This window comes from Petromyzon marinus, chromosome 37 (assembly GCF_048934315.1).
Source record: "Petromyzon marinus isolate PM22_M1 ecotype Great Lakes invasive population chromosome 37, UKy_Petmar_22M1.pri1.0, whole genome shotgun sequence".
In the NCBI taxonomy this organism is placed as follows: domain Eukaryota; kingdom Metazoa; phylum Chordata; class Hyperoartia; order Petromyzontiformes; family Petromyzontidae; genus Petromyzon; species Petromyzon marinus.
Window position 1 is genome coordinate 11,850,700 of NC_133703.1, and position 545,621 is coordinate 12,396,320.

The window sequence follows — 545,621 nt, forward strand, 5'->3', positions numbered from 1 at the left end:
GTGAGCCTCCAACAATTAATTGCTCGCTTTGTTGAGCGAACTTTGGCGTTCAGGGCGTTCGCTTTGCCCGCGTTAGTCGTGGTTGTCCCACACGAATCCTGGGGCAAGAGTAACCCAAGAAGGCTGTGGAGCACACACACACACACAGCCCACGCTCTGATCGCTTAGGGGGGGGGGGCACGGGGAGCAAGAGGATTGGACGGAACATTCAAAAGGGAGAAGGGTTGGAGGGTTGGTTAAGCGTCAGGTGGGAGGACGGTGAGGCCAGGTGAGGGTGGGAGAGACGTGACGATAGTTGGCGACGAAGTGCGACGAGGTGCTGAGTCAGGAAGAGGTTAACAAGAGGGAGCGGGAGGCGGAGTTGGTGGAGTTGCGGGAGAGAGAGCGAGAACGCATTGCGTGGACCCGCGCCGTGAAATGAAGACCCTTGCCTTGTGGATAATGAAAGGGGGCCAGAGTCTTCTTTCACATTTAATCTTTAGCTCAACGCTGCCGCCTCGTATCGTCAAGTTCCTCGGTCGGTCCCTGCAGCTCCTCTCCACCTGGATGTTGAGGTCACGTTGTTTTGCCGGCGACTCCTGGGGCACCGCGGTGGCTAGGAGACGTTAACTTCCCCTCGCCGTGTGCGCAACGAGGTCGTGGGTTCGATCCCGACTGATGACGCCTGCTGTGTACTTGGAGTAATTGCGTGTCTCTCTCTGTCTCTCTCCCTCCCCGTGGTCACGTGGATTTTTGCTCCGGGTCCTCTGGGTTTTTCTCCCCATATTTCAAATCAACATCGCCACGCGTTCAGAGTTATTGGCTGCTAGACATTCCCACGTGACGGGCCACTTCGTTGAGCTATCATTTGTGGTCTGGTCGCTTCTGACAAAAGAGCTATGCAGCTCGGCCTTACCTGGTAAAATAAAAAATAAAAGTTTAGTTTAGAAAGCGCATCTCCTCGCCTGGCTGCTGTGCTGATTTTTTATTTTGTTTGTGTCATCTCAGTGTACCGGGGTGGCTGCCTTGTTCACCAACTGCAAATTGGAACTTCTCGCTGCTGCTGACCTGGAATTGCCAGTGGAGCTGAGCGCTGCCCGATGGTCATTTGACTTTTGGCTGTAAATATTTTCTCAAAGCGCGGCCCACCACGGGCTCTGCCCCGTAACGTCGGCGCAGAGTCGCTCACCGTAGCCAGGGCGCGAGTGGCTTCGGCTCAAGATGAGCCACAAGGGGCGATGAAGCAGCGGACGAAGTTGAGCAGAGACCCCCGTTGGAAACTTTCAAAAACAGTTTGGTGGCTACCGATTCGAGCGGCAACGCACATTTGATTTTTTTGTGGCAGCAAGTACAGCATCCAGTGATGTACTGCACTCATCGTACGAGGATTATACTCAGCGTGTCTCAGTCGTAGATGCTGAGGCGGAGGGACATTCTCGCCACATGGCATCATCGTTTGCTATTCTTGAGCTGCCCAGCAGGGTGCATCCTGCAAGCAGCCCGCTCCGGGTACCAAATCTCACCAACAGCCTCGCGCGGTTCAGTGCACAAGAACGGCAGGGGGAAGATAAAAAAACAACCTCGTATGTTTATTATATTTATTTGGGACGTAAGCACGTACGTTGAACTTCTCTCGCACCGAGCGTAGCCAAAACGCGCTAATGAAACACAAAGAGCAGCTCTAAAAAAAAAACGGAGTTTTTCAATCGACATGATTTCAAAGTGCAAAGCTCCAGTGGTTTCTTAATAGCGTAAGGAGGAGCGTTCCAGACGGCCACAGAAGCAGCGCATCTGAAAGCGCGCGACGCGTTGATCGTCGTCTTGGTTCGATGGCCCAGCAGCCAAAAGCCGCCGCCGCCGCTGTGAGGATGACCGGGCGGAGTCCGTGTGATGGCTGGTTTATGGTTTATGATGGCTGGTTTATGATGGCTGGTTTATGGTGGCTGGTTTATGGTTTATGATGGCTGGTTTATGATGGCTGGTTTATGGTGGCTGGTTTATGGTTTATGATGGCTGGTTTAAGGTGGCTGGTTTATGGTGGCTGGTTTATGGTTTATGATGGCTGGTTTATGATGGCTGGTTTATGGTGGCTGGTTTATGGTTTATGATGGCTGGTTTATGATGGCTGGTTTATGGTGGCTGGTTTATGGTTTATGATGGCTGGTTTAAGGTGGCTGGTTTATGGTGGCTGGTTTATGGTTTATGATGGCTGGTTTAAGGTGGCTGGTTTATGGTGGCTGGTTTATGGTTTATGATGGCTGGTTTATGATGGCTGGTTTATGGTGGCTGGTTTATGGTTTATGATGGCTGGTTTATGATGGCTGGTTTATGGTGGCTGGTTTATGGTTTATGATGGCTGGTTTAAGGTGGCTGGTTTATGGTGGCTGGTTTATGGTTTATGATGGTTGGTTTATGATGGCTGGTTTATGATGGCTGGTTTATGGTGGCTGGTTTATGGTTTATGATGGCTGGTTTATGATGGCTGGTTTATGGTGGCTGGTTTATGGTTTATGATGGCTGGTTTAAGGTGGCTGGTTTATGGTGGCTGGTTTATGGTTTATGATGGCTGGTTTATGATGGCTGGTTTATGGTGGCTGGTTTATGGTTTATGATGGCTGGTTTATGATGGCTGGTTTATGGTGGCTGGTTTATGGTTTATGATGGCTGGTTTAAGGTGGCTGGTTTATGGTGGCTGGTTTATGGTTTATGATGGCTGGTTTAAGGTGGCTGGTTTATGGTGGCTGGTTTATGGTTTATGATGGCTGGTTTATGATGGCTGGTTTATGGTGGCTGGTTTATGGTTTATGATGGCTGGTTTAAGGTGGCTGGTTTATGGTGGCTGGTTTATGGTTTATGATGGCTGGTTTATGATGGCTGGTTTATGGTGGCTGGTTTATGGTTTATGATGGCTGGCTTATGATGGCTGGTTTATGGTGGCTGGTTTATGGTTTATGATGGCTGGTTTAAGGTGGCTGGTTTATGGTGGCTGGTTTATGGTTTATGATGGCTGGTTTATGATGGCTGGTTTATGGTGGCTGGTTTATGGTTTATGATGGCTGGTTTATGATGGCTGGTTTATGGTGGCTGGTTTATGGTTTATGATGGCTGGTTTAAGGTGGCTGGTTTATGGTGGCTGGTTTATGGTTTATGATGGCTGGTTTATGATGGCTGGTTTATGGTGGCTGGTTTATGGTTTATGATGGCTGGTTTATGATGGCTGGTTTATGGTGGCTGGTTTATGGTTTATGATGGCTGGTTTAAGGTGGCTGGTTTATGGTGGCTGGTTTATGGTTTATGATGGCTGGTTTAAGGTGGCTGGTTTATGGTGGCTGGTTTATGGTTTATGATGGCTGGTTTATGATGGCTGGTTTATGGTGGCTGGTTTATGGTTTATGATGGCTGGTTTATGATGGCTGGTTTATGGTGGCTGGTTTATGGTTTATGATGGCTGGTTTAAGGTGGCTGGTTTATGGTGGCTGGTTTATGGTTTATGATGGCTGGTTTAAGGTGGCTGGTTTATGGTGGCTGGTTTATGGTTTATGATGGCTGGTTTATGATGGCTGGTTTATGGTGGCTGGTTTATGGTTTATGATGGCTGGTTTATGATGGCTGGTTTATGGTGGCTGGTTTATGGTTTATGATGGCTGCTTTAAGGTGGCTGGTTTATGGTGGCTGGTTTACGGTTTATGATGGCTGGTTTATGATGGCTGGTTTATGGTGGCTGGTTTATGGTTTATGATGGCTGGTTTATGATGGCTGGTTTATGGTGGCTGGTTTATGGTTTATGATGGCTGGTTTAAGGTGGCTGGTTTATGGTGGCTGGTTTATGGTTTATGATGGCTGGTTTAAGGTGGCTGGTTTATGGTGGCTGGTTTATGGTTTATGATGGCTGGTTTATGATGGCTGGTTTATGGTGGCTGGTTTATGGTTTATGATGGCTGGTTTATGATGGCTGGTTTATGGTGGCTGGTTTATGGTTTATGATGGCTGGTTTAAGGTGGCTGGTTTATGGTGGCTGGTTTATGGTTTATGATGGCTGGTTTATGATGGCTGGTTTATGATGGCTGGTTTATGGTGGCTGGTTTATGGTTTATGATGGCTGGTTTATGATGGCTGGTTTATGGTGGCTGGTTTATGGTTTATGATGGCTGGTTTAAGGTGGCTGGTTTATGGTGGCTGGTTTATGGTTTATGATGGCTGGTTTATGATGGCTGGTTTATGGTGGCTGGTTTATGGTTTATGATGGCTGGTTTATGATGGCTGATTTATGGTGGCTGGTTTATGGTTTATGATGGCTGGTTTAAGGTGGCTGGTTTATGGTGGCTGGTTTATGGTTTATGATGGCTGGTTTAAGGTGGCTGGTTTATGGTGGCTGGTTTATGGTTTATGATGGCTGGTTTATGATGGCTGGTTTATGGTGGCTGGTTTATGGTTTATGATGGCTGGTTTAAGGTGGCTGGTTTATGGTGGCTGGTTTATGGTTTATGATGGCTGGTTTATGATGGCTGGTTTATGGTGGCTGGTTTATGGTTTATGATGGCTGGTTTATGATGGCTGGTTTATGGTGGCTGGTTTATGGTTTATGATGGCTGGTTTAAGGTGGCTGGTTTATGGTGGCTGGTTTATGGTTTATGATGGCTGGTTTATGATGGCTGGTTTATGGTGGCTGGTTTATGGTTTATGATGGCTGGTTTATGATGGCTGGTTTATGGTGGCTGGTTTATGGTTTATGATGGCTGGTTTAAGGTGGCTGGTTTATGGTGGCTGGTTTATGGTTTATGATGGCTGGTTTATGATGGCTGGTTTATGGTGGCTGGTTTATGGTTTATGATGGCTGGTTTAAGGTTGCTGGTTTATGGTGGCTGGTTTATGGTTTATGATGGCTGGTTTAAGGTTGCTGGTTTATGGTGGCTGGTTTATGGTTTATGATGGCTGGTTTAAGGTGGCTGGTTTATGGTGGCTGGTTTATGGTTTATGATGGCTGGTTTATGATGGCTGGTTTATGGTGGCTGGTTTATGGTTTATGATGGCTGGTTTATGATGGCTGGTTTATGGTGGCTGGTTTATGGTTTATGATGGCTGGTTTAAGGTGGCTGGTTTATGGTGGCTGGTTTATGGTTTATGATGGCTGGTTTAAGGTGGCTGGTTTATGGTGGCTGGTTTATGGTTTATGATGGCTGGTTTATGATGGCTGGTTTATGGTGGCTGGTTTATGGTTTATGATGGCTGGTTTATGGTTTATGATGGCTGGTTTATGGTTTATGATGGCTGGTTTATGGTTTATGGTGGCTGGTTTATGGTTTATGATGGCTGGTTTATGGTTTATGATGGCTGGTTTATGATGGCTGGTTTATGGTTTATGATGGCTGGTTTATGGTTTATGATGGATGGTTTATGGTGGCTGGTTTATGGTTTATGATGGCTGGTTTATGGTTTATGGTGGCTGGTTTATGGTTTATGATGGCTGGTTTATGATGGCTGGTTTATGGTGGCTGGTTTATGGTTTATGATGGCTGGTTTAAGGTGGCTGGTTTATGGTGGCTGGTTTATGGTTTATGATGGCTGGTTTATGATGGCTGGTTTATGGTGGCTGGTTTATGGTTTATGATGGCTGGTTTATGATGGCTGGTTTATGGTGGCTGGTTTATGGTTTATGATGGCTGGTTTAAGGTGGCTGGTTTATGGTGGCTGGTTTATGGTTTATGATGGCTGGTTTATGATGGCTGGTTTATGGTGGCTGGTTTATGGTTTATGATGGCTGGTTTATGATGGCTGGTTTATGGTGGCTGGTTTATGGTTTATGATGGCTGGTTTAAGGTGGCTGGTTTATGGTGGCTGGTTTATGGTTTATGATGGCTGGTTTAAGGTGGCTGGTTTATGGTGGCTGGTTTATGGTTTATGATGGCTGGTTTATGATGGCTGGTTTATGGTGGCTGGTTTATGGTTTATGATGGCTGGTTTATGATGGCTGGTTTATGGTGGCTGGTTTATGGTTTATGATGGCTGGTTTAAGGTGGCTGGTTTATGGTGGCTGGTTTATGGTTTATGATGGCTGGTTTAAGGTGGCTGGTTTATGGTGGCTGGTTTATGGTTTATGATGGCTGGTTTATGATGGCTGGTTTATGGTGGCTGGTTTATGGTTTATGATGGCTGGTTTATGGTTTATGATGGCTGGTTTATGGTTTATGATGGCTGGTTTATGGTTTATGGTGGCTGGTTTATGGTTTATGATGGCTGGTTTATGGTTTATGATGGCTGGTTTATGATGGCTGGTTTATGGTTTATGATGGCTGGTTTATGGTTTATGATGGATGGTTTATGGTGGCTGGTTTATGGTTTATGATGGCTGGTTTATGGTTTATGGTGGCTGGTTTATGGTTTATGATGGCTGGTTTATGGTGGCTGGTTTATAGTTTATGATGGATGGTTTATGGTGGCTGGTTTATGGTTTATGATGGATGGTTTATGGTGGCTGGTTTATGGTTTATGATGGCTGGTTTATGGTTTATGATGGCTGGTTTATGGTTTATGATGGCTGGTTTATGGTGGCTGGTTTATAGTTTATGCTCCTGGACGAGATCATGGCGGTTGCTCATGATGAGTCTCTGATATGAAGCGACCTACAGTGTTGTTCATAAACTAATGTTACATTTTCTGTTTTGTCAGCTGAATGGGGATCTTGTTGGGCGGATGCCAAGGTTCGCCATTATCCATGTCGGGCAGGGTTCTTCACCGCAAGGCCCGCCGGCCACTGGCGGGCCTTGACGTGCAGGCCCCCGACATGGTTCAAAACATCTTTCCAATGGTTACTAAGCCAGAATCCATCCTCTCGGTTGAAATTGTCTCTGTGCGTGTATATGTGAATGGCTTCATGAACGAATCTCTCATGTTAGCCGGTTGGCTTGCAAAGAACCTCCGTCTTGGAGAAGTCAATGTCATTTCGGTTCTTAAGTAATTGTATTTTGCGGTGACCGTCAGACCGCAGCTCTTTCGCTGGCATTGTGACTGTTCCTCCCTCCCCCCTCCTCCCTTCCGAGTATGGATTGACCCGTCCGCCTGAATGCGCTGTCCTTGGTGCTGGTTGTTGAGAAAATGGGAAAAACCGCCATTTTTTCTCCCCTTAGTGCTCTTCTCTCCCTCACACCAACGCTAATCCCCCAGTTACACGCTAATTTATACGTAAACTCATCTCCCCCCGTCCCCCGGTCCGAGCTCGTCGTTCGCCGTGGTGATAATCCCTCACACCAACATCATGCTGATCCCCCAGTTACATGCTAATTTATATGTAAACTCCCCTCCCCCCTCCTCCAGTCCCAGCTCGTTCGCTCTCCGTAATGCTAATCTCCCAGTTACATGCTCCTTTGTCAAGGTTCTCTGTTCCTCGCACACAGCTTAAAAGACGCTGTCAAGCATGACAGGGTTCACTCAAGCGCTGTCTTCTGGACAGTCCTGTTTCTTCACCTGAGGACGGCTACTTGTGTTGTGGCCGAAACGTCGTGAGAATTTTATTGTTATTTTTTATTAATTTATTCTAATTCTACGTGACTTTACCGAAAGAACCAAAGAAGATTAATCCTTGCAGTCACGAAAGCTTTAAATCGAAACACGGCTCTAGTTATACATTAGTGAAGAACACTGCTCTAGTTATACATTAGTGAAGATCACTGCTCTAGTTATACATTAGTGAAGATCACTGCTCTAGTTATACATTAGTGAAGATCACTGCTCTAGTTATAAATTAGTGAAGATCACTGCTCTAGTTATACATTAGTGAAGATCACTGCTCTAGTTATAAATTAGTGAAGAACACTACTCTAGTTATACATTAGTGAAGATCACTGCTCTAGTTATAAATTAGTGAAGATCACTGCTCTAGTTATACATTAGTGAAGATCACTGCTCTAGTTATAAATTAGTGAAGATCACTGCTCTAGTTATAAATTAGTGAAGAACACTACTCTAGTTATACATTAGTGAAGATCACTGCTCTAGTTATAAATTAGTGAAGATCACTGCTCTAGTTATACATTAGTGAAGATCACTGCTCTAGTTATAAATTAGTGAAGATCACTGTTCTAGTTATAAATTAGTGAAGATCACTGCTCTAGTTATAAATTAGTGAAGATCACTGCTCTAGTTATAAATTAGTGAAGATCACTGTTCTAGTTATAAATTAGTGAAGATCACTGCTCTAGTTATACATTAGTGAAGATCACTGCTCTAGTTATACATTAGTGAAGATCACTGCTCTAGTTATAAATTGTTGAAGATCACTGCTCTAGTTATACATTAGTGAAGATCACTGCTCTAGTTATACATTAGTGAAGAACACTGCTCTAGTTATAAATTAGTGAAGATCACTGCTCTAGTTATACATTAGTGAAGATCACTGCTCTAGTTATACATTAGTGAAGAACACTGCTCTAGTTATACATTAGTGAAGATCACTTCTGCAGGGTGGTGTTAGGACCCTGCCCTACTTCACCTGCAACTCAAAGAAACTGGGCCCTGCAGTATGGTCACGCATACATCTTCCAGATGAATGTCATCATCATCGTCACCATCTCCCCTCAGCCTTGTATACATCTTCTTCACGCCGCAAATACAAATGAAGGGGGGAGAGATTGGAAGCGAGAGTCTGGGCTGCGGCCGAAGTTAAAGAAATAAACATATCGTGCGTGACCCTACCGTCAAACCTCCTGGATCCAACCTTCCACGCCGTCAATCGTCGACCATCGACTGAATCGCGACCGGTGCGTGGCTGACGCAGCGACCCGATGCACAAATGGAGCCATCAGAAATTCGGCGGCCTGCGAGTGGTGCGGCCACAAATCCCAATCGACCACGTCATGAACAAAATAGCCAAATCCAAAAACAAACCCAGGTCGGATGTAGAGCCAGCAATCCCATCGGGCTGACTTGAGACCACGCAGCTCCCAGAGCAGGACAGCACCAGCAAAAGAAAGCCTGGCACAGCGAGGTCGATTCGATCAGAACAACGGACAAAAGCCGGGGAGATCGACAACAAGACACAGAGGCAGGTGGCAAACTTAAAAAAATATAAAACCCGCACGCCAACAAGACCTAGAAGACCAGCAGGCCAATGAGCCGATGGGCCCCAAGCACCAGTGTGGGTGACCCAGAGCAGGAAGGCAGCCGACTTCGAACCACCCAAGGATCGGCAAAAGGCCCCAAAAGCATTTGGAAGCCGGTGAGTGAGGCCCGTAGCAGGCAGTGATGATGCCATGGCCTCCAGCAGAGCAGGCAGTGGTGTGCGACTGTAAAACTATAAAAGGAGACTTGTTTTTTTGGGGTATTTTACCAGGTAAGGCCCACTGAGCTATACAGCTCTTTTCAGAAGTGGCATGGCCACAAATGATAGCTCAATTAAGTGGCTTGTCACGTGGACATTTATAGCAGCCAAATACTCTGAACGCACGTTGATTCTAAATGTGGAGGGAAAAGCCAGAGAAACCGGAGAAAAATCCACGTGACCACAGGGAGAACATGCAAAGTTCAAATATACGGGCGTCAGGGTCGGGATCGAACCCACGACCTCCTGTATACCAGGTAAGGTAGTTAACATCTCGCCACCACGGCGGCCCAGAGATGTAGCAAAGATCAACATTTTGCAATGTTCAACAACACGCATTACTACATTGAAATGACTACATTGAAATTAAGCCATTGTGTCCCGACACCATCTGTTCTATGACTTTCAGAGAAGTAGTGTAAACTGCATGCAGATGTCTTCCTGGTTCTTTCAGTAAAGTCACGTAGAATGGAAATAAAATAATAAAAATAAAACATAATATTTTTTTATTTTTTTTATTTTATGTTTAATTTTATTTTTATTATTTTATTTCCATTCTACGTGATTTTACCGAAAGAACCAAGAAGATGAATCCCTGCAGTCACGAAGATACATGCAGATGATCACGAGGCACTTCTTTGCCTGTGTAGTGTTTATAATGACGAATAAACTTCTTATGAGGCACACTCTGTTTATTGTAATACTTCTCTTACACAGTCCTTAACACACAGAGGGGTATACGGTCCCCTCACCGAATACCCTAAGAAGGTACGGCCTCCGGACTTAGCGTGACCTACACACAGGTCTCTTCCTAACCTAAGGAGGCATAGCCTCCTGTCTTGGCCGGACTTACTCTCAAGTCTACCACTATCCCAGAGTCCTCCGGCTGGGACCTAGGGGAGGCTATCTGACCCACCGCTGGCCCGGTGGGTCTTGACCACTGGATACGCCGAGCCTTAGCCCTCAGAAGGGCTGGAAGGCTGTGTCCAGGGTCCAAGCTAGTCTTCAGCCCGGGCTTCGGTCTTCGTGTAGGGAGAGAACTCCCCATGCTCTTCGTGATCACCCTTATTATACCCGTTTGTGGCCAGGTCTAACCAATCCCACATTCCCACGTGGAACTGCCTGATTGGTTCTTACCAAACTGTGGCTACGATCCACTTCACCTCGTCTGACCCCAACCGTTATGTACACAGAGGTAGCGCTACACTGCCCCCTTGATTACCTGGTGGCAATGCAGGTTACCGAACAGTGAGTAGTTAACACCTCTACACCTGTGACATGAAGCCCGGATTGCATTATAAATTGCACTGCAGAATTCACATATCCGATCAAGAGCCATATTCTACAAAAGCCGTAAATGCAGGCTTGCGGTGTTGCAAGACAAACTTTCCTCCTCCAAACATGGACACGCAGCTCTGAATTGATCTTGCTGCTGTGCATAATACTCAGCGTTACAAGCCGGGGGTAGAAAGACACACGCACACTTAGAGGAGTTTTTTTCCCTTCTGCTTTAAAATTTCACTTTTAATAGGAAAGTTTGTTATTTCTTCAGACATAAATATTTAGCCTCTTCGCCATTCCATTATTTAAACCTCGGATTGCGTGGACGTTGATAATTCATAAACGTGTTTTATGCTCCACGAAAAGATTGATTATCGGTCTCTTGTTTTTGTGTAGTTCATGCATGAGTGGTTAACCAAAGAGCCATTTCAGAATTCCAGAGATTTCGGCCCCATCCTCCACCCCTCGTTAAGACCAATGCCGCGTTGCATTATGGGACATCACTGAGATATGTCAAAGGTCACCTTAGTTCGGAATTAGCCACGTAACCCAACGCTTGTGGAGATACGAGTAACATCCCATAACCTGTATGCGTGCACTGTTTTGTGAAACAAATCATCGTTACGTGAGCTTTACAATTAGTTTATTTTTGGGTCAGATAGTGTAGGCGTAATGTCAATTGAAGATGTAACGCTGTACCACCTGACAGAGCCTATTAAATCAAGTTGCCACGTGAGAAAATGTGTCACGTGATTTGGTGTTTCAGCAAACTGGATGAGGAATGTTGGAAAGGAAGCCGACATTTCGCATGAGAAATGAGCTTTGTTATCACCTGAAAGTGCTGGATGTAAAACTAAACAATTTATTAAGCTATTTTTATTTTACCAGGTAAGGCCCACTGATCTATATAGTTCTTTTTTTAGAAGCGATCTGGCCATAAATGATAGCGCAACGAAGTGGCTTTTCGTGTGGACATTTATAGCAGGCAAATAGTCTAAACGGACGTTTTTAAATGTGAAAGGAAAACCCGGAGGACCCGGAGAAAAATCTACGCGACCACGGGGAGAACACGCAAACTCCAAATATACAGCAGGCGTCAGGGTCGGGATCGAACCCACGACCTCCTGTATACCAGGCGAGGTAGTTAACGTCTCACCACCGTGATCTCCAGAGAAAGGCAATTCGTACAATATTGTCACAATTATGCTTGGGCCCTCCGCTTTGCTGAAAAATCAAATCAATTGGCACATGTGCCCACATGACAACTTGCTTAGATTGTCTCTGTCGGGTTGTGGAGGGTTATTGTAAAAACAAAAATCTCACATAATGCATGCACAGTCCATTCCAAAAGAAACCAAGTGTGAATTGTAACATTGGTCGCAAAAGCCTGTGCGACAAAAACCCACGCGAGATCGCGATTCGCCGTGCGTCAGCAGGGCCTATCAACGCGATTTGCTCCATTACTGTCTACAGCTGAGACGAGGGGGGAACGAGCCCGAACGGATGGCCCTACGTGGAGATGAAGCGACGAGATCTGCCTCGTGTGGCAGGAGCGAGAAGGATCGTTGCATCGCGAGCCCGCGGGAAACGGTAGCTGTCATGGGGGTGCTAGCAGCGGATAAAGAATGGCTGATGAGTCAGTTAAACGGTTTAACCGATGCGGCTTAAACCTTGAATTATGGGTGGCCGCTGGGTATGTATTGTTTGTACACGTGCACCTATTAACGTGTACCTGTTTCTAATCACAATGTGGTAGCGACCTTTTTAGCACGCATCCTGATGAGCTTCAAAACACGGCGGTGCGCAGAGGCGGCAACGTCCCAACAAGGGCGCGGCAAAAGGGACAGGGCGGTGACCGTGACCCATGGACTCGAGCGGAACGCCGGACACGCCGGGGGGGGGCACATCCTCGCGGCCGGCGTGCGGCCACGCCGCCTCCTGGCTCCTGGGTGCGCGTCCCGAACCGGGGCCCCCGCGAGCCGCCGCGAACCGCCGCTGGCCCAGCGGGCACGTCCACGCTTCTAACGCTCCGCTGCACGACACGAAATCCAGCAGCCCCCGGCGGTCTCCTGCCATTAATATTTCAAAAGAAATAAGAGCAAATCTCTCTTTTCAGACTTTTAAGCGCTTTGCTGCACTCCATTACGCCCGAACGCCAGCAAGCGATCTTATCAATTTTTCAGGTGTTTTTTTTTTTATATTTCATTATTTCCTTATTTTATTTTATCCCGCCGCTCTGTCGGGGTAGCGGGGGAAGCGACGGGGAGGGGCGATTGGGGCCTCGGCGCTGCGCCCACGGCTCCAGCCGCACGCTCGCACTGGGGGAATCGCTCGGACGCGCGGTCCGCCGAGTTTGTGTTGCGTGCCACGAAGAAGGACCATTGCCCCAAAACGTCATGCCATTGTATATTTTTGTTTCCTTTCTTTCTGTGAGGGTAGTTTTATTGACGAACGTTGAGTGTTAATTTGTGCTCAAGCGCCACTTGCCAATGAGGTATCACGACAAAAACGTGGCCTGCGTTTGCCACAGTGTGCGCATGTAACGGGATTCCCACGTTATTCGCGAGCTTGCTATCAACTATTTTGCCTATCTGCGAAGCGCATCTCGAACTCTGCACGACAACTGCGTCGAGAGATAGAGAAAAATAACGTGATGGGATCAAGTGACGAGAGAGAGAATGTGATGAAATAAAAGAGTGGTTATTGTAGGCCAATATCGTTATCCGCGAAATGTACTCTTCACGCGCATTTTCGGAACGTATCCCTCGCGAATAACGAAGTAATACTGTGTTTTCTGATCTGTACTTCCGGTAAAAAAGCACAAAGCCAGAGGTCTCCTGTGTAACCTACAAAACTTTCAGAACAAGAGTTCTTAGCGGAAACTATTCAAACGAAACAAAAAAAAACTATAAACTATTTTTTTTATTTCACCAGGTAAGGCCCACTAAACTAGAGAGCTCTTCTTCTTGGTTCTTTCGGTAAAGTCACGTAGAATGATAATAAAACAATAGAACAAAATAAGACGATACAATTCTCACGACGTTTCGGCCAAAACACAAGTAGCCTTCTTCAGGTGAAGGAACAGAACTGTCGGGACGCCAGCGTTTCATTGAAGCGCTGTCGTCCCGACGAAGAAGGCTACATGTGTTGTGGCCGAAACGTCGTGAGAATTTAATCGTCTTATTTAGTTTTATTGTTTTATTCTCATTCTACGTGGTGACTTTACCGAAAGAACCAAGAAGATGAATCCTTGCAGTCACGAAAGCTTTAAATCGAAATTTAGAGAGCTGTTTTTCAGAAGTGTCCTGGCCACAAACAATAGCTCAACGCAGCAGCTTATCACGTGGAAGTGTATAGCAACCAAAATACCCTAAACACACGTTTCTAAACTTGCAGGGAAAACCCGGAGGACCCGGAGATAAATCCACGTAACCACGGGGAGAGAGACATCCAAACTCCAAATACACAGCAGGCGTCAGGGTCAGGATCAGGATCAAAGACAAAGATCCACCGTGTAGCCTTACAGACTGTTGGGCAAGTGCTGTTAGCGTGCACCTATGAAGACCGGCATGGCACACAAAGGGGTGGGTGGCCAGCACCACGCCCGGCCGCCTTAGTTTCCCCAGTGGCGAAGTTCACACCGCACCAGGTACTCATGAGGCTGAGTCGACTTAGAGGAGGCTCAGGACCTGTTCAGATAATCGTCACTGGTGTTGGCCGCGAGCGGGAATGGAACTCGCTTCGCCGGGGTTCGTAGCGCAGCGTAGCGCTAACCGCTACACGACCGCTCCCCACGATCCTCCTGCACACCAAGGGCGCGGTATCTTCTTTGGTTCTTTCGGTAAAGTCACGTAGAATGAGAATAAAATAATAAATTGATAAAATAAAATAACGCAATAAAATTCTCACGACGTTTCGGCCACAACGCAAGCGGCCTTCATCAGGTGAAGGGACGAGACTGTCCGGAGGACAGCGCTGGAGCGAACACAGCCACGCTCAGATCGCGACCTTTAAGCTGTGTGAGAAATTTAAGGGCGAGGTGGTTAACATCTCGCCACCACCGCGGTGTCCCGGTGCCAGAGGCTGGCGATCTCCCACCGCCGCCCCCACCACTACAAAACCGATCCCCCTCGGAACCAATCTTCTGGTTCCCCTCCTAAAATATTTAACCCCCCAAACCCACCCCCTTTCATTTTTGTTGATTGTAACAACGTCATCGTTTGTTTTCGATTTAAAGCTTTCGTGACTGCAAGTATTCATCTTCTTTGGTTCTTTCGGTAAAGTCACGTAGAATGAGAATAAAATAATACATTGATAAAATAAAATAACACAATAATATTCTCACGACGTTTCGGCCACAACACAAGTGGCCACTTGTGGCCGAAACGTCGTGAGAATTTTATTGTGTTATTTTATTCTCATTCTACGTGACTTTACCGAAAGAACCAAAGAAGACGTCATCGTTTTGTTTTGCCTCTTAAGTGAAGGTCCACGCATTTGGTTCAACGCGTAGGAGGAGGCTTTGGCGACCATTGATGTCCATGATTTTTATTATTAAAATGTTTCTGTCTACGTGACTTTACCGAAAGACCCAAAGAGTATCCATAATAGAGATGTTTTTTTTTTCGTGTTAGATCGTGTAAGTATAAATGTCGTGGCGCCTTCAGCGACACATTTTTATTTTACGCGATCTAACCCAAAAAAATACTTCTGTTATCCACACATTTCCTACCCAAACTCTCGTTTCAAAACCAACCTCCCAAACCTGAGTGCGAATCGATCACTCGCTGTGCCGTTTTCGCGCGACTGTTTCACGCGCAGCATGTTTAGTCCAAACTCTGTCCCAGCCAATTTCGCAGCGATCCTGAAAACCGAAAACCGAACCCCAAACGCCTAACGCCAGGGGTACAAATAATTTGGTGGGAAATCAATGTGCGCATTGCCTTGGGATGAAACAAACCGCAGACAATTCTTTGTTCTTGGGGATCACCAACACTGCAGGGGAAACGGTATTCATGTGCGCTTGAGTAGCGGAAAGAATGAGCCCCGAGACCAGCAAAATGTCCTCCTGGCCACCTTTGTCTCTCCGGTAGTGGAAATGCTTTTTGTGTTTAGTCTGTTGTCCTTACCCCCCCCCCCCCGCGCGCCCCCGGCACCTCCGATTAGCGCGGTTGGCTAAGTGCGGTGCGAATAGAAGATCACCGCACGCAACGCAACGCACGCAACGCACACGCGTACGTGCGGAGGCCCAGTGTAAAATTGTCACCGCCGCCAACCATCGCTTCCTTCCTTCTGCCCGATCTCACAACCGCCTCTCACGGCCACCGCGCCGCTCAACGTCCACCGCTGCCCCTCCGCAGCGTCCCCACCACTCGTCACGGCGGAGCGGGTCGAAGATTCCCAGGGATTTTCCTTCCAGTCTCGACCCCCGCCCGTGGTTGACGAGCGAAACACACACTGGCGGTGAAGCGTGAAGCTCCACGTAGATGAGGCAGCCAAGACGGAGAAGCTCGCCAAACGCTTTGTGCTCGGGCCCCGAAATCCATCCGCCCCGTCTCTCTCTCTCTCTGCGTAACCGCACGCGTGCCCGAGCCCATCCATGCAGCAATACACGCGCTAAGCGCGGCTTACATTGCGTGAAATGTCACAACAGCCTGGACGGTTCCCGTAACCCTTCAAACAGAATCATGTTCTCGCTTAAAGTCTGCGAAACAAATCCAAAGCAGCTCTCTGTATGCCGTGCTCTGTTCATTAAAAAAAAAGAATCTCCCTCCTTGCTCTGAAGCCACTCTTGCTGCTCTCCCCCCCCCCCCTCCCTCTCCCGAAGCTCACTTCTTTTCCGCCGGTTTATCACTCAGTGGCGGGTGTCATTTATCAACGACTACTGATTCCCAGGCCTCGTGATGAGCGCAACACATTGTTTCGCCTACTCACGCGTGTCGTTCAGTTCACTGGAAATAACCCACGAAAATATGGGCGCAACAGTGGCTCCCAGCGCGATGTGAATCCAGCCGCCCGAGGTTCTTAATCCTCCCGGCCAAGGCTTCCCATCCGTGGCCAGGGATTCACGAAAACTGGCTCTGGGTCCAGGGGAAACCCCTCGCAGAGTCTGTAGTCCCGTTTTTGCAAGGGGGTGCCAACATTGGAACGCTTGGCCCGCGCCGTTCACGTGGCATGCGATGTGAAAGCGGAGAACCCCGGGAATGGCCCACCTCGGAAAGGAGACAGCGGCGCTGACATCTCCTGGTCGCCTGGCAGTCCCCACGCCTACAGCACGTGGAAAGTAAAAGTAAACACTTTTTTAAATTTTATTTTACCGGGTAAGGCCCCAACGACTTATATAATATCTTCTTTCAGAATCGACCTGGCCGCAAATGATGGCCCAACGAAGCGGGCTTATTGTGTGGAAATTTAGAGCAGCCAAACACTGTAAACGTGTGGTGATGTTGATTCTGAATGTGGAGGGGAAAAACCGGAGGACCCGGAGAAAAATCCACGCGACCACGGGGAGAGAGAGAGACACGCAAACTCCAAATATACAGCAGCAGGCGTCAGGGTCGGGATCGAACACCGCGACCTCCTCTATACCAGGCGAGGTAGTTAACATCTCGCCAGACTCAGCCTTGCTCGGCTGGAGCAATATAACGCGATTTGGTGCGTTCACGGTGGTGATTCTTGTGTTATTGCTTCGTACTCACGAGTGACCCTACGACCTTGGATTCGTGAATCGGTCATCAATGTCATCATCTGTCACCGGTATTAACAAACGGGCAGATGAAGAGGAATTGTTTAAACTGCCCTCGAGTTGTCGGCAACACTTAAAGCGCCGTCTTCTAAGATGACAAATGAGGAATGGAACCCACGACCTTCTTGCTTGGGGGGGGGGGGGCCCGCGAGTGCCACGACCGTCCGTCCCCGCACCTCCGATCAGCGCGGTTTGGCTACGTACGGTGCCAAAGAAAGTTCGACGTGCATCAACATTTATCTGCGTAGTCCCGAGGGGTTGTATTATTATTATCTCTTTAAGTCACGCGGCCGCACGTCCTTACCCATCCCCACCCCCGGGGACAGCCCAAGATAAAGGAATGTTTATTTCCATGTCGGTGACGGCGGGGTGAGCCCACAAGATAGAGGCTGCGGTTGAACCTGTGGAAGGGGTGGAGGGGATACACGGAGACTCACAGACGCGAGAATCTTCTCCGTGGACTTTGAAGGACACTGACACGCGTGTGTATTGTTACACGCGGTCTGTTAGCTGTGTGCGTCTGTGTGTGTGTGTGTTTGAAACGTCGTACTCGAATTGTAAGTGTTGTGGGTTTACTCTCCAACACCCCGGTGTGCTCAAGTAGTCACTGTGTCACGTGACAAGCCTTATTAGTTGGCTGTGTCGGGTGACGGCGGATTTAACGACACATTTCTATATTTTTACGCGGTCTAACCCAAAAAAAACACATTTATTATGGGTAGTGTAACGGTTAGCGCGCTGCGATATGAAAGTTGTGGGGTTGCATCTTATAATTCGGCGACCTGAGTTCGATTTCCCGCTCACGGCCAACACCAGTGACGATAATTTGAACTGGTTCTGGGTCTCCCCTAGGTAGACTCAGCCTCAATTGAGTACCTGGTCTGGTGTGTAAACATCGCCACTGGGAAGACAAAGGCGGTCAGGCGTGGTGTTGGTCACCCACCCTCTCGTGTACCGCTTCGGCCTTCATAGCAGCACTTGCCCAAACAGTCTGTTAAAGGCCATACCGGGCGATCTTTGTTCTTGCTGATGAAGATATGTTGCCAATAAACGGTGCCATTAAAGCTACCGGAAGGATTTGAAGTTCTGGAAATGATTCTAGAACTCAACAAAGAAGGCTACAACGTTGGCTTCACGACGAACACGAAGAACACAAAAAGCCACATCACACGTGCACTCAAACAACATACGCCACTCAAGCGAAGAGAGTAAGCAGACTCGATGTGAAGTCGTCGTGACTGCTGGGATCCATAACTCTTTGGTTCTTTCGGTAAAGCCACGTGACTTTACCAAAAGAACCAATGATGAAGCGGTGCTTTGAGAGCTCTACTAAAACTACTAACTACTCAAGTTTATTTTTTATTTTACCAGATAAGGGCCCCACTGAACTGGCATCGGTTCTCGCTGTCCCGTCTCCACTCGGGGTCGCGTTTTGAATCCGCCCGTCACTGACGCTCACCCCGGGGCCAGTGACGGGCTGGGATAACAAACCGGTCCAGCCATTCGTAAAAGAGACCGGGCCCCAAAATCGGGCTATCGGCGATGATGATTATTTTTGTTTGTTTTATTTGTTAAATGGATTGTGCGAGGCCAAACTGCGTACTCGGAGCTAGTTGTTGCGATGTGGCGACGAGTTGGCGTGACTTTGGCCACGCGATCCTCACCGGTACCCATTTGGGGCTGGGTCCAAAAAAGCCAAGGGGGTTTGGGAGCCGGTGAGGAAGAATCTTTTGGTGCTGACAAATGTACGGGGACTCAATGCCAACTGAGAGCGTAAATAAGCAACGACGCGTACACATTCGAGGTAATGAAACTCTGATCGCATTTCTAAATTTCCCGACGCAGACTAAGTCCCCCACCGGCACCTCGGAATGGACCGGTCCCACCGGGCCATTCGCCCCTACGGACTGCTACCCCTCGTGGCCCAGTCCGGGCGTGCCCCGGGGGTCAAGGCGCAATCCTGCACGGTCACTCCCCCTCACCACGGTCCATGCCTTGATCCCTGTGCCTGCTATCGGCCATAAACACAACCCAGAGAGAGAGAGAGCGTGCACGGGCCTAGAGAGCACATACCCTGGCCGCTACCCGCCCACCGCCATCCACCGACAACAGATAAAGTGGCCATCCACCGTGACACGCACAGATAGTTTCTTTATCTGCGTCGTGACAGCGGCAACTCGGCCGAGTGGCTTCACTGCCCCCTTGTTTCTTAGAAGTCAGCAGCAGGCGACGCGGTCGCCTCCGCCGCCGCCGTGAGAACGCGATAATTAATTTGGCGTTACAAAAACAAAAAAACGAAATCCACCCCAAATCCCCGAATTACATTTTTTTTTCAAGAACTGAAACAAAGCCATTTCATTGTTTTTCCCCTTGGAATCTTTTACTGAGTCCCACGATTTATTTTCGGAGGGGGGGGGGGGGTCTTGCTTTGTGATGTTTGGTACTTTTGATAGAGATATTTGTGATATTTGTGTGTGTGGGAGGTGATCGGCGCTCGTGAATAAAACCCAACCGGGCACCCAAAACACCACCACCGTCTCAGCCACGTTGCCTATTCATCGCTTATCAGCAATTGTCTATCCACTGCTAGAGGAAGGCGACTCCACGCCGTCCGCCATCCATCACGGTCCCACGAAACTCTCAAGGAAACTGTGAGACGTGACCCACAGGCAGACTCTGGAGGTGGTGGTGGTGTTTGTGCAGCATTAGTGCACTACACTGTGAACCCGGCTACCCGAGTTCAATTCCAAGCCACCGCTACCACCACAGACAAATGATATCTGCACCACCCTACCCACTACCCCCCATCCCTACCCTTCACTAACCCGCACTAACCAGAGTGGTAAAGTATAGTTGACCCCCCCCCACTTCCATATTCGACACGGCGTGAGGGATGCCTTCATACAGCAGTGGTTTGAAACAGGCGCTGTAAATTATTATTATTATTATTTTTTAAAAAAATGTCTTCGTAAGAGCAGATGGACACGGTGTTATCGGTTGCGATCCTGGTTTTCAAACGCAAGGCGCACCGCCAACCCTCCGCGCCGGCAAACGCCCCGTTGCAGCTCGCGAGGGACATTCTTTCCCTTCAGAGCCGACGAGACGCGGGGAAGGTTGGGACGACGGCCAAAGTCTCCGGGGAACGTTCGGGGAACGTTCGTGGGAAAGCCGGGGAAGAGAGGGCCGAGCGGAGCGTTCCCCGAGTGGCCGAGTCTAATGGTCGCATCGAACGCTCAATTAGCTTCTCGCGGGGGGACGGGGGGACGGGGGGGGGGTGACGCTAAAAGGAGGGAAGATGCACAACACCCCCCCCCCCCCTACGCCTTCACATCGTCGTGCTGCACGGGACGCGGCGTGCACTCCCCGAGCTCGGCTCGGCTCCAGCGATGTCTGCGGCGAGCATGGCAGCGAGCGTGCAGGCCGACTGACGCAGCAGCCACGACCTCGTCGCCGGGACAGAGTCTGTCGATGAGGCGCCCGTCAGGCGTTCACTTCTCTCCCCCCCCCCCACCCCCCAACAAGAGTTGGTAGGAGACTGGTAGGAGGGGAGCATGCCGGGTGTGCTGAGCACCCTCACAAGACGCTCGCCAATGATCCACCTTGCCCAGCCCAGCCCAGCCACCCTCCTCCCCCCTTGCTTGCTTCACTCCGGGGTGGGGGGGGGGGGCTCTGAAGGCAAAAGAAGCGAGGATGGACACCGCCCTGGGAAATGTGGGGGATTTTTTTTTTAAATCATCCTTAAACGGAACAAGACAGGTGATTTTGCACAGAAAGTGCATTTACTAAAAGTGCAGGGATTTTGGTCCACTGCATGCACTCATTCCTCCTTGCATGCAGCTCCACAATTTGACACGCGCAGCTGAGCAGCGTTATCCAAAGACGCAGACACACGCGTGTACACGTGTCATTGTAGGTGTGTGTGTGTGTGTGCACGTGTGTGTGCTTGTGTACGCGTGGGTGTGCGTAGGTGTGTGCGTGTGCGCGTGTGTGCGCGTGTGCACGTGTGCGTTTGTGTACACGTGTGTAGGTGCGTGCGTGTGCGCGTGTGTGTACGGGTGCGTGCGCATACACGTGTGTGCATGTGTATACGTGTGTGTGCTTGTATACGTCTGTGCGTGTGTATACGTGTGTATACTTGTGTGTACGTGCGTATACGTGTGTGTGTATATATACGTGTGTGTGTACGTGTGTGTATATACGTGTGTGTGTATATACGTGTGTGTGTGTATACGTGTGTGTGTGCGCGCGCGTGTACGCTCTCCCTGGTGCAAGGCTGTCTTCTTCATCTTCGACTTAACGCCTTTTAATTTCTCTCTACAAGCGGCGTCTCCCGCTCCGTTCCGCGCCCTCGCAGCAGCAGCAGCAGCGGCGGCGGCAGGAGCGGTCGGCGGCGTTCCTCCGCACCGCAAACAGAGACACACACACAGAGAGAGAGAGAGCGATTTTCCTCCTCGTGCAAAAATCATCGCATTAAATAGTTTATCACTCGAGAGGCGGCCCACACGCCACATACACAACTCAACACGATTTCATCGCGACACCCGGTATCATTTATTTACCCGCTCGCTCACTCTCTACCGGCACCGGCGTGCCACTTGTCTGAGGTTGACGCTGTCCATTTGTCAAACTCTTCCCCGCCGCCACCCACCCCCCCCCCCCCCTAAAGTGCAACTCATTAATAGACATCAACGCATTTACCAAACTGTGATGTCAAGTGGAGTATATAAATAAAGATACACACACACACACGCGCGCGCGCGGGCACCGCATACTCACGGCGTAGTAATTACGCAGACAAAACTGACTTTATTTTACTGCTCCGTGTCTTTTTGCCCCAGTTTTGTCCGGATCGTGCTACCAAGAGCGCAGTGCGACCTCTCAGTGTTAGAGAATGGCCCGCGGAAGCGGATATCACGGAACTACTCGTGAGATCCCTTCGAGTGACCCATTATCTGTACACTTTCCCCACCCACCCTGTCGCAGGTTTAATGTTCATCTTAGGGCAGCCAATAGACTTAATTATCAGGTGTGACATACAGCCAAAAGTAAGTGCAAATCGAAATTGTACGTGATTTAATTGTTGCTGTTGTTGTTGTGCAGGCATTGGTGACCCGCCTGAGACTGTAAACTCCGTGGGCTTGAGAATCCGGTTTAGTCTGGATTCAGACTCATGCTCTCAGCGGTGCCGGCTCAGCGCACTGATCTCTGAGTCACCTGACCACCTCAGCTATAAACTCGTTTTTATTTGACCAGGTGTAAGGCCCGCTGAGCGGCCTGGCCACAAATGATCGCTCAAAAAAAAGTGGCTTATCACGTGGAAATTTATAGCAGCCAAATACTCTAAACTCTTGATGTCCATTCTAAACGTGGAGGGGACAATCGGAGAGCGAGACACACACACAGCAAACTCAAAATATACAGCAGCAGGCGTCAAGGGTCGGGTTCGAACCCATGAGCTCCTGCACACCAGGCGAGGAAGTTGACACCGTGCTACCCCCTCTAATTGTAGGCAACGCTTCAATCGTTTTATTTGAAGATGACAAAACATTTCGATAAATTTCGATTTGAAGCTTTCGTGACTGCAAGGATTCATCTTCTTTGGTTCTTTCGGTAAAGTCCCGACAGTTCTGTACCTTTCACCTGAAGACGGCCGCTTGTGTTGTGGCCGAAACGTCGTGAGAATTTTATTGTGTTATTTTATTATTTTATTCTCATTCTACGTGACTTTACCGAAAGAACCAAAGAAGATGAACCCATGACCTTTTTGCGAAATGCGATGTCTACCACTGTGCCACCTCTCCCCTCCCGCACCTCCGATTAGCACGGTTGGCTACGGGCGGTGAGTAAGAAGTTCAACATACGTACATACAGACACCCGAATAAGTCCCTAACATCTCGTGAATAAAATTACGTTTGACTTCATGGGCGACAATCTCAATAGCAGAGGTACGCAAAGATAATCCAATAGCATCACAAACAAAGTTAATAATAATAACAACATGTTTGAAAGGTATTAAAGTAACGTACAACAATATGGCATCAACTTTGCATTGTTAGCTACTTTCGTAACTCGAAGAAGACATGGCACGTGGATGAAGGATCAGAGCATAACCGTTTTGAGACATCTCCGCCACTATGAAAAAATATAATAATTAAAAAACCCACCACACACACATTATGAGTGGCTTCCCGTTCACATCCACGGGCCAGAGTTGGAAATTCTTCATTCTGCAGAAGGGGGGGGGGGGAGTGGTCAAAGTCCGTCCACAGCACAACCATTGTTGACTTCCCCATCAACAAATCGGCACTCAATTTGTTGACCTCCCTCCCCCCGCCCCAGAGCGACGGATCGCCGATCTGTGCCTGGCTGGGATTGAACTCGGCAAGAAATAGCGAAGGGCAACGGATCGCCCCCTCCACCCTCCCCCCAGCAGCACGGCACCCTGGCGATGCCACCCACTCTGCACACTGGACGTAATGTGGACGTTAAAGAGACCAATGTCGCTGTCAAAGTGATTTTCTCTGCTCAAATGAGCACCGAGGCATCGGTGCTCATCTCACCGTTAACAGCCCCGAGCCAGTCGTGGAAATTCCTCATTGCTATGGCGGGGGCGAGTGTCTCCACCGTGATACGGCCTTTGTCGTCTTCCTCGAAACGTGGCACTCGTTTGTATCAACCTCGGAGGGAGGGATGATGGGGCAGGGTCAACCCTAAAACAGGATTGGAACTCGTAACCTTACGACTTTGAGCCGCTCGCTCTACCACTGAGCCACCAGACCGCGTTATGCTATTCGCAACAAAAACAATTTGCCAAATCAAAATCACACGCTCGAGATAATTATTCCTGTAAATGTACTCAATTAACATTGTCCTTCTGTACAAATTCAGTAACGCAAATCACCGTTACGGAGGCTGCACATCTCAGCCACAAACAAAGAAAGGGGCCGCTGAGTGAATCATTGTGTCCATTGGCGTTCCCATCTCACACCTCAGCGTCGCTCACCGCACCGCCTGGCACCGTGGGCGCCACGGTGGCTAGATGTTAACTACCTCGCCTGGTATACAGGAGGTCGTGGGTTCGATCCCGACCCTGACGCCTGCTGTATATTTGGAGTTTGCGTGTCTCTCTCATCATCATCACGGTGGCTAGGAGATGTTAACTACCTCGCCTGGTATACAGGGTGTCGTGGGTTCGATTCCGACCCTGACGCCTGCTGTATATTTGGAGTTTGCGTGTCTCTCTCTCATCATCATCATCATCATCACGGTGGCTAGGAGATGTTAACTACCTCGGCTGGTCTGCAAGAGGTCGTGGGTTCGATCCCGACCCTGATGCCTCCTGCTGTATATTTGGAGTTTGCGTGTCTCTCTCATCATCACCACGGTGGCTAGGAGATGTTAACTACCTCGCCTGGTATACAGGAGGTCGTGGGTTCGATCCCGACGCTGATGTCTGCTGTATATTTGGAGTTTGCGTGTTTCTCTCTCTCATCATCATCACGGTGGCTAGGATATGTTAACTACCTCGCCTGGTCTACAGGAGGTCGTGGGTTCGATCCCGACCCTGACGCCTGCTGCTGTATATTTGGAGTTTGCGTGTCTCTCTCTCATCATCATCACGGTGGCTAGGAGATGTTAACTACCTCGCCTGGTATACAGGAGGTCGTGGGTTCGACCCCAACGCCTGCTGTATATTTGGAGTTTGCGTGTCTCTCTCTCTCTCATCATCATCACCGTGGCTAGGAGATGTTAACTACCTCGCCTGGTATACAGGAGGTCGTGGGTTCGATCACGACCCTGACACCTGCTGTTGTATATTTGGAGTTTGCGTGTCTCTCTCTCTTCCCATGGTCGCGTGGATTTGATTTTTCTCCGTGTGCTCCGGTTTTTCTCCTCCACATTTTTAATCCATACGTGTTGAGAGTATTTGGCCTCTATAAATGTCCACATAATGATACGTCATTTCGTTGAGTTATCATTTGTGATAACCTTGTCAGAATCAGAATATTAATTCATACTGGAGTAATCCGATGAGGAATAAAGCTCTTTTCACAGATGTCCGGTAGGAGCGGGTAAGAACGTTACAACAACAAACAGTACCAAAAAAATGATAGTTGTGTAAAAGTACAAAAATGTAAAGAAATCACCCAAACACACACAACTCCAACTAAACCATTCTCAGCAAACCAGGCGAAGCCCACTGAGGAATTCACCTGGCCACAAATCACAGCCCAGCAAAGTGGCCCCATCATTTGGACGTTCGTAGCAGCAAAAATAATTCTCTAAATAATCTCAATGCGGCGTTTGAAAACAACAACAAAAACCGGAGGGCCCGGAGAAAAGCCGCTTCTGAAAACGAAGACGTCTGTAGCATCAGCGGGTCTTATAAACAAACATAAACTGAATTTTGATTTAAAGCTTTCGTGACTGCAGTAATTCATATTCTTAGTTTTTTCGGTAAAGTCACGTTGAAGGGAAACAACAAAATAATAAAATATATATAAAACAATAAAACATTCTCACGACGTTTCGACCATAACTCAAACGGTCGTCTTCAGGTGTGTTGGTTTGCATAAATTTATGCAAACCATATATTTTATTATTTTGTTGTTTCCCTTCAACGTGACTTTACCGAAAAAACTAAGAATATAAACAAAAACTGGTTTCGGAGTGAGTAAATCGCGTTGGAGGAACGTGGAAGATAATGCCCAGAGAACGCCACGGGACCAGCGGGGGAGACGCGCAGCGAAACCAACGCCAAAATTCTCGTCCACAGTCGTTGTTGTTTGGTTGTTGTTTGGTTGTTGTTGTTGTTGTTTAGAACGGGGTTCGCGTTCCCTACACCTGACCGAAGCGGCCTGGCGAACGAACGGCGGTGGACTAAGTCTTTTTTTTTAACCGCGAGCTTCTATGAGCACTCGGCGTTGTGTCTCTCTGCAGGGATGGAGCGGGTGGAGCATCACAGTCGATGCCCTTTCATTGTTTAATGGACTAAAGAAACGGCCGAAGCTTCTCCACTCCACTCCGATAAACGCGGCGCTGTTGTCTAGTGGATCTTTTTTTCTTCCCCCCCACACCCCCCCCCCGCCCGCCCGCCACCCCACCAACAAGGACGAAAAAAACGACGCCCAAAAGCCCCCCTGAAAATAAAACGCTGTTCCAGACCGAAGGTACAAAAGTAACTCCGTGGGGACGCCGAGCCACAGAAAGTGAGAAACCTCGCGCACTGCTGTGGGCCTGGCCTCTGCGCCCAATTTCCACCCCCCCCCCCCCCCCACTCCTGCTCGATTCTCCCAAACCATTTGAACTCTCTCATCCGCTACTAAGCACCCCCCCCCCTCCTCCACCGCCTCTCCCTACTCCCATTTACTCACAGCAATTATCCAAGTTACCCCCCCCACCCACCGACACGCACACCACCATATTCACTCAGACAGATGGGCGAGCGAGTGAGCGAGCGAGCGAGAGAAGTCGTGGATGTTTTAAGGGGCTCGCGGACGGGCGGTGTGTGCCAAGGTGGACAAACGCTTTTACAAAAGCTCGCTCGGTTGCCTGCGACACGGGCGCACGCAGTCCACAATTTCCCACGCGGCATTCGAGCGTGTCGGCGGTACAGCGGAGGTGAATAAATATTCTAGAAAATGTATACAAATAATTTCGCAATGATTATTCATTTTTTTCCCACGATTCGCGAACCCCGGTCGGAAAATCTTTGGGGGGGTGGTGGTGGTGGTAGTGTTGGTGGGTCAAAATCAGTTGTCGTGATGTCGAAACGGTCTGAAGACGAATATTTACATGAGCGGCTGAACCCGAAGCTTCACCGTCTGTTGCCGTAGAGCAACACCCAGCCTGGTGACGATTGGCTGGCTCCGTGTTCCAAACGCCAAGAGTTGAGACTCCTCGTGCCCTAGACTTGGTCGGACGCTTCCTCGATTCAACGGATCCCCAAATCCACGGTCACTATTGACCTTTTTTTTGTTAGCAAGTCTCAGGAGACCGAATACAGCTTCGAATCGCGTCAAATTTGCGTCGAGTTTTGATTTGAGGCTGTTCCGTGAGGACCGGTGTACAGCACACGCTGCACCACCAACGCGTCCGTTTGCATTCGGCCTTCAACTACGTTGAACTTCTCTCGTGCCGTTACGTAGCCAGCTCATCGGCCCCTCTGTTCAGCAAACCAATTCAAGAACGATGAACAGACTCGCCGATTCAAATTCGCCGCACCGCCAACACGTCCCGCTTACACCGATCCGCTGCGAACCTCGGAATCTGACGAGGCGACCCGCGACGCGCCCACGAGGTGGCGGGGCATGTTCGCCTTGCGTAGGGGGGAGGGGGAGGGGACGGGCAAGCGGTGGCGAGTTTGGTCCGGCTCCTGTTTCTCTCTCGAGTGCGGCCGTCCCAGCCTCCTGCTGTGCGACGCTCCTCGGTCGCGTGCCTGAAGCGAGAGAGAGGGGACACGGAGGGGGGGAGGGGGGGTGGGAACAGACGCGCGCTGCCTCCCAGCAAGGCGATTGATTCACGGCAACGTTTCAAGATGATTTAACAACAGCAGCAACAACAACAACAAGGTGTGAACAATAAGAAGAGGTTTTTACCCCTCGCTGGCAATGAAACAGGAGGTGTTAAGATGTTCAAACACCAAGTAGAAACATTTTGCAAGGAACACATTCTCCTGCGGAGGGAGGAGCTGGTAGGAACGTTGGTTGCTCGGTCAGTGGCCAGGGTCAACGGCGGTGTGGTGTATTCCGCACAATATGTCCGACTGTGAGGGCGGGCACAAGCCGGCGTGAGTAGGTTACACGTTGAGTTTTATAAGGGCACCACGGGGTGATCAGACCCTTCCCACCCAGCCCCACCCCTCCCACCCCTCCCCACCCTCCCCACCCAGCCCCTCCTGTCTCCACCCAGCCTCACCCCTCCCATTTTATAGGGGTGTCTGGATACACGTGGACAGACATCCACAGACATACACAATTAATCCCCTGCCTCCTGTGAATTAATCCCGGTTGGGCTTCCAGTCCACTACGTTTCCTACCAGTAATAAAGTAGCTGCATGAACCACATGCAGTACCTGTGGTGAACATGGAAAACAAACTCTAATCTATGCACCGTCTTTGAAACGGATTGGCCTACACCAGAGACGGCTGCCTTCTTCATGTCCCAGTGTCACGACCAGTGTCAGACCAGAGCACGACAAAAGACGATGCATGTGTTGGCAAATTACGCACATTACTGCCTCGACGTACACTTCGTACGTATTGTCCTATCGCTGCTCTGAGTGAGGATTTTGGTTGTGCAGCAGCGGCCCATCGCCACCGCATGCGAGGGCGCAAAGATAATTAATTAAAGATAATTAGTTAAAGATAATTAACTAAAGATAATGAATTATCCCCGACGCCCATGGGAGCGTTTGAACGCAACAGCTTCGAGCGCTCGACATCCCACGACGATGGCCGCGCCACGCTGATCATTGAGGGTTGGTGCTGGGCTGGTGGAGTTGGTGCTGGTGGGGTTGGTGCTGGTGGGGTTGGTGCTGGGCTGGTGGGGTTGGTGCCGGGCTGATGGGGTTGGTGCTGGGCTGGTGGGGTTGGTGCTGGGCTGGTGGAGTTGGTGCTGGTGGGGTTGGTGCTGGGTTGGTGGGGTTGGTGCTGGGCTGGTGGGGTGGGTGCTGGGCTGGTGGGGTTGGTGCTGGGCTGGTGGAGTTGGTGCTGGGCTGGTGGAGTTGGTGCTGGTGGGGTTGGTGCTGGGCTGGTGGGGTTGGTGCTGGGCTGGTGGGGTTGGTGCTGGGCTGGTGGGGTTGGTGCTGGGCTGGTGGGGTTGGTGCTGGTGGGGTTGGTGCTGGTGGGGTTAGTGTTGGTGGGGTTGGTGCTGGGCTGGTGGGGATAGTGCTGGTGGGGTTGGTGCGGGGTTGGTGGGGATGGTGCTGGTGGGGTTGGTGCTGGGTTGGTGGGGATGGTGCTGGGCTGGTGGGGTTGGTGCTGATGGGGTTGGTGCTGGTGGGGCTGGTGGGGTTGGTGCTGGTGGGGTTCGTGCTGGTGGGGTTGGTGCTGGGCTGGTGGGGTTGGTGCTGGTGGGGTTGGTGCTGGTGGGGTTGGTGCTGGGCTGGTGGAGTTGGTGCTGGGCTGGTGGGGTTAGTGCTGGGCTGGTGGGGTTGGTGCTGGGCTGGTGGAGTTGGTGCTGGGCTGGTGGGGTTGGTGCTGGGCTGGTGGGGTTGGTGCTGGTGGGGATGGTGCTGGGCTGGTGGGGTTGGTGCTGGTGGGGTTGGTGCTGGGCTGGTGGGGTTGGTGCTGGTGGGGTTGGTGCTGGTGGGGTTGGTGCTGGGCTGGTGGGGTTGGTGCTGGGCTGGTGGGGTTGGTGCTGGGCTAGTGGGGTTGGTGCTGGGCTGGTGGGGTTGGTGCTGGTGCGGTTGGTGCTGGGCTGGTGGGGTTGGTGCTGGGTTGGTGGGGTTGGTGCTGGGCTGGTGGGGTTGGTGCTGGTGGGGTTGGTGCTGGGCTGGTGAGGTTGGTGCTGGGCTGGTGGAGTTGGTGCTGGTGGGGTTGGTGCTGGTGGGGCTGGTGCTGGTGGGGTTGGTGCTGGTGGGGTTGGTGCTGGGCTGGTGGGGTTGGTGCTGGGCTGGTGGGGTTGGTGCTGGGCTGGTGGGGTTGGTGCTGGTGGGGCTGGTGGGGTTGGTGCTGGTGGGGTTGGTGCTGGTGGGGCTGGTGGGGTTGGTGCTGGTGGGGTTGGTGCTGGTGGGGTTGGTGCTGGGCTGGTGGGGTTGGTGCTGGTGGGGTTGGTGCTGGGCTGGTGGGGTTGGTGCTGGGCTGGTGGGGTTGGTGCTGGTGGGGTTGGTGCTGGTGGGGTTGGTGCTGGTGGGGTAGGTGCTGGGCTGCTGGGGTTGGTGGACTCAGGAACGACGATTCGGACACCACTCGCCACTGACGTTCGTCGTGGCCAGGAAACTGTACGCGGGTCGACGGGTTCACGGCGCTGGGCGCGGACCAATGGCGCACAATGATTGGACATTAAAATAAAAAAAACCCTCACATTCGCCAGTAACACCGTGGTCTTGCAAAGGACAAAAATATAGTAGGCGACGTTTCGTGCGATGGCCCTTCTTCAGAGCACGTGAAGGGGGTGGGGGGAGGCATGGCTCAAGACGTCACAGCAACATCACCCCCATTACTGGACAAACCTGGCCAGGCCAAAAGAGTCTTGTGAGGATCGATGAGGCTGTCCCGGGTAAACAGGCGCAATGAGTGATTATTTTAGTCAGTTCAGTTTGGTTCAGTTTATTTTGGTATAGCCCTGTGAGCCAATGAGTGTGCTCAACATCTAAACTGAATACGGGTAAAAATAAATACTGTACACAGTAAATGTTACACGCGTTTGTATTCATTTGTTGCGTGTTTATATTTATATATTTTAAACGTTACGCTGAGAATGAAAGAGAATTAAACGCAAGTGCACCCGACCGTGTGAAGAAACTTAACAAGTAGAATTGTGTAAATGCCGGCAATTTGTATGAGCAACATTCCGACAGCATAGCACAATTGCGGCACATCGCCTGATGAAGCTGGCTGTTGTAATCACCAGCGAAACGTCGTACTAGAATTGTCAATGTTGTGGGTTTACTCTCCAACACACCGGTGTGCTGTACGAGGAACGAATTGGCACGTTTTGTTTACGTGACAAACCTTACTAATCGGCTGTGTCGGGTGGTGGCGGGTTAACGATACATTTATATATTTACGTCATCTAACTCCAATAAAACAACAACAACCTGTATCATGGATCCCGACAGTAGTTTATGACTGCAGTGGCTCGTAGTGGCGCTGGCGATGCGCGTGTGACCTCTGAGAAGACCCCCCCACAAAATGTCATCTCAGCAGCAGTGCCTCGAGAATAATTTGATCATTGGGCCGTGCAAGATGATTCGGTGCGATCGCCACTCCGAGCCTCAAGCCCGGCCGTTGCGTCCGCTGTGTCCGCTTCGTTGTCTTCTGATTCTTCTCGTGGTACGGCTGGCTGTTGATGGTCCATGCAGAGCAACGACTGATAATTTCACATCCAGGTGGTCAAGCCGGACAGCCGCGTCACGAGCAGCGGAGTAGCGGTAATCACTGCGATGTCACCTTCGTATGTGTGGATCGGGGCATCGCGACGTTATACGTTGTGATTGGCCACAGTCGCACCACTACCGGAGAGAGCTTTTTAATTTTCTCACTTGTGCATCCGCATCTGCTGCCATGGTTTTGTGTTGATGCTATTCAGGGTGGACCATTAGTTTCGTGGAAGATGAAACCCAGGCAATCTTCTGGGGCTGGGTCTTTCACGAGGTGTTTGAGGTTCTTTTGAACTCCATTCCACTCTCCAAGCTTCAGAGTTCAGCTCACGCGACGCTTTGGCCGCTGGTAGAGCCGCAGCGTCCCCTGGTGGTGAGCCTGGGGTATCGCGTCACTACTTCGCCGCGGTGGCTAGGAGATGTTAACTACCTCGCCTCGTATACAGGAGGTCGTGGGTTCGATCCCGACCCTGACGCCTGCTGTATATTTGGAGTTTGCGTGTCTCTCTCTTTTATCACGGTGGCTGGGAGATGTTAACTACCTCGCCTGGTATACAGGATGTCGTGGGTTCGATCCCGACCCTGACGCCTGATTATTTAGAGTTTGCATGTCTCTCTCTCTCTCTCATCACGGTGGCTAGGAGTTGTTAACTACCTCGCCTAGTATACAGGAAGTCGTGGGTTCGACCCCGACCCTGACGCCTGCTGTGTATGTGGAGTTTGCGTGTCTCTCTCTCTCATCATCATCACGGTGGCTAGGAGATGTTAACTACCTCGCCTGGTTTACAGGTTGTCGTGGGTTCGACCCCGGCCCCGACGCCTGCTGTATATTTGGAGTTTGCGTGTCTTTCTCCCCGTGGTCGCGTGGATTTTTCTCCAGGTCCTCCGGGTTTTCCCTCACACATTTAGAAGCGTGCGTTTAGAGGTTTTTGGCTGCTATAAATTTCGTGGAGCTATCATTTGTGAGAGCCAGGTCGCTGGTTAAAAAAAAGAGCTTTCTAGCTCAGTGGGCCTTACCTGATAAAATAAAAATAGTTTCGTTTAAAAGCAGTGAAATCGAACGAACAGTTATCACGTTCCTGTATCCACAAATTACAAATGTACGCATGCTTAACTTCTTTTGCACCGTACGTAGCCAACCGTGCTAATCGGAGGCGCAAATATATGAATAAACTGGCTTGCCAGACCAATCATCATCCAGACACCCTGCACCGGTTTTGAGTTCTGGGTCAAACAGGGGCCTCGTTATTCGATCGCCGGCTTTGACAACTTCCACCCCGACGCGTCGACGCGTTGCCTCTGGGAGAGTTCAAGCATCTCCAGAGACGGGGGTGGGTCGCATCGAGTGGCGTGAAGCCAAAAGGGGCACAGTGACCGGATTCACAGTCGACACAACGCCGCCACGTTACAACCCGCTGCCATGCCAGAACACGCCAGCCTATCTATGGTAAAAGACTTCCAACACACCACACCAGACAGGGTGCAATGCGCACAACGCGTGTGGAGGAGGGCAGCTGGAGCTGGAACGGATTGACGCGGCTCCGTCTTGAAGAAGGGGTCAAGGGTTAAGACGACACATCAATTGGGCTGATTGTGGATTCCGGAGTGGTGAAAAGTTATTGTGTTTTTACAAAAAGAAGGCATACTTGAGTATCGATGTTCCTTTGCAACAGACTCGACTGCGGATGATAATGAAGGATGCGACATCGCGTTGAGTTTTCGGAGTAGGAAAATGAAGTACGCAGTGCAAACAATGAGTGAGGGTGCGAACACCCAAAACCCTTATCAGCAAACCCCCTCTATGACCCATCCCACCATGGCCATCTCTCACCACAATGCCATCCGAACCCGATAATACGCCATAGGAATTAACGTATTTAGGCAGCACGCTTCAACTGAAATGGCAGCAATATTCAAACGGGACGGAAGAGACTCGTCGGGTAAGTTGTGAATAGACGATTACATTTGCACGGTGAATCATAGATGGTGAAGGGATGACGCACCGCAAAGAGCAGGAGTAGCAATCATCATCACCATCATCATCCATGATGAGTCCACTGCTGGATGAAGGAGTCGTCAGCAGGAACAATAACAACATCATCACGAAGCGCGCTGCCAAGTCTGGGGAAGCGGGACGATGAGCCGATAGCTCTGATCAGCGTGAAGACGTCGTCTCGCACAACACACACACACGGTGCGCACACACACATGGTGCACACACACACACACACGGTGCACACACACACACACATGGTGTACACAACACACACACACGGTGCACACACACGGTGTACACACACACACGGTGTACACAACACACACACACGGTGCACACACACGGTGTACACACACACACGGTGCACACACACACACGCACGGTGCACACACACGGTGCACACACACACACACCACACACGTGTACACGGTGTACACACACACTCACACCACACACGTGTACACGGTGTACACACACACACTCACACCACACACGTGTACACGGTGTACACACACACACTCACACCACACACGTGTACACGGTGTACACACACACTCACACCACACACGTGTACACGGTGTACACACACACCACACGTGTACACGGTGTACACACACACCACACACGTGTACACGGTGTACACACACACCACACACGTGTACACGGTGTACACACACACACACGGTGTACACACACACACGGTGCACACACAAAAACGGTGCACACACACACGGTGTACATACACACACGGTGTACATACACACACGGTGCACACACACAGTGTACACACACACACGGTGCACACACACACGGTGTACACACATATGGAGCATGTGCATGACGTAAGTGGCGTGAGTTCGGCCCCTTAGCTGGGGAACTGAGCGGATATTAATCGAGGAGACGGAGTGATGAAATCTGCTCGAGGTGGATTATTAACGCTGCAGGATCGTGGAGAGAGGCATTCGATCCAGCAGTGGTCTGCGCATTGCCAGGGATCGGCAAACAAAATAACAGAAGCCATTTCTTTCAAGTTCGCTAAAAACAACAACAAACACCCAAATATTTCAAGAGCCCACAATGTCACTGTGGTGAACGCAAGCCGGTGGATCCTTCATAAGCGACGGTCACGAAGCGGTCCCCTCAAAGAGCCACCGCCTCCAACTGCGCAGCCGCAGGTGACCACGGCGGATGATGATGATGATGACGACAAGGGCCTGAATGAAGCTGGACATGGGGCATTAAGGTGACTTTTTGGTGGTAGGGCTGAACGATTAATCGATTTCAAGTCCAAATCGCAATTTGAAACAATGCGATTAGCACATCGCAAAGGCTGCGATTTTTTTGGCGATTTGAAAAGTTCTGTTACTTTCTTATTGGAATTGTTTTTTTTATTATTACCATTATAGCTTATTTATTTAACTTAACAGCTGTTCTATGTTTGATTGTTCTATTTAAATTGAAAACATTTTAATAAATACACGTTGGAAGCAATTCATTTATTTTAAGTTCTCGTCCTTGCATTAGAATGTATAGAACAGTTAATATGTTGATGGTATCACGTGGTAATGCTCCAGCACGTGTTTTACATCTATAACACAGTGAATATTGAACTGAAGCTTGACTTTAAAAAAAAAACTTTAATTCCAAATCAAATCGCAATGAGATATCTTCCCCAAATGGTTCAGCCCTAATTGGTGGCAGCGGTAAATAGCTGAGACAACAAAAGTACGTCGCTCAAGCGAGCTAAAGCCCCGCAGCATGCAGGGAAATAACCTCCCTCCCTCCCTCCCACACCGAGAAAAAAAAATCAAAACAAGCGAACCTCGCTCCATAAGCGATGGCAAAGCAACGTGGCGCGTTGTTTTCAGGTAATGCTTGGATGTCCCCGCGTTTGTTGACCAAGGCAAACGGGGAGGGAGGCGGGGGGGGGGTTATTTTGAAGCAGGCGATATTAAAACAGCAAGGCAGTAGTGCCCCCATTGAGCCCGTACAGATTCTCTCTACGGCTGCACGTTGACAAGTTTCACCCATTTTTACATGTCAGCTCCATCCGTTCTATAAACGAGTGCGTTATATCGTGAGACCTCCTTTGAGTGAGGTATAGTTAAAGCGCAAGTAAGCTTGATGTGAACCGTGCATAACAGTCATGAAAATGCAACTGCTGTACTTAAAACAATGTTCAGAATACAAATATTAGCAGTGTGATGAAATGCGCGTAGAATGATGTAACAAATATATTTTGTTTAACGCGTAGATTTTCGCGACCAAATATTATCCATAACAGAGGTTTTTGGGTAACATCGCGTAAATATATAAATGTGCCGTTAAACCCGCCACCACCCGACACAGCTAATTAGAAAGGTTTGTCACGTAAGCAATACGTTCCAACTCGTTACTAGTACAGCACACCGGTGTGTTGGAGTGTAAATCCACAACATTTACAATTTGAGTACGACGTTTCGCCGGTAATATAAATGTTTAACGACGCATTTATATTTTTGTCACGATCTAAACCAAAAACCTCGATGATGAAAAAAAATGTTGCTGTAAGTTCAAAGCAAAAAATGTCGTTCCATGTTGTGACCTGGTGAGGAATTTGAACTGCAGATCACCCCGAGGTATCAAAACGACTCATCCACAAAGCCAATAACCAATGTCAAATCAGGAGGGAGATGCGAAGGGCTGGAATGGAAGCGTCAATAACAAGCACAGGGAGGGAGAACGAGTTGGCGAGTTAAGACGACGCAGACAACAGTCGATGTCTCAATCCAGGGCAGGCTGCCGGCAATTGGGAAGCCTCTGTGAAGCGGGGCACTTGTAAATCATCAAGGTTGACAACTCATTTCTTTACAACGGTGTGTTGTTAGTCTGTTTTCCTCCCCTTATCTCAGGGGGGGGGGGGGGCGGCTTATCTGGTAAAATAAAATAAAAAAAGAGAATTTTTCTAATGTGGGTCCTCCGATTTTTTTCATCCACGTTTAGAAACGTGCGTTTAGATTATTAGGCGTCTATAAAATTAATGTCCGCGTGGTAAGCCACTTCGTTGAGCTATAAACTGTGACCAGGTCACTTCTAAAAAAGAGCTATATAGCTCAGTGAGGCCTTATCTGGTAAAAGTAAAAAAATATATAGTTCAGTTTAGAAGAGAAAACTCTTGAGCCTGCACTTAAACAGAACAAGGATCTCGACAATGCATTTGACCGCAGGGGAGTCCCATACAATGGGGATAGCATCAGCAGCAGTGGCATCATTCACATCGATGAACACGGCTGTTATGAAGTTGCACGTCACCTCTCAAGGGCTGCGATGGTAAATGGCTAGATCGGCGTTTCTCAAAGCACGGGTGTGTTCGGTTTGTTGTCCTTCCCTCGCACCTTGGACTTGCACGGCTGGCTACGTACGGTGCGAAAGAAGTTCAACATAAGAAGTTCAACATACGTACAATTCATATGCATCTTGCCAATCAAGGGTTGAGTAAGTGCAGGTCAATCAAGGACGTCGTTTCTTCACCGGAGCACTCGCATTTACGTCGAAACATAGGCATCAACGATCAACATTAAGATTCATAAATTCGTTTCTTCTGGGTCAGATCGTCGTGTTGGAATAACTTCAATCCGACAGAGCCACTCAAATCGAGTTGTCACGTCTTGGGGCAAAATATGCCAAATGTTATTTTTTTTTTACAGAAAACTGGGATGTTCAAACGCGAACGGAAATTGACAAAATTATTAAAACGGAGACTGCATCCGGCATCGTCAAGCGTTAACAGGGGCAGGGAACGACCACGATTACGAGTGGCGTCATAAACAAGCACGAGAGTTCGTGGGGGCAGGAGACAGACACCAACGAGTCGTCTGCTGCGTCTGACGGACGCGACTCAGTGTTGATTGCCTGAGTCTGGCGACAGGAGGACGACGCCTCCGGTTCACGCCGTGGGGCCAGCGACCCAGGCAGGGGCGAGGGGGCATCCACGGGTAGGCGAAGTCCAACATCGCGAGCGTTGGTTGGCGCCACTTTGTTAAGCGTGCAACTGTTGTAAAAAAAAAACACGTGGACGAAGGTGGTGGTGGTGGTGATAAGGTTGGACGATATACCTTGCCAATACAACAACTATGTTTCTGAATGTGCTACTGCGGTAATTTGTATCAGAGAAGGCCCCACTGAGCTATGTAGCTCGTTTCTAGAAGCGACCTGGCCACACAAATGACAGCTCTACGAAGTGGCTTATCACGTGGCAATGCACAGCGGCCCAAATACTGTGCTAACAAACGCGTGATGTTGTGGATTCTAAATGGAGGGAGAAAAACCGGAGGAACCGGAGAAAAATCCACGCGACCACGGGGAGAGAGACACCGCAGACTCCAAATACACAGCAGCAGCAGCAGGCGTCAGGTTCAGGATCAAAGACAACGATCCACTGTGTAGCCTTACAGACTGTTGGGGCAAGTGCAGACTCCAAATACACAACAGCAGGCGTCAGGGTCGGGATCGAACCCACGACCTCCTGTATACCAGGCGAGGTAGTTAACATCTCATAGCCACCGCGGCGTCCCCAGCCAGCAACAACAACACGCTGATTGCGTGACGTCGTGAACAATCGTTGTGCTCTGTCACAGTAGGGAGTGGGGGGGGGGAAAACCTTCCGCTCTGAACAAACCATTTACTCTGCGTTGGATATTTTTTTTCATGGAACCTGTCTGTGTGTCTCTACCAAAGGCTAATCCCCAATGTTTTGTTGCGAGGGAAATTCATTTCCCAGCAACAGGATCACGACTTTCTCGAGTGGCCGTCAGGTGGCGTGAGAGTCGCTGGTGGCGAGATGCGGCAAGAGGCTGGATTCGTGAAGGCATTGGCAGGAGAACAAAGCTTATGTTAAACTTTATTTAAACTTCATAGCGAAAGAACCAAAGAGTAAAGCTAGTTTAAACACGTAGGAGGCTTTCGCGACCAATATTATCCATGGGGTTTTTTTTTTAAAGCAATTAGCATACTGTCTTATTAAACCTGCATATGCAGGTTTCATAAGACAGGGCGGCTTCAAAAAAATGTTAACACTGATAAGGGACTCGTTTTTAATGAAAGAACGGATAATAATACACTGTGATATGATAACAAATGTATGCTAATTGCTTTAAAAAAAAAAGTAAACGAGTTTCCACTTGTTCGCCATCATTTCCCACACGTGCCTGGAATCTTCACATTACTTGCGGTATTGTTGCAACATTCTCAGAAGTGTTAACATTTGTTTTAAGCATCCTGCACAAAAGGTTATTATATTGCATGTGTAATTTTTCCTGCATTATAACAATATTGATGTACTGTACACAGCATATAAAAGTGTCACCATTTGCAATGCCGGTGTGAGACTTGATGTCTACTTAACGGAGTAAAATCTGTGCAAGCCAAGTGTGTAATTTGCAATGTGGTTTGTACATTGTGTACAGGGCCGTCCAGAGCGGGGTGCGAGGTACCCGGGGAGCAACTCGCACCGTGTGGGGCCACCGAACGCCTTCAAACTAAACTGACGTCGAAGCGCGGGCCACCCCACCCGCCCCCCCAAAGCGTGGGGTCCGGGGCAGTGGCCCCGATTATATCTCTATGAAAACACACACACAGAATATCTATAGCAGTATAAATATGTTAAACAGGAAGAGATTGTCGCCAAAACAAACGCATTTAAACCAGAACATCCCAGCAATGTGTTCGAGTTACAAGGCATCTTAAACCCTCAATGTCAAATTTCAATTTGCTCTTCGAAATACATTTTTTTTTTGGGGGGGGGGTGGGGGTTAGATCGTGTAAATATAAATGTGTCGTGAACCCACCGCCACCCGACAGCCAATAAGTAAGGCTTGTTCACGTCAACAAAACGTGGCAATTAGTTACCACCGCAGCACACCGGTGTTTCAGAGTAAACCCACAACATTTATCATTTGAGTACTGTGACGTTTCGTTGGTGCGATTACACATTAACCCCTAAAAAAACGTTAATACGAATAACATTAGTGGCGCAAGCCATATACGTGTTAAGTCCAATTTACTTTTAATTTTACCAGCTGAGAACTCTGATGAGAGCAGGATTACCTCACTTGCAAGAGTGTCCCCCTCTCGCTCGTGTCCCCCTCTCGCTCGTGTCCCCCTCTCGCTCGTGTCCCCCCTCTCGTGTCCCCCCTCTCGTGTCCCCCCTCTCGTGTCCCCCTCTCGTGTCCCCCTCTCGTGTCCCCCTCTCGTGTCCCCCTCTCGTGCCCCCCTCTCGTGTCCCCCTCTCGCCACGTGTCCCCCTCTCGTGTCCCCCTCTCGTGTCCCCCCCCCCCCCCCACGTGTCCCCCTCTCGCCTCGTGTCCCCCTCTCGTGTCCCCCTCTCGCCACGTGTCCCCCCCTCTCGTGTCCCCCTCTCGCCTCGTGTTCTCCCTTTCGCCACGTGTCCCCCTCTCGTGTCCCCCTCTCGTGTCCCCCCCCCCCCCCCACGTGTCCCCCTCTCGCCTCGTGTCCCCCTCTCGTGTCCCCCTCTCGCCACGTGTCCCCCCCTCTCGTGTCCCCCTCTCGCCTCGTGTTCTCCCTTTCGCCACGTGTCCCCCTCTCGTGTTCCCCCTCTCGTGTCCCCCCTCTCGTGTCCCCCTCTCGCCACGTGTTCTCCCTCTCGCCACGTGTCCCCCTCTCGTGTTCCCCCTCTCGCCACGTGTTCTCACCGGGGCTGACACCGCTCACAGACTGCGGTGGTGCCCGTGTGAGGAGCCGCTCCGATTCAGGGAGACACAACTCTCTGATCTCATCTTAACGTCACTTACATACGGAGAATTAAGAACGGTACGACGCTCGTGTGTGTGTGTGTGAGAATGTAATTGGCTTGGAGATGAGGTGAATAAAATAGGCGAGAAAGAAGCAATGGGGGCGAATCTGCGACGATGCGTGAATTCGGCGAGTGAAACTTATAACAGGAATTTTTGCTGGCTGGATTGAATGAATGGGCTTAATGAGTGATAGCCGTCTAATGAGAATATGAAGAGGGAACAAGAGCGGTGGTCTTCTTTGGTTCTTTCGGTAAAGTCACGTAGAATGAGAATAAAAAATAAAATAACAATAAAATTCTCACGACGTTTCGGCCACAACGCAAGCGGCCGTCTTCAGGTGACCTGTCGGGACGACAGAGCTCTGTCGTCCCGACAGGTCTGTACCTTTTCACCTGAAGACGGCCGCTTGCGTTGTGGCCGAAACGTCGTGAGAATTTTATTGTGTTATTTTATTATTTTATTCTCATTCTACGCGACTTTGCCGAAAGAACCAAAGAAGATGAATCCTTGCAGTCACGAAAGCTTTAAATCGAACAAGAGCGGTGGTGGTTATTAGGGGGATATTAAGGGGTTGTGGGATGAGCAAGGGAACATGTTTTGAGTGAGGAGCTAAGAACTCGTGAGCGAAGGCGACTGATGAACACCCCTGCCGCCGCAGCAGCAGCAGTGTGGTGAACTCGCCTCCACCCAACACGGCCACCGCTAAGCTGTTCCGCTCTAGCGGCACTCATTGTCAGACGGGGGAGAGGATACTTTCGCCGACAAGACGGCGTGAGGAGGGTCCCGGCACACCGCGGCCTGCACGGGGGTGGTGCATCGCGTGCCTGCATTGTGGAGGGCCGTACTAGAGGCCACCGAGGGTCACCAGTGGCCCGTGGGCCTGCTCGGCAGGTCCTCTCATTGTAATCACTTCCCTGTTCCCTCACCGCATGCACTCATTTCACCCAATCATCATCATCATCGACGACGACGTTCTAGATAATGTAATCTATATGCCACCCCTAAATAAACTGGTACTGGGTTATCTACCGTACAAGCGCGAGTTAGGGGCCGTTCATAAAATGAGTTTGCGCTCAGTTTGGCGACGCAAACGTGAATTACAATTCGTCGCAGTAAAACATTCACGAGAAATCTGCCACCGACAAACCGAGCGCCCTGTACGGGGGTGCCGCTCCACACAAGTGGCGAGGAGCAACAGACGACCCCTCCTGAAACCAGTTCTGATATTGTCATTACTTTATAAACAGATGACAAAAGTATTGAGACGTAGTGGACATACACACTACACTACAGGGCGAATCTCGCATACGTCTTAGAAGCAAAAGCGAAGTCCTGTTGGGGTCCAACTGATCTGTGGAAGTTGCGCGGGGCGACGTTCCGTGGCTCTAAGCAACAGAAGCCCCCTACCCCCCCCCCGTCACCCCTTCCCCCTCGATAAGTTTTATATTAAAAGATAAACTTTGTAAGATTGCAACGTTCGTGCAAGGGCAAATGTTTGACACGGGAGTTATGTTAGACGGTTACGGAAGGATTGCAAAACAAAACTTGTATTTTAATATTGGCCAGAGTTGGTAACTGCCAAATAAAGGTCTGCCCTTTGTGAATATGGCAATATGAAGGCCTACAGCAATGTAAGGTATCGGGTAGTCAAGGTAGTTAGCAATGGATTACGACACAGAGGCGTTTCAGATGTAAATAATCCAGAGGTTGCGATGACCGGTGGAGAATGGAGGAGGGTGGATGGCCGAGTCCAGTGTTGGGAGTGCCACCCACAAGTTGGACATCAAGGGGAAGACCAAACGCCAGGTGGTGGGATGACGTACGCAGCTCCCTCGTTATTCGCGAGGGATACGTTCGGGAGATGCAAGTGAAGAGCATTCATGTTCAGAAAACGTCGGCGAGTCGAGACAAAACAAACAGCTGTTTCCTCTGCTACGGGATTAAACATCCCGTTTTACTTGTAACCAACCTGTTTTTTTTACGTGATTCAAAACACTTACACGTTCGTAAATTACAAAACTTGGAAGGCAATATTAATTATAGTACGATACACAACCAAATCGGACTGCTCGTGCCGTATTGCACGTCCGCGCGAAGTCAACGCGATTCATTCCCTTAACCATTGCTGTACTTTTGGAGCCGGAACAGTATTTTTGTTTTGCTCATGTTAAACGAATACGAATTTATTTATTTAACATTGCTCTGCAAACACCACTCGTTAAGAGGGGAAAGACCCCCGACGATCGGGACCACAGACACAAACCAAGCCGAGTGCGCCCAACAGCTCACGTGAGTCACTGCGCACCACCCGCTGTCACGTTCCCGACGATCGACGGGCGCTAGGAACCGCACACTTGGCAGGGCAATCGATCGTCATCCGTTGTCTTTGGGTATCGACAAAAGAAGCTTTGGACGCCACCCGCAGCGGTCCGGCCCCGCGCGAAACAATTTAGGGCACGCATCCACGGGCGCAACGCTCGGGCGTGTCGGGAACCGGTGACGGCCGCTCTCAACGCGCCGTGACCCAAAACTTTCCTCCCAACTTGTCAAAGAACCCCCCCCCCCACGCCACACCCCACCCACCAATGTTAAACAGGTCCCTGTAGGGTGGGCTGGTAGGAACATTGGAATTTTGCGCAATTTTATTTTTACACCCCAACAGCACGAGATTTCACTTCGTTAAAGTATTGAAAGGGGACGGACGGACGGACACATTAATCTATTGCAGGCTGGTACACTCAGTTTACAACTTCGTTCCTACCAGTATAAAAATGCCTTAAAGAGAAACACTACATAATAGGAGACGTTTCGGGCAACGGTACCTCTTTACAGCACACGGCCCAGAGGTAGAGCGGGCAAGAGTTGGAGACTGCACGAGACACAATGTTAGGGGGGGGCATGATGCGAATTACATTTTAGAAATCTGAACGCCAACTTTTCGATCTTCCCACGATGTGCGAAGAGAACGAACCAATATTAAACAGTCAACATGGGAACTTGGCATTATTATCTTTGTGGATTAACGCACTACAAAGTAGCCGTATATTTTATCGTTATATTCTCGATGCGCAGCATGCCATTGATAGAACTGCAGGAATATTTGCTTAGAGCTTAACCCATCACGTGTACACCTTAGATGGCAAGGTCCCAAGTGATCGCTCAAGCCAGGATTCTAGAATCTCTGCCTGTAGCCAACTCGAGTACACTCCACCTGTGAAAGACAGTGATAGTACCTGTCACCGTCATCGGCCATGTTCAATCCACTGCTGAATGAAAGCCTCTCTAAGCTGTAACTGTTACCGCTCACGATAGTCGTGCATTTATAAATAATGGCATTTACATCAATAATCATTATCATAATAGTTGAACACGTAGTAGGTTTTCCAAACAATATTATTCATAATCGAGGGTTTTTGGGAAAGATCGCGTAAATGTGTAGTTAGACCTGCCACCACCCGACGCAACCAACTACTAAGGTTTGTGACGTAAACAAAGTGCCAATTCGTTACTGGTACAGCACTCCGGTGTGTTGGAGAGTAAACCCCACAACATTTACAATTAGAATACCACGTTTCGCCAGTAAAGAATAATAACCTCTCGGCTTCGATCGATTATGACCGAGCAATACTTTGCAACAGAGCAATAATATTTGTGTTGCTGGAGCGCCACCATTGTCCTTAACACTACCAAAATACACATGGCCTCGTGAAAACCAACCGAGGCGTGGCAATTGCATAGAATCACGCATTGTGAGGCCGGTCCTCCCAATGTGGCATGTTAAATTACAATAATGCGACCTCATATCGCAGTGGCGCCGTCCCAGGTCAACTCAAGCGACTGCAGCTAACAACAATGACGCACACAAATGCCGTGCTGACGAGACGAGTAGAGTTTCTCATTTATTCAGCTCTCCATTGCAAAAACAAAAATATATCATCGTAAAAGTATTCGACCTTTTGTTGAGGGAGACGTAGAAAATTGAGGGTATAAATGGGCGCATGGTTATGGCTAACTCTGCCACGTTACAAATTACACGGAGCCAACTTACGCTACACATTCGAGTTGCGTTTTAACTGGTTTAAGTTTTGCGAAAGCGCACGTTTAAAATGCTGTTTTCTCACTTACAACCCAACTGTGCCAATACATGACAGAAAGTATGTCGTGTATGTGAAAGTAAAATAACCCACCTTGTGAACTTGAAAACGTCACCGAGCCAAAAACTAAAAATTGAAAGCACAAATGCCGCAACACACGGCCGCACGCGTCTTGGTTCGGACAACTTTATTACGAAAACGATTCTTTTTTTTTAATGTTCACCTCGACCGCCGGGCCGTTGGCGAATGCGTCCGCGGCAAATCTCTTTGGCCGCGTACCGACGGGCGGTGAGAAGTCGGACGTCATTAGCGCCACCACAAATTTCCAGCCCCCCCCCCGCCCCCCCCTCCCACCCCCAAACCAAGGAACGCCCTTCCCGAACGGCAGCAGCTGACCGGCTACCTTCCACCTCCAAGACTTCTCCCTCGCAAACGATCGACTCATCACGCCCCCCGCGCCCGGCTGCACCCCCCGGAGAGCCACGCTTTTCACCGCCAAGCCGCGCGTGCCGTACAGATGACTTCGGGGGGGGGGGCACCCAGAGTGGGGGGCCAAAGGGGTCAAGTCGCCCCAGGGGCCTCGCACACAAACCAGGCCAACGACAATAGGCCTGGTGGTGTTGCCAATGAATAAGGGGGTGGGGGCGAGGGTCTTGGGGACGTGGCATTATCTTCCTCAGGCCTCCAGGGACGACCTCTTGCCAGCTTGGGCACGGGAAGAGAGGGGAGCGGGCAACGTTAAGTTCGCCGCCGTCTTACTTTGGGGCGAGCAAATTGCAAACTTGCGTGGCTCCACGGCCGCGGAAAGACAAGGCTCCGGCAGGACCACTACCTTGGGGGTTCACAGGAATGGATGGAGGGGCAGCACGAAGAGCACACTTATAAAAAGCCGTAGGGGCACACCGCGCTTAAATGAGTAACGGACGCGAAACGTGCGTGGGTATTAACCGTCGAACAGAGTGCTTCTACTCGGTGCAGGGAGGCGTGGAACGAGCCCGCGTGTTATTGGCGTGGAACAGCGTGCAGGACATCTCATTCCGAGGATGCGACAATGCTTTCTAGGCCACACTTTTTCTCAAAAAACCCTCAACATAAAACAGAGCGCCAATCCCGGCTCACGACAGACCGCCTAAACCCCCCTCCTCCTCCTCTTTGGGGTGGTGGTGAAATTGCAGGCAAACGCATACACACACTCTTATTGCCATAAAACGTCGATTGTGCAATTGCAAAAAAACAATTTAACCCGGGTGTATTAATGGCAACACAAAGTGGGAACACTCGCTTTGCAGCCTGGGTGTATATTAAAAAAGCGTGAAAGGTGAAAGCGATTTAGTTTCGAGTGCGACACGACGAGATGACACGCCACACCACGCCGGCGATGGACACGGACGACGCTCCGAGCGGATCGCGACAATGGGAAAATGTAAATCGCGCCGTGGTCAAAGGGTGGAATTTTTTTGAGTCTTAAAAATAAAACGCACAGCGGCTAAAATGGAAATCGCATTGTAGTGCAAGCAATGGGAGATCTTTAAAATACACAACGCGGTTACGATTATTTAGGCTGAAGCGCACGTAGCATGGCAAACCTCCCACCACCCCACAATTCTCTGCGAGTCCTAGCAGCGCCTATACACAGCTGCAGCAGCTCGATCCAGCCACGAGACAAAACCAGCTGACCGGTGACTTTAATCAGATTTCACAGTGACGAAGCCACTCGTCGCCCGTGTACGAGGATGCCGTTATCTTAGGTCGTCACGAGAGCATTTCCCATTCCTCTTGACGGGCCACGCATCTCCCACAACGCACATCTCCACGCAACTCCCATGCGTAGGCTGCAGCGGTCACAGCTGTTGCTCATGAGAAGTTGCCTCCACAGCCGGAGTGGCGGTTGCTGCAGCAGCAGCAGCAGCAGTGTCGCATGAGCCGGCCGCCGCGAGAATATTTCCACTGTAGTTCCCCTCGATCTGAGAAGGGGGTGGGGTGGTGGTGGGGGGGGAGGTCTCTATGCAGCAAGTCGGGCAGGCCGAGGGTACATTTTGGTGAAGAGCGCCCGAAGCACTTCGAAAGGCACCAAAGGGAGGAAAGAGATTAGCGAGCCGGCAGAAATATAACCCGGATTCGGATGCGAAGATCGAGAGATCACGCTCGGAAAACCCTCCCCGCGAAACACGTTCGACACGTTCGACGCGACGCAGCAGGGCGCACGTCGCAAGCTGCCGCTGGCGAGGCCGGGAAACAGCGCCGCCGCTGCTCGTCAGCCGCTCAGGAGGCAGACTCCGAGTGAGGAACGAGAACCAGGAAGCACCCCCACCTCACTTGCTGAAGGCCAAGCGGGGGTGGGGTAAAAGAGCTGCTCCCTCGACCAGAATCAAGTCATTCCAATTCTCTTCCCGTCGGCACTCCCACGCTCGCGCCACTGCGATCCATCCAGCAATCAAGAATGCACAAGACGGTTGCCCACTTCGCCCTCACACCGCTCCCTACCCCCGCCACTCATTATGGGGCCACCCCATACGATGCCGCATCCACTTCTAAAACGAGCACACACCAAAAGGCGTGCGAGATTCTCCACGACTCCGCTCCTGCCCGACCCTCAACTCCACCCCATCTCCCACCGAATTCCCTTCCGCCTCGCATCCCCCCCCCCCCGCCCCTTCACATCCTCCATCAACTCTGCCCTCTCTCCATCTCCTTGTCAGCCTCAATTGCCAATGGAACTCCATGGTTCTGCCCTCCACCCCACCTCCTCTCTCTCAGCAATCGAACTCTCGCACAGACCATCTCTCAACATTCCCCACCGCACCCTCATTATGCGGACTTCTCCTTCCACTCACCAAGTCCCCCGTCCCCTCTCAAGAGTTTGTTTCTGGCCTCTCCCCTCCTCTCATCCTCCTCCCCACTGGGTGCTTAAGTGTCCCTCTGAGTGGAAGCCTCCCGTGCCTTCCCTCTGCCGTGTATTTTTTTATTTACATCAGTTTTATGACGGAGTGCTTTGCAAGTTAAAGTGCTCTACGCATAACAAAGGACGACGATTGTCCATCGTGATGATGAGCGTCGTTGAAATTCAACATTCAGATTTAAAAAAATTGCATCCACAATTGCGGCCTGCGAAGTCTGAGGCGCGACGCATCGCGACGCATCGATAGCTCGTACATAAAAGAGCAGAAAAAGGGAGTGCGTGAAATGGAAATCATCCGATAACAAATGGAAAGAAAACCGAATGCAGATGACGCAACAGCAGCAATGAGCAAGTGAGGGATTTCTAAAAGCCGAGCGTCACCACAAGGAAAGCAGGTAAAGGCGCGGCACTCCAATCTCTCTCGGCCAAGCCACCGCTGGCAGAAGGCCCTCCACTCAAAGGAAGGATTTGGCCTCCCCCCTTCCACGTCAGACGTACGCCGTAGAAAGGGCGGTGGTGGGGGCTCCGCACTTCACACCGCACTGCGAACTGCCGATCGGCTAAACCGCATCACTGAAGGGAAAAGGCGAAAATTCGAGGCTTCTCGATGAGCGCGCTCGGGTGCGGAACAGCCGCTTGCAACGAACGCGACAGCGGGATGGTGGGACAGCGATCGTGATAGCGCCTTGCATTGCAACGTTGATCCCTTCTTCTCGGCTTTAGCAGCGCAACGCAAAACGACGGACAGCGTGGCTGTGGAAAGCATGTGTGGTGGTGGTGGTGGTGATGGAGGGGTTTAGCCCTGCTCACGGTGATTTTCATCACGGATTGCAAAAGGGGTGGGAGGATCCTGTTCCACGCGCTTTTGACCAGTGCTTTGAAAAGTGCCACACTCTGACAAACACAAGGCAACAGAGTACAAAGAACAATTGGCCTGGAAAAAAATATATATCTTTTTTTTTTAAAGGTACTCAACCGCAGGAATACAATAATGATCAAACGGCTTCGAAGAAAGGCAGGACTGGAGCAGACATTACCGGGGCAGAGACAGTGCACTGAAATCAGACCACATCACCCGTATCAAAGCTGCAGAAGGGATTCTCGGTGGCGTCAACAGCAAGGCGAGGCGGTTCATCGAGCAGGGCAACTGTGTTGCTTGCACGGGGAAAGTAACGGGAGGAAAATACTCCTGAACCCAAAGCAATAAACGGTCAAATAAAACGTCGAAGTTTTTTTGTTTGCTTGTTTTGCATGTACGGAGCAAAGTCGGATCCTTCGAGCCGAATCGATGTCATTGTCTCAGGATGAAAAGTGGCTGCGGCCCGGCTGACCCTCAGCCACACGGGAGAGAGAGATGTCCAATCCGCGCGAGTCCCAGTGGTGCCGTCCTCCGAGATGGCATCGTTGGCCACAGGCAACCAAATCAGCTGCCGGAGCTCGCTCAGGTCGGGCAGTCCCGCACTTGCCAGATGATCACGTGGCTCAGATCCTTGATCAGCGACGGTTTGATCGGAGCCACGTCGTCCGCTTCTTCTCCATCGCCTGCGTTCACAACGTACGTTTCAAAATCACCTTATCTTATCTAGATTCGTATAGTGCATTTTCCAAGGCTCTTTGCAATGATTATAAAAATTGTACGCGCCACGATAACGGTTTGAGCTGAAGAATGGTTATTATTACAAGTGGTGGTGTAGCTTTAGTGCCAGCAGAACAGGCGTTAAGGAAGGGTTGGGGTAGGCCTGGTCGTTGCTGGGGGAGGGGGGGGGGGGATGGGGGGAGGGCGACAGAAAGATGGCGGGCGGAAAAGTAACGAGGCATTGCATCGGGAAGACAAAGGGGTCGGGGTTAGGGGGCGGGAGTCAGGCGGGCAAGTCCTCCGCATCATCATCGTTGCCACCATCATCATCATTACTTCTGTTGTCGCCATCATCACGACTCTGACGCCTGCTTTATATTTGGAGTTTGCATGTTCTCCCTGCGGCCGCGTGGATTTTTCTCCGGGTCCTCCGGTTTTCCCTTCCACATTTAGCATCAACGTGCGCTTAGAGTATTTGCCTGTCGTGCGCTTAGAGTATTTGCCATCGTGCGTTTAGAGTATTTGCCTGTCGTGCGTTTAGAGTATTTGCCTGTTATAAATGTCCACGTTATAAGCCACTTGGTCAAGCTATCATTTGTGGCCTGGTCGCTTCTGACAGAGCTACATAGCTCAGTGGGCCTTACCTGGTAAAATAAAAAGGTTTCGTTTATAGTTTACATTTATAATCTTAAACGAACGTAGGTGGTTGATTAGCCAGATGATTGCGTCACAAGCAGCGGAGTGCAACGCCGCGGATGTGTGCACGTCCAGGACATTGAACTTACTTCGCGCCGTACCTAGACAACTGTGCTAAAAAAGGATGCCTCTTTTATATTCGTGAATCGGCGGCGGCGGCTGCTGCTGTCAAGGACAGCGTAGCGCAGGTGGCAAGGTGACCCTGGGAGGGATGTCGCTTCCACTCATCCGGGTGTGTGCCAACGCCGAGCTGCACGTCGCGGGGAATGACAAGGCTCTCCCCGCCCCCCCGTACCAATGCGGAAGTCGATGTAGCCCTCGCCGCCGCTCACGACCAGCATGTACTTGGGCTTGCCCCGCACACCGCCTTGGGGCTCGGTGGGCCGCGCCGGCATCTCGCTGGCGTCCGCGTTGCAGCCTGTCACGCAGAATCGGTAAACGGAAATCTTCCATTTTAACAACCGGAGGAATCCGATGAGCTGTGAAGCTCTTTTTCCACACAGATGTCCAATAGGGGCCGGGTCGGAACGTTGCAACAACCAACAATACAAAAAAAAACGATAGCAGTGCAAAGTATAGGAAAGGTAAACAAGTCACTTTATTTAAATATAGAAAAAAAAAACTAAACTCATTTTCATTTGACAAGGTAAAGCCAAATGAGCTATTAGCTTCTCTTTCAGAAGCGACCTGGCCACAAATGCTAGCTCAGTTAAGTGGCTTGTCACGTGGAAATTTAAAACAGAAAAATATTCCAAATAATCCAAATGCACAGAATACACAAGCCATAAATGCGCACGGCCCTCTGTGGAGGTTGGTGAGAATGGGTAGTTGGTGACTAGGTTTTTCAGGGCTTACCATATGAAGACGGTTTTCATCACAAATAGGATAGGGTTTAAGTATGCATATTCTCTGCATGCTCGATACCATGCCACTGATAAAACAGAAGCAAACGGAGCACTATTAAAAATGACAAGTCAATACATTTCTGGATGGCTGGATGAAGGCCTCCCCCCGCACCGTGATGGTAATGAAGTTTTATTGGACCATGCTTCACCACGCTGGTCAGTGCGGGGTTGGGGTGGGGGGTGAGGGGCTGCACAAGGGTCGGTTCGAAGGTCACTCGGCACGCCGATGTGCGCCGTAGCTAGGAATCAAAAATCAAATCGCTGGGTTCACAGCACAGCGAACAAACCACTTGTCCGCCACGCGACTCGACACAAAACCCCCCACTGGGCACGGTCCCACCTACCTGGCACGGCGAGGAAGAACTTGACGGCGTCCCTGTGGCCGTGGAAGCAGAGCTGCGCATCGGCCATCGAGCAGTAGGGGATGAAGGTGGCGGGCGTCACCTTGTCTCCCGTCTCGTCCCCGTAGACGCGCACCACCCCGCCGGGCCGCGCCAGGCCCGGCCCGCCGCTGCCTCCTCCCCCCAGGCGGCTGGCTGCAAATATGACACGTGGCCGATCAGCGGAGGGCAGCACGCGCACCACCGCACGCTCATTCCGCCGACTTGCTCCGCGGTTGCACTCGGTTGGACTTCATTGCGTTCGCTGCCAACCCCCTTCCCGGTGCCTGCCCGCGCCTGCCCTCTCCACGCCAGCGACTACCGCCTCCCCCTCCAACCATGGCACCAAGAGGAGCCGAGTGAAGAGGCCGCGCCGCTGTTCTTTGCCCCCTCTCGCTGGAACTCCCGCACACCGCTCCGAAACATCGGCACCCCTCGCCGCCTCCGTTCCAGTTCAAACTCAGGACCCAGCTGTTCTCCACCGCCGATGGTGAATCGTAACCTACCCCTTACTACCTCCCCTCGCGGCCACGAATTGTGGCCATCTACACCGCTGAGACGTCGATAGAACTTTTTGCGTGCCATACGTAGCCAGCCGTGCTAGTCGGAGGTGCGGGGGGAAGGACAAGAAACTGAACGCACCCGTGTTTTGAGAAACGCCGATCTAGCCATTGACCATCGCAGCCCTTGAGAGGCGACGTGCAACTTCACAACACAGCCGTGTTCATCGATGTAAATGATGACACTGCTGCTGCTACTGCTATCCCCATTGTCTGGGACTCCCCTGCAGTCAACTGCATTGTCGAGATCCTTGTTCTGTTTAAGTGCAGGCTCAAGACTTTCCTCTTCTAAACTGAACTATATATTTTTTATTTTACCAGATAAGGCCCCACTGAGCTATATAGCTCTTTTTCAGAAGTGACCTGGTCACAAATGATAGCTCAACATAGTGGCTTATCACGTAGAAATATATAGAAGCCAAATACTCGAAACACACGTTTCGAAATGTGAAAGAAAAACCCGGAGAACCCAGAAATAAAATAACGGGACCACGGGGGGGAGAGACACACTCAAACTACAAATATACAGGCTTCGTCAGGGTCGGGATCTAACCCACGACGACCTACTGCATACCAGGAAAAGTAGTTAACATCTCCCCATCACCGTCTCTGGAGTATCTTCACACGCACTTGGACTATAATGCCACAATAATCCCCCTTCTGGCCTGAACAATGTTCCCCCAATTCCCCTCTTCTAATGAAAAAAAAAACCGGCAAGTTCTTACAGACGGGCATATTTCCCATATTTGTAAGCGAGTACATTTATAAACGTGCAACTCTCATAACCTAGGTTATTACGAGTGCTCAATATTCATACGCTGTAAGCTACAAAGACAAGCTAAGACCTAAAAATGCATGCGTGTTCACAAGCTGATGCGCCACACCCAGGTCCTATTCACATGCAGTCGTATTGCCGTGTCACTTCAAAACCTTGCCTGCAGAGGCAAGAGGTGGCTCGTGGAGAGAATGGCAGCAGCAGGCATTCATTTCAGTCAGGTCTGCCTGGGTCGAGGCACCCAGGCACACCACATCCAGTAATGCATCTCGCTCTGGCTTTGAGCCTACTACCAACCAGTAACGCGCCTGGTCCAGTTCAGTCTACGAGCGACCGAGAAAATAATGGGTAAGACATGAAGCCCTGGATGTGAGAATTAGCGTAGGGAAGGGCGGCCGTGTTACTTACCGCACCAAGCCGGGCCACCCAGGCCCAATGCCTTCTGCCGAGACGCTGCGGTGCCACACGCAGAGGAAGAGGAAACAAACAGGGGCAGAGGGAAGAGAGCAAGAGGGGAACCGACGGGACGGGGACGCGAGGAAGAGGAGGAAGAGGAGGTGGAGGTGAGGGGGCGGGGAGGTGAGAAATGTATAATATTCATTCCAGCAAGTGAAGATGGTTCGCAGGAACCAGAACGATTAGAAATACAGGAGGAAAATACATTGATAAATAAAATTAAGCGAGGATTAAAACGAAGGGGATTGCATGGGCAGTTCTTGCAGGAGCCGTTCGGGGTGGGGCGGGGGTGTAATGCACAGCCACGGGTTAATTGAAAACAAAAGAGAATCGTGGTGCGCGAACGCAAAACAAAAACGCGGCGTTGAAGCAAAATGGATGACTTGCGAGGAAGCGACAGGAAACAACAAAAACGGGGCGGGCGAGAGAGAGGAGGGCGATTGAAATTACACGGAGCATCGTAACGGTGCCCCTACCACCGTCGTCATGCAACCCAGTACACATTCACGTGGCACGTGACACACTTCAACCCAGTACACATTCACGTGGCACGTGACACACTTCAACCCAGTACACATTCACGTGGCACGTGATACACTTCAACCCAGTACACATTCACGTGGCACGTGACACACTTCAACCCAGTACACTCACCCAGTACACATTCACGTGGCACGTGACACACTTCAACCCAGTACACTCACGTGGCACGTGACACACTTCAACCCAGTACACTCACGTGGCACGTGATACACTTCAACCCAGTACACTCACGTGGCACGTGATACACTTCAACCCAGTACACATTCACGTGGCACGTGACACACTTCAACCCAGTACACTCACCCAGTACACATTCACGTGGCACGTGACACACTTCAACCCAGTACACTCACGTGGCACGTGACACACTTCAACCCAGTACACTCACGTGGCACGTGATACACTTCAACCCAGTACACTCACGTGGCACGTGATACACTTCAACCCAGTACACTCACCCAGTACACTCACGTGGCACGTGATACACTTCAACCCAGTACACATTCACGTGGCACGTGATACACTTCAACCCAGTACACATTCACGTGGCACGTGATACACTTCAACCCAGTACACTCACCCAGTACACTTCAACCCAGTACACATTCACGTGGCACGTGATACACTTCAACCCAGTACACATTCACGTGGCACGTGATACACTTCAACCCAGTACACATTCACGTGGCACGTGATACACTTCAACCCAGTACACTCACCCAGTACACTCACGTGGCACGTGATACACTTCAACCCAGTACACATTCACGTGGCACGTGATACACTTCAACCCAGTACACATTCACGTGGCACGTGATACACTTCAACCCAGTACACTCACCCAGTACACTTCAACCCAGTACACATTCACGTGGCACGTGATACACTTCAACCCAGTACACATTCACGTGGCACGTGATACACTTCAACCCAGTACACTCACCCAGTACACTTCAACCCAGTACACATTCACGTGGCACGTGATACACTTCAACCCAGTACACATTCACGTGGCACGTGATACACTTCAACCCAGTACACTCACGTGGCACGTGATACACTTCAACCCAGTACACTCACGTGGCACGTGATACACTTCAACCCAGTACACTCACGTGGCACGTGATACACTTCAACCCAGTACACATTCAGGTGGCACGTGATACACTTCAACCCAGTACACATTCACGTGGCACGTGATACACTTCAACCCAGTACACATTCACGTGGCACTTGATACACTTCAACCCAGTACACTCACGTGGCACGTGATACACTTCAACCCAGTACACTCACGTGGCACGTGATACACTTCAACCCAGTACACTCACGTGGCACGTGATACACTTCAACCCAGTACACTCACGTGGCACGTGATACACTTCAACCCAGTACACATTCAGGTGGCACGTGATACACTTCAACCCAGTACACATTCACGTGGCACGTGATACACTTCAACCCAGTACACTCACCCAGTACACATTCACGTGGCACGTGATACACTTCAACCCAGTACACTCACGTGGCACGTGATACACTTCAACTCAGTACACTCACCCAAGTACACTTCAACCCAGTACACATTCACGTGGCACGTGATACACTTCAACCCAGTACACATTCACGTGGCACGTGATACACTTCAACCCAGTACACATTCACGTGGCACGTGATACACTTCAACCCAGTATACTTCAACCCAGTACACTCACGTGGCACGTGATACACTTCAACCCAGTACACTCACCCAGTACACTCACCCAGAACACATTCACGTGGCACGTGATACACTTCAACCCAGTACACTCACCCAGTACACTCACCCAGTACACTGCAACTCGGTACACTTACGTGGCACGCAATACACTTTTACACCAACTCGTAATTTTTACCGCAAGTATATAAAACTTGACCGACTGCATGAGTAACGCAGCAACAAGTAACCAGCTAAGTTTCCCGTCCGCTCGGTGCATGCAACCGACGCTGCGACAATTTACTTCATCTGTTATTTTAATCGTCACTGTAAAAAAAAATATATAGCAAGTCATTACCTGTACCCTCATCCATGGAATTATGTTAAGTTAACTTTTTCGAAATTGATAACGATAATGCTGCTTCTTAACCAGAAAGCCTCATCGAGTCTCAGGATATTTCAGAGCAGGGAGATGTTTTGGCAAATCCATCAATGATAATTTGGCTTAATGTGGGAATAAACTGGAGAAAACGCACCAGGCATGGGAGAGGTGACAAAGCACTGCCATCTCCTGGCCACAAAACAGATCCCCCGTAAAGCCTTCACCGACTGCAGGGACAAGGGCTTTGATAAAGGTTTCTTGAGTTAGATCGCATAAATATAAATGCGTCGTTAATATTCATGCAATCTAACCCAAAAAAAACTTGAATAATGGATAATATTGGTCGCGAAAGCCGGCGTATTAAAGGGACAAGTGCTGTTAGCGAGCACCTATGAAGGCCGCCACGGCACATTGAGGGGGTGGGTGGCCAGCACCACACCTGGCCTTCTCTTGTCTCCCCCAGTGGCGATGTTTACACACACCACACCAGGTAGTCATTTGAGGCCGAATCGACCTAGGGGAGGCCCAGGAACGGTTCAGATAATTGTCATTGGTGTTGGCGGCCGTGAGTGGGAATCGAATTCATGTCGCCGGGTTCGTAGCGCAGCGTGCTCACCACGGCGCCACCGCTCCCTGGCCACACCTCACAGCCCCACTCCAACAGCACCTGGGCAGCCTCAGGCCCTGGGTCACCCATCCAGGTGCTAACCAGGCTCAGTCATGCTCGTCTTCTGAGATCCGATGAGAACACAGGAGTGGTTTCGGTTGTGGGCACGTTAACCCTTTCACGTCTGCAAGTTGTAGGGTGGGTGTCCCGTTCACCGCCGAATCCCGGAACGGGAAAGCGGCTGGGTACTAATTTTATTTGGAGAGGCGTGGCGCCGCGGAGAACTGTAGCGACACGACCGCATGGCCTTTTGCTTCCGGTTCCATTCCGATGACGTAAACATACGTATGCGTATGTCGTCGGAACGGGATCGAAAGTAAAATTGGAAAAGGAGCCTAGGTTTACAACTCGGTGTAGCGAGACCGGGACTCGATGGCACGATCCCTGGCAATCACCGCGTGCCACCGTTTGTGCTCTACGACGGTGACGGTGGCCACGAATGTGGCAAGGGGGGGGGGGGGGGGTGGGCGCTGCTCACACTCGGAGAGCGGGATGGAGATGATGACGCCGTTGCCCGTGCCCACCCACAGCCGGGTGCAGGAAATGAGCAGCGACGTGATGCGGATGAAGGAGAACCCCAGCGATCCGGTGCCTGGAGCACGCGCACACACACACACACGAGCACGCGCGCGCACATGGGCACTCGCACGAACACTCACTCGCACGGGCACTCGCACTTACACGGGCACTCCAACGAGCTCTCAACTCAACTGTAAACGCAGCTGCACGCGTACAATTCTGATTCTGAAAGATTCTTGCTGGCCGGAGAGACGCGGTGCGTGCGTCAGGAGCTGGGCGACGCAGCACGCACCAGCCCCCTACGGAGGTGTGCCGCACCGCGCCGTGAATGCGCGGCGTACCCAGCATCTTGCTGACGTAGGGCTCAATGTCGATGTCTTGCAGGTGCTGGTGCGTGTGCGCGTGGTACAGCCGCAGCGTGGAGTCCAGGCGGATGGACACCCACACGCCGTCGCCCACCCACGCCAGCTGTCGCACCTGGCTTTCCTTGCGCGGGTGGGCGTCAAAAGATTTCTGCAAACAAATGGGCAACGCACGTGGAGGGGGGGGGGGGGGGGTGGGTGGGAAAAAAAACATCGCCGTTTAGCCCCGAAGACCACCAGCGAGCCGGTCCTCTTCCCGTCTAACTCTGTCTTCTCTACGCCTCTCTGCCTGTCCTTGCATATTCAAACAAATATTCTTATACAGTATATACGGATACCCTCCCTTGTTCCACGTGATCAGGTGGTCGGCAATCTGCGGCTCGTTAGGGACTGTGCTTCGTGACAATTATTTACTAAGCACCGCCGTCTCGTATTCGCCGCAGCACACTGCGGCTCTTGAAATATTTCGCTTTTTACCGAATTCGAAAAAAATGGCTCCGCTTCTTACTTTGGTTTTGCCGACCACTGCACACGATGAGCATGTCCCACTGTTCTGTAGAATGCTTTGAGATAGCAGTTGTGTATAATCTCGATGAATCCATTTTGTGATGTAACGCCAGACTAGTACGGAAACATCGAAAGGTGGCGGAGACCTGCGGGCACCCTTGGGCAGTCTTCGTCTCAACAGTTGTGGGCGTGAAATTTTAAGCCGAATTGACCTGGGGGAGTTCCAAATTATTGAATGTGACCAGAAATCAAATCTACTCTGAGGATCTTCGAACAATGCTTTAACCACAACCAAAAACAACTGTTCATGATTGATGATCTGCTTTGCATGAGGATGCAAGCAATACTATTTAAACAATTTTTTTATTTTGCCAGGTAAGACTCACTGAGCTATGTAGCTCTTTTTCAGAATCGACCTGGCCACAAATGACACCTCAACGAAGTGGCTTATCACGTGCAAATCTATAGCAGCCACATACACAAAATGCATGCCGATTCTAAATGTGGAGGGAAAAACCACACAACGATGGGGGGAGAGTAATGCAAACTCCAAATATACAGCAGGCATCAGGGTCGGGATCAAACCCACGACCTCCTGTATATCAGGCGAGGCAGTCAACATCTCGCCACTGCGGCGCCCCCAATAAACAAGTCGGTACCAATTTACTTAAACACCAACGCAAACCCGACCTACCCAAAGTGGTGGTATCGGTGGTACAATTCTATTCTGGAATATACATATATATTTTACAACTCTGATGAGCGAAGCGCGTCTCTCGTGGCCGCACGTGTGACGTGCCCCAATAACGTACGACACACACGAGCCAAAAACAACTGATTTGTTCAAACCAAAACACGATGCACGGATCGTAAGAATCGATGCATGGTCGTCATCATCATTGTCATTGTGATCTTGCATTCTTTACACCGCAATTCTCACGTGGCACGTCTTGAAGTGCCGCAGCAAAGGTGCGTTTGAGTTTAATCACCGAGTAAGAAAGCGATTGCAGACCAAACACAGTGTTCCAGGAAGAACGCAGTAATGTAATGTAACGTAAATAGTCATTTAAGAAACGCTAAATCAAGCTAAGAGCATCTCAAATGCGCTTTGCAGTCTCGTCATGCTGTGTTCATTAAATACATTCAAGGTCTCTCTTCAAGTGCTTGAGTTGGCCGGGTGGAAAATTCGGGTAGAGATTTTCCCACATTCTCAAAAGCGCGGTCACCAGGCGTCTCTAGGCGGGGTTCGTGTAACAACGGCGACATCACCGCGAGCAGCAGACCTGAGGTGCCGTCGTTTCCAATCGTTGGCGACAGGCGCGCATAGCTTCGACATTTAACGGTGGTGCCATACCGTGTAGGCACTTCTATACGGTCAGACAGAGCCTGTACTTTACACGCTGTGGAACCGGAAGCCAATGAAGGTCTTCACGCACGAGCTTCCAGACTCCACGATCATGTCCGTCAGAGCAGACAACACTCGCGTCAAAACGAGAGAACGCGATCGAACTGCTACAGAGTTGCGCGCCGACTAAGAAAATCACTCCCCCCACCCCCCCCCAGCCACCCCGAGAGGACCGCCCTCTAACCTCGATGCGCAACGTCTTGGGCTGGATTATGTGGATCTTGTTGCGGTATCCACACCACACGGTGTCATGCACCACCGCCATGCAGCGGATAGAGAAGTGGGGCCGCCCAAGGTCCAGCAGGTGGTAGTTGCTCAGGTCCCACTGGCCGTCTGGCGACAAAAAGACAAAGACCCCCCACCCACCATGTAACCTTAACAGACTGTTGGGGCAAGTGCTGTTTGCGAGTAGCACCTGTGAAGGCCGGAACGGCACCACGCCCGACCGCCTTCGTCTCCCCAGTGGCAATGTTTACTGCACACTGCACCAGGTACTCATTTGAGGCCGAGTCGACATAGGGGAGTCCAGGACCGGTTCAGATAATCAGATAATCGTCACTGGTGTTGGCAGTGAGAATCAAACTCGGGTCGCCAGGTTCATAGTGCGGCGCGCGCTAACCGCTACACGACCGCTCCCCGCACAAAGACGAACACACACACAGATCCCCCGTGTGGCCTTTCACAGGTGTCACTGGTGTTGGCCGTAAGCGGGAATCGAACCCGGATCACCGGGTTCGTAGCACAGAGCGCTAGCCATTACGCTCCTGTCTGTGACAACGTGCCAATGTGCAGAAAAAAGAAGTTTTTAATCAGCCGCAACTTAAAGATCATGGACGGTGACAAAGACACATTTTGATTTAAAGCTTTCGTGAGTGCAGTAATTCATATTCTTAGCTCTTTCGGTAAAGTCACGTTTTATGTGTATTTTATTGTTTCCCTTCAACGTGACTTTACCGAAAAAGCTAAGAATAAGGTGACAAAGACAATTTAAACAAAAGTTGAACAGCGCATAAAGTTGCGTGAAGAGGTGCATGCTTGGAAAAAATATTGCAAGGCAGGAAGGGGAACACAGGGATAGGAGAACACGCGCAGGTGAGAAACGTCACCTTAACACAGTTCGGAGAAGCAAGTGGGATGGGGTAGGACACGTCACTCGAGAGGATGACACCCACTGGTCGAGTCTCACGGTGGAGCGGTAGACAAATGGAGGGAACGCGCCCGGGATGATGTTCAGTGCAGAGATGGGAGCGGTGAAATTCAGCTTGTGTGCAGGCGCTAAATGGATTGTTGAGTCACAAGACCATGATTTATCATGATTTATCATGGTCTTGTGGATTTATAATGGCTGATTGTGATGAGGATGGCGATCAATTTAGAGCAGTGTTCTTCATTGCAAGGCCCACGGGCCACTGACGGCCCCTGACGTACGGCCCCCCACAACACACAAATGTGAACACACCTCATCATCGTGCTGCTGTCAGACCCCAATGATATTAAAACGTGTGGCGGCCCTCACCAGCCAAAGTCGCCCCCCTCTAAAAATCAGTGAAGAACACCGATCTAAAGTTTCAGTTTACCCCTTGTATACTAAACTTGTATTCAGGTTCTTCAGTCCCCCACCCACACATACAACTCGAGGGATTCACCGACCGCACTGGGACAGAGGGACACGAAAAACAAAACTGCGGTGTCTCTGTGAGGTTTCCCTCTACGGATGAAGAGAACGAACGAGGAACTGTAGGAAGGAGGCACCTTCTGCTCGGTGGAAAATAGCCATCGTCCCATCCGCCAGGGCGACCAGGACCCTGCCTTTGATGTGCCTGGAAAACAATGCGGAAACACCGTCAAGGGATTTGGACTCATGGGAGCAAGCCGTAGGCTTCTATAAGCAAGTGTTTTCCATGCCGCAAATCGTACTTTTTTTTATTGACACCCTGGACTAAAAATAGTAGCAGCCACCTCAATAACAGCTCCGTTGCTCTAATGTATTTTTGTCGTTGTTGTGAATTCACATTTAGCGCTCTAGGCTTTTAAGCTCTCAAAAATTTATATTTATATTCCAAATACGGCATTAGCCGAGCAGTGTAAACCAACAACAAACTAAGCACAGGATTCTCCATGTAAAATGTGGGTAACTTTTCATACACTCAATCGTTTCAAGAAAAATAGTTTAGTTCAAGTGCCACGAAAGAGTTTGTGGTTCCAGCTCGTGTCCGGCATCGCGTCAGGTGACCCACGGGTCACGCACACAACCGGTCGGAGCCAATTCGTTTATACAGCTTGCCGTTCGGGCGCGGGTCGGACGTGACGTGGACGTTACGCGGACGTTGACGCGATGAACGTGGACCTGACCGGCATGTGAAAACAACATCGGCTCCGACCCGCTTGTTGGGTCACATGCGCTTAATTACCCGACCGGATGCAGCAGTCGTTCACAACCATCCTTGACATGCCACACAGCAGCCCCATAGATATTGACATTGGAAAAGCCACTCTGTCTGAAAGCAACACGACCTTGTAACACAAAAGGTCTCGAACTGTCACAGCCTCAAGTCGGTTCTCTGCTGTCACCCCCTCGGTGTGGAACTCTCTAATCCCTTTGCATAACTGCAACATCAAATGCACTCTGACTTTTCCGAAACATTTAAAATAATATGTTTGGTCAGTCTTTCGAGCAGCCTCGAGCTTGGGGCTCCGCGCCTCCGAATTGTTGACTTGTATCGAAAATTTGGCGCGTTATAAAATGTCATCATTATTATTAAAAGGGTACAAAACATTTGAGAACCGACCGCGAGCATTCTTACACGATGCACAGCACGGAGTCTTTGAGCTTGATGGAGTGCAGACACTTCCTCCACTGAGCCACGGAGGAGTGCACGTACAGGCTGCAACACAAAGGGGAGAGAGAGTCGCTTCGGAGGTGCGCGCGTAACGTCGCAACGGCAACCGCACTAAAAGAAGAACAGCCGGGTGCACAACCCTCTCCAAATTTACAAACGCCGCGCAAATTTCTGTCCGGCAAAACCATTGCACGGCATCTGAGTGAGCGCCGACTTTGCCAGCATTCCTGGTAAAAAGTCAATCACCTTCGGCTGTGTAAATCTGATCCGGAAAGACAGAACGTCGATTGACTCGAGATATTTTTTTTTTTACGTGGAGGTAATAGAATGAAAGCCGATTTATTTAATATCACAACTGCCGTTCATCTCTTAACAGCGCGTTTTACTTTGACGCAAATCCTGTCCCGTATATCGTGACCCCCTTCCCCCGAAAATCCTGACAATTAATCGAATCTCTCGAACGGTCAAATCGGTCCGAGTCTTGTTTCATCTTCCAGTTAACCGACATAGGGCGAGCGCGTTAATTGGCGGCAGGTCATCGTCACGGGCGATGAGGAAGGACTTGAACTGCTGCCGCTGTAATACGATAAAATCGGACACCCCACAAAATCACCGATCAGAGATTGGCCCATATATGGAGGGAAGTAGGCGTGGTGTTACCGGAAGGGACGTGTCTTTGCCCAAATATGGCTACTGTGGCTGGTGAATCGAGGTTAATTGTATCGATTCCGCTCAGTCGATCCAGCAGTCGCTCAGAGTTGATCCGGCAGCCACCTTGAAAACGTCCATTCATTGGCAATGTATTCCATTGCCAAGCGATTCTTGGATCGCGTAGTCATGTGACACGCCCCCCCTTCAGTTGATTAGCTATCAGCAAGATCGGCGATTTCATTGCAGTCCACTTTTATTGTACTACAGCACCACGAAGGAACCGCACACACACGACCCCGCGAGTGCGTGTACGCGTGCCGTGCGTGCCGTGACACACTCACAATCCATTCTGCGCGCCCAGCCACATGGTGGGAAGGATGCTGCTCATCTTCCCCGCCTCCTCGTGCATGAGGTCCGTGTCGACGGCCCGCATGGACACGCCATCCCGCACCACGTCCGGGTCCCTGGGCACGCAACGACCGCGACAGCGACGCGATGGTCACGAACGCCCGCACCGCTCCATCGCCGTGACACCGCCGGGACACCGCCGTGACACCAACCGCTTCACCGACGCTCGCGCGCTATGCTGTCACGACGACAATCGATCGACACGCTAACATCTGCGCGCGAGAACAGGCTCGTAGAACGGAGGCCGACAATAAACCCCGCTGCCCTGCATCAAAGCAAAAGCATGAAGATGCCAGATTCACGGACGCAGTTGATAATAACGATAGCATAGTGGGCTCCGCAAGCAGTGGAGGGGCGGCCTGTTTAGCGGGGTGGGAGTGGGCGCCACAAGATGTTTTCAGACAATGAATGAGGAGTTCTGTTAAATCATACATTTGGGATGAAAGCGGAGCACCAAGAGAAAGCCCACGTGTGCGAGGGGGCAACACTCCATCCCCCTACACTCGCTCTTCTGCCTTCTCCTGGCGAGTCGGGGTATGGAACCTCCTGGACACCCATGGAAAGGAGTTTCACAACATCTGTGCGGTGGTCCACGAACCCTCGCTGCTGCCTCCACAGCGCTCGATCACAGGCCACGTGCTCATAGCCACCACCGCCTGGTTAAGATGTGAATCTCGCCTTTAATGTTCAACGCGCTACAAAAGTTTACTCAGACCTTCCCCACGCAAGAGCCCAGGAACCCTCATGGGCTGGAGACACGCGCCTCACCTGGGCTCGAGCTGAGGCTTCTCATGCAGGGGGTCGGTGAAGACGTGCTCGGTGAAGGCGGCCGGAGCGGCGGAGTGCTTCCCGTTCGACGCACGGCCCCCTCCCTCCGGGCCTCCCTCCCCAGGGCTCTCGAGGGCCTCAGTGGCCTCCTCCGTCGAGGGATCCTCCTCCTCCTGCTCGTTCTCCCCCAGAAGGGGGTGGCTTCCTCCCGCTGAAAAACGAGACGCTCTCTCGCATCGTGCGCAGCGGCGGACGCTCGCGAGAGCGGCGGCAGAAACGATAATGGGGGGAGGGGGGGGGGAATGGCAGCTGTGGCTGAGCACTGGGATGGGAGAGGCCGAGATCGCGGGAATGTACATCCAACACGAAAATCATGCAAGTGGAATAAACACAAATGTATGTATGCACGTTCAACTTCTTTCGCGCCGTACTTGGCCAAAGGCGCCAACGCTACACCGCGCAATATGGCCTGATGAGATCGGATGCATTCTCGATGATCTGGTATCCGATGCACCGACTGTCATTGTAAGGGGCCTTTCTTCACCGGAGGGGGTTCTAGAGGGCGCACACTGGCCGACTCTTCCACGCCGGCCGGAAGAGTGAGACCACCCACCGCTTACCCCACCACACGCAGGCTACCACACTGCCGGGTGGGACAGAGGCGGCGCGCGTGGGAGCGGCGGGGAGGGATTGAAGGAACTTGCAACCGTCCTTCCAAATGCCGCACCAGGAGACGGGGAGGCCGACCTTCTGGATCCCCGGCAGGTGCAAGCCGCTACCCCGCGGGTTGGCGAATCTCTCAACCTACGACGATGACGAAGAAAGCGCCTACCCAAAAAAAAACAAAAAAACGACCACACGCACAAACCTGGCCTGAGCTGCGGGGTGGGACTACTGGCGCCTGAAGAGAGGCGGCCGGACGGTTCGCCGCCGGCGCAGGTCGTGGTGCAGTCGACGAGCACGAGGCCCCCCAGCGCCGCCGGCCCGTCCGCGACGTCGCCGGCGGTGGCGCTAGGGATAGCGGCGGCGGCGCCGCCGCCGCAGGGAGCCCGCGGGCTCAGGCTCGCGTCCACCTGGATCTCTTCCCCAGCGGGGTAGTCTGTCTCTCGGGCGCCTGCGAGTTGGTTTTGAAAACGCAGACTGTTTTTAGGCGAAGTCTGGCCGAGCTGAAGCGGGTCGGGTGAAAACATTCACGCAATTGCTCCGTCCCCTGGCTGTCCGTCTGTATGTAATGGGGGCGCTTGATAATTCCCGTTAAGGTGATCCCATGTGAATGAGGCTAGAGAATGAAGCTGCGTTGCTATCAGGGAGTTACGTGACTATAACTGCCACATCAACCAAGAGGGGTGCTCAAAACGTGGAAACATAATCCGGAGCGAACAGACCTGACGACTGGCCCCGTTGGGTGCTAGGCCAAGGGGAAGTGCGATGGGCATGAGCAGGCACGTAGCGTCCCGCGTCAGAGCTCCTGTTCTGCGCTACGTTCCGTGCCCCGACGGAAATGGCTACGAGCTACGAATATCCATCGGTGGACGGCGGCATCGATGACAAATTAAATACTTCCGACGGCAAACGCATGGAGGAAGGCGTAACATGATCCATGCGTATGCCTGGTTTTTCCTCGTGTAACACGGCTCGCAAGTCTCCCCGGTATTTGAGCTGGTCAAGTACAGCAAGCTCAAGTGGCCCAATACGTGATGCTGTTTTTAGCTACGGCTGTCCCTAATAATTGCTCGAATTTCTTCACACCGAAATCAATAAATACAATCAAATGCGCAAATTAGCTTCCGATTTCTTGTAAATTGTACTTTTGTTACATGTTTGCATTCGAAATTTCAACCTAATTATATCCGCTCCCAGAGATGAAACCCAGTCAGTGTATTCTGCGGTGCCCCATGTGATGACACACAGCACAAGGGCGGTGGTGATAAGTACTGGGCGCAAGGCGGAGATGGCAAAGCGCAATGCGGTGAAGAGCGAGACACGGCGGACAGTGTGACAGTAACAAGAACCACGGCACAGGAAACACAGGGCGAGGAATATCCCCGCCCACCCCCTCCCCCTTTGTCCACTTGCACATCCGAGCCGTGCCAGGACTGGGGGGGCCACCACGGCACAAGGGTTGTTTTTCACCGATATTTTATCGAATCGAGCACGGAACCTAGCCGTGCTTCACTTGGCTCAGGGGCAAGCCGTGCTCGGGGCGAGGCTGATGACAGCGTGCAATGCGCCCGGTGTTGTTCAGCAAGTATGTATGTATACGTACAAGTACGTGTGTGTATACATAAGTACTTACACGTACACATACGTACTGACGTAGCCTCTTTAACACAGCGGCGGCACGGCATCACCTGCACCCCTGCCTAGATCGCGCATTGCGTGCGACGTGTCGTCAACATGGCACGGCTAGTGCAGTGGAAAAGCAACCCCCTACCCACCCCCACCCCCGCCGCGCTTCCTGACTGCGCTGGCTCGGCCACGACTCGCGTGTGCAAGTGGTGGGGGGGGGTGTAAAAGCTAAAAGGATGGAAGCGACCAGCTTCGGGTTGGCCGCGCGTACCGGGCACGCTCGCGATGCACAGGATGTGCGAGCTGCACACGGCGAACTGCTCGAGGATTCGGTCGGGCTGGTTGGCGTCGCGGACGAGCACGTGGCTCGCACTGGACGTGCTTGTGCACACCCACACGAGGCTCGACAGCTCGTCCACCTGCCGCAGCTCCCTCTGATGCTTCTGCGAAGGAGAGGTCTCGCATTCGTGCCGGACTCTTCTGCGCGCAAATTCATTTTAACACGCGCGCGCGTATGCACAAGTACACGAAGCTGCCATTGTCGTCGTCGTCGTCAGACATGATCAATCTGCTGCTGGATGAAGCCATCCCCAAGCCATCGTCAGCTCTCATGGTACTGCGATGTGACGGTTCATCTACCACCTTTGCATGAGCCGATTTCATCGCTCCATCTCCATGGGGAACAAACTCTACGGTTTACACCATTGGAACCTCCTTTTTGCCAGTAGCAAAATATTATAATTGTTTTTTTACCCTTTTATCTGGCAACAACACTGACACCTTTTTTACAAGGAGTCATGTTTGCATTGACCACAATACCTGCGGTCGGAATGCAAACAAAAAACATAACTCTGATAATGTATGCACTGTCCTTGAAATTAATTGGTCCACACCCGAGACAGCTTTCCTTAGAGCCAAAAGGCGTCATCTGGTCCAACACCAAAAGGCGTCATCTGGTCCAACACCAAAAGGCGTCATCTGGTCCAACAGCATGTGAGACTAGGCCTCGCTGATTCCTATTGCTCAACTGGGATATAAGTATGATGAAAAATAAGTCTTTGCTTTACCCTTTCTAGAAATAAAACAGGTGTTAAGATTTTGATTTAAAGCTTTCGTGACTGCAGTGATTCAAATTCTTGGTTCTTTCAGTAAAGTCACGTTGAAGGGAAACAATAAAATAATAAAATATAAAAATGCATCAACCACAAACACTTGCGGCAATAACATGCTCTGATAATGTATGCACTGTCTTTGAAACTGATTTGGCTTACACCAAACAGCCTTCTGGATGGCTGTCTCACCGGTGTTAGACCAGATACTGCCAAAAGGCAAACAGCTCAAAGGCAATGCAAGTGTGAAAGTATTAATTGCTTGGATTGAGCAGTTATATCTACAAGACATTTTTTTCCCCGTATCAAGATATACGGTAACCAACTGAACATCTACTTAACATTCCTCTGTGAATCTCAGAGATGGGCTCGAACCTGCAGCTCCTGGTCCAGGGTGCCCCACGGCTACCCTGGTCGGCCACGTACGGCCTTCGCTGCGCGAGATTCCTCTAGCGTGAGATTCCTCTAGCTCAACTGGGATCGACCAAACATCGACAAAACATACCCCCCCCCCCCCCGTTAAAGCTCACGGACACAGACACCCAACCTGCAGCTCCTGGTCCAGGAGCTCGAGGCTGCTCGGCGAGGCCGGCGGGGAGCTCTCAACGAGCTCGCCGCTCGGTGCCTCCGCCGCGTGGCTGTAGAAGACGCTGGCGCCCACGATGGAGCCGCCGTCGCGGGTGCGGCCGCCCGACAGGTTCACTCCCGCCGCGCACCACAGCTGGTGAGAAAGCGCAACCACTCGTAGCCGTCATCGTTGTCGAGCATTTCCCCCCCCCGGCAATTATCGCCAACCAGCAGCGCACCACAATCCTACAGTCGCTGTCAGCAGTGTGTAATCAGTCACCGCGATTTCATCAATGTCCTCGTCCAATCATTGTCAACTATGTGACGTCAATTGTTGATATTTCTCATCCATAACTCAGCTCATGGCCTACTTCTAAACCCAATCCGCACAAACCATGGCATATGCGGATACCTGATGCACAAATGGAAAATTTAAAACTCTCCAGTGGGCGACTGTGGTCAATCCAGAACAGACTGTACAACATATAACGACGCAGTGCCAGATCCACAAATACAAAGGAGACATCACAGCGATACACTGTACTGCTCCTGACACCGTTATCTGTCTGGATCACCTGAAAGTGAAATACAGTTATTGCTCTGCATCTACATCAGCCACACGAAAGAAGATGAAGAAGATCCATAACGTATCCTCTTTAATTATCAAGTCAAACAATTAGAATTTACATAAGCAATGGAGGCGATGATTCATATTTGATATTTGGGGTCAGATGACACGACTGAAATGCGTGTTGAACGCCCTCCTCCTCCACTCGACACGACCACAGAATAAAGTTCCCACGTGACCAACGTGCCAGTTTCTTGCTGCTTCATCACACACCGCTGCGTTGGAGAGCAATCGACAACATTTAACGATTGAGTAGGGGACCAACAAGATCAGTGAGTAGTGAGAACTGCACGATGATGACGGTTGTAACTACCAGTGAGCTCACTCGCGACGGTGGCTGTGGATCGCTCTCCGGCGCACGGGGTGGTGCTGCTGAAGAAGCAGTCACAAATCGAGACGTTTGTTCATCACGTGTTTAGACGGTCACCGCATTGCGCGCTTTCAGAAGCATTTCTGCGGCCGTCTGGAACGCTCTTCCTCCCGATATTAGGAAGCCGCTGGGAGCTATGCACTTTTAAGTAATGTGGATTGAAAACTTATTTCTTTAGAACTGCCTTTTGTGTTTAGTTTGGTGTCCTTCCCTGCACCTCCAATTAGCACGATTGGCTACATATTGCGCAAAGGAAGTTCAACATACATATATACATGACAATTTTATTAATTGGCTGTGTTGGGTGGAGGAGAGTGTATTAACACGATCTGGTGCAAAAAAAATAATTATGAATCATAATATTGGTCGCAAAGCCTACGTTTTAAACAGTGCCTATGTATTACAACTTTCTACAAAATGAAATTACATATAAATTATAAATATACAATTTCTGGCTGCCCTGAGATAGTTTGATAACTCAATATTTTTGTGCCAGGGATCAGTCTCTCTATGGGACAATCATTGTTTACTTCCCACCAAAGTAGTGGTAATTTTATTTGACTCCAGAAAGACGTGAGAATCAGTCAACGCTGGCCGGGATCTGAACTTGTGATCTTTTAACTGAGGGCGCGTGCTCCTTAAACCTCGAAGGATAAAGACACACTCTCAAGGCCACCGTATGACGGAACAGTGTGACGCGGCCTCGCGACGGGGCCTCGCGACGGGGCCTAGCCACGAGGCCTCGCGACGAGGCCTCGCGACGAGGCCTCGCGACGAGACCTCGCGACGAGACCTCGCGACGAGACCTCGCGACGCGGCCTAGCGACGCGGCCTAGCGACGAGGCCTCGCGACGCGGCCTCGCGACGGGGCCTAGCCACGAGGCCTCGCGACGAGACCTCGCGACGGGACCTCGCGACGGGGCCTAGCGACGGGGCCTCGCGACGCGGCCTAGCGACGCGGCCTCGCGACGGGGCCTCGCGACGCGGCCTAGCCACGAGGCCTCGCGACGAGGCCTCGCGACGGGGCCTAGCGACGGGGCCTAGCGACGCGGTTTCGCGACGGGGCCTCGCGACGGGGCCTCGCGACGGGGCCTAGCGACGGGGCCTCGCGACGGGGCCTCGCGACGGGGCCTCGCGACGCGGCCACGCGACGAGACCTCGCGACGAGGCCTCGCGACGAGGCCTCGCGACGAGGCCTCGCGACGAGACCTCGCGACGGGACTTCGCGACGGGGCCTAGCGATGCGGCCTCGCAACGGGGCCTCGCGACGGGGCCTCGCGACGCGGCCTAGCCCTCGCGACAAGACCTCGCGACGAGACCTCGCGACGGGGCCTAGCGACGGGGCCTAGCGACGGGGCCTAGCGACGAGGCCTCGCGACGGGGCCTCGCGACGGGGCCTAGCGACGAGGCCTCGCGACGAGGCCTCGCGACGAGGCCTCGCGACGAGGCCTCGCGACGAGACCTCGCAACGGGGCCTAGCGACGCGGCCTAGCGACGGGGCCTCGTGACGCGGCCACGCGACGAGACCTCGCGACGAGGCCTCGCGACTAGGCCTCGCGACGAGACCTCGCGACGGGACCTAGCGACGGGGCCTCGCGACTTGGCCTTGCGACGGGGCCTCGCGACGGGGCCTCGCGACGGGACCTCGCGACGAGGCCGTGTTGTTCACCTTCATGGTGGGCTCCTGCTCGTGGAGAGGCCGGCAATACACAGGCACCGGGAGCTGCTTCACCTTTTCCTCGTCCAGCTGAGATGCACTGCTCTTCTGTCGCACACCACCACCATTAACACCACCCATTCTAGAAATCTGAAGAAAGTAAAACATATATAAGTTAGATTTTTATTTTACATTTTTAAAAGAATACTCAATGGAAAGTTTGTAAATATTTTGTTTCCATATTTGACTGGAGGTGTAATGGCAGACTCTCTAAAAAATATATATGTACATCCCCCTTGGTTCTGTACAGCATCGTGAGATCCGGTGGAATTTGGATTGCTAAATAAAATGGATTATGATACGAAATATCATTTATGGTAATCCAGAGTGTCGAAAAAGACCCACACATCAGAAATGGGGATAAATCCAGATACAAAAATAACTAAGCTTACAATAATACACCTCCCTTCCCATATCTGACCCTTCACATCACAAACCAAAGTTTTTTTAGTTTTTGTTTACAAATCTCATCAGTCGCAGTCTTTTCGGAGTGCGTAATTTCATCAGCATTGGGTTCAACACAAGCAAACTCTGCACAGTGTGTCATCAGCAGTCAAGGTTTGCTTTAGCCAACGCTGGTAACTTCCAGATGTTTATAGGCAAGGACCCTCTCTGTTAGATTCGGATGTCCTAGTTCAACACAAACTTATATGATACAGATACCAACATCTGGGTGGCGGATCGGAGGAACACGAAGTTCATGAGTGGAGGGGGGCGACCGCACCTGTCTGTACTTATTGGGCAGGCTCCAGCCATAAGCCTGGGGCCGTCCATCCTCCTGCTTGACATGAGCACGCACTTGGCGGTACTGCTCTCGCTTCTGCTCTCTCCGTGACGGGGACAGGCTACACACAAAAGACAAAGATCCCCCGTGTAGCCTTAACATACTGTGGGGGGTAAGTGTTGTTATAGCGAGAACTTATAAAGGCAGGCTCGGCACACGCGGGGATGGGTGACCGGCACCACGCCGACCGCCTTTGTCTCCCCAGCGGTGATTATTTTACACACCGCACCGGGTACTCATTTGAGGTTGAGTCGACCTCGGGGAGGCCAGGATCGGTTCGGTTAATCAGATATTCGTCACTGGTGTTGGCAGTGAGAATCAAACTCGGGTCGCCGGGTTCATAGTGCAGCGCGCTAACCGCTACACGACCACTCCCCACACAAAGACAAACACACACACACAGATTCCCCGTGTGGCCTTTCGCAGGATTTTTGGGGGGCAAGCGTCGTTAAGTGAAAGCAATTTGTTGCTCAAAAGAGCTTTAAGGCAGTGCTCATCTCCTGCTTACAGCCCTGAGCCAGAGGTGGAAATTCCACATTCCTACAAAGCGGCATCTACATATTACAACCACTGTATTATCAACTCTGGGAAAGACGATGGGCTGAGTCAACTCCCACAGATAATTTGAACGTGCAACCTTCCGATTGTGAGCTGCTCGCTCTCCCGCTGAGCTACCTGGCTGGTGCTTTTTGCGAGCACCTATAAAGGCCGGCGTTGCGCTCGAGGTGACGGTGTGGGCAAGTACCATGGCAGCTGCCTTTGTCCGCCCCAGTGGTGATGTTTCACACTGTACCCGGTACTCATTTAAGGCCGAGTTGGCCTCGGAAAGGCCAGGGGACAGGTTCAGATATCTGTCACTCGTTTTAACCATCGCCTGGAATCGAACTCAGATGGCCGGGTTCATACGATTGTGCTAAACCACTGCTCCATTAATGGAATTGAGCAACCATTACCAACAACAACAACTCTCTCGAGAAGTGACGAGGCTTTCCAGGGTAATTAAATGCCATCACAATTATAATAACTAATTCAACAGTGCTCCCTCATCGCTAGCGACCGACTTGAGCTAACAGCCATCACTTCCGTTGTGACAGCTTTGAGGCCCAACTCCAAACGACGACAAAACCCACCACACACAACCTTTAATTGCGTGCAGGTTGCAAAACAAATTTAACACATAAAGCTGTCAACAGCAGGAAGGCTGGACTCCCATCCAATATACGTAGCATGCATTATCATGTGACAACCACGTTAGATGTACAATGCTCTCTTGTCTAAGCTGGTGGCGTATATGAGGCTGAGTGGCATTGTGCATGCAATGTGGTGGTCACATGACATGCAGGCAAGGCATGAAGAGAGTCGTGCCTTCCTGCTGTCTGTGAGCACCGTTGTGCGTTGTTAAATCTAGATCTCAGATCTGGTGGAGAAGGGAACCCACGTTTCAAGCACATTGTGTGACCAGAGACCAGGATGAGTCTCATTTGCAAGAGTGACCTGGGGCATCAGTCTGCTGGTGGAAGGCAGCGATTGTTATGCGCAGCCCCAATCGAATCATTTGCAGGTACTTAATTTTTTATAATTGGCGAAAATTTGGACCCTGACGCTGTCACACAATGGCCTACCCTTGCGAATGACGTCACGGGATCTTTAGCGTCAGCTGTGAGAGAACCAGGCAGCGCGCAGCATTATTACTACGGTTACAAACGTCCCTCGCACATTAAGCAGCCCCCCCTCCTTAATCTCCTTCCGTTCCTCTCTTAAAGCCTCAGCTCTTCTTGATTACTCATTCTCTACCCTCCCCTCGCGCCTCCACTCCTTCCCGCCCCTCCCCTACCCGAAGTACCTTCTCAATCGCTGTCACTCGTTACTTAATTCTTGTAGCACACCCCTGTCGTCCAAATCATAATCTACCATGTCACCGTTTTTGTAAGCTACGTCATCGGGCGCATTTAGTGAAGGGGGGCCTCCAAGTAAATAGAAATTAAGCTTACAGCGCGCCCGCAGTTTAATAACCATGGGGCGAGGCCGCCAGATCCGAACGGGGGCCCCAACGACGCCGCCCGCCGCACGCGCTTGACCCTAACTCGTCGTAGAGGAAGTCGAAGGCTCGCGACTTGTCGCCGGGCAGCTGGGCGATGGCCGTGCTCTTGGGGGGCGCGCCAGGAGTGACGTGACTGCTCGGGGCATTGTAACGCAGGTTGGGCTGGGACGTTCTCCTCGTTGCCGTGCCGGAGGGCCCGAACAGGCGGCTGAAGCTGATAAAAAAAAAAAAAGGCGGGCGGGCAAAGTCAGGCAAGGTCAGGCAAGGTCAGGGAAGCTCAGGCAGGCAAGGTCAGGCGCCCGCCGCGGCTGTACGCCGCTCAAAGTCAGCCGGCTGCCCAACAACGCCCTTCGTTGATTACAAACGTGTACAGGGTGGCCCAAAAGTCAGGACACATAGGATCTATTATACAGTAGACTTTCGATTATCTGCATGCGGGTTTATCTGATTTGCGGATTAACCACACACCTGAGATTCTGACATAAATTAAAAACTCATGGATTTTCCATTAAGCCCAAATGAATCATCTAAAAACAATCTTGATTTGAAGCTTCCGTGACTGCAGGAATCCATACTCTTTGGTTCTTTCGGTAAAGTCACGTGGGTAGAAAATAAAATAAATCACAACGTTTCGATCGCAACACAAGCGGTCGTCCTCAGGCGGATAAAATATAATCCAGCAGTTCCACTGCTTGTGTTGCGATCGAAACGTCGTGCGTGATACATTTTATTTTAATCTAAAAACAGTTACACATTGTTATCCTTGGAAATGTTTGTTACAAGTCACGTGCTTAAACCGACCAAATATGTGCTCCGGTTAATCCTAAATCGACGTGATCGCCTCTACAGTACAGTAGTTGCATATCTTTACAACAGTGGGTGGAGTTTGATTGATGGTGATTGGCGTGGCTCTGCTATCCACTTCGTGGGTGGAGTCTTCTGCACGGGAGCAGGGAAGTGTTTTCTTACCTTACACATAATGTATACCTATAGTAGTGATTTTTGGCATAGAAAATCGAGAGTCAACTGTATTTATTTTAACAAATTACACAGGGTGATTTCATTTCTTCGAACAAATATTCAAACCGACTCCATTAACATGACTGCACACGCTCATTTGCTTTTCCAATGAATTTACGGCTTTTTTTTAATATATATTTACAGCTGTGTAACCATTGAACATTCATCAATGATGTTTTGCGGTCTCAATTCATTCAGGGTTCTCGGTCAAGTTTTGTAAACGACGGATTTGAGGTGACCCCACAGGAAGAAGAATCATATATGAATAACGAAAATAAATAAAATATTAACTTCACGAATACACTTAAAATGCTATAATGCCATTGGTAAAATAAATGAAATATCCCGATGTGTCCTGACTTTTGGGCCACCCTGTATTAACACGCGTCCATTTTGTGTCTCCAAATACAAAGAAAGCATTCCTCGTAGTCGGCCGATTGCCTGCTGAAAAGCCAATAGGCCGATGTGTGTATATGCTCTATCGTGGGACATGTTTTGCTAGTATCGTACAGGAAAAAAAGGTCCCACAATATATCTGCTCAACCCAAGCGAGAAATGCTCTGATAAGTGCACTGTTTTGTACTGTTCGCGTTTTGGAATTCTCTGGATTTACACTGGTGGTGAGACTAGGCCCTAAATAAGGCTGCCTCTGGTATAGGCCAATCAGTTTCAAGTATGCTTGTTTGCATGTTCACCACAAGTACTTTGTGTGGTTAATGCAGACTTTATTCCTTACAAAAGGGTTCTATTTGGTGTTTGAACACCAAACTATCTATAAGCTATGGCTCATAACACTCCGTAACAGTGCAGAAATAGCTGGCATGCACGATTGATTAAATCAATCATCCACGATTGATTAAAATACAATCAAATGTGTTCTACTACAAGCAGGGATGGTGAGTAAAATGGATCAACAAATTATAGATTTAATCCATCAGACTTTGGCCATTTTTTCTACAAGAATTTGTTCAAATAAAGCCAGCTTGAACCAGGTTTTAGTTGACAGATTAATCAACAAGATGTATCGTTTAACGCTTTTTCATTCTGAGAGATCTGCAAGTTGCAGGGTGGGTCCTGTTCAGCGCTTAATCTCGGAACGCGCAAGTGGTTAGCGTTAATTTTATTTGGAGAGGCATCGCACCGTTATTTTTAAAGACATTGCATACTCATCACAGAGAAATGTAGCGACACGACCGCCACTCTACCATAGCTGGCGCCAAACTGTGCCACACGCTCTCCCGCATGGCCTTGTGGGAGCCTCGGTACCGATAAAGTTATTATTTTGTTTCAGTTTTCTTCCGGCTTCATTTTTAGGAAATAAACGTACGTCACCAGAGTGGAATCGGAAGAAAAACTAATGATGTACACGTACGTCATCGGAACGGGAAAGGGTTACATCACGTTTAGCGTGCACTATTTGACGCTTGCAAGCTGGCCCTGCTTCTAATAAGCCATCACTGATGTAGGACAGCACTCACAATTGCCAGATGGATGACCGAGTCCTCTTCTCTTGGGCGTTCAGCTGCTCCCGTGAGGCCCTGAGTCGACATCACGTTCGGGAACAGAAACATTCCAGTCAAACTCGTCATGTGCTTCTTTGAATGTTAGCTGGCGCTGTCCCAGACATTAGTATAACTATTGCATGAAGTCACGTAGAAGGGAAATAATAAAATAATTAAAATAAAACATAATGAAATAAAATTCTCACGACATTTCGGCCACAACACAAGCAGCCGTCCTCAGGTGAAGAAAGAGAGCTGTCGGAAAGACAGCGCTCCGACAGTTCTGTTTCTTCACCTGAGGACGGCTGCTTGTGTTGTGGCCGAAACGTTGTGAGAATTTTATTTCATTATGTTTTATTTTTATTATTTCCCTTCTACGTGACTTTACCGAAAGAACCAAGAAGATGAATCCATGCAGTCACGAAAGCTTTAAATCGAAATGTAACTATTGCATAAACCACTGGACCACCGTTCCACGAAACTAGCGTTGACAGTGATAAACATGTTTAATACATATTCTTGGTTCTTTCGGTAAAGTCACAAGAACCAAGAATATGAATCCCTGCAGTCGCGAAAGCTTTAAATCGAAATGTTTAGCACACTTTCTAGTCACGATTTGCCACCGTGCACAGCGCGAGCGGCGCACAAGTGGTTTGCATGAAACAAAACGCTGCTCAATTGATAAAAATCGGAAGTTCTGTTGGTTGACACTCACCGCATCGCATGCTTTCAGACGCGCTTCTGTGGCCGTCTGGAACGCTCTTCCTTCCTATATTAGGAAACCACTGGGGGGGCTATGCAATTGTTCAATCATCTGGATTGAAAACGCAGTTTCGTTCTAACTGCTTTTTGTGTTTAGTTTCTTGCCCTTCCCCCGGCACCGCCGGTGAGCACGGTTGGCTGCGTACGTACGGCCAAAAGACGTTCCGACATCCGGACGTACATCAACGTTCACGCTGCATGAGAGTACCCGGGCTGTGGCGGCTCAGCCGACGCCGACGCCGACGCCGACGCGATCGCGGAGCGAGCTAACGAGCAACCGTTCGCCCAGGGGGCGGCTTCCCTCACCGGATCATCTCGGTCCAACGCACGGCCTCCTGCAGCTCCATGAGCCGCTCCTTGTACTGGTTCCGCTCCATGAGCACGCGCGCCATCTCCACCCGCGTGAAGCGCTTGCGCTGGGCCATCGGCATGTCGTTCTGCGACGCACGCAATGCACTCGAGCGCCGGCGCCGGCCACTCGCTCACAAACGCAGGCGACAGGACCGGAATCGCGTCCCCACCTGTCGTGGGGGGTTTTTTCCCCTCTCCCCGGCAGGATTCTTCTCTCTTTTTTTTTTAATTAAAAAATAAAAAGGCGGCGGCGGCTGCTGCTGCTGCCGCCGCCGCCGCCTTTGGAGGTGTGTCAAGTCTTCCTGGGGACTATTGAAGCCCCAGTTTTTGTTAGTTGTAAAGCAATGATAATAATGATAACACTGCTCACTCCAGATAATGCATTCACATTTAGTTGTTCCCTCTTCTACGATTCAGATATATTTAGCTTACCACCATGTTCAATTTGTTTGTACCTCAAAGGTGGCGACCACATGCCCAGATGGTCCCCGTAATAAAACTCATTTCTTTAGAACTCCTTTTTGTGTTTAGTTTGTTGTCCTTTCCCCACACCTCCGATTAGCACGGTTGGCTACGTACGGTGCAAAAGAAGTTAAATTTACATACATAATGAGAAAGACCTTGTAGTCACCATCATCATCATCATGGCAGAGTGTGCAATCTTGTAATTTAGTGATGGAGTTATATTCATGTCTCTACACGGTCACTAAAAGTGCTGTCTCGCCTGGGTAGTTTCTGTAATGGATTTTCCAAAAGCATCTTTCAGCTCTGTATGTATGCATGGAGCACTTCTTTTGCACCGTACGTAGCCAACCGTGCTAAACGGAGGTACTTTAAATTTTTTATTAAAAGCATTATTCAGACAGGCCTAATAGCCAGTCATAACCAAAAACTGAAAATTACTTGCAATAAAAACATTACAATAATGACCATCTTGATAAAGCTACAGTTAATTTGGTCTCCCTTACTATAGGATGAAAACTATTTATTTTGACTGCCAAACAGTCAAAGTACAAAGAGTAAAATTAATTAAGAAAAAAGTACTAACAGATGATAAAAATCAAAGTTGCAACATAACACACACCTACATATTAAGACAAACCTACAAATTAAAACCCGTATGCAAAATATATTATTTCTGATGTAGCTCACCTCATCCAGGTCGTCTTTGTTGGCTTGTTTCACCTGCTCCAGCTCCTGCTTGGTCCTGTAACACACAGAGAGAGAGCAATCCCAGTCGCCCAGACTCAAGTGGCAAGTTGATTTTGTTGAGCCAGATAAAAACTAGAGAATACCATAAATGAGACTCATTTGGGTGAGTGGGTGGGTGAGTAGGTGATTGGGTGGATGAGTGAGTGGGTGGGTGAGTGAGTGGGTGAAATGAATGAGTGGGTGAGCGGATGGGTGGGCGAGCGGGTGGATGGGGTGGGCGAGTGGGTGAAAGGGTGGGAGGGGTGGGTGGGTAGATAAGTAGGTGGGTGGGTGGGTGAGTGGGGAGGTGAGCGGGTGCGTGGGGTGGGTGGGATGGGTGGGGTGGGTGAGTGGGTGAAAGGGTGGGGGGGGGTGGGTGGGTAGATGAGTGGGTGGGTGAGTGAGTGAGCGAGTGAGTGGGGTGGTAGATGGGGGGGTGGGTGACTGCATGAGTGGGTGACTGGATGAGTGGGTGGGTGAATTCAATTTGCAAGTTGATTTTTTTTAGCCAGATAGTTGGACCCTCAAATATACCTCCAGCAGGTTATTGATATAAGAGCGCAATACCAAAGTGAAGATGAGCTTCCGGTCGACCTACGCCATTCACCACAGGGTGGTAACCAGAATGCTGTGTAACCACAGCATTGTCCGGGCTCAAACCTCCTTGGCTTTACAAGATCCGATGAAACCAGGCACATTCTGGGTGATTTGGTCCGAGTCCCTACAATAAACATTCACCTCAATCCCTGTGATACACAACCCCCACTATTTAGTACAGCATCTCGAGATGTATCTGAACGTATTCGCGGTACACCGGTGGTGCGTGGAATTAAAAATACATTTTTTAGCAGCAATTATTTATTTTCCCCACGATACGCAACTCCGGTCAGAAAATCAAGCGGGGTGATGGTCGTGGGGCAAAATCAGTTCTCGTGATTCAAAGCAGTTGGAAGTCGCATATTCTGAGCGGCTGAACCCGAAGCTTCACCGTCTGTTGCCGTAGAGCAGCCCCAAGCCTGGTGACGATTGGCTGGCTCCGTGTTCCAAACGGCAAGAGTTGAGACTCCTCGTGCCCTAGACTTGGTCGGACGGTTCCCTCGATTCAACGGGACCCAAATCAACGGTCACGACTAACCTTTTTTTTAGCAAGTCTCAGGAGACCGAATAAACCTTTGAATCGTGTCAAACGTGCGTCGAGTTTTGATTTTGGGCTGTTCCGTGAGGACCGGTGTGTTACGCTGCACACGCTGCACCACCGACGCGTCCGTTTGCATTCGGCCTTCAACTACGTTGAACTTCTTTTGTTGCCGTACGTAGCCACCCGTGCTAAATCGGAGGTGCACGGTGGGGGCGGCAAGGACAACGAACCAAAAAAACACGCAACAACAACAACAACAACAAAAAAACCACACGCTTTACATGTTGAACTCATCGTCCCCCCTGTCACCTCTTCAGGTCATCCTCGGCCTCCTTGAGACGTCCCTCCAGCCGAGCCCTGCTGGCCTTGAGGGAGCAGAGCTCCCCGAGGAGGGACTCACGCTCGCTGCCCAGCTGCTCCACCTGCGCGATGAGGTCGTTCTTCACCACGTTCAGCGCGTTCCTGGACGGCGCCAGAATCACAATCGCAGTGAGTTGCTCACGCGCTGGGGTGGAGGAGGGGGGAAATCCTGACGGGATATTCAAAGCTCTTTTTTTTTTTTATCCCCAAGGATGTCCAGTAAGGGGGCGCGCGACACGAGAGAGAGAGAGATGCGGGGGAATCCCAGCTGTCCCCCCGGAGCATGGCTGGCACTAGCCGGAATTTGCATTTCAACAGCGCCTCCGATTAGCACGGTAGGTTAGCTGGAATTGTGTATATGTACGTATGATGAAATTCGTTCGCACCGTACGTAGCCACACCGTGAGGTGACCCCCAGCTCCTTCTGCACTGTTACGGAGTGTTATGAGCCATAGCTTATAGAGAGTTTGGTGTTCAAACACCAAATAGAAACCTTTTGTAAGGAATCAAGTCTGCATTCAACCACACACAGTACTTGTGGTGAACATGCAAACAAACATACTGTGATAATTCATGCATTGTCCTCGAAACTGATTTGCCTACACCAGAGACAGCCTTTTTTAGGGCCTAGTCTCTCTCACCACCAGTGTAAAACCAGAGAACGCCAAAGGACAACAAACTAAACACACAAAAGGCAGTTCTAAAAGCAGTACGGTGTGCGAAAGAAGTTCAACATACGTGCATACGAACCGGGTTGGCCAATATATATTTAAAAAACCCAAAACTATAATGTATCATATATTTTACGATGTGTTACCTGACATAACTACACTTGGAGGCTTGCCCCCACTTTTCTCTCTGCCTGATGAAGACCGCTTGTGTCGCGATCGAAACGTCGTGGGTTTTTTGCTTTTGTTACTTTCAACTAATTATTTTAATGTTTTTTTTTTCCTATTAAACGTGACTTCACCAAAAGAACCAAGAATATAACGTATTATAAATGCACGGGAATACGTTTGTGTATAATGCATGATATAGTCAATATAAGTTTAATACGTCTAGTGAGTCACTCAGGGACACTAATAGTAGGAGGCACTCTATTTATTACAGCCTTCACAGGTACAAGGAGTAACTACACTATGGTCAGGACAGCTAACAGGCTGCCTGACCAACGCCGACTTGTTCCACTCCAAATAACAGCCCCGAACCTTGCTCGGGATGCCCCCTTTTATCCACCCAGCGTGGCCTCGCTCCACCATCGGCCACGCCCCCCTTCTAGAACCCACTAGAAGGTTCCCTCACGTGCCCCCTCTATCACCTTTGCCCACATCCCTTTCTCCGGCCTATCACGCGACCTGCTGGCAGACAGGGCTGCTACAACAGCAGATCCCCTTCTCTGCCAGCAACCAGCGCTACGCGCCATGGTGACCCGTTCCATGTCACTACACACGTATTAATGTTAATGTTAGTAATGGGGGAACGGGTGGTGGGGAGGGGTGATCGGGGAGCGGTAGAGGCGGATTTGAGGGCCGACGTATCCTCGGACACAGCGCACTGAACTCGTGCCGTAAGTATTTTTTGTGTTTTTTTGGTCTGCGTAGTGATTTCATCCACATGACACAGACTGATGTATCTATTAAACACATCGGGTTTCTGTTGTTATTGTTGTTGTCTCCCCAGCTAGGCAGAATTCCAGCTCTCTGGACCAGGGCTTTCCCCCCCCCCCCCCGCCCCATCTATCAGCTGCAACAGCAACGAGACCCAAGGCTGCGGTCACACAAAACGTGGAGGTCTGGAGAGCCGCGTGTGCCCCCAATGCAACGCGTGGCCTCACCCAATGATCACTTATGGGTCTACCGCACACAGCAACCAAACTGCAGCACAGTCTTTGCAGATTAAAAGTGTCTTTTGCTGAACACAAATGCCGCCATCACAGCTGCCTTAACAGCGCTCAAAATGAGACCTTTTAGCTCGTCACAAGAGAAGTAATTATGGGATAAAACTATCAAAATGTATACACATAACCCGAGGGCTTAAACCCTGGCTCTCGGTTCAAGTTCACATTGAGACACGCACATAAGCATTTGGGTCCGAGAAAGGACAAAAATAATACCAAGTACAGCCCAAGGTTAATCCAGTACCATGTCTTTAGATAATGAGCATTGTTTGACAATACAGGCAGTCGACGGGTTCCCCAAGTTCCCGAGAACGATCCGTATGTTGGAAACTGAAAAATTTTTCCCCCAAAATCAACGATAAAATCCCAAAGCCGGAAATAGTTGTGCCTCCTCTACCCGATAACGAGTGCGTTTTCTCTCAGTACTGTATCACGCTGTCATCCGTTTCCTATCGCTTCCTGTGTATCGCATCACTGTACATACTCTGCAATTCCTAAGATTATTTAATTTCATCGAACATCTAACCTAACACTACCCATAATGGAACTAATGGAACGTAGACTGTATCCAATTGTTTATGAATACCACGGAACATTTTAATATAAATTGTTAACAGAAAGCAGTCACTTTAGAATGTTCGTTTAAACGTACATTAGGCTAGGCCAAGACTTCTCCGATCGCTTTTGGCTGAGATCATAAGCCATCGAAGTGTAATTGAGTTAAATCAAGTACGTAGAGTAAAAGGCTCGTGAAATAAAACTTGAAACGAAGAAAAATAGCATGAGACATTGGAGAAAAAGTTAATTCCAAGCATATTAAACAAATAATTACGTAATGCTACAAAAGGAAAATAATTACTTAAAGCTACTAAAAATTCCATTTATCCTGAATTCTCGTGAAACTCGGCCTCGGTGAAGGCGGTGTTTTGGTGGAGCACAACCTCACCGTGCTGAACAGCTTGCGCTTACGTAACTAATGCACAAATGTCCGCAGATTGACTTTTTTTTGCTAAGATGATTTATGGGAGCATTTCTGTAAAACCGAATTTCTATAAATCGGGTCTTCTGCAACCCAGGGATTTACTGTACTTCACCAGACTGGTCAGCGCAGGTTGGTGATAGTAAGGCCCAGAACCTGTTCAGATATTACTCACCACTGATACTGGCCCTGATCGGGAATCAATCTCCTGAGTTCCCACATCAAATATGCCAAATGTTGATATCACTATTACTATAAATTATCGATTAATTGGCCGATTGCTATTCGGGGAAGCTTTTTCAGAATATCCCTAGGACGTGGTTTTGAACGCCACATTCCGCACATACTGCATGTACACACACACTGCACGCGCACACACACACTGCACGTACTTTGTTTCCATGAGCTGTGCATTTTCCATTATTAGGTTCTCAACCTCCACCCCGAGACCTGTGAGGGAGGAACGACAGCAAGATTGGAAGGTCATTCAATGGGTGTCACAAGCTTGCTGGATGCATTTAGCAAAGAGGCATCTCTACACAAAGGCTTGCAGGTAGTGAGGGAGTTGTAGTGTAGCGGGTAGCACGCTGCGATACGAACCCGGTGACCTGAGTTCGATACCCGCTCATTGCCAACACCAGTGAATATTATCTGAATGAGTCCTGGGCCTCTCCTAGGTCGACTCAGCCTCAAATTAGTACTTGGTGTGGTGTGTAAAACATCGGCACTGGTGTTGGCCACCCACCCCCTTGTGTGTCGTGTCGGCCTTCATCGGTGCTCGCAAACAGCACTTGCCCCAACAGTCTGTTAAGGCTACACGGGGGATCTTGCAGGTACCACCATCATGATCATCAGGAATTTTATGGATAATTCCCAGGCTGTAAAACAATCTAATTTTTTTTAAAATAATAATTTCTGCATCCCCATTAAAATTAATGGGACTTTTTGACAGGCTAAGGAGAGTGCAAAAAGACTCCAATTTATTTGAATGGATATGAAAAAGTCCGCATTGAAATTAATGAGGCACCTACGAAAAATTTCCAGCCCTGGTTTTGTGGCAGTCGAGCAGCACTCGGATTGAGCCGAGCAGCGTTGCCATTCTCTTGGCTGAGTAACTCCCAAAGCTGCCTGGCTTACGGATGATAAATAGCTGACTCCCACACACCGCTCCGAACATTGGCACCCCTCGCCGCCTCCGTTCCAGTTCAAACTCAAGACCCAGCTGTTCTCCACCGCCGATGGTGAATCGTAACCTGCCCCTTACTACCTCCCCTCGCGGCCACGCATTGTGGCCATCTACACCCGCTGAGATGTCGATATAACTTCTTGCGTGCCATACAGCGAGGGAAAAAAGTATTTGATCCCCTGCTGATTTTGTACGTTTGCCCACTGACAAATAAATGATCAGTCTATAATTTTAATTGTAGGTTTATTTGAACAGTGAGAGACAGAATAACAACAACAAAAATCCAGAAAAACGCATGTCAAAAATGTTATGAATTGATTTGCATTTTAATGAGGGAAATAAGTATTTGACCCCTCTGCAAAACATGACTTAGTACTTGGTGGCAAAACCCTTGTTGGCAATCACAGAGGTCAGACGTGTCTTGTAGTTGGCCACCAGGTTTGCACACATCTCAGGAGGGATTTTGTCCCATTCCTCTTTACAGATCTTCTCCACGTCATTAAGGTTTCGAGGCTGACGTTTGGCAACTCGAACCTTCAGCTCCCTCCACAGATTTTCTATGGGGTTAAGGTCTGGAGACTGGCTAGGCCACTCCAGGACCTTAATGTGCTTCTTCTTGAGCCACTCCTTTGTTGCCTTGGCCGTGTGTTTTGGGTCATTGTCATGCTGGAATACCCATCCACGACCCATTTTCAATGCCCTGGCTGAGGGAAGGAGGTTCTCACCCAAGATTTGATGGTACATGGCCCCGTCCATCGTCCCTTTGATGCGGTGAAGTTGTCCTGTCCCCTTAGCAGAAAAACACCCCCACAGCATACTGTTTCCACCTCCATGTTTGACGGTGCGGATGGTGTTCTTGGGGTCAAAGACAGCATTCCTCCTCTTCCAAACACGGCGAGCTGAGTTGATGCCAAAGAGCTCCATTTTGGTCTCATCTGACCACAACACTTTCACCCAGTTGTCCTCTGAATCATTCAGATGTTCATTGGCAAACTTCAGACGGGCATGTATATGTGCTTTCTTGAGCAGGGGGACCTTGCGGGCGCTGCAGGATTTCAGTCCTTCACGGCGTAGTGTGTTACCAATTGTTTTCTTGGTGACTATGGTCCCAGCTACCTTGAGAGCATTGACAAGATCCTCCCGTGTAGTTCTGGGCTGATTCCTCACCGTTCTCATGATCATTGCAACTCCACGAGGTGAGATCTTGCATGGAGCCCCAGGCCGAGGGAGACTGACAGTTCTTTTGTGTTTCTTCCATTTACGAATAATCGCACCAACTGTTGTCACCTTCTCACCAAGCTGCTTGGCAATGGTCTTGTAGCCCATTCCAGCCTTGTGTAGGTCTACAATTTTGTCCCTGACATCCTTGGAGAGCTCTTTGGTCTTGGCCATGGTGGAGAGTTTGGAATCTGATTGATTGTTTCTGTGGACAGGTGTCTTTTATACAGGTAACAAGCTGAGATTAGGAGCACTCCCTTTAAGAGTGTGCTCCTAATCTCAGCTCTTTACCTGTATAAAAGACACCTGGGATCCAGAAATCTTTCTGATTGAGAGGGGGTCAAATACTTATTTCCCTCATTACAATGCAAATCAATTTATAACATTTTTGACATGCGTTTTTCTGGATTTTGTTGTTATTCTGTCTCTCACTGTTCAAATAAACCTACCATTAACATTATAGACTGATCATTTCTTTGTCAGTGGGCAAATTTACAAAATCAGCAGGGGATCAAATACCTTTTTCCCTCACTGTACGTGTAACGACATCGGAATGGAATAGGAAGCAAAACTAAAATTCAAGAACACTATCGGTACCGAGGCTCACACAAGGCCATGCGGGAGTGTGTGGCACAATTTGGCACCAGCTATTATCGAGTGCGGTCGTTGTCACTACAGTTCTCTGCGGTGAGTACAACATCTTTAAAAACAACCGGCACTACGCCTCTCTAAATAAAATTAACGTTAACCGCTTGTGTTCAGAGATTCATCGGTGAAAGGGACACCCACCCTTCAACCTGCAGATGACTCGGAATGTAAAAGGGTTAATATTGCATCAATCTTCCCTGGGTATAATAAATCTCTGTATAAAACGAATGTTTTATATATATAGACAGCTAAAGCAGACAATAAGGATCACCTGCAGAAGTGGTGAAGTATAGTCATGGCCAGCTCAGCATTGTGTGGGGAACCCCCCCCCCCCCCCCCAATCGTGCTTACCCAGCAGGTCGGCCCCCTCGTCCACTTCACAGATGACCTCCGACCCCGCTGACGAAAGCTCTGCATACAGAGAGCTGTCGTTGACCCCGGTCTCCGTGTCGGCCCGGCTGGGTGTGCTGCAACTGAAGGGTCACAAACGCCTCCAATATGTCAATGTATGTTTGCAGAACTTATTTCACACCTGTACGTAGCCGACCGTGCTAATCGAAGGTGCGGGGGAAGGACAACAAACTAAACACAAAAAGCAGTTCTAAAGAAATGACAGCATGTCGACAATTCAAACTCAACTTCTGCAGCGTGCAGGTTATAAACAAATATAAATGACAACACGCATAGGTGCTGCTACTGCTGCTCACAAACAGCAGGAATGAGGCACACACATCCCAACATGCCCCATGTGCATGTCACGTGACCACCGTATTCCATTGTACAATGTTCTCACAGCCCTGTCTAGACCACCAGCTCAAAAGAGCCAAAAGCGTGGCCACATTATCGTTTCGAGTATTGCGTGTTGTCATTCAGACGAGGCTCCACAACAGAACGTCCTTAAGGAGCGGGCCCAGCTCAGCGCGGGGAACGTCAGCGGGAGAGCTCACGCTGACAGGAAGTGCGGCCCACAAGTGGACCGTCAGCCTCCGAACCCGCAGCTCGCGGGGATGGAGGGCCGAGCACGCTGCACAGACCTGCTGCCCACGTGCTGTGCGTCGCGGCCCCTGCTGCCGTCCTTGTTGCAAGGTGCCGAGCCGAGCTCTGGAGTCGTCTCGATGATGCCTTGCACGCCGGCCCAGCCGGAGGCTTTGTCTAGCGGAGAAGAGCGCAGACTCAGTACGGTGTACAACACTGCTTTGTGTGTTGTTGTAAAGCATTATGGGAAAACAAAATGTAAGCAAAACAATAGGCTTATGGGCAGTTTAAAATGTAGGTTTTTGCAACCAATATTACGGTTTTTTTGGGTTAGATTGTCTAAGTATAAATGTGTCATTAACCCACCACCCGACACAGCTAATTAGTAAGGTTTGCCATGTAAATAACATGTGCTAATTAGTTACTACTTCAGCAAACCGGTGTGTTGGAGAGTAAACCCAATACATTTACAATTTGAGTACGACCGTTCGCTGGTGATTACAACCAGCATCATCAAGCGATTTGAGTTCTGTTGATGCAGCTTTTCTACTGCGGTAATGTACACTCGGCCGACATGCAGATGAGCTTGATAATAAAAATAATGTTTAGTTTTCTACAGCGTGGTTCATGCAAATCGCATCTCACAATCGCCGAGGCAACCAACAGAGAAGCTTCAAGACAGCCGGGTGGTGCTGGCAATTACCCAAGCTCTGCGGTCGTCTATATATTAAGATGTTTTTAGCAAATGAAGGAGCCTTTTTATGACAATGTTCCATTGATCATACGTCAGCGAATTGATCAACGTACTTGGCTTCAGAAGTGAAGCAAGCTTGATTGATGGTCTTAGCCAAGTTGTAATCACCAATTACCATCAGATGCACAAAAATATACCCTTTAAAAAAATGGTTTTCAAATTTAAACTATTTTTTTTTACTTTACCAGGCAAGGCCCACCTAACCGTACAGCTCTTTTTCAGCAGCGACCTGGCCACAAATGATAGCTCAATGAAGTGGCTGATTGTGTAGAAATTTATAGCAGCCAAAGACTCTAAACGTATGTCGATTCTAAATGTGAAGGGAAAACCAGGGGAGTCGGAAAAAAATTCCACGCGACCACGTGGAGAGAGAGACATGAAAACTCTAAATATACAGCAGCAGGCGTCAGGGTCGGGATCGAACCCACGACCTCCTCCGGACCAGGTGAGGTAGTTAACATCTCGCCAACGTGGCACCCACTTTTACTTGGATTTCGTAAATTAATTTGTCCAAGCCGGCCTCATTTGCCGGGTTTCATTCTAAATGGGTCATAAACTCCAGAGTAGAGTGCCATGAAGGGTGAAATTGAAGGGAGTCATATCACAACCATGTGCTTTGCTAAGCTCACTTGTTTCCTTTTTGACCAAATCCCATTGACGTTCGCCGCAGATGGAAACCAAACTTGGGTCGCAGGGCCAATCTCGATATAAGCGTTTGAAAAAAAAAATATCCGAAGTGTTCTGCGTATAATCAGACACTCACCGCCAGGAGGCGCGTGCACTGCCTCGATGTTTAAGTGCTTGCTGTCTGGCAGTGGCTCCTCCTCCTTGTTGAGATTGTTCTGCAGCGCAACCTCAACGGAGTCGTGGCTCCCGGCCCCCACCACGTTGGCCGTCATCTCCGCGGTGACCGCTACACCGGCCTCGGGCGATGAAGGCTGATCAGCGCCCATCCTCCCTGCAGCAGTGTCGCCCTCCCTCCATGCAACAGAGTTGCCCGCAATCCCTGCAGCAGTGTCACCCATCCTCCCTGCAGCGTCGGCCTCCCTCCCTGCACCAGCGTCCCCCACCCTCCCTGCAGCAGCAGAGTTGCCCGCCGTCCCTGCAGTGGCGATGTCCGCACCCCCCGCAGCTGAGTCGCCTACCCTTCCTGCAGCAGCATTGCCCCCCCTCCCAGCAGCGGCTTCATCCTCCCTCCCTGCAGCAGGGTCGCCTGGGCTTGTGTCCAGAAGCTCATCCTGCCCGTGTGACAATGACAGCTCCCTGCTTTATCAACGTCTCTTGGTTCGGCTTTCACCGAGCAACACAACTGGCAAGCGCAGAGCTTAAAAATGTGCCTGACGCTTTGAAAGTGTACGCAAAACACTGACACAGAAGCAATTTAATTGTGAATGACAAATGTACTGTAGCACTGTTTGGCTATGTACGGTGCGAAAGAAGTTCAACGTACATATATTAGCCGAATCGGGATTCTTTAAATTTTAAAACCAATTCAAATTTCTCATGAAAATTAAAAACTGGCTCACGCTCTCGCCGATCCACAAGCCTGGGTGGGCCGGGTTGTTACCAAACAACTTTCGAGCGAAACGTTTCCATCCGTGTCCCATTCTGAACGAAACGCAACTCGAGGGTAAATTCAACTCGGGGACGTTTCGAGCAAGCCGGGCAGCGGCTCTCAAAGTTCGACGGAATCACAGATGCACGCACGTACGCTCACGTGGATCACGGATGGACACGCGCACGCAACTCGTCGATCGTAGCTCACCGCAAAGGCACGGTCGGGAGGGCGGCCCGCGGGCTCACCTTGAGGCTGGTGTTGGACACGAGGGGCGGCCTGCGCCACTGCTCCCCAACGACGACATCGGCGCCATCCTGCGGAGACGCCACGGGCACGGACGGGGATGGCTCCGGGCCCGGCAGCAGGAAGAGCCGCAGAGACTTGGGCCTGTCCCTCCTGCAAGGCAACCACAAGCGGCGGCCATTAACTAAATTGACGACCCTCCCACAATCGTTTCCTTCAAGGCAACGGAAAAATGCAAAAGTTGCCGACGAATGACGAATATATGTAACGGGCAAGGTGCAGCCCTGCAATCCCTTGCCAATACTGCCAGACATCTGCCTAAAAGAACTTTACGGCTCATCGGATTCCTCCAGTCTGCATAAAGATTCTAAATAAAAATTGGAATGCTACTGGCTGGCAGAAGGGCCATCACTACAGGGAGCTCTCGAGAAGCCCACAAGAGGGTATTTGGCCTATTCTTCCACATTACCCCCCCCCCCCACACACGTGACCTGGTGATCGACTAACTCCGGTCGACCCATTTATACTGCTGGGTGGACAGGTGGGAGGACTTAATAAACTTGCACCACTGTTTCAACTGCCAAACTCAGAAATCGAACCGGCAACATGTGAATTTAAAGTCCAGTGTGTGGGCCATGACACTGTGGCAGCATCCAGAAATTAGCAATATAAAAAAAGTGGAACGCCAAGTAAATATGTTGACTGGGTGGACGTGTGGCATGGTGATCAGGGCACTGTGCTATTAAGAAAGTCAGTTCGATTCCCGGCCATGACGATAAATGGTCCTGGGCCCTCCTGAACCCATCTGCATCAACCAGCATGATAATGTATCATGAAACAACCACTGGCAGTGCACTGACAAAGCGGTGGCGAGATGTTATCTCCATCGCCTGGCATGCAGGAGGTCGTGAGCTCGATCCTGAACCTGAGCACCTGCACATTTGGGGTTTGCATATCTCTCTCACCTCGTGATCGCTTGGATTTTTCTCCAGGTCCTCCGGTTTTTACATCCACATTTAGAAACACGCATTTAGAGTATTTGTCTGCTATACATTTCCACATAAACCACTTCGCAGAGCTATCATTTGTGGTCAGGTCGCGTCTGAAAAAGAGGTATATAGCTCAGTGGGACTTACCTGGTAAAATAAAAAATAGTTTGGTTTATAGTTTACATAAAGTCCTGTTTTCGTAGGCGGCCGCCGTTAGAGAAATATGACATTGGTTGCATTCCGACTGATTTGATCATTTGTATTTTTTTTACAGCACATTAAATGACGATTTTCATAAATTAACGGCTAACACGTGCTGCATAGCTAAGGTGACATGGAAAAACACTTGCGAGATGATTATACCGACACTGCAATACTGATTAACTTGGTTGATGGATTACTGTCTTAAACGTAGAAAAGTGATGATATTTAGGCACTTGGGAAATGTTGTGGCACTCTCACACGTTGCATTCACCACACGTGTGCACGCTCACAACGTGCACAAAAGGTGAAGGAAATGTGATTAAGATGGCTGTGGGGAGACAGGAAACCAGGTGGGGAGATGCAGCAGGGGAAATGTTGCAGAAGGGAAGAGATGGAGATTGAGAGAAGCAGTGACACCGGCCAAAGGAAGAGGTTACGGCGGTCGAGATTAGTTCGGCCCCCGTAGCCGCAAATGAGATGACGGAACGGACGGACAAATGACACGTTGATTTCGGTGGAAGCTGGTGGAAAATTTAACAATTAAAATTAACATCCCTTGATAAAAATAACAAAACACTCCCGCATAATCCAATCACACGACCGTGTACACCACACACACTAAATGCATTCCCAGGAATTGTTCATTCATCATGGGCCCTAGATAAGCCCCTAAAAGCCATCCCTCCCAATCTATAAAATCCACCGAGCCTCTCCACAACTGTGATGATAACTCAGCCATGCCCACGGCCCTGCGGTGGAGCGTGTGCGGTAATGGGATGCAGAAAATAAATCTAAGTCACCGGCCCATTTATCCCTTTCGCTTCTCCCGAGGACTGGTGTCATACGGAAGACTGAACCACAGAGCATTCACTGCCAAGGTCTACACGAGGCGTGCACAGCACTCTTGTTGATCCACTGCTGGATGAGAGCATCTCGTGGATCCTCCACCACCGTGGTCCGTGTTGTGTTGGTAAATGAGTGTGATTTTGTGCCGGAGGAACACGTATCACGGGTCCACTGTCCCAGCTGTATTCCCCTCTAGCACTTGCCAATTAAGGAGAGTGTAAGAGCCACGGTTAAGCTAATGGGGGCTGTTGGTGTCTGGTATGAATCATCCACTGAAATCAGCAAGCCTGCCTGGGCTAGGCTCCCCCGCCATCCACCCTTCTCACAGCAAGCACTCACGCCGCTTACTGCACCATTATGAAATCCATATACGAATGAAAACATTGACACGTAATGCGATTATGGATGAGTTAAGCGCTATCTAGATGGTAGGGGTGGGCGCCTACGGAGGCGGTGACCAAGGCTTCACGTCAGCCAGCTCCGACCGAGTAAGAGACCCAGAAAATATATCTGTGGGACATTTTTGCCAGTATCAAAAATGATACAAACTGCTCGACGCAAGCTATAAATGATCTGCTACTTGCATCGCCTTTGTACCGTTCGCCTTTTTGGCATTCTCTGGTCTAATACTGGTGAGATGTAGCCCAAAAAAGAAGGCTGTCTCTGGTGTAGGCCAAACAGTTTCAGAGCATAATAATAGGGGTTTTCCCCTTTTTTCTGGCAACATAACTGAAACCTTTTTACAAGGATTCATGTCTGCATTAACCACAATACCTGCAGTCAAAATGCAAACAAAAAACACTGTGATAATATATGCATTGTCCTTGAAACTGATTGGTCCACACCAAGGGACGGCTTTCTTTAAGTTTCAGAGCATGTTTTGGTTGCATTTATTGCCACAAGTATGTGTGGTTAATACAGATTAGAAGCCTCGCAAAGAGTATCTAATTGCTGTTTGAACATCTTAACACCTCCCGTTTCATTGTCAGAGAGGGTAAACCAGAAAATATGTCCGTACCCGGCACACCACACCCATCATTCCAACAACTATAGATGTAGCTAATAGTCATTAAAAGTTGATAAAGTACTGTCTACGTGCATACACAGACGGACGGGGAAACGTAAGTAAAATTCCCGGCGTTCGCAATCAGTTGCCAGGCGGCACCCTTTCTTAACCAGGGCCGAGGGGCCAGAGAGAACAGAAACAGGAGGACTTCCTCACAATTCTGGCACATCCCCTGATCAAGCTGGTTGTTGTAATCACCGGAGAAACCTCGTACTCAAATTGCAAACGTCACGGGTGTACTCTCAAACGCACCGATGTGCCGAGGTAGTAGCTAATTGGCACGTGGCCAAGCTTACTAAATTGGCTGTGTCGGGTGGCGGTGAGTTAGCGACGACACACTTTCATTGACGCAATCTTACCCAAAAACAAGATTTACTACGGATAATATCGGTCGCGAAAAGCCTACTACTACTACTACGAGGTGTTTAAACCGAGCCACGGGGACAAATGCCAAGCACGCCGCACCGCAAGGGGTAGAGAGCCCAACAATGGCCTTGGCACATGCCAGCACCCAGAGCTCACAGTCTCGTAGCAAGGCCAATTAATCAGAATGCTCATCGTGTGCCAAGGCTGGCCGAGTTGACGCCCCGATTCTGGCAGCAGAAACGGCGCAGAATAATAGACCACCGTTGGAGGCGTTTTTTTTGGGTTTGTTTGTTTTGGAGCCACTGTTGGTTTGGTGACGATGATCATTAGTTTTAATAATAATAATAATCACGCTAATTTGTAATGGGCACAATTTTCACTTGATCAGAAAGCAGCCATCCTGAGGCGTGGAGTCCGGATCCGCGTCTCCGTTTAATTTTTTTGTTGAACTCTCCTTTGCAGCAGAACGATGTGCCGGTTACGCGAGCGCTCAAAACTGTCGAAAGTTCATCGAGGCGCACGCAAGTTAAACTTCGATTTAAAGCTTTCGTGACTGCAGGGATTCATATTCTTGGTTCTTTCGGCAAAGTCACGTATAATTTTTATTATTATTATTTGATTATTTCCCTTCTACGTGACTTTACCGAAAGAACCAAGAATACACGCACGTTTCCATTTGTGTACATAAATTAGAAAAGAGTGTCCAATTACAGACGGGGACTCTCTGATCTAATATTACAGCTCATGAGCTCGCAAGATGACATCTGATTCCAAGTAGGTTGACAGCTTTCTTGACGATTCCCAGGCTTGCGTGTGGTTGGCAGCAAGGTTGTGTATTCACAGCGAGGATTTATTTTGTTACCGACCTTCATTAACGATATGGCGCTGGTCGTTTGCACCTGGGAGACTTGCAGTGAAGTTAGCAGAAGATTATGCTCATTACTCATCTTACGGCCATTCAGACTGTCAGTTTTACGTATTAAAGCTGAACCCCCGGGGCAGCATAAAGTAGTGAGAAAAAAAAGCTTTGGTATTTTCATTGCAGGTAGCAGTAGCCAATCAGCATGTGGGTGAATTAACCCTTTCCCGTTCCGATGACCGTACGTGTACGTCACCAAAACAAAACCGGAAGAAAAAATTAAGCAAAATAACTTCATCCATACCGAGGCTCCCACAAGGCCAGTTTGGCACCAGCTGTCAGAGTACGCGGTCGTGTTGCAACAGTTCTCTGCGGTGATTACAATGTCTTTAAAAACAAAGGCACCACGACGCTCTAAATAAAATTAACGCAAACCGCTTGCGCGTTGCGAGATTCGGCCGTGAATGGGACCCCACCCTGCAACTTGTAGATGTCTCGGAACGGGAAAATGTTAAAAGTGCTTCTTTGTTTGTTGACGTCGAAATGTGCTTATAAGGTGGACTGTGAGAAGGTCAAGAGGCGTGCTGCTTTAGCGATCAGGATTTTTTTCTACATCAATGCCACCGTCCGCACAAAAGTCTTCTTATTCTTAACATTCAGCATACGTATGTAGGCATGTTGAACTTCTTTCGTACCGTATGTAGCCAACCATGCTCATCGGAGGCGCGGTCACGGATGGTGCACACCCGAGCAGGCTTTTGGAGGCGGGCACTAAGTGGCCACCCCCTGCCACCTGAGTTACTCTCCGCCCCCTCTACCCACAATTCCTCACTTTTTAAAAAAATCTCTCTGCACCACAAAACAAGCAGGTGCAGGATGGGCCAAAAAGCCACCATAGAAAAAAAAATAAGAGTCAAAACATGGGACAGAACAGGAAGGGCACATCACACCGGTACAGGTCAAGAGATGTTCTTGCTTTAGCAGACAAGTTTGAGCTTGACTGCGCACCGCACCGAGAGTGTAACAATGCGACAACCGCTAGTTTTTGTTTACAACATCGCTTATCGCGTGTGGGCGCAGCGGGGTGCCTCACATTGCTTGCCAAGGTCATGTGCCCTCTCCATATTGTCCTTCCGACCAGACCAGAGCCGAATAAATCGTTTTCTTGTTTTAAGAGACGTTGGATAATCTACGTAGAACAACAGGGACTGGATATTCCCACCCCCTTCCCTCTCATGGATGTTCGAGTTAGTTTTATTTTAACGCGTATGCTTTCGTAATCAATGTTATCCATAATAAAGGTTTTTTAAGTTTGATGTTGTAGCATCGCGATATGACGATGCTATAACATACCGGACGATATAAAGTCTACGGATATTGCATCGTCCATTTTGCAAATAGAGGGAGGAGGTCCGGGAGAGTTGAGACTTGGGGGAGGATAATGAACGATAACTCCAGAGTCCCTTATGGAGGTTTTTTGAGTTAGATCGCGTAAATATGTGTCATTTAACCTGCCACCACCCGACACAGCCAATTAGTAAAGTTTGTCACGTCAACAAAACGTGATATATAGTTGCTACGTCAGCACACCGGTGTGTTGGAGAGTAAACTCACAACATTTGCAATTCGAGTACTGTGACGTTTCGCTGTTGGTTACAACAACCAACTTCGTCAGGTGATGAGCCACAATTATGAAGAAGTCCTCATGTTTCAGCCTTATATTTATATTTTTACATTTTGAACTCTGACACTGCCCACAATGCTTCGTTCTCACAGATGGAGTCACAGGGTCTTACACAACACCCACGTGATGGTATGATGGCATCCACGCGGGCGATTGTGCATGCGTATGTGTGCGCCTCAAGACTAAGTTGTGGGAAACTAGCGACTGTGTTCCGATGTTGGCAGAGAGGCAGCTTTCACGAATACAGAGCAGATGAAAGGGCACATTGCCGCTACTTGACACAAACATTGCTGCTGCCGTATTTTGACTCAACATTGGTGAATGAGAAAAAAAAATCGCTTTCATACCAAAAAACTATCACCTCACACCGCTCCACTTTGGAATTCCCCTCCCATCGTCTCGATTCAAGGAACGTGTGAACCCTAAATCCGTTTCACATTCATTTAGTTCTGTCTGTCGCTGACCGCCTTTGGCGTCTTGGGCTTTTGGGAACTGTACTCAGCAGCTGTTGTTGTGTGTGCATGTGTATCGATATAAATCAAAACAACAACACGGGAATCGGGTCACAGGCTGCGATGTGGACAGAAGAGGGCCGACTTGAGGCACCAACCCGTTACCGGGGGAAGAAACATGTCTGCACATTTCATCTCCCCACACACACACACAACGGCGGCAGTAAAGCACAGCAGACAAGAACTCCCGATAATGTGCGAAGCGGTGCCCTTCACGGAAATGTGCCTCGGCATCTCGGCTTCGGCGGAGAAATAAATGTACCGAGTCCTTTCCCGAAACCCGTCAGCTCGCGTTATACCAGCGATTTAGATAAAACAATCCGTGTGCGAGGCCGAAGAGTATCTCCTGCAAAAGCAGGAGATACTCCGAGTGACGTCTCTCAAGATAACACAATTTTATTTAGAAAATAAGCCCGACACATACAAACCAACCCGGCTCAGAGACGTCGCGCATTTTGGTTGCGCGGGAACTTCCACCGGCAAAAAGACGAACTTTCCGAGAAAGCGTTTTCAATCAATTCATATGTAAAGGACCATAAACCATCACGTGAACACTGGTCATCCTCGCAGTGGCTTTTGGCTAGCCATCGAACAAAGACGATCGCTGCATCGTGCACTTTTGGAATGCGCTTCTGCAGTCGTCTGAAACGCTCTTCCTTCCCCAGCACGGTTGGCTACGTCCGGCGCGAAAGAAGTGCAATGTACATACATTCAAAAATAGTGTAATGGCCTTGCCAGGAATGAGTCAAACAAGCTCACATTGGTCAGCCTGACTTACATACGCAAACACGGACAAGTGTGTATGTAAATGACTCTCTATATTTGTGGAGAGTGGTAATGTAAGTGTTTAGCATGCTGCGCTACAAATCCCGAGTTCAATTCCTGCTCGCAGCCAACACCAGTGATGTTTATCTAAACCGGTCGTGGGCCCCCTCTAGGTCCACTCAGCCTCAAGTGAGTACCTGGAGTGGTGTGTAAACATCGCCACGGAGCGGATAAAGGCGGCCGGGCATGACGCTGGCCACCCACCCCCTCACGTACCAAGCCGACCTTCAGGAGGTGTTTCGCTAACAGCACTTGCCCCAAAAGCCTGTTCAGGATATGCGGAGGATTCTTTGTATTTGTAAATGGCCCCACTATCGCAAAGCATTCCACAAAGTGCTGAATATAAATTACAAATTGCCGATTCCCTCTCCTACAACCTGCAGAGGGGGTTGGAACGCTGCAACGGTGGAGTAGAACTCCACTGCATACAAACATCCCAAATGTAACCTTAAAGACTACTGCGGCGATGTAAGTGGGGTGAGGGGGATGGGGTGTTAGTGGGCACGTGAGGGGCTGGTGTGGCCAGCACCACGCCCAGCTGCCTCTGCCTTCCAAGGAACTCGTTTAAGGCTGACACGACCTAGGGAAAGTACAGGACAATCTCAGATACCACTTGCAAAAAACCCAAGTCGCTGTGCTCGTAGCCCGGTGCGCTAACCGCCGTGCCATCACTCCCTCCCCACACACACTCACAAAGCGACGCATTTGACATATCCATGGTTTGTTTTTGTTCTAATTTCTGTTTGCACTGTCGCTACAATTCACCTCGTTTGTTTTTGATTTTGTCATTTTGGTGACCCAGATCACCCTTGCAAACATGAGACTCATCCTTGGTCTTTTTTGAATTCTCATTCAAGGTTATGCAAAATAAACTTGAAGCTGGCTTCAAGGTCAATGGCATGAGGCCATCACGACCCCTGCGGTCAATACCACCAAAAAAAAATATTCCAACCCTCGCTCGCTTTAAAATGGCCACATTCTGCAACCGCTGCACATCCGCACCACAACCCCAGTGGACGCTACCGTCAGCGCTTCACATCCAACGTACGTCACAGTCGGCGCTCGACCAACGCGTATTTCTGTCTTGCCCTTGGTGCACGCGCCCACTCCAACGTCCGCCTCGGGAGACCCGTCCCTCCTCCATACCCCATCCCAACGCACGGTGCCCCATGGCTAAATTGTCATTGCGGCCTTGGTGAACGCTGCGAGCAAAGTCCGCGACTATTGGGGATTAATATCAACCGCTTCGCGTCGTACGCCGAAAACGTCGGAGCAGCTGTGATGGGCGCTGGCGGAGCCCAGGTAAATTAAATTCGTAGCCTAGCAGCGCTAACCATTGGCCGTCTCTCCCCACACCACACACAGCGATGCAGAATCTGGCGCATCAATGCATCTGCGAGAAATTAATTAATCTATTGGTGGGTAGGTCGGAAGGAAGGAAGGTAGGTTCAAGCAGGTGCAGTTTTGTTGCCAGGTTTCTTGTGACAATTATGCACGAGTTGGGAACACGGTGTGCTTCATGGGCAAAATATTTGCCAAACCCAATCCACAATCACTCACTGAGGAGGGCAATGCCAAGTGCCGTGGAGCTCACACAAACAGCAGGGCCTGTGCGCGTCGCAGCACCGCCATCACACGACCCACCTTGGGACCAGAGCTGGGGTAAGATTACAATTATAATTGTGCCGCTCATCGGTACGATTTGCATTGTTCAGCTAACCATGCCGAAACCACAGGTCTGCCGTGGGGCATTTTCAATTCTGTCTGGGACCCAAAAATTGGCGGATTCCCATAAAGGGAGGAAAGACCGCGGATTGTGTTTTAGGAGCTGTGAACCTGTCCCGATTATCGAAAAAAAATTGGCCAGGCAGAATGGCGGATATAAAGACTGCAATGTTAGTTGCATTAAAACTAGACTAGAAAAATCACCCAAGATGCCTCATTTTCCCAGAGTGCTCCTCTCCTGCAATGATCACACTGGGTTGGACCGAGGTGGAGTTCACTGTAATTGTCTCCCTCACTTCACTGCTGGTGAAAGTACATCACCAAGAGGGAGCCCTTGGGAGGCCCTCTGGAGAGGAGTTTTTTGTCCATTCTTCCAAGCTGACCAGATGTCTTCCAAGAGGTGGGAGTACCCACACTTTATTCCACTACACATGACCTGCCGATAGACTAACCTTTGTGTGCCAATTCATATTGCCGGGTGGACAGTTATCAGGGAGATTCAAGAAACTTGCACTATTGTTTTAAAGCTGGCGCGAGATGGAATCGAACCATCGTCTTCTGGTTTACAAGATCGGTGTGCAAACCATTACACCAAGACAGCATCTAAAAAAATATTGATTACAGGTCGCTAATTTCAAATCTCATGCTGTTGGTTTTGTACAAGCGTCATACATTGAGTGAATCATTTCAAACACTGTTATACACGTTTTTCGTTGCCAATATTTGCTATGCACTGTATCTTGAACTTCTTTCGCACCGTACGCAGCCAACCGTGCTGAATCGGGGGCGCGGGCCATTGCGGATCTGGGTTTCACAGTCAACGATGGAGTAAAACATTAATCTACAATTGATCGAGGTTGTCCTTGCACACAAAGTGCAGCTTGCCCGTACACACAAAGCACGAATGCAACACGCCTTGCAATGCTGCACCATCAGGGAAAGGCACTTCCAGTCACTGTACAGTCATTAAAGAGTAATGTGTAACGAGGGCGAGGTAGGGAAAGGGCAATTAAATATTCTAATGTTCAACAAAAAAATAAGTGTGAAACAAATAAGCAATGCATGACGATTAAATACGATGTTCCGTGGGGGGGGGGGGGGGATGTACTGAAAATGCCCCTGCGCGGAGGAGGCTCGGTGGCTCTGAGGTCAGCCCGCCAAGCCGTTACCACGGAGGTCGTGGGTTCAAATTCAGGCAGCCAACAGGGGTTAAACCGGGTTCTCAAGCGTAAGAAAATCACCTTTCACATCAGCTGTGTGCTCCAGATTAACAGTATGCCACGCGCGAACTGATATAATCATAGACACATTCAACCAACGTGACATTTGGTCTATTTTATATTTTACAGCCTATTGTAGGTGGCTTTCAAAGCCAACCTTTAAAGTGCTTGCAAAAATAAAATTTAAAACAGCCCTGACGTCCCCTTAAATGGCTTATCATTCACATTTGGAAATCAGCCAAAAACATATCTCAATCTTCAAATGCATCATGACACTGATGCCACTAAATCTCCTCTGACCTCATTTCCAAATGCTGCTGCCTATTTCTCCAGTGATCACCGCCTCCTGCCTCTCAGCCTCCCGGCCCTTCTCCACATCGATGCAGGTCGCTCCCTCTCTGCTGCTACTTGCCCCTTGTAGCCTGGACTTTTCATTGCATTGAATACGTGCACTCCATACCCATATTAATAATACCTATACAGTGGTCCGTTGGTCAACGTTTTTTTTATCGGTGCCACGAAAACTACTGTCAACCGAAATAACTGTTAATCGAATTCACTTATAAGTTGAAAAATAGGTAAAAATCGCCGAGTCTGCGACAGAGAGCCGTTTCCACTGCCAAAACAGAAAACGTTGAATGTAAACAAAGCCAGTCGAGGTCTAAACGCTCATAAATGGCGGTCGCTGATTGGCTGAGGGCATGGCTCGGCCCCACTTACGAATGCTCCGATTGGCCGAACTTGTCGCCCACGTGCATAACGAAAACGTACCGTTAGTCAACATGGGGGGTCCTATGGGAGACGAAAAGTTCACCGTAAAATCCGTTAACCGATGTGTCACTGTGAACCGAGGGACTACTGTAATGGTCAAATTTCTATGTAGAGGTCTGCCAGAATGACCTCGTCATCTCATCCAAGCAGTGTTCAACCACCACCAGCACCACCGCGGCTCACCCTTTGGAATTACGTAGTCGATCATATTCATCTGACACACGCTGGGTCACTTGTGGAATGACATCACGACATTCACTTTACAGTACATGTCGTCTCTCTCGCTCTCTCTTTTCTAACATTCGGCAGAATTCACCAGGCAGCCAGGCAGGATAAGTGAAGAGTGCCGAGTGGCTCAGTGGTCAGTCAGCATGCTGGATACCGGGCATCCTGGATTGCCCAAGAGACAGCGCACAACTGCTGCAGAACAACACCCAAGCTGTATGCACCACGAATGCACAGTGGACCTGGCCTGCCTCACCTGGCCTGTCTTACCTGGCGATTTCAAATCTGTCGTTTACGCAGCAGCAATGCAGCAGGCCGAGCCAAGCTCGCACTCTCTAAACGATCCGTGATCCATTTAACACGTAGGCTTTTTGTGATCAATATTATGATTCGTCAGTGATATTTTGGGCCACATTGTGCAAGCAAAAATGTGAAAACTGGCTTCTGGAAAATGTCTGGCCGGATGATGCTGACTAACTATCAATGCAACATTGTCCCAGAATGCAACGTGCCAGTCAGACTGGCACGTTGGTAAACGAAGCAAATTCATGCATGGGTGTGTCGGGGTGAAGGAGGATTTATGGCAGACCTTTTGCAGAATCAAAATCTGTATTTATTCTGGAAGAATTCGATGAGCTGGGAAGCTCAAAAATACATTTATGGATCGCAAATCCAGTTTCATGACGAGACGTGAAAAACGGGAGCAGAAATAGCTCTCGGGTTTCACATCAATACAGAGTTGAACATGCGACACACTCAGCACAGAGAAAATGAAAGCACGGGCCACTGAATAAATAATGCACGCCATTAAAATTAACTCTTACTGGCATGAATTGGGCAGGTGACCATACCGTTAAGTAATGCTTTACCACCAAATTAACGTGTAAATGTGCCAGTGTCATCACCGGATGTAAGTCACAATCATAATCTCTTTAGGACAAAAGCAGATGGCTTACACTGTCCCCAGCAGTGCACTGTAAACATCACATTTCCATATGGGTTGTGCACTCTTGAATAAAATACGAGCGTGTAATGATATTGTGCAAACTGCGAAGCAAAAACACGTCAAACCAATGCGAGGGCAGGGGAGAAGATGTAAACAAATCCCGTCAAAAATGCCAATTCTGAGAAAATGCACGCATCAATAATTAAAGTGCAGTGCAGCATTTAAAAACGCAGCACACACGCAGCAATTCGGCGGCATCAACCCCTGTGTACTGAATGAGCACAAAAGGCCGGATTACACAAACCAACCCACAGTGTCGGAAAACCAGCAAGCGTGCGCACTCCGAATTCTGAACGTGTGCACGTGCAACGCACGTTCACCAACATCGGCCACAAACGCAGAGAGGAGAGAACCACCCCCGACGCAAACAAAACGATCTTCGCCGATGAACGGGGACGTCGTGTTCTCGGCGCGACCGATTAAGCCAGAACCGTCCCAGGCTTCACGTCTCCCACCCCCCCCCCCCCACCGCCGCCCCCAGCGTGCGATGGGCAACCGACCTGTCCGTGTCAAACCCCTGCTGTATGGCGCGGCGAGCATCGGCCGCGAGCGAGAAGTGCAGCACGGTGAGTGCGATGAGCGACGAGATGACGAGCGAGTTGACCACCGCCACTCCTCCCACGAAGCCAAACACGGCCAGCAGAATGCTGAATACCGTCATGGCCTGGCATGGCGGAGCGGACGAGCGGGGCGAACGGGGAGGACGGGGAGGACGGGCGGGCGGGCGGGCGAGCGGGGGACCGCTTCTCCGTCAGAAGCGGCCGCGCGGGGAGGCCGGGCGGTACGGTGGCGGACGCATTTTGCCGGCAGCTGCCGTGAGCCCCAAAGCTGCTGTCGGAGATGCGGCAGAGTCCCACCCACCCCCCCTTGTGCACCTCAACCCCCCCCCCCCACCCCGTTGAACGGCGGGGGGGGGGGGGCTTTGCGCTGACGTCATTTTTGCCTCACGGTGTTTATCCGAGCGAGCAAAAAAGAAAAACGAGGCGCGATGCGCGGGCAAACAGCACCACCTGGTGCCCGTACGCGCGCAGCATTGCGTTCGCGTGTGCAATGCTGCGCACGCGAACGCAATGCTGCGCACGCGTGTGAACCCGTGAACCCGTGAACGCGTTCACACGCGTGCGCAGCATTGCGTTTGCGCGCAGCATTGCACACGTGAACGCAACACTGCGCACATGTGAACGCGTGAACGCAATGCTGCGCTCGCGTGCACGTCGGGTGTAGCGAACTCGCACGTGCCGTCCAGATTCAACTCGACAATCGGACCCTCGAGAGGCGGGCAAAATGGCAACGACTCGGTGAGGATTCGCCACTCGGCACGCCGTCGACAATGGAGAGACTTCTCTTGGAGAGACTTCTCCCGTTCGCAGGAATGTGGAATTTACACCAACGATTCAGGGTTGCCGACACAGACGGGTATTTTGCTCAGTGCTCATTCCAGCGCAGAGACAATGACTTTTATATATTCGCTTTAAAATGTAGGCTACCTCGTTTATAACTAAGAGAAAATGTTATTTCGCATCCATTATATTTTTTTATTTGGGGGAACAGTGGCGCAGTGGATAGTCCACTGGGCAATAATCCCAGCTCCTGGGTTCGTAGCCGAGGAGACACGGAGGAGATTATATCGTGCAGTTACTTTTATTTTCAAATCTTACTTTAAGTGGTTTTCAGAAGTGGAACTTGGGGCTAGGATACCAAGACAAAGTTGTCTCACCTAGCCAACAATACCGCACCTTCACTGACAATCTCTTTGCAGCAGATTGCGTGCTATGGGGCCGTCCATAAATGACGTCACGTGATTATGGACGATTTTTGACCCCCCCACCCCCCCCCGTCGTCACACGGCGTCACAAAAAGTCAGACCCCCCCCCCCCCATCAAATATGACGTCACAAAGCTCTGCCCCCACCCCCCCCCCCAAAAAAAATATAAAACATGCTTCAAATCGCTTTAAACTATTGTCATTGTAGTGCGTATTTAATGTGGCGCTGCACTATGAGGTTGCAGGAGAAAACATTTATTAAAAAGTCTATTTAATTAAGTAGAACGTGTTGTCTATATTTATTTAAAGTTGCGCATTTTGATGTGACGTCACATTTCTCAAACACCCCCCCCCCCAGGTGCGTGACGTCATGTATGGACGGCCCCTATGGTAATTTTTTTGCGAGTTGAACAACTGCGCAAAATTACCTGAAAGAGAGGGCATTGACCACTGGGTGTCTTCATAATGAAGATCTTTTAGGTTAGGGTAGCTAGCGTCAGTCGAAATGTGTCGTTAAACCCGCCACCACCCGACACGGCCAATCAGTAAGGGATGCGTCACGTGAACAAAACGCGCCAATTAGCTACTACTTCAGCCCACCGGCGTGTTGGAGAGTAAATCCACAACATTTACAATTTGAGTAGTACGACGTTTCGCTGGCAAACTACACCCAGCATCATCGGGCGATTTTGCCAGAATTTAACGACGCATTTTATAAGTACGCAATCTAACAAAAAAAAAAAAACACATTTACTATGAATAATATCGGTCACGAAAGCCTTCTACGTGTCAAGCGAGGCACGCTTAACTGCTGCGCAGCCATAAAGCATTTCCAGCGAGAGGGCTGCGGCATGCACAGCAAGCGACGGCTATACATTATTATTATTATTATCCTAAATGTTTTGATTTAAAGCTTTCGTAACTGCAGTGATTAATATCCTTGGTTCTTTCGGTAAAGTCACGTTGAAGGGAAACAATAAAATAATAAAATATATATTCTAAAAAATATATAATACATATTTATTTAAAAATATATAATACATATTTATTTTATCACAATTTATTTATTTATTTCATGATAGCAATATATTTATTTATTTTATTGCAATAATATATGTTTCTTTTACCACAATATATTTATTTTATTATAATATATTTATTTTATTATTTTATTGTTTCCCTTCAACGTGACTTTACCGAAAGAACCAAGAATATGAATCCTAAATCTTGTAAACAAAATAGCTTAACAGTTTGAAAAACGGTATCCTCTAGACTATTATTACAGGATTTGCCCGCTTCTTATTGTCACGTAATCAAGCATCTGACGACACAGACGAAGAATCGGAATTTAAGACCACAAACAAAATTTGGCTGTTCTCAGCCCATAAATACATCCTGGATTTTAGGCCAGAGAGATTATTTAAAAATGGGATTTCCCACTGAAAATCTCAGTTTGGCAGCCATCAAAGCATTGCGAGTGGTAAATAGGTTGAACAAACACACAAAGGTGTGCAGCATCGCACGTACAAAAGCTCTCAGCCTTATCGAAACCACCAGCTCAGTAGAACTGAGCATGTGGCCAGTTTCGTAATTTAAACCACCAATTGAAAGAGAGAAATTGCGGCCAGTGAAACAAAGACCAGTTTCATCCTCATTCAATGCTCTTTGCTGCCATATAATCAATGAGCAGTGAATTGGTGAATTTATAGCGTCAATGTTAGCACTGGTGTTTCCCTTGCTGCCGCCATCGCTCCGACTCATCTTGCCGACTGCATTTACCAAATCCTCCTACAATATTTGCAAATCACAGTGGACTGCATTGCACTGTTGTGCAACAAACACTGCAGACCATCCAGGGGCTCACACCTAAGCGTGCGAAACACCATTCGTTGCGACCTCCATGCGTTGATTGCACGATGCTCCAGTAATCCCGCACCTCCGGTTAGCACGGCTGGCTACGTACGGTGCGAAATAAGTTCAAAATACATACAAGCTTAGACCTTGGCGGCATGGCGTACTGGTTGGCATTTTCAAAGTAAACTATGTTATCCCGCGGATGCTCATTTACATAGAATGTAGCTTTTTGCTTGCACATTTCCCTTTCTTCCATTGCCTTTTCATTTTCATAGCCAACTATTGGACAAAAAATGAATTACGAGCGTCGAGGCAGTCAATAACACCAACTGCACTTTGGGGGAAGTTGGTGGTAGCGATTCTCTGAAGAAACCGGTGAACGCTTAATTTAAACCAATGCCTCGGGGGCCACCGATGGGGATAAGCGCCACTCGATCGTGGAGATAGTTTTGACTCGGATACCTCACTGGTAAGGTCAAAGTAAAAGGTCAAGAGGTCACCATAGCCAACACTAGTAATGCCACAATCTCACCGTCACTTCATTCCTTCTCTTCCACTCACTCGATCCTGTCAGACTGTAAAGTCGAAAACTTCAGAGTCGCCTCTTCTAATGTTGTTGTTATCACCACCCGTCAGGCTCTGGGTCATTGCCGAGCTCTGGGTGACACTCCAACGGTGGCCTGCCCTCCTCCATCCCGCACACGCGTGTCTCACTCATCGCAACCTCCTTTCACCTGCCACATTATGTGCAGGGGATTCCAAGTTGCTTACCCGATCCTTCTTTGAAATTGTGAGCATCCCCTGTATGTGCAGGATGCTAGGACTGGTAAGGGTTTTTAAGATGTATATAAAACTAAAATTGAATATGGTCTCACCTGCAGTCAAAGCCTGGTCTTCCTTAACCTCACATTTTAAACCACACGGTGGCTCTGTGCTTCCACGGCTGAGCAAAGTTAGAAAATGAAAGGAAGACCAGCTTCATAACCAGAGCCCTTGGTGGCTTGCCACCCAAGCCACGTCATTCCACTAAACTAAACAGCTTTTTTATTTTACCAGGTAACGCACACTGAGCTATATAGCCGTTTTCAGAGGTGACCTGGCTACAAATGATAGCTCAACGAAGTGGCTCATAATGTGGAAATTTATAGCAACCAAATACTCTGAACGCGTGTTGATTCTAAATGCGGAGCATAAAACCGGAGGACCCAGATAAAAATCCAGCCGTTCCATGGGGACAACATGCAAACTCCAAATATACAGCAACCTACGAACTCCTGTATACCAGGCGAGGTAGTTAACATCTCACAACTGCGGTGCCCCACATAGACCGCACTAGTAGCAAGCAATATGGGAAGTAGGTCAATGCACATGGCAAAAGTAAATTGTAGCTGGGCGTCACATTTAATAAGCTGCATCAATTTGATACAATTTGAAGAGCTTGAGGGGTAGATCATCGACAAGGTTTTTTTTACAGTGCAATCTGGCTGTCGCTCAATGAAGCTGGTTGTAATTACTGGCGAAACGTCGTACTCAGATTGTAAATGTTGTGGCTTGGCTCTCCAACACACCGGTGTGCTGTACCAGTGACGAATTGGCATGTTCTGTTTACGTGACTACCCTTACTAGTTGGCTGTGTCGGGTGGTGGCCGGTTTTAACGACACATTTATATATTTACGCGATCTAACCAAAAAAACCTCTTATGGAAGACGTGCAGGCTTGTAAACAAAGCAATTGTACATTTTAAAACTGTGAAACTGCGAAGTTTGAGTCAACCAAAAGCACAATTAACAATTTTGGTGTAACGAAAATATAAGACAAGATGAAAAAATAGAGGTTTTACTCTTTCTGGCAATAAAAAAACAGGTGTTAACATGTTTAAAGACCAAACAGATACCTCTTTTGCGAGGTATCAATTTGTGGCTGCGCTTCAAAAAATATATTTACATTGCCGTGGAAACATGGCATGAGTGGCACCGTCTGGTTTCACAGATCACACGTGACCCCTCATTTCATACGATGGGCACAAGCTCCTTCCGCCTTACCCTCCAAATATACAGTTTGACGTTACGTATATAAAAGCTATATATAAACATATTGTAGATAAACAAAGACAAAGATTCCCCCTGTAAACGTTAACAGACTGTCGTTCTTCCCCCCCCCGCACCTCCGATTCGCTCCGTTGGCTGCGCACAGTGCGAAAGAAGTTCAACCTACATACATATGGGGCAAGTGCTACTAGGGAGCAGCTATGAATGTAGGCACAGCACGCATGGGCTTAGGTGGCAAATACCACACCCAGCCACGTTTCTGTCCCCAATGATGATGCTTACACACTGCACCAGATACTCATTTCAGGCTCAGTCAACCTAGGGGAGGCCCAGGACCTGTTCAGATATTCATCACCGATGTTGGCTGTGAACAGGAATCGAACTCGGGTTGCAGGGTTCATAGCGCAGTGCCCTAATCACTACACTACCACTCCCCACAAATATAGTCTATACGCATATACACACAAACATTACCAAAGACCAAGGTTTAAATTAGGAGCGATATGTGAACAGGACCTGCACAACCCCCGACCAACGCACACTCAGCAGTGTGTTAAGCATGGTCAAAATACCCCCAAACAGGCTTTCAACCAGCGGTGGATTAACACAGACAAAACAGTACTTAATTTTATTACAATAGAATGTTAAAACGTCCGTGTCATAACATTCTCTCCTGGCACGTAACAACATTCTCTCCCCATACATAACAACATTCTCTACCCACATTAAAGGAACCGCATGTAAGAATGAATACTTCTGATGTATTTGCGTTTCATGCTGTTGGTGTTGTGCTGCTCTGCCGAAGCTTGCATATCGTGTTGACATTTTTGTCTCCGAAGTTAACACAAGCAAATGGCTTGGCAAGAAATATCACAACAGCGTATATATGTTTGTAAACATATAATTGAGCGACAACAATGCAGTTGCTTTAATAAACTAAAACTAAGTAACTAAACTTTTTAATTTACCAGATAAGGCCCACTGAGCTATGTAGCTCTTTTTCAAAAGCGACCTGGCCACAAATTAAAGCTCAAACAAAGTGGCTTGTGATGTGTACATTTATAGCAGTCAAATGCTGTAAACGCACGTTGATTTTAAATGTGGAGGGAGAAAAAAATGCACAAACTCCAAATATACAGGCGTCAGGGTCGGGACTGATCCCACGACCTACTGCATACCTGGCGAAGTAGTTAACATCTCACAACTGCGTCACTCTCTTGCTACTGCGCTATCAAACGCTTATTCAGCATCAAGTACAATCGCAGTAATTGAGCCACGTGGGGCGTGAACGTGTACACAATTATGCCAGAGTCATTAAAAGTGCCCCAACAGCACTTTAAAAGATTTGCAAAGGTGGTAATGGGGGGGGGGTAATGGGCTCATTATACAGATGGCTGCCGCTGTGGTTTGCCAATCTTTCCCCCGCCCCGCACCACCAATGAGCACAGTTGGGCAATGTCCGATGCGAAAGAAGTTCAACAGACGTACGTACAACCTACTCGGATTCACAGCACGTCGACCCTCTCTGGGGAGTCGCGCGCTCGTTACGAGTTGACAGTCTCGCGGGGGGACTCCACACCAAAAAGACCCCACATGAAAATAAATCCGTGAGGTTTTTTGTTACTTATTTTGACTTATTCCAGCTCTGTGGAAAAACAGGTCCCTGCAGGGTGGGCTGGTAGGACAAGTCTCTGCGCTGTCTATTGCTGATTTTACACCCAACAGCATGAGATTTCACTTCGTTAAAGTATTGAAAGGGGACGGACGGACACATTAATCTATTGCAGGCTGGTACACTCAGTTTACAACTTCGTTCCTACCAGTAAAAACCGATTGCAATGATTGACACGTGATGAACACCGTTTGCGAGCATATACAGGTGTGGCCCCTTGTTTTGTATGTACGTATGCTGGACTTCTTCCCCATCGTAAGTAGCCAACCGTGCTGATCGTGTGCATAAAGAAGCGAAGGAAATTGGATCCACTCTGATGATAGCACGGTTGGCTACGTACGGTGCGAAAAAAGTTCAACGCACATACATACGACATCTCCTAGGGTAATTTTCTTAGAGTGCTGCAGAGCTAGCTACAAGAGTGCTGCGTGTGCATGTCTTGGTCTCGTGATATGACGCTGGTACCACAATTGGAAATAAATTGGAGGGAGTTGTACCTTAAATTGATATGATGGGTGCACGGTAGAATACCAACATCGTGAAACCCACAAAGCCAGCAGAAAGGCCTTGTATCACCCTGAGGGATGACCCCAGAAGAGACACTGACACACACATCGATTTTATAAGGGGATTTATTAACCACTACAGCAAAGGGTGGGCAGGGGTGTGGGTGTCATGAGCTGTTCTACGAAGTTTTTAGTCCCCCCCCCATCTACCGCCATCGGTGTGTCCGAGAGGACATCGGTGTGTCCGTGAGGACATCACGCTCTCCCGTGTACCGTACTGCACGTCGCCGTTGTACGAGGTGCTCCAGCAAAGCGCGGGCAAAGCGTTCTTTGGTAACGCGCTCACCTACGGTGCCAGGTCGGACGCAATTCCTCCGCGTAAAACCTGGCCACGATAAACATTCTGCTGTTTATCGTGGCCAGGGAAAAAGGCTCCCCCCCCCCCCCCCCCACCGGGTGAAACGGGAAAGTCGATTCGACTGGAGGAGACTCCAGCGTGGCGCACAGCACGCGCTTCTGAATAGATTGCTGCTGGTCTGTGCAAAGCGATGGTCTCCTCGCCGTCAATTCTGCGGAGGGATTTTACTTGGCGATGTTGCAAATAACATCAATGTTCAGTTTAACACGTGGGAGCCTTTCGTGACCAGTGTTATCCATCGTAGAGGTTTTTTTTGGATTAGATCTCGTAAATGTAAATGTGTCGTTAAAAACCCGACACCGCCCGACATTGCCAATTAGTACGCTTTGTCAAGTAAACAAAACACGCCAATTCGTGACTAGTTCGGCACATCGGTGTGTTGCAAAGTTGTAAATGTTGTGGGTTTAACTCTACTGGACATCTGTGAAAAAGAGCATATAGCTAATCGGATTCCTCCAGAATTAATAAATATTCAGGTTTTGATTTAAAGCTTTCGTGACTGCAGTAATTCATATTCTTAGTTTTTTCGGTAAAGTCACGTTGAAGAGAAACAACAAAATAACAAAATATATATAAAACAATAAAAAATTCTCACGACGTTTCGACCATAACTCAAACGGTCATCATCAGGTGATGATGACCATAACTCAAACGGTCATCATCAGGTGATGATGACCGTTTGAGTTATGGTCGAAACGTCGTGAGAATTTTTTATTGTTTTATATATATATTTTGTTATTTTGTTGTTTCTCTTCAACGTGACTTTACCGAAAAAACTAAGAATATGAAATATTCAGGTGTTTTGTTTTACGTGACAAACCTTACTAATTGGCTGTGTCATGTGGTGGCAGGTTTTAAGACGAGTTTATGCTTGATTTGAAGCTTTCGTGACTGCAGTAATTACTCTTCGGTTCTTTCGGTAAAGTCACGGAAACTTTACCGAAAGAACGAAGGAGTGACAAGTTTCTATTTATGCAATCGAATCCCACAAAAAAACTCTATTATGGATAATATCGATACTGCTAACCCTGGTAATTTCTCCAAAAGTGTGTTTCAGATGTACTTCGTCGATGTCATGGTCAAATTGACCACTCTACTAGCGTCATAATAAAATATATATAAAGATGGGTTCATATCACATAATGCATCTAAATTACCATGAGAAATCGTACGTAAAGCTCACGGTGTCCTATTCACAATACATTTATTGATGCACCGAATACCAGCTCCACATTTGGCTCCATCCAAAAGCCAGCCTTCTTTGTAATGTTCAGCTCATGCTCAATAATAAATAAAACAAACAAAAACTAAAATCTGGACCTTCAAACTGTGCGAGGATTTTGACCACGTTGGCCGTGGTGGTCACATAACCACCACCGCCAACACCACTATCAAGCTACGAAGAGTGGAGGGCATATGGTCAAGTGTGCACATGATCACGTGCAGCCTGGGCTTGAAGGACAAGGCCTGGGACATTGCGGTTGGGGGGGGGGTTGGGGTGGTGGCTGTGGGAGGGCATAGCAGCATCAGGACAAGGCTTCGTGACGCAGCTACCCATCCCGTGACACACACCACCACCCAACCCTCCACTCCACCATGAGCATGCGGGCGAGAGGCAGAAAGACAGACAGTGACAGGGAGGGGAGGGTGAAAGACTGTTACAGATGGCTCCAGGGAGAGAGACAGAGGGAGGGAGGCGGACAGTGAAAGGTCACCCGATAGTGAGACAGAGGGCAAGGCAGGGTGGTGGATTGTGGGGCGGCAGGGTGTGGGATGAGGGGGTGGCAGTGTAAGGGACAGCCCTAGTAGGGTGTACACGTTCCTTAAAACTCTACATTGAAAACTCAATAATTTTTCAACTAATAAAAACGTGTCTAGCAATATTATTCATTTTAAATTCAATGTAAAACTCACATTTTCAAAACCACCAAACGGAAATGAACAACATTACATTTACCCAAACTTAACTATCAAGCCCCCTTGTTGTTGTGGTTTGTTTAGAAATCTTGTAATGGACTTGCCAAGTTAGGGCACGCCACGAACTGGCCACCGCTGATCTAAATCACGGTGTACGAGGGTGATCCAAGGTTAACATTCACCGTCAGTCTTATAAATTAGTGAAGCGAAGTGAAGCAAATGAAAATATTGTTCTTCAAGGTGTTTCTCTGCTAGTCATAAGTGTGTCCCATCGGTGTCGACATGCACTCATGGCAGAATACGTAAGAATGTGAAGGACGTGATGGCACGGCATTGAGAAGAAGAGGGCATATGGGGGGGGGGGGGGGGTGCCACTTGTCAGGGTCAATATCTACGAGTGTATTTGTGTGCTCACGCGAGCAATTTGTGCACGGGCATTCATTCATGTGCACGCCGATGCGTCTGCCGTGTGTGTGCACTTACAATACACTTGTGTGTGTGTGCGTGTGTAAGCCACTGTCAAAACAAGCATTGTAATAAGGAGAGCAATTCATGCGGGAGAAAACCGGAGCACCTGGGGAAAACCCACGCATGCAATGGGGCAACACAGGAGAGACAGATGATCTTAGTCCGCACTTTGCTGGAACACCCTATCCTGGCAAGTCATGACATGGCACCTAGACGCCCATGAGAAGGGAGGTTGACAACATTTGTAAGATCCACCAACAACTTGCCTCCACAGGGCTGAATTTAATGCCTCGACGTCTCTCTCCACGTCGTGCTGGGAACTTCTTTAGGAACTGACCTGAAGAAGAACTGAAAAAGCTCCCTGTAATGTGCAATTTAAAAAAAACGATGAACTATTTGAATTGTACCGGAGCTATAGAGCTCATATTCAGAAGCGACCTGGCCGCAAATGATAGCCCAATGAAGGGACTTATCACGTGGACATTTATAGCGGCCAAACACTCTCAACGCATGTTGATTCTAATTGTGGAGGGAAAGACTTTGGAGGACCCAGAGAAAAACCCACGAGGGTCACGGGGAGAACATGCAAACTCCGGATATACAGGCGTCGGGGCCGGGATCGAACCCACGAGCTCCTGTACGCCAGGCGAGGTAGTTAACATCTCGCCGCCGCCGCGGCGGCGCACTAAATGTTGCGCCGCGTGTTGTTCAGCATGGTGGCCCACCGCCACGCCGAACAAACACGCAGCACAACCCTACAGCTCGCCGGTGAGCTACGGAAGCAGCACAAACGCGGCATGAGGTCAGCGTCCCTCGCGAGGGGGCGCACACACACACAAACACTGGGGGGGGAGGGCGGCTCTGTTCGCCGTCACTCACCTGTGACGCATGCGGACCGAGCCTCCATCCACCTGTCCGGCGGGCTGGGACATCTTGTTGCGCTCCACGTGCTCCGTGTACGCCTGGATGATCTGCCCGCGAAACAAAGACAAAGATCCCCCGGATAGCCTTGACATACATTTGGGGCAAGTGCTGTTAGCGAGTAGGTACCGATGAAGGCCGGCACACGAGGGGATGGATGGCCCAGCGCTACGAGGCTCCCACAAAGCCGTGCGCGGGAGGGCGTGGCACATTTCAGCGCCAGCTATCAGAGCTTGGTCGTGTGGCTACGATTCTCTGCAGTGAGTACAATGTCTTTAAAAAAACAACGCCATGCCTTTGTCTCCCCAGTGGCGTCGTTTGACACACCGCACCAGGTACTCATTTAGGGAGGCCCAGGACCGTGAATGGGAACCGAACTCAGGCCGCCAGACTTGTAGCAAAGGGGTGCCAACCGCTACACCACCGCTCCCCACTGCACAGACGTGCCCACGTGCACAGCACCAGCAGCAATCTGTCGGCTCTATCGCCTGATTTAGAAAGCTCTGATGGGGAGCGTTCATCACAAGACGGTTCAGCGGCCAGAGTGGCTCAGCGGCAGAGCGAGGAGCTGCTCGCAATTGGAAGGTTGCGAGTTCAAATCCCGGTTGGTGGGGGGGTGACTTCACCCATCATGGCTCCTGTATTGATAAAAAAAAAACATTTGTACGACGTTTTGAGCAAATCAAGCGGTTGGTCCAATGTTTGACTCGTCCCTACCAAGGACGCGTTTGTTGTCCTTACCCCGCACCTCCGATTAGGGCGACTGGCTATGTACGGTGTGAAAGAAGTTCAACGTACATACATACAGAGGAATGCAGAATTCCACCACTGGCTCATGGCTGGAACCAGGAGAAAAACGCCACCTCGTTGCTCTTTTGAGCAGGAAATCACGCCGACTTCAGACGACAAACAAAACGATGTTTGATATCTTCAACGGACACGGGAGATCATTGTCTGTAAACAAACTTTTATAAACACTTTAAGACTGTTACATGTTGTACAGTTAGGAATAATGATCACAGCGAATGTGTTTTTGTTTATGTGGGCTTACATTACAAGGCAGCAGTGGAAACAATTGCATAATTGACTACTCCCTTAACCCTTTTCCAGTTCCGATGTCGTACGTAATCAGTTTTTTCTCCAATTCCATTCCGATGATGTACGTGTTGATCATCAAAACGAAACCGAAAGAATAAAATAAAATAACTTTATCGGTATCGAGGTTTCTTCAAGGCCATGCGGGAGGGTGGGTGGCACAGTTTGGCGCCAGCTATCACAGAGTGCGGTCGTGTCGCTACAGTTGCATGCGGTGAGTACAATGTCTTTAAAAACAATGGCGCTACTCCGGTCAAAATAAAATTAAAGCCGAGCTGCTTGCGTGCGTTCCGAGATTCAGAGGTGGATGGGACAACCCCCGCTGCAACTTGCAGACGTCTTGAAATGGGCAAGGGTTAAATGGTTTCAGAGGCAAGCAAGATGGGGAGACGAGGAGGGCTAGCCAACTCTTGAACATCTTAAAAGCGGGCAATGTGTCCTGCGTTCATTCGATTAATTCGTGATAACAAATGAAAGTTGTTGTTGTTGTTGCTGCTGCTGCCAAGCTAAGAAGACCGCTCTAAGTTTTGACCGGTGGCCAAGCGTGCCTCCTGCCTCCGGATCGCACGCCATCGCGGACGGACTCGCTGTGCGGGCTGCGGCTAAACGCCGGTTGGCTCATCGGTCGTCCGACGGATTCCCTGGGGGGGTTGGGCGATACCCTGGCGGATGTGAATAGCGGATGGACAAGAGGTGATGAAGGTGACAGAAGAAGCGGTCTCTGGCCTGTAAAGTGGGGGGGGGGGGGCTAGGGGCAGGGCGAGAAAGGCACAGGCAATGGCACCTCTGTGTATCTGTGACGCAGCGCGGAGTATTCCTTCTTCAGCTCCGCCTCCCGATCCTCGAGCCGTGAGACTGCAGACCACACACCAAAGCAGTCCCACCGGGCACAGCCTTGTTTATGGACCCATACTCTTTGGTTCTTTCGGTAAAGCCACGCAGGTACGACGGGACGCTTGTTGTGTTGCGCCCGAAACGTCGGGATTTATTTTATTTTATTTTATACCTACTACGTGACTTTACCGAAAGAACCAAAGAGTATGGATTCCTGCAGTCAAGAAAGCTTCAAATCAAGATTGTTTACGGGCCGTTGGGACAGAATTCGGTTATGCAACAGGCACCTATTTAGGCAGAGACCCGAGGTGATGGTGTGGTCAAAGCCACGCCTGGCGCTAATGTTTACACACTGCAACTGGTTGCTCGTTTAAAGGGCCCGATTTCATCCAAGGTATGAGGTTCAGCACCTGAGCAAATATCACTCGCCACTGATGATAGCTGTGGCCGGGAGTTTGAACCGAGGTTGGCCGGGTTCATGGCGCAGTGCGCTAACCACTGCGCCACCGCTCCCATTGCAGTATGCAGGACTACGATAATGCCACGCACCTTTCCTGCCAAAGTAAATGCTCACTAGTAGCACTTGCCTTTGCCAACATGGAGGAGGCCTTCTGTTGGATCCCCGGTCAACCTTTGCCAAGCACAAGGTCGCATTTTCTCCTCTGCTGCCCCCACAATTTGTAACTCCATCCCCTCCCCACCCGTCAATGCTTTCAACTCCCTGCACATAATGAAGTCCAAGCATAAGACCGTTCTTCTTTACTCTGCCTATGACTGCCTGCCTTCCTCTTTATGAAAAAAATATTTCCACTGCTTCTATGCAGCGTCTCGAGACACAAGTCGTATTGATGCGCTGTAATAAATCCACACTGTGCTGTGATTATACAAAGTTGGAGCCTCCGTGAGAGTGCTCCCACGTAGGAAGCTGCACTCACTCTGGTCCAAGTAGAACTTGGAGCGGATCTCCAACTGCTTGAGCTGCAGTTCCAGCGTCTCAACTTTCCCCAGGAGGGTGTTGCGATCCTGCTCCAGGGCATCTTCATACTCGATGTACTTCTGCACGCCCAACCAACAAAGGCACCACATGCGGCATCAACACAGCTCACCCACCAACCCACCAACCCATCAACCCAACAACCCACTAAACAACCAACCCACCAACACACCAACCCAAAAACCCACCAAACCACCAACCCTCCAACTCAACAATCCACCAACTCACTCTGGCCACGTTTTGAAATAAATTATTTTATTCATGAAAAAAACACAAATGTAATATATATCGTAGCAATAAATGGTGGTATAAATGATTTTGCCTCTATATAAAATGTACACCCATCTGGGGGTATTGTGTTTGACCATACTACACCATGATGGTAATTCGGGGGGTGAGGGACAGGACTGGTTCAGATATCACTCACCACTGATGTTGGCTGTGGCGAGGGATCTAATTCAGGTGACCGTGTTCATTTCCAAATGCTCTATCCACTGGAGCAACGATTATGTATGTATGTTGAACTTCTTTCGCACCGTACGTATCCAACCGTACCTATTTGTATTTATTTCATCTTTACATTCAGAGACGAACAAAAGTCTATGTTACCATCCATAATACACGAATAATACATCGACGATTACAAACCTTATCTACAGTGTTATTGTAAAACAAAACACCAAGTATTCTGTGGTCTTTCGGTAAAGCAACGTAGATAGATAACGAAAGACCCAAAGAACATGAATTCCTGCAGTCACGAAAGCTTTAAGTCAAGATTTAAAACACCAACTATCTATGCCAATTTGAATTAATTCCACGAGTGGTTTTGTAACAAAGGGGGCAGAGCATTTGCCACCGAGTCACAAAACGTTCAACAACTTCAAATCCGCAGGTGACTGAGACGGAGGTCAACGTGTCTGTGACCGAGTCCGATAAGTCAATACTTTCAATTCCCATTGCAGCCCAGCGACTTCCATGGGGCATCCTCAAAGTCGACTGCGGTAAATGTTATGTAAAGTAGATGCAAAATCATCTCATTGAATAAGGCTAGTGCACACCAGTGTCACAGCCCCAAAAATGCATCCAGTGAAAAATAACCGATTACCTAATGGTATAAATAACCGTGCTCACTTAATTTATGTTTTCCTTTCCAGCCGTCCTTGCAGGCCAACGGACTGCAATCGGTCTTCACCTGGATTACGAAGGCTGCCCTCTACAGTACACGCACCGCATTCACAACCACTGCACCACACCGGTAAAGTGGGTGTCCACTCAGGAACTAAACTAACACGAAACTAGTTTTTTTTTTCCAGTAAAGTCACTTAGGTACTTTACCGAAAGAACCAAAGAGTATGGATCTCTGCAGTCACGAAAACTTCAAATCTAGATTAGTTTTTTTATTTTACCAGCTAAGGCCCACTGAGATATACAGCTCTATTTCATAAGTGATCTAGCTATTACAAATGATAGCTCAACGAAGTGGCTTATCATCACGTGGAAATTTGTCAGCCAAAATACTCTAAATATACGTTGATTCTAAATCCACACGACCATGGGGAGAGAGAGAGAGACGCAAACTCCATATGTACAGCAGGCATCAGCAGGATCAGAAACGAACCCACGGCGTCCTCCATACCATGCGAGGGAGTTAGCATCACACCAATGCGGAGCCCCTTTTAAATTAGATTCCTAATAAAATAATTTTCACAAAAGACTTATTAGTTTTTTTACACAGCACCTCCGGATAAATGCTTTGAGCTCGACCTTGAATTGCGGAAATGCTTTTGCTGCAATTCTTCGATGAACTGAATTCCGTGGTCGGTCTCGCCGACGCCGGTTTTTAGATGAATGCCTTCAAACAATCGCAGTTGGCGTTTTTTTTCATAACCGTCTTGAGAAACGTTGCGAAGCCAAATATTTTAGATTCTCACATGTTCTGGGGCGCAAGCAAGTTGTTTTGTTGTATGTTTTATATATATAAATAATATAAGACAAAAAAGGCTGTCAGCTTGCACACCATGTGATCTGTAGCCTTCTCGCGTGTGTTTTGAAACACGGCACAAAGAACAGTGTGGTCTCTTCCGTGTGATCCATGTGCACGGCAGACACAAACGCAACCAACAGGCAATGAAATGCGGGAATGAAACCGAGATGGACATTCAACAAAGAGTCAACTCGAGGCACTGTAGAATTTCCCTGCAACGCAGGTGGGTCCAAAGGTATACAAAAGGCCTCTACCGAATGGTGTATGATCGCTCGTAAAACAAGACATTATAGTACAACGCGATGGCAATTCACTACAAATGACACAATCACAACTGTCATTTAACCCCGGGGCTGGTACTTGCTACGAACTTTGCAACTGCTCTACGCCTTGTAGGAATGTTTATTTTTTCACGTTCATTGATCTCCATTTGGCCTCTTCGCAGCGCGCCCCGTGGTCATCTCTGTAGCTCCGCAGGGGTAAGGCAAGGCCTCAGATTGGAACCCCTGTTTTTACACCATTCCATCGGTAAGCAAACATTTTCCCCGGAAAGCCACTGGAACTATTCGGAAAGCCACTGGGGAGCTATGCACGTTTGAAGCTAAATTGAAAAATAATTTGTTTAGATATTAATTTTGTGTTAAGTTTGTTGTCTTTCCCCCCCCCCCCCCCCCAACAACACATACAATTAGTACGGTTGGCAATGTATGGTGCAAAAGAAGTTTAACATACATAGAGAACAAAAGGTAAAAGTGCAGAACTGAAATTATTTATTCAAGGCCACTGCTGCCATCATGGCCTCCACTAGAGGATGCTCTACATAGCCACTCAAAGTCGTTGTTGTTTGGGTCCGTTAAATATTGTTGGTGCTATAAATTCCATTTTCATTTTAAACTAAACTATAAACTATATTTTATTTTACCAGGTAATACACACTGAGCTAGATTGCTCTTTTTTACAGAAGCGGTTAGGCCACAAATGATAGCTCAACGAAGTGGCTTATCACGTGGAACTTTAAATCAGCCAAACACTCTAAATGCGTGTTTCTAAATGTGGAGGGAAAAACCGGAGGACCCGGAGAAAAATCCAAGCAACCATGGGGTGAGAGAGATATACAAACTCCAAATGTACAGGCGCTCAGGTTCAGGATCGAGCTCACGACCTCCTGCATACCAGGCGAGGGAGATAACATCTCGCCACCGCTTTGTCAGTGCACTGCCAGTGGTTGTTTCATGATACATTATCATGCTGGTTGATGCAGATGGGTTCAGGAGGGCCCAGGACCAGTTCATTTATCGCCATGGCCGGGAATCGAACTGACTTTCTTAATAGCACAGTGCCCTGATCACCGTGCCACCCGTCCACCCAGTCAACATATTTACTTGGCATTCCACTTTTTTTATATTGCTAATTTCTGGATGCTGCCACAACGTTATGACCCGCACACTGGACTTTAAATTCACATGTTGCCGGTTCGATTTCTGAGTTTGGCAGTTGAAACAGTGGTGCAAGTTTATTAAGTCCTCCCACCTGTCCACCCAGCAGTATAAATGGGTCGACCGGAGTTAGTCGATCACCAGGTCACGTGTGTGGGGGGGGGGGTAATGTGGAAGAATAGGCCAAATACCCTCTTGTGGGCTTCTCGAGAGCTCCCTGTAGTGATGGCCCTTCTGCCAGCCAGTAGCATTCCAATTTTTATTTAGAATCCTTATGCAGACTGGAGGAATCGAATGAGCCGTAAAGCTCTTTTAGGCAGATGTCTGGCAGCATTGGCAAGGGATTGCAGGGCTGCACCTTGCCCGTTACATATATTCGTCATTCGTCGGCAACTTTGCATTTTTCCGTTGCCTTGAAGGAAACGATTGTGGGAGGGTTGTCAATTTAGTTAATGGCCGCCGCTTGTGGTTGCCTTGCAGGAGGGACAGGCCCAAGTCTCTGCGGCTCTTCCTGCTCCCGGGCCCGGAGCCATCCCCGTCCGTGCCCGTGGCTCGTGGTTGTTTGGGTCCGTTAAATATTGTTGGTGTTATAAATTGCATTTTCATTTTAAACTAAACTATAAACTATGTTTTATTTTACCAAGTAATACTCACCGAGCTATATTGCTCTTTTTTACAGAAGTGGTTAGGCCACAAATTATAGCTCAACGAAGTGGCTTATCACGTGGAACTTTATATCAACCAAACACTCGAAGCGCATGTTTTTACATGTGGAGGGAAAAACTGGAGGACCCGGAGAAAAATCCACGCGACCACGGGGAAAGAGACATACAAACTCCAAATATACAGCAGGCGTCAGGGTCGGGATCGAACCACGACCTCCTGCATATCAAGTGCCACCTGACAAACATCTTGGGAGAGACAGTCGCAGAACAGCGAGTTTAAACCAAACAAATGGTTATTGTCATGAATAAAAGGCTGTATGGCCGACATCAAACACTGCCACTGACAACGTGTCTGTTGCAGCCCCCGTCGTAACCGAAGCTAACAAAGATTTCATGATGAATGTTAAGATGTTGCCCGTTGCCTAAAAATGGCTGCGGGATATTTCGTGAAACAAACCATTATTTTTTTCCTTGTACGGGCCATTACGAAAAAAAATCCGTAGCGAAACATCGCCATATAATGGACTCGTGCCCGACATGCACGAGTCCATTAATAAACATTATGCCAGAGTGCAACGCTGGGGCGAATATCTCTTTGGCAGGGGTACTTACGGATGTCTATCTCCATCATTGCTATATAGTTTATTTGTCTTTCCTTAGCCTTGGTCACTTTGTTGCACCAGGTCAATACAGGTAGTCCCCGACTTACGATGGAGAAGCGTTACGACGACCCCATCGTAAGTCGAAAATATCGTAAGTCGAAGATGGCCTAGCCCTACCCAGGAGTCTTAAAGAATGGTGATAAGTTAGTAAAACAGAGCAATTTACAGTACCGTACTGTATAAACTATATACTGTATGTATTTATTCATTACAATACTGTATTGCACAGTAAAATTTAAAGTAAAAAAAGAAGGTAAATTCTTAGCCTACCTATATGAACTGCAATTTAATAGAAGGATTGTTTCCTGAAAAAACTTATCTGCTATAAAAAAAAAACTTTTAACATGCATTGAACGTATGTATTGTATCGTGGTAACCTTAAAATGAAATCGCTAAAGCTACGTACCATACATGCATTGAACGTATCGTAACGTATTCTAGTGTACTCACCAAGATCCTTCCCGTCGTCTGCATACTTGAACGATGTTAGGTTGTTGATGGCTACATTAACTTAGTTTTCGGAAGAAGAGGATGGCGATGATAAAGTTACAGTATCGTACCTCGTAGTACGCTGCTGCATTTGCCTGCCGCGCGAAATTACAAATATTTTACAATTTTGTCATATCACTATCGTAAGATCGAAATATCGTAAGTTGGGGACTACCTGTGTCATAAGTTGGGGACTACCTGTATTGCAAATGAGACTCTTCCTGGGGTCTCGCAGAGTTCTCACCGGGTTATAAATGTGAAACTAACAACTAAACGGAACTTATTTATTTTACCAGGTAAAGCTCACGGAGCTACATAGCTCTTTTTCAGAAGCGACCTGACCACAAATGATAGCTCAACCAAGTAGCTGGCCATGTGGAAATTAATTGTAGCCAAATATGCTGAATGCAAGTTGTTGATTAAAAATGTGGAGGGTTGGAAAAATGGAGGATCCGGAGAAAATTCCACACGACCACGGGGAGAACATACACACTCCAAATATGCTGCCGTCAAGGATCAGATCATAGTTCCATGGTTCCATTTATTTGGTATAGCCCTGTGAGCCATTCGGCTCTTGAATCGGGTGCAACCGCAACACACAAAAAAACAAAAACATCTTAAAGTGACTATGCGACTGTGCAAACAGAAAATCCAGGAAAAAAACATCAAAATATTCCTGAAATAGCACCGTACACCAACGCTGTGTGCAAAAATCCCAGTGGGATGCAAGTCAAACAACAACAACAACAACAAGAAAACTTAGATTAAGTCTACCTCCATACTACAATAAACAAAAACATGGCCAAACCAAAAAACTTTTCGAAATCACCAAAATAAAGCCATAAATGCAATGTAACAGTGATCATAGGGACTGTGACCGAATTTTTTTACAATAAACTACATAAATAACATGTAACACCAAACCCTATAGCCATAGCTGGCTGCATGAGTCACTCCACAACAACAGGAGCATTAGTCGGAGTATCACATTTTTCAATGCACCTTTAAGATCAGCACACTAAATCAAAATACAGTTAATACTTTGCAGCGGTCATTCGGAGCGAAACATTTTATTTTATTTTAGGCCACTGAATAGCAGTGGCAGCTAGGGGTGTACAACTCCTCTAGAGCAGTTTTGAGTGAAGATCTCATAGGTAGTGATTCAAGTTGCAGTTTATTAGATCGAACCCACGACCTCCTGAATAACAGGCGAGGTAGTCACCATCTCGTGTAAAATTTGCACCGCCACCTCTCCGTGTCCCCCCCCCCCCCCACCATGTGATGATGAAATCTCATGATTAAGTGTCACGATTCGATTCCACAAATCATTTTTTAAACACCGTGGTGGGTGCCATGGTGGCGAGATATTACCACCCTCGCCTTGAATGCAGGAGGTCGTGGGTGTGATCCCGACCCTGACGATGCCTGTATATTTGTAGATTGCACGTTCTCCCTGTGGTTCTCCGGTTGTTCCCTCCACATTTAGAATCAACATCGTGCGTTTAGAGTATTTTGCTGCTACACATGTCGACATGATAAGGCACTTTTTTGAGCTATCATTTGTGGCCAGGTTACTTCTGAAAAACCGCTATTTAAGTCAGTCTGCCTTACCTGATAAAATAATCGCTTAAAAATGGTTTAGTTTTAAAATATAGAGGCCTCCACAGCAGATGTCGCATGAAACCATTACATGCAATGTAAACGAATTAACACATCAATTCTCAGACGTAAGATTTGAAAGCACGCATTGCAAGCTTTAAAAAAATGCAATGTTTTTGTTAACAAGTTGAGCTGCAGCTTTTTTTTAGAGGGTTTGTGCTGCCGTACACACTCAAATGGCTATTATTTACAAATGCCATCAGTATTTTCCAAGTCCACACTACCCCACGCAGTGTGTTTTGATAATTTTCCACTGAATTTATGATGCGTGCAGCAGCCACAATGAATCAAAACTAAAGGCTGGTGAACTGCCAGATTAAAAAAAACACACACAACTGCAATCCTGAGATGCCCAAAATTAAACCTTACTTTGTAGGTTCTACAATTACTTACCAAATCACAAACATTAAATACCAATGTCCTCTCTGCACTACTTCAGTCTGGACTACCCACAAAGGCAGTCCCCCACTGGACAGAGCGCAAAGTGGTACAACTTCAAAGAGCAAAAGTGTCGTGGTAGAGATTTCTTTATATGCCCAATAGAAGTTGAAAAGGTCATCCCCATCAGTCGCTTTTATTGAGCAGATATAAAAAACTTGCAGCACCAAAACTTTTCCCACACAAAGGTCATAAATATAAGTGAATCGCCGTGGGTGGGTTGGCGTCCAAGATCTAACCCAATGCAGACATTACAATGAGGATCCCGAAGGTTTTAAACACCGGTCCGAGACCAAGTCCATCCAAGCTGCATGCAGTCATTTTCACGCGCTCGGTGGCAAAGTGGACATGCTGTATTCAAGTCAGGTCAAATTACCTCTCCATACTCAAATATCAACATGACGAAGCCTCCCATTCAATCGGGCCACTGTTAATCTTCCACAATGTGGTACCTATTTTATTGATTCCAGAAGAGATGATGGGGTTGAGATGACCCACAAACTAGAAATTGAATTCGCAACCTCCTGACTATGAGGCGAGAAATCTGTCACAAAACCCTTCCTCTACTTGAATAACACTGCTACATATATGCATCACAACGTACCAAATAAAGAGATCATTACTGCTGTGTTTAAACGTCCTTGACGAGGAGTCCGAAAGCCATATTGAAGAGAGTTGTTGTTTAACAATATTTAATGCATGCATAGGTTACATCAGAGGATATTATATTAGGTAAACAAAAATTGCTTTTTTTAAACTATGAATGATGAATGTTAAGCATGGGTGGAATGTGAACTAAGAAAGTTTTGAGGTCAGCAGAGAAAGCAGATGGGTCCCTGGGGCAGACTGGGCACCGCGTTGTCTATGAGATGTTCACTACCTCGCCTAGTATACAGGAGGTCGTGGCTTCGATCCCGACCCTGATGCCTTGCTAGTTTGCATGCTCTCCCCATGGTCACGTGCATTTTCCTCCGAGTCCTCCGGATTTTTCCCTCCACATTTAGAAACATGCATTTAGAGATCTTGGCTGATATAAATATCCACATGATAAGCCGCTTCGCTGAGCTTTCATTTGTGGCCAGGTCGCTTCTATATAGATCAGTGGCCCCCATTTCGTAAAATAAATATAGTTTAGTTTGTTATTTACACCAGACGTCGAAATCAGGCAGTATGTATGTTGAACTTCGTTCACACCATGTGTAGCCAACCGCGCTAATCGGAGGTGCGAATCAGTCATGAGCAAACGAGTGCAGCCAGCTCGTTATGCATTATAAATGACAACATTTATAATTGTAAAAGTCTCCTTCTCAGGGCGCTTAGATTAAACTCCCTGGGAATCAGTCAACCCACAAGCTAAGCGTATTCATGCTTCAAAATGTATTACGTTACTTCATCCATGAGTTGACTCGGTGATTCACAGAGCCATTGCTCTGCCCCATGTCAGAGGAGCGATCCAGCCTATTAGGATCCTGGGAACATTTATTAAATTAGATGGGAATTGTATGGAATACATAATCGCTAATTCACAACATTTATGATCCACAATGTATTTATGCATGCAATAATACCTTTGTTACCATATATATGACATTGACAAGCGCTAACTGCTGCCAAGCGCGTGAGTTCGGTCACAGAGATCCGTTCATGCAGCTCATGTCCCATGTGCTAACGTGAGTGAGTGAGTTCGTGAGTGGGTGAGTCGGTGGCTGAGTTTTTTTTTAGCGGTTCGGTGAGAGGGTGGGTGGGTGGGTGAGAGGGTGGGTGGGCGAGAGGGTGGGTGGGCGAGAGGGTGGGTGGGTGGGCGATAGGGTGGGTGGGCGAGTGGGTGGGTGGGCGAGTGAAAGTAAGTGGGTGAGCTACGTCCCCATACTGTAACTTGGTTACAGTATTGGACATGCTGGATTGCATTTGATCAACAAGCCCTACCCAGTATCTGCTGAAGTTGAGAGAGGCTCTCCTTCAAAATCGAAATGTCACACTCATACTTTAGCAAATGCCATGGCACTTGCTAAGCATGCAGTTCAGCATACAATTACTCATGCACAAGTATTGCACAACTTTCAATTTTACATATTCTTTGGGTCTTTCGGTAAAGTCACGTAGATAGGTTCAAAGAAAATAACAAAAAGCTACGACGTTTCGATCGCAACACAGGCGGTCGTCTTCAGACTTTACCGAAAGTACCAAAAAATATTAATTCCTGCAGTCTCGAAAGCTTTAAGTCAAGATTTTAATTCTACGTTCAACAAGCAGGCGGTTTATGCATGACGGAGGGACAGCACGACACCTATCGCGTAACAGCACAAGTCGTGCGTGTGTTCAAACACGAGCGTGCAGGTGTAAACGCGCAGGCACATGCCCTCCACCAATATCCACATCACAAAACTTTGCACTTAATGCACGGTCTAAAATGCCACCGTCAGACGTCCCCCATCTGCAATAGAGCCCTCATCGCCCCAAATCTTGAGATACTTTCAAATGCTCACGATTCAAACCGCTAACCAATCACAAGACTGCCCATAAGAGGTTTTTTTTTTGTTGGTTTAGATCACGTACGTATAAATGGGTCGTTAAATCCGCCACCTCCAGTCAGCCAATTAGTAAGGTTTTCTCATGTAAACAAAACATGCCAATTCGTTACGAGCTCAGCACAATGGTGTGTTGGAATGGTGGCAGGTTAACGACACATTTATATTTACGCAAAGGCGTGCTACGTGTTAAATTCACAAGACTGCCGTCACTATATTCAAGATCCCCTGTGAGGACGTCCATCACCTGACCTCTGTCACCTCTCAATCTTTTTTTCCCCGCCGCTCCAGAAACTAAGGCTGTCTGCCTCTGTTGAATCGGTCCAATCGGTGACAGCTAAATGGAGGTCTCTTCCTTCCTTGTCTACCGCCCCAGCTAAGTTATTTGGAACTCCCTCATGCTGCTGGTAGCCTGCAATGTCAAACCCTCTTCCCACCGTTCAAGCCTTGCCTAAAGTCTGGCCTCTCCTCCTCCTACTCCGATGTCGCTGACCGACGATCTCCCTTCATCATTTATATTCCACCACTGCCTCCTTGCCGCTGACCATCGACTCTCTACCCGGTGTTTGTCCACCATTTTTGTACGTCCGCATCTCGAGATGCAGTTGCGTTTGCATGATACACAAGTCAAAGTTGTATTGTTTAAATAGACCCCCCTTAATTGCCGGCATATGTGACAAATGGGGTGTGTGTCCCATTTGAACTGCAAAAAAAAGACAGACTGTTGGGGCAAGTGCTGTTAGCGAGCACATATGAAAGCACCACGCCCTCGGCTGCCTTTGTCTACCTAGTTGCGAAGTTTACACACTGCATCAGGTATTCATTTGCGGCCGAGTCGACCTGGTCGAGACCCAGGAACGGTTCAGATAACCGTCACTGGTGTTGGTGGCCTTGAGCGGGAATCGAACTTGGGTTGCCGGGTTCGTAGCACAGCGCGCTAACCACTACGTTACCGCTCCCCCACACTGTAACCGCACCGTATGTTGCTGCTTTGGCGGGTCCCTGTACGCCAGCGGCAGCAAGAAATAATTCCATTTCACATGACATTATTACTGGCTTACTTAGCCACAGTCCCATGACACTAGCTGAAGAGGTCACATGAACGTTTCCTATTCAACGTCAAAGTCCGTTAAATGCCACAGGGGTGAACGATGTAAGCTTAAGACGTATTATTGGCATGCCAAGCCTAGGTTATATACGCTCCTCCTTCTGATTAATATCGAAAATCCATATGGATTCAACATCATCCTGCTGGCTGAAAATCACCCCAAGCCGTCACCAACTGTCATGATCCTGCAATTTAATAATTCACCGTGGCCTTGCATACGAGCAGGACTAAGATCTTCGTAACAAATAAAAGAGCAGAATACACGGTGCATTTCGCTGTCGCAAAATGCGGTTCGTTACAACAGACCCAGGTGCGTTGCAGCATGTGCAGCTGAAAAACGATCACCACGCCACTCGAAATCATGAGGCTTGGAACACCGCAGATGTCAAGGAACCTCCAATCAAGAGACAGAAAAGTGAAGTCGGAGAACATACGGTGAGACAAGAGAGACAGAATCCAACTGCAAAGTACCAAGGAGCAGCAATTAAAAACATGAACAGGGTTTTTCTTTTGTAATCCAGCAGTGGGCTGAATGTGACTTGAGATAATGCATATTACGAAGACTGAAGTCCGAGGGAAATAAAATCATTTGGCGGGACCCCGGGGTCCCGCAAAAATCAGGTCAATAATTATTATTTTTCAGTCCGCCCACTCGTGATCCCGACAGCAACGCGCCGCCCGCCCAGACTCGCGCCAACAAGCGCCAGCAGCAGGCGGCGATCGACACGATGGGCGCCACCCCACCGGCCAAACGCAAGCCCGGGAGTCCGCCGCGGTCGCGCACGGCGACGACGCCCTCCGGTCAGCCGTCGATCCTCAGCTTCTATGCCAAGGCGAGTCCGCTCCCGCAGGCAGTGAATTTAACGTGTTTATGTAATTTTTCAACTTTTTACGAAACTTAGTGCCCCGAGTAGCTCTCGACGAGGCCAATCGGTTGACCACTAGTTTTGTTGTCTACAAACAAACTGAGGGCACCCCAATGGGCTCCCCCCTATCTCCGGTTATAGCTAACATTTTCATGGAGAAATTTGAGACTGACGCCATCCAGACTGCCACTCTGCGCCCAACCTTATGGAAGAGGTACGTGGATGACACTTTTGTCATCTGGCCACATGGCCGGCCTGCTCTAGACCAATTCTTCGACCACATCAATTCCATACACCCAGCCATCAGATTTACCATGGAAGTCGAAAAAGATGGCAAGCTACCTTTTTTGGATGTCCTAATTAAAAAGAGACCTGATGGTTCAATGAGCCACTCTGTCTACAGGAAAGCTACCCATACGGATGCTTATCTGAAACCGGATTCCCACCACCATCCATCACAGAAGAATTCTCTCATCAAGACTCTGTATCATACAGCCCAATGCATATCCGACCAGGAACACATAGGCAGTGAACTCAAGCACGTACACCAAGCTCTTAAGGCTAATGGTTACTCCGACTATACAATCTGCAAAGCTATCACTCAAACCATGAAGAAGAACCCTCTTGAGGAGCCTTTCAAAACCATCACTTTACCCTACATTGCTGGGATCACAAAAAAGATCTCCAAAATCTTGAATAAACACAAGATCCAGGTCCGTTTCAACACATTACATAAAATCCGTGATCTGGTTCCGTCTGTAAAATATGTGATTCCGGACATACAATACCCTGGTGTCTACAAACCAAGTTGCCTCTGTGGTAGTAGTTACATTGGAGAAACCAAACGCCATGTCTCGGACCGCATTCGTGAACACACAGCAGACCTTAAACACGGTAGGACCAACACCTCGGCCGTGGCAGATCATTGTTATAATTCAGTAGGCTCACATGACATTGACTTTTCCAAGACAGAGGTTCTTTGTAAGCCATCTGGCTACCATGAGAGATTCGTTCATGAGGCTATCCACATATACAAGCAGAGACAATTTCAACCGAGAAGATGGATTCTGGCTTAGCAATCTTTGGAAAGATTTGATAAACCATTTCAGGTCTTAATTGATTATTCACGCTTACAGTGGCTTTCAGACAGTATACATTAAATTTTTCGTCTCCCCCCTACTCTTTTCAGAACATAGATGGACTAGTCCTTCTAAATAAACTGCCAAATCGCTGCGCGTGGCGCTAACGTTTTTTATAAATAAATACACCGTTTAAAAATAAATTTATGCAAACCGACACACCTGATGACGACCGTTTGTGTTATGGTCGAAACGTCGTGAGAATTTTTATTGTTTTATATATATTTTATTATTTTATTGTTTCCCTTCAACGTGACTTTACCGAAAGAACTAAGAATAAGGCAAGACTCGTGTCGCTACGCGGTTTTTCCCACCCCGGGGCAGTGATGGGACCCCGGGGTCCCGCCAATTGCTTCAATAGCTCATTGTATGCTGAACTCGTTTCGCACCGTACGTAGCCAACTTTGCTAATCGGAGGTGTGCAAGCGTGGGGGGGGGGGGGTACAAATGAAGTCAACACAAGAAGCAAACTAAACACAAAAAAACCTCGAGGTCAGCAGGAAAGGTCATTGTAGAGGTCATTCTTCTAGAAACAAGTACCGTACTACAGTGTTGCACCAAACTTTCAACTTCAGCGAAAAACATTGGAATTAGTACAGTACTGAACTGACCACGAAGCTACCTCTGCCATCCAACGACACTGTTGGGTCAAACGAGATATTTAATTTCCTCAGTAAAACCTTTAAAAGAGATTAGTTTAATCTAGCAGAAAAGAGTTTCTGTCACTGGCAGGATTAATGAGCGGGGAAAAAACGCCCCAACGATGTTATGTAATGAAGGCCCTTGGTAAATCAAAGTACAAGCTTGATGTTAGAACACCGCCGCAAAACTCTAAGCCACACGTAAAACAAATCCACCCAATTTTTGCAGGATAGTACGTCACACAATAGGCTCGCATTTCATGTCAGCCAAGGGCACTTCACCAGAACCGAAGGAAAGCAGAGGGAGTTCAGCCGACATAGTTTGGAGATCAAAATGAACATGGTGGCACGATGAACACCACCCTGTGGTATTTTAACGTTCATGACGGTTTTGAAATTACGGCAAAAGCCCGATACATTACGCGGGCGTCGGGGAGACGTGAAGGACACTTGCGTTATAGATTACTACCGGCGTTAAAGTGAAACATGAGCGAGTCTCCGCGTCTCTCGTGTGAGCCTGTGTGTGTGTCTCCACATGGCTCGGTCATGGAGCCCGCATGCCCAGCCACCTCATGCCTAAACAAGCTTTTGTTCTTTGGCTGGCAATTGTTCTCGATGGACCATGCAGCGCATACCAACAGCAGGCCAGAGCAACATTATTCGTCAAGGTGCACAGTCCTGCTTTGTGTCCTGCCACAGATGGGGCACCTTCTGTACAGGAGCCAACCGTGCGATCCCAATGGATCTTTTTTGCACTCTTATGTGGCCACGCAGCGCTCTCAACATTCCCGAGCAGTTCCGCGCTCGCTAAGTGTCAGACAGAACTGAATGTTCTCAAAAGATAGCAGCATCCTCCGAAATGTATCGCGCAAAAAGCCACTGTGCGCAGCATCACCATCTTAGGTGGTCACGACAAATTGAAGAGCATAAGTGTTTGTTCCCTTTCACCGGCTATAACCGCAACCCTTCGTTTCACAGCGTTTGCCCGGCGGGCGGTATAGGTTTCAGTGAATTTGTCTCCACCTCCCAACGCATTATTTCCACTGTGTCAAATGCGGTGCGTAGAACCCAAAACTTCCGCCGAAAATTTACGCGACTTCTTAAACTTCTCTTCGAAAGATACTCCCCGAGCTTGCTGATAAACAGCCGGTTCCCGTTTTCAAGAGGCACCTGTGGCTTATACAACGGCGACATGCAGACTCGGGCTTCCCCCTTCGGGCATTCTTTCTGAACAAAGTGTCCCAAGTGCCATTTCAGTTTTTATTGGCTTCACACTCTCGCTCAACAACAGCAGCGGAGCGAGAGACACAGAAGGGCATTGTGGATTCGCTTCATTCTTCAAAAAAAATAACTACTTGAGAAGACGTGCTCTAGAAACGTCCCATCGTATATGCAAACCAAGTTTCTTCGAGTAACTTTTCTCGTTCACCGAGTCAGCGGACTCTCGCTACTCGAGGTGAACGGGTTTCAAATGTCACTTCCACTGTGGAAGAATAAACACATTTGTTTCTACAGGGTGGTCCAGACGTCTTGTGACCCACCATTTAACGCTCTTAAAATTAATTAAAACGTTGTGTCTAAGGTTTATTTAAAAATAAATGATTAATGCAAATGAAAACAACTTTTAAAGTCAATTCATTGGGGGTCGCAAGACATCTGGACCAACCATCCTGTACATTGCACGTGCAGGCGTTAAGGCGTTTCCCAGATGGAACGAACTGCAATTCCCACAACGCTCGGAACATCTCCACCAATCAGAAAGCTGAACGATCCGGTTCAAAACAAATTTAGGGCTTTCTGATTGGCGGAGATGTTTTGGGCTCACCCACAACCGAAAAAAATACTGTTTGAATGTTACAAATGTCCGAGACGTCTCTCTCGCTACGCCTTAGTCTTGCTTCATACGACCGAAACTGAAACATTGTGAAGCAACAGATTTACTATTTTTCCCACAATGAAATGAACCCTTTGGGGGGCCACGACCCAAAGTTTGGGAACCGCTCGTTTTGTCCCTTTTATCGACAGCGTGGAATAAATAACACACATTTGCTGAACAACAGGTTGGAGAATAGGGGTGTGATCAAGAATGTAGCATTGAGGATGTATCGACTACAATACTGTGCTTTGTGCCACTGGGAACATACACCATACACACATGACCGCAAGTACGCTACACATGCTTATATCATTAGCGACATCAGTCATGGACAACACGCAAGTATGAAGTTACGAAAAAAAGTTTGACCACAACTAATTGAAAGTTACATCTGATGTTTAAGAGACATCAGATGTAAGAGATAAAAAAAATATACACGACAGAAAATGTAATGTATTCAAATAATTTGAAGAGGAACACGATAGTAGAGCGATGTTTTCTCAAGGGGTATGAGAGACAAGATAGGAAAAGAGACGCGCAAGGGCAAAAGCACACGTGCAATAGGGTAAGTCCTCGCTAAACGCGCCGGTGTTCACACTTTAACGCGTTTTCGCTATCACGCGGTTCTTCCATTTGGCGAAAACTTCTCACGAGGGATGCATCCGTCAATGCTAAACACGCATCGTTACACTGCTGAATGCGCACCGTTATAACTCGGGTTTCTGAGCGGTCGATGACAAACTACTTTCTTGAGCTGCGCGGCCGAGCGGCGTGATACACGGAATGATACGGTAATGCGGGGGTGTACCCGCAGTTATTTGTCCCGCCATCTCACTGCGCGTGCTCAGGACTTCGTATCTCGCCAAACTTCACCGTGACATCATATATGGGGAATTGTTTTCGCTTTACACGATTTTTGCTTCACGCGGAACGTTAACAGGTACGCACCTACTGCGTTAAGCGAGGACTGCCTGTTTATTCATCCGCTACAAAGCCCGGGCCCACCAGGCCCCAAATGCAAGCTTGGACGAGGCAGCAAAACACAAAGAGTCGCTGACCACACCAAAGGCAAGGCACGATTCCTCAACAAAACTGCACGTTAAAATGTAACTGTCGAAACTTGGGGTAAGGATCCAAAGTTACAAATTACATTTGCAAATGCGGCTGTATCCAGCACTAACCTTCTGCTTTAGAATTTTTTTTGAAGGAACATTTATGATGTTAATGGAGGAAACGGTTGTTCCAAAACGTTTGTGATGCGACGGGCAAAGGCTGCGTCGTCACCTATTACGATTCTTTGGGATAATTAAAAGGCAATTACATGGGCGTCTTAGCTCGTGGCATTTCAGGTGCCCACTGGAAAGCATTGAATTCACAATTTTCTACAAAAAATTGATAAAATGCAAACTATACTTAATAAATCTGTCATGTACATTTCACCCTGAATTATTTCAATTAGCTTTTTTGAAACCCACATGGAGCCTGCAATACTGCATCTCCTTTTAAAACCTAACTTTATTTAAACCAGCGATTAAGTGAAAGAAAGAATCAACGCTTAAACCGTAATTGGCTGGAATTTCACCAAATAAAGTCGAAATAATTCGAAACTAATTTTGATCAGCGAAAGCACCCTGGAGCAATGGACTGGGTTTAAAAATCACTTTACGATAATCACTGTAATATTATTAACTCATTTGGTCTCAATAAAATGGGTACAGCACCATTTTTCTTAGAAGCCAACGGGCAAAGACGGACTTCTGCCAAGGTTACACGTAAATACATTTCGCCACTTGGCTTAAGGCCACCAAGGCAGACGTATATGACCCAACTCGAGCTTGAGCAGGGAGACAATCCGCGTATTATGAATTGTGTTTACAAGGGGGTGATTAAAAGGGCCCGTGACCTGACATAGAAAGCAACGGCTGACGCTTCAAGCAAGTTATTTTTAAATGCAGCCCCCTTAACAAGCAAAGCAGTAGAGTACTTAGATTACCAAAGGCTAATAATCCCCCATCTGGAATAACTCTGCACACCACTTCTTGATCTCGGAGTGCGATGGGGACGATTCCTCCCATTTGCTTCGCAAGTCCATATGGATTTCCTGTGGGGCGATGCCATCCCTGTTTGCAAGATAGAGTATTGTGTAATCGATCTCGGCTTAGATGTCTCAACATTTTACTTAACGCACACGAGATAATTATAAGCACTCGTAAGAAAGAAGACTTTAATCTATTGCTCTGAAATGTGGCAATTCTTTCAAGTGGTCTACTCATAATCGGACACTCAACAGTTGTTGTGGTACCACTCGTGTCCGACCACAGAACTTTCGGTGACCCCTTGCATTTTGGGAAATTCTTCACAGCAAAAGGAAGTAATTTATCCTTTAAAATACACGATAGGAACTGACAAATACTGCACTCAATGAAAAAGGACTATATTTGGGGATGTAAATGCTTCCTATCTTTAAAAAAATGGAACATACTAAGCATGTGATTTATTTATTTTTCCCAAACACACATCCGACTTGGGAATTCATCATCAAATTAACAAGCAAAGCAGCCCACGATGGCATTTCCTGCATCCAGCAGTCTTAAATTCCTGTATGTCCAGGTATGACATACAACCTTAATTACGAGTTGGTAAAAGTTACAGCACATCCTCAATATCGTAGTTGTGCCACACCTGCTCTCCTGCACTTGGTTATACACAAAACTGCCGTGTGTGTGTGTGTGGGTGGCGCTGGGGTGGTGAGATGTTAACTCATTTGCCTGGTATACAGGATGGCATGGGTTCGATCCCGAACCTAATGCTTCAAATATATGTGGTTTGCATGTTCTTTCTCCGTGGTCGTGTAGAATTTTATCCAGGTCCTCCGGTTTTTCCCTCCATATGAAGAAACATGCATTTCGAGTATTTGACAGCAATAAATCTCCACGTAAAAAAGCCACTTCGTTGAGCTATCATTTGTGGCTAGGTTGCTTCTGAAAGAGCTTCTGAAAAAGAGCAGTGGGCCTTTCTTGGTTAAATTTTTTATAGTTTATAGTGTTTCAAATCTTTTATAAGGGGGTGTCCTCCAGGAAATAGATGTATATCCACTATGGCTCTACATGTTGACTCAATTCTTTGACAAAAGCTGTGGCATGCAATATGCTAAGAGCATGTCATCACTGTGGCAAATGTGAACACAATGAAGACAAATATGTTAAGCAATGCTTTATTGCCCCATTTATGTGTGATCATCACTAACGTACTAATGCTATTGCTATCACAAGGTGACAATGTCCCAAGAGGAACATGTTAGCAGGGAGACTTCGGGATTATGTATGTTGAACTTTTACTGGTAGGAACGAAGTTGTAAACTGAGTGTACCAGCCTGCAATAGATTAATGCGTCCGTTCGTCCGTCCGTCCCCTTTCAATACTTTAACGAAGTGAAATCTCGTGCTGTTGGGTGTAAAATCAGCAATAGACAGCGCAGAGACTTGTCCTACCAGCCCACCCTGCAGGGACCTGTTATCGCACAATACATTTCCAACCGTGCTGATCGGTGTGCGATTATCCAAAGCACACACACAAACTCTACACTGCAAAATACAGAAACCAAGATTAACCAGAGCTAAAGCTAACAACTCACGCTCATAATCAACTCAAACTTCATTACAGCCAGAAGTTAGTACCTTAATCATCATCGGCCACGATCAATTCATTGCAGGATGAAGGCTATCCCAAGCCGTCACACCATGTCTCACAGACCTGCAATGTAACAATCCACCTAACACCCGACTGCCACTCCCATCATTATCCTTGACCCACCGTCCCTTCCACCCACGACGTGTCCTGCCCAAGCCCCACTTACTTTTCTTAACAGTTTGAATGATATTCATATTCTTGGTTCTTTCCGAGTACACCAAAACAATCGATTCTGGAAAATGCACGACCATAAATCCATTTAAGTATGCATGTTGAACTTCTTTCGCCGCCGTACACAGCTAACCGTGCTAATCAGAGGTGCCGAGATTTGCTCATTGGTATAACATGCGGGTGTGTTGCCCACATTACTATACATTTTATAAGCCACGAAGAGAGATTATCCAAAGCCCACACACAAACGCACGTCCACACCAATGCCACACGCCGAGGCCACAGCATGCACGTGAAAGGCCACAAAAGCCACACAAAAGTCACGACAAAAACCAAACGAGGCACACCGCTGCCTTTCCCATGCCAGCAACATTGCTGACAACGAAGCAATGCAAACGCTGCCACCAGGGCACACAACTACCTTCTCCAGCAAACAAATCTCAACAACAACAAAAAATATTTGTTCCGATTTGTTTGCTGGAGAATATTTGTTCTGGATTCTCACGGTTACGGATTAATCACTTGTCACCAACAACTCTGAAACCGGCTTCTAAAAAAAAAAATTCACTGTCAACAGCTATGAATGAGGAAGTCTGCAAAGGTGCCGATATACTTTTAAAAATATTATGTTGGTCGCAAGTGATTTAGGTGATTTATATATATACCTGCAAGTGTATAGACATGTGATATATATCCAAGTATATATACACATATATACTTGAAAGTCTATACTTGCAAGTATATACTTGCATAGATACACATATACCTGCAAGCGATTTTAATAAGCTGCTGGTCGCAAGTGATTGAAACGTCTTCGTAATGCAGCGTCAGCTACAAAAAAAACCAGCTGTACAGCAGTTGCAGTCTTTGAAAGCGACAACACGTGAAGCAATGGTGAGCACGTGACATGCCGACGCACATCTGTGACACACACACACGTAAGCATGAACGACTTTGAAGTGAAACAAAGGCAGCAGTGTCTTCCTGTCTCTCCTGAGCCTGTGTTGCCCCCCTCTTACTCTCACTTCGCGCGTGCCACGTGCATTAACCGTACAAGTCTCTCTCCATCTGTCCACGTTCTCGGATTGAGAGTCACCTTGTGTTGAACCTCACTCACACCTCTCAAGGATCCCCCCCACCAACCCCACCACGTCTGCTCGCCCTGCCCAACACCCCCCCCCGCCGTCGAATCTGACCTCAACAATCACGATCAGAATTGGCCAAAACAAACATCACGACGTAAGATCCTCCTGACATAAAAAGTAATATTTTTTTAAAAAATGTAAACACGCTTTAATGAAATGTACCGTACTAGTAATGGCAAGACTCCAGGAAGTGACCCCGAAGCTTGCCATAACGTAAGGGGACCGTGGGCAATTACAGCCAACGTGAGTTGAGCGTGGACAATTAAACCCAAGCCAAAACATAACATATAAAAAAATGTTTTAAAAAATATTTATTTTTAATGATAGAATATAGTATTGGCATCAGTATGACTTAAGTATACCAAGTTTGCAGTCGATACCACATTGGGAAGTGGGTTAAAATTGAGTTACAAGATTTGAAGATACGACAACAGACAGCTATTCTTGGTTCTTTCGGTAAAGTCACGTAGAAGGGAAACAATAAAATAATAAAAAATATAAAACAATAAAATTCTCACGACGTTTCGACTGCAACACAAGCAATCATCATCAGGTGTGAAAACCACAGCAATAAATTTTGAAAAAAGTGGCTGTTATTTTAACGTTAGCACCACGGAGAGCGATTTGACAGTTTATTCATATGTACGACAGGTTGAGTTAAATGAAAGCGTGTAAACACAGTGATTCAGCACCTCCGATTAGCACGGTTGGCTACGTACGGTGTGAAAGAAGTTCAACAAACTTGCATACAGGATTTTCTGGATAAGAGGGGCATTCTAATCGTCTTCTCGACTTCCTCATAGTTCACAAGCCATCTCTAAAATACTCCTCCGTCTGCACACTCTGCGATATCTTCTAGATTAGTTGCAATATTTGGCTGCTATATATTTACGCACGCGATCAGTCACTTTCGTTGAGCTACGATTTGTGGCCAGGTCGCTTCCGAAAAATAAGCTAATAGAGCTCAGTGGGCCTCACCTGAGTAAGGTAAAACATCGTTTCGTTTTATTTGTATATATTTTTAAGCGATGTGTTTACCTTTCATATACTTTGCACTCCTATCGTATTTGTGTAATGTTTGCTGTAACGTTCTCACCTATCCCTCCCTGCTGGCCATCTGTGAAAAAGAGCTTATAGCTCATCGGATTCCTCCAGTATAAATACATATTCTGATTCTGAACTCACTTTCATCCACTTCTTCCCGTCACCCTGTCCCCACAATCCCCGTTTCTCGACGGCTTCCACTCAAGAGGGCAACAAGATCTCTTAATCTGTCCTTCACACAGACCCGTCACTCCATCTCTCATCCTGCACGTTCTCTAAATCTAAGTTTTCTTGTTGTTGTTTGACTTGCATCCCACTGGGATTTTTGCACGCAGCGTTGGTGTACGGTGCTATTTCAGGAATATTTTTATGGTTTTTTTCCTGGATTTTCTGTTTGCACATGCACAAAGTCACTTTAAGATGTTTTCTTGTTCATGTTTTTGTTTGTTTGTTGCAGTTGCACCCGATTCAAGAGCCGAATGGCTCACAGGGCTATACCAAATAAATGAAACTATGAAAGTCTCTCTGTCCTACCACGCCGATCCATCACCTGTAAAGCACTCCATCTCTCCCTCCTCGTTCCACATCTCACCACCTCAACCCCTGCAGGGAAGCTCCTTCTCGGCACCCTTCTCTATCTCACTCACTCTCCTCTCCCTCACCTCTCACTTCCATTACCCCACATCCCAACCGGGGTCTCACACCCGCTCAGTCCCCCCTCTTCTCTGCCTATATCACTCCATCTCTCACACACTGCCACCCCCTACGAGGCCTCTATTCACTCCTATAGCACACACACACTCCGTGTCTCACTCAACGTGTCCATCTCTCAGTCACTCCATCTCACTCTATTCCACGTCTCAACGTGTCCATCCCTCACTGCTCCCCGTGCCACTCCTATCACCCTCACCCACTCCACGTCTCACTCACCCTCACCCACTCCACGTCTCACTCACCCTCACCCACTCCATGTCTCACTCACCCTCACCCACTCCACGTCTCACTCTCCCTCACCCACTCCACGTCTCACTCACCCTCACCCACTCCACGTCTCACTCACCCTCTCCACGTCTCCCTCACCCACTCCATGTCTCACTCACCCTCACCCACTCCACGTCTCCCTCACCTTGTCTCACTCACCCTCACCACGTCTCACTCACCCTCACCCACTCCACGTCTCACTCACCCTCTCCACGTCTCACTCACCCTCACCACGTCTCACTCACCATCACCCACTCCATGTCTCACTCACCCTCACCCACTCCACGTCTCACTCACCCTCACCACGTCTCACTCTCCCTCACTCACTCCATGTCTCACTCACCCTCACCCACTCCACGTCTCCCTCACCTTGTCTCACTCACCCTCACCACGTCTCACTCACCCTCACCCACTCCACGTCTCACTCACCCTCACCACGTCTCACTCACCCTCACCCACTCCACGTCTCACTCACCCTCACCCACTCCACGTCTCACTCACCCTCACCCACTCCACGTCTCACTCACCCTCACCTTGTCTCACTCACCCTCACCCACTCCACGTCTCACTCTCCCTCACCCACTCCACGTCTCACTCACCCACTCCACGTCTCACTCTCCCTCACCCACTCCATGGCTCACTCACCCTCACCCACACTCCACGTCTCACTCACCCTCACCCACTCCACGTCTCACTCACCCTCACCTTGTCTCACTCACCCTCACCCACTCCACGTCTCACTCTCCCTCACCCACTCCACGTCTCACTCACCCACTCCACGTCTCACTCTCCCTCACCCACTCCATGGCTCACTCACCCTCACCCACACTCCACGTCTCACTCACCCTCACCCACTCCACGTCTCACTCTCCCTCACCCACTCCATGTCTCACTCTCCCTCACCCACTCCACGTCTTACTCACCCACTCCATGTCTCACTCACCCTCACCCACTCCACGTCTCACTCTCCCTCACCCACTCCACGTCTCACTCACCCTCACCCACTCCACGTCTCACTCACCCTCACCCACTCCACGTCTCACTCACCCTCACCTTGTCTCACTCACCCTCACCCACTCCACGTCTCACTCACCCACTCCACGTCTCACTCTCCCTCACCCACTCCATGGCTCACTCACCCTCACCCACACTCCATGTCTCACTCACCCTCACCCACTCCACGTCTCACTCACCCTCACCCACTCCATGTCTCACTCACCCTCTCCAAGTCTCACTCACCCTCACCCACTCCATGTCTCACTCACCCTCACCACGTCTCACTCTCCACGTCTCACTCAACCTCACCACGTCTCACTCTCCACGTCTCAGTCACCCTCACCACGTCTCAGTCACCCTCACCATGTCTCCCTCACCCTCACCATGTCTCCCTCACCACGTCTCACTCTCCACGTCTCACTCTCCACGTCTCCCTCACCACGTTTCACTCACCCTCACCACGTCTCCCTCACCATGTCTCCCTCACCCTCACCACGTCTCACTCTCCACGTCTCCCTCACCACGTTTCACTCACCCTCACCACGTCACCCTCACCACGTCTCACTCACCCTCACCACGTCTCACTCACCCTCACCACGTCTCCCTCACCCTCACCACGTCTCCCTCACCCTCACCACGTCTCACCGCTCACCACGTCTCCCTCACCCTCACCACGTCTCACCGCTCACCCACGTCTCACCGCTCACCCACCACTCCACCCCTCACCTCCTCGGCCTGCCTGCGCAGCGTGCGCTCCCGCTCGTACTGCGTGAGCAGCTGCTCGTTGTCCTCCCGCAGCAGCTCGAGCTCCACCTGGCGCTCTTGGCCCTGCGAGGCGGCCGCGTCCAGGGCCTCGAGCACGCCGACCACGAGCGGCACGAGGTCGCGCAGCACCGCCTCGCCGTGCTCGCCCATGAGCCGCTCCAGCTCGCGGTAGACGCCCTCCGCCATGCCCGACACCCGGGCAGAGACGGCCGGCGGGGCCTCCTCCTCGCCCGAGTCTTGGTACACGCTGCTGCTACTGCTGCCGCCTCTGCCGCCGCCGCCTCCGCCGCCCTCGTCACTCTCCTCCATGGCTTGGTTGGCGGTGGTCGGTGGGGGGTGGGGAGTGGAATTACGGTGGTAGTGTGAAACCCCCGTCTCTCTGTGTTGTTTTGTTGACGTCTGTTGTCCGCTTCTTGTACTTCTGCGTGCCCGCCCTGCCCTGCCTGCCTGTCTGCCTCCAGCATTAATCTCCCGCTCGTCGTGTTTTATAAGAGGGCGGCATGCGGAGGCTCCGGGGTCGGACCGCCTCCTCCTCCACCACCACTACTACTACGACTGTACGAGTCGCGCCTCCACCACCATCGCCTCCTCCCCACTTGCCGCGTCTACAGCGCCACGCGCCTCCCGATTCTCGCTCCAGCACCGCCCACAAATAACATTGCCGCCCCCCTCCTCCGACGTGACCCCGCCCACAACGCGCATAGCCCCGCCCGTATGTTTGATAACCCCGCCCACAATATCGATAACCCCGCCCACTATAATCTAGCCATGCCCATCAATAACTATGTCTTGAGTGATCGCATCGTCAAAAACAGCCCCCCCACATCCCTTCCCCCCCCACTTAATTGGCTCTACACCAGCAGGGCACATAAAGATGCTCCCATTATTGTTTTATATATATTTTATTATTTTGTTGTTTCCCTTCAACGTGACTTTACCGAAAGAACTAAGTAAATGAATTACTGCAGTCACGAAAGCTTTAAATCAAAATTTAAATCTAAATTTAAATGCTCCCATTAATATCGATTTCTCTCGTTTATCAATCAATAAATCTTTATTTTATTGCCCTCAATAAAGTGAGCATCAGTGCAGCAGAACGGTACAAGGGGGGGCAGATAATCAGAAGAAGTATTTATCCTGGAGGAATCCGATGAGATATGAAGCTCTTTTTTAAAATAAGATTTCCAGTCGGGGCGGGTCAGAACGATACAACAACAACAAACAACACAAAAACACGTCAGGAGTGCAAAGCATAGGAAGGGTAAGAACGTGACTTTAAAAATTTTACTTTTATTTTACCAGGTAAGGCCCACTGAGCTGTATAGCTTCTTTGTTTAGAAGCGCCCTGGGCCGCAAATGATAGCTCAACCAAAGGTGGCTTATCACGTGCGTGGACATTTATAGCAGCCAAATCATCTAAACGCATGTTTCACGGGGCGACAGGGCATAACACAGACCCATATTCTTGGTTCTTTCTTTAAAAAAAAAACATTTTTATTGTTTCCCTTCTACGTGACTTTACCGAAAGAACCAAGAATATAAATCCCTGCAGTCACGAAAGCTTTAAATCAAAATTTAAACAGAGCCCCGTCAAGACCTCGGCGGCTAACACCGACTGGGCAAAATAAAGTAAAACCTTGGATTGTGAGTAACTTTGTCTGCGAGTGTTTTGCAAGACAAGCAAATTTTTAAAAAATAAATATGAATTTGATAAACGAGTGAGGTCTTGTAATACGAGTAGTAGTACGTATACACGCTTTGTCTGCCGAGCGTCACTTGATCACAACTGATATACGAGCGTTTTGATATACGAGTGGTTTGGATTACAAACACTTTTCCGGAACGAATTATGCTCGCAATCCAAGGTTTTACTGTAAATCGCAACCGGGCGCAACGAATAGCAGAAGATACGTAGTCAATAAAATCAACAATAAGTCTTAATAGACGACACAGAGCACAGGCGTTGAAATAATGATTGAACCAATGGTTGCGTTTCGATTCTTTAATTGCTGCAAATGGCTATTTAGAATTTGAATTAATTCAGCTTTCATGATCTCCGTCAAGGAGCACAAACCATCACGCGAACTCCGTCCATTCTCGTGTCAGCGGATTTTGGCTGCTCGCCGTCGAACAAAGGCGGCGTTCACCGCCTCCCCCAGCCTTCAGATGCGCTTCTGCGGCCGTCTGGAATGCTCTTCCCTTCCGATATTAGGAGGCCACTGGAGCTACGCATTTTAAGTGATCTAGATTGAAAACGTATTTCTTTAGAACTGCTTTGTGTGTGTGTGTGTATATGTTTGTTGTCCTTCCACCGCACCTCCGATTAGCGCGGTTGGCTACGTACGGTGCGAAAGAAGTTTAACATACACCAAAAACTGTGCTGATTTTGCCATTCCCTCATCCGTCCCGAGCCGCACGTCGGTGTCGGATCAAGGGGGGTTGATCTCTAGACCCTTGTGCTCACGGAGCGGATTTCGAAGTGAACTTTGTTACTTGTGGGCGTTATCTCTCCGTGTGCGTTGTGCTCCTCGTGCAAGTTTTAAAGCTCACTGCTTTCAGAACGTCACCGGTCATGTTATTTTACTCCCCAAATGTTGCAGTGATATCTGTAATTATCTTTATCAATGAGATCTGGCAACACACTTATATCAGCCCGGTTGCAATATATTTTGTCAGTGAATTAAAATTATTGCTACAAAACCGTCAATAAATGTAAAAAAACGGAACTGGGTAGAGCGTTGTGTAACCACATTGTTTTAATAAAAAAATGAATACAACTTTACAGCTCATGCCCCAACTCATGACTGCGTGCGAACTCTGATCAGCTGTTCGAATGACGTCGTCTCTAGCCTTGGAAGTCAACGTGGGCACGTGGCTCGCGTTCCTTCGGCCTCTGTAAACACCATGAACGGAGTACCCCCATTAATTATAGATTTGAAGTTTTCGTGACTGCAAGGATCCATACTCTGGTTCTTTCGGTAAAGTCACGTAGGTAAATAAGATAAAAGATAAAAAAAAAATTAAATCACGACGTTTCGATCGCAACACAAGCGGTCGTTATCAGGCAAAGGAGGTCAGCCTCTAAAGGGAAACTGTTTATAAAGATTTGGGGATGGGCGTAGCCCAAATGTACCAACAACACCAGAAGCACGGGCGGTGCACGACTGCCAATGCAGCAACAATGCCAATGCAGCAACAATGCCTATGAATGTTAGCACCACGTTGTGGAGGTAGTCCACAGTGGTTGTCCCATGGAATGCCTCTCCTCCCGCCACGTGGATAGGGAATTGTCACCAATTTTATCGGGGCTGTAAACAGGCCTCAATGCTCACTTGAGCAAGGGAATCGCGTTGACTGACGAAGTAAAAAAAATCGTGGGATTTTTTTTGTTTGTACTGAAGCCGATTTAAATAAATTGTACTGATTAATACGCAGGCTTTCGCGACAAATATCCATAACAGAGGTGTTTTTTGGGGGTTAGATCGCGTAAATATGTAGTTAAACCCGCCGTAAGGTTCGTCACGTAAACAAAAGGTGCCAATTCGTTCCACGTTCAGCAAGAACCGGTGCGTTGGGAGAGTAAAACCCACCACAACATTTACAATTCGAGTACCGTGACGTTTCGCCAGTAATTACAAGCAGCATCATCAGGCGAATGCCAGATTCTGTGAATAAATCCTCCACCTGTTTCGGTCTTAAACAGCACGTTGACATTTTGAACGCTTGCGGTTTATGAAAGAACATTTTTGAAAAATACCCCAATATGTTATTGTATACCTACGTGACTTTACCGAAAGAACCAAAGAGTATACCCCAAACACATTCCTGCGGAGTGAGCTGGTCGGAACGTTGGGTTGCTCGGTCAATGGCCAGGGTCAACGGCGGCACCACGTGGTGCATTCCGCAAATATGCCCGACTGTGAGGGCGGGCACAAGCCGGCGTGAGTAGGTTAAACGTTGAGTTTTATAAGGGCACCACGGGGTGACCAGCCCCTCCCCACCCAGCCCCACCCCTCCCACCCCCCACCCAGCCCTACCCTCCCAACCCAGCCCCCCTCACCCTCCCCTCCCCACCCAGCCCCTCCCCACCCTCCCCTCTCCACCCAGCCCCACCCCTCCCATTTTTGGATGCACGACAGACGGACACAATAATCCCCTGTGGGCTGGTGGAACCAGGAGGTTCCTACCAGTATAAGCCTGCCCGCTAGCGAACTTAACGTTGGCTGGGCCCCTGCCCCCACCGGTTGGCCCCGCCCCCAAGCTAATTTGGCCCCGCCCACTCCAGTCAACCCTGCCCCCCGCCCCCCAAAGCTCCGCTTATTATATAGCAAAATATTTGGTAAAAAGTTCCCATGTTATAAGGTATAGCGTTGGCCGGGCAGCACAGCACACAAATAACAAAGAAACTCACATTTGCCAAGAACACTGCCTTAAAAGTTATATAATAGGCGACGTTTCGATCACTCTACCTCGGGTCTGTGTGCTCTGAATTCAGGGCCATTACCCAAAAAGGTCACCCATTATGTACCTATTCTCTGCAACGCAGTGCTATTTAGCGTGTCCGCTTACGGCTAGGCACCGCTAAATTTTGGTCAGGGGTCGTCCATCTTGCAGCACTGACCCCAGCCCCAGGTGGTGCAAAGCCTCCTCCTGCCTCTCACCTGTGCAGGGCCCCGCTGCACTCGGACGGAGGGGAGGGAAGCCCCTGGCTGGTTCAGAACATGATGAGCAGGGGTGGTGGGGAGGGCCGGCCACGGCGCCGAAGAACAAACTCCCGGGTGTGTTTATTCCACGAGGAACTGGTTCGTCGTTGACGATGACATACTCCTCGCACCGCACACTATTGCACTGTGCTTTAAGGTAGTAGCCCCGTCATATGGCCTTCCCCCGCACCTATTAGGGCGGTCAGGCTACGTACGGTGCGAAAGAAGTCCAAGCATACACACGAAACATGAGGCCAGAGCATTTTACGCCGAGGCAAAATCCCGATCTTAACAAGGAGTCCTCGTGACACCGGGACAGTCCCTGTGATGGAGCTTCTGCCAAGTCTTTTTTCGCGTGGAACGCTCGTGCCAGAACGAGCTGCCTCGTAAAAATCCATACGCTCGGCAGTGTGAAGGGGGCGAAGTGCCAAGTTGGAGAATGTTGCAATTCCCCCAAGTGAAAACCATTGCTCATGACGTGACCCACATTCCAGAACTGGGCGGTGCGCAAGCGGGCAGGGACACACTCTGCGAGTGAAAAAGACGTTATAAAAAGTGTGGGACACCACTACTTTACATTGAAACAAGGGTCCCATGTTTGCTCATGTTTGTTTAACTGAAGCCAGACTCTTGAACAAGAGACCTCGGACAGGATACCAAGTTTACACAAAACGTTTTACTGTATCACAAAAACAAATTACGTGGACCAGGAAATACACGGAGCACAAGTCGCCTCTCTAAAAACCTTCCTGCGCCTTGCCCGGCAATTGTCCTCCAACCTCCCAAGCCTCCTCCCCCAACTCTTAACCCCCCCACCCCCCATTCACATACCCAAACATTCCCCATTTCCACACATACATACAACATACCAGCAAGAACAGTTTCCCCTTACTGTCCCCCCATACCATCAGCACGCGCTGAAGGGGCCATTCGCCGAACAGATACGGCAAACACTTCCCTCTGCATCGAGTCACCTTGGATATCCTGCCAGGAACACTCGGACATCCCATTGATTCACAGTGAGAACATTCCCGTTAATAACACTTTCGCTTTGCAGTTACCCGAACGATTATCTCCGATTCTTGTTTTTAACGTAAACTCTGAATCTCCATCCTCCCCCAGTGTACTCATGGTCGGGCGGCCACGTGGCCATAGCGGGAGCGCGTACGCCGCTTGTTTGCAGAGGTTCACGGTTCGAATCCAGAGGCCTCCCCGATTATTAATGTGGCGGGTGTATTAACCGTAAAGAAAAACGTGCCGTCTGCTTCGCTGTGGACGTTAAAGATCCCGTGACGTCATTCGCAAGGGTTAGGTCATTGTGTGCCGGCGTCAAGGTAAACATTTGCCGAATTTTAAAAATGACCCGGAAATAAGTTGGAATATACAAAGCAATTATCGCCCCCCCCCCAACTGCAAACAAAAATTTGGGAGGCCCCTACTGAAAAAGTCATTAACTCAATGAGGCTTTCCTCGGGGAAAAGAAAAATCCTCTCAAAATAAATGCTTTACAATACTTATTTGCACCTTTAGCCATTAAAATTTGTTCAAACCCAGTTTTAAATCATCTCCCGGAGATGACACATGCTACAGTCATATTTTTAATTTCCAAAATGATGTTTCCTTTGGAAATTCCCAGCAGCTGCTTATTATAAATGGTTTCCTTGTGCAACATTCCGCTATTAAACTGTCACTAGGGAAAATAAAACATTGAGGAAACTTGAAGCATACTACCCCTGCTAAGAGCACTTTTTAAAAGTAATCCAGAGATAACTTAAGACTGCTTCGGCACTCCTTGCTGCAAGGGGAACTGACCAGATAGAATTCTTTAGCAACCACGATGTGGTGTTTTTTGGAGAAATAGCAAAGAATCGCCATACACAACCACAGACAACCACAATGACACCCAGTTCATAACGCGGATGTCACTTCTCACCTGCACACACACATACAACAACCATTCGCCACCAAGTGGTGGTTGTAGCGTTACCACGGCGCTCGTGCCAGGCTTGGTGCATGGACATACACCCACAAGCAGTCACCAACAACATATGCAGTCACTCACAGCATATACACATACAGCCCTTTTGTAAATTGTAAATTCACTGGTGCAGGTTATCTGTGTTAACGCAACATCACCACGCTGGTCACGGCGGGTGGGTGAAGACAAGGAGCTTAGACACATGAGCATAGACACGTGGACACATGTTGCCAGAATCAGAATATTTATTTATACTGGAGGAATCCGATGAGCTATAAAGCTATTTTTCACAGATGTCCAGTAGGGGCGGATCAGAACGTTACAAACACAAAAATACAAAAACACAAAAGGGGTGCAGAGTATAGGAAAGGTAAACACATCGCTTAAAAAATATAAAAGTAAACATTTTTTTTTAAATCTTACCAGGTCAAGCCAACTGAACTATTAATTTATTTTTCAGAAGCAACCGGGCCACAAATGATAGCTCAACAAAGTGGCTTATCATGTGGACATTTAATTGCTAACTCGAATACCTACCTGCAAAGCGGCAACGGGCACAAGTTCGCACTTTGGTTCGGTTGTTCACTGCCCTCCGTTGCCCCTCCCCGCCCATGGGGTGGGAGTTTACATAACCCTATCGGAATGGTGTGGAATTTCAGACAGATGACGACTTCAATCGCCCTGCTGTAGTTGAAATGTCTCACTTGTTACGTAAAATGCTGATGTGCCCCAACTTGTTATCGCAAGTGTCTCTGTGCAAGAACGGATATCTAGGTGTTGCTTGTAACGAATGTCAATGAGCTTTTATGTCGTTAAAGGACGCGGCATTAAACTGTACGGACACTGACGTGCCGTTTTACTATGTATCAGCGGGGCTCTGCCAGTCCAGTAATAACACAATCACGCTCTCATTCAATCGCATGCATTTACACAAACCTCACGTGACCCACTGCTCAAGGGCTCCCACGCCCTTGTCTAGCAGCAGGAAGTAGACGTATGAGAATAACTTGCGCTTAGTTGGACAACGGCGACAATCCGGTAGCCAACGTGCGCAGGATTTTCCGCTCCTCCGAGCTGTAGCCGTCCCAGCGCAGCAAGAAGTCCCGGTCCAGCTCCAGCAGCTCTCCCTCACTCGGCACCTTCGCTTGCTCTGGCACGTAGTTGTAGGGCCCACTGCCAGAATCGTCGAATGTCGCTCATTTGTTAGGCACAAGGATTTGAAGCGACCCGTTAAGAGGCGCAATCGGCTGCTTCTATAGTAATCGTAGTGTTTTGTTCAATGCACTTATTACTGCATAGGCTTTTCGCGACCAATATCATCCGTAACACGGGGTTTTTTTTTTGGGTTAGAGCGCGTAAATATATGTGTCGTTAAACCCGTCACCACCCGACACAGCCAATTAGTAAGATTTGTGGCTGTCGCCTGATGAAGCTAGTTGTAATTACTGGCGAATCGGCATACTCAGATTGTAAATGTTGTGGGCTTTGCTCTCCAACACACCGGTGTGCTGTACTGGTAACGAATTGGCCACGTTCTGTTTACGTGACAACCCTTACTAGTTGGCTGTGTCGGGTGTTGGTGGGTTCAGTGACACATTTATATATTTAAGCGATCTAACCCAAAAAAACCTGTATTATGCACTAATTATTATTCATAATTGGATGCAAAGTCAACGCATGGCAATCCTGTGGCTAAGTCGCCCGAGAAGAACATCGTGATACATTTCAAGATGGCTTTATGTGTGAATGCGTGTAAGGAGTAATACTGCAACAAGTTCAAAATTATAAGTAATTTGATGTTATAAAATTCTAATGAATAAATAAAACAATTGGCTTACAGGTCAGGAATAGCCGTGAGACTTTGTCCCTTGGGATTAATCTGCCTGTCACCGTCCAAGAGGCCCCTAAAGCTCAGCCAGTGTGCGACTGCTTCCCCCTTCCTGTTCAGCTTGCTCAGTAGCCGCACCAGGCCGTACATGCTGTGCACCCCACCTGCAACACAGATGGAAAAGACAAAGATCCTCCAAATAGCCTTAACAGACTGTTGGGGCAAGTGCTTTTAGAGAGCACCTATGATTATTTTTATTTATTTAAAGCTTTCGTGACTGCAGGGAATCATATTCTTGGTTCTTTCGGTAAAGTCACCACGTAGAAGGGAAACAATAAAATAAGAAAAATATAAAACAATAAAATTATCACGGCGTTTCGACTGCAACACAAGCAATCATCATCAGGTGTGAAAACCACAACAAGAAAATTTGAAAAAAGTGGCGTTTTTTTAACGTTAGCACCACAGAGAGAGATTTGGCAGTTATTCAGATGGACGAGTCCATTTATGTTCGGAAAAGAGGAGGGGGGAGACGGAAAATAATGGATGCGGTCTGAAAGCCACCTTAAGCGTGATCAATCAATTAAGACCCGAAATGGTTTATCAAATCCTTCCAATGATTACTAAGCCAGAATCCATCTTCTCGGTTTAAATTGTCTCTGTGTTTGTATATGTGGATAGCCTCATGAACGAATCTCTCATGGTAGCCAGATGGCTTGCAAAGATCACTGTTATAATTCAGTAGGTTCACATGACATTGACTTCTCCAAGAAATGAAGTCCGGCATGGCACATGAGGGGTGGGTGGCCGGGACCACACTTGACCGCCTTTGTCTCTCCAGTAGCAATGTTTAACACGTCACACCAGCTACTCATTTGAGGCTGAGTCGACTTAGAGGAGGCCCATGACCGGTTCAGATAATCGTCACTGGTATTGGCCATGAGCAGGAATCGAATTCGGGTCGCTGGGTTCGTAGCACAGCCTATTAACCACTATAAGGACAAAAATTCCCCGTAGAGCCTTAACACTGTTTGGGGCGAGTGCTGTTAGCGAGCACCAATGAAGGCCGGCACAGCACACGAGAGGGTCGGTAGCCAATACCATATCCGGCCGCCTTTGTCTCGCTAGTGCTGATGTTTTGCACAACGCACCAGGTCCTCATTTGACGCTGAATCAACCTAGGGGAGGCCCAGAACCAGTTCAGATAATCGTTACTGGTGCGGGCCGCCGGGTTCATAGCGCAGCGCGCAAACCGTTACACTACCGCTCCCACAGACGGTTCGCACGCTCACACGCATACTATACATACATGTGCCAAATGTGGCATTGCAAGGGCATAGAGGTCTTCAGTTGTGGTGGTCAGGTCAGAATTGTTTTTAAATTATGCCTCATTTTTTATATCACCAGACAGTCAATCCAATTCTGGATTAAAGCGTTTACACCGAGATTGTTATACTCCATGCCTGCAATCAAAACAACTTTGGTGGAAAAAGTACAGTTGTACTTATCGTGCGTGACACCGTTTTGATAACTACATGCAGGAGTGGATTTCCTCTTACTTGCGATGGGCATACACATCACAATTAGAGAGTGATTGGTGGGAATACAATTTAGCAAACAGGATTAATCAGTGTCAATGGCGATTGTGTAGAGAACATATCTGAGATGTGGCACTGTGGGAATGACCAAACACTTTACATTATGATGACTGAGAAAAAAAAACTGTATTGGAACAAAGTACACCACGATAATATGAACTTGACCACAAGCCATGAGTATGTAGATGTTAATAATACAGACCTAGGAGGCGAAGAAATGGTTAGTATTCGTACGTATGTATGTATGTTGAACTTCTTTCACACCGTATGTAGCTAACCGTGCTAATCGGAGGTGCAGGGGAAGGACAACAAACTAAACTAAATTTAACAGTGCATTTCTTCAGTGGCTTCCTAATATCGGAAGGAAGAGTAAATGGTGCTGGGACCCACCAGGATTCGCCTGCAGGCTGCACAAGTAGTACTGCAGTGCATCTGTGTCCCTGCCCATGGTCTCCAAGCATCCTGCGATGCCATCAAACACCAGGCTCTTGAGAAGATTCAGTGCCAGCTCTTCCAGTGGCAACTCCCGCCAAACGGAGCAATCTGCACGAAATGTCATACGTGGGCAACAGTGGCATCTAAGGCCGTTAACCGCACGCAACAATCAGCTGTGCAAGGCCCACGTCTGGAAACGTGTTCCCTGATTCGTTCGCAGTCTGTCACAACACTTTGTAGTTGGGGAGCCGAACAAGACACAGATTCATCTTCTTTGGTTCTTTCGGTAAGGTCATGTAGAATGAGACTAAAATAATAAAATAACACAATAAAATTCTCACGACGTTTCGGCCACAACGCAAGCGGCCGTCTTCAGGTGAAAGGTACAGACATGTCGGGACGACAAGTCTGTACAACGCAAGCGGCCGTCTTCAGGTGAAAGGTAAAGACCTGTCGGGTCTGTACAGAGCTCTGTCGTCCCGACAGGTCCGTACCTTTCACCTGAAGACGGCCGCTTGCGTTGTGGCCGAAACGTCGTGAGAATTTTATTGTGTTATTTTATTATTTTATTCTCATTCTACGTGACCTTACCGAAAGAACCAAAGAAGATGAATCCTTGCAGTCACGAAAGCTTTAAATCGAAATTTAAGACACAGATTTAAACGGGAATAAATTTCAACGTAGCAGTTCCTTCTTTGTAAAATGGTTTTGGTGTACAGTATTAAATAAAGAAAATAAACTATTTTTTTAGATGAGACTACATAGCTCTTTTTCAGAAGCGACCTGGCCACAACTGATACCTCAACAAAATGGCTTACCATGTGGAATTTTATAGCATCCAAACGCTCTAAACGCACGATTCTAAATGTGGAGGGGGAAAACCGGAGGATCTGGAGACAAATCATAGCGACCATGGGAAGAGAAAATGCAAACTCCAAATATACAGCAGCAGCAGGCGTCAAGGGTTGGGATCGAACCCACGACCTCCCGTACACCAGGCGAGGTAGTTAACATCTCGCCACTATAGGATGTTAATAACTAGCTCGTAATAACTCATTATTATGACCCACGCTTAATCACGATCCCCTGCTTACAACGTAGCTGCAGGAGGAACGGGTTGCTCGCGTTGATTTATACCTCACATCAGCGGCCACGAGGTTAACTATCGTACGGGCTGTCAAACATCCAATCATCGTTGTTTTATTACACTAGTCACTAGGCAGTACATTGAATACTGTAAACACGTACCTGTGCATGACTCCCAGACCTGTACAAATGCACACTTACACATATATACTCAGCGACGCATTAATGTTTTCAAAAGGCCCCAGTTCATATTGTAATTAAAACATGTTATAGCGAAAACCACCGATATCGCGAAACTTTCTTCCGAGTCCGCAAGCGATTCGTTGTAACAATTTTGTATCACACTAAAGACAACACAGCACTCCCGATATGCTATTGCAAAAAAAAACGTGTTAAAAGGAGGCAACTACAGTGAAACCTCGGATTGCGAGCATAATTTGTTACGGGAAATGTGCTCGTAATCCAAAGCACTCGTATATCAAAGAAATAATGGAACCTGAGATGATTCGTTCCACAACCCAAAAATGCTGTATTCATATAAAAATTATTAATACAAAATACTTTTTTATTTTTATTATTTAAATGTACTATAAAGTAATCTAATTTCTTAATTACATTTAATCGTGGCTGGTGGGAGGGAGACGAGAGAGAGGAGGGTTATTGTCTAGGACGACTTTCACTTGCAGTACAGTTACTAAAGAACAGTCACTACACTTGGCCACAAAATAAAAACATGCTTTACGCACACACACGTGGTCACAACACTATAGTACTGTAGTAAACAGTATACACGTGGTCACAACACTATAGTAAACAGTATACACGTGGTCACAACACTATAGTAAACAGTATATACGTGGTCACAACACTATAGTACTGTAGTAAACAGTATACACGTGGTCACAACACTATAGTGTAGTAAACAGTATACACGTGGTCGCAACACTATAGTACTGCAGTAAACAGTATACACGTGATCACAACAATATAGTACTATAGTAAACAGTATACACGTGGTCACAACACTATAGTACTGTAGTAAACAGTATACACGTGGTCACAACACTATAGTACTGTAGTAAACAGTATACACGTGGCCACAACACTATAGTACTGTAGTAAACAGTATACACGTGGTCACAACACTATAGTACTATAGTAAACAGTATACACGTGGTCACAACACTATAGTACTATAGTAAACAGTAAACGCTCGCATGGATGTTGACTATATGAGTGAGGCACGCCGACTGAGACCGAGCATGGGAGACGATTACCCACAATCCCGCAGCGAATAAGAACCATTGGCTCGGTTGTGATCACGTGATGCTCGGCAGACAAAAGCGTGTACGTACTGCTCGTATTGCAAGACCCTCGCTCGTTAATCAAATTAATATTTATTTATAATGTTTGCTCGTCTTGCAAAACACTCGCAGACCAAGTTAATCGCAATCCAAGGTTTCATTGTACAGGGCAGTCCAATGTCATTTTCAGAGGGTACCATTGACATGTCCGGTGACCACTCGCAGCTGGTGGAGCTCTCTCTGCATGTACTCTTTATCAATTACCTAATGCGAGACAGGGCACGACCTCTGCATGCTCGCGGAAATGCCCCACCCGCCAATACATTGAGTCAATGCAGCGAGGTTAACTTTGGGCTGTATTATAGCCTGGCTAAATGCACGTACTACGCAAGGTACGTGGAACCCTGTTTACTTAATAGCCACTGCCAATACGAAGCGTACCTTTGTTAAGTGGGCTGGGAATGACGGTAACTTTGAAGAGCTCATCGGTCGACCTGAAAACGCACAAGCGTGCATGTGAAGAGACAGAGGATTTTAACGCAACATAAACCCACAGGCTACCGAGGCAACCAGCAACACGGGGAATGAAAGACAATCCATTTACGGAATTCAACATCAGGCATTTATCACGGCTGATCTCTGCACATTTGCTTCGCTGCTCCCACCTTTCAACTCTGCTTGTAAGCTTACTGGCAGCCAAATTGGCTTATAGAAAATGAACCGCGCTCTATCCCCATCCGCTCATGTCTTGGGGTAGACTGAAGTTTCCCTCTGGCAATTAACAAAACGCATTACGTGCTCCTCTTTGGGCTGTGGAACAAGGACGCAAACAAACACAGGGGCAAAAAGCGCGTTAATCTAGGTATGTGGAAAGAGACGGTCTATATTGCTCCAGTAACGGCGGTTGCCTTCCACGACAGTCGCCGACGGTCTCCGATCTTCTGTCGGTAACCTCCCGACGACGACGACGACGACGACGACGCGATTTCAAAGAAGGCAAGCAAGAAAGCGGCGCCACACGGCGACCACCAACACCTGTCGAGTTCCCGGAGGGCCTCGTCCGCCTTGCCGAGCCCAAGCAGCGCGGCTGCGCGCAGGACCCGCGCAGACACCGTCCACAGGGCGGCGTGCAGACTCTCCCGCACGCGGTGGCTCCCCATGCTGAAGCGGGCGCCTCCTCCCGCGGGCAACGTTGTCGTCCGCTCGTCGCCCCAGAGCCAGCCAAACTCGGCCCAACGCCCGGACAACCGCCCACGCGACCGCACGTCGGCCAAATCCTGAAATGAATGAAATCATACGTCGTCGCTATATTGCTGTTGGGATTCTCTGCAGGTCTTTGTTGGGGTCGTTACAACGGTTGTTTTCGTCTTTCGCGTTACGTGACTTTTTTTAATCTTTAAAGAATGACTTTTGAACGTTTTATTTTACGAGAACAGCAGCCCCGCACGTCCTTTGAACCTTTCCATCCATCCCTCCAGGCAGCCAGCCAGCCAGCCAGCGAGCAAAACTTTTGCCTAATATAGTATTTGATATGATGGCTTGACAGTATCCCGCACAAATGGCCACGATGCAGGGTCAGTGGGGGAGGCGTGATGTAAGCGCGACGGACGAACCTGGCTCAACGCTGTGGGATGTGGGTCACATGATCACGCAAATGTACACGGTGACATCACTATCGCCACGCACGGGCACCTAACCGCGTGCCGGCTACCCAGGCCCGGAATCCAGCCAGCAAACTTTTTTTTTATAACATAAAATGACATCAGTTTCCGTGCTAGAAATAATTGCAATATTTTGCATGCTTATATAGTTATATAAGCATGCAAAAGAGGTACACTTGGCTCAGCGAGACGTCCACGCTGATGGTGAAGGCCGTATATAAGCATAAAAATATTTTAGCGGGCATCGTTTTTTTGATCGTTCTATAAACACAAGTCAAACATATTCCAAGTTCTCACCTGCTTCAAATCTGCAAAAGAGCAGACACTACTGTTGCCGATGTCCCAAGTTACTGTTTGTGGGTAGCTTGAATTTTCACCTCCGGGTGAATCTCTGAAAAAAGCTGAAAGGACAGGGTCTTCTGCCTCCCGGGGAGGGTTCAAATGGGCAACATGGAGCACCATTTCTGCGGAGCCTCTCCTCATATCCAGAACCAGCTTTTGCGGGATCGTGCAGCTGGTTTTGCTGATTACATCGTCACAAATTGCAATAACTCTGTCGTGTTTCCTCAGATGCAGAAAGGTAGAGGCTAGTTCAAGGTACAATGCAGGGATCCTAGGAACGGTCAGGCCTACGTCTTCTACCTAAAAGGGTTGACAATTTAAACACTGGTCATGTTAAGAAATATTGTAGAGGGAAGAAACATGTTGTGCAGTCTCAGCTATACAGTTGAAAGGGTCATTTTAAATTGAGGAAAAATTAGCCGATGGTTAAAAACCAAATTCAACATGTTGCATTTGACGTCTGGTAAACAAGAGAAAATTAAGATACTTATACCTGCACAGCAGCAGAATCTGACAGCAGAGCCAATAACTCTTCATATCGTTCTACCGCTTCCTCCAACCTACACCAATAACAAAGACAAAGAGCCCCTTGTGAGTGGTTCAACTCTTGTGGAAGGCGCCGTCACTGAGAACCTCATCACAGCCAGCGCACATTTTGCCACACTAGCCGTCTAAGGTTCGGTCAGTAGTCTGCAAAAATAATTAAAAGCTTACGTAATTCATGTCGGAAGGGTTTATGCCTTTCGTGACCAAAGTTCAAGTAAATTGATGTACCGCATATTACTTAAATTTGCCTCCTAGTCTTATCGAAGATAATTCGAGCACGCTGTTACCTGTGCTCAATGCAGCTGCATGACACAGTGAGATCTATTAGGCGAGTTGAACACAGATATTTGCACAACAGAAAAGTGTGCATGCTCTCTTTGGCCTGTGATTAACCGCAAGCGTCAATGTTCATTCCGAGACTATTTCACCTGGCAAGAACCGACATGCGATGTACATTCACGTAATCAGAATGCCGCACATGAGGCAATGCTTCCAAATTCAATTCGAGATTTGAAGCTTTCGTGACTGCAAGGATCCACACTCTTTGGTTCTATTCAGTAAAGTCACGTAGGTAAAAAATAAAACAACAAAAATCACGACGTTTCGGCCACAACACAAGTGGCCTTCATCAGGTGAAGGGACCGGACTGTCCAGAGGACAGCGTTGGAGTGAAGACAGCCAAGCCCAGGTCGCGTCCTTTAAGCTGTGTGGGAGGAAACAAAAAACGCCTTGACAAAGGAATTAGCATACAATGATGTACTACTGTGAAAGTTTGGGATACCACTACTTGAATAAATATACTGTACCATTGAAAATTAGTTTAATGTTTGGTTTGATTTAGAACATCTTTCCAATGATTGCTTAATTTGAAACCATCCTCTCGGTTGAAATTGTGTCTGTGTTTGTAAATCTGAATTGCCTCGTGGACAAATCTCTGATAAAAACCCGTGGGTTTGCAGAGAACCTTGGTATCGGAGAAAACTATATCGTGATCACCCACAGCGTTGTAACAGTGATCAGCTACGGCAGAAGAATTCGTTCTGCCGTGTTTCAAATCTGATTTGTGCTCGCGAATTCGGTCAGAGACATGTCGTTTCGTCTCCCCGATATAGCAGTCACCACAGGTGCAGATCAATTTGTAAACCCCGGGGTACTGTAAGTCAGGAATGACATCCTTCACAGATGGGATCAGGTCACGGATTTTGTGTACTGTATTGAACCGGACCAGGATCTTGTGTTTGTTTAGAATTTTGGAGATTTTTTAGTAACACCTGCTATATATGGTAGTGTGATGGTTTTGATTGGAGTATCAAGTGGTTGTTTCTGTATGGAGGGAGAAACAGCTTGGCGGATGGTACGGTCAGAGTATCCGTTCCTCTTGAGGGCCAGATGTACATGTTTTAATTCAGTGGTCATGTGGTGTTGGTTCGAAATGCAATGAGCCCTGTGGTATAATGTTTTGATGAGAGAATTCTTTTGAGTCGGGTGGTGGTGGGAATCAGGTTTCAAGTGGGAATCTGTGTGGGTGGGTTTCCTGTAGACAGAATGTCCCAATGAGCCATCAGGTCTCCTTTCAAACAGAACATTCTTATGCCGTAGCTGATCACCGTTACAACGCTGTGGGTGACCACGATATAGTTTTCTCCGATACCAAGGTTCTCTGCAAACCCACGGGTTTTTATCAGAGATCTGTCCACGAGGCAATTCAGATTTACAAACACAGACACAATTTCAACCGAGAGGATGGTTTCAAATTAAGCAATCATTGGAAAGATGCTCTAAATCAAACCAAACATTAAACGAATTTTCAATGATACAGTATATTTATTCAAGTAGTGGTATCCCAAACTTTCACAGTAGTACATCATTGTATGCTAATTCCTTTGTCAAGGCGTTTTTTTTGTTTCCTCCCACACAGCTTAAAGGACGCGACCTGGGCTTGGCTGTCTTCACTCCAACGCTGTCCTCTGGACAGTCCGGTCCCTTCACCTGATGAAGGCCACTTGTGTCGTGGCCGAAACGTCGTGATTTGTGTTGTTTTATTTTTTACCTACGTGACTTTACCGAATAGAACCAAAGAGAATGCTTCCAAAGTTATGAAATTGCACTTAATGTTTACATGTGGCATAATACATTGTACGAATGAACCTGACTGGAATCTTACATATGTAATCTTACACTGTCAAATATTATTCTACATTCATTTATTTACCATTTACTATATGTGTGTGTTGCATATAAAATCTGTATACAATTGTCAGTGGTATATAATTGCAGTTTGACAATACTTTATCAGCGTGATCGACACTGAATTATTAAAATAAAACATTATCACATCACTCAAGTGGAAACCACGACCCCATCTCGAAGCCTTTCACCCTATTGCCACTGAGACTGATGCGTGATTATCCTCAGGATATAATTTTTTATCAGTCACCAGATGACCCGCATGCCAAAACGAAGTTTATGGTCTTATACGAGGAAAGCACTTTGCACTTCACCGCCAATTAGCACGTACGGTGCGAAAAAAGTTAAACGTACATAACCGTGAACTTTCACACAGTAATAGGCATAGGTTGTGCACTCGCCTGAGCAACTGGCGGCTTCTGCTGGCCAACAGGTAAAGTGCTCCAGTGGGCTCCAGGTGCTCAGCAACGTGTACAACTGACTGGCAGAGCAACGCCTCTGGGCCCTGCCCCAACAAATAAACGGAGTCTCCTCCCATATCCTCGGCCTCTTTCTCCGCAGCCTGTAAACCTGTAGCCTGTTTCATGCACAACAACAACAACAACAGTGACAACCGCCATTCGCCACTAAGTGGCGGTGACGTCACCACGACGCTTGTGCCATGCACACGCAGGATGACACACACACAAACAACCCGAGTTACCACACTCCTGGTTCCTCACCTCAGATTAGCACGGTTGGCTACGTACGGGGCGAAAGAAGTTCAACATACATACATAGTTTTCAGATTTAATTTTTAAAGGTATAAAATTGATGTTTAAGGTCAATGTGTGAGCATGTGAGTAGATTGGTTTCACATGCAATGTGAAAATTTAACTTGGCAGAGTCGTGAGATTCAGGCTGTCCTGAGTAAACAAACATATTAGATAAATAACCAAATGTTGAGCAAGTGCGGTGTGAGACAGTGACATCGAGTGTGCACAAGCAGATGATAAACAGCCCTAAGAATCAACCTCCAAGCTCATTAATATGAATAACACCACGTGTGTAAACCATGACTATTTAATTAACTCACCCACAGGCAAATTCCCATTCATCAATGAATACAAAGTACTGTAAAGACATTTAGATGGCCAGTGGTTTTTTATTGTATAGAGTAGTCAATTTTTATGATGTTAGAGTACTTAATTTTTATGATGAATATTAAAGACAGGAGCAAACTATGCTGAAGAAGACTACATATTGAGAGGAGTAATGAAAGGATTATTAAAATACAAAAAATTACAATGTGCTTCATTATGTAATTATATATTTATTATGCCAATTAATTATAATATTGAGGACAGAACTCAATAAAATAATTAATACTCACATAGCCAAATGTATGTAAATATTGGTCTACTTAGATTCAATGGGAATGCTCGGGCCAATGAATGTGTGGTTAGAAGTATTATCGATTAACGGAATCTCAAGACTCAAGCAGCCAAACTGAGGCTTATTTAAGATTCCTAGCTAGCGTTCATTGGCTGCACCAAAGAGTCAGACCCCAGGGCGTATTTGTGATCCTTACAGGTAACTGTGAACGGAACAGACCCGCCAGATTAAGACAGACCGTACATGAATTTAGAACGGGTCGAGATCAAGCCTGGCCTGGGCTGGAAGTGCCCCCGTGGCTGCCACCCCACCCCCCACCGGCAAGAACCGAAGGAGCTAGACCACGTGACCCTATCCGAGACAACTCAAAGACTGTCGGCGGCCAACCGTGCTCACTGGGAGTCTCTGCCGGCCACCCTTGCTGGCTCAGGAGCACGACGTTGTCAGCAGAATTCAAGACCGTGGCTTGCCTGAAGCCTGCTTGCTGTACTGCTGTCACGACACCGCTTTGGTACACCGAGGCTGGGTGTGAGATACACATCGTAATTACAGCACTGCATGACTTACCCACACTGCATCAACGTCGCTAGATCGTTGCCACCTCGCGTGGCAATGATGACGGTGGATGATAGTGAACACCTTCATCGCATGGTATTCGAAAGCCACTGGAGCTATGCACTTTTAAATCTAGATTGAAAACTTTTTGTTTACTGCTTTTTGCGTTTGGTTTGTTGTCCTTCCCCCGCACCTACGATGAGCACGGTTGGCTACGTACGGTGCGACAGAAGTTAAACGTGCCACTTATGTGCGATACAGCTGCGGGCCACAGATTGAGGTGGAAGCTCCCAAAGAGGCAAGAGGTGCTTACGCTAGAGAGCAGAACCAGTGCCTGGAGCTCTGCGCTCGCCCTTCCGAGCCGACGAAAGAGCAGGGAGAGCCCGTAGATCGCCGACAGATGGCGTGCATCAGTCTCCACGCAGCGTCTGTAGAGCACCATGGCCAGATTAACTTTTCCCTGCGGAGTAGGCCACAAGTCGCACGGATAATTTTTAAAGTCCTCGGCACCTTGCGCACGACAGATAATGTGAATGCCAAGGTGGGCAGATGTCGAGGCGATTAAGTATTTTAGAATATAAAAGTTTACATTTTCGCCAGAAGAACATTCCTCAGCTATGCATAGGCTATAGTCACAGATGGTAGTATTTGACCTTCAACTAAGCATATTTAGGCCAGACGAAGTAATGGAGAGAAAAAAAAAATGTTTTGCAATGCTTAACAGGTAGATATTATGCAGTAATAATTCACCCCCCTGCATTTCGATTAAATGTCGCAATTTCTGGTCGCGATTCTTTTAAAAAATCAATCGCTTTCTATTATTGCGGTGCATACCGCATCTGTACAAGCTGCAAGGTTGGCAATAGCAAATTACAACGTAGAGTAAAACCCCAGCTAGCCGGATTTTGCATTAAAAGCCGCACCAGGTCAGCGAAACAGTAACATTGAATCCACGCAACTTCTTTCAGCAGCTAGATCTGCAGTGCACGCTCACGCCTAGCAGGTGGTACGAGATTTGTGTGTCTCCGTGTCGTCCTGTCGCTCTTGCGTTTCATTCCCGCTGTTGTTGTCTTTCCTTCACTCTGTTTTGTTCACGGTTTTACCTCTCGAGAAGTACAACAGTGAACACAGCTCAACTGTGAGTGCTATTTACTATTTTTTTTATTTCAAGCTTTCGTGACTGCAGGGATTCATCTTCTTTGGTTCTTTCGGTACAGTCACGTAGAAGGGAAACAATAAAAAAATACAATTCTCACGACGTTTCGACTGCAACACAGCAATAATATTTTCTTGCTGTGGTTTTCACACCTGATGATGATTGCTTGTGTTGCAGTCGAAACGTCGTGAGAATTTTATTTTCATATTTTTATTATTTTATTGTTTCCCTTCTAACGTGACTTTACCGAAAGGACCAAGAAATACTATTTACTACTTACAATTGTATTTTATTATATAGCCCAATGGGCCTTATATGGCAACATTAAAATAGTTTATAGTTTTAGTTTACATTAGTGAATATAGCTGATTTACCAGTGCCGATCTACAAAGTGCGATAGTGGCCGCCTAGACAGGGCCTGGGCATCACTCACGAGGGAATGAAAGCAGCGAGCCATGAGGTTCTGCGCCAGGGCCAGGAATCGGCGGGACGTGCAGCGCTGGGAAACTCCCTCGAGAATGTCCAAAGCGTCCAGCCACTTCTCCTCGACACAGAGCGCATTACCTACGGCACAGGTCAATGTGTGGCACAGTTCAATGTGTGGCACAGTTATGCACGGTTGCGCCGATTTGTCATTCGAATGACATTTTTACACTCAAAATGCACGTGTATATGTTGAACTTCTTTCACACTGTACGTCGCCAATCACGCTAATCAGAGGCGTAAGAATTAAGGCTTTGCAATTTGTATATTTTCAATTTGGATTTTGCTGTGAGCCTATGATATAGCACCAAATAACTCTAGGCTATTGTATAAGCTCAAATAGAAATTGGTTCCAACAATTTTAAAAAAGCTGTAATAACTCGTTTTGTAACTAGTCTCGTCTCCCTTTCAAAACAGATACATCTCAGTGGGAATTGAATAACAACAGTGATGCACAAAAATACATATCTCTAACCAACCCAAATTAAATCAAGATGGACTGATAACCCATAACAGATGATTGAAGCAAATGCTCAAATACCTATCAAGTCTGACATGTATTACAATATCACAATGCCGGCCAAGTAGAGGAGGCCCAGGATAAATTCAGATCGTGGGTATAAGTTCAGATAGTGGGATGCAACGGTGTTGGTGCACCCAAGACCGCTCCAAAAATTACACCCCTCCCCAAGCACTGAACTCACGCTGGAGGGGTTTTATTTAATCTGTTACTAGCAACTTAATTTTGCACCTCCCCAAACCATTTCTCAAATCCTCACTCCCTCTCGAGGTGTGCTTGAGGGTACTGCCCTCTTCACACACACACACACATTGTTGGGGTGTCTATGGATTCAGATATCAATTTCTAGGTCTGGACTGTCCCTACTCAATATGCCGCCACCGCGACCCTCACCAGGACAAGCGGATTGAGAAATGAACGAACGAACAATGCATACGAATAAGATCAAACCCAAGACCCGCGAAATCTAATGCAGTGTACAAGCATCCATGTCACTAGTCTCGCCATTGAATAACACGAGATACACAACTCACTCTCACCTTTCATGAGAGCCTCCCATGTTGACAGAGCCTGAATTATGCTCTCGGGGTCCAGGACGGTGTGGCTGACACCAGACGACTGATATTGGAGAGGGCCACTTGGTACACATGCCACGGGTGACTCCATTGAGACATTGTTGCTGTCCGAGACTCCTTCCATACTCTCAGCCTGTTCAACATGGAGACAGACACAGCATTGCATCTACAAAGCTGATGATGATGATGCTATTCATGACGACTTGGCATTGAGCGGTTCATCCATGTAGGTATTTGATGAGTTGTCACAATTTTTGGCAATGATTCATTTTCGGTATCAATTATTTTACCTAGTTTTTATGGTCTCATTTGTAGTGTTGTATAATTGCTCTTGTTTCTTCTGCACAATTCTGTTGACTCCCTACGTATAAATATATCTGCATATAATATACATATATCATAATTAATCAATCCTCACATACGCACTTTGAAGCATGTGTCAAGTGTATAAGAATACATTTTAAGAGAAGCATCGCTACATGCCGAATGATGATAGATGAGGATGATGATATCAACAGCAACACATTTACTGTGAACAACTTTGGTAAATGAACATGGTAAAGGCATCGAGTGATGGAGTTATGTCTGGCCTATGAAAACAGTTCAGTAAAAAGCGTGAACAATCACCATTCTGCAGAGCACACAACCTCAGGTAGTCACGTGATTTTTGTACGTGACCTGATTGGAAGTTAACATCCCCAGTTGTCCACCTAGAGGGTCCAAAGACCACATTTGTCTAGATTTGGGTAAATATATGTTTTACAATAAAAAAAAACTGCGCAGCAACTTCCGCCGGTGATGAATGCCAGCAATGATATGCCCTGAAATGTACCGAAATTTATCACGGCCTTTTTCTTACTTATAACTGTATCGTCGTGACACCGTTCTCGTCATCCCATGACATCCCACTCAAACGTTTCACTCCAACCTTCTTGGTAAGCGACAGCAGAGACGTGGCCCTCTCCACCTCCTTTCGGAGCAGCCAGAGAAAGGCCTGCAAGGTGAGCAACTGGCCCAGACCCCGTGCTGCCTCCCTGTCTGCTGCCCAATTCATCGCGGCCGACCATGCGTCCACCTCAAACGGCGCCTCAACCCTGGTGCAGGACACCTGCAGGACTGTGCGCCACATAAACCGCCAATCACACGTGGTAAGAGTTGATGTGTATGTTGCCATGGGTACACGTGACCCCTGCAAGCACCAGTGGCCATTGCATTCAACACAGGGTTAAAAAAAGAATTAGAAAATCAAATAGTGAATGTGAATCACGGCAATTTGTGGAATTGCTGGAACGATTCAATCATTACACCTCTATCGATGGGTCCTCTCCGAGGATGGCCACCTTATTGTGGTGGAGAGGTTTGCGTGTTCCAGTGATCCCGAGAGCGAAGCTGTCGGGAGCCTCGTGCTCCTGGTAGGGTCACCATCCCCATGGCGGCAAGGTCAAAGGGGAGGTTCCAGACTAAAAGCAATCCAAGAAGTCCTTAACGGCAGAACAGGCAGGGACTGTGGGCCTAAACGGCTGTGAAGACGGACGAAGGCTGCAGCGGGTATCACTGTGGTAAATTTAAATACAGAGTAAAACCTTGGATTGCGAGTAACTTGGTCTGCGAGTGTTTTGCAAGACGAGCAAACATTTTAAATAAATATAAATTGGATAAACGAGCGAGGTCTTGCAATACGAGTAGTACGTATACACGCTTTGTCTGCCAAGCGTCACGTGATCACAACTGATATACGAGTGCCTTGATATACGAGTGCTTTGGATTACAAACACGTTTCCGGAACGAATTATGCTCGCAAGCCAAGGTTTTACTGTAGAACACTTTGGTAATTCCCTTCATAAATTCCCACGCGGATGTGAAAATTATTCTGCAAGCAAACTAGCTTGATGGCACAGCACCACGTGGCTTGTCAGCTCCTCATTAAATCAGTACATCATTCACACAAGCTCATCGTTCAGGTTTGGGAAGGCAACTGCTTTAAATCCGTGTTTTTAAGCGTCATATAACATGTGCAGTGTGTGCGTACAAGAAGATCAGACCTGTTATACTGAGACGCTACATACATCCTACCAATGGAAAATTACCTCGTAACCTGAAAGCACTACCTAGAGTTGGAAAACCTGAGGTGCGGGTTGTTGCTTTCACCCTCCACTGCACAACACATTCTCCTGTGGAGGGAGCTGGTAGGAACGTTGGGTTGCTCGGTCAATAGCCAGGGTCAACGGCGGCACCACGTGGTGTATTCCGCAAATATGCCCGACTGTGAGGGCGGGCACAAGTCGGCGTGAATATGTTAAACGTTGAGTTTTATAAGGGCACCACGGGGTGACCAGCCCCACCCCACCCACCCCCTCCCCACCCAGCCCCTCCCCACCCTCCCTTCCCCACCCAGCACCACCCCACCCAGCCCCTCCCCACCCTCCCCTCTCCACCCAGCCCCACCCCTCCCATTTTTGGATGCAGGATGGACAGACACAATAATCCCCTGTGGGCCGGTGGTGTAACCAGGAGGTTCCTACCAGTATAACTGTGAATGATACAGCAATGTAGCGTCATTGACAAACATTGTATATCGCGTCATTGTTAGGCATTGTATAAACTCACCTGTAGTAGCAGACGTGTCCATAGGGGGTGCTAACTCAGGATGGGTAGGATGAGTCGGGCCATTGGGACACGAGGTTCTCCCAGCCCCAAGAGATGGGCTGGGGGGATATTCCAGAGTCCCCGAGAGAGTTCCAGAAGGAGGGTGTGGCCAGGGGCGGAGAGACCCTGGCACGGGTATAAAAGCCGGACCTCTGGACGAGTCCGGTAGCCTTCGTCAAGCTGAAGAAAGAAGACCTGCTTAGGCTAGGACCCTGGGAACCCCCGGACCCGACGTCCTTCTAAGGACCGGGACCGAGTGGGCCAGTGGTCGGAACCCGAGGTCCTTGGCTGGGTCGGGTCAGCTAGCCTCCCCTAGGACCCCTTAGCCGGAGGGCTGAGAGTACGTAGCCCCAGTTGATAGGGCACGCTAGCCCGGGCGGCTATACCTCCCCAGGTATCGGGTAGGGACCCGTGTATCACGCAGTATTAAATAAACGTGTTGCCTCAAGCAATCTGCCTCCAGTCTTATTGGACCCACTGCAGCAATAAGGAGAAAGGTTCACCTCTTGAGAGTGTCTGGCGGATCACCTCATCGGCCTCGGTGGAGAAGGGTGCGGCACAAGAAGAGAGACACACCGCGTTGAAGCAGATGTCAAGTTCCACTGGCAGCGTGGCCGAGGTGGCGGGGAGCCCTGTGGATAGGTGCGACAAAAATTAACACAGGCGCGAAAATGCACCCCACAGCACATTCAGTCAAAAGGGTATGATCGGTTAATTAAATCATTATTAGAGTCTTGTTCAGCCGGCCTTCCTAGGATTTCATTTCTAGGCACAGAGGTGCATGCTTATAATCCGGCAACTAGGAGGCTTCACACGATAGGTTATATGATACGCCTCAAGAGCAGTGCAGTGCCTAACGGAGGTTAAAGTTTCAAGTGTATTTTGTTTAACCAGGTGAGAATACGACAGACCAGGATAGAGCCTCATTTTCAAGAGTGACCTGGAAAGGTAGGCCGGCATGCAGAATAAATGTGGTCAAATAACCCTCACAAACCGCACGGCAAGTGGGGAGGCTCTGGTCGAGCAGTGGATTGACAGAAGGACTAACCTAAGAACAATACACTGAACACTTTTCAAATACCGCATTGAGTACAGAAACCCAAGCAAACCCACTCACCATTGCAATATTACGCTTTTATAAAAAAAAAATTCTACGTGGCCTTTCAAGTGATCCAAATTGAGTTTCAGTGGCCTACCCGCGAATGTACAAAGCGAACGTCGCCTTGCCTCGTATCTGCTGGAGTGCGTGAGTGAACGTGGAGCAGTGAGGGCCCAGGTCGATGTGTCCACCAGGTGGAGGAGAAGCGGTCAGCGCCATCTGTCGCGAGAGAGAGAGCAGCAGCAGCAACGCAAATGTTGCAAGCAGTATCGTGATGTCAACGCGTAACACGCCGCACAGCATACGCTCAACGAGAGAACGACGAGAGAACGACTCGGAGGAGGCGCGGACAAGCAGGAAGGCAGCAGCCGCGCTGCGAGTCGGCTCTACCGACAATTGAACCTCATGGCGGGACCCCGGGGTCACGAATAAACGGAAGTCAAAATCGTAATTAATTTATTTTGGGCGACTCCGTCCCACCGCGCACATCATAAACGCCGCGACACACCTGGCGCGGATCGTTCTCTTGTCGTGTCACGTCCAAGCGCAGCGGCGAGGGCGAATGCGCAGAAGAAACAAAACTTTGAAACTTTGATTAGCGCGTCGGTGTAGAGCTCGTCGAGAGGAATAGATCGCCGCATCGTTCGCCTTCAACATGTACATACAATGACGTCGCAACGCAGTTTATGCGAGCGCCGGGGGCTTATGGGACCCCGGGGTCCCGCCATAAGGTTCAATTGTCCAAGCTCTGCAGTCCTACTCTTCGCATTCAGATATTTTGACACAATTGAGTGTATAGGCGTGTGGGAGGAAATCGGGGCACCTGGAGAAAAAACAGGCGTGCGAGGGGAGCAACGCTCTATCCCAGACGGGTGGAACAGATGGGAGTCCACCACTTGCTGTACCGCCATCTCGCGGCGAGCCAGGGCACGTGCACCTCCTCGACACCCACAGGAACGGAGTTTCACAAGATCCGTGTGTGGTCCACCAGCCCTCGCTGTCTCCACAGCGCTGGGTTACAGGCAACGTGCATGGTCCGGCCCTTCCATTGTATTCGCATTACCATGCTTGTTTAGCCGGAAGAGTCACAATGCTCTTTTTCAACAGGGTCCTGCCAAGTTTTCCCAGTAGGGGAAGAATATTTTCGAGGTGAATACAACTGGATGCCAATTACTGTTACACGCTATTGCAAATTGATGCTAATAGGCCAGAGGTTAATTAAGACTGCAAATGAGATAGGGGCCGTCCATAAATGACGTCACGCGATTTTTGACGATTTTAGACCCCCCCCCCTCCCTCTAGTTACACGACGTCACAAAAAGTCAGACCCCCCCTGAAATATGACGTCACAAAGCTCTGCCCCCCCCCAAATAAAACATGCTTCAAATTGCTTTCAACTATTGCCATTGTAGTGCGTATTTAATTTATATTCTTGGTTCTTTCGGTAAAGTCACGTAGAAGGGAAACAATAAAATAAAAATATAAAACAATAAAATTCTCACGACGTTTCGATTGCAACACAAGCAATCATCATCAGGTGTGAAAATTCAAATGTTCTTGTTGTGGTTTTCACACCTGATGATGATTGCTTGTGTTGCAGTCGAAACGTCGTGATAATTTTATTGTTTTATATTTTTATTATTTTCCTTCTACTTTGCCGAAAGAACCAAGAATATGAATCCTTGCAGTCACGAAACCTTTAAATCAAAAGAGTCCATCTATGTTCGGAAAAGAGGAGGGGGGAGACGAAATCGCTCTCCGTGGTGCTAACGTTAAAAAACCGCCACTTTTTAAAATTTTCTTGCTGTGGTTTTCACACCTGATGATGATTGCTTGTGTTGCAATTGAAACGTCGTGAGAATTTTATTCTTTTATATTTTTATTATTGTATTGTTTCCCTTCTACGTGGTGACTTTACCGAAAGAACCACGAATATGAATCCTTGCAGTCACGAAAGCTTTAAATCAAGCCTATTTAATTAAGTAGAACGTGTTGTCTGTATTTATTTATAAAGTTGCGTATTTTGATGTGACGTCACATTTCTCAAACCCCACCCCCCTCGTCACACATCGTCAGACGTCTGACCCTCCCCCCCCGCTAGGTACGTGACGTCATTTATGGACGGCCCCATATATAGTAGCCAATATAAACGTGGAGTGAGCGTGTTTTGTGCGCTGTGAAGATGAGCCATTGACCGAAACGTCGCCTGTTGTACAATATTTTTTTTAATATATAATTTAAGACCCAGTTTTTTTTAATATATATTTGACGAATGCGTTTAGGTTATATTTATTTGTTAAATGTGTGCGAGTCGTACACTGCACGCACGTGGGGAAAATCTCCCCCAAACCCGGCACACACCACGCATCCAATCATTCACATCTCTCTCTCTCTCTCCACCTCTCTCTCTCTCTGTGTGTTTTAGCTTCTGCAGGGCTCCCTGTGCCACCTCCGATAACGCAACCCACGCGGAATGACTCAATGAGCATTCAATTGTCCATTGCCCGTCAACCCCAGGACGTCAACAGAGCCGAGACAAAGGAAGACGCCAAATTGTTGCACGCAGCGGCTGGATGGAATCGATTCCCGAGCGAAGCGCGAATCGTGCTGAAGCAGCGAATCGACCACGACCGGTGAAGGCCGACGGTGATGACGACGACGGTGATGATCCCCCTCCCCACACCTCGTCGCGATGAGGAACTTCACGCGCGAGGTCCCTACCCGGGCTCGGCGCACGCCGCTTTGGTTGTCCGCGACCCAGGCGTCCAGGCGCCGTCTCCTCATCGCCGCCGCCGCCATCCACCACCAACCACAAACCACCAACCACCACCTCCACGCTAGCAGTGGCGACCCTCGCACGGATTCCCTGAGGGAAACGCGAGGGCTGATTGTCTCTATGTCGAGAGAGAAAGCGAGAGAGCGCGCGGCTCGAAGCCACAAACCTCCTCCACCCGCCGCCGAAAAAGTATCCCCGTCAGCGGCGACGTTTCCCGCCTTTTTTTAGTCGCGATATCGAAAATCGTGGTGATTGTTGCGGTCGATTCGACTCCTCCGAATCGATTACATCGATTGCCCTGCAGGTTGCGCCCTTGCGGGTGGGGGTGGGTGGGGCGACCCCAGATTAGGGGAAATGTGCGGAAGTGGACACCGCAGAGCTACTCGTGAAACCCATTAAATAACATTTGGTTCACACAACTATGAGCCATGTTTGACTAAGCTGGGGGAGTTTTTTTTGTTCCTTCTCTCAAAGGTATTTTAATCGTACTTGTCAACCCCTTATCAGTGACTACCTTCTTTGGTTCTTTCGGTAAAGTCACGTAGAATGAGAATAAAATTATAAATTAATAAAATAAAATAACAAAATTCTCACGAAGTTTCGGCCACAACGCAAGCGGCAGTTCGTACCTTTCACCTGAAGACGGCCGCTTGCGTTGTGGCCGAAACGTCGTGAGAATATTATTGTGTTATTTTATTATTATTTTTTTTCATTCTACGTGGTGACTTTACCGAAAGAACCAAAGAAGATGAATCCTTGCAGTCACGAAAGCTTCATATCGAAAAGTGACTACCTTATTACATACCAATTCAGACCTTATCGATTAGTCACCCCGAGCCCTTACAAATCTCAACGTTCATCCAACAAAGTCCCATCACATGGGATAAAAACAAATGGACCACACAATTTTTTGTTGTTGCCCGTATTGAAACGGCTGTACGCCCTGTGGACCTAAACCTCAATTTCCCTGTACAAGAATACGGCTAAACCGTATGGGTTCACACGGTGTGATTTTACTATTAACGCGACGATTCAGGTACACAACACAGATGGACGTGAAAGGAGGCTGACACCCAGCACAACCGCACATTACGGATTACAGTTGCAATGTAAATCTGTTGAAACTGTCTGGTATCTCCTTCCTAAGCTCTGATATCCCTATAGGACAGGGGTCACCAAACTACGGCCCGCGGGCCGAATCCGGCCCGAGACGTCAGTCCATCGGGCCCGCCGACGGTACTTGAATTTGGTTGATAAAACGTATGGAACACGAGACGTCGTGATACAATTTAAATATTATGTTTGGAATACTATGAGATCTTCACGCGTGCGGAGACCTCCTGACTGCTATGTGCCTTAAATGTACTATTTTTAATTATTGTATCTAGATTTTCTCGTTTATTGTAATGTTTGTTTATTTCGCACCATCCCAAGCACTTCCCCGGTTCGTGGTAGCTCCGCCTACGCTCTGACGTTACCATGGTTTCCATGGCAACGTTATGGCAACACGTTTACCATGGTTTCCATGGCAACGTCATGGCAACACGTTTACCATGGTTTCCATGGCAACACACACAAACACGCATCTTTCCCGTCCCCAGATTTTCCAGCTGTCAACACAGGGTCCGACGCTCCAGGAATCTTTATTTATTTATTTATTATGCGGCCCTTGCGCGCGTCATTCTTTCAGTTATCCGGCCCACTGTGAAAAAAGTTTGGTGACCCCTGCTGCTATAGGAGATGGGGGTGGGGGGTGGGAAGTAGAGGAGTGGGGTGAGCGGCTAAGTGCCTCTCATGAATGCTCTTTAGAATCAATGTCCACTGGAGGACAGGTGACGTTGGGTCTAAATGTGGAGGGGAAAACCGGAGGACCCGGAGAACATCCATGGAGAGAGAGAGAGAGACACGCAAACTACAAATACAGGGTGCTTAAAAAATGTTTATATGGGAATATCGTTTTGAATGGAAAAAGAACGGGTAATACACTGTAACATGATAACAAGTGTGTATGTTAATAGCTTCAAAAGTCAGAGTCTCCCAACTTGTTCACCATCGTTGTCAAGGCGTGCTTGGAATCTTCTCCAGGTGGTCTACAGAGCCAGGAGGCGGCACATTGCTTGAGGTACTGTTGCAAATTCTCACAAGTGTCAACATTTATTGTTAAGCACCCTGTATACAGCAGGCGTCAAGGTCGGGATCGATCCCGCGACTTTCATTATTCCGGGACGAGGAGGTGAACATCTCACCACCGTGTATGGCAGTCAAACTGATATTAATTATCAGAGCTGGAATTTAGCCACATTTAGTGCAGAATCAGCATGTATGTGGTGGCTGGGGTGAGAACATCAACTAGCTGCACCTGAGGACGTGACTAAATCTGACACAGACTGAACAGGGAGGCATGAACACAAATATAGACATGCCCAAGGGGCTAATGAGAGGCAGAAATTCTTGATGAGTAAAGAGACAGAGACAATGGCATACGGGAGAGACACAGATGCCACATTGTATATAAGGCACAGAACTCGAGTTTTGCCCCCTCTGCCCATCTGACAATTTCTGGTCCCCATGTTGATTTTGGTCAACTTAGCCGACACGTCTAAGACGAGGGCCCCAAATGTTCGGGCGGATTTCACTTGAAATCAGAAGTCTGGCCGAGCGGAACTATATCACCAAACAAGTCAGGCTAACGTTTTGTGAGGGGAAGGGGCACTTAATTTTATATTTAGTTCAATATTTAGCATTTAATTTTGTCAACTATAAAGTCTGCACATTTGACTTGCGAGCGTTGTTCTGTGAAAGTCTTATTTGGACGCGTTGCTGGTTAGGACCTTTATCACGTAGGCTTTCGCGACCAATATCCATAATACAGTATTTTTTTGGGTTAAGTCGCGTAAATATGTTACGCGATTTAACCCCCAAAAAACCTGTTTAACTCGCGCGATGACTCGAGTAACTCAAGGAATAATGGTCACTCCACTCCTTTTTTTTAGTACCAACTCAAGCGGTCCTTCGACTCCAGTTCAGCCCAACTCGAGTTGGCTGTCAATGGGAACCATTTGATGAAAGTGTAAGAGACGTTGAGAGACGCAACGAGAGATTGGACATATCGAGGTCTCCTCCATCAGGGGCAATCATTTGTCTCTCGTCCTGCTCTGGCAAGCCAGAATCTTGCCAGAACACTCCAGAGTATGTGGCTGTGGGTGACACCACATTTGCAATTAGAAGCCTGGAGAACTTCTTCACAGTTCAAATTGTCCGCTCCTACAGAGCGCTCACTTTATGCAGATTGTCTCAGAATAAGTCATATACATATGTATGTTGAAATTCTCTGACGAGTGGTGATGGCACTTATGTTGCAAGAATTGTGAATGACCACGTCATCCCGAATTGCGTTTTAAATTGAAATTGCAACCGTGGATCGTGACATATCGTTGAATCGCAATGGAGAAAGAGGGGGTGGTGATTACGGTTCCATTCCTGTAACTTCCTGTACTATGCCAATCTGCGGCCTCTCTCTTGATAACCAAGCATGGGCCACCTAACTAATTCAGTGCATCCCTTGCATGTCCGTAAAAATTTTTTGCGTACTATTCCTAATAATAAAATATATATTCTTGGTGTTCTTGCTGTGCGTGTTGGCCGCACTATCCCAGTGCTCGCCAAGCCCCGCTAGAGCTGGTACTACACACAGCCACCCTCACGGTGCTGTCCACGCTAGGGCTGGTGTTACACACAGCCACCCACACGGTGCTGTCCACGCTAGGGCTGGTGCTACACACAGCCACCCACACGGTGCTGTCCACGCTAGGGCTGGTGTTACACAGCCACCCACACGGTGCTGTCCACGCTAGGGCTGGTGCTACACACAGCCACCCACACGGTGCTGTCCACGCTAGTGCTGGTGTTACACACAGCCACCCACACGGTGCTGTCCACGCTAGTGCTGGTGTTACACACAGCCACCCACACGGTGCTGTCCACGCTAGGGCTGGTGTTACACACAGCCACCCACACGGTGCTGTCCACGCTAGGGCTGGTGTCACACACAGCCACCCACACGGTGCTGTCCACGCTAGGGCTGGTGCTACACAGCCACCCACACGGTACTGTCCACGCTAGGGCTGGTGCTACACACAGCCACCCACACGGTGCTGTCCACGCTAGGGCTGGTGTCACACACAGCCACCCACACGGTGCTGTCCACGCTAGGGCTGGTGTTACACACAGCCACCCACACGGTGCTGTCCACGCTAGGGCTGGTGTTACACACAGCCACCTACACGGTGCTGTCCACGCTAGGACTGGTGCTACACACAGCCACCCACACGGTGCTGTCCACGCTAGGGCTGGTGCTACACACAGCCACCTACACGGTGCTGTCCACGCTAGGGCTGGTGCTACACACAGCCACCTACACGGTGCTGTCCACGCTAGGGCTGGTGCTACACACAGCCACCCACACGGTGCTGTCCACGCTAGGGCTGGTGCTACACACAGCCACCTACACGGTGCTGTCCACGCTAGGGCTGGTGCTACACACAGCCACCTACACGGTGCTGTCCACGCTAGGGCTGGTGCTACACACAGCCACCCACACGGTGCTGTCCACGCTAGGGCTGGTGTCACACACAGCCACCCACACGGTGCTGTCCACGCTAGGGCTGGTGCTACACACAGCCACCCACACGGTGATGTCCACGCTAGTGCTGGTGTCACACACAGCCACCCACACGGTGCTGTCCACGCTAGGGCTGGTGTCACACACAGCCACCCACACGGTGCTGTCCACGATGCAGGAACATCGAACGGCACGACCCTTCCGGGCCGGCACCATACAGTGACATCCCCGATGTCACTACAAAGGTAAAAGGTGGGGTTAGTCGGGAAGCTCCGGGAACCTGGGGCGTGGCTAGAGGCTGGGCCTGGCCACGCCGAGAGGTATCTAAGGGGGATGGAACCGAAGGTTCAGGGTTGTTTCAGGGTCACTGGTCCTGGCTGCGTCGCTGCTTGCCGTCATCTCTCTTCGTCGTCTGGCCGCATGGAAGATCGTCCGCACGGCACCCATCGCCGTCATCGTCACACGAGTCAGTCAGCCGTGTGGTTGGATGTATAGTGAGGGAAAAAAGTATTTGATCCCCTGCTGATTTTGTACGTTTGCCCACTGACAAAGAAATGATCAGTCTATAATTTTAATGGTAGGTTTATTTGAACACTTAGAGATAGAATAACTACAACAAAATCCAGAAAAACGCATGTCAAAAATGTTATAAATTGATTTGCATTTTAATGAGGGAAATAGGTATTTGACCCCCTCTCAATCAGAAAGATTTCTGGCTCCCAGGTGTCTTTTATACAGGTAACGAGCTGAGTTTAGGAGCACACTCTTAAAGGGAGTGCTCCTAATCTCAGCTTGTTACCTGATTAAAAGACACCTGGATTTGTATGTTGTTATTCTGTCTCTTACTGTTCAAATAAACCTACCATTAAAATTATAGACTGATCGTTTCTTTGTCAGTGGGCAAACGTACAAAATCAGCAGGGGATCAAATACTTTTTTTTCCCTCACTGTACATGCCCGTCTGAACTTTGCCAATGAACATCTGAATGATTCAGAGGACAACTGGGTGAAAGTGTTGTGGTTAGATGAGACCAAAATGGAGCTCTTTGGCATCAACTCAACTCGCCGTGTTTGGAGGAGGAGGAATGCTGCCTATGACCCCAAGTACACCATCCCCACCGTCAAGCACGGAGGTGGAAACATTATGCTTTGGGGGTGTTTTTCCGCTAAGGGGACAGGACAACTTCACCGCATCAAAGGGACGATGGACGGGGCCATGTACCGTCAAATATTGGGTGAGAACCTCCTTCCCCCAGCCAGAGCATTGAAAATGGGTCGTGGATGGGTATTCCAGCATGACAATGACCCAAAACACACGGCCAAGGCAACAAAGGAGTGGCTCAAGAAGAAGCACATTAAGGTCCTGGAGTGGCCTAGCCAGTCTCCAGACCTTAATCCCATAGAAAATCTGTGGAAGGAGCTGAAGGTTCGAGTTGCCAAACGTCAGCCTCGAAACCTTAATGACTTGCAGAAGATATGAAATGAGGAGTGGGACAAAATCCCTCCTGAGATGTGTGCAAACCTGGTGGCCAACTACAAGAAACGTCTGACCTCTGTGATTGCCAACAAGAGTTTTGCCACCAAGTACTAAGTCATGTTTTGCAAAGGGGTCAAATACTTATTTCCCTCATTAAAATGCAAATCAATTTATAACATTTTTGACATGCGTTTTTCTGGATTTTTTTTGTTGTTATTCTGTCTCTCACTGTTCAAATAAACCTACCATTAAAATTATAGACTGATCATTTCTTCGTCAGTGGGCAAACGTACAAAATCAGCAAGGGATCAGATACTTTTTTCCCCTCACTGTAGGTGATGGGACTATGTAGAGAGGTCGGCTGTGCGTAGCTAAAGGAGAGACGTATATATTCAGTATATTACCCAACGTTGTGCCCAGTGACAGGAGACGTGTATACTATGTGTGTCGGCCTGTGTTGTGCCCAGTGTGAGAATAAATACGAAGCACTCCACACTATGTGTCTCAGAAGTCGTTCATTACATAATGTACTGTGTGTATGCTGAATTTCTTTTGCTCCATACGTAGCCAACCGTGCTAATCGGAGGTGCGGGCGGGGGGGGGTGAAGGACATTCCTGGCCACGGCTAACATCAGCCGAATTCAGTTCCTAAAGAAGCTCTCAGCACAGGGAAGTGAAACTTAAACTACATTGGAGAATATTTATGTCATTGAGAACGAACGCAGCAAAAACACCGATCATAGCCTGCATTTCACTTAAATGTCAACAGGAAATTCTGCACGGAAAATGAAATTCACTCTCAGACCATAATTTCCATTCACGTTCTCATAAAATATTTATAAATAGGCTACGCATGCGTGCAGTTTACCTGTCATCCAAGTGACAACATAAGTCCTGTAAGTATGATGCTCTGTTTAAACATCGACGCGATTACATTCAGCGTATCAATATCAACTCGTTTGTTTATATTGCAGACCCACTGATCTGAATGTATTTATCGTTGTCATTGTATCTTTAATTTGCACTTAAATATTTTTAAAACGATGCTAATTTATAGTCTACAAAAGTTATTTTTTTTTAAATAACATAGTTCTTTGAGTGTATAAAATGAGTTTAATATGTTTCGATTTAAAGCTTTCGTGACTGCAGGGATTCATATTCTTGGTCTTTCGGTAAAGGCACGTAGAAGGGAAATACAAAAAAAATGTTGTTGAATTTTTTTTATTTCCCTTCTACATGACTTTACCGAAAGAACCAAGAATATGAGTTTAATATGATTACATATACAGTATTACAATATGACGTCAAACACAAACGCTATATTTGGATATTAGAAGCGTGGCTATCATTTGGATGTGACGACTGAAATGCTTGCCAGGTGTTTTAGGCTTTACGATGCAAGGTGATCAGAAGTTGGCAAAGTTGAGTGTCACACCCCCGATTGGCATGGTTAGCTACGTACGGTGTGAAAAGTTCAACATGCATGTTTTTTTTTCCTGGTTAGCTGATTTCCTCCCACACTAAACACTCATTATTGTCTTCAAAATAAGATTATTTGATGATACTGCCTCCTGTTAAAATGGTAATTCAGTGATAACTGAGCGTAGACATGCATTGCAATGTGTGTGATTCTAATATTGTTGAAATGCGAATTGAGACCAGGATTTCATTCTTAAGTGGATTATGTAAAAACTGTTAATCATGATTTTTTTACAACTTACTTCTTATCAGGCCCCAGGGCATATAAATTTCTCTCTCCATCGCTTATCTCTCTATTTAAAGCTTTCGTGACTGCAGGGATTCATCTTCTTGCTTCTTTCGGTAAAGTAACGTAGAAGGGCAATAATAAAATAATAAAGATAAAACAATAAAATAAAATTGTATTTTATTTTAAAATAAAAATTATTTTATTTAATTATGTTTTATTTTTATTATTTCCCTTCCACGTGACTTTACCGAAAGAACCAAGAGTTATAAACATTAAGGTGCTTAAATTATACGTTTAAAAAAAAAACAGTCTATAATGCGTAACAGCGGCTCTCTTTGTACTATCGTGTTATCATGTGTGCATGCAGACATGTATTGTATTACAACGTGGCGTAACCGTGTATGTATTTAATACACGTGCCATTTTATTTGGTTTGCGGTACAAGTGGCAAGTTTAAGCAACCTCTGTCGCCCCAGCATTCAGAGGTCAACATTTGATATCCAGATAACTGGTCTTTCTAACGAATTTTAAACTACAGATGACCAGTATTTATATATAGTACAGAGTATATTCTTAATTCACCTGTAGAGAAATAATAAATGAAAATAAAACATACTCTGTACTTTTCGATTTAAAGCTTTCGTGACTGCAGGGATTCATATTCTTGGTTCTTTCGGTAAAGTCACCACGTAGAAGGGAAATAATTTTAAATCGAAAGGTACAGAGTATGTTTTATTTTCATTTATTATTTCTCTACAGGTGAATTAAACCACGGGTTAGAGTGTGACACTATTACAATGTTTAAATGGTCTGGGTTCAACTCCCACAGAGGTGTTATCGCTCCGTGTAAAGAATTGATTACCACATTATGGAAAGTAAATTATGATTATCCACTGCAGTAATTGGCCCCCATCATTGCCGTTTGGAAATTCAACAAGTGCCCCACGATCATGGAGTAAGATGGATACGATTGTTAAGCATCTGTTTGACATAATTTACAGCCTTTTTGTCGATCCACTTCAGAATGAAGGCCTCCCAATGCTATGCCGGCCACGAGGATTGTTTAACCATATTTTACAACGTTTGTCAGTGCAGCTGACAAGTTTAGGCATCGCTCAGCACTGATGCTGGGTGCCGTTCATAAATGACGTCACGCACCTGGGGGGGGGAGGGGGGTCAGACATTTGTGACGATGTGTGACGAGGGGGGGGGGGGGTTGAGAAATGTGACGTCACATCAAAATGCGCAACTTTAAATAAATATAGACAACACGTACTACTTAATTAAATAGACTTTGTAATAAATGTTTTCTCCTACAACCTCAGAGTGCAGCGCCACATTTAACACGCACTACAATGACAATAGTTTAAAGCGATTTGAAGCATGTTTTATTTTCAAAACGGAAATATGGTTTTGGGGGGTGGGGCGGCAGAGCTTTGTGACGTCATATTTAAAGGGGGGGGGGGGTCCGACTTTTTGTGACGTCGTGTGACGAGGTGGGTGGGGGGGGTCAAAAATCGTCCAAAATCGCGTGACGTCATTTATGGACGGCCCCCAATATCTTCAGCTGCACACCCTTGGTGACATCTGTAGAGAATGAGCCCGGCGTGTTGTTTGCAGTTAAGTGGAGATATCCACGCTGGAGTCCCCTGACGAAAACGGCACCTGGTAAGATGTTCAACCAACCAGTGTTTAGTAATTATCAGGAAAACCCCACTACCTGGGCTCTCCTTGTGTTGCATATCCCTTTTTCGTCTTCTTCTTCTTCTTCTTCAAACCTATGACGCATCGCCAATTTGCACTTGCCATTCTCATCCGTAAAAGTAACGCGTATGCGCCGACTTCCGTTGAAATTTGCAGGCGCGTGTGAGCAGAGGAGCGACTATGACCTTTCCCGATTGCACCAACTCCTTGAACGGCTCGAACAGCTCGGCGCTGAGCCACCACGAGCGGCACAGAGCGCACTCGGCCGTGTTCCTTGTGATCGTCGTCGCCAGCCTCCCGGGAAACGGCGTTGCCCTCTTCGTCTTCCTCTTCGGCAGGAAGAGGCGCAACGCCGCCCGTTGCTACTGCATCAACCTAGCGGCGGCCGACCTCGTCTACGCACTCATGCTGCCCCTCCGAATAGCCTCAGACTTCTACGGCTTGAATTTGCTCCGGAGCAATTCGTCGCCGCGCCAGCTCTGCTTCTACATCTGCTCCGTGGCGATGTACAGCAGCGTGCTGTTTCTCACGGCGATAAACATCAACTGGTACCTGGCCATACTGCAGCCCACGCGACAGTGGAAGCGGACGAAAGTCAGGCAGGCCAACCTGGTCAGCGTCGTCATTTGGGCCTTCACGGCTCTCTCCAGCGCCTTGGTGTTTTCCGAAGACGTTGCCACGCCGGATGATAACGGCGGGTACTTTGAGCTCCATTTATTGTTTGAGTTTTACGGTCTGTCCACCGTCGTTGGTTTTGTCATTCCCCTGGGCGTCATCGCATTCTGCTCCGTGTCTATTCTCCATCGTATGAAGGTGCGGCCACGAAACACCGGCAGTCAGTTGAGGCTGGCATTGATGAAGAAGATCAAAGGCATAACCATTTCGGTCCTCACTTTATTCATCGTCTGCTTCCTACCGCACCACGTGATTCGATTATATTATTTGCACATCTACATCAATGCGAAAGAAGACGATGCTGCAGCCTGCGAGCTGGCGATCCGCTTAGAGCCGTACTCTCTGGCAATATCCTGTCTCGCCGCATCTCACGGGCTCTTTAACCCCGTGGTGTACTTCTACCACAGCAGGCGATTCCGCCGATTCCTGTGCAGCAAGATGCCACACGTTGGCAAGTCTGTTGCGCGCAAGCCGAGCGTTTCCATCGAATGGACGGACTTGACGTCCCACAATTCACAATCGGCCGGAGCTCCGCGCGTGACCATCGAATGCGCCGTCGCCAGACGCACAGGGGCGCAACACGGCGTGCTGATATCGCAAGAGGAGGACGTGGAGGACGCCGCGGAGTTGCGTGAATGAGGAGGCCACCGCAATGGTTCGCGGGAAACCCACGGAGCCGTTGGCCGAGCAGCCGTGTCTAAATATTGTTTTGGGATTTCATTTTAAAATACAGTCAACGTCATCGGGAAAATATCTGAATTGCATTATTTTAAGATCAACCTGGACGTAGCGTATTTGTTTTGCTCACCTTGGGTTAAACAAACAAAAAAAACTGCTGTTTAGTTTATTTGCAAAATGGCAATCGTTACTGTTTATGGGATGTTCGCAAAGGCTTTTGGCTAACCGTCGAACACAGACGGTCACTGCATCGCGCGCATTCAGATGCACTTCTGCGGCCGTCTCGAACGCTCTTCTTTCCGATGTTATACAAGGAAGCCACTGGAGCTATGCACTGTTAAATCCATATTTAAAACGTATTCCTTTAGAACTTATTTTTGTATGTAATTTGTTGTCCTTCACCCACACCTCCCTTTAGCAAGGTTGGTTACGTACGGTGCGAAACTACCTCGCCTGGTTATGCAGAAGGTCGCGGGTTCGATCCCGACCTTTCCGCCTGTATATTTGGAGTTTGCATTTTATGCTATAAATTTTAACATGATAAACCACTTTTTTGAGCTATCATTTGTGGCCAGGTCGCTTATAAAAAAAAAGCGAAATAGCTCAGTGGGCCTTACCTGATAAAATAAAACATTGTTCAGTTTTCGTTTTGTTTTCATTTGGTTCTGATTACAGTCATCTGGATTCTTCCCGATCCGTAATCATATTTCCTGTTCTTTGAAGCACGCGTTTGTCGCTGTTTATTGTTGCATCATTATGTAAAATGTTCTCCCCTTTTATTCCCTCTCTCCCACTTTCCATTGAAGTCTCCAATCGCTATTCTAATCTCCTGAGATATACACTGTTTTTTAGCCTTATTTATCTCCTCATAAAATTGCCGCAAATTCCTCTTCCGAGTGTTCAGCTGTAGGTGCAGACACTGTGCTTGAATGATGGAGATGTTAAACGGTTTACATTTCAATTTCACAAGCAATACTTCTATCAGGCGCTGCGAATTAGCCGATCGGAGATCTTCCGGCAGGGCTCTGGCTTTTCGGCGTTCAAACTTCTCAGACGTGTGCACTCACTGCTGAAAAAAAGTACTAACTTTCCATCGGTTGTAAAATGTCCACTAACTTTCCAATCTGACTTCAATTCGGCCTTAAAATATATATACCACGGGTCGAATGCCACCCGTTTAACTCCATCCACGCCAACTTTGACATTCATATTTCTACTTCTGGCCATGACTTCCTTGGGCAAAAACAGCAGTGGGTTGCTATTGCCTTCTGCCAGGTTATTTATGGATTTACTCTCGTTCACAAGCTACCCCGCAAAGTTGAAATGGTGACGCAGCTGAGTGGGTGTCATGGTTGATGAATGCCAATGCAGCCGAGCCAATGTAACGGTTTAAATGATGACTAGGCTGAATCCAAGTTCCATTTCAGATGGCGATACTGTTATTGATCAGGTGTCGTGGTTGTCTCAGTTTGAGATGATAATGCACGGGGGTCGTCAAACCTCGTGAGCTGCTTTGTGACGTTATTTATTAAGGACCGCCGTCTCGTGTTCACGCGCTTTTACGGCACTTGAAATATTTGTTGGGTTTTTTTTTTTACCCAATTCGAAAAAAAAAATAATGCCTCTTCTTGTCATTTTGGTTGGCGACCACCGACAATGCAGCTGAATTGCGGCAGCCGTTTGCCCCGAGAAGGCAGACACCGTGGCAGCCACTCTCACCCGGGAGCAAACGCACAGGCGCAGCTCAACACTCGCGCTCTCTGGGGCCGCGAGGCGTCGACGCGAATCCTCTCCATCGCCACCTTGGTCGCTTTCTTCCTCTCCATCCTCGTCACCACCACCACGCCCCCACGGCCACGAACAGCGCCCTCACCAAGTACACGCTCGCCACGAGTGCGCCACGAGGGCGCCACGGTGGCTAGGAGATGTTAACTGCCTCGCCTGGTACGCAGGAGGTCGCGGGTTCGATCCCGACGCTGATGTCTGCTGTATATTTGGAGTTTGCGTGTCTCTCTCATCATCATCACGGTGGCTAGGAGATGTTAACTGCCTCGCCTGGTACGCAGGAGGTCACGGGTTCGACCCCGACGCTGATGTCTGCTGTATATTTGGAGTTTGCGTGTCTCTCTCATCATCATCACGGTGGCTAGGAGATGTTAACTGCCTCACCTGGTACGCAGGAGGTCGCGGGTTCGATCCCAAACACGACGCCTGCTTTCGCGACCAATATCATCCATAATGGATGTATATTTGGAGTTTGCGTGTCTCCGTCCCTGTCGTCGCGTGGATTTTTCTCCGGGTCCTCCGGTTTTTCCTTCCACATTTAGAATCAGAATCAGCATGCATTGGAGTATTTGGCTGATATACATTTCCACGTGGTAAGCCACTTCGCTGAGCTATCATTTGTGATAGCCAGGTCGCTTCTGAAAAAAATAACTACGTAGCTCAGTGGGCCTTGCCTGGTTAAGTAAAAATAATACGTAGTATATTGGGGCTTTGGAGACCAAAAACGTGACCCCCCCCCCCTGTTATATATGCCGGGTCTTGAAAATTTAATTTAAAAAATGATAAAAATTGAATGAAATTTTTAAAAATCCATAATTATTCGCAATTATGTTAATTGATGTAATTATGTGCATACATTATGATAATTAGAGAGATAATCGTATTGATTTATGTGAATGTGTGCGATTATGCTAATGCACACCGTTATGATAATTAAGCCCTGCACCGTTGTCGAGGGTAGTATTATCAATCGGGATCATACAATGAATTGTATGAAGTTATGCAGGTGTGCTGTAAGTATGCTAGATTAAGCTCGGTTCATATTATCAATCGGTTAATACACTTATTCTCGCTTTAACATTTACTGATTATGTCTTAGTGTTTTTATATCAGGTCTCCAAATTCAAATCTCACCGCAGGATACAGTTCTAATAATTAAGATTATTATGCATGAACTTAGGAAGGCACCACTCAGACACTTCTGTGTTAAGCAATTTTAATTTCTAAACAAGCCTTAACACTCTAATATGTGAACTCTTATGCTTGGAATTGTCAACACAGTACTCCTGGAGATGTTCCCCTCATTGATCCATACATTTAACCCTCAATGATCACGTTTGTTAACTGGGTAACAGTACAATCGATTATTCCTCAGAGTACGCGAGCATACGCGGCGAGAGGAAAAGTCTTTAAAAATTCATGCAACGATATTCATACGAAGGGCAATAAAGAAACATGTCCCGAAGGCAAGAGTAGTTATCAATTAATTCATTGGAAAGATTATTCAATTAAAAACAAAAACGAACGACTAAAATACTTCTAAATGACCGTATCCACGTAACTCAATGGGACATCAGTGTTCTTCACGATCAGTTGATATTTAACGCACCACCTTGGAATGGGAACCCTTCTTGAAACACAAAGATAACTTTTTGGAACAATCTTATTTGTCCCGATATGTGTGTTGTGTGTCAACAAGGAACAGCGAGTTCAACAAGTCGTCAGCCCGTTGAGCTGCAGAAGAGTGTGGCGCGCGGCAGGCCCGGGCTGGCCCCGCGATCAACTGAGAATGGCGAGGCTCGCCAAGTAACAATGTATCAACGAGTGTGAGTTCAGAGCTGAAAGGCAAAGTATCGCTTAAAGACCTTTATGTCCACATCGAGTGTCAGCTTCCAGCTGCAGCGCGACCTGCGTCACCAAGCAAGAGCGCCTGCTGCCAGCGGCCAAGCGTGTTCCGACTTGGCTCATCAGGCAGCGGAAAGAGCCTGACCAGCCGCCAGTGAGCGAGAGTGTCAGCGCCAGCGTGAGCGCCGTGGGCTCGACCCACACTCACACCGACCAGCACCAGCTGGTAACCAGGACAAGGGTGAGGAACGGCGACCAGCTGATGGGCTGCGGGCGCTATCTGACGACGGATCATCGCGCACCGACGGCGAGCGTCGTGCCGACTCTTCCAGCCAGCTGTGGACAGAAACTGTGGCTGTGCTTGGCTGTGTTCACTCCAGCGCTGCCCTCTAGGCAGTCTGGTCCCTTCACCTGATGAAGGCCACTTGTGTTGTGGCCGAAACGTCGTGATTTTTGTTGTTTTATTTTTTTACCTACGTAACTTTACCGAATAGAACCAAAGAGTATATTTATGGCTACCATGTGTTTGTGTCAAATTGTTGGAAGACAAAGGCGGCCAGGGAGGCTCTGATTTCATGGAATACACATTATCTGGTCTTGTGTGTTTGACCTATTTTCTTGTATCTCTTTTGAGTTACCCTAGGTCTAATCTCTTGTGATTATTATTTGGTTTATGTTTAACCAAGATTTGTAATGTCATTAGATGTTACCTCCGGTATTTCAAGGGTTTTATTAACTTTTTGCTCCCTGTCTGCATCCAGGGGTCCGTAATTTTTATTCTCGAGGTCAGAGATATAGCTTAGTTTGGACTTAGGTTTTCGTGATTGCAGGAACTCATGTACTTTGATTCTCTTGGTAAAGTCACGTAGATAGAAAGATACAATAAGAAATAATATAAGGAATACTGCAGTCTATAATGTCGACTTAGTCTTATAGCCAAGCTTGAACTTTTTCCGTACAAAAAAAATATATCAGTTACAATGTCCGTTTTACCCTGTGCTCTGTGTCCGTGCCTGTGACTCTGGATATTTGTTTGTGAACTGTCCAAAGCGCCAAGCAGGTCATGGCATGTGGTCCTTTGGCAATCTGGAGATTTTGCAGATCTTCGTCGTTAACCTCCCTTTGCCCCTGAGTTTATTATTTAACGGCCTTTTACGACCTCCAGATGCTTGGTGCTTGTGGGAGGTAGCGAGTTTGAGGGCGATTTGTTATTTTTTTTATCGATTATTATTATTAAACAAATGGCAGAATTATTGTTAACATTATTTTTTGGAAAAAGGTCTATGTATACAACACCCCCCCCCCCCCTCCCAATGCTGGCGATGTACGGGCCAGTGAGAGCAATGTGAAAAAGAGCTTTATAGCTCATCGGATTCCTCCCGTCTAAATAAACATTCTGATTCTTTACTTATACTGGAGGAATCCGATGAGCTGCGAAACTCTTTCTCACGGATGTCCAGTACAATTATGTCCGCGGTCTACGAAAATAAATAAATTTAATTACATGCAAATAAACAGTTGATTTGAAGCTTTCGTGACTGCAGGAATCCCTCCTCTTTAGTTTTTTTCGGTAACGTCACGTGGCTACCGACGACACTTAACCGAGTAAGGAACCTACACGCGACTTTACCGAAAGAACCAAAGAGTAGAAATAAAAGTTCCCATTTTAAGGAAATGTCATTTCAGCGGGAACACACGGCATGTGCGTGTACGTGCGTGCCTGTGCTCAGCAACATTTTCATAAAGGGGATATTGATGCGAAGTGGAAAATTACCACGAAATTGTAAAAAAAAAACCCCAAGAACAACCACAGTTTCCGCTCGCACACGACCAAAATTAAGCGTTAATCAAACTGCACGGCTGCGGAAAAGCTACGAGGTGAATGGTTGGAAGGACAGTAGAAGGCTAAGGTATGTACCGACTAAACTTCTTGCTGTTATGTCCTTTTTCTGCAAAAGCGCGATTTTTGCGAACAGCTCGGCCGAAGCAATATCTGTGGCACTGGCCAAATAACAATAATACATAGTGTTCACGAAATATTGATCTCATTGACTATTGGTACCTAAAACATCAACCTGCTCTTGCATCATGTCCACCGTGGTGGACTGCTATGATGTATATGGCTGCGATGACATTAAACACATTCAACACGTCTTCTTGGTTCTTTAGGTAAAGTCACCTAGAATCTGAAAAAAAATAATAAAAATAAAACATAATAAAATAAAATTATCTTAAGCTTAACAGGTCCCTGCAGGGTGGGCTGGTAGGAACATTGGAATTTTTCACTTCGTTAAAGTATTGAAAGGGGACGGACGGACGGATGGACACATTAATCTATTGCAGGCTGGTACACTCAGTTTACAACTTCGTTCCTACCAGTAAAAGACGCGGTCCATGGTTGGCATTGTTCACTGAAGCGCTGTCTTCTGGACAGTCCTGTTTCTTCACCTGAAGAAGGCTGCTTGTGTTGTGGCCGAAACGTCGTGAGAATTTTATTTTATTACGTTTGATTTTTTATTATTTTATTTCCATTCTACGTGGTGGTGACTTTACCGAAAGAACCAAGAAGATGAATCCCTGCAGTCACGAAAGCTTTAAATCGACATTCAACACGTTTGAGTTGGATTCCTTTGGCTCCTAAACTCACATTAAAACCTTTACCGGCTCACGCGCGAGACCACTGCATTATTTTATGCTCACGAAGCTTAACCGAGGAAGGAAACTTACAAATTGTTGGTGCTGTTTCCCTGAAAACAGTACTGTACTTTAACGATGCAAATGTGTCTGTACAATACGGAATCATCATGTGGCCAATCGACCACACACCTCGTTTTGCTTGGCTATGTAAGTGTTGGTTAAAGCAAAGTTCTCTAATTTAAAAAAGGTACTCATGAGGGGAAATGTTGAACAGAGAATATAAAAAAAGAGAATTATTCAATGGGCATGATGGTTTTTTCGAGAAAAAAATGACAATATACCAAGGCGTAGCCACGGAGTCAACATTGGGGGGGACCAAATCTTCCAGGGGGGCTGGGGGTACCCCCCCCCCAGAAAAATATCTAAATTTGAAAACGAATTTCCTGCCTAAAATATTAAAAAAATCACTAACACATGGGATGGACTTTTTATTTATTTTTTACAATAATGTCTAATAGTGTATATTGTATCACATTGCTCTGTTTTAACTTTTGTTGTACCATTTCTTGTTTCATTGTACAGTATGTAATGGAAGAGATTAGGGATTAATACATTACAACCACAATCATATAAACATAAATCTATGCATTGATTTATATGAAGACAAGTCCAGATATTGTGGCCAAGGTGTATCAAATAGTTGTTTTTATTTACATAGCATAGCGATATTTTTATAGCAATATATTGGGGGGGGGGGCATTTTAAGCATATTTGAATTTACAATGATGAAGTGGGGGGAGGGGGGAAATGGGGGGGAGGGGGTGGTCAGTTATAGTTCAGATAACATTCACCACCGATGTAATAAACCACCTCCTTGCAATTGAACCTGGGTCAACGATGGGTCCATATGCCAGTGTGTAAACCACTGCGCCGCCACTCGTTACCAACATTCAAGATGCCTCCAGCGGACCACGCCGTGAGGTTCACCATTAAGTGGACCCCAAAACCTTCTGAGATATCCAAACTGAAGCCATCTCGGGCTCATGCAGCGCTCCCCACCCAGTGTACATATTCTCGTACGAACAAAAAAATAACACTTTATTCATTACATTATTATTTAGCCTCAACCTAGGTTATCATCGGCACTCGCCTCAACTATGCAGTCGAAATGCGCTTTGACGTCATTTCGTACGAATGCATGTAGCCGGGTCATGCCAAACATTAGGAGGTGCAAGGTTTACCAAAAAAAAAAGCACTTTATCTTTACCAGAGTTGTTCCAACGGTACGACGCTGAAGCGGTTTTGGAAGATCCGCAGGGTGGCGGCAACAATTTGACATCGGCGCTGGGAGAAGGTTCGCGGCCCGGGCAGTTTCGGCGGAGGAAAGTGAAAGCGCGATCAAAAACGCAGTAAATAGGCCCAACGATCAAAAGCACGACGGAGGACGGTAACAAATAGGAACGGCAACGATTGACGCCCCGCAAGCGAATAGACCGAACGATGCGAGCACAATCAGAGTCTTTATTTAGACTGCAGGAGGAATCCGATGAGCTATAACGCTCTTTTTTTTCACAGATGTCCAGTAGGGGCACGGCGTCAGAACGTTACAACAACAAACAGTACCAAAAACACGAAAGGGAGTGCAAAGTATAGGAAAGCTAAACAAAAAAAATAAAACTAAACTATTTCATTTTATCAGGTAAATGCCACTAAGCTCCGAGCTTTTTCAGGAGCGACCTGGCCACAAACGAAGTGGCTTATTGCGTGCAAATGTCTAGCAGCCGAATACTCTGAATGCGTGGCGATGTTGATTCTAAATGTGGAGGGAAAAACCAGAGGACCCGGAGGAAAAATCCACGCGACCACAAAGAGAGAGAGAGACACGCAAACTCCAAATGTAGAGCAGCAGGCGACAGGGTCGGGATCGGGATCGAACCCCCATCCTCCTGCATACCAGGCGAGGAAGATAACATCACGCCACCGCACCATTGAAGCTCACACTTGTACGATCTTCCATCTTGATAGTTGAATCAATGAGGCGAGTTGCTTAAATCCCTCACTGCCCACCGCCCACCTCTATCCAGCCAGATCCATCAATGGGTACAACACAGTCCATCGGCAGGTCGCGTTTGGTGCGGTAAACTGTGGGCCATTCTCACCGGCCAGTGTGGGAGAGTAGGCCAAACACCCTCCAGAGGGGCTCTCTCCAGAGCGGCCGCTAACGAAGGGCCCTCGTGCCGCGAGAGAAAATCATCCGTGGCACTGAACTTTCCGGGAAAGAGGAAGTGCTGGAGGTTTTGTCGTGAGAGTGGTGGACTGCGTGGCTGAAGCATTATTATCAGCAACGGAGCTCAGTGGGGGAAATGTTAATGTAGCTTTTATCAGCTTTGCGCGTCAAGGTTGCAATCTGTGGCTCTGAGGTGCCCTGCGATACAATTGTGGTCACGGTTAGGGGCGCTAACGCCCGCGATATTTTGCAGGGCTACTGCAGAAAGTGGAAGTGAGTGAGCACAATAATGTTGGAACATGCCTGTGAAATGTCACCGTCGAAGTCACCCCTGAGAAGGCAACCGATCTCCCCACGTCCCAGCCTGCTCGGTGAGCATGCTGTGGAGGCATCGCCACCACTTCGTGGCAGATATAAATTTTTGTGCGTGAATCCACTCATGTGCTGGGATTGTTCATGTTCATTTCCATCTGTTCATCCGGACAACACAGCGATTGTTTTTTTTTACCAAAACTACAAAATACCTGTATACTAATCGCTGCCAATCTCACCACATAGCTAACCAGGGCCAATTAATAGAACTGACAGTGGGCACTCCAACCTCCACCGAAATGTGTACTGACTACATTCGTATGTACGTATCTATGTGTATGTTGTACAGTTGGCACAGTAGGGGGCACAGGTGGTGCATCGGCCAGTCATCTCAGTCGACCCGTGGCACCTGGGTCTGTCCCGTGACCTCCTGCCAGCGGGCGTTCGACACTTCACGTGGCCTCACAGTGCACCTGGCCTGGCACAAGCGCCGTGGTGACGTCACCAATGCGCGAACGATTGCAAATCCAAAATGCTTTAAGGAGGTCTTTTGGAGTTAGATCGCGTAAATGTAAATGCGTCGTTACACCCGCCACCACCCGGCACAGCCAATTACTAAGGTTTGTCACGTAAACAGAACATGCCAATTCGTTACTAGTACAGCACACCGGTGTGTTGGAGAGCAAACGGTGAGATTGGATTCATGGAGTCAATGCCGACGCAGAGATGGGCGTCATCAACATAGACACTGGACATCTGCTTTGTGTGTTTAGTTTGTTGTCCTTCCCCCGCACCTCGGTTGGCTACGTACGGTGCGAAAGAAGTTCAACATACGTAGGTACATTGGAGAGGTGGGAGCAGATGACTCCTTCTGGAGCATTTCCAAGGAAATCCGCAGTGGCGACGTCGTCTAGGTCGGTGTGAGTCCATCCCCCCTGACTTTGTTCACCCAGATGTATAAATGGGCGAGTCGAGGTGAGGCGATCGGCAGGCCACGTGTGGTGGGGCAAAGCCTGTCTTCAGAGAGAGAGGCCAATGTGGAAGACCAAGGAAATAACCACGAGAGGGCTTCTCCGTCGTTTCCTCTGTTGGGAGGCCCATCCGCCAGCAATTGGTGTAAGCAAGCAACTGCAGGGCCGCACCATTTCCCGTACGTAGAAACTCAACTTTTTATTTTTTTATTTGACCAGGTAAGGCCCATTGAGCACACTCAGGCTCTTTTTTTCAGAAGCGATCTGGCTATCACAAATGACAACCAAGTGGCTCATCGTCGCGTGGACATTTATAGCAGCCACATACTCAAACAGCATGGTGGGTCTAAACGTAGAGGGGAAAACCCGGAGGACCCAGAGACAAATCCACGTGACCACGGGCAGAGAGAGAGAGACGCGCAAAAACGACAAATACACAGCAAGGATCGGTAGCTAACGTCTCCTGGCCACCGTGCACGAAACCGCTGCCTTCTCCATTTTTTTTACTTTTACAGAGGATCTCAACCGGCGGGCGCGTGCGGGAATGACGATGGGGACGCCGACGAACGCGCGCAACGCGTCCAACTGCGGCGTGGACACCGATGACAGCTCGCACGCCTACGCCGCCGTGTTGATCATCGTCGCCGTCCTGGGGCTGTCGGGGAACAGCGTGGCCCTCTTCGCGTTCATTTTCCGGCTGAAGAAGCGCAACGCCGCGCGCTGCTACTGCATCAACTTGGCTCTGGCGGACCTCGTGTACATGCTCACGCTGCCCCTGCGTGTCGCCACGCACCTGCAGGGCGGCAGGTGGCCTTTCGGAGACTTCGCGTGCTCCCTCGTCTTTTACGCCTTCTTCATGAGCCTCTACAGCAGCATCTTCTTCTTGACGGCGATAAGCGTCAACCGCTACCTGGCCGTGGTCCGCCCGATACAGCAGTGGCAGGACGGCAGCCGGCGAGCAAAGATGCTGTGCTCGGGGATATGGGCCTTCACGGCGGTCGGCGCCTCACCCTATCTTTTCAAAGGCGCGGGCACAATAGGGAAGGACGTGGTTTGCTTAGACCCACAGGTAGACTCCACGCTGAGGTTCGTCATGAGCAACGCGTCCCTCGTGTTGGGGCTCATTTTCCCCCTGGTCATCATCGTGTTCTGCTACGTGTCCATCCTCCGCCGCTTCAACCTGGGGCCAGCAGACGGCGGCTCCAGTGCGAGGGGTCGGCTGGGCCGCGAGAAGGTCAAGGCGCTGGCCGTCATCATCATCGTCCTCTTCATGACCTGCTTCGTGCCATACCACGTGGCGCGCACGGTCTACCTGTACCTGCGGATGAGAGCCGACGGGCAGAGCGACGCCGGGTGGTACTGCGAGCAGGCCAACCGCATGAAGCCCCTGATGGGAGCCCTCGTTTGTTTCGCGGCGGGCCACGGCTGCTTCGACCCCGCCGTCTACTTCTTCTACAGCAGGCACTTCCGCAGCTTCCTCGGCCGCGTGCTGCTGCCCCGCAGGAGAGGGGCGGTCGCGCGCGATCCCAGGGCGGCAGCCGCACGCGGAGACGCGACGCTCGCGAACTCGCGGGCGGCCGCCTCCTCGCACGACAACGAGGACCCCGCCGGAGTGCGGGACCCCAAACCTAGTGGGGGGCCGACGGGCAAGGACGCCGCGGGGTCGGCGCGAGGCAAGAGGGATCGCCTTCAGATTACGGACAACAGCCCGAGCAACAGCTTTCAGAGTTTCACGGATGGGTAATGGAGGTCGTGAACGCGGGCGCACGTGTTGACGCCGAAATCGCAAGTTGATGTTTTGGGGCCGTCCATTAAATGACGTCACGCACCTGGCGGGGGGGGGGGGTGGAGGGGGGTCAGATATTTGTGACGATGTGTGACGAGGGAGGGGGCGGGGGGGTTGAGAAATGTGACGTCACATCAAAATGCGCAACTTTAAATAAATATAGACGACACGTTCTACTTAGTTAAATAGACTTTTTAATAAATGTTTTCTCCTACAACATCAGAGTGCAGCGCCACATTAAATACGCACTACAATGACATTAGTTTAAAGCGATTTCAAGCATGTCTTATATATTTTTTTTGGGGGGGGGCAGAGCTTTGTGACGTCATATTTGAGGGGGGTCTGACTTTTTGTGACGCCGTGTGACGAGGAGGGGGCGGGGGGCAAAAATCGTCCAAAATCGCGTGACGTAATTTATGGACGGCCCCTTTGGGCGAGGCCACGTAACGGTCAGGCTAAAATTTGTGTTTTTATAAATATCCTCCGCCGCCTGACACGGCCAAGTAAATAAATCAGCTGTTGCGTGGTGTACACGCGTTTAACAAAGCGGCTGATTGTCATTATTTCAGCTCACTCACCGGTACGTTGCAGAAAAAAAAATCCTCGCAAACAAATTCAGCAGAGATACGATGTTTCGTTTTGAAATTACGTCAAGAAAGATCCGGGAAGTAAAATAAAAAAAATTGAGGAAGTTGTTGCGACTCGAGTTGAAACGCTGACAACTGGCGCGTTAAACGATGGTGCGCCACTTGACAATTTAGTTTTGTTCGGCTGTAATCGGTGGTGGAGGGTTTTAGCAACACAAATTGGGTCAGATGATTTTTTGATCTAACCCAAAAATTAATTTTTAATCATAGCATAGACTGTGAAAACTTACATGTTATGCATGGATACTGAAGAGTTGATTGTATTCATCCATTGGTGTATATTTTTATTATTAATAAGTGACATTAGATGTTTTCTATTTGTATGTATATTTCAATCAGCAACAGCATTGGACACAATGATCATCAACGTCCAGCAGTAACTATTCCATGTCGCCTGTCAGATGTGTAAAGATGATCCATGTTTTATTCACAGCTAGAAGCAAAGGAGGCGATCGAGATCAAAAGATGTTTTCAAACATTTATTTATTTTAACTTTGATTCCTCCTACAGTTGAATTATCTTGGGGGTTCCAAATGAATACATTGCTTATAAAGATTATTTGTCTACATTTACTTAATTGGCTAAAACCGCATAGCAACATTGCTCCCTACTGGCAGACTACATCTGCCTGTGAAACCTAAAACTATATATATTTTTTTTATTTTATCAGGTAAGGTCCACTGAAACGAAACTTGCGACCTGAGTTCGTCTCCCGGCAATGGCAAACGTCATTGGCAAGTGGATTCTGTACTGTTCCCAGACCAATACCCTTCATTCACCTGAGCATGTGTACTGCAGTGTAGTCAAACAACCCCTATCGACTCACGCGGCGTGTGGAGCCCTTTATCGAGCAGTGACTAGCCAAAGCGCGGAAAATAATGGTGTATGTAGGACAATTCAAAAAGGGCAAATACGTCTAATTAAAAACAAATACAGGTAAGACCCACTTACCTATATAGCTCTTTTTCAGAAGCCGCCTGGTCACAAACGATATCTCATGGCTTATCATGTGGACATTTCTAGCAGTCAAATACTCTAAAAGCACGTTTCTAAATGTGGATGGGAAAACCGGAAGACACGGAGAAAAATCCACGTGACCACGGGGAGAACGTGCAAACTCTAAATATACAGGTGTCGGGATGGAACCCATGACCCCCTGTATACCCGGCGAGGTAGTTAACATCTCGCCACCGTGGTGCCCGAAAGCATCTTGTGAGAGCTTCGAACGATAGCGAGAGTGCTAGTCGCAAATGTTATTATTATTAATAATATACATGTTTATGAACGACAATGTTGGGGGTTACCATTCTAATAAAAAACACTTTACTACATATGATATTTTCAAATCATGAGGCATACCGTGTAAATATTTGAATAAATGATACTACAGTACATAGCTGCGAAAAAAATCGAATATAGTAGGACATTCCTCGACTTACGAATACAATTGGTTCCTGAGACCAGTTCGTAAGTCGGACGGTTTGTAAGTCGGAACGCAGTAATAAAATGTATATTTAAATTCCTACAAAGACAAAGATTCCCCGTATATCCTTAACAGACTGGTGGGTCAAGTGCTATTAGCGAGTACCTATGAAGACCGGCACGGCACACGAGGGGGTGGGTGGCCAGCACCACGCCCGGCCGCCTTTATCTCCCCAGTGGCGATGTTTACACACCACAACCAGGTACTCATTTGAGGCCGAGTCGACCTAGGGGAGGCCCAGGACCGGTTCGGATAATCGTCACTGGGTGTTGGCCGTGAGGGGAATCGAACCCGGGTCACCAGGTTGGTAGTGCAGTGCGCTAACCGCTACACTACTGCCTACAAACACACTTCCATCACGAAGATCGCTCAGCTGAACAGATTAGTGCCGCGATTCAATTTGCAAGTGAGAGTTCGCGTTTTAAGTCCATGTTTAAATATAAATATTTTTCATGGCAGCTGGTTTATAAGTGCGGGCGTTCGTAAGTTGCGTGTTCATAAGTGGATGAAAATTTTAATTTTGACATCGCGCTATGGGGCCGTCCATAAATGACGTCACGCACCTAGGGGGGGTGGTCAGACATTTGTGACGATGTGTGACGAGGGGGGGGTTGAGAAATGTGACGTCATATAAAAATGCGCAACTTTAAATGAATATAGACAACACGTTCTACTTAATTAAATAGATTTTTTGATAAATATTTTCCCCTACAACATCAGAGTGCAGCGCCACATTAAATACGCACTACAATGACAATAGTTTAAAGCGATTTGAAGCATGTTTTACTTTTTGGGGGGGGGGGCAGAGCTTTATGACGTCATATTTGAGGGGGGGTCTGACTTTTTGTGACGCCGTGTGACTAGGGTGGTTTGGGGGGGGTCAAAAATCGTCCAAAATCGCGTGATGTCATTTATGGACGGCCCCTTTGTGCATTTCCCTACCTCGAACCTCCCATTTTTTAAGCTCCCCCAGAAATCCACATCTGACAGCGTCGCACTCCTCAGTGTCCCCTCGATGAATAAGTTTCCCCACATCTCGCATTCGAGGTGGCCGGTCGCCTGGCATGGCGATGTCATGGGCAGGACCCTCGTGACAATGAGGCTTGAGATTCGAAAGCTGGCGAGAGCAAAGATCCCCGGATATTTCGGTGACATGGGTGTGGAAGGCTCCCAGCGGGGTCAACCGATCACAAGGGTGACATTTAAAACTTCATTTGGAGCTTTCGTGACTGCAGTCAACACCCTACCTGACCAGGTAGGGGCATTGCATTATATTACTAAGTTTACCAGTAAGTTATTTCTCATTAATTCGTACCTGATGACGATTGCTTGTGTTGCAATCGAAACGTCGCAATTGTATTCTTCAATTTAATTTCTTTCTACGTGACTTTACCGAAAGAATAAAAAAGTACGGTGATAATTTAGTTGAGTTGCCGCGATAGAATATCTCACAACGCTTTATCCGATTTCATGACGTGATGATCGTCATCACAATCTGAATTTCGCATGACATTGTCAAAAAATTGTATTGCTGTGGTTTTCCCACCTGATGATGATTGCTTGTGTTGCAATCGAAACGTCGTGATTTATTTTATACCTACGTGACTTTACCGAAAGAACCCGAGAGTATTGTTAAGTTTTTTTCCACGCGTTTATTTTCATTGTTTTTGTGCTTCGATGTACTGCATTGTAAATAAAGATGTCTGAAGAGCATTTCAACTGCAGTTGACTCAGCATAAGCCAGCCATAGCTTTTCATAATACTGTATTTGCAATCTATCTTGCTCATGACGAACATGGTGCCCGTAATACTGAAAATAATTCAAAATATAACTGACTGTGGAAATGATCAGGTCATACCATTGCTATGCCATCAATTACTCCGCAAAGCATTTCACAAAGCGTCGATTTAATGGATAACAGCCGTGCAGCTTAAACAACCGGATTTGTAACTTTCGCGGACATAAATTCCGTTCAGCAAATACTACGAGCGACGACGATCGCGGGATCCGTGTCTTTAAACAATGCCGAACCCGTGGATCTGACCACCCCACCCCCGCGCGTGGTTTCAAAAGCCCCGCCCCGGTCCGCGGTCTTCAGCGACCGCCGCTCAAGCGTCGCGCTCGGGCCGCGGAGCTTCGCCTCGCCCCGGCCCCGTCGCGACGTCCTCGGCGGGCGCGCGCGCCGTCCACTCGAGCAGCGAGCCGTCGTAGAGGGCTCCGTCGGGAGCGCCGCACAAGTGCGCGGCCAGCAGCAGCATGCACGCCGTGACCCCCGAGATGCACGTGGCCACGAAGGGACGCCCCAGGGGCACCCCGCGCCGCTCGAACTCTGCCCGCAGCGCGTCCACGCCGAGCATCTGCGGCAGAAAGCGGCAAAGCGTGTGAGGACCCCCACCCCCCCCACCCACCTCCACCTCCTCCTCTTCCCACCGGCGTGCCGGAGGCGAGCTTGCAGCGTGTCCTTCACGGCGCGGCCGGTTTTTTTTCTTTCCCACCGGCGATTCGCCGTGCCGCGGCCAAACCGTGACGCCCTCGCCTCGCGCGCGTGCACTCGTGCGCGGAATAACGGGGAAGTGCAGTGCAACGTCGTGTTTTTGTTGCAAAGCCCTCTGATGTCCACCGCCGCCAACATGAAATCTGTTAATTGCTATCTGCACAGTAACCTCATTAATAATGAACATAACTTTTTTTTCGATTTAAAGCTTTCGTGACTGCAATGATTCATCTTCTTTGGTTCTTTCGGTAAAGTCACGTAGAATGAGAATAAAATAATAAATTGATAAAATAAAATAACACAGTAAAATTCTCACGACGTTTCGGCCACAACACAAGCGGCCTTCATCAGGTGAAGGGACGAGACTGTCACCTGATGAAGGCCGCTTGTGTTGTGGCCAAAACGTCGTGAGAATATTATTGTGTTATTTTATTTTATCAATTTATTATTTTATTCTCATTCTACGTGACTTTACCGAAAGAACCAAAGAAGAAGAATCAACATAACCTTCATTTTCATAATCGCAAATCGAAGATTTATAACTGTGCTCATTTGGAAAAAAAGATATCGACTAATGACAGTGGAACTAATTTTATCTATGCCCCTATTATCTGCTCATGCTATCAGTTCCCCCAAACCTATCCGCATTAACCATATTCTATTCTTGCGTATCGCAATTAATTCAGGAACTAATTGTCAATGTCGAAGTCTGCTCGCCGCAAGAGAGTTTCAGGAGAGGTTCGTGCAGTTTTTCTGTTCCTTCTCCATTGAAGGAGCGAAGACTGAGAGTCGATGTCTCTCTGGTCCAGAGCGTGGGTTTCATGGCCACATTCGCAACTACTGTGCCTTGTCGTTGATTTTCCATTGATAGAGGAGATGTGAGACTCAGCCTGTTGATGTTCTGATGCGGTTGATGGTGACACCACCGGTGTCTTCAATTAATGTCAAAGACAGGAGGTGCGATGTTTGGGTCTCGAATGAAATGTTTATTCTGGACGTCCACGTTGTTCCGCTCTGTTCAGCAGCGTTCTTCCGGATCTGGGTGAGATTCTACGATGGTGACAGAAGAGAGGGGATCGGGACGGAGAGGAACATTGTTCGAGGTCTTGGTTGATGATGGGTCGGTGGTTGTCGTTGGAAAAAAAAACCGTGCCAACTCCCTTGCAGTTTGCGTGATGTCTCTGTGGATATTTTGGTGGCAAAATGTTCGCCAGAACAGGGAGACAGGGGATTGGTGTCGGTTTCAGATTTATGTTTAACGAGTAGGCTTTCGTGACAAATATTATTCATAATAAAGGTTTTTGGGTTAGATCGCGTAAGTATAAATGTGTCGTAATCCTCCACCACACGACGCAGTTATGATGCGAATTGCGTTATTTTGTGTACCAGCTCCCTGACCAGGCTGGGACACAATCCTCTGCCACTGAGTGGATCAGTGGGAGGGAGGCAGTTCGCAGCACATCAGCTCAGTCGCCCCAGATCCTTCCTGTCATATTCTGTAGCAGGGCGATTCTTCACTTAAAGCTTTCGTGACTACAGGAATTCATATTCGTGGGTCTTTCGGTAAAGTCAAGTAGATAGGTTAAAAGAAAATAACAAAATTAACAAACAAAAAACTACGACGTTTCGATCGCAACACAAGCAATCGTGATGACGATGACGATTGCTTGTGTTGCTATTTTGTTATTTTCTTTGAACCTATCTACGTGACTTTACCAAAAGACCCAAGAATAGGGCTATTCTTGATTTGGTCTTTTCACACGTGTGTGTTGTGTGGGGCTTGAAGGTGAGGCTGCTATCCGTGACAACTTCTAGGCATCTTGGAGTGGGGTCATAGCGCGCTGGGCTACCACAGAAGGACACATCGAGGGTGGCATCCGCGGCATGAATGTCCAGGTGGAAAGCTCTTGTGTTGGGTTCGGAGGGATTTGATTGGAGTCTCCAGTGATGGACATCAATCAAGTGAGATCAGCTGTTCGAGCACTGGAAATGTTCACCGCAGTTTGTGCCGTGTGCAGCAAGGGCCGCTGTCATCTGCATACATGAACTTGTGAGGGGTGATGTACATGGGTGGTCATGATAAACGTTAAATAGCGGCAATGCTGGTACAGACAGAACTTATAGGGAGACCATTGTTTCACGTTGTCTTGTAGCTTTGTTCACCAGCGAGGTGCATTCTGCAGAACGGGAATTACGGGTGTTATCCATAGGCTTTGTTTTTTTCCTCACTCGTCATTGCTGCACTATCATCTTCATCCATCGTCATTGTCCTCGTAAATGCGTAACCTTCTTCACTGCCATTCATTTCCACAATCATCAACGTCGTCATCATCACAATCATCATACAATTCCATTCATGTCTAAGTCATCACCTGTTAGCAATTCAACGTGCAGCATTTAATTGGGCATCCACGAGTGGCTATGGACAAGGATAAATGGCTGTACACGAAATTGATATCAGTCAAAATGTTCCATGAAATGTTTTTGACATTACATTGGAAAGCTCATCCTGTTATCTGTGCTGTTCCAGGGATCAAAGTTAGCATTTCCAGTGTGCAAAATCACTCAAAGAGGTGTAAGAAATCTGATCACTGTTACAACGCTGTGGGTGATCACGATATAATTTTCTCCGATACCAAGGTCTTCTGCAAACCCACGGGTTTTTATAAAAGATTTATCCACGAGGCAATTCAGATCTACAAACACAGACACAATTTCAACCGAGAAGATGGTTTCAAATTAAGCAATCATTGGAAAGATGTTCTAAATCATACCAAACATTCAACTAATTTTCAATGGTACAGTATATTTATTCAAGTAGTGGTATCCCAAACTTTCACAGTAGTACATCATTGTATGCTAATTCCTTTGTCAAGGCGTTTTTTTTGTTTCCTCCCACACAGCTTGAAGGACGCGACCTGGGCTTGGCTGTCTTCACTCCAACGCTGTCCTCTGGACAGTACGGTCCCTTCACCTGATGAAGGACACTTGTGTCGTGGCCGAAACGTCGTGATTTTTTGTTGTTGTTTTAATTTTTACCTACGGGACTTTACCGAATAGAACCAAAGAGTATGAGTACACACGAGTGATTGTTGGGAAATCAATGTCAGTGCTTACTGGTTAACTGTAACAAAGTCTCACTTACCAGCCCAGCGTGTGGGTCCATGACGCTGCTGTAAGGCATGGACACCGATCCAGGTATGTGGCTGGAAGAGAAGTCTACAAGACAAGCAGAGTCAAGTTTAATGTGGTGTACTTTGACTTCCAGCGACAAAGGGTTGTCATATTGTTCGACCGGGGGTTTGATACCTGGTCACGGATGTTAGCTCTGGCAAGGGAATCAAATTCCCCCACGACCTTCACGCCAGACGATTGATAGGGGACTGAAACATATTAAAATTATTTTGAGACGAGCTTTTTTGCCCGTCAAATGACGGGTGTATATTGCAGTAAATCTGAAATATTCAATAGAGAAATTGTTCAGCTCATGATTATTAATGAGGGGGTTGCCCCATGTGGAGTGACGTCACCCGTTAATGGTTATTGTGGAGGGGTGCGGCATGTGGAGTGACGTCACCCGCTCATCATAATTAATGGTGGGAGGGGTGCAGCATGTGGAGTGACGTCACCCGCTCATGATTATTGAGCGGAGGGGTGCAGCATGTGGAATGACGTCACCCGCTCATGATTATTAATGAGGGGAGGGGTGCGGCATGTGGAGTGCGCGACCTTCTTGTGCGTTCGTGTAAATTTACACGCGTGCATGAATATTAATGAAGGGGGGGGGCTCTTTTGCAGTGACGTCACGCACGGATGTAGCACTGTGCCACTTAGATTTATTTTTTTACCGTCACTTTCTGTAAAGAAACGTCATATTTGAAGCGACTTTGCGTAATAAATTATTCAATTCAGCTCGACTTTCCTCTGCGTTTGTGTAAAAATCCACCCACTCATGAATATTAATGATGGGGGGGTGGGCCTCATGTGAATGACGTCACGCGGAGGGGTGGGCCTCATGTGGAGTGACGTCACGCGGAGGGGTGGGCCTCATGTGGCGTTACGTCACGCGCAGGACACACACACACATTCTTGGCTTATCACTATTATGAAATAGTAATGGAAAGGTGGCACGATTTTTGAATTCACATCCTAATGGCTTCTCTCTGTTGTCCATGAAATCAGTTGACAGGGCCTTTCATCAGCCAATCGCCATGTGACAACAGCTACTTATATGACTGCGAAAAGAGGACTGATTTTTTTCCTCAATGTTTGGACCCCCCCTCCCACACTCGCCCCCACGTGCATGCAGCCATATCACCTCCTTCCCGTCATCAACCGCAATCCGAATAGCCAGCAACCCCCATATCACAACCCCCCCCCCCATCATCATCATCGTCATCATCCTCATGCCTACGCGACACAATCCTCAACAAAGACTCTTGTTAGGGATTAGTGGCTGCGTAGTAACCGTGTAGTCCTGATGTAACTCAACATTTTTGGGCTCCTGTACCCCCCTTGTTGAATTTTGCTTCAACCGAGTAGCCTCCTAGCCCTGACCCAACATGGCTCTGGGAATTTTTTAAAATGAATAATGAACATACATTTGGTTTTTTTTTACCAATTGCCCATTTTGTGAGGTACCTTACTAGTGCAGTAGAGCGACTTACAAGACACAACGTGTCGAGGGCTTCATATTTATTCTCACACTTCAGGTAAAAATCGCTGGGCGACAAATATATACATACACAGCTACGCATAGCTGACCCATCCGCACAGCCCCATCGTCTAACTCTATAGCGACGACCTCTGACCTCCGAGCAGGTTCCTGGAGCTTCTCGACTGACCCCGACTTTCACCTTGAACCCGGTTACGCCCCTCTTCTAGTCGATTATTATACTCGTCATTACCCCTGCTGGTCAACAGATGGCACCCTGTCATTACATTAGCAAGTAGCTATGAAAAAAACAAGAATAGGTTTTACCCCTTTCTGGCAATAAAACAGGAGGTGTTAAGATGTTCAAACACCAGATAGAAACCTTTTTTTGCAAAAAAACGTTTGCATGTTCACCACAAGTACGAGTGGTTAATGCAGACTTGATTCCTTGAAAAATATTTTTTTTTTTGTGTTTGAACATCTAAACAACTCCTGGCAAATTCCTGCAGTCACGAAAGCTTTAAGTCAAGATAAAAAACCTATCCTTATTTTTTCATACTTTGATACTGGCAAAAGGTTCTATTTTACAGCGAGTAACTGCAAACGAATAAAAAAATGTCAACGGACGCTCTTCGTGCGTGACGTGATCTGTTCGCGCTCGCTGATTACTCTTGGAAACCACATTGTGTACCATCAATGAGTTTAGAAAGGTCTTTTATATCGCTCTAGGTTACCACATTAATTTATTTTATTTTATCGAAGTTATTTTAAATTGGCAGATTCATACCTGATTATTCACCAATGACTCTCACGTATGATATAATTTCCCACATTTATGAATCACCTCACGTAGCCCCAGGGGTCTGCGCACCCCCTGTTGAGAACCACCAGTGCAGTCAATCACTCCAGACGCGTGATTCGATTCAGGAATGGATTATTTTTGTCCTATTTGTGCCGCATCATTGTTATTGTCTCCGGTGTGTTCTGTCTTATTTGCACAGTTTTGTTCACTGGATAATAATCATAATAATAACAATATATTACAATGGATAATCAATTTCATGCATGCAGAAGGATAATGCCTTCACAACCAATGTTTTGAAGAAAAAAAGGCGGTGAACCAACTTTACTGAAACTCCGCACTCCAAGGTCGTGTAGTTGATGCTATATGGAAAACATATTTACGTGCAGGAACATATATGGGACGGAGTCGTATTGTCTGCATATTTCTTGTGTTATTTGTATTCTCCAGGACGAACGCGAATTATTTGTTTGTGTTAAGAAACGTGTGTCGCTGCAAGTAGTCCAAGTCACAGCAGATTGGGATTATTAGAAATCGGCGTGAATACCAAAAGATTCAACATCCAGACCAGGGAAACTTATTGGAGACCTTGTCAGCAGTGGGAGAAACGCCCCGATCCACAGGCCCAGCTTCCTTGTTCCTCCCTGCAATCCATTGGGCTCGGCTTCCATGGAATCGGGGCGTAAGAGGGTATGGGGCCGTCCATAAATGACGTCACGCGATTTTGGACGATTTTTGACCCCCCCTCCTTCGTCATACGACGTCACAAAAAGTCAGACCCCCCCTCAAATATGACATCACAAAGCTCTGCCCCCCCCCCCCAATAAAATACAACTATTGTCATTGTAGTGTGTATTTAATGTGGCGCTGCACTCTGATGTTGTAGGAGAAAACATTTATTAAAAAGTCTATTTAATTAAGTAGAACGTGTTGTCTAAAATTAAAAGTTGCGCATTTTGATGTGACGTCACATTTCTCAACCCCCCCCCGCTCGTCACACATCGTCACAAATGTCTGACCCCCCCCCCCCCAGGTGCGTGACATCATTTATGGACGGCCCCTATGACTATATGATGCAATATGATATTTGCTAAAATAAAGAAAATTTTTGCTGTTTTCAGCCGTCAGCAGATAAGGTCAACATGTAGCATTTCATCAATGAAATATCGATCCTTACAATCGCGATACATTCATAAAAAAACGTGCGATTCGATCTCAATATTTGCGACATGCATGTGAATATCCTGTAAAGGTTACATGTGGGCGAATGGCACCAGGCAGAGCAAACTATAAGCAACGCGAGCGAGACAGCTTATTCACATTTTGCCAATTAAATTAGGGGGGTGGGGGCTGAGTAGGGTTTGCATAACTGTTTATCCCAGCCGACTGCGTCCCACTGCCTGGCTCAGTGTGTGATGAAATTGCTTCACTTTCATATTCCTGATGACAGTGAAGCCCTTCTTATCACCCACTCCAGAGCTTCATTCCAGTTCTGAACTATGAAAAAATATATACATTCCCCTTCCTCCCCTGAATGTTCCCGATGGAACATTGCGTCCGATTCGCGAAAATGTGCTGGTTATAAATTGGGTTTATTATTATTATTATCGTAGAGTCCAGGGCGTACGCGGTCAGGCCCAGGCTCCGGCTACATGCTATCAGTAGGATCGTTGTGGGGCCCACCATCACTGATAAGGAGAGTGTTAACTGTGTGTGGGGTGGGGGGGGGGGAAATGTGCTGGTTATAAATTGGGTTTATTATTATTATCGTAGAGTCCAGGGCGTACGCGGTCGGGCTCAAGCTCCAGCTACTTACTATCAGTAGGGTCGTTGTGGACGCCACCATCACTGATAAGGAGAGTGTTAACTGTGGGGGGGGGAATGTTACATTTGGGGCACAACGTGTGGCGAGATGTTAACTACATCGCCTGGTATATTGGTGGTCGTGGGCTCGATCCCGACCCTTACGCCGGTATATTTGGAGTTTGCGTGTCTCTCTCTCTCTCTCCGCTTGATTCGCGTGGATTTTTATCCGGGTCTTCGGGACTGCTATAAATTTCCACACGATAATTCACTTCGTTGAGCAATCATTTGTGATCCAGGTCGCTTCTGAAAAATAGCTATGCAGCTCAGTGGGCTTTGCCTGGTAAAATAAAAAACAAATTGTTTTGTTCAGTTCTACATTCGGTGGTGCAGGCCACTCCGCAGCCACCCGCGCCCCCTATAGCATTAAATTTGTCCACGATCAGTAAAACAAATGGCAGCCAAATCGGTTAGATGAAAAAGGAAAATAACTAAATGTGTGGCTGCGTTATTACAATGACAATTAACGTCCCATTACCGATCCACTTCTGGAAGACTTCCCCCCCCCCCCCCCCGCACGGTCTTGTAGGTCATGCAGGGTTGTTCGCTTGCCCATACGCTGGCACGTGCGGGCTTTGTGAAGGAGGGGTTGAGGGTCACCGTGACCCGTTCGGATATTAACTCGCCACGGATGATATATGAACCTCATTGCGGAACATCGGGTCCCGAATAAACGGAAGTCAAAAGCGTAATTAAATTATTTATTTTTGGCCACTCCGTCCCACCGCGCACATAAACGCCTGGCGCGGATCGTTCTGTTGTCATGTCGTACAAAATACAGCAGTGAGGACGAATGCGCAGAAGAGCTGAACAAGCGAATGCACTCCATGCTCGGGTCATGAGTCTCATCCAAAGCTGCTCAAACTGTTTAACTGCCTACACGACTTCAGTCCTTTATTTGTCATAACGGTATGCATAACAATACAGTGAAACTGCTCTCTCTCATCTTCATTATTATTTGTGACCTACCAATGTCTGCAGCCAGGATCAATCGATGACAATCCTATTCCCTGCAGATATTTAACAGATGAGATGCGTTGCACCGTTAATTCCTCCTGTTTGATAAGACTTCTCTTGTCCGTATGCATCTGTGCAGATAGTTTTTTTGCGGTTAAGCCATAGTCCCTACATACCGCTCGTATCAATGCGGATAAGAGGAGCGGCGACCCACTACTCTGTAGAGTAACATTGGTATAAACGCTTGTTACAATATGAACAGCGCATTGATAACGTGTACTATGTTATGTACTGTTTACAAAGTGTGTTCACAAATCCACACTGGGAAACACGATGATTGACAGAGGGATGTAAATTATTTTTTCGAAAGTGTCTTTAAGTAGAGGTACTGCAGGTAAGTAGTTTTCAGTTGTAAACGCATATCTAGATTTGAAATTAAAGGCATAGTTAACAAGACAACACTTACCACCATCCTTCAAACCCAGTGGTGAAAAAGAGCAAAGTTTATGTTAACATTATAATATAATGTTTATGCGAGAGCCGGGGGCATAAGGTTCATATGTGTGCAAGAAAACTAACTCTGAACAGCTGGTTTCCAAATTGAGCCAGCCAACTCTTGCATCCCTGCACCATGCGTTATTGCAATGAGACAAACCTAAAATGTGTTTCTGTCTGTTGATATCACCGGCGTGTTAAATAAAGACAGCACCTACTTGTTATCCTTGTCCTGCCCTGGCAGGGAGGGCTCTGGCGATGAGTGACAGATTATGCAGTGGCCACTGCTCACACAGCCGGACTGAATCAATGGCACACACAGAATCCCATCGTTATTCACGAACTTGCTATCCGCGATTTTGGCTGTCCGCGAATTGCATTTGGAACTCTGCACGACTGCATCGAGAGAGAGAAGGCGATGAGAGAGAAAGCGATGAGAGAGAAAGCGATGAGAGAGAAGGCGATGAGAGAGAAGGCGATGAGAGAGAAAGCGATGAGAGAGAAGGCGATGAGAGAGAAGGCGATGAGAGAGAAAGCGATGAGAGAGAAAGCGATGAGAGAGAAGGCGATGAGAGAGAATGTGATGAGAGAGAATGTGATGAGAGAGAAAGCGATGAGAGAGAAGGCGATGAGAGAGAAAGCGATGAGAGAGAAAGCGATGAGAGAGAATGTGATGAGAGAGAATGTGATGAGAGAGAAAGCGATGAGAGAGAAGGCGATGAGAGAGAATGTGATGAGAGAGAATGTGATGAGAGAGAAGGCGATGAGAGAGAATGTGATGAGAGAGAAGGCGATGAGAGAGAAGGCGATGAGAGAGAAAGCGATGAGAGAGAAAACGATGAGAGAGAAAGCGATGAGAGAGAAGGCGATGAGATAGAATGTGATGAGAGAGAAAGTGATGAGATAGAAGGCGATGAGAGAGAAGGCGATGAGAGAGAAAGTGATGAGGGAGAATGTGATGAGAGAGAAGGCGATGAGAGAGAATGTGATGAGAGAGAAGGCGATGAGAGAGAATGTGATGGGAGTGAAGGCGATGATAAAGAATGTGATGAGAGAGAATGTGATGAGATAGAATGTGATGAGAGAGAATGTGATGAGAGAGAAAGTGATGAGAGAGAAGGCGATGAGAGAGAAGGCGATGAGAGAGAATGTGATGAGAGAGAATGTGATGAGAGAGAATGTGATGAGAGAGAATGTGATGAGAGAGAATGTGATGAGAGAGAAAGTGATGAGAGAGAAGGCGATGAGAGAGAATGTGATGAGAGAGAATGTGATGAGAGAGAATGTGATGAGAGAGAATGTGATGAGAGAGAAAGCGATGAGAGAGAAGGCGATGAGAGAGAATGTGATGAGAGAGAATGTGATGAGAGAGAAGGCGATGAGAGAGAATGTGATGAGAGAGAAGGCGATGAGAGAGAAGGCGATGAGAGAGAAAGCGATGAGAGAGAAAACGATGAGAGAGAAAGCGATGAGAGAGAAGGCGATGAGATAGAATGTGATGAGAGAGAAAGTGATGAGATAGAAGGCGATGAGAGAGAAGGCGATGAGAGAGAAAGTGATGAGGGAGAATGTGATGAGAGAGAAGGCGATGAGAGAGAATGTGATGAGAGAGAAGGCGATGAGAGAGAATGTGATGGGAGTGAAGGCGATGATAAAGAATGTGATGAGAGAGAATGTGATGAGATAGAATGTGATGAGAGAGAATGTGATGAGAGAGAAAGTGATGAGAGAGAAGGCGATGAGAGAGAAGGCGATGAGAGAGAATGTGATGAGAGAGAATGTGATGAGAGAGAATGTGATGAGAGAGAATGTGATGAGAGAGAATGTGATGAGAGAGAAAATGATGAGAGAGAAGGCGATGAGAGAGAATGTGATGAGAGAGAATGTGATGAGAGAGAAGGCGATGAGAGAGAATGTGATGAGAGAGAAGGCGATGGGAGTGAAGGCGATGAGAGAGAAGGCGATGAGAGAGAAGGCGATGAGATAGAATGTGATGAGATAGAATGTGATGAGAGAGAATGTGATGAGAGAGAAGGCGATGAGAGAGAAGGCGATGAGAGAGAAGGCGATGAGAGAGAATGTGATGAGAGAGAAAGTGATGAGAGAGAAGGCGATGAGAGAGAAGGCGATGAGAGAGAAGGCGATGAGAGAGAAGGCGATGGGAGTGAAGGCGATGGGAGTGAAGGCGATGAGATAGAATGTGATGAGAGAGAAAGTGATGAGAGAGAAGGCGATGAGATAGAATGTGATGAGAGAGAATGTGATGAGAGAGAATGTGATGAGAGAGAAGGCGATGGGAGAGAATGTGATGAGAGAGAAGGCGATGGGAGAGAAAGCGATGAGAGAGAAGGCGATGAGAGAGAAAGCGATGAGAGAGAAAGCGATGAGAGAGAAAGTGATGAGAGAGAATGTGATGAGAGAGAAAGTGATGAGAGAGAATGTGATGAGAGAGAATGTGATGAGAGAGAAGGCGATGAGAGAGAAGGCGATGAGAGAGAATGTGATGAGAGATAATGTGATGGGAGTGAGGCGATGAGAGAGAATGTGATGAGATAGAAGGCGATGAGAGAGAAGGCGATGCGACAAAGTGATGATGCGTATCAACATCATCATCATTTAAAGTAAGTAAATTTATAAACGATTATTTAATACTCTTTGGTTCATTCGGTAAAGTCACGTATTTAAAAATAAAATAAAGTAAAACAAATCGCGACGTTTCGTTTGCAACACAAGCAATCTTCGTCAGGTGGGACAACCACAGCAAGATAAAATTGCTGAAGTGGGCGAGAGAGCTGCCGTGGCAAGAGGTGATACAGGTAGTGTATAAGGTTCATACGTGGCCAGAAAACGAACTCTTAACAGCTGCTTTCCAAGAAGAGCGAGCCAACTATTGCATCCCCGCATCCCTGATCGAGTCTCTCACCTTTCTGAAGAGATGCCGCGACAACGAGGTAATACCGACCACATTTACACCACCAATAAAACCTCTTGCCACTGCAGCTCTCTCGCACACTTCAGCAATTGTCTCCTGCTGTCCCACCTGATGAAGACTGCTTGTGTTGAAATCGAAACGTCGTGATCCATTATTTTATTTTCTACCTACGTGACTTTACCGAAAGAACCAAAGAGTATGGATTCCTGCAGTCACGAAAGCTTCAAATCAAGATTATTGAATACTTTAATATTTATATTTATTTTCTTTACGTTTATTATTCCCAATTTTTTTCTGTTGTAAAAATGTACATGTATTTAATAGTTACATTTTATTTACGGTAATTCGTAAAAAAATATGGCAATGTCATTATCCGCGAAATGTTCAATTCACGAGCATCTCCGGAATGTATCCCTCGCAAATATCGAGGGAATATTTCGAAGGGTTACATTTGACTATCAGAGTACATAAGATTTTAAACAACCGTAGCAAATTTTGTATAATGAAGCGTGGTTAATGCACGTGGTTCAGAAAACCAGACGAAGACGCCTTTGATATTTAATTCCTGAACCCAGTGGACTAAAGTATTATGGTTACACATTTATCCCTGATGATCTGCGGGTTCATATTCGAATCGAACAATTTTACCTGGATAATCCTTTCACATGGAACAGATTCAAGAGTCAGCGAGGAGATGAACCCAGCAATAAATACCCGCCAGATACAAAGACACAGATCCCCCGTGTAGCCTTAACAGACTGTTGGGGCAAGTGCTGTTGGTGAGCACCCTATGAAGGCCGGCACGGCCACACGAGGGTGTGGGTGGCCAGCATCACGCCCGTCCGCCTTTGTCTCCCGAGTGGCGATATTTACACACAGCACCGGTTACTCATTTGAGGCCGAGTCGACCTAGGGGAGGCCCAGGATCGGTTCAGATGATCGTCACCGGTGTTGGCCATGAACGGGAATCGAACTCGGGTGGCCGGGTTCGTAGCACAACGCGCTCAACCACTGCGCCACCGCTCCCCGCATATACACTCACCCAGAGAGAGACACACACAGGTGCCACTTCTCTCAGCTGTCCCTCAACATATCTCACCTGGCAGTAGCTGCGGCTCGCTGCTCGTGACCCTGCCCTCGGGTCTCGAGTCCACCAGCACGAACTCCTTGCTGCTCACGTTGTCTCGGATCTCCTCGAAGCTCTTCAGCTGCCCCGGCGGCGGCTCGGTGGCGTGGAAGAGCCACGCGCCGTCACCATCTCCTCCTCCATCTCCTCCATCTGTGAGTCGCACTCCCGATGCCGCCGGAGCATTCGGGAGCCCCGCCTCGAGCGGGAAGCCGGCGGCCCTCCACGCCTCGAGGCCGCCGTCCAGCAGGGACACGGCGCTGTGGCCGAACGCCCTGAACATCCACCAGGCGCGGGCCGCCGTGGGGTCGGAGCTGCCTCTGTCGTACACGACGACGTGCGAGCGGGCCGACACGCCGAGCCCGCGGGCGAAGAGGGTGAAGGCTGCGGCGGTCGGCATCGCGTGGAGGCCGAAGGTGCCCTGCCGGTCACTGCTCTCATCCAGGTCGAAGAAGGCAGCACCTGGGACGCGAGCGTGGACGAACTCCTGGCGGGCATCTCTGCCCGTGCCCGGCACGTGCCACGACGCGTCGAGCACAACGAGCGCCGGGCCAAGTGGCGACGGTGGTGGCGGTGATGAAGGCGGCGGTGATGAGGAGGAGGAGGAGGGGGAGGGAGAGATGTTCTCGAACAGCCATCGTGCCGACACGAGAGCCGGAGGCTGAGATGCTGACATGTCGCTGGCTGGATGTGGTCTGCGAGAGCGCAGTGTGGGGTGTGGGTGGTGGTGGAGGAGGTGGTGGAGGAGTTTGTTCTCGCTGCTGCTGCTGTGGCTGTGACTGTGACTTAGTAGTTACTCATCCAGCCGTAGGACCTTTTCCAGTGGCAAGCCAACAACAAATGAACTCGGTTTTTGGACGCTTGTTTGGAACGCACTCCGCCAAAAAAGCTCCACGTCGGATTTGGTGGGTTGCGCAATACATCTGTACGTTATTAGGGAGATGTTGGTGGAGAGACACTCTTGGCTCGCGTAGATAGCTTCAAAGGAAATAACAAAAACTAAAAAAAAACCACGACGTTTCGAACGCTTGCACAAGCTTTCGTCGGAATTTTCTCTTGACGAAGACCGCTCGTGCTGCTAATCGAAAAGTCGTCGTGTTTTTTTTTTCCCTGTTATTTTAGTTTGTTTGTTTGTTATTTTCTTAGAACCTATCGACGCGACTTTACCGAATAGACCCAAGAATATGATGAATTCCCTCAGCAAGTCAAGATTGGGGAGAGTTACGTGAAGGGCCATTATGAGACCAATTCAGACCTTATTGGTGACCCCGTGCCCATCATAAATCTCAACGTTCGTCCCCCTTACAGAGTCCCCATCGCAAGGGGAAGAAACACACGCAAATAGACACGGATGTATCATTATTGTTTGGCTGCACGCCGTATGGACGTGACGACCACATTTCCCTGTTGCCTCGTGGTGTGTTTGTTGACGTTCCCCGCGGAGGCGCTGATGATTATTGCGTTAACAGGTCGCCTGCGAATCCAACTGCTCGCAATCGGGTTGCATCGATTTCCACACGCAAGGGATCCAGTTGCACGGAAACAAGTTGCGCAACAGTGATCGCAAGCATCCGCTAGAATCGATTACCACCACTGTCTGACTACCGTGATCGGTCATTGAGAATTGATTCTAAAGAAACGGTTACCGCTTTGTACCGGTTTTCGGTTCGCAATCTGAACCCTCGGATCAGGCGATCGCCGTGGACAGCCCCAACGCCTTCACCCCGCTCCCTCCATTCCTCCCGCCCCCCGCCCACCCTCTCTACCCTCTACCCCGCCCCCCTCTCCCTCTCCCCCGCCCCCCTTCTCTCCCCGCCCCCCCCTCTCCCCCGCCCCCCCTCTCCCCCGCCCCCCCTCTCCCCGCCCCTCCTCTCCCCCGCCCCCCCCGCCCCCCCTCTCCCCCGCCCCCCCTCTCCCCCGCCCCCCTCTCCCCGCCCCTCCTCTTCCCCGCCCCCCCGCTCCCCCGCCCCCCCTCTCCCCCGCCCCCCTCTCCCACCGCGCCACTTCTCCGCCCTTCCCCCCTCTACCCCCCCCTCAATTCCTCGCTCCCTGTCCCCAGTCGCTCCCCCACGCCCCCTTCCCCCTCACCCCGCCCCCCTCCCTACCCCCCTCCTTTCTTCCCCCGCCCACCACCCCGCCCCTCTCTCTATCCCCCTCACCCCGCCCCTCTCGGGGGGGGGGTGGGGTCCTTGAGGCGCTGACGCGCGCCGCCATTGCTGCTGGGAGCGAGTTGTTTGAATGAAGGCGAAGTGCGCGTCCCGTCCCTCCGCTCTCTCCGCTCCCCTCGAGCCCTCAGGTGAGGGGCTCCGCGACGCCTTCACGGCGCCAGGAGATCGCGGGGAAGCCGTTTCGCGCCTCGCTCTGGGCTGGGGCGGCGGGGAAAGGGGTTGCCCGTGAGGTTGCCGTGAAGCCGGATTGGCGGGGCCGACCCTGCGCGCGGCCTAACGAAGGCCTCCGGCTTCGGGCCGAGGCGCGTCGGGGGATTCGTCGTCGCTTTAATTAAAAATCCGTGGCCCTTTTTTTGTAAGGCTCGAGTGCGTACAGCGCGTGATGTCGACTGCTCAGCGCGCTACGTATGCCGGTTTTTTTCACGTAGATTCTGAATAATAACAATGGTGAGGGGTGGACGGTGTTGTAGGCCTAGCCCATGGAATTGTGCGGGTCTCGAGTCCTAGAGAGACCTCACCCGGAGGACCCGAGACACGGGAACAGACCCAGAGAGCTTGGGAGACGGACACGGTTAGAGATGGATACAGAGAAGAGAGATACACACGGAGACAAAGGGTGAAACGAATTGTGAGGACCGGGAGAGAGAGAGAGGGAGGAATGCAGACGTACGGAAGTGCGAGCCGGAGGGAGAACGCACAAAGTAAAATTGCGGCCCTAATTGTTTTTTTTTACACCCTAGAACATCTCACGGGGATCTAAAATAGCCATTTTGAGGGTCCTACAATGGCCATGGTTTACCACGGCTATTGATGAGTGTTTCTTTGTGTTTATAGGAATTGGAGGTAACCCGAATAACATCCACCCACGTATCATGCGAGGGAGTGACACTCAGCGCATAGCCACTTCGCTGTCCCCAGTCTTAACATCGCGGTCACGCATCGAACTTAATAACAAGCCGAAACCCAACGAGATCAAGCGCGTTTTGTGGTGATTTAAGTTTGTTTGATTTGTTCCACGGATGATTATGTTTGGCAAATTGCTCGGCTATTTGTGTCAAGTCTGTGTGGCGTGAGCAGATGAACAAAAACAGACGCAACGTCAATTTTAAGGAACATTGCAGAACTAACAAACGAGGTACTTAACGGTCGTTAACGTAACCCAAGTCAAAAGTTGGGTGAAGGTGCGCACGTGTGATCTCTGCTTTTATGTGTGCTGTACTGTAGAGGCGATCACGTGGATTTCGGATTAACCGGAGCGCATACTTGTTCGGTTTAAGCATGTAACTTGTAATACAAATGTCCAAGATAACTGTTTTAGGTGTTACTAATCTGTGTTTAAGGGAAAATCCATGAGTTATTAATTTATGTCAATCTCGGGCGCGCGGTTAATCCGCGAATCGGATAAACCGCACGCGGTTAATCGAGAGTCTACTGTATAGGAATAGGTTTTACCCTTTTAACTGGCACAAAAACTGACACCTTTATTCAAGGCATTATGTTTGCAATGACCACAACACAAGCAGTCAAAATGCTTGTGTTGTGGTCATTGCAAACATGATGCCTTGAATAAAGGTGTCAGTTTTTGTGCCAGTTAAAAGGGTAAAACCTATTCCTATATCTTGTTTCTGGCAAAGGAGGTCTCATAAAGTCTACTGTATATATTAGGATTTGCTCGTTACCTAACTGGCAGGCCATGTGCAGACATAAATAGTGAGGCACACGAACAGACAAAAGGATGCGGAAAAGTTCGAGAAGTACTTAGACAGAAACGTCGTTCTGTCCCGCACCAAAGGAGGAGGCAGTGAGCATTCGAGGCGACAAACGGCACCCGGCCAGACGTTCCTGGGTTCGTTTTTTGTCAGCAGGTGTTGAAGTAGTCCGTCACTTGCTCTGTCCTGTCGTAAAACATATAGAATTATCTGAAAAAAAATCCTGAATTTTTGTAAATGTTGGTCGTTTTTAATGGTAGTATTTTTTTTCCTGAAAACGACCGCTTGTGTTGCGATCGAAACATCGTCGTTTTTTGTTGTTATTTTTTTGTTATTTTCTTTGAACCTATCTACGTGGCTTTACTGAAAGACCCAATAATATTAATGTAGTATTACATATTTGTGTAATAGTACGTGATGTAGTTCTTTGGTTCTTTCGGTAAGTCACGTAGAAATAAATTCAATAATAGAATACGACGTTTCGATTGCAACACAAGCAACTATCATCATGAATGAGAAAACAAAAATAGTAAACTTGGTAATATAATGCAATACAACACAGTCGGCCAACACAACAGTCAACACCCCACTTGGTTGATTACGTTCTTCCAAAGATTGCTAAATTTGAGAGACAAAACATAGACACGGAGACACAGACACACAAGCAGAGAGATTCACAGACAGAGAGAGAAACACACATAGGCACACCGAAAAGGTGATGTAGTTTTCGCATTTTTTAACCGCACAATATTATTATTCACGTTTGGTGAATAGTAATACGACACACGTGGTGTTAATTTTGTGGTTTTATGCAGTTTGATTTGTGAAGTGTTCCTAAAAGTAAGGATGGAAGTTATTTCACTTAAACTGCCACCGTCTTTTTATTTCTCCACAAAAACACATCTATAGCTTGACAAAATTGTCTGTATTGAAGTAAGTTATTTTGTGGAAGCACTTGAATAATTTTAACAAGAATAATCTCGTAGTACAACCGACGGTAGTACTGCCAGCATAGATTGTTTGCGTTACTCTTAATTTTAAATAACTTGTGGCTCAGAGTAAGTCATTACCACTAACTTGTAAGTCATTACCACAAACTTGTAAGTCTGGGTTCGCTCCTGGGGATAAATCTGCAAACATGTGCTGAGAAAGCCACCCTTGATGGCACAGTTCAGCTGTACTTTTGGTACATCCTTACAGGATTTCAAATTAAAGACGTAACTTCCAAGGTAATTGTTTTATTAGTCTGCCAGAGGGGGGGAATTGAATGTATTATATACCGTAATACAGATGGTAAACGTGTACTAGCAATATAAAACAATGAAAATAATGGATAATCATAAAAGGACGCGTTATATTTGTATGCACCATATCCTTGAGTAGAAATGCATGTGTATTTACAGTGTGCCTTTTGTGCAGTTGGTGGTTTGCATCTGATTGAAGAACTTCCTGCTTCATTTAAAACATCCACCATCGTTGATTCCAGGTATGCACATACGATGAACTTGCTCCCATATCAGCCTTTATTTAATTAAATTCCTTGAGGTCTGTGCAATGTGGTATCGTAATGTAATTCATTTGTATTTTTGTGGCCACGAAGTATATTTTATGATAATTAATGTCCGTTTTGAAATCATTAATGTTTCTGACAGCCTTTTATATCTCCATTAAAGTTTCTCCTACTGAGACGCTAATCAATTTGCCCAGGCATATATATTAGGGTGGCCCATGCAGGACATCAAGGAAATGGGAGGGTGATGCCCTCTTCCACTTCCATGGTAAACTGAATGTCCAGTTTTTGTGAGCTGAGGTGGTCTAGAAATGTATCTCAAAGTGTGTCTGTCATGTTGGCAGACAACCAACCAATGTATCATCTACATATCGAAACCAAGAGGATGGTTTAAGCATACTTGATGCCAATGCACTGTAAATGTTCCCTTGTATAGACTAGCAATTACTGTAACTACAACCTAACCATCCCCCAGGGAGGAATGGGTTGGTTGCTCACTTGCCTCTGCAGATATTTATGTGCAAGTGGGATCTGGACAACCCACTCAGTGCTAATTAAATTAATCGTATTAAATAATACTTGAGTAAATTCGTAATGACAATAGACAAGTCAAGTTATTTATACTTAACGAGCTTCACAACCCGGCTTCGCCCGAGACTTTTATTCTTGTTTTGGATTCATACACGGCCTACGCGGAGGGTTGGGGGGGGGGATGCGTGACGTCAGCAGGCACACTGCATAACGCTGCCGCATGCGGGTGACATCACAGATATGACGTCACCGCTCACTTGCCGTGCAAAATATATCCATTATTGCGCCCCCCCCCCCCCAAAATATAAAAGTCTATTTTTATACTTTTTGCATTGTGTACAGTCTGGAAGCTACCCACTTGCCAAATTTCAAGTTTGTTGCATGTTGGGAAGTATACTAAACATTTTGAACAGACACACATTTACAAATTTCCATTTTTTATATGTATAGATTGATAATTTATTTTAAAAATGAAACCCCAACGATTTCTTCAATCGACCTGTATGACTATTTTTTTGTTCTTATCTCCATAATACGTGTGAAGCAGCAATGCGAAAAATACTTTAATTTTTACACCAGACATTGTTTATACAAATATCATTGTAGTAGGAATAAAGAGGTCCCTCTTGAGGCTACGGGAGGGAGTTAGAGGAATTAAGTGGTCCTTTTAGGTCGTTAGCAAATTTGTTTAAGAGGATGATTTGCATGAAGACATTAAAAACATGTCCGAGTGCAGGTTGGAGATGTCTAGAATGTTGACGTACAGGAAAAAAAACTGGATTGCACCAAGCACATTAACGTTAGTCCAAACCATGGGGTCCTATGGGAGGTAAAACGTTAACCGAAAAACCATTAACCCGATGTCCCTGTTAACTGAGGGACTACTAATTAAATAATTTTCACTTACAAAGAGCGTTTCACCCAGAGCTAAAAACAAGTAAATAACTCACTGTAGCTGAAAATCCAGTTGATTGGGCAATGTGAAATATGTTTGGTATTGTAGCCTTTTCAACATGACAGCATGATTTAGTGTTAAAAATGATACAGACAGACAAGTGGAGGACTAGGATGGTGTAATGACGACGAGATTCAAGACTGGGGCTTGGATGAGCTGGGCAATTTCTGGGTTGAACCAGCGGGACTGATTTCCCCTGACTAAAACTTTTTTCAATGGGCAAGTTTGTCAACCATCATAAGGAATCTTACAGACGAAACTGTGGGTTAGAATTGGGGACGTGGATTCAGGCCCGATGGTCAAAGGCTAAAGAGCGCTGAAATATATTATGTGGGACTTTAAGCAGTTTCGTATATTTTCTTATCTTAACGTAATTATTTGGCACCTTAACAAAGGCGTTGTACAAATAATTAACGGTACATCATATGGATGTAATGGTGGAGATGAGGCTAATGAAATAGATGAGAGGATGCAATAGGGGCAAATCTGTGATCCGTGTATTCTATGAAAGCAAAATTGATGACAGTAAACGATGAATGGATTGAATGAATGGAGAATGAGTAATAGCCATGTAATGATAATATGAAGAGGGAACAGTACATGGTGGTGGTTATGAGGGGGAGATTCAGAGATCGTGCAGTGAGCTCGGGAAAATAAGTGTGTTTTGAGTGAGGAGCGGAAACTGCTGAGCAACGGTGATTAATGATATCAAATGCCAGTTAGAGTGGTCGCTAAGATCATTTCCCAGGATACCCACTTTTACAAGATTTTCTTGACATGAGTACGTCAAGGATTGATGAGTGATCACGGTCTATTATATTCAGGGGCGGAGCCAGGATTTTGACTTTGAGGGAGCTCACTTAAATATTCTGAGATATCCAGTGTATGTTTTCCAATGGGCGCCACAAATGTATAAAACAAACTTTATTGGATTTGAACGCGGAGTTTATTAATAGGTCGGAGCCACTGGTGTGGCTAATAAGTTCGATAAGTTCGAAAGGCTGCCGCTCAAGCAGCCTGCAGGGCAGCACAAGGTGGCAGCCTGCATTTTGTAGCAGCCGGATATCCGGTTATCCCAATTACCGACTTTCCTAAAATTTCATGGAGGCTGAGCCCCCCACCAGCCCCCCCTGTGGCTCCACCCCTGATTATATTAGAATGTCGGTGAACAGATGAGCTGAGATGGGTTGAATTCATCTTTAAAGGCAAGAGCTTCAGGTGGGAGGATTGACTCAGCTCCGGTATAAGTCACCAGTGATAAACAAGCTCCCCTTCAGGTCGGGCAGAGATGGCATTCGGCAGAAATAACAGGGACTCGAAATCACAGATATATTTTTTGTGGCCGGTAACAAGCACAATTATATGTTGGTTGAGGGGGGTGTGGTTATCTTCAGTGAGAGTGCTTCAACGTGATCCTGATCCTGATCCATGGTCGAATGGAGGAAGACCATTCAATACTATGAAAAATGATAGGTTTTACTTTTTTTGGCAATACAACAGGGATTAAGATTTTCAAACTCCAAATACAGGTAGTCCTCTACTTACGATGGAGATGTGTTACGACGACCCCATCGTAAGTCAAAAATATCGTAAGTCGATGGCCTAGCCTACCCAGGAGTCTTAAAGAATGGTGATAATTGAGCAAAACAGAGCAATTTACAGTACCGTACTTCATAAACTATATACTGTATGTATTTATTAATTACAATACTGTATTGCACCGTAAGATGTAAAGTAAAAAAAAACAAGGTAAATTCTTAGCCTACTGATATGAACTGCAATTTAATAGACAGGATTGTTTCCTGAAAAAACGATCTGCTATCAAAACTTTTAATATACATTGAACGTATTGTATCGTGGTAACCCTAAAATGAAATCGCTAAAGCTACGTATCATACATACAATTTTGTCGTATTGCTATCGTAAGATCGAAATATCGTAAGTCGGACCATCGTAACTCGGGGACTATCTGTAGATACCTTTAGCAAGGCACCACATGCTCTGATATATGCATTGTCTCTGAAACTGATTGGTCTCCACCAGAGACCGCCTTCTGTATGGCCTTATCTCACCAGTGTTAAACGGGAGAACACCAATACTGCCAAAAACGTCCTATAGGTGAGATCATTCAATGTCGATGCGTACATAGAAGAGGATAGCGCACCGCCTTTCGAGGGTTTGTTAAGTCTAAAGGAGTTGAAGTTATCAGGAAGACTATGGGCGACGTGAGTAGATAGTTGTACACTTGCTGAGCATGCTATGTCATTTATGTATGTAATAGAATTACTTTAAGGGAATGTGGAAGGAATGAGTTGGGGACTTCTGAGCCCTCAACAATGGAATAGTGTAAACCAACAGAATCAGAATCTTTGTTTATCCTGGAAGACTCTGATGACCTATGAAGCTCTTTTTCATAGATGTCCAGAAGGGGTGGGTCAACATCGCTGTGGCAGTGTATCTCCATGCCTGACTCTCCTTGGAATTTGTATTTTGTTATTTCTTTGCAGTTGCTTTTACACCCGACCATGTCAGGCATTGCTTTGAGTCGGCTTGCTCAAGAGAGGAAAGCATGGAGGAAGAATCACCCCTTTGTAAGTCTCCAACTTTATTTATAAAAAACAAAGTTAATATTTATCTGTGCTACAAGAATGTCAACATCACATGTGGATGTGGGCTATCCCATGTCAGTTAAGCACGAACAAAGAAGAATGATTGAATAATTTTCATTGTGGCTTGTTGCAGGGTTTTGTCGCTGTGCCAATGAAGAACCCTGATGGGACTCTGAACCTCATGAATTGGGAATGTGCCATTCCAGGCAAGAAAGGGGTAAGAGACACATCACCATTGGTTATTTTTTGTACTTAAAATATATACAATTCCCTGCAGACGTATCTTGGTAACGGGCGACTTTCTGTTTTAAAACACTCGGCCAGAACTGGAGAGACCTCGTGTAAAAAAAATAAAAAAATGTTCTGACCTGAAGAGTACCCAGGCTATTTTGTATCCAGGTTATACTATTGCTGAGATAACTACAATTTCGTCTGCACTTGCTGCAGTTCTGCCAGCTGCCATTCACGCGTTGCTTTAAAGTGGTTCAATGCTTTGCTTTTGAGCCACAGGTAACCGTGCGAATGATTGTTGCCCGTGTGCCGTGCAGACTCCGTGGGAGGGAGGCCAGTACAAGCTGCGGATGCTATTTAAGGATGACTACCCCTCCACTCCCCCGAAATGTAAGTTTTTTTTTTTAGATCACTGCAGCACCCAGTTTCAAATCATGTTCTTTAAACAACAACGTTTGTATGTTGCAGGAATTTAATATAAATCTAGATTGAGAACTCATTTCTTTAAGAGCTGCTTTTTGTGTCTTTTGTTTTCCTCGCCGCATCTCCGATTAGCACAGCTGGCTACGTACAGTGCGAATATTCAAAATATATGCAACAGAGAATTTAAAGATTAAATTTTGATTTTTTTATTGAAATATATTTAGGCTGAGATGTTGATACTCAATGTGGCTGAAAAGGCTCAAGTATCAAATATCTGTGCCAATACCATGGATGACTTCTTGGGCTAGAATTCTGATGTTCAACTTGAGATTAAATAGAGTTGTCACATTTACCAAATTTTCCAAAAGTGCCCCTGCCTGAACCCTACAATGAGACTCCCACAAGCTTCTGTGCGTGCCTAACTCACCCTTGCCTCGCGCACCATACGTAGCCAACCGTGCTAATCGGATGATGTCTAAGGCATCCTTTCAATCCTGCAGAACCATCCTCTGGCCCGAGCATTTGTAGTTATTTCATGTACACCTGGAATTGCCCTGAATAGCCATTCTGGATAGCTGAATCAGGCATTGCATTGCTAAGAATAGGTGAAGCTTAACCAATCTGGATTTGGCTGAAATATAGGCATCCGTGGCACTGGTAAACCTTCGTGTAGTCAGATAGATGGATAACTGACGATTGTACTGGTCACACCCATATTTATGATTTACAATGTTATATTAAAAAATGCATATATTTTTGTTATTGCAAATGTAACACTTGTACACATTGATCGATTCTTTGTTCGGAAATGTATTATTATGATTTGAATGTGTTTTTGATTCACTCTTGAGTTTTTCAATGTTTTAATCAATTTTCTTTTAGAATGCTGTTCATCACGCACGGCCATCTCCTCTCACACTTGCATGCCTTCCTCCCCCTCCTGCCTCTCAACTCCTCTTTTTCTCATTAACCCTATTCATGCGTGAGCGCACTCCTCCACATTCGCGTGCTTACGTCACCATGCACTTTCTTCCCATTTTTATTTATTCATTTACAGGGTGGCCAAAAATGTAATTTCAGAGATGAACGTATGTAACGGTTTTCTCAGTAAACTAACTTTTGGGGCCACCCTCTTAAGAACATGTACTCCCAGCCGTCATGCACTTTTACAGAAACATGTCCTACCAGTTAATCACCAACTACTATCGTAACACAATAACCACTACGGTTTCCACCTGCTAGTCCTTTGTAACATTATCACACAACCCCAATGATCATTTGAATCTCCATATTGGCCTGAAAAGTTAGAGGCCAGGCTGACCCTTCGTGCAACGTTTGCAAAATTCTTTGGCACATGTCGTGATGGGTACTGCCAGATCTGACCACGTCCGTCCAGTGGCTTCCGGTTTCTGAACAGAATACATAATAAGGTCGCACTCATTGCACGCAAAGTGCTTGCCACGGATGAACCACAATAGCTTGCTTATCTCCTCAAGGAGCAATAAACCATCATGTGAACTCCGGTCATCCTCGCAGCAGCGGCCTTTGGCTAGCCATCAAGCAAAGATGGTCACCGCATCGCGTGCTTTCAGATGCACTTCAGTGGCCGTCTGGAACGCTCTTCCTTCCGATAGTAGGAAAGCACTGGAGCTGTACACTTCTAAATCTAGATTGAAAACTCATTTCTTTAGAATTGCTTGTTGTGTTCAGTTTGTTTGTCCTTCCCCCGCACTTACGATTATAACGATCGACTACGTACGGTGCGAAAGAAGTTCAACATGCACACATACCTGTTTGTCTGGTTCAATTCCAGGTAAGTTCGAGCCTCCGCTTTTCCACCCCAACGTGTATCCCTCGGGAACCGTGTGCCTCTCCATCTTGGAGGAGGAGAAAGACTGGAGGCCGGCAATCACCATCAGACAGGTATGAGCAAGAGCACTCGCACACAGTGATGTTTGTGTGTAAATAATAACGCTCCAGTTGAACACGTAGGCTTTCACGACCAATATCCATGATGCAGGTTTTTTGGGTTAGTTCACGTAAATATATAAATGCGTCGTTAAACCCGCCACCGCCCAACACAGCCAATCAGTAAGGTTGGTCATGTAAACAGAACATGCCAATTCGTTACTAGTACAGCACACCGGTTGTGTGTTAGAGAGCAAACCCACAACAGCATAATGTATAATGTACGTTAATTATCATATAAATAGCCCAAACAGCAATGGATACCCATCGTCATTCATGCGCATTCATGAATCCCCCCCCCCCACTGCGCGCAAAAGGGCACACAAGTGACGTCATCACATCTCTCCCTCTATCTAAGGAACGAAGCAGGAGGATTTCTCCACAAATCTGGCTGTTGCCTGATGAAGCCGGTTGTTGTAATTACTGGCGAAACATTGTCAAGTTCTGTTTACGTGACAGACCTTACTCATTGGCCGTGTCGGGTGGTGGCGGGTTTCACGACACATTTATATATTTACGCCATCTAACCCCAAAAAACCCTGTAATTTGAAGAACGGTCTGGCCAGCAGTTGTTACCACGTTGTCAGAATAGCTTGAAGATGTCACATCTTTAGGCTCATTAGTCACGCCGTTGACACACATTTTATAAGTTTTGCAAAGATTCATTGTTTGCACGTGAGTCGGACCAATACTTTAGATTTTACAAGGTGGGATATCCAAATGAAGCTATAAAAATGCACGCTATAAAGGAAGCGGAGGGCGCTGCTGGCCACGGGAACTCCGCCACTCTCACCAGGAAGCATTCGTTGCAGATCTTGCTGGGAATCCAGGAGCTGCTCAATGAGCCCAACGTGCAGGACCCAGCGCAAGCAGAAGCCTACACCATTTACTGGTAAGTGCGTGTGACCACGCCCGTGGCCAAATCACACAGGTGGCTCCATGCATGGCACAGCATGCCAAGAGTCTTGCCGGTCGACACCTTTCGCCAGGGACTTGATCGTAACCCCCGTGCTTGAACAATGCCCCCTCCGTCCGTTTTGTTTACGACGACCGCGACACGTCTGTGGTAAAGTGACACTGAAATTACTGTCATGAAATACACACTTGATTTACTGCATACTTTAATTGAAGACCTACCATACTTCTGTTACGTTTTTAAGGGGTAATGCGTGTGCGTGTGTGTGTGTACCGGTGTTTTGTGTGCATTTCTGTCTGTAGCCAAAATAAGGTTGAGTATGAGAAGAGGGTGCGTGACCAGGCCAAGAAGTTTTCCCCAGCCTGAGCGACTTTCAAGCACAACTAAACCTCCGCCCACATCCCATCTCCCCTTCCACCTAATCTCACCCCACCTCTCCATCTCCGTTACACGGCAGTACCTTTGAGCCAGCCAGCGAGGCTTAGACTACAACAAACCGAACCCTTCAAGAAAGGGGGTTGGTTCAGTCAACGGTCAATGTGAGAAACTGGTCCTGTTTGTGAAGCAGAAACCAAAACAGCAGGTAGAGGGTATTTGAGGGTAGAAAGTGGCAGTGATTTGAGTCGAGGTATCTCGCATGACTAAGTTCACTTAAATGTTTTGGTTTGCGTAAGAGGTACTGAGGCTTGTTCTCTAGCTGGAAGACTCACAAGCACACAGATTTAGGGGGCATATTTTTCCAAGGTTTTCCTAATAATCTCACACCAGTTCATCAAGGGCCAACTTTCCACATCAGATATCTATTCTATAATGAAAACAAAAACCAAATTTCAAAGAGTCGTCAGCCGGTAGAATTATCATGCTGGACTCTTTTAAGGGAATAGTTATGCCAAGTAATTTCCAGTTGCTGCTAGTTGTAACAGCAAGCTGTAATTGGGATACATTTTAAGATAATTTAATGTGGCAATAAGTCATAACCTTAATTGATGTTCCCTGGAAACATTAACCGCAAACACAACTCTAGCACATTATGGCAACCTACATGTGAATTTAACCCCTTCTAGAAGTCCCACATCTACAACCTGTTGTATGTGCAGTGTAGTGACTCTTTTTAAAATAATTGTCTTTAAGTTTAGCACAGTTTGTCAATTACCTTGGCTATGATATTTAAAAAAAAAAACGGTATTGACCAACATTGATGCATTTCACTGCACATACTGCATGCATAAAAAAACGGTTGTGTTTTTTTTGTGGCTAAGCAACGGACGTGTTTAAAAATGCTTTTTCATTTTGTCTGCAGAGAAATAACAAAATTACAAGCAATCTAAAAAAAAATTGAATGTGGATTTACAATTTCAAAGTGTTATGCTATTTTCATTTATGCATCCATAATAAAGGTTTGTGGGATAGATCGCGTTATTTATAAATGTGTCGCAACCCTCCACCACCCGACACGGCCAATCAGTAAAAAAAATGTATAACGTTGACAAAAGACAAATAGTTCACTACTTTATCCCACCGGTGTGAGTGAATCCACAACAGCCAGCAAAAACGTCGTGCTAAATTTTTTTGCCTTTTGTCAACGTTACACATTTTTTACCGATTGGCCGTGTCGGGTGGTGGAGGGATGCGACACGTTAATAAATCACGCGATCTAACCCACAAAAACCTTTATTATGAATACTATTGGTTGCAAAAGCCTACGTGTTAAACTTCATTCATGCATATTGACAGACTTGATGCAAGGGTACAAGATGCAGAAACATGACGGGTCCGGGCGGTGTCGAACACGGTACATGTATAATTGTTAGGCGTTTCAAATGGATGAAACATGGCCTACACAAGCAGGGCAAACAATTGGCATTTTCATAACCTGCAGTTGATCGCAACATGCAATATGTGCACTGGTAAACTCCAAAGTACTTGTAGAGTGGCACTTGCATTGTCTCAGGGGGATCCCTGTCCCGACTACAGAGGTACTGTGGCCTCCTGTTATATCTTGGCTCACCTGTTAATTCCACAAAGAACTAACAAAAGTCACATTTAAACTTGGCCAGCTCAATTTAGACAAGCTAGTGAAGTGAATTCTCATATAGCTTAAATGTTTTATTTTATGTACAACCAAATATTAATTTACTGGTGCTTCCATTGAACTCCGAATCAGCCTCTTACAGTTACGAATTAGCAATGTGTGATTTTTGTTTGTGAAATCATCGATGCTTGGGCCGAGGTCACAAGAACATAATGGGCTCTGTATCCTGATAGGGATGTCCTAAGCCACCTCAGTACCTCTTGCCGCTAAGTGCTTTGGAGTTAACCGACACACATGCGTGGATGTTGTGTGTCGCTTTCAACGGCGGTGTATGGAAATGCCACTTGTTTTAGCCTGCTTGTGTTGACAACGTTTTGACCATTTTAAATGTCAAAGAAATATACCCGGTGATGCACCGTGTTCAACTGTGTGCAGTCCTCTAAATGTATTATTTCTGCATCTCGTATGCCTGCATCAATAGTTTGATATAACATTGATAAGAATAGTTGCTAAGCCACTTTGTAACTATAATGTTGAGTCTTTGAATTTCTCACGGGAGGTTGCTTTTTGATGGTTTAGAGTTTCTTGACTGACAACAGCTGAGTTATGTTTGTGGTGGGCTGTGTTAAGTAATAGTAATTCTAGCAAATGTGGTGATGGATATAACCAATTGGGTGGTAGGTAGGTCAACACAAACAATTCACGTTTTGGTTCATGTTTTCTTAATATGAATTCTCGTATTTTTGTTGACATGAACCGCACCGTTGAATAATGCAGTAATTACTCAGGAATTACTCGCTAATTAGATTCTTGCTTTTTTACTTTTAAATGGCATAAATCCAGATATCCAAACCCCCTGATTGTTCCCAATAGCAACTTTGAATGTTTTTTAAATGCCCCTTAACCTGTTATACTGTAATACAACTGCTCAATTCGCTCAGTTTTACGAATGCTTAATTTTAACTAAAAATAAAGGTTACTTGCTTGCTAAATTAAGGTATTGAGTTTTCAATCGTGGAGAAGTTGCTTATCTAACCATGTACATTGCCCATTAAAAAAAAACAACCTACATGCAACATCATGTGCAGCGTGTACCATTAATGCAGCTATCTCATTGACCTGCAGAGCACCGAGAGTTTTTGTTCACTTCCATTTGAAAATGTGGCCCTGACTGGGCAGTCCTCACGGGGCTGCTAAGGGAGAGATCCTTTTATAGCTACTGCTGCTGAATTTTTTCTATTTGTACATTTTGCCCAGCCGCTTGTCCGCCACTGAATGAAATGCTGGCAGACAGTATTATCCTAAATGTTTTTTCCCCCCAAGGCATCCGCTTAGGTTGGAAGGTGGTGTCTCTCCCCCCCTCCCCCATCGTCCGTATTTGCGAGCGGCGCCGATTGTAAGTTGGGCAGTAGGATTAAAATATTTTGGTTGAAAGATGCATTCGGATCATTTTGTAAAGTGTTCCGATCCATTGACCTGTGGTAACGCTTAATGATTTGAAGATGACGTACAACATGGAAGTTTTCGTTTTTTCTTCCAAACGTAGATTAGAGTTAGGGGTAAGCCATCAACATTTCCCTTTATACGGGATGCTGACGGTTAAAATGGGTCCTTTGGCTTTAGCTGTCCCATGCAGATTGGCTCCATTGCTCCTCCATCCCTGCCCCTCTCCCCTCCCGAACTCATCTGCTGTGTATACTGTGTGGTAGTGTAGGCTACTGAGTAGAGCTGCTGCAATCTTTTCAATTTTGTTTTCATTTGACCACCTGTGTTGTGTTTTATACCTTATATTTTGTTACTGTCTATACTTGAAATAATTCTTTTTGTACAAAGTGTAGTCTTTAAGAAATGTTAGTGTACCGAGATGTTTCTTTAATTTTTTTTTGAATAAAGAACGAAAGATATTTCATTGGAGGTGTCTTCATTGGGGGTGGTTGTTTGCATGAGATTAGTCGCATTGCTTGTTCTGATGAAGTTCACATTCTCACGTAAATTGATGTGCACACATTTATTTGGGTAAATATACACTTTCTGGTATAATATCAACGAAGATTTGGGGTGTAATGTGATCGCAGAAGCTGCCATTCTGCCAATTGTCCCTCCCCCCCGCACCTCCGATTAGCAAGATTGGCTAAGTACGGTGCGAAAAAGTTCAACATACAATTAAGAGGAAACAATGGTCACAGCTATGGGGATAGTGAAAAATACCTGAAATGCAAAAATATGACTGCGTTTAAATAAGTTGCTTACATAGAACATGTATCAACATGGCAAAGCATTTCTCTCAAGTCGCCATTTACTAAAATCCACGTGCCCCATCAGCCCGCAGGCTTCCATAAGCCACGACTCTACTATCAATGCTTTCACAGCCTCATCAATGTGGAACCGCCTTCCACGTGGAATTTCTCTCCGAGGTGTTAACAGACGGAAGTTTGAAGGGGCCGGGTATGAGACCGTATGCCAGGTGATGTTCCAGATCATCCCATCCCAGGTTTTTCCTATAATGCCCATTGTTCCTTGGGTAGTGTGAATATACACGCCTAATGGATGTATCTACGGGCAGAGGAATTTCAAGTTTGAACCAATCAATGTTGCAATGGTGGGTACTGGAGGGAGTGTTCGGTAGGAAGCGAAGAGCCGAATGCTAGAGTGAGTTTAGCTTATTTAACAACCTCAAGAGGGGAACTTATAACAGTCAACATTTGGAAGTACGGTTGCTCTTACCATATCTAAACATAGTAAAGTTGTGGTATGCAGATTTTATATGTATAGGGAACCAATTTTATTATTTTTTGCAATGTAATCAGTGGGAGATAAAACTTGAGTGTCGAGTTGACGAGCACAAATATTTTTGCTCCTGCACTTGCTATATTTGTTGATTATCCAGACAACCTGGGTTGGAAATGTGTCAGGATCTCTCATTGCAAAGTAGAATTTTCGAAATTGAAAACTAATTTCTTGATAACTTTGTTTTTAGCTTGTTCTTCCCTTTACTTCACTTAGCATTGTTGGCTTTGTACAGTGTGAAAGAAGTTCAAAACAAAGAGAAGCATTACTTTGTGGTTTTATTTACATTCAGAACCAATTTAATGGAATTAATTAAGATGCTCAGTGAGGTCAAAATCACTTGGCGAATTTCCAGTTACCATTATTGCAGTATCATCAGCAAAAATCAATGGTATAGAAGTTGGTTTCTCAGATCAATTACACAGAAGGGAGAATAAGATTGGTTTAAGTATGGAAACTTGTGGAACTACCAATGTGATTACATTTTTTTTATATATACAAGGTTTTCAACCGAAACAACCTAATTTCATTCAGAATGGTAGCTATTGAACCAGGTATTGTATGCCTCGAGAAAGTGAGGCTTGCGAATCTTTTGCTTGGGTGACACGGTCCACCATATCGTTTTGGACTTCTATTGGCACATCATTGTTTACTGTCCAGTATAAAATATTACATTAAGGAAGTTGAGCACCGTGGAAGTCTCAGTATTTGCAAAGGTCCAATTATTTAGAGTGAAGCCAATTTTTAGAGGTGCAATTGTTAATTTGGGTCTTGAGAATTTTCTCATATTTTGGGTTTGTGGTGATGGGATTGAAATTGGCCAGTAAAAACTAAGGTAATCTGTAAATCCACCTTTTAGATTAGGATGAATGAAAGCAGTTTACCGTTATTAGAGTACTGAGGCTTCCTTGATCAAGTTATATATATGGACAAGTGTATGGATTTGTCAGTGATCAAAGCCAAAGCAGGTAGTTTATCTTTCCCAGTTGAGGACATCTTGAGTGAGGCTAGTTTAGACATGGGCAAGTACGGCCCGTTGGGCTTTTTAATCCGGTCCGTCGAACTTGTCCAAATATTCAATTAAATTTTACCTTTCTCCTGTAATGTCCCCATTTCCCCATTACATGGCGCACTTTGCCTTGCAAATAAATGCTTTGCTACCTGTTAAAGGCCAAATCCTTTCATGTAATGATTTTTACATGTCATTTAGATTAGTTCACACAAACACTCCATCCAACTGTTCATGGCCCGGCCCCTCTGTCAAATTTTAGAACCCACTGTGGCCCGCGAGTCAAAAAATTTGCCCACCGATGGGCTAGTTTGCTTAGCATGTAGAGCTGTGTGATCGTGTAAAGGAGTTCCAGCCGGGCAAGTCTTAAAACTTGTTCTTTATTTTCTTAGGCACATAAAACACCACAACATGCAACACTTAACAGAATTAATCCGTTCAAGGATCCTCGCGAATCCCTTTAACGACTTATTTTATCCCCCTCATCCTTCTCAAACTTCCCTTGCCTCTCCAACGCTCCTCCAAGACCCCCCCCCTCGCCAATTGTACATGGCTTTCCCGGACATTTCCAAATTACTCTCTTGACCAATCTAATTTGAATGTTCCACCTCCCGCACAAATAAAGATTGTGTGCTCACTACATCAGCTTTCCCCCTAAACCAATGATAGCTCACCAATGTGAATCTAGCACATTATTTAAACTCGGCTGGCATTTGTTTATTTATTACTTAAGATGGTTTGCCTCGGCGTCCATCAGAGCATTATGTAACAGCTTTGGGTGGGGATCACCAATGCATTTTAAAAGTGGCGAGGGGCTTGAGATGGGAGGACCAATGATGGATGTGCCGAGCCCAAAACTGGAGGGCTGTTTGTATTCACCAATCTATTGAAGTCGTGACCAGCCGAATACGTCTTTAAAAGTCTGATTACAATAAGAACTTACCATCAAAAAACTGTTTTTTCCAACAAGTAGTTTTAACGTAATAGGAGGGGAGTTTTCAGCCACTTATCAAAGTAGAACTATTAAAGATAGTTAATTACAACACCAGAAAGAAACCGCTTGGCAAATGTTTTTATAATAACTTTCATACCCTATCCTGTCCAGCACGGCCTTTGCAAACAAATCCTACAAGTGGACAGATCAGGATTGTCTTCTGTACAATTGCTGCTCTCCAGAAACTTGTGAGAAGAACACTTATTTTCTCGGGCACGTAAAATACACAGCGAGCCGTTGCCAAGTTTGTTTCACCGTGAACCACGGAGATATTGACAAGTTATAACGCACTACTTGTACAAATTCCCCCGAAAGAATACTCATGGACGTGGAATAAAACCTGGTCTCGTGAAACCACCGCATATTTTGAGGCAAATGTGCCCCCATGGAAGCTGAATTATAACAGTGTAACAAAAAAAATAGATATTTTGTATATATATGTTTTGTTCCTGGGTAGTAAGTGTTATTTCCTAATTGCTTATGCCTCAAAAGTACAGAAAATGGGCTATTATTCCCCACAAACTTTGCTTTTGTGACCAGGACAGTGATATTTTGAAATGTACCTATTTTCAATGTTTCCGAACACATGTATAAGATGAAACTAAACAATTTTTTTGACCAAGTTCGGCCCACTGACCTATATAGAAAACGTCGTGTGAATTTGTGTCATTCCTTCACGTAAAGTCCTGGTCACAACATCAAAAGTTTGCGGGGAATAATAATAGCCGTTTTCCATACTTTTGAGGCATAAGCAATTAGAAAATGACACTTACTACCCAGGAACAAAATTTGTGTTCGTGAATTATTCGAGGTCCAGTCGTCAGTGGGCTGGTTTCAGCAATGAGACTGACGACCCAAGCACTCTGGATCCCCGTCCTACCCCCCCCTCCCCCGTGAGACGGAAGAGGCTCGGGTATGCAATGTCCATCTCCTAGTAAAACTCTTCTTCGCCCGCATCCTCGGCCACCGATGATTTCTGATTCTGTATCTGCTGCTGCTTGTTATAAAGCTCTGCCACCTGCAGACACACACAAGTGGCACACACACGCGGCACACACACACACACGCGGCGCGCACACACACACACGACATGCACGGCTGTTCAGCAAAGTAGTAAACTTCAAACATAAGAGCAAGCCATGACAAATTACACGTCAAAATGTCTGCTGATATTGGAAACATGCGCGCACACAAAGTGAATATTTTATCATCGGGAACACAATACATCTGGCCGGGTGGTGAAATAGCAGCACTTGAATTTCCATCAGAATGTTCCTGCATTGGGGAAATGAACACACGAGTTTTGCTCAACGATGGATGGACCAACGGAATTTTTTTTTTTTTACCACTGGCTCAGAATTGCAAACTCGAAATGACCACGGCCCAATTTCCATTTGAGCAAGGGCACACTTTGAATAACAAAACTTATGCACCAAAGACATAAAAAAGGGCTTTTACTGCTGGAAAATGTAATGTATTGTTGTCAAAACATATCTTGTGTGAAGAATTACAGCATGCCATCAATCAAATCATCTTGGATAACATCATAAACAGAAAGTTATTTGGGCACACGTTTCTCTGCGAGGGGCGTACACCAAAGGCTTCTTAGAAAAACCAAACTGCTGTCGCTGCATCAATGGCGACCAGTCATTATGGGCCGGGTCCTACTCTGGAGGGGGGGAAAAAAAAAAACCCCCAAAACGCTCAATAATACATACTTGCTCATCATAAAGATTCTAAACTGCATACACCATCCTCCCCCCATCCTCCCCCGGGCTGCACGTGGCGACCGTGACACACGTGACACACGTGACACACGTGTACCCACGGGGCCCACCACCGCGCTACATCGCGTCCCAGCGCAGCGACGCGCGCACTCTGACCCCACCTGCGAGCTGCTGGTGGCATCCTCTGGCTTCTTGTCGTCGCGCACGCGAAGAAAGCGAGGAAAGCGCAGGGACACGCCCTTCTGCTTGTCCACCTGCGCGCAGCGCAGGGGGCGCGGGAGGGACCCATTCACAGCCTAGCCCACTGGGTAGTCCCATCGAGCCCGTCAATCGGTGTCGGGCTCCCGAGTGAATGGCAGTATTTGCTCTCGTCAGTGATGAGGAGTCAAGGCATGAACACACATAATAGGTAAATCACGAATGTAATAACCCATTATAAGTAATAGGCAATGGCAATCCAATGCGGCAAGTAAGGGTGATCCAATATATCATGACACCTTTGTCGGTGTGTAATCAGATTACTATTGCAAGAAGTTATGACTTTTTTTATAATTAAGTTAATGTAAAACATATATGTTGTACACATTACAACCATTGTTTCTGAGCAACCCACTGGCCGAAGGGGCAGGGTGACAGGAAGGGGCAGCACGGTGGAGGAAGAGCTTCAGAGGTGGAAGGGTGGTACAGAAAACCAGGTGTTTTGTCACGCATATCTATCAATGCGTGATTACGTGTTTTTGAGGGTGTTAATTAATGTGTCTGCATTATGTATACATGCGTACACAGCGTATATGGATATATGTTTACGAACACATGTATAAGATGAAACTAAACAATTTTTTTGACCAAGTTAGGCCCACTGACCTATATAGCTCTTTTTCAGATGCGACCTGGCCACAAATGATAGCTCAACGAAGCGGCTTATCACGTGGAAATGTATAGCAGCAAGATACTCTACAAACGCATGTTTCTAAATGTGGAAGGAAAATTCCACGTCACCTCGGGGAGAACAGGCAAACTTCAAATACAGGCGTCAGGGTCGGGATCGAACCCACGTATTTCTGTATACTAGGCGAGGGAGTTAACACCTCGCAACCGGTGTGCGATAATATTGGGTGTGCATTGTGTAGCGGTTAGCGCGCTGCGCTACAAACCCAGCACCCCGAACCAGATTCCCGCTCACGGCCAACACAAGTGACGATTATCTGTACCGATCCGGGGCCTCCCCTAGGTCGATTCAGTCTCAAATAAGTACGTACCGAGTGCAGTGTGTAAACATCGACACTGGGGAGACAAAGGCGGCCGGGCGTGGTGTTGGCCACCCACCCCCTCGTGTGCCGTTCCGGCCTTCATAGGTGTTCGCTAACAGCACGTGCCCCAACAAGGCTGTATGGGGGATCTTTTGTTTTGGGTGCGTGTGTGCACATTTGTACCAGGCCATTGGCTGCCTTGTAGACCGGAGACACCGACAGGTCGGCGCACTTGACTTCCCACACCTGCACAGCGTCGAACCAGTGGTCGGGTTCTGCGCCACTCTCGAAGCGGTAGTACGACCGCGGACGCTCAATCACATGCTCCTGCAGGTCCACACACGAAAAAAAAAATACAGACATCCCCCTTTGTTAATCAACTCGCTGCACAAGGGCCTCCCCCCCCACGCACTGTGGATATCGGGGGGGGGGGGGGGGTCTATTCGACCAAACTTCACCGTGCTGGCGCGGAAGGCGGGGGTGGGCAGTGGAGACTTGGAACCTTAAATGCGAGAGACTTGCACGTCGCTTGTTTGGCAGTGGGTTCCCGCTCACGGCCAGCGCCAGCGACAATTACACAAACCAGTCCTGGGCCTCCCCCCAAGGTCGAACCAGTATAAAATGAATAGCTGGTGCAGTGTGTAAACACCACAATGAGAGACAAACCTTCTCTTGTGCTGTGGTGGCCTTCAGAGGCGCTCGCTAACAGGACTTTCCCCAACAGTCTGTTCAGACTATACGGGGGATCTTTGTCTTGTGGGTTCCAAAACGAATTACACGTGCAGTGCACGATACTTAACAGCACCGTTAACAGTATTCAGTTTAAACCATTAAAACAGTCTGCCCCAGCAGCTTTCCCCCTCTTTCTTCCTCCTGATGATGATCGGCTTTTGTGTTGTGATCGAAACGTCGTAGTTTTCTGTTTATTTTATTTTCATTATTTTATTGCTCCATCTAAGCGACTTTACCGAAAGACCCAAAGAATATGAATTCCTGCAGTCACGAAAGCTTTAAGCCAAGATGTTTCACCGCAACAGTCTTAACATCAAATGCTTGAACGCGTGCATCCTTTTTGTCAATCCGCTGCTGGATAAAGTCCCCCCCCCCCCCACCCCTTGCATTGTGGGTCGTGCGGGTTACTTGACAAAATTTCACCACACTGCTCAGTTGGTTGGCGAATTGATTTTGCTACACTGCCCTCTGCTGCCCAACACGTAAACACATCAGCGGCCTCTCACTACCTGTGGTGCGGGCTGGTTGCCCCTCCAAGTTCTAAACCAAGCTCAACTTAGGTTTGGTTTCTGGGATCTTATGAAATTGGGCATTATGCCAGGTGATTTGGTCAGCATAGGTTTTGCATGGGGGCAGCGCTGTCCATAGGAGGGCACGGGGCCCGGGGCAAGTCACACCGTGTGGGGACCCCGACGCCTTCAAACTGAACCAGAGGTATTCCATCTGACATCGTGACGTCGAAGTGCGGGGCGCGCCCCCCAAAGTCCGGGGCCCGGAGCAGTCGCCCCGATTCGCCTTAGCCTAGGGATGGCTCTGCATGGGGGTGTATATATATATGCAATCACCAACATACGCAACAACAAACACCCTATATTTGAGCTATAAAGACTCGTATGTATGTTGAACTTCTTTCACAACGTACGTAGCCAACCATCGTAAATCGGAGGCAAGTGCTGTTGACAAGCACTGAGCAAGGCTGGAATGGTATACAAGGGTGCGGAATGACTAGCACAACAAGCCCAGCTGCTTTTGTTTCCCAGCGCTGAACACACCACACCGGATACTTGTATTTTTTGTTGATTCAACATGATACCGAGGCCAGATTAATGATCTAAATGATAATGAAATGTAAATCAAAATTAATAAGCTCCATTCATTGTGAGGTTGTGGGGATGCCATCCACAGTGCTTCTACTAGGTTTGATACAACCCAACATTTTTTTATTTCCAACAAAAATTATAACATGCTGCGGAAACATTTGGAACTCTCACCTTAAAAAAGGCAGCATGCTTCTCCAGGTCTTCATCCTTAAATCCCGTGCCAATCTGCAGATAAATTAAAAGCATGTTAACAAACATGCATGAATACAATCGGAAGAATGGTACTGGAGACAAACTATGAACGTGACAGAACACTCTCCTATGCATCCATACCTGCGGCGGCCGCTTTACAATCAGAAACACCAGCAAAGAGATCTCTTTTGTGGCACTCCCTGGTCTTTTTGGTGATTCGTGCTGTCAGTGTAATTAGTAAAGTTATTAGTAATTAGTGAGTCTAGTGTTAACCCTTTTCCGTTCAGAGACGTTTCCTGTTCACCGCGAGCGGCTCAGCATTAATTTTATTTAGGGAGACGTAGCGCCGTTGTTTTTAATGGCATTGTACTCACCGCAGAAAACCGTAACGACACGACTGCACTCTATGATAGCTGACGCCAAACTGTGCCACACGCCCTCCCGTATGGCCTTGTGGGATCCTCGGTACCGATAAAGTTATTTTAGTCAAGTTATTCTTGCGGTTCCGTTCTATAAATGTGTCGTAACCCTCCACCACCCGACACGGGCAATCAGCAAAAAAAAAGTGTCACGTTGACAAAAGACAAATAGTTCACTACTTTAGCCCACCGGTGTGTTGAAGAGTGAATCCACAACATTTACAGTTTGAGTACGACGTTTCGCTGGTAATTACATTCAGCATCATCGGGCAATTCGCCAGATGATGCTGGATGTACAGTTGTCCCTCACTATAACGCGGTTCACCTTTCGCGGATTTTTTTGTGTAATTTTGCATGCTTTTTTTTCCTGCGTACAGTATGAACGCGCATTGTGTTCGGCGTCCTGATTGGCTAAGGGAGAACCGCACGTGTTCTGCGTCCTGATTAGCTAAGGGAGTACAGAATGCGTTCGGCTAGCCAGATTTACAAAAATGTTTGGGCTTGAAAACAGGTTTTGATCTTTGGCTTAATTTACTAATATTGTACTTATTTTTTTAAATCTGCGAAAGTTTGAACTTTGAGAGTGTTTAAATAAGAGAGAAATGTGAGAAAACGTTAATGCCTGTCTGTATAAAAGTGTATAAAAGTGTGTGGTTAGGGGTTTTACGGCCTTAAAACATGTATAATAATTGTAAAAAATAAAGCTGATTACTTCGCGGATTTCGTCTATTGCGAGTTATTTTTAGAACGTATCCCCCGCGATAAACGAGGGACCACTGTAATTACCAGTGAAACGTCGTACTCAAACTGTAAATGTTGTGGGTTCACTCTTCAACACACCGGTGGGCTAAAGTAGTGAACTATTTGTCTTTTGTCAACGTGGCACTTTTTTTTGCTAATTGGCCATGTCGGGTGGTGGAGGGTTACGACACATTTATAAATAACGCGATCTAACCCAAAAACCTTTATTATGAATAATATTGGTCGCGAAAGCCTACGTGTTAAACCGGTTCCGTTCTGTTAAGTGTACGTCATCGGAACGGAACCGGAAGACAAACTCATGACATACACGTACGTCATCGGAATGTGAATGGGGGAATATGCTAATGTTAAAACAATTCAATTGCTAGTATATTATCAGCGATTCTTGTTTTCCAAGCTGTTACATTAGACACTGGAAATCCCAATGGATTCCCACTGATTGCAATGGGGCTACAAAAGATAGCCAGCCAAGCGATGGTAGAGGTGAAGCCATAACCCCTCATATGCTAAATGAAAAAAATGTTTTAAGGCTCAGTGAGGATTGGTCCTAAAGCTTTACGTGTATGTTTTTGGCGAGTGCCGGCGGAGCTCCTCACCTTGCAGATTGTCTGGTACTCCTCGTTCTCGTCGTCGTAGCAAGCGAGCAGGAAGCCCCCGTACGTGCCCGTGCGCTTGCCCCGGCCATGGTATCCACCTACCACCAGCAGGTCCAGGGTGTCTCCAACCCCCTCCAGGTAGTCCTTCTTTAGCTGTTTGAGACAGTGGATCGTGCCCCCCCCACCCCGTCGTGACACAACGCCACACACGATGCAGCGCAGTGCAATACCGGGCGAGTAGGGTAAAACCTATCTATTCGAAAACAAGAATGTACAACCCATACAAGAAGTTGAGAAACAATGTTCACCTTCAACCAGTTGTGGGACCTCTTGGCAATCTCATAGGTGGCATCCACATCAAGAGTCTTCACCATGAGGCCTTCACAAGAATCTACACATGAAAGACAATGACCCTAAATAATTGATTTCTCTTATGGATACATCTCTCTTATGAGCTGTCTTCTATCTCATGCAGAATCATCCTCCATCTCACAGACACATGAAGTAACGTTGTTCTTGTTGTTACAAAGTCACATATAAATGGGCAAAGACCATCAAAACTATGAAAAAAATTGAAGAATAAGTTTTAACCTTTCGGGCAATAAAACAGTTGTTAAGCTATTCGAACACTAAATATATTGAGATCCTGGATTCAAATTAACCACACATACTTCCGGCAAACATGCAAACAAACATGCACATTTTTTTCATCGTTTTTATAATGTCAAAAAGGTCCAATAGATAAAGACCATCAACTCAATATACTTGAAAAAAAGGTTTAACCTAGATGGCTGACTTCCCAAATTCAAACCCAAAAGTGTCGGAGGTGTTGACGAAGTGACGCTATCTGGGCATTATCCTGCCGAGTCACTTGACCAACTCGACAAACATCCAACTCTCAAAATTGTTTACCGCAACCTTTGACAAGCGAGGCCCCCTTATGTATTTGTTTGTTGTTGTCACGTTCTGGCTCTGTGTCCCTACTGGACATCTGTGAAAAAGAGCTTTATAGCTCATAGGATTCCTCCTGTGTAAATACATATTCTGATTCTGATGCCCTGGGTGCAAGGGGGTGCTCACCACGAACAGATTGCTCCAGGAACTCTGCAATTTCTTCCGTGTTCGAGCCGACCATGGCCGTGGCAAACATGAATTCCCCTTCCACCTCCTCAAACGCAGCACGCAGTAGCTCCCGCCGCCGCCGGAACGGCTCCTTCACCAGCGACTGCAGACAGGGCGCACAGCAGATGCTGAACACATTCGCTCAGTGCGTTTTGAAGCCTCAATGTGTGCAAGCGCAACTGTTGATAGTGTGTGGCTTCACGGATTAAGCGTAATATTACATAAGAGCATGTACAGCCCTTTTGTGAATCGACTGCCGAAGAAAGGCCTCCGAACGCTACGTGGATCGTATAGGGCTAGTTGACGGTGGTCAGTGAGAGATGGTGCAGAGAAAGACGTGGATTTAAATAAGTGCAATAATGGCTTTTGCTGCACTGCCCTCTGCTGCCCACAATTGAGCTCTGCAAGCCCAACACTTGTTAAAACAAGGTGGTCACACCCATCCAAACACTATCCAGGCTCAGACCTGCTCGTCTTCGGAGATATGACTAGCCAGGGTCCCCAATTCAGGTGATCTGGTCATAGGCTATACCTGGCTGTACAGTGATGGTGCATCAGCCCCCACATCTTGGAACATTCACAAGTTGGCTGATGGGTCATTATGCACAGCAGAGATCTTCAACTTTCGGTGTCTCCATTAACTCCGAAAAGACACGTTCCTTCCCGCCAATGTGTAAAGGCACCAGAGAGAAACGTTTTTATTTTGTTAATCTTACCTCCCCATTCAAGTAGAGCAGATCAAAGGCATAGACACAGACTTGAACTTTAATTTCTGAGGCATCAACATCCTGAAACAAAGCACCATAAAATGAGAGCTGCATTATTCTGAACTCTTACATGTGTTACATTTGCAGACGATATTAACATTTTATATTGTAGTTTAAATCACAACTTAGCAGTATGATCCAACCCGTGTTAGACAACCTTGGACAAAGACTGCAGAGGAAAGCGATCGCAAAAAAAACAATCACAAGATTGTAGAACATCAGCTAAATTGATAAAAAAACACTTCTCTATTGTTGAGGACATTAATTGTTTTGCATGGTTTGCCGAGGTATACAATTCCACAACCTCACAAGACTCTTTGGTTCTTTCGGTAAAGTCACGTAGAAAGAGAAAATAATAATTTAATAATAGCATACAACGTTTCGATTGCAACACAAGCAATCATCATCAGGTACAAATGAAAGAGAAAACAAACCTAGTAAATTTTGATTTAAAGCTTTCGTGACTGCAGTAATTCATATTCTTAGTTCTTTCGGTAAAGTCACGTTGAAGGGAAACAATAAAATAATGAAATATATATTTTATTATTTCCCTTTTATTGTTTCACTTCAACGTGACTTTACCGAAAGAACTAAGAATATAAACCTAGTAAACTTAGAAATATAATGCAATACATAACAGTCAACACCCTACCTGGTTGATTACCTTCTTCCAAAGATTGCTAGATTTTTAAGAGAGAGACAAAACACAAAACCGGAGACACATAGACAGACACATAAGCAGAAATTTGAGAGAGAGACAAGACACAGACACGGAGACACACGGGCAGAGAGAGACAACAGAGACACAGAGAGAGAGAGAAAATCTAACCTCACACTAATTTCACACGAGACAAAGAATGTCATCTTATTTCTTGCTCGCTGGCTTGAAGGAGCAAACTGCCAACAGCGGATAAAAATGGTTTGGCAGCGAGCACGCAAACTGCTCGGTCGCACACCCAAAGGTGCCCATGGTCAGTATTGAATTGCACCACGGCTACCCGCTGTGGCGCTGTGGCCATCATTTCTCACCTTCCGTTTGCGAGTGGTGAGCACCTGGAAGGGCTGAATCTGCTTCTTCTCCTGATCCCAGGCTACGGCCTCCGAGTCGATGACACACGAACGCACGTGCTCCTTCTTGACCTGTAGCGAGCATTGTGCACGTGGCAACATTTCACATCATCTAGTGCCTGATGTTTTTTTTACTACGTTCTATCCGCATGGCAACAGGTCTGTTTTTGCTGTCATCCTTGCCTGTTGTCATTAAGTCAAAAATGTAATTTCTGAAATTCCTTTCACCAGGATAGAATGTCAAACATTCAGAATCAGAATATTTATTTAGACTGGAGAAATCCGATGAGCTATGAAGCTCTTTTTCACAGATGTCCAGTATGGGCGGGTCACCAAGGAACATATCCAAATATTATTTGCGTATCAAATTTTACATATACATTTTACTGCATATACGTACAACAATGTATGCACAGAAGACCACAATGCCATTGTTGTGCAGTGATGTAGTATAAATTTAAGACGGATTCACGGATTTGAATCAAGGATCTCGGCAGTGCCAATTCAATAAGCCAACACGGCCATCAGTTGCCCAGTAACTTCCTGCAGGTGTGTGTGGTTTATAGCGTTGGCCAACCTTGCTAAAACGGCTGATGATGTCGGGGTACTTGGTGGTGTTGTTCTCCTGGTTTCGGCTGTAGATATGGAGGTCCCCATTCTCCAACAGATGAATCTAACATTAAACGTCATTCAATGATTAGGGAAAAGCCAATAAAAAAATATTGACGTGAGCTAATTTACCACTTAAAGAGTTTTAATTTATATTCCAAACTTATAGGCGCAGTAATTTTACTGTTCAATTTGGGATAACATACCGGCCGATGCTCCTGTTAAAGCAAAGTAAATAAAGCATAAACGGGCAGGACATGTCTTGAGATCAAATGATGAGAGATGAACAAAATTAACTAGACAGTGGAGCGGGAGAAGGCAAAATAACCAGAAGGCAGTGGAGGAGATGGTGAGAAAAATATCTCAAAGAGTTTGGAGGACATGTGTGAACAAGAGCAATGAAGAAATGGAAGAAAATGATGGAAGCCTATGCACAGCAGTGGGAAGTTACAGGCTGCCAACATTGGCACACACTTCAGTTAGATATTAATACTGTCCAAGGGTCGTTGAGGTAAGGATTCACTTCACAGCAAACCACATGTACTTTTTTTTAAATCCCTCTGCTAACATAACGGAGCAGCAACAGAAATCAAACTGGCGATGTAATGCGATCTGGTTGGGAGACATTTGTTATTACTAAACTATGTAGACTGAGAAAAAATCTTTCAAAACTGTTTTTTTGGGGAATTAAAAATTTTGCCATTAAGGAAAATATATATATCCTTGCAGAATTCCTACTCAGCAGAGCATCGCTTGTCAAAGAGTTGCTCAGAATGATGAAAAAGGGGCTTTTTTATCAAGTACTATACAGTGACAATTTGACACTGATTAAATATTAGTTTGCTATGTCAATGATCCTATTTATAAATTATAGCAGGTACACTCAGACTATCAACTCAGCCCACCTACCAATCTGGTTAATTCACTGGTGGCTGTCTGGACTCCCAACCTAGGATCTCAAGTTTACTTTGCGTAATCAGGCGAGATCTCAGGAGTGTGTTTTTTGACACGGGTGCATTAGAGCGACTTGAGCCATCAGATAACCCGGGAAAATAACTCGCAAATGGATAACCCCACAGCCGTACCTGTGCCCGCTCCCCATCATACTTGTACTCGCAAGTGAAGGCTGCTTCATCAAACCTCTTGAGCACTTCTCCAATGCCCTTGGTTGGGTGTGCCAGCATTGGCTTCATGGGCACTCCTGCCACAGCATCATGCACATGAGAACAGCGATGTTGAACAATGACGTCGGCGTGGAGACACCTTCATGCAGCAGTGCATTAACAATGGACGATAATGAGAATGATGCTAACGGGCGCATTTTACCCGGGGTGAGTTTGCAGAACTTGGGCAAGTTATCCAGGCCCTCTTTGAGCAGGGTTGACACTATCACGTCGTAGTTTGGCAATTCACTGGAAGAGAAACGTAACATCATTAGCATTCAAAGAACCAAGACAACAATTGCAATGCAGTGGTTAACAACATCTTGTGATTTCCTTTCAGTCTACTCATCTGGTGATATCCAGGGATTTTCTCCATAGAGAAGATTATGGCTACTACATTGCAATGAGATTAAGTCAATGATTAATTTAAATCTTTTACGATCAATGAGGGGAAATGAAGACTATAGTTTCAGTTGTGTGGCCTTACCTTACGTGTTTGACAATTAAAAGGGTGGTTTCTATGTAAATCGATGGTGACAATATTTCTTAAATTCAAAGTAAAAAAAACTCCACCTATTATCTTTAATAAAAACTTATCAACTGTAAAATTTCCACCAATGCAGCAACTTCATACTTCATCATTAGCATAATTTACAGCTTTGTTAATTCAGCGCTGGATGACGGCGTCCCGATGCCACGGGTGCCAGACGTGCGAGATGTTTGACCACGCTTCACTGCAATTGGTGAACGGGGGCGGGGTGGGTCCAGGATGGGTTCAGATTATCACTCGCTACTGAAGTTAGTCGTGACCTGGAATCGCTCTGCCCTTACTTCTTTTTTTATACCGACTAAATTGGAAATGTGACGAGGAGTGATCTGGGTGGCAGTAATTCTTGAACAGATTGCTTATAGGGCATGAGCACGCAATGAAACCAACGCCAAACTGAGCTGGCCATACATTATCTACTCTATAGGCAAAAAGCTCCATGTGGCCAGCTTTTGTTGTTTGCCATTCAAATCACAGGCTAGACTGGTGGAAGGAAAGAGCTATAAACCATGTCTCAGCAGCAGCTACAGAAACACTGCACGGTGGTATACAGTGAGGGAAAAAAATATTTGATCCCCTACTGATTTTGTACGTTTGCCCACTGACAAATAAATGATGAGTCTATAATTTTAATGGTAGGTTTATTTGAACAGTGAGAGACAGAAGAACAAAAAAATCCAGAAAATCGCATGTCAAAAATTGATTTGCATTTTAATGAGGGAAATACGTATTTTACCCCCTCTCAATCAGAAAGATTTCTGGCTCCCAGGTGTCTTTTATACAGGTAACGAGCTGAGATTAGGAGTACACTCTTAAAGGGAGTGCTCCTAAACTCAGCTTGTTACCTGTATAAAAGACACCTGTCCACAGAAGCAATCAATTAGATTCCAAACTCTCCACCATGGCCAAGACCAAAGAGCTCTCTCCAAGGATGTCAGGGACAAGATTGTAGATCTACACAAGGCTGGAATGGGCTACAAGACCATTGCCAAGAAGCTTGGTGAGAAGGTGACAACAGTTGGTGCGATTATTCGCAAATGGAAGAAACACAAAAGAACTGTCAATCTCCCTCGGCCTGGGGCTCCATGCAAGATCTCACCTCGTGGAGTTGCAATGATCATGAGAATGGTGAGGAATCAGCCTAGAACTAAACGGGAGGATCTTGTCAATGATCTCAAGGCAGCTGGGGCCATGGTCACCAAGAAAACAATTGGTAACACACTACGCCGTGAAGGACTGAAATCCTGCAGCACCCGCAAGGTCCCCCTGCTCAAGAAAGCACATATACATGCCCGTCTGAAGTTTGCCAATGAACATCTGAATGATTCAGAGGACAAATGGGTGAAAGTGTTATGGTCAGATGAGACCAAAATGGAGCTCTTTGGCATCAACTCAACTCGCTGTGTTTGGAGGAGGAAGCTGCCTATGACCCCAAGAACACCATCCCCACCGTCAAACATGGAGGTGGAAACATGATGCTTTGGGGGTGTTTTTCTGCTAAGGGGACAGGACAACTTCACCGCATCAAAGGTCCTGGAGTGGCCTAGCCAGTCTCCAGACCTTAATCCCATAGAAAAACTGTGGAGGGAGCTGAAGGTTCGAGTTGCCAAACGTCAGCCTCGAAACCTTAATGACTTGGAGAAGATCTGCAAAGAGGAGTGGGACAAAATCCCTCCTGAGATGTGTGCAAACCTGGTGGCCAACTACAAGAAACGTCTGACCTCTGTGATTGCCAACAAGGGTTTTGCCACCAAGTACTAAGTCATGTTTTGCAGAGGGGTCAAATACTAATTTCCCTCATTAAAATGCAAATCAATTTATAACATTTTTGACATGCGTTTTTCTGTATTTTGTTGTTGTTATTCTGTCTCTCACTGTTCAAATAAACCTACCATTAAAATTATAGACTGATAATTTCTTTGTCAGTGGGCAAACGTACAAAATCAGCAGGGGATCAAATACTTTTTTCCCTCACTGTACATCTTGTTGTTCAGTCCTTACCAGTACGTCTGCTTCAGAATCTGGTTCTTTTCTTCTATCCATGCCTTCCGAGAGTCTGGTGACATGCCTTTTCCACCATCCAGTACCTTCGGTGGGAACTCTGCCAGAAACAAGGATAATTGCAGTGATTGGTCCTTATTTTACTTGTATATCAAATCATTCAGTCAGGGTATCTTTTCTCAAACAACCATTTGGGCGGTGTTCATCTCTGACTTGAGACTTTTAGCTGGTGATAGAAATTCCACATTCATGAAAAATATTGTACCTGCAACATCTCCAAAAATCACTTCCCTCGGCCTTGCAGACTACAATTTTGAGAACCACTACTCCACATGATCCAGCAACCCCTTCTCATAAGTGACAAATGGCACACGAGTGTCACCAGACATGGTCCACGTTACCCCAGCGGGTGTGATTACCGATGGCCACGTTACCTTGTCCAGGAGGTGTCAGGCTGACGGCTTGGGCGAGGGCAGCGATGACGGACTGTTCTGCCAACCCAATACGCAGCTTCCCACCCAGTGACCTGAATACGGTGACCAATCGTGATCGTCAAAAATCAACGAGCTTAATGTAATTTTCAACTAAGCAAAAAACCATTGGGCAGTTCTCATCTCTGTTGGTTATTGATACATTTGACTATTTACCAGTCGTATAGTTAATAATGGAGTTTATTGTTAAGTGATGTTTTTGAAGCAGTTTAAATAATAGTTACAGATATATGATACAGGTTATTGTCAAATGGTAATCGCTGATAGATGTGTCAAGTTATTTATAGCCAACATAGCAAGAGCTACAAAACTTCCAAACTTAGCTGTGCTCATGTTTTTATTCCATCACTTTAAACCTAATCTCAGGCATACAATTATGACCTCAAAAGAAGGATGTAAGCCAAAGTGGTCTCAATGAGTGCACTGCTTTAGCATTAAGTACTGCAGGGCCCTGTTCATCACCTCCACGGCGTATTCGCAACCTTTAAAAGAACTGGGGATTTTTACGCAAGAAAATGCAACTTATGTTAGAGATAAATTTCTAAATATCACACATTGCAACATGGGGTTTTGGCCTCACTCTGTTCTACTCACGGTGATTCTCAGTGGCTAGTGGGGATGTCATCCATCACACGAGAGTGAAATATTCAATAAATAAAAAAAGAGCAGTCATTTGGTGTTTGACAAATCAAGGAGAGTCATGTAGGCGCCAAGGTGTCGCCAACTGACATGCACTCACCTGATGAGGTAGCGAGCCTCTGAGTGCCGGCAGGCCACAAACATGGTCTTCACAACATCAATCTTCTTGTTCATAGACTGGAAGCAAAGATACAGACGCAAAGCTTGAACGGATATCAGCATCCCCTAAGAGCTTCACGATGTGGAGAGCTTTAAAAAAAATAGTCAGAGCGAAGAAGGGTCTTATTCCTGGAAATATTCACAACGTGGAAGCTTCACCGGCAGCTTGACTCCTTTAATTACGATTGAAGGTTGGGCCAAAGGAAAAGATGGATCAAGGTGGCGTGGTTCAATGACGTGAAAGAGTGGACAGGTGGGACATACGTCCAGTTGGGTACAGTGTATAAATGACTGGCCCTTTAAAATGGTTACCAGAGCCTCTGATGCTCCAGATAATTAAGGGAAGTACAGAATGAATGAGTGGACTCAATTTAAGTTGGCTCAGTATTTCCCATCAAGTGGGAGATGTCCTCGAGTTTGGTGAACACCGCGGTAGCGGTCAGCTTCGAATGGGTGAACATTGTGCAATGGGTGGTTTGATGACGTGAAAGAGTGGACTGGTGGGACATACGTTCACAAGCTGGGTGCAGTATATAAATGACTGGATACATTTCACACGATAAATGGTTACCAGAGCCTCTGATACTCCAGATAAATTAAGGGAAGTACTAAATGAACGAGTGGACTCAATTTAAGTTGGCTCACAGTATTTCCCGTCAAGCGGGAGATGTCCTTGAGCTTGCTGAACACCGTGGTGGCGTTCAGCTTGGGAGGGGTGAACATGGTGCGCTGGGTGCTGCGGCTACACTCGGCCACAATCCCCAGGTCTCCCTTCTCCTGGGCCTCCGCCTTGATCTTGTCCAGCTGCCGCCCTGTATGGGCACAATCAGAAAATCGGAAAAACACCAGCAGCCACGTTCAACAGAATATATGAGTGGAATACATATTTTATTACATATTTTATGGTGACTAAATAACAGTAAATGGGATGACATAAAAACCATAAAAAACGTATCCGCATTTAAAATGCTTTAGAAATTGGATCTGCACATTTCACAATAATTACTTGAAAAGCTATTATTAATCCATTCCCATGTTTTAATAACCTCTTAGGTTGCCGAATTCAGAACAGCATGCTCGCCACATTGCCATCATTCCGCCCCTCTATGAAAACCACGTGTCCTCAATCCAGCAGTAAAAATTACATATCCCTCCCTGTCGACTTCACACCAACCAATGCTCACAGTATCAACCTCAGGTTTGACTATAGAACGAGGTGACCGGGATGGACCCTGCCGCCTAGTGCCGAGCATCACTGTTGATAAAACACGCACACGCTGTGAAATGTGTTCATGTGGAACTTCCGCTACGCAACACGCCCCATCGCATGCACGCACCGGTAGCCTGAGCAACGGCTTTCATGAGGATGGTCTCCCCAATGCCGAGCTCCTGGCCCAGGTAGGCAGGGCCCAGCTGATTGAGGCACAGGTAAATGCATGGAAGGAGGTCGTCCGGGGTGAGCGCGATGACAGAACGCAGGAAGTTGCTCAGGGTCTCCACGATCTTGAGCCTGAAGCGAGGACAACGTGAACATTGCTGTGAGGTGCCAAAGGAGGACAAGAAGGCAAACTCTCTTCTATTTTCATCTTTAGGGGCATCCTTGGCCATTTTCCTAACCTCCCTGATCTCACTTCTCCTCACACTATTTTACACTTATTTAAACTGCAGAAACTATTTCTTAGCTTCCAATTAAGTTCTGCAATACTGGAGGTCCCTCACCCTATAATTCCTTCGCTGCTCTTCAGTTGTGGAATGGCTTTTCATTATATCTGTGAGCGTATCAATCACCTTGAGATAAGGACTTGCACAGCTGAGGACTGATCACATGGCTGTATGTGTTAAATATTGTTGACAACTGAAAAAAAATCCCCCAAAATTCCACGCAGCACATATGTCATACTATTTTTTAAATTAACGATTTTTGGTATTACAAATATTTGGCATTTGCAAATTGTACAGTATATTTGATTTGTAAAATAATATTGTTTTAAGGCCTTGAAACATGAGACGATCAAGTTGTGTCATTAACTATCCTATTTATGAGATGAATTCCCTCGTCAACTCACCGAGCAGACTCCTCCTCAATTTTCTCAAACGTCCTTGCTACGGCAAGATAGGGAACCCTGAACACACAAGACAATGTAAATATATTACACATTTCATCAGCAACTAGTTGTTATAACACAAAGATCATCATCTCCATTTACAAAAAGAGTAATGTCTTTATAACTATCAGAAATAACCTACTTTGCTCATCTCAACGATTGAGCCAAACACTCCACGGTAGTTGCTTTGCTTAGGAAGATCCTATTCATGTCAGCACAAGGGCTTCTAACATTGGTATGCGGCCAAGCACGGTTGGGTTCGTACGGCGCGAAAGTTCAACGTAGAATGAAGGGTGGCCGTAAATATGAACTCCTGACCACAAATTTGGGGACACTGGCCTTTTGCCTAAAATGTGGGATGATTTCAGAAGAGCAAGGTGATGATCTATTGAAGGGTGATTGAGGGTGATTCGAGGAATGCGGCACACAGATGCATACAGCTCAGTAAATGTAGGTTCCTCGCTCATTTTCTCCATATTCAAGGTCAACATCTTCCATTGTTTTTTCATAGTGACCTCCATAAGGATGAGAACCAGGCAACATTTTGATACTGTGATACAAATTGTATTATGAATTGAATCTAAACAATGTTTTTAACCAGATAAGGCCCAATGAGCTAAAAAAATATTTTACAGAAGCGACCTGGTCACAAATGACAGCTGAATGAAGTGGTTTATCATGTGCAAATTCATAGCAGCCAAATACTCGAAACACGTTGATTAGAAATGTGGAGGGAAAAACCGGAGGACCCGGAAAATAATCCAGGCGACCATGGGGAGAACATGCAAACTCCAAATATACAGGCGTCAGGGTCAGGATCGAACCCACAGCGTCCTGTATACCAGACGAGGTAGTTAACATCTCGCCACTGTGGCGCCCCCATGGTGGCGGGATCGTGCAATCTTTGTGAGATCATGCAAGATCATGCAATCTTTGTGAGATCATGCAAGATAATGCAAGCCTGAATCAACCATGCAAGCCTAGTGAAGTGAATGGGTGATATATATGTCACAACTGTCTCGAAGCTACAGGAATGAGTGCTGGATAGCAAGCTCTTCACCTTTGTTCATGTTCCCAGCAGGCATCATTTATTGGGTGGTAATGGCTTTTCGCGGGATTGTAGTTTTCTTGTGAGCCCGGTGTCGTCTCCACTTTTCCACCTCCAAAAAAGCTTAAGAGGGCACAAGCAACAAAACACTCATAAACAAGGTAAATAATTAATAATCTGCGCATATTTATTCAACATTCTGACCTGCTTCGACTGGACATCTGTGAAAAAGCGCTTTATAGCTCATTGGATTCCTCCAGTATAAATATATATTCTGATTTATTCAGATTATAATATATGCTTAGGTTGTTGAAATAACCTAAAAACATTGTATTCATTGGCCTATACATTGACAAGTGTCCCATGCAAAAATAATGTGCGTTTTTAATGGGATCCAACTGTAACTTAATTTTGGGGTGCTCCATAGTGAAAGGTCGGCTCTTACAATATGGCACTCAGTAGCATTGATGGAATTACTAAAATAGTCCACCCCAAATCAATCCATCCTAAATCGGTCTACCCTAGCTCAGTGTCCACCCCCTAAATCGCATCCACACAAACCATGGCAGATGCAGATACCCGATGCACAAATAGAAAATTAAGTCACTCTCCAGTGTGCGACTGTGGTGATCCAGAACAGACCGAAACAGCATATAATGACGCAATACACGATGATCCACAGATACGGAGACATTACAGCGATACACTCCGCAGCTCCTGATGTGGTTATCTGTTTTGACCACATGAATGTGAAATTGTAGTTATTCTGCATCTACATTAGCCATACGAAACAAGAATTACGAATAAATGAGAACAAGTTTCCACATAAATAGGAAGGCTCACTTCTGTAACGTTTCATTTGTCTTGATCTTTTGCCTGTTGACACTATATACCTGCCCAAAGTGCTGAAAAGTTGTAAACTGCTCCTATAAGCAACATCAACCAAATAGCTCGCTTCAGTCTAAACCCATTCTCCAGATATGTAGTAAAAGTTAAGCTTATATGTTTGGGCTATAAGGGAAAGGAATTTTTGTTATTTGTCACTGTGCTGTATTGACCAATGATTCGACTGCTTTATGGAATGTTGATCAAACTTAAGTATCTTGATTAAGATTTACAAATACCTGCTAATAGGCTTGTGGCTCGGTGTAACATCTTTGTCAACAGCCTTTTCCTTGTCCGTCTTCTCTTTCTTTTCCTCTACCTCTTCATCTGCCGTGTTCTTATTCTCCTCCGGCACCTTCTGCTCTTCCTCCATGACCTTGGCGCAGCTCTTCCTCGGCGCTGAAGGCACGAGAAGGTCACAAACGATTACAACCTGGTTCACCCCATCTCCGTTGACGCCCCATGTGCGGGCTGCCATGGTGTCACCCCTATTGACTGTGTGAAACCACGTGCTTTTGATGCCACAAAAAACACTGCAGTACAATACGTTACTGTAGCCTCACCAAAAAAGCTGCTCATGACTTCTTTGCCCTTGCTGTTGGGGGCTGGCTTCTCTGTTGCTTTCTTCTTCGGTGTCTGTTTTGAAGAATCATCTGCCTTATCTGGAGAAATTATCCTTTCCTCCATTTTCTTCTTCTTCTCCGCAGATTTATTTTCACGCTCGGGGGAGGCTTCCTCAGCAGTGGGCTCCTGTGCGGAGTCTGCGCTTGTGTTTGCTTTGTCCTTTGGTTTCGTGATCTCTGCTTCAGTCGCCGACGTATCAATGTCCATTGGCTCGGCCACATTCTGCCCTTGCTCTTTGCTCGTGGGTATCGTCTCCTGCTTCTTGGCTGCTTTAAACAAAAGAAAAAGAGAGTTAGAACAGTGCACATCACTTTACTGTGGTTGAATGCGGACATTTATTGCAGTCACTATCCACAAGGACGCGTTTTTTATATGCCACTATTTGTAATGAAATACACCCTTATTCATAACTTTCACAATCAGCAAACTGAATATTTTAATTCTCAGATGAAATATAAAAAATCTAAGTCATAAACAAAATTGCTATGATGGAAACTAATTTAGGTGCAGTATTTGCCAACTAGGCTGAGACCAATGATTCATGACACTTGAGAACCAAATTTAATAAGTAGCTTGCCTAAATTCCAAACCACGATTTTATCAGTGCAGGCAATATTATTCTCACGTAGTTTGCCCTTAGTTAGCAGGTCATCTCTGGGGAACCTCATTATTAAAATTAGGCCAATGTTTGCTGATATAATAGCTCGCATCTGAAATGACCGTCACGTTTAACTGAACTGGAAGTTGATAACCATTCTTATCCATAATTTCCCAGGTCTCCTTTCCACATGAGACCATCTCAATGGGCTCTCACGGAGTAAACTACATTAACAAATTCTGAAGGGTACTGTCAAAGCATCAACAAATGTTTTTTTTATTTTTTTATCAACCACAACTAAATTACCATCCCCTAGGTTTCTTCTGCACAAGTTTCTTCTAATAGACCTTTGCGCTACATGAAATTAATCTCCTTTTGCAAAGTTGGCAAAAGAAAACAAGTGGGAGTAGCAACTCACGTGTGTCTCCTGTGTCCTCTTGTTTGGGCTTCTTGGAGGAATCCGAGGCTTCAGGGGAGGCATCGAGCTTCCGCTTAGGTAATTGTTTACGGGCTGCACAAGCGTACACAGGACGATAAGCCATAGAGCCACGATTAAAACCTTTTTTTTCTGAATCCTAACCATACAAATACATTTTTTTTTTTGGAGAGCAACTGTGACTGTGAACATCGTCCTTGAACTAATCTAAAGCAACGTTCTTCATTGCAAGGCCCGTGGGGCCACTGGTGGCCCATGGTGGCCTTTAGTGCGACCCCCGACAATCCACCCCCCTTGCAGGAGGTGTGACGGCTCTCACACTGACGTCTTATCGGTTAAAGTGCCCACCCCTCCCCTGAAACTTTGTGAAAGAACACCGACCTATAGAGAGTTAATGAAGCTCATAAAAAAAAGACTAAAAAGTATATTTGGTTTTTAATGGTAATCACACCATGTTATTGCCATGTAGAAAGCCAAACTAAATAATTATTCCCAGCATTACCTACAGACAGCAATCTGACAATACATTATGAAGCATTCACAGAAAAAAAAACACCATAGTACAACTGTCAGCCTTCTAAAAAGCCTCCAATGTCACATGGTAGCACTGCTTCAAGTTGTTTTGCACATCACAATATAAAATATAACTTTTAGGTAATAAGCAACTATAGCTATTAAAACAAAACTCTAAACAATTATTGCAATGTAAGTCACTTAAGTGAATCGAATGAGTGAATTTATATAAATGATCTATGACATTTACACTTCAAAATTCAACTTCTATTATTTTCACTCATTTACTGCAAATTCGAATTATAAATTGCATGTCACAGTTCAATTTTATTTGTCTCTTAGATCCATGTACAAGGCTGGCACCTGACCTGTCTTGCGCTTTGGGATGACCAAATTTCCTTCCGGGGATGTGTGCAGCGTGGGACTTGAAGTCCCAGTCTTGGTATCCACATTGTTTTCAGTCTCCTTTGCCTTGCTTGCCTGCGGACCAGAAAGTGGATAACAAAAAAAAACCCATCATGGCTATTAAACAGAAAAAAATACATACATCTCCAATTAGTCATGCAATCTGCCAAACAAGTGATCTCTTTGCCAAAATGTAGTCATGGAACACCAGCATGGTTATTAGAGTCAAATTTAGTCGATAAAGATTTTTCATGGATATGATAAAAAAAATCCCTCAATCAATGAATTTTTCTATGAATAGCACCCACAAATTCAATACAGATTAGGGCTTGTGGTGTATTTGTCAGGTACATCCAGCTCAAGCAGGGAAGTGTTTTTACTTCATTTAGTAAATTGTCCAGATTTGGCTAGTTAAGATCACAGCATTGATGATGCGCAATGTATATGCATATATAATTTTACAGAGCGCCTTCACTCAAGGCGCTTGATGTAGTTTTACACACGGTGACAATAGAATGATTTAGATGGCAGAGGCGTGCAAAGATTGAGGAATGAGTGACAGTGAGAGGGTACTTGGGGATCACAAAAGGGTAGGGGAGTGACAGTAAGGAGTGGAGGGGTGAGGGAAGGGAAGATAAAGGGCAATAGAGAAGAGGTTGGCTTTAGAGAGGAATGGAAGGAGATTCAGGAGGGGGACTCCTTAACGTACAAGTTTATTCCAGTGGAGGGATGCAAGGAGGGACTGGGCACGGAGGAGGGACAGAGAAAATTGGGGATGAAAAGGATGACAGGGGACATGGAAGTAGATGAGAGAGGCGAGATGAGGTGGGGCTCGGCCATCGCGAGATTTAAAGACTACCATCAGCTATTTGCAAAGACAGTCGTGGTAAAAGGAAAGCCAGTGGAGTTGAAGGGGAGGTGAAGTGTGAGAATTAAATGGGAGAAATGTTTAACATCCAGTTTACAGAAACTTAGCTTCTAATTTTCTGGTGAGCATGCTATTTGACCATGTTAACCAGTCAGCGATTGAGCCAACAAAACTCAATTAGATTTCAACCCGCCTGGAAAGCCACTACACATACAACCAGGTCTAAATAAATTCCATATCACGCAGCAGAGTCATCATGCGGTAAAAAACGTGTAAAATTACAAAGTTTCTTTACCTCGGGTTCAGAGGTAGAGGTGTCGACCTCCCCGTCACTCTGTTTGCCAGGTGATTCCTTACTCTTCCCATTCGACTTCACCTCATGCCCTGCTGTTTTGTCCTTCTCCACTAAGACTTTACTATTCTTAGGAGTCTTCTTCTGCTCTGGTGTTGGCTTCCTTTCTGGGGTCTCCCTCTTTACCCGCATCGCATTCTTATCCGGGGTAACGGTGTTCTCCGTGGTTTTGCTCTTTTCCGAGCCTGTGCTCTTCAGCACACTGTTGTTACGTGCTTCCTCGTCAATGTTATCGTCATCATCGTTATCGTCGTCATCGCTCTCCAGGACTCGCCGCGTTTTCTTTGTAGATCTTTTAACGGGGGAATCGGTGTTGTCAGCAGCAGGTGGAGAGCAACCATTCTTCTTTGCTTTAAGTGGCGTTTTAGTCACTCTAAGGAAGTCACACAATTACACAAAATTGAGGGCCGCATTTCAAAAGCAACTTTGGTAATTATAGATAACTTCCATGATAGATGTTTTTTTTGGGTTAGATCACATAAATGTCGTCATTAAACCGCCCCCACCTTACACAGCCTACGTGTTAAACTATAGACAACTTATAAAATGAGATTCCTTTGTAACATCATTGGATATTTTACCAACGGATAAATTACGTTTCATAATCCACATGCAGTATATAACAAGTTAACGAATGAATCATTCACCAAGTACAATGTTAATTAATCCAGCTATCCAATGTTGATCGAGTGGTCAATGTTACACATTCATCGACAAAGATATATCCGATAGCTTACATCCTACGGGTAGAATAAAGACGACCTTAAGATGCTATGATGAGCATTCATAATTAATTTGAATTTGGCAATTAGATGACATGGTGTGGCACTATACTCCATGCTTTAGGAACAATATATTTGCATCAATTTGTATTAGATTAACATTTTTTTTTACCAGGTTAGGCCCAATGAGCTGTTTTGCTCTTTTTCAGAAGCGACCTGTCCACAAATGATAGCTCAACTTAGTGGCTTATCATGTGTAAATGTATAGCAACCAAATACTCAATACATGACAATGTTTCACAAAACAGGTGTCAAGTTGAAGAGAAACAACAAAATAATAAAATATATATAAAACAATAAAAAATTCTCACGACGTTTCGACCATAACTCAAACGGTCATCTTCAGGTGTGTTGGTTTGCATAAATGTATTTTTAAACGGCGCATTTATTTATTTATAAAAAACCGTTAGCGTCACGCGCAGCGATTTGGCAGTTTACCCAGGACTAGTCCATCTATATTTTGAAAAGAGGGGGGAGACGAAATTTTTTATAATGTATGCTGTCTGAAAGCCACTGTAAGCGTGAACAATCAATTAAGAACTGAAATGGTTTATCAAATCTTTCCAATGATTGCTAAGATAGAATCCATCTTCTCGGTTGAAATTGTCTCTGTGCTTGTATATGTGGATAGCCTCATGAACGAATCTCTCATGGAAGCCAGATGGCTTACAAAGAACCTCTGTCTTGGAAAAGTCAATGGCATGTGAGCCTACTGAATTAGAACAATGATCTGCTACGGCCGAGGTGTTGGTCCGACCGTGTTTAAGGTCTGCTTTGTGTTCACGAATGCGGTCCGAGACATGGCGTTTGGTTTCTCCAATGTAACTACTACCACAGAGGCAACTTAGTTTGTAGACACCAGGGTATTGTATGTCCGGAATCACATCTTTTACAGACGGAACCAGATCACGGATTTTATGTAATGTGTTGAAACGGACCTGGATCTTGTGTTTATTCAAGATTTTGGAGATCTTTTTTGTGATCCCAGCAATGTAGGGTAAAGTGATGGTTTTGAAAGGCTCCTCAAGAGGGTTCTTCTTCATGGTTTGAGTGATGCTTTGCGGATTGTATAGTCGGAGTAACCATTAGCCCTAAGAGCTTGGTGTACGTGCTTGAGTTCACTGCTTATGTGTTCCTGGTCGGATATGCATTGGGCTCTATGATACAGAGTCTTGATGAGAGAATTCTTCTGTGATGGATGGTGGTGGGAATCCGGTTTCAGATAAGCATCCGTATGGGTAGCTTTCCTGTAGACAGAGTGGCTCATTGAACCATCAGGTCTCTTTTTAATTAGGACATCCAAAAAAGGTACCTTGCCATCTATTTCGACTTCCATGGTAAATCTGATGGCTGGGTGTATGGAATTGATGTGGTCGAAGAATTGGTCTAGAGCAGGCCGGCCATGTGGCCAGATGACAAAAGTGTCATCCACGTACCTCTTCCATAAGGTTGGGCGCAGAGTGGCAGTCTGGATGGCGTCAGTCTCAAATTTCTCCATGAAAATGTTAGCTATAACTGGAGAAAGGGGGGAGCCCATTGGGGTGCCCTCAGTTTGTTTGTAGAAAGTTCCATTCCAAGTGAAGTATGTATTGGTTAAACAATGTCTCACCAGGGGGGGTACCTCAGTGTTTAGTCATTGATGAACCAAGTCTTCAATGATTGCAATGGTGTCAGGTACAGGAACCTTGGTGAATAAGGAAACTACATCAAAACTGACAAGCAGGTCGTCTGGGGACAGGGAAATACCCTTGATTGTCGATACCAGGTGAGTAGAATTTTGTACCGCAGAGGTGGTCTTTCCAGTGAAAGGACGCAGGATTTCAGACAAAAAACGAGCTAGTTTGTAGGTGGGGGAGCTGATAGTAGAGACTATGGGACGAAGAGGTGTATCAACTTTATGTATTTTTGGTAAGCCGTATAATCTTGGTGGCCTGGCAGCAGAAGGTTTCAACGAAAACTGTTTAGATTGATCAATTAATGCGGTTGAATCAGAAATTATTTTGTTGGTTTGTGTGACGAGGCTGTTGGTGGGATCTCTTTTTATTTTTGTATAACTACCATCGTCGAGTAATTCTTTAATTTTGTTGTTGTATTCTATTTTATCCATGATGACAGTAGCATTGCCTTTGTCAGCTGAGAGGACTACAATATCATTCCTCTTTTTTAATTTATATAATTCAAAACGCTCATCTTTGCTGATGCAGTCACACCTAAACACATACCAGTTAATGATATAATTGTCCAAGTAGACGTTGCCCTCAGGGGCCTGGGTCACATCGCTGCAGACGTAGCAAGATCTGAAATCGCTGCAACCCTCAAAAACGCTAAGATGCCAGCTAGCAACCTCAGCAAAGATGAGCGTTTTGAATTATATAAATTAAAAAAGAGGAATGATATTGTAGTCCTCTCAGCTGACAAAGGCAATGCTACTGTCATCATGGATAAAATAGAATACAACAACAAAATTAAAGAATTACTCGACGATGGTAGTTATACAAAAATAAAAAGAGATCCCACCAACAGCCTCGTCACACAAACCAACAAAATAATTTCTGATTCAACCGCATTAATTGATCAATCTAAACAGTTTTCGTTGAAACCTTCTGCTGCCAGGCCACCAAGATTATACGGCTTACCAAAAATACATAAAGTTGATACACCTCTTCGTCCCATAGTCTCTACTATCAGCTCCCCCACCTACAAACTAGCTCGTTTTTTTGTCTGAAATCCTGCGTCCTTTCACTGGAAAGACCACCTCTGCGGTACAAAATTCTACTCACCTGGTATCGACAATCAAGGGTATTTCCCTGTCCCCAGACGACCTGCTTGTCAGTTTTGATGTAGTTTCCTTATTCACCAAGGTTCCTGTACCTGACACCATTGCAATCATTGAAGACTTGGTTCATCAAGGACTAAACACTGAGGTACCCCCCCTGGTGAGACACTGTTTAACCAATACATACTTCACTTGGAATGGAACTTTCTACAAACAAACTGAGGGCACCCCAATGGGCTCCCCCCTTTCTCCAGTTATAGCTAACATTTTCATGGAGAAATTTGAGACTGATGCCATCCAGACTGCCACTCTGCGCCCAACCTTATGGAAGAGGTACGTGGATGACACTTTTGTCATCTGGCCACATGGCCGGCCTGCTCTAGACCAATTCTTCGACCACATCAATTCCATACACCCAGCCATCAGATTTACCATGGAAGTCGAAATAGATGGCAAGATACCTTTTTTGGATGTCCTAATTAAAAAGAGACCTGATGGTTCAATGAGCCACTCTGTCTACAGGAAAGTTACCCATTCGGATGCTTATCTGAAACCGGATTCCCACCACCATCCATCACAGAAGAATTCTCTCATCAAGACTCTGTATCATAGAGCCCAATGCATATCCGACCAGGAACACATAAGCAGTGAACTCAAGCACGTACACCAAGCTCTTAGGGCTAATGGTTACTCCGACTATACAATCCGCAAAGCTATCACTCAAACCATGAAGAAGAACCCTCTTGAGGAGCCTTTCAAAACCATCACTTTACCCTACATTGCTGGGATCACAAAAAAGATCTCCAAAATCTTGAATAAACACAAGATCCAGGTCTGTTTCAACACATTACATAAAATCCGTTATCTGGTTCCGTCTGTAAAAGATGTGATTCCGGACATACAATACCCTGGTGTCTACAAACTAAGTTGCCTCTGTGGTAATAGTTACATTGGAGAAACCAAACGCCATGTCTCGGACCGCATTCGTGAACACAAAGCAGACCTTAAACACGGTAGGACCAACACCTCGGCCGTAGCAGATCATTGTTCTAATTCAGTAGGCTCACATGCCATTGACTTTTCCAAGACAGAGGTTCTTTGTAAGCCATCTGGCTTCCATGAGAGATTAGTTCATGAGGCTATCCACATATACAAGCACAGAGACAATTTCAACCGAGAAGATGGATTCTATCTTAGCAATCATTGGAAAGATTTGATAAACCATTTCAGTTCTTAATTGATTGTTCACGCTTACAGTGGCTTTCAGACAGCATACATTATAAAAAATTTCGTCTCCCCCCTCCTCTTTTCAAAATATAGATGGACTAGTCCTGGGCAAACTGCCAAATCGCTGCGCGTGACGCTAACGTTTTTTTATAAATAAATAAATGCGCCGTTTAAAAATAAATTTATGCAAACCAACACACCTGAAGATGACCGTTTGAGTTATGGTCGAAACGTCGTGAGAATTTTTTATTGTTTTATATATATTTGATTATTTTGTTGTTTCTCTTCAACGTGACTTTACCGAAAAAACTAGGAATATGAATTACTGCAGTCACGAAAGCTTTAAATCAAAATTTAGGTGTTAAGTTGTTAAAACACCAAACTGAAACATTTTACGAGGAATCATGTCTGCATTAACCACAACACTTGTGGTCAAAATACAAACAAAATACTCTGATAATGCATGTTTCTAAACGTGGAGGGAAAAACTGCAGGACCCGAAGAAAAATCCACACGATCATGGGGAGAACGTGCAAACTCCAAATAGACAGCAGAAATCAGGGCCGGGATCGAATCCACGACATCCTGTATACCAGGTGAGGTAGTTATAACACGTACACTTTTTCTGGTTTTGGCTTGGTTTTCTCAGGCTGCTTGGGTATTATTTTATCAGGCTGCTGGCCCTTTGCTGGCTGGAAAAAAGACCTGTGGGGGAGAGAATGACAGTGCAATGATCAAGCAGAAAAAAAAACAACAACACGTTAACATGTTCCAAGCCTGGCGTGTGGAAGCAGTCATAACAAACAAAAATGACAACATACCAACATCTGCTGTATGCATCATCTTAAACGGAAAACAACTTGTAACGTCGCCAAATTTCCCGTTGCAGTTATCAAATGGGCAATTTTGAGCTTTGCGATCAACAACTAAATCGCTATCCTTTGAACACGACTGTCCCACCACCCCCTGTGCAAACAGACCCGGGCAACAGCGAACTTAATCGATCACTCAAGTTCCCGAATGATGCCAAAAATAACGATATCGTGCCAAGTCCCTTCTCAAAGATGTTGGCGATGATGGCATTCCTGCCACTTAGACGACACGCGGTGAGGCACAATACTACGTGCTTGGGCTACAATGTATTTAGCATTCGTTTATATTAAGTATTAACACGTCCATATTACTCAAGAAACGTGTAATATATACAGACAGCACTCTTTGTTGCGTTCAACTGTTCAAATTGTATTTAATTCAGTCTTCCCTGGCTTCTTGCATCCGATTACTAATCACGATTCACCCGGGATAACTTTTGCATGTATACTGCACGTTGTTGAACTTATTTCGCGCCGTACGTGGCCAACCGTGCTGATCGGAGGTGTGGGGGCAAGGACTACTAAACACAAAAAGTAAAACATGTAGTTTAAAATCTACGCATTTACCCTACAAGGAAAGCAACACCGCGATTAGCACGGTTGGCTACGTACGGCGCGAAAGAAATTCAACATACTGAACATATGCCGAGCCCCAAGTCTTGTTCAGGAGAGTACTGTTACATTCGAGTGTTCTGTCCGCACCAATGACACTGTTTTATATATGGGAATAATCCTAAGAAACCCCCCACGCCAAACATACAAACTCAACTACACAAAGATAAACTTGATTTGAAGCTTTCGTGACTGCAGGAATTACTTTTTGGTTCTTTCGGTAAAGCCACGTAGAAAGAAGATAAATTAAATAGAGTACGGCGTTTCGATCGCAACACAAGCAGTCGTCATCAGGTATAACTACATTTGAGAGACAAAACACACAAGCAGAGAGACAACACAGAGAGATGTCTCTCTCTCTGCTTGTGTCTCTCTGTCTCTCCGCGTCTGTTGTATCTCTCTCTCTCAAAATGTAGTTCTACCTGATGACGCCTGCTGGCGTTGCGATCGAAACGTCGTACTCTACACAAAGATACCCGAGCCGGGCCGCGAACTCGGGAAGCCTCTTGCTGCGAGGCCCTGGCCACACCGATGCGCGCCGCCCGATCCCCGCCAGGCCTCGCAGGCTTAGCAGGGTGTGCTTGAACCTGGGGTTAACCTACATACACGGTGGCCTCTGCGAAAACAACACATTGTACTGCACTCCTAGGCTTCCCGCCTTCACGAAACCCGCAACGGAGCACCGTATAGAGCAATGGCTCGACAAAAGGAGCTATATATGTGTATAATAACGACAATGATTATAGAAGTTGTTACGGCTGCTTTATCACAGCATCGAGAACCGGCGCGCAGCTATCCTCGAGGCCCACGCGGCTCGAACACTCCTCTGCCGCTCCGCATACGTACGCGATGGATCTCTGCATTTTCTTCTCTTCGTCTGTATGGGGTTTTTATTATTGTTGTTACGGCAATACGTTGAGGGTTTTTTTTTAAATAGATAAAATAGCTAAAAAAACCTAAGGCGTTAAATAAATATCCAAGCGTCGAGATGACGACGCGACGCGCAAAAAGTTCGCGCCAAATTTTGGTGGAGGGAGGGGTCAAAAGTCAACCGTGCGTGACGTCACCACACGCCTATACGTCACCACACGCCTATACAGTATATGCACCTGGATATGCACGTAAACACAGAGCACGAGAACAGAATTCAAACTCAACGCACTCGTCACCGCACTTGCGCCTTTCATAATGATCGGCGACGTTTCTAGCGATGGTCCCTTCTTTCGGAGTGCTTTTTTTGTATTAATGTGAAAACGATCGGACGTGACGTCATATATCGGTGTGCGTGTGGAAGTCAGCGCCATGTTGCGTGGGGGGGTGAATGCCGTGACGCGTCGCGTATGTTAACCACGTGACTTTACCGAATAAAACCAAACAGTACGAATCCTTGCAGTCACGAAAGCTTCACATCTAGAAAAAGAGCTTCACAGCTCATCGGATTCCTCCAGTCTAAATAAAGAGTCTGCCTTCGGCTGCGATATAAAGTACGAGCCTACATAGCCCGTCCAAGGCAGGGGTTATTGCAGTAAATCAGAAATATTCAATCGAAATTAATGTTCGCTCATGATTATTATTAAAAAAAATTCAGTTTCATTTATTTTGGTATAGCCCTGTGAGCCATTCGGCTCTTGAATCGGGTGCAACCGCAACAAACAAAAACAAGAAAACATCTTAAGTCACGCAACCACAAGACAACTTAGATTAAGGCCATCAGTCTAACTCCGTACTACTAATAAGGGGAGGGGAGGGTGTGACGTCACCCGCTCGTGATTATTCATGATGGGGGTGCGGGTGCACCATGTGGACTGACGTCACCTCGTGATTATTCATGAGGGAGGGTGCGCCATCTAGAGTGACGTCATCTGTTCGTGATTATTAATTAGGGGGGTGCTTCATGTGGAGTGACGTCACCCACTCGTGATTATTCATGAGGGGGGTGCGCCATGTGAAGTGACGTCACCCGCTAATGGTTATTATTAATGATAGCGTTACGGAGTTTTCACACAAGCATGCGATGCTCCGTTTTGAAGTTTTAAAATTAAACATGTTTGAATTGTATTATGTTTTGAATTAGATCATTTTACTTCCTCATCAAAAGCTTAAATCATTTTACATCTGGAAGACTTAATTAAAAATGACATTTCGTGTGAATTTTCTCTCGTCGTTAAGTAGATGGCCTTGCTGGCAGTTCGGTTCGATGCGGACTTTCACCTGTTTGGGATTATGGGATCGTGGGATCGAGATAAGGGGCCGTCCATAAATGACGTCACGCGATTTTGGACGATTTTTTACCCCCCCCTTCGTCACACGGCGTCACAAAAAGTCAGACCCCCCCTCAAATATGACGTCACAAAGCTCTGCACCCCCCCCCCCCCCAAAAAAAAGAACATGCTTCAAATCGCTTTAAACTATTGTCATTGTAGTGCGTATTTAATGTGGCGCTGCACTCTGATGTTGTAGGGGAAAACATTTATTAAAAAAGTCTAATTAATTAAGTAGAACGTGTTGTCTATATTTATTTAAAGTTGCGCAATTTATGTGACGTCACATTTCTCAAACTCCCCCCCCCACTCGTCACACATCGTCACAAATGTCTGACCACGCCCCCCCCCCTAGGTGCGTGACGTCATTTATGGACGGCCCCTAAGGCGACACAGAGCTGGCCGTGCAAATCGATTCCAACGTGATCGAACGTCTGTCCCTGCGCCTCCGTCATTCATGCAGGGGGCATGCAGGTTTCGCAGCGCCCCCTGCAGGAAAACTACGGAAAGTACAGCGTTCATCACAGATAGATAAAGTTGTGCGCTTATATAAGAAAATATTCACTCACCATACCGTGTCAACCCATACGATTTAACCCAGTATTCCTGTAGAGGGAAATTGGGTGTTCAAAGTTCATACAGCGTGCAGCCGTTTCAATACGGGCAAAAATAATAATAATTGTATATTTGTTTGTGTTTCTCCCTTGTGATGGGACTTTGTAGGATGAACGTTGAGATTTATAAGGGGCACGGGGTGACCAATAAGGTCTGAATTGGTCTGTAATAAGCTAGGTACTGGTAAGGGGTTAAAAGCATAGGATACACTCCGTCTAGATTTGTTGCTATATTTCATTTACATACGTTCAACAACTCTGACTAGCTGTGTTGCTATTTTTTTATTACAGTATATATACGTTACAAAAACTAACTCGATTTGTTGCTACGATTGATTAAATACGTTTAAAAATGGACAACATTTAATACACTTACGTATTATTTCTTCACTTATCGACAGCATAAAATCGCTTAATGGCCTTGGTAATGGACATTAAATAATTGTCACGAATACTAAATATATAGCGCACAACGGGGGCTTACTTCCTCTTTATATTTTGAGGCACAACAGCCCCAGCAAATGGCTAACCCAACCTTTTCCCATCATATCATCTGGGATGAGGGGGCTTCCCTTTTCCCCCATCACCTCAGAAATGCTCAAGAACAGTTTTTTTTTTACCCTTAAGCACGGTGATAGATGTGGCACTGCGAATTTTGTTTTTTTGCTATGGAATTTAAAGACTAATTCGTGATCATAAGATGTCCTGGCAGGTTCCATCTCCTCAGCCACCCATGGCCACCACTTATTCTTGCAGTGACGCACAGGTCTCCGAACCTCTGAACAAAGGCTGCGGTTAAGCCTCATCTTCAGAAGTGAGATGCTGCGGGAAAGGGAATTTCGCTTTCTCTCAGCTGTCCGGAACGCCTCCTCCATGGTTGCCCGAGGGGGGACAATGCCAGCCCCAGCTGCAAAAGATGAGATTTTTCACTTGCAACTTTCATCAGCAAACTGTTGACCAGGCTATTGTGGGTATTCTTGCTTGGATCTGCTCTACATCCATGATGTGTGTTGTTGTCAAAACAGCGTGTTGGTGATTACAAGCCCACGGGGCTTCACAGAAGTCTAGCAGCGTCCTACTGTTGTTATTGAGCTGATCTGGTCCATGCCTTCCAATCGCTCCAGCCCAGGTGCCTCCGTTATGACCCACTTTGGCATTAAAGTCATCCAACAGGATGACTGTATCCCGAGGGGCCACTTTAGTCAGCATGAGGTCATAGAAGACACCTGACTCATCAACCTTGCCTGCATCCCACCACTGATGTTCTTCTTCAGTGGGAATGTAAGCCACTACCACCAACAATCCTTGCCTCAGTTTTATGGGGAGGTGAGCCCACAGTAGCCTGGGAAGCACAGCTTCCCACACCTTACCGCCATGCTCCCACGCTCCCTTCATTATTTTGTTCAGAAGAAGTCATTGCTTGTTGTTTGACAGTTTCTTGCCGAGCGGAGGACTGTCCACCCCTCGTAGTGACTGGAGTCAGAACTAGACCACAGAGCCTCCTGTATTCCACAGAGTTTTCGGCGGTCTTGGTCCAGCTCCCGATAGGAATGGCAGCCTCTCCTCCACAGTGAGAATCCAAACGTTCTATGCAGCCAACCATGGTGTTCAATCTCCTGGCTCGACCAGATGGGGTTTGGCCAGGACATGTCATAGGCGCCTGTCCCCCCGGGGTCTCTGGCCCAGGCCTATTTATTTTGCTCTTTAAAATTTATTTTTGGGGAAATTTAAGTGATGGTGGAGGGGTTTCCAGCCCCTCAAACCCATTCAGAGTCCTTTTTGGCCACTGTGATGGCTGTGAACAACAGATAATTATATTCTTGGTTCTTTCGGTAAAGTCACGTAGAAGGGAAACCAAATATCATCAGGTGTGAAAACCACAGCAAGAAAATTTGAAAAAGTGGCTGTGGTTTTCACACTTGATGATGATTGCTTGTGTTACAGTCGAAACGTCGTGAGATTTTTTTTTTATATTTTTATTATTATTTTTGGGTTTCCCTTCTACGTGACTTTACCGAAAGAACCAAGAATATGAATCCCTGCAGTCACGAAAGCTTTAAATCAAAACAGATAATTAATATGAGCCCTCCTCCCCAATTCCATTGCTCACAGGACACTATGAGTTACCAACTGTTGGGGTTGTTTTGCCTGTACGGTCAAACAACTCTGGCTGAAAACCCACGTCAAATACTAGATTTAAAGCTTTCGTGACTGCAAGGATCCATACTCTTTGGTTCTATTCGGTAAAGTAACGTAGAATAGAACCACGTCAAATACTTTTGAAGGAAATGGAATGTATGTGTTTATGGTTTGTTGAAGAGTCAAGGTTTGTTGAAGAGTCAAGACTTGCATGTGCATGTATGTGTTTATGCTGTGGTGGAAGTTCTGCATCTGACCACTTCCTCTTGATAAAATTTTCAAATATTATCAGCATTACTGTAAGTGAGCAGTAAAAACAATATTACTTACTGCACAGTATTAACTTTTCTTCTTCTCGACATTGAAGTGTAGTCTTGTTATTGTTAAACGTTAAGATTTAACCTTTGGAAATGTATATACAGCAACAGATATTTTTTGCACAAGTTTCGTAAAAAAACCATGGTAAACTAGTTATTATGATTCTATAAGCGTTTTTCATTCTGTTAGCGCTCGAGAATTTGTGTTCTTACAAGTAGGGACGTGGAGGGTGAGGGGTTGAGTGGGAAGAAATGCAGACTGATCTAATTAGTGCCAAAACTATTTTAGTATTTAAAAAAATAACCATGTATTTTAATTGACAGCCATTTAAAAAACAAATGCTGTAATGACAACTGATGATGATTATGATTAATTCATGCCCACCTCGGATCTTGTGTCTGCAACTACTACAATAAATAAAGACAATTGTTATACTCACAGGTTGACCATATGTATATTTCACAATTGGCAGTGTTTTGGCAGGTTGAAAAATCTGACTAAGATTATTCTGAATCATCATCAACATCACCCATTATCTACCCACACTGGTAAATGCCTCTCCATGTCGTCCTCATCCATCATGGTCCCGTGGTACCACAATCTCTCTTGCTCCTGCACGCAAGCTGATCTCATAGCACCATCACTGCAATGAGAATCATCTTATGTGTATGTGTGTGTGTTCCCACGTTACCACGTCGCTTCTAGTGATGTGTCCTGTCCGAGCCGACTTTTCTGTACTGGTAAACAAGATCATCAAAGATTTATGTTATCTAATACCTGTGTTTCTCTTGATGTCTCTCAGTGTGCCTATTAGCATTCTTTGCGTGCAGTTTTCAGCATTATTTTCCACATACTCTGTCAAGAGTTCACGATTCCCAAGTAATGTCATGGCAGGTAAAGTGAGGTGCATGAAAACTTTCCTCTCCATATTGGCATGTTGCTTCTCATAATCAAATGTAATCTTCCAAAGGTACCCCATCGTGTGATTGCTTGCCTCGTTATTTCATCACATTGATGTCAGATACACCGTTGTGCTTGCCAGTCGTGTCTCTCCCAATTGCCCATATCTTGTTGAATCAATCACAATGTGCAATCATTCTTGTGCAATTCCGTGAGTCAACTGTGATTCCTCTGGCAGGTCATGTCCTTTCCTCTCACACTGGCACTGCCAAACAGAGCTTTCGTGAAATGTGCTCCAACATTATTGAACCAACTCCCATTCACAACTTTGGCCACAGAAATGTACGTCTCGTTTTAAGTCCAGTCTCCAAAATGTGTGTGTTTTTTCTTATAAATGTTCAATCTGAACGTGCTTTTATGAAGTGTGTGATCATTGGCTGACTGTAGTATCTGAGAGAATTTGCACATCTTTACGAGCAGTTGTGTACCAAGTGAACTGCATAGAAAGTTTTTTTTTTAAAATAATCTACGATGCCTGCAGGACTGAGTTTTTATTTTGACTAAAACAAAACTGATGTAAAATTTCGATTTGAAGCTTTCGTGACTGCAGGGATTCATCTTCTTGGTTCTTTCGGTAAAGTCACGTAGAAGGTAAATAATAAAATAAAAAAGATGCTTTATTTTTATTATTTCCCTTCTACGTGACTTTACCGAAAGAACCAAGAAGACAAAACTGATGGTAAATATATGCTTTATTTATTTTCATTGGAATGTGTTTAATTGTCAAATGCGTCTGGCTAAGTTGTACACTTGAATTTGGCTAAAAGTCACCCACCTCCCTTTGCCTAAGCAGCAGATGCTTCACACGGCATGCGAAACACAGCAGCAAAGGAAGTACTGTACGTAGATTTGCTAATTCCAAGGCTGTGCAAGAGTTATTAAAAAGGGAAATGGGTTGAGGCAGAACTGTTATTTTGCGATCGGAGCCACCGAAGACGGAGTCGTCAAGCGCCTTCAACGCTGACATGGAGGCTTTGGACTCGGAGGTAAGCGTCTTCAACGTTTGTGAATGTACTAAAAATAAGGTTACTTGCAATCATCACTTTTTATTGTCACTGCAGGATGGAAGAAGGCAATCGTTTTGAGATAGCGTCTGTACATATTGGCCGTGGCAAATTACCCGGCTGTGCCGTTAACATGGCCATATAGGTTATGCATGTCTGTGACTGTCAGCCCAAACAGTTCAAGATTGTTTTTTATAAATTGACCAAAATTTTATTCAGTGTCTGAAGCGTGAACGTGACAATCGGGGTCTCGCTGTGTTTCCCTTTCATGCCGCGTGGAATGCAGGTGGAGACGCTGTATGAAGACATCACCTACATGGTTCACCACTGGATAGGCGAGCGTGAGAACGAAGATGAGAATAACATCTCGAGGAACCAGCTTCTGATCTATGTACAGCAGGTACAGCACCCACCACTAACACGGTCACAGTGAGCTGCCCAGCGCTGGTTGTTGTGTGATCCATGCAGAGTTAATTATACGATTTATCTTAACTGTTAAGGCTTGAAATGGCTCGGTGCTTACTTCGCTCCGTGTTCACTGCGCCCCCAATTTGTGATCTTCAATTTGCTCCAGGCTAGCACTCGAGCACTCATCTCTCCTAAGTCCAATAGAATTCCTAAGGACACGTGTCCTTCGGTTTATTTCATGAACATACGTCTCAGTGCGTGTGGGCTTAAACGACATGACCGACTCCGCCCGACGGCAATCAATAGGACTCATTTAGCAGTTCGTGCGGTATTTGTTTGGTATCTCTGACCTCTTGTTTGATAAATTACCGATAATAGGAGTGCTGACCCATGGGTAGTGGGAAGAACTGTAGATCGGCCTGACTCCACCGTTAATAGGAGTCGCAGATGTGAGTTCTTTTTTACTATCATGGGCAAGCATAAGCCACGTGCTAAACCTGATTGGCTGGCCCTCATTTTGTTAAGGTTTGATTGACTGGGCCATCATACCTTATTGAATGGCCACCGCATTTTGATAGACTTTTCTCCTATAACGCGTGTTGTTGTTGTTTTCATAACGCGAATTGTATTTAACGCAATTAATGTATGAAGGAACACATTATTGTATAACGCGGACATGAATTGGATATAACGCGATTGAGTGAACGGAGTGACGTCGCGCGAGTCGGAATAAGCGGTCGTACGGCTGCCTCGGCGTGGCATCATCACACGAGGCATTGGGATACTGCTGGATGCTTCTAGATGCTACCCAGACGCCTCAGCCATTGTTCAGCCTGCATCGCCGACTGTGCTTTACTCTATAGTATATGTAATTAATTATAACGCGATTTTCAAATAACGCGGTGTTCTTCTGTAACGCAACGACCGCTTTATAGGAGAACAGACCGTGCATGTAATCTGTTAAAATTAGGTTTAATGGATAATTAAAGCTAGACTTTTACAGTCCTTATCAATCTACAGGTTTCCTTCCTGCACCGAGTTCATCGTGGTAGTTGCTTGATCACACTTTACCAGTCAGTGCAAGTTGGTGAACCGGTGAGATTCGTGAGTTGCCACTGACGTTAGCCATGATGGGGAATGAAACTTCGACAGCCCGATGTTTTAAGCACGGTGCTAACCGTTTGCACCACTGGTTTATTTTTTTTTTAATCATGGGACCTTTTTTGCCAAAATCAAAGTATGAATAATCAGAAGAGGTTTTACCCTTTCTGGCAATAAACCAGGAGGTGTTGAGATGTTCAAACACCAAATAGAAACATTGTGCAAGGAATCAAGTTCGCATTAACCACACACAGTACTACTTGTGGTGAACATGCAAACCAAACATGCCCTGATAACACAATCTCTGCATCGTCTTTGAAACTGTTTGGCCTACACCAGAGACGGCCTTATTCATGGCCTAGTCTCACCACCAGTGTTTACACGTGTTAAATTGTTTACGTGTTAAATTGTTTACGTGTTAAATTGTTTGCGTGTGTGTTCGCAATCCGTCTGATCCTATTTCTTGCCGACACATTCGACAATCACGACCGTGGCTGTTTCGCAGGTCTTCAATAAAAGTGCGGACGAGCACCTCGCAGTCGTGAACAAAGTCAAGAATCGTACGGTGATTGAGGCAATCCACACGCAGTCAACTCCTGTCTGGGGAAAGCCAAAGGGGGTTGGAAGGAATGCACCTGGACACCTCTGCAGCTTCTCACTCCGTAGAAAGCATAAACGTTTTCATAGGAATCCTCTTGTCTTTATAATTGTATTCTAACCATAACGCGTAATAGGTAAAGGTGTATCTCGGAGGGAGCTCTACAGAGTCCCTCTCGGGGGTATTTTTTGGCCTACTCTTCCATGCTGGCCGGGTGTCTTGGAAGACGTGCGAGTGGCCCGCAATATTCCAACCATGGAGGAGGAAAATGTTTATCATTTTTTCAAAATGTACCGTGCGTATTTTGCAAATCGACACGTGTGTATTTGTGACTGTGCATACGTGCACACGCGTGTGTGTGTGTGTAGTATATTCTGGTTGGTTTCTCTTTCCTGCAGCCTCCATCCTACACGCTGTTTGTGGAGGTGATCGAGGCCAGAAACCTTGCAGCAAAGGATGCCAATGGTGAGCCCGCTTTGGTGTCTTTTCAGTTTGTGGTTGTCTTTTTAAAAATGGTTTGAAAATTCGCGGAAAAAATAGCCAGTGTCTCCAGTGCCACGGATTGATAGTTTCGTCCGAGTCGCCAATCGTCAACAGGCATGATCTGTCTACTGCTGGATCAAGGTAGCCCCAAGATGTCCAAATATAAACGACACAGTGCCCTCTGTACATCACAGAAGCACAATGCTCTGTTTCCTGTGCCGTACGGGTACACATGATACACATGAAAATAAAGTTAATTCATAATGATCATCATCTATCCACTGCTGGTTGAAAGGGTCTCTCGTTCCAATGTATCCATCACCTCTCTCATGGCCCTGCAATGAAATAATAATTCAAATGTATATATTTATCGTTTAAATTGCAGCAAAGGATGCCGATTAATGTATACATTTGTAGTGTCAGTGATTCGGAGACAAGGGATTCCAGGAGGCACCTTCTTTATTGGCACCTTCACACTTCACAGGTTCGCCCTCGCACTCTCCCTAGCCGTCTAGCCAAGCCTAAACACAACCCTGACCGTGTAACACCGACGGCGCCGACCGAGGCAGCCAACAACTATCCGGCCGCGCAATATCCAGCGAAGACGGCAGGGAGGACGAGACGAGTCCACTTCCCAGAACCGGCAGCCCTGAGCTCCCGTTCTCCGCTGCTTTTATGCCAGGGAGGAGCCAGGCCGCGCCTCCCTTCTCGAACCCACGAGCGGGTTCCAGGGGCTTCCAGATGGGGTCTTTCATCACCCTTGCCCCAGTTCCTCCGCCCTGCCGACACACACCTGCGTCTATGCTCACCGGCGTGTGTACTGCTCGTCCACCGCAGTTGCCGCTGCTGGACAGCAGGCGGCGCTATTACACTACACATTTATAAAGAAATGTATATACAGCATTTAAATGTAGACATTTTAATAATTACTTTTTGGTTCTTTCGGTTATTGTCACGTAGGCATAAAATAAAATAAATCACGACCTTTCGGGCGCAACACAAGCGTTCGTCATCAGGTGGGAAAGCCTTGGCCTGCTGCTGATGCAGACTGTTTTAAAAGGTTTGAAATGGGTGTAGCCCATGGGTCATAAATAAGTGGCCGGGGCTAGTGATGTCAAAGTGAGAAATTTGCGTGTAACTGTACGATAAGAGAGCGGCATCCTCGACATTAACATCACTAGCCACTTCTTTATAACCCTTGGGGCTACACCCATTTCAAACCTTTAAAACAGTCTGCATGAGCAGCAGGCCAAGGCTTTCCCACCTGATGACGGACGCTTGTGTCGCGCCCGAAACGTCGTGATTTATTTTATTTTATTTCTATCTACGTGACTTTACCGAAAGAACCAAAGAGTATGGATTCCTGCAGTCACGAAAGCTTCAAATGAAGATTTTAATTATTATTTCATTGGAGGGCCACGAGAGGTGATGGATTTATACATTTAAATTTTTATTTTATACATGTCAATTTTTATTTTATACATTTAAATTTGTATTGTATACATTGAAATTGTTATTTTATACATTTAAATGTCACGGTGCTCTCACACAGCACGATGCCAAATGGCACAATCGGAATAAAATTGCGGGGGAAAAAAAGTGGCCTTGTAGCCTAAAATAATTTCAAAATCACACGAGGTTTTAAGTAAGGAAATCTTGTATGCAGGGCATCAGTCACGTGCAGATCTGATCATACCTCACCATGCTGGTGAGCGCTGGGTGGTGAAAGGAGCACGTTTTGTTTAACTTTTCACTGAGTATGTCACTGGTGTAGTGACCCACCCTCTGCGGGGATGGAGCGAGGTGTAATCATGTCACGTAAAAGTACTCCACGGATCGTTACAGCGGCCCTCACCACGAAGTGGATCGCCAAGTGGCTGTTGACGTTCGCAATGGCGAAGTGTGTTTCATTTTAAACGGTCAAGCGTGCGGATTCGCGTCGTCTCATGCAGTGTCCACTCGCCTCTTCTGTTCAGGTTTCAGCGACCCCTACTGCATCTTAGGAATAATCCAGGGGTCGGCAAACAGAGAGCTGACGCCGAGCGCGTGGGATGCTGCCGACAAGAAGAAGAGGCACAGCGATGCCAAACCGTTGGCAGAGAACAAGTGCTCGTTCAGCAAGTCCGTGTGCATGACCAAGATCAAAGCAAAGACGCTCAACCCCGTCTGGAACGAGAGCTTCAACTTGTGAGGAAGTCTTCACTTCTTGTCCGACGCCACACCTCTGAAACGCTGGGATGACAGAGCCCTGGGCGAACAGCACGCATCATATAATCACTAGCAGCCACGATAGATTGATGAAGGATTCCCTAAGCCACCGCTGCCACTCACAGTATCGTGATGCAACAATCCACATAGCACCTGCACACGATCTGATTTCATCGCTCCATCTCTTCCCGGGTGGTTTTTTTTTCGTCCAATGGCTGCGATTTCCGTGCCGCGGTGGCGAGATGTTATCTCTCTCGCCTGGTATGCAGGAGGTCGTGGGTCTTATCCCAACCCTGACCCCCTGTATATTTGGCGTTTTGCACGTCTCTCACCGTGGTCGCATGCATTTACCTCCACATTTAGAAACACGCGTTTAAAAGCATTTGGTTGCTATCAAAAAATAATAAACATGATGCGCCACTGCGTTGAGCTTCCATTTGTGGTCAGGTTGTTCCTGAAAAAGATCTCATAGCTCGGTGGGCTTTACCTGTTCAAATAAAAATAGTTTTACTTTTTAGTTTTATTTAAGCCATCCCTTCCAGCGACGACGCGTCATGCCCAAGCCCACTCGCTTTTCTCAACAGCCGCTGTGGTGTCTCTTACCCGCGAATGTCCTCTAACGCACGTGTTAACTTTTCTCTATCTAAATGTAATTCCAGCAAGCATGCATCACTCCCTGCTGCTCTGTGCATTTATAAGCGACACGCCTTGGTGTTGTGCACGTAAGGAAGCACACAGCACAAACACCGGGCATTTTTTTTAAAATGAGAGTCAGAAGTTCGACTCGCACATGAACCTGTGAAGAGACACACAGATCATGAGGCGAGGTGGGAAAAGTTTGGGGTCACGTGATGTCGTGAGTGCAGGAGCTCGCGACATATCGAAGGGAAGGTGGAGATGGGATGCAAGGGTAAGAGAGGGAGGATGTGTATGTTGAACTTCTTTCGCACCGCACGTAGCCAACCGTGATAATCGGAGGTATGGGGGAAGGACAATTAACTAAACACAAAAAAGCAGTTATAAACAAATGAGTTTTCAATTGAAATAATGTTAAAGTGCATAGTTCCAGTGGCTTCCTAATATCGGAATGAAGAGCGTTCCAGACGGCCGCAGAAGTTGCATCTGAAAGTGCGCGATGCGGTGACCGTCTTTGTTCGATGGCTACGTGTGTTGAACTTCTTTAACATCGTGTGTAGCCGGCCGTGCTAATCGGAGGTGAGCTTGGCTGGGTGATACATACAGTATGTGCGTGTGTTTCTCTGCGAGTTCTCAAACATACACACAGCCTGGTGCAAGGCGCTATGGTGATGTCACCTGTCATTTAATTGGAAACGCCGTTTGTTGAGGTTATGTTCAATTTGTATATTACATGGAAATGTGAATTAATGTGACTCTTTGCATGCCCGGTGTCTTTTTAAGTGGAATTTATGACTTATACGTGTTTGGAAAAAGTAAAAAAAAAATGTGAATAGTTAAGCAGCTTTTACAATTGTTTTTACATTTTTTTTTGCAGAGATGTGACGGATATAAAAGATGGAGTATTTCATCTGGACATTTGGTAAGATTGTTGTGAATATCAAATATGTTTACACCGTTTCTATGGATTAGTAATAATTAGCAATATATTTATACAATTATACAAAGCAGTTTTTTACGCGCTGTACAGATATATTTGGGACAGATGCCCACATTTCCATAACAACTAATCTCGTCTGTTTATGTACAAATTGCAAATCTGCGTCTGAGAGTAATCGCACGGGTCTTTGATTCAGTTGACCTTTTTAGGATGTTGTGATCTTACGAAGAGCAATGTGGAGGAGTGGTATTTGCTGTGGTTAGGGTCCTGGGCTATGTACTTGGGTGACCGAGTTCGATTCCCAGCCATGGCTAAACTTGGCGAGTGACATCCATCAAACAACCCCCCAATGACTCGACGAGGCATGGGGAGGCCTTTATCCATCAGCGGATTGATACGGCACTTAGCATATAGATTTATTTAAATAAAGCGATCAGATATTCGCCGACGTTAATGAGAACCTTTAACCCATGGGACCTTTATTTTTGATACTGGCAAAAAAAAGGTCCCATAGAAATAACTGCTCAACCCAATCGATAAATGATCTGATACTTGCATTGCCTTTGCATTGGTCGCCCTTGGGGGCCGTCTATAAATGACGTCACGCACCTGGGTGGGGGAGGGGGGTCAGACATTTGTGACGATGTGTGACGAGGGGGTGGGGGGTTTGAGAAATGTGACGTCACATAAAAATGTGCAAACTTTAAATAAATATAGACAACACGTTCTACTTAATGAAATCGACTTTTTAATAAATGTTTTCTCCTGCAACATCAGAGTGCAGCGCCACATTAAATACGCACTACAATGGCAATAGTTTAAAGCGATTTGAAGCATGTTTTATATATATATTTTGGGGGGGGGCAGAGCTTTGTGACGTCAATATTTGAGGGGGGGTCTGACTTTTTGTGACGCCGTGTGACGAAGGGGGGGGGGGGCTTAAAAATCGTCCCAAATCGCGTGACGTCATTTATTGACGGCCCCTTTTGGCGTTCTCTGGTCCACCATAGACAGGTGCAGAGACGAGGCCATAAAGATGGCCGCTGTCTCAGGTGTTGGCCAATCAGTTTCAAAGACAATTACAGACATCATTATTATTATCGGAGCTTGTTTGCATATTTTTTGCCACAAGTACGTGTGATTAATGCGGACTTGATGCCTTGCAAAAGATATTCGGTGTTTGAACATTATAGCACCACCTCCTGTTTTATTGCCATGTAGGGCAAAATCTATTCTTATTTTTGGGACATGTAATCGTTGGACGTGTTCCTGTGGTCCGGTGGAGCAGGGACTATGATGAGGACTTAACTGTTGTGGACGCCGTGAAGACACTGAATGAAGTGCACACCATTAAAGGCGTTCACAGGTAAGCTCCTCATCCACCCTCTCCAGTCTCATTATCACGTGATTCGCAATTAATAAAGCTGTCACGTGATTGACAAATGTGTTCAACGTATTACTGCTACAGCAGCATCACACCTAGGCCTCGGCAAGGTTAGGTCAAAAGCAACGAGCCTACCTTTACCCTACCTTTTACCTTACCACAATATAATCACTCTACCCTTAGCTTTTACCCTTTAGTAAGGTAAGGTAAAAGGTCAAAAGCAACGAGCCTACCTTTACCCTACCTTTCACCCTTACCCCATAAAAATTACCCGATTACAAGGTAATTACTGGGGTACTACTACACATGAACAAAGTTTGTAACAAGTGAATGCTAGGGAGAGCGCTTTATTCGTATAGAAGACTCGATGATTACAATTTTAAACGGAGGCCACGGACTGCGCCATGGAGCTTTTAGCGAGCGGTAAACAAGGTGTTTACCGGGTAATACTTCGCGCTACCTTTACCCTACCCTTTACCTTACCCCTTGGCATGTCGACACCTTTACCTTTACCCTTTCACCCGGTAAAAAGGGTAAATTACCTTACCTTGCCGAGGCCTAATCACACCGGTGCGTTGGAGAGCGATCCACACACATTTAACAATTGTGTACGGGTGTTTTGCTGGTTGTTACAACCGTCATTATCAGGCAGTTGCCAGAATTGTGAAAACGTCCTGCAGTCTATTAGTTCGCCGTGTCGGGTGGAGGAGGGTTTATGACACAACATTTTACTTACCTGATATGACCCCCCCCCAAAAATATATTGTGAATCATACCATTAGTCACGAAAGCCTACGTGGTTAACACGTGGTCTCTTTCTACGACCTCACAACCAACACCGTAAAACTTACACTATTGAAACTAGGCATGTCGTCAGTACTTCAATTCAGCCAGAGCAGTCTTACTCGCTTAGACACTCACTCGTACAGTCTGACGCGCTGTTCTCAGATACATTTTTGGATACCAAAATGCTTTTTTTAAAATTTCACGTGGAGAGACAAATATTTATGAAAGAGATATATACATATGCTTATCCGTTTGCTATTTACATTCTCCACAATGATGCTTTCGATTAATTTGCACATATTATAGGAATATAGTGTACAATGATATCGCTTTATTATGATGGATAGTCACACCTGGAACTCTATGGATACAACCCATTCCAAGCCAGCCTCGCAGCGATCCGGAAAATAAAAAGTGAGAAATTAAGCGCTGCACGTAAAGATGCGTTGATTACACTATTAACACTCGTTAATGTTAATGGACACACATATGCCAATGCGCATAGACGCCTCGAGACTCAGTGCGTCTTTCCTGGACATGCAATAAGCATTGCAAATTATTATGATTTTTTATTATTTGACGACATATGCCACTGTGTGCTATGTGGAAGGTATTTGAAGCAGGTGGTCAAGTCGGTGAAGAGCCACTCAGCCAAGGAGGAGGACGACAGCGCGGCGGACGATTTCCTGGGCTGCGTTGACATCTCTCTGAAGGTCAATTCGGGGGCCATCGCATCCCAACTAACCCGGCGCACGCACGCACGCGTGTCCGTTATCACGCCTGACGAATCGCGATCAGAATCTTTGCTTAGGACTGGAGGGCTCTGATGAGCTATGAAGCTCTTTTATTGCAGGTGTCCACTAGTACCTGCGGTGACTGCTATATTGGGGAGACGAAATGACATATTTCTGACCGAATTCGCGAGCACAAATCAGATTTGAAACACGGCAGGACGAATTCTTCGGTCGTAGCTGATCATTGTTACAACACAGCGGGTTCTCATGATATTGTTTTCTCCGATACCAAAGTACTCTGCAAACCTCCCGGGTACTACCAAAGATTTGTCCATGAAGCCATCCAGATATACAAACATAGACACAACTTCAACCGAGAGGATGGTTTTAAATTAAGCAATCATTGGAAAGATGTCATCAACCAAGTCAAACTTTAGCTGCCTTATAATTGTACAGCCATTTCCATGTTTTCCAGTTGGTTTCTATTCCCAGCTTGATTAGCCCCTTTTTTAACCAAGTTAAACCCAAGTTAAACTTTAGCAGTCTTATAGTTTACTGCAGTATACTGCAAGGCAACCAGTTTGTCAGCTTAAATACTGCCTCCTGCCTCCTGTTCATGGGTCTAACTTTCTTCAACCACGTGCCATCGCCTGCACAAGGAGATCTCTCCGTCCCCCTCACCCCCTGCAGCATAACAAAAGGCGGCTTAACTTAGCCCCCCCCCCACGGCCCAGCCTGGCTCCTTCCCCCCCCCCCCCCCCCGTTAACCTGTATATAATCTTGGGTCTCTTAGAGCTCTTCACTTGATACAGCAATTTTGCTGTGACGGTTTACACCTGAAGACGGAAGCTTGTGTTGCCTCCGAAACTTCGTGATTTAATTTAGTTGTTTTCATTTATTTATTGATTTTTTTACTTATGTGACTTTACCGAAAAAAACAAAGAGTATGAATCCTTGCAGTCACAAAAGCTTCAAATCTAAAATTAATGGGTCAGCAGGTTTATGTCTACCAAAAACACCAAGAAAGGATACAGGAGTGAGATAGAAACAAGTTAAGCAATTAAATCATCAATTCCCACACCTCCGATTAACACGGTTGGCTACGCATGGTGCGAGAGAAGTTCAACATACATTTATGCAATAGAGATTCAGCATGCAAGTACAAATTGCACTTGTATATACATTTTTGCAGATGTGTAAGCTTGGGCAAGGCAGCAAAACAACAATAACAACAATCCAAGAACATACCAAGACAATACAGATGACAGCGGTAGAGCACTGATGGGTTGCTTGAGGGCTTCGTTTTACAAAGGGATGCTTTATTTTTTGTTGGTGAACATCAGCACAGCTTCACTAAATGTACTGTGCACCTAATACAGCCGAGTGAACCGCACGGATCAAACGTCGGCAACGATTTTCATTCACTGAAGATAAAAGTGTTTGCCAAAAAAACCCGACCAAAAAAAGCAACAGTTGCTCTTTCGGCAACTTAACAAACGCGCGGCACCCTCTCAAATCTCAATACGATGCATTCTGCCATCCACATGGTGGATAGTCGGAGGTGTAGAGAAAGGAGACTCATGCAATATTACATCTTCACACTACAAAGTGTGTATGTAGTTTGTAGTTTGGCTGGGTCATGTAGCCCGCATGCCCAGCCACCGCATGCCAAAACAGTTTTTGTTCAGCCGGATCGAAGGGGCTAAATGAGCGTGTCATGGGCTAGAGAAGAGACGGAGTGATGTGGTACAGAAGGACGTGGAGCTGAGTGGACTTGCCGATGACTGGTACCAGCGGTGTCAAGATCGGCCTCTGTGGAGGAGGCTCGTGAAGGACGCTACTGGGCAGTTGGAGGCAGTCGCCCTCCAACAACAACGGAGGGCAGAGGAGCGACGCTCACAACAACGAGCGGAGCGCCGGGTAGTTAAAGCACAGCAGGTTGGCACAGTAGGAGGCACAGGTGGTGCATCAGCCAGTCATCTCATTCAGTCAACCCATGGCACCTGGGTCTGCCCCGTGTCCTCCTGCCAGCGGGCGTTCGACACTTCACGTGGCCTTAAAGTGCACATGGCGAATGGCGGTTGTTGTTGTAGTTTGTATAATAATCTATAACGTGCTAGTTTTATGCCACGCCAATCATGCGCACTTCATCTTGCAACCGGTGAGCAACCACAGACAAGCTGGAAGACAGCAGCAGCAGCAGCCGCGGGGTGAGCCGGCGCTACAAATAATTCCCCAAGCTCTGCAGTACTCTATATATTAACGTTATCAGCCAATTAATGAGCATCTAGCCATGTGGCAGGAAACCAGAGAACACGGGAAAAGAATCCACGGGGGGGGGGGAGGGGGGGGGTGGCAAAACTATCCCATACAGAAGGGACAGATGTAGATTAGTCCACACTTTGCTGTGACACTTTCTCCTGGCATGTAAAGCTACGGGCACCTCCTTGACACCCACGGGAAGGGAGTTTCGCAACATTCGACCTGACTCAAGCTGCATGTCAAATTATGATCCATTGTTACTCATAGATGATGCATGTATGGACACCATGCGTCACGTACCTTGCCATTCTCGTGAAACTGGGCTTTGGTGTCTTTCTTCTCCTGTAGTCTTGTTAACTACAGGGTCACGACTCTTTTTTGTCCTGTTGAGCTATTAAGTTTATATATGTAAAAAAAAAGGTATGGCGGTTGCATGTTTTTTCGTGAACATGGCAGCTTCATCGTGTTACACACATCTTTAAACTACAATATGTAGCGTGCAAGAAAGCGCACGGTACTGCATTGCACTACCAGTGATGGTATGACTTAGGGATTTTTATTTAGAATCATGAAAAATAACGTCTTTAATACAATTGCAACACGGTACGACGTTTGTTATTTCCTGTTGATTGATATCAATAGGAGAGCACATTGAAGGCACCTCGCGTGCTCTGCTCAGCCCGCCTGGTCGGTGCCCCTGCACTGCAGGGGCGGGGAACCTTTTTTTTCTGCCAAGGGCCATTTGGATATTTATAACATCATCATTCGCGGGCCATACAAAATTATCAACTTAAAAATTAGCCTGTTATATGTGGTCAAACATTTAATTAACTCACCCCTAATGTGATGGGGCTGCAACTGCTTCTCTTTGGCGAGGCGTGTGATGATATTAGCTGGTATTGACGATGTTGCTACTCGCAACTGCTTTTCCAGCTTTGCTCCGAGATTTATTGAATTTCGAGTCCCGCCTGCGGTTGCCTTGGCAGGGCCAGAGACCAAATTATTTCGTGGGCCCTCAACGGCCCGCGGGCCGGACGTTCCCCACCCCTGCCTACAGGAACTGTCGATGGCTGGAAGGAAGGAGTGGTTCCATTTGCAGAAGCAGCCGAGCTTCAGTAACGTGTCCGGCGATTGCCACCTCTCGCTTCACATTTCTGCTAAAAAGGTGACGAGCGTCTTGAGTGTGCAACACGCGGAATGGATGACAACCGATGGTCAAGAGTTAATAGCTGAGTGGCCCGTGGTGGATAATTAAAATTAATCGGCGTTTTGCACTTTCTGACAAATGAAACAGGAGGCGTTAAGATATTCAACCACCCGATGGAAACCTTTTGCAGGGAATCATGTCTGCATTAACCACACGTGCTTGCGGTCCCCTACATATTCGGATGCTTTCAGACAAATGAGTGTTTACGTGCGGGAGGAAACCGGAGCACGCGGACAAAAAAACCCACGCGTGTAGGACGCCGATACTGACGCCTAATGTATTGCTGCAGAATGTCAGAATCAATCAGAATCGTCATTTCGACTAGAGGAGGAATCCGATGAGCTATGAAGCTCTTTGTTCACAGGAGTCCAGTACGGGCGCGTCGGCGAGTTCCGACAGCAATGTTCCGCCGAAGCAGAGGTACCCTATAAAGATCCAGCTCGTGCTTATGACTGCGCTGCTGAGACATGAACTCAAGGTCATGGTAAGTCTTTGCTCGTTTACAACGGCATCGAGCGCCCCTCCGTTGCGCCTCTGCACATTCGCGTGCTCCCCTTGGCCAACAACAGCAATAGCCACGGCCGACTTTCCTTCACTTTGCGTGTCGCCCCGCGCAGAGGGAGGCTCAAGATTGGAGTGGCGAGCTGAGCACAGGGGCCACCCGGATATTGGCGCTGAACAGCGTGCAACGGGGCTTGACGTCGTCTCAGCAAGCTGTGGCGTGAGTGCCTCCCCGTTATGAACTTCGCAACGAAATTCGCGACCGGCGCGAGCTGTGAACCTCGACGGCTTCTCGTTTTATCCACACGCGGCTCCGTACGAACCCGTTGTTTAAATGAAGAGCATTTGTCCGGTGAGGTCTTTTTTTTTGTTGTTGTAGATATTTCATCCGTAAGCATTGGTGTCTGTTTTTAACAAAATTTTTTTTTTCTTACTCACCTATCTATTTATTATATGTTTTAATTCAACAAGAGCCCGGTACAGAACTCGAGCAGTAACATGGGAAAGGTGGGGGGGGGGGGAACAGAAATTCTAAGGGCAGATGCCCGATCAGCATAGCTAAGGTGTAAAGTGGAGAGGGAGAGAAGTGCGCTCACTGCCCCACTTACGTAGCGAACTGCGAGCAGGAACGCAGTCTCTTTACACGGGGGAGGGATGGCGAGGGGGAAGGGAGAAAGTAAAAGGCGGGTGGAGGGGGGTGGCAATCGGTGGAAGCAATGCCATCTGTTCATTCCCTTTGCCAAAATCATGTCCACCTGACACTGGATCCTCGAATCGCCGCTCACACGTGGTCCCTCTTTTGTAGTCGCAACAAGTCTGCATGCTCACGCCCCGCTGTGCGAGTCCGCTCCAGTGCACATGGCGCCGCGGCGATGTAGCCTCACCCTTTAGACCTTGCAATGCAAGTGCACACACACACACACACTATCTCACGATCGGTGGAAATGGGAAGCTGCACCATTGATGGAGGAACTGTGTTGGGAAACAGCTTGATCCACTTAACCATTTCCCCGTTCCGAGACGTCTGCAAGTTGCAGGGCGGTGACCCGTTCGCCGCTGAATCTCGGAACACGCGAGCGGTTATCGTTAATTTCATTTGCAGCACAGCGCCGTTGTTTTTAAAGACTCACCGCGGAGAACCGCAGCGACACGACCGCGCTCGTTGATAGCTGGCGACAAACTGCGCCGCACGCCTTCCCATAGGGGCTTGCGGGAGCCTCGGTACCGATTAAGATATTTTATTTTTAATTCTGGTTCCGTTCTGATGCCATACATGTACGTCATTGGAATGGAATTGGAAGAACAGCTGATGACGTACGTATGTACGTATGTATGTACGTCATCGGAACGGGAAACGGGTTAGGACGTCCCCTGCTTGAATTTCACTTCTCTTCGCAGACGCTGGATCGTGTACAGCACGGAGCTGTGCAGCAGAGGCGTCCACTATGAGATGCTGCAGCCGTGCCTTGAGGAGATGCAGCGGACCTGGAAACGGTTGGATGCGCAGAGCCCAGAGGTAACTGCTCGTGCTGCGGCACTGCCTGAGCGCGCGGTGCAGGTTTCCACTAGAACGGCCCAAAATGACCGTCCTTGCCGAGTTCGGATCCGGGCGCCCGTAGGACAACGGCGCGGATGTTAGAACTGGCTAGAGCCACCAGGCGTGTGCGTACTGTGTTCGCAGTCGCGCTCCAACAACGACGGAGGGCACGGGAGCGGCGCTCACAGCAGTGAGTGCACAGACGTGGCAGCATATAAGAACGGGTGTTTACTTTTCTGCATTGGTTTCCAGTTGAAACCCGTGGTTGAGTTTAAGATCCTCCGACCTGTGTTCAAGGCTTCAAATTGGCCCAGGAGTTGATTCAGCCACACGCTCCACTGTCCAACCACACACTCCACTATCCACGCACTCCACTATCCAACCACACACTCCACTATCCAGCCACACACTCCACTATCCAGCCACACGCTCCACTATCCAGCCACACACTCCACTATCCACACACTCCACTATCCAACCACACACTTCACTATCCAGCCACACACTCCACTATCCAGTCACACACTCCACTATCCACACACTCCACTATCCAGCCACACGCTACACTATCCAGCCACACACTCCACTATCCAGCCACACACTCCACTATCCAGCCACACACTCCACTATCCAGCCACACACTCCACTATCCAGCCACACACTCCACTCCACTATCCAGCCACAGACTCCACTATCCAGTCACACACTCCACTATCCAGTCACACACTCCACTATCCAGCCACACACTCCACTATCCAGTCACACACTCCACTATTCTTCCACACACTCCACTATTCAGCCACACACTCCACTATCCAGCCACACACTCCACTATCCAGCCACACACTCAACTATCCAGTCACACACTCCACTATCCAGTCACACACTCCACTATCCTTCCACATACTCAACTATCCAGTCACACACTCCACTATCCAGTCACACACTCCACTATCCAGTCACACACTCCACTATCCACACACTCCACTATCCTTCCACACACTCCACTATCCAGCCACACACTCCACTATCCAGCCACACACTCCACTACCCACACACTCCACTATCCTTCCACACACTCCACTATCCTTCCACACACTCCACTATCCATTCACACACTCCACTATCCACACACTCCACTACCCAGCCACAAACTCCACTATCCAGTCACACACTCCACTATCCAGCCACACGCTACACTATCCAGCCACACACTCCACTATCCAGCCACACACTCCACTATCCAGTCACACACTCCACTATCCAGCCACACACTCCACTATCCAGCCACACACTCCACTCCACTATCCAGCCACACACTCCACTATCCAGTCACACACTCCACTATCCAGTCACACACTCCACTATCCGGCCACACACTCCACTATCCAGTCACACACTCCACTATTCTTCCACACACTCCACTATCCAGCCACACACTCCACTATCCAGCCACACACTCCACTATCCAGCCACACACTCAACTATCCAGTCACACACTCCACTATCCAGTCACACACTCCACTATCCTTCCACACACTCAACTATCCAGTCACACACTCCACTATCCAGTCACACACTCCACTATCCAGTCACACACTCCACTATCCACACACTCCACTATCCTTCCACACACTCCACTATCCAGCCACACACTCCACTATCCAGCCACACACTCCACTACCCACACACTCCACTATCCTTCCACACACTCCACTATCCATTCACACACTCCACTATCCACACACTCCACTACCCAGCCACAAACTCCACTATCCAGTCACACACTCCACTACCCAACCACACACTCCACTATCCAGCCACATACTCCACTATCCAGCCACACACTCCACTATCCACACACGCCACTATCCAACCACACACTCCACTATCCAGTCACACACTCCACTATCCATCCACACACTCTACTATCCAGCCACACACTCCACTATCCAGCCACACACTCCACTATCCATTCACACACTCCACTATCCACACACTCCACTACCCAGCCACAAACTCCACTATCCAGTCACACACTCCACTACCCAACCACACACTCCACTATCCAGCCACACACTCCACTACCCACACACTCCACTATCCTTCCACACACTCCACTATCCTTCCACACACTCCACTATCCATTCACACACTCCACTATCCACACACTCCACTACCCAGCCACAAACTCCACTATCCAGTCACACACTCCACTACCCAACCACACACTCCACTATCCAGCCACATACTCCACTATCCAGCCACACACTCCACTATCCACACACTCCACTATCCAACCACACACTCCACTATCCAGTCACACACTCCACTATCCAGCCACACGCTACACTATCCAGCCACACACTCCACTATCCAGCCACACACTCCACTATCCAGCCACACACTCCACTATCCAGCCACACACTCCACTATCCAGCCACACACTCCACTATCCTTCCACACACTCCACTATCTTTCCACACACTCCACTATCCATTCACACACTCCACTATCCACACACTCCACTACCCAGCCACAAACTCCACTATCCAGTCACACACTCCACTACCCAACCACACACTCCACTATCCAGCCACATACTCCACTATCCAGCCACACACTCCACTATCCACACACGCCACTATCCAACCACACACTCTACTATCCAGTCACACACTCCACTATCCATCCACACACTCTACTATCCAGCCACACACTCCACTATCCAGCCACACACTCCACTATCCATTCACACACTCCACTATCCACACACTCCACTACCCAGCCACAAACTCCACTATCCAGTCACACACTCCACTACCCAACCACACACTCCACTATCCAGCCACACACTCCACTACCCACACACTCCACTATCCTTCCACACACTCCACTATCCTTCCACACACTCCACTATCCATTCACACACTCCACTATCCACACACTCCACTACCCAGCCACAAACTCCACTATCCAGTCACACACTCCACTACCCAACCACACACTCCACTATCCAGCCACATACTCCACTATCCAGCCACACACTCCACTATCCACACACTCCACTATCCAACCACACACTCCACTATCCAGTCACACACTCCACTATCCAGCCACACGCTACACTATCCAGCCACACACTCCACTATCCAGCCACACACTCCACTATCCAGCAACACACTCCACTATCCAGCCACACACTCCACTATCCAGCCACACACTCCACTATCCAGCCACACACTCCACTCCACTATCCAGCCACACACTCCACTATCCAGTCACACACTCCACTATCCAGTCACATACTCCACTATCCAGCCACACACTCCACTATTCAGTCACACACTCCACTATTCTTCCACACACTCCACTATCCAGCCACACACTCCACTATCCAGCCACACACTCCACTATCCAGCCACACACTCAACTATCCAGTCACACACTCCACTATCCAGTCACACACTCCACTATCCTTCCACACACTCAACTATCCAGTCACACACTCCACTATCCAGCCACACACTCCACTACCCACACACTCCACTATCCTTCCACACACTCCACTATCCTTCCACACACTCCACTATCCATTCACACACTCCACTATCCACACACTCCACTACCCAGCCACAAACTCCACTATCCAGTCACACACTCCACTACCCAACCACACACTCCACTATCCAGCCACATACTCCACTATCCAGCCACACACTCCACTATCCACACACGCCACTATCCAACCACACACTCCACTATCCAGTCACACACTCCACTATCCATCCACACACTCTACTATCCAGCCACACACTCCACTATCCAGTCACACACTCTACTATCCACACACTCCACTATCCACACACTCCACTATCCAACCACACACTCCACTATCCAGTCACACACTCCACTATCCAGTCACACGCTCCACTATCCAGCCACACACTCCACTATCCAGCCACACACTCCACTATCCAGCCACACACTCCACTACCCAGTCACACACTCCACTATCCAGTCACACACTCCACTATCCACACACTCCACTATCCAGTCACACGCTCCACTATCCAACCAAACGCTCCACTATCCAGTCACACGCTCCACTATCCAACCACACACTCCACTATCCAACCACATGCTCCACTATCCAACCACACACTCCACTATCCAGCCACACACTCCACTATCCAACCACACACTCCACTATCCAACCACACACTCCACTATCCAGCCACACACTCCACTATCCAGTCACACACTCCACTATCCAGTCACACACTCCACTATCCAGCCACACACTCCACTATCCAGTCACACACTCCACTATTCTTCCACACACTCCACTATCCAGCCACACACTCCACTATCCAGCCACACACTCCACTATCCAGCCACACACTCAACTATCCAGTCACACACTCCACTATCCAGTCACACACTCCACTATCCTTCCACACACTCAACTATCCAGTCACACACTCCACTATCCAGTCACACACTCCACTATCCAGTCACACACTCCACTATCCACACACTCCACTATCCTTCCACACACTCCACTATCCAGCCACACACTCCACTATCCAGCCACACACTCCACTACCCACACACTCCACTATCCTTCCACACACTCCACTATCCTTCCACACACTCCACTATCCATTCACACACTCCACTATCCACACACTCCACTACCCAGCCACAAACTCCACTATCCAGTCACACACTCCACTACCCAACCACACACTCCACTATCCAGCCACATACTCCACTATCCAGCCACACACTCCACTATCCACACACGCCACTATCCAACCACACACTCCACTATCCAGTCACACACTCCACTATCCATCCACACACTCTACTATCCAGCCACACACTCCACTATCCAGTCACACACTCTACTATCCACACACTCCACTATCCACACACTCCACTATCCAACCACACACTCCACTATCCAGTCACACACTCCACTATCCAGTCACACGCTCCACTATCCAGCCACACACTCCACTATCCAGCCACACACTCCACTATCCAGCCACACACTCCACTACCCAGCCACACACTCCACTATCCAGCCACATACTCCACTATCCAGTCACACACTCCACTATCCAGTCACACACTCCACTATCCACACACTCCACTATCCAGTCACACGCTCCACTATCCAACCACACGCTCCACTATCCAGTCACACGCTCCACTATCCAACCACACACTCCACTATCCAACCACACGCTCCACTATCCAACCACACACTCCACTATCCAGCCACACACTCCACTATCCAACCACACACTCCACTATCCAACCACACACTCCACTATCCAACCACACACTCCACTATCCAGCCACACACTCCACTATCCCCACACTCCACTATCCAACCACACGCTCCACTATCCAACCACACACTCCACTATCCAGCCACACACTCCACTATCCAACCACACACTCCACTATCCAACCACACACTCCACTATCCAACCACACACTCCACTATCCAGCCACACACTCCACTATCCAGCCACACACTCCACTATCCAGTCACACACTCCACTATCCAGTCACACACTCCACTATCCACACACTCCACTATCCAGTCACACGCTCCACTATCCAACCACACGCTTCACTATCCAGTCACACGCTCCACTATCCAACCACACGCTCCACTATCCAGCCACACACTCCACTATCCCCACACTCCACTATCCAACCACACACTCTACTATTCAGCCACACACTCCACTATCCAGCCACACACTCCACTATCCAGCCACACACTCCACTACCCACACACTCCACTATCCAGCCACACGCTGTACTATCCAGCCACACACTCAACTACCCACACACTCCACTATCCAGCCACACGCTGTACTATCCAGCCACACACTCAACTATCCACACACTCCACTATCCAGTCACACACTTCACTATCCACATGCTCCACTATCCAGCCACACACTCCACTATCACGCCACACGCTCCACAATTCAGGTCAGGGACTCGCAGTCGATGAAGACTTTTAAGTCCCGGCTGTGACCCCACCACGTGTCTGACACAGCGGCCTCCTCTCTCGATCTCACTCTCGCCTTCTCCTCCTCAGTCTTTCTCGTCTCCGTTTGCTTCTCACTTATTTCCCTCTTGTATATGCGTGACGCTCTGAGATCCATTGTTTAAGGGCACCTCGTACACCTAAATGATTGTTGTTATTACAGCGCAAGGCAACCTGGCACGACAACGCGATAGTCACCCATCCATTTAAGGTCGACTCAGCCTTTATTGCGTACCTGGCGTGGTGTGTAACCATCAGCACCGGAGAGGTCTCTGGACACCTCAATTGGCCTTAGCAGGAACTTGCTGACAGCATTCCCACCGACAGTTTGCGAAAGTCTGCAGGGGAGATATGTGTGTGTGCGTTGATGCATTGGGGAGCGGTATTGCAGTGGTTAGCGCTGCACTGCGCCACGAACCCAACAACCCGAGTTCGATTCCCGCTCACGGCTACCAACAGTGACGGTTACCTGAATCGGTCCTGGGCCTCCTCTAGGTCAACTCGGCCTTAAACGAGTACCCGGTGCAGTTTGCAACCATTGCCACTGGGGAGACAAAGGCGGCCGGGCACGGTGCTGGTCCACCCGCTCCCTCGTGTGCCACAGTGCCCTGCCTTCATAGGCGCTCGCTAACAGCACTTGCCCCAACAGTCTGTTAAGGCTGGGGATCTTTGTCTTTGTTGCGTGCATTGTAGGCCCAGCTGCTGTGCGCGAGCTTCACTGCCTACATCGATGACGTTCTCAGCAAGCTCCGCCAGATTCCCGCCCTCCCTGCCGAGTCGGAGGACGCCACCGCCAAGCTGCAAGCCATGCTCTGGTCTCCAGCTTTAATTCCCCGCCACCACCACCACCAACTCGGCACCACCTCCAGGGGCTCACGTTGATGCGCTGGAGACCCGGGGGGGGGGGGGGGGGTGGGGAGAGAGCTCACTCTAACGGAGCGAGCTGTAGGGGCCGCTGTCATCTTTCGCTCCTCCGTAGGGGGTGGCGGGTGGGGGTGGGACCTATTGGGACAGGAGGCGCCACGGTTCAACAGAAATGGTTACGTGGCGGGGTTTTTATTGTGGGGCACCATTTCTACAAATCTTGAAGTCCGCAAGTCCAATCGATCATCGATTATCCGGCGGCTACAGGGGGAGAAGGGTGCGCCGGATTTTCAAAATTGCCGGATAATCATTCAATCGTTTTTAAACTTATTTTTCTTTGCACATTCTTGCATAACATTTTGTTTTAGGTGTTGTGTCTTTTTTAATTGTTTTAAATGTGTTTGCTATATTAAATTGGCATAAATAGATGTACGAATGGACACATTTTTTAGCTATTGTACAAGGTATTGACTTTACCATACTCATAACTCTAATCTCGAAGACTCTGCGTGGGGTGATGTACGCACTAAAATCTTGTTCCAACACTAACATGTGTTTGACGATCGCCGGGCTGGTTACAGCCTTTGGAGAAGTTTTGCCGGATCGGCCCGAGATCGCCGGATAATGTTGGAAGCCGATTAATAACGTGCCGGATAATCGATGATCGACTGTAATCTTTTCTAAAATTAAACGGTGCAGGCAGTGGCGTCGCCTGGTTGGCCTGGGTCCCCTGGTGCAAGGAATGGAATGGGGTCTCTCTTTACTTCCCATGTGGCAGCAATCTGCTAGCATGCTGCCACATGCTGTCATAAAAAAGGCTTGACGTCTATTTAAAAAAAAAGAGTTAAATGTTTCCCTACAAAGCACATCTCACCCCGAATGACGAAGGTTACGCGACCTCAATTCTTGTCGTCGCATGTTTCGTCTTGCATTAGAGGGAGCCATGGCGAGATGTTAACTACCTCGCCCGGCATTCAGGAGGTGCTAAGTTCGATCCTGACCGTGACGCCTGCTGCTGCTGCTGCTGTATATTTGGAGGTTGCACGTTCACCCCCGTGGTCACGTGGGGGTTTTCTCCGGGTCCTTCAGTTTTTCCATCCACATTTAGAAACGTGCGTTTGGAGTATTTGGCTGCTATAAATGTCCACGTGACAAGGCACTTCCTTGAGCTATCATTTGCGGGCAGGTCGCTTCTGAAAAAGAGCTTGATAGCTCAGTGGGCCTGACCTGGTGAAATAAATAAAATGTTTATTAGTTTTAGTTTGGAGTTGACGCCCATTGCGGCACACAGGTACTGCATCTCATGAAGCGTACCTGCTATGACTAAATACAGGAATTACTTGATTAAGCCTTTACATTTTACGTACATTATTTTCCTGAACGTGGAAAAGTAGCCCAAAATGCCCTCTAGAGCTTCCTCTCATGGAGTGCCATGACAAGGACATTGCAGAACTAAAACTTTAGTTTTTTTTCTTCGAATTAATATTTTTTTCCGACACGGAGTTGCATTTCGGGCACCGATCACTGGCAATAATACGTACGATTGATTACGTGGCGTGTGATGTTTACGTGCTGAGCACTGACGCGTGCCGTGTCCTCTGCCTCTGTGTGTTCCCCGCGTCCTGAGCAGTGTGTTGGCGCATCTCTATAAGACTGAAGCCTTTCAGCAGCTGTGCGCTTATCACGGTGACCTGGAGGCACTGGTTACCACTGCCATTCAGGTAAACAGAGCCATCGGTGGCCAACAACTGCCGGTGATTTCGCCGCTTCTCCTGCGCCAGGCTGGGTGCACCGGCGTGCAAGTATATCCCCTTGGCAGGATGTCATGGATGAGGCCCAGGCATCGAGGGTTCACAGCCTGAGGGGTGCACTGCAAACCCAGCAATAGCTTCTTCTGTGTGCTGGTTGCGAGTAGCTGCTGATCTCGCTATTGTACCAACTCGTAGCCACCGCTCGTTGATTGTCAACCCCTCCTGCGTGTGGGGTTTCTCCAGGAACTCTAATTCTCCCCACACATGCAGAACATCCATTGAAACATGCCCCAGCAGCGGCGTCATGAAAAAAATATTGCGGACTTGGTGAGGATTTCCTGGGTAAATATATGACGGTATTACGATTAATGTTCCGTGCAAATGTTAAATGCAGCACATGGTGTATCTGATAATAACTAAACTCGTAGATCACCAATCGTCGAATTACTCAATTTGGACAACTCGCTCATTACGCACCAAGTGCTTGCCACAGAGTGAATCACAGCACCTCGCCGATCTCGTCCAGGGGCATAAACCACCATCACCCGAACTCCCCCGGTCATCCTCGCAGGCCGCTTCCGACTGGCCATTGAACAAAGACGGTGGTCGCGTCATCGCCGCGCTTTCAGATGCGCTCCCGCGGCCGTCTGGAACGCTCTGCCTAGGAAGCCACAGGGAGCTGTGCACTTTAAAATCTAAATCGAAAATTATTTTTTTTGAGAACTGCTTTTTGTATTTAGTTTTTTGTCTTTGCCCCGCACCTCCGATGGGTGGGGTTGGCTGCGTGCGGTGCGAAAGAAGTTCAGTATGTTGGTACATAGCGATGTGGCCCCCCTACCGTGAAAGCTTGGCAGGGACCTCCTGAAAATAAGCCTTGAGACTCAGTGAGGCTTTCCTGAGCAAACAAGCGGAGTAAAAATAATAATAATAATAATGATCGGCATGTCCTCTTCAGGAAGGCACTGAAAGCTGGTACAGATCCTTGGCTCAACCAGACAAAGATTCCCAGGTAAGCCGTTTACTTTCATAGCTGCTGTGTGACTCGGCCCATCACAAGGTGGCAAGGCAGTCCCACAAGCGTGGGAGTATGGGCCCCAGAGTCCACAGCCACCACAGCACAACCACCACCTGAAATCACCAGCAGCACCACCACCACCACCAGCACAACCAAAAAGACATAGACAAAGATCTCCCGTGTAGCCTTAACAGACTGTTGGGGCAAGTGCTGTTAGCGAGCACCTATGAAGGCCAGAAGGGCACCCGAGGGGGTGGGTGGCCAGCACCACGCCCGGCCGCCTTTGTCTCCCCAGTGGCGATGATAATTGTCGCCGGTGTTGGCCGTGAGCAAGAATCGAACCCGGGTCACCAGGTTCGTAGCACAGCAGCGCGCTAACCGCTACACTATCGCCCCCACTATTATCAACAGCACAACCACCACAACCACCACCACTATTATCACCAACACAACCGCCACCACCACTATCAACAACACAACCACCACCACTATCATCACCAACACAACCGCCAGCAGCCGCAATAGGCGGCGATGCGTGACCGCAAAGGTTCGTAACGGGGTTGCACCTCCGATTAGCACGGTTGGCTTACGTGCGGCGTGAAAGAAATTCAACATGCGTTCAATTCGAGAGGCAAAGATACGTACGAAATATGCAAACGCACAAAAAGGCAAAAGAGGTTCATCACACGCGCGCATGGTGCATGAAGCGCCCTTTGGTGTCCTCCGTGCAGGAGAGCGCGTCTCAGCATGCGGCGGCGGCGGTGGCGGTGCGAGACGGGCGAGAGCGGCTCGCACGGCTGAGCGCCATCGTCGAAGCGGTCAACACCGAGCTGGGCCTCAAGAAACGCCCCTACCAAGAGCTCTTCCTGCGGTGCGTCACCATCGACGGCGGCGGTGTTGCGACGAAGGGGGTGGGGGGTTGGGGGTCGATCGTGCTGCGTTCGAAACCAAAGTTATTCCGGAAACTTCGAATGGAAGGGTGCCGTGGGTGATTGTTTGATTCAACATGGTAACGGGAGTCGTCTTCTCGTCGCACGGCGGCTGATGTAGACGCAGAGCAACGGCTACAACTTCACATTCAGGCGGCCAAGCGAGAAAACCGCGTCAGGAGGAAGCAGAGTAGCGTATCATCATCGCTGTGATGTCTCCTCCGTATATGTTGGATCAGAGAATTGCGTCGTTATACGTTGTACGGTCTGGTCTGGATGACCACAGTCGCACCACTACTGGAGAGTTTATAATTTTAAATTTGCGCAGTGGATGCGGTTTCGAGTGGACCGTGAGCAGCTTCGTGGGAAATCAAGCCCAGGGATCTTCGGCGTAACGGGGGTGGTTGTGAACTAGTGCCGCTTGAGAGTTATCCGAGTGGCACAAAATATAATGAACCGAGATAAACACGGTATTATGATGATTATCATTTACGTGAATAGTTGTGTGCAGTACTTAAATTGCACAGTTTGATTCAACTTGCTCGTCTGTTGCAGATCTGTGAATGTGGACTATTTCAACATCGTTTACTGCCTCCTGGAGAGATTGGTAAGAGGTTGCGCCTGATGTAGCTTGGCGCTCGCCTGCTGCTGATGTTTGCCAGTGGTTCTTAAACCTTTACTGCAGCCTGATGAAACAAAGCGCTTGTACTCACGCGCTTCATTTGTGTTTCGATGATTCACCTTCTAAAAAAATCCGGCCATGTCTCGCAACCCCAGAAAGGGCACCTCTCACCCCATGGGGTGCGTGCATCCTAGGTTAAGAACCACTGGTTTAGGCCGTGACAGGGGCGGAGGTGGTGGGGGTTGGCGCTGTGGTTAGCACCCTATGAACCAGTTAGGACCCTAGCAACCAGTTAGCACCCTGTGAACCAGTTAGCACCCTATGGACCAGTTAGGAACCTATGGACCAGTTAGGACCCTAAGAACCAGTTAGCACCCTATGAACCAGTTAGGACCTAAGAACCAGGTAGCACCCTATGAACCAGTTAGGACCCTAGGAACCAGTTAGGACCCTAAGAACCAGTTAGCATCCTATGGACCAGTTAGGAACCTATGGACCAGTTAGGACCCTAGGAACCAGTTAGGACCCTAAGAACCAGTTAGGACCCTAGGAACCAGTTAGGACCTAAGAACCAGTTAGCACCCTATGAACCAGTTAGGACCCTAGGAACCAGTTAGGACCCTAAGAACCAGTTAGGACCCTAGGAACCAGTTAGGACCCTAGGAACTAGTTAGGACCCTAGGAACCAGTTAAGACCCTAGGAACCAGTTAGGAACCTATGGACCAGTTAGGACCCTAAGAACCAGTTAGGACCCTAGGAACCAGTTAGGACCTAAGAACCAGTTAGCACCCTATGAACCAGTTAGGACCCTAGGAACCAGTTAGGACCCTAGGAACCAGTTAGCACCCTATGAACCAGTTAGGACCCTAGGAACCAGTTAGAACCCTAAGAACCAGTTAGGACCCTAGGAACCAGTTAGGACCCTAAGAACCAGTTAGGACCCTAGGAACCAGTTAGCACCCTAGGAACCAGTTAGCACCCTATGAACCAGTTAGGACCCTAGGAACCAGTTAGCACCCTATGAACCAGTTAGGACCCTAGGAACCAGTTAGGACCCTAAGAACCAGTTAGCACCCTATGAACCAGTTAGGACCCTAGGAACCAGTTAGCACCCTATGAACCAGTTAGGACCCTAGGAACCAGTTAGGACCCTAAGAACCAGTTAGCACCCTATGAGCCAGTTAGGACCCTAAGAACCAGTTAGCACCCTATGAGCCAGTTAGCACCCTATGAACCAGTTAGGACCCTAGGAACCAGTTAGGACCCTAAGAACCAGTTAGCACCCTATGAACCAGTTAGCACCCTATGAGCCAGTTAGGACCCTAAGAACCAGTTAGCACCCTATGAGCCAGTTAGCACCCTATGAACCAGTTAGGACCCTATGAACCAGTTAGGACCCTAAGAACCAGTTAGCACCCTAAGAACCAGTTAGGACCCTATGAACCAGTTAGGACCCTAAGAACCAGTTAGCACCCTAAGAACCAGTTAGCACCCTATGAACCAGTTAGGACCCTATGAACCAGTTAGGACCCTAAGAACCAGTTAGCACCCTATGAGCCAGTTAGGACCCTAAGAACTGGGCAACCCAACTCAGCCAATTGCCAACATCCGCACCTCCGATAAGCAAGGTCGGCTACGCACGGTGCGAAAGAAGAAGTTCAACGTCGTACATACACGCAGGTTGTGAGCGATATCTGAACCGTTCCTGATCCTCATCCACCTTCACCAGCCGGAGGGCCGGATTCAAGTTATCTGTGGATCACAGTTTTAGGTCTGTGCGCCCTGGTTTGGACGGCCATATTTTAGACAATGCATGCGGTGTTCATCTCGGAGCAGTTGATCTGCATCAGGCAATGGCGTAAGGAGGTGGCTACAGTATGCACGCTTGTAATCCGGCACGTTGGAGGCAGCGGGGTGTGGTGGCTCACCGCACAACTGTTTTGAAACTCCCTTCCCGTGGGTGTCGACGTGCCATACCCTGGCTCGCCAGGAGGAGGCCGTGCAGACAAAATGTGGACTCCACCTCCTCCGTCTGTGTGGGATAGAATGTTTCCCCCTCACACGCTTGGGTTTTCTCAGGACGCTCCAGGTTTCTCCCAAATGTAAACATTCATTAATCGGCCGATGACAATATGGTGTTACTTATTATACAGATGGTAACTACCTCGCCTGATATATATAGGAGGTTGTCGGTTCGATCCCAACCCTGACGCCTGTTGTATATTTGGAGTTTGCGTGTTCTGCCCGTGGTCGTATGGATTTTTCTCCGGTCTTTCCCTCCACACTTGGAATGACCATCACGCGTTTTGAGTATTTGTCTGTTGTAAATTCCCGCTTTGTTGAGCTATAATTTGCGATAGCCAGGTCACTTCTGAAAGAGAGGGATATAGGTTCAGTGGGCCCTACCTGGTACAATTATAACACTTTATAGGACCGCAGAGCTTGGGCGATTGTCCTCGAAGGATAATCACGTTGCTGCCTTCCTGCTTGTCTGTGGTTCCTCGCGCCTCCGAGTCGTTCCCTGTCCACGTAGAGCGAGCGAGTGCTGTGTCGCGCGTTCCAAGTTCAAATTGTCATCAATTATTATTAAACGTAGGCAACATGACACCACGTGTACTGGACAAAAGTGCAGAGAAAATGCGGATTTGCATCTGTTCAATGCAGCATTGTGGGAGAGCGTTAAGTGTTGATTCAAACTCAGAATGATTTCCTGCTCGAATAAGCGTTGAGGTGGTGGTGCTCATTTCCTGTTCACAGCTCTGACCCAGCGGTGGAAATTACATATTCCTATGACAGGAGCGAGTCTCTCCATAGAACAGCTGCTGTTAACTTCCCCACAAAGTATATTTTACTTTATCGACCCCGGTAGGACGATGGGCTGAGTCAACCCCCGACCAGGATTTGAACTCGTGACTTCCGATTGGGAGTTGCTCGCTCTCCCGCTGAGCCGTCTGGCCGTCTTTAGGTGCCGAATGGACCCCTGATTTGTCGAATTGCAGGTGGCTGATACTGCCCAGCGCGTCGCAGAAGACATGTCCCAGCTGCTCAAGGGCGCCGAGGATGGGCAGTCTGATTGCGAGGTCGGAGAAATGCTCTTCGTGGTCTACGTCCACCTCAAAGAGCTGCACGGTCTCCATAAGCACGTCACAGACAGGTACTCATTCGTTTAATCTGTGTGTGTGTATTGAATTGCTTTCACGCCGTACGTGGCCAACGGTGCTAATCGGGGGTGCTCCTGCCCACTGCTGCCGTTGCTGCGGCTGTGCCACGGACCGCTTCATCGTAACGTCAGCAAAGTTTCATCCCACCGTCTTCTCGCGTCACGGCCGAACGTCAAAAGTTAAAAAGGCGGCTTCGATATTCCGGTGCAGTTTATCGAGCCGATCGCTGGCGTTTGTGGAGGCCCCGCACGTGCGGCTCCTCCGCTCCTCCGTCGAGCGATCTTGCGGGGGGTAGCAGTTGGGGGACGTGGCACGTGGTTTCCGTGGCACGTGGTTTCCGTGGCACGTGGTTTGCGTGACACGTGGTTTGTGTGGCACGTGGTTTCCCTGGCACGTGGTTTGTGTGGCACGTGGTTTGCATGACACGTGGTTTCCGTGGCACGTGGTTTGCGTGGCACGTGGTTTGCGTGGCACGTGGTTTGCGTGGCACGTGGTTTGCGTGGCACGTGGTTTGTGTGGCACGTGGTTTCTGTGGCACGTGCTTTGCGTGGCACGTGGTTTCCGTGGCACGTGGTTTGAGTGGCACGTGGTTTCCGTGGCACGTGGTTTCCATGGCACGTGGTGTGCGTGGCACGTGGTTTGCGTGGCACGTGGTTTCCGTGGCACGTGGTTTGCGTGGCACGTGGTTTCCATGGCACGTGGTGTGCGTGGCACGTGGTTTGCGTGGCACGTGGTTTGTGTGGCACGTGGTTTGCGTGGCACGTGCTTTGCGTGGCACGTGGTTTCCGTGGCACGTGGTTTCCGTGGCACGTGGTTTGCGTGGCACGTGGTTTCCGTGGCACGTGGTTTCCGTGGCACGTGGTTTCCGTGGCACGTGGTTTGCGTGGCACGTGGTTTCCGTGGCACGTGGTTTGTGTGGCACGTGGTTTGCGTGGCACGTGGTTTCCGTTGCACGTGGTTTCCGTGGCACGTGGTTTCCGTGGCACGTGGTTTCCGTGGCACGTGGTTTGCGGCGTGGAGCCGCAGTCGCATTTGAGCGTGAGACGGTGGGCGCGGCGCCCGTTGCGATGTCCCCGGTGCGGTTGTGTGTGGTGCAGGGCTTTCTGTTCAGGTCGAAGCCAGGGCACCCTCCAAGTAGCACGTACCTCTGATTAACATGCACCTCCGATTAGCACGGTTGGCTACGTGCAATGCGATAGAAGTTCAACATTCGCACGTACAGGGCGGCTATTTTGTGGGGTCAGAAATGACTTGTCCATTGTTAACGCTGTAACGGCGGTGGGTGTGCATGACCGATTTTGTGGAATAAAAACTACCGTGCTTCATGTTGTGTTTATAAACTCGATCAGAAGTGACCGTTTAATATGAATCATGTACAATGAATGTACAGCGTTATGGAATGCTAGAAGCATAAACGACGGTATATTAAATGAAAGTATTGGTATTGTCCTTTCGAGAGACAAGAGGGTCCACAGATTATTATGTATTTCACTCGAGTAACTGCACTTACGTAGGGGAACATATGAATGGTCATGGTGGAGCTCGCTCTACACCTGTATTCAATTCCCAGGCACGGCTCACATCAGTGGCAAGTGATATCTGGAGCCCCCCCCCCCGCCAGCCACCCCTAGGGTAAGCTAAGTGGTCCATGAATTGGGATCCCAGCCGTCATTGTGTTTTAAGTACTTTTTGAGGTGGGCATTTTCACCTTTTAAGGATTTTTGTTTTGTTTCCCGGGTCGCTGGTAGACTGGAGTAGGCATGTGACTAGGTAGTAGCCGCAGCCATAGCGAGGTGCATACTAGGTGTGGAAATTATTTCTGGGGTCGCCGGCACAGAGCTGGTTGTAGTCCCTTGTAAAACCGACAACAAATGTTGGGGCTCTGTCCGCCAGCAACCGTGGCTGCACCCTCACAGTGGCTCTTTGCTCAATGCCTCGCAGGGCTACGGAGACGCTGGCCTTGTTCGGCTTCCACAAGTGGTTCCAGCCGGCCATAAACAAGTGGTTCGTGGTCATCCAGCAGAAGATTCACGATCGCATCCGGAGGGCTGTCATCATAGACCCGGTGACTCCTCCGTTTATTGCGGTATCCCACCTGTCACGGGCACCACCTCCTCCTTTTTCTCCTTTTCTTCCTCCTTTCTTCTTCCTGCTCCTCCTCCTCTGAAACAAACGATCTCACTCCTCAAGTCTACTGACGAACACAAAGGCGCCAACTCTCACGGCGAAACCCACAAGGACCTCTGCGCTATCGCCCCCCCCCGCACCCCCCGCCTCTCCCCCTGCGTGCCGTGGCTCAGCTGGAGGCGATGGACAGCCTGGTCCCTCACAGCACCTCCGCCGTGGACACGGCCACCTGCCTCTCCCAGCTCGAGAAGTTCTGGCACAACCTGGCGTGGCCCGAGCCGCTGGAAGCCTTCGTCCTCGCCACCAAACTCACCCAGGTGAGCGTCGTCACGCGGCGCCCAAGGCGACTGACGTCCAAGACGGCTGACGTCGATGCCGTAGCCACGGAGTCAACATTGGGGGGGGACCAAATCTTCCAGGGGGTCTGGGATGGACTTTGTATTTATTTTTTACAATAATGTCTAATAGTGTATTGTATTTACATTGCTCTGTCTTTTTTATTTTTTACCTTTTCTTGTTTCATTGTATGTAATGGCAGAGATTAGGGATTAATAAAGTACAACCATAACCACAATCATATAAACAGCAAACTATGCATTGTTTTATATGAAGACAAGTCCAGATATTGTGGCCAAGGTTTAGCAAATTGTTGTTTTTATTTACATAGCATAGCAATTATTATTATTTTAAAATATTTTTAATAGCAATATATTGGGGGGGGGGCATTTTGAGCATATTTGAATATGGGGGGGGGGTGTCGTCCCCCTCCCCCCCCAATATATAATATATATTATAATTACAGCCTTGGCTGACGTCTCCCTTCGCCGAGTCTGACCAGTTACTCGGATTCAGCCGGAACAATCCGGAATGCTGTTCCGGGAATTATTTTTGGCACCAATCCACCACACCCATCCCACCTTATATTGGCCTCGTGTTACCTTGTAATGCATTTTTTCTAGGATTACAGGGTTATCGGGGACAATAACATAGGGTTATTACGGCTAGGCACACGCTTGTGCTGCAGTGGTAGTACCTCGTGACGATAATCCAGACTCCAAGTAAGCCGAGTAGTATTTTGGCAAAGAAATTAAGTCCTATTTTTCGAAAGCTTTCGTGACTGCAGGGATTCATCTTCTTGGTTCTTTCGGTAAAGTCACGTAGAATGGGGATAAAATAATAATAAAAATAAAAACTCACGACGTTTCGGAGGCAACACAAGCTTCCGTCTTCAGGTGGGACAGTCACAGCAAGATCGCTGATCAAGTGATCAGCGATCTTGCTGTGACTTGCTGTGACTGTCCCACCTGAAGACGGAAGCTTGTGTTGCCTCCGAAACGTCGTGAGAATTTTTATTATTATTTTATCCCCATTCTACGTGACTTTACCGAAAGAACCAAGAAAATTAAGTCCTGCTAGTGAGATGCCAACACGAACCACCAGGAAAAGTGGCTGTGAATTCACTTTCATCTGTCAGGCGATTTTAACCGTCTTGATAGTTTTAATTTATATCTGCTCTCTTGTTTTATGGGGCAGCACATTATACAGTAACTATCCTGTACGTGAGTGAATTCTGAACAAATCTCATACAAGATGTCTGCGCCTCAATCAATAGCTTTCTATTTGCAATGTTAAACTTCAGCCAGAGTTTAATGCGGTGTTGTCAGACATAGATCAGGAGTGTCTCTCGAGGTGGCAGCAATAATTATAATCATGATTTTGCCGGTTCGGATCTCGCAGAAAGTCACGAGCCACAAATTAACCACGAAACTTTGCTGATCTCATATTCTTAGTTTTTTCGGTAAAGTCACGTTGAAGAGAAACAACAAAATAACAAAATATATATAAAACAATAAAAAATTCTCACGACGTTTCGACCATAACTCAAACGGTCATCATCAGGTATGTTGGTTTGCAAACCATCATCAGGTGTGTTGGTTTGCAAACCAACACACCTGATGATGACCGTTTGAGTTAGGGTCGAAACGTCGTGAGAATTTTTTATTGTTTTATATATATTTTGTTATTTTGTTGTTTCTCTTCAACGTGACTTTACCGAAAAAACTAAGAATATGAATTACTGCAGTCACGAAAGCTTTAAATCAAAATTTGCTGATCTCGTTAAGGAGCATAAATCATCACCCAAATTCCGGGCATCCTCACAACCGCTTTTGGCTAACCATCGAACAAAGATGGTCACTGCATTGCTCTTCTAGATGCGCTTCTACGGCCGTCTGGAATGCTCCTGATATTAGGAAGTCACTGGAACTATGAGCTTTTAAATATAGATTGAAAATTTCTTTCAATTGAATTGCTTTTTTGTGTTTAGCTCATTGTCCTTCCCCCGCACCTCCGATTAGCATGGTTGGCTACTACGGTGTGAAAGAAGTTCAACATACGTACACTACATACAAGACTCGGCCGTTCATTGACGGTGTCTCCTAACGTGGGGCTACGGTTTGCAATGTGGATGAGCTCTCCCACCTCCCCACCCGTTCCTCCTGGCAACTTTCTTGAACCTACTCCGCTGTTTTGAATCGGGCGGCACACGGAAATTTGTTGACAGCTCCCGTGGCAAGACTGCCCCCGTTCCCCGCACCCCACCCCCACAAAAACGATGAAATATCCTCCTTCACGAATTGTGGCGGGGTTGGCCTGGAAGTTTTAGTCACCTGGCATTCGGTGACCACATCGATGGGGGTAATCGCTTCCCGGCTCGCATTAAGGGGGTCCCCCGTGCAACACTAAATCGTGGAATCACTGAACCGTTGGTGCCATTCCATCATTGACTGTCGGGTTTTTGGTGGTTCTGTTTTCCGATCAGGACATCTGTGACGCCAGCGTCGCTTATGCCACACTCATCCATCAGAAGCTGGAGCGGTGTTCAGCCGCATCTGCTGGTGGAGAGAGCAAAGTGTCGTCGCAGGTAATCACAGAACTGAGGTCTGCGAGGTCAAATTCTTGTTGGGAGGTGGGGGGCGGTTGACTCAGCCTGTCATGCCTCCAGGGTTGATAAAATAAATACCACTTTGTGGGGTAAGTCAACAGTGATTGTCCTCTGGATTTTCCTGCCCCTTGCTTTGGGAATGGGGAATTTCGACCGCTGGCTCAGGGTTGTGAACAGGAGATGGGCACCGATGGATCAACGTTCATTTGAGCAGGAAATGACTTGACTCTTACACAAGTGTAATGAGAAGACTTCCGAGACACGACTTGTAGAGGGTTTCTTATTTAATTCTTAATACTTTAACGACAGGGTCACAGAGTAACATATATAGCTCATAGCTTAGCCATCCATACAGCGACATTGGCGACGTACAACTATATAGCTGGCTTACTATACAGTAAGGATGACGATGAAGACTGTTTAGCTGGCTGGCTATGCAGCGGCGATGACGACGACAGCCAGGACCCGAACCCACACGACAGCCCCAAACCCCCGTTTGCCTCTCCCTTATAGTCACCAGCGTAGTCAAGCCCCACCCTTGGCCACGCCCCTATTCTGGAACTCTCTTGCTGGGTGCCAGGAGCTTCCAGCTTGATCCCCTCTTTGACCCTTGGCCCAGTTATGCCCCCCTTGTGGTCGCGTGCATATGTGTCGTTCTATACCGCACCCATACCCGTAGTTAGCACCCATGGCCACCAGATAGCATACTGTCATTACACGTGCAATGCCATACGTAATATTATGCATTGGCTGGGCAGTCTATCGGTTAGTGCAAGTCTCATCCAAACAGGGTAACGGCTGTTCCATGGGCCTGTACAGCCGCTGCCTCAACGGCTGAAACAAAGCAGGCAAAAGTACCGAGAGGCTCTTACTTTGTTCTTTTGTTAAACGTTTGCGGCCAGAACACACCGGGTTTTTTTATATTCAATGTGTCATCCTTTTCAGTGAATGGGGATTCCCGTTGACTATGAAGATGATGCTAAAGTACATAACGTGATAACTCACAACCAACCACCGATCAGTCAAGCAGATGTGTATCGTCCGAGCGCGGCTTTCCCTTTGTTGAGCATTTCCCCTCTCGTGCTCGCACCACGCACTCCTGCGGGCGTCCTCAGGAGATGAAAATGACAACAAATGTACGTGCGTCGAACTTCTTTCGCACCGTACGCAGCCAACCGTGATGAAATGCTCAACGCGCGGCCCAATCCGGGGAAATAAAACCCACGCGTGGCTCACGAGCGTTGAATGTGCTCGCCGTCACCCCCGCCCTGTTGCGTTACGCGTGGCGACCGCCCGTGCGAGCGCAGCTGTGCGCCGTGGTGGGCGACCTGGACTTCGTGCGGGAGAAGCTGCTGCTGTTCCCCGAGCAGCTGGGCTGGGAGGAGTTCGGGGTGGCGATCGGAGACCACGGCAAGCAGGTGCAGACGGCGCTGTACGGGCAGCTGCACGGAGCCCAGGACGACCTCGCCTGCCAAGCCAGCGACATCCTTACCTGCGTGCCCACGCGGGTTCGTTGTCAAACGTTCAGACCGTAACGCGTCCGGGGGCTTAATTTGTCACGGATTATTTTACGGGACATCGCTAACCCCCCCTCCCTCTCCCAGACGCCCGGATCCCACCCACCTGCCCGCCTGAAGGCAGTACATGACTCATAGCCGCAGCCATAGAAATAGATATACTGGGTGTGGTGTGTCGGTTGTAGAAGGGCGCCACAGCGGCGAGATGTTAACTACCTCACCTGGTATGCAGGAGGTCGTCGGTTCGATCCAGACCCTGATGCCCACATATTTGGAGTTTGCGTGTCTCTCTCTCTCTCTCCCCGTGGTCACGTGGATTTTTCTCCGGTTCCTCCGGTTTTTTTCTCCGCATTTAGAATCAACATCACGCATTTCGAGTATTTAGCTGCAGTGAATTTCCACACGATGAGCCACTTTGTTGAGCTCCCATTTTTGGGCAGGTCACTTCTGAAGAAGAGCTGTGTAGCTCAATGGGCCTTACCTGGTAAAATTAAAAGTTTCCTTTATTTATTTTTCATATTTTGGGTCACTGACCCGGATAGACCCGGCTGAAATGAAGCCCTGCTGTCATGTACTTGTGTGCTCTTTTAATATGTTCATCCTCGCTTTCTTTCTTTCTTTCTTCAGATGCTTTTGGATCTTAAGCAGCGAGTGGCATCCCTCGTGAATGCACCAGACTCCATTCAACCCCCAGAGGTGAAGTCTTCTTCTTATTCTTCTTCTCCTGTTGGGCGGGGTGACGAGCGGCATTCCGTGTTGGTGTCGACGTTCGTGAGCCAGTTCAAGGCTATGGCAGTGATATTTCTATGCGAATGGCCAAAGCGGGCAACAGGAAGAGAGAATTTCCCATCTGTAGCATCGTCTGAAATGTGCATCCTAAATCCTGGAACTGGAACCCATGTGCAGCCCATAGTAACACCACATCCCCTCCACCCACAAACCTCACTGGCCAAGACGCCAGTGAGGTCTACCACAGCTTGTTCGGGGTGAGGACTATCTGCCCACACGGTCGGCACAGGTGCAGTGTGGCTCGTGTAACGGTGCCAGCCATGATGAGCACTGTTTCAGCAGAACACATGCGTGTGATGTGAACCTCCACTCTGCATCTGGTCTAAGTGAGTCTTGGGTCCCCAAAACCAGTGTGCGGCCTCGCCACTGTGGCCTAGGCAGTCCGCGGGCCTCAGTACTTCAAGGGCTTGAGTCATGTTTCAAACTGGTCACGTGTAATGGCTCAGAATGGTGACCTATGTATGCATGTTGACATTATTTCGCACTGTACAGAGCAAACATTGCTAATCGTTGGTGCGAGGGAAGGATAACAAACTGAACACAAAAAACTGTTCTAAAGAAATAACTTTAAAATCTAGATGATTTAAAAGTGCATAGCGCCAGCGGTTTCCTCATATATCGGAAGGAAGAGCGTTCCAGACGGCCAAAGAAACGCATCTGAAAGCACGCAATGCAGTGGCCATCTTTGTTCAACGATGACTCGGATAGAACGTACTGTCGAGTTTATTATTTAAATTAACATTTTATCTCCCCGAATTTACATCGGGAGGAGATATAATGGTAGCAATTTGTTTCAAAGAAGTTCTAGACTGCAGTTACAATACTACAACACAAACTTTGCTTACTGTAGCCAATCAGCAGCCTAGGAGACCCGCCCTTGACTCGTCTTGACACTGGCCTCGACTTAAAAGGCTGCAGTTCCTTGCCTTGGCTTGGCCTTGTGGCTGGTGGCCTTGAATCCTAGCCTCGTATATTATCATCGGAACTGATTTTGTAAACAATTCAGTCATTCACACGCGATTCACATTACAAGAGGGTGTGGATTCGATGCCGACCCTGACGCCTGCTGTATATTTGGAGTTTGCGTGTGTCTCTCCCTGTGGTTGTCACGTGGATTTTTCTCCAGGCCCTCCGGGTTTTCCCTCCACGTTTAGAATCAACATCACGTGTTTAGAGTATTTGACTGCTATACATTTTCACGCGATAAGCCATTTTGCTAAGCGATCAATTGTGGCCAGGTCGCTTCTAAAAAAAGAGCTGTATAGCTCAGTGGGCCTTACCTGCCAAAATAAAAATAGTAACAAAATAGTCGTACTCTGTGCGTGTGATATTAAGTGTAGGAATCAATCTGTTTAGTCATATCAATTCATAAATAACAGAAGCTTGATTTGAAAAAATATTGTCGACAACTATTTGCAGGCTCTGTCACCGCTGATTGAGTATCTTGAAGCAAGTCTCTTCACGTTCAACCAAAGACTCTCGAAGGAGCGGTGCATCAGGTATTCATCATTCTCATCTTTAACCGGGTTTTTTCAGTGAAATACTCATTTCCTGTGTAGTAGTCACTTCAGAGACACTAATAGTAGGAGGCACACATGTCTATTCTACACTTCCACAGTACAGGGGATAACTACACACGGGTCAGGACAGCCGGCACACTGCCTAACCCACAATACCGAGGAGGTGAAGACGGGGACGAAGACTTGCGTAGACGACAGGTTCCATTCCAAACGACAGCCCCGACCCAGCGTCAGGACCTCTCTTTTATCCTCCCCAGTGTGGCCTGGCTCTGCCCTCGGCCACGCCTCCTTCTGGAACTTACCAGAAGGTTCTGGGCTTCGCCCCACATGTCCCCTCTGTCACCTTTACCCTAAATCCCTTACCCCGGCCTATCACGTGCCCTGCTGGCAGACCGGCTGCTGTGTCCTAAGATCCCCCCTCTCTACCAGTAACCGGCGCTATGAGCCCCAGTGGCAGACTTCACCTGCCCTGCTGGTAGACCGGGCTACTACACCCACAATCCCGCTCTGTACCAGTAACCAGCGCTCCGCACCCTAGTGACCCATTATATGTTGCTACACCTGTAATCGCAATATCAGTTATGATACGGCTCTGAAAATATTGAATTCAAGCTGGGGTGCTCACCTTTGTGCCATGAATAGAAATCAATTCCACGTCAAGCGTGCTTACATTTCGGAATGCTGTAGAAGGCAGAACAATGACATGTCATGTGCTAGGTATTGCTATCAAGTGTGAATGAAAATGCATTGTCCCAGTATATTTACCGGAATTATCTGAACATGTCATGTATGTATACATGCCATTTCATTCATATGCCCTTCTGTCACGAAAACCGTTCAGTTTGCGCAGTGACCTACAACCACACAAAGATTTCCCGTATAGCCTTAGTGAGCACCGATGAAGACCAACACGGTACACGAGGGGGTGGGTGGCCAGCACCACGCCAGACCGCACGGATGCTCCTCACTCTTTACACAACGCACTCTTGCTCCGCTGGTCGGTCACTTAATACTCTGCTTGCCTGTTACTGAATACTCCGCTAGTCTGTTACTGAACACTCCACTAGCCTGTTACTTAATAGTCCGCTAGCCTGTTACTGAATACTCCGCTAGCGTGTCACTGAAGACTCCGCTAGCCTGTTACTCAACACTCCGCTAGCCTGTCAGCCTTCTCTCACACCTCCAACCTCGTCCATGCCCCCAGCAGGGGATCAGCCAACACCGCTGGGGAGGACGAGGTGTCGAGGGCAAGGTCCCAGGCTTCTTGTCTCCGGCTCTTGTCCTCTTCATTCCTTCAGCTCCAACCAACTCAACCCATGTTTTCCGTACACCCCTTTATATCCCCCTCCTCATTAAGGGTCCTCAGTTGCCCCCTATTAAGCCGGCGCCTCGGCTGGCGCCTCCTGCACGTGCTTTCTCTCCCTTATCGTCTCCATCTCCTGTCTCTCTGGCGTCTACTTTTGCACGCTTGCACCTGCCTGTCCCCAAATGCACCCACCTAATTACCGCTTCTCCCCTCAATTGCTGGCGCCTCTCTAGCGGCTGTTCCACGTCCTAATGCTTGCACCTGCTTGTCCTGAAATGCACCTGCTGTCTGCAACCCTGCGCGCGTTACGCCACTACACGTGTAATGAGGAGTTGACACACTTCTCTTGAGATGGCATTTTATTGAAGGCACGTTCACGGAGATGGCGGAGACCCCCCACTGCAAGAGCCCCGAGTCTCCCGCGCATCTCCCCCTTTTATACCGACCGAGGCCACGCCCCCCTTCTCGATCATTCTCGCTGACTCTGAACGCTCGCTCCACTGGCAGACTCCACCGTCCTCTTCCCTCACCTGACCACGCTCTCTTCTTGATCATTCCCATAGCCACCAGTCCCTTCACACTCACAACTGATACCCCCGTGGCCACTAGTGCATTCGCACTGTAGGCTGACTTCCCTGTCATTAACTCCCATGGCCACTAGTCCACTCACAGCGCATGTAGGCTGTACTGTTATTAAACATGTATTAATTGTTACCATGCGTATTGTTTCCATTAATTTGTGCGTACAAACTGTAGGTTATGGGTCTACGTCACGAGTTACTGAGATCACTTTATTCTGTGGACTCGATCAATCCTTATCTTGTAATCCTCCCTCACACTGCAGTTGCCTTATTTGTTTTGATGAAGCAAGGTGTGATGACGAACACTTGTGTTGCGATCGAAACGTCGTAGTTTTTTGTTATTTTCTTTGAACCTATCTACGTGACTTTACCGAAAGACCCAAAGAATATGAATTTAAAAAATAGGCTCTACCCTTTCTGGCAATAATACAGGAGGTGTTAAGATGTTTAAACACTAAACATACACTCCTATTGCAAGGCATCAAGGGTTTGTTTTGATAATTTAAATACAAATTCGCCATTGTGTATAATTGGCATTTGTATTTTTGCCATATAGTCACCCTATGTCCATTTAATGCTGCTGTATCTTAATTCTATAATTGCACTATGATGAGTTTCATAATAATCCGCTTGAACCAACTTGCGCTGGAGGGAATTTAATATTTAACTTTAAATTGTCATTGCTCTATGTTTGTGCCAATTTGTTTTATTTCACACGCAGAACTGTTTTTGTTTCTGATTTCTATTTGCTTTATTCCTTTTATGGTTCTTTAATTAGTTTTGCCTTTGTCATATTGGTGGCCCAGTTCACTCTCTGAAAATTGTACTGTCCCTGACGTCTGTTGAGTTCTACAGCGTGTTAAACAAAACAAACTCGAAACTTGGTGCGGGGAATCAAAAACTTGTACGTGTGTTGAACTTATCCATAATAGAGGTTTTTTTGTGTCAGATCGCGTAAATATAGATGTGTCGTTTAACCCACCACCACCCGACACAGCCATTTAGTAAGGGTTGTCACGTAAACAAAACATGTCAATTCATTACTAGTTCAGCACCACTTGGTGGTGTTGGAGATTAAACCCACCACAACATTTACAATTCAAGTGCCGTGACGTTTCGCCGGTAATTACAACAAGCAGCATCATCAGGCAACAAACAGAATTGTGGAGAAATCCATCCTCCTGTTTCGATCTTAAATAGAGGGGAGATAAATGTGACGTCGTCACTTGTGAGCCAATCAGGCGCGAGGACCGGGTGGTGGGGTGGGGTTAATGTATTCATATGAATTAAAGTGGGTATCTATTAACTAGGTTCACATTTCCCATCAGGATAATGCAGACAGTGTGGACTGCTCTTCTAGACATTTTCACGGACGCCGTTCGGAGTCGCCAGTCCCACTGCGTGTCGTTTGACGTCCGTTTCCATTACTCGCTGCTGGTAAGTAGAGTAGCGTAAGTAAGTAAAACTTATTTGTATAAAGCGCCATTCACACAAGGCCCCACAGCGCTTTACAACACAATCCCAGTAAAAACCCTTACGTGAAGAGTAAAACAGCCCGACACAGATGGATATGCAAGAGAAAATAAATGTGTTTTCAGACGAGCCTTAAAAACCTCGACTGACAGAGCGTCCGCCACAGACTGGAGCAAGACGTTCCACAAAAGAGGCGCCTGACTGCTGGATTCTCTATCACCCATTGAACATAGGTTTGTCCTTGGTACACTCAGAGGTGACCGGATTTGTTTCAGCAAATCTCCCAGATATAATGGAGCTACTAACCCTTTCAGGGCCTTGAAGGACAAGACAAGAACCGGTGTTTTACTAGAACCATACAGGCCAACAGCAGCACTCACAAAAGGCACCCTGACATTCGAATTATGGTTTTTCCTTTCTTTCTCTCTCAATAGCGATCTTGTAATTAATTTAGGAAAGCCGATTAAATTAAAAGACGGCCTTAAATTGGCAGTGGCGTACAAAACACAAGCCAAGCGAGCGTAACCACTGCCATTATGACCGCCCCCGTCACAACGGGAAGAAATAAAATGTATGCTAATATTTCCGGCAGTCTGGTTGCCGCGGAGGGCCGCCGTCGCCAATGCTCGCCTACTAAGGAAGGGTGCTTCAATAAGCGGAGAGATATTCAAAATGTCTCAAGGCGAAGCGATCTCCAAATGCGGCGAGTTGGGCAAACGTGTACTGGCTTGAAGTAAACCTCAAGGGCAAAGCTTTTTTATGGAAACCTAAACCCCCCCACCCCACCCCTAATAAAAAGGTACCGGGGGACAGCAGTATGAGGGACTGAATGATTGAATGGCATCTGTATACAAATAAGGCGGAGCGGCGTCAAAACCCGTCCTGTAAACACCGTCGTCGCAACACAGCAACGGCGTCTGCTCTGGGAAGCTTGCCCCAGGGCTGCGTGAAACGATGTTATTACACACGATGGTAGCTTTTTAGTCGTTGACCGATTTCGCCGAACGATTTGGGGGTGGGGTGGGGTGTCGTGTGACGCGTGAAGGCGCTGCGCGAGACGTTCCACGCGGATGGGGAAGGACTGCTGCCGGCGGTGCTGGAGAGCGACGCGTTTCAGGTGAGCCGCCGCCGAAGCCGTCGTCACACGCGCACCGTCACGTCCAGTTCACGTGGCCCGCGTCAGCGCTCACGCGCCGACATCTGGGCTGGCCGCGGTGGCGAAATGTTGACTGCCTCGTTTTGGTACACAGGAGGTCGTGGCTTCGATCCCAAACCTGACGCCTGCTGCTGCATATTTGGAGTTTGCGGTGCCTTTCTCTCTCCCCGTGGTCGCGTGGATTCTTCTCCGGGTCCTCCGGTTTTTTTCCCGCCGCGTTTAAAATCAACGTCACGTGGAGTGTTTGGCTGCTGTCCATGTCCACGTGATGACAAGCCACTTCGTTGAGCTGCCATCTGTGGCCAGGTCGCTTTCTGAAAAAGAAACTACATAGGTCAGTGGGCCTTAGCTGGCAAATAAAAAAATAAATGCGTCTCGCAATTGCCGAGCAACCGCAGACAAGCGAGTGGGCAGCAGCCACGTGGTGATGAGCCGGCAGCAACAATTGCCCACGCTCTGTGGCTCTCAATACAACGAGGTGTTTATTTACGTGGTGTTGATGCACGCGAGAGGAAACCGGAGCACTCGGAGAAAACCTATGCGTGCGAGGGGGCAACGCTCGATCCCAGACAGAAGGGACTGAAGGAGAGATTAATCCACCACCTTGCCCTAGCGCCTTCTGGTAGGCAACAGTATTGCCGCTCCTCGATGCCCACGGGGAAGGGGAGTTTTGTAACATTTGTGCGGCGATCCACCAATCCTCGCTACCTCCACACTGCTGGATTACTGTACAGGCGTGCGCCCGCCACCGCCCGGCCATTCATTCCATGCGGCGGCCCAGAATATATTTTGTTGAATTGTTACTTTACTGCGTATGTTTTCGCGGTTGCGCGAGTACAGCTTTCCGAAGTGTATTCAGATTGTCCAACGTTTTTGCTTCACCTGCTGGGAGCTTCTTCAGGAGCTGAATTAGGTTTCGGAAGAAGCTCCCGGCACGTGGGCTCGCCGTGGCTCCGTGCAAATCGGCGAAACTTTTGCTCCGCTGCCGTCGCTCTCTCACAGGTGCTGGAAAAGAAACTCCGTCTCAAGACGTTGTCCACGGTGGAGCTCATCGAGGAGTTCTACCTGGAGAGGATAAAAGAGCAGGTTTGTTTGTCATGTCCGCGGTGAGGGGGGGGGGGGGCGGAGTTTCACTCTGGGCAGAGGTCAATGATTCTAAACACCGACTGGAGCAATGGAAGCGGGATTGTTGTATCGGACGCTTGGAGCAAAGGAATGATCTTCTTTCACATGGCATTTTGGCGGATTTCAACAGATTACAATAATGTCGAGGTTTGAATTCCATTCGACTGCTTCAGGAGTAGCCGCGTGGATTTGTTTCAGATCGCCGTTGAACGATCCGATTGGGCGGCCGTTCGCGAGATGTTGCGCGGTCTGAGATGTCGCAACACCACCACAGTCACAAACTGGACTCTCGTTCATTTTCCATTTATGGAGAAAGTGTCCTCACATCGTCCATGGAGTGTCCAAAGCTGAGGGGGGAAAGAGATAAAGCACCTTGTGCGTTCACGAGGTGATGGTCGCTGCGTGAGATAGACGGCACGACGGTGAGGACAAGACTCGCCCAATATAGAGGTGTCCCGCTCAGTCGGGCGCTCAGGAATCGGTGCTCATCTCTCGTTTAAAGCACCGGGCCGGTGGTGGCAATTCCTCATTCCTATGGCAGGCGGCAAGTCTCTCCATCGTATGAACACTGTAGACTCTCCCAGAAAGTAGTACTCATTTTACCATCCTCAGTGGGACGATGAGCTGAGTCAACCCCACCCCCCTGCCAACCAGGATTTGGACTCGCAGCATTTCGACTGCGAGCCGCTCCAGCCTAGCCACTTGGCTGTGGTTGATATTTGATAGCAACTGCAAGCCGCCCGGCTGTTGCCGACCCCCTGTGCCTGCAGGAGCTGTGTCACCAAAGCGGCCTGGGGGAGTTGAGGGTGCGTTGCTGGCACGCGGAGAGCAGGCTCCACGTGGAGGTGCTCAACGCAACAGGGCTGCCGGCGATGGACTCCAACGGTGAGCAGGGCTAGCGGCACGGCCAGCGGCACGGCTCCCGCCGTCGTGCGAGACCCGCCATGGCTCCGCCCCGGCTCCACCCTGCCCCGTCGCACGGGGTCTACGGCGCCAGGGGCGGTGGCCGAAGGGGCACCGATTTGACCAGTTGCGCAGTGAAGCACGGTGAAGTGACCATTCCACGATCTTTGTCCAGCTGTGGATTGACTTCAGCATTTTCTTGCCGTGGTTGTTCCACCCGATGAAGGTTGCTTGTGTTGCGATCGAAACGTCGTGATTTGTTTTACTTTATTTCTACCTACGTGACTTTACCGAAAGAACCAAAGAGCACAGAGTATGATGATGCTACTTCCATGTTTGTGTGTGTGTGCACGAATGCAGTACAGACACATATAATGTACACTACGAGTAGTGGCACATTTTCTTTGGTTCTTTCGGTAAAGTCACGTAGAATTAGAATAAAATAATAAATTGATAAAATAAAATAACACAATAATATTCTCACGACGTTTTAGGCCACAACACAAGCGGCCTTCATCAGGTGAAGGGACGAGACTGTCTGGTAGGACAGCGCTGGAGTGAAAAAGCCACGTTCAGATCACGACCTTTAAGCTGTGTGAGAAGAAACATTGATCACGAGAGGCCGTGACCAACAACCGGAGCCGGTGTATCTCCATAGGTGCTCGCTAATAGCGCTTGCTTGCCCCAACAGTCTGTTGAAGGCTATACGGGGGATCTTTGTCTTCGGTACGAGCGCGTGTTCTGTGTGGCACCCGCAGGCCTGAGCGACCCCTTCGTGACGTTGGATCTCTGCCCGTATCACCACTTCCCGCTCGCCAAAAGCGCGCGCACACAAACCCAAAACAACACTCTGAACCCCATCTTCGACGAGACGTTTGAATTGTAAGTTTGGCAATTTAACACGCCGTAGGCTTTCGCGGGCAATGCTATTCGTAATAAAAGTTTTTTTTGTGTTAGATCGCGTAAATATAAATGTGTCGTTAACCTACCACCGCCCGACACAGCCAATTAGTAAGGGTTGTCACGTCAACAAAACGTGCCAATTAGTTACTAGTACAGCACACCGGTGTGATGGAGAGTAAACGCACATTTACAATTCGAGTACGATGTTTCACTTGTGGTTACAACCAGCGTCATCAGGCAATTTGCCCAGATTATTTTTTTGTTTGTGCATGATCTGTGGCGATAAGTTTACTTCAATAAAACATAATATGCCACACCAATGGTATAATATACAAATGATGAGTATCCCGATGCTACATTTTTGTTCTTCATCAAAGAAATTGGAGAAACCTTATGAGCATCGTAGTGGATTTGCCCCATGGTGATGTTTTAATTGGCGGGGTGGTTTAGAGGTAGGGCGCTCACCACTCAGCCATTGGAACTCCACGCGTTCATGAAATTGAGTAAAAAGCATTGGTCACTCGAGCAACTCAACGAGCTGATGATAAATATGTATTGTTGCATTTTTTCAGAATTCCAGTTTAATGCACTCACCAGCTTATGCACGCGTGTTGAACTTCTTTCGCACCATACATAGCCAACCGTGCTAATCGGAGGCGCGGGGGGGGAGTGGACAACAAACTAAACACAACAAGCAGTTCTTAGGAAGTTATACTTTCAGTCTCGACAATGTGAAAGCGCGCGGCTCCAGTGGCTCAAACCAGCCTAACGTGAGCGTTGTCGGCCGTCCAAAATGTCCCGTGCGTGAAAACCAACTCCGCGCTTTGCTTTCCCAAAAGCTCCGTCAGCGAGGAGCAGTGCCGGAGCCGCTCGGCCTGCGTCCTGATGACGGTCGTGGACTTCGACCTCTTCACGGCCAACGACTACATCGGGCAGATGGTGCTCCGCCTCAACGACGTGGCCTGCGTGGAGACGCGGGCGGCCCCGCCGGCACTGCCCCAGCGCAGCCTGCCTCTCATGGACAAAAGTCTGCATGCAGGTGCACGCTCCCCCTCACCCCTCCCCCCCCCCCATTCTTCTTCTTCCGTACGGCTGACAGGAGATGCAGAGCAACGGCGACAATTTCACATTCAGGCGGTCAAGCCACAGACAACCGCGTCAGGAACCAGCAGCGGAGTGTATCGTCATCGCTGTGACGTCTCCTTCGTATTTGTTGCATCGGGGCTTTGCGTCGTCATGCGCTGTACGGTCTGTTAGGTTCATTAGCTATTTACGTCGGGAGAATGAGGACGCCTCCGTGGTCTAGTGGTTGGCGCACTGCACCCACAGCAGTCGGGACGCTGCTGGTTGGATGCGGCAGTCGAAGCAATGGTGCAAGCTTCTGAACGCTCCCCCCCTCCGCACCCCCCTCACCGCCACCTCTGTCCACCCAGCGGTGCGGATGGGTGTGGTGGGGGTCACGTGTGGGCGCTCCTACCTCTTCAGAAGCTCTTTTTGGAAATAAATCTGACCACCGCGAAAGAGTGGGGACAAAAAGCCCTCTAGAGCGGTCCTCTACAGCTCCCGTCGAGTTGAGGCCAGGCTTCGTGCTTGATCTTGAAGCTGTACTTTCCCTCGAACGTTCGCTCGCCTTGTGCTCTTTACCATTTTATATCTTTCCAGTCCCCTTTTTCTCGAATGTTCCCTCACCCTATTTCCCTTGGCCAATCCCTGTCCTTCGTTATGCTGCACATTGGCTTGGGGGTTATTTTCGGTCATTACATATGGTAAAAACACAAAAACAACCCACGATGACTGACATTGCATGGGGAGGCCTTCATTGGTGGATTGAGATTTGACTGGAATGTATTATTTAAGTATTAAATGTAAATCATTATTATTAAATATGTATCCATGAAAGGCAATACAGCAAGAATAGGTGAATGTCCCAGGCACATAGTGCATCGAATGACCCAGGAAAAACTTTAAGATTTCAGGTCAGAGGTTTTTTATGTATGTATGTGCAAATTATTTTGCACCGTACGTAGCCAAACATGCTAATCAGAGGTGCTGCATTCAGATGTCGCAATTAGATTTCCGGTGGAGAATATTTGCATTTACAAAATGTAAATGGGGTGCTTCGTGACGATTTTGAAGTTACAAGACATGTCCCCGCGATCCACCAACCCTTTCGCGCCCACACCCCCTGTGAATGTTGTTGAACTTCTTTCGCACCGTACGTAGCCAACCATGCAAGGTGGAATACATTGAACTGTGGCTTAATAACGTAAGATAAACGGAGAGCACACTCCTGTGTTTTGCGCACTGCAGGTTATTACGTCTGTGAAAGGGGGGGGAGGTGTAAAATGACAAGAGTTTAAGGATGTGCTTGCTCTATGCGGAAGAAGTTCACACGTCTCATATGTTTTTTTTTATCTCTCTCAGATATCGATATACTCGAGATTTTGGAAGAAAGAAGCGTTGAAAGAGATGTGCAAGAGCTTCTTAAGAAGTGGAAATAGCCACAGCACCTTCGCACGAAGCAATTGCAGAATGTGAAAATGTATAACGTGTACGGAAATAAAAAAATACCCCATTTCACAGTTGTCAATTGTACGACGACAAAATAAATTGCCAAAATGTGTATCCAAATATATGTTGGGGAAAAGTCTACCCCTTGAAAGCAAAACGTGGAGACAGCAAGTTGGGGGTGGGAGAGCTCCCTCCTCCCTCCTGTGCTGCCTCCTCCCTCCTGTGCTGCGTCGTTCCCTCCACTCAGCTTGGTCCACCTCCTGACTGCACATCGCCCCAGGGACACCTTCCCAGCAGAGTAGTCCTCCGACTAGGTAGGCCTGACCCAGTTTTCTAATCGTCATCCAGTCCGTGGAGTTACCCAGTGCAGGGGGTTGGCAACGGAACCAACAAGAGCCATTTTTTTCCCTTTCGAATTTGCTAAAAAAAAAAACCCTCAATATTTCAAGAGCCGCAATGCACTGTGAAGAATACGAGACGGTCAGCCCTTAATAAATGAAGTCACGAAGCAGTCCCCGAAGAGCCGCACGCGGCTCCGGAGCCGCATGTTGCTGATCACTGACCTAGCGAATAGTTTTGATTTAAAGCTTTCGTGACTGCAGTAATTCATATTCTTAGCTCTTTTCGGTAAAGTCACGTTGAAGGGAAACAATAAAATACATATAAAACAATAAAAATTCTCACGTTTCGACCATAACGCACCTGACGATGACCGTTTGTGTTATGGTCGAAACGTGAGAATTTGTATTGTTTTATATATACTTTATTATTTTATTGTTCCAGTTCAACGTGATTTTACCAAAAGAGCTAAGAATATGAATATAGCGAATAGTTCCCACCCAAACTGGTTTTGCAGGCATCCTTGCACCGTCCTAAATATACTCTTTTCTGGTCTTCAGTGCCTCAGCTTTCTTCCACTCGCAGTGCACACAGAATAATCCCTATTATTTCGTTAACAACTGTGCTTATACTGTATGCACAATTTTCACGGTGCCTTTTCACCCTCGTTTGATTATAAAACCTCAATTGTATAAATGGAGATTCCCTGAGTTAGGTGGCTCAGTGCGCTGAAGCCACCTTTGCCTGCGTTGAGTCCGGGTGTGATTCAGTTCAGACCAGATTCTCAGTAATAATAGAATTCGCACCGGCCAACTGCTCCATCGTATCAGCAAATATATTCATTCTGTGATGGGTTTGGGGCATTGCAAGTAAGCGCTGGGTGCAAGGTACTGTATTGTGCATCATTAGGTTTGTTAGGCGCTGCATAAAATAAAAGTGTCTGCAACAAGCTCCCATATGATTCAGTGTTAAAGTCTCCCACAGCTGTCTTTCATGTTAACAATCGGTCCAATGCGTACAAGTCCAACATTTATTTCATTGAAAGGTCCCATAAATACAAAACAACGTACCAGCAGTTCATAACGCCGTTGTTTTATTGCTAAATACTCTATGGGACGTACGTAAGGATATGGTAACAGCAACAACGTTGACCGGGTTATATCCGCTTTGAACAAACACGAACAAGACAACACGGTGAAGAATGTGTGGACACTTCACGCTCGGTGAGGAATGTGCGGGCACTTCAAGGTCGGTGAAGAATGTGTAGGCACTTCAAGGTCGGTGAAGAATGTGCGGGCACTTCAAGGTCGGTGAAGAATGTGCGGGCACTTCAAGGTCGGTGAAGAATGTGCGGGCACTTCAAGGTCGGTGTGGAATGTGCGGGCACTTCAAGGTCGGTGAAGAATGTGCGGGCACTTCAAGGTCGGTGAAGAATGTGCGGGCACTTCAAGGTCGGTGAAGAATGTGCGGGCACTTCAAGGTCGGTGAAGAATGTGCGGGCACTTCAAGGTCGGTGTAGAATGTGCGGGCACTTCAAGGTCGGTGTAGAATGTGCGGGCACTTCACGCTCGGTGAGGAATGTGCGGGCACTTCAAGGTCGGTGAAGAATGTGCGGGCACTTCAAGGTCGGTGTGGAATGTGCGGGCACTTCAAGGTCGGTGTGGAATGTGCGGGCACTTCACGCTCAGCTAGGGCTGCCGAGCCATCGGTTGTCCAGCGGACGCGAGGCAACGTGCGTCGCCACGCTATTGGGGTGGGCGACGGCGATCGCTCCTTCCGCTCGAGATCCCCGGACTCATCGTCTCGATCGTGGTGGCGTCATCGCAACGAGACTCCACTGGTTAGGTCCTCCCCCGCCCCCCACTTCTTCCACTTTGAACCCGCTCAACAACCGCTTGTTGCGACACCCGTTTTGTATAGAATTGCTTCGTGCGAAAGGTTCCAAAGCAGCGTGCTTGTATAAAGACAAAAGGTGTGCACACACAAAAATACACGTGGCGTACGCGATTCCTGAGGCCCAATAGCCTGTAAAACTATACACCATGGACATTTTCACCACCTATTAGCACGGTTGGCTACGTACGGTGCGAAAGAAGTTCAAAATACGTGCATGCATTTGTTGTAAGAAAGGCTTGTGTTCAAATTATTTGGGTACGATTTGGTTTTGGATGCTATCCCTGAATCATGACAGTAAATCCATAATTTACTGAGAATTCACCTCGTTCACAATGAACAAGGATGCAGAATAAAATTAATCATCATCAGCCATGGTCAAAATGCACTGCTGGATGAAGGCCTCCAGCCACCGCCGTCTCTCACAATCACACGAAGTAACAATCCGTGTAGCGCCTGCACACGAGCTGAATTCATCACTCCATCTCCGCGGTGGACGAGGCTCTCGCAAAGGTGGGCGTACACTTCCCTTCACTGCCACTCCATGAAATCTTGACTTAAAGCTTTCGTGTCTGCAGGCATTAATATTCTTTGGGTCTTTCGGTAAAGTCACGTAGATAGGTTCAAAATAATTAACAATGAAGTGGCAAAGGATATGCCACTCCATGGTTTTTCGTTGACCATGGGCCAAGATGCCTTCTGTCGACGTGTCCTGCCTATGCCCGCTTTGAGTCGGTGTGAGTCTCAGATACAGATCTGCTCACACCAAGGTCATGCACAGCCACTTGAGAAGATCGTATATTTTTTTAAAGGCTGGATTGGGGAGTTGAGTTCAAGACTTAAGCATAAATTGACAGTGAGGATTAACATCTGCAATTTGCTGCAGACACTCCTCATAACATCGAGAATGTAACAAAGCGGGCTGCAAATTTTGGGCCCAAGATAAATATGCGGAAAATATTATACTGTAACAATGCAGATTAAGTGAAAAAATGTCAAAAGAAATAGAAATACTGGTAATTATACATGTTTCATGTACATTGTTTAAAACATAGCCCGATGCTCCTTCATTTCAGAACCTGTCACTTTAGATTTTTGAAGAAATTCCTGGCCACAGGATCTCTTCTTTTCTCCAGGATCTGTAGCACTTGTGACTCTGGTAAAACAAAAAAAAGAGCATGCACATGAGACACACACACACTGGTAAGCGTGCAAAAAAACACAGTAACTTACCACGTGTAACTTAAGACAAATCACGCACACTATATTTCTCCCCAGATTTAGTAAAATTGTGCCGTGAGCACCGCGTCATGAAACAAGGAATCCGTTCGGAAATATCACAGAGCTGTGTCGGAGATTTGCTCTGAAATAATTCCGTGCCTTCTCGCTGTCCAAGTGGAGCCCGTTATCATGTACACACCGCAAGCGTCGTTTGCACGGCAAGCGTGTCACTTTTTTCTTCACGACGGCTGCGAGTTTGGTTTCTTTTTCGCCTGACAACCAAACTGATATTATTAATTCTCAGAATGGGAATAATTCACATGAAGTAACATTGAATAATTTATGCGACAGGGGTTTTTGTTGCTGTGAAGTCATTTATGACTGGGCTTATACGCTTGACAATCGGGGTTTCATCAGAGGTGGGCCGAAAGTCGCGCCTCGGCAGTTCCACGCAATGCTAAAAATCCCAATCGTGTCGAACGATTCCTCAACCAAGGCTACTTTTGGAGGAATCTTAAAAGTAACTCGGAAACACCCCCCCCCCCACCCTCGTCCCCTCCGCCCCCTCCTTCCCTTTTACGTTAGGTATCTTCTCCCTTCCCGTTCCCTCCCGCATATAAACTTTCACTTCCCTGCTATAAGTGAAGAAGGGCGGATTGCGCAGTGAGCCCATTCCGCCCTTCTTCACCGAGCCGTGCAGTGGCGTCGATCTCGGGGCTCTTGCTTGCGGGATCTATGTACCCCTCCCCGACCGCCCCCTTCTTGTTCTGTGATGATCGGCGCTATGTAACGGGGCTCCCGTTGAGTTGAAACAACAATAACAAAAAAAATAATACGTTCACGCTCATCGAAGGATTAGTGTCGTGAATGATACGTTTGAAAAAAATTACGGAAAAAGTGACAAGGGTATAAATGGTTCCCAAACGCTTTCACTTGTGTCTCACACACCAGGGCCAGCCAGAGGCTCCTGGCGCCCCGGGGCAAAGTGCCACGTGGAGCCCCCTTATGTACCTCACCTGTCGCACGCCTCCTGGCAACAGCAGCACTACATCACAGGTAAACGCACACCAGTATCGCTTACCTGTCTCACTGGCATCGCCACATCCCGGGCATATTCACCTGCCTACACGCCGCCTGTCTCACCTGCCTTGCCTGGCTCGATCATCTTTTCACGAGCGACACAAACAACAGGCTCCGTTGCGGGACACGCTTTTGTGCGAGACCCCCAGGGCGCGTTGCCCCTTTAGCCCCCCTTACGCCTATCCATCTCCCCCCGTAACTCCCCCCCTCCCCCCCCCGCCCCGCACCTTACCGTTCACATCGGGCAACTGCAGCGGCAGGGAGATCTGGCCGGCGGCGCCAGTGGCTCGGCTCAGGTACATCACGGCCCTGCCCAGCTGCAGATTCCTCGACAGCAAGCGCGTGCGCCACAGCTCAAAGACGAGGTAGGCCTCGGGGCACCCGCACTGCCCCTCGCTCACCGCACTGCTCGGGCAACGGGGGCCAGCGTGCAACGCTCACGTCAGACGGTTCATGTTGCAGGCGTGGGAGGCTTACGAGTTTACGCGTCGCACCTGGAACCGGGTGGCACAGCGGTGGAGTACGCGCGTGCGTGTGCACGTTGAACTTCTTCCGCACCGTGCGTAGCCAGCCGTGCCAAACGGGAGGTGCGGGAGTGAGAGGCTAGCAATCTGAACGTTGCGAGTTCAAATCTTGGTCGAGATGACTCCACCCATCATCATCATCATCTATGCGGGGGTCGATGAATGTGTACCACTTTGTGGGGAAGTCAACAGTGGTTGTATTATGAATGGACTCGCCACCGCCATGGGAATGAGGAATTTCCGCCACTGGCTCAGGGCTGTAAATATGAGAGGAGGACATTTGAGCAAGATATCGCTTTTACTTTGACTCTGGTGTTTGATCACATGCAGAACACCGATAACCCACCCAGTAATTGTGATAACTTTAGTGGGTAGGAATACTATGCAATTTGCTTATGTTTAGTCTATAGACACATGGTGAACAGGTATAAAGACGTGAATCACTATAGCGTCATTTGTACATCAGCAGCTGTTGTCTGGACAGATAAAAATCACTCGGGATAACCGTGGCTCCAATATGGACGCTATGAGCCATTTAGCCGCTCGGCTATTTCTTCGCCATGCCATATATAAGCTGAACTCCGGTCTGTGCCTCCACGTATAAATAAAAAAAACAAATATTTCATAATCGATGAGGCAATCGGCTTTCCAGGTCAATACTATCCAGCAGCATTTGTGTAAGCAAGAAACACCCTGGACAGGTTTTACATTCTGGGTCTCCTCGGCAGAATCAGGCTTGTTAAAGTTAACAAAATCTGCCGGGTAACCAGACGTTATCATAAGACCGTTTCATAGTAATAAACTTTTTGAGCACATGTCAATTGGTAATGCCTCGAGGTGACACTGGTTGGGGGAAAATTTCAAACTGTGAACATTTAAAACCTGGTGCTTAAGTGGCGATAGCGCTGAGCACTGCAAAAAAACAAACAGGACATGCCGCATGCACTACGCACAATTCAAAGGTTTCATTGAAGCCTCCGTTGTCTCTGCCTGTGGAGGTCATGCTCCTTGAGTTCTGGGTCTTGACGGTAGAAAAAAATTCCCTGGGGCAGAGCTGGAGCTTTACTTGAACCTTTTGCGATGAGCCCCCTATTCACACGCGTACACACGCACAATTATAAGGAAGCCTCTGGGAGCTGTACACTTTGAAAATTATTTTTTTAAGAACTGCTTTTCGTGTTGTTAGTTTGTTGTCCTTCCCCTGCACCTCCGATTAGCACGGTTGGCTAGGTACGGTGCGAAAGAAGTTCAACGTACATGCATACATACAATCGCATGCACCTAGTCACGTGTACACATGTTAAAACCTGCCCTGCATGTGGTAGATCATGAGCAGAGACAGGGCCTTATTATCCAATAGGCACAGTAGCCTCAGTAGCCACTGTGCCTAGGGCCTACGAAAACTAAAGGGTCTACGAACAAAACTTAGCAGCCGAGTAGTCCTCGTCCCTGACACTTCTGAAATGATAATATATAAGGTAAACTGGGGGAATATGGCAACTTATCTTTCTATGCAGTAATTTTGTCGAAATGTTTGAACAAAAAAAACTACTTAAAAAAATGTAAATTCCTTTTGACATTTATTTTGTTGGCTGCTCGTTGCAATTTCTTTGCAGTGGTAACAAGTCGTTGACTCGTACGCGAGACATGTTACACTCCAAATAACAGTGAAACATCTTTAAGCTAAAACGAAAGTAAAGCAACGTGGCACTCGCGACGAGGTTGTCCTGCCAGAACACTGAATTTGTTATCGATGAAAATGAACGGCATCCTTTTAAAGCTGCATCATCCGATATGATAATCATAGTAAAAAACAGTTGAAAATATTTTCGCTTGTAATATATTTAGGCAAACCTTGTTTTTTTTCTCTCTCTCAATAATTTCAAATTACCGTAAATCTGCTTATGTGCGGCACGCAGCACGCTCCCATCGAATGAGGGCACAGACTAAATAACGAACGTCAGTTTAACACCTAGGCTTTCGCGACCAATATCATCCATAATACAGGGTTTTTGGGTTAGATCACGTAAATATGTGTGTTGTTAAACCCGCCACCACACGAGAAAGCTAATTAGTAAGGTTTGTCACGTAAACAGAAAATGCCAATTTTGTGGCTTTGCTTTTCAGCACACCGGCGCGCTGTACTCGTAACGAAATGGCATGTTCTGTTTACGTGACAAACCTTACTAACTGGCTGTGTCGGGTGGTGGCGGGTTTAATGACGCATTTATCGAACCCAAAAAACCTGTATCATGAATAACGAACGTATCAGTAACGATATCTGTCCAGAGGCTGGATGAAATACTGCATGAAACAAGCAAGTGACAGCGGTGGTAGTAACATGGGGCAGCAGCAGTAGCGACTGAAGAAGGTTATCACTGAAGGCCTACGAAACAGAAGTGCCTAGGGCCTACAAGAACCTTCATCCGGCCCTGAGCAGAGACAGTGAGACCAGCTTGCATGCACACGCAGTGGTTTCAGCGTTCAAAGACCTGCCCTTTGACACGACTTAAAAAGATATAATAAAGAAAGGTTTCCATACATGAACCGTTTTTTGATCTCCATGTTCTTGCCTCTCGCTTGACAGGGTTTTTTGGCTGAATTTATTGTTTGTCGTATTTTATTCACTTTATAGGGCGCAACATGTATTTGCTCGTTACATCGTTGCGGTTATTCCAATGTCATTTTACGAGGACGCATCGCGAGAACATCATTCATAACACCATGGTGATGAACAGGGCTTAATTTCTCACTGAATGTTTTCCAGGTCACTGGTAAACTGGAGTCGGTGGCACGTGACTAGTCGCCACAGCGAAAGGTAGACTGGATGTGGTCTTGCTGGGTGTGATATAAAAAACAAAAACTAAAATATTTTTTATTTACCAGGTAAGGCCCACTGAGCTATATAGCTATTTTTCAGAAGCAATCTGGCCACAAAATTATAGCCGCACTAAATGGCTTATCGTGTGGAAATTTATAGCACCCAAATGCTCGAAATGCACGTTGATTCTAAATGTGGAGAAAAAAACTCAAGGACTCGTAGGAGATAAATCCATGCGACCACGGGAGGAGAAAACACGCGACATATACAGGCGTCAGGGTCGGGATCGGGATCAAACCCACGACCTCCTGTATACCAGGTGAGGTAGTTAACATCTCGCCACCGCGGCGCCAATTACTGGATTGGTATAATACACAGCGGCACGATTACCCCCGACTGCAAAAACAAAAAAACTTCATAGGACCCTCCAGAAAAAGAATATTAGGATTCGGTGAGGAATTTATGGGTAAACAAGCAACAACAACAATAACAACAACAATAACATCTCGCCACAGTGGTGTCCCTGTATCTTCCGGGTCGCCAACCCGGACAGACGCGGCTGAAATGAATCCCCGGCGATACCCACCTGGTAGGCCTGACACACCGAGCAGTTTCACTACGAGGGCTGCCCTCTCCCCATCGTAGTGACACTCCACGTCCAACATTCCTTGGGTTGCTTCTTCCACAGGAACCTAATGACAGCATTTGGCACGGCGGTGGCGATTACAGCTTACAGCGGTCGTAAAGCTGACCTCGCAACTGTAACCTCTGGGTACGAAACAAAACTCGACACACACACGCGTCAGCACAACTGCGGCTTTAAAATAAAATAATTTATATAGCAGGCGACGTTTTGGGCAATGGTCCTTATTCATGGCACACGCGCTCTTTGACGAATGTGTGTTGAGTGTTTTGTTATTCGTGTTTGTGCACCACCACCCTCATCAAATAATTATCTTGACATAGGTGATATTTAACGCACTGCTCTCTGAGCTAATCTTAAACCATGGGGCTGTGTCCCCAAACGATACGGTGAACACGAACCTGGCGCTTTGCTTTCTCCTGATGGTACAAGTCAATGAGCTCAGGTGTGCTCTTCTGCCTCAGTTCCAGCTGCTCCTCCAGCCCCTGTGGGTGGAAACCAAACACGCGCACGGTCACAACGGCACCGCTGCGTATTGGAACTTCTATGTCATTGTGGAATTGCACCAAAGACGAGAAGGCTGCTTCAGAAAGTCGATAATGGGAATCAAACTTGTTTGTGAACCATCATCACGCGAACTCCAGTCACCCTGACAGCAGCGGCTTTTGGATAACCATTGAACAAAAGACGGTCACTGCATCATGTGCTTTCAGATGCGGTGTTTCTGCGGCCATCTGGAACGCTCTTCCTTCCGATATTAGGAAGCCACTGGAGCTATGCAATTTAAATCTTAATTGAAAATTAAATTCTTTAGAACTGCTTTTTGTGCTTAGTTCATTGTCCTTCCCCCGCACCTCCAATTAGCACGGTTGGCTACTACGGTGCGAAAGAAGATCAACATCAATACGTGCACATTAGAATTATTTGGGGAGTAAGCAGCGGCGTTTGGCAGGGGTGCATTTTTCCATCCACAAAAATCGCGCACTCACTTTATACACGTCATTCTGAAGAAATTCCATCTTGATTCCACGCACATCCACGTTGAACACTTGCAGCAATTTCTGTTGAAAGCAAGACAGGTCGGTAATATACGAGCCATGCAGATAATGGATGGACAGGAGTTAATTACCGCTCTGCGGGACTTTAACTGGTTGATACGTTCACTTGGCGCGTCTAAGTTATTTTTCCTCTGACAGTTTGTTAAGTGCTCTTCCCCTTCCTTTTTCCATTTCCCCCCTCCCCTCCCATCGAGCCCCTCACTTTCGTTCTTCCTCCCTTGTCCTCCCCTCCCCACACATAAGTCTCAGGCTGCCGCTCGCAGCCCCTACTTAGGTGGGCGGCAGTGAGCCCCAATGTCTCCCCTCCTCTGAACCCAGGGGCACAAAGTTCGGGGACTTCTGTCCGTGGAGTTTCTGTGCCCCTCCCCTGCTCCCCCACGACGCGGTTCGTGCTCCGTGCCGGGCTCGCGTTTGAAATAACAATGAACACAATAACGAACAAACAAAAAAGAGAGAGCCATGTAGATTATAAACAGCCCAAGTGACGTAGCACACCGGCTCAACTGTTTACCGTGCAGACACGTGATTGATGAACAGTAATCAACTTGGTAGAGCGGAGTGCGGCTTTCCCGTGCCACGGACGTTCGTTTGGGCAGGAGAGTGCCGGGGGCATGGCAGCGGTAGATTTGGCCGCTGTGTGGGGTGCGTGCCTCTAAATTTAGAGCCATGGAGTTTGCACATTGACAGAGCCACATTCTAAGGGCACGTAAATTCGAATTAGAGGACGCACAGCAATCTCTCATCGGCCACGTTTTTCGCATCCGTGGTATTTAATGCATCCACGGTTTTCCTTCGGCACGCCGATCTTCTAACCGCGTAGAAATGGAGTTTCGTGTATCCGCGGTTTAGCACGCAGACCGGCGCTCGTCATTTCAAATCACCCCACAAATCCGCGTTTCTCTCCGTGTACCCATCGTCTCATCTCTCAGCTCTTGCCACTGCTCTCTTCCCACCACCAGGTGAAGGTAGACGGTGTGCAAAGCCCCCTCCTCTTCCTTCAAACAAACAACCTCTCCCATTACATCTAAAAAACTAGAATTTTTTATTTTTACCAGGTAAGGCCCACTGAGTTGTATTGCTCTTTTTCAGAAGCAATCTGGCCATCACAAATGATAGCTCATCGCGTGGAAATTTGTAGCAGCAGCCAAATACTCTCATCTTCATCACCATCATCACCATGGACTTCAACCCTCAGAATAAAAGGTAAATAACATTACTTTATTGTTTTTAATTGTTATTTGAATACTTACTGTTTTGTATTATGCTATTGTGTATTTCATTCGTGTTCAGCGGAGTAATCGGAAACTTAGTGAGAGTTCGACGAATGTGACCACGCTGGCGGTTGCCCTAACCCCATATTTCCCATAAGGCCTCAGTATTTCCAACCGTGGTTTTGCCAACTGCGGCGGTTTTCAGGAACGTAACCCCCCCCCCCCCCCCCCCGCGGTTGGCGAGGGACTGTTGTACAGCAAACAGTCCGCGGGTATGTCGACGTCAAGTCGGAGTGTTGTACAACCGCTTTTAAAGTTGCACAGTGAAAGCCACACTTGAGGTGAGCTCAGCGCAAGAGACATCAGGAACTCTGGAGTTAAGGACCAGTTTTTCACATTTTTTAAATCAAGTTATCAAGCGTCTTGCATTCATGGCGACCCCATCGGTTCTGGGATTTCCTCCAAGGGGGTGGATCCGCAACTTGCTGCTGCTGCTCTCTTGATGCGATAGCCAGACGCCATTAATCATCGGGCTTGGTTCATGGTAGACTGCAGGTAATTTTTTGTTATTAAAAAAAAGTGACTTGTTTATCCGTTGATTCGGGGCCCCCTTTTGTGGCCGACTGGGCTCCCTATGCGTCGCACATTGCTGCCACATACCTCCAACCATAGTCGCGCCCCTGGTTGCTGGCCATGGGAAAGATCTTTATATCTGATCAAACGTGGGATACTTTATAAGAGCAAACTATGGGACCGTGAGAACCAGGTGTCGAATGCGCAACACCGGTGAAATCCTGAAGGAAGAGATGGTGAGGTTTGGCAGTGGCTTTAGCAGCGATGGATGCAATAGTCTCATTGGAAATTGGTTTTATTTATAATTTGTGAGTGTTAGTCAAGTGTTTTATTTGCAGAACATCTCATTGATTTTTTTTTACACAAACTTGTTTTGTAGTAGGCAGAGTAACTGCAGGGAAATGTAGGCGTTTATCTTAAACGCGTGATTGTTTTTGTATTGCACCTTTAGCATCGTCTGCATCCTTGTGTAGTACGGGGAGCTGAGGCTACTCCTCCTGTCCTTCATGAATCCAGAGCAAATCCTGTTCTTCTCCAGCTCCTCGCTAAACGCTTTCAGCACCGTCTCCCAGAGCATATACAGGAAACTGAGGGAAGAACAGCAAGGCAAGGCAGAATGACTACGTTACAGCCCTCATGTATCAGGTGGCTCTCCTACTAATTCCCCACAACGAAGTACTGCCGATTCTCACATAACTGTACAGTGAAATAAGTTTACGTGATCCCCTACAGTGCCCGCAATGTTAATAACATGATTTACTCTTGCACAAACCGTGACCCTTGATGCAGTGGTAAGAGTTTACGTGTGGCGATGGTGTGTTGGTGATGGTGTTGTTGGTGTTGAAGGTGGTGTTGACAGTGGTGATAATGGTTGTGGTAGTTGTGGTTGGTGATAGTCACGATGGTGTTCATGTGACAGGTGGTGGTGTGGGGGAGCGGTAGCAGAAGCGGTGAGCGCTACGCTGCACTACGAGCCCAGTGACCAGAGTTTGATTCTCACTCACAGCCAACACCGGTGGTGATTATCTGAACTGGTCCTGGGCCTCCCCTTGGTCGACTCAGTCTCAAATGAGTACCTGGTGCGGTGTGTAAACATCACCACTCGGGAGACAAAGGCGGCCGGGCGTGGTGCTGGCCACCCATCCCCTTGTGTGCTGTGCTGGCCTTCATAGGTGCTCGCAAACTGCACTTGCCCCAGCAGTCTGTTAAGGCTACACGGGGAATCTTTGTATTTGTATTGGTTGTTCGTGCTATGTGTCCACCTATAACTCAGAAACAAAAAACACTTACAATGGCCTGGTCTCGGCTAGCTGATGAATGTTGCCAGAATTTCACCATCGCTTGCTTATGGAGTTGGTATCATCCACCCCTCTTCCTAATGCTCAGGGGAAATGGGTCAGCTGCAATGGCTGCATTGGGGTACACGGTCCAGATGTCCACAGAGACCCTGGGTGACAGAGGTGTTCAGGCTAGCCGAGAGAATGCAGCAGGTTCACTCACCATCTACAGCAAATCACATCCAAGAGTGAGGAGGCTTACTTCAGCCTACACTCATAGGTTTGAACAGCTGTGCGGCGCTGCAAATATGAGTGGTAGTCACGGGTTGCTGGGGAGATGGAAATTGCCTCAGCAGCACGCAATTACAAATCACTTTTTAATTCCATAAAAAATTACTTGCAGCACCACACCTATGACTTTCCTAAAGGGAAAGATTGGTGATCTAATCTAAGATCCCCATGAAGAGGTTTGCAGATCTACTAATGATTTCTGTGAGGTCTTGGGGGAGGGGAATCATCTCAGTTCAGATAACATCTTGGGGCAACCTGGGGTTGACCCTGCAGGGGCAGCCGTTCCTCAAATACTGGAGGAGGTAGTCATCCCTGGGAGCGATCAGGTAAAGAGCTGGGCAGAGACGATCTCTGACGCGAAGTGCCGAGGGATGGTGGCAATTACGTGCAGGCTGCCCCGTATGATATCTTTACAACTGCTAGGACCACAGGATGGGTTCCACAAGAATGAAAGGATGCCCTGGTAGTCCCCCAGCGCAGTGCCCCCCTTTTAAGAAGGGGGGGGGGTACTGCGCGATTGCAATAGGTACTGGGGAATCTCCCTCCTCGGTGTGCTGGAAAAGGTCTTGGCAAAGTTTATTCAACAATGGGGTTTCAGACTGGGGTGGTTCTGCACGATGTCTATTTCTCTCTTTGTCTGCTACAGCAGAGGTGTAGGAAATGTTCACAGGACGTACATCTCTGCTTTATTGACCTGCTCAAGGCCCGCGATACCATCAACAGACCCGGGCTCTGGGTTATTCTTCGCACTTTTGGGGGTCGCTTACCCCCTTCTCACAATCATTAAGGGTCTTCATGATGGTGGGCAGGCCTGGGTAAATCTGCGTGGCCAGGAGTCAGAGCCATTCCCTGTTCAGCTTGTGGTGTGGCATAGATGCCCTCCGGCCCTTACACTATTTAATATCGTCATTGACGCCGTAGTTTGTGACGCTTTCCAAGGCTGTACCACAGACATGTCCATTAGGTACACATACAATAGGAGGCTGATCGATGTCTGGGTGCACTCAAGGGATGGCTCCATACTGTTCAACCATGTGAAGTATGCTTGATGATTTGATAAATGAGTTCACTTAGCCTGGCACAAGTGCCATTCGCCACTTAGTGGCGAATGGCAGTTTTTTTGTTGAGTGTAGTAAAGGTGATGGCGGTAGCAGTGGTGGTGGTAGCGGCACAATTTGTGAAATGTTGTTGGTGCATCACAAATTTAGGTGCCAAAGATGACAAAGTGTTGGGTTTAGGTCATTGTTCACCATTGGATTACTTCAAAGATCATCATGGAACTAACATTCCAAACATGACCCCCCACCCGCTTCAAAAATACTTAATACAAAGTTCAACTCACATTTGGAATATTTTGCTGTTTTCATTCAGCCCTTCAAAAAGTTGTTTAAGATTGTTATCATAATACTCGTAGACAGATTCATCCTAGGAAAGGAACAGACCATACAACAAATCATCTTGCAACAAACATTCGCAATAACTAAACGTATATTTATATTAACTTACTGTGAAATCACGCAAATACACACACACACACCTCAACTACTGAACGTTTGTGCGTGGAAGGCCTAATCTTTGCCTAGTGCTCCAGGGTTCCTCATGACATCGATTTAATCAACCACAATTCTGATTCAAGTGTCGGTAGGGAGGGGATATTTGCCAATACAGGGACTCCTCTACTTACGAACAAGTTAGGTTACAGAGGTCTGTTCGGAAGTCAAATTGTTCTTAAGTCCAACTTTACTCCTGTCGATTCCAACCATGTTGTACGGCGTGTACACTAAACAAGGGGAACGGCTTTAAAAGCTGTATAATTTCCTGTAGACGTAGATGGTTGCTCATGTTCTGCAGATGTAGATGCCACCGCCGCCATCTATTGCGCGGCGGTTGAAATCACGACTCTCGGTCCAAACAGGCAACTGGACATACGGACAGGTTTGTTCGTACCTCTGATAGTTCGTAAGTCGCATGTTTAAAAGCAGATGAGTCCCCGGAAAATGGTTCAACCAACCGCTGCTTATTTCTGCCGCCCCCCATTTTTTCACTGCCAAATCTCAGCACAAACTTCCTTTACGGACTTTGTGAGTTATAGCCCCCTTGTACTTTTTTTCTCTCACAGACTTCCTTCGTGAAGCCTACGTGGAATGTTAATGCAATTTGATGCTGCAGTATTCCCTCGCTATTCACGATGAGGGATGCGTGCCGGAGATGCTCGTGAATAGAAAATATCACGGATGATATTGGCCTTAGAAAATATATATTTTTCTAATCAATTACCTTAAATAATACATAAGCTATTAAATACACCAAAAATATAATAACACAAACATAACAATTGGTAATAATAAACTTAAAAGTAAATAATACGTAAAAAATGTAATAATAGTTTATACATGAACTTGCCTTAATTCATGATGCTGTGCAGTAGCATCATCATAACTTCATCTCGTAACTTTAGCTCATTACATTCTCTCATCACTTTATCTCTCATCACATTATCTCTCTCTCTCTCGATGCAGTCGTGTAGTTCCAGATGTGATTTGCGGACAGCCAAAATCGCCGAGAGGAAGTTCGTGAATAACGAGGGAATACTCTACTTCACAGCCACAAATGGAAATATACTGTACCTGTATTTTAACAGCTGCGTCAGATGCAATAGCTTCGAGATGGGATTTAATATACAGCATTGTCTGTACAGAGGAAACACACGCATGCACACGGGTGATTCTCAACACTATGGCACGAAGGGCTATGTTGCCCTGTTTACTACATTCACTTTCACGTGAACAATGTGATCGTAAAAAAATCCATCGCAACTTTGTTACAACGTACGTAAAACAGATGCAGATTTAATTGAGGCGCAGAGGTCAGCGCACCGCACCATGTATCCGGCAACCAGCCTTTGATTCACAGCCACGGCTGACATCGATGGCGAGTAATATCTAAACCGGCATTGTCAATGGGTGCACCACACTTAGCCTATCAGCAGGTGGTGTGCGGTGGGATAAAATGTGGGTACTTTCGGCTCTTCCAAGTCGTCCGGCTCTATTACAACTCCCTCCTGTAAAGGTTCATCCGCGAGCAGCGGCGGCGGCGTGAGGAAGCAACTGCGGGGCTGCACCTTTGCCATCAATCGCCGTTTTCTCCTCCCCCCCGGAAAGCAAAACGATCGCTCCAACCAGGGCCACCGTCCCTCACCTGCTCAGCCATTGCTCTCACGGTGTCCTCCATCTGCTTGTCGAGGTCGTGAATCCCGCTGTCTAGCACGGAGCTGCAAGGGGCCTTCTGAGCCGCTGGCGCTAGCGCTGCTGCTGCCCTCCCAGCTGCGCCGCCGGTGGAGGCGGTCGGGCCAGCAGCAGCAGCAGCACCATCGGTTTCCGTCTGCGGCTTCTTGTCGATGAGCGAGCCGAGCAGCGAGGGCAGGGAGCACTGCAGGTGGTGGATGCTGCACAGCCCCACGCAGATCTGCCGTGCGGCAAGGGAAAAAAAAAGACGTCGCGGCAACAGAGAGCGTTGATCGACATTAACGAATTGACAAAAGCAACTCCTTCATGAACAGTACAATGTTGTTCAAATCCTGGTTGGGAGTTGACTCGAACAATCATCTCTCCAAGGTGAATAAAATAAATACCGCTTCACGGGGATGTCAACAGCGGTTGTCTCATGGAGAGACTCACCCCTGCCATAGGAATGTGAATATTCCAAATACGCATTAATCCTCATTTACTAAAATTAAACTAGTGTTTTATTTTACCAGGTAAGGCCCACTGAGCTATGTAGTTCCTTTGCAAAAGCAATCTGTCCACAAATGATAGCTCAATGAAGTGGCTCATCATGTGAAAACTTATAGCAGCCAAATACTCTAAAGGCATGTTTCTAAATATGGAGGGGAAAATCGCAGGACCCAGAGAAAAATCCACACGACCAGGGAGAGAGAGAGACATGCAAACTCCAAATATACAGGCATCAGGGTCGGAATCGAACCCACGACCTCCTGCATATCAAGTGAGCGAGATAACATCTCGCCACCGAGATTTCCAGAGGAAATCACTGACTTTTAAACGTTATTTACCAGGAACGCAGTAAATATTAATCTGAATATTGCTCTTTTTTTTGGGGGGGGGGGGGGAGTGGGGTGTGGGGAGCAGTGGCATGAATGTGAAATGTGAAACGGATGTAAAACCTTTGCAGACATCACGAAGACTTGTCCGTTTCCACCGCTGAAACCTTCTGCGACCAGTCGTGCCCTCATCAAAGTCACGTAACTGACGCTGGCATCGCAGATCTCCTGTTGAGATCAAAGGACGAGGAGCATTGTCTCCGAACATCAATAGGGCTCGTAACCGCACGCTCAAAGAAGCATGTGTTCACGCTTTAAATAACTCGGGAGCTCAAGCAAACGTCGCTAAATTCGGTCGGTCGTAACAAAGAGATCTTGTGGCGCACGTGTGAGTCAAGAATCCGAATAGTCATCCCAAGCTCAGAGCCAGCAGTTCTCAATCCACTGGTCGCACCGCATGCTGTGGCATGGTTACCGTGCAAGAAAAGAATTAAACTGTGCACGGGGAACGTCAGTGCCATGTTTTGGCGAAAATAAAAGATAAAGATCCCCCGTATAGCCTTAACAGACTGTAGGGGCAAGTGCTGTTAGTGCGCACCTATAAAGGCCGGCACGGCAAACGAGGGGGTGGGTGGCCAGCACCACGCTCGGCCGCGTTTGTCTCCCTAGTGGCGATGTTTACCCACTGCACCAGGTCCTCATTTGAGGCTGAGTCGACCTAGGGGAGGCCCATGCTCGTTTTAAATAATCGTTACTTGGTGTTGGCCGAGAGCGGGAATCAAATTAGGCACGCCGGGTTCGAAGCGCAGCACGCTAACCGCTACACTACCGCTGCCCATATAAAAATTTGAATCCGAATATTTTTTTTCACTGGAGGAATCCGATGAGCTATAAAGGTACTCTTCACAGATGTGCAGTTATTAAATAAAAAACGAGGATCCTCTGCATCGCCTTAACAGACTGTTCGAGCAAGTGCTGTTCGCGAGTAGCACCTATGAAGGCCGGCACGGCACACAAAACCAGCACCACGCCTGGCCGCCTTTGTCTCTACAGTAGCGGTGTTTACACTTCGCATCAGGTACTCATTTGAGGCTGAGTCGAACTAGGGGAGGCCCAGGACCGGTTCAGTTAATCGTCACTGGTGTTGGACTTGAGCGGTAATCGAACTCGGGTCGCCGGGTTCACAGCGCAGCGTGCCGACCGCGAACATACCTCAATGAGCTTGCAGACGAGCATGCTGGTGATGTCCGGGTCAGGCCACGCAAGTTCCACCCAGAAATCCCGCATGCCGACGAACCAGCTCAGCAAATCGTGTACCGACGAGCTGTGTCTCACCGCAGGGTGATCCCGCATGAGCTGAGAGCACGGGAGGACACGCGGGCTCAGTTTGCAGCCCGGATCCTTGCACCAGGAAGCGGCAGCGCGTTTGCAGACTATACCCATCCCTGAATCGCAGCGGCTCTCACGATAACCCCCCGTCATATAAGGAATCTAACGCATACTAAACTTACTAACCAGAATCGTTATGAACCCTTTCCCGATCCGAGACGTCTGCAAGTTGCAGGGTGGGTGTCCCGTTCACCGCCGAACCTCGGACCGGGTGAGCGGCTTGGCGTTAATCTTACTTAAAGCGGCGTAGCAGCGCCGTTGTTTTTAAAGACGCTGTACTCACCGCAGAGAACTGTAGTGACACGACCGTCACACTCTACGATAGCTGACGCCAAGCTGTGCCACACGCCCTCCCGCATGGCCTTGTACTTCCGATTCTGTTCCGATGACATACACGCACGTACGTCACCAGAACAGAATCGGAAGAAAAACCGATGACGTACACATGCCATCGGAATGGGAAAGGCTTAACTGGTTAGTATCCAGTCATGACAATGAGGTATCTAATCTCATGCTCCACAACTCAAGAATTAGGGTCCAAGAACTAGAGGCATAAAACTAGAAACAATTGTTTTATTTTACCAGCTAAGGTCCACTGAGCTGCACCGACAGGGATGTTATACAGCGCAGATCTTGGCTACAATCATGGTTAAACTAAACTACTCAAACCACTTTTTATTTTACCAGGAAAGGCCCACTGAGCTATACAGCTCTTTTTTGAAGCGACCTGGCCACAAATGATAGCTCAACGAAGTGGCTTATCACGTGGAATTTATTAGCAACCAAACACTTAATTGAATCCAAAGTATTAGCACAGTATGCACAAGCTGGCACGCACAGGTGGCGAAGCTGATGGACAGCATTGCCCGGGCCGCGTCAAAACACCGGCGGCAACGCGGGCATAATCGAGGGAGCGAGTGAGCTGCTCAATTTCGGTTCCTGAAGAAGCTTCCAGCAATCGGTGTGAAACGTCGGGCACACACGGCGGAACAAGCCGAAGACCGTGTCATCGGGGCCGAAAGCGCGAGGTTCTGGAAGACCGCTCCAGAAAGACTGTGCTCTGAGCCAGGAAGACTGGCTCTGAGCCCGGAGGGCGGGGGGGCAAGAAGGCAACAAGAGTCAGCGTGGAGTGTGGGAGCACAGTGTGGTGGGAGTCGCTGCCTTCCAGGTAAGGAGAAAACGTGGTGAGAGGTTCAGAGCCTGGAGATCCAGAAGGATAGCTGCTCCAGACGATTCCTCGTTGTTTGCATCGGCTACCTCTGGAGTGCTATACTGCGTGCGGTAAACCTTAGCACTTCAAAGCCAACCTTCGATGCTGCGTACAGAGGGGAATTTTGACCCAACGCGTCAAGAACTTACGTTGTCCTTTTCCAAGGCATTTCTCACAATGCTCTCCGTTTTCCAGTGAACGGTTTTGGCCCAGGCATTGATGGCCCCAAGAAACCACTCGTGGAAGGAGGCGAGGGGCTGCGGCTGATCCTTGAGTGACCTACAACACAAAGACAAATACAGTCGATCTTCGATCATTCGGGGGAGAGGGCGCCCCCCGCTGTTTGAGTTCACATTCCCTCACGGCGTGGCTAGTCAAATCCGTTAGCTGAGGTGGCCAGGACGTTGATAAAACCGACACCGATTTGAGTCACAACCTGCATACCTAAAACAACACCTCCTATTAGCACAGTGGCTACGTACGGTGCAAAAGAAGTTGAACATACATACATGTAGGATAAACCTATGCATTTATTTAGTGTTAACAAGTCTTCTTGTCAAAGCAGCTTACAACACACTCCATAAAATACAAAGGGCACAGCAGAGAATGGTTAAATTACGAAAATAGCAATGAGGCAATACCAGACTGACCATGAAATATTTACGTACATGTGTTGAACTTCTTTTCCAGCCAAGCATGCTAACCGGAGGTGCGGAGGAAAGGACAACAAACTAAAAAAACCATTCAGTTCTAAATAAATCAGTTTTCAATCTAGATCATTTAAAGGTGCATAGCTCCAGTGGCTTCCTCATATCGGAAGGAACAGCGTTCCAGACGGCCGCATCTGAAAGCGCGTGATGCGGTGATGTATGATGGCCAGCCAAAAGCCGCTGCTACGAGGATAACTGGAGTTCCCTTGATGGGGTTTATGCTCCTTGACGAGATCAGCAAGGTATTGTGGTATAATGGTTCGCACACCGGGCTTGAAATACTGAGGTCGCCGGTGCGATTCTATCTCCCGGCGTGGCAGTTGAAACAACGGAGCAAGTTTTTTTAAACCACCCACCACCTCCCACTGCCTCTGTCCACCCGAGTGGTATAAATGGGCGCACCACAAATCATTGCTCGGCAGGTCGCGTGTGGTGGGGTAAAGTGTGGGCACTCCCACCTCTTCCAAGACGGCTGGCTAGCGTGGAAGAGCAGGACAGAATACCCTCCAGAGGGGCTCTCTCTACGGCTCCTCCGATTAGCACGGTTGGCTACGTACGGAGCGAAAGAAGTTCAACGTACGTACGTACATGCGTACAGCTGCCTCTCGGAGAAGCCCTTCCACCGGCAGTGGGCTTCACCTAAAACGTCGTGAATGCCATAGCACACCGCATCATCTGCAGTGGCCTGCGCTTGGGATCTTTGTTTACGTGCGAGTCATCAGCAACAACAAAAAAAGGGTCCTCGCCCCCTTACCGATCCAGTCTCTTGTTAACGGCCTGCAGCGAGATGTAGAGGCTGTGCATCGCGCTGGCGAGGTCCTTCTCCTTCTTGCACCTGTCCCCCACGCTCTCGTCCGCCTTCTCCCACACGGTTTGCGTCTCCTCCGTGGACCTCCTGATGTCCTGCGCCAGCTGCACGCGCCCGGCGCGCAGGTTCCAGCGTGAGCGGCGGGTGCGCGCGCGCGCGTGCCGGTCTCACGCCGCCGCCGCCGCCGCCGCCGCCGCCAGTGGAACTCCGCGATGGATGCAGCCAACGTTCAACGTTGGCCGATGCGAACTCCTTGCACGCGCGTATGTGCATGCGCGCGCGTGTGTGTGTGTGTTTGTTTGTGTCTGTTTGTTGTGGGGAGCGGTAGTGTAGCGGTTAGTGCGCTGCGTTATGAACCTGGCGATCCGAGTTCAATTCCCGCTCACGGGCAACACCGGTGACAATTATCTGAACCAGTCAGGGGCCTCTCCTTGGTCGACTCAGCCTCAAATAGGTACCTGGTGCAGTGTGTAAACATCGCTACTTGGGAAACAAAAGCAGTCGGGTGTGGTGCTGGCCACCCACCCCCTCGTGTGCAGTGCCGGCCTTTATAGGTGCTCGCTAACTGCACTTGCCTTAACATTCTGTTCAGGCTATACGGGGAATCTTTGGCTTTGTGTGTGTCTGTGCACACGTGTGTGTGTGTCTGTGCGCGCGAGCTTTTCCCCAGCAAAATATGAGTCCTCAACAAGGCTGTTGCCCGTCAGTGACGCATTGTTAATTCCTGCACGTGCACCGTGGTGTTATACAGAGTTAAACAACTGAATACGCGAATGTTGAACTTCTTTTGTACCGTGCGTAGCCAACCGCGCGAATCGCAGGCGCGAATCGGACGTGGCAGTCGTGAGAAGGAATGAGTGGAAAATGCAAACGGTGAAACGTGCATTTAAAAAAAGATTTAGGTTGTCCGATTTTTTAAAAAGTGGAACATCGATTGCAAACTTTGCGGACAGCACGCACGAATGTCTCTCTGGTGGGTCACCTACCATGCCCTCTATTTGTCTGCTCCACACAGCGCGGTAGTTCATGTACACCACCCTGCAACACAAGACGGGAAAACGTGCATCGTCGTCCGTGCGCAGCATACAGTCGTTTTAAATTGTCTTTTAACATTACCTATATCCAGAGTTTAAATCAGTTAAAAACCGGAATGCAAAAACAAGTGTTAAGTGTGCATTGTCCAGAACCAACATCGAACCAGCATATTTGTGTGTTCTGTACTTCGGAGTGAAAACGTAAAAGAAACTCTGCGCTTACCAGTTAAAATGATAATTATATTGTATTGTTCTATGCAGATAAGGTGATAAAGCTTTACACAAAGAGAGACACATACAAAGACAAATGCACTGCACACAAACAGAAACAGGTAGACATGGAGACACAGACACACACACGTGGAGACAGATACGGATACACAAACAAAACATCAGCTGCCGTTCACCACTTCGTAGCAGTGATGTCACCAAAGCGCTTGAATAAGGCCAGGTGTACATTGTGGCCACGTGAAGTGTGGAAAGCTCGCTGGCAGGTCATGGGGCAGACCCAGGTGTTATGGGTTGATTGACTGAGATGATTGGCTCGTTGTTGTGAGCGTCGCTTCTCCACCCTATGCTGTTGCTGGAGGGCAACTGCCTCCAACTGCTCAGAAGCAACATCTTTCACCAGCCTCCTCCATAGAATCCGATCTGGAAGGTAAGTCCACTCAGCTCCAGATCCTCCTGTACCATATTTGTCCATCTCTTCTCTAGTCTGTGCTATGCCTGTGTATCCCCCTCTATCTGGCCAAACAGAGGCGGCTTGGTTGGGCATGTGGTGGCTGGGCATGCGGGCTACATGACCCAGCTAACACAGCCTCACCTGCCAAAGGACTTCATATATGGGGCTATGTCCAGATCTTTTAAGGAGCTCTTTGCACAATGCAGTCTGGTTAAAACCAGGATGGATTGCAGGCAGGCCAGCCTGAATTTGGCATTCTGGTGCAGATGTTCACTTGAAAGGGGTCAACGTTTTGGCAAGCACAGAGAAGGGCACAACTGTGGCTGAGAATACCCACAGCTTTGTATGGAGTGAGAGGCTATGTAGCTTTCAAAGCGTTATGTGGCCAATGAAAAGATAATGCCGCTCGACTGATTCAGAGGGAGACCTCCGGTGCCAAATCGGGATTTGTCAGTTGCACACTTCCCAGGAATGGAAACTCATCCACTCTCTCAACTGCCCAAATCTAGTTCTATTTTTGTGTCTATCAGGCACAAAGAGAGATAGAGAAGAGGAGACAAAGACATGTCTTTGAAAACAGCATGTTGATAAATGCTTTGCAATGTCTCATGTGTCAATGGATTTTATTAAACGTATTGTACTTATATGATCAGTGATACTGCAGTATTAATACAGCCACACGATAAGATAGCTCATCCAACTCCTGGCACCTGAGTAGCCGGGTCATTAATTATTATTGTTAACTAATTAACAATTGTTAATTTAGAAAATATTTTTTCACAATCGAATGTTAATGATTCACATCCAGGCTCTGATCGGCACTGCCACAGACATAAGCCACCCCAAAACATCGTCTCACTTCAGCTACACATATCTCTCAGTTTTTGGGTTTCTAGAGAGATGCAGGTGAAAGAGGACTTCATCTTTGAGGAAGTCGGTGTGCCCAGAGTTTACCCCACCACATGCGACCTACCGATTGACTGCCGGGTGGACAGAAGCAGGGCGGGGGGGGGGAAGTTCGGAATCTCTGTCAAACGAAGTGACGAGAAATGGATCGCAGCTCCGGTGTGCTCCCCAATTGCTCCACCGCAACAAATTTTACCACATAGCGACGCAGCAACGACAGTATCGGCTCAGGGGGTGCGGCAATCAGTCAGGGTGGGGACCCCAACATTTGACTTTGTCTCGCACGGTCGCACCTAGGTTATAATACATCGCCGCGATTTATAGCCTGTTTGGATGAAAATAAAACATGGAACGTAAGTGAAAGCATTTCCATAAAAATACATTTGAACCGCGTTTTAAGGAATTGTTGTTCTTTGACACTGTTGTTGAAAACATATTTCATGGTTGTCATCAAGGGGGCCCTCCCCCCAACTCGTAGCACCCCCTGCATGCCCCACGCATGCAGGGGGTGCTCGTTACGCCACTGGCACTACACCTATAACCACCGATATTATTGGTCACCGGGTCACACCAATGCAATGCAAGTAGCTTGCCGTCCGCATCTCTGGCACCGAACGTCTGGTACCTGGTGAATACATTGTTGTACTTCTCCATGGTGCTGAGCTCCTTTTCGATAAGCTCACACAACTTGGCCATCGCCTGCATGAAGTCCTTCTTCTGATGCTGCAGACAGAACGACGGCACGGTGTTAGTCGGGAACACAACAGCGTGCGCGTTTGTTTTTACTATTTATGAAATGAACATTTATCGTCTGAACTGGCATGCGTCAAATTATGTGGCCAGGCTAAATGAAGTTGAGGAATCAGCTGAATCGCTTGAGAACCAGATTTATACACTGGTATCATCTTTTATTACTGAAAAGCAGGTGCAGAGCAGTAAAAGTATATTTGAGTTTTTTTGTTATTCTGATTCTTGTTTACCCATGAATTCCTGAGTCTCGATATTCTTTTTCAGGAGGGTCCCACGAAGTTTTTTTGTTTTTGCAGTTGGGGGTAATCGTGCCACTGTGTAATACCAATCCAGTAATTGGCGGCACGGTGGAGAGATGTTAACTGCCTCGCCTGGTATACAGGAGGTCGTGAGTCCGATCCCGACCCTGACGTCTGTATACAGTATTTGGGTTTGCATGTCCCTCTCTCCGTGGTCATGTGGATTTTTCACGAGGTCCTCCGGTCTGTACCCTACATATTTATAAATATGCACTTGAGTATTTGGCTGCAGTAAATTTCCACGTGCTAAGCCACTTCGTTGAGCTATTATTTGTGGCCAGGTCGCTTCTGAAAAAGAGATATATAGCTCAGTGCGCCTTTCCTGGTAAAGTAAAAAATAGTTGAGTTTAGTAATTTGCAGGCAATTAATCAGCACTGGGATGTTTTGGGTCAATACCAGTTGCATCACATGTTTTTAGCTATGGGAAGCAACCGGAATTCGGAGGAAACCCAGGCAGACCAGGAGGAGAACATACAAACTCCACACAGAGAGGCACCCGAGTCGGGGAACGAACCCACGTGCTTCCTGCTGTGAGCCGCAAGTGGTACCGCTGCTCCATCCTGCTGCCCAAGTACAGTCAGGGAAAAAAGTATTTGATCCACTGCTGATTTTGTACATTTGCCCACTGACAAAGAAATGATCAGTATATAATTTGAATGGTAGGTTTATTTGAATAGTGAGAGACAGAATAACAACAACAAAATCCAGAAAAACGCATGTCAAAAATGTTATAAATTGATTTGCATTTTAATGAGGGAAATAAGTATTTGACCCCTCTGCAAAACATGACTTAGTACTTGGTGGCAAAACCCTTGTTGGCAATCACAGAGGTCAGACGTTTCTTGTAGGTGGCCACCAGGTTTGCACACATCTCAGGAGGGATTTTGTCCCACTCCTCTTTGCAGATCTTCTCCAAGTCATTAAGGTTTCGAGGCTGACGTTTGGCAACTCGAACCTTCAGCTCCCTCCACATATTTTCTATGGGATTAAGGTCTGGAGACTGGCTAGGCCACTCCAGGACCTTAATGTGCTTCTTCTTGAGCCACTCCTTTGTTGCCTTGGCCGTGTGTTTTGGGTTATTGTCATGCTGGAATACCCATCCACGACCCATTTTTAATGCCCTGGCTGAGGGAAGGAAGTTCTCACGCAAGATTTGACGGTACATGGCCCCGTCCATCGTCCCTTTGATGCGGTGAAGTTGTCCTGTCCACTTAGCAGAAAAACACCCCAAAAAGCATAATGTTTCCACCTCCATGTTTGACGGTGGGGATGGTGTTCTTGGGGTCATAGGCAGCATTCCTCCTCCTCCAAACACGGCGAGTTGAGTTGATGCCAAAGAGCTCCATTTTGGTCTCATCTGACCACAACACTTTCACCCAGTTGTCCTCTGAATCATTCAGATGTTCATTTGCAAACTTCAGACGGACATGTATTATGTATATGTGCTTTCTTGAGCAGGGGGACCTTGCGGGCGCTGCAGGATTTCAGTCCTTCACGGCGTAGTGTGTTACCAATTGTTTTCTTGGTGACTATGGTCCCAGCTGCCTTGAGATCATTGACAAGATCCTCCTGTGTAGTTCTGGGCTGATTCCTCACCGTTCTCATGATCATTGCAACTCCACGAGGTGAGATCTTGCATGGAGCCCCAGGCCGAGGGAGATTGACAGTTATTTTGTGTTTCTTCCATTTGCGAATAATCGCACCAACTGTTGTCACCTTCTCACCAAGCTGCTTGGCAATGGTCTTGTAGCCCATTCCAGCGTTGTGTAGGTCTACAAACTTGTCCCTGACATCCTTGGAGAGCTCTTTGGTCTTGGCCATGGTGGAGAGTTTGGAATCTGATTGATTGATTGCTTCTGTGGACAGGTGTCTTTTATACAGGTAAAAGCTGAGATTAGGAGCACTCCCTTTAAGAGTGTGCTCCTAATCTCAGCTTTTTACCTGTATAAAAGACACCTGGGAGCCAGAAATCTTTCTGATTGAGAGGGGGTCAAATACTTATTTCCCTCATTAAAATGCAAATCAATTTATAACATTTTTGACATGCGTTTTTCTGGATTTTGTTGTTGTTATTCTGTCTCTCACTGTTCAAATAAACCTACCATTAAAATTATAGACTGATCATTTCTTTGTCAGTGGGCAAACGTACAAAATCAGCAGGGGATCAAATACTTTTTTCCCTCACCGTAAGTGAGGCATCGTAGACGGATACATACGATAGGATAATAAGTAAACAACAATTACATAGACGAGTTGAGGTAGAGAAACAAGGACACACATTGATTGTATGGTGTATGTCGTCTCGACTTTTCAGCGCAGACTAGTGGGGACAGCCAATGAGTGGATGTGTTTCAGACCATTTGGACAGCAGTGGAGAAGGAGCCACATCGAGCCCAGTTTGATGGAAGGTTTGAGAGGCAGACAGTGGTTGTTTTCGAGAGAAGGTAGAAGGACAATAACCACAATCGTACAATTACCCGGAATATCTCACAGGTTTTCTTCTTGCTTGTGTACCACACATTGGCTCCCTCCTGCATCGCACGTGGGAGACATTTAATGTTTAAAAAAATGCACGCACTTAATCTTTTTTTTTCTCTAGAAAAGTTAATTCGAATACAGTTGATCCTCGCCGACGCCATTACAAGTTTCGCATTTGTGTGAAATAAATCACGATCAAAGTAATTTCGATTTGCGGAACGTACCGCGATTTCCCGTTCAATGCTCTCTTTTAGACATCTGGAATTCCCTTGAATAATCTTGGAATTGTTCATGTGCTCCAGCAGCCTGTCATAATCAGACAACAAACACACTGCTATGACAACGTGAAACTGATTTCTGACAAAGATCTTTTCTGTATCCATCCTGGCAGAGATATTCTTCGTCACAAATCTTCTGCAATTTCACGACATCATCTTTATCTAAGTCAGAAGTCCCGTCATTGCACGGGGACGAATACCTGGATTTATCAAAACATTTATCAAAAAATTCTGATCGTATAGCTCGTGCAGAGCAAAACGGATACATTCAGTTTGCAAGGGGAACCAACAATGTAAATGCTGATTCAGTGGGAATGTTCCGCTTTGGCAGGATACAGTGGAAAGCCTTACGCTGAAAATGCTGCACGTTGCATTGTGACTATTTATTTAACCCAAGTCAAACATCACGTTAGTCGAGTCGCCTCGCCCAAATCAAACATCACGTTAGTTCAACGCTTCGTGCAGCTTTCAGATGCGCTTCTGCGGCCGTCTGGAATGCTAAACTGATATTCGGAAACCACTGTAGCTATGCACTTTTATACGTAGTTTGAAAATGTATTTATTTAGAATTGCTGTTTGTGTTTAGTTTGTTGTCCTTCCCCCGCACCTCCGATTAGCACGGTCGGCTACGTACGGTGCGAAAGAAGTTCAACATACAGTACATACATTCATTGAAGGGGTTACCCGTGGATGTGGGCCTTAACATGCAAAACACGCTTAATTAAAAAAAACGCAATTAAATGCATCAAGTGTTGTGCAAACTACCGAGACTGCTGTGCAGTTCAGTGAGGCTTCAGCTGGTGTGGAGTGTGTGCGTGTGTGCATGTTTCACCGTGGGGAGCGGTCGTGTTGCGGTTAGAGCGCTGCGTTATGAACCCGGCGACCAGAGTTCGATTTTCGCTCACGCCCATCACCGGTAACAATTATATGAATCGGTCCTGGGCCTCTCCTAGGTCGACTCAGCCTCAAATAGGTACCTGGTGCAGTGTGTAAACATCGCTACTTGGGAAACAAAAGCAGTCGGGTGTGGTGCTGGCCACCCACCCCCTCATGTGACGTTCCGGCCTTCATAGGTGCTCGCTAACAGCACTGAATCCTACAGTCTGTTAAGGCTACACGGGGGATCTTTGTCTTATTTCACCAGAGGGTTTCTTTCAGCTGCTTGAGAGCATCCTTGGAGGAGTTGGGGAAGTGCTGTTCCAGTTGCTGCAGTGAGGCGAGACGCTGCTTCGTGAACTCCAGCACGGCTTCCTTCACCCCGTCGTTCTGCTAGGCGAGGTTAGAACAAGTTGCCCATCATTCTGATGGCATTCTCACCTTTGGATTAATCACAATCAGAATATGTATTTATAATGCAGGAGGAATGCGATGAGCTATAAAGCTCTTTTTCACAGATGTCAAGTAGTTCACAGATGTCCAGTAAGACTTTTTTCCCCCTCGGGTCCAGTCCCATCACTCGATTCAACCCCAAATCCCACTGGTTGTAACCCCTAATAAATAGTGATACGCAGACTCTGGCTGTTGCTTGATAATGCTGGTTGTAATTATTGGTGAAACGTCGTACTCGAATTGTAAATTTTGTGGGTTTACTCTCCAACACATTGGTGTGCTGTACTAGTAATTAATTTGCACATTTTGTTTAAGCGACAAACCTTACTAATTGGCTGTGTTGCGTGGTGGCGGGTTTACCGACACACATTCACGCGATCTAACCCAAAAACCTCTATTATTGAAAGGAAATACTTGGCTAAAACAAAAAAATAGATTGCATTTCATAACTACTTGTTATAGAACTGCCTGCTATGAGTACATACCTCTGTGTCATTTGTCCAAATATTCACAGTCCCTGTGAATAAGTCTTTAAATAACTTGATGTCCAATGGTTTCTTGTTATGTTGCTTCATGTATACAGACCACTTCCTGCAAATAAAAATGTTAATATTGTGTTAATTAATTTTCTAGCATCTTGTTGACAGTGTGCATATTGTCATCCATAACTCAGAATAATTATAACTTATTCACCGAGGAAGGTTCTGCTGCTGCATTGAGATGTTTGGTAAAAATCAATGGCACGGTATGTTTTTAATTCAGCTAAGAGGAAACCCATGCAGGGAACAGGGGGATAATGTACAAACTCCATGCAGGAAGGCACCTGAATCAAGAAGTGAACCCAGATCCTTCTTGCAGTGAGGCACGAAGATTGTGCAACTGTTGCCCTACCTTGTCCCCCTCTAATGCTTAGCCCAGGGGTCTGGCAACCTGCAGCTCCGGCTCTTTAAGGACTGCTTCGTTACGTTATTTATTGCCACGTGCATTGCGGCTCTTGAATTAGAAAAAAAAAATGTCTCTTCTTGTTATTTTTGGTTGCCGACCCCTGGGCTTGGCCCAACCGTTGAAGACAGCGAGTGGCGCCTCAGCGCGTTGTGTGGCGTGTGAGGGCACGCGTACTGAGCAAGCATCTGCAAGGTCGGCAGGTCCGCTTGGCACCCGTAGAGCAGGAGGATGTCACTGGCTTCTTCGCTCAGCTTGCCGTCCCACAGGGGTTTCTGCTTAAAACCAGACAAAGATCCCCCCGGTAGCCTTAACAGACTTTTGGGGGCAAGTGCTGTGAGCGAGCGCCTATGAATGTCGGCACAGCAACACGAGGGAGTGGGTGGCCAGCACCACGCCCGACCTCCTTTGTCTCCCCAGTGGTGATTTTTACACACTGCACCAGGAACTTATTTGAGGCTGTGTCGACCTAGGGGTGACCCAGGACCAGTTTAGATAATCCATCACTGGTGTTGGCCGTGAGCGGGAATCACACTTACGTCGCCAGGTTCGGAGCGTAGCGCACGAACCACTGCACCATCGCACTGCTTACAACACACACTCACAGCCAGTATGTATGTGGTGAGCAATACTACCAGGGCCACCTTGTATATCAATACTTGTGTATTGATACATACACGCACACAAATATAATAACTACACTGCGATACTGAGTTGGCAGTGGTGGACACTGCTATTGCAGCGGAGATCATCTCTGCTTTGGAGAAGGGACAATTCCTAAAACGATTTAATGACGTCCACTGTGAAGCACACATGCGGCACGTATTATTACGTACTGTATTATTATTATTATGCTTACTACACCGGCCGTAATAGCAGCTACTGGATTCCAACCGCGAACCTCCGCGGGAAGTGGCGTAACCATGGGTGTAGTTTGCGGGCAGGGGGCGATGCCCTGCCCAAGCTGGACACCTTTATTAATTTATTTTCAGTAGTTGGCAGGACTATGTCGCTTGGCTGGCCTGGGAATGCCTGCGAATCCCCAGGAAGAGCTAGAGTCTGTGTATAGTAGTGTACAGTGTAGTAGTGCATAGTAGTGTAGTGCTAGAGTCTGCCGCCAGGGAAAGGGAGGTCTGGACCGCCCTACTCAGCAGGCTGCCGCCGCGACCCTCGCCAGGACAAGCGGACTAAGGAACGAACGAACAATTAAGATTGAAAACAAATTAATTATATGCACCCGCGATTCCTGATGTGAGGGAAAAAGCAAACCCCTGCACCCCCCACCTCCCCGAAATACAGAAGTTAAACTCCGCCGATGGGGGGCATAACGCAGCGCCACCGCCGGACTATGCCACCATCCAAAAGTAGGCCCGTCCCCCCCCCCCCCCCCCCCCCCGTTGCGGGCAGTTGAACAACAACAGAAGGCAGTTCAACAACAACAACAACATAAGGCAGTTGAACAACAACAGAAGGCAGTTGAAAAACAACAGCAGAAGGTATGGGTTGACAGGGTATGTGCTTACCTGCTGCTCGTTGTACTCCCACTCCACCAGTGCCTGGAGAAGGAGCTCGTAGACCTGCGAGCTCGGGCGCGCCGGATCCCGACTCAGCGACGTGTCCCTCTGCGCAGTGTCAACACGGCCACGGTGTAGCGCAGCGAAAGCTGACGTGTGGAGCGGTGCACTAGCACCAGCACATTGCCCAACCTTGTCCCACGTCTAAAAGTATGCAATGATATCAGTAGTCTCCATACCTGTCAACCCATACGGTTTACCCGTATTCTTGTACAGAGAAATTGAGTTTTCAGGTCCATACGGCCGTTTCAATACGGGAAGAAACAATGTTTTTTTCTACTTGTTTGTATATCTCCCTTGTGATGGGACTTTGTCGGATGAACGTTAAGATTTATAAGGGCACGGGGTGACCAATAAGGTCTGAATTGATCCATAATAATGTGGGCACTGATAAGGGGTTGACAGGTATGGGTCTCTGCTAATTGTTATTGCAATCACCAAAGACATTTGCCGCGATTACACTGGCACAGGGGTCGGCAACCTGCGGCTCCGCAGCCCGCAGTCCGCATGCGGCTCTTTAAGGACTGGCTTTGTCACGTTATTTATTAAAGAACGCCATCTCGCAATCACCACAGTGCATTGCGGCTCTTCTTGTTAAATGTCTCTTCTCATTATTTTGGTTGCCGACCTCTTGCTCTGGCACATGTGAACGTACGCGATACGTAATCCCAAAGATAATGTACATTGATTTGTTAATCAACAATACATACCTACGTGTGTCTATAAGTATTTTTATTATTAGTAGCAACATACAGATTAAGAACATGTTCACTGACAATCAAGCATGGGGAGGCCTTCATCCAGCGGTGGATAGACAAAAGTTGATTATGACTTGATCAGGGTGAAGGCCTGCATGGACGTATGGGCGTGTTGAGTGTTGCGGTATTACCTGCTCTGTGGAGTAGCTTACTGAGACTCTACACGTCCCTTTGTCCTGACAACGTCCATTCTTCTTTTTCAGTAGTGAGTAACAGTCGATAGTTTCAGGTCTGTCCATGTTCTGTGATAGACGTAACACACAGCAGTTGCCATACCCGATGTTAGAATCAGCCATCAATGAGCCAAACTTGCAAGATGAAAGCGACAACTATCCAATTACTGGAATATACCTCCTTTTTGGACGGGCTGATTACTTCTATTAATTACTTAAAATAAGCAGCACCACTCATATATTCAACTTGTGGAGTAAATTTCCACAACTTTTATCAGTCAGTTTCTGCCCAAGTCACACTGCAAGGTTACAATAATAGTGAAACAAACCTCACGGTACAGTACTTAATTTCCGTTATTGGAATATCCAGAGATATACACCCAAGGTATGGATCTACAATGTTGTTTTGGTGTTTTTCTTCACTCGTATAAGCCTCATTTGTATATGTACAGTGAGGGAAAAAAGTATTTGATCCCCTGCTGATTTTGAACGTTTGCCCACTGACAAAGAAATGATCAGTCTATGATTTTAATGGTAGGTTTATTTGAACAGTGAGAGACAGAATAACAACAAAAACATCCAAAAAAACGCATGTCAAAAATGTTATAAATTGATTTGCATTTTAATGAGGGAAATAAGTATTTGACCTCTCTGCAAAACATGACTTAGTACTTGGTGGCAAAACCCTTGTTGGCAATCACAGAGGTCAGACGTTTCTTGTAGTTGGCCACCAGGTTTGTCCCACTCCTCTTTGCAGATCTTCTCCAAGTCATTAAGGTTTCGAGGCTGACGTTTGGCAACTCGAACCTTCAGCTCCCTCCACAGATTTTCTATGGGATTAAGGTCTGGAGACTGGCTAGGCCACTCCAGGACCTTAATGTGCTTCTTCTTGAGCCACTCCTTTGTTGCCTTGGCCGTGTGTTTTGGGTCATTGTCATGCTGGAATACCCACCCACGACCCATTTTCAATGCCCTGGCTGAGGGAAGGAGGTTCTCACCCAACATTTGACGGTACATGGCCCCATCCATCGCCCCTTTGATGTGGTGAAGTTATCCTGTCCCCTTAGCATAAAAACACCCCCAAAGCATAATGTTTCCACCTCCATGTTTGACGGTGGGGATGGTGTTCTTGGGGTCATAGGCAGCATTCCTCCTCCTCCAAACACAGCGAGTTGAGTTGATGCCAAAGAACTCCATTTTGTTCTCATCTGACCACAACACTTTCACCCAGTTGTCCTCTGAATCATTCAGATGTTCATTGGAAAACTTCAGACAGGCATGTATATGTGCTTTCTTGAGCAGGGGGACCTTGCGGGCGCTGCAGGATTTCAGTCCTTCACGGTGTAGTGTGTTACCAATTGTTTTCTTGGTGACTATGGTCCCAGCTGCCTTGAGATCATTGACAAGATCCTCCTGTGTAGTTCTGGGCTGATTCCTCACCGTTCTCATAATCATTGCAACTCCACGAGGTGAGATCTTGCATGGAGCCCCAGGCCGAGGGAGATTGACAGTTCTTTTGTGTTTCTTCCATTTGAGAATAATCGCACCAACTGTTTTCACCTTCTTACCAAGCTGCTTGGCAATGGTCTTGTAGCCCATTCCAGCCTTGTGTAGGTCTACAATCTTGTCCCTGATATCCTTGGAGAGCTCTTTGGTCTTGGCCATGGTGGAAAGTTTGGAATCTGATTGATTGATTGCTTCTGTGGGCACGTGTCTTTTATACAGGTAAAAGCTGAGATTAGGATCACTCCCTTTAAGAGTGTGCTCCTAATCTCAGCTCGTTACCTGGATAAAAGACACCTGGGAGACAGAAATCTTTCTGATTGAGAGGGGGTCAAATACTTATTTCCCTCATTAAAATGCAAATCAATTTATAACATTTTTGACATGCGTTTTTCTGGATTTTGTTGTTGTTATTCTGTCTCTCACTGTTCAAATAAACCTACCATTAAAATTATAGACTGATAATTTCTTTGTCAGTGGGCAAAAGTACAAAATCAGCAGGGGATCAAATACTTTTTTCCCTCACTGTAACTACGAACCATGATGATGACCCGCAGATTTTGTGGCCATGTTCCCTCTGTTGGTGACCGTGCCGGTGGATATCTACAGGAATAGTCCCGTGGTGATCTGAAACGCTGTCGGCGAGCGATCGAAAGTGGGAAGTGGCGTTACAATGTGGTTCACGGTTTTACGTGATGAACGCAGTCGCACAGTTGGGGATATTCTTAATCGTCTGTCGGTGTAGGAGATCGCCGGCATCTGCTGTGCGATGCTCTGATGTGAAACAACAAAGAGCCCTGCTCCTGAACAGCTGAGCTAGAACCCAGGCCAATTTAGTGCAGATGGTGCATACTCCTGAAGGGGTTCATCATTTTTAATATATGCAAGTTATACTGAAAGTGGGGAAAGGTCTTGTGCTGTAATTCCAAAACGTAAACGCAAATACCTTTATATCAGAATCAGAATATTGATTTATACCGGAGGAATCTGATGAGCTATAAAGCTCTTTTTCACAGATGTCCAGTCGGGGCGGGTTAGAATGTTACACCAACAAACAATACTAAACACGATAGTAGTGTAAAAAAATATATACAAATAAAACTAAATTTGTTATCATACCAGGTATTAACTTATTTTTCAGAAGCGACCTGGCCACAAATAAGAGCTGAACAAAGTGGCTTGACATGTGGAAATTTATAGCAGAAAAATATTGTGAATAATCTAAATGCATATAAGTAACCAGAGCCGCTTTCTGTGGTTGTACGGGCCTCTTGAGTCGTTCTCTCTCTTCAAGAGCAAGAAAACACTGCACGCCTTACACACGTCCGATTGATTTTACATTGCACCATTAGATCATGACATCCCGAACAACAGAACGCAAAGCTGTGGAGTGTGATGTACTCACACTCAATGGAACTACAACGCTGCTGTGACGTTTCTTGGATTCTCTTCTGTCGTTATCCTTTGACTTGAACTCGAGAAAATGCCTTTCTTGAGATATTTTCCTGCCGACGACATCAACAATAACAAATGGCGGTGGTCATTCAGTGTCCTGAAACAAGGTCATGCTTATGCGCTTCCCAGAAACGAGCTGTATTTCCATTTGTTTAATATAACAATACAATTGACTGACATTGTTTAGCTGGTCGACAAAGTCAAACGAAGAAGTAGCCATCGATGTCGCAGTTTGACAGAATCACAAGCTTACAAGCAAGTATGCAGGCAGCTATGTAGATAGCTGTGTGGGTTGGTTGGCAGGTGTGAAAATAAATCTAAATATAGTATTAACAATAATAAAAACACACAGACAACTTACCAGAAATTCAAAAGTAGTTCTTTGTCCCTTCCATCTGTGAGATCACTGAACAAAAACCGAGTAAAATAACTTAAGTTCATTGTAAAACCAACATTATTATTATCATCATCATCATCATCACTGTATTAGAATAATACACTGACATTGTGTTTGTAGCCTGGCAAATTAGACAAATGAACAGATTCATCCATCGGAATGACAGCAATCGCCATATTTGCGGCACCACCGGAGTGTGCTAATAATGTACATGGATGTATGTGTATTGCCAGCCTCGCAAATAATTATTATAGGTGCTGTGCACAGCCCAGTGTTACTGTTTATATTTTACCAGGTAAGGCCCACTGAGCTATATAGCTCTTTTCAGAAGCGACCTGGCCACAAATGATACCTCAATGAAGTGGCTTATCGAGTGGGAATTTAAAAACGGCATGTTTCTAAATGTGTAGGTGAAAAAACCACGGGGAGAACACGCAAACTCCAAATATACAGCAGGTGTTAGGGTCGGGATCGAACCCGCGACCTCCTGTATACCGGGCGAGGCAGTTAACATCTCACCACCGTGGCTATGGGGAAAAGCTCACAGCTTGAAGGCATGTCTCCACGAGTGATGAGGCGTCTGGTCCGTGGTGGCGGAGGCGGGCTGGTGGGGCGAGTCGGTGGATGACTCGTCCGCGTCTAGCACGCCCGAACTGCTGCCCCTGCGGCCGATCTCAGCTTTAGAAACCAGTTGCGCGGTGTACGAGGTCGCTGCAGAAAGAGGAAGGCCATGAGAAGGTTTGCTTACCCGTCTGGTTTTTTTTCCAGGATCGTACAATTATTGAGGTAGCCATTCTGGTAAATGTGTAAGTCTTCCCAGGATAGTACGATTGTTGTGTTTTTTCAGTTGCGTCATGACTACAACTACGACTAATAATAAACCACTGAAGACACTACATCTATGTATTGTGAGCTATCCAACTTCTTGCAAAATGTCCTGGTTTCTTTGTACATGAGACGCAAAAACGCTAGGAATGGCTCTTTCACGATCATGTCGACCCTCAAGGTTCTTACATGTAGTGGCGGTGTGCCAATGATATCTGAGGGACGTGCCATCCTTTGCTCTGTATCTTTAAATGCATTTACTGATTTATTTATTGTCTTTCCTGCCACAAGACAAAACATATTTTCTTGAACCTTCTCTGGAATCAAACCTGAATTGTTACTTGATGTGAGATATGGAAAACAATGGAACATCATGAAGCAGCACTGGGCTAGTGCATCTCACGAGGTAGTGCTGGGCCTAGTGATCATTGTTTGTGTAAAGGTATGCACGGGCACTATGAAGTAATATTTTAAGAGCTTACCACTTGCTGTTTTTGAATTATGATTTGTAGGTTCTTCAACAATAATCTTCAAAAAATGAGCTGGCGGCTGTGAGGGATACATGAGCAAAAATAAAACAATGGTTACATTATTTTCCATTGTTTTCTTAGTCAGCATTTACCCAAACAACAGACCCCACCACAGTCCACCTGTTCACGTTGACCCACTCTACTCCATTCAAATACAAGTCGTTACAAGCCGCACATGCCTGATAATTGCTAAACATGCCTCACGTGACTTGGAGGGGAATGAGTCAAATTAATATGCAGTACATTACATCCTTATATCCTGTATTGTGTTTGTGAATTACACAATTTTTATTTAACTTTGTTTCATACATTGAGTGTCAGTTACTCAGTTAAATGTGTTTTTTTTTAAGTGAAGGACAGATAACAATACATATGGGACCAATTTTGTTGCTGTTGCCAGTATCAAGATTATTTTAAAAAATAGGCTTTCCACTTTCCGGCAAGAATACAGGATGTGTTAAGATTTTCAAACACCAAATAGACACCTATTACAAGACATCACGTCTGCATTAACCACATATGCCTGTGGTCTTCTTCTTATCGTACGGCTGATGTAGATGCAGAGCAACGACTGCAATTTCACATTCAGGTGGCTCAAGCCAGACAACCACGTCAGGAGCTGCGGAGAGCATCGCTGTGATGTCTCCTTCGTACCTGTGGATCGGGCATTGTGTCGTTATAGGTTGTACGATCTGTTCTGGATGACCACAGTCGCACCACTACTGGAGAGTTTATAATTTTTTCATTTCTGCATCAGGTATCCATATCTGCTGCCATGGTTTGTGCCGATGTGGTTTAAGGTAGACCATGAGCTTCACGGAATATCTAACCCAGGGATCTTCTGCTTCGGGTCTTTCACAAGGTGTTTGTGAGTTCATTCGCATGCCATGCTTGTGGTAAAACATGCAAACAAACACGCTTTGACCGTTCTTGCCGGAAAGGGTATAAGTCTATTATTTTTCAACACGTAACATTAAACCTACTAATCACCCAGGAATATCCTTAACGCTCGTGACGTCACTCCACGGCGAACAGCCCCCCTCATTAATAATCATGAGCAGGTGACGTCACTCCACATGGAGCACCCTCCCCCCTCATCACTCCACATCGAACAGCCGCCCTCATTAATAATCATTATAAGGTGACGTCCTCCAAATTTGACACCTCCCCACATTCATAATAATTAGCGGCTGACGTCACTCCACATGGGGGGGCCGAGGCGCCTCCTCCCCCCTCTTCGGCGTCAACTTATAACCCTCACTTCACGCGATCTCCGTAACGCTATTGAGACATCAAAGTTAAAAGGACGTCATGATGAACAAGGGATTATAACCTTAAAATGAAATAGGTCTGTGTCACCGCACCCTTACAAATCGCACACGCGCTCTGCTTTTCACTTGCAAGTTTCAGATTTACTGTAATACACCCGTCCTTGGACAGGCAAAAAAGCTAGTATTTACAATATTTACAAACAATATGCACGACACTAACTTGACAAACGTGTGTGTAATTTGTACAAGTTTAACCTAGTATAACAATGGTGGTATTTAACGTACCTTGGCAGCTTGCACCTTGTGTAATATCTCAGCATGCATCACGTGGGGAAACACCTGCAGGAACACGGCCCATGTGGCAAGGGCATAAACAGGGTGCGCTGCCGTGAGGAAACTGCTGAAGCTCAAAGTAGCATCCATACTCATCAACAACAACCGCAGTTCGCCACTAAGTGGCGGTGACGTCACCACGGCGCTTGTGCCATGCTAGGTGCACTATGAGACCACGTGAGGTATCTAAGGCTCGCTGGCAAGAGGTCACGGTACAGACCCAGATGCCGTGTATTTGATTGACTGAGATGACTGGCAGATGCACCAGTAGTGCTCCCCACTGTGCCAACTTTCTGTGTTTTAGCCGCCCGCCGCTCCGCTCGCTGTTGTGAGCGTCGCTCCTCTGCCTTCCGCTGTTGCTGGAGGGCGACTGCGCTTCATCTCACAACTCCTTCCACCTGCAGGTTCACAGGAGGACTCGACCGTGTAATTAACTAAGGGCTGATTAATTATTGAAGCCAGTAATCCTTTGTACTTGATTTTCCTGGGCATTGAGATTAGATTTAAGGAAATAATTTACATTAAATCTGGTTTTCATAAGTGGTCACTTCATAACTGTCAACCACACAACCCATACGTTTTAACCCGTATTCTTGTACAGGGAAATTAAGTTTTTAGGTCCATGTGGCGTAGAACCATTTCAATATGGGCAAAAAAAGAAAGTCTATTTGTTTCTGTTTCTCCCTTGTTATGGGACCTTGAAGGATGAACGTTGAGATTTATAAGGGGCACGGGATGACCAATAAGGTCTGAATTGGTCTGTAATAAGGTAGGCACTGATAAGGGATTGAGAGGTATGTCACCTACACGCTCCGATTATATACGTACCGATTATATGTGACCGCTATGAATGACCCCGATTCAAACCGTTCCACCAAACAGCTTCTTCTCGCACAAAGGTCTCATCCAAGTGTGCACTAGCGGGGCAGCCAATCGTGCAAGTCGGAGTGCACGTTTGCACTTGTCGGCCGGTAACAGCCTAACGGCTAATAACCAGTGGCACACAAGCATACCCATTTTGAACGGACATGGCCTGCCAGTGCTATACCTGACGGTGGGCATAATTAATACCGTAAAGCTGAACCCAAAATCTGAATTATGGTGAACTCAGAATAACCACAGCGCCTGGATGGGTGGTGGCCATCCTTCCAAGCGCTACCCCAGGCTCATCCCTGCTGGCAATTTCGAGATCCGACGAGACAGTGCACATTCTGTGTGATTTGTCCGAAATCGTGATGTGAATGAGCTCCTAGTTGTTAATGCATGGCAGGCATGCGTGGTCACAAGCACAGGCTGTTGTACTTGTTCAGGAATGAATGTGCAGTAGACACATTCTTGCAATGAACTGTTGCTAACCTCACTCCCCCGGTTTTAAAAATAAGTTAATTGTTGATGCTGCATTGGTAACGGCGCACGTGCACAATTAACATAAAAACCCAACACACCGGTCAACAGCATTGTGGCCTTGAAATACAAATATATAATCGGTGACCTTAGAGAGAATGGCCCTTCTACATAACACGTAAATAATTGCCGTATTACATGAGGGTCACACCACGTTTTATTTATCGGCCAAAATATATCGAAGAAAAGTGAAACCTACCCAAAGAACGAGCAGATTTTTTTGGGGTTAAACGCGCATTACTTTTCTTGAGGGCAGTGTTGTTGATGAGTCTGTTGAGTGTGTTTTGTTGTTTAAAAGGAGTGCGTGTTTACCTGGTCTAAAAGCGTCTTCACTTTGCCATCTCTTTCACTGTTTGGCTTCCACTGATGACGAATGGTATACAGCGCCTCTTCATACAACAGGCTCTGTGCAAACACACACTCAACAGCTTTAGCCTCCTCATGCTGTAAAAATATATTTTTTTTACAAAATACTTTTAAAATACGATGTTTATTTTAGCAGGTAAAGCCCGCTGAGCTGTATAGCTGTTTTTTAGAAGCGACCTGGGCACAAATGATAGCTCAACGAAGTTGCTTATCACGTGGTTAATGTATAAGCAGCCAAACTCTCTAAATACATGTCTCTAAATGTGGAGGGAAAAAAATCGGTGGAAACGGAGAAAATCCACATGACCACGGAGAGAACATGCAAACTCCAAATATACAAGCGTCAGGATCGAACCGACGACCTCCTGTATACCAGGCGAGGTAGCTAACATCTCACCACCGTGGCACCACCAAAATTACATTCAATTCAATTGCGTGTACGTACATGCTGCTTTGGAACACTATTCAGTTCATATTCTTGGTTCTTTCGGTAAAGTCACGTAGAAGGGAAACAATAAAAATATAAAACAATAAAATTCTCACGACGTTTCGACTGCAACACAAGCGATCATCATCAGGTGTGAAGACCACAACAAGAACATTTTCTTGTTGTGGTTTTCACACCTGATGATGAAAATTTTCTTGTTGTCGAAACGTCGTGAGAATTTTGTTTTATATTTTTATTATTTTATTGTTTCCCTTCTACGTGACTTTACCGAAAGAACCATGAATATGAATCCCTGCAGTCACAAAAGCTTTAAATCAAAACTACTCAGTTCATTTCTTCAACAATGCATCTGAATGTAAAAATTAAACCCTGCTCACACATCCATCCTTGACGATGTTCCCATGTCAATTGCTCCGGAAAAGTTTATAAAAGTGTACGGACTGGGAAATCATCTTCGTGACCACTCAAGGATATATGGCATCCGACAAAAGAAACTGATTCAGGTTACCACATAAGTTCATGTTTGAACGCTCTTTGAAATCATTCGACCGTCATCCATGACATCGCCAAATTCTGGCCGGCCTCGCCACGCGTGTAAAATATTCCTGTAAATGCACGCCGCTATTGTCTCTCTTCCGAAAGAACCTTCCTTTCTATAGTTGACAAACGTGCCACTTTCAGAAAAATAAGTGTGTCGATTTATGCGAGCAATCGTGCCCACCCCAACCTGGGTCCGACCAAGAAATTTGCCCGGCCAGTCCGCTCCAGAATCGCCGCTTTGCAGATCGATCATCAAACGGAACCGGTCAGCACCAAATTAGTGCAGCAGGGTCATTATCCTCATGGGATTCAAAAGATGATTCCAAAAAAAAGTTTTTTTTTTAGAAAGCCACGCTGATTACGTGAAAGGTAAAACGTCTGAATAACGGAGCACAGGAGACCCTTGAATATCGCGTGCCTCGGAGATCGCGGTCTTCGACATTATCGCGAGCAAACCTGTATCACTGTTGAGACTAAACATCTTACTCGTGCCTGTAGCTCAGTTATTCTGGCACATTTTGCCCTCATATTTGTGCTGCTGCTGTTGTTGTTGTTATACGCGTACGTTTCCTTTACGACCGTTAAATACCTCATTTGCGATTTGTGAGATATTCCTCAAGGAGCCTCTACTCGTTCTCTGCATTGTTGATTAATTTTGTCTTTGCTGCTGCTGTAAAATATCCCGCCGTGACAAATACAAAGCAACTCAAAGAGCTGCAGTAAACATTGAGCACGGACTATAGGGTTGCACGTACACGCGGAATTTGCGCGGGAAACACGGCCCGGGTGGGGGGTGGGGTGGAAAGGGGGGAGGGGCAGTGGGAGGGGCGGGGCGACGGCGGGAAGCGGGGGGGAGGAGCTGCGGGGGAGTGACGTCACCCCGCAGCGTCAGCGATTTAAAAATGATTTACCGCTCAGTATACAGTATACAAAGATCCCCCGTATAGCCTGTAGCAGACTGTAGGGGCAAGTGCTGTTAGCGAGCACCTATGAAGGCCGGAACGGTACACGAGGGGTGGGTGGCCAGCACCACGCCCGACCGCCTTTGTCTCCCCAGTGGCGATGTTTTTATCCACCGCATTAGGTACTCATTTGAGGCTGAGTCGACCTAGGGGAGGCCCAGGACCGGTTCAGATTAATCGTCACTGTTGGTGTTGGCCGTGAGCGGGAATCGAACCCGTGTCGCCGGGTTCATAGCGCAGCGTAGCGCTAACCGCTACACTACATACAGTGTAACACCTCGTCGGCTTTGGCGACCAACAACATTCATAAAAGAGGTTGTTTTGGGTTAGATCGCGTAAATATGTGTCGTTAAACCCACCACCACCCCGGTGGTGGCGGGTACTTAAACCTAACCCCCCCAAAAAAACGATTATTCATACACATTACACATACGTTTGAGTTTCAAACATTTGGCATCTATGTTGAATTAAAAGTAAACCCATTGCAACCACGCGTTAATCCACCGCTGGATGGATTAAGGCCTCCCACGTCCGGCCATACTTCCCCACGCTTTGTCAGCCATCGGGATGGCCACAGCCGAGGGGGATTCCGTTCAGCTGGGAGGTGAACCCACTGAGCTGGGTTCATCAGCACGCTGATCTCACTCGGTGAACCCAGCTTTAATGGGTGCATGCGCCAAGTGAACCCACTGAGCTGGGTTCATCAGCACAGCGCTCAAAACAACTGAGGCACATCCCTCATTGTGAGAATGTGCCATTGAAAATGGAACGCCTTGTATCGTCTATATACAGTGAGGGAAAAAAAAATATTTGATCCCCTGCTGATTTTGTACGTTTGCCCACTGACAAAGAAATGATCAGTCTATAATTTTAATGGTAGGTTTATTTGAACAGTGAGAGACAGAATAACAACAACAAAATCCAGAAAAACGCATGTCAAAAATGTTATAAATTGATTTGCGTTTTATGAGGGAAATAAATATTTGACCCCCTCTCGATCAGAAAGATTTCTGGCTCCCAGGTGTCTTTTATACAGGTAACGAGCTGAGATTAGGAGCACACTCTTAAAGGGAGTGCTCCTAATCTCAGCTTGTTACCTGTATAAAAGACACCTGTCCACAGAAGCAATCAATCAATCAGATTCCAAACTCCCCACCATGGCCAAGATCAAAGAGCTCTCCAAGGATGTCAGGGACAAGATTGTAGACCTACACAAGGCTGGAATGGGCTACAAGACTATTGTCAAGCAGCTTGGTGAGAAGATGACAATAGTTGGTGCGATTATTCACAAATGGAAGAAACACAAAAGAACTGTCAATCTCCTTCGGCCTGGGGCTCCATGCAAGATCTCACCTCGTGGAGTTGCAATTATCATGAGAACGGTGAGGAATCAGCCCAGAACTACACAGGAGGATCTTGTCAATGATCTCAAGGCAGCTGGGACCATAGTCACCAAGCAAACAATTGGTAACACACTACGCCGTGAAGGACTGAAATCCTGCAGCGCCCACAAGGTCCCCCTGCTCAAGAAAGCACATATACATAATACATGTCCGTCTGAAGTTTGCCAATGAACATTTGAATGATTCAGAGGACAACTGGGTGAAAGTGTTATGGTCAGATGAGACCAAAATGGAGCTCTTTGGCATCAACTCAACTCGCCTTCTTTGGAAAGGAATGCTGCCTATGACCCCAAGAACACCATCCCCACCGTCAAACATGGAGGTGGAAACATTATGCTTTGGTGGTATTTTTCTGCTAAGGGGACAGGACAACTTCACCGCATCAAAGGTACGATGGACGGGGCCATGTACCGTCAAATCTTGGGTGAGAACCTCCTTCCCTCAGCCAGGGCATTGAAAATGGGTCGTGGATGGGTATTCCAGCATGACAATGACCCAAAAGACACGGCCAAGGCAACAAAGGAGTGGCTCAAGAAGAAGCACATTAAGGTCCTGGAGTGGCCTAGCCAGTCTCCAGACCTTAATCCCATAGAAAATCTGTGGAGGGAGCTGAAGGTTCGAGTTGCCAAACGTCAGCCTCGAAACCTTAATGACTTGGAGATGATCTGCAAAGAGGAGTGGGACAAAATCCCTCCTGAGATGTGTGCAAACCTGGTGGCCAACTACAAGAAACGTCTGACCTCTGTGATTGCCAACAAGGGTTTTGCCACCAAGTACTAAGTCATGTTTTGCAGAGGGGTCAAATACTTGTTTCCCTCATTAAAATGCAAATCAATTTATAACATTTTTGACATGCGTTTTTCTGGATTTTTGTTATTATTCTGTCTCTCACTGTTAAAATAAACCTACCATTAAAATTATAGACTGATCATTTCTTTGTCAGTGGGCAAACGTACAAAATCAGAAGGGGATCAATTTTTTTTTTCCCTCACTGTATACACAGCTCAATGTCGAACCAAACACCTCGCTCGCGATAGCCATAGCCAGGGTTTATATTCAGCTGGGACGTGAACCCATTGAGCCGGGTTTATCCGCGCAGGACGCTAACAACCGAGGCACCAACTCACCCCCCCTCCCCCCCCCCCCATTGTTGAATGTACAATTGAAAATGGAACGTGCTGTATCTTGTATACACACACAACCCAATTGTCGAACCGCACACCTCTTGTACGGAGAGCCTTTGGGGGGGGGGGGCTTTCAACAGTGGCAAGAGCCAGCAAGTGAGGTTACATAACACACACGCTGGGCCAATTACCTTTGAGACTGTACTGTACCGGGCGTGTTAGATCGCGAAAAACATAAATTAACGACACCATTGATATTTGCGCGATCTAGCCACAAGAAAGCAACATGTATGGATCATATTGGTCTCGAAAGCCCTGCTACTACTACGTGCTGGCTACCTGAATTGTCCCACCATCACGCTAACCATTGCTTTGTCACGGTTCACCGAAGCAGGAATGATTTTTTTCCATCCACTCTCCTGAAATATATTCCACAGTGGTAATTTCTGAATAATAATTTAAAAAAAAACTACAAAGTACGCCCGAGAATTAATTATAATAATTACCAGCATTTATCCACTTATGAATGAATGCCTCATGGCCTCATTGCTCCATCTCTGGTGCGTAGCCAACCTTGCTAATCGGAGGTGCGGGGGGGGGATGACAACAAACTAAACACACAAAGCAGTTATAGAAATAGGTTTTACCCTTTTAACTGGCACAAAAACTGACACCTTTATTCCAGGCATCATGTTTGCAATAACCACAACACAAGCAGTCAAAATGCAAACTAAAAAGACAACTCTGATAATTATATGCACTGTCCTTGAATTTGATTGGTCCACACCCGAGACAGCTTTTCTTAGAGTCTAGTCTCCATTGGTGTTGGACCAGAAGACGCCAAAAGGCGTACAACTCAAAAACAGCGCACTATCAGAGTATTGAGGGCTCGGGGTGAGCATTTACATTATGAGACCTCCTTTGCCAGAAACAAGATATAGAAATAGGTTTTACCCTTTTAACTGGCACAAAAACTGACACCTTTATTCAAGCAGTTCTAAAGAAATGAGTTTGTCAATCTAGATTTTAAAGTACATTTGTTTACCGTTCTATCGTTTGCATCAAGCCACTGGCGATCATCATCATCATCATCCCTTCGCCTGACTTGTCCTGCCCAAGATCGCAATATTCTTAACAAATTATATAACATCTCTAACTTGTGTGTGTGTGTTCTATCTGCCTGTTCCTCTTTTCATGTCTCAGAAAACAAATGGATTGCGTGTTCTTATATAACGAGCTATCGATTCTGTTTAGCGCCATGAGACCATTACTTTTAATCTGGACCATGATATTAACCATGTCTTCTGGGTGGCTAGTAGGTGAGAATCGGTGGCATGTCGTGGCTAATAGCCACAGGACTTAGCAAGCGGTGTTTCCACCCTGCAATGTCCTGTAACTGCAAATGGTCTATGGCTAGTTGTCGGTTTACAAACAATAAAATATCTGCTTGGCTCATTGGACCGTAACAAGTTGAAAATAAGTCGTGAGGAATACAGGGACTCCTCTACTTACGATCATTCGACTTGCGAACTTTCAGAGAAACGAACAAACCTGCCCATATTTCCATTTTCCTGTTCGGACCGAGAGTCCTAAGTTCAAGCGCCGCGCAATAAATGGCGGCGGTGGTGGCATCTACGTCTGCATAACATGAAGAACCAGTGGCATCTACGTCTGCATAACATGAAGAACCAGTGGCATCTACGTCTGCATAACATGAAGAACCAGTGGCATCTACGTCTGCATAACATGAAGAACCAGTGGCATCTACATCTGCATAACATGAAGAACCAGTGGCATCTACATCTGCAGAACGTGAAGAACCAGTGGCATCTACGTCTGCATAACATGAAGAACCAGTGGCATCTACATCTGCAGAACATGAAGAACCAGTGGCATCTACATCTGCAGAACGTGAAGAACCAGTGGCATATATATCTGCAGAACGTGAAGAACCATTGGCATCTACATCTGCAGTACGTGACGAACCAGCGGTATCTATATTTGCATAACATGAAGAACCAGTGGCATCTACATCTGCAGAACGTGAAGAACCAGTGGCATCTACATCTGCATAACATGAAGAACCAGTGGCATCTACATCTGCATAACATGAAGAACCAGTGGCATCTACATCTGCAGAACATGAAGAACCAGTGGCATCTACATCTGCAGAACGTGAAGAACCAGTGGCATCTACGTCTGCATAACATGAAGAACCAGTGGCATCTACATCTGCATAACATGAAGAACCAGTGGCATCTACATCTGCATAACATGAAGAACCAGTGGCATCTACATCTGCAGAATGTAAAGCACCAGCGGCATCTAGTGTAGACGCCGTACAACGTGTTTGGAATCGACAAGGAGTAAAGTTCGACTTACGAACAGACCTCTGGAACCTAACTACTTCGTCAGTAGGGGAGTCCCTGTACTGGCTGTGGGTGTGCCGTGTGAATTATCCATGTCAGCGACTCCCAGGGGACAGGGCTCTGTGAAATTAACTCCAAAAATGGGGTTAACAATAGAGGCGTCATGAAAATGCAGGAGAGCACTACTGCCGCTTGTTTATAACAGAATCTTGTAACTCGAACAACAACAGCAGCATTGTTAGCAGCGCGTGAAATGTGCCTTGCCATGCAATGTGAACGTCTAACGCCTGGGCTCTCATACATAAACGAGTTGGGTTGTAATTCAATCCAAGCGTGCAAGACTGCAAGATTAGCTGTTATGTAAAAGGTATGCACTGTAATGGAATCAAAACAGAGAACGTGGCAATTTCAGCAGACACCACAAAAATGTGCCGCTCCCACGTGCACTGCTCGCACGAACGGGCGAATTGTGAACTCATGGCAGAACGATTTATGAAATCTTTACATTCAATCACACGTGGGGAGCGGCGGTGCTGTGGTGAAATGCGCCGCGCTACAATACGGGTGACTAAATTACAAACTGTGTTTATGTTCTTCTTTGGTTCTTTCGGTAAAGTCACGTAGAATGATAATAAAATAATAAATTGATAAAATAAAATAACACAATATTCTCACGACGTTTCGGCCACAACACAAGCGGCCTTCATCAGGTGAAGGGGGCGAGACTGTCTGGTAGAACAGCGCTGGAGTGTTTATGTTACCACGTGAGGCCCACTCATGCTATGTCGCTCTTTTTCAGAAGCGACCTGGTCATCACAAATGATAGCTCAACGAATTGGCTTATCATCACGTGGTGATGTGTAGCAGCCAAATATTCTTATCCATGCGACCACGCGGAGAGAGACACGCAAACTCTAAATATAGAGCAGGCATCAGGGTCGTGATCGAAATATATTAGAATTATCCAGACAATAATGAACTATTGTTATTGTCTGGATTGAGATCTTATAATCCATATGTACATATACATTTTTTTTTACAAGATTAACATTTAAATAAATTAGGTAAAAACTAGTTAATCAATTACACACTTTAATTTGCACTCAACAATAGAAAATACATCATTTTCACCCTAGAGTTAATCAAATTTTACGTGCTCAATAAAAGTGGGTGGCTTGCATAAAGACAATGAAAGATATCGAAAGGAAACCACTCACTTTCATTCACAACATCAAATTTGATTAATTCTGGGGTGAACATAAATTATTTTCTACTTTTGAGTGCTAATAATTGTGTGTGAATTGGAAAACATTTTTCTTTACCAACTTTTTTTTTACATGAAAGCTCAAGTTGAGCAACAACGGCACCAGACAGAAGAAGCATTAAGAGTCGGCTCACAGCCGAGATGTTGTCGAACTCCATCGGGACTTTCAAACCCCCGATGCGATGTGTATCGCTCACTCCCTTGGTGGACACGTGGGAATTACGCGCCATGCGCACTTGCATGTAACTTCATTGTACAGGGGGGTGGTCCAGATATCTTGTGACCTCTAATTATTGACCCCTCATATTCTCCCCCCCCCGATTTGCATATTCATTTGTTTTAAATAAACCTTACTTAAAAAATGTATTCCATGCTGGCGGGACTATGTCGCTCGGCTGGCCTGGGAATGCCTGGGAATTCCACTGAAAAAGACCTAGAGTCTGTGTATAGTCGTGTTTTGCGTAGTGTATAGTGTAGTAGTGTATAGTGTAGTCTATAGTGTAGTAGTGTATAGTGTAGTCTATAGTGTAGTGTATAGTAGTGTAATGTATAGTCGTGTATAGTGCATAGTAGCGTAGTGTATAGTGTATTGTAGTCTATAGTGTAGTGTAGTAGTGTATAGTAGTGTAGAGCGAAGAGTCTGTCGCCAGGGAAAGGGAGGTCTGGACCGCCCCACTCAACACGCTGTCGCCGCGACCCTCAACAGGACAAGCAGATTGAGAAATGAACGAACATTTTTGGGAATGAAATGGACCACCCTGGTATAATGAGCCGTATTAAATGTCAATTGTCCCAGTCACAACTCTCATGACGGGACACTGAATTACTCTAAAATTGAATGCAGTTTGTGCAACGTTTTTCAATGTCTCATGTAACACGGTTGATTTTTCGTTGTTGCGATTTCCTTCAATGCTGCGTCTCACCTTGTTGCTTTTGTAAATGTTTTGGTAACACAGGTCGCAAATGAGCAAATTCGACTGCGTAATCCTGGTCTCTTTTGAGTTGAATTTCTTGCGCGCGATGGCAATCTGTCCAGGAGCTCAATGTCAATATTCGAGGTCTGTCTGCTAGCCACGAGAGGGCTTCATGAGAGAGAGAGCGTTTGTGTAGTTTTGCTGATCCTCCTCCTCCTCCATTGTAGGAGTGCAGACTACGGTCGTCATTTACTCTATAGCTCATAGTTTGGGTTGCATGGCCAAACATCGCACCAATGTGGCTTGCTTTGAATGTATCTCCATGGGTCTCTGCATTACTGTATCTTTATGGGTCTCTGTGTATCTCTGAGTCTCGATGTAACGTCCATGTGTCTTCTATGGGATTATTATACGGTCCATCGTCTGGGTTGCATGGCCAAAAATCGCACGAATGTGGCTTGCTTTGAACGTATCTCCATGGGTCTCTGCATTACTGTATCTTTATGGGTCTCTGTGTATCTCTGAGTCTCGATGTAACGTCCATGTGTCTTCTATGGGATTATTATACGGTCCATCGTCTGGGTTGCATGGCCAAAAATCGCACGAATGTGGCTTGCTTTGAACGTATCTGTATGGGTGTCTGCGTATCTATACGGGTCTCTATGTATTACTGTGTCTTTATGGGTCTCCATGTATATGTCCACGAGTATGTCTCTATGGGTTTACTGTGCCTCGTGCTTTAATAGTGAGCGAGTTCTCGCCTGGTGAAACAAAATAAACTTGAGTGGTCATGCCAATCGTTTAAAAAAAAGTCACTGCCCACCAGGGTCCCTTTCGTGACACATGCATGACACATACATGACACATACATGCCTCACAGTTATCATTTGTGTGAGGAATGCACTTGCGGAAATGTACAAACATTTTTCTAAAATTTGAATGAAACCTCGGCTAGTAAAGTAAATGTTCTGATTTCGATGCACGCCGTAGTCGTGTGATTTGTTCACAATAATTGTTAGTTTCTCTGTATGACGGTCCCCGTCTCTGTATGACGGTCCCCGTGATACAGAGAAGTTGCAGATGCGTTGGCTGCACTTGTTAAGACAGTTCATTAACAATGAACGGAATTACGATGTACATGCCCCCGTAGTAGTATGCTTTCAGTTCCCCTTCTAGCTGGTAATTCCCTGCGATCATAACGACAAAAAAACACTTCAAACCCTATAAATGGACACGTCCCCTTCTCACTCTCACTTGTACAGCATTTTGGGATCTAGCCACATGCCAATGTTTTAAACGTTCAACATTCAAATAGTGCTGCGTTGTGTGCTTTGACCAGCCTAATGCCACCTGCGGATGGAGCGGTGCCACGGCGATTAGCACAATCCGCCAGTTTACCCCCCCCCCCCCATTCGCTTGTTTCACTCACGGCTAACGTCGGTGGTGACAAGCGAACCGGTCCTGGTCTCCCTCTCGGGTCTGCCTTCATCAATCCACAGTGACCAGCGTTGTGAAGTATGCTCAAACGCATCATAAGTCATCAGACCCGATGCATTCCGCACACGTATTATGGGCCACACAGCGAGCCCGGTTATACACCGGGTTTTCTGCGTCACCATGCGATTAGAGACAGCTTACCTGTAGTTTGGAATCCATTTCTCTTCTCCCGCATACATCAATGTCTCAAACGCGCATAAACAAAAACAGCCGGCTTCAAGAAGCCAATGCTATATATGTATTTTTTTTAAAGAACGGCAGCTAGCTGATGTTGCTGACGCGTGAACAACGCACGTCACGGTAAGCCAGGCGAGGCACATGTGGCGGAGGAAATAGCGCAGTGATTATGAGCGCGCGCGCGCGCGTGTGTGAGATATTTATAACACGAGAGAGCCAGCGGATGGCTGGCTGGCTGGCCGGTGGGTTGATATGTACGAGTCTTTACCCATTACATCATGTGCCACTTGAATGAGAGTAGCCCACGTGTCAGTCCCTGCAGGGTGGGGGTGGCTTTGGGCACCGCGCCAGATCCGTGCGTCGCGGGATAGAAGGGAAGTAACCTAGATGACACTCCACTGTCGAAGCAGATACGAGACGCGTCTGTGGCTTGCGTCGACTTTAAAGGGAGCTTTGGAAAAAAAAATAGGCATAACCTCCACTGCGAGGTACAACATTAAGAGTGTGAGCGTTCCGCATGATGAGACCCGTTCACCTTGAACACAATCGTTCGGTCATCACGTGCCAATGCGCTAAACGCATCGGTAAAAAAAAATGCATTCAGCTCATGACGCCTGCATTGATCATGTACAGTCTAGGGATACTGATATGTGCAGTGATATTGGCAGATCCTATTTTCTGTATCGATTTCGAATTGCAGGATGCATGTGCCACCCCTTCCAGATTGCTCTTCTCATGATGATAACATTAATTTCGAACTTCTAAGAGCCTGCTTGTGTATACGTTACCACGTCTGTGTCTTTACATTACACGGTTTTATTACATTTAACACGCTTTTACTTAACTCGCTCTGTCTGTTGTTGTCGTTGTTGTATCCTCAAATCTTGTAACTCTATTTTAACCCTCTTCCCAATGTGGTATCGACTGCAAACCTGGTATAGTTATGTCTTACTGATGACAATACTATATTCTATCATAAAGAAAATATATTTTTAAACATTATTTTTTATATGTTATGTTTCGGCTTGGGGCCGTCCATAAATGACGTCACGCACCTGGGGGGGGGGGGATCAGACATTTGTTACAATGTGTGACGAGGGGGGGGGGGTTTGAGAAATGTGACGTTACATCAAAATGCGTAACTTTAAATAAATATAGAATTTTGATTTAAAGCTTTCGTGACTGCAGTAATTCATATTCTTAGCTCTTTTGAAGGGAAATAATAAAATATATAAATATATTGTTTTATATATTTTATTATTTTATTGTTTCCCTTCAACGTGACTTTACCGAAAGAGCTAAAAATATAGAATTGTTATAACAACACTAATTTTGATTAATTTTCATTATTAACTATTTGATTATTTGAATTAATTAAGGTCACCTTTTATTTATTTCATGAAGGAGCATTTTGCTTCTCTATGGGAGAATGGAGAAACATACATCTTGAACATTTTTTAAATTATTATTGTTATTAAACATTTTGATTCTAATGATTCTACCAGGGCTTTTCATTCTGTGGGATGAATATGTGATTGTTATAATTGTACTCTCCATTTTGCTTCGTTCTTCTACAAAGTTTAAAGCATTCTTTTAATAGTTATAATTACTTTTAATATTTTATAATTATAAGATAATTTCAATATAATATTGTGAACATCTGCAGTTTTAGTTCGACGTTTAATATTTTCAAGTGAATTTTATGCTACATTTAAGCTTTCCAACCCCTCCTTTTTAAAAAAAATGTTTTTTCCTACAACAGAGTGCAGTGCCACATTAAATTCGCACTACAATGACAATAGTTTAAAGCGATTTGAAGCATGTTTTATTTTCAAAATGGAAATATGGTTTTGGTGGGGGGGGGGCAGAGCTTTGTGACGTCATATTCGAGGGGGGGTCTGACTTTTTGTGACGCCGTGTGACGAGGGGGGGGGGGGTTAAAAAGCGTCCAAAATCGCGTGACGTCATTTATGGACGGCCCATTGGGTGTTATTATCCACGTTCAACTGACGTTGGCTGTAATTAATTTCCCATGGTCCCTTACGTTACGGCAAGCTTCGGGGCCACTTCCTAGAGTCGTGGAGTTCTTCCATTACTACAGTACATTCATGTTTACGATGTGACGATGGATCTACTGCTGGATCAAATAAAATTTGGTTACAATATTTGATGACACTAAAAAGTCGTGTTTAAAAAAAGAGTTTAAAAAATATATATATATTATTTTACTGATTTTCTAGCCTGCACGATTATTATATTATGTTGAGTTTTTCTTTTCATTCACAGATTTGATTATTTTAAACATTATCCAAGCTCATGGGCCCCATCGCGTGGAAGTGGGGACTCCACATCCATGATTTCCAGAGGGAGACTTTGTAGCAGTGAACACTGGTGACTGCTGTGCTGAGGAGTCCTGCCTGTCGATGCATCACTTCTTCCGTCAGTCGGTCACATTTCCTTGAATTACTTTGATGCTGACGTGAGACAAATGGGCCACAATGCACTTATGCAGGCGTTGCCGATTACTTTTTGCACAATTGGCTGTGTGCCATTAACACATTTTTACACGTTTGAAAGTTCGTATCGGGTAAAACCCACGGCCGATAATAATAGCACAGGCTTTGCTCAGGGCTCACGTAGTGCAGCAGCTCATCTGCCGAGCCCAGCTACTGTGAGGGTAGTGCAAGTTCCAAACCTCCCCCCACCTGCGGTTAATGTGGGCCACAGTAGCAGCAGTCTTTACGCTGCTAATTAAAAGTGATTTACATTATGAGACCTCCTTTGCCAGTAACAAGATATAGGAATAGGTTTTACCCTTTTAACTGGCACAAAAACTGACACCTTCATTCAAGGCATCATGTTTGCAATAACCACAACACAAGCAGTCAAAATGCAAACAAAAAGACAACTCTGATAATAATATGCACTGTCCTTGAATTTGATTGGTCCACACCCGAGACGGCTTTCTTTAGAGCCTAGTCTCCACTGGTGTTGGACCAGAAGACGCCAAAAGGCGTACACCTTATGGCATCTTCAAATTCAAGGACAGTGCATATTATTATCAGAGTTGTCTTTTTGTTTGCATTTTGACTGCTTGTGTTGTGGTTATTGCAAACATGATGCCTTGAATAAAGGTGTCAGTTTTTGTGCCAGTTAAAAGGGTAAAACCTATTCCTAAATTAAAAGTGAGTTGTTAACTGACTCGTTCAAAATGGTGATCACGTAATCCACTGTTATTGGTCACATCAATACATTTAAACCACTGAAGTTATAACTAGTTCATAAATCCTGTCTTCGCCAGGCGCAAGTTAAAAATATATATTATAATTTCCCTGATATGATTTTTTTACAATTTTATCTACGATCAGACAATAATATCTACTCCAAAAAGATGTATTTTTCCGCAAAAAACCCAAAGTTTTTGGCAACTTGATTCAACTTCTTGTATTTTAAGACGTACCCATCGGAAACCGCTCAATGTAAACATTCCATTATTTTATTGTTTAGAAAGAACAAAAAATAATTAAATTAATACTCTATGAGGGGAAACTCATCTTTTACCGTTTTCGAATTATTCAGATTTGAACATAATAAAATGCGTGTTTTTGTGTGTAAAAAAACGCTTTAATCCGAAATATCTCAAAAACAATGAAAGATAGATCAATGGTCCTCGCTTTAATTATATTTGCTGTCTATGAAACGAAAATAATCCCCGCAATCTTATATTTTGAACGGTTTCTGAAAGACATGCACAAATATGTTTATGAGGCACTTAAAATCGAGATTTGGGGTTTTTTTAAATGAAAAATCTCGGATTTTCATATTTGTCTTGTTGTTTGTGTCCAAAAAGCTAATTATGTGCCAAATTTCAGCTTTTTATCTTGTGGGCAATTACTCCAGAGCTTTTTGAGACGTACAGATTCAGGTCTTTATTTATATAGAAGTTAAAGTTTTTTTTGGGTTCAATCGAGTAAATATGTGCCATTAACCTACCACCACCCGTCGTGAAAGCCTACGTGTTAAATTCACTGAAGTTCTGTCACCCCATGTGGTATTGACACGAGACAAATATGGTCCTGGACTCACGGACTGCAAGAGGATTGAGTCTCTTGCAGTGTTTCCTGACACAATTCAGTTCTTTTTTTTAAGCTCACGTAACTCTATTCACATTCATATACGTCCTATCAAGAAGGGCCATTGCCTGAAACGTCACTTATTCTAATTTTCCTTTCAAGTCCAGTGTTACATTAACAAATGTGTCGAGATTTATTTTGGTTATTTGCGCATCTGCACCGCTGGTAATGCAGCAGAATCACCAAATAATTCGTTTGATTAAAATGCTCAGGTTTCTTGAAGTGTCCCTGAGGCAGGGGGCAAGGCTTCTTTGGCCCTGCTCGGGCAGCCTCTGTGAGGGCATAGGGAGAGATGGAGGGGTGCATACAGACTGGGGAGATTGGAGAAGTTGCCGGCTTATGCGTGCATGTTGAACTTCTTCTGCACCGTACGTAGCCAACCGTGATAATTTAATCCATGCCTGTTAACCCATATGGTTTACCCGTATTCTTGTACAGGGAAATTGAGTTTTCAGGTCTATATAGCGTACGGCTGTTTGAATACGGGTAATTTAATTTGTCTATTTGTTTATGTTTATCTCTTGTGATGTGACTTTGTAGGCGAGCAGACACGCTCAGCCTTGACTGTTTTCACGCAGGGAAGACTTTATTCTCCCTCAATGAATCTCGAGGCTTTCCTAAACGGGCAGAGAAATGAAGGCTATGGCACCCGCAACGCGTGTCACTGCGGGCGACCCCACCTGTTAGAGCCAGAGCCAAGAAGCCGGTTGCGAGCAGTCGTGCGGCACCGCTCTGCGCGAGTTTCACTAACGGCCTCCTGTGCACTTATCCCCCCCCCCCTTCTCTCCCTGTCACTCACCACCTCATCCTCACATTCCGTGTCATTCATCTCAACCAATAGGGTCAACTTCACATTCCTCACCCACCAAATAAATCTGTTTCTCGGGAGAAGTTCACGCGAACCACCAAAACATGGACTGATTTACCCCAAAAATTCGAATCTGAAATGACAGCACCCACAAACTGTGATGCTATTACATAGAGAATACGATTCGTACGAACGCAGATACAGATTTAAAAAAAACCCAAGATACCCTGAATAACCTTTAACAGATTTCTGGGGCCAGCGCGCGCAGGGCACATAAGCGGAAGGGGTGACCAACACCATGCCTGACCACCTCTGTCTTCCCAGTGCTGATGTTTACAGCCGCACCACATACACATTCTAACCTAGCCTCTTGGCAGTGCATTAGATCAGCAGCAATGGATCAACACAAGCAAATTCTGGAAGCGCTTTCAGCATTCGGTGTCTCATCAGCAGTCAAGTTTGCTTGAATCAATGCTGTACTGTTAGATGTGTATATGAAAGGGCTGCTTTCAACATTCACTGTCTCATCAGCAGTCAGACTCACCTGAATCTATGCTGGTGAACTGCCAGATGTTTTAATAGCAAGATATGGTTTCAACATTCATTGTTTATTCGGCAGAAGTCAGGCTCACTTGAATGAATGGCTTGTGAATGCCCTGACGACGGGTGGGTGTGTGTGTGTTGTTTTTAATATCGGGGCGATTTCTGGCCCCATGTCATATGGGCAGTGCCGGATTACCCTAGTAGCAAAAGTATCACGTGCCATGGGCCCCGTACTTTCAAGGGCCCCGTGCTAAATGATTGCAAGCTGTCAATTCCGGTTCAGTGATTCTGCACTTGCTCTATTACTATAGTACTATACTGCCTTCACCTTTTATGAACGACTGGGTGTTTAAGGTTAGCGATTTGTCGTATTATCTGGCTGTATGGCATGTAAAAAAATACAATTACTTTACTATACAAGTAAACAATTAGTTTTTTTTTAAATGTGTGTTTTTATTTTATTTAGGGCCCCTTTATAACATATGCTACAGGCCCCGCACTAGCTTAATCCGTCACTGCATATCGGTGCAAACTGCGACTATACAACTCCTCTGTGACTAGACTAGACCCCAAATTGGGGTATACTCAGGAGCGAGAATATGAACATTAAATCACACTCGTTATTGACACATTCACCTTATTACATTAATTTATTCAAACCACACCAAAAACACTGGACTTTCAAAAAGAAAACCCCCCCAAAAAACCTTCTCTTCATTACCTAAGCGTCATGCAGCGAATATGCGCTACTACATCAGTGCTGTACTATATAAAGATACTTTATATTAATGTAACATACAATTATACATTTTATCAAAAAATAGTATTCGTAATGTTATGTACATCCTTCACAAATGCTTTACGAAATATAACAAATACTATGTACATAAATCCGAGTTGTTTATACACTTTATTAGCCTTTAAAATGTCTCCACCTAGCAGGCCGCTTTACGGGTGAAATAATGAACGGTTTTGGTATTGTTGTTGTTGTAGGCGGTGGCTAGCTCGTTGGAACATGATACGGGATATTGTACTCTTCACAACACGATCCATCGCTTGACATTCACGAGTCACAAATGAAGTCCATCACACAAACCGTGATATAGCGAAGCGTTAAGGTGGCAGCCCAATTTACACGCTGCGAAACACTGCGTTTTTAGACCGATAGATTTGATTTATTTCAGCAGGAATGGCCCAATAAGCTGTTAGGCTCTATTACACGGGCGTCCTGTGAAAGTACAGGTGTTGTAGACCTTACTTACAAGTTTTTAAGGGAGCTTGTTTTTGTGTCGTTATATATCAATACGTGTTGCACGCCTCTCCCGTTATTGTATGTAAATGTATGCCAGTCATCTCAGTCAACCCATGGCACCCGGGTCTGTCCCCATGTTCTCCTGCCAGCAGGAGTTCCGACACTTCACGTCGCCTTAAAGTGCACGTAGCCTGGCACAAGCGCCGTGGTGACGTCACCGCCACTTAGTGGCGAATGGCGATTGTCGTTGTATGTTGAAGTTTCTTTCGGACCGTACATAGCCAACCATGATACAATCGGAGGAGCGATTATTATCATTTACTACGACGACAATGTTTGTCCACCCAAGAAGGCCTGAGTGAGGCACATCGAGTCTTTCTTTTTCAGGTCCCTTTTTCAGGGTCCCTTTTTCACAGCAGTGGGACGATAGTGCGATGCATAATACCAATTAAGTTAATTTGAAGGTAATTGTTTTGGACTGCCAAAAAATCAATTACGTAAGTGTCAGTTGTCAAATTTTGATTTAAAGCTCTCGTGACTGCAAGGATTAATATTCTTGGTTCTTTCGGTAAAGTCACGTAGAAGGGAAACAATAAAATAATAAAAATATAAAACAATAAATTGAATATGTCAGTTGTCAGTTATGTAATTCACCACAAGTACTGTGTGTGGTTAATGCAGACTTGATTCCTTGCAAAAGGTTTATATTTGGTGTTTGAACATCTTGGTATCTGTTTTATTGCCAGAAAGGTTAAAATCTATTCTTGTGTTTCATATGTAATGCGTTGTTTTATAATCTTTACATGGGACGATGTTTAGCAGTCATAAGCCACAAAGCGGCAGCAGTCATGGTCGATCCACCGCTGGATGAAGGCCTGCCCAAGCTACCACCTCTCTCAATTTCCATTTGAAGAGTTCAGATTGGTGAACGTAGCGGAGGTGAATCATGGTACGGAATGTGGAAAAATTCCTACAATGTGATCCAAAGCTTTGATTTTTGCACTACGATATATTTAGCTACCACTAAGAAAGCAAATGCGGAGTTGTTTTTAACTTAATTCTGGTCTTTTTTTAATTCATCCTGATCCAGATTACGGTGCAATGTACGATATCATATTGAAATAATTAGTAATCAATTGTTTGTCTCGTTTTCACCATTTAAAGTGTGCAATCTCTTGTCTTATTGTCTTACTTGTACAGCTTGTGTTACTTCATTAGCATAAATGGAACATTGGGATATCAATTTTCATTAATAGATAATTATTATTGCGTAGATGTTTTGATACATGCATGCTTAACGAAAGTAATACAAATAAAAATAACTTGTACAGTTTTCAATTTCTAACTTACTAGTTCACATTTTCCGGTTTGAATTTTAAGAAACATCTCACTCATAATAACTTTTTTTGGATGATTTTTAAAAAAATATTCTTTCTTATGGGTCCTGAAACCCGTATCGTTACATAAACAATTCGTTTAATCAATCGTTAAAATCAACCTGTAAGATGTTTACATTTGTAGAGCTATCAATTCCTAGTGCATTTTGGTGACAATGTGAGTTCCTGCGATTACATCCTCACCGTGTGAAATGTGATAACAATCTAGTTCCCGTGCATTTTTGGGGGCATTACATTGTTAACCCCAAGTTAACTCGTGGAAATGACACTCATGCTCAATGCGAACACACAAAGTAATCCTGAGCCCAGCTTGAACGATGAGTTTGGAGCTTCTGAAACACCTCAATGAGCATGCTCTCGGGTCCGTCCGTGTGTTGGAAACTATTTAAGAACAGTGCTGCGAACAAATCTGTTGTGAAGAAAAGGAACCGACGCTCTTTAATTCACATCAATATTTGTCTACTCAAGCAGTATTATATATATTTTTTTTCACGTCAACTCCTGCGCAAATAATTACAATAACAATTGTACACAAAACACCTCGTCCAACGTTGTAACGTTCTCAAGTTGCCTCTACAGGTCCTCTGTTGAGAAGAGTATTCTCTTCTCCGCCTTCCGGAGCTTTTTCAGAAACTGTTTACCTTCCTTCTCAGAGCATCTTCTTTGCAGGAACTTCACGGCGTCGCTCTCTGTAATGGTATACACACGTGCACACAGTACCGTAAGCACCTAAACAGCAGTCACATCACATGGCCTCCGTGGTGGCGAGATGTTAACTACCTTGCCCGGCATGCAGGAAGTCGTAGGTTTGATCCCAACCCTGACGCCTGTATATATGGAGTTTGCATGCACTGTCTGCCCATAGTCGCGTGGATTTTTCTCCATGTCCTCCGGGTTTTCCCTCCACATTTAGAAACGTGCGTTTAGAGTATTCGGCTGCTATAGATTTCGACATGTTGATAAAGCTACTTCGTTGGGCTATCATTTGTGGCTCGGTCGCTTTTGAAAGGTTTCTGTTCCCATAGCATACAGGGTGGAGTGCAGACTTTGACACGTGGTGATGGTTAATGGCGGTTGGAGCCCTGTTAGAGAACTGTGTTCATCTCAGCCGCTACGAGCCATAATCAAGCGTCGCTATCCGCTGTGTTTTCAGGCCATAACGCCTATATGTCCGCCCCCACATTCTGGAAACGCCTTCAGAATTCCCAGCAGTACTGTGCATTCAATTGCTGGAGATGCTTCCAGCATGTGGAGCGAGAAAATGTATATTTCTAAATGCAACAAATGCATCTAAAGTTAAATATCGAATGGTGGGACATTCTGAATTTGAATTATGTGTGCATTCTCATGACAATGTAGGAAATTCCTGAGGTAAAAAAATGTCCTTTAAAAAAAATACCCTCCATTGCTCACTGGGTTTTGCACCTAACAGGTTCATCCGCTTCTGTGCACACGACAACAAAAACACGACGATCCGTTCTCATACCGTGTCAACCCATATGGTTTACCCCGTATTCTTCTACAGGGAAATTGAGTTTTCAAGTCCATACGGCGTACAGCCATTTCAATACGGGCACATTTATTTTTGGTGTATTTGTTTGTGTTTCTCCCTTGTGAAGGGACTTTGTAGGATGAACGTTGAGATTTCTAACGGCAAGGGATGACCAATAAGGCCTGAATTGGTCTGTAACGTATAAGTTTTTGCTCCACGTGCTGGGAGTTTCTTCAAGAACAGTTCAGTTCATTCCTGGCTCAGCTCAGGCTGGCTTCTGACTTAAAGCTATGTTTAACTAAAGCTGACCGTGAGCACCTCCGATTAGCACGGTTGGCTACGTACAGTGCGAAAGAAATTTAACATACATACATGGTCTCAGCCTTCCTCAGGATGTCCATGAGCCGAGCCTTAGCCAAGCTATGGCTAAGCCACACATGCGGCTCAAGTGTTCGCTGAGCTGTGTTAAGAGGCCAAGTCCAAGCCTAGCAGTGACTAAGGATATGGCCACTAAAAGTTCAGTACAGAGGGAGAGTAATTCAGTTTAATAAGAAGCGAAATGTTGGACATCGTGCCAAGCAACATTTCGGTACAACCCAGACACACAAGCGAAGAGCCACACAGCACAACTGCAAAACCCTACGCAGTAGCATAATCATGCTGTACCCACGATCCCATCATCTGTAAAGAGGTGGGCATTGGTGCCTTAAACACATCTCACTGGACTTTTACGCCAAAGATATCAAGAAAATCTTGCTTCTTGGGCTCTGCTTATTTTCTATAGTTTTCATATACATTTTCTATCATTGAAATGTCAGGGTCTTCAAGATAGTATTGCCCGCAAATCAGGCGGCGATGATAACACCTTCAAAGATGCACACATACTTTTCCATTTCCATTCTCTGCTTATAATGCACGCTGTCTGCTTACTGTTCACCTTTTTAATGGTGAAATGTGTCTCATTGGTTCATTCAACTCATGAACAAATTGAGTTGGTATTACAAACAACTATTTGATCTCAAGTTGTTTTTGGCAGGTCTAGTGCAGCATTTCCCTTGATATATTCCTACTGTTATTCTAAATGGGTCTCCAGATTGGCACGGCTGCAGTGGCGCTGGATTGGCTCTTGCCTTGCGTCTTTGGGCGCAGGAGGGGCAGCAGGAGCTGGCTGCGTGCGGAATGCAGACTCTCGGGAGCTGGAGCCTCCAGGCCGGCGACGCTGCGCAAGCCAAGGACAGCCTCGCCTAGCAGGCCCTTGTGAAGGCCGCACTGGGCCTTCAGACGCAGCACCAGGCAGGCCCCGGGTGCTCGCGCTTGCTCCATCGTCACGTTTCTGCACAGGCAAAGCGATCGCCCCCGTGTTAGTTCTGGGTCACCGTATTCTCCAGATTATATGACGCTCCGGAGGGTAATACGCACCGCAAAACCCGCGCCTCCGTGTCAAAGTTCTACGAATCTGGTCACGTGCGCACACCTACTGGATGATAAGACGCACCACCCCCAACTCTTGCTTTAAAATACAGAGGGGAAAAAAGTGCATCTTATAAACCGGGTAGTATGGAAACTGGGACAAATGAAGACTCTATTATGTTTAGGATCAACACAGCACCTCTTTTAACTTGTGTAACATGAGGTAGAAATGGATTAGGGATTAAGCTGGAAGGACAAAGAGGTGAGGTGAATTAAGGAGAGTGTCATTAGGGTTGCGACTGATCTTCGGCAGAGGAGAGAAGGAAGGGTTAAGTCTGGAGTTTACAAATACGTTTGAGGCCTCTGAAAACAGGTGCATGCCGAGTAAGCTATGAAAGTCACAGCAGGACGGAGTAAGCAACTTGGGGAAGTTTGTAAAAAATGTAGCAGGAATGTGTTGTAGATGCAATGAGGAAGTTGAGGTTATCGTCAAAGAAGAATTTGGTCTGAATATTAGAATATTGAATGTCAAGTTTAAATGTTTTACGAATAGGAATTTTTCAGGTATGTAAGTTTAACTTATTCTTAGCGCTTTCGGTAAAGTCACGTTGAAGGGAAACAATAAAATAATAAAATATATATAAAACAATAAAAATTATCACGACGTTTCGACCATAACACCTGATGACGACCGTTTGTGTTATGGTCGAAACGTCGTGAGAATTTTTATTGTTTTATATACATTATATTATTTTATTGTTTCCCTTCAATGTGGCTTTACCGAAAGAGCTAAGAATATGAATTCCTGCAGTCACGAAAGTTTTAAATCAAAATTTAAGTTTAACTTCTTTTGTACCATACTTAGCCAATCATGCTCATCCATGGGGCACTGTGTGGCATGTTTGTAAAAAAGTAGTGTTGGTGTGAGTGGACTCTGCTCCGTCACCGTATCGTCTGAATACCACCACCAGAGCGATGGAGATTGCAAACATCACGAACATCACGAATGGAAGGAAGGAAGAAAATAGGGGAGTCCCTTTGCCCAGCAGTGGGAAGCTACAGCCCAACATCATCATCAGCAGCAGCAGCATCATCATCATCATCAAAATGACGAAATGGACAGGTAGCCTGTAAGTTTGGCAAAGCACACGCAGGAAGCAACTTCAATAGTTACCGCTTGAGGATGAAAGGAGAATACGTGAGGTGGGGTTGTGCAAGCACAAATGATAATCTACACTGTTATGTGTGGCATGTTGAAACGGTGCTGTTTGAACAAGCTCACTCTAGTCCTGGCCAGGGGAGAGCAGAGATTTGCTAGCTCTGAAAAGCAAATGCCTTTCGGAAGTTGACTGCGCATTGTTCTACGGATGGACTCACCCCCATCACAGGAATGTGGAATGACCACCACTGGCCGAGGGCTGTAAATGTATGTACGTTGAACTTCTTTAGCATCGTACATAGCCAACCGTGTGGGGGGAAGGACAACAAACTAAACACATAAAGCAGTTTGAAAGAAATTAGTTTTAGATCTAGATTTAAAAGCGCATAGCTGCAGTGTATTGGAAGGAAGAGCGTTCCAGACGGCCGCAGAAGCGCATCTGAAAGCACGCGATGCGGTGACCGTCTTTTTGGTCGATGGCCAGCCAAAAGCCGCTGCTGCTGCTGTGAGGATGACCGGAGTTTGCCTGATCTTTGACGAGATCAGCGAGGTATCGTGGTTCATCTGTGGCATCACTTTGTGTAACGAGTTCAAAGCTCAGTTTAGCAACAACAAAAGACAAATATTTTTGACTTAGGGGCCGTCCATAAATGACGTCACGCGATTTTTAACGATTTTTGACCCCCCCCTCGTCACACGGCGTCACAAAAAGTCAGACCCCCCCCTCAAATATGACGTCACAAAGCTCTGCCCCCCCCCACCCCCCAAAAAATAAAAGATGCTTCAAATCGCTTTAAACTATTGTCATTGTAGTGCGTATTTAATGTGGCGCTGCACTCTGATGTTGTAGGAGAAAACATTTATTAAAAAGTCTATTTAACTAAGTAGAACGTGTTGTCTATATTTATTTAAAGTTGCGCATTTTTATATGACGTCACATTTCTCACCCCCCCCCCCTCCTCCTCCTCGTCACACATCGTCACAAATGTCTGACCCCACCCCCCCACCCCCAGGTGCGTGACGTCATTTATGGACGGCCCCTTAATAATAATAATTAAAAAAAACACAGCCGAGATGTGTGGGCACTCACAGTTTGAAACTCTCTTCGAACTGGATCGGAGACGTGTGCATCTTGCGCTGGGTCCTGCGTGGGTGCGCGTGCGGGAAGATGTGGCGGGGGCACAGCAGCACCTTCACGTAGTGCTTCACGCTGCTCTTGCCAGGCCAGCAGAGCAGCGAGGGCAGCCCACCTGTAAAGCGGAACCAGAATCATCAGAATCTCTATTCGTAACGAGAGGAATCCGATGGGCTGTGAAGCTCTCTTTTTCGAGAGATGTCCAGTAGGGGCCGGTCAGAAAAAAAACAATGCAAACGCAACGACAGGAGTGCAAAGTATAGGAAAGGTAAGCAAATCACAGAAACAAAGCAACGTTTATTTTACCAGTTAAAGCCCACTATGCAACCCACCAATGCAATCACTGCAAGTTACATTCAACAACGTTCTCTCTCCACTATGACCAGGAATTAATCCCTTACTCAATGTTTTTTTGGATTGCCGGTGTAATCCACTACCACTACTAGAGTACCATAATAATCCTATATGAATGTATCCTATATTCTATACTGTAATCCTATGAACATTTTATAGGAATATAGAGAATACAATGAGGACAAAGTAAGGTGAGATGGATGCAGTGTGCTAAAATAAAATAATTCCAAAAACAGCATTCCTGAGTATAGATTTAAAGCTTTCGTGACTGCAGTAATTTATATTCTTAGCTCTTTCGGTAAAGTCACGTTGAAGAGAAACAATAAAATAATGAAATATATATGTTATCATATTTTTTATTTATTATATATTTTATTATTTTATTGTTTCTCTTCAACGTGACTTTACCGAAAGAGCTAAGTATATAGCATTCCTGAGTGTTCGGGCTGAAGTGAAGCACTGATGACAAACGTTTTATATCACAGTCCCTGTTCGGAGGACCAAACAGCAAGCGGCCAGGCACAAATGGCACGATTGAAGGTATTATAGAGTTATGACGTTTCTTTCGTTGAATTGAGAAATTGTACGTATTTCAACATCGCAGGTACGTTCGGCACCTCAGCAGGGATATACCACGCACGGCCGCTTTGGCAGGTTTCCCGCCCTTTCCACTGCCTCGAAGGTTAATTCTTTTTCCAGCTCATCAGCATTCTCTAAAGGCTTAATTTCTCAAGCAATATTTGAGGGAGCCCCTCACCCAACCGCAAGCACCTCAGTCCTCGCTTCTCAGGAGGGAAATATTTTCTGGAGCCGAGGTCCTGGACAGCCCCAGATAAAATTTCGGCCCCCAGTATTTTTATCCCCCTTGTACAAATATTGTTTTCCCCTGCTAAATTACGTGTCTCATTGAAACCGCCATTGGATGAGGGCTTTCCAAAGCCACCGCAAGACACTTCAGGATGATCTTCGTCATTAAAATGAGAATTGGTCGCTCAGGGGGTTTGAAAGGCGTTAGTTACCATTGGCCCACGACGGGGCGTTGGCCAACGCGTCCGTCAGGTCCACGGTGAGCATCTGACTCTTGTCGTCGTACGAGCAGCCGGTCTTCAACTTCCCGTGCCCGTTCCCGGCGCTGTCCGCTGCCTGCTGCTGAAAAATCGAGACACAAATTGAAGCGCTCGACAAGAGCCATGATGTGGTATGACTCCGGTTCAACACCCTTCATGGGGTTATTTTACACAAATGCTTTACCGAGTTTGGCGGCGGGGTTTTTGTTCCTTGCATCATTCAATTGCAAATATTTCATCAGAATTTTTTCAAACATGCCCTTGTCTAAAAGTGAGTGCGCGCTGGCTTAATTGGCGTAAAGGCGAATCACTGACTCACTGAGAGTTGCTCGTCTGCGCTTCCCCTGTGTCCATATCGCCACAAACAGCCCGTCCGTCCACACTGCTCAACGCTGGAAGCTCACGCGGTCACTCCGGACCTGCTAGCTGGGCCAGCCTGCTGGAGCGCTGTGGCGTGGAGGATTACTTGCCGACTTGTAGGCCTACTCGTGGCCTCAATGTCTTACTAGAGGCCTCGATGCCTTAATGGACGCCTCAATGTCCGCACCTCTGATTAGCACAGTTGGTTACGTACTGTGCGAAAGAAGTTCAAGATGCATACATGTACGGGCGCCACTAGCTGCCGCTTTTTAAATGATTTCTGCTCACAGTGTTGCACATGAGTATGGAGAGGTGAAGGCAGCGGTTCAAGTCGGGAATACATGCGTACATTGACATACATTCATGATTCAAACCAACTTATTTGTCCAGTCACAGTTATTTGCTGACATTCATAATTTCTGAAGCAGATTGTGCGTGTTTTTTTGCGCTGCTGTGATTTGCCACAGTTTACTAACCTGCTCCTCGGCCCTCTCCTGGTAATATCTTTCAATCAGCTCCAGGGTGTTGGACTTCCTCAAATAGAGCTGGTTCTCAAGAGACTGAAAGGTCGTGAGAAAAAAATGATTATACCCACCGCAAATGCATGATCATACAGAATTGTGTCACATGGGGCAAACATGAACCTGCTAAGCGCGTCACTGCTCTTTGTCCTGCCATTGGGATGATTGCTGGCTTGTTGTACAGTGCAAATGTGATTCACTGCCCGCAGTGATTCCTCGCTTAACGTACTGTATGACCAAAACGATTAAAAACTACTGCTACTGTGTTGTCACTCATAGTATTTATGACAGCAGGTAAACTCCGGTGGATCCACAGTTATACATGGAGGGGGCAGTGACACGACTGTTTTACGTCGCTCCATCTGCTCGCCACAGTTAGCGCAGAGTGGACCAATATGCTGACAGATCAGCCAGCACCAGGAACTTGTTAATTTGAAAATACAGTCCTAAAAACGTTGAAGTATTCTGTAAAAAAACAACTCTAAATTTGCACTTGATTAAATTTGACTGAACACTATTTTTAGTTCATTAACACAAATCGATTCAATGAGATTGCATTTTGTTTTAAGAAAACTCATGTCATATTCAACAGCCTTAAATAATCCGTTTTTTTATTGTTTTAGAAATGCAGTTTGCAAAAAGAATTGTGCTAACTTTTTTCGAAGGATATCTATTTTTTATTCGTTTATTATTGCCAATTAAAGCAAGTTGAGCTAGATCCATGCTCGCTAACATGCAGAGGTTGAGTAGTTGCGCAGTGGTTATTGCACGACGCTATCAACTCGGCAACCTGAGTTAAATTCCGGGTCACGGCTAGCATCAGTGGCGAGCAACAGCTGAGCCGGTCCGGCGCCCCCTCCACCTTTCACCAACCCGCACTGACCAGCGTGGTGAAATACGGTCAAATAACCCACGAGACCGACCTGACGTGGAGGGAGGTTTCGATCCAGCAATGGATTAACAAAGGGCCGTGATTCTTTTCACTGACGGCACACGACGGTTTGTTTTGATTCATTTTTTACGAACGCACGCACTCACGCACGCGCGTCTCACCTTGTACTCTGCATTTTTCAAGGAGTTTAGTGAAAGGCCCTGAGAGTCAGAATAAAACACATCCAACAAAACCTGTGGGAACACACACAACGAGAGAGATTACGTTCACTCCTAAGGCACGTGTTGTACACACACAACACACGTGTGCTGACCTGTGCGGTCATCCACAAAATATGTAACCCCTGAAACATTAATGCCGATCAATTTCAACAACATCCACGGCGCAGATGAGAGGAATACAAATTCGAACTTTGTCGTTGGATGCGGTCCTTCTCCGCAACATCTTCTCACGAGGGGGGGGGGGGGGGGGGGGTTAACTCCCGGCTCCCCTGTCGAGCCAAGCTGCACGTCCACTTGCACCGCGACAACGTGGCGAGGCCTACCTTGACACGTCACCTCCTGCCCACAGTTTGAGGTGTAAATACGATGCCTCATCAGGACCACCGCCCAAGTGCCTGTGCGCGACCGTAATGTCGTTTGCGATCTGTGCGGCCAGGCTATGTTAATTTATGGGCCCACTTATAATTGAATGACCTGGTTTAATTTCTATCACTGCCAACATTGTTTTGTACAACTGTTTTTTTTGTGGTTGGCATTGTTTGGCTTTGATCTATACCTTTCCCACGCCATCTTTGATTGGGCAGTCATACCCCGGCTCTGCAATTCTCCTCACCTGGTGCATTCACCTCATCCGCACCCATCATGTTCTCATTTCATCAGAACGACACGACTTAGCCTGTAGGGTTTTACTCTTGTTTTAGTTATTTTGACTTCACTGTTGCTCTTAAGTCCATATTTTCGTAATGTTCGTTACATAAGCACACCGGGGTTTCCAAAGACACGGTCCTCCTAATTACCCCAAAGTACCGAAAATGTAATTCAAACTACCGGCAGAGTTCCATGAAGGGGCTGCCCTCACCGAAAGCCCCATAACCGACCCACCCCTCCACCACGTTCATCCTTCCCTAGCCCCCCTCCCCACCACGGCCCAACCTCCCCCTCTGTCCGTGAGCATGGGGTGAGGTGGGATCGAACCAGGGCGGCAGTTGGGATTGAACCAGGGTGGCAGTTGGGATTGAACCAGGATGGCAGTTAGGATCGAACCAGGGCAGCTTTTGGCATTGAACCAGGGTGGCAGTTGGGATCGAACCAGGGCGGCAGTTGGGATTGAACCAGGATGGCAGTTGGGATCGAACCAGGGCGGCAGTTGGGATTGAACTAGGGCAGCTGTTGGCATTGAACCAGGGTGGCAGTTGGGATCGAACCAGAGCGGCTGTTGGGATCCAACCGCTGCCCTCTGCAATGAGCCGTACTACAGCTCGACCACGTCGCTGCGTCTTCACTTTCAACAAGACCAGCGACGAGCGACTGACGGGCACGTTTGCCGCTCGTGGTGTGTGGCGGTAACCTGCAGCATCTGGTGAAGCCGGCCGTAGTACTCGAGCGGATGCTTCTGGCTGACGTTCACCACCTCCCAGAACTGGCGCAGGGAGCAGGCCCAGAGAGCCTGCAGAAGCCTGTGTGAGCGAATGAGCAGTCATGGCCATGTACACCCGCTGATAATCCACAGCAGTGAGACTAAGAAGAACGGAAGCACATTGTTTTGATAAATACAACTTCTTATTGCATGCCCTCGTGTGACCTGTCTTGTGTTTGAGCGAACTATCTGTAGTTTTTTGGGGTTTCTCGGCTGGACTGCTGCATAGCTCCCCGATGCGATTTAGGGTCACACCGCGTGTTGCTCTGCCTGATGTCCGACGTTTCGTTTCTCAAGGAAATACATTTCTGTTGACTCTCACTCTGGAGATATCTTCCAAGTGTTCAGGAATAGCTCCTGAAGAAACGAAAGAGTTCCTGAAGAAACTCCCAGAAAGTGGATAAAAATAACGTCGGACATGATGCCTGAGTAACACGCAGTCCAACATGTACACACGACGGAAAGCCAGCAGAACCGATCGTCGTGTTTTGTAGTCATCAGCACAGAAGTAGATAATCTGGTTAGATGCCTAACCCAGTGAGTGGTGGAGGGGATTTTTTAAAGACATAAACCTATTTTTGTCTCTCACTAGAATGCCCCTCGGGTAGATTATAAAAAATAATAACGTCACAATCATTTTTTTTTACTTTCAGCTACTTTATTTTTTATATTTTTCCAATCTTCGGTTCTACTCCCTGACTTTCCATAATTTCAATTTCATTCCACTGGAGGATTGAACCTAGCGGAGTGTCGTGCAGAGCTCCAGCACTGTCGACCTTCGCAGTGATTTCATTCCAGTCTCTCACCCATTGCGTGTGTCCTCGTAGAGGTGCTGGCACAGGACGGAGATGTTCTCTCTGAGAAAATCCAGCAGCAAAGCAACATCCTGAGAACACAAAACACAATCCAATGCACCCACACAACAACAATGAAATAAGAATAATAATGAACAAAATGACACTATACCTATAGACAACTGCTCAACCCGAGCTATAAGTGTGCTGATACTTGAATTGTCTTTGTACTGTTCGCTTTTTGGCATTCTGTGGCCTGACACTGATGCTGAGACGAGGCAACAAAGAAAGCTGTCTGTGGTGTAGACCAATCAGTTTCAAAGACAATGCAAATATTATCAGAGCATGTTTGTTTGCATGTTCACCACAAGCACGTGTGGTTAATGCAGACTTGATGCCTTGCAATACTTGGTGTTTAAACGTCTTAACACCTCCTGACTTCAAGCTTTCGTGACTGTAGGAATTAATATACTCGGGTCTTTCGATAAAGTCACGTGCAAAAAAAGGATGCAACCACCGATATGGATGCCTTAAAAATATCTGGAGCATATGTAAATTGTCATTATATCACATCTCCTTATTTGTATTGCTTAGAATAGAGAAAGTTGAATGCTATGCACGTGAACAGACATCCAAGTCAGGAAGAGAAGGTGCAGTGACTCACATGTGTATTCACGGTCTGTAGCTTGGCGCTGTTTTGCAGATACACTCTGAAGTCCAGTAAAAGCTGAAACGCGCACAAACGGTAATATTAACACAGACAACACGGACATATTAACAAACGTAAACAAGGAACACGTGAAGACGTTAACACGGTGCACACGGAATCGTTAACAAGGAACATATGGAAACATTAAGGGCGACAACACGTCAACATGGAAACACGGATGTGCAAGGATGTCAATACGAGCATTCTCTGTTGCACTCAAGGTAAAATGAACGAGATCCATAACACCTGAAAACGCGAAGATAATTCGCGGTCGAGCAAGGGTCAAAACTCGCCAGGTCTGAGATCCAGTTGAAGAGCTTGTCGAGCAGCGACAGGATGGTCTGGTTGGCCACGCCGAGGCGCGAGGTGAGCGCGTCGCCGCTGGTGCGCGCCGACCCGCTGCCCGAGTGGTAGCGGTCGGAGCCGGTGTCGCGCCACAGGTCACGCACGACGCGCTCCGCCTCGCGCCACTCGCGCTGCTGCGGCAGCCGCGACAGCGACTCGCGCACAAACGCCGCGCTGTTCAGCCCCGTGCACACCTGGCGTGGGCGGCGTGGGCGGGGGGGGGGGTGGGGGTCACGGTCAACGGGCGGCGTTTTAGAGGGCGGCCGTTTCGCGGTCGTGATGCCGTCGTCGTCCTCGCGGTCAAAGCCGCCGATGTTACCACCGCCATCGTTTTCTACCCTCCGCCAGAACGCGCAGCTGTGCGGCGGCCTCCAAGATTTGTCCTCACTCTGAGTCCCCGCCGCCATCCTCCCCTCGGTCGTCGGACTCGTGGAGGCCTCTCCCGATGCCTGTCTCGGCATTCGGAACCTCACGTCCCACCCAGTGCAGCCGATTCTGCATCATCATCATTATCATATCAATGCATATGATGATGCATTTACCCCCTCTATTTAAGACTGTAACAGGAGGATTTCTCCACAATTCTGGCTGTCGCCTGATGAGGCTAGTTGTAATTACCGGCGAAATGTCGTGCTCGAATCGTAAATGTTGTGGGTTTACTCTCCAACACACCGATGGTGCTGTACTAGTAACGAATTGGCATATTTTTTTACGTGACAAACCTTACTAATTGGCTGTTTTGGGTGATGGCGGGTTTAACAACACAAATTTATTTATGAGATCTAACCCAAAAAAAACCCTCTATTATGGATCATCATATCTACAACACTACCCACCTGCCATGTCCTCTTCCAGACTTCTGCATCACTGTGCTGTCTTGCCACAAAATTCCTCGCATCCATCTCGGACACCTGTGCTCAGATTCCAACAACCTAATGTTGAGCTTCTTAGCGTCCAGCCATCTGATCCATACAAGTCGAAAAGAGCACTCGCCTGCCTACTGCCTCAAATACCCAATTGTCCATCACTTTACGCTCAGACATGTTTAAGCAAAACTAAGCAATCAGCTACCAGTCACAATGCTTATGGGGAGTGGTGGCGCAGCGGTTAGCGTGCTGCGCTACAACCCCGTGGCCCAGGTTCAATTACTGCTCACAGTCAACATTGGCGATGAATATTTAACTGGACTTGGATTCCCCTAGGTCAAACTCAGCCTTAAATGTGTACCTGGTGCGTGCGTGACGTGTGTGTGTGTGGGGAGCAACGGCGCAGTGGTTAGCGCGCTGCGCTACGAACCCATCAACCCAAGTTCGATTCCCATTCATGGCCAATATCAGTGACGAATATCAGAACCGGTCCTGGGCCTCCTCTAGATTGACTCAGCCCTGAGTACCTGGTGCGGCATGTAAACATCAACGCGGTAGAAAAGGGCGGCCAGACGTGGTACTGACCGCCCACCTCGCGCGTGCGCCGTGCCGGCCTTCATAGGTGCTCTCTGAACTAAAGCAAACGTTTTATTTTACCAGGTACATCCCGTTGAGCCGCAGAGCTCGTTTTCGGAAGTGACCTGCTCACACATGACAGCCCAACGATTTGGCTTACTGTGCGGAAATGTATCGAGGGCAAAACACTCTTAACGGCACTTGCCCCAACGGGTCTGCCAAGGCCTAGACGGGAGACCTTTGCCTCTGTGTACCTGCTTGGGCAGGGGGATGCTCGTCTCGGCGCTGAAGTAGCAGTAGTCGTTCTCCAGCTTCTGCCGCATTTGCGCCACGTAAAACACGGCCCCGTTGCACAGGTCCTGCGGGACCGCAGGGGGTGGACACGCCGTGCTCACATCATTGCCCATCGTTAACGGGTACCGCAACGCGCTTCGGATAAACGAAAGCGCTTTCAGGTAAAGGTGCTCGCTCGGCTGCGAGGTCGGGTCTCGGTGGAGAGAAAAAAAAACTCGACACGTTCGTCAATAACACCGCTTTCTTTGAAGGAAAAAATGTATAATAGGTAAATATATATAAAAATACATTTTAAATATATAATAGGCGACATTTCAGGTACAGGCCCTTCTTCGTAACACGTACGTTATTTAAATGATTTATAATGTAAATGAAACTAAATTGTTTTATGATTTGCATTATTCACACGCGATGAAGAAGGGCCACTGCCCGAAACGTCGCTATTTTATACTGTTCCTTTTAAGGCGGCAGTGCCATTGACGAATGCGATGAGCGTTTTGTTATTTGTGCTTGTGCATCGCAACCGACGCCGCAGCGTCACCAAATTATTCAGTGGAAATGAGCTTCGCGCGGCTTAATAAGCAGAGCCTGTTCTGCTCGAGTGGATGGATTCAACTGTTAAATTAATATCGTCGGTTCTGAATCACTTAAAGAGGTTAAAATAACGGTGCGTCTGAAATATTGAAGCGATCACTAATCAACAGGTGCTCAAGACATCCGAGTGATAAACATTTACCGTATATTTAAACGCAATTATACTGTAAACTTATTAAAATACTGTCGTACATTGTTTAGTCTGAATTAAGTGATGCATCAATGTGGATGTGGGTATAGAGTATACAAAAAGTGAATATATTAAAAGTCTGAATTACAATATATTTTAAAATACATATATTTATCAGCATGTGGTTAATAGCCTTATCTTTTTTCCAGGAAAACTGCACATATTAAATATGGATAAAATGGAACAGGGACAGATGGGTAAATTGGTGACCTCTTTAACCCATTCTGGCTGTACAGGAACATCCGTGGACACTCAGAATGCCTCCAGCCTCGCAGGGCTCCTCCTTGCTTTTGCTTTTGTATAGCAACTCATAAGTCCACGTTCAAGGTCTGACAGCCAAAGGACAACCGTGCGGTAAACCTGCTAATTGTTTCTTTCCGATACACAAACTATACGATACATTTTTATGTTTATTTTACTAGGTAAGGCCCACTGAGCTGTATAGCTCTTTTTTCAGGAGCGACCTGGCCACAAATAATATCACAACGAAGTGGCTTATCATCATGTGGCTTCCTAGCAAGGCATATTTGTAGGAAGCCACAGAAGCCATGCACCTTTAAATAATCTACATTACAAACTCATTTCCCTGGAACTGCTTTCTGCGTTTAGTGTGTTGTCCTTTCCCCGCACCTCCGATTGGCTACATCCATACACGTGACCCTCCGTTCACAAACCTGCAGCAGCGAGTCGAGCATGCGCAGGCTTTGTGCCGGCTCGGGCCAGGCGAGCTGCAGCCAGAAGGCGAGGGCGTTGGTGAACCACGACGTGGCCAGCCCCGCCGAGAGGCTGTGCTTCACGGAGCACGACTCTGCCTCCAGCTGCGAGGGGCATGGGGAACACACAGGGACGGATGAGTCGTCACGCGGGACGGATGAGTCGTCACGCGGGACGGATGAGTCGTCACGTGGGACGGATGAGTCGTCACGCGGGACGGATGAATCGTCACACGGGACAGATGAATCGTCACGCGGGATGGATGAGTCGTCACGCGGGACGGATGAATCGTCACGTGGGACGGATGAGTCGTTACGTGGGATGGATCAGGGGTCGGCAATCTGATATCTCTAATTCATAAATATTTAATTCGGACATCGATGGGGTTTTCTTGTCATTTACAGATTTGAACACTCCTTCAGAGTACATCGAGCAGATGCGTCGGAATGGTAGCGAGTACTGTCTCGCGATGTTTTACCCACGCTCCGAAGCCATTCACGGTCAGACGACCACATGCCTCACCTTGTCTTTCTGCACGCTTGACTGGATGGAGGAACTCATGTTCTCATAAGCCATGCCGACCCATGTGCTCACCGCCTCTCCGAGCCACTGCTGTGCGTTTAGGAGTGGTGGGATCTTTGCCCTGGAAAACAGCAACGGGCCTGAGCCATTACGAGGTGCTGTAACGTGACTTCCCCTAGAGCAACCGTGCGTAACATAATTTTTATTTATTTAATGACCGGGTCGGACTTTCATGAAAACATTTGTCGGCCCACACATTATCCAGTTTTACCACGAAAAATGACAAGGGCACATCTTTGCCGGTGACAGAAACGCGCTCACGTTATAAACGCACCTCCGATTAGTACGGTTGGTCACGTACGGTGCGAAATAAGTTCAACATACATACAAGTGTTGTCGACAGGTTTGAAAATATTCCCCCTTTGGTTCTCGATACGTTACGGCTAGGATGGTGGCGGTGACGGTTGAGCCGTTTGCGGGCCGTTAGGAAGGGGCAAGGCCGAGTGGCCGCGGACTGTACGAAACGAAGTCATGGGCCATGTCCAGTACACGTGCCGTAGATTCTGTACCACAGCTCTGGAGAGTGTCAGCTTGGACGAAGCAGCATTGCACTGAATTCGACAAACATAATTGAACGTAAGACGGAATTAGAAGCTCAATATAGAGTTGCAATAGTTACTAGCTGGCTGACTCCACCAATAAACACGCAGGGCTGTAAGATAATAGTAACTGGATGCAAAATATTGCACGTTTGCATGCGCCATATCACGTTTCATTCTAATGGTCAATCCCAAAGAGTTCAACTTGGTGAGACCCCGTCTGAAAAGCCTTGGGGGGGAATACCCAAGAAACTGAGAGAGTAACTCAAGACCCTGAGAGGCCAAACTCAAGAAATGAATGCATAGAAACAGTGAACTGTGATGCAGCAGACAAGGACGAGAAACTGGGGTGGGGGGGGGTGGGGTTACTAAATGATTTTTAGTAGCAGCAATATGATAGGAGGCTAATGTAAACCACGTAACAAACACCCCCTATCGTGAAGGAGATAACAATATTAACCTTGCAAAGTTGTAAGTAGTTTCCCCACTCGTGAGTAAAGACGCTTTGCTGTTTTCCCACTTCCCCCGCCGAGCCACGGTTATCGCTCCTCCCCGACGCCGACGGTGATGGGATTTTTCAGAACATCGGCGCGATCCACCGACCCCCTTGTTACCGCCCCACCGTGAAGCATGGTTTTACCGAAGGCCGAGCTTCTCAGCGTTCTGGGCAAGCTGATGCAGCGACGTGTGGAAGATGTGCAGCATCTCTCCCGTCTCCCCGTCGAGCCGGTAGTCCTCCGAGGAGCTCAGCTGGCCCAGCATGGTCTGCACGTCCCACGCAAGCTGCCACGTGCACAAGCGACGCGGTCGCCATTGTGAGAGCAGCGGTTACTCCCATTGACCTCCCCCCCCCCCCCCCCCCCGGAAGTGGTCGCTCCCGGGTGATGTGGTGCGTTGTATGAGAGGCTGGGCAATGAGGACGTATCTATTTCTCTCCTCCGGTTGTCCCCTCCACATTTAGAATGAACATACGTTTAGAGTAGTTGGCTGCTGCTATACATTTCCACGTGCTATTAATAAAGGGCACGCGACGAACTTGGGCCCTCACTCTTTCTGCCCTGTCACTGGGCCACGAGCGCTGGCAATTCGTTGGCTTTAAGCTCTGCGGCGAGAGAATCCCTGCGTTGCCCGTGCCGTATTTGGCTACCGCTGTAAATTTGCACGTGATCACGAGCCACTTCGTTGAGCAATCGTTTGTGGCGATGTGGCTTCTAAAAGAGAGCTACATAGCTCAGGGGGCCTTACCTGGTAAAATAGACAAAACATGCTTGAGTAGTTTTAGTTAATCTCTGTGGAGGTTCGGGTGATGCGTCGCGTGAGTGGGCTGTCTCGAAGTGCCCCACATCCCTTTGGTGTAAACAAGTGCTCGAATGATAAATTAACTCGGCTAACCAAGTGCGAGGCTTTAATGTCAAATGCATAGCTGTCAACCCATATGCTTTATGCGTATTCTTGTACAATGTGTCTATTTGTTTGTGTTTCTCCCGAGCGATGGGCCTTTGTAAGATGAACGTTGAGATTTAAAAGGGCACGGGGTGACCAATAAGGTCTGAATTGATCCATAATAAGGTTGGCAATAAGGGGTTGACAGGTGTGCAAATGCTAAATAATTATGTAAAGCTGTCTTTACCATCTTCTCCATTTTCTGGTACCAGATGCTCTGAAAGCTGACGTCCACCAAACTGTGCGGGGGTGGGGGGGGGGTTGAAACGAGCATAATTAATGAATGTGCGTTGAACGTTTCCAAGAGCAAATGCATCATCAGATGAGGACACGGACGCCGTAAACAACAACACACGTGAATGACTGCACCATCCTGCTCCACGACAGTCAGAGCCACGTGACTATCGACACGTTGCAGGCGATGTTAAAATTAAAAGCTCGCGGTTTTTTTACAGGTTCCCACGTTAACGATGGCGATAATGTAGGTCGATGTTTATTCTAGATTTGAAGCTTTCGTGACTGCAAGGATCCATACTCTTTGGTTCTATTCGGTAAAGTCACGTAGGTAAAAAAACAGAACCAAAGAGTATCGATGTTCATTGTTTTACTCTCCAACACACCGGTGTGCTGAACTAGTAACCAATTGGCACGTTTTATTTTCGTGACAAACCCTACTAGTTGGCTGTGTCGGGTGGTGGTTTAATGACACATTTTTATTTACGCGATCAAACAAAAAAACCCCCCTCTATTATGGATTTAAAGAGCATCGTGCCATTGAGCCCTTCTGTCAGATTCCACAAGTTTCACTTGAACAAATTTGGGTTGCTATACGTTTTTACCGCCGCAACGGCTTTCCCGGTTTGTGCTGTCCAACTCTCTGATGTGTCTTCGGGTTGTGCCGCGTGTTGATTGGCACGTTGTCCGATGTTTCACACCATGTCCTGGGAGCGCCTTCAGAGCAACGAGGCGAACCCTGGAGAGGTTGGCTCAACCAAGACTCATCGGCAGCATGCGGCTACTCAAACAAACGCCGCCGGAAACCACGAACGGGAGCCATCCACGGACAGCTTCTTGACACACAATTCACTTCCTGATGAAGCTCCCAGCACGTGGAGTGACACGTCGGACATCATGCCTAACAACAACCCGGAAACACATCGTTTACATGCCAAACAATCATTCATAGATTTAGCAAAACATCCCAACGCATGGACCTGTTACAAAGGGCTTTAGACCAAGTAAAGGTTTCCTTCACAACTATTCTAGATGATTAATATTACAGAAACTGCTGCGGTGTAATGGTGAGCCCGGCAGTTAAAACAATGGGGCACGTTTCTAAAATCTCGCCGACTCTGTCCACTCAGCAGTATAAATAGGAAGAGCACAGACAGTTGATGGGCAGGTCTCGCATGTCAGGTTTAAGTGTGGGTGCTTCCACTGGCGGAGCCAGTGGGGGGGGGGAGAGGGGGGATCGGATCATTGGGCTTTATTAGTAATAAATCAGCATTTTGCGACACCCGTGGCCAGGGACTCTATGAGATGATGGGACAATAGTCTGAGTCCATAATTGGCAATACGTAACTGCAAAGCGGTTATAAGTGACTTACAGAATTGTGCGCATTTGCATCTACAGAGTCCACGACTTCCCTGAAGGCATCGACACCTTCAGCGAGCGCGATGGCGATCACACAACGCGGTTCCAATTCGACCCTCGATCGATGACTGAGCCATCGCCGCACACGTGGCGAGTAACAAGCAAGGGACACGTCCTTACTAACAACTCCTTACTTACTAACAACTCCTTACTTATTAACAACTCCTTACTTACTAACAACTCCTTACTTACTAACAACTTCTCACTAACAATTCCTTACTTACTAACAACTCCTTACTAAAAACTCCTTACTCACTAACAACTCCTTACTCACTAACAACTCCTTACTCACTAACAACTCCTTACTTACTAACAACTCCTTACTTACTAACAACTCCTCTATCATTTTTCATTGCTGGAAGTGTTGCCCACCCCTACCTGAAAGTCCTGGCTCTGCCATTGGGTGCTTGCACCTTTTCCAAGACATCTGATCAGTGTGGAAGAAAAGGCCATAACCCTCTCTAGCGCAGCTCTCCAGATCTCGACACGGTGGCGAGATGTTAACTACCTCACCTGGTATACAGGAGGTCGTGGGTTCGATCCCGACCCTGATGATGCCTGCATACTTAGAGTTTTCATGTTCTTCCTGTGGCTGCGTGAATTTTTCCTCCGGGTCCTCCGTTTTTTCCCCCTTTCATTTAGAATCAACATGCGTGTTTGGCTGCTATGGCAAGCGCGTGGCTGCACCTTTGCCACCGTTCGTGAACATTTCGTGTTGGCCGTGCGGTGTAGCGGCGTCGACGGGGAGCCCACCTGACGAAGGCGTGGCTGTACTTTGGCACATTCTCCTTGAGCTCTGTCCAGATGATCTCGCACAGCCGACTGTAGGCCAGCACCTGCTCCTGGGCTCCCTGCGCAAGCCATCACAACAACGCCGCCACTTTAAACTAAACGAAAACAGGTTTTGATTTAAAGCTTTCGTGACTGCAGGGATTCATATTCTTGGTTTCTTTCGGTAAAGTCACGTAGAAGGGAATCAATAAAATCATAAAAATATAAAACAATAAAATTCTCACGACGTTTACGACCGCAACACAAGCAATCATCATCAGGTGTGAAAACCACAGCAAGAAAATTTGAAGAATTTGAAAAATGTTCTTGCTGTGGTTTTCACACCTAATGATGATTGCTTATGTTGCAGTCGAAACGTCGTGATAATTTTATTGTTTTATATTTTTATTATTTTATTGTTTCCCTTCTACGTGACTTTACCGAAAGAACCAAGAATATAAACTAAAACAATTTTTGTTTATTTTGCCTGGTAAGGCCCACAGAAGCGACCTGGCTATTAGAAATGATAGCTCAACGAAGTGGCTTATCACGTGGAAATGTATAGCAGCCAAATACTCTAAACGCACGTTGATTTTAAATGTGGAGGGCAAAACCGGAGGACCCGACCAAAAATCCTCACGGCCGCGGGGAGAAAATGCGAAATGTAAATTACAGGCGTCGTGGTCGTGATCGAGCTCACGACCTTCTCTCTACCAGGCGAGGCAGTTTCTCACCACCGTAGCGAGAATACAGCCCGTCATAACAACACAAATGCAGCTATTTATTTCATTGAACCGTTTCCATTTACGTTGCCAAACGCAACCCAAATAATATTATACGCCGGCAGTGACCCGAGCAACTAATTGCAGGGCTTTTACCTTTCACGGCCCAAAAATGGGATGGCAGTTGTCAAGCAGCTAAAGAAGGCTTGTTTTTAACAAGGCCCGCCGTGTATTTTATTATATTATAATAAAGATACATTCCATTTTTTTAAATTCTTGAGCTTTACTCATACTGCATATATGTAACTACATTGGTTACACGTTAAATAGTTTGTATGGAGGTGGCCTGATAATATGTTAATCAAATTGTTGTTTACCTCCAGTGCATGGAACGGCTCTTTCTTCTTGTTGTACCAGAGTTCAGACGCTTCCTGATTACAGCACATCACACAAAGCAACGCGTTGCTTTAATACCATTATTTCACATTTCTTTACCGGTTTGTAAATAAAAGCGATGGATGTTTGCCCGTATCAATAGTGAATGAAGGCACTTGCACAGCCACATTTTAAGTGAAATATGTTGAGCTTATTTCGCTCCGTAAGTAGCCATCCATGCTAATTGCAGGTACGGAGGAAGGAAAACAAACTAAACACGAAAAGCAATTGGAAAGAAATTTGATTTCAATTTATATTTAACAGTGCATAGCTCCAGTTGCGTCCTAATATAGTATAGAAGAGCGTTCCAGACGGCCGCAGAAGCGCATCTGAAATCGCGCGATGCAGCGACCGCCTTCGTTCGATGGCTTATGCTGAGGTAGAGCAGCAGCTATACTTTTACATTGAAGTGGTTGAGCCAGATGACTGCGTCAGGAGTAGCGGAGTGGTGCATCATCGCCATGATGACGCCTCCTCCTCCACATTTGTGACTCGGGCATCGAGTCGTTAAAAGCGTTTCGTGGTTCTGTTCTGGGTGACCACCACAGTCGCACATCGGAGGGTTTTTAAATTTTCCATTTGTGTATCAAGTATCCAAAACTGCTGCTGCTACCGCCATGGTTTGTGGTTATAATATGAAACTAAACATGCGTGACAAGCGATGTACGTATGGTTGTATGTTGGCCTTCTTTCTCACCGTACGTAGCGAACCGTGCTGATCGGGGGTGTGGGAAATCGTTGTATTATCGGTGTGAAGACAGCTCATTTACAAACATCTGAGCAACTCGTTAAAGAAATCTATCAAGCAGAGGAAAGTGTTATGAAGCCAGGTGATTACGGTCATGTGTTCTGCAGCAAAATTATTGCTTAGGATGTACAAAACCTTTGCGTGTTGCCATCCCAATTTGTCAGCGTCTTTTCAATGCAGGCGCGGTTTAATAACAGTACTATATTGTTACATCGCACTGTTGTGTTAATGGAACTACCGTCTGTGATTCTAAACCATTCGGTGGCACTTTCCACGTAGCAAAAGTGTATCACTTAATGGAGAATTAAACGTTCAGACAAGTCGCTTCATGAGTTACAAGACAAGTCAACCAAATTGTCTTGGCCGATGTCGGGGGCAAAAACACAAGTCGGTGCACTCATTCTTAGAGCTCAAATAAGCATTGGGTGATGCTCATCCGTTGGCAGTCCTGGCCGAGGAGTGGAAATGACTGTACTTAATGGTACACTCATTCTTAGAGCTCAAATAAGCATTGGGTGATGCTCATCCGTTGGCAGTCCTGGCCGAGGAGTGGAAATGACTGTACTTAATGGCAGGAAACGGCGTTTCCATCTGACAGCCGCTGTGAACTTGCCACCAAACGATTAGCCACGGTTGGCTACGTACAGTTCGAAAGACGTTCAACATGCATACATATATATGATGGGCTGCATTACCAAATCACGCTTGCACACAAGCCCGTGTTTACACGTTTGCCTCAATGGGCTGTTTTCGTGTCCTGGCTGAGTAGTGATGGGGTTGGATTGGAAGCCCGATTGGACAGTTGCAAGATTGAACATTAGGTTGTTGTTGTTGTTCTTGTGATGCTGCGTTGGCAGTGGTGCAGAAGCACAACCAACAAAAAACTCAACACGTCCGTGGGTAGTCACAGTGATTTGCTGCTCAAAGCCTGAAGCCACGGGTGCAAATTCTGCATTACTATGGTAGGGACAAGTCCATCCAGAGGACAAGCAATTTTGACTTCCCCACAAAGTGGCACTTCTTTTTATTGACCCCAGAGGGATGATGGTCTGAGTCAACCATCAACCAGGAATTGAAGTTGGAACTTACCATTTGTGAGCCGCTCACTCTACCACTGAATCACCTCGCCGGTTTTAACATTCATCATTAACACTTCACAATACAGGAAGATATATATAATAAATACTTTTTTATACGGCAATATGTCGGGCTATTTCCTTTCTTCATATCAGAGAGATTCATAAAATGGGCGTCCAGTCGCTACACCAGCTGGGCTGTATCCCAGTACACACCCCTGGCTAACACCGGTGTTTAACTAAGGGCCTTGTACCTCCAGGGCTGTCCCCACTGTGGCCTGTAGCTCTCCGTGTGGCTCTCCAAGCTGTCTGGGCTCCTTTTCATACAGCGGAGATCCAAACAGATGTATCAGGAACCTAAGGGTAAACAAAGATGCACACGGAAGGGAGAACCATCCACCAATATGAAACAAAAAATCATACTTCACACACCAATTTTGGCGCCGCAGTCACGAGATGTTAATTACCTTGCCTGGTGTACAGGTGGTTCGTGAGTTCGATCCCGCACATTTGGAGTTTACGTGTCTCTCTTCCCGTGGTCGTGTGGATTTTTCTCCGCGTCCTCCAGTTTTTCCCCTCCACATTTAGAGCATTTGACTGCTCGAAATTTCCACACGATAAGCCACCGAATTGGATTATCGCTTGTGACAGCCAGGTCACATCTGTAAAAGAGCTATATAGCTCGGTGGGCCTTACCTGGTGAAATAAAAACTAGTTTATAGCGGTAGTTATGGGCGCCGTTCGCTAAGCTAAGCGCTGTCCAGCGCTTAGCCCCTGGACTAATGGGTGAATGTGATGGAAAGGACCTTTTTGCTGATTTTTTTTTCTTCGGTCATCAGTGACAGTTTGAAGCCATCAAACCCCGCACACGTTCGGCAATGTCCGCTCTCCGGGGCTCTCCAGGCAAAATAACATTCGCCTAACGGCGGATGTGGACGTGCTGTTTGTAATAGCCCAGGGCTTGTGCCGCCGCTTGTGCCAGAGCCGCAAAGTCTTTGCCAAGTGGCAAACAGGCGTTGTTGCCGCCTGAGCGATTGGCCTCGGGTGGAAACGCTTCGTGAGAAAATAAATACAAATTGGGGAAACGCCAAAACAAAGAAACACAAAGGAACCTCAGGAGGTCGCGCAGACTTGGCAGAGACGAGGGGTCCGTGAGGGGGAAGTTGGCGTGCAGCTCGCTGAGCGCAGACAGGTTCTGCGAGATGAGCTTGGCGAAGCTGTCTTGAAGCCGCGGTCCCTGTGAAGACAGCCCCCGCGTCAGCCATCGTGTAAATCAGTGTTTCTCATTCTGTTGGCTACTGTAACCCCCTCCACCCACCTCCCCACCCCCCCCCCCCCTTCTTGTTGAATATTGTTTCAACCGAGTAGCCCTTTGCCTGACCATGGTCCTGAGAAATAAATGTGCGAATGATGAACGTCAATATTTTAACCAATTGTCCGTCCTGTGAGGTGTACCTGACGAGTAGCTGTAAAGTCACTGGACGCCCTGCGGGTACGTTGTAATGTGTTCGTGCTCGCTGGCTACTCTTGCAAAAACCCCGCATCGTTTACGATGAACGCGTTTAGAAAGGTCTTTTATATCATAATAGGTTCATCCCCTTTTTTTCTGGCAACAAAACAGCTGTGTTAAGTTGCTAAAACACCAAACTGAAACCTTTTACAAGGAATCATGTCTGCATTAACCACGATGCTTGTGGTCAGAATGCAAACAAAAAACACGCTCTGATAACATATGCATTGTCCTTGAAACTGATTGGGCCCAAAAAAAAAGCTGTGTCTGGTGTGGACTAATCAGTTTCAAGGACAATGGCAATATATTATCAGAGTATGTTTTTGTTTTCATTCTGACCACAAGCATTGTGGTTAATGCAGATATGGTTCATTGTAAAAGGTTTCAGTTTGGTGTTTTAACAGCTCAACACCTGTTTTGTTGCCAGAAAAAAAAGGGGAAAAAACCTATTATCATATTTTGATACTCGCAAAGGAGGTCCCATGAAGTATTTTACGTCGTTATAGGTTACCATATGGATTCACATTTATAAATCGTAGTCATTTTATATTGGCAGATTCATACATGGTTATTCACCGATGACTCTCATGCATGATATAATTTCACACATTTATAAATCACCTCACGTACCCGCCTTGGACAATCCTAGGTACCGCCAGTGGTCAGCGTACCCCCAGTTGAGAACCGCTCGTCTAAATCCCGTCGATATCGCGTCTACTGCAAGTCCTCTGTCCCCCCCCCACCCCCCACCACGTGCCGCTCATTCTGCTGTCGTTACCTGGTCCGGTAGCAGCCTGCTGCGACCTTGTTCCGACAGCGTCCACTTCTCCTCCAGGCTTTTGAGCAGCTGCATCAAGCAATCGGGCAACATTGGGCTGCTGCTGTGGTGGTCGCTGTATACAAACCACCACCTTGGGGTGAGAGAGATCGTCGCGACAGAGGGGAGCGCTCGGGTCAATTGGGAAACGCGATGAGGAATTTTTTGTTAAATTTTGTTTTTAAATGATAGCGGTGCCATTCATAACAGAGGAGGGTTATTTTTTTTTGCGGTTGGATCATGTAAATATAAATGTGTCATTAACCCGCCACCAGCTGACACAGCCAATTAGTAATGTTTGTCACGTAAACAGAACGTGCCGATTAGTTATTAGTTCAGCACACCGGAGTGTTGGAGAGTCAAACGAAAAGTGTTGCAATTTAATTGCGACATTGTGCTGGTGAAATATCCTGATGAAGCCGGTTTTAATCACCAGCAAAACACGGTACTCAAATTGTAAATATTGTGGGTGTACCCTCCGACACACCGGTGTGCTGAAGTAGTAGCCAATTGGCACGTTTTGTTTGCGTGACAAACCTTACTAATTGGCTGTGTCGGGTGGAGGGTGGGTTAACGACGCATTTATATATTTATGCAACGTTCCCCAAGAAAACGTTATTATGAATAATACCGGTCGCGAAAGCCTACAATGTGTTAAATGGTGATGCCAGCACATTGGGAAACACAGATGATAGCTAATTTAAGATGGACAAATTGCATGCAGAATAACTTACATGATGGCCTGCTCCAGGGGTGAAAGGTCAACCTGCGTTGCATGTTGGGAAAGCACTGCCATGGCATCTTCTCCCAGCTCACCCGACCACAGCCCACTCTGTTAGGAGAACAACGACATAACACACACACACATCACACATCACACACCACACATCACACACCACACACACACATCACACATCACACACCACACATCACACACATAACACACATCACACACACATCACACACACATCACACATCACACACATCACACACATCACACACACATCACACTCACACATCACACACACATCACACACACACACATGACACACACACATCACACATATCACATACACACATCACACACACACAAATCACACACACACATCACACACACACATAACACACACACCCATCACACACATCACACACACACATCACACACATCACACACACACATCACACACACACACACATCACACACATCACACACACATCACACACACACATCACACACACATCACACACACACACACATCACACACACATCACACACATCACACACACACACATCCCCACACACACATCACACACACATCACCCATCACACACACACCCATCCCCACACACACATCACACACACATCACACCAATCATACGCACGTGGAATCTACAGAATTGTGGCTAAGAGCAACAATTGTCATCTCACCCCTACTCATGGTAGAACAAATGACAAGCTCGGTTTTAGTGGAACATAATTGTTGGAACGTTTCCAGATGTTTAAAAAAATATTGTTCCTACATTTTTTATCGTAAATTGTTTTTACATTGCCAATCATGTCTTTTAAAATAATGTTTAGATAGATAAAAATATACGTTATATATTAAAATTATGTTTTTCTCCCTGCCCAATCTCCTTCCTCCTCTAACCCCAGGAGCACAGATTTTAGGACTTCTGTCCACGGAGTTTCTGTAAACCCCTCCCTGCATCGCGGTTTTTGCTCTGCACTAGGCTTTTATTGAAATACATTATACCAATAACAAATTATGTTGCTAGCAAGTAAAAACAATCGAGAAAATTCACGTTGCTATACTCAAGCTAGATAAAAAAATAACAATTGCTAAGGCTAATTGATTATTTTCATTGTTTAATGTAAATTGAATGGCTAAATATCACCGGGCTGTCTTTATCCTAAAGGTCCACTTAGTTCTTCTCACTGCCTCCGTTAGCCTCACAAGTCTCATTAGACCTCCTTTGTCAGTACCAAAATATAATAATAGGGGTTCCCTCCTTTTTTCTGGCAACAAAACTGAAACCTTTTTGCAAGGATTCAAGTCTGCATTAACCACAATACCTGCAGTCAAAATGCATTGTTTTTACTTATAATATGTCAAAGCAAAAATGAATATATGTGCATAAAGCCAATGTGTTTTTTTTTGCTGAATTTTTGGAAATCACACTGTTGACTTTAAAGAGCTATGCCTTAGTGCCCTATTTTTTGTTTTAATTAGGACACCGAGTTATAGGGAATACGCCCGGGACCACTGCGGAAATGAAGCGATTAGATCAGCTCACGGACAAGAGCTGGACAGACAGTGAGTGACATTGCAATACTGTGACGGATGGGCCATCGCTGATGATGAAGACGACGAATCCGACCACGTCTCTCTGTTAATCGATGGCAACTTTCCCGATTGATCTCCCTGTGGTGTGATAGCCCAGAGGGCTACGACAGATATACACAAGCACTGGCCTGCAAACGGTTCAGAGCGGTGATAGCCAGGTTTTTTTTTTCCATTATTCGCCATCCAGGTTTGACCACTAACCGACCACAGTATAACACAAACACTTTAAAACGTGCCGTGTTACTTCACAAGGCCAGAGAAACGCGTACAGGTGGCGGCGGGTAGGGATGCATTTTTTTTTTAAACAAAATAACGCGACAAAAAAAACACACACACAATACCCCCACTGAGGATTGCTCCCCTGGGTTTAAATTGAGTCTAGGAATAGTCGTGGACGGCCCGGCGCGACATCATCCTCCACCGAAGACCGTGGGGCGCCACAGATGTTACAAATATTTTATTTAAGAGCCGGTGGGGGAGCCGACCGCTTTTGTTTGTGCAGGGCAACGCGGCGTGTCAGAGGGATGTCGTGTCGTTTCGCTTAGGGGCCGTCCCTGCATGTCGGGGGTTATTTTTTGTTTTTACATCCGAGACGAAAAACATTTTTTTTTTGTTAAAGGTGTTTCTGGTGGCGTATCTGGTTTCCACACGATTAGGATGTCTACTGGATTAGAGCGTCAAGGCTTTTTTGCCATGGCAAAATAACCGTTACGTCTGAGGTGAAAAACATTTTAAAAAAAGGTGTTTCTCGCGGTCTATCTGGTTTCCACACGATGAGGATGTCTACTGGGTGAGAGTGTCAAGGCTTTTTGCCATGGCCAAGTAACCTTCCGTGAAAACACGTGTCGTGCGTCCGCCCTTGACTTTACATTCTAGAGATTGTTTAAACAAAGCCCTTCACCTGTTTGTTGGTGTTTCTGAATGTTGGCGGTGCATTGCGCACACGTTCTGCCAACTCAAGGCAATACGCTCACCACACTTCATCAGATGGAACCTTTCTGTGGTTCAAAGTAAATACAGTAGTGTGTTAAATGTATATTTTAAATGTTTTTCTTGCACGAAAACAACACGAAATCTTTTATAAACTTCTTGGGCTGAGTAGCCGATCATAAGGAACCCATGAAGCCGTTTTCACCAGAGTTCCAAAGATTCGTGTAATGGGTATAGGCTGAGAGCTTGTGCTGAATTATTTCCGATTCCCTACGCGAATTCTGTTGAGAGATAACGGCGCTCCCTGCCCCAGACCCCAGTGATTCCATGAATTGGCACGATTCGAAATTGCGGTTCCAATCAATTTGATGTCGTTCACCCCGTGTTAATGGTACGGTTTATACTGGTCGGAAACGTAGTGGACTGGAAGCCCAACCGGGATTAATTCACAGGAGGCAGGGGATTAATTGCGTATGTCTGTGGATGTCTGTCCACGTCGGAGGGGTGGGGCTGGGTGGAGAGGGGAGGGTAGGGAGGGGCTGGGTGGGGTGGGGCTGGGTGGGGAGGGCGTGAAACGTGGATTTTAATCGGTGAATCGATATTCCGTGTGATTTTTCACCACCTGCTTATCCCTCAATTTTAAACGGTGATATTGTAAACAGTGATATTGTAAACAGTGATATTTCCCACACGTTTACGCAGGCGCGTTATGTGCGGTGGCAGGCTGGGGAGAGGCACAGAGACGTGGCGCCCGTTGTCTGTGGGTGGCAGGGTAGCGCAGCGGTACCAACTCATCAAGAAGGGCCTGGGTTCGATTACCAACTCAGGCATCTTCCTACGTGGCGTTTGTATGCATGTACATTGAACTTCCTTCGCACCGTACGTAGCCAACCGTGCTAATCGGAGGTGCGGGGGAAGGAGAACAAACTAAACACGCAAAGAACTGTATGTGTTCTCTTCCCCTGTCATGCACAAGTTTCCACCGCGTTCTCCAGTTTGCACCCAAAGTAAAAAAAAACACACACACAATTACAACTGGTATTGGTCAAATATCCCAATGCTGGGAAAAATTACCTGCAAACGACTCGTTTGGAATTACGCACAGCAGCATCGCGTCCTACTGCGATAGACTCAGTGAGGCTTTCCCGGGTAAACAAGCACAATAATTATTATTACATAATAATGAGAGAAAAACCCACCAAAAAGGCAGCAGTCTCTCTTTAGTGTTTAGATTGTTGTAATTCCCTCGCACCTGCGATTAACACGGTTGGCTAAATACGGTGCGAAAGAGGTCCAACATACATGCATACAAGAAACAGTATAGTAAGTGTCCCTCTGACACCCATATGAAGGGTCCTAGTGTGGTCTCCATGTGGATTTTCTACAACCATTCTGAATTCCTCCCACAACAAAAGGAATTTCACATTATTCATCCAAACATCTCAAACCCAATTCTTACTGAGTGAGACTTTTTTGTTGACAAATACATAACATGTGCTTATGCATGACGACGTCTGATGAACCGAAACTTGCAAGTAAACCCACCATGCCCAGCAGGCACGCTGTTACAATCGCGAGCCGCATGATGATGCCCCCCCCCCAACTCAGCAATCCGCGTTTGCTTCTTGGTACTAAACTCTGGGATGACTCTGTCAGGATACGCCGGCGGCACTACGCCTGACAGACTGGGAAGGATAGGCAGGCATGCACAGAGGTGAGAGCTAAGGCAGAGGAGTGAGTGGTGGGCATGTACGTGGAGCTTTTTTCGCACCGTACGTAGCCCACCGTGCTCAACGGAGGTGCGGCGGAAGGACAACTCAACCAGGAGTGGAACCCAATGGCCTTTGCGGTTTAGGGAGACATGATGAGACCTTTTGCCGAATAACCTCATTTAAACCACTCTCACGGGCCCGGTGTTACCAGGACGCACGCCTTGTTAACTTGTGTAACTAAACTATTTTTTTATTTTACCAGCTAAGGCCCACTGACATTTGATAGCTCAACCAAGTAGCTTATCATCGTGTAAATGTAGAGCAGCCAAATACTCTAAACGTGTGGTGACGTTGATTCTAAACGTGGAGGGAAAACCCGGAGGACCCGGAGAAAAATCCACGCGACCACGGGGAGAGAGAGACACGCAAACTCCAAATATACAGCAGCAGCAGGCGTCAGGGTCGGGATCGAACCCACGACCTCCTGCACACCAGGCGAGGTAGTTAACATCTTAGCAACGCGATACCCCCCCCGCCACTCTTTCCCCACCCCTAAGTTCAGCCAACCTTGTAAGTTCCCAACGGGCGAGCTCTGCCAACAAGCACGCGCACGACCTGCCTGCGATGCTGCTCTGTAACGCAATGGCTACGTACGGGGCAGAGACGAATTGCAAAAATAATGGGGGGGGGGGGGGGGTGAGAGACGACGATGATGGAGACGACGACGACGAGAATAAGAAGAAGAAGAGTCGAATCGGCCAGACGCACACGAGGCACGCCGGAGGCACGCCGGAGGCACGCAGACCGGCTCACCGTGAGGCTGTGCTCGTACTCCACGAACTCGTTGAGCAGGTGCTCGTACGCGCCCCTCTCGAGCCCTTCCCGGCTCAGCGCGCTGTCCCTCTGTTGCACCCAACAAAACAGCCGCTGTCACTTCCCACGCGTTGGGACCAACAACAACAACAGCAACAACAACCGCCATTCGCCGCTAAGTGGTGGTGACGTCACCCCGGCGCTTGTGCCAGGCTAGGTGCACGTTAAGGCCACGTGAAGTGTCGAACGCCCGCTGGCAGGAGGTCACGGGGACAGACCCAGGTGGTGCCATGGGTCGACTGACTGAGATGACTGGCCGATGCGTCAATTTGTCTCCACGCTCTAATGAGCATTGGGGCGGCACTCATTTCGATCGGCTGCCTAAAACCATTGGTGGAAATTCCCCATTCCCGTGGCAGTGATCCAGGCTCGCCGTAGGACGAGCGCTTCTGTTAATGTCCCACGGGACGGCTCTCTGTTGCGTGTGGTGGTGCTGGCCCCGTTATCCAGGCCTCTGGAGGGAAGGGCCGCTGAGTCAGATTTTGCGAGACTTTGAAACCCGCTGCGTTGTGCGGTAGCCAGGAGATGGCAGTACAGCAAGTGGATTAATTAATCCATATAGATACCAATTCATCCATCTCGATACCTGTCAACCTCTTATCAATGCCCCTACCTTATTACGGACCAATTTCAGACCTTATTGGTCACCCCGTGCCATTATAAATCTCAACGTTCACCCTACAAAATCCCATCACAAGGAGAGAAACGCAATCAAATAGACAATTTGTACAAGAATACGGGTAAACCGTATGGATTGACGGGTACACCGTATGAACCTGGAAACTCAATTTCCCTGCACAAGAATACGGGGTAGGCCGAGTGGTTTGACACGGTTGTGTGACACATGCCACGTTTAACCACCGCGTCTACAAACAGCGCAGGAAACGAGGGGGTTGGGGGAGCTGCAGGTTTTGATCTCCTCGGGCCGCTCGTGGTCGTAAAACCTCGAGGTGATTTGGCCGTCTCGCCGCCCCCGAGCGTAGAATCCCCGCGTCGTTGCGACAAAATCCCTCTCGCGCTTCGCTCCGCGCACCTGGCAGGTGAGGAAGGCGCTGTGCAGCCGGCACTCTCCCGTCACGTGGGAGCGGCTGGAGCGTGGCAGCAGCCGGTAGGTGCCAGCGTGGTACGGGGCGCCGAGGTCCTGCCGGGCAGGGTGGGAGTGGACGGGTACGGGGCACAGTGGGTCACGCAAGCGCCAGGGACGTGGGCACCGCCGTGGAGGAAGGAAAAGCGAGCGCTTGGAAGGGCGGAGATGGGAATGTCGAGATGGACGTTGAGAGTACCTCTAAGGGCACGGAGGCAGAAGGGGAAGTTGTCCTTACCCAGCACCTCCGATTAGCATGGTTGGCTTTGTACGGTGCAAAAGAAGTTCAACATTCATACATGCGTACATTGTTTTGTGGTCAGTGCAGGTGGGGGGGGGGGGGTGGTGAGACTCACACTTGGGCACGTGTTGAGAAGAGGCAGAGATGACGCAATGAGAAGGGCTGTGAAGATGCTACCGGTGGAGGGCAGAAGGAGCAGAGGGAGCCCGAGGGGGGGACGGGATGGGAGGAGGCAGTGGAACGAGATACGGGGACGGTGCATGTGATGAGAGAAGAGGCGCAGAATAGAAGCTCACGGGGAGAGAGAGAAAACTCGAGCAGACCAGCCAAGGTAGTGAACTTCTCGCCACCGTGGCGCAAATGCCTCAATCGGGACTCCACGCACAGGGCAACATCGCCCGCTGCTGTGAAACTACTGCACACTGCGTCTGTGGAACATAGCGCCTGTGCAGCAGTGGTACGAGTGTGTGTGTGTGACCAAACGTGTGAAGGACGCCTCCAGGAGGGCAAGTAGCAGCGACGGTGGGTAAGTCTGCGGTGTGTAATGGACTACGGTTTGAGCACTGCACCGTGAACCTGGCAGCCTCAGTTGAATACCCGGCCACCGACAGCAGAATTCCGGCGTGACATCTGAACCGGTGGATTTCAACTTCTACACCCAGAGATGTCGTAGTTCGTGTGGTTTCAAGCAATCCCACGATGAAGATCTTTACCATCGGGGTCTGTACCGTGGCCACACGACGTAGAGCCACCCAGTGGTACGCAGGTACAGCGGTGTCACCTACACGTGGTGGTGGTGGTGTTGGTGGTGTTGGTGGTGGTGATGGTGACATACGACTCTTGCGTTGTTTACGGTGGTCACCAGGACTATGTTTCGCCTGGAGCTGTTCAGACATGGGGTTTGGCGAGGAAGATGGAGACGGGGGGGGGGGGGGGGAGACGGGGGGCGGATTCGGAGGGTTAAGGACTGGGGGTGGCCCTGGAAAATATTCCGCTGGAAATGCACTCACCCGCACGGGGAGGTTGAGAAGGCCCAGGAAGTCGGCCTCTTGCTTTGGCTTTATGAGTCCCTCGGTGAAACTCAACCGCTTCAGCTTCTTGACAACTTTCTTGCTCAATCTGAGAAACAACAGACGTGCGTGCGTTCTAGTTTTCCCGAGCCTCAGGGGGGAACGGCTTCGCAGCGGCGCGTCGCGTTTTAAGTCTGGGCTGGGGGGTCTCACAACAAGTTTGCGTCTAATTGTGGCGCCCTCCCCCGTCGGCCATTAGCGGTGCTTCAGGGTTTTACCTCCTCGTTTTGCCGAACCACATCCCATCCCCATTAAGTCATAATTACGACTTCTTTGGTGGTTCAGCTGCTCTGGTTGTTGCTCGCAACGACGTTGGATGTCAAGCTGCTTTGTTGCTGCTGCAAGAGTTGCACGAGGTTACTTGGCCATAGCTTCTGCAGCCATCAGGGGCCGTTTCATTCACCGTAATGTAAATGTTATACAACAAAGACTAAATATGTGAAGCAAATGTTCAGTTCTGAGAACGCGTCCAAACGTGGGGGTCAGGCTAAATCGTTGCGAGCGTGATGCCCTGTGTGATTTTGGGGGAACAATATTTACGTTATAGCTGTGCCCTAATCTCCTGTCGGTCCGATGTGTCTTTATTAAGCATCCACGGTGTTGACGCTCAGCTTACGGGACGCTCGACGTTTGTAATGGGTGATTGAGCCGTTGGCCCACTCGCACGAGAACAAACACAGATAAGGGTTATTATATTTGTTCTGGATATTATCACATCCCAATGAGAACACTTTTCGTCCACAAAATATACCGCTGAAGTTTATTTTCTTTTTGCAAAACGCTGCCTCTGATAGACATCACTTGAGGCAGTGTTCTTCACTGGCTGCCCCCGGTGGACTTTAGTGCGGCCCGTGACGTGCAGCCCCTAACAATAATACACAACACGTGACAACACCCCCATCATCATCATCGTGCTGCGGTGAAACCCCAATGGTGTCAAACGTGCGGCAGCCCTCACAGTGACGATGACTTATCTGCGAACGTGCCCCCCACGCCCCCCCCCTCTGAAAATTAGTGAAGATCACTGCGCAAGAGGGGTGACGCAACATTGCGCACGTGCCACCTGACTGGTGCCACGTGACCGGTGGTGCCGCTCGGTTAAGATGCAATGATAAATTTAAATCCGCTTTATACAAAATGTTTCAAAAAAATAATCCCACGGTGGTGTGATTCTAGCGCTTGGACGCAGGCGCATCGCCACCAGTGGCAACGGTTATTCCCAGTGAAACATGCACGTTGAATTGAAATAAGATTTAACAATGCGCATTGCTTCAATCAGAGCTGTTAGCAGTTCCGTTATGGCAAACGATTGGTGACAAGGTGGTCACGGGGTTACGGCGTTTGTTAAATTATTACACGCAAAAGTAACTTGTTTTTTTGTTAATATCTCTGCTTACGATGCATACGTGGCCAAGTTTTGTTCGAGATCACGTTACCGCCTTTCGACTCTCGCTCGAGTCCATTTTTAATTCACGGTCGTTTCCCGTCTACAGATGTCTTTCCCGTGCACCTGTGGATCCGTTAACTGCTTTCTGCCCTTGCTCTCAGCTTTACCAGGCCCTGGAAGAGAATAGCAAAGTCAAGATCGTTCTCCCCAGCACTGGCAGCAGCTGAGCGGATTGGGAGTGGAAACTTCCGGTCGCTCTCTCCCCTCGGCGCTCCCTTGGGGGCCCAGTGTGGGCTCGCTCCGCAGGGCACGAGGGCTGGGATCTCAAAAACGCCCTGGCTTTTCGACCTCTCCGGGTTTCCCCCGAGGCTTAGAGGGGAATCCGTGTCCTCAGGGGGGTGGCGGAGGTGGTGGGGGACACGCGTGTCGCTGAGTGATTCCTGCCGTGCTACTCCTCGAGGCCAAGGGTCGGGGTGGAATAGGGTTTTGCGTTTTTGGAATATCCGGGGGTATGGTGGGTTCCCATGGTCACTCTAATCCCGAGTCAACGGATCTCTCTTCGGTGATTTGTTGTGCTATCAACACCTCGACGGGGGGGGGGGGGAGGTTCCCGTTCTTTCCTTTCTCTCGCTCGCGTTTGCTGCATCGCTACCCGAAGCGTACGTGACTCGTATTCAGATGTAGCTCACTCCTCGCGCATTGGCTTTGTCACCTGCCCCCCATGACAGACGCTTATCCACGCACGTTGTGCGTCGGTGCGGCACGCACCGCCGCGCGTAAACGTGCCATTTAAATCTGGTGGAGTCTCAGTTTGACCGTGGTGTAACGCACAGTCCGTTGTGCCGCGTCGTCGGCTTCGAGGACACAGAGGCGACGGTGCGGTTTGTGCGCACCGCTCGCGCGACATTCGCACTCACGTCTTGGCGCCCTGCCACGAGGAGATCTTGGAGATGTCCTGCATGAGGGAGGAGTCGTTGTGCTCGTTCCTGGCAGAAGGCGAAATGCGTCACGTGAGACAACAAGACGGCGGTGACAGAGCATTGCCAGCGGTCCGAACCCTGACCCTAACCCCCGCGCCTTTGTCTCGTCTCTTGGTTGATGTTTGTCCTTCTGCCTCTTCACTAGATGCCTTAAATCTTGCGATCCCAAGTCAATTTTTCTGGCTAAATATATGAGTTGCTGCCAAACCAACAAAGGGAGCTGCCCTTCCACTGGTTGCACTGACACAACTACCATAGGTAGTTGATGCTGGTTGGCTTATATCCTTAGGAGAGTTATATATGCAACATAGTCTGGGATACATTTCTCAATATTTGCTGGGTCACTCGCAGCATGTGCCAAGTAGCTACAGCCATTGTGAGATGTATACTTGATGTGGTGCGCTGGGTGTGTAAATATTGTCCGGGTTACAGAACCGACAGAGACCGTTTGAAACGAAGCCCTGAGATTATCTACGCAAGAGATCTACATCAAGGCAACTATATTTCTGAGTAGGTGCCTGAACAAGCGACTGCATCCTCAACATTGTAAACATTTCCTAGCGGCAGCACGTTCACCACTCGTTGCAAAAGGTTGTGGTTCAAACCAGGGCAGGGACGCCCCCTGGTTATCACTGCAGGCGCATTAACCGTCAAATACGTGCCGTCTTATTCATGGTGCATGTTAAGGATCCTCGCGTGTAATTTTAAACGGGCAGTCCATACATTGTGTTCCGGCGTCACGGTCCGTAATTTGAAAGATTAACTCCAAATTAACAAAAAGCTGAGCTATGTAGCTCTTTTTCAGAAGGGACCTGACCACAAATAAAAGCTCAATGAAGTTGTTCATCACGTGGAATTTTATAGCAGCCAGATACTCTTAAAAGCATGTTCCTAAATACCGGAGGACTCGAAGAAAAATCCACCCGACCATGGGGAGAACACGCAAACTCCAAATATACAGCAGCAGGCGTCGAGTCGCGATCGAACCCACGACCTCCTGTACACCTGGCGAGATAATTAACATCTCCTAGCCACCGCGGCGCAAATGACTCAATCGGGACTACACACACGTGGCAACATCGCCCACTGCTGTGAAACTACTGCAGACTGCGTCTGCGAAACATAGCAGCGCCTTCCGTGGTGGCAGCGTTTGCTCCATAATTATGGCACGATTATCGGTTGCACTGAAGAATGAATTCCTGCTGCTTAGGCGAGCAGGTCCCATGCTGTGTCTCACAAGCGTGGCGACTGTGCAACTTTAACTTCCCATGACACGGTGGAGAGGTTGGCGCCAGAGCTCCACTCTGCCACTTGTTCACCACACCCAGTGGCACGGGAACAATAGATGTGCCAACACAAATTGTGACTGTGAGCTATATCGGGCTGCGTTGGCCTCCCCCGTCAGTGCCCATTCATCGCATCACTCGCCCCACAGTTTTCCCATCAGTGAAAAATGTCACCGAGCGGAAGCGGTGCTTACGCAAACTCTGTATCACGCTTAGGTAAATATTTATGCAGACAATACGGACTATTATGGCAATGCACATTGCTAATATGTCGCACCAATATGACGGAAAAGCGCATGTCCTGTCAAGCCAAATGTAAATTGTATGATCATGATTATTATTACAATCTAATGGTCACTTATCTGTAGGTTGTACACATTTACATAATTTAATTATTGGTTTGAGACTGAAGCAGACAAAAGCTTTTAAGAACGTTTGTTTCTCATTGGTCATGGGTAAAGCCGCAGCCTTTAAATTTCTTGTTCAGCCACTGCTGGCAGAGGGGTCTCCACTGAAGGTGAATCTATGGGGTAATTGGCCTACTCTTCCATGCTGGCCAGGCATTGATAATTGGTAGCAGTGCTGAATAAATCTGCAATGCAATGTGAAACACAGTGTTTGATGATGATGATGATGCCCCTCCTGCCTCGGCAGTGGTGCACTGGCACAACAAATACAACCTGAATACCTTCGTCAACAACACCGTGGCCTTGAAAGAACCAAATAAATATCAAATTTGTGCAAAAAAAGAATAAGATGAGGTTTTTACCCTTTCTGGCATTCTATTCTAGTTCGGATTTAATTAGTGCCCTTTCCAGGGTGCTTTCGAAGGCATGTTTCACCACAGGTGCTGTGTGTGGTTAATGCAGACTTGGTGCCTTGCACAATGTTTCTATTTGGTGTTTGAACATCTTAACACCTCCTGTTTTATTGCCAGCGAGGGGTAAAAACCTTTTATTATTTTTTCATCCTTTGATATTGGCAAAAAAGGTCCCATTTTCTGACGGCTCTTATTCATAGCACATATGCTATTGAGATGATTATATACGTTTCTCATATTTTTCTTGATGAATGTGTTTGGTTTTTTTTTCCATGTATTTAATATATATTAGCAAAGGGTCAATTATAGGTAGGGCCGTAATGAACAGTTCTGAAGACGGGTCAGATGGGGAAGGTAGAGTAGGTTGTGCCGCTTACCACACGCACAACGTCAGGACATCGGTCTTCACATCATCGATCCTCCTGCGAGAAGCAACAGTGGTGCAACACTGTTGTCAGCCGTGGGCTGTGTGCTCGAATCAAGAGCTCAAAACCACTGAAGAAAAAAGCAGGCTCGTTTTAAAGAATAACAACAACATACTCTTTGGTTCTATTGGGTAAAGTCGCGTAGGTAAAAAAATAAAATAACAAAAATCACGACGTTTCGGCCACAACACAAGCGGCCTTCATCAGGTGAAGGGACGAGACTGTCTGGTAGGACAGCACTGTCCTCCAGACAGTCCTCCAGCGCTGTCCTCCAGACAGTCTCGTCCCTTCACCTGATGAAGGCCGCTTGTGTTGTGGCCGAAACGTCGTGATTTTTGTTATTTTATTTTTTACCTACGTGACTTTACCCAATAGAACCAAAGAGTATGGATCCTAGCAGTCACGAAAGCTGCAAATCTAGAATAACAACGACACCAAAAATAATCGCACCAGCTCCAATAAAATGATGAACAAGTTGCTGGTGCCGCGGGTCCTGTGACACGTGGGTTACTTGGCTGCAGCTAAAATAATGAAACTAGAGGATACTTCAAATGAACGTCTCGGGATAGCAGGCAAAGAAGTGGCTCGATCGAGCAAGCAGCGCTGGAATTGTCTGAGCCCGTTATCAAGTAGTTAAGGGGAACGGGCCAGATAGCGAGCGTACAAATAGCAGTGGGAATTTGTGGGGGCACATGAACGCGACCGCAAGGCGTTATACAAAACAGCCGACCGTCACGGGGGAAACGATGCGTCTTTTATTAATGAACGCAATACGGAGAAAGACTCCCTACGTTTACTCAGCCTCAAAATGAGTACCTGGTGTGGTGTGTAAGCATCGGCACGGGGGAGACAAGGGCGGCCGGGCGTGGTGTTGGCCACACCGTTTCCTCGCGTGCCGTGCTGGCCTTAATAGGTGCTCGCTAACAGCGCTTGCCCCAACAGGCTGTTACGGGCTATAGGGATGGAGGATCTTTGTCCGTGAAAGTCAAAGTGATCCTCTGCTCAAATGAGCATTGCCACGATGCTCTCTTCTGTTTACAGCCCTGAGCCAGTGGGGGACATTCCACATTCCCATGACGAGGGTGATCCTCTAAAAAAAACACACACACAATGACTGTTGACTTCCCTACAAAGTGGTTCTTATTTTTATCGATCCAAGAGAGAGGGGATTATGGTGGGGAGAGTCGAGCTCCAAACCACGATTTGAACGCGCAAAACCGTCGGATCGCCCCGGACGGATTTCCTCTCTACAAGGGAAGGCGGCGGAGAGAGAGAGGCCGCTGTAACATGATACAATCGGGACACCCCATGAAATAATCGATCAGAGATTTCACACATATAGGGGGCGAGGAGGGATGGGGGGGGGGGTGGATGAGGCATGGGGGGTGTGGGGGGAGGAGTGGGAGGGAGGATTGGGGGGGGGGATGAGGGGATGAGGGGATGAGGGACGGGGCGGGCAGGAGGGAGGGTAGCCGTCGTACATGTGAAAGACGGCGTCCCACACGGGGTTGAGCGTCTGGAGCAGCGTGTCTGTCCGGTCCGGGAGCCTCTCGAGGAGCGACTCCGAGGAGGAGAACTCGCGGTTGCAGCGCTCGGCGTCGGCGCCCAGCGCCAGGCCCACGGTGCAGTACGGATTGCTGGAGCCTGCAAAAGAACAAAAACACCCCCACAGGTAACCCTCGAGAAGACTGTTGGGGCAAGTGCCGTGAGCGAGCAGCACTTCTTTCAATGGCCGGCACGGCACACGACGGGGGTGGGAGTGGCCAGCGCCACGCCCGACCGCCTTTGTCTCCCCAGTGGCCACGTTCACTGCACGCCGCACCAGGTACTCATTCGAGGCTGAGTCGACCTAGGGGAGGCCCGTGTCGCCGGGTTCGTAGCGCAGCGTAGCGCTCGCCGCTACCCCACCGCTGGATCCTGCACACGCAGCAGCAGCAGCAGCGGCGGCAGCGGCATCCACCAGCCATAGGGCCCCCAAGGGGACCCTGCCTCTCGAGAGCCAGAGGGGTAGTAGGTAAGGGCCGAGGGTTTGTACCCAGGGCTGGTTTAGGGTAGTGAGGGGGGGCCCTCAGGCAGATGCGATCATTGAGAGTCGGTGCGATTCGCTTCACACGGAGACGTGGAAATCTGTGGACGTGCGATCGCAAGCGGCCTCGTGCCACGGCCCTTACCGCGTTGTCCATCACTCACCGTCCAAATTTTTGGGCGTCAGGTCAGTGGCCTCAAACACGGTGACCTTCAGCATGTGGACGGGCGGCTGTAGGAGGAACACACAATGACACGCACCGTTCAGCTCGCACAAAGGACAACGCTGACAAAGGGATTCGCGCTTTGATCGCTGTTTGGTGTTGTGCCTGCACATTAGCCAGCGACGAGGGCATTTCAGAGTGGTTTATGTATGCCATTAAAAATCGTGTCCAGCTAAAAGCTACACACTATCGATATCGATGGTGTTTATTTTACGGATGGCTGGTTCAAAACCCTCCACCAATGTTTCCCACGTCGTTGCATTGTTATGCTTGATATATCATGAACCGTATTGTCAGCAAATCTTAAACGGATAATCGTGAAGCTGAAACCATTATGTCTCCAATATGAACATTTCAGAATATGCTGTTTTTATAGTCATGGATGTAAATAACCTGGATAGCATAGCATGGGTTTTCTGAGATAAGGATATTTAGAAGTATTTGTTAAAGCAGCAAAACCCCACGACCGTTTTTCACTTTTTGAGTATCGTCAGGAGAGTATGACCTATCTCCAACAAATTGCTGCTGGGTTGACTACAGTTATGGGCAAGGGGTAGATTTTTAGATTTATTTTTTTGTTTTCAGCAGGAAGGACCCCAATGAGCTTTTCAGAAGCGACCTGGTCACGAATGATTTCTCAAGGAAGTGGCTTATCACGTGGGAATTTCTAAGCAGCAAAATAATCTTAACGCACGTTTCTAATACGAACGCTAAAGACAAAGTATCCACGGCATGCTACACATTTTACATTCGCAGTCCTAAACCAGTAGCTTTATAGCTCATCGGATTCCTGCAGGATAACTAAATATTCTGATTCTATCGATTGATTGTGGACAGTGTCTTGAAAGGCGACCCTCACCTTTGCCATCTCTCGCACACGCTGTACCAGGGCCAAGTGCTCCGACGGGCTCTTACCGAACACCTGCATTGCAAGGACACACACGGAGGGCGGGTGTCAACCGTGAAACAAGCGGCATGATCTGGCAGAAGGAGGCGAGTGATGGCGACGTGTATGTGTGCGTGCGCGGTAGGATAGCGGACAGCGCTACGCTGCGCTATGGACCCGTTGACCCGAGTTAGATTCCCGCTCACGGACAACACCAGTGACGATTATCTGAACCTGTGATGGGCCTCCCCTCGGTCGACTCAGCCTCAAATGAGTACATGGTGCGGTGTGTAAAAACATCGCTACTGGGGAGACAGAAGGTGGTCGGGTATGGTGCTAGCTACCCACTCCCTCGTTTGCCGTGCCAAGCTTGGTAATAACCTCCCGGTTATTACCAAAGATTTGTCCATGAAGCCATCCAGATATACAAACATAGACACAACTTCAACCGAGAGGATGGTTTTAAATTAAGCAACCGCTGGAAAGATGTCATAAAGCAAGTCAAAACTTTAGCTACCTTATAAGCGCACAGCATATTCTTTCCGAACTTTTCCATTTTTGTTTCCATTTTTCCATTGCCCCCGTGCAGTGACCCACCGCATCCCCCGCACCCTCAACATAACAAAAGACGGATTAACTTAGCCCCGCACCCCATCAATGTCCTCTACTTGGCTCCTCCCTCCCCCCCCCCTTAACCTGTATTTAAGCTCGAGGCTCTCAGAGCCTCCCCACTTGATGCAGCGATCTTGCTGTGACTGTTCCACCTGAAGACTGGAGCTTGCGTTGCCTCCGAAAAGTCGTGATTTAATTGTTTTCTTTTATTTTAATTTATTTTATTTTACCTACGTGACTTTACCGAAAAAACCAAAGAGTATGAATCCTTGCAGTCACGAAAGCTTCAAATCTAGAATTCATAGGTGCTCGCTAACGGCACTTGGCCCAACAGCCTGTTAAGGCTACACGGGGGATCTTTGTCTTTGGCGTCGATAGTGGTGGTCACGATGACCTCTTGCCCTCGGCTTGATGTTGAATCTCCGTGGGCCCTCGAAGTTAAAGAGTGGGGTTGACTCTGTGAAATTCGTGTGTCACGTGCCTCTGCTGTAGCCGTGCCACAGCAGCTTTTGGCTAGCCATCGAACAAACACGGTCACTGCAACGAGCCCTTTCAGATGCACTTTTGCCGCCTTCTTGAACGCTCTTCCTTCCGATATTTGAAAGCCACCGAAACTACGCACATATAGATTGAAAACGAATTTCTTTAGAACCGATTTTTTTGTGTTTAGTTTGTTGTCCTTTCCCCACACCTCCGATTACCACGGTTGTTCACGTACGGTGCGGAAGAAGTTCAACATACGTGCGTACACACACACACATACACGTGTGTTCGCACACGTGGTGGTGTACCACCGTACCTGCTGGAGGAAGCCCAGGAGGTGAGAGGCGTCGGTCTGCGACACGTTCAGCTGGTGGATGGTGGAGTAGACCACCTCCTCGTACAGCAGGTCCTGTCGAGACACGGGCTGAGTCAGCCGTGACAGCTCACACCGTGTCAATATCGCGCGTCGTGTCTTTTTTTTGCAATAATACGAAAACAACAACAACATCAACAAGAAAATGGCTTTTTTATATATTGCGCCAGCGATGGCGTTGCCTTGGCGAGAGGACTTCAGCAATGCTACCGTGATGCACGGTTACTCTAAAAGCAGGACGCGCGTTATAAAATACCTCGCCATGCACGGCCATGTGGGCAGACGTGGAGTTTCAAGAGCAGATTCTCATGACATCTGAGCCATTCCACCGTAAGCGACTACGTTTGGCCGTTTAACAGAGGGAAGTTACTTCGTAATAACAGTCAATTATTAGTATAAAAAAGCAACCATCTTTAGATGTCTGGCTTAAAAAAATTTAGTTCAAAAACTACATGATTCTATTTCACATTTTACATTCAAGTTATGAATAGTTCCATTTCCCCCCTCTAAATTTAAATGAGGGTAATTAACAGTTTAACAAGAAAACAACAATGTGTCTGTGTCTGACTTTTTAAAGTACACGCATCTAATCAGTTATGGTTCTATACATCTTCGTTGTGTCTGTTACATTCTAATTTTGTTATTCCAAACAGTATTTCCATCCGTAACTTAAATATATTTTTCACGGCAAAGAAAACGCACCGCAAAATCTAAACATCGGAATACAATAAACATCCTCGTACAGTAACGGATCCCATTACTCAATCCCTCAGGGACATGTGCTGTTTCCATAACGGAGAGCGTGACTAGGAGGAGGCAAAGCGACACGCAGTGCGGAGCAAAACAGCAACAACATTTCTCAAGTGCACGCGTTCAGAGGCTGACATCGAATATCTCAGTGTCTCCTACTTCAGTGTCTCCTACTTCAGTGTCACCTACTTCAGTGTCTCCTACTTCAGTGTCTCCTACTTCAGTGTCTCCTACTTCAGTGTCTCCTACTTCAGTGTCTCCTACTTCAGTGTCTCTGACTTCAGTGTCTCTGACTTCAGTGTCTCCTACTTCAGTGTCTCCTATTTCAGTGTCTCCTACTTCAGTGTCACCTACTTCAGTGTCTCCTACTTCAGTGTCTCTGACTTCAGTGTCTCTGACTTCAGTGTCTCCTACTTCAGTGTCTCCTACTTCAGTGTCTCCTACTTCAGTGTCTCTGACTTCAGTGTCACCTACTTCAGTGTCTCCTACTTCAGTGTCTCCTACTTCAGTGTCTCCTACTTCAGTGTCTCCTACTTCAGTGTCTCTGACTTCAGTGTCTCCTACTTCAGTGTCTCCTACTTCAGTGTCTCCTACTTCAGTGTCACCTACTTCAGTGTCTCCTACTTCAGTGTCTCTGACTTCAGTGTCTCTGACTTCAGTGTCTCCTACTTCAGTGTCTCCTACTTCAGTGTTTCTGACTTCAGTGTCTCTGACTTCAGTGTCTCCTACTTCAGTGTCTCCTACTTCAGTGTCTCTGACTTCAGTGTCTCTGACTTCAGTGTCTCTGACTTCAGTGTCTCTGACTTCAGTGTCTCCTACTTCAGTGTCTCCTACTTCAGTGTCTCTGACTTCAGTGTCTCTGACTTCAGTGTCTCCGACTTCAGTGTCTCCTACTTCAGTGTCTCTGACTTCAGTGTCTCCTACTTCAGTGTCTCCTACTTCAGTGTCTCTGACTTCAGTGTCTCTGACTTCAGTGTCACCTACTTCAGTGTCTCCTACTTCAGTGTCTCCTACTTCAGTGTCTCTGACTTCAGTGTCTCTGACTTCAGTGTCTCCGACTTCAGTGTCTCCTACTTCAGTGTCTCCTACTTCAGTGTCTCCTACTTCAGTGTCTCCTACTTCAGTGTCTCTGACTTCAGTGTCTCCTACTTCAGTGTCTCCTACTTCAGTGTCTCCTACTTCAGTGTCTCCTACTTCAGTGTCTCCGACTTCAGTGTCTCCTACTTCAGTGTCTCCTACTTCAGTGTCACCTACTTCAGTGTCTCTGGCTTCAGTGTCTCCTACTTCAGTGTCTCTGACTTCAGTGTCTCCTACTTCAGTGTCTACTACTTCAGTGTCACCTACTTCAGTGTCTCTGACTTCAGTGTCTACTACTTCAGTGTCTCCTACTTCAGTGTCACTGACTTCAGTGTCTCCTACTTCAGTGTCTACTACTTCAGTGTCTCTGACTTCAGTGTCTCTGACTTCAGTGTCTCCTACTTCAGTGTCTCTGACTTCAGTGTCTCCTACTTCAGTGTCTCCTACTTCAGTGTCTCCTACTTCAGTGTCTCCTACTTCAGTGTCTCTGACTTCAGTGTCACCTACTTCAGTGTCTCCTACTTCAGTGTCTCCTACTTCAGTGTCTCCTACTTCAGTGTCTCCTACTTCAGTGTCTCCTACTTCAGTGTCTCTGACTTCAGTGTCTCCTACTTCAGTGTCTCCTATTTCAGTGTCTCCTACTTCAGTGTCTCTGACTTCAGTGTCTCTGACTTCAGTGCCTCCTACTTCAGTGTCTCCTACTTCAGTGTTTCTGACTTCAGTGTCTCTGACTTCAGTGTCTCCTACTTCAGTGTCTCCTACTTCAGTGTCACCTACTTCAGTGTCTCCTACTTCAGTGTCTCTGACTTCAGTGTCTCTGACTTCAGTGTCTCCTACTTCAGTGTCTCCTACTTCAGTGTCTCTGACTTCAGTGTCACCTACTTCAGTGTCTCCTACTTCAGTGTCTCCTACTTCAGTGTCTCCTACTTCAGTGTCTCCTACTTCAGTGTCTCTGACTTCAGTGTCTCCTACTTCAGTGTCTCCTACTTCAGTGTCTCCTACTTCAGTGTCACCTACTTCAGTGTCTCCTACTTCAGTGTTTCTGACTTCAGTGTCTCTGACTTCAGTGTCTCCTACTTCAGTGTCTCCTACTTCAGTGTCTCTGACTTCAGTGTCTCTGACTTCAGTGTCTCTGACTTCAGTGTCTCTGACTTCAGTGTCTCCTACTTCAGTGTCTCCTACTTCAGTGTCTCTGACTTCAGTGTCTCTGACTTCAGTGTCTCCGACTTCAGTGTCTCCTACTTCAGTGTCTCTGACTTCAGTGTCTCCTACTTCAGTGTCTCCTACTTCAGTGTCTCTGACTTCAGTGTCTCTGACTTCAGTGTCACCTACTTCAGTGTCTCCTACTTCAGTGTCTCCTACTTCAGTGTCTCTGACTTCAGTGTCTCTGACTTCAGTGTCTCCGACTTCAGTGTCTCCTACTTCAGTGTCTCTGACTTCAGTGTCTCCTACTTCAGTGTCTCCTACTTCAGTGTCTCCTACTTCAGTGTCTCTGACTTCAGTGTCTCCTACTTCAGTGTCTCCTACTTCAGTGTCTCCTACTTCAGTGTCTCCTACTTCAGTGTCTCCTACTTCAGTGTCTCCTACTTCAGTGTCTCCGACTTCAGTGTCTCCTACTTCAGTGTCTCCTACTTCAGTGTCACCTACTTCAATGTCTCTGACTTCAGTGTCTCCTACTTCAGTGTCTCTGACTTCAGTGTCTCCTACTTCAGTGTCTACTACTTCAGTGTCACCTACTTCAGTGTCTCTGACTTCAGTGTCTACTACTTCAGTGTCTCCTACTTCAGTGTCACTGACTTCAGTGTCTCCTACTTCAGTGTCTACTACTTCAGTGTCTCTGACTTCAGTGTCTCTGACTTCAGTGTCTCCTACTTCAGTGTCTCTGACTTCAGTGTCTCCTACTTCAGTGTCTCCTACTTCAGTGTCTCCTACTTCAGTGTCTCCTACTTCAGTGTCTCCTACTTCAGTGTCTCTGACTTCAGTGTCACCTACTTCAGTGTCTCCTACTTCAGTGTCTCCTACTTCAGTGTCTCCTACTTCAGTGTCTCCTACTTCAGTGTCTCCTACTTCAGTGTCTCTGACTTCAGTGTCTCCTACTTCAGTGTCTCCTACTTCAGTGTCTCCTACTTCAGTGTCACCTACTTCAGTGTCTCCTACTTCAGTGTCTCTGACTTCAGTGTCTCTGACTTCAGTGTCTCCTACTTCAGTGTCTCCTACTTCAGTGTTTCTGACTTCAGTGTCTCTGACTTCAGTGTCTCCTACTTCAGTGTCTCCTACTTCAGTGTCTCTGACTTCAGTGTCTCTGACTTCAGTGTCTCTGACTTCAGTGTCTCTGACTTCAGTGTCTCCTACTTCAGTGTCTCCTACTTCAGTGTCTCTGACTTCAGTGTCTCTGACTTCAGTGTCTCCGACTTCAGTGTCTCCTACTTCAGTGTCTCTGACTTCAGTGTCTCCTACTTCAGTGTCTCTGACTTCAGTGTCTCTGACTTCAGTGTCTCTGACTTCAGTGTCTCCTACTTCAGTGTCTCTGACTTCAGTGTCTCTGACTTCAGTGTCTCCTACTTCAGTGTCTCCTACTTCAGTGTCTCTGACTTCAGTGTCTCCTACTTCAGTGTTTCTGACTTCAGTGTCTCTGACTTCAGTGTCTCCTACTTCAGTGTCTCTGACTTCAGTGTCTCTGACTTCAGTGTCACCTACTTCAGTGTCTCCTACTTCAGTGTCTCCTACTTCAGTGTCTCTGACTTCAGTGTCTCTGACTTCAGTGTCTCCGACTTCAGTGTCTCCTACTTCAGTGTCTCTGACTTCAGTGTCTCCTACTTCAGTGTCTCCTACTTCAGTGTCTCCTACTTCAGTGTCTCTGACTTCAGTGTCTCCTACTTCAGTGTCTCCTACTTCAGTGTCTCCTACTTCAGTGTCTCTGACTTCAGTGTCTCCTACTTCAGTGTCTCCTACTTCAGTGTCTCCGACTTCAGTGTCTCCTACTTCAGTGTCTCCTACTTCAGTGTCACCTACTTCAGTGTCTCTGACTTCAGTGTCTCCTACTTCAGTGTCTCTGACTTCAGTGTCTCCTACTTCAGTGTCTACTACTTCAGTGTCACCTACTTCAGTGTCTCTGACTTCAGTGTCTACTACTTCAGTGTCTCCTACTTCAGTGTCACTGACTTCAGTGTCTCCTACTTCAGTGTCTACTACTTCAGTGTCTCTGACTTCAGTGTCTCTGACTTCAGTGTCTCCTACTTCAGTGTCTCTGACTTCAGTGTCTCCTACTTCAGTGTCTCCTACTTCAGTGTCTCCTACTTCAGTGTCTCTGACTTCAGTGTCTCTGACTTCAGTGTCTCTGACTTCAGTGTCTCCTACTTCAGTGTCACCTACTTCAGTGTCACCTACTTCAGTGTCTCCTACTTCAGTGTCTCCTACTTCAGTGTCTCTGACTTCAGTGTCTCTGACTTCAGTGTCTCTGACTTCAGTGTCTCCTACTTCAGTGTCTACTACTTCAGTGTCTCCTACTTCAGTGTCTACTACTTCAGTGTCTCCTACTTCAGTGTATCTGACTTCAGTGTCACCTACGGAGTGAACCGCTTCATGCCTCTTTGAAGTCCAATTCAGCAATACTGAGACGTTCTGAGTCGCCAGTGCGTGAGAATTCACGATGTGGAACAACTCAGTTGCCCAATAGCCAATTAAAAGTGGTCCTTCATTTCTTCCAGAAAATATCACTGAGTGTCAAGACCATTTTCATTTTTGCAGGCAATTTCTGCATTGCAATGTTTATCCGGCTCCCGCTTAATGAGGTTTCTGTTTTTTGTGCACACGTGGGAGGAAGCCAGGGCACCCAGATGAAACCCGCGCTTTAGATGATGGGATAACACACGCAACAAACCTACACAGATGGGTTGCGATCGCAGCTTCGGAACCGTGATCTCCTACCGGTCATCCCGTGGCCTAAGCCAGTTGAGGCTCTCGCAGTACGCCAATCCCCCGCCTCGCCCCAACTATCCTTGCCGGTGTGTGCCGCGCACACCCAGGGGACATTACTTCACCAAAAATGGCACGAGTTTCCGCTCCATCAGAGTCAAAATGGGTCCCTGCTCAAATGAGCATTGAAACACGCGTGGCCTCCTTCCCCTTGTACAGCTCGTGAGCAAGTGGCGGAAATTCCACGTTCCTCTACGAAGGTCGGCGAGTCGATCCAGCGGAAAAACGCTGTCGACTTCTTCCCGCAGCGGTTCGTCATCGACCCCCGAGCGGTGATTGGCTGAGTCAATCTTCAAACCAGATGTTGAACTCGCCAACGTTCCCAATTGCGAGCCGCTAGCTCTACCATGGAGCCACCTGGCTGGCTCCGTTCCGAGAGACATGAAAAACACCGTTTGCATGAGTGGTCTCACATGAATTAGAATTAGAAAGTTGGTTTATTGCCTCAGGCCCACGTTTAGAAGAAAACGTATAAACATGCGTGGGGTTAAGCCACTTTAAAGGTGACAGCTAAGCCCGCGGCACCCGTCCGCATCCACACATTTAACGCATCTTCAGCGTGACGTTTCATGCTGCTGTTAAAATGCAGTGGGACATTACTTATCCTTGACTTATAAATGTTACATCCCATCATAGTTTGTGATGATAAAAGCCACAGCTTTCTTTAAATATTTTTTTCTAAAACCATTTCAACAAAAAAGCTATTTAAATAGATGACCTCCGCAATACTTGGCCTCTTATTTGTCTTATTTACTTTGATTTAATTTTGGTCTCAAATGGTTTTGCTAATTTTCAAATGTTTCAGAATATCCATCCACTTTAGTATGCCGTACCTAAACCCCGCATCGATGTTCGTCTTCTGTAAAATTCATTGCATGATGTGCTAATCAAATACATTAATGTATTATTTTCATTGACAAATTACATTCCACTTTTGCTATCGGTTTCACCCGATGAGAATGCACAAATTTCCATTTCGAAGTTTTCAAACAGCAGTGTTGTCACACTGCATTAGAGAATTGTGCAGGAAGATGACATCACTGAACTACACAATGTCACTTTAAATCACCATCTTTTAGCCACACAAGGAGGAAATATTGTTTTATAAATACCCAGAAGAGAACTCTGTGTTACGTGTCAGTCAAGCCAAAAGTTTCATTTCTCAGAACTGGCCCTTTTTAGTTGTTGCAGTTTCTGGGAGAGGCCACCAACACCCTCCACTTGATGAGCTGTCGTGGTTAAATCACGGGTCGTGGTTTAAATCACGGGTCGTGGTTTAAATCACGGGTCGTGATTTAATCACGGGTCGTGGTTTAAATCACGGGTCGTGGTTTAAATCACGGGTCGTGGTTTAAATCACGGGTCGTGATTTAATCACGGGTCGTGGTTTAATCACGGGTCGTGGTTTAAATCACGGGTCGTGGTTTAAATCACGGGTCGTGATTTAATCACGGGTCGTTGGCCACACTTGAACCCAGGTTCTCAGCGACTGCTGTGATACCTAATGCAGCTGAGCCACCTCTACCAATGACATAATCAAGTGCATATATAAAGTAAATCTTGACTTCAAGCTTTTGTGACTGCAGGAATTAATATTCTTTGGGTCTTTCGGTAAAGTCACGTAGATAGGTTAAAAAAAACATAACAAAATATATATATTTTTGCGATCGAAACGTCGTAGTTTTTTTGCTATTTTCTTTGAACCTATCTACGTGACTTTACCGAAAGACCCAAATAACATATATAAAGTAATTTAATAATACCACCTCCGATGAGCACGGCTGGCTACGTACGGTGCGAAAGAAGTTCAACATTCATCATACGTTTTATTATCTGACTAAAACCCATTCATGCATTTAATGTATAGTATACATTATAGTATACATTAAATACAGTACAGCGTAGCCATACTTTCCATTTAAATATGCTCACAGTATTCAACAGAGACTGAGCTTGAGTCATCAGCCTTCGTGACTCTGTGCCACATCATATCCGCCAGATTATGTGATTATGTGCCCAGCCTTGTGTCATTACGCCCTCTGCGCTGCAACGTACGTACATTAAACTTCTTTCGCACCGTACGTAGCCAACCCGCACACCTCCGATTCGTACGGTTGGCTACGCACGGTGCGAAAGACGTTCAACATTCACACATGCAACCGTGGCTTACGTGTACAGAGAGGAATTGGAACTCTTTCTGATCCAGAGTCCTCATTTTCCCCCGCTTAGTGTTCGGCTCCATTTCCACCCACATCACACTTCCCTCTGGACTCTGTTTCCCAGTATCCGTTGAGTTCTCCTGCCCATGGCGAAATTCACGTCAAGAGCTCAGCAATGCGTGGCCTTTGATCGCTACTCGGATGGGCGACCAACATGTGCCGCAGGTTGTGTATAGGCTGCGAAGGATTTGTGGTTATCAGCAGGCGACAGTTTGCAGCAAAATCTATTGTTGTACTGCACTTCTGTGACACCCCCCCCCCCGCCCCGCGTCTATGCTCCTCGCTTTCACCAACTAGCACTGACCGGCGCGGTGAGGTATGGTCAATAACCCCCATGACGCACACGTTGGCAGTGTGTTGATAAAGTGGCTGTAACATGCGTACATTGAGTTGTCCTATCTGCAGGTTTCATTGGATTTTAAGTGGCCTTAAAATGGAATAAATGACATTCAAAAATATAATTCATAGTCTCGCTGTCTGTTATCAGGTGTCTCTCCGAAAGGACATCATGAAAGAGAAGTCATATAAAGAAAAAACAGCGGTTAGAGGCGTCGGCGTTCTCTCCTCGCAACTGCGATGACCCCCCGGGGTAACAAACACGTTCACATCGACACGGAGCCCTTCGAGTAAAACACCAGGACCAGTGGGTGCAGCAGTAACGTCGTAATTGTTCAACCAAACACGAGAATCGACGGCCAAACGGGAAGTGCGGTTCAGAGCAACAACAAAAAAGTGATGCAAATAAATGATACAAAAAAAACTATTTTCATTTTACCAGATAAGGCCCACTGGGCTCTATGGCTCGTTTTCAGAAGCGAACCAGAAGCGAACCAGGCCGTCACAAATGATGGCTCAGCATAGCGGCTTATCGGGTGAAAATGTATAGCAGTCAAATAGTCTAAACGCACGTTTTAAAATGTGGAGGGAAAAAAACGGAGGACCCGAGGAAAAAATGCACACGACCACGGAAATAAAGACACGCACACTCCAAATATGCAGCAGCAGGCGTAAGGGTCGGGATCGAACCCAGGACCTCCTGTATACCGGGCGAGGTAGTTAACATCTCCTAGCCACCGTGGCAACACCTCTCTTCCTACGTGACTTTTTTCTGTAACACAGGTGTCACACACAGACCTACACATCGCATATCTAACAACAGAATGAACGTTCATTCGAACCAAGACTACACGCACCGCGCACACGTGCCCTGGCATTTACCACTCGGATTTGTCTCCGCATGCAGAACAAACCTGCCCCAAAGTGCAAACTGCGGTCGTAACGAACCTTGTAATTGCGCGGTCCTCCCAAAGCCATCTTGACACACTTCTCCGCCTTTCCAAAACTGGGCAATTTCTGGGACACGAATATCTGCAGTTGGCCAGGCATTAATGTCGCCGTTCGTCTCCCTCGCCGCATGCAATCGTTGTTCTTGCTGTTGTAACGCGCTCTCCCTGCTCGCTGGCTACCTGTGTCTCGGCCACGATCAAAGCGCTGGCGAACAAACCGCGACCTGCCCAGGCAACCCCGGCTGCTCCCTACAAGTTCCCCACCACTGTCCGATCCGTCCTGCGTCTGGCGAATTTAAGAGTCGCGCCTTAGAAGCCTGCCCCGATGTCGTCCGTGGATCAACGGCGTGGCGTGGGGGAGTGGGGGGGGGGGGGGTGTGTGTGGGAAGTGCGTCTTTCCTGTTTGTGTAAATAAAAAGCTGGGTCCTTATCTCGTGACTAAATCACACAGAATCCTGCTGCAGGACCTCCTCCTCCTCCTAGCAGCCAGCAAGCCGGCCAGCCCCGTCGAGCCGTGTACAACCCCCTGCCCCCTGTCCTGGTGGGAAGTCAAAAAACCCAGCACCTCCTTGGTGGGACCACCAATAATGCCGGAGCTCTGAAACAAAAGGATCCCGGAATAACACCGAGCGGATGCCTGCTGCTGCTGCGGCTGTGTGCGACTCCGCCCGCGACAAGTCGCGGCAACTGTCAGCTTTCACCCCGAAAAATAAATAATGAAATTATTGCGGGCCGCCTCTTGACACACAACACAACACACACAACACACACACCACACACAACACGCACACCACACACAACACGCACACACACCACACACACCACACACACACACCACACACAACACACACACCACACAACACACCACACACAACACACACACCACACACAACACACTACACACATCACACACAACACGCACACCACACACAACACGCACACACACCACATACAACACACACACAACACACACACCACACAACACACAACACACACAACACACACACCACACACAACACGCACACCACACACAACACGCACACACACCACACACAACACACATAACACACACACAACACACACAACACGCACCACACACAACACACCACGCACAACACACACCACACAACACACCACACAACACACCACACACAACACGCACACCACACACAACACACACACCACACACAACACACACACCACACACAACACACAACACAACACACCACACACAACACACACACAACACACACCACACACAACACACATAACACACACACAACACACCACACACAACACACACACACAACACACTACACACACCACACACAACACACACACAACACACCACACACAACACGCAAACCACACACAACACACACACACACAACACACACACACCACACACAACGCACACCACACACAACACACATAACACACACACAACACACGCACAACACAACACACCACACACAACACACACACCACACACAAACACCACACACAACACACACACACACCACACACAACACACACACCCACAACACACACACACAACACACACCACACACACACAACACACACACACAACACACACACACAACACACACACCCACAACACACACAACACACACCACACACAACACACACACACACAACACACACCACACACAACACACATAACACACACACAACACACACAACACAACACACCACACACCACACAACACACACAACACACACCACACACAACACACACACACACAACACACACCACACACAACACACATAACACACACACAACACACACAACACAACACACCACACACCACACAACACACACACACAACACACACACCCACAACACACACAACACACACCACACACAACACACACACACACAACACACACCACACACAACACACATAACACACACACAACACACACAACACAACACACCACACACCACACAACACACCACACACAACACACACACAACACTCTACACACACCACACACAACACATACACACCACACACACACAACACACACACCACACACAACACGCACACACACCACACACAACACACACACAACACACACCACACACAACACACACACCACACACAACACACACACCACACATAACACGCACACCACACACAACACACACAACACACACACACGCATCACACATACCACACACAATAAACACCACACACAACACGCACACCACACACAACACACACACAACACACACCACACACAACACACACAACACGCACACCACACACAACACACACAACACGCACACACTACACACACACACCACACACAACACACACACAACACACCACACACAACACACACCACACACAACACGCACACCACACACACCACACACAACACACAACACACACACAACACACACAACACACCACACACAACACACCACACACAACAACATATCGGGGAGGCGGGCGAGGGGAAGAACAACCCCAAGAAGTCCCAAGTGTCAGGGCCACCTCCACCAGGAAACAAGGAAATCAGTGTGGGGATCTTGTCAAATGTCTACGCACGTACCCACGACTCGAGACAACATCCAAGAAGACATCGCGCTCCCGACGCTCAGCAAAACCCGCCTGCTGCAGGATTATTGTAGGGCCCTCCAGGGAGCAGGAGGAAGCATCACCGCACCTGCGCCTGCTATCGTTACTGCTGTAGACAAATCTGGGAATGTGCACAGAAAAACAAAGAATCCCCCGTGCAGTCTAAGTACACTGTCAGGGCAAGTTCTGTTTGCGAGCAACAAGCCGCGAAGGTCGGAATGGGACGCGCGTGGCAACCAGCACTCTCGCCCGGCCGCCTTTGTCTCCCCAGAGGCTGAGTTGACCTTGGGGATGCCCAGGACCGGTTTCAGATACCCGTCGATGGTGCTGGCCGTGAGCAGGAATCGAACTCGGGTCGCCGGGTTCGTAGCGCTAACCGCTGGTGGTCAACGCGAGATGCACCCCCTACCCTGGATCTTGACTTGAAGCTTTCGTGACTGCAGGAATTCATAGTCTTTGGCTCTTTCGGTAAAGTCCACGTAGATAGAAAAATAAAATAATAAATCACGACGTTTCGATGGCAACACAAGCAATCCCTTAAATTGACGAATCCCGAGCAGACGGCACCAGAATCACCAACACCAATGTTACAGTCACGTGATCGACACCGCGACTTATTCTCGAGACAACTTCTGTTATTGTTGTTGTTGTGGTCGTTGTTGTTGGTATTTTGCCTTCAAAAGCCTTCTTCATCCAGGGGTGGGTTTGACAAAGGGCTGTGTAATATCATTACTAACACCCAGCAATTTACTCCGTCTCAAGCCAGTAGATCAACAATGAGATTCGTAGTTTATTCCCAAGCCATGCACTTCCAGTTTGGAACTTACTGCTAATCAAAGAAAGGGCGTTTGATTCACCGCTCCCGCCCCCCGATATGGAATGATTCACACGAGGTCAGTGTGGTCGCTGACGTGAAAGGAGGGGGGGGGGGGCACCATTTCTCACTCCACGATTTTAAACGATTTCTAATCTCAAAAGAGAGACCCATTCTTTTAGCCCCCCGCCGCCGCCGCCACCGCCGCCCTTCAACTTCAAAGAAATCGTCATAGATTCCTCAACAACAACGACAACAAGAACCACCAACAAAAATGCCACCATCCTGCCAAACAAAATCCACAAACGGACTGTTGGCATGCTTTGCGTTATGCACAAGAGCTCGGTGATAAACATTAGCAGACAAATAAGACGAGGCAATAAAGCAGGAGGTGTTGGGATGTTCAAACACCAGATAGAAACATTTTGCGAGAGATCAAGTTACTGCATTGACCACACACAGCACTTGCGAACTTGCAAACAAAACGTGCTCTGATAAGCTATGCATTGGGAATAGGTTTTACCCTTTTAACTGGCACAAAAACTGACACCTTTATTCAAGGCATCATGTTTGCAATAGCCACAACAAAAGCAGTCAAAATGCAAACAAAAAAGACAACTCTGATAATAATATTAGCACTGTCCTTGAATTTGATTGGTCCACACCCGAGACAGCTTTTGTTAGAGCCTAGTCTCCATTGGTGTTGGACCAAAAGACGCCAAAAGGCGTACAACTCAAAAACAGCGCACTATCAGAGTATTGAGGGCTCGGGGTGAGCATTTACATTATGAGACCTCCTTTGCCAGAAACAAGATATAGGAATAGGTTTTACCCTTTTAACTGGCACAAAAACTGACACCTTTATTCAAGGCATCATGTTTGCAACACCATTGGAGACTAGGCTCTAAGAAAAGCTGTCTCGGGTGTGGACCAATCAAATTCAAGGACAGTGCATATTATTATCAGAGTTGTCTTTTTTGTTTGCATTTTGACTGCTTGTGTTGTGGTTATTGCAAACAGGATGCCTTGAATAAAGGTGTCAGTTTTTGTGCCAGTTAAAAGGGTAAAACCTATTCCTATATCTTGTTTCTGGCAAAGGAGGTCTCATAATGTAAAAGCGATGCATTGTCCTTGAAACTGATTGGTCTACACCAGACAGCCTTCATAGGGCTTAAAACTCACCAGTATCAGACCAGAGAACGCCAAAATACAATGCATATATTATTATCAGCATATATTATTATCAGAGCATGTTTTGTCTGCATGTTCACCACAAAGAACGTGTGGTTATTGCAGACTTGATTCCTTGCAAAAGGTGTCTATTTGGTGTTTCAGCATCTTAACACACCTGTTGTATTGCCAGAAAGGGTAAAAGCTAGTCTTATTTTTTCATACTTTGACATTGCAAAAAAAAGATCCAATTTTATAAGCAAATGTAATTCAATTCGGATTTACGAGCGTCTTGTTATGAAACGCACACAAAATCAACACCACTCGCCGGCCATCGATCACTGATCTCCAGAGCGACTGCACGCTGAAATCACATTCTTGTTCGTGTTCTTGTTTATGTTTGTTGTGGTTGCACCCGATTCAAGAGCCGAATGGCTCACAGGGCTATACCAAAATAAATACATTGAAAAATAAAATAAACTGAATATTCTCAAGGGCCTGAGAGAAAACGAATGCACGACAAAGATGGCACATAGACAAAGATCCCCCGTGTAGCCTTAACAGGCTGTCGGGGCAAGTGCTGTCAGCGAGCACCCTATGACGGTCGGCACGGCACATCACGTGGCCGGTCGAGGTGCCGTACCCCGGCTTTGCCGGGAGAATGCGGAACAGCAAATGCGGACTCCACGTGTATGGGATAGAGTGTTGCCCCCTCGCATGCGTTTGTTTACCACGGGTGTTCTGGTTTCCTTCCACGTAAAGGAAAGGAAGAATGAAGGGGTGCCGAGGTGGCTAGGAGATGTTAACTCCCTCGCCTGGTATGAAGGAGGTCGTGGGTTCGATCCCGACCACGACGCTGACGACGCCTGCTGCTGCTGCTGTATATTTGGAGTTTGCGTGTCTCTCTCCCCGCGGTCGCGTGGATTTTTCTCCGGGTCATTTGCCATTTCCCTCTGCATTCAGAGCATTGGGCTGCTATTAAATTACACATGATTAGCCGGATTGCTTCTGAAAATAGCTCAATAGCTCCGTGGGCCTTACCTGGTAAAATACAATAAAAAAAACTGAACATATAGAGAGAGGACCGCAGATCTTGAACCGTTTGTTGGTTGCGCTGGCTCACCGCCTGGTTCCTGCCTTCCCGCCTGTCTGTGGTTCCTCCTCGCCCCTCTGCGTGGCGCCTTACAAGTTAAAGACATTATCGATAGACACAAAGATACATCCCAACCGTTGAGACGTTTCAAAGGACCTGGGCAGGACGCGTCACTAGAAGGGGTCGGTGGCTGACGCAAGACGAGATGGAGCGATGGAATCATCTCGCGTGCTGGTGCCAGCTGGCATGTTGCATATTCGTATAATCAGCATGGGCCGAGTGTGAACTGTTTCGTGTTTCTTAAGTAAACCGATGATAATTGCAATCCACATTTTTCAAAGAAAATAATGAACGCACTTTGTAATTTAAACGCAATGAGATAAATATAAACAATTGTTTCTTTCCATTGATCTTTTTTGTAAAAGCAAACATTTTAAGTAATTATTGGATTTTAGAACATTGCGCTTTTCTCAAAGGTATTTATTTAAACTAAATAAATGTTTAAAAAGCAGGGTGGGGGGGGGGGGGAGAATAGCATCCAGATCATTGTTATAGGACTATCAACATGGACTGTGAACTTTTAATTTGTGTCACTCATCCCAATACAATGCAATACAGTCGTAGAAAATGACAACATCAGCTTTATATCTCCAGCATTTTGTTTACCAAAATAATCATCATCATAATTACCGCGGCAACGTGGCCAATGGCACTTGCGAATAAAGGAGAGTAATGACGTGCAATTACAGATGAACTGTTCCACCAACAAAGAGCCCTCGTGCGTTTTAATGGCCAATTGTAGCCACGGAGTTCCTGTGTGCTCCCCAGAGCCTCTCGCTAACACAAACACGACTCTAATTATAGACCACTGCTTGCCCGTGCGCCGCCGCCGCCGCAGTTTCGTTACGGAGCGATTCGCTAAGAGTGAAAGTTCCCAACCGCATCCCAGAATGTGCGATGAGATTTGCGCCTCGCACTGCGTTGTATTCGTAGGCCCAGGGTCGAACCTTTAACCCACGAGGCGGATGCAGGAGGGAGGTGTCCGACGTGAGCCCAGCAGTTTTGCATGGGACCAGGGGCTGCTGTGATAGGGCTTCTACAAGGCTGCCCTAAAGACCTCATCGCAACGAGGGGAAAGTCTGGAACAGCTGCGAAGTGCAGCGCTGTAGTAGTAGAATTTGAATTTAACACGTTAGTAGGTTTCGATTTAAAGCTTTCGTGACTGCAAGGATTCATCTTCTTTGGTTCTTTCGGTAAAGTCACGTAGAATGAGAATAAAATAATAAAATAATAAAATAAAAGTCGTCCCGACAGGTTTGTTCCTTTCACCTGAAGAAGGCCACTTGTGTTGTGGCCGAAACGTCGTGAGAATTTTATTGTGTTATTTTATTATTTTATTCTCATTCTACGTGACTTTACCGAAAGAACCAAAGAAGATGTTAGTAGGCTTTCGCGACCAATCTTATTATTAATAATAAAGGGGTGTTTTTGAATTAGATCGCGTAAATGTGTCAAAAAGGTTTTCCCCTTTTTTCTGGCAACAAAACAGCTGTGTTAAGATGTTAAAACACCAAACTGAAACCTTTTACAAGGAATCATGTCTGCATTAACCACAATACTTGTGGTCAGAATGCAAACAAAACACATACTCTGATGTCCTCGAAACTGATTGGTCCACACCAGAGACAGCTTTCTTTTGAGCCTCGTCTCAAAATGGTGTTAGATCAGAGGACGCCGAAAGGCCAGTCAGTTTCAAAGACAATGCCAATATATTATCGGTGTCTTTTTTGTTTGCATTCTGACCACAAGTATTGTGGTTGATGCAGACATGATTCCTTGTAAAAGGTTTTAGTTTGGTGTTTCAACATCGTAACGCAGCTGTTTTGTTGCCAGAAAAAAGGGAAAAAACCTATTATCATATGTTGGTACTGGCAAAGGAGGTCCCATGATATAAATGTCTCGTTTAACCCTCCATCACCCGACACAAACAAACAGGAAGGTTTGTCACGTAAACAGAATGCGCCAATTTTTAGCTACTCCAGCACACCGGTGTGTTGGAGAGTGAACCCACAACATTTACAGTTTGAGCACTGCGACGTTTCGCTGTTAAATGAACAAACTAAGAATCTTCATTGTGAATAGTCAAAGTGTGGTTGAGCAGTTTGATTCACCACCCAGTGAGAACGGACAGAATGTCTCCCGGCCACCATAAGTTTTAGGAAACCTGCAGTTCTTCGGGCACGTCTTTAGATCAATAGACCCATCGCATATCGACCCTACAAGGCAACAGGGGCTGCCCAGAGGTGGCGAGATGTTAACTACCTCGCAGGTATGCAGGAGATCATAGGTTCGATCCTGACGCCTGTATATTTGGAGTTTTACGTGTGTCTCTCTCCCCGTGGTCGCGTGGATTTTTCCCTGGGTCTTCTTCCGGGTTTCCCCTCCACCTTTAGAAAGATGCGTTTAGAGTATTTGTCTGTTATGAATGTAAAAGTGTTGTTGTTGTTGTTTGGGAAAATGGCAGGAACCGGAAAGTAGAGGAAGACCTCACAGAGAACGTCTTGACAACGACGACGACTTAAGAGATTGTGCATATTGGCACAGGACAGAGGCAAGTGGAAACAAATGACGAAATGTGATATCTGCCCATGGGTCGTGATGATGTGATATAACACTCCATTGAGCAATCATTTCTGATAGCCAGGTCGCTTATGAAACATAGCAATACAGCTCAGTGGACCTTACCTGGTAAAATACAACTTTTTTTAATTATTATTTTGCTCATCCTCTACACTGGTTTAGCTGAGCTTCCCACTGGTGTGTGTGTAGTTTTTTTTAATTTGTTGATATAGTTCACACTTACTTTCAGCCATTATGAATGAAATTGACTCAACGCAGGCTTTCTCAAACTCCGGCCCTCACGACTCACCGCCACGCTTTTACCAATAATCACGCCTCCCATTCAAATACAAAAATCAATTCGTTCGACGCTGCACGCGCCCGATGATTGTTGAACACGTCCCAATTGACACGCTAAGTGATGAATGCCGCCTGCGTCACGTAGAACACGTGTACCACACGCGGATGCACACTGAGATCTTAAACTTTAATTCGAAGACTGAGCTTAGGGCCGACAAGCAAGCGACAGTTTGCTCATAATTCGACTTAATGCAGAGTTTCCCAAACTGGCCGCAACCCACCACAACGCTAAGTCTTTAGTTTTTAAAATAGATAGTTTAATTTAGGTTCCTGAGATTCCCAGGGCAGAATAACACGTAGAGCTCCCCCGTATTCGTTAGCGACAACAACAACAACCACGCAAGTCCATCGTGGGGGCCCGCAATTTGTTTGAGTGAGGCCCGTTGTTGCTCCCGCAACGTGTCTGGCACCGTTGAGAGATCAAGAAGAAGAAGAGAAACAACAACAACAACAACAGGGCGTCCAAGGAGGACTCGCATTCAGAACGTTCCAAGAGCCCAACGGCCTTGAGCCACCAGACAGCCGATCTGTGAGTGTGATGAAGACGGTGTGGGGGGCAATGTGGAGGAAGATCACGACCCGGGTGGCTTCAATCAACATCGGTGCCCCTCCAGCCTCGTTGTCGAGACCGGTCATGGGAGATCGATGGGACTGGCAGAGTGTCTACAGGAGTGACGCTTCTTAACCTGGGGTGAACGCGACCCCTGGGGGTGCGAGATGCTCCTTTCTGGCGGTGCGAGACATGGCCAGATTGTTCTCGAAGATAAATAATCGAAAACGCAGATTAACCACGGGCACGTAAACACCACGACTTTGTTTCATCAAACCCTCGATGTGTTTCTTCATCATTGGACCTCCTTTTGCCAGCACCAAAATGTAATAATAGGGGTTTTTCCCTTAATTCTGGCAACAAAACTGAAACCTTTTTACAAGGATTCATGTCTGCATTAACCACAATGCCTGCAGTCAAAATGCAAACAAAAAAACATACTATGATAATATATGCATTAAATTTTGATTTAAAGCTTTCGTGACTGCAGTAATTCATATTCTTAGTTTTTTCGGTAAAGTCACGTTGAAGAGAAACAAAAAAATAATAAAATATATATAAAACAATAAAAAATTCTCACGACGTTTCGACCATAACTCAAACGGTCGTCTTCAGGTGTGTTGGTTCGCATACATTTATTTTTAAACGGCGCATTTATTTATTTATAAAAAAACGTTAGCGCCACGCGCAACGATTTGGCAGTTTTGCCCAGGACTAGTCCATCTATATTCTGAAAAGAGGAGGGGGGAGACGAAATTTTTTATAATGTATGCTGTCTGAAAGCCACTGTAAGCGTGAACAATCAATTAAGACCTGAAATGGTTTATCAAATCTTTCCAATGATTGCTAAGATAGAATCCATCTTCTTGGTTGAAATTGTCTCTGTGCTTGTATATGTGGATAGCCTCATGAACGAATCTCTCATGGAAGCCAGATGGCTTACAAAGAACCTCTGTCTTGGAAAAGTCAATGGCATGTGAGCCTACTGAATTAGAACAATGATCTGCCACGGCCGAGGTGTTGGTCCTACCGTGTTTAAGGTCTGCTTTGTGTTCACGAATGCGGTCCGAGACATGGCGTTTGGTTTCTCCAATGTAACTACTACCACAGAGGCAACTTAGTTTGTAGACACCAGGGTATTGTATGTCCGGAATCACATCTTTTACAGACGGAACCAGATCACGGATTTTATGTAATGTGTTGAAACGGACCTGGATCTTGTGTTTATTCAAGATTTTGGAGATCTTTTTTTTTGTGATCCCAGCAATGTAGGGTAAAGTGATGGTTTTGAAAGGCTCCTCAAGAGGGTTTTTCTTCATGGTTTGAGTGATAGCTTTGTGGATTGTATAGTCGGAGTAACCATTAGCCCTAAGAGCTTGGTGTACGTGCTTGAGTTCACTGCTTATGTGTTCCTGGTCGGATATGCATTGGGCTCTATGATACAGAGTCTTGATGAGATAATTCTTCTGTGATGGATGGTGGTGGGAATCCGGTTTCAGATAAGCATCCGTATGGGTAGCTTTCCTGTAGACAGAGTGGCTCATTGAACCATCAGGTCTCTTTTTAATTAGGACATCCAAAAAAGGTATCTTGCCATCTATTTCGACTTCCATGGTAAATCTGATGGTTGGGTGTATGGAATTGATGTGGTCGAAGAATTGGTCTAGAGCAGGCCAGCCATGTGGCCAGATGACAAAAGTGTCATCCACGTACCTCTTCCATAAGGTTGGGCGCAGAGTGGCAGTCTGGATGGCGTCAGTCTCAAATTTCTCCATGAAAATGTTAGCTATAACTGGAGAAAGGGGGGAGCCCATTGGGGTGCCCTCAGTTTGTTTGTAGAAAGTTCCATTCCAAGTGAAGTATGTATTGGTTAAACAGTGTCTCACCAGGGGGGGTACCTCAATGTTTAGTCCTTGATGAACTAAGTCTTCAATGATTGCAATGGTGTCAGGTACAGGAACCTTGGTGAATAAGGAAACTACATCAAAACTGACAAGCAGGTCGTCTGGGGACAGGGAAATACCCTTGATTGTCGATACCAGGTGAGTAGAATTTTGTACCGCAGAGGTGGTCTTTCCAGTGAAAGGACACAGGATTTCAGACAAAAAACGAGCTACTATGTAGGTGGGGGAGCCGATAGTAGAGACTATGGGACGAAAGGGTGTATCTACTTTATGTATTTTTGGTAAGCCGTATAATCTTGGTGGCCTGGCAGCAGAAGGTTTCAACGAAAACTGTTTAGATTGATCAATTAATGCGGTTGAATCAGAAATTATTTTGTTGGTTTGTGTGACGAGGCTGTTGGTGGGATCTCTTTTTATTTTTGTATAACTACCATCGTCGAGTAATTCTTTAATTTTGTTGTTGTATTCTATTTTATCCATGATGACAGTAGCATTGCCTTTGTCAGCTGAGAGGACTACAATATCATTCCTCTTTTTTAATTTATATAATTCAAAACGCTCATCTTTGTTGAGGTTGCTAGCTGGCATCTTAGCGTTTTTGAGGGTTGCAGCGATTTCAGATCTTGCTACGTCTGCATCGATGTGACCCAGGCCCCTGAGAGCAACGTCTACTTGGGCAATTATATCATTAACTGGTATGTGTTTAGGTGTGACTGCAAAGTTTAGACCTTTAGCTAAAACGGATTTCAGACCATCGGAAATAGAACTGTTACTGCGATTAATTACGACTTTATTAACGTCTAACTTTTTGTTGTGTGGGTCCGGTCTATTATTACCTCTATGTGTTTATTAACATTGTCACTTTTTTTGTACGAACGAGAAGCAAAGGGGAGAAAGGCCGCTGTCAAGATGAAGAGCCACTGCTCGACACGATGTCAAGTGGAAACGGCATGGGAGAAAAAGGCATGAAGGGCAGGAACGAGACGAAGGACGGCTGATGGATCTTCTTCTTCAAAGCCCAATGTTGTGGTCACTGCGGAGTTGTAAGTAAATGTGTAAGTATGACGTGTAAATGTGCACAGTACTAAACAATCACGTAGGACGTCACGCGGAGTGATCGCAAAGTCCCTCATTGTGTTTAACGTGTCTTACTGTAAGATTACAATAAGAAATATCTTATTGTAAGACATTTTTTACAATAAGAAATATCTGATTGTAAGATATTTTTTACAACAAGAAATATCTTATCGTGAGACATTTTGGCCCGTGGGTGTCCACTGTACATTTCGTCATTGGTCTCCGCTTTCCCCTGTCCTGTGCCAATATGCTCCGTCCATAAATGACGTCACGCACCCAGGGGGGGAGGGGGGGTCAGACATTTGTGACGATGTGTGACCAGGGGGGGGGGGGGGTTGAGAAATGTGACGTCACATAAAAATGCGCAACTTTAAATAAATATAGACGAGACGTTCTACTCAATTAGACTTTTTAATAAATGTTTTCTCCTACAACAGAGTGCAGCGCCACATTAAATACGCACTACAATGACAATAGTTTACAGCGATTTGAAGCATGTTATATATATATTTTTTGGCGGGGGGGCAGAGCTTTGTGACGTCATATTTGAGGGGGGGTCTGACTTTTTGTGACGCCGTGTGACGAGCTGGGGGGGGGGGGGCGTCAAAAATCGTCCAAAATTGCATGACGTCATTTATGGACGGCCCCTAATGTAAAAAAAAGTGAAATTGTCAGTACCTTATAATGTAACGTAACTCACTTTTTTTAGCCATACTTTTATTCACACCCTTCTCTGAAACGTTGACATCACTCGTATTGTTCACACAATCAACACTTCAGCAATGTTCACTGGTGAACATTTGAACATTTCTCCAAACATTTGGAAACGATTGATGGCCGACCAGATCGATTAGCTGTCACGCTCTACTACACCCGTTCCCTCCGACACTTCTGAGACGTTTCCTCAACGTCCGTTGCCCCGTCCTGATAGACATCACCAGCTCGCCGTCTTCCAAGATCGGCCACCAACATCAGCGTATCTAAAAATAAGACGCACACGGCGCACATTTGAGGTTTCTGGTGCACAGTCACTTTCCTGGGACGGACACAGTGTGGACGTGGGCTGCCACTCGGGCAAGCCAACACATCTCAGAATGTCTTTTAGTGCTCGCGTTGATAAGATGGATACATACGTGCGTCGGTTTTCCCAAAACACACGCGCCCAAAATGCAGGGAAGGGGCCTCGCTACAGCCCCTTGCGGAAGAGAACCCCATCGCTCCCCGTCCAACTACAACACGCACCAGCACCACCAACCCCGTTTAACGCGACCGCATTGCACGACGCTGCGCGATGCGTGGACATGGAGGGCGCGCGTGGCTGAAGGTGTTTTCATCCGGACGAATGAGCGCTTTTACGCACGCGGGGAGGAAGCTTGAGCAATCGGAGAATGCCCACACGTGCGAGAAGGGGAGCAGCACTCCATCCCACACAGATGGAAACATTGAGGGGCTGCCAGGGGGATGGATGATACCTGGACGTCTACGTGGAAGGGGTTGGGACAGATGAAGATTAGTTTAACACGTAGGCTTTCGCTATCAATAGCATCCATAATACAGGTTTTTTTGGGGGGGTAAGATCGCGTAAATATATGAATGTGTCATTAAACTCGCCACCACCCGACACAGCCAATTAGCAAGGGTTGTTACGTAAACAGAACGTACTAATTGGCTGTGTCGGTGGTGGCAGGTTTAACGATAAATGTATATATTTTATATATTTACGCGATCTAACCCAAAACACCTATATGATAGATGAAGATTAGTCCACACTTTGACTCGGCCACCTCCTGGTGAGCCAGGTTATAGCAAACTGTCGATACCCATGGGAAGGGAGTAACACGAAAATTTATTTTTCCAAGAGGAAGGTAGTCTGCAAACCGACGGGCTATTATCAGAGATTTGTTCATGAAGCCATCCAGATATATAAACACACACACAACTTCAACCGAGAAGATGGATACAAACTGAGCAATCATTGAAAGGACGTTATTGACCAAGTAAAGTCTTAACTGACTGTGATGCTTTCCATCCTACCTGCCTATGTCAGCTGTTATTTCCGACTCTCTGAGCACATCGCCAGGTTAAAGATCTGTGAGGCGGCCCAGGCACAGGATCACCGCCACCTCTGGTGGCTGGGACCGTCTCACATTAACATGCTAATCTCTCTCACATTAACATGTCAATCTCTCACATTAACATGTCAATCTCTTACATTAACATGTCAATCTCTCACATTAACATGTCAATCTCTCACATTGACATGTCAATCTCTTACATTAACATGTCAATCTCTCACATTAACATGTCAATCTCTCACATTGACATGTCAATCTCTCACATTGACATGTCAACCTCTCACATTAACATGTCAATCTCTCACATTAACATGTCAATCTCTCACATTAACATGTCAATCTCTCACATTGACATGTCAATCTCTCACATTAACATGTCAATCTCTCTCACATTAACATGTCAATCTCTCACATTAACATGCTAATCTCTCTCACATTAACATGTCAATCTCTCACATTAACATGTCAATCTCTCACATTAACATGTCAATCTCTCACATTAACATGTCAATCTCTCTCACATTAACATGTCAATCTCTCACATTAACATGTCAATCTCTCTCACATTAACATGTCAATCTCTCTCACATTAACATGTCAATCTCTCACATTAACATGTCAATCTCTCACATTAACATGTCAATCTCTCACATTAACATGTCAATCTCTCACATTAACATGTCAATCTGTCACATTAACATGTCAATCTCTCTTACATTAACACGTCAATCTCTCACATTAACATGTCAATCTCTCACATTAACATGTAAATCTCTCACATTAACATGTCAATCTCTCACATTAACATGTCAATCTCTCTCACATTAACATGTCAATCTCTCACATTAACATGTCAATCTCTCACATTAACACGTCAATCTCTCACAATAACATGTCAATCTCTCACATTAACATGTCAATCTCTTACATTAACATGTCAATCTCTTACATTAACATGTCAATCTCTTACATTGACACGTCAATCTCTCTCACATTAACATGTCAATCTCTCACATTAACATGTCAATCTCTCACATTAACACGTCAATCTCTCACAATAACATGTCAATCTCTCACATTAACATGTCAATCTCTCACATTAACATGTCACTCTCACATTAACATGTCAATCTCTCACATTAACATGTCCATACCTCACATTAACATGTCACTCTCTCACATTAACATGTCAATCTGTTACATTGACATGTCAATCTCTCTTACATTGACATGTCAATCTCTCACATTAACATGTCAATCTCTCACATTAACATGTCAATCTCTCACATTAACACGTCAATCTCTCTTACATTAACATGTAAATCTCTCACATTAACATGTCAATCTCTCACATTAACATGTCAATCTCTCACATTAACATGTCAATCTCTCACATTAACATGTCAATCTCTCACATTAACATGTCAATCTCTCACATTAACATGCCAATCTCTTACATTAACATGTCAATCTCTCTCACATTAACATGTCAATCTCTCACATTAACATGTCAATCTCTCACATTAACGTCAATACCTCACATTAACATGTCAATCTCTCACATTAACATGTCAATCTCTCACATGAACACGTCAATCTCTCACATTAACATGTCAATCTCTTACATTAACATGTCAATCTCTTACATTAACATGTCAATCTCTCACATTAACATGTCAATCTCTCACATTGACATGTCAATCTCTTACATTAACATGTCAATCTCTCACATTAACATGTCAATCTCTCACATTGACATGTCAATCTCTCACATTGACATGTCAACCTCTCACATTAACATGTCAATCTCTCACATTAACATGTCAATCTCTCACATTAACATGTCAATCTCTCACATTAACATGTCAATCTCTCACATTGACATGTCAATCTCTTACATTAACATGTCAATCTCTCACATTAACATGTCAATCTCTCACATTGACATGTCAATCTCTCACATTGACATGTCAACCTCTCACATTAATATGTCAATCTCTCACATTAACATGTCAATCTCTCACATTAACATGTCAATCTCTCACATTAACATGTCAATCTCTCACATTGACATGTCAATCTCTCACATTAACATGTCAATCTCTCTCACATTAACATGTCAATCTCTCACATTAACATGCTAATCTCTCTCACATTAACATGTCAATCTCTCACATTAACATGTCAATCTCTCACATTAACATGTCAATCTCTCACATTAACATGTCAATCTCTCTCACATTAACATGTCAATCTCTCACATTAACATGTCAATCTCTCTCACATTAACATGTCAATCTCTCTCACATTAACATGTCAATCTCTCACATTAACATGTCAATCTCTCACATTAACATGTCAATCTCTCACATTAACATGTCAATCTCTCACATTAACATGTCAATCTGTCACATTAACATGTCAATCTCTCTTACATTAACACGTCAATCTCTCACATTAACATGTCAATCTCTCACATTAACATGTAAATCTCTCACATTAACATGTCAATCTCTCACATTAACATGTCAATCTCTCTCACATTAACATGTCAATCTCTCACATTAACACGTCAATCTCTCACATTAACACGTCAATCTCTCACAATAACATGTCAATCTCTCACATTAACATGTCAATCTCTTACATTAACATGTCAATCTCTTACATTAACATGTCAATCTCTTACATTGACACGTCAATCTCTCTCACATTAACATGTCAATCTCTCACATTAACATGTCAATCTCTCACATTAACACGTCAATCTCTCACAATAACATGTCAATCTCTCACATTAACATGTCAATCTCTCACATTAACATGTCACTCTCACATTAACATGTCAATCTCTCACATTAACATGTCCATACCTCACATTAACATGTCACTCTCTCACATTAACATGTCAATCTGTTACATTGACATGTCAATCTCTCTTACATTTACATGTCAATCTCTCACATTAACATGTCAATCTCTCACATTAACATGTCAATCTCTCACATTAACACGTCAATCTCTCTTACATTAACATGTAAATCTCTCACATTAACATGTCAATCTCTCACATTAACATGTCAATCTCTCACATTAACATGTCAATCTCTCTCACATTAACATGTCAATCTCTCACATTAACATGTCAATCTCTCACATTAACATGCCAATCTCTTACATTAACATGTCAATCTCTCTCACATTAACATGTCAATCTCTCACATTAACATGTCAATCTCTCACATTAACGTCAATACCTCACATTAACATGTCAATCTCTCACATTAACATGTCAATCTCTCACATGAACACGTCAATCTCTCACATTAACATGTCAATCTCTTACATTAACATGTCAATCTCTTACATTAACATGTCAATCTCTCACATTAACATGTCAATCTCTCACATTGACATGTCAATCTCTTACATTAACATGTCAATCTCTCACATTAACATGTCAATCTCTCACATTGACATGTCAATCTCTCACATTGACATGTCAACCTCTCACATTAACATGTCAATCTCTCACATTAACATGTCAATCTCTCACATTAACATGTCAATCTCTCACATTAACATGTCAATCTCTCACATTGACATGTCAATCTCTCACATTAACATGTCAATCTCTCTCACATTAACATGTCAATCTCTCACATTAACATGCTAATCTCTCTCACATTAACATGTCAATCTCTCACATTAACATGTCAATCTCTCACATTAACATGTCAATCTCTCACATTAACATGTCAATCTCTCTCACATTAACATGTCAATCTCTCACATTAACATGTCAATCTCTCTCACATTAACATGTCAATCTCTCTCACATTAACATGTCAATCTCTCACATTAACATGTCAATCTCTCACATTAACATGTCAATCTCTCACATTAACATGTCAATCTCTCACATTAACATGTCAATCTGTCACATTAACATGTCAATCTCTCTTACATTAACACGTCAATCTCTCACATTAACATGTCAATCTCTCACATTAACATGTAAATCTCTCACATTAACATGTCAATCTCTCACATTAACATGTCAATCTCTCTCACATTAACATGTCAATCTCTCACATTAACATGTCAATCTCTCACATTAACACGTCAATCTCTCACAATAACATGTCAATCTCTCACATTAACATGTCAATCTCTTACATTAACATGTCAATCTCTTACATTAACATGTCAATCTCTTACATTGACACGTCAATCTCTCTCACATTAACATGTCAATCTCTCACATTAACATGTCAATCTCTCACATTAACACGTCAATCTCTCACAATAACATGTCAATCTCTCACATTAACATGTCAATCTCTCACATTAACATGTCACTCTCACATTAACATATCAATCTCTCACATTAACATGTCCATACCTCACATTAACATGTCACTCTCTCACATTAACATGTCAATCTGTTACATTGACATGTCAATCTCTCACATTAACATGTCAATCTCTCACATTAACATGTCAATCTCTCACATTAACACGTCAATCTCTCTTACATTAACATGTAAATCTCTCACATTAACATGTCAATCTCTCACATTAACATGTCAATCTCTCACATTAACATGTCAATCTCTCTCACATTAACATGTCAATCTCTCACATTAACATGTCAATCTCTCACATTAACATGCCAATCTCTTACATTAACATGTCAATCTCTCTCACATTAACATGTCAATACCTCACATTAACATGTCAATCTCTCACATTAACATGTCAATCTCTCACATGAACACGTCAATCTCTCACAATAACATGTCAATCTCTCACATTAACATGTCAATCTCTCACATTAACATGTCAATACCTCACATTAACATGTCAATCTCTCTTACATTAACACGTCAATCTCTCACATTAACATGCCAATCTCTCTTACATTAACATGTCAATCTCTTACATTAACATGTCAATCTCTTACATTGACACGTCAATCTCTCTCACATTAACATGTCAATCTCTCACATTAACATGTCAATCTCTCACATTAACACGTCAATCTTTCACAATAACATGTCAATCTCTCACATTAACATGTCAATCTCTCACATTAACATGTCAATCTCTCACAATAACATGTCAATCTCTCATATTAACATGTCAATACCTCACATTAACATGTCAATCTCTCACATTAACATGTCAATCTCTCACATTAACACGTCAATCTCTCACATTAACATGTCAATCTCTCACATTAACATGTCAATCTCTCACATTAACATGTCAATACCTCACATTAACATGTCGATCTCTCGCATTAACATGTCAATACCTCACATTAACATGTCAATCTCTCACATTAACATGTCAATCTCTCTCACATTAACATGTCAATCTGTCACATTAACATGTCAATCTCTCACATTAACATGTCAATCTCTCACATTCACATGTCAATCTCTTACATTCACATGTCAATCTCTCACATTAACATGTCAATCTCTCACATTAACACGTCAATCTCTCACATTAACATGTCAATCTCTCACATTAACATGTCAATCTCTAACATTAACATGTCAATCTCTCATATTGACATGTCAATCTCTCTCACATTAACATGTCAATCTCTCACATTAACATGTCAATCTCTCACATTGACATGTCAATCTCTCACATTAACATGTCAATCTCTCACATTGACATGTCAATACCTCACATTAACATGTCGATCTCTCACATTAACATGTCAATACCTCACATTAACATGTCAATCTCTCACATTAACATGTCAATCTCTCTCACATTAACATGTCAATCTGTCACATTAACATGTCAATCTCTCACATTAACATGTCAATCTCTTACATTCACATGTCAATCTCTCACATTAACATGTCAATCTCTCACATTAACATGTCAATCTCTCACATTAACATGTCAATCTCTCACATTAACATGTCAATCTCTAACATTAACATGTCAATCTCTCATATTGACATGTCAATCTCTCTCACATTAACATGTCAATCTCTCACATTAACATGTCAATCTCTCACATTGACATGTCAATCTCTCTCACATTAACATGTCAATCTCTTACATTGACATGTCAATCTCTTACATTAACATGTCAATCTCTCACATTGACATGTCAATCTCGCTCACATTAACATGTCAATCTCTCACATTGACATGTCAATCTCTGACATTGACATGCTAATCTCTCCCACATTGACATGCTAATCTCTCACAATGACATTTACGTACAAATTCCTTCTCTAGCTCCGCCCACTTACCCTTGGGTTGAGCCCACCAAAATCCTACGTAGACTCTTGTTGTTGCAGTTTTTTCTCCTATGCCAGCAGTTCTCCTGCTGTATCTGTTCCACCTGATGACGGTCGCTTGTGTTGCTCTCGAAACGTCGTGATTTATTTCATTTTCTACCTACGTGACTTCACCGAAAGAACCAAAGAGTATGGATTCCTGCAGTCACGAAAGCTTCAAATCAAGATAGTAACACAACATTTATGTGCGATCCACCAACCCCCACTGGCTCCACAGCACTGGATTACAGGCCACGTAAATAGCCACCACCACCTGGCAAATCAAAGCCTATTCATGTATCCAAATACAATGAAATGCATAAGGGGATGTGCTCGCGATTTTAAGATGAATGCGAAGAATACATGAATTAGGCCCAGATGTTACATTTCGCATCCGAATTTGTTCATTCCATCGATCCGAACACCCGCAAGTGACGTCACCAATATGGCATCACTGCCGCTCTCTGCCGGTAAAAAGTGGTGTCACTATTTTTGGCGTGGTGTCATTTAGATTCGTACGTAACGAAAATTATCCGAAATGACAAACAGACTTAAAATAGCCTTTGGAAATCCAACACATTTAAAATCCGAACACATTCCATCAACTACACATCCCATCAACTAAATGAGAAGAGCCTTTGAGAAGGTCTGAATCAATAAGTTATAGAAAGTGGACCCCCCCCCACCCCAAGATGTTGGGGTAAAAAATTGATCCAATTGTCGACACCCCCTAATTTGTTTACTTACTCCACACCCTCCAAAAATATATTATTATGTAGGCATATATACCTACACACCCTACATACACTAGTCAGTAGTGTCTACTACACACCCTACATACAATAGTCAGTAGTATCTACTACACACCCTACATACAATAGTCAATAGTATCTACTACACACCCTACATACAATAGTCAGTAGTATCCACTACACACCCTACATACAATAGTCAGTAGTGTCTACTACACACTCTACATACACTATAGTTAGTAGTGTCTACTACACACCCTACATACAATAGTCAGTAGTATATACTATACACCCTACATACAATAGTCAGTAGTATCTACTACACACTCTACATACAAGTCAGTAGTGTATACTACACACTCTACATACAATAGTCAGTAGTATCTACTACACACCCTACATACAATAGTAGTAGTGTCTACTACACACCCTATATACAATAGTCAGTAGTGTCTACTACACACCCTACATACAATAGTCAGTAGTGTCTACTACACACCCTACATACAATAGTCAGTAGTGTCTACTACACACCCTACATACAATAGTCAGTAGTGCCTACTACACACCCTACATACAATAGTCAGTAGTGTCTACTACACACCCTATATACAATAGCCAGTAGTGTCTACTACACACCCTACATACAATACTCATGAGGGTCTACTACACACCCTACATACAATAGTCAGTAGTATCTACAACACACTCTACATACAATACTAGGGTCTACTACACACCCTACATACAATAGTCAGTAGTGTCTACTACACACCCTACATACACTAGTCAGTAGTGTCTACTACACACCCTACATACAATAGTCAGTAGTATCTACTACACACCCTACATACACTAGTCAGTAGTGTCTACTACACACCCTACATACACTAGTCAGTAGTGTCTACTACACACCCTACATACAATAGTCAGTAGTGTCTACTACACACCCTACATACAATAGTCAGTAGTGTCTACTACACACCCTACATACACTATAGTTAGTAGTGTCTACTACACACCCTACATACAATAGTCAGTAGTGTCTACTACACACCCCACATACAATAGTCAGTAGTATCTACTACACACCCTACATACAATACTCAGTAGTGTCTACTACACACCCTACATACAATAGTCAGTAGTATCTACTACACACCCTACATACAATAGTCAGTAGTGTATACTACACACCCTACATACAATAATCAGTAGTATCTACTACACACCCTACATACAAGAGTCAGTAGTGTCTACTACACACCCTACATACAATAGTCAGTAGTGTCTACTACACACCCTACATACAATAGTCAGTACTATCTACTACACACCCTATATACAATAGAGTCAATAGTGTCTACTACACACCCTACATACAATAGTCAGTAGTGTCTACTACACACCCTACATACAATAGAGTCAGTAGGGTCTACTACACACCCTACATACAATAGTCAGTAGTATATACTACACACCCTACATACAATAGTTAGTAGTGTCTACTACACACCCTACATACAATAGTCAGTAGTGTCTACTACACACCCTACATACAATAGTCAGTAGTGTATACTACACACGCTACATACAATAGTCAGTACTATCTACTACACACCCTACATACAATAGTCAGTAGTGTTTACTACACACCCTACATACACTATAGTTAGTAGTGTCTAGTACACACCCTACATACAATAGTCAGTAGTATCTACGACACACCCTACATACAATAGTCAGTAGTATCTACTACACACCCTACATACAATAGTCAGCAGTATCTACTACACACCCTACATACAATAGTCAGTAGTGTATACTACACACCCTATATACAATAGTCAGTTGTATCTACTACACACCCTACATACAATAGTTAGTAGTGTCTACTACACACCCTACATACAATAGTCAGTAGTGTCTACTACACACCCTACATACAATAGTCAGTAGTGTATACTACACACGCTACATACAATAGTCAGTACTATCTACTACACACCCTACATACAATAGTCAGTAGTGTTTACTACACACCCTACATACACTATAGTTAGTAGTGTCTACTACACACCCTACATACAATAGTCAGTAGTATCTACGACACACCCTACATACAATAGTCAGTAGTATCTACTACACACCCTACATACAATAGTCAGCAGTATCTACTACACACCCTACATACAATAGTCAGTAGTGTATACTACACACCCTATATACAATAGTCAGTTGTATCTACTACACACCCTACATACAATAGTCAGTAGTATCTACTACACACCCTACATACAATAGTCAGTAGGGTCTACTACACACCCTATATACAATAGTCAGAAGTATCTACTACACACCCTACATACAATATTCAGTAGGGTCTACTACACACACTACATACAATAGTCAGTAGTATCTACTACACACCCTACATACAATAGTCAGTAGTGTCTACTACACACCCTACATACAATAGTCAGTAGTATCTACTACACACACTACATACAATAGTCAGTAGTGTCTACTACACACCCTACATACAATAGTCAGTAGTATCTACTACACACCCTACATACAATAGTCAGTAGTGTCTACTACACACCCTACATACAATAGTCAGTAGTGTCTACTACACACCCTACATACAATAGTCAGTAGTGTCTACTACACACCCTACATACAATAGTCAGTAGTATCTACTACACACCCTACATACAATAGTCAGTAGTGTCTACTACACACCCTACATACAATAGTCAGTAGTGTCTACTACACACCCTACATACAATAGTCAGTAGTATCTACTACACACCCTACATAGAATAGTCAGTAGTGTCTACTACACACCCTACATACAATAGTCAGTAGTATCTACTACACACCCTACATACAATATAGTCAGTAGTGTCTACTACACACCCTACATACAATAGTCAGTAGTGTCTACTACACACCCTACATACAATAGTCAGTAGTGTCTACTACACACCCTACACACAATAGAGTCAGTAGTGTCTACTACACATCCTACATACAATAGTCAGTAGTATCTACTACACACCCTACACACAATAGAGTCAGTAGTGTCTACTACACACCCTACATACAATAGTCAGTAGTGTCTACTACACACCCTACATACAATAGTCAGTAGTACCTACTACACACCCTACATACAATAGTTAGTAGTGTCTACTACACACCCTACATACAATAGTCAGTAGTGTCTACTACACACCCTACACACAATAGAGTCAGTAGTGTCTACTACACATCCTACATACAATAGTCAGTAGTATCTACTACACACCCTACATACAATAGTCAGTAGTATCTACTACACACCCTACATACAATATAGTCAGTAGTGTCTACTACACACCCTACATACAATAGTCAGTAGTGTCTACTACACACCCTACATACAATAGTCAGTAGTGTCTACTACACACCCTACATACAATAGTCAGTAGTATCTACTACACACTCTACATACAATAGTCAGTAGTGTCTACTACACACCCTACATACAATAGTCAGTAGTATCTACTACACACTCTACATACAAGTCAGTAGTGTCTACTACACAGCCTACATACAATAGTCAGTAGTGTCTACTACACACCCAACATACAATATAGTCAGTAGTATCTACTACACACCCTACATACAATAGAGTCAGTAGTGTCTACTACACAGCCTACATACAATAGTCAGTAGTATCTACTACACACCCTACATACAATAGTCAGTAGTTTCTACTACACACCCTACATACAATAGTCAGTAGTGTCTACTACACACCCTACATACAATAGTCAGTAGTAGCTACAACAAACCCTACATACAATAGTCAGTAGTGTCTACTACACACCCTACATACAATATAGTCAGTAGTGTCTACTACACACCCTACATACAATAGTCAGTAGTGTCTACTACACACCCTACATACAATAGAGTCAGTAGTGTCTACTACACACCCTACATACAATAGTCAGTAGTGTCTACTACACACCCGACATACAATAGTCAGTAGTGTCTACTACACAGCCTACATACAATAGTCAGTAGTATCTACTACACACCCTACATACAATATAGTCAGTAGTGTCTACTACACACCCTACATACAATAGTCAGTAGTATATACTACACACCCTACATAGAATAGTCAGTAGTGTCTACTACACACACTACATAGAATAGTCAGTAGTGTCTACTACACACCCTACATACAATAGTTAGTAGTGTCTACTACACACCCTACATACAATAGTCAGTAGTGTCTACTACACACCCTACATACAATAGTCAGTAGTATCTACTACACACCCTACATACAATAGTCAGTAGTGTCTACTACACACCCTACATACAATAGTCAGTAGTGTCTACTACACACCCTACATACAATAGTTAGTAATGTCTACTACACACTCTACATACAATAGTCAGTAGTGCCTACTACACACCCTACATACAATAGTCAGTAGTGTCTACTACACATCCTACATACAATAGTCAGTAGTATCTACTACACACCCTACATACAATAGAGTCAGTAGTGTCTACTACACACCCTACATACAATAGTCAGTAGTATCTACTACACACCCTACATACAATAGTCAGTAGTATCTACTACACACCCTACATACAATAGTCAGTAGTATCTACTACACACCCAACATACAATAGTCAGCAGTGTCTACTACACACCCTACATACAATAGTCAGTAGTGTCTACTACACACCCTACATACAATAGTCAGTAGTGTCTGCTACACGCCCTACATACAATAGAGTCAGTAGTGTCTACTACACACCCTACATACAATAGAGTCAGTAGTGTCTACTACACACCCTACATACAATAGTCAGTAGTGTCTACTACACACCCTACATACAATAGTCAGTAGTAGCTACAACACACCCTACATACAATAGTCAGTAGTGTCTACTACACACCCTACATACAATAGTCAGTAGGGTCTACTACACACCCTACATACAATAGTCAGTAGTGTCTACTACACACCCTACATACAATAGAGTCAGTAGTGTCTACTACACACCCTACATACAATAGTCAGTAGTGTCTACTACACACCCGACATACAATAGTCAGTAGTGTCTACTACACAGCCTACATACAATAGTCAGTAGTATCTACTACACACCCTACATACAATATAGTCAGTAGTGTCTACTACACACCCTACATACAATAGTCAGTAGTATATACTACACACCCTACATAGAATAGTCAGTAGTGTCTACTACACACACTACATAGAATAGTCAGTAGTGTCTACTACACACCCTACATACAATAGTTAGTAGTGTCTACTACACACCCTACATACAATAGTCAGTAGTGTCTACTACACACCCTACATACAATAGTCAGTAGTGTCTACTACACACCCTACATACAATAGTCAGTAGTGTCTGCTACACGCCCTACATACAATAGAGTCAGTAGTGTCTACTACACACCCTACATACAATAGAGTCAGTAGTGTCTACTACACACCCTACATACAATAGTCAGTAGTGTCTACTACACACCCTACATACAATAGTCAGTAGTAGCTACAACACACCCTACATACAATAGTCAGTAGTGTCTACTACACACCCTACATACAATAGTCAGTAGGGTCTACTACACACCCTACATACAATAGTCAGTAGTGTCTACTACACACCCTACATACAATAGAGTCAGTAGTGTCTACTACACACCCTACATACAATAGTCAGTAGTGTCTACTACACACCCGACATACAATAGTCAGTAGTGTCTACTACACAGCCTACATACAATAGTCAGTAGTATCTACTACACACCCTACATACAATATAGTCAGTAGTGTCTACTACACACCCTACATACAATAGTCAGTAGTAGCTACAACAAACCCTACATACAATAGTCAGTAGTGTCTACTACACACCCTACATACAATATAGTCAGTAGTGTCTACTACACACCCTACATACAATAGTCAGTAGTGTCTACTACACACCCTACATACAATAGAGTCAGTAGTGTCTACTACACACCCTACATACAATAGTCAGTAGTGTCTACTACACACCCGACATACAATAGTCAGTAGTGTCTACTACACAGCCTACATACAATAGTCAGTAGTATCTACTACACACCCTACATACAATATAGTCAGTAGTGTCTACTACACACCCTACATACAATAGTCAGTAGTATATACTACACACCCTACATAGAATAGTCAGTAGTGTCTACTACACACACTACATAGAATAGTCAGTAGTGTCTACTACACACCCTACATACAATAGTTAGTAGTGTCTACTACACACCCTACATACAATAGTCAGTAGTGTCTACTACACACCCTACATACAATAGTCAGTAGTATCTACTACACACCCTACATACAATAGTCAGTAGTGTCTACTACACACCCTACATACAATAGTCAGTAGTGTCTACTACACACCCTACATACAATAGTTAGTAATGTCTACTACACACTCTACATACAATAGTCAGTAGTGCCTACTACACACCCTACATACAATAGTCAGTAGTGTCTACTACACATCCTACATACAATAGTCAGTAGTATCTACTACACACCCTACATACAATAGAGTCAGTAGTGTCTACTACACACCCTACATACAATAGTCAGTAGTATCTACTACACACCCTACATACAATAGTCAGTAGTATCTACTACACACCCTACATACAATAGTCAGTAGTATCTACTACACACCCAACATACAATAGTCAGCAGTGTCTACTACACACCCTACATACAATAGTCAGTAGTGTCTACTACACACCCTACATACAATAGTCAGTAGTGTCTGCTACACGCCCTACATACAATAGAGTCAGTAGTGTCTACTACACACCCTACATACAATAGAGTCAGTAGTGTCTACTACACACCCTACATACAATAGTCAGTAGTGTCTACTACACACCCTACATACAATAGTCAGTAGTAGCTACAACACACCCTACATACAATAGTCAGTAGTGTCTACTACACACCCTACATACAATAGTCAGTAGGGTCTACTACACACCCTACATACAATAGTCAGTAGTGTCTACTACACACCCTACATACAATAGAGTCAGTAGTGTCTACTACACACCCTACATACAATAGTCAGTATTGTCTACTACACACCCGACATACAATAGTCAGTAGTGTCTACTACACAGCCTACATACAATAGTCAGTAGTATCTACTACACACCCTACATACAATATAGTCAGTAGTGTCTACTACACACCCTACATACAATAGTCAGTAGTATATACTACACACCCTACATAGAATAGTCAGTAGTGTCTACTACACACACTACATAGAATAGTCAGTAGTGTCTACTACACACCCTACATACAATAGTTAGTAGTGTCTACTACACACCCTACATACAATAGTCAGTAGTGTCTACTACACACCCTACATACAATAGTCAGTAGTGTCTACTACACACCCTACATACAATAGTCAGTAGTGTCTGCTACACGCCCTACATACAATAGAGTCAGTAGTGTCTACTACACACCCTACATACAATAGAGTCAGTAGTGTCTACTACACACCCTACATACAATAGTCAGTAGTGTCTACTACACACCCTACATACAATAGTCAGTAGTAGCTACAACACACCCTACATACAATAGTCAGTAGTGTCTACTACACACCCTACATACAATAGTCAGTAGGGTCTACTACACACCCTACATACAATAGTCAGTAGTGTCTACTACACACCCTACATACAATAGAGTCAGTAGTGTCTACTACACACCCTACATACAATAGTCAGTAGTGTCTACTACACACCCGACATACAATAGTCAGTAGTGTCTACTACACAGCCTACATACAATAGTCAGTAGTATCTACTACACACCCTACATACAATATAGTCAGTAGTGTCTACTACACACCCTACATACAATAGTCAGTAGTATATACTACACACCCTACATAGAATAGTCAGTAGTGTCTACTACACACACTACATAGAATAGTCAGTAGTGTCTACTACACACCCTACATACAATAGTTAGTAGTGTCTACTACACACCCTACATACAATAGTCAGTAGTGTCTACTACACACCCTACATACAATAGTCAGTAGTATCTACTACACACCCTACATACAATAGTCAGTAGTGTCTACTACACACCCTACATACAATAGTCAGTAGTGTCTACTACACACCCTACATACAATAGTTAGTAATGTCTACTACACACTCTACATACAATAGTCAGTAGTGCCTACTACACACCCTACATACAATAGTCAGTAGTGTCTACTACACACCCTACATACAATAGTTATTAGTGTCTACTACACACCCTGCATACAATAGTCAGTAGTGTATACTACACACCCTATATACAATAGTCAGTAGTATCTACTACACACCCTACATACAATAGTCAGTAGTATCTACTACACACCCTACATACAATAGTCAGTAGTATCTACTACACACCCAACATACAATAGTCAGTAGTGTCTACTACACACCCTACATACAATAGTCAGTAGTGTCTACTACACACCCTACATACAATAGTCAGTAGTGTCTGCTACACACCCTACATACAATAGAGTCAGTAGTGTCTACTACACACCCTACATACAATAGAGTCAGTAGTGACTACTACACACCCTACATACAATAGTCAGTAGTGTCTACTACACACCCTACATACAATAGTCAGTAGTGTCTACTACACACCCTACATACAATAGTCAGTAGTGTCTACTACACACCCTACATACAATAGTCAGTAGTATCTACTACACACTCTACATACAATAGTTAGTAGTGTCTACTACACACCCTATATACAATAGTCAGTAGTATCTACTACACACCCTACATACAATAGTCAGTAGGGTCTACTACACACCCTACATACAATAGTCAGTAGTATCTACTACACACCCTACATACAATAGTCAGTAGTGTCTACTACACACCCTACATACAATAGTCAGTAGTATCTACTACACACACTACATACAATAGTCAGTAGTGTCTACTACACACCCTACATACAATAGTCAGTAGTATCTACTACACACCCTACATACAATAGTCAGTAGTGTCTACTACACACCCTACATACAATAGTCAGTAGTGTCTACTACACACCCTACATACAATAGTTAGTAATGTCTACTACACACTCTACATACAATAGTCAGTAGTGCCTACTACACACCCTACATACAATAGTCAGTAGTGTCTACTACACACCCTACATACAATAGTTATTAGTGTCTACTACACACCCTGCATACAATAGTCAGTAGTGTATACTACACACCCTATATACAATAGTCAGTAGTATCTACTACACACCCTACATACAATAGTCAGTAGTATCTACTACACACCCTACATACAATAGTCAGTAGTATCTACTACACACCCAACATACAATAGTCAGTAGTGTCTACTACACACCCTACATACAATAGTCAGTAGTGTCTACTACACACCCTACATACAATAGTCAGTAGTGTCTGCTACACACCCTACATACAATAGAGTCAGTAGTGTCTACTACACACCCTACATACAATAGAGTCAGTAGTGACTACTACACACCCTACATACAATAGTCAGTAGTGTCTACTACACACCCTACATACAATAGTCAGTAGTGTCTACTACACACCCTACATACAATAGTCAGTAGTGTCTACTACACACCCTACATACAATAGTCAGTAGTATCTACTACACACTCTACATACAATAGTTAGTAGTGTCTACTACACACCCTATATACAATAGTCAGTAGTATCTACTACACACCCTACATACAATAGTCAGTAGGGTCTACTACACACCCTACATACAATAGTCAGTAGTATCTACTACACACCCTACATACAATAGTCAGTAGTGTCTACTACACACCCTACATACAATAGTCAGTAGTATCTACTACACACACTACATACAATAGTCAGTAGTGTCTACTACACACCCTACATACAATAGTCAGTAGTATCTACTACACACCCTACATACAATCGTCAGTAGTGTCTACTACACACCCTACATACAATAGTCAGTAGTGTCTACTACACACCCTACATACAATAGTCAGTAGTATCTACTACACACCCTACATACAATAGTCAGTAGTGTCTACTACACACCCTACATACAATAGTTAGTAGTGTCTACTACACACCCTACATACAATAGTCAGTAGTGTCTACTACACACCCTACATACAATAGAGTCAGTAGTGTCTACTACACACCCGACATACAATAGTCAGTAGTGTCTACTACACACCCTACATACAATATAGTCAGTAGTGTCTACTACACACCCTACATACAATATAGTCAGTAGTGTCTACTACACACCCTACATACAATAGTCAGTAGTATATACTACACACCCTACATAGAATAGTCAGTAGTGTCTACTACACAAACTACATAGAATAGTCAGTAGTATCTACTACACACCCTACACACAATAGAGTCAGTAGTGTCTACTACACACCCTACATACAATAGTCAGTAGTGTCTACTACACACCCTACATACAATAGTCAGTAGTATCTACTACACACCCTACATACAATAGTCAGTAGTGTCTACTACACACCCTACATACAATAGTCAGTAGTGTCTACTACACACCCTACACACAATAGAGTCAGTAATGTCTACTACACACCCTACATACAATAGTCAGTAGTGCCTACTACACACCCTACATACAATAGTCAGTAGTGTCTACTACACATCCTACATACAATAGTCAGTAGTATCTACTACACACCCTACATACAATAGAGTCAGTAGTGTTTACTACATACCCTACATACAATAGTCAGTAGTATCTACTACACACCCTACATACAATAGTCAGTAGTATCTACTACACACCCTACATACAATAGTCAGTAGTATCTACTACACACCCAACATACAATAGTCAGTAGTGTCTACTACACACCCTACATACAATAGTCAGTAGTGTCTACTACACACCCTACATACAATAGTCAGTAGTGTCTGCTACACACGCTACATACAATAGAGTCAGTAGTGTCTACTACACTCCCTACATACAATAGAGTCAGTAGTGTCTACTACACACCCTACATACAATAGTCAGTAGTGTCTACTACACACCCTACATACAATAGTCAGTAGTGTCTACTACACACCCTACAATCAATAGTCAGTAGTGTCTACTACACACCCTACATACAATAGTCAGTAGTATCTACTACACACTCTACATACAATAGTTAGTAGTGTCTACTACACACCCTACATACAATAGTCAGTAGTGTCTACTATACACCCTACATACAATAGTCAGTAGTGTCTACTACACCCCCTACATACAATAGTCAGTAGTGTCTACTACACACCCTACATACAATAGTCAGGAGGGTCCACTACACACCCTACATACAATAATCAGTAGTATCTACTACACACCCTATATACAATAGTCAGTAGTATCTACTACACACCCTACATACAATAGTCAGTAGTATCTACTACACACCCTACATACAATAGTCAGTAGTGTTTACTACACACCCTACATACAATAGTTAGTAGTGTCTACTACACACCCTGCATACAATAGTCAGTAGTGTATACTACACACCCTATATACAATAGTCAGTTGTATCTACTACACACCCTACATACAATAGTCAGTAGTATCTACTACACACCCTACATACAATAGTCAGCAGGGTCTACTACACACCCTACATACAATAGTCAGTAGTATCTACTACACACCCTACATACAATAGTCAGTAGTGTCTACTACACACCCTACATACAATAGTCAGTAGTATCTACTACACACCCTACATACAATAGTCAGTAGTATCTACTACACACCCTACATACAATAGTCAGTAGTGTCTACTAGACACCCTACATACAATAGTCAGTAGTGTCTACTACACACCCAGCATACAATCGTCAGTAGTGTCTACTACACACCCTACATACAATAGTCAGTAGTGTCTACTACACACCCTACATACAATAGTCAGTAGTGTCTACGACACACCGTCCATACAATAGTCAGTAGTATCTACTACACACCCTACATACAATAGTCAGTAGTATCTACTACACACCCTACATACAATAGTCAGTAGTATCTACTACACACCCTACATACAATAGTCAGTAGTATCTACTACACACCCTACATACAATAGTCAGTAGTGTCTACTACACATCCTACATACAATAGTCAGTAGTATCTACTACACACTCTACATACAAGTCAGTAGTGTCTACTACACAGCCTACATACAATAGTCAGTAGTATCTACTACACACCCCACATACAATATAGTCAGTAGTGTCTGCTACACAGCCTACATACAATAGTCAGTAGTATCTACTACACACCCTACATACAATAGTCAGTAGTTTCTACTACACACCCTACATACAATAGTCAGTAGTGTCTACTACACACCCTACATACAATAGTCAGTAGTAGCTACAACACACCCTACATACAATAGTCAGTAGTGTCTACTACACACCCTACATACAATAGTCAGTAGGGTCTACTACACACCCTACATACAATAGTCAGTAGTGTCTACTACACACCCTACATACAATAGAGTCAGTAGTGTCTACTACACACCCTACATACAATAGTCAGTAGTGTCTACTACACACCCGACATACAATAGTCAGTAGTGTCTACTACACAGCCTACATACAATAGTCAGTAGTATCTACTACACACCCTACATACAATATAGTCAATAGTGTCTACTACACACCCTACATACAATAGTCAGTAGTATATACTACACACCCTACATAGAATAGTCAGTAGTGTCTACTACACACACTACATAAAATAGTCAGTAGTGTCTACTACACACCCTACATACAATAGTTAGTAGTGTCTACTACACACCCTACATACAATAGTCAGTAGTGTCTACTACACACCCTACATACAATAGTCAGTAGTATCTACTACACACCCTACATACAATAGTCAGTAGTGTCTACTACACACCCTATATACAATAGTCAGTAGTGTCTACTACACACCCTACATACAATAGTTAGTAATGTCTACTACACACCCTACATACAATAGTCAGTAGTGCCTACTACACACCCTACATACAATAGTCAGTAGTGTCTACTACACATCCTACATACAATAGTCAGTAGTATCTACTACACACCCTACATACAATAGAGTCAGTAGTGTTTACTACATACCCTACATACAATAGTCAGTAGTATCTACTACACACCCTACATACAATAGTCAGTAGTATCTACTACACACCCTACATACAATAGTCAGTAGTATCTACTACACACCCAACATACAATAGTCAGTAGTGTCTACTACACACCCTACATACAATAGAGTCAGTAGTGTCTACTACACACCCTACATACAATAGTCAGTAGTGTCTACTACACACCCTACATACAATAGTCAGTAGTGTCTACTACACACCCTACAATCAATAGTCAGTAGTGTCTACTACACACCCTACATACAATAGTCAGTAGTATCTACTACACACTCTACATACAATAGTTAGTAGTGTCTACTACACACCCTACATACAATAGTCAGTAGTGTCTACTATACACCCTACATACAATAGTCAGTAGTGTCTACTACACCCCCTACATACAATAGTCAGTAGTGTCTACTACACACCCTACATACAATAGTCAGGAGGGTCCACTACACACCCTACATACAATAATCAGTAGTATCTACTACACACCCTACATACAATAGTCAGTAGTATCTACTACACACCCTACATACAATAGTCAGTAGTATCTACTACACACCCTACATACAATAGTCAGTAGTGTCTACTACACACCCTACATACAATAGTTAGTAGTGTCTACTACACACCCTGCATACAATAGTCAGTAGTGTATACTACACACCCTATATACAATAGTCAGTTGTATCTACTACACACCCTACATACAATAGTCAGTAGTATCTACTATACACCCTACATACAATAGTCAGTAGGGTCTACTACACACCCTATGTACAATAGTCAGTAGTATCTACTACACACCCTACATACAATAGTCAGTAGGGTCTACTACACACCCTACATACAATAGTCAGTAGTATCTACTACACACCCTACATACAATAGTCAGTAGTGTCTACTACACACCCTACATACAATAGTCAGTAGTATCTACTACACACCCTACATACAATAGTCAGTAGTATCTACTACACACCCTACATACAATAGTCAGTAGTGTCTACTAGACACCCTACATACAATAGTCAGTAGTGTCTACTACACACCCAGCATACAATAGTCAGTAGTGTCCACTACACACCCTACATACAATAGTCAGTAGTGTCTACTACACACCCTACATACAATAGTCAGTAGTGTCTACGACACACCGTCCATACAATAGTCAGTAGTATCTACTACACACCCTACATACAATAGTCAGTAGTATCTACTACACACCCTACATACAATAGTCAGTAGTATCTACTACACACCCTACATACAATAGTCAGTAGTATCTACTACACACCCTACATACAATAGTCAGTAGTGTATACTACACACCCTACATACAATAGTCAGTAGTGTCTACTACACACCCTACATACAATAGTCAGTAGTGTTTACTACACACCCTACATACAATAGTCAGTAGTGTCTACTACACACCCTACATACAATAGTCAGTAGTATCTACTACACACCCTACATACAATAGTCAGTAGGGTCTACTGCACACCCTATATACAATAGTCAGTAGTGTCTACTACACACCCTACATACAATAGTCAGTAGGGTCTACTACACACCCTACATACAATAGTCAGTAGGGTCTACTACACACCTTACATACAATATTCAGTAGGGTCTACTACACACCCTACATACAATAGTCAGTAGTATCTACTACACACCCTACATACAATAGTCAGTAGTGTCTACTACACACCCTACATACAATAGTCAGTAGTATCTACTACACACCCTACATACAATAGTCAGTAGTATCTACTACACACCCTACATACAATAGTCAGTAGTGTCTACTACACACCCTACATACAATGGTCAGTATTGTCTACTACACACCCTACATACAATAGTCAGTAGTGTCTACTACACAGCCTACATACAATAGTCAGTAGTATCTACTACACACCCTACATACAATAGTCAGTAGTGTCTACTACACACCCTACATACAATAGTCAGAAGTGTCTACTACACACCCTACATACAATAGTCAGTAGTGTCTACTACACACCCTACATACTATAGAGTAAGTAGTATCTACTACACACCCTACACACTATAGAGTCAGTAGTGTCTACTACACACCCTACATACAATAGAGTCAGTAGTGTCTACTACACACCCTACATACAATAGTCAGTAGTGTCTACTACACAGCCTACATACAATAGTCAGTAGTATCTACTACACACCCTACATACAATAGTCAGTAGTATCTACTACACACCCTACATACAATAGTCAGTAGTATCTACTACACACCCTACATACAATAGTCAGTAGTGTCTACTACACACCCTACATACAATAGTCAGTATTGTCTACTACACACCCTACATACAATAGTCAGTAGTGTCTACTACACAGCCTACATACAATAGTCAGTAGTATCTACTACACACCCTACATACAATAGTCAGTAGTGTCTACTACACACCCTACATACAATAGTCAGTAGTATCTACTACACACCCTACATACAATAGTCAGTAGTATCTACTACACACCCTACATACAATAGTCAGTAGTGTCTACTACACACCCTACATACAATAGTCAGTAGTATCTACTACACACCCTACATACAATAGTCAGTAGGGTCTACTGCACACCCTATATACAATAGTCAGTAGTGTCTACTACACACCCTACATACAATAGTCAGTAGGGTCTACTACACACCCTACATACAATAGTCAGTAGGGTCTACTACACACCCTACATACAATAGTCAGTAGGGTCTACTACACACCCTACATACAATAGTCAGTAGTATCTACTACACACCCTACATACAATAGTCAGTAGTGTCTACTACACACCCTACATACAATAGTCAGTAGTATCTACTACACACCCTACATACAATAGTCAGTAGTATCTACTAAACACCCTACATACAATAGTCAGTAGTGTCTACTACACACCCTACATACAATAGTCAGTATTGTCTACTACACACCCTACATACAATAGTCAGTAGTGTCTACTACACAGCCTACATACAATAGTCAGTAGTATCTACTACACACACTACATACAATAGTCAGTAGTGTCTACTACACACCCTACATACAATAGTCAGTAGTGTCTACTACACACCCTACATACAATAGTCAGTAGTGTCTACTACACACCCTACATACTATAGAGTAAGTAGTATCTACTACACACCCTACACACTATAGAGTCAGTAGTGTCTACTACACACCCTACATACAATAGATTCAGTAGTGTCTACTACACACCCTACATACAATAGTCAGTAGTGTCTACTACACAGCCTACATACAATAGTCAGTAGTATCTACTACACACCCTACATACAATAGTCATTAGTATCTACTACACACCCTACATACAATATAGTCAGTAGTGTCTACTACACACCCTACATACAATAGTCAGTAGTATATGCTACACACCCTACATAGAATAGTCAGTAGTGTCTTCTACACACACTACATAGAATAGTCAGTAGTGTCTACTACACACCCTACATACAATAGTTAGTAGTGTCTACTACACACCCTACATACAATAGTCAGTAGGGTCTACTACACACCCTACATACAATAGTCAGTAGTGTTTACTACACACCCTGCATACAATAGTCAGTAGTGTCTACTACACACCCTACATACAATAGTCAGTAGTATCTACTACACACCCTACATACAATAGTCAGTAGTGTCTACTACACACCCTACATACAATAGTTAGGATTGTCTACTACACACCCTACATACAATAGTCAGTAGTGTCTACTACACACCCTACATACAATAGTCAGTAGGGTCTACTACACACCCTACATACAATAGTCAGTAGAGTCTACTACACACCCTGCATACAATAGTCAGTAGTGTCTACTACACACCCTACATACAATAGTTAGTAATGTCTACTACACACCCTACATACAATAGTCAGTAGTATCTACTACACACCCTACATACAATAGTCAGTAGTGTCTACTACACATCCTACATACAATAGTCAGTAGTGTCTACTACACACCCTACATACAATAGAGTCAGTAGTGTCTACTACACACCCTACATACAATAGTCAGTAGTGTCTACTACACACCCTACATACAATAGTCAGTAGTGTCTACTACACACCCTACAATCAATAGTCAGTAGTGTCTACTACACACCCTACATACAATAGTCAGTAGTATCTACTACACACTCTACATACAATAGTTAGTAGTGTCTACTACACACCCTACATACAATAGTCAGTAGTGTCTACTATACACCCTACATACAATAGTCAGTAGTGTCTACTACACCCCCTACATACAATAGTCAGTAGTGTCTACTACACACCCTACATACAATAGTCAGGAGGGTCCACTACACACCCTACATACAATAATCAGTAGTATCTACTACACACCCTACATACAATAGTCAGTAGTATCTACTACACACCCTACATACAATAGTCAGTAGTATCTACTACACACCCTACATACAATAGTCAGTAGTGTCTACTACACACCCTACATACAATAGTTAGTAGTGTCTACTACACACCCTGCATACAATAGTCAGTAGTGTATACTACACACCCTATATACAATAGTCAGTTGTATCTACTACACACCCTACATACAATAGTCAGTAGTATCTACTATACACCCTACATACAATAGTCAGTAGGGTCTACTACACACCCTATGTACAATAGTCAGTAGTATCTACTACACACCCTACATACAATAGTCAGTAGGGTCTACTACACACCCTACATACAATAGTCAGTAGTATCTACTACACACCCTACATACAATAGTCAGTAGTGTCTACTACACACCCTACATACAATAGTCAGTAGTATCTACTACACACCCTACATACAATAGTCAGTAGTATCTACTACACACCCTACATACAATAGTCAGTAGTGTCTACTAGACACCCTACATACAATAGTCAGTAGTGTCTACTACACACCCAGCATACAATAGTCAGTAGTGTCTACTACACACCCTACATACAATAGTCAGTAGTGTCTACTACACACCCTACATACAATAGTCAGTAGTGTCTACGACACACCGTCCATACAATAGTCAGTAGTATCTACTACACACCCTACATACAATAGTCAGTAGTATCTACTACACACCCTACATACAATAGTCAGTAGTATCTACTACACACCCTACATACAATAGTCAGTAGTATCTACTACACACCCTACATACAATAGTCAGTAGTGTATACTACACACCCTACATACAATAGTCAGTAGTGTCTACTACACACCCTACATACAATAGTCAGTAGTGTTTACTACACACCCTACATACAATAGTCAGTAGTGTCTACTACACACCCTACATACAATAGTCAGTAGTATCTACTACACACCCTACATACAATAGTCAGTAGGGTCTACTGCACACCCTATATACAATAGTCAGTAGTGTCTACTACACACCCTACATACAATAGTCAGTAGGGTCTACTACACACCCTACATACAATAGTCAGTAGGGTCTACTACACACCTTACATACAATATTCAGTAGGGTCTACTACACACCCTACATACAATAGTCAGTAGTATCTACTACACACCCTACATACAATAGTCAGTAGTGTCTACTACACACCCTACATACAATAGTCAGTAGTATCTACTACACACCCTACATACAATAGTCAGTAGTATCTACTACACACCCTACATACAATAGTCAGTAGTGTCTACTACACACCCTACATACAATGGTCAGTATTGTCTACTACACACCCTACATACAATAGTCAGTAGTGTCTACTACACAGCCTACATGCAATAGTCAGTAGTATCTACTACACACCCTACATACAATAGTCAGTAGTGTCTACTACACACCCTACATACAATAGTCAGAAGTGTCTACTACACACCCTACATACAATAGTCAGTAGTGTCTACTACACACCCTACATACTATAGAGTAAGTAGTATCTACTACACACCCTACACACTATAGAGTCAGTAGTGTCTACTACACACCCTACATACAATAGAGTCAGTAGTGTCTACTACACACCCTACATACAATAGTCAGTAGTGTCTACTACACAGCCTACATACAATAGTCAGTAGTATCTACTACACACCCTACATACAATAGTCAGTAGTATCTACTACACACCCTACATACAATAGTCAGTAGTATCTACTACACACCCTACATACAATAGTCAGTAGTGTCTACTACACACCCTACATACAATAGTCAGTAGTGTCTACTATACACCCTACATACAATAGTCAGTAGTGTCTACTACACCCCCTACATACAATAGTCAGTAGTGTCTACTACACACCCTACATACAATAGTCAGGAGGGTCCACTACACACCCTACATACAATAATCAGTAGTATCTACTACACACCCTACATACAATAGTCAGTAGTATCTACTACACACCCTACATACAATAGTCAGTAGTATCTACTACACACCCTACATACAATAGTCAGTAGTGTCTACTACACACCCTACATACAATAGTTAGTAGTGTCTACTACACACCCTGCATACAATAGTCAGTAGTGTATACTACACACCCTATATACAATAGTCAGTTGTATCTACTACACACCCTACATACAATAGTCAGTAGTATCTACTATACACCCTACATACAATAGTCAGTAGGGTCTACTACACACCCTATGTACAATAGTCAGTAGTATCTACTACACACCCTACATACAATAGTCAGTAGGGTCTACTACACACCCTACATACAATAGTCAGTAGTATCTACTACACACCCTACATACAATAGTCAGTAGTGTCTACTACACACCCTACATACAATAGTCAGTAGTATCTACTACACACCCTACATACAATAGTCAGTAGTATCTACTACACACCCTACATACAATAGTCAGTAGTGTCTACTAGACACCCTACATACAATAGTCAGTAGTGTCTACTACACACCCAGCATACAATAGTCAGTAGTGTCTACTACACACCCTACATACAATAGTCAGTAGTGTCTACTACACACCCTACATACAATAGTCAGTAGTGTCTACGACACACCGTCCATACAATAGTCAGTAGTATCTACTACACACCCTACATACAATAGTCAGTAGTATCTACTACACACCCTACATACAATAGTCAGTAGTATCTACTACACACCCTACATACAATAGTCAGTAGTATCTACTACACACCCTACATACAATAGTCAGTAGTGTATACTACACACCCTACATACAATAGTCAGTAGTGTCTACTACACACCCTACATACAATAGTCAGTAGTGTTTACTACACACCCTACATACAATAGTCAGTAGTGTCTACTACACACCCTACATACAATAGTCAGTAGTATCTACTACACACCCTACATACAATAGTCAGTAGGGTCTACTGCACACCCTATATACAATAGTCAGTAGTGTCTACTACACACCCTACATACAATAGTCAGTAGGGTCTACTACACACCCTACATACAATAGTCAGTAGGGTCTACTACACACCTTACATACAATATTCAGTAGGGTCTACTACACACCCTACATACAATAGTCAGTAGTATCTACTACACACCCTACATACAATAGTCAGTAGTGTCTACTACACACCCTACATACAATAGTCAGTAGTATCTACTACACACCCTACATACAATAGTCAGTAGTATCTACTACACACCCTACATACAATAGTCAGTAGTGTCTACTACACACCCTACATACAATGGTCAGTATTGTCTACTACACACCCTACATACAATAGTCAGTAGTGTCTACTACACAGCCTACATACAATAGTCAGTAGTATCTACTACACACCCTACATACAATAGTCAGTAGTGTCTACTACACACCCTACATACAATAGTCAGAAGTGTCTACTACACACCCTACATACAATAGTCAGTAGTGTCTACTACACACCCTACATACTATAGAGTAAGTAGTATCTACTACACACCCTACACACTATAGAGTCAGTAATGTCTACTACACACCCTACATACAATAGAGTCAGTAGTGTCTACTACACACCCTACATACAATAGTCAGTAGTGTCTACTACACAGCCTACATACAATAGTCAGTAGTATCTACTACACACCCTACATACAATAGTCAGTAGTATCTACTACACACCCTACATACAATAGTCAGTAGTATCTACTACACACCCTACATACAATAGTCAGTAGTGTCTACTACACACCCTACATACAATAGTCAGTAGTGTCTACTATACACCCTACATACAATAGTCAGTAGTGTCTACTACACCCCCTACATACAATAGTCAGTAGTGTCTACTACACACCCTACATACAATAGTCAGGAGGGTCCACTACACACCCTACATACAATAATCAGTAGTATCTACTACACACCCTACATACAATAGTCAGTAGTATCTACTACACACCCTACATACAATAGTCAGTAGTATCTACTACACACCCTACATACAATAGTCAGTAGTGTCTACTACACACCCTACATACAATAGTTAGTAGTGTCTACTACACACCCTGCATACAATAGTCAGTAGTGTATACTACACACCCTATATACAATAGTCAGTTGTATCTACTACACACCCTACATACAATAGTCAGTAGTATCTACTATACACCCTACATACAATAGTCAGTAGGGTCTACTACACACCCTATGTACAATAGTCAGTAGTATCTACTACACACCCTACATACAATAGTCAGTAGGGTCTACTACACACCCTACATACAATAGTCAGTAGTATCTACTACACACCCTACATACAATAGTCAGTAGTGTCTACTACACACCCTACATACAATAGTCAGTAGTATCTACTACACACCCTACATACAATAGTCAGTAGTATCTACTACACACCCTACATACAATAGTCAGTAGTGTCTACTAGACACCCTACATACAATAGTCAGTAGTGTCTACTACACACCCAGCATACAATAGTCAGTAGTGTCTACTACACACCCTACATACAATAGTCAGTAGTGTCTACTACACACCCTACATACAATAGTCAGTAGTGTCTACGACACACCGTCCATACAATAGTCAGTAGTATCTACTACACACCCTACATACAATAGTCAGTAGTATCTACTACACACCCTACATACAATAGTCAGTAGTATCTACTACACACCCTACATACAATAGTCAGTAGTATCTACTACACACCCTACATACAATAGTCAGTAGTGTATACTACACACCCTACATACAATAGTCAGTAGTGTCTACTACACACCCTACATACAATAGTCAGTAGTGTTTACTACACACCCTACATACAATAGTCAGTAGTGTCTACTACACACCCTACATACAATAGTCAGTAGTATCTACTACACACCCTACATACAATAGTCAGTAGGGTCTACTGCACACCCTATATACAATAGTCAGTAGTGTCTACTACACACCCTACATACAATAGTCAGTAGGGTCTACTACACACCCTACATACAATAGTCAGTAGGGTCTACTACACACCTTACATACAATATTCAGTAGGGTCTACTACACACCCTACATACAATAGTCAGTAGTATCTACTACACACCCTACATACAATAGTCAGTAGTGTCTACTACACACCCTACATACAATAGTCAGTAGTATCTACTACACACCCTACATACAATAGTCAGTAGTATCTACTACACACCCTACATACAATAGTCAGTAGTGTCTACTACACACCCTACATACAATGGTCAGTATTGTCTACTACACACCCTACATACAATAGTCAGTAGTGTCTACTACACAGCCTACATACAATAGTCAGTAGTATCTACTACACACCCTACATACAATAGTCAGTAGTGTCTACTACACACCCTACATACAATAGTCAGAAGTGTCTACTACACACCCTACATACAATAGTCAGTAGTGTCTACTACACACCCTACATACTATAGAGTAAGTAGTATCTACTACACACCCTACACACTATAGAGTCAGTAGTGTCTACTACACACCCTACATACAATAGAGTCAGTAGTGTCTACTACACACCCTACATACAATAGTCAGTAGTGTCTACTACACAGCCTACATACAATAGTCAGTAGTATCTACTACACACCCTACATACAATAGTCAGTAGTATCTACTACACACCCTACATACAATAGTCAGTAGTATCTACTACACACCCTACATACAATAGTCAGTAGTGTCTACTACACACCCTACATACAATAGTCAGTATTGTCTACTACACACCCTACATACAATAGTCAGTAGTGTCTACTACACAGCCTACATACAATAGTCAGTAGTATCTACTACACACCCTACATACAATAGTCAGTAGTGTCTACTACACACCCTACATACAATAGTCAGTAGTATCTACTACACACCCTACATACAATAGTCAGTAGTATCTACTACACACCCTACATACAATAGTCAGTAGTGTCTACTACACACCCTACATACAATAGTCAGTAGTATCTACTACACACCCTACATACAATAGTCAGTAGGGTCTACTGCACACCCTATATACAATAGTCAGTAGTGTCTACTACACACCCTACATACAATAGTCAGTAGGGTCTACTACACACCCTACATACAATAGTCAGTAGGGTCTACTACACACCCTACATACAATAGTCAGTAGGGTCTACTACACACCCTACATACAATAGTCAGTAGTATCTACTACACACCCTACATACAATAGTCAGTAGTGTCTACTACACACCCTACATACAATAGTCAGTAGTATCTACTACACACCCTACATACAATAGTCAGTAGTATCTACTAAACACCCTACATACAATAGTCAGTAGTGTCTACTACACACCCTACATACAATAGTCAGTATTGTCTACTACACACCCTACATACAATAGTCAGTAGTGTCTACTACACAGCCTACATACAATAGTCAGTAGTATCTACTACACACCCTACATACAATAGTCAGTAGTGTCTACTACACACCCTACATACAATAGTCAGTAGTGTCTACTACACACCCTACATACAATAGTCAGTAGTGTCTACTACACACCCTACATACTATAGAGTAAGTAGTATCTACTACACACCCTACACACTATAGAGTCAGTAGTGTCTACTACACACCCTACATACAATAGATTCAGTAGTGTCTACTACACACCCTACATACAATAGTCAGTAGTGTCTACTACACAGCCTACATACAATAGTCAGTAGTATCTACTACACACCCTACATACAATAGTCATTAGTATCTACTACACACCCTACATACAATATAGTCAGTAGTGTCTACTACACACCCTACATACAATAGTCAGTAGTATATGCTACACACCCTACATAGAATAGTCAGTAGTGTCTTCTACACACACTACATAGAATAGTCAGTAGTGTCTACTACACACCCTACATACAATAGTTAGTAGTGTCTACTACACACCCTACATACAATAGTCAGTAGGGTCTACTACACACCCTACATACAATAGTCAGTAGTGTTTACTACACACCCTGCATACAATAGTCAGTAGTGTCTACTACACACCCTACATACAATAGTCAGTAGTATCTACTACACACCCTACATACAATAGTCAGTAGTGTCTACTACACACCCTACATACAATAGTTAGGATTGTCTACTACACACCCTACATACAATAGTCAGTAGTGTCTACTACACACCCTACATACAATAGTCAGTAGGGTCTACTACACACCCTACATACAATAGTCAGTAGAGTCTACTACACACCCTGCATACAATAGTCAGTAGTGTCTACTACACACCCTACATACAATAGTTAGTAATGTCTACTACACACCCTACATACAATAGTCAGTAGTATCTACTACACACCCTACATACAATAGTCAGTAGTGTCTACTACACATCCTACATACAATAGTCAGTAGTATCTACTACACACCCTACATACAATAGTCAGTAGTATCTACTACACACCCAACATACAATAGTCAGTAGTGTCTACTACACACCCTACATACAATAGTCAGTAGTGTCTACTACACACCCTACATACAATAGTCAGTAGTGTCTGATACACACCCTACATACAATAGAGTCAGTAGTGTCTACTACACACCCTACATACAATATAGTCAGTAGTGTCTACTACACACCCTACATACAATAGTCAGTAGTATATGCTACACACCCTACATAGAATAGTCAGTAGTGTCTTCTACACACACTACATAGAATAGTCAGTAGTGTCTACTACACACCCTACATACAATAGTTAGTAGTGTCTACTACACACCCTACATACAATAGTCAGTAGGGTCTACTACACACCCTACATACAATAGTCAGTAGTGTTTACTACACACCCTGCATACAATAGTCAGTAGTGTCTACTACACACCCTACATACAATAGTCAGTAGTATCTACTACACACCCTACATACAATAGTCAGTAGTGTCTACTACACACCCTACATACAATAGTTAGGATTGTCTACTACACACCCTACATACAATAGTCAGTAGTGTCTACTACACACCCTACATACAATAGTCAGTAGGGTCTACTACACACCCTACATACAATAGTCAGTAGAGTCTACTACACACCCTGCATACAATAGTCAGTAGTGTCTACTACACACCCTACATACAATAGTTAGTAATGTCTACTACACACCCTACATACAATAGTCAGTAGTATCTACTACACACCCTACATACAATAGTCAGTAGTGTCTACTACACATCCTACATACAATAGTCAGAAGTGTCTACTACACACCCTACATACAATAGAGTCAGTAGTGTCTACTACACACCCTACATACAATAGTCAGTAGTGTCTACTACACACCCTACATACAATAGTCAGTAGTGTCTACTACACACCCTACAATCAATAGTCAGTAGTGTCTACTACACACCCTACATACAATAGTCAGTAGTATCTACTACACACTCTACATACAATAGTTAGTAGTGTCTACTACACACCCTACATACAATAGTCAGTAGTGTCTACTATACACCCTACATACAATAGTCAGTAGTGTCTACTACACCCCCTACATACAATAGTCAGTAGTGTCTACTACACACCCTACATACAATAGTCAGGAGGGTCCACTACACACCCTACATACAATAATCAGTAGTATCTACTACACACCCTACATACAATAGTCAGTAGTATCTACTACACACCCTACATACAATAGTCAGTAGTATCTACTACACACCCTACATACAATAGTCAGTAGTGTCTACTACACACCCTACATACAATAGTTAGTAGTGTCTACTACACACCCTGCATACAATAGTCAGTAGTGTATACTACACACCCTATATACAATAGTCAGTTGTATCTACTACACACCCTACATACAATAGTCAGTAGTATCTACTATACACCCTACATACAATAGTCAGTAGGGTCTACTACACACCCTATGTACAATAGTCAGTAGTATCTACTACACACCCTACATACAATAGTCAGTAGGGTCTACTACACACCCTACATACAATAGTCAGTAGTATCTACTACACACCCTACATACAATAGTCAGTAGTGTCTACTACACACCCTACATACAATAGTCAGTAGTATCTACTACACACCCTACATACAATAGTCAGTAGTATCTACTACACACCCTACATACAATAGTCAGTAGTGTCTACTAGACACCCTACATACAATAGTCAGTAGTGTCTACTACACACCCAGCATACAATAGTCAGTAGTGTCTACTACACACCCTACATACAATAGTCAGTAGTGTCTACTACACACCCTACATACAATAGTCAGTAGTGTCTACGACACACCGTCCATACAATAGTCAGTAGTATCTACTACACACCCTACATACAATAGTCAGTAGTATCTACTACACACCCTACATACAATAGTCAGTAGTATCTACTACACACCCTACATACAATAGTCAGTAGTATCTACTACACACCCTACATACAATAGTCAGTAGTGTATACTACACACCCTACATACAATAGTCAGTAGTGTCTACTACACACCCTACATACAATAGTCAGTAGTGTTTACTACACACCCTACATACAATAGTCAGTAGTGTCTACTACACACCCTACATACAATAGTCAGTAGTATCTACTACACACCCTACATACAATAGTCAGTAGGGTCTACTGCACACCCTATATACAATAGTCAGTAGTGTCTACTACACACCCTACATACAATAGTCAGTAGGGTCTACTACACACCCTACATACAATAGTCAGTAGGGTCTACTACACACCTTACATACAATATTCAGTAGGGTCTACTACACACCCTACATACAATAGTCAGTAGTATCTACTACACACCCTACATACAATAGTCAGTAGTGTCTACTACACACCCTACATACAATAGTCAGTAGTATCTACTACACACCCTACATACAATAGTCAGTAGTATCTACTACACACCCTACATACAATAGTCAGTAGTGTCTACTACACACCCTACATACAATGGTCAGTATTGTCTACTACACACCCTACATACAATAGTCAGTAGTGTCTACTACACAGCCTACATACAATAGTCAGTAGTATCTACTACACACCCTACATACAATAGTCAGTAGTGTCTACTACACACCCTACATACAATAGTCAGAAGTGTCTACTACACACCCTACATACAATAGTCAGTAGTGTCTACTACACACCCTACATACTATAGAGTAAGTAGTATCTACTACACACCCTACACACTATAGAGTCAGTAGTGTCTACTACACACCCTACATACAATAGAGTCAGTAGTGTCTACTACACACCCTACATACAATAGTCAGTAGTGTCTACTACACAGCCTACATACAATAGTCAGTAGTATCTACTACACACCCTACATACAATAGTCAGTAGTATCTACTACACACCCTACATACAATAGTCAGTAGTATCTACTACACACCCTACATACAATAGTCAGTAGTGTCTACTACACACCCTACATACAATAGTCAGTAGTGTCTACTATACACCCTACATACAATAGTCAGTAGTGTCTACTACACCCCCTACATACAATAGTCAGTAGTGTCTACTACACACCCTACATACAATAGTCAGGAGGGTCCACTACACACCCTACATACAATAATCAGTAGTATCTACTACACACCCTACATACAATAGTCAGTAGTATCTACTACACACCCTACATACAATAGTCAGTAGTATCTACTACACACCCTACATACAATAGTCAGTAGTGTCTACTACACACCCTACATACAATAGTTAGTAGTGTCTACTACACACCCTGCATACAATAGTCAGTAGTGTATACTACACACCCTATATACAATAGTCAGTTGTATCTACTACACACCCTACATACAATAGTCAGTAGTATCTACTATACACCCTACATACAATAGTCAGTAGGGTCTACTACACACCCTATGTACAATAGTCAGTAGTATCTACTACACACCCTACATACAATAGTCAGTAGGGTCTACTACACACCCTACATACAATAGTCAGTAGTATCTACTACACACCCTACATACAATAGTCAGTAGTGTCTACTACACACCCTACATACAATAGTCAGTAGTATCTACTACACACCCTACATACAATAGTCAGTAGTATCTACTACACACCCTACATACAATAGTCAGTAGTGTCTACTAGACACCCTACATACAATAGTCAGTAGTGTCTACTACACACCCAGCATACAATAGTCAGTAGTGTCTACTACACACCCTACATACAATAGTCAGTAGTGTCTACTACACACCCTACATACAATAGTCAGTAGTGTCTACGACACACCGTCCATACAATAGTCAGTAGTATCTACTACACACCCTACATACAATAGTCAGTAGTATCTACTACACACCCTACATACAATAGTCAGTAGTATCTACTACACACCCTACATACAATAGTCAGTAGTATCTACTACACACCCTACATACAATAGTCAGTAGTGTATACTACACACCCTACATACAATAGTCAGTAGTGTCTACTACACACCCTACATACAATAGTCAGTAGTGTTTACTACACACCCTACATACAATAGTCAGTAGTGTCTACTACACACCCTACATACAATAGTCAGTAGTATCTACTACACACCCTACATACAATAGTCAGTAGGGTCTACTGCACACCCTATATACAATAGTCAGTAGTGTCTACTACACACCCTACATACAATAGTCAGTAGGGTCTACTACACACCCTACATACAATAGTCAGTAGGGTCTACTACACACCTTACATACAATATTCAGTAGGGTCTACTACACACCCTACATACAATAGTCAGTAGTATCTACTACACACCCTACATACAATAGTCAGTAGTGTCTACTACACACCCTACATACAATAGTCAGTAGTATCTACTACACACCCTACATACAATAGTCAGTAGTATCTACTACACACCCTACATACAATAGTCAGTAGTGTCTACTACACACCCTACATACAATGGTCAGTATTGTCTACTACACACCCTACATACAATAGTCAGTAGTGTCTACTACACAGCCTACATACAATAGTCAGTAGTATCTACTACACACCCTACATACAATAGTCAGTAGTGTCTACTACACACCCTACATACAATAGTCAGAAGTGTCTACTACACACCCTACATACAATAGTCAGTAGTGTCTACTACACACCCTACATACTATAGAGTAAGTAGTATCTACTACACACCCTACACACTATAGAGTCAGTAGTGTCTACTACACACCCTACATACAATAGAGTCAGTAGTGTCTACTACACACCCTACATACAATAGTCAGTAGTGTCTACTACACAGCCTACATACAATAGTCAGTAGTATCTACTACACACCCTACATACAATAGTCAGTAGTATCTACTACACACCCTACATACAATAGTCAGTAGTATCTACTACACACCCTACATACAATAGTCAGTAGTGTCTACTACACACCCTACATACAATAGTCAGTATTGTCTACTACACACCCTACATACAATAGTCAGTAGTGTCTACTACACAGCCTACATACAATAGTCAGTAGTATCTACTACACACCCTACATACAATAGTCAGTAGTGTCTACTACACACCCTACATACAATAGTCAGTAGTATCTACTACACACCCTACATACAATAGTCAGTAGTATCTACTACACACCCTACATACAATAGTCAGTAGTGTCTACTACACACCCTACATACAATAGTCAGTAGTATCTACTACACACCCTACATACAATAGTCAGTAGGGTCTACTGCACACCCTATATACAATAGTCAGTAGTGTCTACTACACACCCTACATACAATAGTCAGTAGGGTCTACTACACACCCTACATACAATAGTCAGTAGGGTCTACTACACACCCTACATACAATAGTCAGTAGGGTCTACTACACACCCTACATACAATAGTCAGTAGTATCTACTACACACCCTACATACAATAGTCAGTAGTGTCTACTACACACCCTACATACAATAGTCAGTAGTATCTACTACACACCCTACATACAATAGTCAGTAGTATCTACTAAACACCCTACATACAATAGTCAGTAGTGTCTACTACACACCCTACATACAATAGTCAGTATTGTCTACTACACACCCTACATACAATAGTCAGTAGTGTCTACTACACAGCCTACATACAATAGTCAGTAGTATCTACTACACACCCTACATACTATAGAGTAAGTAGTATCTACTACACACCCTACACACTATAGAGTCAGTAGTGTCTACTACACACCCTACATACAATAGATTCAGTAGTGTCTACTACACACCCTACATACAATAGTCAGTAGTGTCTACTACACACCCTACATACAATAGTCAGTAGTGTCTACTACACACCCTACATACAATAGTCAGTAGTGTCTACTACACACCCTACATACTATAGAGTAAGTAGTATCTACTACACACCCTACACACTATAGAGTCAGTAGTGTCTACTACACACCCTACATACAATAGATTCAGTAGTGTCTACTACACACCCTACATACAATAGTCAGTAGTGTCTACTACACAGCCTACATACAATAGTCAGTAGTATCTACTACACACCCTACATACAATAGTCATTAGTATCTACTACACACCCTACATACAATATAGTCAGTAGTGTCTACTACACACCCTACATACAATAGTCAGTAGTATATGCTACACACCCTACATAGAATAGTCAGTAGTGTCTTCTACACACACTACATAGAATAGTCAGTAGTGTCTACTACACACCCTACATACAATAGTTAGTAGTGTCTACTACACACCCTACATACAATAGTCAGTAGGGTCTACTACACACCCTACATACAATAGTCAGTAGTGTTTACTACACACCCTGCATACAATAGTCAGTAGTGTCTACTACACACCCTACATACAATAGTCAGTAGTATCTACTACACACCCTACATACAATAGTCAGTAGTGTCTACTACACACCCTACATACAATAGTTAGGATTGTCTACTACACACCCTACATACAATAGTCAGTAGTGTCTACTACACACCCTACATACAATAGTCAGTAGGGTCTACTACACACCCTACATACAATAGTCAGTAGAGTCTACTACACACCCTGCATACAATAGTCAGTAGTGTCTACTACACACCCTACATACAATAGTTAGTAATGTCTACTACACACCCTACATACAATAGTCAGTAGTATCTACTACACACCCTACATACAATAGTCAGTAGTGTCTACTACACATCCTACATACAATAGTCAGTAGTATCTACTACACACCCTACATACAATAGTCAGTAGTATCTACTACACACCCAACATACAATAGTCAGTAGTGTCTACTACACACCCTACATACAATAGTCAGTAGTGTCTACTACACACCCTACATACAATAGTCAGTAGTGTCTGATACACACCCTACATACAATAGAGTCAGTAGTGTCTACTACACACCCTACATACAATAGAGTCAGTAGTGTCTACTACACAACCTACATACAATAGTCAGTAGTGTCTACTACACACCCTACATACAATAGTCAGTAATGTCTACTACACACCCTACATACAATAGTCAGTAGTGTCTACTACACACCCTACATACAATAGTCAGTAGTATCTACTACACACTCTACATACAATAGTTAGTAGTGTCTACTACACACCCTACATACAATAGTCAGTAGTGTCTACTATACACCCTACATACAATAGTCAGTAGTGTCTACTACACCCCCTACATACAATAGTCAGTAGTGTCTACTACACATCCTACATACAATAGTCAGGAGTGTCCCCTACACACCCTACATACAATAATCAGTAGTATCTACTACACACCCTACATACAATAGTCAGTAGTATCTACTACACACCCTACATACAATAGTCAGTAGTATCTACTACACACCCTACATACAATAGTCAGTAGTGTCTACTACACACCCTACATACAATAGTTATTAGTGTCTACTACACACCCTGCATACAATAGTCAGTAGTGTATACTACACACCCTATATACAATAGTCAGTTGTATCTACTACACACCCTACATACAATAGTCAGTAGTATCTACTACACACCCTACATACAATAGTCAGTAGGGTCTACTACACACCCTATATACAATAGTCAGTAGTATCTACTACACACCCTACATACAATAGTCAGTAGGGTCTACTACACACCCTACATACAATAGTCAGTAGTATCTACTACACACCCTACATACAATAGTCAGTAGTGTCTACTACACACCCTACATACAATAGTCAGTAGTATCTACTACACACCCTACATACAATAGTCAGTAGTATCTACTACACACCCTACATACAATAGTCAGTAGTGTCTACTAGACACTCTACATACAATAGTCAGTAGTATCTACTACACACCCTACATACAATAGTCAGTAGTGTCTACTACACACCCTACTTACAATAGTTATTAGTGTCTACTACACACCCTGCATACAATAGTCAGTAGTGTATACTACACACCCTATATACAATAGTCAGTTGTATCTACTACACACCCTACATACAATAGTCAGTAGTATCTACTACACACCCTACATACACTAGTCAGTAGTGTCTACTACACACCCTACATACAATAGTTAGTAGTGTCTACTACACACCCTACATACAATAGTCAGTAGTGTCTACTACACACCCTACATACAATAGTCAGTAGTATCTACTACACACCCTATATACAATAGAGTCAGTAGTGTCTACTACATACCCTACATACAATAGTCAGTAGTGTCTACTACACACCCTACATACTATAGAGTCAGTAGGGTCTACTACACACCCTACATACAATAGTCAGTAGTATATACTACACACCCTACATACAATAGTTAGTAGTGTCTACTACACACCCTACATACAATAGTCAGTAGTGTCTACTACACACCCTACATACAATAGTCAGTAGTGTATACTACACACGCTACATACAATAGTCAGTACTATCTACTACACACCCTACATACAATAGTCAGTAGTGTTTACTACACACCCTACATACACTATAGTTAGTAGTGTCTACTACACACCCTACATACAATAGTCAGTAGTATCTACGACACACCCTACATACAATAGTCAGTAGTATCTACTACACACCCTACATACAATAGTCAGCAGTATCTACTACACACCCTACATACAATAGTCAGTAGTGTATACTACACACCCTATATACAATAGTCAGTTGTATCTACTACACACCCTACATACAATAGTTAGTAGTGTCTACTACACACCCTACATACAATAGTCAGTAGTGTCTACTACACACCCTACATACAATAGTCAGTAGTGTATACTACACACGCTACATACAATAGTCAGTACTATCTACTACACACCCTACATACAATAGTCAGTAGTGTTTACTACACACCCTACATACACTATAGTTAGTAGTGTCTACTACACACCCTACATACAATAGTCAGTAGTATCTACGACACACCCTACATACAATAGTCAGTAGTATCTACTACACACCCTACATACAATAGTCAGCAGTATCTACTACACACCCTACATACAATAGTCAGTAGTGTATACTACACACCCTATATACAATAGTCAGTTGTATCTACTACACACCCTACATACAATAGTCAGTAGTATCTACTACACACCCTACATACAATAGTCAGTAGGGTCTACTACACACCCTATATACAATAGTCAGAAGTATCTACTACACACCCTACATACAATATTCAGTAGGGTCTACTACACACACTACATACAATAGTCAGTAGTATCTACTACACACCCTACATACAATAGTCAGTAGTGTCTACTACACACCCTACATACAATAGTCAGTAGTATCTACTACACACACTACATACAATAGTCAGTAGTGTCTACTACACACCCTACATACAATAGTCAGTAGTATCTACTACACACCCTACATACAATAGTCAGTAGTGTCTACTACACACCCTACATACAATAGTCAGTAGTGTCTACTACACACCCTACATACAATAGTCAGTAGTGTCTACTACACACCCTACATACAATAGTCAGTAGTATCTACTACACACCCTACATACAATAGTCAGTAGTGTCTACTACACACCCTACATACAATAGTCAGTAGTATCTACTACACACCCTACATAGAATAGTCAGTAGTGTCTACTACACACCCTACATACAATAGTCAGTAGTATCTACTACACACCCTACATACAATATAGTCAGTAGTATCTACTACACACCCTACATACAATATAGTCAGTAGTGTCTACTACACACCCTACATACAATAGTCAGTAGTGTCTACTACACACCCTACATACAATAGTCAGTAGTGTCTACTACACACCCTACATACAATAGTCAGTAGTATCTACTACACACTCTACATACAATAGTCAGTAGTGTCTACTACACACCCTACATACAATAGTCAGTAGTATCTACTACACACTCTACATACAAGTCAGTAGTGTCTACTACACAGCCTACATACAATAGTCAGTAGTGTCTACTACACACCCAACATACAATATAGTCAGTAGTATCTACTACACACCCTACATACAATAGAGTCAGTAGTGTCTACTACACAGCCTACATACAATAGTCAGTAGTATCTACTACACACCCTACATACAATAGTCAGTAGTTTCTACTACACACCCTACATACAATAGTCAGTAGTGTCTACTACACACCCTACATACAATAGTCAGTAGTAGCTACAACAAACCCTACATACAATAGTCAGTAGTGTCTACTACACACCCTACATACAATATAGTCAGTAGTGTCTACTACACACCCTACATACAATAGTCAGTAGTGTCTACTACACACCCTACATACAATAGAGTCAGTAGTGTCTACTACACACCCTACATACAATAGTCAGTAGTGTCTACTACACACCCGACATACAATAGTCAGTAGTGTCTACTACACAGCCTACATACAATAGTCAGTAGTATCTACTACACACCCTACATACAATATAGTCAGTAGTGTCTACTACACACCCTACATACAATAGTCAGTAGTATATACTACACACCCTACATAGAATAGTCAGTAGTGTCTACTACACACACTACATAGAATAGTCAGTAGTGTCTACTACACACCCTACATACAATAGTTAGTAGTGTCTACTACACACCCTACATACAATAGTCAGTAGTGTCTACTACACACCCTACATACAATAGTCAGTAGTGTCTACTACACACCCTACATACAATAGTTAGTAATGTCTACTACACACTCTACATACAATAGTCAGTAGTGCCTACTACACACCCTACATACAATAGTCAGTAGTGTCTACTACACATCCTACATACAATAGTCAGTAGTATCTACTACACACCCTACATACAATAGAGTCAGTAGTGTCTACTACACACCCTACATACAATAGTCAGTAGTATCTACTACACACCCTACATACAATAGTCAGTAGTATCTACTACACACCCTACATACAATAGTCAGTAGTATCTACTACACACCCAACATACAATAGTCAGCAGTGTCTACTACACACCCTACATACAATAGTCAGTAGTGTCTACTACACACCCTACATACAATAGTCAGTAGTGTCTGCTACACGCCCTACATACAATAGAGTCAGTAGTGTCTACTACACACCCTACATACAATAGAGTCAGTAGTGTCTACTACACACCCTACATACAATAGTCAGTAGTGTCTACTACACACCCTACATACAATAGTCAGTAGTAGCTACAACACACCCTACATACAATAGTCAGTAGTGTCTACTACACACCCTACATACAATAGTCAGTAGGGTCTACTACACACCCTACATACAATAGTCAGTAGTGTCTACTACACACCCTACATACAATAGAGTCAGTAGTGTCTACTACACACCCTACATACAATAGTCAGTAGTGTCTACTACACACCCGACATACAATAGTCAGTAGTGTCTACTACACAGCCTACATACAATAGTCAGTAGTATCTACTACACACCCTACATACAATATAGTCAGTAGTGTCTACTACACACCCTACATACAATAGTCAGTAGTATATACTACACACCCTACATAGAATAGTCAGTAGTGTCTACTACACACACTACATAGAATAGTCAGTAGTGTCTACTACACACCCTACATACAATAGTTAGTTGTGTCTACTACACACCCTACATACAATAGTCAGTAGTGTCTACTACACACCCTACATACAATAGTCAGTAGTGTCTACTACACACCCTACATACAATAGTCAGTAGTGTCTGCTACACGCCCTACATACAATAGAGTCAGTAGTGTCTACTACACACCCTACATACAATAGAGTCAGTAGTGTCTACTACACACCCTACATACAATAGTCAGTAGTGTCTACTACACACCCTACATACAATAGTCAGTAGTAGCTACAACACACCCTACATACAATAGTCAGTAGTGTCTACTACACACCCTACATACAATAGTCAGTAGGGTCTACTACACACCCTACATACAATAGTCAGTAGTGTCTACTACACACCCTACATACAATAGAGTCAGTAGTGTCTACTACACACCCTACATACAATAGTCAGTAGTGTCTACTACACACCCGACATACAATAGTCAGTAGTGTCTACTACACAGCCTACATACAATAGTCAGTAGTATCTACTACACACCCTACATACAATATAGTCAGTAGTGTCTACTACACACCCTACATACAATAGTCAGTAGTATATACTACACACCCTACATACAATATAGTCAGTAGTGTCTACTACACACCCGACATACAATAGTCAGTAGTGTCTACTACACACCCTACATACAATAGTCAGTAGTATCTACTACACACCCAACATACAATAGTCAGCAGTGTCTACTACACACCCTACATACAATAGTCAGTAGTGTCTACTACACACCCTACATACAATAGTCAGTAGTGTCTGCTACACGCCCTACATACAATAGAGTCAGTAGTGTCTACTACACACCCTACATACAATAGAGTCAGTAGTGTCTACTACACACCCTACATACAATAGTCAGTAGTGTCTACTACACACCCTACATACAATAGTCAGTAGTAGCTACAACACACCCTACATACAATAGTCAGTAGTGTCTACTACACACCCTACATACAATAGTCAGTAGGGTCTACTACACACCCTACATACAATAGTCAGTAGTGTCTACTACACACCCTACATACAATAGAGTCAGTAGTGTCTACTACACACCCTACATACAATAGTCAGTAGTGTCTACTACACACCCGACATACAATAGTCAGTAGTGTCTACTACACAGCCTACATACAATAGTCAGTAGTATCTACTACACACCCTACATACAATATAGTCAGTAGTGTCTACTACACACCCTACATACAATAGTCAGTAGTATATACTACACACCCTACATAGAATAGTCAGTAGTGTCTACTACACACACTACATAGAATAGTCAGTAGTGTCTACTACACACCCTACATACAATAGTTAGTTGTGTCTACTACACACCCTACATACAATAGTCAGTAGTGTCTACTACACACCCTACATACAATAGTCAGTAGTGTCTACTACACACCCTACATACAATAGTCAGTAGTGTCTGCTACACGCCCTACATACAATAGAGTCAGTAGTGTCTACTACACACCCTACATACAATAGAGTCAGTAGTGTCTACTACACACCCTACATACAATAGTCAGTAGTGTCTACTACACACCCTACATACAATAGTCAGTAGTAGCTACAACACACCCTACATACAATAGTCAGTAGTGTCTACTACACACCCTACATACAATAGTCAGTAGGGTCTACTACACACCCTACATACAATAGTCAGTAGTGTCTACTACACACCCTACATACAATAGAGTCAGTAGTGTCTACTACACACCCTACATACAATAGTCAGTAGTGTCTACTACACACCCGACATACAATAGTCAGTAGTGTCTACTACACAGCCTACATACAATAGTCAGTAGTATCTACTACACACCCTACATACAATATAGTCAGTAGTGTCTACTACACACCCTACATACAATAGTCAGTAGTATATACTACACACCCTACATAGAATAGTCAGAAGTGTCTACTACACACACTACATAGAATAGTCAGTAGTGTCTACTACACACCCTACATACAATAGTTAGTAGTGTCTACTACACACCCTACATACAATAGTCAGTAGTGTCTACTACACACCCTACATACAATAGTCAGTAGTATCTACTACACACCCTACATACAATAGTCAGTAGTGTCTACTACACACCCTACATACAATAGTCAGTAGTGTCTACTACACACCCTACATACAATAGTTAGTAATGTCTACTACACACTCTACATACAATAGTCAGTAGTGCCTACTACACACCCTACATACAATAGTCAGTAGTGTCTACTACACACCCTACATACAATAGTTATTAGTGTCTACTACACACCCTGCATACAACAGTCAGTAGTGTATACTACACACCCTATATACAATAGTCAGTAGTATCTACTACACACCCTACATACAATAGTCAGTAGTATCTACTACACACCCTACATACAATAGTCAGTAGTATCTACTACACACCCAACATACAATAGTCAGTAGTGTCTACTACACACCCTACATACAATAGTCAGTAGTGTCTACTACACACCCTACATACAATAGTCAGTAGTGTCTGCTACACACCCTACATACAATAGAGTCAGTAGTGTCTACTACACACCCTACATACAATAGAGTCAGTAGTGACTACTACACACCCTACATACAATAGTCAGTAGTGTCTACTACACACCCTACATACAATAGTCAGTAGTGTCTACTACACACCCTACATACAATAGTCAGTAGTGTCTACTACACACCCTACATACAATAGTCAGTAGTATCTACTACACACTCTACATACAATAGTTAGTAGTGTCTACTACACACCCTATATACAATAGTCAGTAGTATCTACTACACACCCTACATACAATAGTCAGTAGGGTCTACTACACACCCTACATACAATAGTCAGTAGTATCTACTACACACCCTACATACAATAGTCAGTAGTGTCTACTACACACCCTACATACAATAGTCAGTAGTATCTACTACACACACTACATACAATAGTCAGTAGTGTCTACTACACACCCTACATACAATAGTCAGTAGTATCTACTACACACCCTACATACAATCGTCAGTAGTGTCTACTACACACCCTACATACAATAGTCAGTAGTGTCTACTACACACCCTACATACAATAGTCAGTAGTATCTACTACACACCCTACATACAATAGTCAGTAGTGTCTACTACACACCCTACATACAATAGTTAGTAGTGTCTACTACACACCCTACATACAATAGTCAGTAGTGTCTACTACACACCCTACATACAATAGAGTCAGTAGTGTCTACTACACACCCGACATACAATAGTCAGTAGTGTCTACTACACACCCTACATACAATATAGTCAGTAGTGTCTACTACACACCCTACATACAATATAGTCAGTAGTGTCTACTACACACCCTACATACAATAGTCAGTAGTATATACTACACACCCTACATAGAATAGTCAGTAGTGTCTACTACACAAACTACATAGAATAGTCAGTAGTATCTACTACACACCCTACACACAATAGAGTCAGTAGTGTCTACTACACACCCTACATACAATAGTCAGTAGTGTCTACTACACACCCTACATACAATAGTCAGTAGTATCTACTACACACCCTACATACAATAGTCAGTAGTGTCTACTACACACCCTACATACAATAGTCAGTAGTGTCTACTACACACCCTACACACAATAGAGTCAGTAATGTCTACTACACACCCTACATACAATAGTCAGTAGTGCCTACTACACACCCTACATACAATAGTCAGTAGTGTCTACTACACATCCTACATACAATAGTCAGTAGTATCTACTACACACCCTACATACAATAGAGTCAGTAGTGTTTACTACATACCCTACATACAATAGTCAGTAGTATCTACTACACACCCTACATACAATAGTCAGTAGTATCTACTACACACCCTACATACAATAGTCAGTAGTATCTACTACACACCCAACATACAATAGTCAGTAGTGTCTACTACACACCCTACATACAATAGTCAGTAGTGTCTACTACACACCCTACATACAATAGTCAGTAGTGTCTGCTACACACGCTACATACAATAGAGTCAGTAGTGTCTACTACACACCCTACATACAATAGAGTCAGTAGTGTCTACTACACACCCTACATACAATAGTCAGTAGTGTCTACTACACACCCTACATACAATAGTCAGTAGTGTCTACTACACACCCTACAATCAATAGTCAGTAGTGTCTACTACACACCCTACATACAATAGTCAGTAGTATCTACTACACACTCTACATACAATAGTTAGTAGTGTCTACTACACACCCTACATACAATAGTCAGTAGTGTCTACTATACACCCTACATACAATAGTCAGTAGTGTCTACTACACCCCCTACATACAATAGTCAGTAGTGTCTACTACACACCCTACATACAATAGTCAGGAGGGTCCACTACACACCCTACATACAATAATCAGTAGTATCTACTACACACCCTATATACAATAGTCAGTAGTATCTACTACACACCCTACATACAATAGTCAGTAGTATCTACTACACACCCTACATACAATAGTCAGTAGTGTTTACTACACACCCTACATACAATAGTTAGTAGTGTCTACTACACACCCTGCATACAATAGTCAGTAGTGTATACTACACACCCTATATACAATAGTCAGTTGTATCTACTACACACCCTACATACAATAGTCAGTAGTATCTACTACACACCCTACATACAATAGTCAGTAGGGTCTACTACACACCCTACATACAATAGTCAGTAGTATCTACTACACACCCTACATACAATAGTCAGTAGTGTCTACTACACACCCTACATACAATAGTCAGTAGTATCTACTACACACCCTACATACAATAGTCAGTAGTATCTACTACACACCCTACATACAATAGTCAGTAGTGTCTACTAGACACCCTACATACAATAGTCAGTAGTGTCTACTACACACCCAGCATACAATCGTCAGTAGTGTCTACTACACACCCTACATACAATAGTCAGTAGTGTCTACTACACACCCTACATACAATAGTCAGTAGTGTCTACGACACACCGTCCATACAATAGTCAGTAGTATCTACTACACACCCTACATACAATAGTCAGTAGTATCTACTACACACCCTACATACAATAGTCAGTTGTATCTACTACACACCCTACATACAATAGTCAGTAGTATCTACTACACACCCTACATACAATAGTCAGTAGTGTCTACTACACATCCTACATACAATAGTCAGTAGTATCTACTACACACTCTACATACAAGTCAGTAGTGTCTACTACACAGCCTACATACAATAGTCAGTAGTATCTACTACACACCCCACATACAATATAGTCAGTAGTGTCTACTACACAGCCTACATACAATAGTCAGTAGTATCTACTACACACCCTACATACAATAGTCAGTAGTTTCTACTACACACCCTACATACAATAGTCAGTAGTGTCTACTACACACCCTACATACAATAGTCAGTAGTAGCTACAACACACCCTACATACAATAGTCAGTAGTGTCTACTACACACCCTACATACAATAGTCAGTAGGGTCTACTACACACCCTACATACAATAGTCAGTAGTGTCTACTACACACCCTACATACAATAGAGTCAGTAGTGTCTACTACACACCCTACATACAATAGTCAGTAGTGTCTACTACACACCCGACATACAATAGTCAGTAGTGTCTACTACACAGCCTACATACAATAGTCAGTAGTATCTACTACACACCCTACATACAATATAGTCAGTAGTGTCTACTACACACCCTACATACAATAGTCAGTAGTATATACTACACACCCTACATAGAATAGTCAGTAGTGTCTACTACACACACTACATAAAATAGTCAGTAGTGTCTACTACACACCCTACATACAATAGTTAGTAGTGTCTACTACACACCCTACATACAATAGTCAGTAGTGTCTACTACACACCCTGCATACAATAGTCAGTAGTATCTACTACACACCCTACATACAATAGTCAGTAGTGTCTACTACACACCCTATATACAATAGTCAGTAGTGTCTACTACACACCCTACATACAATAGTTAGTAATGTCTACTACACACCCTACATACAATAGTCAGTAGTGCCTACTACACACCCTACATACAATAGTCAGTAGTGTCTACTACACATCCTACATACAATAGTCAGTAGTATCTACTACACACCCTACATACAATAGAGTCAGTAGTGTTTACTACATACCCTACATACAATAGTCAGTAGTATCTACTACACACCCTACATACAATAGTCAGTAGTATCTACTACACACCCTACATACAATAGTCAGTAGTATCTACTACACACCCAACATACAATAGTCAGTAGTGTCTACTACACACCCTACATACAATAGAGTCAGTAGTGTCTACTACACACCCTACATACAATAGTCAGTAGTGTCTACTACACACCCTACATACAATAGTCAGTAGTGTCTACTACACACCCTACAATCAATAGTCAGTAGTGTCTACTACACACCCTACATACAATAGTCAGTAGTATCTACTACACACTCTACATACAATAGTTAGTAGTGTCTACTACACACCCTACATACAATAGTCAGTAGTGTCTACTATACACCCTACATACAATAGTCAGTAGTGTCTACTACACCCCCTACATACAATAGTCAGTAGTGTCTACTACACACCCTACATACAATAGTCAGGAGGGTCCACTACACACCCTACATACAATAATCAGTAGTATCTACTACACACCCTACATACAATAGTCAGTAGTATCTACTACACACCCTACATACAATAGTCAGTAGTATCTACTACACACCCTACATACAATAGTCAGTAGTGTTTACTACACACCCTACATACAATAGTTAGTAGTGTCTACTACACACCCTGCATACAATAGTCAGTAGTGTATACTACACACCCTATATACAATAGTCAGTTGTATCTACTACACACCCTACATACAATAGTCAGTAGTATCTACTATACACCCTACATACAATAGTCAGTAGGGTCTACTACACACCCTATGTACAATAGTCAGTAGTATCTACTACACACCCTACATACAATAGTCAGTAGGGTCTACTACACACCCTACATACAATAGTCAGTAGTATCTACTACACACCCTACATACAATAGTCAGTAGTGTCTACTACACACCCTACATACAATAGTCAGTAGTATCTACTACACACCCTACATACAATAGTCAGTAGTATCTACTACACACCCTACATACAATAGTCAGTAGTGTCTACTAGACACCCTACATACAATAGTCAATAGTGTCTACTACACACCCAGCATACAATAGTCAGTAGTGTCTACTACACACCCTACATACAATAGTCAGTAGTGTCTACTACACACCCTACATACAATAGTCAGTAGTGTCTACGACACACCGTCCATACAATAGTCAGTAGTATCTACTACACACCCTACATACAATAGTCAGTAGTATCTACTACACACCCTACATACAATAGTCAGTAGTATCTACTACACACCCTACATACAATAGTCAGTAGTATCTACTACACACCCTACATACAATAGTCAGTAGTGTATACTACACACCCTACATACAATAGTCAGTAGTGTCTACTACACACCCTACATACAATAGTCAGTAGTGTTTACTACACACCCTACATACAATAGTCAGTAGTGTCTACTACACACCCTACATACAATAGTCAGTAGTATCTACTACACACCCTACATACAATAGTCAGTAGGGTCTACTGCACACCCTATATACAATAGTCAGTAGTGTCTACTACACACCCTACATACAATAGTCAGTAGGGTCTACTACACACCCTACATACAATAGTCAGTAGGGTCTACTACACACCTTACATACAATATTCAGTAGGGTCTACTACACACCCTACATACAATAGTCAGTAGTATCTACTACACACCCTACATACAATAGTCAGTAGTGTCTACTACACACCCTACATACAATAGTCAGTAGTATCTACTACACACCCTACATACAATAGTCAGTAGTATCTACTACACACCCTACATACAATAGTCAGTAGTGTCTACTACACACCCTACATACAATGGTCAGTATTGTCTACTACACACCCTACATACAATAGTCAGTAGTGTCTACTACACAGCCTACATACAATAGTCAGTAGTATCTACTACACACCCTACATACAATAGTCAGTAGTGTCTACTACACACCCTACATACAATAGTCAGAAGTGTCTACTACACACCCTACATACAATAGTCAGTAGTGTCTACTACACACCCTACATACTATAGAGTAAGTAGTATATACTACACACCCTACACACTATAGAGTCAGTAGTGTCTACTACACACCCTACATACAATAGAGTCAGTAGTGTCTACTACACACCCTACATACAATAGTCAGTAGTGTCTACTACACAGCCTACATACAATAGTCAGTAGTATCTACTACACACCCTACATACAATAGTCAGTAGTATCTACTACACACCCTACATACAATAGTCAGTAGTATCTACTACACACCCTACATACAATAGTCAGTAGTGTCTACTACACACCCTACATACAATAGTCAGTATTGTCTACTACACACCCTACATACAATAGTCAGTAGTGTCTACTACACAGCCTACATACAATAGTCAGTAGTATCTACTACACACCCTACATACAATAGTCAGTAGTGTCTACTACACACCCTACATACAATAGTCAGTAGTATCTACTACACACCCTACATACAATAGTCAGTAGTATCTACTACACACCCTACATACAATAGTCAGTAGTGTCTACTACACACCCTACATACAATAGTCAGTAGTATCTACTACACACCCTACATACAATAGTCAGTAGGGTCTACTGCACACCCTATATACAATAGTCAGTAGTGTCTACTACACACCCTACATACAATAGTCAGTAGGGTCTACTACACACCCTACATACAATAGTCAGTAGGGTCTACTACACACCCTACATACAATAGTCAGTAGGGTCTACTACACACCCTACATACAATAGTCAGTAGTATCTACTACACACCCTACATACAATAGTCAGTAGTGTCTACTACACACCCTACATACAATAGTCAGTAGTATCTACTACACACCCTACATACAATAGTCAGTAGTATCTACTAAACACCCTACATACAATAGTCAGTAGTGTCTACTACACACCCTACATACAATAGTCAGTATTGTCTACTACACACCCTACATACAATAGTCAGTAGTGTCTACTACACAGCCTACATACAATAGTCAGTAGTATCTACTACACACCCTACATACAATAGTCAGTAGTGTCTACTACACACCCTACATACAATAGTCAGTAGTGTCTACTACACACCCTACATACAATAGTCAGTCGTGTCTACTACACACCCTACATACTATAGAGTAAGTAGTATCTACTACACACCCTACACACTATAGAGTCAGTAGTGTCTACTACACACCCTACATACAATAGATTCAGTAGTGTCTACTACACACCCTACATACAATAGTCAGTAGTGTCTACTACACAGCCTACATACAATAGTCAGTAGTATCTACTACACACCCTACATACAATAGTCATTAGTATCTACTACACACCCTACATACAATATAGTCAGTAGTGTCTACTACACACCCTACATACAATAGTCAGTAGTATATGCTACACACCCTACATAGAATAGTCAGTAGTGTCTACTACACACACTACATAGAATAGTCAGTAGTGTCTACTACACACCCTACATACAATAGTTAGTAGTGTCTACTACACACCCTACATACAATAGTCAGTAGGGTCTACTACACACCCTACATACAATAGTCAGTAGTGTTTACTACACACCCTGCATACAATAGTCAGTAGTGTCTACTACACACCCTACATACAATAGTCAGTAGTATCTACTACACACCCTACATACAATAGTCAGTAGTGTCTACTACACACCCTACATACAATAGTTAGGATTGTCTACTACACACCCTACATACAATAGTCAGTAGTGTCTACTACACACCCTACATACAATAGTCAGTAGGGTCTACTACACACCCTACATACAATAGTCAGTAGAGTCTACTACACACCCTGCATACAATAGTCAGTAGTGTCTACTACACACCCTACATACAATAGTTAGTAATGTCTACTACACACCCTACATACAATAGTCAGTAGTATCTACTACACACCCTACATACAATAGTCAGTAGTGTCTACTACACATCCTACATACAATAGTCAGTAGTATCTACTACACACCCTACATACAATAGTCAGTAGTATCTACTACACACCCAACATACAATAGTCAGTAGTGTCTACTACACACCCTACATACAATAGTCAGTAGTGTCTACTACACACCCTACATACAATAGTCAGTAGTGTCTGATACACACCCTACATACAATAGAGTCAGTAGTGTCTACTACACACCCTACATACAATAGAGTCAGTAGTGTCTACTACACACCCTACATACAATAGTCAGTAGTGTCTACTACACACCCTACATACAATAGTCAGTAATGTCTACTACACACCCTACATACAATAGTCAGTAGTGTCTACTACACACCCTACATACAATAGTCAGTAGTATCTACTACACACTCTACATACAATAGTTAGTAGTGTCTACTACACACCCTACATACAATAGTCAGTAGTGTCTACTATACACCCTACATACAATAGTCAGTAGTGTCTACTACACCCCCTACATACAATAGTCAGTAGTGTCTACTACACATCCTACATACAATAGTCAGGAGTGTCCCCTACACACCCTACATACAATAATCAGTAGTATCTACTACACACCCTACATACAATAGTCAGTAGTATCTACTACACACCCTACATACAATAGTCAGTAGTATCTACTACACACCCTACATACAATAGTCAGTAGTGTCTACTACACACCCTACATACAATAGTTATTAGTGTCTACTACACACCCTGCATACAATAGTCAGTAGTGTATACTACACACCCTATATACAATAGTCAGTTGTATCTACTACACACCCTACATACAATAGTCAGTAGTATCTACTACACACCCTACATACAATAGTCAGTAGGGTCTACTACACACCCTATATACAATAGTCAGTAGTATCTACTACACACCCTACATACAATAGTCAGTAGGGTCTACTACACACCCTACATACAATAGTCAGTAGTATCTACTACACACCCTACATACAATAGTCAGTAGTGTCTACTACACACCCTACATACAATAGTCAGTAGTATCTACTACACACCCTACATACAATAGTCAGTAGTATCTACTACACACCCTACATACAATAGTCAGTAGTGTCTACTAGACACTCTACATACAATAGTCAGTAGTATCTACTACACACCCTACATACAATAGTCAGTAGTGTCTACTACACACCCTACATACAATAGTTATTAGTGTCTACTACACACCCTGCATACAATAGTCAGTAGTGTATACTACACACCCTATATACAATAGTCAGTTGTATCTACTACACACCCTACATACAATAGTCAGTAGTATCTACTACACACCCTACATACAATAGTCAGTAGGGTCTACTACACACCCTATATACAATAGTCAGTAGTATCTACTACACACCCTACATACAATAGTCAGTAGGGTCTACTACACACCCTACATACAATAGTCAGTAGTATCTACTACACACCCTACATACAATAGTCAGTAGTGTCTACTACACACCCTACATACAATAGTCAGTAGTATCTACTACACACCCTACATACAATAGTCAGTAGTATCTACTACACACCCTACATACAATAGTCAGTAGTGTCTACTAGACACCCTACATACAATAGTCAGTAGTGTCTACTACACACCCAGCATACAATAGTCAGTAGTGTCTACTACACACCCTACATACAATAGTCAGTAGTGTCTACTACACACCCTACATACAATAGTCAGTAGTGTCTACGACACACCGTCCATACAATAGTCAGTAGTATCTACTACACACCCTACATACAATAGTCAGTAGTGTCTACTACACGCCCTACATACAATAGTCAGTAGTATCTACTACACACCCTACATACAATAGTCAGTAGTATCTACTACACACCCTACATACAATAGTCAGTAGTGTCTACTACACACCCTACATACAATAGTCAGTAGTGTCTACTACACACCCTACATACAATAGTCAGTAGTGTCTACTACACAGCCTACATACAATAGTCAGTAGTATCTACTACACACCCTACATACAATAGTCAGTAGTGTCTACTACACACCCTACATACAATAGTCAGTAGTGTCTACTACACACCCTACATACAATGGTCAGTAGTGTCTACTACACACCCTACATACTATAGAGTAAGTAGTATCTACTACACACCCTACACACTATAGAGTCAGTAGTGTCTACTACACACCCTACATACAATAGAGTCAGTAGTGTCTACTACACACCCTACATACAATAGTCAGTAGTGTCTACTACACAGCCTACATACAATAGTCAGTAGTATCTACTACACACCCTACATGCAATAGTCAGTAGTATCTACTACACACCCTACATACAATATAGTCAGTAGTGTCTACTACACACCCTACATACAATAGTCAGTAGTATATAATACACACCCTACATAGAATAGTCAGTAGTGTCTACTACACACACTACATAGAATAGTCAGTAGTGTCTACTACACACCCTACATACAATAGTTAGTAGTGTCTACTACACACCCTACATACAATAGTCAGTAGTGTCTACTACACACCCTACATACAATAGTTAGTAGTGTCTACTACACACCCTACATACAATAGTCAGTAGTGTCTACTACACAGCCTACATACAATAGTCAGTAGTATCTACTACACACCCTACATACAATAGTCATTAGTATCTACTACACACCCTACATACAATAGTCAGTAGTGTCTGATACACACCCTACATACAATAGAGTCAGTAGTGTCTACTACACACCCTACATACAATAGAGTCAGTAGTGTCTACTACACACCCTACATACAATAGTCAGTAGTGTCTACTACACACCCTACATACAATAGTCAGTAATGTCTACTACACACCCTACATACAATAGTCAGTAGTGTCTACTACACACCCTACATACAATAGTCAGTAGTATCTACTACACACTCTACATACAATAGTTAGTAGTGTCTACTACACACCCTACATACAATAGTCAGTAGTGTCTACTATACACCCTACATACAATAGTCAGTAGTGTCTACTACACCCCCTACATACAATAGTCAGTAGTGTCTACTACACATCCTACATACAATAGTCAGGAGTGTCCCCTACACACCCTACATACAATAATCAGTAGTATCTACTACACACCCTACATACAATAGTCAGTAGTATCTACTACACACCCTACATACAATAGTCAGTAGTATCTACTACACACCCTACATACAATAGTCAGTAGTGTCTACTACACACCCTACATACAATAGTTATTAGTGTCTACTACACACCCTGCATACAATAGTCAGTTGTATCTACTACACACCCTACATACAATAGTCAGTAGTATCTACTACACACCCTACATACAATAGTCAGTAGGGTCTACTACACACCCTATATACAATAGTCAGTAGTATCTACTACACACCCTACATACAATAGTCAGTAGGGTCTACTACACACCCTACATACAATAGTCAGTAGTATCTACTACACACCCTACATACAATAGTCAGTAGTGTCTACTACACACCCTACATACAATAGTCAGTAGTATCTACTACACACCCTACATACAATAGTCAGTAGTATCTACTACACACCCTACATACAATAGTCAGTAGTGTCTACTAGACACTCTACATACAATAGTCAGTAGTATCTACTACACACCCTACATACAATAGTCAGTAGTGTCTACTACACACCCTACATACAATAGTTATTAGTGTCTACTACACACCCTGCATACAATAGTCAGTAGTGTATACTACACACCCTATATACAATAGTCAGTTGTATCTACTACACACCCTACATACAATAGTCAGTAGTATCTACTACACACCCTACATACAATAGTCAGTAGGGTCTACTACACACCCTATATACAATAGTCAGTAGTATCTACTACACACCCTACATACAATAGTCAGTAGGGTCTACTACACACCCTACATACAATAGTCAGTAGTATCTACTACACACCCTACATACAATAGTCAGTAGTGTCTACTACACACCCTACATACAATAGTCAGTAGTATCTACTACACACCCTACATACAATAGTCAGTAGTATCTACTACACACCCTACATACAATAGTCAGTAGTGTCTACTAGACACCCTACATACAATAGTCAGTAGTGTCTACTACACACCCAGCATACAATAGTCAGTAGTGTCTACTACACACCCTACATACAATAGTCAGTAGTGTCTACTACACACCCTACATACAATAGTCAGTAGTGTCTACGACACACCGTCCATACAATAGTCAGTAGTATCTACTACACACCCTACATACAATAGTCAGTAGTGTCTACTACACGCCCTACATACAATAGTCAGTAGTATCTACTACACACCCTACATACAATAGTCAGTAGTATCTACTACACACCCTACATACAATAGTCAGTAGTGTCTACTACACACCCTACATACAATAGTCAGTAGTGTCTACTACACACCCTACATACAATAGTCAGTAGTGTCTACTACACAGCCTACATACAATAGTCAGTAGTATCTACTACACACCCTACATACAATAGTCAGTAGTGTCTACTACACACCCTACATACAATAGTCAGTAGTGTCTACTACACACCCTACATACAATGGTCAGTAGTGTCTACTACACACCCTACATACTATAGAGTAAGTAGTATCTACTACACACCCTACATATAATAGTCAGTAGTGTCTACTACACACCCTACATACAATAGTCAGTAGTATCTACTACACACCCTACATACAATAGAGTCAGTAGTGTCTACTACACACCCTACATACAATAGTCAGTAGTATCTACTACACACCCTACATACAATAGTCAGTAGTATCTACTACACACCCTACATACAATAGTCAGTAGTATCTACTACACACCCTACATACAATAGAGTCAGTAGTGTCTACTACACACCCTACATACAATAGTCAGTAGTGTCTACTACACACCCTACATACAATAGTCAGTAGTGTCTACTACACACCCTACATACAATAGTCAGTAGTGTCTACTACACACCCTACAGACAATAGTCAGTAGTGTCTACTACACACCCTACATACAATAGAGTCAGTAGTGCCTACTACACATCCTACAGACAATAGAGTCAGTAGTGTCTACTACACACCCTACATACAACAGTCAGTAGTATCTACTACACACCCTACATACAATAGTCAGTAGTATCTACTACACACCCTACATACAATAGTCAGTAGTATCTACTACACACCCAACATACAATAGTCAGTAGTATCTACTACACACCCTGCATACAATAGTTAGTAGTGTCTACTACACACCCTACATACAATAGTCAGTAGTGTCTACTATACACCCTACATACAATAGAGTCAGTAGTATCTACTACACACCCTACATACAATAGAGTCAGTAGTGTCTACTACACACCCTACATACAATAGTCAGTAGTATCTACTACACACCCTACATACAATAGTCAGTAGTATCTACTACACACCCTACATACAATAGTCAGTAGTGTCTACTACACACCCAACATACAATAGTCAGTAGTATCTACTACACACCCTACATACAATAGTCAGTAGTATCTACTACACACCCTACATACAATAGTCAGTAGTATCTACTACACACCCAACATACAATAGTCGGTAGTATCTACTACACACCCTGCATACAATAGTTAGTAGTGTCTACTACACACCCTACATACAATAGTCAGTAGTGTCTACTATACACCCTACATACAATAGAGTCAGTAGTATCTACTACACACCCTACATACAATAGAGTCAGTAGTGTCTACTACACACCCTACATACAATAGTCAGTAGTATCTACTACACACCCTACATACAATAGTCAGTAGTATCTACTACACACCCTACATACAATAGTCAGTAGTATCTACTACACACCCTACATACAATAGAGTCAGTAGTGTCTACTACACACCCTACATACAATAGTCAGTAGTGTCTACTACACACCCTACATACAATAGTCAGTAGTGTCTACTACACACCCTACATACAATAGTCAGTAGTGTCTACTACACACCCTACAGACAATAGTCAGTAGTGTCTACTACACACCCTACATACAATAGAGTCAGTAGTGCCTACTACACATCCTACAGACAATAGAGTCAGTAGTGTCTACTACACACCCTACATACAATAGTCAGTAGTATCTACTACACACCCTACATACAATAGTCAGTAGTATCTACTACACACCCTACATACAATAGTCAGTAGTATCTACTACACACCCAACATACAATAGTCAGTAGTATCTACTACACACCCTGCATACAATAGTTAGTAGTGTCTACTACACACCCTACATACAATAGTCAGTAGTGTCTACTATACACCCTACATACAATAGAGTCAGTAGTATCTACTACACACCCTACATACAATAGAGTCAGTAGTGTCTACTACACACCCTACATACAATAGTCAGTAGTATCTACTACACACCCTACATACAATAGTCAGTAGTATCTACTACACACCCTACATACAATAGTCAGTAGTATCTACTACACACCCAACATACAATAGTCGGTAGTATCTACTACACACCCTGCATACAATAGTTAGTAGTGTCTACTACACACCCTACATACAATAGTCAGTAGTGTCTACTATACACCCTACATACAATAGAGTCAGTAGTATCTACTACACACCCTACATACAATAGAGTCAGTAGTGTCTACTACACACCCTACATACAATAGTCAGTAGTATCTACTACACACCCTACATACAATAGAGTCAGTAGTGTCTACTACACATCCTACAGACAATAGAGTCAGTAGACGACATCAGTGGGGGTGACGGGCGAGGCGTTAAGTGCTGAGAAGCCCTCCGCGGGAGCCAGAATATGGCGGCCGTAGGCCGTCGAAATGCTGCTAGTCTCTTAGAAGCATAATCACATTTAAAACATTGAAGTTCATTCCTAAAACTTCACGTTTAAGTTCGTCACTTGTCGCTCCGGATGATTGTTCCGCAACGCTGGAGCGCGCTCGCGTTGTCAAAGCCCCACGTCAAAATTACAAGATCCATTAAAGGGCTTAAGCGAGGTCGGCGTTGGGTGAATGTTATGACTGAAATGGGTTGGTTGTTATTGGGTGACAAGTTCACTCCGACACGCCGTTGCAAGACGGTGGATTTCCGTGAACGTTAAATTCGGGGCGTTTTAATCGACGGAGGCTTTTACTGGAAGCTTATACGTGACTTCCAGGGCTTGCGTGATGTGCTTATGTTTCTTAACCAAGTGAGCGGCTTTATTTTGGAATAGCTGCCATTCACGCCGAGTTGAAAGCTTCCAGTAAAGGGCTTTGCCGTTCGTCTAAAAACTCTGAGTCAGTGTTGCTCTCATTCCACTTTGCATTCTATTTTCAAAGCCAAAAGTTTTTTTTGTAGTTATTAGCGTTTAAGCTCCGGATTTTTTCAGCTTCAATTAATAGTTGAAGTTTTTTTCAGATTATAAACTTTTTAATGTTTTTAAAACCTGTTGGATTTCATTTCCGTTCGTTTAAAAAAGAAAATATTGCAACAATTGGGAATCATCATCATCATCAAGACCCATGTGTAATGTAGCACTCAGAGACGCTGTCTCCTTAAGTTATAGATATATATATATTTATTAATGCTCGCCGAGCGATCTGGCCACAAATGGATAGATCAACGAAGTGGCTTATCACGTGGAAATGTATATTGGCCAAATACTCTGAACGCATGTCGCTAAATGTGGAGGAAAAGGACGGGGCCACCCGGAGAAAAATCCACGTGACCACGGTGAGAGAGACACCGCCAACTTCAAATATTACAGCAGCAGGCATCAGGGCCAGGATCGAGCCTACGCCCTCCTGAGTACCAGGCGAGGTTACTCAGCATCTCGCCAGCATCACGCCCGCCCGCCTTTGTCTACCTAGGGGCCGTCCATAAATGACGTCACGCGATTTTGGACGATTTTGACCCCCCCCCTCCCCCACCATTCGTCACACGGCGTCACAAAAAGTCAGACCCCCCCTCAAATATGACGTCACAAAGCTCTGCCCCCCCCCTTCCCCCCTCCCAAAAAAAATGCTCCAAATCGCTTTAATCTATTGTCACTGTAGTGCGTATTTAATGTGGCGCTGCACTCTGATGTTGACGGAGAAAACATTTATTACAAAGTCTATTTAATAAAGTAGAACGTGTTATCTATGTTAATTTAAAGTTGCGAATTTTTACGTGACGTCACATTTCTCAAACCCCCCCCCCCATCGTCACAAATGTCTGACCCCTCCCCCCCCCTCCAGGTGCGTGACGTAATTAATGGACGGCCCTCTAGTGGTGATGTTTACTCACCACACCAGGTACACATTTGAGGCTGAGTGGACCTATGGGAGGCTCAGGACCAGTACCATGCAATCGTCACTGGTGGTGGCCGTGAGCGGGGAATCGACCTCGGCTTGTCAGGTTCGTCGCCACCACGTCTCACATGTTAACACGTGCCACACTCACTCACTCACTCAAAGTACGTCGGCATCTCGAGCCTTAACCCATCGTCTCGCAGTCGTGGTGTTGCCACTTGCCCATGCGCTCGAACCGGACAGACCAGGCAGACGTCGCCACCTGTGTTCGGGTAGGGCAGGACGTTGGTTTGTGCCCATACCTGGTCGCGTCTGTTGTTGTGGAACTTTTGTTGCGGGACACTGCACGGTTTTGATTGGCTTGGGGAACAGCTTACGCGGTGATGCGCGAGGTGTAACCAGGTCACGCCACCGGGGATTCCTTTCCAAAAAAACACTGCCTCATATATATGGGGCCGTCCATAAATGACGTCACGCGATTTTGGACGATTTTTTGACCCCCCCCCCTCGTCACACGGCGTCACAAAAAGTCAGATGCCCCCCCCTCAAATATGACGTCACAAAGCTCTGCCCCATGCTTCAAATCGCTTTAAACTATTGTTGTCATTGTAGTGCGCGTTTAATGTGGCGCTGCACTCTGATGTTGTAGGAGTGTTGTTATAACAATTACTGTTGTTATAACAATTCTATATTTATATAAAGTTGCGCATTTTGATGTGACGTCACATTTCTCAACCCCCCCCCCCTCGTCACACATCGTCACAAATGTCTGACCCCCACCCCCGCCCCCACTAGGTGTGTGACGTCATTTATGGACGGCCCCTATGTTGCCTAACAGTTCGAATTTCCAGCTAGCTGTTAATCTACTATTGGATTTAGGCCTCCCTACTATACCGAGGGGATTGTATGACCATACTTCACCATACCGGTCGCTGCATGTTGGTTAAACGGGGGTGGCAGCCGAGGACCGGTCCAAATCTCTGTCGCCACCGCCCACTGATGTTAGTCATAGCCGGGAATCGAACTCAGGCGGTAGTCTTCAGAGCACATTACTGGATCTGCTGGACCACCGCTTTGGGCGGCGTGACGGAGACGCTCGCGAGCTCCTCAGCCATCACCTCCGATGAGCTACGTACGGTGCGGGAGAAGTTCAACACCGCACCGTGGAGCTCACGTCTGTTAAAACCTGCTCAAGCTTCAAAGATCTGATGAGGTCAAACGCATTCTGCGGTGGTAAAGCATCAGGCGGTCCACGTCATAAATGTCACAATTTTACGCTCCCCGATTCGATCACACCTGGTGTCCGCGCTAGAATTAAGAGTTGAAGAAGACACGACTTAAAGCCTGCCTATGCCGTGACCTGCGGATGCCTGAATCGAGCAGCGGATTGCCAACGGGCTGTGAACGTAGCCAATTCTTCCAATTTAATATGAAAGCGCCCAAGGCCCCCAAACGGACAACCCCAATGAGTAAGTAGCCAACCGTGCTAATCAGAGGTGCTGGGGAAGGACAACAAGCCAAACACAGCGAGTACATGGCGCTGTGTGTTTGTGGCTGGTGGTTGTGGCTGGTGCCAACTATTGATTGTTTGTGGTCGGTGCCGATTATTGAATTGGAATCGCTGCGGGTTTTTTTTCCTGTGAACGTCCTGGCGACCTCTCCCTTCGTAGCCCGATCGAGAGCGAGCGAGCGAGCCAAGAGTCCGGGCGCGAGCATTTTAAATTTAGAACAGGAAGGTAAACAGAGAGATAGCGGCCGAGCACACACACACATATATATTTATATCTTTCACGTGTGCTCACAATGTAGCCTGCGAGCCATGTGCGTATATTTCACTGGTGGAACAATAACGTGACAGGAGCCCCGAGCAAAACCACCACCACCACCACCACCCACCCACCCCTTGCTTCGGCGTGGCCGGAAATGTTGCTGGATAGAGTGGGACACGGGGTCATTTCGGGTTTATTTCATTTTTAATTTTGAAGAGAACACACCCTCCACAATGCAGCAACCCAGGGACTGTGTGCCCTCTCACCTAAACCTCTCACTTCGTGCGTACGTGTATCCCCGACCGTAACGGGTTGGGATACTGCCCAGTTGGTACAGCAGCTGAACTTGTAAATATTTGAGGTTATTGCTTTCACTTCCGATGCGTTTTCGGCTTGTCCCGCGCGTTTTGTTCCGCCACCGTGTCCGACGTTTCGCCTCCACGTGCTTGGGGTGGTGGGAGCGTCTTCGGTTCGCGAATATTTGTTGTTGTTGCTGAAGAAGCTCCCCCGGCATGTGGAGCGAAACGTCGGACACGGTGGCCGAACAACGCGCGGTGCGACGGAAGAACCCACGAGCAGCAGAGGGCTGCTCGTGGGTTCAAATCTTGACCCCCGAGCAACTTGGCCAATCGCCACCACATCTCCAGTCGTCATTGCTATAAAAAGCACGACCTGCCCAGGCCGATGTTGTTATAGGAAATAAACAGGGGCCGCGCTGTGTACACACGAGCTTCCACCCGCAGGGTTGTGTAACTTCCTCGGCTGTTTGTCAGACGGCGATTTTAATGTGGCTCGTGTCTCCCACAACAAGATACTGTATTGCTGCTCGCGATCAAATATCAGTTTGCTTATTTGTAACTTCATCCCCTCAACGGCAAAGCTTACCGCTATAACTGTGAGGAAAACGAACAAGCTATTAACTTGTACTTTTACAGCATTAGCGTTTTTGCAGCCTATAACTCAACATTCTTGGAGGCGGAATTGGTGGATAATCTATGATTATCATGGGAATATTTGATATTATCAATCACTTGCGTACATGTACGGTCCAATTTGTCAATCCACTGCTGGATGAAGGCCTTTCCCTCACTTTGAATGAGTGATATTTTCAACCATACTTCACCACGCTGGGCAGTTGCAGTTTGGTTAAAGATAAACGGGGAAGTTTAATACGTAGTAGGCGTTCGCGCCCAATATTATCTAGAATAGAGGCTTTTCGGTAAGATCGCGTAAATATATAATTGTGTCATTAAACCCGTCACCACCCGACACAGCCAATTAGTAAGGTTTGTCACGTAAACAGAACATCATATCAATTGGTTACTAGTTCAGCACATCGGCGTGTTGGAGAGGAAACCGACAACATGTATCATTCGAGGACGAAGTTTTTGCCGGTAATTACAACCAGCCTCATCAGGCGACAGCCAGAGTTGTGGGGAAAATTCTCCCCCGTTTTGGTTTCAAAAAGGGAGTACAGAACAATGGCTTTTGCTGCACTGCCCTCTGCTGCCCACAACGCTTTTGCCACTCGTCTTCTACACACGGTGGTCCCACCCCATCCCAAGCGCTCTCCGGGTTCAGACCTGCTCAAGCTTCAAAGATCTGATGGGCTAAAACGCATTCTGCGGTCGTAAAACATCAGGCGGTTCACATCATGTCGCATTTTACGCTCCCCGAATGGAGAACACGTAATACGTACGTGCTAGAATGAAGAGGTGAAGAATACACAATTGAAGCCTGTCTTTGCCGTGACCTGGGGATGCCTTCATCGAGCAGCGGACGGCGAAAGGGCTGTAAACGTAGCCACACGAATCGAGCAACTAACCCATGGATTCTTCTAATTTAATAAAAGCGCCCAAGGGCCCCGAACGGATAAACCCAAAGAGACACACACGCGCGCGCGCGCGTGCAAGTCGCTGGAATAAACAACCCCACGCTGGCATGAGTGGGTGGCCTTGTTTACATTACATCTGACCCCCAAGACGGCCATTCATTCTTGACCCTGTTGGCTTCTTGGCAGGGCCGAATTGAACTGCGGTTGGGTGGGAAGCGGGGGCAGCTTGGCATCGGTCACGGGACCTCCTTGGGGCTCCACCCAGGCGGATACCTTGAGCGGAGCATCGGCCAAATGGGTGTGGAATGTCACGAGAACAGAGGTCGTTGACTTTCAATGACCGTACAACAGGGGACAACGTGGTCGCTATCGGGATATTTTTAATCGAATTGGCATTGTTGCAGTTATTTGCGTCAAAAGAACAAGGACGAGCTGACGCTCGTCACAATGAACATTCCCCGTGTGATAACGCAAGAACGTCAGAGCTGTTTCGTCGGATGTCTTTTGTAGAACAATATATCAATGATCGCACTAGCCGATTGCGTTCAATGCGACCGGAAGATTGGCGTCAATCGGGAATGGCTGCGGATGTTCCACATTTGAAGTATTTAATCGCGATTTTCATGCAATAAATAACTGCGGACTGCTTAATAATACAAATTGTTATAACTTGAAATGTCGGCATCAGAATGGGAATATTTTTCTTGCGTAACAAGAAAATTGTAAGAAAATAACATTTGCTGCTACGCAGAGAATACGTTTATAGATTTTCCACAATTTATTTTCGGAATATTCTTTTCCCGTTTAAGTTGTATTCCTTAATCAAACACAACATTTTTGCTGAAAAGAAGGCCTGTCTGTCAGTCATTTGTCAACAATGTTTTCGATAAACGGCAACAGAGAGCAATGGAAACATTTGGAAAGTGAGATCTATATATATCTTTTTTTTAAAGTCAGAAATTAGATATAAAACAGGTCGCTGATACATCCCGAGTGGGGCGTTTCTCCCACTAGGTTGGCAGTCGTAAATCTTTATTATTTTTCCTTGTTGAGTCTTACGTTTGTACTGAAACATTCCTTTTAAAAGTGCACTCTGCAATTTTTTTCCATTGATGAAAATCGTTTTAAGATAGACATTAAGAATTGTTGCATGTGCACGAAAAAAACATAACACTGGAGACGCTCAACGCAACACAGGATGACGTCAATAATATTCACGATGATGCGCTCACCCATTACGTCCCGACAGGCCTGGGTCAAATTGCATAGATCCAACGTCGCTCATCGTCAATCCCATAGATTCCCGGTTCATCCGGGTAACAAGTGGTCCTTCCTCTGCTCCGTACGGTGAAAATGACTCGGCTGAGTTCTGCCACTGATTCATTGACAGGCATACAAAGCAGGTTGTATATCACACAGTAATGTAGTCTGGCGCTTGCCACGTGGCTCAGAGGGATGATACCACGTCACGGTTCGAATCTAACGGCCACCCTGGTTATTAGTGCGGGTGTAAAAGATCCCCCCGACGCCATGCACAGGAGTCGGCCAATCGCGTGCCGGGCCATCATGGTCGAAATTTTCCAAATTTGAAAATGACACCGCGGATTGCTCAACGGGGATCATACGCACAGCAATCGCCGCCCCCCTATGGCAAAAATTTGGCAAGACCCTCCTGCGAAGGAGTCACGAGACTCGGTGAGGCTTTCCCGTGCGATTTGGATCACGCAGCATCTGAATTCAATTGCATCGCAAAGACGCGCGCAGGCCGGTGACATCGTGTTGATCGTGACGTGCCGTGCATCTTCTCTTATTTAAGAGGCGCCTTACGGCAATTGGGCAGTTATACGTAAGAACATCGTGGCTCGGATGAAGAGTGTGCGGAGGCGCTCGCTGCGCCTGGCGCATTGGCGGCCCTTCTGTCCTGGGAGGAATGGCAGTGTTGTGTATGGGTTGGGCCATTTATCGTTGTTGTAATTGGAGGGGTAGCCATGCCCTCGCGTGGCTCGGAGCTGTGAATGAATTCCGCCGCTGGGGACAGAACCGAAAACAAGCCCGCGACCTCCGTGCCCCCGAAGAGGAAGTGCTGACCACGTACAGCGCATAAATTGTCCGGCCCGGAACAGCGAGCGCCGGGCGTCTAGTCGCATGGAGCGTCTGTTTCAATTTCGGTCGAGGGTCACGCTGCTGAAATGATTAACATTGTTATTTTGTGCCCCGGAGAGCGCTCATTCTCATGCACGCTATCTTGCAATGAACAAAAAAAACAACCACCCCCCCCCCCCGCCAGACGCTTGTTTCCATTGCGGAGCCGCAATCAATATTCTTGTGGGTTTTTTGTTCTATTGCCTTGGACCCAGTTGCCTTTCTCCGAAGTTCCTTCAATAAAAGTTTCAAGCCATTACCAATAGCAATACACTGACAAATGTGTTCAGCTCTCTCCCATGTGTCTTACAACAACAACAACAGTAAAAGTGCAAAATTGGGTTCGCTCGGCCGTCTGGAACGCTCTTCCTTTAGGCCACTGTAGCTATGCACTTTTAAATAATTATCTAGATAGACAAATTCATTTCTTTAGAACTGCTTTTAGTGTTTAGTCTGTTGTCCTTCCCCTGCACCTCCGCGATTAGCACGGATAGATATCCATCGTGCCAAATAAGTTCAACAAACATACGTACAAGATAGAAGGTATATTCTATTCCTTGGCCAGTTTTCAATTGGTCACCAACGAATCATACATATTCCTGAACTTGGATAATTATCCTAAGGATCCTAAATGTGTCTTAGCTTGGCTCTTAAACCTAAGGATGTGCCTGAGTTTGCCTCGACTAATCTCACATTTTATATTGCACCCTACACACATGTACAAATATATACACATGTATATGCTGGACATCATAGTTTACTCACGTCTAAGAAATCTAGACAAGCACATTAATTATTATATTCTGTCTTCTACTAATCTAATATGACCAAGAAACATGTTTACTCCAAAAACACGTTGACTCCAAAAACATGTTTACTCCAAAAACATGTTTACTCCAAAAACAAGTTTCTGGTTAATATTTCCGTGAATAAATTATGCACATTGTGCTTAGTATGCCTACAGATTTATAGCATTTACTGGACACACAATGGCTGAGATTTTGCTGGGTGATAACCGATCCAATGTCAGTGTTGTTGACAGACAGCTTCATTGTGGGGCATGGTGGGTAAAAATATATAAAGCAGAATTCCATTCCCGCGCCCATTTGCCCGTTTTATATTTTTTTTCATTTAAAGCTTTCGTGACTGCAATAATTCATATTCTTGGTTCTTTCGGTAAAGTCACGTTGAAGGGAAACAATAAAATAATAAATATATATAAAACTATAAAATTCTCACGACGTTTCGACTGTAACACAAACAACGGCCGTTGGTTTTCACACCTGATGACTGTTTGTGTTACAGTCGAAACGTCGTGAGAATTTTATTGTTATATATATATTATTATTTTATTGTTTCCCTTCAACGTGACTTTACCGAAAGAACCAAGAATACGTTTTAAAAACAAACTAAACATTTATTTTATTTTACCAGGTAAGGCCCACTGAGCTACATAGTTATTTGACCTGGCTATCACAAATGATAGCTGAACTTAGTGGCTTATCGTGTGGAAATGTTTAGCAGCCAAACACTCAAAACGCATGTTTCTAAATGTGAAGGGGAAAAAAAGCGAAGGACCCAGAAAAAAATTCACGCAACCACGGGGGGAGAGAGAGAGAGAGACATGCAAACTCCAAATATACAGGCGTCAAGGTCGGGATCGAACCCATGACTATCCTGTATACCAGGAGAGGTAGTTGACATCTCGCCACCGTGCTGCGCAACATGTTTATATTCACACCAGGCTCCCAATGATGGGCAAGCCACCACTCTGGAATGACATACAAACTCCGTTTTGTCTCTTTTATATATATAAACAATCGCTTCACACATGTGTCAATACCTTGCCATATTTGGTGAATGTCTCAGTCGCACTGGGAGAGGCCCCTGCCCTGCACATTCGAGGCCCTCTAGGGCTTTGTCCTTGTATCAGGGTGGAGCCAATATCCCTGCCCTTTTCAAATTCCCTCGCTCCCTGTTGTCCGAGTTGTGAAAACAGCGATGTGTGGAATAAATAAATAAATAAGGCTTAATACTTTCGGTCATTTTGTTCACCCACTGCTGTCTTCCGCCATGGTGAATGTGGAATTTCCACCACTGGCTCGGAGCCACGGGGATACGCTGCCAACACTTTGCCGACTCTCAGCAGACAGACGTTATGACTTTGCCCGAACGTTCACAACCGACCTGCGTTGGGATGGAGAAGAGCGGTGAATTTGAGACGGAGATTCGGAAATCTCTGGACCTCTCATCTCCTCCTCGCATATTTAAAAAAAATATTTTACCAGTTAAGGCCCACTGAGCTATACAGCTCTTTTTCAGAAGCGACCTGGCCACAAATGGTAGCTCAATCAAGTGGCTTATCACGTGGAAATGTATATCAGCCAAATGCTCTAAAAGCATGTTTCTAAATGTGGAGGGAAAACCCGGAGGACCCGGAGAAAAATCCACACGACCGTGGAGATAACATGCTAACTAGGGTCGGGATCGAACCCACGCCCTCCTATATACCAGGCGATTCAGTTATCATCTTTCCACCATGGTCCCATTGCACTGCACTTTCCGCTGCTGTTCCCATGTATCACTTTATCTCAGCAGTATTAGGAGCAAAACTATTAATAATAAGAGTCCCATCTCAATCCCCTGCTGGTTGAAGACCTTCCCACACCGGGGAGTTGTTTGACCATACTTCACCAGGCTAGTCAGAGGGACTCTTGAAGCTTGGTGCTCGACACTGAGCCGTGGCTGGGAATCAAACTCACGTCACGGGGTTAAGAGCGCAGTGCGCTATGTAATTCGAGTACGCATTCTTAGCCTTATCCGTCTTGCTTCAGAGTCAACATTCTACGGTATCTTGCAAAAGGTTGAACATGATATTTCGGTTACTCACGACCAACAAAAAACCCTGACGCGCCGTCCTTGTTGATTTAAGTTCAGCCTTTCCCAACAAAATAACAATCAAATTATTACATTGTTAGGAAAACCATCAGTATCTGGCCTGGGTGAAAGAACTACGTCAACTTGGCTCGGTCTAATATGTCAAACCGTTCTCAATAAACATCACCGCCTTGGGGGGGCAACAAACCCCCTTCGGATTTTTTTTTTCGTATCTCCAAAGGGCGTTGCCTAAGGAGTCCGTTCGCCTTGCGCTCCTCACTGCTCCCGGTGTTTTTGCAAAGTCGCACGTCAGCTCCATTGCAAAGTGCACCGCCCACGGGAACGCGTCCGCCACGCTTCGCAGTGCGGTGTTCGTGCGCTCCTCCTCAATGACTTGGGTGTCACGGTGGCGAGATAGGTTAAGATGTTAATTGCCTCGCCTGGTGTACGGGAGGTCGTAGGTTTGACCACGACCCTGACGCCTGTATATTTGGAGTTTGCGTGTCTCTGTCTCTCACTCTCCCCGTGGTCGCGTGGATTTGTCTCCATGTCCTACGGGTTTGCCCTCCACGTTTAGAAGCAACATCACGCGTTTTTGCTTCTAAACGCGTTTAGAGCATTTTAGCTGCGATTAATGTCCACACGATAAGCCACATCGTTGAGCTATCATTTGTGATAGCCAGGTCGCTTCTGAAAAAAAGAGCTATATAGTTCAGTGGGGCCTTAGCTGATAACAATAAAAAATAGTTTATAGTTTAGTTTATAGCTGGGAACGAAAAAAAACGTTGTGGCTGGCGTTTTGTTTTTTTCCTATGCCAGCCTTGTGTTGGTGTGACACTCGAAACGTGTTGCGAAAGAAGGATATTGCTGCTGTTGCTTCTAAGCTGGACCCAGACAGTGACCAAGGTGGTAAAGTAAGAAAAAGGTTGCACCATCGGAGAAGAAGACCTGATTGATGCATGCAGCGATGAGAGGGAAACGTGGCACTATTTTTGACACGTGTGTAAGGATGGACAACAACAGGACAATTCTAAAGTGTCTTGTTCGGAAACATGGAAGGAATCGGAAAAATAGCAAGACCGTGCAGAGGAATGCCTTGTCGACGACTTAAGAGATCGGTGCCAGAAAGATGCGGACACTACGTGAAGATATCGGCACAAGGCTACCTGCCCATGGATCGTGATGACGACGATGATGATGCAGACCGTAGGCCAGTGATGGACAACCTAGGCCAGTTAGTGGGCCACATTGAGCGGCCCTCCTTCGCCTCGGCGGGCCGCAAGTTTGACACCGCTGCTTGTGCACTAACCGTGACCCCACGCGTCAGCGCAGAGCTGGGGTGGGCAAACCCGCGGCTCCGCAGGCCCGTGTGGTGGCTCTTTAAGGAGGCGCTTCGTGCCGTCATTCACCACGTGCATTGGCGGCTCTTTAAGCTACTGCGTTTTTTTTTGGACCGAATTCCATAAAAAAATGTCTCTTCTTCTAGTATTTTTGGTCGTTCGACCCATGGCCTAGACACACTTAGACCAGAACACCACGGGGGGCTCCATGAGACGCAAGTTGCCCAGCCACCGCTGTAGACAAAGCCGCAGGCGATTCCAGCGTGCCAAGTGCTGCCCCTGAGCTGCCCCTGAGCACAGCCGGATCAGCTTTTCAACTTTTGGTTGTCATATTCGCAGTGGGAATGAACAAACGCTTTAGATTGCGGGGGAGTCTTGCGTGCATATTGAACGCATGGATGTACGTAAGTTGAAGTTATTTCGCACCGTACGTAGCCAGCCGTGCGAATCGGAGGCGCGTTGGGTGGGGCACAATACAATTGTAGGAATTTGTGCAGAAATGCCAAGCCCGACGCTTCAAAGAAACGGGTGGCAGCCGATGCTCTGTTCCATTATTATTATTATTATTATTGTTGTTACTACAACGGGTGCGTTGTGTGTGGCACCGCTTCAATCGCCCCGTGTGTGCACGTTAGCCAACGTCGATAAACTCACAACAATCAGATCGTGATTTCCTGCTCAAATGGAGCACCAAGGTGACCGTGCTCGTCTAGCTGTTTCTAGCCCTGAACCGGGAGTGTAAACTCCACATTCCTATGTCAGGGGCGCCACTCTGGTGAGATGTTAACTACCTCGCCTGGTATTCAGGAGGTCGTGCGTTCGATCCCGACCCTGCCGCCTTCTGCACATTTGGGGTTTGCGTGTTTCTATACGCGTGGTCGTGTGGATTCTTCTCCGGCCCATCCGGGTTTTCCCTCCACACTTAGAATCAACATGTGTTTAGACTATTTGGCTGCTATAAATGTCCACGTGATAAGCCGTTTTGTTGAGGTATCATTTGTGACCAGGTCGCTTCTGAAAAAGAAGCAAATAGCTCAGTGGGGTTTACTTGGTAAAAAATAAATATTTTAAGATTGTCATTTGCTTACCTTCCCTATACGTTGCACTACTATCGTGGTGTTGCATTGTTTGTCGTTGTAACTTTCTAACCCGTTCCCACTGGGCATCTGTGAAAAAGAGCTTTATAGCTCATCGGATTCCTCCTGTATAAATACATATGCTGATTCTATGCCCCCTGTACCGCTCCCGTTCTGCTGTCATGTGCACTGATGCCTACAGTACTTTATTGAGGGTGATATTGGTACGTGAAATAAATATTTATGATGACGTGGTGGCCATGCTGGTCACTATTGGTGAATTGTGCCCCCTTATTTTCCGTTTAAATGTTGCCAGACTTTTGCCATTAAAAAAAAATGTTTTGCTTGAAACGAGAGACAAAAATCCCCTCTCCACACACATTCCCAGGAATTAATTTAAAAATAACACCCTGTCTCTCAAAATGGAACCCTAAAAATACTGCTGTCAATTAAACAATGCGGCCCTACGCGGAGGAAAATAAACAGTCCGAAACGCAAACACAAAATAGGTGAGTGGGACGTGAAAAAAGGGGGGGGGGAGAAGGAGAGGACATGAATGAAAATAAACTAAAACCGCTGCAGCATTTCTAAAAATATATAACGGTGCACACAACCACTATCATAACAGTCAATATAATTATTTTATAAAATATACTTTTTTAAATGTTGCAGAGGATGGGGGTTCGCTATCACGACGGTGATAACGGTCAGTGCACCTACTCACTCACCTACACACTCACCCACTCACTCACCCAACCACCCACCCACTCATTCACCCACTCACTCACTCACCCAACCACCCACCCACTCATTCACCCACTCACTCACCCAGCCAGCCACTCACTCACTCACCCACTCACCCACTCACTCACCCACTCACTCACCCAACCACCCACTCATTCATTCACCCACTCACTCACCCAACCACCCACCCACTCATTCACCCACTCACTCACCCAGCCACCCACTCGCTCACTCACCCACTCACCCAGCCACCCACTCACCCACCCACTCACTCACCCAACCACCCACCCACTCATTCACCCACTCACTCACCCAGCCACCCACTCACTCACCCACTCACCCAGCCACCCACTCACCCACCCACTCACTCACCCAACCACCCACCCACTCATTCACCCACTCACTCACTCACCCAACCATCCAACCACTCATTCACCCACTCACTCACCCAGCCACCCACTCACTCACTCATTCACCCACTCACTCACCCAACCATCCACCCACTCATTCACCCACCCACTCACTCACCCAACCACCCACCCACTCATTCACCCACTCACCAAGGCCGTATTATCCAATAGACCACAGTATGCACTGTGCCTCGGGCCTACTCACCCACCCACTCACCCAGCCACCCACTAACTCACTCACCCACTCACTCATTCATCCAATCACCCGGACCACCCACTCACCCACCAACTCACTCACTTATTCACCCACTCATTCACCCACTCACCAAGGCCGTATTATCCAATAGACCACAGTATGCACTTTGCCTAGGGCCGACGAAAACTAAAGGGCCTACGAACAAAAAATTAGTGACCATGGTTTTTGTTTGCATGAAAAAAAATGTAACCAAGATATCTTCTTAAATAAATATTTTTTTTCGTAACAAAATTAGCAATAACATTTTCCCGTGACGTTTTTCGCACAATTTCATTCTTTTTTCCGCTTAATTTGTTGGCTGCTCGTCGCAATTCCTTTGCAGTGGTGACAATTCGTTGACTCGTTGTAAGGGAGGCATATTACACCAAAAATAGCAGTCAAACAAATATTTGAGCTTCAACGAAAACAAAGCAGCATGTTGCTCGCCACGAGGTTGTCCTGTCTGAACACTGATTTGTTATCGATGAAAATGAACGGCATCTTTTAAAAGTTGCGTCATCCTATATTATAATGATCGTAGATTCTAATATTTTTAGGCTGAGCTTGTATTTTTCCAATAATTCAAAATTAAAATCTGCTTATGTGCGGCACGTAGCGTGCTCACATCGAATGAGGGCACAGACTAAAAAATGAACGTTTCAGTAACGACATCTGTCCAGCGGCCGGACGAAGTGCCGAGCGAAACAAGCGGAGTGACAGTGGCGGTGGTAAGACGGGGCAGCAGCAGTAGCTACTGTAGAAAGTTATCACTGAAGGCAGTGCCGGATTCAGCTAGTTGCGGGGCCTGTAGCAGATGCTGTTATTATAAAGGGGTCCGAATTTTTTTTTTAAAAACACGCAAATATTAAAACACTTAATTTGTTACTTGAATAGCAAAGTAATTGTATTTTTTCATTTGCTACACAGCCAGGTACTACGACAAATCGCTAACCTTAAACACCCGGTCGTTCATAAAAGTTGAAGGCGGTGTAGTACTATAGTAATAGAGCAAGTACAGAATCACTGAACCAGTGATTAGCGCGGGGCCTTTGAAAGTGCGAGGCCCGCAGCGCATGTATCTACTTGTGGCTACGAGGATAATCCGGCACTGACTGAAGGGCCTACGAAACAGAAGTGCCCTAAGGACCGACACAAATCTTCATCCGGCCCTAAGCACACTGGACTTGCAGACCATCTCGAGTCAGTCTCCCGTCGCGGCAATTAAGACGACGGGGCGAGCCGCTTCAGCCCCCCCCCCCTCGCCCTCTGCCCACCCGATCGACTAACCGCAGTTGGGGTGGGGTAAAGTGTGGGTACAACTTCCACTCCTTCCGACGACATCTGGCCAGTGTGGAAGAGGAGGCCAAACGCACCATCTAGAGCAGTGGTTCTCAACCTTTTGTTGGCTACTGCTGTACCCCCCCCTCCACCCCGAGTTGAAATTAGTTTCTGACCGAGTGACCCCCTTTCCATGACCCACCATGGTCCTGAGAAGTGAATGTATGAACAACGAACATCAATTTCCATTTAAAGCTTTCGTGACTGCAAGGATTCACCTTCTTTGGTTCTTTCGGTAAAAGTCACGTAGAATGAAAAATGAAATAATAAATTAATACAATAAAATAACACACGAAACGTCGTGAGAAATTTATTGTGTAATTTTATTATTTTATTCTCATTCTACGTGACTTTACCGAAAGAACCAAAGAAAACGAGCATCAATATTTTAAACAAATTGTCCATTTTGCGAGATGTCCTAACTTAGCGAGTAACATCAAGCGTCACGTGTTCTGTTGGCGCTCGCTGGGTTACCCTTGGACGCCACATTGTGTACCATCAGTGAGTTCATAAAGGTCTTCCATATCGCTCTAGGTTACCACGTGCATTCAAATTGTATCGTTATTTCATATTGGCAGATTCATACGCGATCATTCACCACGGACGATTTAATTCCACACGAACTTCATTTGCAGCTTTCGTGACTGCAGGAATTACTCTTTGGTGCTTTCGGTAAAGTCAGGTAGAAAATTAAATAAATGTAATAATAATAGAATACGACGTTTCGATTGCAACACAAGCAATCGTCATCAGGTAGAAAACTAAACCTAGTGAACTTAGAAATATAATGCAATCCAACACAGAGAGTCGGCTAACACAACAGTCAACACCTCACCTGGTTGATTAAATTATTCCAAAGATTGCGAAATTTGAGAGACAAAACACAGACACGGGGACACACAGACAGACACACAAGCAGAGAGAGACAACACAGAGACACACAGAGAGAGACACACACACAACATAGACACACAGACAGACACACAAGCAGAGAGAAAGACAACACAGAGACACACAGAGAGACACACACAACATAGACACACAGACATACACACAAGCAGAGAGAGAGACAACACAGAGACACACAGAGAGAGACACACAACATAGACACACAGACAGACACACAAGCAGACAGAGAGAACACAGAGACACACAGAGAGAGACACACAACATAGACACACAGACAGACACACAAGCAGACAGAGACAACACAGAGACACACAACATAGACACACAGACAGACACACAAGCAGACAGAGACAACACAGAGACACACAGAGAGAGACACACAACATAGACACACAGACAGACACACAAGCAGAGAGAGAGAGACAACACAGAGACACACAGAGAGAGATACACAACATAGACACACAGACACAGAGAGAGAGAGACAACACAGAGACACACAGAGAGAGACACACACACAACATAGACACACAGACAGACACACAAGCAGAGAGAGAGAGACAACACAGAGACACACACAGAGAGACAACACAGACACACACACAGAGAGAGACAACACAGAGACACAGAGAGAGAGAGACAACACAGAGACACACACACAGAGAGACAACACAGAGACACACAGAGAGAGAGAGACAACACAGACACACACAGAGAGAGAGACAACACAGAGACACACAGAGAGAGAGAGACAACACAGAGACACACAGAGAGAGAGACAACACAGAGACACACAGAGAGAGACAACACAGACACACACAGAGAGAGAGACAACACAGAGACACACAGAGAGAGAGACAACACAGAGACACACACACACAGAGAGACAACACAGAGACACACACACAGAGAGACAACATAGACACAGAGAGAGAGACAACACAGACACACAGAGAGAGACAACACAGAGACACACACAGAGAGACAACACAGACACACACAGAGAGAGATACAACACAGAGACACACAGAGGTGTGTGCCCCGTGGGGTCCGCGTGACCACCCCACCACCACCCCCCGCAGCCGGCCGACAATCCCCGCTCTCCCGAGCATCTCCCGAGAGCCCTCTCGAGCGGAGGCCTTTTCCGCCAGCAGGCGGCGTGAGCGAGCGCTCTCAAGAGCGTTCACACCTCACATCAATCCCCCACACCCCGGCAATCTTTCCACTTCGTATGTTGAAAGGCGAAGGAAACAAGAGGTGGGTGCGGGTTACATGTTGGCAGCGCGGCCCTTCGGTGCCGCACGGCGCCGGTGCCATCCACGCGGTGCCACCCACGCGGTGCCATCCACGCGGTGCCATCCACGCGGTGCCACCCACGCGGTGCCATCCACGCGGTGCCACCCACGCGGTGCCACCCACGCGGTGCCATCCACGCGGTGCCATCCACGTGGTGTCACCCACGCGGTGCCACCCACGCGGCGCTGCCCGCACGCCCTCGCCGTACTGGGCGAAAGGGGAGTGGTGGTGTGGTGTGGGGGGATCTATTTGAGATCAACTGGCACCAGGGGTGTTAACGTCCGTGGAAGTCCGTCACATCCCGCTATTGTCTTCCCCACTGGGCTGAAGCGTGCTGATTGCCACCCTGACGACTCCGCTTCCTACAAATCGCCCATTTCCTTGCCCCTCGATGCTCCCTCCCTCCTCCCCCTTCCAATAATCCATCACTGACGCAGACGTCTCTCTTTGTTGTTATTGATAAAGGGCACCGCAAGGCACTCGGGCTGTCGCTCCTCTCGTTCCTGGGCTCGCGGAGGGCTTGGCAATTCGTTGGCTTCAAGCTCTGCGGGTGGCGAGAATCCCTGCGCTGTCCGTGCAGTATCTGGCTACCGCTATAGATGTCCACGTGATGATAAGCCACTTCGTTGAGATTGTATCATTTGTGGTCGCGTCGCTTCTGATGAAAAAAAAAGAGCCATATAGCTCAGTGGGCCTTACCCGGTGAAATAAAAAAAATGTGTTTAGCTTGATAGTTTTCGGGTCACGGGCAATGCACCGGACAGGATGAGCTACAAGGGCAGGTGATTGTGCATTATTTGTCCGGATTTGGGATGCCTTGAGATTCGTGCGTGGGAGATGATAACCTCCACGCAGTCCCCACGTTAAAGTGTTCCTCTCTGAAAAAGCAAATTAACGTCACCAAATCGGTCAAAGCTATTCGCAAGAAGAAGAAAAATAAGTAGAAGACCACAGCAGTGGAATGTTGAAGACGCTGTAGGATATGCGCAGAAAGGTTATCAAAACGTGTTTGAAAAGTGGTGTGAATGGCTGCGTTTTACCACAATCCAAGGAATGTAATAGTACCGTGTTAAATGGCACCAATTGTATCCGCTCCTAAAAACATATCACGGAGGCGTATCCCACGTAATATAATTGCGACAAGGATCCTACAGGCTGCTTGCCAGCTGTCTGGCTTTGGCTAACACCGTCTGAGAAATGTGCCGTTGTATTTGGGCTACGAACACACAATGTTCAGTGTTTGGCTTCCTGCCAACGGAATTGCTTTGGCGTTTTTCTTCAAGTTAATGCCACCCCCCCTCCCCCCCGTGGGCATGGCGCTCCGTCCCCATCCCTCACCACCCCGCCCCACACGACCCTGCAAATTTCACCACCTTTCCTGGTCCCACGGCATTCTCACGCCGCTCTTTGGTTTCTTTTGGTGGACGACGAAAATAAGTTTTAACGTTTTTGTTCGTTGGGTGGCTGCCGGGGGCTTAACTTCTCACTCCATACCTCCCCCCACCTAACAGGAGGCCTGAGAGAGGAGGAGGTTGGGAGTGGGAGGTGGTGGCAGAACATTTTTTTCTGGAATTCAGCCCTGGACAACTCTGGCTTAAATTAAACTAAAACCTGAGATGTATATGTTTTTACCAAGCAAGGCCCACTGAGCTATACAGCTCTTTTTCAGAAGCGACCTGGCCACAAATGAAAGCTCAACGAAGTGACTTAGCACGTGGACATTTATAGGAGCCAAATACTCTAAGCGCGTGATATTGATTTTAACTGTGGATGGAAAAACCGGAGGACCCAGACAAAATCCACGTGACCACGTGGAGAGAGACACGCAAACTTCAAATATACAGCAGGTGTCAGGGTCGGGATCGAACCCACGCTTCCTGCATACCGGGTGAGGGTGTTAACATCTCGCCTCTGCAGTGCCCTGGTAGGACCTATCGTATTGACAATGAGCGGTGAATGATCATGGCCATTAATGAAGGTAAAAAAACCCCTTTCAAAGTGTTAACCTCATTGGGAGTTTGGAAATGTAGCAACTCCCTACACATTGCTATTATTTTCGATGCTAATTGGGAGTAGATTGGTAAAATGAAGAAAAATCCCAGTGATATTTCAAGTTTATTTTTCCTTTACCGATGTGTAAACTCAAGAGACCAGAACAGCCTCGTTTTGACAGAGTGATCGAGGTCACAAAACATACAAAAGCGTGTACCGTATTTTCCCGCATATAACCCGCGGGGTATACCACGTTTTACAAACTAAACAAGACCCTGCGGGGTATATGGAGGTACGGGCTATCCCGAAAATATTTTACACGTGTGACATGTCATAACTCGTTTAATGTTTTCATGGTCAGACTATCCACTATGCAACACTTACCTTTGACTAAAGCACTGCTGAATAAACCACTCACACTAAAATTGCAAATGTTATCACGTTTTAAATTATTCGAATTGTTTGTACAATGAAACGACAATGTTTGAAGTGGGCGCACTTTGTTTACCGTCGACGGGAGAGCTGGGGGGAGAGAGAGCTGGGGGGGGGCGAGGCAACGGAGTTGCCGTAGTGCCGCTATTGTCTGCGCATTATCTACCAGTTTTGTGTTACTTATTTATTGGATATTTAATTTTGTTACTTATTTACTGTTTTAAGGTCACTCGTTTCCGGTTAGTTTGTTTTCTTTGTGCACGTCATGAATTTAATGTTAACAATTGATAGTGGAATGTATTACAAATGTAAACTTCGTATTAATATGATGGAATTAAGCTGCGGTAACGACGTTAAAGATATGAATGCATGCGGGGTATATGGAGGTGCGGGCTATCTGAATTTTTTTACACAAAACGCTATTTTTGCGGGTTATATGCAGGAAAATACGGTCATTGATCCGTAATTTGTATATAATCCACAATATCATCTACGCTTTTGTTTCCGGACGAAGGGTCACACGTGGCCATCTTTTTGCTTTGTTCAGTTCTGGTGCCACAACGCGCCGGAGCAATTTTTGCAGTGGCTCCGACCGGACATCTGTGAAAAAGAGCTTTATAGCTCCTCGGATTCCTCCCGCAGTCTAAATATTTAGATTCTGATTACAAGTTAATGAGGCAGCCAATAGATTCTTGCAAGCCTCGCCGGTGAGCAGCTGTGGTGACAGCCTCAGCATCCACGGGTGCATGATACGCATTTGCTGTCTTGTATGTATGTTGAACTTCTTTCGCACCATACGTAGCCAACCGTGCTATTCCTATTGTACTTGAGTTCATTCGGTAATTCATTAATCCCCCGCTCGTGTTCCATCTGCAGTTACGAAACCCGAGGTGAAGCCCACCGCGCCTTCTCAACTGGAGCCGCTGCACATCCCTCGCGCACCGTAGCATCACCGTCATTAGTACCGAGTGAGATCACGGGAAGTAGTGAGATCACGGTGTAGTCTCTCTCAAAGTGATTTCCTGCTCAAATACATATTGAAGGGGTGCTCATTTCCCGTTTACAGCTCCTGTTTACACAGTCCACATTCCTGTGGTGAGAGTATGTATATCCATAGGACAGCCTGGTAGCAATTTTATTGACCCCGGACAAATGATGAGCTGAGTCAGCCACAACCCGGAATTGAACTAGAAACTTTTCGATTTCCAACCACTCACTGAGTCACACAGGCGAGTTTCTGTTCGTGGAGTCCACACCAAAGTTAATTCATATTTTGGATTAACATTCTGGAGACTTGCATAACCCAACAATTATTATAATAATAAAGTAGTGGCAGATTGTAGGGTTGTCATGGATGACCCCACGATCCGCCTCCCCGGGTTTGATCTTCATCGCCGTGACTGTGCCCTGCTCAACAGAATTCCGAACCAGCCAAAGTCATCCTGTGTATGAATGTTGAACTTCTTTCGCACCGTACATAGCCAACCGTGCTACTCGGAGGAGCGGGGGAACTAAACACTGAAACCAAGTTTTAAAGAAATGAGTTTTAAATCTAGATTAAAAAGTGGAAATCTCCAGCGGCAATCTACACACACACAAAGCAGTAAAAAAAAAGAGTTTTCAATCGGGGTGATTTAAAAGAGCGTAGCTCCAGTGGCTTTCTAATATCGGAAGGAAGAGCGTTCCAGACGGCCGCAGAAGCGCATCTGAAAGCGCGGCGATGCGGTGACCGCCTTTGTTCGATGGCCAGCCAAGAACCGCCGCTGCGAGGATGACCGGAGTTCGCCTGATGATGGTTTATGCTCCTTGTGTGTAGAGAAGCCTGTGCCGGTGGGGGGCCTGCAATGACGACCCATGATGATGCCGCCACCGCCGCCACGTTCTGGAAACGGTGAAGCTGATGCCTGGCTCTGCGCAGACGCACCGCGCTCAATAATATAAATACATTCAAACCGCAGATCATCTGCTTTGGAAGTGTGAGATAAAGTATGAGATTGTATCCAAGGAAGAATAAACAAAAGCGTTTGTTATTGGCTACATATTTACTGTCCAGTTGGATTTTACAAGCTTACGGGAGTACATTTCCAGGAAATATGTTCATTTGCCAGCTTAGCAAAGGGTCACTTTCAGGGTCATGAGGTCGCTTGCCATCTGGAGGTCCCAGGCTTGACCCAGAGTCACAGTAAATACTATCAACACTCCACTTCCTGACCTAGTTTGAAAGAAAGAAACAATCATACTTGGAAGTTTGACGATAATTAGAAATATCTACAATTGATATGTAATTCTAAAATATTAATTACAATGTATGTGCGGCATCATAACGTTGTTCGCATTACAAAAACGCAATGCTTACACACACCACTGCCACATATTACTTTACAACGTAGTCACATCAAATAATATGTCCGGTCTTCTTCTTTCGTACGGGCGCGCTTGGCAGAGACAAGGAACTGATTTTTATGAACGACAATGAACGGTCGATGCCCAGGTTTGTTACGTGTCCGTCTACGCCGGCGTGTCAGCTGCCGCGGATTGCCTGCTGTGGTGCCACCGCTAACAGATAGCTTTGGTGGGCGGGGCATCAGTCAGGGGCGACTGTGCACTCACTAACAGCACTTGCCCCAACAGTCTGTTTTGGCTATACGGGGGATCCTCGTTTGTCTTGGTACCTACATGTGTGTGCTGTATTCAACGTGTCTACGTCATCTATCAGACATACAACCACCAGTTCACATGCGCTGCGGATAGCACTCGACCTCTTGAAAGAGCAGCAAAGGAAGCCGCACGTGAATAGTATCTACCCCGGAGAGATCATGGTGATTATGATGGTGGTGATGATAATATGGCAATAAAACAGGAGGTTTTAAAATGTTCAAACACCAAACAGATACCCATTTTGCAAGGAATCAAGTCTGCATTAACCACACTACTGAGACAGGCAAACAGCCAGCCTACCTCTGTCGTAGGCAAACCAGTTTCAAAGACAATGTATCTTCTTACCTATAAACGTCATTTTTTTTGTCTGTGTGTCTGTGTATGTGGCCGAAATTTGCGAAGGATTTGGCTGGCAAACTGTGGGGTTTACGTTTTAAAAATAACTAGCCAGGTGCCACGCCATAAGCCCCATGCTGAGCCAGCGTTATTCCATTTTCCCATCCGTCAACTTTAAACTACTTATTTTTACTATTTAGTGGCATTTATTGTTATTTAATTATTTCCTTTACGCCGCTCTGCGAGCACCAAAGCACGAATTTGCGCATGCGCGACAAAGCTGCCCAGGGGTTGCCCCTAGCAACGACAACGCGAGATCCGTCGAGCGGGGGGGAATTCTCATTCGCGTTTTAAATGCTGAGGTTAATTCTTCACAGTGTCATGTCCTGTTCTCCCCTCCCACCCCAATGTGCCCAGTTACTACTATAGACTCGGTAGATGCTACTACTAAAGGTCGTAGATACTACTGCAGAGCGGGCGGGGGGATCGTGGGGGGGGTGAGGGCTAGTGGCCCAGCCCCAGCCTGCCAAGGTGCCACCTCGGCCGGCTGGGCAATCTAGGCGAGGCCGGGGGCTCTGCACGGGACTAGGCCTCACCACGGCACTGTTCAGTAAGTACTATTTTCTTGCTTCTTTCGCTAAACTCACGTAGATAGAAAACTTATATTTAAAAATTAAGTTCGGAAATATTAAAATAATAATGTGTGTGTAGACAACTAGTATTTAAATATTTAGTTAGTAAATCTATAAATGAAAATGTGTGTGTCTAAGTCCATGTGTGCGTGAGTCGATGTGCGTGTCTGCGTCGATGTGTGTGTGTGCGTCCGTGTGTGTGTGTGTGTTTAAGTCGATGTGTGTGTGTGCGGCGATGTGTGTGTGTGTACGTCCGTGTGTGTGTGTACGTCCGTGTGTGTGTGTGCGTCCGTGTGTGTGTTTAAGTCGATGTGTGTGTGTGTACGTCCGTGTGTGTGTGTTTAAGTCGATGTGGTGTGTGTTTAAGTCGATGTGTGTGTGTGTACGTCCGTGTGTGTGTGTTTAAGTCGATGTGTGTGTGTGTGCGGCGATGTGTGTGTGTGCGGCGATGTGTGTGTGTGTGCGGCGATGTGTGTGTTTAAGTCGATGTGTGTGTGTGTTTAAGTCGATGTGTGTGTGTGCGTCCGTGTGTGTGTGTGTGTTTAAGTCGATGTGTGTGTGTGCGTCCGTGTGTGTGTGAGACGATGTGTGTGTGTGTCAGTCGATGTGTGTGTCTGTGTTGGGAGCGGTAGTGTAGTGCTTAGCGCGCTGCGCTATGAACCTGGCGACCCGGGTTCGATTCCCGCTCACGGCCAACACCACAGTGACGATTATCTGAACCGGTCCCGGGCCTCCCCTAGGTCGACTCAGCTTCAAATGAGTACCTGGTGCGGTGTGCAAACATTGCCACTGGGGAGACGAAGGCGGTCGGGCGTGGTGCTGGCCACCCACCCCCTCGTGTGCCGTTCCGGCCTTCATAGGTGCTCGCTAACAGCACTTGCCCCTACAGTCTGTTAAGGCTATACGGGGGATCTTTATCTTATCTTTGTGTTTGTGAGAGTCGATGTGTGTGGTGTGTCAGTCGATGTGTGTGTTAGTCAATGTGTGTGCATGTGAGTGTGTAAGTCCATTTCTTTGTGTGCAGGTCCATGTGTGTGTGTGTGAGTCGCTGTGTGTTTCACGTGGCCTCAAGGTGCACATGGCCTGGCACAAGCGTCGTGGTGACGTCACCGTGTGTGTGTGAGTCGATGTGTGTGTGTGTGGTGTCGGGCGGCAGTGCCATGGGGGGAGGGCCAATTTAAATTGGCCTTTCCCCTCATGGCGTTTGTCATCTTTAAGATGCGCCTGCCATTCTTCCACTCTGGTAGGGGGTGTACACCCAGGACCCCATTCAAACCCTTAGTGGCATGGTCTCAGCTAGCTGATGAAAGTTGCGAGATATTCATCATCGCTCGCGGCTGGGGTTGGCATCGTCCCCCGCTCCTCCTGATGTCGAGGGTAAATGGGCGAGGTTTAGGACTGTGGCTCATGCAGCTGCAATGGCTGCTTTCGGTACACAGTCCAAACCTGCCCAGAGACCCTGGCTGACAGAGGAGGTGTTCAAGCTGGCTGAGAAAAAGCAACAGGCCCACTCTCATCGGCTACAGCATCTGACGTCGGAGAATGAGGAGAATTACCACAGCCTTCGCTCGGAGGTTCGGAGAGCCGTGAGGCACTACAAGAATGGGTGGTGGTCGTGGGTTTCTGAGGAGATTGAGTCTGCCTCAAAGGCTCGCGATCACAAATCGCTCTTTAATTCCGTCAAAAAAGTAACCTGCAGCACCACACCTACTACCATCATTAGGGAAAGAACGGTGATCCATTCTCCGACCCCCAGAAACAGGTTTGCAGATTTGCTGAGCATTTCTGTGAGGTCCTGGGGGAGGGGACATCCCTCAGCCTGGATAACAACATGGGACAAAGTGGGGATGACCCTGCCGAGGCTGCGGTGCCTCAAATATTGGAAGAAGTCACCCCCTGTGAGTGGCTGGCTGAGGTGCCATCTGTTGAGGAAGTATTGAAGGCGATCCAGAGTCTGAGACTAGGAAAGGCACCGGGCAGAGATGATCTCCCAAGCAAAATGCTGAGGGAGGGTGGCGTTTGTGCACAGACTGCCCTACATGACATCATAACAACAGTCTGGACCACTGGACGGGTTCCGTAGGACTGGAAGGATGCCCTGGTGGTCCCCCTTATTTAAGAAAGGGGACCGCACATACTGTAACAACTACAGGGGCATCTCACTCCTCAGTGTGCCAGGAAAGGTCCTGGCAAGGATTATTCAACATCGCCTTGCTAGGCACGCTGAGGAGAGGCTTGCAGAGACCCAATGTGGTTTGAGGAAAGGGCTGTCCTGCACAGATGTCATATTTTCTGTCTGTCTGCTACAGCAGAGGTGTAGGGAATTCTAACAAGACCTACATCTCTGCTTTATTGACCTGGTCAAGGCCTATGATACCATCAGTAGGCCTGGGCTCTGGTTTGTTCTTTGTGCTTTCGGAGTCCCTGATCCTCTGCTCACGATCATTAAGGACCTTCATGATGGTTAGTGGGCAGGGTAAAACTACATGGCCGGGAGTCAGAACCATTCCCTGTACACCTTGGGGTGCGACAGGGATGTCCTCTGGCTCCCACATTATTTAACATCAATTTCGACCACGTAGTTCGTGAAGCCTTCAATAGCTGTACCGGAGGAATTTCCATCTGGTACAGATACAATGCGAGACTGATCGATGCCTGGGTGCGGTCAAGGGATGGCTCCCTATTGCTCAACCACGTTATGTATGCCGATGATCTGGTAATTGCTGCTCACTCAGAGGAGGAGTTGGGGGTGCTGCTGCTGAACCTGGAGCTTGCCACTAAGAGGTGGGGCCTTACCATCAGCCCCACCAAAACTAAGCACCTGCCTGGGTATTTTGTACCATCAGACACTCCACCCCCACAACTGCCAATTGGTGATAGGGCGGTTGTGGAGAGAGTGGAGAGTTTCCCATACCTGGGCAGTGTGCTCATGACCGGCTCCGGTTTAACAGCAGAGGTCTCATTCCGAATCAGTCGAGCGGCATTATCTTTTCATCGGTTACGTTACGCTGTGTGGAAGCTCCCTGGTCTGTCGCTCCACACGAAGCTTCAGGTCTTCTCGGCCACAGTCATTCCCTCCCTTCTCTATGCTTGCGAAACGTGCACCCCCCTAATGGAACATCTTCACCGGTTAGAAACATTTCGGCTGGCCTGCTTACGATCCATCTTGGGTTTAACCAGGCTGGATTGTGTGAGGAACTCACAAATCCTTGAAAGATCTGGACAAAGTCCCATCGGTGAGCTCCTCCGGCAGGCAAGGCTGTATTGGCTGGGCCATGTAGCCCGCATTTTCAGCCACCGCATGCCTAAACAGCTTTTGTTCGTCCGGATCGAGGGGGCTTAACGGACGCGGCACGGGCTAGAGAAGAGATGGAGCTGATGTGGTACAGGAGGATGTGGAGCTGAGTGGACTTGCCAATGACTGGTACCAGCAGTGTCAAGATCGGCCTCTGTGGAGGAGGCTAGTGAAGGACGCTACTGGGCAGTTGGAGGCAGTCACCCTCCAACAACAACGGAGGGCAGAGGAGCGACGCTCACAGCAACGAGTGGAGCACCGGGTGGCTAGAGCACAGCGGGTTGGCACAGTAGGGGGCACAGGTCAGTCGTTTCAGTCAGTCGACCTGTGGCATCTGGGTCTGCCTCGTGACCTCCTGCTAGCTGACGTTCGATACTTCACGTGGCCTCAAGGTGCACATAGCCTGGCACAAGCATCGTGGTGACGTCACCACCACTTAAAGGCGAATAGCAGTTGTTGTTATGTGTGTTAGTCCATATTACATTCCTTAAATAATGATCAAATAGAGCAAGTCAAGATCTATACGTATCTTGGGGTCATCCTGGATTCAAAACTTAATTTTGAAGATCACATTGATTACATTGGTAAAAAGACAAAAATAAAAATTGGTTTTCTGTATCGACACAAGCACTGCTTCCCCCCAATGTTCCGTTTGGAATTGATACAAGCTACCATACTGCCTCTACTTGACTACTGTGACATCGTGTATAAATCAGCCTCAAGTACTGTACTGAAGAAGCTTGATTCCATCTAGCACTCGGCCTTAAGATTTACATTGAACTGCCCATATAGGACTCATCACTGTGATCTCTACATTGGGTCAAACTTAACATCTCTTAATGTTCGACGGCTTGTGCACCAGATCTTATTTATTCACTATGTACTTACAAAAAAATCCTTAGACTACCTGCTGGATCTCCTCTCTGTTTCAAAGAACAAATTTGACCTTAGGTCTTCGCTCATTTACCAGCTTCACATTCCCTATTGCCGTACAAAAACTGGAGGAAGGGCCTTTGGTATTGATGCCCCCAGGGTCTGGAATGCTATTGCCAATAAACTGCAACTTGAATCGCTACCAATGACATATTTTCTTAAAACTGCTCTAGAGGAGTTGTACACCCCTAGCTGCCACTGCTATTCATTGGCGTAAAGTAAAATAAAATGTTTCGCTCCGGATGACGCTGCAAAGTATTATCTGTATTTGATTTAGCGTGCTGATCTTAAAGGTGCATTGAAAAATTTGATACTCCGACTGATGCTTCTGTTATTGTGGAGTAACCAGCTATGGCTCTAGGATTTGGTGTTACATGTTATTTATGTAGTTTATTGTAAAAATTCAGTCACAGTCCCTATGATCACTGTTACGTTGCAATTATGGCTTTATTTTTTGGTGAATTCGAATACGTTTTTTGGTTTGGACATGTTTGTTTTGTTGTAGTACGGAGTTAGACTGATGGCCTTAATATGTCTTCTTGTGGTTTTTGTTGTGTGACTTGCATCCCACTGGGATTTTTTGCACGCAGCGTTGGTGTACGGTGCTTTTTTCAGGAATATTTTTGCTGGTTTTTTTAATGGATTTTCTGTTTGCACAGTCACATAGTTACTTTAAGATGTTTTCTTGTTCATGTTTTTGTTTTTTGTTTGTTGTGGTTGTACCCGATTCAAGAGCCGAATGGCTCACAGGGCTATACCAAAATAAATAAACTGACAAAAAAAACGGAAACTGTGTGTTTCTATGTGTGTGTGTGTAAGTCCATATGTCTGTGTGTGTGTGTAGGTCGATGTGTGTGTGTCTATGTATGTGTGTGAGTCGATGTGTGTGCAAGTTGATTTGTGTGCATGGGTCCACGTGTGTGTGTCTTAGTCCATATGTGTGTGTGTGTGTAAGTCCATGTGTGTGTGTGTAGGTCGATGTGTGTGTGAGTCTATGTATGTGAGTCAATGTGTGTGTAACTCCATGTGTGTGTGTCTAAAGTCGATGTCTGTGTGTGTGTGTAAGTCGATGTGTTTGTATGTGTGTGGGTCAATGTCTGTGTGTGTGTAAGTCGATGTGTGTGTGTGTATCTTTTTCACCCGGGCAACGCCAGGTACTTCCCGCTAGTATATTATAATCAAAGCATGCTTCTTTGCATGTTCACCACAAGTACAAATACATGCGCGCGCGCGCGCACACACACACACAGTGTAGCATGATGCTGGGTCCAGGAACCCAGGAATACGACCATACACACACGTAAGTACACGAGCTTGCAGCTGAAGCACTCATTATAATCATCATCACCATATCATGGGACCTTTTTGACAGTAGAAGTCGTGTCGCGGTTAGCGCGCTGCCCTTCGAAGCTGGTGACCCGAGTTTGATTTCCGCTCACGGCCAACACCACTGACGATAATCTGAACTGGTCCTGGGCCTCCCCTAAGTCGACTCAGCCTAAAATGGGTACCTGGCGCGGTGTGTACAAACATCGCAACTGGGGTAACAAAGGCGGTCGGGCGTGGTGCTGGCCACCCACACTCTCGTGTGCCGTTTCTGCCTTCATAGGTGCTCGCTAACAGCACTTGCCCCAACAGTCTGTTAAGGCTACACGGGGGATCTTTGTCGTGGTGTATTTGTAGGCTGGGACAGGACAAATCCATCAGCAGCTGGACAAATCCAAAGATGGGTACATCTTGCTATAGTGCATCGGACACCTTTCTAAAAGACGAAAAAATATACAGTATACACATTCGTCAAAAACATTGTGGCTTTAAAAACTAAACATAACTATTTTAATCTTGCCAGGTAAGGCCCACTGAGCTATATAGCTCTTATACAGAAGCGACCTGGCCACAAACGATAGTAAAAAAAAATGCCTTGTCATATGGAAATGTATATCAACCAAATACTCTAAGGGCATATTTCTAAATGTGGAGGGGAAAAACTGGAGGAATCGGAGAAAAATCCAAGCGACTATGCTGAGAGAGACATGCAAACTCCAAATATACAGGCGTCAGTGTCGGGACTAATCTCATGACCTCCTGCATACCAGGTGAAGGAGTTAACAACTCGCCACCCCATATATATAATCTACATTCAAGGGAAATTTGTGAATATGTGTGTCTGTTCGAAATGTTTAGCATACTTCTCGACATGCAACAAACTTGAAATTTTCCATGTGGGTACTTTTCAGACTGTACACCATGTAAAAAGTATAAAAATAGACTTTTGTACTCTTTGGGGGGGGGGAGGGCGTAATAATGCATTTATTTTGCACGGCAAGTGAGTTGTGACGTCACATCTGTGATGTCACCCGCATGCGGAAGCGTCACGCAGTGTGCCTGCTGACGTCACGCATCCGTCCCCCAACCCTCCGCGAGTACAGTGCCATACAAATAAATGTGTTGCAGGTCTAAGGCGTTCTTCTCGCAGCATCGGTTTATTATTTCAGTCGTTTACTGCCGTACGTGGTGGCATTTACATGAAGAACCAGTGGCATGTACAGCTACAGGAGATGTTTACAACTTTTAAAGCCATTATCCGTGTTTAGTGTGTATGCCGTACAAGATGTTTCCAATCCACAGGAGTAAAGTTGGACGAACAAATCAACTTACGAACAGACCTCTGGAACCACCCTTCAGTATATATAAAAAACAATTTAAATAAACCCATTTTTAGTCACATTGTGAAATGCTGTTCGTACACTGTATTATTTTGTCTCAGTCAGCCTCATCGCCAGAGTAGATGCGGCGTGATGCATTGTGGCCAGCGCCAACCATGCACCCCCCCCCCCGCTCACTCCACACCGCGTGATATTGAACACAGCGGCTCAGGCACCAAGGAGAGTCTGTGGCCTCGCCCACCAGTGGCGACTACCCTTGTGGCGTAAGGAGCCACCGATGGCAAAAAGAAATAATCGTGCCGAGTCTGCACAAAGGTGGCTACCACCACCACCACCACCAAGAGAAGGCTGAATGATGGCCAGAGGAGAGCCTTCATTTAATAACACCCCTGGGGCGACCGCTGGAAATAACCGCTTCAACCCGCACCGACACAGCGTGGTGAAGTATGGTCAAACAACCACCGTGAGTGACGCGGTCAGAAGGGCTGTAAATTATTATTAATGTATTTTTGTTCGCGTTGTATATATATGGTTATGCGGTTTTTTTGTATGTCAAATGTGAGATTGCATGGATTGGCAGCTGAGTCGCAGTTCCGATGTAACACCGTGTCCTCGGCGCGCAGTGCATACATGACACATCACGTCCTCAAGGCCACGGAAGCCTCCCTCAGCAGATCTATCCTGGCCACCTGTGCCCATGGGATAGCCCTGCCACTTGCCGAACAGCGTTTTGGGAAGATAAATAATGTCCCTCAGGCGTGTTTTTTTGGCTGGCAAACTAAGGTTTGTCCGGACAATATATGACTTGGCTTGCGCCAATGTGGCATTCGGTGTGAAAGTTTAAGCAAGTGTCCTTAGGCATAATGGTCTTGACATAAATTCATAAATCATTTGGGACCCTCCGGGAATTCATGAAACGTAACAACATTTTATTTTGTGCTCCTGCTAAGGTTCATGGTTTGTGCCATATGGCCTCTCCGACCTCCGCATGGGGTTGTTAGTTCCAGTTCGCCGCTCGGCGTGATGTCCGACGTTTTGCGCCGCGTTCCTTGAAGGAGCTCCCAGCACGTGGAGCGAAAAACGCTGAGCATCACGCGGCACGACCAGAGCAAGCATTCGAGCCCTGTTTCCTTCGTATGGTACTCCTGAAAACCTCATGATTTAGAAAAAAATCTAGAAATGTTAGTGTTGTCTTATGAAAGCCGTAACATAGATCACTTGATAAAGTGGCAGGACTTCATATTGTAAAGATAGCGAGTCGGAATATTGTACTGTGCAGTACTGTCTTGCTGCTGCTATTATTAATCAACGCTTCGGAGTCTGTAACATTTACAGGCATTATCACTCCTGCAAGCCACCTCTATTCTAAACTAAAATGTGTTTTTTAATCAGGTACGACCCACTGAGCTATATAGCTCATTTTCAGAAGCGACCTGGCCATAAATGATAGCCCAATGAAGTAGGCTTATCGTGTGGAAACTTATAACAGCCAAATGCTCAAAATACAGTATTCTATTTAATTTGAGCCGTACTGTGGCCATGCAAACAAAGCATAGGAGAGCAGCTATTTACTTGCACTACATTTGCGCGACTGTCAGCTAGGGTCTGATGTGAATTTGAACGTTCCAGAAGGGAAGCAAGTTAAAATTTGGCTAAATCTAGGCCAAGTACGGGTAAGTCCTCGCTCAACGCGTGGTGTTCACGGGACGTGTTTTAGCTACGACACAGTCCTGTTCGAGGGCGCCTTTCGCAGAACGCAGAACGCGCACCGCTACAAAGCAGTGCACAAGAGGTGGTGGGTTCGATCCCGACCCCGACCCTGACGCCTGCTGTATATTTAGAGTTTGCATGTTCTCGAAGGTCCTCCGGTTTTCCCCTTCACATTCATAAACACGCATTTGGAGTATTTGGTCGCTATAAATGTCCACGTGATGAGCCACTTCGTTGAGCCATCATTTGTGATAGACAAGTCGCTTGTAAAAAGGAGCTACGTAGCTCAGTGTGGTCTTTCCTGGTAGAGTTAAAAAAAACGTTCAGAATCGTGCCTCTTAGCACTTTTACATCGAGCTCCATGGCTTTTACCGTGGTTTTATTGTATTATTTCACCGATACTGTGGATGTAGTCATTATTCACGTTGGCTTTGAACGTATTGAGCTTGACAATGCATCTATATTGCAAATGTAGTTGTCCTTCTTGTTATTATCGACTTTTATTGTTTCTGTTGCATTTCATCTATACATGTGAGTGTAGTTCCTGTTTATTTATTTTGATTCTTTATAGATATCTCAAAAGCGCTTACACCTCAGCTTGTTTCTGAATATGGTGCACAATGAATCTTGGATTGATTCGTTGACTGGATTGAAAGACGCTTAATAAAGTAAAGAATATTAGCATACATATCCCTCACTTTGTGCGGGTTCGGTTTGTGCGATTTCGCGCATATGCGGCTCACCTATTTCGACTCAAAATTAGCAATACTGTGCGCTTTGAAGTTACTCAGATGCAGCTATGAGGTCAGACGTGTGGGACAACATTGTGAAGTGTGTGCTGTGTGCGCTACTTCGTCAGGCAGCTGTCTCCTCGTCCGGTGTATTGTGGGTTGGGTGACTGCGGCCCATGCTACGTGATTTTCGCTTTGTGCACCCTTTTAATACCGCGTAAAGTGGGGGAAACCTGCATTATGAATAAAACCACACCCACACTTCATGCTAGAAAGCCACGTCTCTGATACTGGCACAGACTGGCCATCCGCAGAGCAGCACTGGCACGTGTACTGTACGTCTATAATTGGTCTCAGTTAGAATGTTAGATAATAGGTGTTCTAGGCTAGATCGCCTCAATATAAAGGTGTTGTTAAAACCGCCACCACCCGACACAGCCAATTAGTAACGTTTGTCATGTAAGCAAAACGTGTCAATTAGTTACGAGTTCAGCACACCGGTGCGTTGGACAGTAAATCCACAACATTAATATGCTTATATTCACGGATCTAACCCAAAAAAACCTCGATTATGGATAATATTGGTCATGAAAGCCTACGTGTTAGAATGTTAGATGTTTACAACTGTGTTCATTTATATTGCCAAGGGTACAATTGCTTATGTTAGTTTAAGCCTAATGTCCTCCTTGCATACCTGTCAACCCCTTATCAGTGCCCTACCTTATTACAGACCAATGCAGACCTTATTGGTCTCACCCCGTGCGCCTTATAAATCTCAACGTTCATCCTACAAAATCCCATCACAAGGGAGAAACACAAACAAATTGACAAAACTATTTTTTGTTACCCGTATTGAAACGGCTGTACGCCGTATGGACCTGAAAGCTCAATTTCCCTGTACAGGAATACGGCGTGACCCGTATGGGGTGACAGGGATGCTCTCATGTCAGTCGCCTGGAGCCCAGCAGTTTTGCATGGGACCTTGGACTGCTGTGATAGGGCTTCTACAAGGCTGCTTTAAATACCTCAATGCAACAAGGGAAAAGTCTGGAACAGCTGTGAAGTGCAGCACAGTAGGAGTAGTCTAATGTGAATTTAACACGCTAGCCGGCTTTCGCGACCCAGAATACGGGGCAAATCGTATGGGTTGACACGACATGTCCTTCGGATATTCCACACGCAAGTGACATTCATGCGGAGTTGTCTCGGAGGCCTTTGTTGATGTCAAGTCGCACTACATCAACGACGATGGATCGCCAGAGGCGTTGGCGGTACGGGGGTCGTCGGCGGAGGTCAAAGTCCTGTCGTCGCTGACAGGAAGCGAATCTGTCCCGAGCCTTGGGGACGAACTCTCACCGGTTGTCTGCTTGGGGAGGAGAAGCGCAATCTGTGAGCTTGCACAACGCTCCGATGTCGGGTCACGTCGGGTAGGGTGGTGGGGGGGGGGGTGCCAGCGTTCGCCAACGCGAGTGGGCGGCTTCCACACCGGACGCCGCGATTATTTTCTGAGCGCTGCCCACGCGGCTCGATTTAACTCGCATACACAGACACACACGCACCGACAGCGAGCAACAAGGAGGTGGCGTCAAGGTGGCTCATTGGGGGTGAGGCACGCTCGCGTGTTCTTCCTCTCGGGCAGGATGTGCGTGGGACGCCCCGGCACAAGGATGTGCCATCTGACTGCGAAGTCCCAACCCCGACGCTCCGTCCCTTACGTAACGCATCGGCTTCCTGGAAGATGTACGGGTTTTTTTTTTAATCTCTCTCTCTCTCTTCGTTGTTTTGTAAGTGGATGCAACTGCGGTTTGCGCGGCGAGGATGCGGTTGGGGGTTCAGCTTCCAGTCAAGGTGGCTCATCGGACAAAGACGGCGGTCACCGGCATCGCGCGCGCTCTCTCGGATGCGCTTCTGCGGCCGTCTGGAATGCTCTTGCTTCCGAATATTAGGAAACTACTGGGAACAATGCAGTTTTAAATCATCTAGATTGAAAACTGTTTTTTTTGTGTTTAGTTTGTCGTTCTTCCACTGTACCTCCGGTTAACACGGTTGGCTTGTGTACATTTGCGAAAGAAGTTCAACAAACGTACAAATACAAAGATCTCCCTTATAGCCTGAACAGAATTTCGGGGCAAGTACTGTTAGCGAGCACCTATGCAGGCTGGCACAGCACACAAAGGGGGTGGTTAGCACAACGCCCGGCCCCCTTTGTCTCCCGAGTGGCGATGTTTTACATACCGTACCAGGTACTTATTTGAGGCTAAGTCGACCTTTGTAAGGCCCAGGACCGGTTCAAATAATCGTCGCTGGTGGTGGCTGTGAGCGGGATATCGAACCCGGATCGCCCGGTTCGTAACGCAGCGCACTAACCACTCCACTACCGCTGTCCACGTACACACTGGGACCCAGCAAGCACAGGGCTCACGTTTAACAAGTGCTACACGTGCTGGCGAAATGGCATCAGTAATCCCACCTCTTACAATCTGCCTGGCCTTCTTTGCAGAATATTTGTACAATTTTTGGCATGCGGCCGTGGTGTTTATAGGTTAGCACACTGGGGGGGTTACAATCCAGAGGTCGAAATTTTTATTTGACCTCCCGGCGCGCCAGCTGAAGCAATGAGGCAAGATTCGTAAATCCACCCCTCCACCACTGCCTCTGTTCATCCAGCAGTCGGATATAAATGGTTGGATATGTACGGTGCAAAAGAGGTTGAACATAAATACATAAATGCGTGCATCGCAGTCATTCTACGGTCGGCAGGTCGCCCTTTGGTGGAGTAAAGTGTGGGTACCTCTTCTGCAAAAAATGCCTCATAAACTGGGTCCAGTATGTGCCGTGCTGTGTTCTAGAATTCAAGTGAGGGAAGCCATCGGCTTTGATCCGCCAAGAAAACTACGGTGCTCCATCAACCACTACAGAACAGCAACTGGTCGCTGCTGCGCCACAGCTCCCTCCACAAGCGGAGAATTACAGACAGCCTCCGGTGCGACGACGGCCACCCGAACCAGACAATGGAACCACCCGTATCGCGAACGCCTGCATCCTATGCCCCGCTCTCCGGCGGACCGGGCAGTATTCCTCGTGGCTACTCCAGCAGCTGTCGCGTGGCTCACAGACTTAAACTTGGACGTGCAATTTGCACGTAACTTGCCCTACGCTCGTAGAAGAACAAGATCGGAATCAGGGATGGAGAAAAATCGAGCAAGTGGTTATGATGACACCTCCTTGAGGTTGTTCCCGCTCCGCGTTGCGGTCTGCAGAGCCTCCACTCCGTGTGTTGCAGAGCGCCGCCGTGGTCGATAATGGAGTTTGGGTAGTATCAGGAGGGGAAGGGGGGGACGACAACATGGGGTGTTTGATTATACGGTGGGGTTTTACACATGTGTGTAGTGACATAGAATTGGTCACTAAGTAGCATGGCGCTGCCTGCTGGCAGGGAAGGGGATCTGCAGCTTGTAGCAGCCCTGACTGACAGCAGGCCACGGGACAGACCCGAGAGGGATCGAGGGTAAAGGTTACGGAAGGGACACGTCGAGAGCCCGCTCGTAGGTTCCAGAAGGGGGGCGTGGCCGGGGCGGAGCGAGGCCACGCTGGGAGGATAAAAGGAGACCCAGAGCGGGAGCTCGGGGCTGTCGTTTAGAGTGGGATCCCTGCCGTCATCGTCGTTGCTGCTGAAGATCGTCGCCATTGCCGGTGTCATCTCCACTTGATAACTGCACTGCCAGACGTAGTTGGCTGTCTTAGCTCAGCGCCGTCAGTGTCAGACGGCTAGCGTTGTGTTGTAGGCCAGCAACCAGTGTAAAGTTGCGTGTAAGCGAGAGACAGAGATTGTGTAACAGTATAGGGTGTGTATAAAGTGTACAAAGTGTGCTCGGTGTTTAATTAAAGAATTGCCTCCAAGAATTTACGTCTCCAAGTCAGTCAGTACATATGTATATTTTAAAGTTATCGATTGTCAAACATAAACAATACGGTTCGAACTGCCAGGTTAACACATAGGCTTTCGCGACCAATATTATCAATAAGACGTTTTTTGGGGGGTTCGATCGCGTAAATATAAATGTGTGGTCAAAACCCGTCACCACCCGACACGCCCAATCAGTAAGATTTTCCACGTAAACAAAACGCGCCAATTAGTTACTACTCCAGTGCACCGGTGCGCTGTACCGTAAACCCACGACGTTTACAATTCGAGCACCGTGACATTTCGCTGCTGGTGATGACAACAACCAGCATCATCAGGCGACAGCCACAATTGTGAAGAAGTCCTCCTCTTTCGGTCTTAAATCGAGCGGTAAAGGTGATGTCACCACCGTGGGCCTAGGAGGTGCAAAGTCCAGAGAGGGGTTAATGTAGTCACGTAAGTTACAGTTGATCATGTTAAACTGAGCACATGCAGAACCTATAATCGGTTGGGTTATTTATTGTTATTATTGTGATGGTGGTGGAACTGTGCTAATGGCAGTGGTTGGTTGCACGAGCGCATGCAACACAATCGTCAAGAGCAAGACTGTGGCTCTCAAGTAAAACGACACTATATATCGACAATAGGCGACGTGTTGGGCAAACGGTTATCATCAATGGCAAAGAACGGCAATTGGTCAACATACGGTCTATTGTAAATTTTGTGTGGTTTGGCTCTCCCAGTAACGAATTGGCAAGTTCTGTTTACGTGACAAACCTTACTAGTTGGCTGTGTCAGGTGGTGGCGGGTTTAACGACACATTTTTATATTTACGCGATTTAACCTAAAAAAAAAACTATATTATGGATGATATTGGTCGCGAAAGCCTACGTATTAAACCAAACATTACGTATATTTTTGTCTTAGAATCGTATATACATATTTTTTTAACAGATATGTCGACGTACTGCCACTTTTATCTCGCATTCTCTCGGTGACATTTGGAGCTGACCTCTGGGCTATGGCACCACAAAGATTCCCTGTGTAGCCTTAACAGACTGCTGGGGAAAGTGCTGTTAGCGGGCACCCTTTGAAGGCCGGCACGGCACACGAGGGCTGTGGTGGGTGGTTGGGCTGAACGATTAATCGATTTCAAATCGAAATCGCAAATTGAAACAATGCGATTAGCAAATCTCAAAGGCTGCGACGTTTTGCGATTTGAAAAGTCCTATTACTCTCTTATAATAATAAAAAATATTTAAAAAATTCCAATACCTTTATTTATTTAACTTAACAATTGTTCTATGTTTGATTGTTCTATTTCAATAAATACATGTTGGAAGCAATTCATATCTTTTAAGTTTTCATCCTTGCATTATAATGTATAGAAGAGTTAATATGTTGATGGTATCACGTGGTAATGCTCCATCACGTGTTTTAAATCTATAACACAGTGAATATTGAACGGAAGCTTGACTTTAAAATGTTTTAATCACAAATCAAATCGCAATATCTGTCAGAAAAATCGCAATTAGATATTTTCCCCAAATCGTTCAGCCCAAGTGGGTGGCCTCCACCACGCACGGCCGCCTTTGTCTCTCTCGTGGCGATGTTCACACGTCGCAGCAGGTACTAATTTATGGCTGAGTCAACCAAGGGGAGGCCCAGGACTGATTCGTCACTGGTATTGGCCGTGAGGGGGAATCGAACTCGGGTTTCCGGATTCGTAGCGCAGCGCGCGAACCGCTCCGCTCCCGGCTCGCACACTCAACAACTCCACTTTGTGAGGATTTAGTGGCTCACTTCTGCCCTCTGCTGCATCTGCAATGTTCATTCATGGTCACTTTCAGAGGTTCTCAGCGTTACGCAAATTCATTAAAAGCACCCCACGCCACATCGGTAATGAGTTTGTTTTTTTAACCATTCTTCACCACGCCGGTCATCGCGGGTTAATGTTCTGATGCCACCCGTCAACTGATGTCAACACCGTTCTGAATATTGTATATTTATCTGCACATAAAATTATATCAGCTCGCTCTATGGCAGTGTTCGTCGATGATTGTTTGGTTGCTTCACATTCCCATTTATTATTTTAACTTTTATTTGACCAGGTAAGGTCCACTGAGCTGCTATATAACTCACCACAAACGATAACTCAACGAAGTGGTTTATAATCATGTGCACATGTACTAGCAGCCAAATACTCCAAACGCACGTTGAATCTAAATGTCGAGGGGAACAAACAAAAAAACAGAGGACCTGAAGATAAATCCACGCTACCACGGGGAGAACATGCAAACTCTAAATATACAGGCGTCAGGATCGGGGTTGAACCGGCGTGGTGGCTGAGATGGGCTGAGCTGAGCGGGGCTTGGGCTGGGAATTGAGAATCGCGGAAACTTTCCACAATTCATGGCCGAAGAATCTGGGCACCTCACTCGTTTGGTTGCGGCGATGCCAAGTGGCGCAGTGGGAATGCTCGGACACAACAACATCAGTTTATCTCTGCTTCCAGCGGGCGGGCCGAGGGGGGGGGGCCTTCCTGCCCACCTGCAACGTTGACACCGCCGCTCCCACGTGGGCAGAGCGACGCCACCAGCTGCCGCACTTCGCTGCTTCTGCCGCAGACGCAGCGAGCTCTGGCCGCTGCTTTTGTTCGTGGCGCGTCCTGTCCAAGCTTCCCGTCGCCCCCCCAAACAGCTGAGCGAGGTCACACGACCGAGACTTATGCCACCGCAGATTGCCACAGGCTCGGATATGTCACACAGCCGCTTTCCGCCGCACCACGGAAAATGCGGGCTACCGTCTTTGAGTTGTTGGCGTCTGTTGTTGAGGCCGCTTCAAGTAGGGGTCATGATGATGATGGTGATGATGATGGTGGTGGTGGGCCTGGGGTCTCTGCTACACCCGCGGTTCTCAACGCTGACCCCTGGGGAGAGGAGAGGGGGGGTCACGCGAGGTGACTTCTAAACGCGTGAAAGTATATCATACGCGAGAGTCGTTGGTGAATAGTCACGTGTGAATCTACCGATATGACATAACTACGATAAGATTTGTATCCGTGGGGTAACATAGAACGACGTAAAATAAATACGTTCATGAAGGCATTCTTCTTACACGATGTCGTGCACCAGAGTAACCAGCGAGCGAGAACAAATTGCGTCACGCGTGCAGAGCGTCGCTTTAATTATTTTTGTATTCGCTTGCAGTTACCAGCAAGTTAGGGGTCGTCCATAAATGACGTCACGCACCTGGCGGGGGGGGGGGTCAGGCATTTGTGACGATGTGTGACGAGGGGGGGGGGGGGTGGGTGAGAAATGTGACGTCACGTAAAAATACGCAACTTTAAATAAATATAGACAACACGTTCTACTTAATTAAATAGACTTTTTAATAAATGTTCCTACAACATCAGAGTGATTTGAAGCATGATTTTTTGGGGGGGGGAAGAGCTTTGTGACGTCATATTTGAGGGGGGGTCTGACTTTTTGTGACGCCGTGTGACGAGGGGGGGGGGTAAAAATCGTCCAAAATCGCGTGACGTCATTTATGGACAGCCCCTTGTGGGGAGCGGTTGTCCACCAGTTAATAAGCTGCGCCACAAACCCATCAACCCATCTGGTTCAATTCCCTCTCATGCCCACCACCAGTGACAATTATCGTAACCAGTCCTGGGCCTCCCCCAGGTCGACTCAGCCTCAAATGAGTACTTGGTCCGATGTGTAAACATCGCCGCTTGGGAGACAAAGGCGGCCGGGCGTGGTGCTGGCCAACCCACCCCGTCGTGTGCCGTGCCGGCCTTCATAGGGTGTTCGCTAACAGCACTTGCCCCTACAGTCTTTTTGAAGGCTACACGGGACGGTGTTCCGACGTTTCGCTCCAGGTGCTGAGAGTTTCATTTCCTGAATAATAAGAAGAAGGAGAAGAAAAAAACGCACCCCCAGATTTTTCGATTAAACGTCAGAATATCATTGCCGAGCAACAGTCGGTAAACCCCCCAAGACGGGCGCTTCGCAGAGCCACGTGAAGTGTATTTAACGCGCCATCAGAATGTCCAACTTTTATGCCGGGACTTCAGCTTCGGAGTGTGGTGCAACGTTGCGTTTGCTTTTATTGTTTGCCATACTGCTCACATAACCCGTCTGGCAAGAAGTTCACTCAGCGCTGAGGGGGCTTTGCGGAGCCAAGAGACTTCGCGTGGAAAGGGGAAACGCAGCAATGGGAGCTTGGCAGAAAGGTCTGCTTTCTATAAACCCTCTCGACATACACACACACACATATACAATGGCAAGCTGAATTTTTTTTTTAAGTACGCACGTGTTTTACTACTCTGCTTTTTTACACGTGGGAGTATCAACCAGGGACTTTATTTCCCACTAAATAGTTTTCCAGACCACTTTGCTAGGCTGGCTTTGATTAATGAATTATCGGCATAAGGTACTATACCACTATAGGGTACAAGCTACGTCTATCAACTATGGCCATTTAATAATTGTACCCTCGATTCCCACAATCCTATGAACAGGTTTGTGACACCTGTCGATGCAGTATCTTGATGACAAAATAATACCAGTGATGGATGTGGCGTGCCAACAATAATTACCGGAACGCTGCTCAGGATTGTTCCAGCTGAATCCAAAAGAGGGTTTTTTTGGTAAGATCACGTAAATATAAATGTGTGTCGTTCAACCCGCCACCACCCGACGCAGCCAATTATAGAACGCGCCAATTCTTTACTACTTCAGCACACCGGTGTGTTGGAGAGTAAACCCACAATATTTGCGACGTTTCACCGGTAATTACAACCTTACAACCAGCCTCATCAGGCGACAGCCAGAATTGAAATTAATGACCGAGTAGATTTTATTGTCAACTACACGGTGGGGGGCGGGGGGAAGGGACCCGTTTAGCCAGTTACCCAGCTACATTCAGTGGCGACGGCCTGCAAGAATCAGAGCTTCCTGGCAGTCTTCCAGCAGACAGTCAAAAAGCTCGAGGATGATTATTTTATAATAGTACATGTGTGAGTTCAAATAATACATTTAAAATATGCGGTTTACGTATTTCTCTGATGCCCTTGTGCCAAACCATGTATCCGTCTCTTTTGACTGCCAATCCATTACCAGCCAACCTTTCTAAAGGCATGCTCTGCCCAAGTCCACTCGCTTACTGATGGTTTATGTTCGTTAAGGAGCATAAACCACCATCAGGCGAACTCCCCCGGTCATCGCAGCAGCAGCAGCGGCTTCTGGCTAACATCGCGCGCTTTCAGATGCGCTTCTGGGGCCGTCTGGAACGCTCTTCCTCCCCGATATTAGAAAGCTACTGGAGCTACGCACTTTTAAATCACCCCGATTGAAAACTCATTTTTTTTTAACTGCTTTGTGTGTAGTAGTTTGTTGTCCTTCCCCCGCACCTCCGATGAGCACGGTTGGCTACGTACGGTGCGAAAGAAGTTCAACATACATAAACACATGCTGTTAAAACCTGCGCATGTGCTCTGATCCACGTTCATCTTCCTATCTCTCTTTGTCGCTAATGAACGTGACGTGCACAACCGGAATGCGGAAGGTGGCTGTTTGTTGTGTTTGTTGTGTACAGGGTGCTACACGTGTCTTGTGACTCCCAATTAATTGACCTCTAACATTGTTTTCCCTCTGCATATTTATTTGTTTTTTAAATAAACCTTACTTTTACAAAAAAATATGATGTTTTAATTGACCATACCGCAATTAGGATTGTCACATTTACAATGACCATAAAACAGGTTACTGTAGTCATGAACGAAAAATATAATTTCAAATCAAGTGCAATTCATTGTCAAATGTTCATGTTACTCTTTCAAGGTGCAGTATTCTTGTATAATGCTAACCATTGGGTCATCCAGCCTCCTATTTATTGAAAATACGAGCCTGAAGCTCTGAACTTTGTACCAGGACACAAACGTGTCAATCACCGGTCATGGGCCACCCAATAATATGATGCCTTTGTCAGTTTCTTTTCAATTATTTCACATTGGTTTAAGGGATTTTTGCCAAGGTTATTTTTGCATAGGTCTGGCAAAATATAATAGGTTTTGTAAAATGTCCAATGTTTTCTCTTTTGCAGCATGGACGGTTCAAGATACACGTCAAAGTTTAAAGAGAGAGAATAATTGTACTCTTTTTCAGCGGGGACGTTATCAACCACTTAATTGGTGTTTGTTATACACGTGGGGAGAAACCCCAGCACCCAGAGAACACCCACGCGGGAGAGGGAGCAACGCTCTGTCGCCGCACAGATGGAAACAGATGGCGATTCACCCACTCTCTGTCCCGCCTTCTCCTGGCGGGCCAGGGGTACGGCGTCTCCTCGACGCCCACGGGCGAGGGAGTTGCACAACATCTGTGTGTGCTCCACCAACCCCGGTCGCCACAGTTGCTGGGTTCCAGGCAACGTGCGTAGCCAACATTTGCCCGATATTGATTAAGGTGCTCCACATTTCCTGTACTTATCGTTTTGACATTGTAAGGTCCCCCGTGTAGCCCTACAAGACTGTTGGGGCAAGTGCTGTTAGCGAGCACTTACGAAGGCAGGAACGGCACACGAGGGGGTGGGTGGCCAGCACCACGCCCGGCCGCCTTTGTTTCCCCGGTGGCGATGTTTACACATCGTACCAGGTACTCATTTGAGGCTGAGTCAATCTAGGGGAGGCCCAGGACCGATTCAGATAATCGTCACTGTTTCTGGCCGTGAGCGGGAATCGAACTCGGATCGCCGGGGATCGTAGCGCAGCGCGCTAAGCACTACACTACCGCTCCCCACAAATACACACACACACCTTACACACCGTACACACACACCTTACACACACACACCTTACACACACACCGTACACACACACCTTACACACACACACACACCTTACACACACCTTACACACACACCTTACACACACACCTTACACACACACACCTTACACACACACCTTACACACACACCTTACACTCACCTTACACACACACCTTACACACACACCTTATACACACACACCTTATACACACACACCGTACACACACACCTTACACACACACCTTACACACACACCTTACACACACACACCTTACACACACACCGTACACACACACCGTTCAAACACAGACACACCTTACACACACACCTTACACACACACCTTACACACACACCTTACACACACCTTACACACACACCTTACACACACACCTTACACACACACACACACCGTACACACACACATCGTACCCACACACACGCACACACCTTACACACACACCGTACAAACACACATCTTACACACACACACCTTACACACACACCTTACACACACCTTACACACACACCTTACACACACACCTTACACACACACACCTTACACACACACCTTACACACACACCTTACACACCTTACACACACACCGTACACACATACACCTTACACACCTTACACACACCTTACACACACACACCTTACACACACACACCTTACACACACACCTTACACACACACACACCTTACACACACACCTTACACACACACACCTTACACACACACCGTACACACACACACCTTACACACACCTTACACACACACACCTTACACACACACCTTACACACACACACCTTACACACACACCTTACACACACACGCCTTACACACACACCGTACAATAAAAACGTTATCTCCTCGACTGTACAGCGCCGGGGGGATGTTGTCGCGGTGGTTGTAAATAGCAATCAGGGGTTCTCGTGAAAGAATTCTGAAATCCCACCTCACCACCCGCTTCAGCATCATATACATGGGCACAACCAGAGTATGACAAAATAAGACTCGGTTTGACCCTTTCTGGCAGTGAAACAGGAGACGCTCAGATGTTCAAACACCAAATAAAAACATCTTGCAAGGAATCAAGCCTGCATTAACCACACGTACCTGTGGTGAACATGCAAAAAAACAAACTCTCATCTATGCATTGTCTTTGATTGGCCTACACCAGAGAAAGCAACCTTCTTCATGGCATAATCTCACCAGTGTCAGACCAGAGAATGCCAAAATGCGAACAGTACAAGGGCAATGCCACGCGTGTCAGAGCATTGAGAGCTCGTGGCGAGCAGCTATATCGTGGGATACCTTCTTGCCAGTGTCAAAGTATGAAAAAATAAAAATAGGTTACAAAATGTTCCTATTTTGTGTTTGAACATCTGAACGCCTGTTTTATTGGCAGAAAGGGTAAAACCTGTTCCGATTTTTTGCATATTTTGATACTGACAAAAAGGTCCCATTGTGGACAACCACCGCCTTTAAACTTCGTACTCGAGTTGTAAAGCGTTGTGGGGTGAACTATTCCTGCACACCGGGCCGTGGTGCTGCAGCCGAACACAAATCGGCACGCTTTGTTGACGTGACACACATTACTAATTGGCTGTGTCG

General features: G+C 46.2%; 9 protein-coding genes and 2 long non-coding RNA genes across 26 annotated transcripts; 4 read left to right on the forward strand and 7 right to left on the reverse strand.

Annotated features, from left to right (window-relative positions):
* Positions 1-44,024: 44,024 nt before the first annotated feature.
* LOC116949761 (C-Jun-amino-terminal kinase-interacting protein 4-like) lies at positions 44,025-140,237 on the reverse strand. Of its 5 annotated transcripts, none has more exons than XM_076072290.1 (30): positions 139,560-140,237; positions 115,258-115,378; positions 114,273-114,343; positions 112,352-112,443; positions 88,529-88,679; positions 87,489-87,963; positions 86,031-86,148; positions 85,348-85,469; positions 82,337-82,394; positions 79,018-79,170; positions 77,532-77,586; positions 76,335-76,465; positions 75,243-75,302; positions 72,788-72,958; positions 70,644-70,764; positions 69,872-69,967; positions 67,185-67,358; positions 65,800-65,971; positions 64,108-64,353; positions 63,240-63,450; positions 62,405-62,527; positions 61,377-61,457; positions 60,325-60,392; positions 58,757-58,905; positions 56,640-56,811; positions 56,258-56,371; positions 52,444-52,488; positions 50,665-50,856; positions 49,711-49,833; positions 44,025-48,685 (listed from the first exon to the last, which is right to left on the reverse strand). In XM_076072290.1, the coding sequence occupies exons 1-30, from the start codon at positions 139,905-139,907 to the stop codon at positions 48,585-48,587; spliced, it is 4,314 nt and encodes a 1,437-aa protein (XP_075928405.1). In that variant the 5' UTR covers positions 139,908-140,237; the 3' UTR covers positions 44,025-48,584. The 5 variants fall into 5 exon arrangements, with proteins under 5 accessions (XP_075928405.1, XP_032823299.2, XP_032823300.2 ...); XM_032967408.2 differs by having other exon boundaries at positions 69,872-70,009; positions 139,560-140,236; XM_032967409.2 differs by lacking the exon at positions 52,444-52,488 and having other exon boundaries at positions 69,872-70,009; positions 139,560-140,236.
* LOC142930165 (uncharacterized) lies at positions 54,377-54,679 on the forward strand. The gene is made up of 3 exons (XR_012946224.1): positions 54,377-54,400; positions 54,438-54,598; positions 54,652-54,679. It is a non-coding gene; the product is annotated as an uncharacterized LOC142930165 (long non-coding RNA).
* Positions 140,238-146,506: 6,269 nt separating the features above from the next.
* On the reverse strand, positions 146,507-168,734 carry FANCG (FA complementation group G). 2 transcript variants are annotated; one of them, XM_032967406.2, is made up of 15 exons: positions 168,396-168,734; positions 165,803-165,893; positions 165,079-165,207; positions 162,858-163,045; positions 161,894-162,062; positions 160,785-160,915; positions 159,509-159,655; positions 157,668-157,843; positions 155,027-155,093; positions 154,489-154,833; positions 153,566-153,807; positions 152,972-153,024; positions 150,096-150,248; positions 148,118-148,271; positions 146,507-147,452 (listed from the first exon to the last, which is right to left on the reverse strand). In XM_032967406.2, the coding sequence occupies exons 1-15, from the start codon at positions 168,471-168,473 to the stop codon at positions 147,293-147,295; spliced, it is 2,283 nt and encodes a 760-aa protein (XP_032823297.2). In that variant the 5' UTR covers positions 168,474-168,734; the 3' UTR covers positions 146,507-147,292. The 2 variants fall into 2 exon arrangements, with proteins under 2 accessions (XP_032823297.2, XP_032823298.2); XM_032967407.2 differs by lacking the exons at positions 165,803-165,893; positions 168,396-168,734 and having other exon boundaries at positions 164,537-165,203.
* A 20,752-nt stretch (positions 168,735-189,486) lies between these two features.
* Positions 189,487-190,911, forward strand: LOC116949511 (lysophosphatidic acid receptor 6-like). Its single transcript, XM_032966892.2, has one exon. It carries the CDS (start codon positions 189,635-189,637, stop codon positions 190,832-190,834), a length of 1,200 nt encoding a protein of 399 aa, XP_032822783.2. The 5' UTR covers positions 189,487-189,634; the 3' UTR covers positions 190,835-190,911.
* A 1,076-nt stretch (positions 190,912-191,987) lies between these two features.
* On the reverse strand, positions 191,988-210,077 carry MPST (mercaptopyruvate sulfurtransferase). 2 transcript variants are annotated; one of them, XM_032967400.2, is made up of 3 exons: positions 208,304-210,076; positions 198,647-198,720; positions 191,988-195,364 (listed from the first exon to the last, which is right to left on the reverse strand). In XM_032967400.2, exons 1-3 carry the CDS (start codon positions 209,004-209,006, stop codon positions 195,116-195,118), a joined length of 1,026 nt encoding a protein of 341 aa, XP_032823291.2. In that variant the 5' UTR covers positions 209,007-210,076; the 3' UTR covers positions 191,988-195,115. The 2 variants fall into 2 exon arrangements, with proteins under 2 accessions (XP_032823291.2, XP_075928406.1); XM_076072291.1 differs by lacking the exon at positions 191,988-195,364 and adding an exon at positions 195,882-196,551 and having other exon boundaries at positions 208,304-210,077.
* Positions 210,078-210,495: 418 nt separating this feature from the next.
* On the forward strand, positions 210,496-225,286 carry LOC116949759 (SUMO-conjugating enzyme UBC9-A-like). 3 transcript variants are annotated; one of them, XM_032967403.2, is made up of 9 exons: positions 210,498-210,626; positions 211,558-211,633; positions 213,627-213,693; positions 217,711-217,794; positions 217,946-218,029; positions 218,361-218,433; positions 220,280-220,389; positions 221,247-221,326; positions 221,653-225,286. In XM_032967403.2, exons 4-9 carry the CDS (start codon positions 217,729-217,731, stop codon positions 221,714-221,716), a joined length of 477 nt encoding a protein of 158 aa, XP_032823294.1. In that variant the 5' UTR covers positions 210,498-210,626; positions 211,558-211,633; positions 213,627-213,693; positions 217,711-217,728; the 3' UTR covers positions 221,717-225,286. The 3 variants fall into 3 exon arrangements, with proteins under 3 accessions (XP_032823292.1, XP_032823293.1, XP_032823294.1); XM_032967401.2 differs by lacking the exon at positions 211,558-211,633 and having other exon boundaries at positions 210,496-210,626; XM_032967402.2 differs by lacking the exon at positions 211,558-211,633 and having other exon boundaries at positions 210,497-210,626; positions 213,611-213,693.
* Positions 225,287-227,542: 2,256 nt separating this feature from the next.
* Positions 227,543-258,758, reverse strand: LIG1 (DNA ligase 1). 2 transcript variants are annotated; one of them, XM_032967398.2, is made up of 26 exons: positions 258,466-258,758; positions 256,754-256,840; positions 251,294-251,723; positions 250,094-250,205; positions 249,195-249,287; positions 248,118-248,444; positions 247,794-247,953; positions 246,682-246,792; positions 245,583-245,639; positions 244,854-245,026; positions 244,162-244,328; positions 243,458-243,534; positions 242,662-242,753; positions 242,228-242,327; positions 239,843-239,928; positions 239,602-239,717; positions 238,485-238,580; positions 237,869-237,979; positions 236,789-236,860; positions 236,031-236,175; positions 235,259-235,341; positions 234,951-235,103; positions 233,153-233,206; positions 231,333-231,476; positions 230,061-230,153; positions 227,543-229,190 (listed from the first exon to the last, which is right to left on the reverse strand). In XM_032967398.2, the coding sequence occupies exons 1-26, from the start codon at positions 258,480-258,482 to the stop codon at positions 229,104-229,106; spliced, it is 3,243 nt and encodes a 1,080-aa protein (XP_032823289.2). In that variant the 5' UTR covers positions 258,483-258,758; the 3' UTR covers positions 227,543-229,103. The 2 variants fall into 2 exon arrangements, with proteins under 2 accessions (XP_032823289.2, XP_032823288.2); XM_032967397.2 differs by having other exon boundaries at positions 248,118-248,447; positions 258,466-258,757.
* Positions 258,759-264,601: 5,843 nt separating this feature from the next.
* Positions 264,602-313,044, forward strand: LOC116949756 (BAI1-associated protein 3-like). 2 transcript variants are annotated; one of them, XM_032967396.2, is made up of 31 exons: positions 264,602-264,897; positions 265,202-265,315; positions 266,930-266,989; positions 267,421-267,487; positions 269,482-269,692; positions 271,227-271,271; positions 272,578-272,655; positions 274,070-274,172; positions 277,513-277,620; positions 278,027-278,146; positions 278,280-278,383; positions 279,562-279,679; positions 286,473-286,594; positions 288,274-288,364; positions 289,350-289,403; positions 290,141-290,280; positions 290,894-290,945; positions 293,961-294,115; positions 296,064-296,187; positions 296,423-296,566; positions 299,071-299,172; positions 300,501-300,701; positions 301,338-301,406; positions 302,919-302,998; positions 306,235-306,343; positions 307,425-307,496; positions 308,538-308,621; positions 309,431-309,545; positions 310,322-310,445; positions 311,306-311,505; positions 312,891-313,044. In XM_032967396.2, the coding sequence occupies exons 1-31, from the start codon at positions 264,877-264,879 to the stop codon at positions 312,965-312,967; spliced, it is 3,264 nt and encodes a 1,087-aa protein (XP_032823287.2). In that variant the 5' UTR covers positions 264,602-264,876; the 3' UTR covers positions 312,968-313,044. The 2 variants fall into 2 exon arrangements, with proteins under 2 accessions (XP_032823287.2, XP_075928408.1); XM_076072293.1 differs by lacking the exons at positions 264,602-264,897; positions 265,202-265,315; positions 266,930-266,989; ... (1 more) ...; positions 269,482-269,692; positions 271,227-271,271 and adding an exon at positions 272,285-272,420.
* On the reverse strand, positions 306,474-308,541 carry LOC142930167 (uncharacterized). Its single transcript, XR_012946225.1, has 2 exons — positions 308,418-308,541; positions 306,474-307,849 (listed from the first exon to the last, which is right to left on the reverse strand). It is a non-coding gene; the product is annotated as an uncharacterized LOC142930167 (long non-coding RNA).
* Positions 313,045-314,332: 1,288 nt separating the features above from the next.
* LOC116949755 (BAI1-associated protein 3-like) lies at positions 314,333-364,656 on the reverse strand. 4 transcript variants are annotated; one of them, XM_032967395.2, is made up of 30 exons: positions 364,036-364,656; positions 353,320-353,412; positions 351,556-351,609; positions 349,952-350,018; positions 349,190-349,355; positions 348,609-348,653; positions 348,198-348,297; positions 345,248-345,358; positions 344,308-344,406; positions 342,962-343,062; positions 342,328-342,433; positions 341,655-341,782; positions 340,460-340,541; positions 340,235-340,288; positions 337,333-337,430; positions 335,072-335,123; positions 334,032-334,189; positions 332,717-332,846; positions 331,181-331,324; positions 330,092-330,196; positions 329,107-329,373; positions 328,536-328,598; positions 327,251-327,333; positions 324,786-324,927; positions 322,488-322,559; positions 321,900-321,983; positions 321,442-321,547; positions 318,988-319,123; positions 317,743-317,915; positions 314,333-316,365 (listed from the first exon to the last, which is right to left on the reverse strand). In XM_032967395.2, the coding sequence occupies exons 1-30, from the start codon at positions 364,051-364,053 to the stop codon at positions 316,292-316,294; spliced, it is 3,111 nt and encodes a 1,036-aa protein (XP_032823286.2). In that variant the 5' UTR covers positions 364,054-364,656; the 3' UTR covers positions 314,333-316,291. The 4 variants fall into 4 exon arrangements, with proteins under 4 accessions (XP_032823286.2, XP_032823283.2, XP_032823284.2 ...); XM_032967392.2 differs by lacking the exon at positions 364,036-364,656 and adding an exon at positions 354,951-355,132 and having other exon boundaries at positions 342,962-343,059; XM_032967393.2 differs by lacking the exon at positions 364,036-364,656 and adding an exon at positions 354,951-355,132 and having other exon boundaries at positions 341,655-341,779.
* A 5,530-nt stretch (positions 364,657-370,186) lies between these two features.
* LOC116949754 (BAI1-associated protein 3-like) lies at positions 370,187-425,282 on the reverse strand. Of its 3 annotated transcripts, none has more exons than XM_032967389.2 (31): positions 424,673-425,282; positions 415,311-415,418; positions 413,873-413,935; positions 412,955-413,021; positions 412,246-412,408; positions 410,717-410,761; positions 408,171-408,239; positions 405,807-405,915; positions 404,505-404,612; positions 403,412-403,501; positions 398,346-398,443; positions 397,573-397,705; positions 396,397-396,521; positions 395,539-395,641; positions 393,403-393,456; positions 392,286-392,383; positions 390,066-390,117; positions 389,076-389,218; positions 387,837-387,957; positions 387,275-387,418; positions 385,777-385,881; positions 384,029-384,274; positions 383,691-383,753; positions 383,039-383,118; positions 382,164-382,272; positions 380,756-380,827; positions 379,658-379,741; positions 378,774-378,900; positions 377,356-377,515; positions 374,827-375,029; positions 370,187-372,893 (listed from the first exon to the last, which is right to left on the reverse strand). In XM_032967389.2, the coding sequence occupies exons 1-31, from the start codon at positions 424,802-424,804 to the stop codon at positions 372,778-372,780; spliced, it is 3,390 nt and encodes a 1,129-aa protein (XP_032823280.1). In that variant the 5' UTR covers positions 424,805-425,282; the 3' UTR covers positions 370,187-372,777. The 3 variants fall into 3 exon arrangements, with proteins under 3 accessions (XP_032823280.1, XP_032823279.1, XP_032823281.1); XM_032967388.2 differs by having other exon boundaries at positions 378,774-378,903; positions 424,673-425,280; XM_032967390.2 differs by having other exon boundaries at positions 378,774-378,903; positions 415,311-415,403; positions 424,673-425,277.
* Between the last annotated feature and the right edge of the window lie 120,339 nt (positions 425,283-545,621).

What these genes read in the sequence shown, in the direction of transcription:
- LOC116949761 (XM_032967408.2), bottom strand. Translation starts at nt 139,907, where the DNA reads ATGGAGGAGAGTGACGAGGGCGGCGGAGGCGGCGGCGGCAGAGGCGGC. An exon ending in TGTCCAACACCAGCCTCAAG is followed by an intron (nt 87,964 to 88,528) that starts GTGAGCCCGCGG and finishes TCACACGGGCAG; the next exon opens with GATGAGCTTCTGGACACAAG. An exon ending in GTTCTTCCTCGCCGTGCCAG is followed by an intron (nt 49,834 to 50,664) that starts GTAGGTGGGACC and finishes TCTGCGTGACAG; the next exon opens with GCTGCAACGCGGACGCCAGC.
- FANCG (XM_032967406.2), bottom strand. Translation starts at nt 168,473, where the DNA reads ATGGCGGCGGCGGCGATGAGGAGACGGCGCCTGGACGCCTGGGTCGCG. An exon ending in CTCGCTGCTTTCATTCCCTC is followed by an intron (nt 159,656 to 160,784) that starts GTGAGTGATGCC and finishes CCTACTCCGCAG; the next exon opens with GGAAAAGTTAATCTGGCCAT. An exon ending in CTCACGGCTATTCCTGACCT is followed by an intron (nt 147,453 to 148,117) that starts GTAAGCCAATTG and finishes CGATTCTGGCAG; the next exon opens with TGGGCCCTACAACTACGTGC.
- LOC116949511 (XM_032966892.2), top strand. Translation starts at nt 189,635, where the DNA reads ATGACGATGGGGACGCCGACGAACGCGCGCAACGCGTCCAACTGCGGC.
- MPST (XM_032967400.2), bottom strand. Translation starts at nt 209,006, where the DNA reads ATGTCAGCATCTCAGCCTCCGGCTCTCGTGTCGGCACGATGGCTGTTC. An exon ending in CGAGCCGCAGCTACTGCCAG is followed by an intron (nt 198,721 to 208,303) that starts GTGAGATATGTT and finishes CTTGTCTTGTAG; the next exon opens with ACTTCTCTTCCAGCCACATA. An exon ending in TGGACCCACACGCTGGGCTG is followed by an intron (nt 195,365 to 198,646) that starts GTAAGTGAGACT and finishes TTTCTGCCGCAG; the next exon opens with ATGCTCGGCGTGGACGCGCT.
- LOC116949759 (XM_032967401.2), top strand. Translation starts at nt 217,729, where the DNA reads ATGTCAGGCATTGCTTTGAGTCGGCTTGCTCAAGAGAGGAAAGCATGG. An exon ending in GGAGGAAGAATCACCCCTTT is followed by an intron (nt 217,795 to 217,945) that starts GTAAGTCTCCAA and finishes GGCTTGTTGCAG; the next exon opens with GGTTTTGTCGCTGTGCCAAT. An exon ending in CCCCTCCACTCCCCCGAAAT is followed by an intron (nt 218,434 to 220,279) that starts GTAAGTTTTTTT and finishes GTTCAATTCCAG; the next exon opens with GTAAGTTCGAGCCTCCGCTT.
- LIG1 (XM_032967397.2), bottom strand. An exon ending in CCTCTACCTCTGAACCCGAG is followed by an intron (nt 250,206 to 251,293) that starts GTAAAGAAACTT and finishes TCTGGTCCGCAG; the next exon opens with GCAAGCAAGGCAAAGGAGAC. An exon ending in AGTACCAGACAATCTGCAAG is followed by an intron (nt 233,207 to 234,950) that starts GTGAGGAGCTCC and finishes ATTTATCTGCAG; the next exon opens with ATTGGCACGGGATTTAAGGA.
- LOC116949756 (XM_032967396.2), top strand. Translation starts at nt 264,877, where the DNA reads ATGGAGGCTTTGGACTCGGAG. An exon ending in AGAGCAAAGTGTCGTCGCAG is followed by an intron (nt 299,173 to 300,500) that starts GTAATCACAGAA and finishes GTGCGAGCGCAG; the next exon opens with CTGTGCGCCGTGGTGGGCGA. An exon ending in GCCGGCGATGGACTCCAACG is followed by an intron (nt 309,546 to 310,321) that starts GTGAGCAGGGCT and finishes TGGCACCCGCAG; the next exon opens with GCCTGAGCGACCCCTTCGTG.
- LOC116949755 (XM_032967391.2), bottom strand. Translation starts at nt 355,004, where the DNA reads ATGCAGAGAACGAGTAGAGGCTCCTTGAGGAATATCTCACAAATCGCA. An exon ending in TAATTCAAAAACAGCAAGTG is followed by an intron (nt 349,356 to 349,951) that starts GTAAGCTCTTAA and finishes CTCTTTCTGCAG; the next exon opens with CGACCTCGTACACCGCGCAA. An exon ending in AACAGCAAAATATTCCAAAT is followed by an intron (nt 324,928 to 327,250) that starts GTGAGTTGAACT and finishes TTCTTCCCTCAG; the next exon opens with TTTCCTGTATATGCTCTGGG.
- LOC116949754 (XM_032967388.2), bottom strand. Translation starts at nt 424,804, where the DNA reads ATGCGGCGAGGGAGACGAACGGCGACATTAATGCCTGGCCAACTGCAG. An exon ending in CGCCCCGTCGTGGGCCAATG is followed by an intron (nt 377,516 to 378,773) that starts GTAACTAACGCC and finishes TCCGCTTTACAG; the next exon opens with GTGGGCTGCCCTCGCTGCTC. An exon ending in CCTGCGCCCAAAGACGCAAG is followed by an intron (nt 372,894 to 374,826) that starts GCAAGAGCCAAT and finishes ATACCATTACAG; the next exon opens with AGAGCGACGCCGTGAAGTTC.